Source organism: Brachyistius frenatus, unplaced genomic scaffold (genome assembly GCF_029030835.1).
Source record: "Brachyistius frenatus isolate BFR_SWC_R1_liver_20210118 unplaced genomic scaffold, ASM2903083v1 Contig_15, whole genome shotgun sequence".
NCBI classification, from domain to species: domain Eukaryota; kingdom Metazoa; phylum Chordata; class Actinopteri; family Embiotocidae; genus Brachyistius; species Brachyistius frenatus.
In genome coordinates, this window is record NW_027210614.1 from 1,881,773 (window position 1) to 2,325,478 (window position 443,706).

The 443,706-nt window shown below is 40.9% G+C and overlaps 28 protein-coding genes, 2 long non-coding RNA genes and 1 pseudogene across 60 annotated transcripts; 21 read left to right on the plus strand and 10 right to left on the minus strand.

Annotated features, from left to right (window-relative positions):
* Positions 1 to 426: 426 nt before the first annotated feature.
* Positions 427 to 28,368, minus strand: cgnl1 (cingulin-like 1). Of its 2 annotated transcripts, XM_069693524.1 has the most exons (19): positions 28,172 to 28,367; positions 23,942 to 25,643; positions 23,708 to 23,802; positions 22,027 to 22,132; positions 21,445 to 21,546; positions 20,709 to 20,845; positions 19,304 to 19,442; positions 18,839 to 19,051; positions 9,905 to 10,111; positions 9,708 to 9,812; positions 9,450 to 9,602; positions 8,643 to 8,813; positions 6,138 to 6,299; positions 5,872 to 5,961; positions 3,126 to 3,209; positions 2,789 to 2,913; positions 2,331 to 2,439; positions 2,049 to 2,212; positions 427 to 1,963 (listed from the first exon to the last, which is right to left on the minus strand). In XM_069693524.1, the coding sequence occupies exons 2-19, from the start codon at positions 25,589 to 25,591 to the stop codon at positions 1,810 to 1,812; spliced, it is 3,966 nt and encodes a 1,321-aa protein (XP_069549625.1). In that variant the 5' UTR covers positions 25,592 to 25,643; positions 28,172 to 28,367; the 3' UTR covers positions 427 to 1,809. The 2 variants fall into 2 exon arrangements, with proteins under 2 accessions (XP_069549625.1, XP_069549626.1); XM_069693525.1 differs by lacking the exon at positions 3,126 to 3,209 and having other exon boundaries at positions 28,172 to 28,368.
* A 3,743-nt stretch (positions 28,369 to 32,111) lies between these two features.
* Positions 32,112 to 109,359, minus strand: tcf12 (transcription factor 12). Of its 6 annotated transcripts, none has more exons than XM_069693527.1 (21): positions 109,167 to 109,359; positions 108,270 to 108,358; positions 107,944 to 108,016; positions 98,710 to 98,783; positions 92,444 to 92,546; positions 71,203 to 71,264; positions 68,999 to 69,131; positions 68,484 to 68,536; positions 54,392 to 54,491; positions 53,651 to 53,790; positions 53,021 to 53,162; positions 52,759 to 52,829; positions 49,483 to 49,627; positions 44,572 to 44,645; positions 41,326 to 41,397; positions 40,630 to 40,821; positions 37,606 to 37,708; positions 37,341 to 37,503; positions 36,172 to 36,401; positions 35,400 to 35,553; positions 32,112 to 34,912 (listed from the first exon to the last, which is right to left on the minus strand). In XM_069693527.1, exons 2-20 carry the CDS (start codon positions 108,339 to 108,341, stop codon positions 35,411 to 35,413), a joined length of 2,145 nt encoding a protein of 714 aa, XP_069549628.1. In that variant the 5' UTR covers positions 108,342 to 108,358; positions 109,167 to 109,359; the 3' UTR covers positions 32,112 to 34,912; positions 35,400 to 35,410. The 6 variants fall into 6 exon arrangements, with proteins under 6 accessions (XP_069549628.1, XP_069549629.1, XP_069549627.1 ...); XM_069693528.1 differs by having other exon boundaries at positions 37,401 to 37,503; positions 37,606 to 37,711; XM_069693526.1 differs by having other exon boundaries at positions 37,606 to 37,711.
* Positions 109,360 to 112,261: 2,902 nt separating this feature from the next.
* On the plus strand, positions 112,262 to 124,238 carry LOC138618055 (uncharacterized). The gene is made up of 9 exons (XM_069693533.1): positions 112,262 to 112,461; positions 116,815 to 116,898; positions 117,423 to 117,497; positions 120,231 to 120,290; positions 120,387 to 120,446; positions 121,197 to 121,306; positions 121,584 to 121,699; positions 122,076 to 122,175; positions 122,325 to 124,238. Exons 4-9 carry the CDS (start codon positions 120,241 to 120,243, stop codon positions 122,567 to 122,569), a joined length of 681 nt encoding a protein of 226 aa, XP_069549634.1. The 5' UTR covers positions 112,262 to 112,461; positions 116,815 to 116,898; positions 117,423 to 117,497; positions 120,231 to 120,240; the 3' UTR covers positions 122,570 to 124,238.
* Positions 124,239 to 125,877: 1,639 nt separating this feature from the next.
* Positions 125,878 to 140,351, plus strand: LOC138618056 (zinc finger protein 280D-like). 3 transcript variants are annotated; one of them, XM_069693534.1, is made up of 18 exons: positions 125,878 to 126,041; positions 129,454 to 129,578; positions 129,900 to 130,105; positions 130,654 to 130,753; positions 130,861 to 131,085; positions 131,170 to 131,244; positions 131,368 to 131,474; positions 131,822 to 132,009; positions 133,848 to 134,005; positions 134,099 to 134,199; positions 134,290 to 134,436; positions 134,889 to 135,023; positions 135,143 to 135,369; positions 136,444 to 136,584; positions 136,690 to 136,758; positions 136,845 to 136,960; positions 137,055 to 137,079; positions 138,356 to 140,351. In XM_069693534.1, the coding sequence occupies exons 2-18, from the start codon at positions 129,461 to 129,463 to the stop codon at positions 138,744 to 138,746; spliced, it is 2,529 nt and encodes an 842-aa protein (XP_069549635.1). In that variant the 5' UTR covers positions 125,878 to 126,041; positions 129,454 to 129,460; the 3' UTR covers positions 138,747 to 140,351. The 3 variants fall into 3 exon arrangements, with proteins under 3 accessions (XP_069549635.1, XP_069549636.1, XP_069549637.1); XM_069693535.1 differs by having other exon boundaries at positions 137,058 to 137,079; XM_069693536.1 differs by lacking the exon at positions 137,055 to 137,079 and having other exon boundaries at positions 138,356 to 138,488.
* Positions 140,352 to 140,968: 617 nt separating this feature from the next.
* Positions 140,969 to 145,458, plus strand: mns1 (meiosis-specific nuclear structural 1). Its single transcript, XM_069693538.1, has 10 exons — positions 140,969 to 141,119; positions 141,247 to 141,456; positions 142,474 to 142,601; positions 142,693 to 142,795; positions 143,055 to 143,284; positions 143,467 to 143,683; positions 143,785 to 143,892; positions 144,424 to 144,681; positions 145,009 to 145,134; positions 145,220 to 145,458. The coding sequence occupies exons 1-10, from the start codon at positions 141,117 to 141,119 to the stop codon at positions 145,331 to 145,333; spliced, it is 1,497 nt and encodes a 498-aa protein (XP_069549639.1). The 5' UTR covers positions 140,969 to 141,116; the 3' UTR covers positions 145,334 to 145,458.
* Positions 145,421 to 151,229, minus strand: tex9 (testis expressed 9). 3 transcript variants are annotated; one of them, XM_069693541.1, is made up of 12 exons: positions 151,146 to 151,229; positions 149,559 to 149,692; positions 148,928 to 148,991; positions 148,687 to 148,763; positions 148,483 to 148,534; positions 148,308 to 148,387; positions 147,984 to 148,147; positions 147,471 to 147,562; positions 147,103 to 147,276; positions 146,811 to 146,945; positions 145,862 to 145,996; positions 145,421 to 145,775 (listed from the first exon to the last, which is right to left on the minus strand). In XM_069693541.1, exons 1-12 carry the CDS (start codon positions 151,152 to 151,154, stop codon positions 145,701 to 145,703), a joined length of 1,191 nt encoding a protein of 396 aa, XP_069549642.1. In that variant the 5' UTR covers positions 151,155 to 151,229; the 3' UTR covers positions 145,421 to 145,700. The 3 variants fall into 3 exon arrangements, with proteins under 3 accessions (XP_069549642.1, XP_069549641.1, XP_069549640.1); XM_069693540.1 differs by lacking the exon at positions 151,146 to 151,229 and adding an exon at positions 150,358 to 150,413 and having other exon boundaries at positions 147,471 to 147,553; XM_069693539.1 differs by lacking the exon at positions 151,146 to 151,229 and adding an exon at positions 150,358 to 150,413.
* Positions 151,230 to 151,497: 268 nt separating this feature from the next.
* Positions 151,498 to 168,714, plus strand: LOC138618057 (DNA-binding protein RFX7-like). The gene is made up of 9 exons (XM_069693537.1): positions 151,498 to 151,634; positions 155,053 to 155,086; positions 159,375 to 159,460; positions 159,704 to 159,826; positions 161,564 to 161,690; positions 162,551 to 162,625; positions 162,745 to 162,958; positions 163,502 to 163,782; positions 164,968 to 168,714. The coding sequence occupies exons 1-9, from the start codon at positions 151,510 to 151,512 to the stop codon at positions 168,166 to 168,168; spliced, it is 4,266 nt and encodes a 1,421-aa protein (XP_069549638.1). The 5' UTR covers positions 151,498 to 151,509; the 3' UTR covers positions 168,169 to 168,714.
* A 5,949-nt stretch (positions 168,715 to 174,663) lies between these two features.
* nedd4a (NEDD4 E3 ubiquitin protein ligase a) lies at positions 174,664 to 205,345 on the plus strand. 3 transcript variants are annotated; one of them, XM_069693544.1, is made up of 29 exons: positions 174,664 to 174,890; positions 175,877 to 175,950; positions 177,953 to 178,031; positions 178,129 to 178,167; positions 178,361 to 178,414; positions 191,015 to 191,065; positions 191,471 to 191,532; positions 191,705 to 191,807; positions 192,588 to 192,751; positions 193,003 to 193,120; positions 194,711 to 194,875; positions 195,042 to 195,125; positions 195,378 to 195,497; positions 197,012 to 197,260; positions 197,573 to 197,650; positions 197,816 to 197,870; positions 197,975 to 198,033; positions 198,212 to 198,277; positions 198,365 to 198,594; positions 199,229 to 199,350; positions 199,462 to 199,532; positions 199,618 to 199,713; positions 199,809 to 199,882; positions 199,987 to 200,047; positions 200,128 to 200,187; positions 200,282 to 200,389; positions 200,512 to 200,608; positions 200,905 to 200,977; positions 201,611 to 205,345. In XM_069693544.1, the coding sequence occupies exons 1-29, from the start codon at positions 174,846 to 174,848 to the stop codon at positions 201,711 to 201,713; spliced, it is 2,760 nt and encodes a 919-aa protein (XP_069549645.1). In that variant the 5' UTR covers positions 174,664 to 174,845; the 3' UTR covers positions 201,714 to 205,345. The 3 variants fall into 3 exon arrangements, with proteins under 3 accessions (XP_069549645.1, XP_069549644.1, XP_069549643.1); XM_069693542.1 differs by lacking the exons at positions 174,664 to 174,890; positions 175,877 to 175,950; positions 177,953 to 178,031; positions 178,129 to 178,167; positions 178,361 to 178,414 and adding an exon at positions 184,861 to 186,729; XM_069693543.1 differs by lacking the exons at positions 174,664 to 174,890; positions 175,877 to 175,950; positions 177,953 to 178,031; ... (1 more) ...; positions 178,361 to 178,414; positions 195,378 to 195,497 and adding an exon at positions 184,859 to 186,729.
* Positions 195,645 to 196,668, minus strand: LOC138617966 (uncharacterized; annotated as a pseudogene).
* Positions 205,346 to 208,757: 3,412 nt separating the features above from the next.
* prtga (protogenin homolog a (Gallus gallus)) lies at positions 208,758 to 235,673 on the plus strand. The gene is made up of 19 exons (XM_069693400.1): positions 208,758 to 208,827; positions 210,238 to 210,540; positions 219,020 to 219,164; positions 219,362 to 219,495; positions 219,811 to 220,107; positions 220,198 to 220,357; positions 220,744 to 220,991; positions 222,332 to 222,496; positions 223,487 to 223,792; positions 224,653 to 224,841; positions 229,745 to 229,840; positions 229,956 to 230,142; positions 230,972 to 231,099; positions 231,186 to 231,356; positions 233,165 to 233,344; positions 233,440 to 233,563; positions 233,671 to 233,812; positions 234,172 to 234,285; positions 234,624 to 235,673. The coding sequence occupies exons 1-19, from the start codon at positions 208,758 to 208,760 to the stop codon at positions 235,026 to 235,028; spliced, it is 3,564 nt and encodes a 1,187-aa protein (XP_069549501.1). The 3' UTR covers positions 235,029 to 235,673.
* An 8,797-nt stretch (positions 235,674 to 244,470) lies between these two features.
* Positions 244,471 to 255,222, plus strand: ccpg1 (cell cycle progression 1). Its single transcript, XM_069693555.1, has 10 exons — positions 244,471 to 244,567; positions 245,573 to 245,662; positions 246,343 to 246,460; positions 247,101 to 247,186; positions 247,289 to 247,472; positions 249,141 to 249,476; positions 249,826 to 249,932; positions 251,688 to 251,801; positions 252,019 to 253,322; positions 254,261 to 255,222. The coding sequence occupies exons 2-10, from the start codon at positions 245,603 to 245,605 to the stop codon at positions 254,451 to 254,453; spliced, it is 2,502 nt and encodes an 833-aa protein (XP_069549656.1). The 5' UTR covers positions 244,471 to 244,567; positions 245,573 to 245,602; the 3' UTR covers positions 254,454 to 255,222.
* On the minus strand, positions 255,106 to 261,004 carry pigb (phosphatidylinositol glycan anchor biosynthesis, class B). The gene is made up of 12 exons (XM_069693556.1): positions 260,440 to 261,004; positions 260,187 to 260,310; positions 258,843 to 258,960; positions 258,635 to 258,739; positions 258,006 to 258,136; positions 257,775 to 257,915; positions 257,639 to 257,690; positions 257,355 to 257,566; positions 256,363 to 256,427; positions 256,063 to 256,282; positions 255,390 to 255,567; positions 255,106 to 255,296 (listed from the first exon to the last, which is right to left on the minus strand). The coding sequence occupies exons 1-12, from the start codon at positions 260,549 to 260,551 to the stop codon at positions 255,183 to 255,185; spliced, it is 1,572 nt and encodes a 523-aa protein (XP_069549657.1). The 5' UTR covers positions 260,552 to 261,004; the 3' UTR covers positions 255,106 to 255,182.
* A 932-nt stretch (positions 261,005 to 261,936) lies between these two features.
* On the plus strand, positions 261,937 to 263,862 carry LOC138617978 (protein PIGBOS1). Of its 2 annotated transcripts, XR_011310692.1 has the most exons (3): positions 261,937 to 262,055; positions 262,823 to 263,115; positions 263,511 to 263,862. XR_011310692.1 is itself a non-coding variant. In XM_069693370.1 (2 exons), exon 2 carries the CDS (start codon positions 262,868 to 262,870, stop codon positions 263,024 to 263,026), a length of 159 nt encoding a protein of 52 aa, XP_069549471.1. In that variant the 5' UTR covers positions 261,937 to 262,055; positions 262,823 to 262,867; the 3' UTR covers positions 263,027 to 263,185. The 2 variants fall into 2 exon arrangements, 1 of the variants encoding a protein (XP_069549471.1); XM_069693370.1 differs by lacking the exon at positions 263,511 to 263,862 and having other exon boundaries at positions 262,823 to 263,185.
* A 1,343-nt stretch (positions 263,863 to 265,205) lies between these two features.
* rab27a (RAB27A, member RAS oncogene family) lies at positions 265,206 to 274,164 on the plus strand. 4 transcript variants are annotated; one of them, XM_069693553.1, is made up of 6 exons: positions 265,206 to 265,582; positions 270,956 to 271,124; positions 272,411 to 272,496; positions 272,614 to 272,717; positions 273,069 to 273,186; positions 273,893 to 274,164. In XM_069693553.1, exons 2-6 carry the CDS (start codon positions 270,972 to 270,974, stop codon positions 274,086 to 274,088), a joined length of 657 nt encoding a protein of 218 aa, XP_069549654.1. In that variant the 5' UTR covers positions 265,206 to 265,582; positions 270,956 to 270,971; the 3' UTR covers positions 274,089 to 274,164. The 4 variants fall into 4 exon arrangements, with proteins under 4 accessions (XP_069549654.1, XP_069549651.1, XP_069549652.1 ...); XM_069693550.1 differs by having other exon boundaries at positions 265,210 to 265,582; positions 273,069 to 273,192; XM_069693551.1 differs by lacking the exon at positions 265,206 to 265,582 and adding an exon at positions 265,605 to 265,945 and having other exon boundaries at positions 273,069 to 273,192.
* Positions 274,165 to 276,202: 2,038 nt separating this feature from the next.
* On the plus strand, positions 276,203 to 284,142 carry vrk3 (VRK serine/threonine kinase 3). 2 transcript variants are annotated; one of them, XM_069693549.1, is made up of 16 exons: positions 276,203 to 276,292; positions 276,986 to 277,185; positions 277,295 to 277,429; positions 277,746 to 277,874; positions 277,991 to 278,152; positions 278,463 to 278,603; positions 279,338 to 279,381; positions 279,592 to 279,658; positions 279,964 to 280,048; positions 280,142 to 280,244; positions 280,371 to 280,463; positions 280,634 to 280,766; positions 281,101 to 281,218; positions 281,353 to 281,411; positions 281,581 to 281,717; positions 283,695 to 284,142. In XM_069693549.1, exons 2-15 carry the CDS (start codon positions 276,987 to 276,989, stop codon positions 281,715 to 281,717), a joined length of 1,605 nt encoding a protein of 534 aa, XP_069549650.1. In that variant the 5' UTR covers positions 276,203 to 276,292; position 276,986; the 3' UTR covers positions 283,695 to 284,142. The 2 variants fall into 2 exon arrangements, with proteins under 2 accessions (XP_069549650.1, XP_069549649.1); XM_069693548.1 differs by lacking the exon at positions 276,203 to 276,292 and adding an exon at positions 276,303 to 276,770.
* A 910-nt stretch (positions 284,143 to 285,052) lies between these two features.
* Positions 285,053 to 293,173, minus strand: LOC138618062 (rho family-interacting cell polarization regulator 1-like). Of its 2 annotated transcripts, XM_069693546.1 has the most exons (16): positions 293,047 to 293,173; positions 292,834 to 292,912; positions 292,673 to 292,696; positions 292,492 to 292,545; positions 291,613 to 291,762; positions 291,180 to 291,243; positions 291,053 to 291,096; positions 290,848 to 290,973; positions 289,714 to 289,862; positions 289,478 to 289,586; positions 288,897 to 289,028; positions 287,300 to 287,914; positions 286,988 to 287,220; positions 285,916 to 286,009; positions 285,741 to 285,834; positions 285,053 to 285,643 (listed from the first exon to the last, which is right to left on the minus strand). In XM_069693546.1, the coding sequence occupies exons 1-16, from the start codon at positions 293,136 to 293,138 to the stop codon at positions 285,573 to 285,575; spliced, it is 2,130 nt and encodes a 709-aa protein (XP_069549647.1). In that variant the 5' UTR covers positions 293,139 to 293,173; the 3' UTR covers positions 285,053 to 285,572. The 2 variants fall into 2 exon arrangements, with proteins under 2 accessions (XP_069549647.1, XP_069549648.1); XM_069693547.1 differs by lacking the exon at positions 288,897 to 289,028.
* A 4,680-nt stretch (positions 293,174 to 297,853) lies between these two features.
* On the plus strand, positions 297,854 to 302,594 carry LOC138618068 (uncharacterized). Of its 2 annotated transcripts, none has more exons than XR_011310695.1 (3): positions 297,854 to 298,333; positions 298,734 to 299,708; positions 302,125 to 302,204. It is a non-coding gene; the product is annotated as an uncharacterized lncRNA (long non-coding RNA). The 2 variants fall into 2 exon arrangements; XR_011310696.1 differs by lacking the exon at positions 297,854 to 298,333 and adding an exon at positions 302,502 to 302,594 and having other exon boundaries at positions 298,340 to 299,708; positions 302,125 to 302,420.
* LOC138618067 (transcriptional repressor CTCF-like) lies at positions 300,892 to 308,454 on the minus strand. The gene is made up of 13 exons (XM_069693557.1): positions 308,300 to 308,454; positions 306,421 to 306,687; positions 306,129 to 306,311; positions 305,684 to 306,047; positions 305,374 to 305,544; positions 304,900 to 305,033; positions 304,682 to 304,802; positions 304,440 to 304,589; positions 304,073 to 304,233; positions 303,797 to 303,979; positions 303,550 to 303,706; positions 302,588 to 302,734; positions 300,892 to 302,402 (listed from the first exon to the last, which is right to left on the minus strand). Exons 2-13 carry the CDS (start codon positions 306,664 to 306,666, stop codon positions 302,143 to 302,145), a joined length of 2,277 nt encoding a protein of 758 aa, XP_069549658.1. The 5' UTR covers positions 306,667 to 306,687; positions 308,300 to 308,454; the 3' UTR covers positions 300,892 to 302,142.
* Positions 308,455 to 310,344: 1,890 nt separating this feature from the next.
* On the plus strand, positions 310,345 to 315,002 carry LOC138618069 (uncharacterized). 3 transcript variants are annotated; one of them, XM_069693560.1, is made up of 8 exons: positions 310,345 to 310,556; positions 311,503 to 311,606; positions 311,741 to 312,206; positions 312,284 to 312,376; positions 312,459 to 312,495; positions 312,756 to 312,827; positions 312,921 to 314,273; positions 314,393 to 315,002. In XM_069693560.1, the coding sequence occupies exons 1-8, from the start codon at positions 310,458 to 310,460 to the stop codon at positions 314,650 to 314,652; spliced, it is 2,484 nt and encodes an 827-aa protein (XP_069549661.1). In that variant the 5' UTR covers positions 310,345 to 310,457; the 3' UTR covers positions 314,653 to 315,002. The 3 variants fall into 3 exon arrangements, with proteins under 3 accessions (XP_069549661.1, XP_069549662.1, XP_069549660.1); XM_069693561.1 differs by having other exon boundaries at positions 310,346 to 310,556; positions 312,290 to 312,376; positions 314,390 to 315,002; XM_069693559.1 differs by having other exon boundaries at positions 310,348 to 310,556; positions 314,390 to 315,002.
* Positions 315,003 to 316,433: 1,431 nt separating this feature from the next.
* On the plus strand, positions 316,434 to 320,789 carry nudt21 (nudix hydrolase 21). Its single transcript, XM_069693562.1, has 7 exons — positions 316,434 to 316,694; positions 317,646 to 317,846; positions 317,936 to 317,999; positions 318,085 to 318,174; positions 318,802 to 318,877; positions 319,023 to 319,137; positions 320,387 to 320,789. Exons 1-7 carry the CDS (start codon positions 316,573 to 316,575, stop codon positions 320,406 to 320,408), a joined length of 690 nt encoding a protein of 229 aa, XP_069549663.1. The 5' UTR covers positions 316,434 to 316,572; the 3' UTR covers positions 320,409 to 320,789.
* An 852-nt stretch (positions 320,790 to 321,641) lies between these two features.
* ogfod1 (2-oxoglutarate and iron-dependent oxygenase domain containing 1) lies at positions 321,642 to 327,884 on the plus strand. The gene is made up of 13 exons (XM_069693563.1): positions 321,642 to 321,855; positions 322,950 to 323,095; positions 323,194 to 323,240; positions 325,344 to 325,444; positions 325,537 to 325,653; positions 325,734 to 325,825; positions 325,915 to 326,043; positions 326,475 to 326,588; positions 326,667 to 326,746; positions 326,828 to 327,108; positions 327,214 to 327,342; positions 327,555 to 327,613; positions 327,697 to 327,884. The coding sequence occupies exons 1-13, from the start codon at positions 321,696 to 321,698 to the stop codon at positions 327,856 to 327,858; spliced, it is 1,617 nt and encodes a 538-aa protein (XP_069549664.1). The 5' UTR covers positions 321,642 to 321,695; the 3' UTR covers positions 327,859 to 327,884.
* Positions 327,885 to 329,585: 1,701 nt separating this feature from the next.
* tradd (tnfrsf1a-associated via death domain) lies at positions 329,586 to 339,627 on the plus strand. Of its 2 annotated transcripts, none has more exons than XM_069693371.1 (5): positions 329,586 to 329,626; positions 333,380 to 333,533; positions 333,640 to 333,920; positions 337,036 to 337,183; positions 338,788 to 339,627. In XM_069693371.1, the coding sequence occupies exons 2-5, from the start codon at positions 333,383 to 333,385 to the stop codon at positions 339,084 to 339,086; spliced, it is 879 nt and encodes a 292-aa protein (XP_069549472.1). In that variant the 5' UTR covers positions 329,586 to 329,626; positions 333,380 to 333,382; the 3' UTR covers positions 339,087 to 339,627. The 2 variants fall into 2 exon arrangements, with proteins under 2 accessions (XP_069549472.1, XP_069549474.1); XM_069693373.1 differs by lacking the exon at positions 329,586 to 329,626 and adding an exon at positions 332,153 to 332,215.
* Positions 339,628 to 341,128: 1,501 nt separating this feature from the next.
* gnao1b (guanine nucleotide binding protein (G protein), alpha activating activity polypeptide O, b) lies at positions 341,129 to 347,936 on the plus strand. Its single transcript, XM_069693567.1, has 8 exons — positions 341,129 to 341,574; positions 341,738 to 341,780; positions 344,207 to 344,348; positions 344,702 to 344,862; positions 344,962 to 345,090; positions 345,183 to 345,312; positions 345,940 to 346,093; positions 346,200 to 347,936. The coding sequence occupies exons 1-8, from the start codon at positions 341,457 to 341,459 to the stop codon at positions 346,385 to 346,387; spliced, it is 1,065 nt and encodes a 354-aa protein (XP_069549668.1). The 5' UTR covers positions 341,129 to 341,456; the 3' UTR covers positions 346,388 to 347,936.
* Positions 347,527 to 355,873, minus strand: cog4 (component of oligomeric golgi complex 4). Of its 2 annotated transcripts, none has more exons than XM_069693565.1 (19): positions 355,367 to 355,873; positions 354,833 to 354,915; positions 354,612 to 354,726; positions 354,107 to 354,281; positions 353,631 to 353,824; positions 353,161 to 353,266; positions 352,927 to 353,084; positions 352,784 to 352,842; positions 352,556 to 352,680; positions 352,335 to 352,453; positions 351,702 to 351,868; positions 351,428 to 351,593; positions 350,937 to 350,999; positions 350,723 to 350,836; positions 350,318 to 350,410; positions 350,155 to 350,238; positions 349,945 to 350,046; positions 349,506 to 349,634; positions 347,527 to 348,995 (listed from the first exon to the last, which is right to left on the minus strand). In XM_069693565.1, exons 1-19 carry the CDS (start codon positions 355,511 to 355,513, stop codon positions 348,861 to 348,863), a joined length of 2,334 nt encoding a protein of 777 aa, XP_069549666.1. In that variant the 5' UTR covers positions 355,514 to 355,873; the 3' UTR covers positions 347,527 to 348,860. The 2 variants fall into 2 exon arrangements, with proteins under 2 accessions (XP_069549666.1, XP_069549665.1); XM_069693564.1 differs by having other exon boundaries at positions 355,411 to 355,870.
* Positions 355,874 to 358,678: 2,805 nt separating this feature from the next.
* Positions 358,679 to 361,891, minus strand: LOC138618076 (uncharacterized). 2 transcript variants are annotated; one of them, XR_011310698.1, is made up of 3 exons: positions 361,209 to 361,891; positions 359,328 to 359,632; positions 358,679 to 359,091 (listed from the first exon to the last, which is right to left on the minus strand). It is a non-coding gene; the product is annotated as an uncharacterized lncRNA (long non-coding RNA). The 2 variants fall into 2 exon arrangements; XR_011310697.1 differs by having other exon boundaries at positions 359,280 to 359,632.
* Positions 361,892 to 363,517: 1,626 nt separating this feature from the next.
* Positions 363,518 to 369,391, minus strand: gfod2 (glucose-fructose oxidoreductase domain containing 2). 6 transcript variants are annotated; one of them, XM_069693573.1, is made up of 4 exons: positions 369,303 to 369,373; positions 368,253 to 368,292; positions 367,197 to 367,566; positions 363,518 to 366,140 (listed from the first exon to the last, which is right to left on the minus strand). In XM_069693573.1, the coding sequence occupies exons 3-4, from the start codon at positions 367,447 to 367,449 to the stop codon at positions 365,245 to 365,247; spliced, it is 1,149 nt and encodes a 382-aa protein (XP_069549674.1). In that variant the 5' UTR covers positions 367,450 to 367,566; positions 368,253 to 368,292; positions 369,303 to 369,373; the 3' UTR covers positions 363,518 to 365,244. The 6 variants fall into 6 exon arrangements, with proteins under 6 accessions (XP_069549674.1, XP_069549670.1, XP_069549671.1 ...); XM_069693569.1 differs by having other exon boundaries at positions 367,197 to 368,377; positions 369,303 to 369,391; XM_069693570.1 differs by lacking the exon at positions 368,253 to 368,292 and having other exon boundaries at positions 369,303 to 369,385.
* A 1,372-nt stretch (positions 369,392 to 370,763) lies between these two features.
* Positions 370,764 to 375,394, plus strand: thap11 (THAP domain containing 11). The gene has a single exon (XM_069693575.1). The coding sequence runs from the start codon at positions 371,105 to 371,107 to the stop codon at positions 371,936 to 371,938; it is 834 nt and encodes a 277-aa protein (XP_069549676.1). The 5' UTR covers positions 370,764 to 371,104; the 3' UTR covers positions 371,939 to 375,394.
* A 2,127-nt stretch (positions 375,395 to 377,521) lies between these two features.
* Positions 377,522 to 382,975, plus strand: nrn1lb (neuritin 1-like b). Of its 2 annotated transcripts, XM_069693374.1 has the most exons (5): positions 377,522 to 377,623; positions 377,726 to 377,814; positions 378,421 to 378,550; positions 380,335 to 380,482; positions 381,424 to 382,975. In XM_069693374.1, the coding sequence occupies exons 3-5, from the start codon at positions 378,496 to 378,498 to the stop codon at positions 381,725 to 381,727; spliced, it is 507 nt and encodes a 168-aa protein (XP_069549475.1). In that variant the 5' UTR covers positions 377,522 to 377,623; positions 377,726 to 377,814; positions 378,421 to 378,495; the 3' UTR covers positions 381,728 to 382,975. The 2 variants fall into 2 exon arrangements, with proteins under 2 accessions (XP_069549475.1, XP_069549476.1); XM_069693375.1 differs by lacking the exon at positions 377,522 to 377,623 and having other exon boundaries at positions 377,708 to 377,814.
* Positions 382,976 to 386,421: 3,446 nt separating this feature from the next.
* On the plus strand, positions 386,422 to 392,890 carry slc38a8b (solute carrier family 38 member 8b). The gene is made up of 10 exons (XM_069693376.1): positions 386,422 to 386,610; positions 387,807 to 388,005; positions 389,082 to 389,238; positions 389,316 to 389,420; positions 389,523 to 389,580; positions 391,468 to 391,582; positions 391,654 to 391,801; positions 391,922 to 392,124; positions 392,596 to 392,647; positions 392,788 to 392,890. The coding sequence occupies exons 1-10, from the start codon at positions 386,422 to 386,424 to the stop codon at positions 392,888 to 392,890; spliced, it is 1,329 nt and encodes a 442-aa protein (XP_069549477.1).
* A 6,835-nt stretch (positions 392,891 to 399,725) lies between these two features.
* cmtr2 (cap methyltransferase 2) lies at positions 399,726 to 408,398 on the plus strand. Its single transcript, XM_069693576.1, has 3 exons — positions 399,726 to 399,753; positions 402,617 to 403,876; positions 405,240 to 408,398. The coding sequence occupies exons 2-3, from the start codon at positions 402,626 to 402,628 to the stop codon at positions 406,299 to 406,301; spliced, it is 2,313 nt and encodes a 770-aa protein (XP_069549677.1). The 5' UTR covers positions 399,726 to 399,753; positions 402,617 to 402,625; the 3' UTR covers positions 406,302 to 408,398.
* A 14,448-nt stretch (positions 408,399 to 422,846) lies between these two features.
* LOC138618079 (calretinin-like) lies at positions 422,847 to 436,123 on the plus strand. The gene is made up of 11 exons (XM_069693577.1): positions 422,847 to 423,052; positions 428,634 to 428,710; positions 429,263 to 429,352; positions 429,622 to 429,702; positions 430,701 to 430,757; positions 432,242 to 432,319; positions 432,526 to 432,581; positions 432,684 to 432,723; positions 433,562 to 433,615; positions 435,286 to 435,357; positions 435,522 to 436,123. Exons 1-11 carry the CDS (start codon positions 422,959 to 422,961, stop codon positions 435,636 to 435,638), a joined length of 816 nt encoding a protein of 271 aa, XP_069549678.1. The 5' UTR covers positions 422,847 to 422,958; the 3' UTR covers positions 435,639 to 436,123.
* Positions 436,124 to 443,706: the final 7,583 nt, after the last annotated feature.

A 443,706-nucleotide genomic window follows, 5' to 3' on the forward strand; every position in this document is an offset into this window, starting at 1 on the left:
TAAAAATGTCTTGCTTTTAATATTCTGCTCCACTCAAACATGCGTTTTGCCCTCATTTTACTTAATTTGAATGTTTGAGCTTCACTATGCAGAAGTCCTTTATTGAACAAGGAAAGTTTCTCTGTTACTATTTTAAATCTAATATGTGCGTTTTAACACTTGCACGTATAAACATGATTTTGTGAAATGAAAAAAGTTACACATAACATGCACTTCATGATTTAGTCAAAGCTGTTCTTGAAACCAGTGCACATAAACAGAAAGAGATGTAATGGGAAATATTTTAACTAGGTATTGAGCTATTTAAACAACATATCGGACGCATATATGATTACTCAAAGCAAAGTATTTTCATGTTCGTGTCTCAAGGGGATCTTAAATGTCAAATATCGGTTACCAGGAATTATTCACCAAGTCCAGAGCATGTGAGAGTAACTGAAATTAACTTTATTTTAGTCTCAGCAGGATTTCTGAACATACAGTTGTGTACAGAGAGGTAGTGGCAGGAATTTGTCTCGATCCACTCTCCCTCCACAGGCGTCGAAGTCAACACAGAGTGCAAATCATCACAGTGTAGCAAAACATTGATTGTCAGTTCATCTCATCTGAAGAAATTCCCTCATTCAGATAAAAGAATATTTGAAGGCCCACTCGTGTTCTTTACAGCCACTGCGAGGCCTGATGTACACAGTGGGCACAAGTCGAATACACACGTACGAGGTTAAACAATAAAGACTTACAGCATGTTCAGTACTGACACTACCCGCAGTTAAGAAAGAAATAACCACAGATGGAAGTTAAATCAAAGCGTTTCCATTATAAAAATGGCTGTCTCTACTGAAACAGCAAAAAGTATGATTCTGAAAAAACGATGAAAAAGAGTCCAAGCTAATGTAAAACAGCCTTTTCCAAGAAATATGTAAGAAACACTGCGATGTTACAAATATTAAAAGCAACCTGTGTAATGATTAACAAGAAAATCCTGATTACATATGAATTGATCTTAATATATCATACTGCTGGTCATCAAATGATACAAAACTGTATAAAAAAGGATGTGTACAAAGTCCCTCATTCATTGTTCCCTAAAAAACTCACGGAGCCAAGATTTCATATATTCACCCACGAATAAATAAAAAAAACATCCTGGCACACCTCACTTCATATATTCAGATTTGATTTTCATTCATAAAAAAAAAAGGTAAATATAGTTTATTTAACTGGAAGATAAAAAAAAAAAAAAAATTATATTCAGATACTGTATGTGAATTTAACATATTTGATAGGCATAAAAAAGTAAGGGGTAAAACTTCATATTGTTCACAAAGGCAGTACTGGTTGGTTTACAGTGCGTTAACGAGTGCGTTTTCGAGTTTACTAATGCTAGAATAATCATTGACAAGCATGTGTAATCCATTTGTTAAGAAAGGAAGCTCCACTTACAATAAAACTAACAATGCTGGAAGGTAAGACTCAATGTGGGAATGCAAAAATGAAAGAGTATATACATTTAATTTCTACGGGACATGCTAAAACATCAAAACGTAAATGTCGTCACCCATTAATCAAAGCGCTGCTCGAATAATACCGAGTGAACTTTAGATTTAAAATCCAGGAGAATGTGGGCTCTGTTGACGTGAGGACTTTCACAAACAAATCATTGAAATGATCTCACTGAACTACGTGTGAATAGAGAAAGACTTTCCAGCTCAGTGTAATATTTACAGAAGCACATGTGACGGCTCTCCAGTTGTTTGGTCCAACAATGATGCATGTTAAAGCAGCTTTATTTCTGACATCAGAGTCTGTTTATAAAGTGAAGGTCGACAAGATGTTGTCCTGACTCGAGGATCGCTTGTACCCTGAGGATGAGCTGAAGTACGTCTCCCCGTCAGTGCTGATGTCATCGTCGTCATCGTCGTCGTCCAGGTTGTTGAGCAGCGGAGCAGAGTTGCTCTTACGCCTGGATGAAAGAGAGCAGTATAATAACTGTCATTTCTTTTGTTACTGATGACACACGCGGATGATGGTGTTGTTTATGTGTTTACCTGATGTCGCTCCGCAGAGCTTTGAGCTGGCTCTGGAGCTGCTCGTTAGTCTCCTGTTGCTCGTCCAGGTCTCTCTGCAGCTTCTTCTTGCCGTGCTCCAGTCGGTCGATCTCCTCTTCAGCCTCATCCATCTGCCTCTTCAGGGCCTTCAGACGCAGATTCAACTTCAAGAGGAAACAACAGGACCAGTGTTCAACAAAGATCAAATCTTTTTTGAGATGTCTGGCTCTTAATTTAGTTCATGGTCTGTTAGTCTGAAACATGAGCGTGTGTGTTACATACTTGGTCCTTTTGATCTTGCATCGAGTGATTTTCCTCTTCGACCTGCATCATCATCTCTTTTACCTTTCTCTCTAGCCTGCGGTTCGCCAGCTGCAGGTTGGCCCTCTCCCTGAAACACATGCATGCATCTTCAGACATTAAAAGCAGCACTTCATTCTGACTTGCATGCATTTCAGAATTAAAAGCAGATCAGATTCTCTAAGGTTTCATTAGCGGGAGTCACATGATTTCTCTGAATGACAATGATTTTCTCATTCTAAAGTACCTCTAGTTCTCTATAAGCTCCAACTGCATCATCATGTATAAGTCACGTGTATCACCACGACAACTCCATCCTAATTAAAAGATCTACCTTTCAGACAGCCCCCCTCTCCCCCTCCCAAAGTCTTCTTCTTTCATCACCGTAACCACAGCGCCTCTCGTCTCTATTCCCCATCTGAGCCTTCATCTCAGCTCACCTCTCCTCCCCCTCCAGCCTCTCCTCCAGCTCCTGTATGCGATCCTCCAGCTGGACTACCAGGCCCTCTTTGTTGGACTTCTGGGAGCCCTCGAGGTGAGCCACTCTGGTCTTTAGATCTTTATTCTGGAAAGGGCAGGGAGAACGAAGTATTGAGATGTACGTTTATACACGCATATAGTCATATCTTTGTACAGAGAATAAAACATTGAAATTGATGTGATAATGGATACAATCAAATGAAAGCGATGAAACGATGAATGAAATGAATCTGTGCTTTGAACTTTGTAGAGTGACACTGTGTGTAGCTGTGATCCTCCAGACAGGAGAGTGTGTACCTGTCTCTCCAGAGCCATCTTGTCACACTCCAGGTCCTGTCTGCCAGCCCTCTCCTGCAGGAGTTCATTCCTCATCTGCTCCACCTGTCAAGCCGAGTCCAGACACTGTCATCGCTACAGTCCCACACAGTCTGACAACAATTATCTTCAGACACCGTCTGAGTCTGACTAACAACAGAAACCACAGGAGCCCTGAATGAGTCAAAATGCTAAACAATAGCAGAGTTAATGCAGGAAGACCCAAGTTAATTAGTGAGTAGGATTTTCTAGCTTGACTGCATTCCACCTTTTGTCAAGACAGTTTATGTCAACTCTCAGTGACACCCAGCTATAGTATAAAAAAAAACACAACAACAAACAATGACAGTAGTTTCTAGAAAGATTATGCAACTGTGGAATTTCAGATAGTATAAAAAGTATTTGTGCTTAATGCTTAAGTGTAAAGTGTGGGTGATAACACCAAGTCTGTTTATTAATTTGAAGCTACCACCAGCAGCCTATTAGCTTAGCAAACAACTGGAAACAGCTAGCCCTGACAGTGTCCTGATTTTGTTACCAGGCTAACCGTTTCCCCTTAATCCTTTCTGTATGCTAAGCTAGGACAACTGTTTGCCAGCCTGATATCAGCCCAGTATCACAGCAAAGCACGCAATACATCTGCCAGTCCACTAAAGGAAACCGCGTGTTTGTGATGCTTGGCTTGCCTTGGTGCGAGATTAAGACGCACCTCGCCCGAGACGGGTCATTAGACAACGTATAAAAACAGACTTTCATGTGGATTTCTTTACAGTTATGTAGCTTTGGTGAGTAACCCTAACAGCATGGGGTTTTTTTCCCTCCTAACCGTAATATCTTCCTCTTGTGTTTTTTTTTTTTTTCACGCTACCCTCTAGTGGACGGGCTTATTGCACATCGTGATGTTGAGTTATTTAAATTTAACAGACAGATAACAGCAATGTAAATTGTCTCATCTAATTCTCTAAAAGAAAGTGAACTGCATTTCCCAAAATATGAAACTATTCCTTTAATACTGGTGTCATTACACATCAACTGACTGCACATGAGATCAACTCGGAGAGGCCCGAGTGCTCGAGCACGATGGTTCAGCGATCGCCCGGTTCAAAAGAGAGAATGAAAACTAATCGATACAGCAGTGATGGTTCTTTCTTTGTGAGAGGAGCTTAGAATTGGTGATATTTTATGCCAATTAGTGGGTGACAGTGGGCTGCTCTGATGAACGATGGCCCCTATAACTGGTGCACCCAGCACAGTGCTTGAGGGAGCTGAATCAGCAGACTGGAACATACAGCGAAACTAATCTGCTTTGTGAGAGACGGCAGGAGAGGAGAGGGGAGATTACTCTCATTTAGACAGGAGAGGAGCACCTGGTGCCAGGAGAGACGCAGGTGTTCTTCCTGCTGCCTCCGCTGCAACCCCACCACCCCATAACCATACATCCCCCTCTCCTCCCCACAGACATTAGAGCGCGCACACCCCGATGCACGAGGGTGCACGCTCGCCGACACACACCGTGAGCACTCAACCTACTCCACTCTCGCTGCACAAAGCTCGGTTGTTGCCTTGACAACCAACCTCAGCCTCATGCTGAACCAATGCCACTTTGTCACAATGCCACTCTTTTCTCTCTGCCAGGAATTTTTTAAAAGGGAAACCATTTAAGGAGATTTAAATACTCAACTCAGCCACACTAAAGGCCCACTTGATGTCACTTGGCACTTTATTTAAAATTTTGGTCACAACTTTTGAATCTGCGTCAGTTCCAGACCGAGAGCAAAACTGTAATGAGGCCAAATCTTACCAACTTGTCTATGAATCTGAGTCATCAAATATTGAGGAGACACAAAAGTACCATTAAACTCTGACCAATGGGCTATATGGGCTGCACAAGACACACACATCAGCATAAAATCATTACAGTTGCAATAAATGCAGTGTTATTCCCAAAAGTCCAGAGCCAACATCCTCCCTCTGATTAGTAACATCTCTCCCATGAACAAACAGTCCTAATAGCATATGTGCTTTATCTAAATCTTACTTCACAGTGCCTCCGTCAGCAGCTTTATCACAGAGGAAGGAAAACTGGAGCATTTGCTTGCGAGGATATAAAAACTGACTCCTGGTAGAAGAATGAGAGTTGTTCTGAAGCTGAAGTTACCGAGTGTAAATTTCCAAATGAACTTCACAACCTGAAAACTTGAGACATTTTGGCAGCTTGCATATTTTGGCTCGGGCGGCGCATTAAGAAGAGTCTTTTGTGACTGATGCATGAAAATTGGATAGATGCTCTTAGACCATGCTGGCAAGCCGCCAACCTGAATGATTATGCAAGATCATCTTACAAAGCAATAACCTGTCCACTTTATCCAAACCAGAAATAAACAGAGAATTTTGGAGTGTGGATACCAAATCTAAAGACAGACCACTGAGATTACCCACAGGCACTGATAAAACACATCAACCTGCACAAGATTCACACGCATTAACCCTTTCATCATCTGACATATCTGAGAGCTGAATTCGTTACATGGAGGTCACATGTTCCTTTCATTTGGAGATTAGTGGTTGCAGTCATGATGTTAGAGGTGGAAGACAACGCAACAGGAGACCTGGATATAATTTACAGATTGAGATGGAACAGAGACACGTCTGTGTGAACATGGACAGCAGGTCACTGAAACAGGTGAGCACTGATAATGAGTATGTGTTGAGGTTGTGTGTGTTGTACCTGATCTCTTCCTCGGTCTATCCTGTCCATCAGCTGGTCTCCACTTTGACGCTCCTCATCGAGGTTCAACTCCAGTTGAGCAATTCTCTCCTGCAGAACAAAGCAGTTACATCTGTGCAGTCAGTGAATGTTGCCATCTCCGTTCTCTGGTCATTTTTAACTTGATGACTGACACCGGAGGTCTACTGAAGGGTTCAAGTGATTGGACAGTACCCAGTGTTTAAATGATAAAGCTATCAGTGGCTTTACTTGACATCATTATGTACCTCCATGAGTTTGCTGTGTCGGGATTTCTCGTCTTTAACGTGGGCGTTGGTCTCAACCTCCACCTCCAGATCATGAACCTTTTTCTCCAGCGTCTTCTCCCTGAGCACAATCTCGTCTCGTTCCCTCTCGCACTGCCGCAGATCCTCCTCCCGGTGGGACAACTACAATGAAACATGAACATAATTCCACACCTGAAAATTTACTCAATGATCATCTGTTATTGCCAACACATTTTATTGACCGGTATAAATAAATAATGCACATCTTTTTACTGAAAATATGTATTTTTTCTGGTACCTGAACACTAAAACTGGTCGAGAATGGGTTAAGTGTCTCATTAAAGGACCCTCAGCAGGTTATAAATACTTCAGCTTTATGCATGGACTAATCCGAGCCCTCCTGTTGAAACTTCCCCTCCATGTTCAATATGTCACAATGATTCTTATCAAGTATTACTGCTTTAGGGATGACCAACAGTTTAGTTGCTGCTTCGGGATATTATTATATGGTTCCCCTGAGTGACTAATGAACCCAGTGCAGCTAGTGTTTTCCTCAGACACAGCACACCCCACAGCTGGAAAATTGCCCCCACTGCTTAATGCCAAGACAATGGAAATTCATCATCTGCCTTCATTTCTCACCTACAACAAATATTTGGCCATTAGTGCAGAATTATTACATATTTCATCATGTAGATACTGAAGTGGGACTTAATTTAAGCCATGGCTTTGTAATAAGTGTAATTGGATAATGGTGCATCCTCTCAGGCCCTGAATAGCGATAAGCAAGTTTGGAAATTATTGTGCTAATTTATGTGGATGATCCAAGGAGTGAAAATTAATTATCACAGTTTTCATGCTGCCTTAATGATCAGATCTCTCTTTAAAAAGAGATTTAAAGCCATGAGTCTTAGAGCCTTGAGGGATGTAAGCAGCCTACACTTGTAACTTTAGAGATGACCTGCCAAGTTCATATGGGTGAAAAGACTGATGGGACATTTGAGAGCAGTTTGTAAAGTGGACTCTCTGGGCCAGTCCAGAGTCCAGGGTTTCTCAGGAGAGGTGGAGGAGGAGGATATGACTCAGCCAGCACAGCTTTCACAACAATGATATCACAACACTGACATCCTCCTCTTCCTGTACACCAGCTGGACAAAGATGTATCAGCATGGATGCAGACAGAGACAAAGGAAGAACCTGGACACTGACCTTGTCCTGACATATGAACTTTACTCACTACAACATCACATGTTCAGATGAAAGCTCATATCAGGAACATCCAGATCAGCAAATCGATTAAAGTGATGTCAGCCTGTTCTGCATGTGAAACAAGGTCTGCAACTAATGAATACTGGTTCCAGAAAATAGTTCCTCCCACAGTGGGGATTGTCAAAAATCTTTTTTCATAGGCTAAAAGTCAAGGCGCAGCCTGCCAAAACTGTTAAAAAGTACCCAGTGGATTTTTTATTATGAACAGACACAGTTTTGTTTTCAAAGTTAAGAGTTATGATACACTGAGTTTATCCTTAGGTTTTAACAAACATGTTTAATGCATTTCTTCCCTCATAAAATTATGTAAACCCCTCTTTTTATATTTTGAAATCTGCGTCTTTTACAATGGTTTGTTTACAGTTTTTTTTCTCTTCCTTTATTAGCACATTAGCTCCAACAACGTTTACCTCCTTCTGCAGTCAGGAGAAATGTGTATCGCATCTCTCCTTGTGTGCATGTTAGTAGAACACATGACACAAACAATACAGAGACTGTATATGGAACTAACTTCACAAGGACTATACGGTCTCATAAGACTGCATTATACCTCTGATGTCATGGCCTGTTTCCGCCTACGCAACTTTACATCTCACACTGTCCTGAATTTCTGCTTTCACTTAACTATAAATCCGTTTCAATGTGGTCACCATAAAGACATCCTACCCTACCTCCCCGAATAAATATTTGATGTATAAATAAAACGGCATAAACTGCCCTCATTCTAACATAAATTATGCATATTGGTCTGTTCCTATTTCAACAAAAACATTCTCCACATTCCAAAATGCTGACAAAGATAAACCGCTTCAATGAAAACAATGCAAGAGGGGTCACATGTTAAGTTTCACAATTATGGCCATGCATCAAAGGATTACAAAGGAAAGCACAGTGTTTCTACAACATTGAGCATAAAGATCTGTGTTTTATGACTTCACTCTGCTGAATTCCTGCACTTTACTCATATGTTTTGGGTTTAAAAGGGCAGCGGGGAGCATAAATACCTAAGTGATGACATTGCTCTCTGATAGGAGAGCTTGATGTTGGGCAGGAGGGCTCAAACTGGTCAGAACAATGGCTCATCATCTGCTTGTTCTGCATGAGAGGGCTCGGTTGACCTGACTAATGATGACCTTGATCTGACCACTCTCATCACGAAAGCAGTGTCAGCATTCAAAACCGTTTCTCCTCTCTGAAGTCCATTACATTAGACGAGGCTGCTGTAGCCCACATTACCTCCTCCTGCAGAGTTTTAGCAGCCAGCAGGTACTTTTCCAGCTCCTGTCCTCGCTCCTTCAGAAGCCTCTGCAGCTCTGTCAGCTCCCGACGGTTCTTCTCTTTATAAATATCAATCTGCTCCTGCAGCTCCCGAGTGGACGACTGGGATGCCTCCACAATATCATTCATCTACAAACACAGTGAGAGACAGAAGAGGCAAAAGAAAGGGAGACGTGAGGAAAAAGTAGAAAACTCTAAAGATAATCATGTTGCTCAGGAGCAAGTGTGGTGTGAAAGTATTTGATCAAAACTTAATGCTGCATTAAATCAGAATATCCAGAAACAGGAATCCTTTTAAAAATGAGCCTGTATTATGAATTGTCAGAAATCATACCTTTACGATTTGATAAAGACTCGGGGAGGTCCAGACGACTCATTGATTTACATCAAGGTAAGAAATAATGTCTATTTACTATAGATTTCTTTGCTTTAGAGTTTACCCTGAAGAATGTCCTCTTTTCTGCAACCAGTTTCTCAACATAAAAGCACCTTAAGAATCCATAGATTTGCTACCTGTTAAGCAAAGTGAGTACTTGGTCTGTGCATTTTTTCAATAATCTCATATTTAAGAATAAAGACTCAATTCTTTGCTTAACTAAAAAAAAAAAAAAAAAAAATACACTTGGTAACATATTTGTTTGAATGAGCAATTAATAACAGTGTTCTTTGCCAAACAGATCCAAACTAAAGTGACCATGATAAGCTCTGTTCGTGTTATTACCGCCTGGATGAATGTTACTATGATAAAGACTGAAGTGTACTCGCCTCCCTCTGGAGCTTCTCGACTGTGCGGTCCAGCAGCCTCCTCTCGTCCTCTATGTCGTTCTTCATGTTCTTGAACTGCTCCTTTTGAGTCTTCTCTTCTTGTAACCTCTCCTCCAAGTCCTTGTGGTCACTGCTCAGTTTGGTCAGGTTTCTCTATATAGGGACACAGCAGTACAAGTTTTGAAGCTGTGTATTTCTCTACATGGAAGGTAACGCAGTGTTGCTACATGCAACATAGTGGCGTGTTGCTAATCTTACCTGCACATCCTCCAGTCGGATGGTTAACGCTCGGTTGGCCCGTGACATTTCCTCCTCTTGCTCATTAATTTCTGCCAAAGACTCTTCTAGTTGCTTCTTCTCTCTCTGTTAAGTGGACATTGCTGCATATAAGACTGCAGAACAAAACCAGCATTTAAACAAAACTAGCATCCTTTGCGGTTCTGCATCTGACTCACCTCCATTCGACCCACTCTATCCCCCAGCCGGCTCTCCTGTAGCTTGGCCTCATCGATGATTCGGTTGAGTTTGGCCACCTCATTTTCCAGCTCCTGCGCCCGCCTGCGCAATCGCTCGGCTTCTTGGGTCAGCCGTCCTGCTTGGCCCTCCACTGCACCCTTGGCCGCCTCCACTTCAGCCTTCTCTCGGACCACTGTTGCGCTGCTCTGCAGATCAGAAAGAGAAACAAGGCTTCAGTTCAAAAGAAGCAGGAGGCTGTGACACTCAGCAGAAAGTGGAACAATGATGAATGATGGAACATTTGAGACCATCTGAAATGGCTCATATAACGAAAGCTATTCGTAGTGCTCAGATTCTCCCTGAATCTTTGTGGAGACGCAGAATAATAAGGCCTCCTTGTACTTCTCTCTTGCATTTCATTATAAACCAGAACTAAAGGCTACTAAATCTGAGCTTTCATTACCATCTGCTGATTGAGGCCCACTAAAAATCAGCAAGCAAGAAAAGAAGCGTTTCATGTGGCACGGTGATCACTACTTATCCTGAAGAATTTAGAGATTGATATGTGGTCTTAGTCTGCATTTGAGGGAGGGCAGTGGCAGAGAGGGGATTAATAGAGAGTCCTCTGAGATTTGCTGTGTCCACATTTATGAATGAAAAGTGCGGTTTAACTCTGACATTTCAGGGTGTTGAGCGAAGCAGGATAAGAACGGGAGAAAGATGGAAACATGTCAGCTTTCTTTGTCTTCATTTTCTTCTTTTGCACAGACATGAACCACACAACGCGACTCTTTACAGGTAACAGGTTTCAGTTGAGATGACACCACTCTAGTGAATTACCGCATCAGTAGGCAGTAGACTTGTGTTAGGAAACTGGTTTGACAGTTTCCTGTTTAGGAAACTGGTTTGACAGTTTCCTGTTTTTCTGAGTAGTGAGGTATGCACACACGTACACCTGCAGACACAGACAAGAACTACAGAGCACATACAAAATCTACAGTTACTGTTTCACTCTACAACAAGTGAAATATTGTGAGTGAGTGAGTGAGTGAGTGAGTGAGTGATTGCGTGCGTGCGTGTATGAAAGCATTAAAGCACACACACACACCCTAGTTGAAGAGGAACCAAGTGACCTGGTTGTAATCTGGCTCGTGACACACTGATGAAAAATGGCATACAAAAATATGTCAAGAGAAACAGAACTAAAAACTGGTTTACATTTTTAATGTGCTATAAAAATCACTTCTACAGACTACCTCCTGCCAAACAAACAGAACAAGGAAACAGGATATTGCAGCGACTTTAGCCATGATTTGATTTTGACCAACAGGGAAAAAAGTTTCACTTTGTGAGTTATTGAAGTTATTGAAGGTGAAGGTTTTTGTAAGGTGGTGGCTTATTTATATAAATGCAGAATTTAGTTTCTGCTGGAATCCAAACTCTACAACTTTTCCCTTGTAGTGACTGATGTAAAAGGCGCTCGTCTGTCAGCTAATTTGATCGTTACTATGAGTTAACAGAGGCGTTTCCTGTACTAGAAAGGTGACGGTGCCTCCCTGCTTCAGTGCTGGCAGGCCAGTCAGACCTGTTTCCACTGTCATCACAGAGCCACCCTCATCACCACCTCACCGGGTCATTTAGTTTGGTCAAAGGAGTGACGCGACATGAACAGACACAGTAATACCAAATTAAAAAAGAACACTCTGTCATCTCTCAAGATAAGGCACAAAAAAAAAAGAGATTGCATGTTAGCAGACAAAAACAAGCCAAGAGTAACTCAATTACAAGTACTGTACAACTGCTGTAAAGCAGATCTGTTGCCAAATGGGAATTGCCGTTCAACCGGAAAATTACCAAAGTGTGAATTAAGCATTAATGTTGTTAAATTTGACATTGGGTCACTTTCTATGATGTAAACATGAATATTTCTACATTTTTTAATACTGCGTTGAACGAGGAGCTTAAAAAAGGGGTCGCACAGGATGTGAGGGAAAACACAGCTTTCCTTAAAATAATAAAGCATTGATAGAGTGTGTCAGGATTGTTTCTGTGCTCCGTTTTAACAACATACCATAGACAACAAGTCCAGCCCTGACACTTGTCTGCCCGTCCCACTTCCCACACTGGGTCACATGTACTACAAACATGAGCAAAGCCATCCAGCCAGAACAGGAGACCCTGCTGCTGCCTGTGAGAAGAGGATGCAGTGACCACATTTTTTATTTAAATGTTTCCCTACTGTAATGTTATTTCATTTTGCATGATTGTACCTGTGCAGGATCATGATCTGATTCTTTTTTCACAGAACATCAGTACCTCAGTGCAAACTGTCTCTGAATATGTCTGTTGGTAGAAGTGTTTGCACAGCTGCTGGAAAGATCAACTTAAATTATAAGAGAAAGACATAAATGTAAATTTCTTGTAAGGTTTTAGGAACTTAATTTTTTTCTTTTTCACTGCTACAATAAGTTAATCAGTCCTTAAATGAATTAAAGCATTATTAAAGTTTACCTAACAATCACTAAAAGACAAATAAAACATCACTATCACCTATCAGACAATGATTTGTTGAATTGGCATATTTTTTACAGTTCTTTACCACCTCTTTAAAAACACACTTCACAAAGAGGCCGACAACACAGGCTGACTTCAGAGATTTAGTGCAATATAATACAATAGCAGAAAAATATGCGGCAATGTAATACCACTGGTCCGTTTTTCCCCTCTACCCTGAACTCAAAGTTTGACTTGGGTCTTAATGTGTACTCAAACTGTTTATCTAAAGTTGCACATTAACTAACTTTGTGCAGTCTTTGAAGCGCGTCTTGAATGCTAATGTAAAGTGCATGTCCCATGTTATGTGCTGTGGTGAAATCTTGGCTCTCCCACCGAATCTGCATCAAGTTATCTAAAAATAAATACAATTGCAAGAAACCGGCAATAGAAATCTACACACAAGCAGAGTGTCGATCTCCTTCCTAAACTAGTTCATTCCATATGTCTGAATAACTTATAAACAGTAAGTGTCATATTATAAAATGATTCCCTCCATCAGGTATAACAAAAAAACAGTAAAAAGGCATTTGATAGATCAAACCTTCATATGAACACTTGAGCAACAACGAACCAAGTCCAAGCATTACTCAGAGAGCAGCTACCGTTCAGTAAAGATGTGATGTCGCATTTAAAATGTCACTGAGAAATATTGTAAACAAGTAGTTTCTTCAAATTAAGACAATTTCCACACCACAAGCTGCTAATGCGTAATCATTTCTCTCCCCTCTCTGTTCCTGATGTTGCTTTGCATGTGTTTTCTTTTTGTAAGACAAACATGTTGGAGGTTTGTTTCCTTGTGCTGTTTCCTGCTCCACCACCTGGCATGTCCACAACAACATGTCCAGTAAAATCCAACAGAATGAAGCACACAATTACATACAAAGCAAAGGCAGCAGATATTCCTGATGATAGTTTACACTTATTGCACCTTGCAAATAGATGCAATAATAATCTACTGATGTTAAAAAGCAATATACTAATGCATTTAACAATTAAAGTGACCTGGGAGCCCTTTTTAAAATTCATATGATACTTACTATTCAAATTTGATATTTAAATAATTTGGCTGCAGCCATCATAAAGCCACTAAACAACCTACAAAATCATAAACTCCACTTACATCAAAGCCATCACCTGTAGCTACAACTACTTATTCAACATAGGAAGCCTCAACATCCACCTGTTGTCTCTGCACCACCACAAACATATATGGACTCCAGCAAAAATCTTGACTCTTACATTCATAGGCCTGTGTGCCAAGAAGATGTTATGCATTTATGTTTTGGTAGAATGACAAACAAAAACCGTTTTGTTTCTCTGTCTTTAGCTGACTTCTGAGTGGAACATGTTATTACCCTATTCCTTCACATCTTCAGTCTCAATAAAGAGTTTAGAGCTTTGGAAAGATATCCAAATATGCACAGCAGGCTATAATAAGCCTTTTAACTGTTCTATACTCTGTCAGTACACACAGCACTGCATGGTGAGCTTGTATTTTCTGTTTACTGGCCGGTCACCTGATCACTCTTTGGGTGGCGTGACACAGAATTAAGTCCCCGATCCTGTTTTTTCTTCTTGCAGGTTTGAAGATTTTGACAGCTTCAGTGAAGACATTTTGTTCTCTCAGAGGGAAAAAAAAAAGGCCTTTGTTGGAAAGATGATACATATCCACATATGACTTCATAAAATAAGACTCTCCAAGGTCACGCAGAGCACATATCCTGTATGATATCAGATTATTTAAATTTTAACCTCAAATCAGGAAAGAAAAATGTAAAACTTCTTTGACAGTGTAGAAGGCTTGATCTGCTTTGCCAGCACAAAGTATGTGTTACAAATACAAGAGCTTCCTTTATTAAAAAACAAAAAAGGTAGCCAGACCTCAGGTGTACTGCAACAGAAGACCTGTCATGGACTAAAAGGAAGGACTGAAGTAGAAATTAAAACGTGACAGCTGAGAAGCATTGGCATCTCTTTGGTCTAAACAGTAATAAAAGTTTGTCTCGTCTTCAGAGAAATGGCAACAGAAACTGGCTTTTAAATGATTCTCTGTGTAAAATCAAGTTGCAAGTATTTGACTGGATTTGGCTGTTGACACCACAGACACTGTTTGCTGACGACTACGGCCACGGCTGTATTCGTCATATAAGCAGGTTCGGTTGAAAGACATGAAAATATTTTGATGCGTCTTCATCGCAGCACACCAAGGCTGTTGTATTCATGAAGTGAACATCCATCAAAACTGAAATACTCTTCATCTGTGACTCATGTCACAGAAAAAAAAAATAGTTTTTAATTTTGTAAGTATTTCACCCCCTCTGTCAGTACAGCCAGACTTCCTAATGTAAATCAGTGCAGTTTTATCCAACAGCAAATTATTTTGCGGGTTTCCTGAGACCGGATTTAATCGAACTTTGATCTGTCATTTACCACTTCAGGGTTTCCGGATGATAAAAACTTTAGGATTATCAAATCTAAAGCCTTTTATTTTAGTCAAATATTAAGCAAAGATCTGCAAAGCCTTTCATTTCTGTAATATGAAACTGGATCATGCAATGTGAAGGCAGACATTGTGACACAAAGCTATCTGAAATGTACCACTTCTTAAAAATATTTACATTAATTACAGAGCATTTATCAGATTTAAGCATATTACTTGAGAGTGACTCAGACTGACTTGCAAGCCTCACAGTGCCAATTAAACCCGGCACCACCATCGGCCAAAGCACAAAGACAAAGACAGGAGAAAACTCCATGTTCCAGTTTCCAGGCCAAAGAAGAGAAGGTTTGAATAAAACTCTGAGTGAGAGAATAAAAACCCAAAATACACGTCCCACACAACAGTTCGTCTGAAGACTAACAGCTTAAACATCTCAGCCCACACGCTGATTTATTGTCACGTCTAAATTCATGTGCTGAGCCAGTCTGATGGAATAAATTCAACTAGAAGACAAAATGTAAAAAAATAATCAGACTCAATTCTTCATGGCCAGACAAAATAGAAACCAGAATAAATTAACACCAATAAAAACTTTTTTTTTTCAAATATGAATCGTGAAAAATTAACACATGAAAACATGCCAACCACCTTTAAAAACACTGCTCAATGAATGTAAACTCAGATTTGAACCACAAATGTTTTTGGTTTTCTCAACAGGAGCTGTGTGTTTAACTTGACTCCTGCAAGTTGTTTTGGCAGATTAGGTTCCCACCACATTGGGGCTCACATGCAATGAAGTCAAATATCAATAAATACAAAAATCCTGGGCACTGCCTGGTTTCACACAAACCTGACACTCATATGGCCGCGCAGCAACACTTTCTGAACTGAACACTCTCTGGCACAGCTGCTGGGTATTTAGTTCCTGTTTATAATCATCAATCTACAAAGTTATCAGTACAGCTTTTTGAAGACCTAGAAGAAGTAATATTTCAAGAGGGATAAACTGCTATTTCCTTCCTCATTCGCTGTCCTGCGTCTCATTCCACCTCTTTCCAGTCGCCTGGTAAATCAGCTCCCAGAGCTACGCCAGGAAATATAGTGGTATCATCAAACACACAGACTCATGCTGGAGCCTTTACTTTCAAAACAAGCCTGAGGGGAAACTCTTCTCTGGGCTACATAAGTTTGATGATCAGACAGTAAGACTTCAGTTCACACACTGGCAGAGATTACTCGAGAGGCAGGCGGAGAGAGAGGGGCGAATGGTGCGGGCCAGAAAATGAACTGCATTTAGGTGAGCAGGAGATCACTGCGGAGTCAAGTGTGGAAACTGTGGAGTTAGGAAATGAAAAATACAGCATTTGGGATTGAGGTTACAGATGAGAGTGTGATAACAATGTGGCTGCGTTACACACCGTGGCTTGCGTCTGTGGGTGCAACATAAGAAGAGCTGGAAATAATGTGATAAGCACTGGGCTCTGTCTTTACAGTTAGGAAGGGCTGAGGCCGATTAAAGCATCTAACACTGAAAATCTGGAGCGCTGCAGAGATAGAGATGCAACTGCAGCACCCTGAAGAGGAATAAATGAAAAGATCTGAGCCTCTCCCGCAGGTCGGAGCGGGAGCACTGTAACAGAGCTGGAGCAGAGTAAAGAGGGAGGTCGACAGGGTGCACATTCTCCATCCTGACCCCGACATTCCTCCAAATAAACCTCATCTCTGCTCACTGCACCTCATCTTTCCACATTTTTCACATACTAGAACATGCTGACACGAAAGCTCAAATCCCCCTCCAAATGAGCAGATGTCTTTTGTTACAGAACATTAAGAACTTTGCTAAGTAATATATGTCAAAATAAGCAAAGTCTAATCTTCCACAAACAGTGTGGCTACGATTTTTCAACCTAGATAAAATTCCAAAGATTTCAGCTCATCAAAAACACAATGCAGCTTTCAAGGGAAGACACAAAACAGGCCTCCCGCTCTTTCATGGGGGTCGGCCTTCGCATCCCCTTTCCTACAGCATACTGACCCACTTATTCAGCATGTCCCAACCCCCGCTGCTATTATTGTGTGAAACAAACTCATCATTCATCATTGACTGAGGTCCACAATTACCCCCACCCTTTCAGGGCACAGAAAGAAGAGGGGGCAAGACGCGACTCAGGAACGGCAGCTCATTAGATTAGTGATGGCTTGCCACTGCAATTAACTAGTATACAGAGCAATTTAGTGCTCCAGTTTCCAGCATTCTTGTTCGCAGGGGCAGCTCTGGTCACCGTAAACGTCCCGACACAAAGAGGAAGGCAACACTTTGGTTGGAGATGGGGCCGAAAAATAGAGATGCACACTTCACTTTGGCTTTTCCCGTCTGACACCCTGGCACAACGTAGAAATGGACATGTGATTATAAGCAGCTTTCTATTTTGCTAAATTTGTTTGAATATCTGTGCAAAGTGTACATTCATTACACCGAAAAGCATAATATATGTGACAGCTAGAAATGCTGTTAATAAATGTGTTTATTACTTATGTAATATCAAAATGTTTATTTTACAACATGATTTAACATGCTGATTTCTTTGATCTAAGCATGAATTTGCACACCGGCCCAGTATAAACAGTATAAATAAATAGATAAAGCATAGATGATGCCACTGTGTAGGTTTATGCCTAGAAATGGTCAGGTCACAGTCTAACCCTAGGACAAACCAATAATTTAAGGATGAGGAGGATAGGCCCTAACGAGGGAGAACTCCTTTATACTTTAAAAGGGAAACAAACAATGACTTCATCTTGACTGTGTGTACAAAGCACTGAGGGTAAAACCCCTGACGACACACTCCCTCGGGGGAGCAGTACTTCTGTTCCACAATGGGAAATGTTCTCATAGCCTCTTGCTGCAGTGGGCTGCTGCGGACCCCCACCAGGCCTGCAGGAAGCCGAGAACAAGGACGACTTCCACTCATTGAGACAAACAGGACACACGCGAGTCACAGCGACCTGCTGACAACAATGTGTCTTCGGTCCCTTCAGTCAGTCGTGTCCTGCCATGTTTCATCTTAACTCGCCTCCCTCCGTGTTTGAATCCACAGTTGACAACCCCTTTCTGCTTTAAAGAAAATTCATTGACTTTGAAATAAAGGGTGGGTTCGTCACTGGTACTATTGTCCTAAAGCTACAAAATAGCACTGTTTCACATAATGTATCGTCCAAGTTGATTTCCAAATTCTGATGTGCAGTTTTCCAGAAGTTTTTGATGGTAACAAAACTTGCTACTTATTTACAATGGTGACCTTGACTGTATCGTAGCAACTTCATGTAGAGATAAATGTCTCTAAACTTTATTATCAGTCATTGTGCTTCCTGTGTAAACTTTCTCCATAGAGGAACAAGCTGAGATAAGAAAATACCTCCACACTCGACTGGCTACAAAGATTTCCCATGAAAAATGATGATGAGCTACGTTAACCCGTCACAGTGTTTTGTTTTCATTTTCTGTTGGCTCTGTTGACGCAGTTCAAGTGTGTCAACTCAAGGTCGGCTCAATTTCCACTTCATTTAAAAGAACATACAACGACTTCTTATATGTAAATAACATCTTCAAAGCAGGGTACCAACCTCTGATGATGAACATACAGTACACACACACACACACACACACACACACACACACACACACACACACACACACACACACACACACACACACACACACACACACACACACACACACACACACACACACACACACACACACACACACACACACAAAATTCCCTGATGCAGTGCTTATCTCCACACTTCTCCATGACAGGGTGTGTTTTCTGGAATGGGGGAGGAGGGCAAGAGCAAAGGAAATGAGGAGGAGGGAACGCAGAGGGTCAAACTAAAGGAGAAGGGAGAGAAGGGAATCAAAGAGGAGACAGATTACCTGCTTGGCCTCCTCCAAAGATGTCTGCAGCCTGTTTATTTCCTTCTCGTACTGCTCCTTCATCTTGTCCACCTCCTGATCATGAGCGGCCACTTCCTCCTTCAGGGCTCCCTTCAGAGCCGTTAGCTCCCTTTCTCGCCTCCTCAGCAACTCCTCCTGCTCCTCCTTGGCCAGGAGAACTTCCTGCATCTCCACCTTTAGTAGCATCATGTCCTGTGGAAAATGGAAACCATTTCATAACTTTATCTCAGTTCAGAATTTGCAGAAACAGTTGACCTGTCGAGTAGACTTTTCACAAAATCTACCCTGCTGTTCGATGTATAATGTTTTTCTATTTAAGAAGAAAAGCTTGAATTTTTCAGTGGTTTTGGTGAGCAGTTGCCATCAGCCACATGTTCTACAAGCCGAAAGCAAAAACAATGTCGCTTTATGTTGTGTTACACAAGAATGAACTCGGCGGCTCACCGCCATTATGATGTCTTTCTCTCCATCAGCTGCTGACTTCTTGGCCGAGTCGAGCTCGTCATGCATCTCTGACAGCTGGTCCTGCAGGTCTCTGATCTCTGTCTGGTACTGCTCCCTCTCCATCTTCACCTGGAACAGCCTGACAAACCCCACTTGTCACAACACGGTGCAGGTCCCCTTCATACTGTATGTACACGCACACACACATTCGCCCACCTGCACCCTAACTCGCACATACAAAAGGCAGCACCTGTGCTGGGGCTGAATGTGAGGCCTACAGAGCACAGAGGTTAAAACAGATGCCTGAATGACAGAAAACCAATAATGCCTTAACTGCTTCTACATGACAACACTGAGGGGGAGAGTGATGAGTGATGCAAGACACCTCAAACATATCACCACAAAGTAATGTAGCCCCCATGCAGTAAATCTATTCCTGTGGTAAGAACTAACTCGCTGGTAGGTTTCAACGTATGCCAAATAACTGCAACTTCCCCAATTCAATTCCAGCCAGGAACCTTTGTTGCATGTCTTACCCTTTCTTTCCCATCTGGCTTTTCACTCTCAACTGTTTAATAAAGGCAAAATTATTATATAATAAAGAATAAACACAGAACAGCTGAGCAATGTTTGGTGTTCTTCATCCTAAAAACCAGCAAAGCTGAAACTACAGATAATAATCAACTGAAAAACAACAAAAACATTATAGGTGAAAGATCCTGGATTGAAATAATAAAGACATTGATGAATGGCCACCACAGAAGGAGCGCAGCTTTCTATATCATGGAAATCTAAAAATATTTTACTCAAAGAAATTTTCCTCCAACCCCAAACAAAACCAGCAAACTACAAATAGTGGCAACACTCTGCACCTGAAGGACTGTGAACATCAGACTGAAATCAACCCAATAGTTGTATCATGTGTAAAGGGGCAGAAATGGAGTGGGACAGTTAGTGCTGTCAGAAGGAATAACAAATCAGTCACCAAGCACGCATTAATATGGAGGGTGAAAGATAAACCTAAGAGGCCGGCGGTGACACAAAGGGCTGTATAATAAGACAGAGGGATTGACATGGGAATCATTTCAGTAACTATCAACAGTCTGAGCAGACATCACACACTACTACTGAAATCCTACTTTTGATACACCGCCTCTTCATTTCAGTGTAGGAGGTTCACGCTGCTGTCACCTCCCTCTGTGCAGGCACCCCAACAAATCAGTGGAGATCAATTGTGCAGCAACAAGAACACGAGTTTCCCACCAAAAACACTTCCAGTTGTGTTCAGTGGAGCACACGACAAGTAAAACCCAGATGGACACACCAGTAAAAGGAGCTGAACTTAAAGTAGTTGATGTAAGACTGATCATTAATGTCCTGTCCAGCACCGTCACTCTGAACTTACTCTTCCACTGTGGTCTGGAGGTCGGCCTCGGTTTTAGCGAGTTTTTCCCTCAGATGCTTGCACTCCTCTATGCTCCGCTGTAGCTGCTGCTGCAGCTCCTTCAAACCTGCTGCTGTCCTTTTGTCAGTCTTATTTTTCTGGTGGACAAACACACAAAATGCATTCATGTTGACATGTTAATGTGGATACATCCAGCATTTGGATTGACATGATAGAGCCATTGATTTGATCATTTTTTGATAAAGAAAGATATGGACAATTTCAATGTTGTTTTCATGATCAGAATTTGCTTTAAATATTGCAGACGAGGATAATCAATGGAAAAGCAGCATTTAAGGTCTTTATTGTTGTAATAAAGAGCTCAAAACTCTTTCAGCCCAAACCAAATGCCTTCCCGACACTTGAACCTAATTTTCATTTTCTAAATTTTTAATGCAAAGCACTAAACTCTGCTTACTTAATAGAACAGAATTCCACGTTTTCAAGTGAGCAGCCTGTTTTTTCTATTATTCTGTCTATGAAAATGTGCCTTTGTATTGAGCTTAGACAATTCTACATCCAAACAGCAGTCTCAAAATATCCCTTCAACAAGTTGAACTGTAATCCCTTAAAGCTCCTTCTCACCCAAACCCTTGATTAAAGGAAATGCTCGAACAACAACAAGTTGAGCACTAAACTGACATGGCAACACAAACAGGCTGGTGTCAGGTTACATCTGCAGTTAGACTGCTGTTACCGTGGTTTGGTCCCCCAGTTGACTCTTCAGATCAACCATTTCTTTCTCCAGTTCAGCATTTTGCTCCTGCAGAGCTTTGGTCTGAGCAGCGAGGTCCAGGGACTGACAGGAGAAAACAGACATTTTACAGTTGGTTATTTCTTATTGATCCATTAGGAATAAAAATGAGAGCTAAATATTCTGACTCTGACATTAGGACTCAGTTAATGAGCAAAAGGTAAATGTTCCACAGCTGAGGATGTCTGCTATACAAAGTGAACAGCCTCAAAGCTAAAGCCTCAGAGCCGAAGATAAAAGGTACCATAAGATAGCTTTGCGATCGTGAGTTTGAATTATCAACCTCCTCTAAATGAAAAAAATTAAACCAGTTGAGCTTTACTTTCTGAAGCTAAAAATTAAACACACATCTCACGACAATTTACTGAAAATCAGCCAAAGCATGACGGAAGGGCTGCACTTTCACAACCCCAAATCTAAAAATGCCCTTTGAACATGTAGTAAAAATATCACAACAGACAGCAAGGACGAGATTTAAACATTTGCCCCACTATGTGTGCACAATTACAATAATATATATCTCACTTTGTTGACGCCTTGTGCACTCTCTGTGGCCCGAGACTTCAGTGTCTGAATCTTCTCAAAGACCAGGTTGACCTTTCTCTTCGTCATTTCATCATTGTCGTCACTTCTGCAGATAAACACGCACGCACGCACACACAGTTATGTTAGCACACTCGGGTTATCAAAGGTTTGAAAAACTTCTCAGTGTTTTGAGGGATAAGGCATTAATTCCAGACTGCTCTGAGAACAGAGCAGCTCATTCCCAGCTTAGAGGAGGTCAGGGAGGATCATGTTGCTTTGATGTGTCACCTCACAGCACAAACAGCTTCATTACACCCGTCCGATAAACTGTGAGGCACATGAGCACCAAACGTGTGGGCAGTATAATATGCTAGCAGCATGTTATATATACTGCGATTGCTGCGAGTCCCATTTCATCAGCGGTTTAATTACTAGGAACCACGGCTACATTTTTTTGCAGCAATCACCCACTAGTTATGAAATATCACAATTTCAAATTAGTCAGATAATAACACAGTATTTAGTCACAAAAACAGCCACACCCTCTCATTTTCTTCCTCAGGCCCACTCTGTCCGTTTGTAACATAGCTTGTGTCTTTAAATAACAAAACAACCCATTGTTCTGGTCAGTACAAAATATAAATTTCCGTAACATCAGCTTCTCCTGAGTGGCTAAATCTTTAGTTTAAAAAAAATGACCTCTCTAAATTGAATTGAAGTAACAGATGTCTGCGTGCCTAAAGTTGGGAGGACCTTTTCAACTCGCAGAAGAAAATTCTCTTTTTCAGTTAAAGTGAAAACATCAGAATCAACAAAACTTTGAGTTAAACCACTTTCACATGAGAGCAGCGATATATTATTTCAACAAATCATAAGGCCGACTCAAAGAGCCGAACCCCCAAAACCTCCCGTCTCTTCATCCAGATGATTTTCATTAAACCTTTATAACCCCTGTTGGTGAATGTTTGTCTTCTTGGCCTCGGGAATGTAGCTCAGTTTCAGCCCCTGCGCTTCCATCTGTGTTTCCTTTCCTTTGTCCTGTGACTCCTGACCTGTGGCCCGACACACCCAAGCGGGTTTCCTGCTCTCTTTCTACAATATCACGAGTCTGACACACATGCAAGAACTGTAGGAGCCTGCAAAATGTTTCTCAGTGGAAAATCTTGAATAAATAATGCAACTGTTTTAGATGACAGCGGAACTGCTGAAGTTGAACTCTCTTCAGAAACAATCACTGACTTGCCTCGATAGGAGACTGCACTGTATGCGCAATCCTTCCTATACAGCTGCTTTTGAAACCTACACTGAGTGCAACCTTTTGACCCAGCCTGCCTCTCCTGGACGGGCCCAGTGAAGTGTCTGATTGCAGAAACAAACGGAACGCTTTTCCCTTCATTTCACGCTGCACCAACAAGAAAGTAGAGCGAGAAAATGGGAAGAAAACAAATTCCAGAAAACTGGATGATTCACAGCCTGGATGGGAGGGTAGGAATTAGCACATTCCTTTACTGTTAACACAAACACTCCAGCTCCGATAAAAAAAAAAACATTTATGTGCTTCAACAGAACAGTTTTGTTCCTTGTGATGCATTTCCTCATTGGTCACATCTATTTATGAATATGAGTGAATAAAGCTAAAAAACACACAAGTGATAAGAACAGAAATGTCCAGACAACTCACCCATCCTTGAGGTAACTGAATAAAATTTGCTTTGCTGTTTCTTCATGTGTTTGTTGTGAAAGCTCCTGCTGACCTTTCAGCAGATCAGGTGTTGCCTGGATATGACAGGAAGTGAAAGGGAGATCCTAATGAAGTATCAACGCAAAAAAAAGTATTCCTTTCTCATATCATCATGTTGGTAAAACTGAACAGACAACCGACCGTCAAACTTTAAATATCATTATATAATAATACCTGAGCATCTGCCTCTGTGCCGGGCTTTTTGTCTGCGGCGGAGGAAGGCTTAGACGGTGATGTTGACAGTGATGCTGTTGAAACCTTTCCAGTTGAAGAGGCACTTTCCTCACTCTCTTTACTCTTAAATGGTAGTGAAGTGGAGCGAGTCTGAGGCTTTTTGTATCCCTGTATGAAGGCAACACCTTTAGAGATGGTGCTCTGGGGGGAGCCGGGCGCACTGGCGACACGAGACGGACCCCTGGGGTCACCCTTACCATCTACGGCCACCAGCCAGGAGTCCTGACTGCCAGCTGTCTTCTGCAGCCGTAGCTGGGAGGGTCGCAGGACGTGCTCCATCGATGTGCCTCGATGGCTGCTGAACTCATCCATGTAGCTGGAGCCATCTCGCAGGCCAAAGGCACTATCCACACTGCGTGAGCGCTTCTTGTCCTCAGGATTGATCCTGTTTCTGCGCCCCGCCCTGCCCCTACGCTGATGACTGCCATCTTTGCCGTCAAACTTCTCAATGAGCTCATCAACACCTGGAATGGAGCCGGTGTCGATGTCTCTGCCTGAACCAGGTTGGAAAGGGATGTAGCGACGGTTTTCGTGGCGGTTTATGCTGTCGGAATACAGGGCCTCCATCTGTTCATCCACCAGAGCCTTGGTGGAAGAGGAGGACGAGTGGCGGGAGCGGGAAGAGGACTGAAGAACCGGCCCACTGGAGTCAGTCCTGCGAAGGGGAAGGACATCAGGCTCACGACGGGTGCGCTCGAGGCTGGAGTTGGCACTGCTCATAGAACTGGGGGATCTGCATGATGTCTTGCTCTGGTCACTTGTGGGACTCGACACGGCGGAGGGGTGAGGCTGGGCTGAAGGCACCGGTTGCAGCTCAGTTTTAGAGGTTGCCTTAGACTGAGGTGGATTCAGGTTGGTAAGATGAGGTTTGGGCTGTGGATGAGCCACTTGTGACTGCGACCTGGCCTGAGGCTGAGCAAGCTGAGCTGGAGGCTGAGACTGTGACTTCGTCTTAGGAAGGGTGGTCTCATTCCCGCTCTGGGATGAAAGTTTCCTTTTCTCATGCTGCGCAGCATCTTTATTCTGCTCCAGGCTTGATGACCTGCCGCGTGACGGTACAGGTACTGCAGATTTGGAGGAGGAACTTTGGTGTCGTTTCCCAGTCTCACTCAGAGTCCTTGAGGGCAGGCCGTGGAGAGCTTGAAGGTTCAGCGAGTTGTTCTCTGGATCATACGGCTGCAGTATCTCCGGGTGCTTCTGAAAATTCAGAAGGGTGGATGGCGTCTTTTCTTGTGATTCTGCGTCACCATTTTGAGGTGCGGTTTGATGCGTCAACTTCCGAGACCTGTACTCCATGAAGGGGCTGTTGGATCCAGCCTCTTTGCCTTCTCTGAAATCATACTCCTGGTAGTTCTCGATAAAAGAGCCCTCTGCGTCGATGTACCCATTACTGTTAGGGTCGATATAGGACTGAGGACCCCTCTCCTGGTTGTTGAGAACTACATAGGGGTGTCCAGCTATACCCTGGACTCGGATGCTGAGACCGTATGTTCCAGCTCCATTACTGTGGGACCTGGGGGGGCGGGACGGCTGAGTGTAGCCCCGCTGGGGTCCGCTGTTAGGAATGCCAGTCACTCTGTACGACTCCATCAGGAATGCAGAAGGAAAATAAATCCCTCTCCCTGGATCAGGTGGCACGCCTCTGCAAGCAAACAGTTGGATTAGAGATGAGACATGACAGAATTCGATCATGTCAACTAATGTCTGGGAGTTACACACTTAGCCAATACATTAAAGCTCGCTGCATTTAATCATGTCGTCCACGTTAATTTTCCTTTCCTGTTTTCCATTCTTAAATGTTCTGTTTTCTCGCCACATGGTTGTTTTCTGTCAGTCTGCCCAGACAAAGTGCTTCTGCCAAATAGATAATGAGACACTAACATCTGGCCTGCAACATCTCAGAAACCGTAACATCGCCAAAAATGAGAGTCAGCACCTGCCACATTTCTTTACCAGACAATATTAGCAGGTACTGTTTAGAAAGGCGTTACAGGTGTGTGACTAGCAGGTATGACTCAATAAAATGACTGTTTACCATGCATGACTGAGAATATAGGTTAAGGAGGTGCAGAGAAGGGTAATAACAGAAAGATGATACTTGAACACGAGTCAGCCGGACCCAGAACTAATCTCAGAGCGGTCGTATCTGCCCAACTCTGAAGGGTGTAGGGTTTTCAACAACTACGTGTTTGTGTGCATAGACAGCACAGCTGATCCTCGTAATTGAAATTGTAATTTGCGGCCCTCGTTTATGGGACATTCCATGAGAAGGCGAAAACAAAATGTTGTTTAGCCCCTCTCTGTCACATTTATAATAACTACAGGTTTTTCAAAGTTGACAGATATGCAGCCAGATCGTGAGAACGCAGCAGGCAATAAACATTTAACAGTGTAAAGATTTTTAAGTAAACTGCTGGGTGGCCTGTGAGGACAAAGCCATCAGCAGCCACCATGTGTCTCATGGACAATGGGCTTTTAACAGATTCCTGTTTGCCTTTCTGATAGTGTCCCTTTTATGTGCTGCTACAATACAAAGATAGTCCAAGATGGGCCTGAAGGAAGGACACTGATAAGAATGACAACGAAGCAGCAGCAGCAGGATGTATCACATCAGTATGAAATAGGTCAAGACAGACCAAAATGGAGACAAAGTAACTGGACAAGATATACATTTGTCATCTAACGCTGGTCTAATGCTCTTTATCTTTGGTTTTATTAGGCCATTGCTGGCAAAGTTATCATACAAGTGAGCTTGAGGCATTTATGGTGATACTGATTGTTTAGTTTTATTAAGTGCACAGATTAGTCAGGTATTCAGTGTGATGGGTGAGCCAAAAACAGACATTTTATCTGAAAAGATTCCAGTGTTTAGCTGAGCCGGAGAGCCACCCAGATCCTCACATATCTCACAATGTCTTTAGTAAGTGAATGACAGCTCAAATAGAACAGGCAGACTCATTAAATATAAGGCATGAGGCAGCAGCTCTGCTCTTTGTCACCCCTGGGTAACATTTTATTTCAAAGAACTGTATATATTTTGCTTTGTTAACAGAGACCTTCTTTCAGAGGAGAATATCTGCCCGTGCCATGAAACCCTGTAATGAACCATTGTCCAGCCCTCCTCGCTCAACGTGAGGACGATTCAGCCCCACTTGGTTTTCACAAGTCAATGAGTTTCATGACTGGTTGGTCCTGAAGCTTCAATTAGCCTGAGTTAGTCAGACCCTTCATTCTGCACTGGAGGGAAGAAATGAGAAGGCCAAGTTAAAGTGTTCTGTCCAGGAGAAAAAGGGCTGTCGAGGACAGATTAAAGCTGAAGACAACACAATGGAGCCTTTCATCCTCACTGTCACATGTATACGACACACAAGTGTGCAACTTTTTTCCTCCCATTGTGTCGTTCCCTGCAAAAGGAGGAAACCCTCACCGGGCTGCAGCCCCACTGTCCTCTTTAGTGGCAGTGCTGCCTTCACTGACCCCTGTGCTGTTGACCAGAGAGGCGCAGGTGAGGGTGTCAAGGCCCAGGCTTTGATGTACGCAGAGGGGAGACTCTGCAGACATTCACCAAGGCTGAGTTTTATCTGCTCATGATAACTGATGGATTTTAGAGTCCTGAAACTGTGTCCACAGCTGCAGCCACTCGCATGTCAGGTGAGAGCAGCTTAGAGTAAACCTTCAGCAAGTGAATGTGAAAAAGACAAAGTGAACTAACTTAGGTCACGGCAGACAGCCAGGATTTACACTGTGGGAAAATATGATTAAGTTACGTAACATGACTGGGAGCCCACTCCAAATGCGACGTGAGCGTTCATGAGCGGCTGTGAACATAATTAAAATCCCCCCCACCATCGTGTAGTAATAAATAACTAACAGAGATTTGGAGTGAGATGTTACAGCAGGTTGTTGAGTGAAAACAGCGGTTTGATTTGACGCAGTTCATTTTGCAGCTGAATGCAACAGGTGACATGAAACTCTGCACCAGCCCGAGATTTACTAACATACTGTGGATTTACCCCAACATCCTCCTCACCTCCACATGTCACGGAATTAAGTCGAGTTTATAACATGTTAAATTGTCCCTTTGACCTTAAAGTTTCTCTTTTTCTCCTCTTGTTGAGTTTAACTCAACTGTTTCACTGTCGCGCAGACTGAATAGTTAGTGTTACTCACCCGCGTCGTTTCTCTCTCTTGTTCACTTATCGCAGGGTAGAAACGTTTGTTTGAAGTGGTTTTAAAACCATAAACTCGTGCGCAAAGAGCCCTCTTCGCACTTTGCTAACTTATTTGGTCCTGTGTTGTTTTCTGAAAGTGAAGGAGAGCCGCTTCAGAAGGACGTCCGACCCTCCGGGCCGCTCCGCCTCCTGAAACAAGCGCACAAATCCGCCCACCCACTCAAAAGCAGCCGGCTGGTCCAGGAACAGATTTCACAACAACAACCCCCCCCCCCCCCCCTCCACGCCCCCTCCCCCCGAAGTTCTCCCGGGTCCACCTCACTTTGGACCGGCCTGGTACGGTTCGGTTCAGGTGAGCAGCACCGAACCCAGCGGGAAATAATGTAGTTAGAGGTGGGGCCTGACAGTCAGTCAGTTATTCCTAATATGAGGTTACTATTTAAAAAAGATTTGTTGTGAAAAAAAAGTTTCAGTACAAGAACCGAAATAAGTTATAAAACGAATTATGTTAGAGAAATAGCTACTATAAGAAGGCCAAACGCTCCACTGAAATATTTCAAAAATATTGTGAGAATAAAATGGCAACGTACGCACTAAAAGTTGATAAATTAATGACAATTTCCTATAAAGAAAAACGAATGGTTTTATGAATAGTTTTGCACGTGTGCCTAGGTGCTCGCCTCAAAACTCGATGTTAGTTTAATTATTTGCTCTCTGCATAAATTCAATTTGCAACTGCATGTCTTTAAGAACCGACAGCGTCATCTAGTGGATAGGACTACGCTGAACCTGAATACCGCTGATTAATGAGAACCTGTGCTGGCGCTACTGGTGCACGCATGGTCACAGTAAACGCGTCACCCTAGATCAACCCAGGCAGTCTGGGGTATGACACAGGCACAGGGACGATCGGAGTCCAGAAGTCTAACACTGAAAAGCGCTCAGTGCTCGGTGCTCAGTAGAGGTGTTGTGCAGAGTGGACAGTGTTTGCGGTGAGTGTGTTCTTTGTGGGGAAGCTGCAGAATGAAGCCAACAAGGTGACACATAACATCTAGGATGGATTAAAGCGGAGATTTTTGTTGATTCGGCCCAGCATTGAATTTGGAGGCTTTACTTGATTGTGTCATATTGGATCGCTTTGAATTGTGAATAAGTTTGCACGTAATTATTATCTTCATTATCTGGTGAAGATCTTATTTTCATTTACTCTGCAAAACAGGACCGGAAATAGTGAAAAATACTCATCATAAATTCCCCAGGACCTAAAGCAACATGTTTATATAGATTTTTATGATGCGACCAGTTCGGAGAAACTGGAACCATCAAATGTTTGTCATTTTGACTTGACTGTGGGCTGTAACAATTGATCATTATCAAAATAATTGTCAATTAAATTTCTGTTAATTATTTCAGCTCTAATTGTAAGATGTTTCTAATAACTTTGTCACTGATATCGTTTGTAAACAACGATAGAAAATCATAGAAGAAGCATTGCAATGTGTTACAGGGTACAAACATTTCCGTTTATCTCCAACTTCTCGAAGAATATTTATTTCCCATTTATTTTCCAACTCCTGATTGAATGGCCAACAAACAATTACAAATTCAGTGTTGTCTTTATAGACCTTTCCACCAAAAGAAGTACATTAAACTGGAGGCCGTGCTGCCCCTTTGCCTTTGTAGTGGCCCACTGTTTATATTTGTGTCTGCAGAGACCGCGCAGCATCACAGCCTTTAATCTAAGCCACTGTGTTGGGTTACAGCGGCACACAATGGGAGCTCTGTTCACCGCTGAGGTGCCACAGCTGGGACCTCTGGGCATGCTCAGTACACAGCTCAGTCTTATCCTGATTATACAGTAAGAAGAACTGGAGGCTGTCCAGGGGCAACTCAGCCTGAGGTACTCATGTACCAGAGATGTCAGAGATGGACCCGTTCAGTTTGATTCTGTCTTTTTAGTCTTTCCGTTTTTGGACATGAAACATGCTCAGAGTGGCAAATAAAAGCCAACACTCAATAACAATGTGGTCAAGAAATAATGGTTAAGTTGTTCATTTTGCTGTTAGTGGGTCTGATCTAGGAACGATGAGGCAGCTTACAGAAAGGAGACTTCACCCCAAGTGGACTGGTGTGCAGCCAACAACTTTTTAGATTAATAAAATGTATGAAGATAAAGGAAGTGCTGATTAAGACTGATCTACCTCTGATCATAAATAGCAAGAACTACAAACTCTTTGGTTTCATCTTCATTAAAGTGCGAGGTCAACAAAATAGTACTGAACAACGCCCAGCAGAGACTTTTCTTTTAAATTAATCTGTCAGAGAGGTCTGTTGCAGTTTTATCATGAGTCACATTAAGTTAGTAACCGTCTGCCACATTTCAGAAAGAGAACCCTGTCCATGACACTCAGAAGCCTCATGTTAGTACATTTTGCACATAAAAAAAGGACTGTGGATTTTCTCCCCTATGACTTTCCATGAAATCTTTAGAAAGGGATCCCTATATGACCAGTGTGGAGAGAAGGAGCAACCAGAAATGCTTTCTGTGTACATATGAGCATGTAAGTAAATGCAGACTTGGAAAAATTGGAAACTATCCTTTGACACATTTGAACTAATGTGCAGTTTATGCTCTTGTCCATTTAATAATGTGAATATATCATTATATTTATAGTTGCATTGTGGTGATGATAGCATTCACCGTGGAGGTACTTTGTGTTATAATTTTATGCATCGAGCTTCTATAGCTGACATTTAACTGTTAGTTTTGTGTTTTAGTGAAGTCTCTGCATATCTCCTGAGTTGTTTAGGGTTATGGGGACTCATCAAAGCAAACTTCTATGCACTATGTTTAAATGGTATTAAAGCATTGAATCGTGTAGATCTGAGATTGTAAAATGAAGCAGAAGTGGAGAGAAGACAAGAAGCATGTTTAGAGCAGCAGGCATCCTCAAAGTAGCAGAGAGGCGGGTGATCTTACTGTTGGAGCAGGAGGAGCAGCAGGCTCTTTGGTTGAGTTTCAAGGATGTGAGCCAAGGACTCTCTGTCAGCTGGCCGAGCCAGCAGCCTTGACAGGAAGTCAGCCTTCAGACATGGTGGTCCCACTCCTACAGAAAACATGCACACCCACCAGCAGCAGTAGTAGCAGCCCACCACTCTCACATGTTCTGTTTATCCCTGCGAGCGATACTGAAAGGTGACAGTTAGGATTTACGTTGTGTCACCGAGCTCACCACAGACAGGACAGCAGTCAGCACTTTTCCTGCGACTGTCACCTCTGTCAGAAAACCAAACTGAGATCAGACCTCTCTCAGGACGTGATGAGTGCTCTCATGCTTACATCTGCATGAAGATAATTCTGTGCAGATGTACGAGCTCTCAGACTTACAAGCACAACAGTCCTCTAGGTTCACCGCAGCATTTTCAAAACACTTTTGGGATTCATTAGCTTCAGTCACAGCACAAGTAGCACATTGAGTTTGGTAGTTTACAGAAAGCCACTTCCACCAAAACCATTTACTCAAAACTGTTTGGGTTTGTATTTTTCACACTGCAGCATCAATTTCCTTTCAGTGCACTAGTTCCAGTTCATCCATTTATTTTTTATATGGAATTAATTGTTTTGTGTTTTGCTTCTGCATTTACCCAATTGTTGTCAAAAAAAAAGGTGTAAAAATAAGTAACAACCATCTTGAATTTGATTCTGAGGAAAGAAAAACTTTAAAAAAAGAAAAAAAAAGAACGCAGATATAAATTCACATTGAATTCAAAGATCAAACTAAAACCAATCCCCCCCCCCCCCCCCCCCTGGTGATAACTATTCATGCGTTTTCCTTTTGGGTGGCATGGTGTCCATACAGGAACTGACTAAAGTTTTTTTCCTCATCCTGCGTGAATCTAAATGTAAAAAAAAAAACACATCAGAAGCACAGCACATGTACAGTATGCTGCTATCACACTTTATTAAAAAATAGAAACATATATTCATAGTACTTTTCATACAGACTACAATGGTCCACTGGTATTATTTTCAAAAAAGAGTTACATACTATAAAACACTCATTTGGCCTAAATCCACTGTAGAAAGGTCTCAAAAAACACAAAAAACAATAGGGAGGTCTGGATTGACCTCCTGGTTTCTGAGCTCATTGTACTTCATCCTTCCTGTGCATTTTTTTTGTAACAAAATAAAAGTATGTGCAAAGATGAAGATGCAAATATGGAGAAGACACAGAAACAAATGTGTTTGGAGAGAAATAAATGCACATACAATTGAGTTTGAAAAAAGATGGCACATTTATTGCAACATAAATGTTATATACATTGTGTTTTTCTGTTGAAAAAGACAGAAAATTCAAATTCTTGTTGCCGCCGTTTTTTGATGTGCATCAACAACACCTTTTATTTGACACAAGAACAAATTGTTTATCAATCAACAATGGAGACTGAGGTCACACTTTTTAGGAATCTGGACCTCGTACGAAGCCTTTTTAAGTACTCGACGAAGAGCACGAGCTCAGCTGTGTTCTTGAGATGCCATTTGTAAAGTTCTTGTAATAATGGACAGGTTATGGTAAATAACCGTACATTTTACTATCTAATATAGTAAAATAAAGTAAGAAACTTTTTACTCAAAACTTTTGCTTTCAAAAATCTAGAAAGAGTAATATTTAGAATTCAAGAAATATTCTTACAGTATTATTGTATAAAAGACTATAACTACAGTGAAAAATAAGCCAAATGTTTTTTTTCTTGTGATTTTCTTTTTTTTCATATATTATACAAGCATCTGGGAATACAGCAAAGTCTAACTTGGCAAACAGAGGAGCAAAGAAATATAGGAAGAACAGGAAATTAAAAAAAAAAAAAAAGCAAGCTGGAAAAGACATACATTATACCCTCAATCAAGTCTGCCAACATGATGACAAGATCATGAATACTGAAATGAAGAACAAGGCCACATTCAGTCAGAATACACAAAAACGGGTTAATTTTTTTTTGTCTCATGAAAATAAAGTTGTTAAATCATGTAAACTCTTGTCCTGGCATCCGTTTTTTAATTCAAGTCCCTTTATCTTACAGAATACTCATTCTGCATGTGGCAGCCATGTTTAAGGTGTAAATAATGACAGAACACAATATACAAAGAAATAAATGGACTATAAAGCAAGTCTTAAGACCAAAAACTTAACAAAAGGAGAAATGTAAAGCATGCACACTGATAGGAAAAAATGAAATAAAGCGATGAGCAATGTCTTGAAACGTAAAGGAAAATCCTGTTAACTGCTTTTGTTTATTCTTGTGCTACAGTTAAATGATATTTAACAAAACCCATGAAGTATCTGGTCTGTGTTGAGTATATCACAGCTTCCATCAGAACATCACTGACGAATAACTTTTTTCTCTGACAGACAGAAACTGGATATTATAATGCTGGAAGTCTAAAGAAAGGACCCGTTACAACACAAATAAGCATAACTAACTTGTACTCAGAGTAACTGCGCTTAAAATTCATGTCTTGAGATATTGACAAAAAAAAAATTGATATGTTCATCAGGCCAGGAGAAACTGTGGTCGTCGTTTATTTTGTTTAACTACATCTTCATTAAGCTATCTGATTAGATGGTGGCAGAAAAATGTGAAAAATAAAAAGCCACCTCTGTGCTGACATCAGGATGCAACTGTCAGGAGGCTAAATGGAGACAATAATATGTCACTGTTTAACACTATATGGCAAAGGAAGCGCAGGGCGGTGGAGCCCCCACCTTCTTTAGTTAAGACACTAAAGATATGTAGGGAATGCAAAGGTTTGCAAATAGTTTGCTCTCTGTATTTTTACTGCTCACTACCAAGGGAAAAAAAACCACAACTAAATCTAAGCTTTCAGTAAAACTACAGTTTGCCATTCATCTGTCACCTCTGTAGACGGCATTGTTGCTGCTAATGTAGCTGTGCTGGTCAGTGGCACAGAAACTCATCTAATCTACACAGAAACAAACATAGGTAGTTTTGGCTACACACGTGGCCAGCGACAGAATTAATTAAATATAAATATAAATAATATATCCTCTTTTTATTTTTTTTTAAATGGGGCGGTTTAGTCTTTCAGTTCTAACATCTAATGATAATTTTCAGTTGGGTATAAATATCACTCTAAACTGGCCAATAAATTAATCTTCTCAGTGCCCAATAGTTTCCCCTCATCTCGGACTTGCCAAAGACTTCCCAGGGTGGAGTGCTCAGTTTTAACGGTGACACTGGCAAACTATAGATCAACTGAAAAGCTGCATGCTTCTCTTTGAATTTACCTAACTTTCCCTTTAGACATACACTTTATAGCTCAATAACATAATAAATAAGAAAAAAAGAAACAGACAAACAAAAACATTTTTTGTTGTTACAATGCATTCGTCAATTCAGTTTAGGCACAAGGCAATTTCCACATACGGTTGGAGGAGATTGCGAAGTCTATGATTGTTCAGAAGCAACACACTTCTTGCAGACAGTGATATGTGCTGAAGATTCTTCTTGTGGGGAGAAATTTGCAGATGGAATCTGGTCGCAGGGAGCTGGACGCTGGGCTCTTCTTCAATCTTAGGATTGGATTGTGTTAGACTCGTAGTTTTGCTTCAAGTGGTCTGTCTCCTCCAATTGGTGTCACAAACTGTGAGTACTGTCTGTTGCTGGGAAGCAAGGTCACCGACTCAAACGGGACAGAAATGATCTGCATCACTTGGATCTGGAGAGAGGAAGGGAGAAACACACCGATGAGAGGTGCACATTATCAATATCAGTATTTTAGGTTCACGATTATAACATGATTGAGTTTTAAGTGTTATTGCAACAGTTTCAAATATTCATAAAAAAATTATGTCTCCATCTCGGTGAGTAGAGCTAAAACTAGACAATTAATCGATTCGTTGATCAGCATACATTGCTTGGCAACTAATTGATAAGGTCATTCATTATGCAACAATGTAAAAACACGTCACAATTAATGGCTTTCCTGTGTAACTTTTTTGGTTTATATCCCTGAAAACAGAATATTTTTGTGTTTCCTACCACCGGTTATATTATATATAAAAAAATCAGCAAACAATTCAAATCATAGAAAAGATAGAACAAAATAAAAATGCCTTTTATAAAGACTCTTTATATGAGCATTTTATGAAGATGATTGTTTGACATCAGTTAAGGGTCAGGTGATGCCCTGGCAGCGAGGGTACCTGTCTCCGACTCAGAGGTGGCCCATTGGGTTGGATGCGTCGGTCAGGCCTGGATGGACTCCTGTGTGGCCTTGTTGGCCATCACTGCAGCCCCCAGACACTTTTTCCTCCTCCCTTCTCTTCAGGCAGGCTGCTTTGGGGTTCAAATTCCGTTCTGTTGGTTCAGAGAGACAGAAATCTAACATTAATGCCTTTTTTCCTTATTTGCTGAAACAAATAGAAAAAGTTTTGATCCGCACATTTAAAAATAAAGAGTCAAACCAGATCAGAAATACAGAAAGTTTTGTGATATCCAGCATTTCAGTGAGTGAATGACGCATTGATGGCCATCATAAAAAAGGCTCTATCATGATATAATTTTTGATTTCAACATCAATACTAACTTTACTATGTACATTATAAATACTAAAGGAAACAGGACAGTCATCACCTAGCGTATAACCGCAATGGCCCTGAACAGATTTCCAGCAGTTTCTTTTCTGTTGATGTGATATTTTGGCTCAGTATCCATATATCCATATATATAATATCCATTTTGCAGCTCTGTGAACTAAATTAGCTCCTTATGAATCAATATGCAACTCTGTTCACTGCACTTCTCCTTTTTTATAACTACACATTTACAGTATCCTCTCTAGATGTGACATTTAAATTAAATTACCACCTGCAGGACTATCATGTGAGGACAGTAAGTGTTTTGAAGAATCATTGATGATTTGATGCGACGTAGCGTTGACATTTCAGTTATTTGCAGCAGCGCTACGACACTGACCTCTGACTTGCTGCTCCAAGTTCAGTATGACGGCCACAGCCTGATGGAGAATGAGCAGTTTAGTCTGGGGCTTCTCGCTTTTCAGGTGCAGCTGGCACATGCGACCCAGCTCCTTGAAGGCCTCGTTGATGTCTCGCACCCTCAGGCGTTCACGGGCGTTGTTGGCCATCCTCCTCTCGCGCTCTCGTTCAACCTTCTGCTCTGGATTCAGGTCCTCGTCTTCAGTGAGGCTGAGGGACAGAGAAAAAAAATCCACCTGAAGTCAAGATTGTTTTGAAGGTTAATGAACACCACAAAGTACACACTAGTAACAGAAGTCTCCCTCTTGCTGACTAAAAATATAAATACTGTGAAAATCCCAGCAGCCACTCACCAGTGAAGAAAGGTGGTGATTTGACCCTCTTTTAATACAACGTGACCTCAACAGACTAAATTAGACCTCATGTTTAAAATGTATTTATGTTTAAGGACCAAGTGGCAAGCTGCACAATTAAGTCCAATACACTTGATAAACCAACATTACCACCAATAATTGTGATTATCAATTAAATTAACCAAATGTAAATTGGTTAATATTAGTGACAGTTCATCAATATAAAATAAAACTCACTGATCTTTTGACCAGGAGCTGCAAATATTTCAATGTAAACTGTTTGCTTTCCAACCTGTTGCTGCTGAGGACAAACCACCTTCGACTGTACCTGCGCAGGTCCAGCTAAGATGAGGAATTTCTAGTTATATGTATTTATTTGTTTGTCTCTATGGTCCTTGTTTTAAGGGCGAGCATTGAGGTAATTTATTGTCTCAACCCAAAATACTTTTGTAAAAGTGTTTACTCGGATGTCAAACTCTGACGGGAAACATTGATGCATTTAATGAAGGTAAGTTAAAAATATCCCTGTTGTCCAACCTACGACTTCAACTTTTCATCACTGTGTACTGATGTAATTTTTCACTACCTGCACTGATTACATTCACAGAAGGGACAAACATCTCTTTACTATTAAAGCTGCTGCTCTGACCTTCTCTTTGCTCCTGCCATCTAAAGAAAATAACTTGCATAAAAGTAAATTGCTAAACCAAAACAATAAGATCAGTAATGAAGACTTCAATAGTTTTTCTAACAGCTCACCAAACATCTGTAAAAGATTTTGTGTGTTTTTTTTCACCTGGTGCGTGGGCCTGCTCTGGGTGACTTCATATCTCTTTTGTCGCTCTCGTCATCTGACCTGTCATCGGTGGAGAAGCCGTCGTGCATCTCATCCTTGTCCTGTTTCTCCACCTTCAGCTCCAGGGTGGTGGGCACCTGCCCGGCCAGGGCTGAAGTGAGAGCTGTTGTCAATAAAAAAAGAAATGTAGAGTTAGGAAATCTGCAGCCATATTGTTTTACCTCATCCACATAATGAGTTGATGAGACTGCAGGGTGCATCTGACCTCTGAATGTTTCCACTTGGTGGTTGAGCTCTGTGCTGGATGTAGAGCCGGCGCTGGGCAGGCCCCCGTGGCTGTTGCTCAGGCTGGCAGCATCGTCACCACCCTGCTGCAACACAGACAGGAAGAACATGTGAAGAAAGGCAGCAGACACTCTCTGGAGACCAAAAACAAAAGAGAAAAAAGACTAAAAAAAGACTTCTGAGCAAGAGAAGGGTGATCATTAAGAGCCTAAAATGGAAGATTTACTGATTCTACACAGAAACAGTAACCTTAGTTATGACTATTTGTAGATATTGGTGAGTTAATTTTAACTGCCAATAAATTGTTTTTGAAATGAGGAGAAAATTCAAATGTTATACTATTTGCAGCAGTATGTATTCTTGTAAACAGAGCAGGTGACAAGTTCAGTGTTTAATGATAATTCAAGTCTTTCATTTTTAACTCGTGGGGGTGCTTTGGTGATTAGTTTCACAGCAGTTTTGTAGAACACATATTCGAGGGTGGAAAATCAAAAATAAAAGCAATTAAAAATAAAAACACCTGTTAAACATAATTTTCAAAAAGGACCTACTTACAGATGCATGTCTAACCTCTTATTTGTCCATGTTTACGTTACATTTTGTGTCGCTGCTGTAACATTCAAAGGTGAAGCTCTCTGTAATCACAGCGGTCAACACGCCTGGTTCTCATGTCTACAATGAGAAAAATCCTTCTGAGTTCTTTTTTTAATAGCTGTCATGTTAAACCCACTCCAGAGTCTGACCATTTTATTGTTATTTTGTCCACATTCATAACATACAAATGGTCAACTCCCACCATGTGCTACCACAAAGTCCCTCCTTTACCACATGTTCTCCAGCTATTTGATTTCCCTTTTGAGGACCAAGGAGAGGCGGAGAAAGTGTCACTGATAGTGGAGGCCAAGTTTCACCCCCTTTTCTTCTGGAATGTGATCCCCAGTCACTGTTGGCCTCTGTTAACCCCACCGCTCCGAGATCCTCCCCTTCCTCAGCACTACGCTAATCTTTGCTGTGCTCTCAACAGGTGTCCAAACAACTCTTTGTCTGGAGTAGGAGGGAAGCTGGCGCTCTGGCAAGAAAAGAACGCTGCCATTTTCATGGCTGGGCCTGATTACCATACAGCTGAGGACCTCTATTTGGGTGGAGGCCGTGGGTTCAGACACACGTTTCCAACGATTCAGATTTCCTGGGTTGTTAAAAAGAAGTGATGAAAAGGGGTGGAAGGGGGTAGAGGGCGGGGTGTCATCCAGAGTAAAAAGCCTGTGGCTGTGCCGTGCCGAGGCTGTTGAGCCCTGTCTGAAGGGACCTCTTCCCACACAGGAAGTGCTGTGTTAGTGTAGACACAGTATGTTCTATCTCACAGTCGCAGTCGGTCAACATCACTGCCACAACCCAGCTCTCTGTAACAAATACATCAAACTGAGCTCTTCTGACAACCACAGAAAAAATTCTTGTTAAGGCACAAAACACGCCTCCCAACAACTCCAGCATCTGAGCAAAAATACCCACTGTCAGAAAACATGCTGCCTGCCTTAGAATAACACAAACTAAAACTTTAACTGCATTTAAAATACATTTATTTTGGCAAAGGAGAGCAGCTTTGATGATCATGAGTGAAATCTTTCTTAAACACTAAAATGTCTGAATCAAACATGAAATGCATCTTTTCATTCCTCCTTTTTGTTGCACTGAATTTCAACTGGGCATCAGACGAAAATACTTTTATTTTATATGCGGTCGAATGTGTGTGTTTTATGTCAGCTGGATGCCAGAGATTAGGATAACAGGGAAAACACAACAGCGCAAGAGTTGAAACAATTACTCGATTAACAGAATAATAATCTGCAGCTATTTTGATTATTGATCAATCATCACTTCACAAACAAAAACACCAAACATTCTCTAATCTTGGCTTCTTAGTTTTGAGGATTTGCTGCCTTTCTTTATGAAAGTGATGTGATATGAGCATTTAGGAAATAATAACAGCAGTTTCACTCATTTTTTATATCATTTGGTGATTTAAATAAGTGTGGTTGTATCAATAAAGAAAACAAATAAAATGCCTATTTGTACTGATCTCACTGAATTTCAATAAAAAACCTGATTAATATTTTAATGGAATATTTTTTGTTTAATTAAAAACATACAGGGCGGCCTGAAAATTGTTAGTTGTATATATATATATATATATATATGTATTTATACGGGTGCAAAATGTTTTTGCTTTACTTATACAAAATGGATAAAATTGAATGCTAATCATTGGAGGATTTAATTTTCATCACTTAAATGAATACATTTTAAATATAGTTATAATACATAAACAATGTGCATTATAAAATACATTATCAATTGTGTACATCTTTCAATCTCAGACTCTTTCTTTTGTCATTTGCAGCCTTTATCTTTATCACAATAAGTAATCTGAACTTCTACCCTTATTAAAACTGATTCAACACTTTTTTTTTAAATTGCGTGTGACCCAAATTATTTCCAAACACCTCCGGATTACAGATGGACGAGCCGCCCCATTCTTAATTTCCACTGCAGATGTGTTCAAATCTCCTGGCTCTTTAAAATGAAATACTTTGTTGGAGGATGGGTGAACACGTGATGATTTATACTGAGACTTGCATTCCCCTGTTTCGCAAGAGGCTTCGACTTTAACTCTAAACAGAGTGCAACACACAAACATGTCCTCCACCAAAGCACAACTTCACGTCTTTGTGCCTGTGTTTCTCATTTCTCTTTCACCCATGTGTATACAGCCGCTCTTGAGATGAGGGTGAACCTCAGGCCAACCATTACATATACGGAAAATATGTCAGTATAAATTCAACTTTTCAAGTGTGTAAAATGTCTAGTTTTTACACATGGCAGCGCCCCTGTTTTGGGCAGGTGGCTAGAGCGTCTTGTGTGGTTACGTGAATAATAGGAACTAAAGAAATGTGTTTTTTTCCTTCACAAAATTAAAGATCTAAATACTTGGGTGAAGTTATCATACCATCGCTGCAGTCCGACTTGGAACCAATGCGGAGGCAGAGAAGTTTGGTCCGATGGCTGTTATTGGCCCATTTTGTGCCTGTCCCAGCAGACTGTGTATGTCGCTGGGCAGACTGGTGGTGGAGCCCACTGCATGGTTCCTCAGAACAAGGATTGCATCATCCAATCTGTCCAGACGATCCTCCATTCGAGACTGGGAGGACCGGAGGGATTGAGGAACGAAGGGTTAGCGAGAGGGAGAAGAGAGGAAAAGAAGGACAGAGCAGCTTAGTATAAGCACATTAGGACAAAAATTGAAAACACTGATTGTATGGTGTGGACTTGGAAAGAAAAAGACATCTGAAACATAAGATAAAGAAGGCAATTCAAATGCAAGATCAAATGAGCCATTTCAGCTTGAGTTGTAAAAGTCAACATATGTCTTCATTTGTTTTTCACTTAATAATGGACAGAGGCACCACAGCCACTTAACAATTCATTTAAAATTTAACATCTGCACCTAAGCCGATTACTGCAAGCTGGAATGGCTGAAAAGGACAACATAACATGACAATAAGGCAACAAAGGCAGAAAAAAAAATTCAACTGCGTTTTACTATGAAGAATGTTAGACTGCAAGTTGAACTGTGAGAAAACAAAATGAGGAATGCAAAGATGTATGAAACATGTGATGGATAAAAGCTCTATCTGAAGAGTACCTCGCAGACATCCTTTAAGAAAGACATGGCATCCTGGAGATGCTCATGTAACTGCTGATGAACTCTGTTTTTCTGGCAAAGTCAAATAAGAATAAGACAGAATTATGAAAAAAGATCAGAATCTATAAATACTACAAACACGCTGTGGATAGAGATTGTTTTCGTGAGGACACACAGAGAAGAAGGGCAGGATTTGGAGGGAAGCACACAGCTGCTGACCACTCACTTTGTAAGGATGAAAATGTTTTGTTGTTTGTACATTTAAAACCTCGACTGCAGCACTGGTCACATATTCTACATTACATCTACTACAATTCACGGAAGTTTCTTTAAACTAGTCACTTCCAAGATTTGCCATTTCCCTTTTAGAGTGAATGTAATTGTTTGTAAAGTCCATGTGTTATTACTTTGCCCTCTTATATTCATTTTATCCAGCTGAATATGACGCAAACGGACACTATAAAAGAATGTTTTGTGGATGACCAAAGTCTGTTATTTTTTATATATCAGTCTTAAACCAATATAAACACCCTTTGGCCCATGCAGTCCTCCAAGATTCATCATTGTGACTGTAATCTAATCCTCAACTAGCTTCATCACTGTTTCCTAGAGTTTGTGGTACTTCCCAGTTTTTCCCGGCAGTTTTGACTCAACAACCGGGGAACTGTAATCCACGCTTTTATTTCAACACACTCTTGAACATATCCCGAGAATATATCATCATTTTGAGCTTTGCTTCACTGCCTGCCAGAGGAATTACTTATTCATTAAAAACTGTAATGGAATCTTTTTTTAACCTCTTGTGAGCCTAATAGGCTCAGGAATTCTTGGACACAGAGTTAAAGCATTTTCAATGCTCATCCTTTTCCATTTTTGCAGATTTTTACCAAATAAAATACTCTTTTTTTTACGCATTTCACACAGATTTTGTGTCCTATGCATCTGAGTAATAACTTTTCCAGATAATAACATTAGACTGCCACAGGACAAGGTTTTGAAAATATTAAGAAAGTTGGACCCAATATATTACACCTATATGCCCCTGATTTGTTTAATGTGAATGCAATGCGGTCCATAGTTAGTTAAAACAGCTTGATAGACAACATCTCGCTGGACAAATCAATATCCCTCTTTGTGTTTCTAAGATCACTACTGAAAAGTCTTCACCTGCCAATGAACATTGCCTTTAAATTTACTACAGGTCTTACCCTCTGTCCCACAACTCAAAGAGAAACATAAAAGCAACATGATGTAGAATTGCAGACACATTCAAGCTGTGATAGAAATACAATGTGAAAAAACAAAAACTTCTTGTTCTCCACTGCTCACTTTTATCCATTCCTTTACTTCATTCAGATCACAATATGAAAAATACAATTTAAAAAAGATGTTTTCATTTCTCTCCCAATGGTGAACCTTGCATAATCTTTGTAGCGACTTCTTTCATTATTTCCTTTGAGCTCAATTTGAAAACCTGGCTTTAAAGTATTTAAAGTAACATCCTGGTTGAGATTCCAGACTGAGCAGAGCTGTGCAGTACACGGTACCATCACAGCAGCATTTACCAAGAAACATTTTGAAAAGAGCTGATCTAAGGTCTGAGACAAGATGAGTTTTGATGTGAATTGTATTTCTATCACAGCAGCTAGTTTTCTGGTGATCTGATACTATTCACTTGCTTTGTTACGTTCGCTTGCGCTGTCAACTTATCTTTGCTGGCCATGATAACACAAAACAAAGCTGGAGGCAGAGTGAGAGGAAACATCTACGTGGACACGTTCAAGGTCCTTCTCACATACAATCAGCCCACAGAGTGGAACTATGTGATAAGATTGCAAGTGGAATGACTGTGACCTTATAAAGTCACGTTTTTAACAATTTTAAACAATAAATGTGTTAAAAATTTGGATTGTACAGGAACACATCCCTACAAACTCTCTAATGCCAGGTTCAGACGACATAGTGTTTTTGTCTAATAAAATGTCAGATTAGGATTATAAATTTATACATGGTGTCAACAGGAATGAGGTGCCAGAGACCAACTACCGGAAACAAGAACATTAATAAACAACAGCGTAAATGAAACTGGATGTCTTGTGTCCGGAAAAGCCTAAAATTGGATCGTGCTCAGAGGACAGTATAGGCTTCCTGTCCTTCAGCCTTTCCTTCATTTCATTATGTTGTGTGGGGAAGTCTTAAGGGCTCATGTTGGTCAGGATCACAGACACTTTCCAGAGGTTGTCACACAATTTTTTGGGGGGGATATGCTTGTATTTTTGTCAGGATGTCATGAGGTGTTCCAGATGTGGCATCAGCTGTTGTCAACTACACTACAGCATAAAATGATCAATTACCATCCCCGACATTTATGTTTTGGCCTGACACCCTGTGTCTTTCAGGTCGGGTTATTTCGTTGCATTATGCATTAATTGACTGCAAAAGAATCTACAGAAACCTAAGAAACATGGCTTTCAAGAGGTTCTGCAAAGACAGCAAGAAGCTTTTTACAGTAGCAAGCACATCTTTGGGTTTATCACTACAACAGACAATCATGTCCATGAGTAAATCCATTTAAAAATGCCTTACTTTAATCACTCTCTGTATGTTTTAGTTGTTAACTAATTTTTGGTTTCCAGACGTGTTATTTTTTTTTTCTACTCTGAAGTTGTGACAATTTTCTCATTAGTTGAATTGTTAATGGGAACTTGCTGTGTACAGTTTGTTTTATGCCTGGAGCATTTTGTATTTGACAAAGTATTACTTTTGTTAATAAGTACAAAACTGTTTTGCACAATGTGTCTTTATTGCAACTTCTTAATTTATCATGTTTGTTCTTCTGTATGATATTTAAATATTTTCCCTCCCAGAGAATGTAAACACATGTCATGTGCATCAAGTAGTAGGCGGGATGAAATGTGATCCTCAGCTATGGTCGCGGGGCAGCGAAGGAATTCTGGAGAAGTGGTTCACCAAACAGCTGCCAGCGCCACACAAGCCCCCTTAACTAAACCCATCCCCCAACTGTCCTCCCGTCCTGGCCCACGGAGTAGAGGACAGATGGCAAGCCCCAAGGGACAGGTATTGTTCAGTTTGGTTATTCCTCGACCCCCACCTTCCTCAGCAAAACACGTGTCAGACAGGAATCTCCCTGTAATGCTAGCTCAGTCCTTCATGAGTATCATATCTAAAGTGAACATCCGTCATATCCTGAGCTCACTGGTGGACGTAGGCGGACGGGAAGCTTACCAGTGAGTGAAGCGAGTTCTCGTAATTTGGAGAGGAAGGGCTCTGTCCACTAGCACGGGGCCACTGGTTGGCACCTGGTGAGAAAGAAAGTGACGTGGTGAAGATTCAGTGTTAGCAATCCTCTGGTTCAGTTACATACCAACATGTCTGTTTTTTAGCTGTGTTCTGCTGGACTGGGTACACCGACATAAAAGCTACCTGACACACACAATAACACGCAATCATAACACACTGACATCCTGATTTTCTGCTTTCTTGTTGTTCTGAGTGAGATATTTTTATTTTTTAAGACTCAAAAGCATCACTTCCCAATGGCTGTGAGCCAGTGGAGGGTTTGACTAACACCCACGTCCACCCTGAAATGTACGCTGCATCTGCACAGTAATAAGCATAGCTAAGAGGTGCAAGAGAACCATATGAGCACTGAAAACCTGACTTTAAACACTAGTTGACGTTCAGATTTACTTTTTCCAGAAACTTTGAGTCTCTACAAACAAAGTGATCAAAAGTTTACTGTCTTGGCTCATGGCCTTCATCAGGGCTGTTGATGAGGGAATATGTCAAATATCTGGGTTCAATCAAGTTCATACTCCTCCACTACATTAATGAACATTGCTGAATCATCGTGCTCAATCGTTTTTGTCAGTCAAGCACCTGTTTGCATGCCGTTAGTTTCTCTTTATGTATTTCACAGGATTCATGTCTGGAAAAATCTCACTACAAATCATACTAATTTGTCCCATAAGTCAGAACTAATTTGATACTTTTCCTCTTTTCATCATAAGTACAAAATATCCTGCATTTTAATCACATGATTTAAATATGCATAAATCAAAGATACTCTACACTAGAGATTAACATTTGCCTTTGAATGGTTTTGTACATTTATTGGAGCCAAAAAAGACAAATCAAGGGGATTTGATCTGGTGTAAATTAAAGAAAAGGAATCCACATCTGCTCATCACATTTCCAACTCCAGTACAACATGTCTTTCTTTCCTTTTTCTGAAGCACATTTATCCAAGTAACCTGCCTACCATGTGGAATAGGAGACTATGCATTATCCTACAATCAAATGACCTTAATGAACTTTGACAATGCTGAACCTTTCCAGGTTATTTACAGGGTGGGGTGTCTGAGGTCTTTCCAGCTCGGGGCTCTCAGTGCTCTTCTGGTGTCTATTATGGTTGATGGGTGCCAAACCCAGCCTACATCCTGTAAATGGAGTCCTCTGTTGCACAATCTACAGATGGAGACTTTGTTTCGGGTATCTGTCATTTAGTGTGATCCCAAACATTCATTTCGGGTACTTTTCTCAACCTCTTATAGGAGCACGGCAATGAAAAATGCAGAGTGGGATGAAGGTATCATTTACAGCAGAGGGGCCTGGGGAATGATGATCAATTTTTTTTCATTCTTGATTTAAAGAGTTATTTAAAAGCCACAGACTGCAGTTTCCTGAGTCCCATCTGTGAGCAGATTGATGTAGTGTTTTTACTCCTAATTGTTCACTGTTAGTTTTTATACAAATCAAGACCTTCGTGGTCAGACCGAACGCATAATGAACCACTGAACTTGAAACAGTCGTTTTCAAAAGCAGCAAAATTGCACTGAAAGAAAAATACAGTCAGAACCTATTGCATATTTTTGACATATACTAGAAAAAAATCCCACTTCCCTTAAATTGAAAAAAAAATACTGTTCAAACAAACTTTTCCATTAATTCACTCCAATAAAATGTCTAGCTAAACTTCTGTGGCCTTCTGTACTTCAGATTTCATGTTTCTTCACACACAAAGCCTTGGAAAAAGCCGACTTTAATTAGCAGTCTATTAAAAGTGACTTTGGAAGAGGAAATGAAAAACTCTCTGTTCTGCCTCAGCTTTCTCCCAGGTGAGTGATACAGGAACTTCACATGAGCCTCTGCTGGCTGCCGGCTATGAAAAATTAGCCTGAGGCTCTGGTCCCCACGTGCACCAGAGAGGGCTAATTGAACAAAGCAGCCTTGAGTAATGTGCTGTATATTGGTGTAATCCTAATGATGAATGGATTTTGCGACTAACATCAACCGCGAGCCGAATTTTGGGCCAATTTCTAAGTATCGTTCTTTTTCTAACCCCAGAAGCATATTAAGGGTGAATAATTAGTGAAACAATATCTATTTCCTTCAATCTCATATGTATATATTTGGCATTAGTGTTTCATTTTTCTTCTACATAATATTATGAATTCCCTTCATAAAAATAATCACTTAAGTGGTTTATATTTCCCCGTATATTTTGTCTATGTCTTTATTTTATTTCCTAACTTGTCATATTATAAAGGCATCTATTTTAAATGAATGAACTACACTATGAATGCTGCTGTTATGCTGCCAGGTGTGGCACACTACTGTAAATAGGTCAAGAGAGCCGTCATAGTCGTCCTCATCAGCTGAGTCACAGGCACCTTTCTTCACCCACTGGCAAATAAACAGCGCCTTTTGCAGCCTGGTCTGAGTGTGTGTGTGTGTGTGTGTGTGTGTGTGTGTGTGTGTGTGTGTGTGTGTGTGTGTGTGTGTGTGTGTGTGTGTGTGTGTGTGTGTGTGTGTGTGTGTGTGTGTGTGTGTGTGCTGGGGGAACAGCTGTCCATGGGGCAGGGCAACAGCTGAGGCTGAGGGGGGCATACGTAGAGACAGCTGTCGCCACTCAATTACCACACATGACACAACTGCCCGCTAAAACACACTGGGCTTTCCCTTTCTGTCACCCCTCACTCTCTTTCCATTACTCTCTCGCCTTTGTCAACATATCTGACTATCCATATTCTTCTGATACACGTCTCTTTTTCCTGTACTTAAAAACCCAGTACACTACAAACAGGGGCCTCTTTAGGTGATCGCTTAACTGTAGGAAGATAGGCTGCACGGTTTGTAACCGCTTTCCTGTTTTTGTCCTCTGGATTTGTGGCACAAAATAATTATAAATCAGAGGGAGGCTTGTGAGTCCATCCTCAAAAATCAAACAGACAGAAAAACACAAACTACTACAAAGTACTTGTCTGGAGAAGCAGGATTATATAACAATAAATCTTCTCCCTAAAATTGTGTTTTATTACAAAGTAGAGTGAATGCCATGAGCTACTATTATAAGTCATAAAAACAGTTTTGCAAATATGAAAGCCTTTCAATAACTGTAATTCAAGACCCACTTCAAACACTTTCATTGCAAGATTTTCAGTCCTTCAGCACCCTGGAAGCCACAGTATTTTTCATTTGCACGGTCATTCCAGGGCTTGTCTGAATGATGAAAATAAAGTCCGGTTAAACTTAAATTTTATTCTGATCTGAATTTATGAACATGAACCAAAATCCTCTAAAAAGCTGACAGCCAAAACTAGTCTGTGATGCCATAGGGAGTCAATGTGTAGCAGCTTTCTCAGCCATAAAAATAAAGGCCATGTTGTGAACACTGGAGTGGCACGTCAGGCGCCACTTTAAGGTTCAGGTGTCACAGTCAGAACACAGATAAATCTGGCAAATGACATATTTTCCATTTGCTTGATTTTAAAATTTCTTGTACATGTTCACCTGCAAATTCATTTAAAATAATCATCATAACTGTCACTTCGATGGATGTGCATAAGGCTCCAGACCAAACTGATCTTTCTTTAGGATAGATTCCTGTAAAAAATGCATTAACTGCCCAGCTCAGCATGGAAGCATAGAGAATGAGCACCAAATGATTACAACTAAAGCTAAAAGGGTGTTAAATCAACTTTTAGGGAAACTCTTCACAGTTCACTCTGCTAAGGCTTTAATTAATCCAACTAATGCAGCACAGAGTAAAAGTAATTAAATTAATTAGTCATAGGGGACTATACAATGACCAGTGAAAGCTGAGCTCCGACAGTTTGGCAAATTCCTGACCCTGAAATGCACTTCACGCCTGTGTGGTATCTTGGTGCCAAAAGCAGAGCACAAATGTGGGAGGACAGACGCAAACAGGTGGGAGGTTCATTCAAATGAGGCAGCACAAAGTAAGTTGTTGGTATTTTGGTGGGAAATATGTCTCAGACTTTGTGCTGGGAAACAGAAACACTGTAGAGCTGTTTGTGTTGTTTTACAAAGTAGTATGATTATTAAATTACTTGTAACGTTACATACAGTATCAGGGTTTTCCCTGCTATTATAAGGCATAGGGGCTGCACCTGAGCCATTTTGGGCACCTCCTGATTAAAAAAGGTTTTGTCTTAAGGCTTTTGGGGTGTTGTTTTTTATTTCATATGCTTTAGCTTTTCCAAGTTTTTGGAAGATTTTACCAAGGTGTGGTAAAAATGATGGTCAAAAATAATGTGTCATTGCAAATTCTTAATTGAAAAACTCAAACAATTTGCTGGGGTAGGGACAGCTAAATCCCCCAACCAAATATGATGGTAAGTCCTAAACAAACAGGTAAACACTGGAGTATGTTGATGAATCTTCACGCTCTGATCACAGATGTGCCATGTCAATGTACGAAACCACCTTTATTAAATCACATGCTAATGACACCAGGCTTCCATGAAGTAACCCCATTCAATTTACATACAGCTTCAGGCAGCCCTTTTATGCTTTAGAGGGTGCTCCTACATGAATCCAAATAGCTGGTACGCTCTGAGACGTGAAGAACAAACCTGCCTTTTTGTGCTTATCGTTGCGCTTTCACGGTTGAAATACTGCCCGTATAAATGAAAGTCTCTTCATCAGCCTGCCTATCCCAGGCCAAAGCCAATTTCAACCAAAATCGAATGTGTGTTTGTCAGGATTCTTTACCTGTGAAAAAGCCTTCATAAAGCAGTTTCAGATAAGTATATTTTCGATTTTATTGCTGGTATCTGGTGAAAGTGTAAAGTAGGTGTGTATGAGATTAAAATCCAAAAACGGGTGCCCTACCTGGCCTTCCAGACAGGGGGCCGGCTGCAGTCACCACGGTACCTGCTGAGGCAGCACCTGCTGTGGCTGTCAGAGGTGAAGGAGAACCCACAGGTGTCGAGGGATTGGATGGAAAACTACTGCTAGTGTGGTCAGGTGAGTAAATCTGTGGAAGCAGTGAGGAGGAGATACAGAAAGAGTAGTGAGATTCATCATTAATCCATCTACAGCATAACAATACAATGTAAATTGCAGGTTTCTGTTTCTTCCTATTTTTTTTTTAAAAGTCATTCCCTTTTTCAAGACGAAATCAATTGTCGGATTTTACTGCCGGTGATGTCATAAAAATGTATCATCTGTGCTCAGAGCACAATATTAACTTGTCCTGTGCTAGTATCTTGCTCTGTATCAACTTCTGCAAGTCTGTTAATTGAGGAAAATACTGTACACCTAAAGTGCACTTCATTTAACTAAAAGTGCTGATTCAGGGCATTTCAATGTTAAAACTCAGATCAATAATACAATTCAATCTTACTGAAAAGGGTTTAAAAACGTAACACAAATTATGTTAAATATTTAGTCTATTTTAATTTCCCTGTATTTCTGTAGCCACTAAAATTTAGATTTAATGATCAATCAATTTCAGAAAATGAATCTAACCTCACAGAACTTAACCAATTACAAATACCTGATCAAATTATAGTGATTAAAAAAGCAAGCATGAGTGGGCTGAATTAAGGTCTCACTCTGAACAGACCTGCAGCTCAGAGGTGGGTGAACAACAAGACTAAAAAATTAGAACTTCATTCTGATTCTCCTGTATTTATAGCTTGTGCACATTTTAAAATAAATACTTGTAAAAACTTGAAGTTTTGTAGGAACAGGGTTTGTTTTTCACTTGTATAGAGACTCAGTGACTATACGAGTCCTTGCAGTTATTATTCCACTGAGTTTTCAAGAGGTGGGGATGCCCAACCTGGAAACTCTGTTAAGCCAATAAGAGAAAATATCAAGGGCCACATTTCAGCCTGCAGCCAAAGACTGTACTCTGAACCATATATCAAAATCTGCTTGTATTCAATTGTTGTCTATCTTAAATTTTTTTAGAGGACAACCAGGACAAATGCCTCAGTTTTTTGCATGATGCCACAAATTAAATTTGTGTTCTGTTTTATTGCTACAATAAAGGACAAATTGCAGTAACTTTACTGTGTCAGTGGATCCTGTGGCAGGTTAAACTGAGGTCACCGAGTTTTAGGATGACATGTCAATCACAAGGGAACAAGAAGATTACGTCTTTAGAACTTCAACTGGGATTTCATTTGTTTAAACAAATGCTGGATTAAAGCACAAACACGTTCCTGATTTTTTTTCTTTAATAAGAGGATATTTGTGCCATAATGGAACAAGTCAGTGAAGTCAGGGTATTATGAGTGGAACCTGACTAATTAGCACAGAAAAAAACAGCAGATCCACAGAGATTTCTCCTCCAAGTTAAGATCAAATTGAGCTTGCAGGAAACCGTTGGACTTGTGAGGGGATGATAGAATGCACTCATTATTAATAATCTCCTTATTCAATCTTGATCTCTGGGCTTTAGTTTTTCAATCAAGTTGGAGTACCAGGATAGAGGTTTCACTGAAGTGTGTCACAGAGTGTGGAGGAGGACTGGCCGCTGTCTGAAGGGAAAAAAAAATACTATTTATGCTTTTCTACACTGACGGTCAAACGCTTCTCTCTGCTCAGCATTTTCACTCTCAGACATGCAATTCAGTCTAAAACTAAGGAGGATTAATATTGTGGTTATCACTGTGTCGGAGACCAATAAACTCAAAAACAAACCCCCAAATATTTCTTAGTTTCTGAATACCAAGCTGTTTAGAAGCGTGACTTCTGACCCGACAATATATGACTTTCTATTCTTTTCATTCACCGGCTACTAACGCTGCATTCAAAGTGAAACATGGCTCCTTTTACTTGAATAAATGAAGGCCCGCCTCATCATCAGTTACGCTCCCGCAGGCGGCATGGGGCCAATAAGCACGGCCAATTTAAAAGGGCGGAGAACAAAAGCTCTACAAAGGGGGACCCATGGAGTTGAGCCACAGCAGTTATAAACTCCCCTGTGCCCCCTGATCCCTCCACCCACCCCCACCCTGGTCGAACCGTGTCCATTTCTCTCCAGCTTTGTCATGCTAATGGGATTGAGTCTGCAAATATAAAGGACTTAATTTGTTATTACCATCCCTGAACTCTCATATTTTGGATTCACACCAGCAAGAAATATTCCCCCTAAACGAACAGCTTGTGGTGTGTGACATTGAAATGCAGCTTCATATAATACCATGTTTATGATCATAAACAGCATGTTGATGCAACATGTTAAACACTGTTCAGAGATCATTTTGTTGAAATAATAAGAAGCAAACTTTTGAAGTCAGAAGCAGAATTTAAGAAAAACACATCCAGTCTTTGGAAATACAGTTCCTGAGAAAGGATGTTGTTTCCTATCTCCAATAAAGGAAACAGTGAACTAGGTATGATAAGAAATGCCCATTGTGTCATGCTGACCTATACATATGTGCACTTTTTAAAATAAACTCAAAACATTATATTTTGTTGAGTCTCACTCAGTTCAAACTGTGACGTTCTCCACCTGTTAGTCAGCTCTTGTTCTCAACACTGAATGTGTTCTCCAGATTCGAATGTTATCATTTCTTTTTACAGAGCGGTACAAATATTCTGAAGGATTGAACCATTACAGGATGTCACAGATATCCATGGATGTTTTTCCAAACTGAAGTGTAATCCACTGGCTTTAGGGGCATTTTTAATGTACAGTTGCCTTTCTTGAATACTCTTAGTTTAAGCTGACAATTATCCAGGCTTAGGCCAAAAAACAACTACAAACATGTCTTCTGGACCTTTTTTTAATCAGCAGTCAGTATAGCATTTAATTCCCAGCATGATTACTGAGGTCACCTTCTTCGGAGACAAAAAACAGACCATTATTCTATTTTGATTTGCAGGAATGAATTGAACGTGTGGAAGCACAGACTCTGGGAAGACGTCCAACTGGAGTAGAAATGCAAAGATTTGTTTGTAGTTGACAGGAGTGCTTAAGCAACATAGATGATACCCAAAAAATAATGCAAAACTGATATGAAATAGATTTTCCACTCATAAACCACCTCATTCCAGCTAGTTTTAAAGTTCAAATCTTGGGTAATTCTCTTTAACCAGGGATGTTTGGTGCAATGAACTTGACTCCACGGTGAAACTGAGGTTGTCACTCACCGAGGCTAAAGCCTTGCCCAGTGCATCTCCAGTCTGTGAGCTTCCAGTGGCGGTCCCCCGGTTTGGGGCGGCTAGGAAAACAAAGAAGGAAGCTTTGTAATAGCAAACTCAGACAAATGAAAAGTGGTCACGGGACACAAAGCAGCTGTCGAGCTGCATGACTCACTACCTTTACAGAATGAATGTACAGCTATGATTACATCAGGGGCCAGTAAATTAGTCATTGTGAGCAAGTAGCTGAACGGTTAACACTAGAACATACCCATGACCCCGTCGGCTGAGTTGACGGACTGGGTGTGCACTGCAGTGACGAATGGTGAAGTGCTGGTGTTGCTTCGGTGGAAGCTGGACATGGGAGGAAGACTGGCGTTGATGTCCGGCGAAACTGAATGTGCGGGGTAATTCTAGAGGAGCAAAAAAAAGAACCAGAACCACGTTATTTTCAAACATAAATGTGCATGTGTGTGTGTGCGAGCAAGAAAGAGATGAATAATTCTCTAAATTATAATTCTCCTTCGACATCTCGAAGGCTGTGATGGAGCAAAAGTTACTGGGGAGAGGGACAGAGCTAAAGGGAGGGCAGGCAGCATCTGCAGGCAACCTGTGATACCCTGCCAGCTGAAGCAGGCAGGCAGACGAGACCACATCAAACACTGACACAAAGAGGGTCAGCAGCGTTTTCACCGATAATAACCAGACACCAACTTAAGACGCATACACCCACTCCAACTGTGGGAGCTGTGCTGAGGGAGTGCAGAGCTAAATAAGAAATGTACATGCTGAACAATACACACCGGATCTCTTACTGGAAGAGTAATGGCAAAACAAAGTTACTCAAAATCATTTATCACCTATTTATATGAAGTATTACCAGCTGAGTGGTGCCGCTTACCAAACGGTCGTGTGAGTGCAGGCTGCTGTAGTTTCCTGACTGTGGCATGTGAGATGAAGATCCTGGGAGCATTGCCCCATAGCCAGGCTGACTGATCCCATTGGACGAATTCCATGGATCAGACGAACTGTGGGTACCATCTAACACCAATAAATGAGTCATTTTAGTGTACAGTTGAGTAGAAGTGAAGGCAACAACATGGTTTGACACAGTGCCAGTCAGCGGCTAACCTCCAACTCTACCCTTAAAACCTGGGGTCACCCGAGGAGTACTTTTAACTTTTTTTTCCCTCTTGGGACTGAAACACGATCCTTGTTCCAGACACAGCTGAGCTAACACAAAAGCTAAAAAACAACAAGAAGTCTATCTATGTCTGGGAGGCCGCCACAATAAAATAAAGACTGAGCAAAGATTTTACATGACAAAAAGCTGCTAAAACAAATAAATCTGTCTGGCTAAATACAAACAACAAAATATAATGCAGAGTTGTTTGCTACATTATTTTAGCCTTTTGTGGTAAGTTCCAAAAGTGACAAAAGGATGATGAATTATCAGGCCAGTGGAAAAAAACCCACTAAATTCTAACCCGTCAGTTACAAACAAGCTTTACAGATTCTACAGAAAAACAACAACATCATTTCTAAACCTGTGGAGTGAGAGGTCGTTAACAATATGCAGCGGATGGTTCTATAAGTTGATCCAACACAGCAGCGTAAACATGGAAACATGCTTTGAACTTACCAAAGAAAGTGCTTGCAAACATACTGCTGGAGGGTTTCGGAGAAGAGTACGAAGGGGAATCTCTGTTGAAGTCCTCTGAGTTCGGAGACGGTGCGTACACCTGCCAGGAGAACATAGATGGTATTAGAACGGCCCACCACACAGTGAAGCACTATGAGATCAATTCAACTGATTATTTGGTCACACGTGGTATTGTCTTGTCCTGTATGGTAATGTTAAAAGCTTTCTGAACATTTTCACCTAAAATGCACAGCACAGTCACACTGGGGTACACAGAAGTATGAGATCTCACGGGCACGCATGCAGGCACGAGTGAAAACACATGTACTGTAGGAACAGCCCCGAAACCACAAATACACACAGTTTAATGACTAGCAAGCAATCAAGCTCATGAAGGGAGGAGTGGATTATCAGGAGTATTTGTATTTCAGATCAACTCAACCTCTAATGGAAGTATAACGATGCCCGCTTACATGCACAGACTAAATGCCTGGCAAATTACAGCATTCCCAGAGAGGCAGAAATCAAAGAAGTTATAGAAAAACAGCCCGCTTTGCTTTCTTTATATATGTACCTGCAAACTGGCAGAAGAAAGGAGGGGCACAATGGGCATGCTGTTGTACAGCTGTGAGCGTGTGCCAAGCTGAGCGGTGGGATCAAAGAGACTGGAGGCCAAACACCAGTGATGTGGTCTCTGACTTCATCCACTCCAGATGGAGGGAGCGAGGGTGAGGGAGAACGGCGGGGCACGAGAGAGGGAAGAAGGGAGAAAAGGTTTGGACAAACTCTCCCTCCCATAAACAGGACTGGATGACCCCACGGTCACGTAACACTAATCAGAGCCAGACCTGCCAGTTAGATTCCACCTGCACGTTTCCAGCTTGTGTCACCACAATCCCTCTTTTAATGGCCTCATTTCACACTCAGATGTGGACCGCTCACTCCCCAAATTGGTTTGTAATGCATGTGGATGTGATAACGGCCACCAAGGTTGTTTACTTTCTTCAGTTGTTTTATGATACAGCATATCACAAAGTATATCAATTTGATGAAAACACTCGCTCACACACGTGAACATCATATCATGCAGAATGCAGCCAAAGTGATATTTAGTGCCGTTGGGCTTTGCTGAGTGAGCAGGACTCGAGCGTGTTGTTGTCTGGGTGTGTAATTAAAGTGCTATGGGAGGGGTGGAGCTCTCATGGGTCTTCTGGCTTACACATGTGACCAGGGATGATAATAGTTCCATGGAGATCTCAGGTTAGCCTCACACAGGAGCCTGAGCTTTGTCTTTCGCTGTGTCAGACGTTCAATGGGCAGCATATGGCAGCGGATCATGCTAATTGTCCTTTTTACCCTGGGCCAACCAGTCAAAGCATTAATAAACCATCCCAAACACCGGGTGCCTCATTCCGCCGGCCTATGGAGGAGAGGACCGCCTCGGTTTCCTCTTACAAGGCCGTTAATTAAAAGCCGTCACTCACACAGATCAGCACACCAATACAGACCGACACCGGTTATTTGAGCACCAGACGGTTATGCTTAAATAAAATTATCTGTAACAGTCAACACCTAAGCTAAAAACATTCATTCTTTAAATAAGATATTGCAGAAAAAGTAATAGAAATAGAAAGTTCCACATTGAGAGAAAAATTAATAATAATAATAATTTATTTATTTTACTATTTATAACTGAATATGCTATAAATAACAGGAAAGCAGTGATATCAAAAACTGAAAATGTCATTTAAAAAAAAATACAGCTAAAGATATTACTGAGTTACTGATTCAGTTCTGTTTCTTGGCTGTCTCTCTCCGCCTCAACTGAGTGAATACTGTACAAGCTGTACAGCTTCCCACATGTCTCTAAGTTTGTGGCACCTGCCTTTGAAGTTCATGCCACAACGATCAAAATATAAAATGTTAAAACACAATCTGTCAACCACCACAAATGATATAATGTAATATCAGGAAGGGAAAGGAAATTGAAAAAATAAAAAGAAGGAAAAATCAGGCTATTGGCCAGACAGCTCAAAGAGAAGCGTTAAAACACAAATGGCGTGTCCTGCTTTTGTAGAGTATGTCATTACTTGGAATCAAACCATGTCTCTGGGGCATTTCTGTTTCAAGTCTTACACACACCTAGTATGCATTGAAAGATACAATGCACCCTCAAACTGCTGCACAGCTCAGCCTGCTTAGAGAGACGTTAATAAGTGTGTGATACCTGCTGATTCTTTTTGGAAAATAAAGGCCTCAATAATTTCATGCATTAAACTGTGACGTTGAACCTAAAAGAAGATCGACTTTCAGTGGCACGATGAAGTTAGCGTGAGCATACAGAGCACTATCTAAATTTTCAAAAGCCTGTTCACTTTATTCACATAAAACTGGGATATAAACAAGTAAATGCTCTCACGCATAAACAAATTAATACTGTTGAGATGCAGCTGTAAAAGAAGTAAACATTCAGCCACAGAGGGAAACAGCCAATGAGCAAAGACAGAACAGAATAATACTCGATATAAGACACCTTAAAACATTTTACTTTCCAAAGTTGAAACTTTAAATCTTGCATCTGAGTGAACATTCTGACAGCACAGCAATGTACAGGGTGTCAAGTTCTTTAAAAAAAAAAAAAAAAAAAAAAAAAAAAGAGCAGCCTTTCTGCAGAGTACCTTCCGGTTGTTAATGCCACAAATATTTGGTTTTGGCGTCAACACAACCTCACTAACTGATCACAACATGTGTGCCCTATACATACAGTATAGGGTACTGTATGTATACAGTCCACCACCCCCACTCTGACTTTGTGTTAGACATGCAGTTAAGCATGCATGCTTCAGTGCATCAACATATGTACATTTGGGGATGTAAGGATTAGCGTCTAGAAAGCGTGATATAACCTGTTGCACTGCAAAAACAACAACAGGCACGTCTCACTTTAAAGAAAACATGTTGCATCTTTCTTGTTTTTACTATTTTCTGATTGAATTAGTTCCACTTGAGGGGGAGAAGCTTCCCGTGAAGCAAAACAACGACAAAAAGTGAAAAAGGTCTAACAATCACTGCAGGGCTTTCGCTCCAATCTAGTCTTTTTCACTAATAGGCAACGGAAGAAAGATCAGTGAGCTGCTCCATCTGTATTGGTACTATGCCACCAGCTCACAAGCCAATGGCCCACTGTGAATTCTCCCAGTGCTCCAGATGGTGAGCCTGCTATGCAACTCTGCATTATAACAAATTAATGTGAATCAACTCGATGCAAAGAATGAGCACCATGTTTCTTTTCTCTTGTAAGGAAAACAGAAAAAAAAAAGTTGGTGCTGGTTGTTTAACAAGTGCTTTTGATCATAAAGTTTGCCCATTCTGTCCACATGCTATCAATTTTCTCCCCATCACCAACTGCAACACAAGCCTGTTAATACTTAATATGAAAAAGATCAAAGTCATCTTTTGTGCAGAGGGAACAAAAAGGGAAATGCTGTAATGGCTTATAAGGAAAGTTGAAACACAAGCCTGAGTAAGATGACCGTTTCAATACAATATCATAAAAAGGCTAACCTCTTTGTTTTTCCTTCAAACACATGTGCCCTTTATATAACAGCACGGGCAATGACAGGTGGAAATCTGCCTGTGTAATTTGCTTATGACGAGATCATTACTTAAGGATTACTGAGATGCATCACAGAGCTCATTCAGCCATTGTTGGACCTTGTCCTTGAGCAGATTCATAAACCCACTGGATTGTTTTCACCTTCTAAAATCTTCCTGCAACACAACAACAACTGATCTTTACACCAACAAGTTTACTCAAAACAACAGTGAAAACTCAATTTAACAGCTCCTTCAACTCCAAGTGCTGCAAAAACACACATACATATAGACACACAACTGTATTGCCCCCCAAAAAAAGCACTCGCACAAAAAGCGTTTTCAGAGTAACAAAAATCAAAGAGGTCATTACAGAGAAGTTCAGAAATCACATTAGGCTCCCTGTGGTGGCGAGAATGCCAAAGTGATTAAAAACAGATGGAATAACAGCAACACTGGTGCTTGGAGTTCAATCTGCAAACAGGAAAGTCTAACCTCAACAGGCAGCCTCTTTCCCTTAATCATTCCCAGACTCCCACTTGTTATTATTTCATCCCAGTCTCGGAGCTGCAGCAACCAGCCAGTAAAAATATATTCAAGACTGCAAAAAACTTTCTGCCAGTTTCAGTCTGTGCACCAGAAAAATGATCTAATATGGCATAACTTTTCTACGTGTAGCCTTAAATATTGACTTGCTTACACAGAGCTGGTGTACAGTAGAATTAAGAAGTTTAGAGCACAGCTACTACACTTGAACTGCATTATTTTAATGGTGTTGTCACACAGCTTTAACTGAAGTAATGGAAAATCAGATAAGAGGAGCCTCAGGCACATGCGTTCACACACAGAGATGAACCCAGAGTCTTATTCTTAAAATGAATAAAGTACAAAACTTCAGATGATCCGAGTGACAAGCAGACTGAGACTGACAGTCAAAGGGATACCCTCACATGCACACATGCCCTCCTCTCACAGCTCCTCTCTCTGTCTCAGACACACACATTCCCAAAGAGGCTACTCACCGATTTCCCATTGTAGTAATACATTAAAGAGTTATTGCCCATTCCAGGGACAGGGTAGGCGCAATACATTATAGCTTTAACAATTGAAGTGATAATGGTAGACTACAGTGGCTCACTTGCTGTCTCTCTAGACATACGTCCAAACCATTCAAAAGGGACTAATAATTCTTTCAGTACTGGCCTCCACACAAGACCCACTCAGAGGAAACTTATGCAAAGCAGGATTGTACCATTCCAAGCTGTGGGAAGGGGTGGCTGTGAGAAGGGAGTGGCTCGTGTGGTACATCCCTCTCTTAAGCCTCTAAGTGCTGAGGCGAAGAGGAAGAGGACGAGGGGGAAGGGAGGCGGTGGGGAGGTGGGTATAGAAAAGATAAAGGGAAGTGGGTGGGACGGAAAACAAATGTGTGTGCAGATTTAGAAAGAGAGGGGGAAAAAATGTTTAATTCTAGGCGTAAAAAATGCTGATTTTCTGCAGGGGAACCCCAACAAACTGGAACTAAAATAATTTCAGTCTAAGCTGGATTTCATAAATAATGTGTAATTCAAAGGCAATAAAATGAGTGCAGTGAGCCGGTTCTCTTCCACACGTGTTAATCCCGAGTGTCTAATCTTTTTGTTTTTGTGATGATTTAATGTGTCTGCAGGCACTGAGGTGAAATATGGCTTGTGTAGGAACACAACCATCTGGCAGCACATTTTACCTGTTCCCACACATGGCTCACACACCAATTAGGAGTGATTAGTAGGAGAAAGTGAAGGCTCAACATGTAAGAAGAAAAACCCGCTCAAAATCCATGAATCCAAATCCAGGCAATGACAAAGAAAAAACAACAACAGTGTATTTATGAAATTTAAAATATGAGTGTTTTGGTGCTGGCAGAGAGAGACCTTTAGCTGAAGTGCCTGTAAACGCTGACTTGTAAAGCATGCAACAGCTGCAAAGGGGTTGGCTCGTGACGTCGGAACAGGAAGATAATGCTCCATTTCCTAAACCCCGGGGGTCTCAGACAGGGGGAGAGCTAACGGGTGTGGGATGGGGGGCAAAACATTGACAGCCATTTTACTATGGTTTACTGTCACTGGAAACCACACAGCTTCCCATTACCTTTATCATGTGGGAGGAAGGGGGGGAGCAAAGGAGACGAGAAGAAAGGATAGATAGCATATTCCAGTGAGAGCCCGGCCGTTGCAGTCTGACTGGAGCCTTTCATGTGTACCACTCGAAGCTTCCTGGATTTAACACAGGCCTGAAGACTCATTGAGAACATTACTGTTATAGAAAGATGAAAGCTTCCACTTCCCTAAGAAAACTAGGCCTTTATTATGCTTTTCCTTTTAGTACTGTTATTATTTACCCGCCTTTCTTCTCTGAGACTCTTTTAAACTTATCCAAAACACTGGCTCTGCTTGTTGTTACTGCTTTATATCTAGCGCTGTTTCAAGTTGATGCTTTAAGGAAAAATGGTCATGATAGAAGTGTTTGAAGGGGTTTAAAACAAGTCCAGACGCACAGCACAGTGTTGGAGGGAGAACACATGAAAGCAGGGACAAATAGGCATTAATTTAGGAAATCAAGCACGCACGCACGCGCACACACACACACACACACACACACACACACACACACACACACACACACACACACACACACACACACACACACACACACACACACACACACACACACACACACACACACACACACACACACGCACACGCCAGTGCTCCCTCATTTAGGACACAGCCAACCCATTTCTTTTACTGACTGACAGCAGGAGGCTCAGTGAGAATGCCTAAAAGGTTATTAAATCAACGATATTGTGGAAAACAGCGTCAGTCAGGGAGGTGAAGACTCAGCTCCACCCACCTGTCCTCTCTAAATACACTCGAGTCATCACAAGGTGCTTTTCTTTGGATTGGTTTGGGTGTTGAAAAACACAGAGCAAATCCACAAGCTGAGCCCCCCCATCTCACGCATGGATTTAGCGGTGATGTCATCAGACAGGAAGATTGTTTCCTGTAAGAAGCTCTGGTTCTAATTAGGGAGGGCTGACCCGCAGAGTCGGGGGTGCGCGGGGGATTCAGACCCCGTACTGTCCCAACTCCTGGCTTCATCATAAATGGACGAATAACTCAGGGTTTCTTCAGGTTCATCAATTTGAATCTAAAAGACCTTTTTAATAGTGCAGATCCTCCAACTTAATACCTGTTTTACTGTTGTACTGCCAAAGTGAAACAGTATGATGGAGGAGTGTGCAGATGATGTGGACTGATATTATTTTATCACACTTTGTTAGTACCTACCAGCCTGTTATATATAACAACAGTCTCTAATGATAATCAATTCAATCTATAAGACCTGGGTCAGGATAAACAGCACAATATTAATGGATTAAGTGGATTAAAAGCTACAAATTTAAATTCAAGTTCTGTCTATTTAGGCCTATTAGACCTATTTCTATCACTGCTATGAAACAGTTTAAATTAAACAGTTTACCTGTTTGCATAATAATATTGACAGGTAACACATTAATCAGCTACCAACTCTTCACTACTACAGATAAATTAATAATTCCACTCATAATTGTGCCTTTTGATCACAAACAATTTTATGATCACAGCAAATATTACAACACAAATGTGGTCATTAATCATTGATTTACGGCTGCCTGAATTCCCAAATAAAGATTAAATGTTGAGGTGACTTACATATTTTCATTTGGAGTGATCAAATAGTAAGAATGTTTTTTAGAAATGTATCATGTTCAATTAATTCTTACTAATCTGTCTTGTAGCTTTAAAACAATGACAAAATTTCATGAGGATTTATCGAAACTAAAAACAGTCACTCATAAAGATTTCAAATCAATTAAAATAAATAGGTTTTTTTAGATACATCTTTTTACATCTTAGATAAAAATGGTGTGATTGTATCAGACTGCACGTTGTTCCTGACCAACAGAATAGTGGGCCCTTATAACTGATTCCATTCAACAAAGATGAAGTACTCAATAAAAGCATACACCACAGCTGTAAAAATATTGAGGCAAAAAGACGTCTGAGAATAACACCAGCCAGCTTTATATTAGTAAAACACATCAACAGAAAGTGCTGTGTAAATGTTCAGTGTCATAAAATGATTTTTTTTTTCCTGCAGAAAGTAAGTTATTGGTGAGAATTTTCCCAAATTTGAGATATTCATTAATGCTTTAAAATCAAATGCAAGCTTCGTAGCTCCTGCTAATGGTAGTAAAACTGAACTGATTAAACACAATTATGGACGAGCATTGGGTCGAGCAAACGGGCCTCTTTGTTTTTGAAGGGATAAGGTGATGCTTTGAGAGAAAAAGCAGGTATAAGTTTAAACTGGTTTTATTTCCACCATTTAGCAGTAATTTTGTTTCTTAAACTGGTGCATTTGTTTGATTTTTGGTAATAACTCCCAGTTTTAGCTGTGGAAACGTTTTTTTTTTTTTTTTTTTAATCTATTTTTGGTTACAAAATACTCTAAACTTGTATTATAAGTTGCATCTTTAAACCCCAATGGACAAGCATTGGTACAAAATGTCCTTATTATAAAAACAATAATTTGATATAAATTACATTACAGTGCGGATACTGGTCTTCATTTGCAGGAAAGTTTTTTCCGAAGTCGTATGCATTATGTTTTCAATCACGCTTACATGTCTGCAAGAAGGCTTCACATGGGTTAATAATTGGGAACTTGCTCTAAAAGTCTGCATGTAGCAAAGCTTCTAACCATCTCCATTCTCCAAGTGAGCAGAAAAACTGACACACCACATTTGTTAGACATCTGTCTGAAACATTTTGGTGGAAAACTAAAAACGCAGGGAAGTAAAAATGAGAGTTTTTGCCCGCACGGACAGGTTTGTATTGTTTCACATTGTAGAATAAATGCGAACATGTGAGCCAGACATGTGTGAGAGAGATTTGAGGATGTGACGGAGAGAGATGGAGGGATGGAGAATGAAGCCAGGATGTAATTCTTCAAAGATTTAGTTACATCTGATTTTAAATGATGGGGAGTGGTTGTTTTCTTCTGACAGCACTACCCAACTCTGAAATCAAAATGATCATATCTATGGAAGCAAAGTCTCATCTTCTTTGTTGCTCGATCAATTAAATCTTTCTGTCAAACAAAAACACCACTGTTACGGTTCTGTGTCAGACTGAATGACAACAATTAAAAATATGATGTTTTTTTAAATTGCTACCACTGACTTTATGAAGATTTATTCATAAGATATTTAAAAATTAACTACATCATAACGCTATCATAATTCATTGGTCAACTCTAAGCTAATATACTGTATATATTACATTTTAAATGAGTCAGGGGAGACTCTGAATTGAGTGATTTATCACTCACACACACACATTACAGATTATCTGACCTACAGCGGTCTGAGACAACATGAGCGTCATGTTGTTTCCAGGTCACAGGCTTATATGGTCTCTAAATAACAAACACTCTACCTTGGTGATTGTTGACAGGCTTTACTCTCGAGTCTGCCAGCGATCTAAAATCAAGGTTTGCATTAATGCTGTACACTCACGCAAGGCCTACATGAATAATTTACTACAGGCCAGAAAGTGAGTAATGACTTTAATCTGTGCATTATTTTTTTACTCTTTGTCCTTTTAACTCCTTGTTCTCCTCCCAGATGAAAGGGGTCAGGCCTTTGGCTTGTTTGCCTTTTTCCATTATCTGCAGCCTCTAAATTTCAGCAACCCAAACAAAGATAAACACAAAGACCAGATTCCCAGAGGAGGCTGCAACTGTTCAGCATCACCCCATCAAACCAAGGGTGTCTATCTCATCAGCCATCTGATGAGGCCATCTCGGGGGAGCTCACTGACAGGGATCGGGTCAGAGCCTAAAATACGGCCCCCTGCCAGCTGTTTCAGCTTAACAATTTTATCACCTGCAATAACATACAGAGCCAGACATACTGTAGCAACCACGGCATATAAAATACACTTCGTAGTTGGTAATACACACTGATTTCCCTCCAGCATCACCCTCCACGCCTTCCTAGTTTAGGTTTCAGGTTTTAAACTCATTACTACACTAACTACATCTAACTGTGGGACTGAATGACTCTTGTTGTTTGATAGTTTACAGTTACATTCATTGACTTGTGACAATTGACATACAGACCTGATGTCCAGGACATAAAGTCTTCATCAAAACCCACTGAGGTGGGGACAGCCACTTGATGAAAACAACCACAACATTCACTCGATTTTAACCATTGTGAGATGACCAGGTGGCCTACACTTGGCTTGTCTGAGCTTGTTTGTGTGGAACTGCCGATGTTTATGGTTATATATGGCCGGGTTTGAATACACAATTATAACATTTTTATCGTAACAGAAGAACAAAAGACTGACCTAAAAGCAGGTGTAAACTACTTAGAGTTGCAAATATAGCTGTTATGTTTCAGCACGAGTGACCCTTACACATCACATGTAGATATTTGTTTTATTAACAGTTACTTTGCCAATGACACTGGGAGGCAAACTAAAACAAAAATGTCTAAATATATTGTATACCAAGAGCACTTCTATTTTCTAATCTTATTTAACTAATTCACAGCATTCTGTTAGGCACTAGAGAATAATGGCACATACTACAATACATAACTGATTAGTAGATTAGCCAATTAATTCATCAAAACAAGTCGTCCGTATTTGTGTTGATAATAAAAATTGTGCACATCTAAAAATGTGGCCTAAAAATCAGTGTTGTTGTTGTTGTTGTTGTTATTAAAATTATCATCATTATTATAATTATTATTATTATGAGCTACAGGGCTCTATTTAGTAACTTATTATTAAAAAAAAAAAAAAATTTAAATCAGCAATCTTTTCAGGATTTAATGTAAAATGTGTGTATGCAAATGTATTTCTAACATTCATCTCTCCCAGTGCAATAAATGCATTTGTTTGTGGGTCTACAGCAAAATAACAAAAGGCACAAATAAAAACATGCAGTTTTATATTACTGATTCATTTCATCTCAGATCTTTCCAGCCCTGTTACTGCGTCGCGCCCTGCTGTGGTTCAAAGGTAGAAACAAGAAGGAGCTGCCCTCTCAAGAACAGGAACATTAGGTTACTGTTGCTGTACAGTATTATTATCTCTTATCTTTGAGCTGTTGAAGACAGAGAAAGAGAGACACATAGGGAGAAAAAAAAAACCGTTTAAATGTCATGTACCAGACAGCACTGCGAGGAACATTTCTGCATCTTAAGATTCAGAGCCCTGAGCAGACTTCCTTTCTTACAGCTCGCACAGTACAAATCTCTCAGAAACAAGGGTGTCTGAGGGATCTGTCAAAAGCAAATGTCAATCTTTTTTGTCATCCACACTCAGGGTTCTCGTTTGCAAAAGTCCCTGAGGGGAACTGAATCTCAGCCCACCACTTTCTTTCTCTCATCCTGCAGCCATATCGTCACCAAAGCCAGGGAGGAAGTGTCACATCAAGCCGCTGTGCCTCTGACAAGAAGGGGGGGAAATACACACTATTTACACAAACAAGCTGACATGCAGACACACACATGCACACCATGCCCTTGCAGATTCCCATAAATATCCTACAAGATGCAACTTTCCCCACGAGCTACAAAGCCCCCTCTCTCTCTCCTTCTTCAGTCCTCCTGTCAGACAGGTGCCCACGCAGCTGCCCATCAGCATCCCTCAGCGCAGCAGCCTGTCTGTCCGATGACAACATGCTCTGTCCTTCGCTCTCACTGTTCAGTTTATACAGTCAAATAATGCAGGAGCCAATTATATCCGAGGTGTCTACTGTAACACAAATAAAAGGTAAGGTTTTTCATGCACAAGCACAAGAAAGATGTTCATTTTCCTACGAAGATATCTCCAAATTTGTTAGCAATATCTTTTTTTTAAATAACAAGCCTTTGTGGGGTAGATACATCTCACAATTACAACCACTGCAGTATCCTGAGTCTGCAGGCACACAGCCAGCAGGCCACAGAGGAAAGTATGTGTGTGGCTGAGGGAGGAGGGTGTCTATATATAAGATGAAAAAGCCCTATAAACATTCAAATGTTTGCAATCACCAGCTGGCCTGTCTAGATAGTCTTCACATCCTGGTGCACTGCGGTGTCAAAACCTAAATGCACAGAGGATGTGCTCCCTTAAATATTTTGATTCAGCTCCATCATGTAGTGTACACACACATCATGCTTGGACTTGCAACTGACATTGCCCATCTGATTCAAAACTCTGAAATGTATTTTTAGTCTGAGGAGCAAGAATACAAGCCGGAGAAAAAAATAGGGGGGATTTGAAAATGAAATAAATAAATACGAAAATTCCCAGCAGTAGACATAATGATAGGAAGCACAGTGTTGATTTTTTTTTTTTTTTTTTTTTTTTTTTTTTTTAAATCAAGCAGCTATTCAGGTCTCTGGTGAGACGCTCGCATTTGCTTACACAAGCAAAAGCTTTCAGTGGCATCTGCAGCTGCATTCATGCTTTACAGGTACGCTGCAGGCTCTTCACACAGCTGCCTCTGGCAAAGTACATCTGACTCCAGGTGCGCCTTCCCCTCGACATTTCTTCAACACCACCCTCACTGCTTCCAGCGCTGGTCCCAGCAATACAAACACAGGTCTTGGCTGATAACCATCCTCAGACATACAGTCACTAAACATATTTTTAAGGGCCACAGGTAGCCTACTTTTCACTATCTGATAGTGTCTGCTCCCACACCCCACCTTTGCTCCCTATTAGTCCAATACCAATAACGTAACACCTCCTAAAAGCTGCCAGACAACCTCCCACTCAAACATTTTCCATATATGCCACCTATCAAAAAACTGGCTTTATGTTTTCCTTTCTCTGTCAGCAGGTTATAAGAAACTTATAGCCCTTTATTCAACACTGCCATCTTTATTCTTTCAAATGGGATCAAAGACTAACTGGGATAATTCCTCCAAGCTCCAGGCTTTATCTTCTGAGCAGTACTGAGTGACAAGAAGAAGCTGTATTTTATCCCATGCTCTCACTGTTTTCCCCATCTAGCATTGTACTGCTTGATTGTGCTCTTATGAGTCACAGAAGCGCACCTGCGCCCATGTGTTAAGTACTGACAAATAAAAGCCCAGCGTCCATTTACACAACAAAGAGATGTAACCCGCGAGGCAACCATTCTTTGCCTCCCTCTGTCTGACAAGACCTCAGATATATCACTTACTTAAGAGGAAGCAGCACACGTTCCTGCTCCTGCCTGGGACTGCTCCCTCTCCCTCTGACAAACTTCTTTTCAAATACAAATCCAGAAACAAAACACATGCCAGCCTTTTATGTTCGGTGGCCTGTTCCATATTTAATTTCAGAGTAACAGCAGTAGAGGTGACGATTATCAAAGCTCTGAAAGGCAAATCCAGTCTCAGACTCCCTCACCAAAAAAAAGGAAAAGAAACCCTTGTCATTGTTTAAGGAAAGAAAATGCTGGATTTTGGTAAACCAGTTGGTTCTTATTAAAAAGAAGAAAAAAAAAACATTGTCCTACCAGTTATCAAAATGTAAGGCAAGGTTTCATAAAACCTTTACCAAACCACCGGGGTTTTAACAATGAACATCTGACTTACTGATTTATGCATATTAATGAACTCCAACACCCCCTGTCTAAGCGAATACAAGCTGAGCTCCACACTTCTCTGCATCCTAATGGTTTCTGTTCCACCGGGATCATTACCAATAGAAATTTCAGATATTCTGTGCTATTAATCTCTGTCTGTCCTCCTGTTCGGCTACGTAATGACTAATTAAACATCAAAAGAGCAGAGCTGGGGATTCGCTCTGACAGCCTCTCTTTCTCCCGAGAGAGCCTGTGAGGAGGCTCGACTGTGACAGGGCAGCACTGAAAATCAATCACCTCAAGGTCCACATGTGTACGCACACACACACACACACACACACACACACACACACACACGCACGCACGCACGCACACACACACACACACACACACACACACACACACACACACACACACACACACACACACACACACACACACACACACACACACACACACACACACACACACACACACACACACACACACTCAGGCGTGTACACTCACACAAAGCCACAAAAAATCCACAGAAAGACGTACCCCACAGAGACCTTTCCATGCTAAGATTAAACAACAAGCATGTAAACAACAAACATTAAAAGTCGGCACTTTGTAAACTAACAGGCACCACTGGTGTTACTGCTGAACAAAGCCGACAAAAACAAGTGAATTTTCATCCAAGAAGTGTGGTAGCAATGTCAAGAGCACTCTTTGTGTGCAAAGTGTTGAAAGGGAGGGTGTGTGAGCAGTACGGCTTTGTGTGTGTATGTGTGTGTGTGTTTGTTTATGTAAGCTCACTGTGAAATCTATCTATATGAGAGGTAGATGATCTTCCACTCACAGATGAAGGCAGGCCAGGAGGGACCTTGCGAACCTTTTTTGTTTGTGGAGGATCTGTGGAGAGATGAAAGCAGATATATTCATTCAAAGGTTAAAAAAAAAAAAAAAAAAAAAAAAAAAAAAAGGGGCAACAGTAAAGCTATAACTCACTGTGGTATTATTTGTGATTTTCTCATTTGCAACAAAACAAAACTACAGATACTTCATGTAAGAGTAACACGGCCCTACTTTTTTCCACTGTATGTAGACAGTGGCCTTTTAACAGGGCCTGTTGATGCTGATAGGGAGTAGGGCCAGTGAATGTCTCTGATATAGATTTGAGTATTTAGATTTGCTGATGTTTGGGCTCACAGTGGACTGAAGTGCAAAAAAATGTTTTTCAAAGATTCAAACATTTTTCCTGTCTTTATCAAAAACTTGACCAACATTAAGAGCGCCCTGTTAAATTTAATTACTGACTAACCTCCATTTGTCCCTGAAAAAGGCATTTCTTAAAATCAGTAAGATGGTACTGACCAATGGGTGGAGGATCTTGTAGGGGACGTCTTCTGGGATTGGCCACATTGAAGGAGTAGAACGGAGCAGCTGACTTCCTTGAAGTAGTCACTGAGCTAGGACTCGCCAACCCGATGTCTGACTTTAGAGAAGGCTGAAAGACAAAGCAAACACCAATGCTTTTTAAAACTAAAGGAAAATGTCAGCTTTCATTGTCAGAACTGAGTGTTTACTCCACTAGTTTGTAGTAAACATAACAATCCTGTAGTCATCTAGTAATGTAATGCCCCAACAACCTTTTCTCAATTGCATCGATTCATATTTTAATATAATCAAATGTTTATTAAATTATTAGCAGAAAATAAACATAAACTGTTGTAATGGATGTCCAAATTGTTTTAAAGGAATGTATCAGTTGATATGTGATTTGCAACTGCTGTTTATTTTGTGAGACAGGACAGACTGTGCTAGCCTTTGAAAGCTCATCTTGTCATCCTGTCACCAATATCTCTGACCTCTACAGCACCAACAAACTAGGTCAAGAGGCCAATTAAGAGCTTGGTCTAATTAGAGTAATCGGCTGCAGACCGGGAGAGCAAGGATCATGTGAGTGAGAACAACTGGCTTGAAATATCGCCTCTTGCCCTCTTGGATTCCACTTTACAAGCTGAGAATTGACACAGTAACCACGGCGACTGTCCCCGCAGACGTTTGAATACAGCTTTGGTTTTTATTGGACTAATTCAAAAATATATGTTTATTGAAATAATTGTTAATAAATATAAATAAACAAGTGGAAACATATTTTGAAATGTACTGTAAAATAAGTTAAAAGATTATTTCTCCTACCTAAAATCTAGGTCATGAAAACAGTCTACAAAGAACACAAATCAGGTTTTGTAAAATGACAACCTGTAACTGGTGCTCCAACGTTCACATGGCACTACAGACCCACTTTTGATGTTGCTTTTGTTCAGTGATGCCGACTCCCTGCAGCATTACTGTGCCTGGCCTCCTTTATACGACTGTATGAGGAGGAACGACGTGCAAATTTGGATGCGTGTGATTATCTCTTCTGAATTAGTTTAATTTACTCAGTAATCAATTGATGAGGGCTTTTTCACCACACTGAGAGGAAGAAGCAGGCAGGCATGCAAGAATCAGAAAGTCTTGCATCTTGAAAGAGAAAAATCTTCATATTAAATTCAGAGTTTAGTATCAGACTTTGTGGCACAAAGATTCTGATATTTGTAGTTTAAAACAAAATCCTTTTGAGCTTACTTGAAGCGCACCTGAGAACTGATAGACAAAACTGAGTAAACAAATCTAAACCACAGCCAGGCTCTCTTTTAAGGTCAACACACCATGTTGGAAACTAGGTAGGTCATGATACACAGTAACCTCATAGCTACCTGTCATATGGCGAGTAGATCATGAGATCGGTCACCTTGTTTCAGTTGACATAACAAAATAGTGTTTTTTTTTAGTCTCTTGATCTTGTGTTCTTCAACAAGAAATCCAATATTGATCACAGATCTCTGCAGCTGCAGATCTGCACGCATTCTCCAACATCAGTTCAAAATGTGTAAAATGGTATTCCTTCTAAAAATACTTTTATTAGTAAGGGCTGCCTTTCTAACATTTTCACTGTATCTTTAACTGCATCTGTTAAAAATAGAGTCGTGTCATGAGAGACAGTCAAAATCACTGAAATGCATTTCTAAAAGTAGTTTTCATATAAAAAGCAGCATCAGAAATTTTGATCAGAGATGTTTTTTAACAACAGAAGCCCATTTTGTGCAAAACTATCTGTGTCCAGGTGTTCAAATTTTAAAATGATCTTGTTAATCCTTAGAAACTAACAGTAAGAGCTTAAAACCCAAACTACAATTAACAGTAGGCCAAAGACATTACAGTGAAGTAGACTTCAGACAGGAGCATCATCTTCCAGCCCTGGCATAAGCTGGACTGCTATATTTGTGGTACAGTTATACAAGCTCTTATTTAGACAGGAAGAGAGGAATTTACAGCAATCGAAAATTGATTATTTCAAGCGATAGACTCACTTTTGGAATCAGTAAAATAAGGGCGAGTTGGAAAAAGTCTAACTAAATTAATGCTTTTTCAAACTATCTATCTGGACTAAAAGGTTAAAGTGGAGAAGTAAAAACTGTATTTATGTCTGTTTGAAACAACAAGAACAGAACATCTGATGAGAAACCCACCTGGCAGCCAGATGCTCCCGGATCCCTACTATAGCCTGGAAACGAAGCCCTGTTTGATTTACCTGTAAAGACACAGAAAAGACATAAAATATTACTATTATAATTTATTAAAGTTGGGCACACGCCTCGAGTAATACCAAAACATTATACAGTAAGTTATTTTATTCAGCAGTGAAGGGTTGGGTGCTTGATCAATGGTTCATTTACTGCATTATGTTCTTGACTTTACTGACAATGAGTTGTGTGTAATTGTGCCTGTTTTGGGGTTTTTTTTCTGCAAAGATAATTACAAAACCCTTTTTTACATTTTTCAGTCCAAAGACTGGCCTCTGTGGCTTTTGTAGTTCACAGACCGTCGACTGCTGGTTATTAAACAGCTATGTCAATCACCGTAATGCCAAACTGAAAGTTGAAGGGAGTTTGGTCTCCCCTCACATGTTGTCCACATCAATGTGGTGATTTAAACCAGTATCTCTACTGTCATAAATCCATTTCTCCAACACCTTGTCTGCTGCTGTCAGTCAGATGTCTTCACAGTGGCACAGCAAATAAAAACTCAAAGCTTTTAAAGCAGAGATCCACAAGCATGCTGCGAGGTGCCGAGTTCTGTCAAGGACCTTGAGATAAGACGTGATTAATGTTCATGTTTCTTTTTTCAGGCAACTTAAATGTAAACGATGCACAATATATATTATATTGACATAACATAATAAATAACATGTATGCATGGAAATGCCCATATCTTTGTATGGTCTACATCAAAACACATTGCATTCCGTGAAAATGAGACTTCCTCAGGTGCTGTTACAAGAACTAAATGTACTAATACTATTCAACTGACCAAAAGCAAAACATGTGCTCCTCTAAAACAATGTTATGACTCAGAGTTTTCAGTATGCAAAGTGTGTTTTCCGTGAATTCATTTCTGATAGTGACAATTGTTAGAGTCCTTCTATCAGTGTCACATCCTGTGTGCACACCTCAAAGAAAAAGCTCCCGAGCAGCCATCAGGGGAAAAACACAACTTAAAGCACACAACACACATGAATCATACTCATCACAAAATTCACACTCAGCAGTTTTTCTCCCCTGGAAAAACAAACAAACAAACAAATGAGAGCTCCTCGGGGAGAATGATAAATAACTTCAACAGCGTCGTACATTATTTTTGTCACACTTCCAAATATTACAAGCTCAGACACGAGTGTTGGAACTAAATTCTGTTTACTCTGGGGACAAGGTAAATATTTTTTGTGAGTTTAAAACCTGCATAGCCTGGATCTTTTCTTACACAATGACTGATCTGAGCATTGCCTCCACAAGCGCAGGTGAACAGAAGCACGTCTAAGAGAATTCACTTGTGCTTATCTGAGCAGTCCTGCAGGAGACAGTTGTTCTGCATCTGTGCAGACTGCCTCTGGAGACGAAGGGAGCTGAGGAAATCAGGGGAGATGGTTTAACTGGCAAAGCGGCTTCTCCTGTAACAACAATGTGATACAGCTCTGAGCCATCAGTTTTGCAAAAGGAAATAGGATTAAGTTGTCGGTTACCACCAACGTTCACTAACATGGCAGGATGATGAAACATCTCTGACAGAATTTTTTTATTTCTTTATTTTCTGTCTAATATGTAAAGCTGGAAAGTTCCACAAATTAAATTCCGTTTCATTCCTAAAATGTCTTCTGAGGGAAAGGTCTGGTCAAGTGCAGAAGTTAAATATTCATTACCAGCATGCGTTTTGTCACACACACGGTGTCTGACGTGAATAATTGATGGTCACTGTTGTACTTTCAGACCCGACCAGCAGACAGATGTGTTTCTGAAAACATTCTACTCTATGACACAGAGAAGCAGCCTCACCCTGACAGCTCCACACAAACTGAGGAGCCTGGAAACTAGCACACACAGGGTCCAGCACCCAATTAACAGCGTAGCCTAAACTACATACAACACGTGCAGGAATATACAGTATAACCAAGGAATCACATATGCTAAACACCAGAAATTAGTGCATTTGTATGTAAAGAGATGCAGTCATTTTCTCGACAAATAATCTGAGTAGAATGCTTAAATAAAATTAGCAGTTTCTTAAGGTTGACAAAAACCTTCTCTAAAACACAGAGTATGACCTGATACGTTCACAAATAACATCGTAAAACCGTGAGAAATCCTGATGTGCAGGAAGTGATGAGCTGTAAAAAAAAAAAAAAGTGCCTATGGATACAATGTCCGAAGTCTCAATCAGTCCAGCCTCTGTTGTATGTCCTTTATTTCTCTCTCGCACTCTGCACAAATTTCTGCATGAACACTTGAAATGTGATCAAATAATCTCTTTTTCTTTAAAGTGACTGACCCATGTTTTTTGGATGTTAGAATTGGACTTACTAAATCCAAAAAAGAGCACCGCGACAGTTGTTAAGAGAGAACTGAATTTAGACAGAACTGGTGCAGAACTTTGAAACCTATAATTAAAAGTACAGTACTGGCCAAAGGTATTAAAGTCTATTTAATATGGAAGAATAAATGACACCACTCTATTACAATAATTAATGGTAGTTAATCACCTCGCTCTTATTTGTGTTCCTTTAAGGCAGAGGTATTTCAAGTGTGAGGGGAGAGTTTGGGGCGATGCTTTAAGTGAAAGAGACAGGTGCATGCAGGTGCTCTAAAAACTACAGGAAGTTAGTTATTGTAGTTTAGACTGCTGATTTGGCCTGCGAAACAACACCGTCAGCAGTTGGGAGATGTTGGGATTGGCTGTGACACAAGCAGTGTAAGCACATAAAAACCCTAAGTATCCGACTGCAGCAATCTGCGTCAAAAATAGCGCTTCTTCTCTGAGTCAGGGCTCAATTTTGAACACACACAGACATGATACTCATATTTATATGCTGAGTGTGACATACACTTTGTAAGAGATGATTACCTCCACCATAATATCTATAGCAAACAAGGGATCCATAAAAATAAAATGCTCTTGTAACTACAGACATACAAAATATACAACCACAAGTTGGAGTCAAAACTGTCACTGCAACAGAGCCACACATTGCTGAGAAACTAAACCCAGCTAGAGCCCCTGTGTGACCACCAGACATGGCAGCCCCTCATTCAGACCCGTCTCTGCCGTTCATGAATCAGTCAGCAGGAAGAGATGGATTGGATTTTACTACCATGAACAGAGGTCATGGATGAGCAGGTCTATTGGCTTGTTTAGACTGTCCTGCTGAAGATGCAGCAGTTCAAACCACTTTATCTGATCACGTATCTAAATGCTGCTCTCAGCAACTGAAACAGCTATTAAACAGTCTGTCAAAAGCTGATCATCACTTTTAAAGTCAGTTCCTGATGTCAAGTGTGCAACAAAAACACGGTTTATATCGTTTTTTAGCATCTTAAACTTTAAAATGAAGCGACAACCCCAAAACCCAGCCCTGCTTGAAAAAGAGCTACAGAAATTTGCACACAGATTTCAGTAGATTTCATATTTATGATGCTGAAGTAAAGTAGAACAAAGTGATATATCAAGGGGAACATATTGCTAGGTTGGCCAGTTCCAAAGCCGGGAGCCTAAATTAGCTGAATAAAATATCATGCATGGACACAATCTCCTGTCTGAAGCACAAATACTGTGGAGTTCATTGTGAGGAAAAATAGGTCACTATATTAAAGTTTATTTCCCAATAAATAAACAAACCTCAGAACGAGTTGTTAAGTTGTGCATTCCTTGACTGAAGTGTTTCAGTTTGAAACGCTGGTTTATAAATCAAAGACCCTTCCTACTGTGAGGAAAGCAGAAACAAATAAAAACAGGATTTATCTGTTTCATGTGTTGCAGGCTTTTTATTAGGTGTGTTTTGTTTCCCCTCCTCTGAGCAGGCCTGTGTGATCACAACCTCACAACAAGAGCAACACTAATATTGTTATTATTATTTCTTGAGCACGCCCATTTCTTCTGCGCGGCTCTACGTGGGACGAAGATGTGTTTTCTTTTTGTGTCATGGGCTTGTTAATGAGTCTAAAGTGCAGTGATTGATATGAAACAAAATTCATTATCTGCCTCAAAACATCAGCAAGCGATATAAAATGCAAAAATCAACATTAGTAAAGTGGCTTAATTACTGCAATCACCATCAATAATAGAAATGTAAGTATGCAGACTGCCATCACTCACTATATCCCCAATGCAAAGAAAAATCAATCTCATGAGGAAAAAATTCCATCAATTCTGATGACAATATTTGGTGAAGCTGCTCATTAGCATATCACTCAGAGGTGTGAAGGTGTAGCTATAATTGTGACGCATTTCACTGCAGACGACAATCTATACTCAACAGATCGTGCTGCCGGTAAAATACCAGAAAGAAAAATAAGAAAGGTGCAAATATTTCTAAGGGAAAAAAATGTTGTGTATCAGCTTCTCATATTTACATACGGCTCTGTATCTCACTGGCAGATTTGCAAAGGCTCGCTGAAGCTGGAAAGGCTGCATCTGTGAGCAGCCAGTGTCCAAAGATTTAAAAGCACTGCTAAAGTTGTGAAGTGCAGGGACTTTGTAGCAAAGCATACTCCGGTGTTGATTCAAGTTTAAGACGCCTGAGGTCAAATTTTTTCACAGTACATAAATTATCATTGCTACTGTAATGTCTTTGTCACCAGGAAGCAGGGTAACCTTAATAATTTGCCTGTATCTGGCAAATGATTTGGCTCCCCACGGTCCTATTGTCCTAGTGTGGTGCTTCGCAGCAGGGATGGTGTTATCTGTGCCCAGTTTCTGCTAAATATAGCACTTTGTATTACATTTGGAGTTCAAGTGTTCTTCGGCCAGATCCAGCAATTGTTTGCCTCATGCTTTCAGTCTTTTGCTGTTTTTCCAGACTCCAGGCTGCTGCCATGTGTCTTTCATCAGAGGTGGTTTGTTTCTGTTCATTCTGCTGACTACATTTTAGAAATGTTTCACTTATACATGAACTTTTAGCAAGTTCTCTGATTGCAGTGAAGGTAGTGCCTATTTATGTCAGGGATTCTTTAGGTTCATGGTGTCTGCCTGGGTGTTCTGGTTGGTTGGGGTGAGCATCTCCAAGTCTTTAATTTCCTTATTTCCTAATTAAGAAACCTGCTGTTCTCATCCTGCATTACATTCAATACTGTCCTATTTTTACTGCTGGTTGTTACACACTCCACACAGAGACCTCTCCAGATTCAACTCTTTCTCTTTCACTTTCCTCAACCAGATGTTTTTCACTATTGCATAACTTTAAACCAGAAACCTTACAGAAACAAGCTTGCTTCTTGAACTGCTTCAAATTGCTTTCCACTCGCTTTATTCTGCAGAAACTACAGTATAAAGTACCAATGATGTCAGACCACATGATTGATCACCGTTGAGAGGAACATTTTGCATCATAGTCATCTTTTTTAAGCATTATGCAACCAACACACTTTGGTTTTGATAGGAGCATACTGAGATTCATTTTGAGACTTATTTTTGTCAAGTATACACATTAGTTGTAATTCTACAAATGATAATAATTTACAAAAATGCATAACAAAGAATTTACGATTTAAAAAGCAACAATTGATTAGCAATTGTTAAAAAAAACTGTCTGCATATCTCGGTAGGCAAGAGCATGTCCATATTGGTTGTCAAAAAACACTTTCGTGTTTTGACTGCTGAATTCAACAAATTACACAATTATTGATTACAAATAAAGTAACTAAGTTGGAGAGATATCTTCAATCAAATTTGGACTTTGAATCCATACTTAAACTAGCTTGTGTTTAAAAGAGTGAAAATTGTGACTAATTTTTGAGTTCACTTCAGCCTGAAATACTTGGAGCAGTGATGTTGAATCAACATCTTTGAGTGTGGAAATCCGGCTGAAAGAAAAGGCAAGTTGGCCAGTCATTCACAGTGTGCCTCCTTATCGATCACATAACCGCAGTACAGCATAGCGTGGCACTGTGTCGAGCCCCTTATTTTGATAATGTGAGAGGTAGTGACCTCAGCGTCTCCAGGGATCAATTCAAAACCCTTGCCACAAAAACAGCCAATTAGTGAGTGTGCTTCACCGCCTCTCAGATACATTCCACGGGCCTCTTTTTTTTCCATTCAGAGAACAAGTCCATTTTCCCTGCTCCGAGGAGAGCCAACACCATGAAAACAAACACATAATACAGGATGAGGAAATGCTGTTAATGTAGAAACCAAATGGACTTATCACACGCCAGCTCACTTTTTTTTCTTTTTTCTGTTTGAGCCAACATGTGTTTGCTGTTGGTGTCCGTGCTATGTTTCCATATACTGACTTCCATGGCACCTTACCAACATTATCTCTATAAAGTTATTAGATCCTTTCTTCATGGCAAAAATAAACACTCTGATTAACTTCTTAGCATTTAAACTCACGACCTAAATATTGTTATACAGCTTTGTGTTACTTCTTTCTGTTGGATTGCATGGAAAGGAGTTTGATACAGGGACCGGACTGTGAGATGATTAAATAATAAACTGTCAATAGGATACTCTCTCCTATATAAAACTCAGGTTTTGGCCTGTCTGGGTGCCTTGAAAGTAAAATTAGACAGGCTCCATGGTTACTAATGCATTCCTCTGGCAACCAGAGACGGCACAGTGACACATCAGATGTACACTCACTAACTCGCTCACTTTTCACCACATTTAACATTCCTCCCTTTGTTTCCTTCTCTTAAGAGTTTGTGTACATCCATCCTGTCAAAGCTGTTTGATGCGTTTTTTTTTTTTTTTTTACAATAAATGAAAGCTGTCTGGATTAGAGGTGAGGTCATCGTGGATGAGGAAACAGAGAAGGGAGGTAGTGTACAAAATCAGCTTCCTCCCTGGCTGGCAGAATACCGTCTATAGTAAAGCATTAGGAACAACAGTAGGACAGAGGAAGATGATAGAGCCACAAAACACTTAAGAAACGTGTCTCCCTCGCCCTGAGCTCAACGTTAATTTCTGCATACAGCCTTGTCAGCACTGACATTATTCAAAACAGCAAGAGCAAATGTTAATGAGTTCATATTTGCATATTAATTTTTTTCTTTGTTGAAATGTCACTGATTATTACATAGTATGATGATAAATGCATCTGCTCATGCAGCCTGATGTGTAATTAGCCATTAGGTGGAATGAATAGATCAATTAAAGGCGAGGGACAAGGATTAAGAGAAATCAAACTGGGAAGAATGCAGGAATGAGAATCGAAATAACACATTAGTCTCAGGAGAAAAACTGCACTGCTTTTATATGGAGTTCCAAAAGATCACTAATCAAGAGAAGGTGTCTAAATCAGCAAGATCAAAGATATCCCCCATTTTACTGCACATTCGTTAGCTCTGAAGTATGATTTTCAGAATCAGGAGCTGCTGCCCTTTGCACTAGCTGAACAGTTTATTTTCTCCATCTCTGTGTGAGCAACGGGATGTGGATTCCCTGATTGTATTTATCCCTCCCAGGATAATCAAGTGCCATGGCTCGGTCTATTTGAATTTTTTCTAACACGGTAAAAAGGAAAAAGGGGGAGCAGGACAGGGGAAAATGTTTTCGCTTGGCCTTTGCCTTTTTCCGAGCCCAACTATTCTCCAGCCAGTGCTTGTTATTCACAAATGAGGAAAAAAATGCATTACTGCAGACCAGATGGGAACATTCCACATGACCAAACCAATCAATCACCTTGGTGGGACGCAGGTGTGACACAGCCGTGCAGCAACACACCATTTCACAGTCTATCAGGCACAAACACATGGTCACCAATCAATGGCACCCTGAGGACCCATGAGGAGGGGTGCTTCTCCGTAGCCTCTGTGGTTCATAGCTGATGACTTCATAATCACACATCCATTCTCTCAGAGGAGAAAGGGGATGAGCTCCCCAATAACGTCTCCCACCATGTAAACACCAACACTGTAATGGAGGCTGCTTTAGTAGGGACAATAACATGCTCCCCTGAATCCCACATTCACATGTGATATCGCTGCTTTCATCCCTGTCAGGTTGAGAGAGTGCTGTCTGGGGAAACAAGAGCACGTTTAACAAGCTGAAGAAATGTCCTCCAGTTGGCTATTGGAAATCAAGTCAGTGTGTAACATCAAAGTATGTGTTGATGTTTAGTGTTTGGTGCCAAACAACTGTTGAACAGCGAAACAACAGAGTGCAGAGGAGAGGTGAAGGACAAGGAAAGATACACACATGGGTTAGGAATGCTGGTCCAGCTCCAACCACTGTGGGCATGTTTCCTTACACAGAAAAAACCCTGCAAACCCAAAACAGTCTGCAGTTTAAGAACACAAGCCTGCACTAAATAAAACACCATAAAACACCAAAACAGCCTGAAGGGGATAAATCGTTTGATGAGTACTCTCTGTGGGGATGCCATTGTATGTGGGCAAAAACTGCAGCAGCCATTTGAAAGAGTTTTGTTGATTTTGACAAAAAAAAAAAAGTACCTTCCCACCCCCGTATTTCTAGCAGTTAAGAAAAAGTCTCGCAGAGCCATGCTTTTCTCTACACTTCCCACACTTCACACTCTCGGGGCTGTGCCAGCGCAGAAAATGTCAGCCATTGTCAAGTGGGAGTAAAGGCGAAACAAATGTTTGCATTTTATTATCCAATCACAATCAACTATAGTCCAACAAGAGGGGAGTGTAACATTATCAAGTGTTTTGTTTGCCAGCACACCCAGCATGCACACAGGACGCCTGGGCAAGCAGTTGTGACCGTGAAAAAAAAATGGAGGCGGGAGTTAGAGGAGTGTTTGCCAAGAAAATCAACCAGCAACTGTGGGCCAGGCTTTCTGTGGCTCATCTTAACAAGGACTCAACCTGTGATGTGCTGACAAATTAAGTTGCTTTAGCAGAGAGAAACTTTACAAAGTCAACCTAAAACGGACCTGTCTTTGTTCAAGAGACTGAAGGGCAGAAATCAGGGTTCAATTTCATGCATTCATGTCAAAACAAAGAAAAGAAGCAGGATCTAAGAACGAACGTGTAATCCATCTGGGCCCAAATTGGATTCATGAGTTGTTGTTTTTTACTGTGGGGGATTTTACCAAAATCAATCCTCAAGTTCATCCCCTTTGTAAAAAAAATGCAATCAGACCAATTAAGAATATCAATTCTTAATGTTTACTGAAATGTTTTATTTGTTGTTTTTGTTGCATATCGTCAATGCCTTCAGTTGATTCGATTTTTCAACGATAATGTTTGCATTACAATGTTTTTTAGTCTTTTGCATTAAGGCTAACAGATTTTTCTTTGATAAAAAGTATTTGAATTGGGATCAGCCGTGGATGTAAGCAACAGGCATGTACAGTAACCCATATTGTCAGGTTAGATTATGGACACAGAGCTACTCATTTAGGCTGGCCTGAAAACAACTGGAGCTCAGTCTTAATGACCTAAAGACAACATCTGTAAATTCCAGAGGAACTAAAGTCAATGATGACACTGTATAATATTTTAATCTTAAACAACGCATTTGCTATGTATAGAGATCATGTGAAAAATGAGTAACATACAGACAAAAATGGTTGAACGGTCTATTGACTAGTCTGGTTTTCTGAAAAGAAGATTTGGAACTCAAAATTTGAAGAGTCAATGGTCACTGTTTTTTCATTTGGGTATATTCTGAAGCTGCACACTTTAAATAAATAAAACAATTAATGCTGTCAATAAGGCAACATCAAACACTGAAATCAGGAGACTTTAATTGTTCTGCTAACAGTAATTATTCTGAATGAATCATTTCTCTTTTTGTAATATGCTTGTATTAAATAATCTCTAACATTTTTCTTGGCATCAGCTGCAGGCAACATGAGGCGAGAGAGAAATGAGAGAACGAAGCGGAGGGGGATGTGTGTGGGGGTGGGGGGGTGAGATAGAGAAGCAAACAAGCACAATGAGTCTCTGACAGAATTTGGGTTTATCAAAACTTCTTTTAACCACTGTCCAGCAGAGAAGATCTTTAGAAGACAGAATTTCCCTTTTTTTGTTGTGAAAACATCTGCAGACATATGTGTGAATATCATGCACGAGTATCTTGAGGCCTAATAAACTGGCTGATCTTCGCCTTGCGAATGCAACATGCATAACAAGTATTCTCTCCAAAAAAGGCAGTGAGGTGACTGAAACACTTGAACACTGATTATGAATATAAATGTGGTGCTCTGACCATTATAGCTGCTTCCTAGAAACTTGTTATGTCATACAACCTTGGCCACACCACCGCTCTTCTATCCTCTCTGGAGAGACAGCCCTTCGAGGCCTGCTGATCTACAGCTGATCTTCTGCAGCTGGGCAGCCTCGCCAGTCGCATGCTGGGGGCCATGGTCTGAAGAAGGAAGGCAGGGGCCGGGCAGGGCCAAGATGGGGCTGTGAGAAGCATGGGGGTGGTGATGGTGGTGTGTGTGTGTGTGTGTGTGTGTGTGTGTGTGTGTGTGTGTGTGTGTGTGTGTGTGTGTGTGTGTGTGTGTGTGTGTGTGTGTGTGTGTGTGTGTGTGTGGGAGGGGGGGGGCGGGGCAGGGGCGGTGGGGGGATTTACACCCTTTTCAGCTCGTCTGCAGCTCTTCATGCTCCACTGACCGCAGTAATAGATAAGCACACCCTGCAGCTCTGCATAATGACCGGCTACATCCACTAAACTGTACTGCACACATGTCCTCATTTTCCCTTCTCCGATCTCTGCCTCACCATAACCACGTGTGTGTGTGTGTGTGTGTGTGTGTGTGTGTGTGTGTGTGTGTGTGTGTGTGTGTGTGTGTGTGTGTGTGTGTGTGTGTGTGTGTGTGTGTGTGTGTGTGTGTGTGTGTGTGTGTGTGTGTGTGTGTGTGTGTTATGAACGGCAAAGTGGGAAGAGGGAGCAGCATTGGCAGCACCTGTGACCCACACTGTACTGCAGACTGAGCGCGCACCTGAACAGCACCTGGCCACAATCACAGCCCGGATCTGAGGAGGGTCTCCCGTGGGACGGAGCATTAGCACATGACACCTGCCCCAGTAAAAACACACTGGGGATGCCAGTGTGTGATGTGGGATTTGACACTACGTGAAAAGCCTTGAGGAACAATTAGACATGAAAAAAAAAAAAAGGCTGGAAGAAATAGATTCTTCCTCAACGCAAAAGACCAACCAGTGAAGAATGGCAGTTTTTTTGTACCTTAAAGATACAATGTCGCTGAAACAACTCTATGTTTGGCTTCTACAGGTTTAAGAGAAACAAAACAATGAAAATAAATAAGTTTTGGGTAAACAGGTGGGAGGACCAATAGAGAAATAGATCATTTTCACTGCAGCATCACCAACACTAACATGGTGCAGATCTTTAGTACAAGCTCACTATTATTATTATTTCTTTTACCAACATGTATTACAGCTATGAACACCCTCGAGTACACAGACAGATACATATTGTATGATTTCCTTATTATGACAAGATGCCAATGCAAGCCAGTAATAATGATCAGAGGTTTTTATAGATCAGCTTACAACTAAAAACAACATAATGTCACATACTGCAATTCACACAAGTTTAAATGGACTCTGTTTTTACAAACATTAATATTGCCCGAGTTTAAGAATAATAAAGGACTACTATGAAAGCAGTAAGCAAACATTTAACAATTAAGTTACCAGAGGTAAATTATTTTTTAAACTGTAAAAAATGTGGCATGAGATGAAAATCTAAGACTCCTGTAAGATTTAGGGCTCACGAATGTCACTTTATTAATTTGATCTTGTGGATCACATTTTTGATTGTACTAAGATCAGAAATTACTTTAGACAAACTGGTTTTACATTTCTTTCTTGAAATTGAGCTGAGGTTTAACATCCTGTGAAGTATGTTAGTTTTGCAGCTCAAATGCTGAATCACTCTCTAATTCTTTAAAATCTTCAGGATTTCATAATCAATCGAATTAAAAAGTGCTTTAAAAAAGGAGTTAATACGATAAGTATTCAATATTCTAAATTCAAATATACCTTCCCTTCAAATCTGGAACTGCTTCTGTAAATGCATTAATGAGCTGCCTGGCTGATGTCAAAACATGGCTCTCGCAAAATCTTCTATGCCTTTCGCTTTTCAGCTGTTACACCGGACAGTGCTTCATTGTGTCTTGGCCCCATGGCAACCCACTGTAATTTCCATGTTAAGAATCTGGGTGTGATTTTGGACTCATCTTTTAAATTAGATCTCCAGATTAAATCCGTTGTCAAAGCCAGTTTCTTTCATCTGAGAGCTTTAGCTAAGGTCAAGTCCTTTCTCTCCTCGAAAGACCTGGAGAAAGTTATTCATGCTTTTATCTCCTCTAGACTGGACTATTGTGATTCTTTGTATGCTGGAACAAATCTTTTATCACGCCTTCAGTTGGTGTAGAACTCTGCAGCGAGACTTTTAACTGGTACACGCAGGCATTAATAAATTTCACCGATCTTAAAATCCCTTCATTGGCTACCAGTCCAGTACAGAATTGATTTTAAAATTGTAATGTTTGTTTTTAAGTGTCTAAATGGATCCGCCCCAGTTTATCTGTCCGACCTGCTGCAGCCCGATACCCCATCTTGCTCACTCAGGTCTCTCGACCAACAGTTTTTAGTTGTTCCTTGAACGAAAATGCCGACCGGGCCGACCGCGCCTTTTCTGTTGCTGCTGCTAAACTCTGGAACAACCTTCCCCTTCATATTAGGTTGTCATCCGCCTTACCAATGTTTAAAAGCCGTTTAAAAACCTATTTATTTTCACTGGCCTATCCGCTTTGATCTTAACTTGGCACTTTTGTGTGATTTGTGTTAGTTTGTCTTGATTTTAATGTTACTTATTTTATTAATCCAGTCTTTTTGAAGGTACGATTGTGTGTACAGCCTTGGTAAATAGTTTTGAGAATGACACAAGTATTGGTTTTCACAAAGTTTGCTGCTTCAGTGTTTTTAGATCTTTTTGTCCTATGTTACAATGGTATACTGAAAGATAATTACAAGCATTTCATAAGTGTCAAAGGCTTTTATTGACAATTACATTAAGTTTATGCAAAGAGTCAATAATTGCAGTGTTGCCCCTTCATTTTCAAGACCTCTGCAATTCGCCCTGGCATGCTGTCAATTAACTTCTGGGCCACATCCTGACTGATGGCAGCCCATTCTTGCATAATCAATGCTTGGAGTTAGTCAGAATTTGTGGGTTTTTGTTTGTCCACCCGCCTCTTGAGGATTGACCACAAGTTCTCAATGGGATTAAGGTCCGGGGAGTTTCCTGGCCATGGACTCAAAATGTCGATGTTTTGTTCACCGAGCCACTTAGTTATCACTTTTGCCTTCTGGTAAGGTGCTCCATCATGCTGGGAAAGGCATTGTTCGTCACCAAACTGTTCTCGGATGGTTGGGAGAAGTTGCTCTCGGAGGATGTTTTGATACCGTTCTTTATTCATGGCTGTGTCCTTAGGCAAAATTGTGAGTGAGCCCACTCCCTTGGCTGAGAAGCAACCCCACACATGAATGGTCTCAGGATGCTTCACTGTTGGCATGACAGAGGACTGATGGTGTATATGTGCAGCACTTTGGGCAACCTTTGTTGTGTTTTAAAATGTGCTATACAAATACATTCTGATTGATTGATTTGATTGATTGCTCGATTTACAAATCTACCGATTGATTGATTGATTGATTTACCGACCGATTGATTGATTGATTGATTGATTTACCGACCGATTGATCGATTGATTGATTGATTGATTGATTGATTGATTGATTGATTGATTGATTGATTGATTGATTGATTGATTGATTGATTGATTGATTGAATTGTGGTAAGTTCGATGAGGGACTCAGTGCAAATCCCAAAACATTTCTGTCGCCTCAGTTTATTGTTTGTTCACAGGAACAAACACACAACAATGAAACATTTTAATAAGTGGCTGTCAAAAAGAAATCCTCCATCTCCCGGTCACACCGTCCACCGTCTGCTGCATGGACATGGACCAGAGGAGATCTTGTCCTCCCGATTCATGAGGGTTGTTGTTTTTGTACTCCGGTGTAACGTTACAATCACCGACCCTCTTGGTTACATGTACCGGTACCGGTCCGGATAAACGAGCCCAACTACATGTGCGGGAGGCTGCAGAGAGCAGGTGGAGGAGGAGGCGGAGGGTCATCAGTGGAAGAGAAAGACTTTCGGCTTGACCTGAGCAGGTTCATTGACGTGATATAATGAATTGATGTGATGTAATGCAGCATTGTTCATGTTGCAGTCGTTACAGAACTAAATCAACTCCTCCGCTCTTATTATCTCCACTATTGTAATGCAGGTCATTAGAAGTAGTTGGAGACTCACTGTCTGCTGTCTCTGGTGTCCAGTTTTAATCCTGTGTTACAGATCAGGGGGACAAGCTGGATTTGATTGCATCTGTATGTTTCACTCATTGGACAAATAAATTCTGATTCTATTGTGTTTTCCCAAAGCAGGCTGATCCATCCACCAGAGAGACAGAGTGCTAGTGGGACATCATGCATAAAGTCACTGAGAAGTTGGATGTCAGACGGACCACTTAGTGTGAAAAGAACTGCAGCCACAAGACTGTCATACAGAACACTGAACACCTTCCAGCGAGTGGGCGGAGCTTCCGCTCCTTCAGGACACACCCCCACAGTCTCAGCACAGAGAAGACTGATGATTTTCTCACCATTTCAAACTCTAATTTAACATATTTGTCTGGGGGGGTTTTTCATTCAAATTTGGATGGGTAGTTAACAACTCATACTTCTGTGGTGTGATGAACTTAAAACTCATTTTCATTTCTACTTTACAGCATCTTTAAATAATTAACAGAAAAAAAACAACTCTGAAATAGAAACTTACATGTTGCAGTGTTTATATAAAAATGACAAAGAAGTCCATAATTACTATTTTTTTATGATCGGCTCAACTAATATGTGGAGTCTTTGAGGAGGGTAATAAAGAGATTTTCTCCTCTGTCTCTGACATACAGCAGTGGATGAGACAACATGTAGCAGCCGCACAACTGAGCAATCACAGTCTGGTGGTCACGTTAAGGTCACCTGTGTATGTTGCCAGACTGGGAGCCTTGTGCATGCGGCTGTGCGTGTGTTGTTGATGACAGCATTAAGCTGATTAGTTTTTTGCCAGGCTAAAGCTGTATGAGTAATATACATGAAGCACTCCAGAGGAACGTGAGTGTGAAAACTACAACTCAGCATTTGTGATATCACGCCCTCAGGCACATGGTGGGAAAGAACTGATACAAAAGCAGGGAGCAGTGAGAAATGTTAGAGTAAGCAATACCAAGATAAACCCAGGAAATGTTGCACAATTTGTTTGTGGCTTTTCTTCATCTTGATAAATTTGTAGCTACAACTATGATGTCTTTATGTTTCGCACAGTCCAATCATTGTGCTTGCGTTTCTACCCAGGCCAACCTAAACACAAAAGCGAATCACACTATTTTAATTGAGTAGAGAGAAGTTTGAAGTACAAGATGGAGCAAGCCGGTGATGAAAGTGTATGTTTTTAGATATTAACATATAGAGTATTTAGCCTGAAAGAAATATCAAACAAATGGACGAATAATTCTTCTTTTTTCTTTTGATGTCCCTGTACAACATTGAGCCTCATTCACTAATATGTGTGTAGAAATGTTCTTACTTTGCGCACAAAGTGAGAGCGCACGCAAAATATCCGAGGGATTCATGACACGTGCGTACCGGCCAATTTTGTTCTCACCACCTTGCGTATGTTAGTGAATCACAATCCTTCTAAATTGACAGGCAAGTGTCCGCACTCTTCAATTAGCATACTGACACGCCCCCGTTTCTCCATATAAGGACACCGGTTTGTCTGGAGCTTCATGAAGAAAGCGGTGAAGTGAGTGAAGAGAAGTTAACAGAGGTGGCAACAAAAATTAAAAAGAAAAATTCTACAACAGCGGAAATTGAAACAATAGTTTCTGAGATGGAAGACAGAAGAGGCACACGTTTCAAAAGTGTTTCCTCAAGAGTAACTATGGTTAAAAAAAAAAATCGTGGTTGAAGTTGTGTTGTCGTTACAGTCTGCATGTGGCACTACATCCATCTCCACCCCGCTACTCTTAATTGAATAAGTCCCAAAGTCCCTATCGCTTCACAACGTACTGGATATCAAAATAAACAGCAGAACTTATCCTTTCTGATGACACCTGTCATTCCTCTGTACGAAAAAGTGTTTTCAGCTCGTCCAGTTTTAAAATCACAGCTGACCTCTGTACTGTCTCCACCATAGGGCTGAAATTGCATCCCACGTTGTATGAAAGAAAATAATAATAACAATGTATTTATGGACCTACACTACAACTGATGTATTAGCCAATATCACAGGAGCGTATGCTGAATGGTTAGCCCCAACAATGACCAATAGATGAGCTTAAAAGTGAAGGTAGTGAAATTAATTTGAAAAAATTGCCTACGGTTAAAAAATATGGTTTTATATTAAAGTTGACGCAAAGAAACGCATCACAGACCACAAGAAAAAAACAGGTGGAGGACAAGAAGCACCTGATCTGACGGACCAGGACGAGACACTGGCAGCAATTATTGACATTATATTAATATCCAACATAAGTGCAATATATCCGAGAAAGTGATGACATCAAGCAAGAGTAGCCACAGGTAATTTATTTCAGAATTAATAGGATATTTGCAATTATCTGTGAATATGTGAATATCTTAATTAAGAGAATAATTGATACGGATTAAATGGCATCAATTTAATAGTTAGCCTATTTAATACATTTGGTCAGTGCATTTTATTTCTAAGACAACCAGGCAGTCATCATTTGTTCGTACGCATGGTCTAAAGTCATCATGGGATTCGTTAATATTTTGGAAAGAAAATATTGACGAATTCCAGATTTGTGCGTCAAATGTTCGTATGCACGGTTCAAGCATAGATTTGTGCGTATGCACTGTTAGTGAATGAGGTCCATTGTCTCTACTATTGTTTCCAATAAAGGGCCACAAACTGTGACTAATAGCAACTGTGAATGGCTTCATCAGCTCTGTCCTTCTAATTTGCATAGTAACGTTAAAGCATCATCTGAGGTCAGGGCAGAGAATCAAAAGGCTTCAGGGAAAAATAACATCAGTCCATTAGGTAAATAATGACAAAAAGGCAAACACTAAGTAATGTAGACTCATAAACTCGACTTGAATAAAAGAGTCGAGTGCAGCTTCTTCAGTTGTAGCTCATTGCCTGTGGTAATTGCCCAGATTGCCTGAAATCAGCCTCCCCCACTGACTTCCCAATATCGAGCTGACACCACAAGAAAAAAATCTCAGCAGGTAATTAGACGTAACCATTCTTTGTCAGGGCTATGAACTGTTGGCAACCCCTGAGTCTAAACAATTAGAACAAGTGAATGAGAGCCAACCCTCCACCACAGGACCTGCAGAAGACTTTAAGTGAAGCATTACAAAGAAAGTAACTTCAATAAAAAAAAAAAGCTGCATACTCTCACACACCTTTCTCTGCTATTTTCTGTCAATGACAATATATCTTATGCTGAGAAATCTAATAATAACAGCTTTCCAACTACAGCCATAAATTATTAAGAAGATCTGTGTGATCAATACTGTCTGTCAGGCCATAAGAATCCCACTGTGCTTCAAATCTCTTTGAATGATGTGTCTATAGCCTGCCTGAGTGTTGCCTGTGGGCCCAAACCATGTGAGGACTGGTTGAGTCACACAGACTCACATGGCTCAGTCTGAAAAAGTTTGTTTGTGATGCACATGAACAATGTGGCTGCCACCTGTCGGGCAGTATGTAGGAGGTTGGCGTGGGCGTTAGTAAGAGGATTGTAGAACCAGAGGGCGGGGCTAAGATGCACGTGAGGCCCAGACCAGCTGACCCATAGTCTACCCCTAAATGGGGACCCAGCCTCTCGGGGAGAGCAGTGTCATCATTAAGCACTCAGTGGGTCCCCGGCATTCAAAACCCCAAATCTTCAGCTTCCACACACGTCTTGTCTGAGACTGAAATAAAACAAAGCCTTTTCAGAGAAACTGTATATTTCTGTTTTAATGTCATTAAGGGCATGGTATTTATAAAAGAACAAGCCACACCATACTACTATATAATACCCACTATGACTGTTTAACCTCACCTCGCTCTTACTCCATTAAATATATACATCTTATAGCTAATCAAAATGACAAGATTCATGTTTTGAACCATGCCATAGCGTAAAGAAATTCTTGGTTACTGTGAGTCACACTATTCCTAATATACCCAATAATACTGACAGTATAATTAACTAGTCATTGTTACGGAGCGTCCACGTAGTCCAGTGTTTTTGTAGTCAGATATAGTAACAGTATGTGTCGGTGCTCATCGGAATATTTCAGCAGTACAGATGTCGGCTGGTAATATACAATGAATAAGTTCACGTTCACTGCAGTGAAGAAAATAGGTGAGATGTGACCTCTTCCTGAACTAGAGAATATAAATGTATATTAAAATGAGATTTGGTTCATTTTAATGTCACATGTGCATACTGTACAACAAATCTCAACACCATATTACACATGGCTATTGTTTATCTTTCATTTCTTTGATCTGCTTTTATTGCTTTTATTCTGAAGTTTGGTGGGCAGGCAGCAGCAGCTTGATCCACAGAGGCTGCAGAGGATGTGACTTTTACAGTAGTTTGAAAAATGGATTCAACATGAAGCGGCCTTTTTTCAAATTGTATCTCAACGAGTGTTCTTAAGTCTTTTTCCTTCCAGACTGACACTCTACATTGTGTTTAAACCCCAGAGATCTTCAGATAAAGGTCTTGGAACTATTGTCCAAGCAGTTTGTGTGTGTGTGTGTATTTATTCATTGCTCTTATTTTTTTCTAAAATAATTATTTTTATTGATCTTATTTTATGTATACGTATTTGTAAATTTTTTCATTTTGTGTGCACTTTTTTGTGTTTCTATGCTGCTGTGACAACTAAATGTCCACACTGTGGGACTAATAAAGTCTAAGTCTAGTCTAGTCTAATATGACAGCCAAACAGGAGAGAAATTACTTGATTAAAATGAGGAATGAGATTCCTTGCAAGTACATTGCATTTTCTCCAAAGGAAATTTCCAATCAGTGTTGCATTTTCCAATACAAATCCTTGTTCAGTTCTACTGTGCAGATAAACTAGACTAAACACATTCATAAAAACATGGGAATGTCATCAGGGTTATGGATTGGGCACTTCCAATGAGGAACAACACATTGAATAAGAGGCAGGGAATATGAAGATGTCCTCTGGGTCCTCACACACCAGGCTGACTGTTGGCCACCTTTGGATAGTTTAGAAATGTCTAAGCCATTCTTTAGTTTCTGTGACACAGTACACAGTTAAGGCGGACCTCACAGCAGCAGTTTGGCTGACTTGGCATGCTGAATTAGCAGCAAAGGACATCAGCGGAACAAAACTCTGGTATTTTGCCATTTCAATGCACCTTTTCTTAAGTTTTAGCTTGTGCTTGTTTTTCCCTTTTCGACCACCAAGCGATCATTTTATCCTCTTTGGCACTGATTGTGAACTAAGTACTCTAATCACAGCACTCACAGTATATATCGATGGTTAAAAAAAAGTCCCAGCTACAAGCATAAGTGTGTATTTCACTAGTGTGTGCTTGTTCTACCCTCTGCACTGATGACGAATAACCTTTCAGACATGACTTAATGAGGGTGCTGAAAACTCCATAAATCCATGTACACCCCAGATATTAATGTGGAAAAACAATTTAATAAGAAAACAGCCATGTTGAATTCCCAGCCCGAGATAAGCACAGGCAATTCCAAGTTTACAATCATGCTGTCTAAATCTGACATATCACTGCAGCAGATGACATCCATATTCTGCCGCTGGTGAGCATAATTATAGACGCAGCTGAAGTGGGGAGACATAGGCAGTGTGTGGGGAAACAGTCACGTGATCAATTACAAGAAAGATAACATTTTGTTTCAAATCAGCAACACCCATTTGTGAACTAATCGCTGTGCTTGGAAACCAGTCTCCTGGGCCATTATATAATGAGCTGACATGCAGTTCGCCATAAAACTGTCAAGTGCTTACATATTACAACGATGCCGGGCCATGGATCTTTAAATCGTAATAATGGCTGTGCATACAGCAAGCCAGTAATAGAAAATGTATGGAAGAAGGGGCTACTGATCAGTATCAAAAATGCAAAGAATCATGTGATTCACGGTTTTCTTGACCATTTAAACATTTAGGTGCAGCACTGCAGGTTTTTTTTCACAGCACCTGTAAGTCACTACAGCTTCACTAGAAGCTTTGTTTGAACAATCTTTGGTAACAATTGTTTTTATGGCAGGCAGTGCACTTTTTAATAAATATAGCCATGATGATGGTCCAAAATTACAAGCAAAGGCTTCGTTTTTAGTCAAATGACTGCCCATCACCCCCGACTGCTACACAGCACCTAAAGCCTCCAGAAACCAGAGAATTTTTTTTATTTGTGTTTAGGAGGAAAATAATGCAAAAATAGAAATAAATATACACAAATCAGTGAGAAGCTGATATTTGGAATGTGACAGGTCGTGTTCATGAAGGGGTGTCTCAGCGCTGTGGGGTTGCACTACATCAAAAAGGTTTGGAAGCACTGAGCCACATAAAAGGGAATCAGTACACGTCTTAAAATAAAACTAATACAAATTATAGAAATCTTCCAATTTACATCAGCAAAACAAGTGTTAAAATCAAACAAGCAACAAGGACAAGCAAAAATTGAATGAGCACCTTTCAATAATCTACATTAAACTCAGCAGTTTTAATATTTCATATATGAGAAGGTCTTTGGTACAACTGCTTAACCCCGACACCCACACACCACAAAGCCATGCAGCCAATGGAAGCTGCTAAGAGCGGTTTTGATGTCTAGCAGACCGCTTCTTATGACGGAAAGCTATACTGATGGCGTGATTTTTAGCCTGGGGGAGGGTCATTGCAGGAGGAGGAGAAGGGAGATGCAGAAAGAGGAGGGGGATTAGAAGAGGAAATAAAGGACAGGAGGAGATGGAAGAAAATAGTCCTGAGGCCTGACAAGCCTTTCAGTACTGCTACCTCCAGATGCATGATGAGCCTTAACCTCAATCAGGCAATTTGTTTTACACTTTGTCTTTTCACTGCCAAAGGGCATGTGAGGTGAAAGGAGTCACTTACTTACCCATTATGTTTGAGTTCATAAAAGGTGTTGGGGACAATCCTTCATGGGACACTAATCGACTGTCACTCAAATGATCGCTGTAATGAGGGCTGTCTGCGAAACCCTGGAGGAAGAGATCAGAATATTAAGCACATTAGTGGCCAACTTCAATAATTGTGTGCAATAGCATACCACTAATTAGTAAGAGGAGAGCACAACTGGTCCTTTATGCCAATAAACTGTCTGGCCTCCCCGTGCATTATAGTCCCAAAATATAAAGAGAGGAAAAAATATTGTATAACATTATAACCATTGGTTCACATAAATAATACTTTCAAATTTACAGACCCATTATTTGTCATTCATTTAAATAATTCAGTGGGTTTGTTTCTGTGGACTTGTACAATAATTGACTTTGTCCAACACAAGGAATGCAGTGACTAACAATGACTAGCTGTGACTAACAGCCTTAAAAACTTCTCTGTGAGTTTTATCTGAGTCTGAAGACAGAAATATCTATTTTTTACTATTAAGCACCTGTTAAAGACTCACTTGTTTATGTAAGATTAAAATTATGATGGTTCATGTGGTTATGATAATGATGATTTATGGTGTTACTGTTAGATTTTCAAATCATTTTATTTTACATTTTGCTCTTTTTGTTATCATATTGTACTTCAATATCTTAACATGTATACTCTTTGTCTTTTTTTTTTAAAGCATTTGTGGTACATAAAATTTGTTTCATAAATAAAATATATTAATAATTTGTATGACTTATTTCAATTTACAAGCTGTGTGTAACTCAGTAGGTTGTACTTAGTTGATTTCCCAGGTGATGTCCAATGGTTGCAAAACCATCGTTTTTCCAAGCTGGTCTCTTTAAAAACAAGTAAAATGGCACTCTGATGTAAATGTAACTAATAGGCCACAAAATTTCCTTGCATATTAACTATATATTGCCAAATTATCATCAGCAACAAACAGGTAAGTGCTATACATGTTTTCGAGTTTGCATTGTTTTCTTGCTCAAAGAAAGAAGAAGAAGAAAAAAAAGCACCTGCAGAAACTTTATCATTGTTCCTATACATCTATCTATAAAGGTAAAAACTTCTAAATCCTATTTATTTGGGTTTATTTTCAAGTTTTCTTTTTGATTCTATCATCTTGTCTGTATGATAACAGGTTTGTATACCATTTCATGCACATAGATCATGAGAAGATGTTGTTTAATAGAAGGGCAAAAAACAGAGAGATGCAATCCTACATCATATCCAGGTACCCGCAGCTTAAAAAAATTGCCTTTTTCTCCTGCAGCTTAACAGGGCCTTTTCATGACAGTTATCAGCTTCAGGGGCTTGGGTCTAAATATCGGTCACAGTATGATTTTTGAAAACTCTGGGTCCCGTGTAATAAAAGATGCTCCGTTACAGTGCTAATCCCAAGCCCTGTGAAAATCCTCCTGTGCTCCAGTCGAATACATCTTCCCAAACTACATTAACTCCCACCAGAGGGACCAAGCAGCAGTGGGCTTGCATTTCTATAGAGCTATTTTCACCAACTCATACCCTTTGCATTCAACATACAGTAAAAAAAAAAGAAGTAAATCTTATTATCTATCTTCTATTTGTGAGTGGATGGTGATGGAGTAATTTCAAAGGCAGTGGAGTGTTGTGCTGTGTTGAGGGAATCCTCAGAGATTCCCTATTGTGCTCCTGCCAGGCCGCACACACTGTTAATCACACCATGAACAGACTCAATAACAACAACAGCCCCGTGAGAAGCTCTAGCAAACGAATACACGCACACACACGCACACACACGCACACACACACACACACACACACACACACACACACACACACACACACACACACACACACACACACACACACACACACACACACACTTACACATACACAGCTACCGTAAGCATGCAAAAAAACATTTCCTCTCTTCCACTGCAAAACAAGGAAAATGTTACTTCCTACAGTCTCACGAACACGAACTTCCTAGACTCTCTGCTGGTTACCTGAGCCGATCTGTCGCACTTTTTCTTTTTTTTTACATTAAACAAGACAATTCATGAGCTTTCGAGCAGCTATTTCCCCTGTTTTGGTATTTATCTTATCATAACTTTTGACAGAAAGCTACACATAGTGCCAAATATGTTAAAATACTTTCCTTTAAAAAAAAATATCAGACAGCATTTGGTTGGTAATGGGCACTTTGATAATTCAATGAGAGGTCTTCCATTGATTTTTATGCCTGCCAACTGAAAGCAGGAAAAGGCCAGCAGGGTCGGTTAGCAGGGCAGGAGAAAAATGGTCAATCCAGGCTTAGTGTACATCTGTATGTGTGTGTGTGTGTGTGTGTGTGTGTGTGTGTGTGTGTGTGTGTGTGTGTGTGTGTGTGTGTGTGTGTGTGTGTGTGTGTGTGTGTGTGTGTGTGTGTGTGTGTGTGTGTGTGTGTGTGTGTGTCAATGCAGCCACACTGTGTTTGCTTCTCTGGGACCATTAGAATATCAATCACAGATCCCTCATCATTCCCAAACATTGGTGGCCTACATCTATCCGAGACACTAACACACGCTGTCATAGCTGCCACAGGGCTACGTTAGCACTACTGGCTAAATAACTGTCAGATCAGTGTGGCAGCAAGCAGGCCAGAGCTCACGCCTTGTTCCCCAATCACTCGCCACAGCATTTAAAGAGTCATCTCCTCCACACACTGTGCTGCATCCCAGGTGAATGTGTGACTGCATGTGGCAGCTTGGGTAGTGATGATATGGTCATGATGGATGCGTGTGGGGTCGAGTATCAAGTTGGGGCAGGGCACTGGGGAAGTGGGGGCTGTCGCGCAGTGGCGGTGGGCACAGCCCTGCCTGTCAGACCGCCAGCCTCCAGCCACAGCTGCCCAGGATACAGCGACTGGCTGGGAGCCAAGGTCAGCATGGCAGGGCTCGGGACCGTTCACAGTCGACTGATCACACACTCACAGCGCACCAGCTCAAACAAGCTCAGGGACGAGACTGAATTCCCTTTGTAACAGACTGAAAGATGAAGCACTCAGAATTTCTTCCAGGAGCCTCGGACAGACCTTGTGAATACAGCATGAATTGGGAAATTTTTGAAAATAAGCATTGTTTTTTTAATCAATTATTTGATACTCGCAGAGTAATGCAATGAACCTAGTTATTCACAACAGAAAATAATTGTACTCAACTACAGTGCAGTGTGGTTTATACGACTGCCTTTCAAAATCAAGGAAAAGTACAAAATAACAACTCTTAACAGCACAACAGACTTCCAGAAATCTCAAGGTTCCATTCATTTCTGTAAACACGAGGAAACATAAAAATGATGGTTTAACTGAAATTGTGTCTATAATGGTGTCTAAATTGCCAGTAGGTGTAAATGTAAGCCTTTTGCCCAGCATGTGCTGGAATAAGCTCCAACCCCCTGGAACCTGGGATAAGTGGTTCAGAAAATGGATGTATGGATGTCTCTGAAGCAAATAAATCAGAAAATGTCAGTCTATACGCAATATCTTTTGCTTGATAGTGTGTTGTTAGAAAGTTAGGAATCACAAAAATTAGAGTGATTCTTACTTTTAATGGTACCATTTGATTTTGTATTGCTCTGTTTTGGTTCTGCTCTGCAGGTAGGGACTTCTGTGCACTCAGTTTAAACAGCAAAGGTGATCGCACCTTTATTGTTCCTTAAACTTTAAGAAACATTCCAGATGAGTTTAGGTTTGAGACCTCTCTGGCACAGTGTCAATGAGAGGTCTGCATATAATTTGCTGCAGTCTGATAAGAAACTACAAACCCTTGTGAACTATGTTAACAACAGCACATGTGCCATTAGGCTAAAATCATATCTACGTGCTGCTTTTTAGTGACATTATCAATTAATTAATTCTTAACCAAACACCTTTTCTGATGATAATTGTCAATTCATGATTAACAGCAATAATAGGAATATTCTACAGAACCTAATATTGTCACCGTTCACACTGAGATCTTAAAATGCATCATTCACCGAAAAAAATGTAATCTCCTGAACAGATTATTGTAGTCTAAAGAGGTTTATAAGACATGCTACTCATTTTCTAAGCCAGGGCATGTGAAATATGATACTCTATAGGCGATATAAATCAAGTCGGTATCAATATAATGTGTATATGCAGCTGCGTGTGAGTGTGGCATGTGAGTGTTTTCATGGACGCTTTATGGAGGTGCAAACAGCTGTCTGCTGGCTGATGCTGCGTCTTGTAATGTCAGAATCACTCATTTATATGCACCTGGAGCAAAGATATCTCAAGCGTCTCTCTCTCATAATTCAAATCAAGCTGCCTATGTTACCATAGCCTGTAGATGTTCATTCGGGAAGGGCACAGAGAAATAAACAAGGTAACGCAGCCCGAGTAGCTCTGACATTTAACTGAATTCTAATAGAAAGTGACAGGAGATTGACATTAAATGAAATTCATACAGGGCATCTAGAACAACCAACGTGTGAGGGACAAACAAACACGGGGAGAACTGTTCTGTTCACACTTGCTCACACTAACAGTGGGATGTTCTCACGTTAACAAAACAAAGACATAGTTTAAACATGTCTTTTAACATGGACAGGTCTTATATATTATCATTATTATAAAAATGCATTACATTTGAAAATATCTGAGGATATGTTTTCCTCATTAAAAACAGTGATAAGCTATAATAGATTGAGTCATTATAGATTAAGTTACATGACTATTTTGAATTTCTCATTTCAATTAATATCAACAAATTCCCCAGCTGTAAAAGGAGAAAGAGAAAAAATTATGTAAAACCATATAAATTAAAATTCTTTTCACTTCATTTTTTAGTAGGTCTCCGATCATCATCAAAATGTCATACAATCTGTAGTATAGAAAAATTTGCTCAGATGCACAACCTTGTTGGCAAAGTATACAGTATACAGTGTAAAAAAAATAAGTGTAATTCTGGCCCAAAAAAAATATGTTTTTGGAAATATGGCCTGGAATAAGTTGGTTCATTTACCTCCTGCTGTTCTGGGACAGAGGCAGAAGTCCTGTTTCCCAGCATTCAATGGGAGTAATTGCATAGTAGCTGTCTGCCATTTTTAGTGAAATACAATTTACTGTACATACAGCACAGTAAGACGCTGAGCTTGTGTAAACCCTCTCTAAGCACAAGATTATCTATTATTCAAATACAAAGATTTCAGCCATCATGTATTTTACAGTGTTTAAAGACTGTTTACAGAATATGACTGGTCTGCAGAGGCACCTAGTGCATCCCATCCAAACCCTTCAAATCCTGAATCCCCTGCAGCGTCTCTACATCAGTTCCATCAAGTCGATTTTACGTTTTTAAATGTACAACCAAACACATCTGCTCACTGTAAGGATCGTTAAATGGTACGCTCCTAATTAGAGACAAAATGAGTAGTGGATTGATCAGTTTGACAAATACCTGGAAAATGTTTTGATAAGTGAAAGCAGGAAGCAGCGTCTCTGGTTCAAGGATTTGAAAATATAAAGATTTTCAGTTCTGTTTTATATAAGAGTAATTAAAGTAACATTTGGGTTTTGGTCGGTTGCTCAGGCAAAACAAAACATCTGGAAATGTCAATCTTGTGCTCTGAGAAATTGGGATGGGTATTTTTTCACTATTTTGTGACATTTCAGACAAAACTTTTAATCAATTAATGGATATTGGACATATTAATCATCAATGAAAATCATCACTCATTTCAGCTCTAACAGTAATTTCACCAAATAATAATTCCAACACACTCAGTGTTAATGTTTGACACTCCGAAAGCTGATTCATCAACAATGAGATGGGATGAGATTTGTTCTGTAATTCTGTACGTGGATCTTTAAATTAGCTTTTAGTTTGTCTATTAGTCATCCACAACCAACTAGATGCTGAAAAACAGCAATTAGACAGAAAAAAATTGCCTTACGGTAATATATAACTACATATAATATCAGATTCCAGTAATTGTCTCCCTTGCTGCTTCAACTATGTAACATATTTGGTTAGATTTGAAAAATAAAACCAACCCCACCAGCCCTGAGAACTTTTACCAGTCCCTTCTTTCGCAGAGAAATACTGTATGTCTATTACAGGTCATTCAATCTGACTGGTGCCGGGATAAGGTGAGACCAAAACCTCGTGAATGCCCCACTTTGATGTAATGAGTGTTAAATGATGTGCTGTGGACCAGAAAGGCCTTTCAGTGGCGTTATGGTGTGGGTCATCTTACCCGGGAGGATTCATAGGTGGGACTGGACTCGCCACCTGGGGCCCAAGACGCTTGGTTGGTCCGCTCGTCCATACCTGTCAGAGATAGAGATGCACAACTCAGTCAACCAGTCACAGTTACTCACATAGTTCAATGTACAAGAACATGCATCAGTGTCTGCACTCTCTCTCTCTCTCTCTCTCTCTCTCTCTCTCTCTCTCTCTCTCTCTCTCTCTCTCACACACACACACACACACACACACACACACACACACACACACACACACACACACACACACACACACACACACACACACACACACACACACACACACACACACAGAGAACAATTGAACCATAATGACAACCCCACTGCAGGTCAATAAGTGCACATATGCATGTGCAGTGTCCCTGTAGTCGTGTTTAACAGTAGGTCCTCTGCTTATTTACACAGCATCTCAAAGAAAAAATACATCTCATTCAACCTATCGGTTCTGTGTTATTTCCTTGTTTTGTACATGGAACATGGACGATAAAGTATTTACAGTGTTTCCTACAAGTTCCCAAAAGTTGCTGTGCAACAGACAATGAAGGGGAAAGTGCCATTTTTTAGTAATGGCAGTATAGATGAAAACATTAATCAATCAATGGACAGAAAATGTATGAGCAACTATTTTCATATGTGATCACTTCTCAGGTAAAAATGCCAAACATATGGTTATTATAGCTTCTTATTATGTATTCTCTACTTTTTCTCTGATTTGTTTCATAAACTAAATATCTTTGGGTTTTGAAGGGTTAGTTGGACAAAACAAGACATGTGAATATATTTGCAATATTATGACATTTTACAAATAAAAAAATAATCAATTTGGTGTGAAATAATTATCAGATTAGATCATGAAAGTAACTACTGAAAACATGTATTAGCTGCAGTCTGAAATGGAAATCAGGTAGCAGCCTCGCACAATGCGTGACCCAAAACTGAGCTAAAAGAAAACATTAAATGAGAATCTTCTTTACGTCATGGGTCTCAAACACATTCGAAATCTGAGATTTCCATAAACGTTTTAAAGGGGACTTGCATAATAATAGGCAATGCTACATTTTATTGAAACGACTATCCTAATTAACATCTCAGGCAAGTGGGTACTGATCTCCCTGGACAACCGGCATGATAGGGGTGGACTTTACAACTTAACAATGTTTGAAATGAATAGGTTACAGTTAGTGACGCTCCTATTGTGCCAAAAGGCAACCTACACCATGGGTTGATGTACGCTGGGCTTAACAGCTGAGTACTTCTAAATTAAAGAAAACCTTAATGTTTCAAAAGTCAAACAGATAAACAAATAAAATCAATAACACCAACCAAACTGTGAAGCTAGACCATCTGGCATATGTTGAAAAATATAATATCTGATCTTTACAATCTAATTTATGAGATATAGTCAATAAGAAATATTTGATGCCTCGATTGTTCTTGCTGTTTGACACAATATTGTGTTGCAGTAGCAGCCAAAGTCTCCACGAAGAAAAGATAACAGCGGAGCGGGTGAAGCATCAACGCTCACCAGGTTATTGATTGTCCCTGTTGTAATTTCATCTGTCTCAGTAAAATGCAATACCATTTGTTCATTTTAAACTTCAAATAAAGAATATCAGATTAGTAAAATTGTGTATTCTTGGGAAAATAATAATATAGCAAGCAACAAACAAAACTTTTCTAAATTAAGCATATTTTGATCCTGAAGTTTCACAGATGACAAGCACAAAGATGCCTCAAGCATGCAGCAAGGTGGGCCATATAATCCAAGAAACAGAATTTGCACAAGTGAAACAAACAAGTAAAATAAAAACAGAAGTTAATTATGAGCATCAAAAAACAAACATGTAATCACAGATCAAAATGTCCCATCAAAGTCAACCCAGCAAACAGCTTCATGTAATTTATCAATTTAGCCTAACGAGGCTCGATGCTGTTTAACAGGCACTTTTTTTATGCATGACTAAAACTATTAATCTCAAACAAAGGTCTTTGGTTTTAAAGAAAAATGATGTGATGGTGGAATTATGAGGCTAAAAGTGACTGAATAATGAATAATGCCCAACCTGAAATGAAGCATGTCAGATTCTGTTCTTTGTTGTGTTTCTATGCTGCTGTGATGACCAAATTTCCCCACTGTGGGATTAATAAAGTCGAAATCTAATCTAATCTAAATCTAGACTCTCTACTTGGTCATTTTCAACCACCGTGATGCCAATAACTTTTTAGTCACACTCGTGCATCTAATTATATACTTGAGCAGAAAGTCAGTGACATTTCTCTACCCAGAAATCATGCTCCAGTGAGCAGAGCTGTAGATAAGTTTCATGACAAACATGATGCTTTGCTGCTTGCGCACAGATTCATTTCCTCTTCTTCGGTGGCTTTATGAAAAAACTATACAGTTGATTTTGTCTCACTTTCATCGTTTGTCTGTGTTGTCATTCATATTTGTAGCTGTGATGCTAGTGTTAATTGAACTACTACTGTTGGTAGTGTGACAGCATCAGTGCGACATATTGAAGCCCAACTGAGGCCTTTTTACACTGAATGTAACAATGTTCAGTGTTTGCTGTCTGGGCCACTGGACAGTTGTCATCCCATCTGATTACCATATCCTACAAGGGCTCAAGGGTCCCCTCTCTTCTCTGTCCACAGACAGCCAGCACAATAAGATTACTCACTGATACAAGAAGCTGAAGGGACAAAAAAAAAAAAAAAGAAATAAATGCACTGGCTGTAATCTAAGTGTAATGAATTAGGAGAATCAGTGCTACCCTGTTAGTATTCTGTGGTAAAGATGCTCAAATCGTACCACAGAAAATGACATCCATTTTATCCTCACACAATACTTTTGTATTTATAACAAATCAGTAAACAATGTGTGGTGCAGTGCAGCCTTTTAGCCTCACTGTTTTTGGTTTTACAGGGTCCATTGACAGTATAGTGGTACATCTAACCATCCTCAACAACTACGTTTTCAGTAGGAAGTATTAAAAAAAAAAAAAAAAAAAAAAAAAAATTTTAAAAACTCGGATAACTCAAATGTGTCTGACCTGCCCAGCACCAAACTGCAGACAGAGAAAGCTGGAGTTTTTGTTGAAAGTCTTATCTATAATGATTCTATTTTTCTTCTTGAAAAACCTGTGGTAAGAACATTTCAACTGAGGGCTGACAGTGAGCACAGAAGTTGGCTGTCATAACTAACTGCTCCTTTCTCACGGTCTCTACTGGGTCATTCATAAAACAGCTGCACCCTCCCCAAACCTCTGATTCAGTAAAAAAAAAAAAAAAAAAAGAAAAGAAAAGAAAAGAAAAAATCCTCCAACAGAAACACTAATGCATTTTCTGCACAAATGGAAAGATTTCAGACTTAAAGGAAATAGTCCTGATGTAAGAACATGCAACAAGGCTGAACCAATACAAACTGTCAGCTTGGCAAACCAAGATGATACTTAATACCAGCCCTTTATCAGTGTCCAGTCTACAAGCTAAAACAGATAACCTTAAACTTCTTGGTTCAGTTTTTAAAATAAAACTGTAGTGCATCATTTTTGTTAATGACAGTTGATTTGGGTTGGTGTGAAAGCTGTCTATCAAACTTTGGTACAGTAATCTCATCTATAACAAAGCTCACACCATTATTTGGTCCCATCCCAACCTGTTTGTCACTAAACACAACATGCAGTCCATTTACAGTCTATTAATACTAATAACGCTCATGATTTATGTTTTCATGATCCCTTTGAAATATAAAAGAACATTATTTAACTCATAAGAATCATGAGTGCAACATGAATATGATTTCCTTACATGGGTTCATGATGATCCAGGATGACACCAACAAAACTGTCCAATCAATGATCTACTCGTCAGTCAAATTTCATGTCTACTCCTCTTGGTTTGTTTGGCAGTGTGAACACAAACGAAGGTGTTGTTTCTTCCTCTGGTCCGGACCAAATGAACTAAACCGTGAAAGCACTCGTAATCACATCACCATAGCACACACTGTATTAAATGATCAGCCTACCAGTGTCTTTATTGTTGTTGACATTGATTAATAATAGCGTTTTATATGAAGGACAGACTGAGAGACAGACATTACAGATAAAAGCAAAATAGTCCTGATTAATACAGAAAACAGGAGTAAAACAGGAGTTATAAAACAGTCAAAAGCCCCACCATTGTTGGATACTCTCGTATTTATAACATGCTCACAATATGGAAGGTGTAAATCAATCAATAAAAGGCATTACATAGTTACAGTTACTTATTACATTCAAATTCAATCTGGCCAAACATTTTCACTCTGTACATACAGCAAAGAAGACGAAGACGTACAAATATAAACACAGAAACGCGACTGCTGATTAAATATTCTTCCAATATTGAGAGACTCATAAACATCTTTAAGTACATTCAGTCACAATGATCAGCTTCATCTACGAACGGCTGCGTTTGATTGAGGAATCTATCAAATCCAATTCCCTCTGGGACCGAACACTTTCCGTCACTCAAAAAACAGTTGGCAGCAAAACTACAGACCTAAATTGGGGTTAAAAAAAAAAAAAGAGAAAAAAAAAGCTTCTGGTCCCGGCATCTTGAATAAAATGAGAAATGAGAAATGTCAGTCATTTTAAAACAAGTTAACCTGATTCCCAGCACAAACAGGGCTTCTGTGACCCAAAATACATGAATTATCCCTAACATGCAAAGGTGGGGATAGATTTTAATATGATTATAAAAACATGAATGTGTAACCCTTCATCTGAGAAACCTGTATTGCAGTATGACAGGTTTAATAATATCCTGTATTATGCCTCAATTATATCGGGTTTTAGCCTTCACGTCTCACAACAGACCCCAATAACACTCTGGAAAGTTTTGATTCACATCCACGATCATGTAAACAAATCCACAACACACTCTTACACTGTTTTGCTGATTTGCAGAAAGTTTTTGGCTATTTGGGGCATAATGGTTTCTTGTATACATGAACTGAGAGCTGTACTGATGGTAAAACCAAAGACTGCATCCAGTGCATGTAAACAAGTAATGAATGTGAAATAGGAACTGGACTCAGAGAAACCAAACAGTTTCCACAGGGACATAAGGTCAGACAGGTTTAATACCAGCCCTCCATTACCCTACTGAAGTAACACTAATACTACACCAGTCATTCAGAGCAATAATCTGAAACTTTTTGCAGAGAGTAGGAGAGAATCACAATGCCTGGAGGTTTGGCTGAAGACTGCAAGTCACAACACTGGCTGAGAAACAAACATGATTATGATGATTTATGGAAACGGGTGAAGGTGAATGACAAATGGGACAATATTATGTACAGTCAAGAACTATTTGCGTAAGAATACCAAAAACACAAAGAAATAATACCATAATAAGAGACACAGACCCAAAAAATGTTGCCAGGTTTGAGAGTATCCTGAAACTGCTCTGAAACAAATGCAGTCCAGAGATGTCCAATGAATCTATTTTAGTGGTGGTAACTCAAGCAGTTTAAATAAACTATGCACGAAGCTACTTTCAAACAAACCAACACAGATAGTTACAGCGAAGCCTGTTTGCTTTCTGATCTAATCAATGAACTCAAATCCCAAATATTACTATCTGTTAATCATTATCTGTTCATTTTTACATATTGGATTTATCTTTACTGTAATCGATTCAATTGACAAACTTATTTAAACCAATCTTGATTTGGTGAAGAGGTGAATCTGTCAGATTATCCGGAGGATTGTTTTATATACGTTATATTATTTATTTTTAGTGCGCTAACAATCTGTCAATCAATAATCGGATCATTTTTAACCAGTATGAGATTGGACGGCCACGTTGCAGGCCAGGCTCTCTGTTGTAACAAGCCATCGCTTTCGGCAAAATAACTCAAAGTGAGACAGCAGTGTTTGTAGCTGTGGTTAGCAATGAAACATTTCATTTTGGGATCCGACTGACTGACAAACCAGCATAAAGCAGCTGCTGGTCACAGCCAACAAATGCCCCACTACACAGCACTAAATGAAAATCACCTATTTCACAGCAGCCATCCTCTGCTCCACATCACTAAAGAGTCAATGGCCTCATCAGATTTGCATCATCAACACAGCTGAAAGGGAGAAATGATGAATCTCCGTTAGAGCCACTTTGGCTGTTTTTTTTCCAATCCATCTTTCCCTGGCACACTTTTGATGGGTCTTGCCTGTCCCACTCTGCCTCAATTATCTGGCTATGCCCAGCTGAGATGCAATAATCCAAACTCTCATTCCCTGCAATTTCCACACTTGTGTCTGCACACTCACTTCCCTTAAGTTCACAATCACTTATGTAGGTGCTTCTTCCCCTACCTTGAGGATCAGAGAGACATGAGCTCTGACTGGAGGGAGGAGGGAAGACGGAGGAGGGATTTACCCGCTATAGGGCTTCAATAGTAGAATATTTAAATCAAAATGTATTCATGCAGATGCAATCTAAATTTAGCCTCCTGAAACTAGAATCCACTCCAAAGTTGAAGTTGTGGAGGTGCTTGTTTGTTGAAAATGAAAAACCTGGTGCATTTCAGATGTGCAGCTTCCTGAAGTTACTGCAACAAAACTAAAAATAACAAGTGGGTTCCTTTCTGTTCTTCTGATGCAGACACATTCAGTAGTTGGTCTTATCCACAAAATAACAAAATAATATGTTGGATTTTTTTGTATTATGTTAATATTAGAGGGTCTTCATAATGGAGAGGTAATACTAAAGAACACCATACATTTAGACATTAAAGTCTAAAAAGCACAGCAATCTTAACAATAATAATATAATGTTATAATTTAATATCATGTCCCGCAAAATTATCTGATTATAATGGCTGCCTCTTACAAACGTTATCAACGAAGTTTAAGTTGCTGACAAGCTCAGCTTTTAGGCCATTATAGAAAATGATATTTGGAAAACATAATGAACAATATCAGGTGATATTTGAATATTTCGAGAATATGTGATTACACAACCGAAAGTAAACCAAGATGTAGGCCACCATATTTTACAGATAAATAAAAAACCTTCTTTAAAAGAAAGAAAGTGTTATAGTTATCTTAGCATCATAAGATAATAGTACATTTCTAATTAAAAAAATCTTCATAGGAAATCTAAATATTACCAACAAAATGTTCACATACTGTACATCCATTACCTTTAATTAGGCTAAACATCTTTCCCAGTCATGTCCAAACTGTTTTAGATTTTTTTTTTTTTGTAAATTTTTACAAAACAACAGCTTAGATTTACATTTTGTTATGTTTTTAAAGGACAAAGTTGGTCACCACACATCACACAGCAGTCACAATGACCTTCGGCTCGAACACACGATTCTCCTGACGATTCTTTTCTGTTCCGAAAAAAAAAAGCCCCGTGCTGAGGTTGGTCGATGTTGGAAGTCACAGAGTGCACGGCCCAGCCTAGCGGTGGCTGTCCATATGTTACTACATGAGATCATAACAACACATTGCTATGTCCTCTCTATTGAGCTCACACATGGGGCAGTCATTCCTAAACACTACAGTTCACAAAATCTGGTTTTAAATAAGTCATGGGTGTGCTTCTGCAGACACCATCGAAACTCAAGAATCATGTGTTTCATTATGTATCATCAGTGTGTTTGAGGCCGTTTCATCCACTGTGAGAAAATTTACACTGAGTAAGCAGTTATGTTCACTTGTATAATCTGATGCAATCAAGTGAAAGAGCCCTAAAATAAAAATCCCATCTCTGACACTTTTTGTTGACACCGTTTCAGCGATAAATTTAAATCTAGTCATTTTTGAGGATGCAGTTAGTGGTGTAGTATCACAAGGTGTGTGCAACATTTTGTTCCACAGGTTAACAAACACACCGCTGATGTCACTCTAAAAACCAGCCAGAACCATGTGAGTGTCAAAACTGTGTTATCAATAAATAAAACTAAAATCTTTGCGTGAACCTCAGCTGGTAGGTGTGGCTTTACTTTAGTTCTTTTGTTGTTTATTTTACTATAGAGAGCACACACACACACACACACACGCACACACACACACACACACACACACACACACACACACACACACACACACACACACACACACACACACACACACACTACATCCTCCTCACTTGAATGATTAGGTATTATAAAAGTCATCCTCCCAGCTCTACAGTTCATGTGTGACAGCTCTGTTCTTGTTTCTTTGTCATTTCTACTCAATGTGTGTCTTTCGTTTCACAGATAACTGACTACAACGAGGCTTTGTGGATGCACACAAGACAAGCTTTCAGAAAACATAATGCTTGATTGTTGACTTTCTCTAGTGGCACATCAGACAATAGATGTGCTTCGCATTAATGTCCTGAAGCATTTAGAGCCATAGGAAGCAATCCAGAAGCACGTTAATCAAACCATCCAACTTTTTCACCAATAAAGATGCTCATATTTTAACAACAAAAAACAGGATTTGTGGAAGAGACAGTTAAATGAGTGTGTATATTTGAGAGACTGAGCTTTTATCAAACTGCTTCTTGCACAAAGAAAAGAAAAACAGTGCAGAACAGCTCAATGGATGTCTCATGGATCGGGAGACATCTACGCAAAAAATTTAAAGCAGCTTCTCTTCTGTTCACACTCACACATATTAATTAAAGCAATTCAAAATTTTCCTCCAACACACCTCACAGCAAATCCTGATAATTGTCTCTTTGAACCCTTGATACACTTAACAAGACCTTGATTAAAACAGCCAAAAGGTGCCTGATTTATGCCTTATTAATGCATCTGAGAGCGAGAGCAACATTCACAGTGTTACACCATGATCGTAATTAGATCAATAAAACATTTACACATGTCTGTGGCCTATACTGTGCTTTGTTCTACATATTTACTACAGCACTGCACTGCAATTCAAGGTGGAGAGCTCATGTTTCAGGCACCAGATGTGAAAAGCTCACGCAGGCGTCACACAGAGGAGGGAGAAGAATTGCAACGCGAGACTAAAAACTAAGACCCTTTTTCTTCAGCTTCCATTTACAAATAAGTCCAAACACAATTTCAACAAAGGTAGAAGTCAGTAAACAACTGATTTCCATGTACAGACTTGTGAGTCATGCAAGCAAGGATAAAGAGAGTTGACATATCAAGAGGGTTTATCCAGTAGAAATAGGTTTGAGGGCTTAGGTCCTACCTGATGCACTGAACTGACTGCTTCCAAGTGTGGTGGGCCTGTTTTTCCCTCCGTTTACAGGTGGAGAGAACATCTGAAAGGATTAATATCAATATATCAACAATTAGATCAAAGACTCAACTGTGTTGAAGCAACCATCCACATAATCAACTGCAAATATCCTAATTGTGGTTCTCAAAAAGAAAGGGCAGCTTGTAGAATCATATTAATCCAGACTAATAATAAGTGATCAATTAGTCATCATTTAGCCGGTTTTGTCCTCACACCTCTAAGCTCTCGGAGCTGCACAGCACCGACAAACAAAAAACAGTGACAAGCCAACCTACCGCACTAAAATCCAGCAGGTCACTTAATTCCTTGTCTGTTCCGAGAGCGGCAATCCGCTGCTGAGGATTCATCCTGGCGATCTAGAAACCTGGAGAAAACACAGTCCATCAGGTCACATCTTTGCTGCCTTATTTAACAGCGGGGACTAGTGCCACAGGAAATGACTGCCAAGGGAGGCATTTGTTATGATGCAGAATAAAGACCGTCACCGTGAAGTAAAGTTGGCTCCGGCATGCAGCGTATTTTTAAACACCGACACTTTGGACACATTTTAAGTGATGGTACAGGAAAAAAAAATGTTTGCACATATTTTAGTTTTGTCTTTGCCAGCGCTGATTTAGAGCCGTGGGACCACTGGTGTGTTAGCGCTGGGGATGCATGGCTCGGCATGTTGAAGCCAGGACCTGCAGCATCGCTTCACTTACGGAACAATGTTTCTCTATAAATAAACACCGCATGTCACTTGTAATGAGACTTCCGTGCGACTCGCTCATTTGCCTGCCACTGACCCGTGTTCATGTCAGGGATTTTTCCAAGCACATTTTTCGAGCAATAACGCTGGTGTGATGTCAGCGGAGGCACCTCAGGTCTCTGGGCTAGGTGGCTAACACTAGCTGCAGTCACTAGTTCATACGGGTTGGAAATGGTTTAGCGAGCCGCAGGCAGCTGCAGCGGCTCGAGTCCGAGCAGACAGTAGTACGGAGAAGACAATGCCTCCAGTGACTGAAAGCTAAATTAAACACCGGTTCAAGGCACGTAACACAGACAAACAAATTATTGCAATTGACAAGCTGAATCCCCAGCTCCACAACACAAAACGCAATTATGGTCTTTCTCAACTCCCAACTTCTTTCACGGGTCCGAAAGCTCTTGGCAAACTCCCACCGATATTTTACCTGTTTTCCGATTAAAATCCCGACTAGGGTGATCTGGTGAAGAGCCGCTCTCTGGCAACACGCCTCAAAATAGCGAAATAAGGTTTTAAACAGCAATGCGTGTGGGAAATATCCTCTATATATATCAGTTACGAGTTTCCCTTAGGCAGACATTTTTGCTTCGCAAAAGCCTCAGCACCACGATGACATTGGTTATTGTATCCCTCCGCCAAGCAAGTGTGACATGATGGTCCCTCACAGCGGGAGATGCTGCGGGAGTCAGCACGCGCTGTCCCGGGTCACACTGATGCACGACAGGTTCATCTCCGCGTTATGATCAGGGACGCAACATTTGATGGATTTTCATGGACAGTAGTATAACAGAAATCCTCACAGCGCCAAAATGAAACGGAAAAAGCCAACACGTTTTGTTCATTTTAAATAGGCTTATGTTATATTCAGAACTTATTGCCTTGGTTGTTGTATTCTTAAAGCATCACATATAACCTTCCTCACAAAGCCGTTAGATCTTTATGTTGGCAAGATAAATTAAAAAAACATTCTGTGATACTTTTTTTTTTTTTTTTTTTTGGTTTGTGCACAGATGTGAATGTTTCTCTGTTTGGAGTATATTGTACTGTTTTACACTTTGCTAACTTGTGGGCAAACTACCAAAAAGCAAGCTTACAGAAACTTAAAGCAACTTATAACGATGCCACGAGAGTAAGAGAACAAGATGGTGTAGTGAAAGTGAAATGTTTGTGTCTGCAGGAGTCCACGCTTTAAAATCTGTAAGAAATTTCAGATACAAATGTATTCGTCGGCTAAATAACTCAGAAAATAAAGTTATCACAATTTAGTACTATGTGCTAATCTCAATTTTGGAGACACTGGTACAGCTGTCTCTTACGAGGACACTAATATATCGTTTTATTCCATGTGAAGATTTTGTTTTTTTATCTGGACCCTGAGTCTGAAATAATGTTTTGAACTGAACTGAATTGTAATTGTGGGTCCATTGATTTGGAAACAGGGGTTATTGTCCAAAAATCTTTCAGTAGGCCTATAGATAACCCAAAGGAGTATATTCTCACATGCTGCGGTGTATTTCTCTTGCAGATTCTCCCGTTGTGAAATGTCTACTGCTGATGTTTAGAATTTTAGGAAACACCTAAAATTATGCCTTGATTAATTTTCATTGTAATGCTGTCCATAAATCCACTTAAAATATTTTGATGACTACAATTTACATTGAATTCCCTCACCTGGTGTTCATTATACCTCTGAAAACCCATCTCCATTTATATTAAAATGACGTATTTAGAAGGTTTTTTGCCAGGGACACGGTTTGACCCATTCAAACCATCTCGACCTGCTTCTAGTTGCCTAAATAACATCAAAGTTACTCAGATGTATTTTAGAGCTTAAACAGTTCCAAGCTGGTGTACTTCACTTTAATCCTGACTATAATTTTAACTTAAGAATATGTTTGTATATCCAGTAGACAGCGTAAATTAAATACAATACGTAAATAAATACGAATCTTTGTTGAAAAACATCATAAAACCTGTGTAAACCTTATGAGGAGCCAGTAGGGTGTTGGTGCATCACTAGGGGTTGCCCCTCCCATCTTATGCAGATGTTTTATTGAATGAGGCCTGTTACACCTAAATGAGCTTCAGTAAATTTAGTCCCAGAGCCGCCAACACTTTTGGCCCTCAGTGAGAGCGCTGAGAACATATGAACAACTAAATAGACAAGAGAGGCTGGAAAAAAAAAAAAAAAAAAAGGCCCATTTTCCAATAAGCTGGACACCACGATCGGAGAGGACATATTTTTTTTGGACGCAGTAGTTGTGCAGACTGGACACAAAAAAATCCTCCACATCAGGCCCCTTTGGCTACATGTCTACTGACATCTTGTGTTACAAACAATAATTGAACTATATATAATGTGTTTTATATTTTCCTCACTGCCCTAACACAAATAGATCATCTCTCACAAAAACTAATGATGTTTAAATGGCTGCTGAGTTCTTGAACATTCATTAAATTCAACCCCTTGCCCAGTTGTGGAATGTAAGTAAGTACATTTACTCAATTACTACTTGAGTACAAATTTGAGTTACTTCTATTTCAGTTGTATATTCACATTTATCTTCATATTTCTACAGCACAACATTTCAGAGGCATATATTGTACTTTTCAGGCTGCTCTAATACATTTGTATCACAGCTTTAGTTATTAGTCACTTTCATGTTACAAATTTCCATGGCCTTTCTGTCCAGTGTATGTTTCTCCAACTTAGTGATTTTAACTTAAATTTTTTTTGATAAACTGGCAGAAATAAATGATCCCCTATGGGTTGAGAACATTCTCCTATTTCTTCATTGTTAAGACACTATCTAAAAATATCCCTCTTGGATCAGCTGGAAAATGATTTTTTACAAAGCAGAAACAAACTGTTTTACTGAGGGTGTTGACTTTTTAGGGATACGTGGTTCTAATGGGACTGTAACGATACAAAATGATGATCTTACAGAATATGATCCATTACTGTTGTGTATTAAACCTCCAACTAAATAGTTAAAATTAGAGCAACCTTCAATAACATCAGCAGCAAAACCGCTGTAAAATCCAACACATTAATGCAGAAGTAAAATATATAGGCCCTACATGTTATATAATAATAAAACACGGACAGGCAACATTTTCTGCAGTGTACTTTTTCTTTTGATGCTTACAACATATTTTGCTGATAATACTTACATACTTTTTCTTGTGTAAGTTTTTGAATGCAAGACTTTTTCTTGTAGTGGAGTATTTTCTCTGGTATTAAAAATGTACATTAGTAGAGGACCTGAACGCTTCGTTCTCTTCTGCCCCTGCAAAACAAATTTATATAATACTGATTATGTCTATCACTACCATATATCGCCATCTCTCTGTATTTCACAGCACAAGCAGCTTTTAAATTGAGTGTCTGGTGAGACATTCCTGCGCTTTTGAACCGGTAGTGATGCATTCACGTGACTCCGTTTTGCAGGAGCTGAAAAGGGGTGGAGCAACCGCAGCAACGAGAGGAGCAGGCTGCAGCAGCTTAAGAGTATGGGTCCAAGTAAAGTTTCTCGAGTGAATGCTCCATGTAAGAAACAACCTCAGCGTTCAGAGGAAGGATTGAGATCAAAAAAAGAAAGCGATCGATGGCGAGCACAAACAAGGATAGTCATTGGTGTAGCTTTTCCCCGTTGGAGAGCTCTGAAAGAAAGAAAGGGACTGAGGGCAGACACGGATGTGGCTTTACTACTCCTGGACAGGTTGGTGTTTGCTAAATATTTGGACTAGGCAATGTGGCTATTGCATTTATTCTACCTAAATAATGGATGATTGTCTTGGAGCTGTAATCTTGACACGGTTCCCCCCACTATTAGGCGCAAAGCTGAAGCATTTTTCACAGGATTTAGGCCAAATTAACAGCTCACTATACTGAGATTTCTCCACCTTTGGGTTCTTTTCTGGTCATGCTGCAGCCTCTTCTCTCTGTCGTCACCGTGTCTGGTCTACACAGAAATGAGCTGCATGTTTTGCAGTGCAGCAGCAGCAGCACTGCTCCGACTGTGTCTACGCAGGAAGCGTTCAGGCGCAGTGTAAAGCGTAGGTCACCCGAAATTTAAACACTTTCAAAGCCCTATGCACATATCGGATCCTGAAAAATGAACAGTTTTGTGTAGACTTGCACGTTCACCGCAATTTTCAGCAGTTTGGTCGGTAGTCCCTCCTTTTCCGCTACGTAGCCATGATGGCGATCGTTGAGAGTGAGAGGACTCAAAGAGTTTCATACTCAATTGACTATTATGACTTCACCATCCGGGTTCTCATAATACACTGTATGGTGCCATACTTGTCAGTGTGGACGCAGTTATGCACTTAAACTAGCAAGTGAAAGTACAGAAGAACACAAATTGAGACACGGGGACTGTTTGTGAAGCTGCAGACACAAGAGGCTGACATGTTGGAGATCCGCCTCCGCGCTTGACAGGAAGTCACATGACTTTTGTAGCGGAAGTTGGTCTTCGTGTTTTATTTTCCAGAGAACACATGGACTGAAAACATATACGTTTATTTAAGAGAAATATATTCTCAAAGTCAATTTAGATTAAGATGCTTGTTAGTACAGTTTTTAAAATGCTGTCCAAGAGGAAGTTAATTTAACAGTCTAAGTCTTTAGAAACTCGTTTATTCTGTATAATGTTTCATTTAAACTAATGTTTAAATCAAATTTAATAATGAAATTTTTTTTCATAAACAATTTAAATAATAAACAATGTGAACAGGCCTGACAGTGAGCTGTTGAATCAAGACGTTGACCCTTATGTAGCATCGTCTGTTGTTAAAATCCAAATTTACCTGATTATTATGATGAAAAACTAAAAACAGACTTTGTAGTGAAAAAGACATCAGCAATTTCAAACTATGAAAAAAATAACTAAACTGTTTGAATCGTCAGAAAAACTGTGGCATGTTCTCTAAGATACTTAAACACTGCACAAGTTTACAGATATTACAGTATTGGTGCACTTTCAGAGGCAAATAGTTTTGATTTAGGTTTTATGTTTATGTCTGAGACAAAAACGACTCATGCCGGTTTTATTTTCAGAGCAATCTTTATATTATTAATGAATATTTTAGTTTCTGTAACTTAATCTTCTCTACAGTGCTGTATTCGCCTTCATGGTTCTAACCCTGGTTTTAGTACTTTATTCATGGTAATAGAGTAAACATCAGAATGCATCGTGACAAATAATAGATTCCCTAATGTTGCTGTGTGTGAACAATGGTAGTTGGCAAGGTGGTGTTTATCCTGGACTTGCATTTGGTACAAGTGAGTCACAGCCGATCACGTTATATTCTAACACATGTAGTTTAAACAGGGTAATGCATAGGGTACAACACGGTGGTAAAAGTTAGAGGTTACACGTTCTTTGTCCCTGTCTAATTATGATTTCTACTGTTTACAATATGAATGTACGTATGTAATTGTAATGTGAATGCATTTAGCTTATGTTACAGCAAATAATAAAACAAACTTCAGGAAAGCTTGTAAACAAAACTCTTAAACTTACAAAACACCCATTGAATGTGGCAGTAGGATATTTATCGATTATCTTTACTGTAGCTACTTATTATATCAGTGACATAACAAAGATATATCCAATCATTCCATATACCTAGATCATGGAGCCCTTTGGTAAATTTGCCAGACTGCTAATAGTTACACAATTAATGGACTGTTATTGTTGCTGGACATACATTTTTTTTTGTGCTCACAGGAAATAAAGCAAAAAGCAAGATAACAATACAGCATTTCAGACCCTGTAGATTGTAGAAGAGTGTGATTTCCAAAGTCTGTAATTGAGAACAGTTCCATACACTATTCATAATAAAAATGCAATTGAACATATGTACGAGGGGAAACTAAAAGGTTCGATCCTGACCATGTGCTCATGTTTTTATAGTGTAACACTGAATGTCTGTTGGACAACAAACATGCTGAACTACTGAGTTGAAGCCCAGATGTCATGAAAAGGGGAAATTAAAAGCAAGTCTTCTTGTTGATTTATAATGGATCCATGGCAGGCTCCTCAACCGTCCATTATTAATTCCAGACTGCCACCTGTTGGACAAACTCAGATCACCCAAACTTCACCAGATGTTCCTGACCCAATGAAAATCCCCAGTTAAACAGAGGAATCATTGTTTTAATGTTTATTTCAAATATTTAACATATTTAAAATACACAAATATCAAATAAACAATAATTCAAACACAAAGTTTACTATAAACAGGTGTTTCACCGCTGTGTAATATATATTTAGAATCCTTTTCGATATTGTGTAAGAAAATGTGCTCATATGGTAGTTTTGTCCCCTCTTTAACAAGTAATATACCTTCATGAAGGTAGGGTTTATTGCAGGAGGCTTGTATTAGTATTAGCTGGTGTAATCGTAAACTGAAATTCACTTCACTCTGGGAATTTTTAATTGTGTAGAGTAACTTCTTTCTTCTCTGTAGTCTTTCAATGCTGTAATCATATCTGCCTCCTTTCAAAGCGAAAATGCCACTTAACCTGCATTGTGGAGGTCAGCCTGTTTGGGATCAAAATTTAGTTGAACTCTGGCAGGAATTCATGACATGTACATGATGTGAGTTTAGCATCACTCACCACTGAAAGAGAATCAGTGCTTTACACAGTGTGATGTGAAATCAGAATGAATATTGGTGCCAAAAGGAATGGTGAAAACTGAAACAGCAAAGGCTGATATATCCAGACTGTTTGAGTCTCAAGAACCAGTCAGAGATGCTAAAAATAAGGTCCTATAAATGAAACATTTTTGTTAAAATAAGTGTTAAATAGCTGGACACACATTCCAACAGCAATCACTGATATAAACTCTGACTGGTGACAGGATGATTCACATTTTAGGAAGTCTAACAGCCACTTTAGATTTTCTTACATGCTTCACTAAATCATAAAAACTGTTGTATGAAATCTGCTTTGGATGGAGAGGAAACATGGAAGTCCAATACAAATACTTGAGAGGCATCAGGTCATCTGATTTATGTTTACAGTGAACAATTTTGAATGGAAACTTCACCTTAAACGGGCTTCTTAAAAGAAGCAGGCTGCCCTAAATGCCAACAACTCTGGAGAAGTTAAGCTGATTGTTTGTCGCAATTAGCAGCTGCAGGGGGATGTGACTGATAATTCTGTATGTCATTGCAAGGGACTGTTTTTATGCAGTAATTCAATTTTTGTTGTGTTGTTTGTTCATAAAAGACATTTATGAAGCTTAAAATGTGAACCAGTTGATTGTAGGTCATAAAGACCTCAGTTTGATAAAACCAACAGAAAAACATTGTTTAAAAATAAATGACTGCTTTATTGCATAGATTTTTATATTTGCACCTACGAACAGGGTATGGATTATGATTTCAACATGAAAGTTGTTGAAAAAATGTCATATCTCTTCACACACACACACACACACACACACACACACACACACACACACACACACACACACACACACACACACACACGTGTGCAGGTATATATTGCTTTTTATATGCAGTGTTGTATCTTTTTTCACTTGTCCTACCGTGTTTCTTGCTAAATAAAGTGGAAAAAATAAACAATAAAGGTACTTTCTTTTATGTATTTTATTGCTCTTGTTTGTTGTCATATTTTTTTTTAATTTTTTTTATGTTGTGATACCTGGGATTTGACCCAAATATCTAACAGGCAGATTAATTTAGCATATAATCTGTACAATATCCGCTTCCACTGATGCTTCCCCAATTCTTGGCACAGGCATTAACAAAAATTGCATTTGAAAAAAATCTGCTAACAATGTCCAGAGTCTTCAGAAGAATGAAATCAAATTGAAATATCTGAACAACCTGTCGAGTTAGTTTGTAATTTCAGTATGAGTGTGATGGTTTTTTGTAAAACTTTGAATGTAACTCTTGTCTGCAATATGTGATTTCACAGCTGATGCATTCAGACAGAATCTAGCATGTAAACTTGTAACCTGTGTTTGCTAAGACAAACAAGCTTCCCATCTTCTAGATGAGTTTTTGTGTTTAACAGCAGGGTTTCTTTTTTACAGTTATGAAAAGAAATCCCCGACTAGAACTTGTATACGGGAGTCTACTGCTCGATCAAGTGTTGGACATGTGTCGGCCCACAAAAGGTAAACTGTAACCTAGCTTCACCTTTACAGCTGGATTTAACACATCAGTTTATAGGCAAGGCAAGTTTATTTTGTATAGCACATTTCAACAACAAGGCAATTCAAAGTGCTTCGTACACGGACTGACCTCATTGTTTTAATTTGTACGTAATCCGAGTATATCATTTTTATAAAGTTTTACCTCGGCAGTCCATTTCCTGACTAGAACAGTTTGAAATTTTGACCCCAATTTTGTAGTGCTGTATTAAATGTTTGAGATGCTTGAAATATGAAACTAACAATAAACTATTCCATTTAATAACAAAAAGAGAAAGATTTATTAGTAGAACACAACAGGACACGTAGTGAAAGGCAGAGATGGATGGAACATCTAACGATAACCTTGCATGGCATCGTAGTGCTTTTCATGCTCAGTCGCACTGGCTTTGGCATTTGAACACATTTTATTTCACCGGCATCCCACCACAAAATGAATGTTCACATGTAACAACTTGGTCAGATAATGACTCAGTATGTGTCTGCAGAGATGATCAAGACGATGCTGAACATCAGAGTAACTCTACAAATGTGGAATCAGAGGAGACTTGGCCCCAGGACAGGTTAGTAATCTGCATTTCAGTAGGTTTATATGTCTGCACTGCACTGACTTCACTGTGGACTCTGTATTCCTGAGCATTGAAATAATTTTCTTGTGTAGTAGTTTTCTACTGAGCTAATCTGCTGCCTCTTTGGTGATACATGCAAATTCTTGGGTTGTTGGTCCCATGCTCATGGTAACCCAGGAACTCCAAAAGAGAATTTCTTAGAATTTGGCAGAAATGTTCACTTGGACTCAAGGATGAAGTGATTTGATTTTGGTGGTCAAAGGTCACCGTGACCTTCCAAAAAAAAATTTGTGGCCATAATTCAAGAATTCATGCCCTATTTATGTCAACATTTTAAATAAATATTTAATAGATAGATAGATAGATAGATAGATAGATAGATAGATAGATAGATAGATAGACAGATAGATAGATAGATAGATAGATAGATAGATAGATAGAGACTTTATTAATCCCACAAGGGGAATTTTTTTCACTACAGCAGCATTATAGTCACAGGTAAAGAAATAAAAATAACAGTAAAAAATATTAAATAGGATACATTTTATATCAGACGTCACTGTGACATTATCTGTAAAAAACACTTTTCTGTTCATTATTTAACACCATAACTCAAGAGTAGAGATGGTGACCATAATTTCACAGCATATGACTATGGACAAACAAGGGACAAACTCAAGGCAAAAAAACAGTAAGGCAGTGATTCTTATTTGGGCCCGAGCACCGAAGGTGCGAAAGCCCTATTGTTATTCAAGTGATTATTATTATTTTTCTCCTCAAAAATAAATGGACTATTTGGAGGCTTTATCATATTCAAAAACTCATGAACGTTTTTACACATCTTTCCTGGTGAAAAATGTTGTATTCTCGTGGAGTTGCGAGTTGGTGTGGCCAAATGGCTCGCTAGCGCCCCCTCAAGAGATGCCCCGGCGGCCACATTTACCTACATGCAAGAAATCCGGTGGACATGTGTATCACACCTAGACGTACAAAAAAGTTACATTGCACCATTACCTCAACTCAACAGGAAGTCCGCCATTTTGAATTTAGTCACCATTTTTGGCGATTCGCACATGTTGTACTTAAACGAACTCCTCCTAGGGAATTTGGCGGACCGACTTGAAATTGAGTGTGCACTCTTAACATGTTTGGAATTAAAAGTTATCATAAGAATTTGTTTTCGTCGATCGGTGTGCCTGTGGCATGTCATCCAAAATATGATATAAAAGTCATAGTATAACATGTTGTTCAAAATATGATATAAAAGTCATACTATACCATGTCCAAAAAATGACCCAAAAATGACTTTTAGGTCACTTTTTGCTGTTGTATGACTTTTTTTTTCATAATTTGGATGACATGCTATAGTATGATTTGTTTTTTTAGTTATTACAGAAAGAGGATTTGAACCCCCCAAAACTTTTACTGAGGCAACAGTGCTAATCACTGCGCCACCAATGTTCCCATTTGATGGGCTGCATTGTGACAAATCTTTGGCTCACTGCAACATATAACTCCACCATCCACAAATATTCATTCAAATGCGACCAAAATTGCCGCAGACATTCTTTGGATAGTCGATATATATGTTTTCAAGGGAGTCTGCAGTGATATTAAATATCTTCCTGTAATGTGTAGTGTATGTAAAACTTTTTAAATTTCTCCAAACGTTTCAACTTCACTAAAAGTTAAATCACCACCAACAGGCCAAAGTGGAATCTGAACCATTAATAGCAACCTTGGTGAAGCAGGATATTTGACCTGTTGAGTTAACCAGACTGTCGGTTGAGTCTCTGGAAGCGCTGAGTGAATTCCTCTGGCGCCGAAGATAGTCCAGTGGTCTACGACACTGACAGCAAGCTGGAAAGGACATCATGAAGACACAGGTTCAAGCCCCACTCAGGTAACACACATGGTTCATGGTTTATCTGCCAAGGTAACACATAAGGTTCATGGTTTACCTGCTGAACACACAAGGTTCATGGTTTACTGTGGGCGAGTCCCCCTAATAAGCCACACGGGTCACAGAGAGCGAATCCCTCTAAGGGTAAGTCACGTGGTTCACAGAGGGCGACACCTCCTAAGGCGAGTCCCTCTAAGGGTAAGCCGTTCAGCTTTGTACATGCAATCGTACCAAACCAAAGGGCCAAAAGTGACTTTTTTTTTTTCATATTTCAGACAGTGGTGTTAGAGCAGTTGCCTCACAGTGAGAAGTAACTTGAGTTACAGTTCAGAAAAAGGTCATACTCCAAAAAGGCATGAAAAAGCATCCAAAGTATGTCGTCCAAAATATTCAAAGAAAAGTCATGTCGTCCAAAAAGTGACCCAAAATTAATTTTGATGCTCTAAACCTCATGAAACATGCATCAGGCACCAAGTTTCATGAGTTTTTGAAGATGTTAAAACTGTCAAAAAAAGCCTCTTTTTTTTTAAAGAAGAACAAGGAACAAGATCGAGAAAAAAATAAAACTGCCGGCGGCCCCGACCCACTGGATCCCCGACATGAAGCTGCGAGGGCCCGCATACCACTGCTTGCAGTTTTAATTTATACTTGAAATACATTATGGTGCAAATGCTATTGGGTCACATTTACAGTGTAGTGTGATCATTCATGACCTTAGAAAAAAGCTAATATGTTTGGCGACACCCACACAGTTGCTGCATCCAAGACCTGCCGTCTTGATATCCGTCTCATTCTGTGTCCTCCTTGTAATTTGTCCTTTTCAGTTTTGAGGAGATGGAGGTCACCATTGATGAGGATGAATGCAACAGTGTGAAGAATACAGAGTAATATTAAACAATATCATACAGTTTATATTAATTTATTTGGCTGTATCATCAGATCTGTTTTTGATATCACAGATCTGAAATCTCTGAACTTAGAGCTGAAGGAGCAGATGACAGCAGCGATGAAGATGTCTACGTACCACTAATTCCTCAGAGGTACCTGCATGTTTTTGAAGAACCTCAAGCAAGTCCCGTTGTCTTCAGTTAATATTTAGATATACAATTCAGTGGTGCCATAAACTGTTGGAGTAGACAAAAAGTGATACAATAAGCATCAAAAGACAGGAATTATTGCAGGGCTGTTGTGTTGAACATAAACTTACTGAGCCAAGTGCATTTTTATAAACTGGCAACTCTGTGTGCATTGAATGATGCTACTGTAAATAAATCATTTATCAGACTCAAAAAACAAAGAGGCTGCATGCTTTGGTCATGTAGCTGCAGAGCAACCTGTCCAAGACAGACACACCTGCAGGTTTGGGGCTACTTAAGAATGACACTGAACAAGAATATTGTTTACTGTTTTAGTGTTAAATACATTTTTAAATTGATCAAAAATATTATAAGCAGGGAGCTTTGCTAAACCAGCCCACAATCAGAGAATATTGTAATCTAGAGGGAGAAACATTGTTTAAAAAAAAGCAGAAGAGGAAAAAAAAAAATCTAGGTGGTGAAAGTACCGCTGTTCCTTTACTGAAACATTTTGGGCACCATGGTGGTGGCAGAGCCTCCTCCCACACTCCAAACACATAGGTGTTAGGTTAATCGGTCATTCAAAATTGCCCGTAGTTGTGAATGTGAGCATGAAAGGTAGTATGTCTTTCTGTGATGGACTACCGCCTTCGCCCAGAGTCAGCTGGGATAGATTACAGCACCTACGTGACTAGTGCTGCCGCTCTTTTTCAGGTCCACAACATCGGAACTTTTCCTGGAATGTGAAGAAGAGGAGCTGCAGCCATGGCAGAAACAAACTTCAAAACTTCAGGTCAAAGCCGAGGATGACGTCGGAGAGTTTAGTATGTAACACATGTTGGTGATGAGGTTTTTTAAGATCTCATCCCTGTGCTGCACTAAAACACGAATAAATAATAGTTAAATCTGAACGTGACATCATGTGCAATTCAAAGTGAGCTGCTACTGTTGAATATGTTGACTCATTAAGATATAAAAGGTGCTAACGTGTCTGTGTGCTCTTACACATATTTGGAGCTAAAATTTTATTTGCAAAATGCCAGAAATTTTTCCTTTTTGTATGTCCAACCCCAAACCTTACTCCAACCCTCTTTTTCATAGCCAATGACCAAACAGACTATAAGCTGGAGCCTTCACCTCTTCAGGGAAATGCAGCGAACACTTCACCACCCCAGGTGAAAACAGAAACTCCAGAACCTGTTGACCTCAGTAACCAGGTAATGATGATGTTAAAATGACTTTGTGATCTATGTGTAATTAATGACTTGAATAAATGATGCAAAGCTTCCTTGTTCTGTAAAAATACGCTGTTGTCACACACACTCATGGTGTTTTCTCTCCAGTCAGTGCGTCATCATGAGGAGAGTCCTGTGTGTAAATGGGATTGTTCATGTGTTTCACAGCCTTTAATACACCTTCTGTTAATGTATGATACTGTACTCTTTCTGATCCCACCCTGTATGCAAGTGCACCACACGTATGACTTGGTACAAGAAGGCATACAAAGGCGCACTCCTCGGGAAAATAGAGCTGGTTGATTAACAGAATCCAGTAGTGAACGTTAGATTATGACCTCTGTTTCTGTATTTTCAGGACTTCATTGTAGTTTCACCTCAACTAACCAGCAGGACAGAGTTCACTGGCTCTCTTAGTCTGCAGTGCCTTGCTGGGAATTCATTTTCAGTGGTACCAGGTAAAAGTGAGAATAGCACCGAGGGGACTTTTTGTAATGTACCATGATGTTTTCAATCATTGTGTGACGAGCCTTGTGTTTTTATGGTGAATTTATTTTAATTAGCTGTTATAACATTAACGTAAGATTTTGTGTTTTGTTTTCAACAGCTCAGCGGCATCTTTTCCAGAATGAGGCCGCAATGATGTCTGAGGACTACAACGTTGTCCACACTTCTGAAGAGTATCAAATTTGTAACAACCCCATGTCCTTATCCAGTGTCTTGAGTCCTGCCGTATATACAACATCATCCAACCAACTGCTGTCAGACCAGTGCAAGTCACAGACCCGCTCTGTACCCTGCTCTATGCCTTGCTTTACTGTCCTAAAAGTTGATTCAACTAAGAAGCAATGAATAATGAACTTTGGTGTACCAAGAGAAAACACTCCAGCAGTTTTGATGAGTATTTTGAATTGTTGCTTCTCAGATAGATGTATTATATCAGTTGCGTAAATTGATAAGATGCAGATTTTTTTTGCACATTGAAGCGTCTGTGCAGGCGTGGCTGCCGTACCTCTTTTTTTAAGTCAAAATAAAGACTCACTTTCGGTAAAAAAAATTACAGCCTGCCAGTTACATTCTGCCCCAAAGATTTTAATGTAGTTTTATCATCAGTAAGTCAAAACTCATGCTCACATGCACTGTTTTATAGAAACCTAATGTAACCAAGTGCATCCTAGTTTGTCGTTCCTCTGATTGGAATCTCCTGCCGTGAAATCCTTCGCATTTTAATCAGCCAGTAACAATACTGGGGAAACTAGTGAGAACATGAGCCAAGTTTAGTGTGCATGAATGCCACTGTACAGATGCTATATTTAAATGGAAAGTATCATTTTTAAGTTGTATGCTAACAATGCCTACCACACATGTTTGTGTTGCTTCCATTGAAAATACCATTTTGATCTTTCAAAGCCATTCTTGTTCAAATTATGGGGAAAAAATACATCTAGTGACATATGTCCATGTAGATAGTGTTCGTTTCTTGAAATCTTTACACATTTGTCTAGAATTTTGTGATCCTCAGTTTTGAAAATTACAATTAAAGATCTCTACTCCACAAACAGTCTGTGGACAATTGTGTAATGGAGATGTTTCAAACTACTTAACACACAGAGTTAGCATGACTGATTACATCATAACATCCAAACTTATATTAGGAGTTGACCTTCAATGCAGTTATATTAAAAGTAGTTTACATGACCATGAAAATTTACCCAAATTGTTTCTGCATCCATAGTAATTTTCTCTAAAAAGTAGACAACACCATAAACCATTCATAAACCTACAGAGAACCAAGTACATACATCACCACTCACTGTACTGTATGTGTCCCATCTGTGGGGAAACGCACTGCTCCAATTTTACATTCGAGCTTCATGAAGCTATATATAAACCTATCGTGTAAATGATCACTGTCCCAATATGTGTCCTTGTTGATGTATGTACATAAGTACAGATTGCAGTCTTGCCTTCCTCACTATTGCCAACAATCAGCTACATTTGGCATTTCATGGGCTGCATGGACAATGTACAGTTTTATTTTGTGGGAACTTCATTAAAGGCTTTACAAAGCTGACTGCTTGTGTCCGTGTGCTGTTGTATTTTCAGACTGATAATGTTTCCTCCGACAAGTTTGTCCAGATTGTAAAGCAGATGTTGATTGTGCGCTTAGAGCGCTCTACAATATATCTTTGAGTCTGAAATGGGGACTTTTGTGTTCTTCAGTCAGCTCTGCCCCACCTGCCAATATACTACAAAATGGCAGTCAGCCGATCAGAGAAAACACCCCTGTCGGAAACCTCTAAATGTCTGCATTTATGTGTGTATGTCAAAATTAGAATTTTGTGTTGTGTTAAAAAGAAAAACTGAAAGATTTGCTCTGCTATGTTGTCAGATCTGTAAGGCTATGAATGTCCAGATGTTTCAAAATGCCTCAATGTTTAAAAAAAATTCAATTATGAATGCTTACTTAAGAATGACACTAAACAAGAATATTGTTCACTTCTTTAACGTAAAATAAATTTTGCAATATTATAAGCAGAGTTTTGCTAAACCAGTTGTCTTTCATTCTCACAGTCATACAATATTGGAATTTAGAGAGAAAAATGGTTCAAAAATTGGCAGTAAAGAAAAAAAAACATCTAGTGCTGACTTTCCTTTACTCACTAAAAGAACTGCCAAGACTGAAGACAGTAATGTCATCATTCATTGAACAACAGCTGTGGCTAAAAAAATTATACTGTCAATAGTAGTAAGTATTGACTGTATGTATTTAACGGGTGACTTGGACTTCACATGTGTGAAACTTCAAAATCACCAATCATGTGCTGGCCTCTTTTTAAGATCCTCACAGTCAAATTTTTTCCTGGAATGTGAAGAAGAGCTGCAGCCATATCTTATCTTATCTTATCTTATCTTATCTTATCTTATCTTATCTTATCTTATCTTATCTTATCTTATCTTATCTTATCTTATCTTATCTTATCTTATCTTATCTTATCTTATCTTATCTTAAACATCTGATTCCTGTACTGAACTAAAACAAAAATAATAGTTAAAACATAAAATCACAGGCAAGTCAAAGGGAGCTGCTGCTGGTGTTTTAATATTCATATTTAAACATTAAAAAATGAACTATATATCATAGATAGATTAAACTAGAGCAACATGTCTCACTGTGTGCTGTTGTAGATATTCATAGCTAAAAATGTTTATTCACAAAAAAATGTTAGATGTTTTTTTCTTTTTAAGAGCTAAATATCAAACAGACTCTGAGCCAGAGCCTTCACCTCTTCAGGAACATGCAGTGAACACTTCAGCACTTCAGAAAACGGAAACTATTGACCTCATTGACCAGGTAATAATAACTGGGCACTGAGCAGAAGCACTTCACTGTGAACTGTCATGTGCCCGAGAGTTCACAATAATAGAGCTCTATATCGTTGATCATTAGAGAAAATAGAGCTGGTTGATTAACAGAATCCAGTAGTGAATGTTAGATTATGAACTCTGGTTCTGTATTTTTCAGGACTTCATTGTGGCTTCTCCCCAACTAAGGAATCCATTGTCAGTGGAAGTAGGTAATGAGGAAAGCACCAAAGAGACATTTAATGTACTTTGATGTTTGAGTCTTGTCATTTTTGTTAACTGTTATTACAAAGTTTGTGTTTTGTTTTCAGCTGCTCAGCAAACCATGGCTATTTCTTCTCTCGGCCTCGGATTAATAAAGTCTTATCTCATCTCACCAGCGACAGTTGTCGTCAGAAGTGTTTTGTTTTCAGCTTGTGCCTTATTCTTGTGAATGGGATATCTAAGGAGCGCTTTTAGCCAGTTATTCACAATTTACAGGTAAAATAAAAACTTGTCAATATTCAAAGAGTCAAATCACGTCAGATTTTACAGTTTATATGTAACCACAATAAATTCCAGCTAAAGTCATTAAAACCAGTTCATAGCACATCCTATATTCCCTGAGCCGACACGAACAGCATGAATGAATCTCTTGACATAAAAGACCGTACTAGAGAAAAATAGTCAATCTATAAAAAAAAAAAAAATATAAAAAAAAAGCCAGATAAACCGGAAGCACTACAAATAGTGACAGGAAGTGTTGAGAAACACGCTGCTGCCTGTGTGATTGGTCCAGACAGCCGGAGCGTTTCCGCCGCCTTTGATCAGCAGCGACACACCGCAGCTCCTCTCCTGTGTGACACACACCCGCACTTCACTTTCTGAACTCCAGCGTCCTCCGGTCGGAGAGGACTTCACTGATATCGGTGTCTGAACACGGCTCTGTCCTTAAAGCCAGAGGCTGGGTGCGAGAGAGGTAGGCTGATACCCCAACCCCGGGGTACCAAACTCCGGGTGCAGTCTTTGTCCCGGCATCCACCCTCTCTGGGAGCATGCTAACGCAGGGCTGGCTAACGTTGTGCAACTGTGATCGATAACCGATAACGACGTGGTTGAGGTGATGCTTTGGAGGCAACACGTGCTGTCGTTTTAAAGTGTTAGCCCCGTCGCAGACTGCATCAGTTTAGAAACAGGAGCCCTGACATCACGAGTGTTAGCATTAGCTTCCTCGGGAAGCTAATAGCATACAGAGCTGCCCAAGGCGAGGCAGCTCGGCTAACACAACATCAGGTCGTGGTAGCTTGTAGAAGATGATCCGGTGACTGCTGAATGTCGCGAATAGTGACGATCTCATTCAGTTCATGTGTGTTTTATATGTTTATTTAAAAGGCGACCGTGTTAGCTCGCAGAGGTCAGCTATCTTCAAACCAAAGCAGCATCATTACATCCTCACATAATCTCACTAAATCTACTTTATCGCTCGATATTAATAAAAAAAAAAACGTATGTCTTTTATTCCCTGTCATATAAACAAGAATTTAGTCAATTACATCATCCCCCGTTAGTGTTGTGAGGAATATAACACAGTAGAAATGATATTTTAATCTGATCAGAGGTTTGGAAGATGCATCAGCAATCAATGCTGTCGCCATCTTCTTTCAATAATAGGCCCTAATTAATTCCTGATCAAATCCGATTAACCACTATACGTATTGCAGTCTTTGTCACGTTTCTTTTTCAAGGTATTTTCTTGTACTATTTTAATGGTTACACATATTGCAGTTGGTTTATCAAGAAGCCCCAAAGGGGAAAATCAAATGGGGGAATAAAGGGAAGATCATTTGATATTATTATAGTTGTATTCATTTCAGCCCCAGACTCAAAAAGCTCAGTCTGTTTCAGCTTCAGATGAGAAGCGTCAAACAACCACCTGCACACTGATGTGAGACAGACAAAGCTAGTGACCAGCTGGGGAATAAATTGGAGTTTTGGATTGCTGGAAATTTCTCCCAAGAGTTGGTGGAGAATTAATAAGAAAACTTGAGTGATTTGCGATGTGGAGTGAAACACAACTGAATTGAAATATTCCTCTGATTCTGCTTGATGTGTAAATTGGCAGTGGTTTGCTAACACGTGGACCTTAGCAACATTATAAAGTGATATTGTGTCAGTTCTGTGTTGACAGGTTGTTAATTTCAGGTTCAAATGTCCACTAACATTTTTTTCAGTAACAGTCGTCTAAAGGAGTCCACATAATGTGAAGTTGTTGTTGTGAACACACAGAATTATCGCCCGGTTCCACGAAGCATTTTAGTGTCTTTCAGCCTGTAATTTTGGTTTTACCACTCACAGATTTCCCTCTGTCTAATCTCACTTCCAGCTTTAAGGGACAGCTGCTTAGCAAAAGAAGGTGCTTGAACACCTACAGTAAAATACCTGCTCAGCACTTTACACCAAATAGACCGAACATAGGCGAGACTTCAGGGAGATGTTGGAAACCAAAACGGAGTGAAAAGAAGGATTCATGTTTGACTTACTTTCACCAGATATCCAGAAAAACAAGAATCCAAATGAATGCAAGTAATGCTTTACAGCTGTTTGCTAACATTTTAACCAGAACAACTTTATTAGTGCTCCGTATTACAGGGCTTTGGGTTTTTAGCTTTAAGCCCTCAAATTGACCTGGTCAGCCCCAGAGTGTTTCTCTTTGTCTAATACACCTCTAGATAACTCTATTGTTCAGATTTTCCCCTTTCAGGTTTTATTTATGGTTTCATTTATGTCTTTGTGATGAATTTTATAAGCTGCCCACTTCTTGGGAACGAGACTTATTTATCGCAACACGTAACAGTGTCTTTCCACCAGAGTTCGCTTGTAACATGACATTGGTGATTTTCTTGGCTGCCTGGCAGACGCCTGTTTGCTCTGAGCGCTCCCTCCATTCAAAAAGAACATCTGCTTCCCGGAAGAAAAAAATGTAGATAGTGGTGCAGCCAATCCAGCAGTTTAGAAACATCCAAATTGGACCAGACTGTGAAGATGGAAGCATTTCTATGGTCAGGGCTTCTCATTTTAAAGTGCTCCATCCAGAAAAGCGCTTATCAGGCTTTGTGTATCTGTACTAGGGTTAGTTCATTACTGTGGAAATGGGTGTTGGGGAATTGAATTGCTGACCGTCTGTATGTGAAATGTAGATTTTGCAGTAAGCAGAATATTGTCATTGCAGAAAATCCATCCTCCAATTTCACACCTTAATCGTATTCCTCCCAGTAACGTGCATTCTGTGGTGGTTGAAATGTAGTCATTTTTGCAGTGCCTCATATATTCAGCAAAACTGTCAGCCTGAGATTTGCAGTGTTTGAGCGCCGGTCTTTATAATAAAACGAATTATGTCTAAGTGAGCTGACTTGCACAATACCAACTCTGAAACCAAAACAGATAGATTTAATTGATTTTCCTGCCACGTACAATTTTTACATGTCAATTATCTTCTGCAATCATGTTTTCAAATATTTCCTCTTCTAGAACCACCCTTGAATTACAACCCAGACTCATTTCTTTCATTGGATCTCTGTCATGAATACCAGGCTTTACGGTTAAAGCTGAAAATGTCGAGAAAGATTGTCTTCAAAAGGGCTGTCACTAATTATGATCATTACATTTTCATTGACAATTTTCATATAAATAATTGTGATGAACAATTTAATTGTTCTTTTCTGTTCATTTATGCTGCTATTATAGTATAAGCCTGATCCTAGATTAATAATACACATAAACCAAAGAAGGAGAAAAGTAATTTACTGGCAAAGAACATTGGAACACAAATAAAATTACATTTCTGTTTGCTTTTTAGGGTTTGTGAACACACTAATGTACAAAGCCTATTACTGACATAAACAAAGGAAGGACTGATGCTGGCAGGTGCCAATGATCAAAATACACAATGTAGTGTGGTGGGGATAAATCTGGACTCATGTTCCATTAAATCACAGAAGGAGAAGTAGACATCACAGAGCGCCGGGCAAACCTCAAATGGAGGAAGAATTACATGGAAATTTTGATGGAAATGTAACTTTTCTGTTCGTTTCATGCAGCTCTTTTTTCATATAAATGATTGTAAACAATAATGCAAAAAGATTGCAGTCAGCTAAAATATTTGGGATTAGGCAATTATGTCATAACTGCGACAGCCCTATTCTTCAACATTCAGGAACATCGCCAGGTCACCACTTTCTAATGAGTTCAGTCAATTTTTCAGCCAGCTTAACTTCTCAGTTTAGATGTCATTGAAAGAATATTGTGACATGAGTAAATGTCTCGTATCATATTTCATCATAGTTTGCAGTAGAAACGTTATACAAGTAGTGTTTCCTGTTTTTCTGTTGCAGGTCCACAATGTCTGAACTTTTTATGGAGTGCGTAGAGGAGGAGCTAGAGCCGTGGCAGAAACAAGTCCCTGAAGTTCACTTGATAGAGGATGACGACGATGAGCCCATCTTTGTTGGAGTGCTCTGTATGTGAAAGCACATTTTTAACATATATTTGTGTTGCATTTAAACACCTCATTTTGTTGCTTTTAAGCTCCAAAAGCACAAATCATTTCATAACCATAGTATGACATTTAGTTTGGAATCACCCTCGATGATTCAATGTTAGCTTAATGTTGTTAGGCTATGATTAAATTGATGTTGATTATTGTTGTTTTTCTGACAAATATATTTTTTGTTTATTTGTCTTCTAGCATGTTGCACAAGTGTTTCTTTCAGTTAATGCACTTATATAGACAAATATTTTGATGTATTACTTATTTTGGCCCTTTTTTATGTTCTTCCAGCCAATAACCAAAAGGACGGTAAGCCTAACCCTCCACCTCCTCGGAGGAACAGTGCAGGGAAACCAGAGATAAAGCTCCCTGCTCCTCAGCCTGCTGTTGGTCCCTCACCAATAATGCTGCCACTGAGAATAACTGGAAATGCAGTGACTGCTGCACCACCCAGTCTGACCACAGTGACTCCGCAGCCTGTTATTGTCAATAACCAGGTAGTTTGAGTGTTCAATTATATTTTTGCAAGTCATCTGCAATAAGGCCTGGGACACATTGGATGCGTGGCGCGTGCTCTACCTGTTGCTGCATGCCGTGTTTTCATTTCAGCGTCCATATTGACGGGTTAGAGCAGCCACACCGCCTGCTGGGATGTGCAGTTCACGTGCGTCTCACGCCTCGCGCCTGTTGTGCGTCATTTATAAAACGGACCTGATGCCTATTTTTCATGCAAACTGCGTGTGGGCTGCTGAAATATACAGAGAAACGATCTGTGATCACGTACATCGTGTAATCGGCAAAAATCCAATTATAGCACGGTGAGGCTTTACCATAAAAAAGGATGGGGTTTTCCTAACCCCCTCCCTCCCTCCACTCGGCAAGTGTGAACACACGCACGCACGCACGCACACACACACACACACACACACACAACCAAGCCACAGCTGAGCAGCGCGGGATAGCTAACGCACACACACCACGCAGGCAGTGTATCCCAGGCCTAAGAACAAAACCCTGTTTAGTGTGGATGTGTTTCTTTTTTCAGGGTTTTATTGTCACCTCTCCACAACTAACAAACACCAGTGAGTTTATTGCCTCCCTCGGGAGCCAGTATCCTCCCGGGACATCATTCACAATAGTACCAGGTAAATCTGAGCGTAATAAGCCTCGAAGAAGGAAATCTTCTTTTCCCTCTCATCAGTGACTTTGTAGTTTTAATCTGGTAATGGAAAGTTTGCATCTTGTCTTTCAGCTGGTCAGCAGCAGCTTTTTCAGCATGTCTCTCCGGGCACAGTGATACCTGGTGCTGTCCACAGGCCTCAGGTGCAACAAATTAGCAACAACATTGTGACTCTGTCTAACGTCCAGAGTCCTGCTTTGTATTCTGCAACATCTAGTCAGCTGCAACCCACGCGGACCAACTCTCAGTCCTTTCAGACCTTTTCTGTGCCTGTGAACGACACTAACAATAAGAGAGGTAATTTTCTTAGTGTCATGTTTGAGCCTTACTTGACCATTCAACCAGCTGTCTCTTAACTAAAACATCTCGGATGTCATACAGATCAAAGTTTAGTCACGCGAATATCGACACCACAGGAAATGGACAGCGAAGCAAAAAGAGCTAAACTTGACGTGGGTAAGTTTCGAGAGCAATTTCATTGATAATATTTTGTAATCTCATTATGGTAAACAAACCCTAATCTTAGTTTCCGTTGTCCTGTAATATCTTAATAATTAACATGTAATTGGTTTCCTGTAGCACCCGCAAAAGTAATAGTAAGAATGGAAAATGGCATCATCAAGAATAAGTGCCCAAATTGTCAAGAAGAAATTATTACAGAGCAGGCCATGAAATATCACCTGATGGTGAGTAAAACTCTCGGTTAACATTGGCATGCAATAGACTGTCGACTGTTTAGATTGAAACTTTGTTGTTAAAAGACCAGATGGTTAGTTACATGATATTAACTGGTCTTACTCGGGGAAATGGGATTGACGGACCAAATTATTTTGTCAACAAGTTTACATACATTTTAAAGCCCATAATGACATGAATTATTTTTTTCTTCGATTTATTTTTCTATATTTGGTTTTTACTGACATGTATCCACTCAGATGTCAGTTCATTACGAGTAAAAATGCCTTAATATGTTTGAATCTTTGCTTTAATGAAAAGGAAGTTGGCTTATTCACGTAAAACATCTTTGTTTCAGAACTGCTGTGCAAATGTGGGCAGTACGGCTCCATCAGCCCTGAACGCCGGCGCAAACAAGCGCATCATGCTGGTGTCAGACTTCTACTACGGCCGCTTCGAGGGAGATGTGAGCAAGAAAGAGGCACAGAAGACCAACACGACTTTCAAGTGCCAAAGCTGTTTAAAAGTCCTGAAGAACAACATCAGGTACGATAACTTGTTTTCTTGTTCTATAAAATAACTGAAATAACAAGGTCATAATCAAATTCTTTTCTAAAGAGTGGAATTTGTAAAGGCTTGTTGTTGTTGAATAAAAAAAAATGCCTAAATATAATTTCTATGGGGTCTATTCTTAATGTAAACATTCATATTTTGATAATGCACTGTGTTGGAGGGTTTCTTGTAAAACTTACAGAATCACTTCCCTGAGCTTCTGTTTCATATCCAAGAAAAACTGGTATTGTAACAGAAATATTACTGAATCAATATTAAATCAAATCGGAAAATTAAATCTAATCCGGATCTTGGGAATCGGAATTAAATCAATTTGAGAAATCAGTGGCCTCTTACAGTATAGTGATTAATATGCTCTCAAAAGGCAGACAGGTGTAAAGATGTGTGTCCTGTGCCAGTAAAGAAAAGGTGGACACGTTCCTCTGCCCTAACTACAGCTTTCCTCTCAGATGGATGATGGTATCAGGCCGTTTTCCCTCATGGGCCTAAAGATGAAAAATGACAGCTAGTTTAGGTGGTGTAAAAACTGCGCCTTTGATTAAATAACTTTGCTTCAGAACAGTGCAAAAAAAGCTTCTGTAAGCTGCTTTTAATGGGGAAACACATTTGTACCGCAACCGCACTCTCACAGTGGAGGTCACAGTTCATCCACATAAAAATTTCTATTAGGGGAGCTGAGGTAGCAGAATGTACGGGCTGAAAAATGGGCCGCACCTCCTCAGGGCAGCAGTGGCAGGCAAAGCTGTGGAGGTGCTCGTTGCTGCCGCCGGGCACTGCATCATTAGGCAATACCAAAGTCTTTGTGTAATTGCTGATATTATAACAGCCATTATACATGCTTAGAGAGTGAGGTGCAATGAGAATACTTCATTTATCTTAAAAACCTTTGGGACCTGGAGCAAGTACACAGGCCATGAATATTTAATCTTTCCCCCACTACTAAATGTCGAATTTGTTTTAATGTGTATATTTCCTCATCTACTAATGTAAATATTCCTTAATATTACTGCATGTTGCGGCGTTCCGTTTGATTTATCGTTTGACTTTCTTTCTGACGTGAATGACAGGAGATGTTTTTTCCAAGAAAAACGTTTACTGAAAACACAAAATATTACATTCTGTCACACGGTAGAAAACGATGTGCTCCCGTGTCTAATGCAGCTCTCTGTTTGGCACCTGCTGCCGTCATAACTGCACAATGAGCATGAATCAGAAATTAAACTATTAATATTCCTGAAATTCAAATGAACTAATATTATACACTTGTGCCTCTTACACTGCATATATATGTATATGTATATATTTTTGTTTTTTGTTTTAACCTTTCAGCTTAATTAGATTTTATCCTTTTGTTAATGAAACCATGATTAAATAGATTTTGCGTTGTGTATAGAGGAATTATTGCTTATGAATTAATTATTATTTTCAATGGAATGGACCCAAGTTTTGCTTTTTACCAGGCTATATGCCTATATGTCTGTTCTGCTATGGCCAGAGATATTTATAATTACATGTTTTATTTCTCTTTTCTTCACCTTGCCTACTTTCTAAAGTCTCCATTTTAATCAGAGGTCACAAATGTACAGCGGTCTTACAGGAGAAGGCTGGCTGATCGCTCATAAGCTCCTACATGTGAAAGAGCTACATGACAGTTCTTTTCTCTCTCTCTCTCTCTGTGTGTGTGTGTGTGTGTGTGTGTGTGTGTGTGTGTGTGTGTGTGTGTGTGTGTGTGTGTGTGTGTGTGTGTGTGTGTGTGTGTGTGTGTGTGTGTGTGTGTGTGTGTGTGTGTGTGTCTCCTTCATTCCTTGCAGGTTCATGAACCATATGAAACACCACCTGGAGCTGGAAAAGCAGAACAGCGAGAGCTGGGAAAGCCACACAACCTGCCAGCACTGCTACCGACAGTACCTGACTCCATTCCAGCTGCAGTGCCACATCGAGAGCGCTCACAGCCCCATCGAGTCCTCAAGTATATACACGATGATCTGAACTGCTCAGTCTGGCTTGACCACTTGGTTAGAAACTCGGGTCATTTGTAATTTTCTTTTCGTTCTCTTTTCAGCCAATTGCAAGATATGCGAGCTGGCGTTTGAGTCCGAGCAGCTGCTCCTGGAACACATGAAGGGGAACCACAAACCGGGGGAAATGCCGTATGTCTGCCAGGTCTGTTACTCATCACCGAGTTAGGGTTTGATTTAATGTTTTAAGAGAAACGATTACTGACGGTGAAACTCTGTTTTATTGATTCCACAGGTCTGCAACTTCAGGTCCTCTTTCTTCTCAGATGTGGAGACACATTTCCGAAGTGCCCATGAAAACACTAAAGACCTTCTCTGCCCCTTCTGTCTCAAAGTTGTCAGAACTAGTCACATATACATGCAACACTACATGAAACATCAGGTATGATGCTGATTTCACACACTCGGTAAAAACAGTAAAGCCTTTCTGAAAACATTTGGAGTCATAATTTAACACATTTTGTTTATAAAATTATAATAGAATTATAATAAAGACTATAAAAGGAGACTTTGAACAAACTTTTGGTTTGAACTGTTAGCTCCAGGTTTGGATTGATTTGGTTGTCTGCCGAGCACCTTACTGTAATACATTAAAAGGCTGACAATAAAAGCTGCTTCTCTTCAGCTACCCTAAAGGAGCAATACATTTGGTAGAGTTGGAACCAAACAGAATTAATCGCTGCTCTATTAATAGCAAAGAAAGTAGTTTCTTTCACACTTGTTTGACTCTTTCAGTGAATCCAAATGAAACATCTCAGCAATTAGCCTCGAGTCACACCGCTATTTAATCATGCGTTTGGGTTTCTGCCCTGTGATGTTTTTTTTTCTTCTCAGAACAAAGGGATCCACCGCTGTGGAAAATGCAGACTGAATTTCCTCACCTACAAGGAGAAAGTGGAGCACAGGACGCACGTCCACAAGACTTTCAGGAAACCTAAAGCCCTGGAGGGCCTTCCTCCGGGTACAAAGGTCTGACCCAGTCATGCCAAGATCAGTACGACATTTATCTTTGATCTTCTATGTTTTCAGTATTCATAGATTAATACATATTTAAATCAGTGTCAGTGTATATTGTGTTTTTGAAACAGGTGACCATCCGAGCCTCCCTCACAGGAAAGAATCCTGTATTGCTTGTCTCGCCTGAGCGATCCAGCTTCACTGGCAGTCCAGAAGCACCAAGTTTAAATCATCAAACCAAAGTCCAACCCAGCGTATCCAAGTCTAAATCTAACGCCTCCGGAGCCGGGAAAGCCAAGGCGACAAAGAAGCAAGACGGTCGATCTTCGAAGCACAACCTGACACTTAAGAACCTCAGGTTGTTAACTGATGCTTTTTCACACAGCAGTTTGACTGAACAGTTGTGCAGCATTTCTTCATTTGCTCCAAGTGATGTCACTCACAGTAGTGAGCTGACCAGACCTCCGTAGCCTGCTGCCCATCACTTCCAGGCGACATTAGCCACTGTGATCGTAACACACCTGAATCTGACAGACTGCCAGTGATGGTTTAGCATTGTGGCTATTTAACAAGGGAAAAATACATTCTCCCTGTTTTGCTCCTTTTTTAACTGTTTCACAGTGTTAACAGAGTCTAATGCTAAGTCAGTGTGAAGTAGTAACACTGGGCTTAATGCAGGCTGACCTGATGAAAGGCTGTCAAAGTTAAATATTAGGACCCTGTTCAAATGACCTTATTGTATGAATGAAATTAATGTTCACACTGTGATCTCGAACAAAGTGAACATCATTTCTTTTTATGAACTGCATCAGCTGGTTGAGATGCATGTGGTTGAAAAAAAAAGGGAAATCTATAAACCCAGACAGGACCAACTTTGAGCCCTCTGAATCATTCAGGATCCCCCCCTCTCAACGGCAAACATAGAGCCCCTCCTCCTGGGTACTCATGACAGGGCGGGAGCAAATTAATGGACGTTATTAAAGTCTAGCAACACACCAAGTAGCTAATTGTGTTTTCAATTAATTTTCTGGACACATCTCATTAGGCTGGCTATAAATAATCGGTGTAAAGCAAGATTTCTTTCTTTTAAAAATTAATGAGTGTGATATTTGGCTAATTGGGCTCAGTAATCAAAAACAGAAATGCCAGCTTCAGTCACATGATGGTGGCTGTTAAGCAGATCAGACAGATAATGTAGTGGTATAATTGAAGAGTTCAGACTAGCAGAATAAAATTAGGAACATGCAGAGCTCTCGGCAGACAAGTAAAATGAGAAATTAGTTAGAGATATAAGTATGTTAAAATATGTGACATCACCCAAACAGAAATTTAAGTCATTCATCCTTTGCAATATCGTAAAATCTGACCCGTTTTTTGTATGTATATACATACATCAGCGTTTATGATTGAATTTTGTGCTTTGTGTTTTCAGTGTCAGTAGAGGGCGCTACACCTGCATCGAGTGTAACTCTCAAGTTGACGACTTCTTCTCTCATTTCCCGATGGTTTCAAATTGTGGTGCATGCAAATATCGGACAAGTTGCAAAGTTGCCATCGGGAATCATATGATAAGGTGAGATAAAACCTGAACTGAATCAACATTTTTTAGTCTGTTTTTAAGGCCCATTGTGTGTTTTTGACAAATGTTGTGACAAAGCTTTCTTTGCACTGTTGTCAGATTTCATAGTACCATCACCAAAAACAGATTTTTGAAAATGGATCACAAGAAAAATTCATCAACGTTAAAGTAAGTACACGTCATAAGTTATGTTTTACACATCAGTAAATTCCAAGTCATCAGTAAATGACAGAAGATTCTTCTTTTTCTTTCAGATCCACCTTGGTCTGTCTTAGCTGTGACCTGCTTGTGGATGCGTCAGGAGGTGACCTCATGACCAGACATTTAAGTGAAAGACCAAATCACGTATGCAAAGTAATTCAGGAGAAAGGTAGGTTTTAAAAAAAAAATAATCGTACCACCTGAGTCATGCGAGTTTAGTGCTACAAGCTTCTTGAAAAGGTTGTTTCTTGTTTTTAACTCAGCAGATACCAAAGCCAAAGATCGAGTGTGAGTAGAAACTACTGCCCGCGTTACACCATGTTGTTTATCGTTTATCTCCATAAAACACTAAAAAGACCAAAGAACATTTTCTAAACATTTCTGAAACTCTTAAAGAGGGACTCTTCTGAGTTCATATTGCATTTCTGACTTTTAGTATCTAGAGTTTGTTAAGTGATACAGACACTGCATCCTACAACTTCCAATGATTTCAGAATTTTCTTTTTCATATTAAATAAATGAAACAGAATTTCTAAATATCAATACAGTTAAAATATCCTCACAATTGCAGACATAAATGGGGCAAGGCAGAAATGAATACACTTTTCCGTCATCGATTTGTTGAGCTGAACTTCTGTCGGTACGGGCGTCTATTTAAGAATCTTCATGTCTTATTTGATTTGAGAGGTTGGTGTTGCTTCACAGTGATGAAATACATTAAAGGAGCAGTGGGCAGGATTTAGTGGCATCTAGTGGTGAAGTTTCAGATTACTACAGTTGCTGTAAAACACGTGAAATTCCCCCTCTAGAGCCAGTGTTTGTCCCTTCTGGGTTACAGTAGAAAAACAGCAGTGCAACGTAGACAAGGAGCAGCGCACTAAAATGAAAGATGAGGGGCTCATTCTAAGGTAATGACAATGAGTTTCAGGTGATTATACACCAATAAAAACATAATTATGAATATTATATTCAGTTTCTGCCAAAAGATCCCCCTCAATCCTACACTGACCCTTTGAGTCTCTTGTGGTTTTTAACTTTTACAATTAAACAGACACTGGGAATTTCTGTGAAGCACCTGTGCCAATCAGCTGTTTCAGGGGACAGCAAGGTGTTTCCCATAATGCACTGAGGTCCTGCAGTTGGTAGAGAGCAACTGGAGTGTCCTTGATCTCATGAGGTTACTGCTTATGACAGCGCAGCAAACAGGGATCAAACCAGACATCAAATCTAATAACATGCTCTGTGTGGTGAGTGTTTCTGCACAGGCCCGACTCCTCTCAAGCTCAGCTAACTCTGATGACATCACTACGACATCATTTCATTATTTTACTCAGACTTGACCACATTATACATGTAGTACTGTTTCCATAGGCTCCCTGTCTCTAGTAAACCTTGATGTGTAAACTTGGAGTGCCCCTTTAAGATGACATAATAAGTTGGTATCTAATGTTTCCCTCTATGAAAAATACAGTAGCCGGTTACAAATGTCCATTACTCATTCCAAACATTAAACTTTGTTTGGAAATAGTTGATAAGAACATGTTGACCTCTTCCTTTCACACAGGCGACTCGTCTTGGGACAGCCTTCAAAAGTCCAACTGTACCTCGTGACGTCGACGCCTGCTCAAAAACCGAAGGACTTGAAACAAGCTGAAAGTGTCACATCTGGAAGTGAAGCTGTTGCCACTGTTGACCAACCAGAATCAGAACCGATAGCACTAGCAGGTGATCAGGGAAAGGTTTCCACAGAAACGAGTGTCATTGGAGGTTCCTCTGAAGGAGAAATCGAGCAGTCGGCGGTGCCCGATTCATCGTCTTCCTGTACAACAGACGGGGTTTTAGATCGTTGTGACGAGTCGTTGGGTAACTCGGAGAGCCGTGTCAAAGATCAGCCCCCCGTCTCGGAGACTGTGCCCGAGCAGGCGACTGGGGAACAACAACCTCAATCAGAATGAACCTGTACATGAACTAAACACGTGACGCATAGGAGGACTGCACATCATCAATTTAAAACTCACAGCGTCTCTTTTACAAATACCAAACTTCTCATGTTGTTTGGCTGTTACTAATCCCCTCCAAAATCATGTGTTTGGCATGCAAGTTTTAATAACCGGAGAAAATATTTGATGACAGGTTTTTTATTACTCTTCTGTTAAACTTCCATTGCCACATAATATGTAAGATGTCTTTATATTTATGAATAGTTTCACCATAGACTTCATGGTTCAAGAATGTGTATAAATATATTGCACCTTGACTGATTCCAGGTCCCTGACTGTCTTCTGCTTTACACTTAAAGGGTTTTGGCTCAAGTTTTAAATATTGAAGTCTGGCCAACACCGGAAGAGTTTGAAATGATCTTCTAGGAAACTCCGTCTGCCATAAAGCATTTATTGATCATCTGTGCTCTCAATTCTTGATTTCAGTCAGGTTTTTTTTATTTATTTTTTTATTTGTTTACACACAAATTGATTCTATTTTAAATTATGCATTTAGAATATGCATACTGACATCATGTAGTTTTTTCTTTGATTGTTTTAAGGAGTTTGGGCCCCATTTTGCACTGATAGTTTGGTTTAGGGTGTTTTAGATTGGGGTTTGCGTAAACAGCATTTATTTTTATCCTTTAATTTTTGGTTTGCTGTCAGTGTAATGTGTACTTTTTTTTATTTTTGAAGACGTGATCTCCATACTGCTCCCTTTAAATCCAGTCTAATGCCGCTAAAACAGAAGCATACTGTACATCATCACTGAAATGTTTACATTGTTTTCAGACAATTCCTGGTTTGTGATAGAAATGTCGGTCCATTGATGATCTGTTATCTTTATAATCTATCGTCACCTTGGTTTTGAAGAGTCCAGTGTGATTTTTTTTTTCTTGGCACTCAGACAGCTGCTTTAAACTATTGAGAATTACAGTAGTTCATGAATAGAAAGTGTCAGATTTTATTCTCCAAAGGAAAAGTGGTGTGAGCTTTTTGAAATGTGTATCTTGGATGGGGCATTATGTGGAAAATGACCACAACTGTTTGAGGAATTGGCTTAATAATAGCTGTACAACACCAGCTTTTTTTGGTCTAATTTGTGGTGAAGGTTCCAGCTTGTAAAAGAAATGTGCTGCTTTTGGTGAAGGTACTGAACATGATACTCCAGTTTGATTAAATATGATTTTTTTTTTTATGCCCCAAATACTGGTTGATTAAACTGCATTTTATTTTGCATTTACAGAAAGAAGATAAGCGTCCCGTAGCTGTGGGAATATTTCATACAATACTGTTTCTTTATTTTGTGTGGCTTGATGTGTCAAAAGTAATCGGCCATTTCACCGTTTTTGTTTTTGTTTTGTTTTTTCAAAAAAGGGGGTAAGGGGGGCTTACTTGTATATAGAGCTATAGAGCAAATCTAAACACCTATGTCTATGATGGCAACATAAATGTAACGCACTGAACCCGTTTTAAAAAACATTCCTGTAAAAATTACACATTGCCCTCGGAGATCTATATATTGGTTTTAGATCAGCATTTTCCTGTTTGTCATGTAATTAAATCTTTAATACAAAACTCTCCGATTGTTATGTTGCTCTCTAAAGCAGCAGCCAGATTTGGGCCTGTAGGTTGTATTATAGCATTATAACTAAGGACATCTGGAATGTAATGTACAGTAAGGCTTCATTATCTTGAATGAGTTTCGGTGTATTTAGGTTTTGCTCCTTACTCTTCCTTTTACTCCTACACAAAGTAGGGAGCTTGTAATGAGATTTTTGTTCTTTCTTGTTCTAGAACTTTTTTTTTTCTAATGTGATTGTAATAAACTATACTAAAATAGAATTCATGATTAACATTGTACACGTGTAGTGCAACAGAAATATATAGCCTACTTAAATTGAATTTATTGAAGTCGAGATATAGACATCTCTCAACTGCCAAATTCACCGTGCACGGCTGAAGGAACGAGTAGTGATGAAAAATGAAATATTTAAGAATAATCGATCATCATATTTAAAAATGTGAAGAAGGGTCAAATGTGTTGTCAAGATGTAAGGTGGATTTGATGAGCCCGTTTTGATTTTTCCCGGACCTGACGTCAATTTACGCGCTCATTCCTATTGGCTGAGCCTACGAAGACGCGGCGTTCCCAGGACAACGAAATGCCAAACAACTGACCCGAGCGACTTCTCAGGTTAACTACGGCTAATTAACAGTTCTTGACGACTGTGCCCATGAACCCATTTTAAATCAGCCAGTCCAACGTTTTTACGCCTAAGAGAAGAAAGTTAAAAACTAATTAAGTTAAGAAGGCGGGAACCGACGAGAAGCGCCGCAAACATGGTAAATCTTTGTGGTCAAACCGAAATTTGAGTTAGCTTGGCCGCTATTCGCAGAGCAGTTTGCGAAGTCACCACCCAGCGCTCAGGTTCGTTTACAGCGCTTTCTCTTGTCTTTCACACCGGTACAGAGTCGGAACAGGCTGCACAACCACCAGCAGCGGTCACTGGCTCAGCGGCAGCAGCAGGAGGAGACCAGAGAGCAGGCGGCCAGGCGTTTGGACACAGAGAAGCGGCTGCAGGCCGGTATAAAGGAGGAGGAGAGCTGCGAGAACAGGAGATACCTGCGACAGGTGCGGCAAGAGCTCAAGGAAAGGGAAATGGAGAGCACCCTGCTAAAGGTTTGTCTTCCTGTCATGTGGCTATTGCTGGACATTTAGTGAGATGTCACGATTGAGTTTGAATAGAGTCGCCTCCAGAAGATCCATCAGCGTCCTGCCACGTCTTATTTCTTGGCAGAGGATGCACGTGTGACCATTGTGCTTTCAAGCCTTTTCTAGGGGAAACATGTGACCTTTAAGGTCCATCTGTGTTGTCATTTATCTTGAAATAAATTGCACAGGTTTAGTTGTAGCTCACTTCTCGCTACACAGACACACACAGTTTATAAGTAAGACGAAAACGGAAAAGAATATGAATGAATATAGAATAAAACAGTTAAGTGATAGAAACCTTATATTCAAAAGGCTACATACCAAATATGTACATTATAGACGTGGGCTACCCAATGAATGTACAATATGTCAGAATAATTGTAGTGGGGAAAAAAAGAAGTAGTAGTAAAAGGGTGGCGGGGTTTTTTTAAATCTTCTAGTCTGATGATCACATTGAAGGAGCCCGGCTTCACCACAATGTTGCTCACAGCTTCAGTTTTCTTCGCTGTGATTGTAAGCACACGTGGATTTGTTGTCTGGTAACACCAGGCCACAAGTAGAGGGTTTATACAGTAAAAATGAAATGTATGTTCAATAGACATCACTATTTTTTAAGACCAGTTCCACAACTTTTTCTTGACTTTGTTCTTATCTTTTATGTCTACAATCGTGTTCGACGGAAATACAACATTCACTGATGCCGTGATAATAAATGCTTGTGTTCATAGCATTTCCATTTTTTCCCGAGAAAAATCCCACACCTTATGTTGTGGGCAACTTGAGTCATTGCAGGAAAGCTGTTGTAATTAAGAGCAGCCACAATTTTTCAGTAGTTGGTTACTTTCTGTTATATTTACAATCACCAATAAAATGGCCATGTGGAGATCCTAACATTTCTGTACATCCCCTGTAATATTCTCAATGTATCAGCTGTATCTTACCTAAACTTTGATGTAGATAATCAGGATTAAATTTGATTTTCAGGCAGAGGAGGAGAAAATAAACAGGAAAAGGCAACTGGAACAAGAGGAAAGAATGGCTAAAGAGCTGGCCCGCATAAACTATGAGAAGGAAAAAGAGGAGAAAATGATGCAGCATATCAAAGAGAACAGGTACACACACCTTGACTTACTGGATGTTTGGGGTCAGAAAACAAATGCAACACTTCGGTTTGCTCTTTCTTTTACTATTCAAACTATTCAGCTTGGAGCTTCGAGAACTGGAATCAAAACTGAGATATGCATATCTGAACAAGGGAAGAGCTGCACAGATTGCTGAGCAGAAGGCTATGAAGTTTGAGACAATGGTGAGCGTTGCATGTTTTTAATTTCCTGAAGTACAGGTTTTCAAACGGATTCCCTTGATATCTTACTTTGAATGAATCCACATGTTTTTCTTTGCATAATGGCCACCAGAGGACAGGGTGAAGTTTCTTTAAATGTGATAATAATAATAATAATGAGGTGTTTTAGAAACAGTACTAGGTTTCTAACTTATATTTAAGGGTTTGAGATGCTCCACAAAGGACTTTTGCAATTCTGTGTATGTCTTTTCTACGACGTTAGCGTGAGGAGGCAGAGTTTGCTTGCAAGATGAAGAACGATCGCGAGCAAGTAGCCATTGAGCAGCAGAAGCAGCAGCAGAAACGCCACGAGGAGCTGGTGCAGTATCAGAGAGTGCTGGAGCAGCAGCTCGTGGAGAGGGAGCGCAAAAGAGAGGAGGCATACGAGGAGTTCCTCAAAGAGAAGCTCCTGGTGGATGAGATTGTCAGGAAGATTTACGAGGAGGTTCAGATGTGAGTCATTACTAACTCTCACACTCTTCAGCGTGAATGCACAATAATAACCACATTGTATTGTTGAACAGATGAGTTCAGTGCATCACATTTCAAACACGGTGTCCACTTCCACACTCCTTGAGAAAAAGTTAAGACGGCACAATGATTTGGATTTACTGAAACGCAATTTTTCCTGAAAGGGAGCGACAGCTGAAACTGCAGAAGGTCAGAGCCACTCAGCAGTACATTGAAGAGTTCAAGAGACAGCAGGCTGAGTGGAGACGCATGGAGCAAGAAAAGACAGAGGCCGAGAACAGACGCATCATGGAGTTTGCAAAGCAACAGCAGCACGTGCAGGAGGCCAGAATGGCCAAGACCAGAGAGAGAGACGAAGCAAAGGAGCATCTCCAAAACAAGGTTGAGACAACTTACATTTTTCTAAAGTCATCCCACTCGTCTGTTCAGTCAATGGCACACAAGTTCATATGTAACAATCATTTGTCCTCTCTGTTGTCAAGCTGTTCAAGCAAATTGAAGAGGAGAAGCAGTATCGTGAGGAGATGGTTCGCGTCCGTGAGGAACTTCATTTAGAGGAACAAGAGGAGGCTAACAGGCAGAAAGACATTGTAAGGATGATTCATTTACTGTCTTCGATTTCTTATGTAAATAAAGATGGCTTTTGGTTCTACAATATTGACATGGCCATAGCTACAAAATATTTATTTTACATAATGGATATGAGGCCTGCATGTAATGATTATTATTATTATTATTATCATTTAATTTATCAACATTCTTTTTTCAAAATTGTTTTAATCAGTGGAAATGGCCAAAATGGCCTATTTTGCTTGAACATCTGTCCAAATACCACAGATTTTATTCAAAATGGTGTAAGACAGAAAAGCATCAAAGTCTCAGTTGAAGAGCCGCAACGTGGAAATATTTGGCACATTATCACTGATTAATCAACGTCTTGTTGTCGCATTATCGGATATAGTAAACATAAAGAGGGTCTTACTTCATTATTTCACCACCTTTGACTGCTCCTTCCGTGAGAAGCAATTCATGAATCCTACATGCAGACTAACGTCTGTTTTGTTGGGTTTTTAAGTGCACGTGAATTATCTTAATATTTTTTTCAAACGTTCATCGAACAGGAAAACATGGAGAAGAAAATCAGAGAGAGGCTGATGATGCAGCAGACCTGCCAGGAGCAGATGGCCTTCAAAGAGATGCGGATACAGGCGGAGAAAGAGGAAGAGGAGGCCTTCAGGAAAATGATGATGGCGAAGTTTGCAGAGGACGATCGAATCGAGCAAATGAACGCTCAGAAAAGACGCAGGACGCAACTTGAACACAAACGCGAGGTGGAGAAGCTGATAGAGGACAGAAGACAGCAGCGTGAGGCTGACATGGTACGAACCACTCTCTGTTTGCATCATTACATCAAGAATAGATCGGCTCTGGTGGAGTTTTAGAACAGCAGCACTGCAGCATGGAGGGCAACAGATAGCAGCAACCAAGTTTTAACATGGACAAATTACTGTATGTGTTAATGACACTATCCCATCATGAAAAGAGCATTGTAGTCCAAGTGAATACTCATTTTACCACAGAAAGTTAAAGATTCATTTGAGAGACGCAAGTGAAACGCGTTGTCCATCTGTGCCGTTTCATCTTTGGTTGTAATGTCAGTTTTGAATGACCACTCTGTTCAAAAGATTGTAATATATTTCTTGAAGGAACTGGAGGCGAAAGAAAGAGTGGTTGAGCAGGAGAAGGAGGCGCAGCGCAGACGGATCATTGAAGAAGAGAGGCAGAGACTTCTGAAACGTCACGCGACCAAACTCCTGGGCTACTTTCCAAAGGTATGAGGCCATCGTAAATCATTCCACACAGCTTCACATCGTCTGTAGATCAAACCAGAGCGTGACCGTCGGTGTGTATTTTCAGGATTTGCTCCGAGAAAGTGACTTGGAACACTTTGATGAAGACTTCAGAAAACACTTCCAAACACGTCAGGCTGATGATACCTTCTCTGAAGACGGAGGGGACGGCAGCGATTAGACGTCTCCAGTGTGCCACCAGAGGGCAGTTTGATCTCAGTGAATACACTGCACATACTTATTTTAAGTTCAGTTACAACACAATGACTGAGACAATGAAATATTTTTATTAGAACTGTGCTGACAGGAATTTAAATAAAATCACTCCAAAAAGATCTGGTGACTGAGTCTGATCACGTTTAGGGGACAAACATTGAAATCAAAATGAATTTCATCTCCAAACTTTTTGTTAAATCGGAGGTTGGGAGTCTGCAAACAGATGTCTTTCTCTCCACAAGTCACGGCGATATCTTTAAGAACTCAGATGGCACTTTTAACCACCTTGTTCTTCTTCATTAGAAACACGAAACGCTGACTCCCAGTGTTCATTACTTCCCCCAGTCCAGAGCTTTCATGAACTCGTCTTCTGTGAAGGAAAGCAGCTTGGCAGCTTCAAAATGCATCTGCACAAAAAAAACAAAAAACTGTTAAGATTTTGATAACGAACTACAAACACAACGTGTATTAATTATGTAACACGGACACTTACCTTTTGTCTTTTAAGAATGTCAATCAGCTTGAGCTGCTTCTTGAAACCCACAATGAGTTCAGCTTTCTGCTTCTTCAGTATTTTGTTTTCAGCAAGTAGATTCTCTTTACTCTGATGTTCCTCGCATATCTGGTCCTTATTTAGTAGAAATTAAAAGACTAAAATCAGTGGAAGTTAAGTCAAATCTCACCTTGTTTGTGCACCATGAAGTGTCAGTTGCAAACCAGTTGATATTCAGTGGGAGCTGGTGCTTGATGTGATTGTTGCCAAAGAGCTGAAGCGATGTTTCCCCACCACCATCTCCAGGTGAGATATTACACAATGTGCTCAGATATGTTAACTGTGCATCTTAAAATTCAGCTGCGACATTTAAAAAGATGTCCACACTTCAGTTTGGTGTTTAGTTCAACTCTGTGAAGTTTATCCCACTGAAGGACACATTATGTAACCACATTACCTCGTTCATACTTTTGATCTTAAAACTGCAATGATAAGTTTTATGGCTTTAAAAATACATTGAATGAACCATGTAACACCACATTTTGCTGCTTTACCCCCTCAATGGTTTACATTCAAATAAAGATCAATGCTTTTCATTGTTATGAATATGTGTTACTTTTTCGATGGAAAGAAAATTGTAGATAGAAAAAAAACATTTTGCTGATTTGGCTCAATTTAGAGATGTCCCGTTTTTCATACAGTCCAGTTAATGAGATAGTTCAAATCAAGGAATCATCTAACACAACAAAATATTCTTTTAAACAGGTGAATATAAATGAATAAAAATATGAATGCATTTCACAAGTCAACAAGACTTTAACACTTTTTCTATGCATATCTGTAACTTGTAATAATTCTTTTTTTTAATTTTTTATTTTTTTTTATCACATTTGGATGCCTGCAGTATTTGATCTGGTGCACATGTTTCTTATCACTGTAATATTTGTACCTTGTTCATCTGTTTGAGCTTGTTGAGCTGAGTCTTTAACCTCTCCACCTCCTCCAGAGCTCTGTTCAAGCGAACCTCCACGGTGCTGTGAACAGCTGCAGCTTGTTTGTGGGATCTGGTCAGATTTTCTATTTCCTACACAGAGCACAGCCAGGAAGCAGTCAGGCACGCGGAGGACGGAGGAAAGTGTCATATTTTACAGCTTGTTGTTAAGACATATTTGGACATGTTTAACCGTCTATTATTTTGGAAAATGCTCTCAGATCGTGCTTCAGTTTTCACTGGAACAAACCTTATTCAAACCAGACACCTGCAGCTGAAGACCATCACATTTTTTGGCAGACTCCTCAGCTAAAGCTTTGTGCTTCTCAATCTGGGTTTGCTGGATGCTGGTGGTCCTCTGCAGTCGGGCTCGATCCTCCTCCAGCTCCTTCACTTTTCCACTGAGCTTGGTGTTTTCGTCATCCTTCAACGACATAAAGTTATGTATACGTCATCTATTAGAAACACCAGTTAAGCACCATGGTTTTATATTCTGGTGTCTTAAAAGGTTTATTTGTGAACTACTTGTTACTGGATGGGTCACATCCAGCTGAAGCTCTGTCCCTCCTGCTGAACAGTTCTAACTGAATTATTGTTTATCTATAGATGCTACAGTACCTTCTTATAATATTCACACGAGAGTTGATCCTGTTCCTCTTGCATAATCCTTAGTTTTGCCTTGAAAACTCGTACTTGAGCATCTGAAATGCCTCGGCAGAACATCACAAGAAACACAATCAGACTTACAAGCCCATGAAAAATGAATTTCACTCCTCCACTAAAAAGCACATTGCAAACCCATACTTATTTAATATGAAAGCTCCAGTTTAGATTTCACTTAAGAACCTCAAGAGGCAATGAAATTGAAAATATTTTCTTGGTCACCATTAAGTCCCACATTAACACATCACACATAGATCTTCTGTTATAAAATGAATCATAAAGTATTTGCAAAATGAGCTCACACATGTTGTCTGACAGAGAGAGAATGTCTTCAATCAACCACAGTTGTAGATAAATTCAGTGAAACCTCTCGTGGACAACGATAGTTATGTCTTTATTATTATCTATTTATCATCCTCAATAAATATAACTGGAATTTATACTTTTTTAAAGTGGCATTAACATCACCTGATCCTACAGTTTCTTCAACCTTGGTCACATCATCCACAACATTTTCATCAGTGGCGGTGTCATTCATCTTCTCCTCCATGCTCTGAATCGTCTTCGCCAAGAAAACGTCTGCTGAATCGTCTACAGCTGCGAAATCGTCCAGGTGAGACACCTTTGAGGTTCTGAAATCAGGCAGACGATGTGAACACTTTCAGGAGCTTTGTAAAGAATCTAAGAGGAGGATCTATTTTACAAAAGCCATGCATGACCCACACATTATTTTCTTTATTATGACCAAAAATGTTTGTAATGGATTTGGAAATGATATTAAATCCAACTCACGCTGGTTTATAGTGATGCTCTTTTTCTTGTTTTCCACTGCACATGTTTTGTGATGTTTTCACCTTTTTTTTGGTCACCACCTCAGAAAAGAACCAGCAAATTAAAACAATATATTTTAGTTCATGCCGACGGTTTTGGGAAACAGACATGTTAACTTTATGTTCTGGACTGATACCTTCCCACCAGGCTGCTTCACTCCGCCCTGCTGAGGCTTTGCTCTCCTGTAACTAAATGTTCAGACGCATAGAGACAGGCAGGTAGACACAGAGATCACACATACATTATTTATTTTTTCTGTGTGCACAGAAGCTGGAATGAATGTAGACCAGAAAAGTAACCACTTAAAAACCTACAGTTATTTTTGTGGCATATTTATTACCTGAAATCCTCGTCATCTTCGATATCCGTGAGCAGGACATTGGATAAAGGCTTTGACAGGACTTCACTCTGCTCTCTCTAAAATCCGATAAACACAAAGAAACAGTTTTTAAGTCTGCCACTGAAGATTCACATCGCCCTTCTCAGCTTCCCCCCCATCTGCTGACTTTTTTTTACTCCAAACGATTTAATCATTAAAACAACATTTTCAACGATATGATGCAAATATAATAACAATTTACCATAAATTGTTCTGCCTGTCTTACTAGTTCTGCTGTTTTGGCTTCCACCTCTGCATTTAAGAGTCTGAAGGAAAGAAGATTATAAATAAACAACTTCATGTGACTAATTAGTATCATTAGAAACAGGGACTTTAGAGCTACATGACTGCAACAAATAAACCCCATCCGCCATATTTGTTATGTTATTGTTGGAGGAGGAAAACCCGAGTGACCACCACTATTCAGTCGCCTGAAGTGCCACTGATTGAACAATATTCATTTTTAAACTTATGTGAACACTCTTAAATGTGGTGTTAAAATAATGAAGGGCATTTATTAAAAAAAAACCTCAAGGCAAAGTCCCCGATGAATATCAATCACAAGTTTGCATGAGGTGGGTTTCTCCCTGGGCTGGATTAATTAATCCACTGAACGTGATGGCCTACAACAAGTAATGTCTGAAATCCAAATTCAACGCAACCTATTCTCAGATCAATATTTGCTTCAGGATACACATGCTAGTCTTATTTAAAATGTATTTTAAAAAAAAAAACAATGCGCTAAAATGTATATGAAGGTGTAATCTGTTCATATAAATGAATCATTAATAAATCAATACAAAGCCAACAGAGATGAGAGCAGAGAGTCTTACTTATATTGTTCTTCCTTAGCAAAAAGGTCATCTGTGTGCGTCTTAGGTGGACCAGACGCAGACTTTGCCTGCGGTCTTACTTCGACCCTGTTGGACCTCTCAGCCTGACTGGTAGAGGACGGACGTCTCTGGGTCTGAACATCAACAAGACAAGACAAGACAGGGCAGTAGGGTTCATTAGTCTACATGCCACTCATGTTTGAATTAATTTAGGTAAAAAATATCACTGCATTTTGTAAAACTATTTTTTTTTAATATAATCCACAATATCAGTATATGAATATCTCATTAAAACATGACAACATAGTAGGGCCTGAGCTGGTTTAGTGATTTCTACGATAATAACCATCTGACCATGAGGAATAAGGATGTGATTTATAGTTTTGCACTTCTGTTGTGTCTTGGCACAGCATTTCGTTTTCAATATGAAACAACAAAAAAAGTCCCTCTGAGGGATTAAATAAAGTACATATCTATCTATCTGTCTAACTGTGCACGGTTTTGCACAGAGAGGAAACGGAAGCGAAAGCTCATAAGTCATGTAATTTATAGAAACATTCACAACACTACGTATTTTGGAAGAGTTTAGAGCTCATCAGCAGCTTGCAGCCTAATTATCAGCTCATACAGCCAACACAACATGAGCTCCCTCAACCGTGATGATACCGGACGGTAATTCGGTCAATTGAGCTACTTCACTTGTTGGAAACAGAATGAAACGTTTGCTAAGAAGCACAGAAAACGATCTTTTTAAGCCTCTGAGAGACGAACATGAAAAAAAAAAAAAGACCCCACAAACCTGTGAAACGGCGGACTGGATCTTTTTATGAAAACTTCTTGCAGCCATTATTGATATGCTGCTCTGGTTGCATAGCAACAGTCTGGTTAGCGCGCACACAGTACGGCAGCCCTTGAGAGACATATTCTCAAATACATTTCTTGAGTCCTGTTGTGGTTTTCTTTTGGTAAACACACAAAAATAGCTATAACAATTTTCTCAACAGCGTATTAGTCCACACAATCAGGCTGAATTTTAATGGCAATTCTAAAAAAAAAAAAAAAAAAAAAAAAAACAGTACAATGCATAGGTACTATTTAAAAAAAATAAAACGCAAGATAGGGTATAGTCGAGTACTGAAGGCTCAGCTTTAATTAACAGTGTTATAGGCAAGGTGCAATGGCACAATTAGTCAAGGAGAATGCTTGCAAGTGATGGTGGAGTTGCAGAAGTGAAAATATGGAGTTTTTGAATTGTCCCTTTAGAGTTAAGAAGACAAGACAAGTATTCAAAGAATAAAACCCTCCAGGATTATTTCATGCCAGTTTGTTTTAGTGGGAGGTTTGTCATTTATCCATGGCATAGATATATTCTTCCTTGCAGCATGTGCAAGTATAGTTGAAAGACATTTTAATGCAATTTGCATTTTATTTTAATTCTGGTTTAATGTCTTAGCAGACATAGGAAAGAGAAATATCTGTATTCAAATACACAGCCTTAACCACAGTCAGTGATGTCTTCCGCTTACATCTTGTTTTTAATGCTGGGCGTCTCAGTGCGCATGCGTTTGCCCAGCAGCTACTACTCACCATGCACATGCAGCGATCCCATAACGTGCGGGGCAGAGCACACCGGAGGGACTCGCTACTTGTTTTGCAGCTGTCAGGTTTGCTGTTTACATTCGCCTTTATTTATACCCATGCGTCCAGCCGTGTGTGACCGCGGCTCGTAGTCCTGCTGCTCAGCCTGTCTAACGTGACCGAGTGTCGGGACTTGAAGCGAGCGATGTCGGAGGAGCGCTGGGTGGCAACGACAACAACAACAACAGGGCGCGCTGCTGTCCCGTTAGCATCGCAACGTCCTCTGCTCCATGTCGTTTAACCCTGCCGGGCGACTACAGCCGTCCTCGCCGCCCGTCCAGTCCAGTCCCGTCGCGTCCCGAGGCCCACCGTGATGGCCGATGAGGACCCCCAGCAGCATCCGCCAGACCGCGGGGCGGGGAGCCTGCCCGGCCTGCTCCCCGGGCTGCAGGGCGCTGAGGCCAGCGCTCTGCAGCTCCGGATCAAGAACTCCATCTGGTGAGGAGGCGTTCTCATACTGCTTTGCATGATTTGATGCTTGAAGGGAGAATTGCTCTCCGGTCACCAAATTCACACTGTGATTGGTCCTTGTTTGTCATGTTTGGGGGTAGTTTCCTCATCTTCCCTCGCCCACCTTATCTTAATGATAAGTGACAGTGGCTGAATAAAAGCAGCAATTGCACAGTGTAAGAATATATACTCTGTTACAAGTAAAAGCCCTGACTGCGTAATATAAGATAGCCTACATAAGTTTGTCTGTATTCACAATGTGCAGCATAAAAACTACTTTTCAAAGAACTTCTGCCAAAAAGTGGCCTCTTTTGAGTATTATATTATTATTTAAGTAACTAGGATATTGTTGTGGTTCCTCTTGTAGTTTATTTTATACAATATTCTATATTGTATGTGTTTTACATGTAAAATATGACTGCAGATTTCAAATAACCCTGGAGTAAAAAGTACGCTAATTTCACACTTAAATACAGCTAAATAGAATTTACTCAAGTAGGACCTTTACTTTATAAAATACTTGGAGTTGGTATATGAGTAAAAGTACTTTGTGGCATCCCATAACTGTGTTTAGCTCAGTAAAGGTAACAATGCAACAGTGTAACTACTCCCAGTTAAATTTAATTCAAGTGTTCTTGAAATAACAACCTACTTCTTGTGTAGGGCACAATGGTCCCTGTCAGAGTAATGTGGAGCATATTATACTGAGATGTGATACATTAACATATAAACTGCATTTTCATGTTATATTTGGTCAAAATTGAGCTCATTTTATAAATTAGTATCTCATATTTTATAAGTTGATTATATATTTTTTGCAGAAAACAGTATTCTGTAAAGTAATTTTAGATAAACATAATTGAGTAAATATTTTTGTACGAGACGCAGTAAAGTAGAAGTCGCATTCAAGTGAAGAATTCAAGCAAATCACACGTTTTTCAAAGTTGCACTGGAGTAAATGTTTTTAGTTACATTCCACCGCTGTCATTAGTTACTAATATTTATTGATCTGAAGTTTCAAAGCTGGGAGTCCAGAGCATCAGCATTTCAACTGGTGATGTCTTCAGGTAGTTTGGCATTCAAACGGAGGTGTGACCGACTGTGTGGGCTTGAAGATGTGCTGCACAGTCTGCTGTTCAACCTTCAAGAGGGCCGTTCAGATGAACCGTTGTATTAAAGAAATATGAAAGACTTACATTTCAGGTCAGGTCTTTATTTTAAGAAGTAAGATGTAGGCTGATAAGCTATGAAGGTCCTCTTTTTGATAAAAAAAAAAAAAAAAAGGATTTTTAGCAACATATCAAGTGTGTATATGCAAACACTTGAGGCAGGAAGCATGAGGTTTTGCGTGTTGTCAGCGAATATCAGAGACGGGTCCAATTCATTACATAAACCTTAATCGGTGTCCGTTTCCGGTGAATAACAGTCCAATTTCCCCCTTCTCTTTCTGTACATGAAGGAATGACTGTTTTTTAAGGGTCAAATGTTGACATGGATAGTAGTGCAATCTAACAAATCATGCTTCTTTAACATATCTGTGTACCTCTCCACAAAAATATTAGACTTCTTACACCACTTTGTTTATTTGATGGCTATAGTGACTGATTATGCTGCAGATTAAGGTTTTACATTCAAAAGATTTGATCAGCTTAAAAATGGGATGATGCTTGACAGCACATTAAACTACCCAGCAGTACATACAATACTTCAAACAGCTACAACAGGAAAATGCTGCTTGGGCTTAAATGCACCAGTACTGATAATCTTCTATTGTTTTGAATAATAATACAAATCTAATCGGGCTATTGTGTTTCCATAATTCTATGTTCTTTTACTCAAAGGACATTTTGAATGCTGCGTTTTTACTTATAGAGTATTCGAGAGTATTGTCACTTTTACTTCAGTAAAGACAAAACCTGTGGCCATGGGGAGTTGCCTGTAGTCAGATGAAGAGCTCATTATAATGCAGCGTTGGTTTCTGCTTGTGATTTCGAGTCTCTGTCTGCTTTGGGACGAGAGAGAGAGACAAGTGTTTGTGTTTAGCTATGATATATGAGAAAAAATACCCACAGTAATTTCTTTGACTACTGGTAGTGTACTTTATCTATGGTTGCTGTTACTTGAGGCCATATTCTGACCTATTATTTTTGAATGAACTCGTGTACTATCATTTAAATATCAAACAGCCATGAAATGTCAAAATGCTGAAGGACCGTGAAGCACAACAGTTCAGAGTTCACATGTCTGCAGGGAATACCTCAACAGAAACATGTCACTGTGTTACTGCCAGTTTATCAATCGCATATTGGGATATTGAACAACCTTTAAGAGGATTAGAGCATTAATATTGAAGTTTCCCTCAGTGACCTGCTGCGGGGTTCATGGTAGAATGACACCGTCTGGGTCAGCAAGTACATTTGCAACGTTCATATGAAGGGACAGTAACATGCCGCTGTGGCGCGAGGACTTCCTGCTCTGAGACTGCCCGTGTACGTTTGTGTTGAGATTTAAAGGACGTCTTGTATCAGTTCTTTATTCTCTAATCGAAGTTCTTGCAAAATATTGCATCAGGTGTCATTTGTTTTACCTGCCAAGTCTGCCTCACAACCAGCTTAATGACGGCCTTTCAGCACCGGGAAATCCCTTCCCCCCAGTAACAGTGAATTAAAGTGAACTGTTCCTGTCATGGCTTAGAGCGTCTCCTGAGTCTGGCCTGCCCAGTGTCGTCAAGAGTCTTTAAATGTGACTTACCTTCTGTCTGACCGTCAACAACAGCCTGGCCTGATTACAAATTACACCTGTAGAAGTTATTCATGTACCTGCTCAGACTGTTTGCAGTGGCTCTTTCACGCCATCGAAATACTTTTTGGGCTCCTGTTAATTTCTCTGCAGCTTTTACCAGAACAATGACTGTTGGACACTTTGACTGTAGAACGTATACAGTAGGTATGAGTCTGTGGATAACCACGAGAAGCACGTGGAAGCATTTGGGAACACTTTTAAAGGAATAAAGTCTTCTCCTTTTCGTAAAATTAAACATAACGGCAAAAAACATCAGTAAAAGATAGAAGTCCGATCTTTAATCAGATTCTTCCTTTGACATTAAATCCAGATGGGATGAAACAGACGACCAGCAGATCTCCTCAGTGACTGCAGTGAATTTCTGGTGTCTGAACGATAAGACGTTCTCCGTCCTGAACAATGTTCACACAGTGCCTGTCTCTGTCTCTCTCTTTACATATGACAACATGTGTTCCTGGTGGTGGGATACATGACCTGAGAGATGCTGAAGGGAGGGTCGTCTCATACCAAACATTCCTCCGCTTTATAAATAAATACTCTTTAGACACAAGTGCTCATGTTACACCAGCTTCATACTAATTTATACTTTGTCTCTATTTTGCAGCAAATCTGTTCAATCAAAAGTGGAAAACATTCTGGTGAGTATTCTTTGCATGTTTTTGATCTATGAATATCAGCTAAACCTTTTTATTTAGCTGACATCGGTTTAAATAGTGTCAATATTTTTATTAGTGGTTGCAGCATTTTTACCAGAAGCGGTGTTATTTTTGATGGTTTAATTTTATCCATTATAATATAAAAAAAATGGCAGTAGATTTGTCAGCAACAGATTTTTAGATCAACCTATAGAGGGCGCATCCTATCCCAGACAGCTGGACTCAGTAATGTGACATCTGCTGGATGGTCAGCTCAACAAAGTCAATTATGAGTGTTTTTATTTTTATGCCTGCGCGCCAGTGACAGCCGTGACTGAGGCATTATTTTTGGGGTTGTCATCCGTCCGTCCCATTCTTGTGAACACGATATCTCAGGAGGGCAAGTGTGGCACAAACATTCACTTAGACGGAAGGATAGGTCAAAGGTCACTGTGACCTAACAACATATGTTTGTGGCCATAACTCAAGAATTTGTTTGCCAGTTATGACAAACTTTCACACAAATGTCTAATTGGATAAAATGATGAAGTGATGGCATTTTATATCCAAAAGGTTAAAGGTCAACTTTACTGCGATGTCGTAACGTTCTGCATAAACACTTTTCTGTCCATTATTCAATGTCATAACTCAGGAACAGAAGGCGAGAGAGTGACCATATTTCACATTTGGTCAGATACTGAATTGAATAATCTTGGTTGTCCACCTTGAAACTGTGGTGATTGTGTAAATCTTAAGATGTGTGTCAAGCATCCACATTTGACAATTATTAGTTTCTCTGCAGCAATACCATATTTGAAGCGTTTTCTACTGTCATGGTGACAACTTTGTGATCTATCAGAATCAGCTTTATTGATCAACGATGTAAAAACATACAAGGAATTGAACTCAGTATTTTGTTTCCCTCAATGAATTTACACACTAATGCAGCAAACATCCAGCAGAACAGGTGCTTAACAAAGCTAAATAAAATCAGCTTTATTTATATATCCTTATAAAACAAATCTTGAATGTGAACTGCTACTTGACTAGTTGGTGGAGGCGCAAAACTGCGAGGCGGTAATTCTAGTTCATGTTTAAAACATAAAGGTTAAATATTCGTAAAACCTCCCCAGTGCCTGGAGGAGTAATTTATATGCAGGATGTCAGCAAAATGTGAAGTTAGTGAATGGAGCAGCGTGTTCAAGACAGAGATACTGATGTGCAGTCAGCCTTTCTGAATGCTGACAACAAGGGATTAACCTGTGACTGCAGACTCATGAATAGGTCAAACATGCTTTCAGTAGACCAGCATCATCTTGACGAATGGAGTTTGAATCAGCAGGTTGATCCCCCTAAAGGCCAGTATTCAAATTTAGAAATAAAAAATGGTACCAAATTATCTCTGGACAAGATTTGAGGTTGAGGGCTTCTTTGGTTTATGCTAAACATTGCAATATTTATTAAACCTCACAGTAGGAGAATGTTCGACAGAAGAACAGCAGATATTATAACAAGTTTTTGTTAGGCAGTAAGATAATTCAAAGCATGTCCTGAGAATCATGCTAAAACAAATGTTTGTGTGGCAAATCACTGTTGAAAGTCCTGTTTATGGAGATGTAGCTGACATGTTAAATTACAGAGATTAATATTGAGTTTTCTGCTCGGTTCATGGTGAACGTCTAACGTTGTTAGAGTGTGCTGTTGTAGATACCATTTAACTCCACAGAACACCCCAGTGTACTGTTTTTTCAGCTTTATTCAGAGAAACCGACAATGAAACACATTCAGTGTGGAGCCAAAGCCTGTAGAAGTTGGCCAGGACTCTAGGATCCTGTATGTAATACTTTCACAGAAAGAAAGCAAAAAAATCTCATCACACCCTCTGTTGACTCTCATCCATCACTCTCTCTGCACTGTTAATTCATGATTCAGATTAAATAGTCCAGTGTTAATCAGCAACTCTTTAATCTTTTGGTCATGATTACCAAACTCTTTCTGACCAATGTGATCCTGAATGATAAAGAGCCTCTTATTCTTCTTCCAATTTGCTTCTGCTAGGACGATCCTAAAGTACTCACAACTTTAAACTGGATGTTGGAAACAGCGCAGCTCCAATGACAGTTAACAAAAATATATATCCAGTTAATTACAGATCTGTATAGGAAATGGTCGGTGGATTTTGTTGCCTTTGGATGGAGACAGTCCAACTGTTTCCTCCTGTTTCCTGCCTTTATGCAGGTCTCAGCTAACCAGGTGCTGGTTTCAGACCTATATGTAACAGATAGATAGATACGGTGTCGTCAGGCTCCTTTAACACTGGATATACGCAGCATGTGGACAGCTCAGCCTTGGCTCTGTGATGGTTTCAACGATTGTTGGAAACATTTCTGATTTTTCATGTTTTGGCAGCTTTAATACAGCAACTCATTCAAATGTTCTTTGGCTGTAGAATACGACAGCTTTTAGTTGCTTCAAACACTCTATCATCACTAACTTTTAATGTCAGTATAGCCAATCTCACCTTTATTCCTGTCTAATTTGTCTGACAATGTTTTTTGAATGAGGATTTTATCTGCAGCTCAGCAGTGTGACAGCATCGCAAAAAATGAATCAAATCATTTGCAAGTGAATGCCGAAATTTATAAGTAAATTTCACATTTCAGATACCTGAGAAGCTCCCCGAGCAAAAATAGACCTGGCACAGAAATAAAGTGGAGCCACATGTGAGACACTCTGGATATGGACCTGGTGGATGACGCTGTTTCCGCAGGTCATAACTCTCTGCTTTTCAAGCAAATAATCAGAGTTATTAAAATGTTGAAATGTTTCTTTAAATGTGGTTGTTGCAAATGATGTCTGTGCCATCTTTTGGACCAACTAGTCATGGTTTCTGCACAAAGATTGTGACTTACATGTTACCAATTATGCAGCATTAGCACAGATATCAACTCTGTGATAAGGTTAAATTTGCTTTTAAAATTAGAGCATCTGAGCAACAACAAATCAAAATCACTGCTTCAGATGACAAAAACATCTACTTTATATATATAAAGCTACACAAAATAACAAACTGTCTGCAGGTTAAGTATTAACCACAGGGGTCTGGTAATATTTAGTTTCAAGTTTTAAAGTGAGTTAAAGTAGAAAAAGCAACTCACTGAGCAGAGCTGGTGACACAGAAACATTCAGACATTGGCAGTCCAAGTCAGCACAGGAGGAAGTGAGTCACACTGAAAATGCCAGCGATCTCCTCTGAATGATACACAGCAACATTTTAGTGGGATTGAATTTTAAATGGAGCACAGATTAAACTAATTACCCTCTTTGTTTGCCCTTTTTAAAAATGACAGCTCTCAGGAGAAATATGTGTATTTATCTCCCCAAAACCTTCATGGCTGCTGCCCAGTGTCTGTTACCTTCAGCCATGCAATTCACTAACAACAAAGACGTTAATCATTCTCACTGAACCATTTAAAAGGTGAAAGCATGTGTGTTGTGAGTGGGTGGATGTGCATCTGTACACTCTCCGTGCAGTGAACTGTCCTCGGGAGAAAGGATTGTAGTTCACCGTAGTGTCCCTGTCCTGCAGAAGTCTGTCTGCCGCCAGTTTTACATCAGATGTGTGCTCATGGTTGTATGTTGACCGTACAAATACATGAATGCAGTGTGCTTCTATTTCCTACCGCTACACTGCCAGGCATAAAGTCAGGATAAAACTTTAATCTCGTCAAATCATCAAACATTTTTCCACCCATGTGCCTTCTGGCAACATTTTATTTTTCAAGAGAGACTGTTTCTCTTTTGACCTAACTGTGACTGGAGAAGAATACATCCAGCAGTTGTTTCTCCAATCTTTTTCTTATTTGTGTATGATAATAATTCTTTATCTTTTGGTTCGGGTGTGTGGGTCAAACAAAACAAGAAATGTGAATAGTTAAAACTTTGGTTTGAGGACATTTTAAGGGCCAGTTTTTACTATTTTACGACATTTTTAAAACAGAAAATTTTGAGAATAATCTGCAGATTAATTAGTAATAAAAACTGTCTTCAGTTGTAGCCCTAAAATGCAGATAAACTGTTGAACCCTGTGAATGGAAACTAACAGTTACCTAAAACGCACAAGGAAGCATTCAGTCTTATTAATATCCTTCACTATTACGAACCATCCAGTCTGTAGGTGACAGGACAACCTCTGATTTTAAATCCAGGCAGATAGTTACTTTGTGCTGATAGTCATGAAGGCAAAATATTAAAACTGTCTGCTTTTGTCTTTGCCTTTTTATTTCTACAGCAAGATGTCGAGAAGTTCTCCGACATCGAAAAACTCTACCTCTACCTTAAGTTGCCTTCTGGTCCCAGCTGTACTGCTGAGAAAAGGTAAGAGTACACCTGCTCTCTGCAAGTGTTTATACAGTCAGTGAAATATTTATGAAACAGGAAACCGCTGAAATTATTAAGAAAGTTTATTATGTGAAGGATACAGAAACGCAAAAATGATTACACCCACGCAGCCTCGATGAGCTTTGGTAAGGCCCTTTTCTCAGTGACTCGAGCCGGCGAACTGCTGTATCGTATGCTTTGTCATTTGTTGATCAATGAATGACCTGCATCTTTTCTCAGTGACCAGAGCGCCCTGTCATCGAGTCGCACACAGCAGATGCATGCGTTCAGCTGGATTCGCAATCATTTAGAGGAATACCCGGAGACCTCTCTTCCCAAGCAGGAGGTCTACGATGAATACAAGTAGGTATAAACCAGGATTGACGTTTCTGCACATAAATTCAGTTTTTTTTTTATGAGCAAAAGTGTTTTTGTTACTACCAAAACTAGCTTAGACTGGTTACGCTGGGGCTTCCAATTAAACATGTACAAATACATAACACACTATCTCAAACACCGATTAAATCAGACTGTTTTCCATTAAGTTTAAAGTCATCATTTGAGTTCATCATTTGTCTCGATAACAGCTTCTAGTGTTTGAGCTCCATTCCTACTCTAAATTACTGGAGGCTAAAGCATCAGTATAAATAGATGCTGCAGGCATGAGAATCACAGCAGCATGTGTTGGTAATATTAGAATGGAAAGTCTGAGACAGTCATTGAAATGCTCTGGCAGGGTTATGTAACTGTCTTTTTAACGCTACTAGAACAGAAATACAGCCCCCTCCAGAAGTGTTGGCGCCTTCGGTGCAGACAGGTGAAAAGGCTTTAAAGACACGCTCATAGCGGGCGGTACTTTTCTGCAATGAAACAATCACAATGGTCACAAACTTTAGTGTAGACACTGAAGTCTCTCTTTGGGGTTTGTTTAATCACGCACGCACGCACGCACACACACACACACACACACACACACACACACACACACACACACACACACACACACACAGAGAGAGAGATGTTTCTAAACTAGAGTAAAGGAAGTCAGATTTACTATACCTGATGAGTAAACTGAGTAAAACTTTGTATCAAAGAGTTCAATGAAGCTTCAGGACAACTCATGCTTACAAATCAGTTGTTGAACACAAGAATGATTTATACAAGTGTTGTCATGACATGAAGGTTGCCTGCAGGTTTTTTTTTACTTCTAGTAGCGCCACGGAGCAGTTTGCTCGCACGTGGCTGACGCACAGTCCTGCCAATAGTTTCACACCGCTCCACGGAGCCACAGCCGGTGCTAACGTGCTAAAAGACACACAGCAATGTGCCAACAAAGGCAGGGCCAAGCTCGACTGCCGATATTAAACATGGATGTAAACATGGCTAGATTTAAAACACAACTTTAGTTTGTATAAACTCCGCAGGGTGTCTTTAATTTACATCTGAAATAACTCGACAAGTACTTGCATACATATACAAGTCTGTATGGTGCATAGACTGAATATATATGATAAAGGGCACTTTATATGAGTTATAAATGGGGATGAATCACATTACATGAGCAGTACAAGAGTGTCAGACATGGATGTCAGTTTAATTTGGATGTTTCCCATTTTATCTTTTTACACATCAAGCAGTTACGGAGCCACGTTGTCGCTCATTTGGAGTCGTGTTTCAGACCTCCCGATGAATTTAACTCAAATATTCACACTCTTTTAGCTCTTTTGGTCTCTACCAACTCCCAAAAATAATATCTGGCTGTTAAGCTGCTAAATACTGCGCTGGTTGTGAGCCATAAAAGCAAAACAATGAGCTGAAAGGTGCTAAAATGCTGTGCTGAGGGAAATCAGGTCATAATTCCGTTCATCACTACAATTTATGATTGACATTATATAAGTAACCTTATCCAGTGCTAATATAAAATATTGGAGCAGCTTGAATTATTTCAATGAGTTTTATTACAAAATGTTTATCAGGGATGCAAACACAAAATAATACATCAGAAAATAATCTGTTGATCTGACTTTGAGTCATGATTCAAAGCATATACTGCTGATGTTTTGTTAATTAATATTATTAATTTTTGTTTATGTGTTTCAGGAGTTTCTGTGACAATCTTAACTACCACCCGCTGAGTGCTGCAGATTTTGGAAAGATGATGAAAAATGTCTTCCCGAACATGAAGGCACGTCGACTTGGCATGAGAGGAAAATCGAAATATCCTTTACTGGAATGGATTGTAACAGTCTGGCCTCTGTCTCTGGTCACAGACCATCTGCTGCTGCAGTTCATAAGCTCTCTAAATATAGACGTGAAATGAAATAAAGTCCCCCTCTGCCTCTGAAGCAGAAGCATAATACAGGGGAGTCACTGTGATCTTGACCTTCACGGCACATTCATGTTTTTTCTGTTCATCTCATGACGTCAAAGTGAACAACTTGGTTTATGTTTATGACCTTCACTCAGGTTAAAAGCATTATCATCGTGTAAGGTGGGGTCACAGCTCTTAAATTGAATGTCATTTGGTAGAAAAACAACATGTTTGCCTGTTGCAGGGAGTTTGCTATAAAATAATTTTAGCAAACTACTTATTCATCTGCACTTACATTATAAGCACGATTTTAAAATAATATAGAGAATAATTGATTGTGTATCAACATGTAGAAAACAAGCAAAAGCTGAGAAGTGTTTAAATTAGTCTAAAGACATATAGATTAATTTCTTGCAGTGTATAGACTTAGTTTTTCTACTATTCTATCTGACTCATATAATGAAGGGTTTATCTGTCAGCTTGTTAAATAACTGACAGTAGTTACCCGTAAAGGCGAATTTGAAGGTGCTTTAAGCATTACTATGTAAATTTAATAAAGAACTGTCATGACATTAGATCAGTTACAATGTAACTCGTGCCATTTTTACATGATCTTATTGGGATAACAAATATGGGCATGAAGAGTGTAATTTTCCACTTTTCTATCATTCATTTTTTACATTGAAAATTTTGCTGATAATGTTACACATCATCCATATTTTCCATTGTTTTTAAAAAAAATTTTTTTATCTTAACACTGATTTACATATTGCTACAGTGGACTGAGGAAGAGACCCTTTGTTCACATGCCATCTTTACCCATTCTGGATCTCCAAAAAACAGGGGATACAGTAAGCACGTTTACATCTTCCTTATTAATATTTCAGAGTCTTTATATTCTGCCTACGTTTTAATCGCTTTCATGTCATGCACTGTGCTGTAAATATAACCACGTATCTACTGTGTGCAGCTCCAGTATGATACACTGGAGTCGCCGAGCCAGCTGTGCGGGATCAAGGAGGAGGTGCAGTTTGCAGCCTGTGATCTCGTGTGTGAGTGGGCCCAAAAAGTGCTGAAACGCCAGTTTGATGCTGTAGAAGACTTGGCTCGCTTCCTAATCGACAGCCATTATATCAGCAACAAGTCTTTGGCAGCTCTCACCATCATGACCGGCACAGCAACAGGTAACACTGGCTTTGAGAGGTTGACAGTGACATCAGGTGGCAGCTGCCTGTTCCTGCACTTAGAGCCATCATCTGTTTATTGAGGTTTTGCATTTAAATTGGATTAATCACGTAAGTCCAGCCTATATATACATATAATTAGTGGTGAAAGGGTTCAGATCCTAAATACACAATCTTTCTTATATTGTTTGTTTTAATGAAATATTTTATATTTTTACTAATTTTTTTTGGTGTGGTGGGAAATAATTTTTTGAATTAAATGAAATGTTACAAGGGGCTACAACTAGACACTGCTTTTTTGGGAGAGGCACCGCTGGTTTAATCCTTAAGAATGTGTTGCATTTTGTGAGCTGCTCATATAACATTTTCACGTCAAAAGTAACTCAATAAATGTGGTGGAGTAAAAGTGCGATAATTCCCTGTAAGTGTATTTAGTGAAGTAAAAGTATGTTGTAAGTTGTACTCAAGGCCATTACTGCATATCATATTTTTATTACATTAGTAATTGATATGTAAATGAATTCATTTGCTTGCTTTCTTCAGAGGTCAAAACTCCTCAGACCGTCTCAGCCTTTGCTCACACTGCGGAGGCTCACTCCTTCCAGCCCCACGTGACAACCATGTCGTCACCGTCTGTCGATGCAAAGCAGCAGCTTCAGAGGAAGATCCAGAGGAAGCAGCAGGAGCAGAAGCTGCACTCTCCTTTACCCGGAGAGGTACAAACCAAGAGGGCAGACGACAGCGTGCCTTGTGGCAGCCCCGCCCCTCCGTCACCTCAGCCAACCATAGGCATTGTGGTCACTGCCATCCCGAGCCCCATCACGGTGAGAGAACAGGACTCCCAGTATAGATCACATTATTGACCTTATTCACCCCACTGAGAGAAAAACAATCCAGACTCATGTGAAATTAGAGTTGAAATGGCACTTGATATAATTTTGGTAAAGGGAAAATTTGCTAGTTTTAATGTGGATGGTCAATGTTGTCCATGTGTGCCATATTGAGTGAGAAAGCGGTAGGTGTGTAGTTTTCTGGTTGTAGAGCCGTGCTAGCAGTGCACTCAACCAAACAACACAAAAATGCAGCCAGACAATATCATTTTTAGTGAAACAGCAAAAAAGGAGGTTATTCATCAGCAAGCTGCTACTACTGATCATATACTGTAATGTTAACCGCTATTGTAAACACAACCAACACGACGTGCCTGAGAAAACTGCTTGTCCGATGTTCCGTTTATAGCCTTCTTTGTTGGGCAAAACAGAGCGCTACACACAGTCATTTCAGTATCCAGCAAACCTCTATCCAAGTGACGAGAAAGCTTTCATGCACAATAACAAACACACGGCTCTCAGTCAGCATCAACGGTAGCGTCCAACAATCACTGACCTCTGAAATTCAGCAGCAGCAGAATGATTCCGTTTCTGTTGTTATCGGAGGGCCATTTAAGCAAAAGCTGTTTGCTCCCTCCAGCTCAGTTTCTGGAGGGTCATCAACAGCTGTATCCGCCTGCACGGCTAATGGGGCTAATGCAGCTGCAGCCTCGGCCTCTCTTCATTTCTTCTGCTGTTTAGTTTGGATCAACTATGTCTGAATATCCAAGACACCCAAAACACTGGAAAATGTATCCTTGTCCATAACAACCTCTGCACTCGTATTTTGGGATGACATTTTCACTGTTGGAAATATAACTTGTTGCATTACAAGCGAGGAAACAAGGTTTTGTTTCTATTTGTTTTTGAGCAGCATCCAGGTCGCACCCTCTGGCTTGTAGATCTTTCAGGCACCAACTATGTTACTGCACCTGTCAAATGACAGCGCTGGTGCCAGAAGAAAAACAGATTTGGAAGCTGCTTCCCAGACAAACAGAATTTATTGAGGGAATTTATTGTTTCAATTTCACAAGTTAGAAATTAAAGAGGCAAAAGCAGGTTCACAGATTTATTTGTGGTAATATAACTGGGTAACAACAGTACTCTGCTAATTGTTAAAATGCATTTTTTACTCTGTAGGTACAGAGGAGCAGACAGCTGATGTCCCCAAGTCCAGTGGGAACAGTGGAGGGCAAAGTCCTGCCTATTAACTTCCAAATGGTGACCCAGCCAGCAAAACAGAGCCCCAAAACCACCCAAAATATTCTACCTGCTCCAGTGGGGGAACGCACAGCTCGACAGCGCTACACTCAAATCCTGCCCAAACCTTTAGCCACCACTGCCATCACTCTGTGCTCGCCCTCCGCCATGATCATCGGCAACAGCCCCATTAAGACTGTGATGACTACATGTCCGGTCAGTCTGGTGAAGATGACTGCCATATCACTTGCACCCAACAGCAGTGAAACCACCACATCCCTTACAAACAGCATACTGCGGCCGGCGTCTGCAGGCATCACTTCTGCAGTCGCAGAGGGCATCAGCTCCGATCAAAGCATGAGGTGTTCCTCTGCGGTCCCTATTCTGGCCCCGGTGGCGAGGCCCGGGCAGAGTACTAACACTCAGAACATTGATGTTGAAATGGAAATTGAAGCTATACATCAACACAGCCAAATGCAGAATCCCAGCATTCAAGTTTTGACTCAAGGAGCATTCGCAAACAGAGCCATAGGGGCTATGCAGAGGGCTGCCAGTGTGCCCATACCTCAAACTAAAGGCTTCTTGGGTTTGGAGGAAACATCCAGCACTAAATGCAATGGGAAGTCCTCATCGAGCACCAGAACTGTGGCAACATTTGAAAGCAGCAATAATAGCGCTAATAATGCAAGCACTTTGTACATAACTCCCTCCATTCAGAATACCAGCGGTGCTTCTTTACTGAACACCAGCAGAGCATCTTCGTTTGGGGAAAACAGCCAGGCAAAAGAAGGTTTCTTGTCCTCTAAGAACCTCAGGAAACGGTCAGGCCTAAGTCCTGACCTCAGTCCAGACCTCTCGCCAGTGAAAAAGGTTTTTATGCCCCAGCAGTCAGTGGAGGGTGCAGCCGGTCTTGGATATGGCATCAGAAATGCAGTTGGTACTGTCTACAGACCAGGTGCTCCGACTAGACCTGAAAGTGCACCAGCCACCAGGGAGGTAGAGATGAAAATGAGCTCTGTCTTGTCCACTCAAGGTCCTGCATTCTGCTCTTCTGCTGTCAGATCCAGTGGCTTTTACTCTGTTGCCAAAAAACAAAGCTCAATGCAGAGGAAAAACACTTCCAATGTTATGGAAACTGTCGGTCACGCTTTACTAGAACAACAGCAGGGGCACACAATGGCTAACATGCATGCCATATCTAATAACCCGAGTTTTCAGAAACATTCAGGTGTAAGTTCAAACTCAACCACAGGGAGCCTGGAAGGAGCTCAGCATCAGAGCTATGCTCACTCCAATTCTGCTTCTGCAGCCTTAGAGTTTTTGAATCAAGTTTCATCGTCCAGTCAGCTCTCCATGCAGACAGATATGGGCTACTTCCCCTTCGATGACGATGTGACTCAGGACAGCATTGTGGAGGAGCTGGTGCAGATGGAGGAGCAGATGAAATTTAACAACCTGAAGGAGTTTAGAGACTGTGTCACACTGCAAGGTCAACAGACCATGATGCTCGACAACATCACGTCCACCAATCAGACCATGACTGCTTTCTATCATGCTGCCAACAGCGGCAGCAACCCAATCCAAACTCCAACACCCACGCCCACACCAACGTCAGAAATGATGGGAGGAGCCCACAGCCTGACCGGAGAGAGCCCCTGCTCCCACATCGCCTCCACCACCCCAGTGGACAGCTCTCTGGGAAGCAGTCGTCACACCCCAGTCGGGACTCCGCACTCCAACTGCAGCAGCACTGTTCCTCCCAGTCCAGTCGAGTGCAGGAACCCGTTTGCATTCACACCCATCAACTCCAGCATCACTGGTTTCCATGACGGCAGCACCTTCTCAAGCAGTCCCGTCAAGCCCATGCAGAGGCCGATGGCCACCCACCCAGACAAGGCCAGGCTGGAGTGGATGAACAACAGCTACAACAACAGCAGTGGAAGCGTAAACAAGTCAAACAGTGGCATCCTCCCCGGCTATCAAGGCCTAATTGACGACCACTTTCAAAAACCTCATGCCTTCGCCATTCCTCATGCGCGGCACCATGACCCCCATTTTGGCCGCTTGACTCCCATCTCACCTGTGCAGCAGCAGGTAGCGAACATGGCAAACCTCACCAAGCAGGAGGGCTTCGCTGTGCCTGCGCCTCTGGATAATAATAAAACCAACACATCCACTGCAACCTTCCGATGTCGCAGTGTCAGCCCTGCTGTGCATCAGAGAAATTTGGGTGTTAACACAGGAAACGGTACCCTTCCCACCATCTCACGCTCAGTGGTGTCTCCCTTTAATTCTCCTGTCACGCCTGAGATGTTAAATATCTTTGCAAGCAACCAGACGAATCTCGGGGTGAGCAGCATGGCTCAGAGGAGCCGCTCTGTGCCTCTCAACATCATGATGCAAACCGAGGTCCTGCCCTCACCAGGCCAACACTGCAGCAGCAAAAACATCACCAGTGTCCTCCTGAGCAAGCTCGACAGGGACCACGATGACAACATGCGGGGTGTGGGCTTCAACAATTTGCCCTCCACCTACACTGCACGTATGAATCTCACCCAGATCCTCGACTCCAACCCCAGCCTCTCCTGCACTGACAACCACCTCAGTCTGATGACCTCTGACTCCACCAGCACATGCAAGATGCAGAGGTCAGATTACCTCATAGAAAATGCTATTAATGAACAAATGATTCTCTCAGCAGGTGACAGCCAAGTACAATCAGCCTCTGAAGAGCAGGCCCAGTCTCTGATGTTAGCTTTGAGCTCTCAGCAGCACCAAGAAGAGCTGCAGCAGCATCAGCAGCTCGATTTCAGCAGCACTCAAGACCTCCTAACGAACAACAGCCTTACTGCTGGCAGTCAGCTCATGGAAAAGGTGTCGGAGCTAACGACGGGCAGAGCCGATTTCCCCTGTGAAATCAGGATGACATCAGAGCTCTCCAGTAGCATCAATGACCTTAACGCATTGGACACCAACCTGCTGTTTGACCCCAATCAGCAGCACGGGCAGTATCAAAATGCCTCTGCTGAGGAGCTGGTGAGTGATCCGCTGTTTCAACAGATCACCAGCGAGACGGCACATTCAAGTGGACTCGACTGGTTGGAAAGTAAAGATCATCCAACTGTTGGGTTGATGGGCTAAAAGCTGAGCTTTGTTTTTTTGGTCATGTTGAACATGTTAATTTGTGGTTGCTGTTTTTTTTTTTTTTCAGGCATTTACACTTTATATTGCAACATTGGACACATTGAGGTTTGTCCAGTTTAAGTGCCAGGCTATACTGAGATAATGCTGCAACATTGATTAAAATGCTGGTCATTTCCCTTTAATGAGAGAGCATCACCCCACGTTGTTTGATCAAGAGCATTTCCAACCAAGTAACTTCAACAAAAAAACAGAACCTAATCCCTGACCTACCATCTTTACATTTAATATTTCACTGAAGGTGTTCAGGTGGTAAAAATCAAAACGGAGCCATTGATTTCTCAGTGTAAATAAAAGTGGAAGATTATCATTAATAAGCCTTTCACAGTAATACTTATTTATATCATGGTGCTGCAGGCAAGGTGTGATTAAAGCATAAGGAACAAATTAACAAACTATATTAACTGCTTAACTAACAATATGCCAGAATATAAACATGTGTGTGCCACGTAGATTCACAATTTTTTTTTTTTTAAACTGAAAAACCTTGTACACACACACACACACACACAACGAATCAAATTCATCCATGTAAATCCATTTAATATATTCGGATGGCCATTATATATATATATATATATACACGAGTTGGCATGGAGCATACAGTATAACAAGATACATTTAAAATAACAACGTATGAGCTATTTATCTAATTATAAATATAGTAGTGTCCTTAAATGATTACTTTGATTGAATACATGAAATATTTCTGTTAAAACATGTAATACATGTCTTATGGTCATTTTAAAGTTTATGTTCACATTTTTATCATGTATTTGATGTCAGTAATATAATTTTGCCTCCTTATGCACATTGTTGTTGTTTTTTTGTACAAATACGATTTTAGAAAGGTTTTACTGGTTTAATCATGATATAAAGCCGTAGAAGCCCGAATGAATCCCTTTAAATTACAAACAAACTATACATGCAATACAACAGTCCTGCAACGACGCCTCTAAGAATAACTTTAATTATGCACTGAGTAGTTGTTTGGTAGTTATATCACAGAACATTGTGTAGGATTTGGGGATTTGGTGTAAATACAACATGAAGCAAGCAGCAAAAGATGAGGGCTCAACCACTCAACTACTATTAGGAATAAAAGCAAACATTTATGATACAACTATTTACTGAAGAATTAAACTAAATCCCTTGAATGGGAATTTCTTGCACTTTTAAAGTATAAATTGTAAAATTTCAATAAAATAAAACGATAGCCATTTTACTATGAAGGTTTATTGTGCAAACTATTCGTTTTCATCTGAAAACGGACAAAGTAGATGAAAGTGAAGGGAACTCAATAAACACTGATCATAATGCACTGACAATCTGGAATCCTTCTTTACTAAAGTACGCTGTGTTTGGTTGGGATGATAAGTGATTTTACTGTTACTGATCAAACCTGACGGTCGAGCTTTACACTCATGCTGAGCATCGTGTAAAGACAAACACGGAGTCACAGGTGCTTCTGAGCCTTATGTCCATGCCAAAGATGTAACGTACGATTACGTGCACTACGATCGGGGGTGTCTAACATCCTGCGTGATGGACATACTGAGAATGAAGTGATACGAGGAAGAGAAAACATTTGCAGCACTGGAAGGATATTTGTTTCTAAAATCAGTCGATCGGGGTGATACTAAAGATTTCTTTGTTTACTATTGTTGATGCTTTTTGTAAACCCAACACGTACATAAAACCACTGTAATTTATTGATGAACTGATTGTCGTGTTAGCATTAAATCTCAGAGTGTATGACTGGTCGCACTAACTTGATTTGTTGTACAGATTGGGGGTGTGGCCAGTTGTCCCGTGCTTTTTGTTTGTTTGGTTTAATACTATTTATTTACAGTTTGTTGTTTGTACAGAAGATGTAACCTTGCAAACCATATATACTTGTGTATTTACAATAATCTGACCTGCACTGATGCAATGTTTTGTAGCATATGTTTTAAGTGTCATATTGCAGCATATTACCGCGCATCATATACAGTACTTCTTTTTTTTTTTTTTTTTTTCAACAGATCCAATATTTGATGGTGAATAATGACAAATAATGAGAAATTCTGAAGATTCAGCTCACTATTTAAAATCTTTCAGAACTGGATGTTGGCCGTAAATTGTTACTGGAAATATTTGCACATGTTTTAAAATGAGGAAATGAGAAATAAACGGTGTCATATTATTGGTTGGATCTTTCGCAAACGTCGTACATTGACGGTTTTACTCAGAACTTTCAGCTTCTGTAAATGCAGATTGTATCATTATCTAATTATTTGTGTTTCATTTAGTATTGAGCAACTTAGACAAACTTTTTTCATTTATATTGAGTTTTTAATGTTTTCTCAGTTTTGATGTTTAAGTGTGTGTCTCTGTGTTTATTAACACTGATGTTTGTTTCATGAAGATTTGACCCTTCCTCTTGTAAGTGGCTAAGAGCTGTAGAGCTGACCTCCACTGTAGTCATATTGCTGGGGTCTTTGTACACGGGATTGTTTTTCTTTTTTGCATTTTAGCAAGTGCTTTTATAAGGGGAAGTGCTTGTTGATACTGGTTTTTAAAGCCTTTTTAAAAGTAATAAACATTTTTAAGTATGTCACTGAAGTCGATGTTTCTTTTATATCTACATGAATGTAGAAAAAGCTTGTGGAGACTGTGGAATTACCTGCACAGGAAACATCTGCAACTGCACCTCTGGAGTATTTTATAAAGGGCCACTTTAGTAAGTACAACGTTTAATGAGAAGAACATATTCGATAACATATTGTTTTGGATTGCATTCCCTCTTTTTGTTTGGACAAACTCATTCACTGTAAACACTACAGGAACAGTCTTGAGTTTACGAAGCACCAAACTGAGACAGATTTACATCTCATTCCTGAAAATGTGTTTTCTATTACTTCACAGTATTTCCTCATTAATGGAGCGATTAAAAGAAATATTAATAATTATCTCTGTAAGAACCATTGTTATGTCAATATGATGAAACCATAATTTTGAAAATGTTGAGATTTCTGTTCCGGAAACTTACGCAAACAAGCAGATTTTTAATTAGACAACACCTCAGTTGTATATTTAAACATCAAATTTCAGAAAACTTGTAGATCAAAAAATGACCACCATTATTATTTTTTTACCTGATCTGTCTTTGCAGTAATAAAACATACATCTTTTTAAGAAAAAGTTCAACATTTATTTTTATGCATAGAAAGAAAAGCTACATAAATCTAATCAAGAAAGGTGCTTGGCCTGTTTTTCAGTGCAGATAAAAAGTAAAGAAATTAACAACAATTTTCACAAATTGGCTGAAATAGAAATGTTTCAGCTAATACAATCTAATATGTATAGTTTTTGCACTAAACATAAAAAAGATTAAAATGGTCCTTTTCCGTCTCTCAAAACCGAATAATAACAGGCCTGTGACTGTGGTGATTTGGAGAAATGAGAACATCCTTTCATAATAAAATGCTGTGCAAGTATCATGGTGTGAATGCCATGTGCTGACACAAACATTAGATCAAAGGCTATCAAAATGATTCTGTAATATCCTTAAAGGAGCAGTCGTACTTCTGCGGGTATTATTTCAACCTTCACTGTTTCAAACAAAGAAAAGATTTCTCAACAACAGCAGTCTGTGTGCCGAGTGTGAGGTGTAATAATGTTTAAACCTCTGACTTTATGAAACCCAATCTCTCTCGTTTGTGCACCAGCACCAAACCACCATCCGTGTGCTCAGTGAAGCTGACTGACTGACGGCAGCCTGAAGCGTCTGTGCCCTTTTGTAACCAGCTTCTGTTCATGTTTCTTCAGACGTCCTCCTGCGTCCGAGCCAGAAGGCTGGCTGCACACACTAAATTGTGCCAAGCTTGACGAGACCGTCAGCGGGACGCATTTTCACTCTCAGGTTGTGATTCCCAACAGTGGTCCTGGTTTTCAGTCCTACCACAATATCTATGCTTTAACATCCTTTAAAATATCCTCGGTAATATACTTTGAATTACTTACATGCAACAATGTCTGTTTCTTAATGAGAAAACATCCTGTGTATATTTATATAGTCATTATTTTTTTTTTTTTTTTTTTTAATTCTATTTGTATTTTTGTATTTATCTGTTTGACCCATAATCTGCTGTGAACATTTTATTCCACATAATACGATCATTGCCTTATATTACTGAATATGTTACTGCATAAGTCCACAAGAAGAATCTAGTTGTGTTTGCTTCCTACTGCTCACCAGATTTAGATTGTTTCCCCTAATAAATGTTCAAATGATCCAATATCTTACCAAAAATCAAACACTAGAGAAAAATTCAAAAAACTAAAAACAGATCTGTATGCAAGAACTTTTTTTCATCTTTCCTCTCCCAGTAATCATCTGAAAACCCGTCCACTTATTTTGGTGTCCTCATAAAACTGTAACCTGAAGTAGTTCAAAAAAGCTCCAATAGTAATTTGCAGTTTAAACACTGATGCTTCAGTATAAATAATCCAGTTATGCAAGAACATATCAGCCGGAGGGACCAAACCAGGATGCTACTTTAACCACATTTTCCTGCTTGTTTATGTCGCTCCTTTAATTTACAGTGGTGTGAAAAAGTGTTTGCCTCCTTCCTGATTTCTTATTTTTTTGCATGGCCGTCACACTTAAATGTTTCAGATCATCAAACAAATTTAAATATTAGTCAAAGATAACACAAGTAAACACAAAATGCAGTTTTTAAAATGGAGGTTTTTATTATTAAGGGAGAAAAACAATCCAAACCCACATGGCCCTGTGTGAAAAAGTGTTTGCCCTCTAAACCTAAAAACTGGTTGGGCCACTCTTAGCAGCAACAACTGCAATCGAGCGTTTGCGATAACTTGCAATGAGTCTTTTACAGCTGTGGAGGAATTTTGGCCGACTCCTCTTTGCAGAGTTGTTGTAATTCAGCCACATTGGAGGGTTTTCCAGCACCAACCTCCTTTTTAAGGTCATGCCACAGCATCTCAATAGGATTCAGGTCAGGACTTTGACTAGGCCACTCCAAAGTCTTCATTTTGTTTTTCTTCAGCCATTCAGAGGTGGACTTGCTGGTGTGTTTTGGATCATTGTCCTGCTGCAGAACCCAAGTTGGCTTCAGCTTGAGGTCACGAACAGATGGCCGGACATTCTCCTTCAGGATTTTTTGGTAGACGGTAGAATTCATGGTTCCATTTATCACAGCGAGTCTTCCAGGTCCTGAAGCAGCAAAACAGCCCCAGACCATCAAACTACCACCACCATATTTTACTGTTGGTATGATGTTCTTTTTCTGAAATGCGGTGTTACTTTTACGCCAGATGTAATGGGACACACACCTTCCAAAAAGTTCAACTTCTGTCTCGTCAGTCCACAGAGTATTTTCCCAAAAGTCTTGGGGATCATCAAGATGTTTTCTGGCAAAAATGAGACAAGCCTTAATGTTATTTTTGCTCAGCGGTGGTTTTCGTCTTGGACCTCTGCCATGCAGGCCATTTTTGCCGAGTCTCTTTCTTATGGTGGAGTCATGAACACTGACCTTAACTGAGGCAAGTGAGGCCTGCAGTTCTTTGGATGTTGTTGTGGGGTCTTTTGTGACCTCTCGGCTGAGTCGTCGCTGCTGTCTTGGGGTAATTTTGGTCGGCCGGCCACTCCTGGGAAGGTTCACCGCTGTTCCATGTTTTCTCCATTTGTGGATAATGGCTCTCACTGTGGTTCGCTGGAGTCCCAAAGCTTTAGAAACTTTAGGCTTTATAACCTTTTCCAGACTGATAGATCTCAATTACTTTCTTTCTCATTTGTTCCTGAATTTCTTTGGATCTCGGCATGATGTCTAGCTTTTGAGGATCTTTTGGTCTGCTTCACTTTGTAGGCAGGTCTTATTTAAGTGATTTCTTGATTGAGAACAGGTGTGGCAGTAATCAGGCCTCGGTGTGGCGAGAGAAATTGAACTCAGGTGTGATAAACCACAATTAAGTTATGTTTTAACACGAGGGGGCAAACACTTTTTCACACAGGGCCATGTGGGTTTGGATTTTTTTTTCTCTCCCTTAATAATAAAAACCTTCATTTAAAAACTGCATTTTGTGTTTACTTGTGTTGTTTTTGACTCATATTTAAATGATGATCTGAAACATTTAAGTGTGACAGAAATGCAAAAAAAATTGGAAATCAGGAAGGAAACACTTTTTCACACCACTATAAATATGATTTTTCATTCAGCTCCTGTACTTGCAGGGTCATTGGGCAATTTTGATATGACTGCATGGTTGCTTATACTTTCATAAAGAACCAGGGTACTTGTTTCGGCACCTAATAAAAGAGAAGTGATGCCTTCAGCTGCTCTCAATGCTTTTACTGTGTTTCCTCAGTAGCAGTGACAAGGGAACAACAAGAGGAGGAGGAGGAGGAAGAGGAGGAGGAGGAGGAGGATGGATACAGCGAGCGACGACAGTGTCCTACCCAGCCACTAGGTCAGGTTCACGGTATCCAGACAGTAAACACACGGAGGGACTGATCGAGGCGGAGGAGTCGGTGAACAGCTCAGGAGCGTCCCGCCGGCCGGACTGTCGTCTTCTTCTCGTCGCTCTCCGGGAGGAAGAAGGGCGAGGATATCATGGCTGCACTTTCGCCTCAGATCCGAGGACTTCAGGCAGATGAGGTAAAACTTACTCACTTGTTAGCAGGCTGCTCATGTGATCGCGTCGTTAGCCCAGCTGGCTAACTAGTTAACGCTAACTGAACACCAACTGAAGCGTCTCGTTCGCGAGCTAACGTGTCGTCACGAGCGCGTTAGCGTGCGACGCGGGGAGTTTTTTTTTTTATTATCTCCACTAGATAAACACGTTAATCAGTCCTGGAACATCGTTATTAATTGATCACGTCAAACTATTTCCAAGCTAACGCCAATACGTAACTTGTGAATTTGAGTCGGGGTTTTTTTTGTTGTTGTTTTTTTTTGGAGGCAGGAAGCCAGCGGACTCCTGAGCTGTCACCGCCTCTCTGTCTGCCCCCAAAACACACAAACCAGACGGAAACCCCCCCCCCAAAAAACTATCTGCGACTAATCACAGCAGGCTGCCGGGCAGCGACGCGACGAGGCCCCGCAGTGTCAGGCATGTTCGTGATTGCGAAATGTTGAGATGATTCACTAACTTCTCCGTGAAAGCTGGAGCGAGGCGGGCTGGGCTCTTGATGGGAAATGGACAGAAGTGCCAAGTATTGTCAGGCTGTTACGTCATCGAGAGCAACAGTGGTTGTACTGGGGCTGTGCACAGCAGGCACGAGACACAGTCACATTAATACCAATATTTTTTTTATTATTATTATCATGATCCAACCGCTTTATTATTTATTTCTACAGTGTATTTAATTACTTGTGTGTAACATTTCTGAACACTTTGTCACACCAACACAACACATTACTTATTACAGCAGCCATGTACAGAATACTACCAGGTACCATGTAATGTGTATAGCTAGAATTGGAGTGCTTTTTTTTTTATTTTTTATTTTTATTGTTTTACTATTTATCTGTATGGCTGTTGTTTTGGTATGTGATTCATGTGTGACTGTAACTTTTTACCTGTATACTTTCTCTATCTCTGTCTTCATGTCATGATCATAAACTCCTTTTATTTTGTTCAGGATGAATCCAGAATCCTAAAAGTGAAAGTCATTGGTGGAATTGGGCTGGCTAAAAAAGATCTTCTGGGAGCCAGGTAAGTTGGAGAAACTTAAAGCTCACTTGATTTGACATGGTTATTGATTTCCTCAATGTTTGGTCTTTACAATGATAGAAAATGGTTAAAAAAAAATGTCGACCAGTAATTCCCATACCAAAGTGCAGCCTGAAATATCTTTTGTCTTGACCACAACTAAAATATATTCACTTTATTATCACGGGAGACTAAAGGAACCAGAAAATATTCACCTTTAAAAGGCTGCAATCAGAGAATTTGTGCATTTTTATGTTAAAAATTACTTGAAACTTTTAATTAAATATCAAAATAGTTGAGGATTAATTTTTTTGTTGATCAACTAAGTCAAGTCACGTTTATGTATGTAGCACATTTAAACACAACAAAAGTCGACCAAAGTGCAGCACAACATCAAACAGAATTAAAACTCTGTTTTAGTTCGTATTGGTTTCATTGTTATGCAACCTGCCAGTAAGTCTCTTGATTAAAAGATGTTATGCTCTAAACCCAAAGAGATTAATTTCACTGTCAAACAAACCAAAACAACAACAAATATTCACAAAGTTAGTGCCATCAAAGGTTTGACATTGTGGCTTGAAAATTTACTAAAACAATTTAGTGACTATCAAAATAGTTGCAAGTTGTTTTTCTGTCCTTTTGAATTGACTAATCACCACTACATTTCAATTCTTTATTGATAGATAAATTGAATCTATGAATAATTTTACAAATATTACATTAACCATTAGGCCTATAAAATAATGAAAAATGTCTGTTACATTTTCCCCGATCTCAAGTTGACGTCTTAAAATTACTTTATTTATTCCGACTGACATGCAACAACCCCAATATGTTCAGTTTATATATTTAATGTATCAAAGGGAAAAGCAACAAATCCTCACGTGATTAGTGGGAACCAGAGAACTTTTTCTTGATGATTTACTTGAACAATTTATCGATTATCAAAATAGTTGACAGTTTCTGTCATTTTCACAGGAGTTTTGTAGGTTATGCTGTGTTTTTACATCTCTGTAAAATCTTGAGTCATTGTCTTCCCGTGCATTTGTACTCATCTTTTCCCATCAGTTTCTCTCATTGTGTTCTGTAAAGCTGGACAATCAAAACGTACTGAAACAGCATCCTTTAAAGTATTGCAGAATGATCAGACTGTGATCCACCAATCAGTTTGTGTTTGATTAGTCTAATTGAGTCATTCTCTCCAAAATCCCATTAAAACCTAAAGGACTTTGTTCTGTATTGTTAGCTAGAAATCCTCAATCACACTTTGCATTATGATAGTTTACTTTCTTCAAATGTTTACATCTGGTTTAGTCTTTATTTGTTTCTCATCATTCAGTTAAAAAAAAAAATTCTGTGCAAACAATTCAGTACTTATGTAATGCTGGCATTTCCTCAAACAGCAGGCAGCTGTAATAAGATTAGGTCAGTCGACAGCGTCGTGTCATCTCATTGGCATTTTTACTACAAAGAAGCCAAAAACAGTCCTTTTCATTGCATTTTCAGGGCCTGTTTTTGTCCTACTTTTAATTTAAAAAATCTCTATAACTTTAAAGTACAATCTAACATGAGTTCATGAAATGTTGATTTTGTTGGTTGTTTTTGGACTTTGCTGTCCAAAATTGCTCCATTAGTGTCGCTCTGATGTAACACCCCTGATCTAATACATTAGTAATGCTGCCGGTAAGACTGCTATACATTTAATTGATAGTTTTGATGCACAGTGCCTCAAATTGTTATTAAATAGCACTTACAGTCAACATTATATGAGCATAAAGTAAATGGAAATGCTGCATAAATGTTTCTTTGTCTGACCGCTGCCGGATCGAATCAAACATTAATGTAAAGTGTTTCACTTCCCTCAGAAATAGAGAAGACGCTGATGGCGGAAGAACTGTACAATCTGCTCTTAAATAGAGAGCAGAAAGTAGATCATAACTGGTTAAATCTTTTGAGATGGATGTGCATGAATCTGAATATCATTGTGTCTGCTTTTCTGCTGCAGTGATCCATACACAAGACTGTCCCTCTACGACCCCGTCAATGGAGAAATCACATGTCTTCAGACCAAAACAATAAAAAAGGTGAGTAGGTGAACACCTGCCAGGGTTACACTTGTTTTATTTGTGAACTCTGTGGATATTTTATTTAAAAAAAATTCTCATCTCATGTTAAATACAGACACTGGACCCAAAATGGAACGAGGAATTCTTTTTTAGAGTAAGTACAACTTGAAATAATTTAACATCAAATGTTTCAACTTGCAAATATGTTTCTCATGTGTTGTATGAATGTGTTTTCACATTTACCTGTAAATTGTTGACCATGTTGGTTTGTTGAGCAGGGATCATGGTGACATGGTTTGATTGGGCGTTAGAGCAGTATTGACTTTACAGTCTATGTTATGTTTCAGGTTGATCCCAAGAAGCATCGTCTGCTGTTGGAGGTGTTTGATGAGAACCGTCTGGTAAGTTATGGAGTTTTGTTCATCGTAGTCTTCAACGTAGACTGTTGTTATAAACCTGCCGTTGGTTGACTATTTCTGAGCACATTCTCCTCCTCTTCTGCTACGTGTGTGTTACCGTTGTTGAAAATCTCATCGCACTGGGAAACAGCAAGAACAACCCCCGCAGGAGGGCAGGCCTGCTCTTTTCTTTTGGTGACAGATCACTGAATATGTCTACAACATTCGCTTAACTCGGACTCTAATACAAGAGAGTCTAATACAAGATGTTGTTTTGTTTTCTGACGCGGTCATCGTCAGTCGGAGTTGATTTGGCACATCTTTTTACTTTGGCAGTAGCATTCGTGAAGGATATTGACCTGACCGATCTTTTCCACTTCGCACGAGCATCCATGATATCTGCCTAATAATGTCCTGCAAGAGCCAAATACATCCACTTAGATTTTCTGTGGTTTCGACAAGTCCAGTGACTTCCTCCAGAGCTAAAATAAAGACAGGCCTCATCTCTAGAGCACCGATAATGGCGTTTTTGTCCTTTTTTTTTATATCAGTAAAAGTCACATCAGAGATTACATACTGAATGTCTTTTAGTGGTTAATGTGGTTTTTTTCCTTTGCGGGGGTTTAGCCATTTCAATATCCCGAGCCTAAAACTGCCATAGACACCACAATTTCTCAGTCCACTACTTATCTCAGGCCCCGCCCCCTTGGAAAGGGCTCTAGTAAGAAAGTGATTCAATTTCACAAATCATCATTTCATCTATTAATGTTAGAAAATTGTCAGCAATGCTTGAAAAACAAAGCCAACAAGGACATTTTAGAATTTTCTGTTCTGACCAACAGTGTAAAACTCAAAGATATTCAGATCATATAAGACAAAGAAAAGCTGTGAATCTGATACAGTTTCTGTCGATTGATTTGTCAGCTGATTATAAGTTGCAGGCAGTCTTTACGTTTGTTTCCTGAAGTGAAAAACAAAATATGAATCTTTACCTCCAACCAAAACTCATTGTTCCTGCACATCACTTTTAGCACGGCGCAGACTTTGAATTAAAAAAAAACATTTGTGTTCATTCTTTTTCCTAAAAGGAAGATAATATGCTGTACACGATAGATGGCAATTAAAAATGACGGTATCATGTGTCTTGTGAACTCTACTGTGCTTAAAAAGCTTAGCACAAACTCTGCATTGACAGATCTAGTGGCTTTATAGGCTGCTTTTAAAAATATCTGATCATGAGAAAGTATTGGAAATCAATTTAAGGAGCTTTTTTTTGCCGCAGAGGGACATGTAATGGATAGTTATAACTCAGTCGGCATACAGAACACAGCTCAGACGGTTAAGCCAGGAAAAAGTTTTGAAATTTAAAAGATGTGCAGATGCTTTTAACAAATATTTTGACGTAAAACATCATCCATGTAGAACCTATTTCATGAACCATAAACGGCCTGAATGCCAAACAACGGCATTCAATGAGAATATGTCAACACTGGGAATGTGACATATTTCTGTAGATAAGGGCATCCTCCAGGCAGTGCAAGGTTAACTTTGGTTTGTCTGCCTGTCTCGGATACAGCAGCCCTTATTTTGCCACGACAAGTGTGATATTGTTGGAAAACTGGGATACCTTATTACTCACTGCTGCAAATACGGGCAAATCTGGTTCTGTTTAGGACATAACGGCTGTCGCTTACACGTGTAGGTGGAGATTAAAAGTGTCGCGTCTGGTGTTCAATATCATGCAGAGGATGGAGATATTCACGTGTAGTGATGTAGCAGCAGCAGCTCAGTGAAAACTGATGTTTGGGCTGTCGTGTGCTTGTAGATTGAGTGAGGAGGTCGGACTGTGTGGCTGTAGATGGTGTCTTGTGTTCTCTTGTTGATTCCTCAGATGCACAGTAACGGTACAGGTTTTTGGAGTGCCCGGTTGTAGCAGGAAATCTGTTTAGCTGCTGACCCAGTATCAGAGACAGTGACAGCACCACTATCCTCAGACTTAATTGTCTGTATCTGTATGTAGTGTAAACACAGTCCGGTAGTAAGCCAACATGAACGGATCCACAGTCCTGAGTCTGACCGGGCCAAATGTCCCCTCAACCCGTCAGGCATACTGAATGTGAAGTGGTGAATTAATGATGCATCTCTTAGTTACCCTTAAACCCGTGCACCTGAGATTTTTAGATGTTAAACCAGAATTTAGTAATTTGGGAAAAAAAATCCTGCATTTTTATGTAGAATAAAATCAGTAGTTGGTGCCATCCAGCTGTGACGAGACATTTTATCACTGCTGGTTCTGGCTCAACTCCAATCTTCTCTACTCGCTTTTCTTGATTTTCCATTGGGAAAAGTTGTAGATGGTAGCTGGTAGGATTTTTGGTGTCACCGTCTAAATCTAAAACACTGCAGACTGCTGGTTGGTCAGAGAGAATCGTTACAATCACTGAGTGCGCCACACAGAGTGTCCTGCACAAACCCGCCATATTTAACAATCCAAGCCACTGTAGCAGCTGCAACGTTTTTTTAAATTTTTTATTCACTGGGCTACTCGATTAATGGCAACCTGCAAAAACCACAGCGTGATCGATGAAGGAGGAGTCTCATTGCCAACGAAAGGGCTGAGCTAGTGTGTGACGGGCTGAACAAGATGTTACAGCTGGCTCTATGGTAACGACACTACAGTGGAAAACAAAATCCAGAAAAGGACTTGGTAAAGCGAGTAGAGTGAAGGAGACTGGAGCAGCAGTGGAAAACGAGCTGAAGGTTTCGTGACAGATTTGCGACTACACACACTTAAATACATAAAACCTTCTCTTTGGAGATTGTCAACATAAGTTGACTTTTTTTGACAGAAACAAAAGTAGCTTGTAATTCTTTGTACTGAAATTAAACAAGCATTTTGCATTAGCCGAATTTTCTTTTAGCTAATTTTTGGGGGGGGATATTGAGGTAGTATTTATAAAAAAAAAAATGTGCACTTGTCTTTTAGTTTGCAGTTGTAATGAGCTGGGGAATATCTTGATTTAACCTCTCCCCACCAGGCCGAGAGACGCCTTCTTCAACCCATCCTACTGCTCAGTGATTATAAAGAGAAACAGTAAATTAGATTCTTAGAAGAACACAATATGTCCCATTTTTAAGACCTCCACAGAACTGATACAAAATGATAACAAATCATGTAACTTTTTGTCTCTCAGTCGTTATATATCTGATCATTTTAATTCTCTTGTCGTCTTTGTTTCTTCATCTTTGTCATTGTGTATTCTTGGTTAATTTTTAACAAGTTTGTACAACACTGGACAGTTGTTGTAGTTTGACTTTTTGCGCAATGTTTGGCTCAGACATTTCATGTACAGTCAATCATTAGGTTGTAATAAAAGAAACGGATAAAAACATAAAACTGTAGACACACACAGCACATGCACATATATATATATATATATATATAGTCCAAGTAAACATAGTTCCTTCTTCACTCTGTTGTTGTCTGTGTAGTTTGGCTGAATGTTTCTAGAATGTATCACGATGTCACAGGTTTGCAGTCACATGATGAAATTAACTTGGGTGTGACCGACTTAATTCTGCCCTGTCATGATCCAGGTATAGATCTCGTAGGTGTGTGTGTGTGTGTGTGTGTGTGTGTGTGTGTGTGTGTGTGTGTGTGTGTGTGTGTGTGTGTGTGTGTGTGTGTGTGTGTGTGTGTGTGTGTGTGTGTGTGTGTGTGTGTGTGTGTGTGTGTGTGTGTGTGTGTGTGTGTGTGTGTGTGTGTGTGTGTGTGTGTTACTGCTGCTCTGACACACTGACAGCTGGGCAGAGAACCAAGGAAACTTGTTGGTTTTTGTCTTGCCAGCATCAGAGTCTGAGAGTAACACCGGCTCTGTCGGTCGATCCTTTACAACACTTTAATTGGATAATTACTGTTCTTTTCTCCGTTTCTTATAACGAGCTGCAGTTTCACCTTTCACCCAGTGGCCTTTTGAGTTTCCTCTGATCAACATTTTGTTTCATGACATCTTGAAATCTAATTCCTTGAAATGCTTCATCAATATTAATAATCCCCATACATACAGTATGACATTAATCAAAGTGGAAGATCTCCATGTTCACATTACACAACACTTGTATTTTGGAGTGTGATTACTTTGAATGTGGACTTCATTTCTGCAGAGCTCAGCATTTCTGCTGCTTGTTGAACAGGTTAAACTATTTAGTGAAGCAGACCTACAGGCCACTCTATAGTCTAATCTAATCTGACAATAATGTGATCATTCCTTGTTCCAAGTCGTTTTACCACCAGCTAGAGAAGCTCACAGACACCAGAGGATGACACAGACAAAATCAGATGTAAAAGCATAAAAAACCAAATGACCAAATTTTTTAAATGAAAAAGAAGCTTTAAAATACCACATCCTCGCCTGAGGTTGTCTGTGTAGAAGGCCCTGGCTCACGGCCAGAGACAGCATGAATAGCGGGCATGCACATTACATCAATTGTAAGCTGAAGTTGCTATGGTTACCCATTCTTGAATTAATTGCCACCATGAATTCACATAGGGGAAAGAAAACGCTGATAAAATGGTAAAGAGCTGTTCTGCACTCAACTACACAAACAAATTCAGAGGGAATTAAGTTTTTACAAACTAGTGATGGAAACTGGATTCATATAAATTGTTACGCTGAACATAAACAAAACATCTTCTCTAAAGATCGACTTTATAACGCTTAGCCAGACTGTTACATCGGTAACACATTAGCTTCACACAAGTTTTCATGGTGATTTTAGTTTGCAACAAACTGATCTGGCAAAAACTAAGACAAAGAAACGGTCACAAAACAGCTCTAATTCAGTATTTACAGATAATACCACTTGGAAAGTAGATAAAGCATATCTGGCAATGTTTTCTTGGTAAAAGATCTGAGAAATGAGAAACTATTCGGCACTCTACAAGTGTGTTTCATTGTAAGTCTATCAAATGTGATGCATTACCTTGTGGGGTTGTAGCAGATGCTAGTTTATGTGTTTTGGATGGTGTAATTATTGGGGGCACTACATAATGGATACATCTACACATTCACGGTCAGACACTAAAATAAGATCACATTTACAGTAAACGTCAAACAGACTCTTATAGAGCTGAGTCAGTAGTCAGACCATTCAACACTATTTTAGGAGCTTTACAGAGGCATAAAAATACATTAGAATAAGATATCATGAAGAAAATACAATTGTATTCAAAAGACCGTAAAAATAAGGCAGTTCAAGGGACTGTACAGAGGCATAAAAGTAAATTAAAAACAAAATATGAAGAATGAAATGAAATTGCATTTAAAAGGCAATAAAAACATGGTAACATATCCTTATCAGTTAAGATGGCCATATTTTCCAGATAGGCCCCTTCAGAGCAAACACAGCAGCTCTGTTTTGCCACTCAGTGGTCGCAGAACATAAAAAGGTGAACAAACACAGTTTAGCAACTAGTCTGCCTAACTCATTCCAGCTGTACCTGCTGACTGACAGACATCCCCTGTGTAACAAGTCCGGTCTCTACCACACCCCACTGACCCCGTTTGTACTAGTGACTACAGCTCAGACACTCTCTCTGAAAAGTTTATTAAATATAGCTCGTCCTTCAGTGTTTCCTTTGCACATGACGTTTCTTTTCCTGCCAAATTTACGTGTGTATATTACGTGCGGCTATGCTTTATTATTGGCATATTACACCATTACTGTGTGACCTGATATGAATGTGTGCGTCACAGATCTTACGGCATTGCCTACGCACTATCATCAGTTAAACATGCTTCTGGCCGGAGGAGTGATTGATAGCCAATCACGAGGTTTCCTGGCAGTTTGTCGTGTTGGTTTAGAAAATAGCCGATGAGTTCCACTGCAACAGTGAGTGTCCTCTTGTGAATCATGTCTTTATCCTGGCTGTGCCTCTTACTATTAAACATTATCCTGAAACTGATTTAGAAGCAATGTAATGCCCTGAAATAGGGCAGCCTGGCTCACAATAGGCTGCCATTAATAAATAGGACTGTCAACAGTCGTGGAGAGGAAATCAGAGAAGCACTGACTGCTACATCAGGTGTCAGATAACAGGTGTCATATCACTGTAGTGTCATAGTTCTTTCTCCTTCACATCCTCTTGTGTTTTCTGTAGTCAGGCAGATAATAATGTCCCTGCAGGAAGTGTTCAGCGCAGTGAGCATTTTCTAAAGTACTTAACAGCTCTACAGTTTTACTTCGCGTGAACCAAGTTTCATAACTTTTGCAGTTTGAAATCATCTCCCTGCATATTTTCACAGGCTGTGGTGTTTTTATTGTGCGCTCCACATTTTGACAGATTTAAATTGACAGTCATTCTCTTTGATTTCATGTAATTCAATAGTAGTGGGTAAAAATATTTGCGGGGGCACAGAGCAGCAGAAACATTAGAAGCATAGCTGCAGCAGGAAGTAAGTGTCTTGAGTCAGTTACCCAAAGCAGATGTAACACTTTACCAGAGCTCCAGTCGAAGATGCAGCTTGGAGGACTACCATGTTGTTTTATTCCCAAAGGGGTAAACAGGAGTGAGGTGGCTGCTAAAGACAAGAGGTGTTAGATATTAATCAGTCGGGACCTCAGGAGGTTCAGTTAACTAGCAGTAAGCTGAGGATATAAAGCAGGTCGACAGAGGAAGCTCTGTCCTTAAAATTGTAGTTATTTTGTTTGCCATGTAGGTTTTAGGCTCCTTAAAGGGGATTGCTCTCGTTTCAAAGGTCGTATGTTTGGGTCATGTCTCCAAACAACCACTGACCTCCTCCGACTAAAAGCTGAGATCAGCCTGGAAAGGAATGTAGGTTGTCACCAGAGCTATTTTGGCAATGTACAGCCACTAATGATTGTGATCACAGCGCAGAGTTCAGAGCAGTTGCTTTGCTCTCCTTTTTTCCGACCAGCCAGTTTGATCATGCAGCTCTCACCGGCGCTGCAGGGATTAGAGAGTTAAACGAATGGCACGGCGGCTCCGCTTGCATTTTGCGTCAAGGAGAAGCAACACGGACCCTCTGTCAGAAAGCCTCAGCAGCCATGGTGAAGAGAGGGGAGTTGGTGTGTCGGCTCATAGCCCCGCAGAGAGTCTGGCGCACAGCTCTGTCCTCTTGAAGGTGACTCCTCTGTCACCAGACTATGCTAACAGCCGGTACTCCTCAGTATTCATACCCAGAGTTAATATTGGAGGCTCGAACAAGAAGAGCATTCTGCAGATCTCGCTGCAGCCCTGTGGAAAGCTCAGTGGAGAGCTGGATGGAAGTGTAGAGGATGGAGACCCGGGGGTTAGTGAAGGAGGAGCAGGTACTGGCTCTGACGGGGGCTCGTGCAGCAGCAGCATGGCCAGCGATGCCGGGTACTGTAGCAGCAACAGCATCTTTGAGCTAGAGGCTCCAGAAAAGCACAGGACCACCCAGGAGAGGAGTCTACTCTGCTGCAAGTCCAAGGTCCCTCTGAGACGCTGCTCCTCCTTGGTTATATTTCCAAAGAGCCCCTGCAGCACCCCACCTGCTTCCCCAGTCAATCCAGTGGCTCTGCCTGCTTTCCAACCAGCGAGGGGGTCGAATCAGTCATTTCTTATGACATCTGCCAGTGAATTCTTACAAGGAGATGAGGAGGTGACTTGCAAAGGCTCCACCACCACGGCAGTGAGTGGCCATCGTTACCCAAAAGGAAGCTGCTCAGCCGAGTTCAGGGACATGAAACACATGGTGCAATTTAATATTCCTTTACAGGATGAACCAAAATGTAAAATGGATGACAGGAGTAAAGTAATGGAACTGTCTTCAGCTCTGGACAGATCAAACCGCCACTCTAGCAGTGTGCTGCTGCACTTTGCCCACCAAAGACCAATGATATCAGGGAAGGGAGCTACAACCACAGCTACTGTCAACGTGGAGTATCCTGAGGCTCAATACCCAGCTGCACACCTGGAGGGTGAGCACGACGCTCACAAAAAACTGTATCGTAGTACCTCTGCTTGTTTGTTTTCCTCAACTAAACCTTCAGAGAAAAGTCAGAAGGTCAGTTCATCAGGAAAAGGCCGAGAAAGGCCTGAAGAAAACCATTGTCATCGGGCCATACAAAGGAGCTTTTCCCTTGAGGTGCCCTACCCTAACACTGGAATTTCATGTCACGTTTCAAATCCAAAACTCAGCAGCCCTTGCTCTCCACATGTGCACATTCATTTGTCTCCTTGCTGCACGGCTAAGTTGCCTAGCGCTGTAACTGATGTTAAAGCAAGCCACAACGGGAATAACACACCAAAGAGCCTAGGTCAAAACACTAAGGTGAGTTTCTTCACTGGAATTAACTAACGCTCCCTGACTGTAAGTGAAATATCTAAAACTTTAGGACATGTTGAGAGGCTAACAGCTCCTGCATAACTATATAGCATAAGTTACCTGACAGTGGATTTGCCCATAATGTTGCTGAACTGGTTCAAGCAGATTCCAACCACTTTGGTTTGAGCGCTCAGCTGACAGCGCTTTGACTCCCGCCGTCATGTACACAATAAAATTAACGTCGGACTGTCGGGAATAGTGAAGATTAGAAACACATTTAATATCGGCTTTATGATGCATTTTGTGTCTTTGCCCTTTTGTAGCTAAATCATTCAAGTTAATGTGCAGTTCTACATGTTCTTTAATGTTCACTATACAGTACATGCTGTATTAACACAGCTCTCCTTCACTGCTATTGCCATTCAAATCCTTAAAACTCTGTTTACTCAGGAGCAGCCTCAGGCTAACCACAAGACAGAGTGACATTCAGTAACTGAGAAGATCGCTACAGCTAAGTCACGCAATTAACAAGCCCAATGTGGACAAACATTTAGAGCTATTCGGTTACATTACAGTAAATCCACCTGCATATTAGTTCCCAAGAAATGCTTAAATAAGAGCGAAAGGTTGTATTTCATCTTGTGAGTTTGTTCATCGGTGTGTGAACTCAACTTTAGAACAGTTCTCCATTTTTATTATTCTGTTAGCGCTATGAGTAACCGGCTTAAGTATTTACCCGGGCTAATTTTAGTGGTGGGAAAAGAGGTGCCCCTTGCTGATATAAATAAAGTCCCTCTGAAATATTCCCCCCGACTCCAGATAGTCTGGTGGTCCGTAGCACTGCCCAGTCCCATGCATTCAAATTTAACTGCATGATACTAGAGCAGCGCACAGTCATACCAGCCATCTGTGGACATGTGTGTGTGTGTGTGTGTGTGTGTGTGTGTGTGTGTGTGTGTGTGTGTGTGTGTGTGTGTGTGTGTGTGTGTGTGTGTGTGTGTGTGTGTGTGTGTGTGTGTGTGTGTGTGTGTGTGTGTGTGTGTGTGTGTGTGTGAGCCCTTCCCAGTAAATGGGTGGTGTGTTACCTTCCCTGTGGGTCCCCATGCCAGGCAGTGTTTGTGAAATATCAGGTGTCAGTCTCCCCCTGCATTTAGCAGGTTGTCAAGTACAACGGTCTCCTCCAGTAATTAGCAAGTCCATTTACTTTCAAAGGCCTACATTTTCTTTTGTAAATCTAGATAATATTTTCATTCTTTAAAATAGGTCTAAAATACCTTTTCTGCCTGTTATATTAATTTAGCTCTGTAGCTTTGATGTTCATAGTCCTTCCTACATCTTTAGTCCAGTATCACATCATCTCCTTCATAAACGTCACTTAATACACAGCTGTATTTACATTTTGACCCTGTCCTCTCAACAATAATGTGATTTTCACTTCTTAAGGTGACTTATCAAAGGTATCATAATTCAAATAGCAAGGGGGAAAAAAATTAATCATATAAAGGTCTTAAAAAGTTCTGTTACATTACAAAATGGATTTTTTTTTTTTTTTTTTTTTTTTTTTTTAAACCGGTACTGAGTTTACTGTCCCTTTACTGTTTGGCTAAATGAGCTTTGAACTCACAAATGACCTGTCTTTTATAGCAGCATAAAAATGGATCACCTAATGACTACAAACAGTCCAACAGATGATAAATATACATATACTGTATGATATTTTGCAGCATAATATATTTTTGAGGTCACAGTTTAAAGTATTTCAATTTAACAATTTCTGTACCTCTTATTTCCATTTTTGCTAATTTCAACAGTAGAATGACAAACTACTGCAACTTCACCCACAATTTAGTTTCAAGAAAAGAAAAAGCTGATCATTGAACTGTATTGTTGAATATGTCTGTTGTGGCTGCAGTGTTAAAAAATACTTTTTTACTTTCAGCTCTGCTCAGGTAATCTGCAGTGCCCTCATAACCACACCAGGCTAAATTAATGAACAACCAGGTGTGATCATATTACACAAGGAAGATGAAAAGCATGATTTTGTTTTTGTTTTTTACATCACTTCCCTATTAATAAAAAGAGCCCAATAAAGTGTCTTTTATCTGTTTAACTCTTGTCATTAAAATATTTAATGATTAGATTACAGCTGGCAGTCAGGAAAAATGTGCCTTCTCTTTTTGCAGTAAAAGTAGATTGCTTCATTCTCTGTAAAACAAGAGTCACTCAAATCAGTTTATTAGTTTTACTGAACTTTGTCATTGCAGCAAAGCGCTGCCCTTACACAAGTGTGAGCTCCAGTTCAGGTTGGGTCATCGCCACACACTTTGCTTGCCTGCTCCAATAACATTTGCCAGGGAGCTCCTCAGAAGTTTATTTTTCACAAGCTGCTGCCCACCTGTCAAAAGTAGTTTGTTGTTGCAGAGCTAAGATGGATCCCACTGAGTGTGATCCACAGATGCCCAAACTAGTGTCTGGAGCTGTTTGCCACAACCTCACACAGTCTGCTCAGCACTGCTTAATGCCACATGCTAAACTGAGTTGCATTTTGTGTCACACGAACCCTCAGAGATTCTCTGAATGGGAATTTTATCTGTCGTTATCTTTTAATCTTTTCACGTGGCCAAAGCATACACTTCTTCTTTGTGAAGCTTAGCCTCACCTCATCCAGGAGGTTTCCAAGGAAAGAGATGGTTTCACTTCGTAGTCTGTTTGTCACCGATTATAGAAGTGATCTACTCAACTTTTCAAACTGGCAGGTACAGCTGCTAGTTTTAGCTGTTAATTGTTTATACTGAGTTCACTTTTTACTTGACAGAGGAATCAGTTGTCCAGTTTGTCTTTGGCTGTACAGTTCAGCTTCTGAACATCTTAAACGCTCTGAAGGCCAATGAATTGATTCATTTTGTTTCTGATATTTCTGGGAGACGCCGACATGTTCTGGGTGAAGTGTTCTGCAGTTTTAGTGGAAACAGCTCTGCAGATCTAAACACTGCTGTCAGCTGATGTGGCTTCGTGTGTCTATATAGTAATTCATCATGAGACCATTTTTAAAAATAGAAGCTCACGTAGGATCTTAAAACAAACACAGATTCTCTGAACTCTAATAATTAAGCCTTGTCCTCCGAGACACTGTATGTCCTCGATTTATAGAGTTAAATGAGATCTGGGCAACGATGACATAATGAGATTACATAAGCAGACATAATGTGGGTCACTGAAGTTCAGGATGTCCTTTAAGTTTATATTAAGTTCAATGTCTTCGTCAACAAACATGAGGCTTTTTCCTCTCTTCATATTTTAGAAACTACAAATTTTTCTCTCTCTTCACATGAACTGTTATGAACGTAAATGTGATGCTCTACATGCCACTACAACTAGTGCGTGTCCTTTATACACTTATACGATCTGGTAAATCTCTACTCACTGGCTTTTTTAAGGCCGTATGTAAACGATACCGAAATACATACAAAATTCTTGCTTTTTCAATATCCTGTGGACTGTGGACCTAAAGAGTTCATTGCTTTATTGATAAATAACATTGCAGTTAAAGTTTTTGACATGTAAGGGAGATGGTTATATCGCATGGAAAGTGATAGTCCAGAGCTCATGTACTTGTAGACTTTCACTTTACGCAGGACTCGTCTGCTTTTCTGGGCTGCACCAATAGAAGTGCAATGGCAGGACGAAGGAGGCCTCCATCTATATTTGTTCACGTAAACACTCTGTACCACTGTTAGACAGTTTGACCCGGCGTGGGTGTTAATTTGGTCACAAATCGGACTCCCACTGTGCCGTGTGCCTTCGCCTTCAGCCCTCTGCTCTCGAGTCTGCAATAAAGGCCTCCAGTGAACGTGTGAAGCGTTCAAAGGGGAGACAGTTTATCTGGCAAATGCCACATTATTTTGATCCCGGTCTCTCAAGCAATAACCCAGAGCGGCCATTCATCGTGGGCCGATAAACACATCCTTATCTGTGCTGCACACACAACTTTTACGGGAATAAATCAAGTTAAATGACTGCCATTGTTTCAAGGAGTAAAAAAATAGTGCAGTGTTTGTGCCGAGGAAGAGGTATTTTCAAAGGACTCGACTCGAATGTTTCGAAATGACTTGTCAAGAAAAAGACGTACACAGCAGACAAATTTGGCAAGAAAAAGTTAATTTAATAGAGATATATGAGGAGATGTACCACCTTAAAGTCACTGAGTAACACAGACACACTGTACGCTGCTAAGATGTCTGCTTGACTCTCTCTCTCTCTCTCTCTCTCTCTCTCTCTCTCCCCCTGTCAGACACGTGATGACTTCCTCGGACAGGTGGATGTCCCCTTAAATCAGATACCGGTGAGTCTGTTTACTTTGTACACTGATGCTGTGACTCGTTTAACTTTCTCATACGCTCAATGTAATTTGTTTTCCTGTAACTTCTACCAAACGAGCTCTGGACCTCAATCTCACCAATGTCTCCTTGTAAATTTAAACACACAGACCCTTATTCTAGTGTCTGTTCCACATCGTTGTCTCTAGTTTTGGAAACACGGCCCGTCATGTTTATGTTTCGTTCCTGCTTCTGTTTTATTATAAATACAACACCCACAAATTAGATCTCATTGTACACTGCCACCATCATCTTGTGTATCTTAAAATATTCTCTGTTATGATACAGTGACGAGCAGTAGATTTGTAAATGCAGCTGTGAAAGTGTGAAATTTTTTCATTTTTATTCTTTTTTTGTTTTGTTTTTCTCAGACAGAAAATCCTAACACAGAAAGGCCATACACATTCAAGGATTTTCTGCTTCACCCACGAAGGTTGGCATGATTTCATGGTTATTTAATCTTTTGTCTGTCCTTGTTTTACATTCCATTTTTTTTCCCACTTGTTGGTACATTTATTTGCATCAGAATGAGGCGATATAGGCGCAGTTCATATGTTATTTCTTTCATCCGCAGATCATTTATTTTGTTTTTCATTCCCACACAGCCACAAGTCTAGAGTCAAAGGTCATCTGCGTCTCAAAATGACCTACCTGCCAAAAAATCCCGGTTCGGGGGAGGAAACAGCAGATCAATCTGAGGACATGGATGTAAGTTTATGCTTAATATCACAATATTCCAACACTCAGTGATCTTTCGTAGTGTTCGTAGAAGCCTCAGCCAAAGGTCAGTCGGTGCTGGCTGGAGGGCCTCAAATTAACTCTTTAGAGTATCAAATCAAGCTACTACCAGCCAAGAATAAACCAGATACTGACTCTTGCTTATTTTAGCATATTTATGCTACATCTAATTTAAGTAGTAAGCGTAGCCAACCTGCAAAATAATCAGGTTTCTTTCTGTATGGAATTAGTTACAGTAGATAACATTATGATGTATAACCGTACAATGACTGGGAGACATCGTGTGTTTCTATGTGTGTGCACATAGAAATCATTGTGACTGAACACATATATCCATTAAAAACATAACAGGTGTCTGTATTAATTTATCGATGCTTTCGTTTATACTGAAATCTTAAAATGAATACTTTGGAGAAAAAAAAATATTACGTCCTTATCAATATGTGACTTTGGGTTATTCGAATAAAAAAGGTCACTTTGAAAAGCCAAGTATAACCTTTGCATTGTCACTTGTTTTTACTGTAGACAGTTACAACAATCGGAGGTCATGGCAGTAATATGAGTTTTTTAAGAGCGAGGTTGGTCTCCTCCATGTCCTTTATGAAATATGCCAACAATTTATTCAGATTGATTTAATCCAACTCTAAGCAGATATTCTTATAGCCAGCTCTTCTTAAGTGTGTGTAACTAAACAGATGAAAACGTATTGTTGGCGTCTAGCATTTTAAACTTTGTCTTTACTTTGTGCAGCCTGGTTGGGAGCTTCTGGAGGCTCAGGACATGTCGGGTCCCAGACAAAGCCAGCTGCTGCCTCCTTTGCCACTTGGCTGGGAGGAGCGGCAGGACAACTTGGGAAGAATCTACTTTGTCAACCATGAGAGCAGAACCACACAGTGGTACCGACCCACAATACAGTAAGACAGCTCCCATCTCCCCAGCAAAGTCACAGCATTTACCTGTTGGTGCATTCTGATGAGAGAGAGTGTGTGTGTGTGTGTGTGTGTGTGTGTGTGTGTGTGTGTGTGTGTGTGTGTGTGTGTGTGTGTGTGTGTGTGTGTGTGTGTGTGTGTGTGTGTGTGTGTGTGTGTGTGTGTGTGTGTGTGTGTGTGTGTGTGTGTGTGTGTGTGTCTGTGTCTCTCTCTCTCTCTCTCTCTCCTCTAAACAGGGACAGTGATTTGGAGATCCAAAGAAGACAGAACAATAATGTGGACGTGGAGCATGCTTTCCTTTCACGCAGACAGATCTCAGACCACGATGAAAACACCACAGGAGAGTCTCCTGAGGTAACACTTGTTCTGCGTTTGTCATTTCAGTTCAGACCTGCTGATGCTGGTTTTATAATGCAGAATTTAATTTGAGAAAAACAAAAAGAGAACATGTTGCCTGGTAAAAAAAAAAAAACACAACTCTAAAGTACCTGCTAACTGTTGGTGTCTTGCTGGTGAACATAGTGGCACGCTGAGCTGGTACAGAGCCAGATATGTGCCTCGGGTGTTAGTAGACACCAAAAACAGAGTGAGTGAAGAGAGGAGAGTGAATATTGGACTTCATCAGGTGGCCTGAAACACGACTCCAGAAGAATAACTAATGTTGCTCCATGTGTGCTGGGTGTGGAAATAGGTACCCCTTTGATAACAAGTATGCCATATTAACTTGATAGGTGATAATATGTCAGTTGTGTTAGCAGTTTGTTTCCACTGCGCGATGGCAGAAAAATCTGCAGGTTTAACGATGTAACACACACAGCACTGCGTTTAATAATGAGATTGGAGAAGTCTGCCATGTTGGAGCCAGGTGTTGCAGTGCTGGTTGGAGCTGAGGAGTTCTGACTCGTCCTCTCAGGGCTTTGGCATAAACATATTAAACTCCCACTTTCATGAACTCTAAACAAACTAACATTACTCTAACTAACACCAACATTTACTATGAAAGAGATTTAAACAAATAAGTCCGGGACTTTATTATGGAAGCACATTGCCCTCACGCCAGAACTAGAAACTGGATTACTATCACATTATACAGTGAGAGGTTTACTGTCATAGCAAAATATGTTTTATATTATAACAAGATACTTCTGCATTATTATGACACATACATTTATTATGTCATAACAATGTAACAATATACTATTTATCTTAGATATCGTAATATAAAATGTTTGTCATAATAACCTGATAACTGATATTGTTAGTGTGAAACATTACAGTAACACATATCGTTAGAAGGTGAAAGCCTTGATTGAAATGCTGCAGAGAAGTGATAAACGGATCAATATGGCTTGTTTGAATTATTTGATTAAGCGCTACTTCATGCTTAGGTTGAGACATGAAGAGATTGTGTTGTTATTGAGCACACTGGATGATATGAGAAGGATGCATACACTAAAAAGGATTTTAAAAGGCATGGGGTTGTACGGAAAGAAAAATGAGTCCAATCGTCTGGATGTAGCTTCATTTCTCATCGATCAGCAGGAGGGACATATCAGTTCAGCCCGAGAGCAAGTTATCACTTTATATGAAACATTTCACATTATAGTAAGATAAATAGCATATTGTTATAACAAGATAAGTTTACTGAAATAATGTGATACACTTGTATGTTTTAATAAAGTGAAAATATCAAAATATCTTCTTATAACAGAACTTTTCTCTTGATATTTATCACGTGACACTGCTCCATTCTTCTTTTTCTGGCGTGGCACCAATGTGCTTCCGTACTTTATCATTTCATCCCTAAAGTCTTAAATGCCGTCTAATTTTAGAAGGTGTGTTGGAGTGCTGTGAATAAAGTTAATCTAAAATAAAACAGCAGAGGGTTTCTGGCAGAGCTGTTGTTAGATTTAACCTTAGCGTCTCTTCTCTCTCGTCTTCTAGAGCTGGGAGATCATCACAGAAGACGAATCCACCTTGTACCACAGTAATAACCAGCTCATGTCGCCTCCACCCCACGGGCCTGCAGAGTTCGCCCCGTTCTGTGACGAGCTGAGAAACCTTCACATTTCAGGGGCCACAGCTGACGAGCAGCGCACCTCCCAGACGGTGAGTCATCTTCTGTGCAGCGTGAGGTTCTGGTTACTGAAAGCCAGAGGAAGAGACTCGTAATCTCATTCATGTGAACCATGAGCTTTCCACTCAGAGAGAGAGAGAGGTATGTACACACGAATGGCCAAGTGATCATTGTTGTCATCCTTCCCTCCTGCTGCAGGATCACGCTGGTAATTCAAGCCATTCCAGTCTCAGCGGAAGTGCCCAGACTTCAACCGGAGAGGAACATCCTGTTCATCCTGTCGTGAGTTTTTCCCTCTGTTGAAAGCACTCCTTCATAGGTTTAACCAAATATGTCTTGCATAAGACTGAAGCTGTTTGAGTGTACAGACTTCAGTGTTCAGGTATATTCTTTTCTGTCACAGCGTCTGTCAGTTCCTTTGGTGTAGAAGTGAGGAAATAGTGTTAGTCAGGTTAAATATTTCTTTGCTAGATATTCGGTAACTTGACTATCGAGCTCGGCGTTTTAAGTATTGATTTTTATGCCATTCAATAGCTGCTTCCCACCTCATCTGGGTTGCCTCCAGGCTGGGAGGAGAAGCAGGACAGTAAAGGAAGACGGTACTATGTCAACCACAACAGCCGAACCACTACGTGGACACGACCCCTCGTTCAGGTGCACAGTGGGCTCTTTTATTGATACCTATGTATACTGACAATGTGGCAACTATACAGTGAAGGAAATAATTATTTGATCCCTAGCCCATTTTGTAAGTTTGCCCACTGACAAAGAAATGAACGGTCTATAATTATAATGGTAGGTTTATTTTAACAGTGAGAGACAGAATATCAAAAAGAAAATCCAGAAAATCACAGAGACGGTGTTCTTGGGGTTACAGTCAGCATTTCTCTTCCTCCAAACACGGCGAGTCCAGTTGATGCCAAAGAGCTCGATTTTGGTCTCATCCGACCACATCACCTTCCCCCAAGCCTTCTCTGAATCATTCAGGTGTTTATTGGCAAACTTCAGACGGGCCTGTACATGTGCCTTCTTGAGCAGGGGGACCTTGCAGCGCTGCAGGATTTTAATCCATTACGGCGTACAGTTACCACAGTTTTCTTGGTGACTGTGGTCCCAGCTGTCTTGAGATCATTAATTTATTTTTTTTTTGATTTGATACACTTTATTAATCCCCGAGGGGAAATTTCTTCTTCACTACAGCAGGGGGGCTGTCAGGGGGGAGATGCTGCAGCAGGCTGCCACTAGCGCGGCGCCAGGTAACCTGACCTGAGGTGCATGTTTTTGGATGATGGGAGGAAGCCGGAGAACCCGGAGAGAACCCACGCAAGCACAGGGAGAACATGCAAACTCCGCACAGAAAGGCCCAGGACCGGATTCGAACCCGGAACCTTTTTTGCTGTGAGGTGACAGTGCTAACCACTGCACCACCGTGCCGCCCCAACAAGTTCCTCCCATGTAGTTCTGGGCTGATCCTTCACCTCTCTCATGATCATCGATACCCTACGAGGCGAGATCTGGCGTGGAGCCCTGGACCGAGGAGATCCATGTCATTTTGTGTTTCTTCCATTTCCCAATAATCGCACCAACAGTTGTCTCCTTCTCACCGAGCTGCTTGCTGATGGTCTTGTAGCCCATTCCAGCCTTGTGCAGGTCTACAATCTTGTTCCTGACGTCTTTAGACAGGTCTTTGGTCTCCATGGTGGAGAAGTTGGAATCTGATTGATTGATTCTGTGGACAGGTGTCTTTTATACAGGTAACGAGTTGAGACAGATGTCTTTTATACAGGTAACAAGTACTTTCTTAAAGCGAGAGGACTAATCTAACCGGTCTGTGGGAGCCAGAATTCTCACTGGTTGGTCGGGGATCAAATACTTATTTCACACAATCAAATGCAAACTTTTATATGATGTGATTTTCTGGATTTTCTTTTCGATATCCTGTCTCACTGTTAAAGTAAACCTACCATTACAATTATAGACCGTTCATTTCTTTGTCAGTGGGCAAACAAAATCGGCAAAGGATCAAATAATTATTTCCCTCACTGTATATAATCTAGTTCCTTTAGATTCAGTTTTAACCCCAAATTAGTTTTGCTCTTTTCATTTTCCCATCCAGTGCATCTTTAATGGTTCTAAAACCATCTTGGTGTATTTTTGTTGTTGGACAGAAAACCACAGAGGCAGCAGCAGCAGCAGCAGCAGCACCACCACCACCACCACCACCACATAGCAGTGCAGGTTTACCCCAAAACCCTCCACCACCTCAACTGCCTCTGCCGCCCGAGGAGTCTCCTCAGCACACTCCAAGCCCCGAGGCTACGTATGAATCTGGCTTCTTGCCTAACGGTTGGGAGGTTCGCAGTGCTCCCAGTGGAAGACCCTTTTTCATCGACCACAACACGAAGACGACTACCTGGGTGAGACAGTAGCAGAAAGAAAAGAACTTTGAGCGTAGCTTTACATTCACCCTCCTGGGAATGCAGTTTCTCTAATGGCCACCAGAGGCTCAAATTAACGAAGGGAATAGAAAACCCTTCAGATTTTCTCTTGAAAGACCAAACGGATAGTTTATTTTCACGAGAAGAAAGGATGTCAGTTGCCAAGTTAACTTATTCTAGTATGTGTCATGGTGGCAACCTATAAAATGTACAACAAAAAGTCAGCAGCATTTCCTGTGTCAGCATTTCCTGTTTGACTGAAACACACCCTGTTTGTTTTCCTCCGAACAGGAAGATCCCAGGCTAAAGATTCCTGTCAACAAGAGGAAGAGACCTTCACTCGACCCGGCTGATCTCGGCGCTCTGCCGGTAAAGTCTTCAGTTACAGAAAATCAGTAGCAAATCGATATTAAGAAATGTATCAACTTTGGCATTAAATGTCAGGCAGAAATCACATAAAATAACATATAATCCGAGCTAATAATTCTGCCTTTTGTGTCGTCTAAATCCTATTGATATTTTCTTTATTCGTAGCCTGGTTGGGAGGAAAGGGTCCACACTGACGGGAGGATATTCTACATAGATCACAGTGCGTATGACTCTTATTTATTTAAACTGCAAATTTTTGGACTCTGGCAATAATTAATATGTTCCCTTCTGAATGAATGGCCTCTGATGTATTTTATTTCATAGACACCAGGACCACACAATGGGATGATCCCAGATTACAGAACTCAGCGATAACTGGACCAGTGAGTATAGATTGTATTTGACAGTTTATTCTTCAGTAACATGATATCGGCTTAAAAGAATAACCTTCTCTTTTTATAGCTTAAAGGTTTCCTGTAAATATTTACTATCGACCACTGTGTAGGTCTTTAGGTTAGGATTGATTTATTGTCACTGAACACTGTCCTTTGTTGATTACAGGCAGTGCCTTATTCTAGAGATTATAAACAGAAGTATGACTACTTTAGGAAGAAGCTGAAGAAACCGGTGAGTGTCCCCAAAAAGCAAATCTAACTCTGATTGATACCTCTGACCTCATGAAAGACAACTTAACACTGAACCTCTCTCCTGTAGGCTGACATCCCGAACCGGTTTGAGATGAAGCTGAGACGAAATGCAGTGCTGGAGGACTCCTACCGACGCATCCTCTCGGTTAAGAGGGCAGACCTGCTGAAGGCACGGCTGTGGGTGGAGTTTGAGGGAGAGAAAGGACTGGACTACGGCGGCCTGGCCAGAGAGTGGTTCTTCCTCATGTCCAGGGAGATGTTCAACCCGTACTACGGACTGTTCGAGTACTCTGCCACGTGAGTTCAGACACGCTTAAATCTTCTCTGACAGTTTCCAACATTTGGTGTCTGTGTTGTACTTGTTTGTCTTCAGTTGTTATTTTTCCCTGTTGTTTTTAAATTGATATATGACCGATTGATGTCATGTAGCTGTGGAGATAAAGTTACACGCAATCGGAGATAGCAAAGGTGATCTTTTCATAGACAGCCCACACTAACAGAGAAGAAAATATGGTTTTATTTATTTGAATATGAAAGACATTCAGGACAGACAATCTGCATCCAGGGCTCCAATAATGGTCTGGAAAGTCTATATTGATTCACTGGAAATACCATGCAGTCAGACTCAATGTGAGGTTCTTTTTTTGTTTACACTGCAGCAGTCCATCCTTTCTTTGACTGTCAGAGTCTGGTCTGGAAAAATTTGTTATTGACAAATGAAAAATGAGTTTGAATCAGGCTCTTCACGGAGCACTGAAGGCAGTTTGCATTACTAAAGATGAACATCAGTGGAAATACAGCCCGTTTGTATTTCTTACAACAGTAAAGCACACAACAGAACTGTAGTTATGTTCAGGCTAAAACAGCTGTTGAAGGAATATTTGTTGCTGGAGGCCACTTTGTGTTAGTTGTGATCTGATTTGTCTTCCAGGGACAACTACACTCTGCAGATTAACCCTAACTCAGGTTTATGTAATGAGGACCACCTGTCCTACTTCAAGTTCATCGGCCGTGTGGCCGGCATGGCCGTGTATCACGGCAAACTCCTCGATGGTGAGTACCACCTGATCGCATACAGTTTTTTGTACATGTTTTAAAGACATCAGCAGCAGCGATGAGGCCAAAAGGATTTTGTGGATCTTGACATCTTTATGTTCTTCAAAGCTTTCTTCATACGGCCTTTTTACAAGATGATGCTGCAGAAGCCAATCACCCTGCAGGATATGGAGTCTGTTGTGAGTTTCACTGTAATTATGGATCTTCAAATTAAACATGATCTGGAACACCTTCTTTGAGTTAAATTTGCCATTTTGTTTTTAGGACAGTGAATATTTCAACTCCTTGATGTGGATTTTGGAGAACGACCCGACAGACTTGGACCTGAGGTTCACCATTGACGAAGAGCTGTTTGGACAGGTTTGCTCAACATGTTGACTTTGTTCCAACAATTCATTTGTGACAAGTGGCTTTCTGTGTAATTAATACCCCAAATATCCGTACGTCCTGTTCAGACTCACCAGCATGAACTGACACCGGACGGCGCAGAGATCGTCATCACCAATGAAAACAAGAAGGAATACATCCAGTAAAGAACAGAGTTCTCTCTTGAAAAAAAAAAAAAACACCTTTTATCACCTTTGAAACGCCTAATTATGGTTTGATGCTTATCTGCTGTTTTGTGTTTGCCAGTCTGGTGATGCAATGGAGGTTTGTGAACAGAATACAGAAGCAGATGACTGCATTCAAGGAGGTAACAATTAACACATAGTAACCAGTACAGTTATTAAAAATGCAAAAGTAATATAAATCTTGTTAATCTTTGTGTTTCAGGGATTCTTTGAGTTGATACCACAAGATCTGATCAAGATATTTGATGAGAACGAGCTGGAGGTGAGTTTTCAGTTGACCTGATGTGCAGAAACGGATCAGATTCAGAGCCCAGAAAGATGAATGATGATCTGTGTCCTTTTCTTTTCCTATGCAGCTGCTCATGTGTGGTCTTGGAGATGTGGATGTGAATGACTGGAGAGAGAACACCAAGTACAAGAACAGCTACTGCTCCAACCACGTCGTTATCCAGTGGTTTTGGAAAGTAAGACAACTTTCCATATCTGCAGCCAATAAACTAGAGCTGTGGCATTGATTTGTTTTCTCCTCTAAGAGGAGCTTCAAATTAGTTATTTACTGGCATGTTTTCTGTTTGTGTTGTTATAGACGGTGCTGCTGATGGATGCAGAAAAGCGAATCCGGCTCTTACAGTTCGTGACGGGAACATCCCGGGTCCCAATGAATGGCTTCGCTGAACTCTATGGTGAGATAACACAGTGGATCCTTTTGTAATTCGTACTGCATCATTGTTGTGTCATGTCATGTCTGCGTTTCAGTTCAGATTTTTAACTCTTCAATCCATTTATTAAACAAATATTTGCACCTTCATCTTATCTTTATATCCAAATAAATTATATTCCCCTGCTTCACATCTTGTCCCTTTCTAACACTTGTCTTCAACTCGCAGGTGGCGTTGAACCTTTTTGTTTCTTGTAAATTGACTCCAGTTGAAGTCAAGCTGTTTGTTGTGTTCTGATGTTTGGTGGTTTTATTTTCCAGGGTCTAACGGACCACAGCTGTTCACCATCGAGCAGTGGGGAACACGTGATAAACTTCCCCGAGCCCACACGTGGTGAGCACTTCACTCGGGTTTTCTTTCTTTACACTGAACACAGTAAATTAGTGTGTCCCAGCATTTAAGAGCACATTGTACCAGAAAGGTTGCTTACGTTGCTGCCTGCTGTCCTCGCTGCTGACTGGTTGGTTATTTGTGAGATTTCGGTTTAGTTCAGGTTTTATCACAGCTCTGAGGAACATTCACACATAATATAATGTTACTGTCACGTGGCTATAATGTGTGGAGACTCCAATGTCTGTAAAAAAAAAAAAAAATTTTAATGTATTGATAGTAAAGGGCTTCAGGAGTTCAGAGAAATGATGAGACAGCCTGTGATTGGCACTTGACACCAAGAATGTACTCTGCTGTCTTGAGCTCAGCTTACAGTGAGGTTTTGTGTGACTGCTGACATTAAAAAAAAAAAGGGCCAGTACAAAATAATATATCTTCGTGCACAGTAGGTGGAAGCCCTCTAGTGGCTGGACGCCATCATAGCTCTCTGTCTGCAACTGAAGCACTGAATGCTGTCATCAGCTTCAGTGACATCCCAGTATTTAAAAAGACATTGATTCTTTCAAATACACATTTTTATGACACCTGCTTATTGGTGATTTCAACCTTGATTGTCTTTACTTTCTCCTCCTAAAGCTTTAACCGGCTGGACCTTCCTCCTTACGAGTCCTTTGAGGAGCTGAGGGAGAAACTTCACATCGCTATAGAGAACGCGCAAGGCTTCGACGGGGTGGATTAAATGATCTGAAATGACATTACCTGCTGTCAGGTTAAAGCCAAGCAGCGCGACGTGGTGACGTTGATAAAAAACAAGCTGTGCGTCAGACTCAGGTCTTAACCTGCCAGCTGTGTGACAGATGAAGGACAGCCACACGACCTTCACTTTGGTCCTCTGTTGGGGCCCACGTGGGGGAAGGACGTCAAATCTGGAGTGATGGAGGTATTTTTCTATCACTCTCCGTGTTCTAAAGTTTACAAATCAGGTTTTCTTATTATTTGATTCTTTATTGTAAGTTGCTCAAAAGTGTATTCACTCTTATTTGTTCTGTTAAGATGCTTATATATTTAAAGAACTTGACTCTGTGAAATCATAGTATCATAGAAAATGTGAATACACACTATACAGTACATGAGAAAAACATACAACCTTAAAGATCAGTACTTTAATTTGGTTTGAATCTTAATAACGTCATGCTCAGCTTCTCACATCAGTCCCTGTGAGACTTTGAGAGCTGTTATGTTGCTCCTTTTGGAAACCCATCACCTAAACTCTTCTCCACATAGTAACATGTGAGGAATATAAAGTCGGCCATGGGGCGTAACAATCACACACATTCTGGCAAAGTCATTAATTTAAGGTTTAGTTTAATTTATTTGTATATTCCCAAATTCACAACATGCTATTTTAGGGCACTTAGCATAGTAAAGTCCTTACAACAGAACATTACAACATTATAGAGAGAAACTCAACAATTACCACATGAGCAACAGCTGGGAGAAAAAAAACCTCCCCTTTAACAGGAGGAAACCTCTGACAGAACCAGGCTCATCGTCCTGGACCTGTTGGGATGAGACGAGAGCAGAGAATCACAGACCAGACACATGCAGCTGTAGGGTCAGGGATACATGCAGGGGAAAGCAGGGGAACTGCATCGAGACAATAAACAAAACTATTGGAGAGAGAAGGCCTGACGATCTTGAGATGCGATGGTGTCATATAAATGCAAAAGAGTTCAAGAGAAAGAGGAAAGGAGCTAAGTGCCCAGCAGCCTCGGCCTATAACAGCATAACTGCTGGATGGTTCAGTTTCACCTCAGCCAGCCCTAACTATAAGATTTGTTAAAATGGAAAGTTTTAAGGCGAATCTTAAAAGTAGAGAGGGCGTCTGCCTCCTGAACCGAAGCAGGGAGCTGGTTCCACGGGAGAGGGCCCTGGAGGCTAAAGACTCCCACTCTCTCAAGGTTAACATTCGGATTAAAAACACTCACAACCTGTGTCTCTGATACCTTTTAAATCCCATCCCATTCAAAGTTTTTCCATTCAACTTTTGAAAACCCATTCAAACATGACATGGACCCAACTGCAAGAACATTTTGATGAAACAAAATTTGTTATTCAACTACTCAACACCTTAACTTTTTTTTTCAATCAATATTTTTCCAATACAGTGATTCAAATGAAATTTTGACCAGATATTAGAGTTAACTCAGATTAGGAAATCATAATCTTGCAGTTCATAATGTTTAATAGAGTGAAAGGATACAGGAAAGCAGTTACTGGACACGTTGACTGAAATGTGTTTAATATCTGGTGGAGAAGCGCTTGTTTGCAATGACACCCTCGAGAGGCTCCGCATGAAGAAACGAGGCGCTCACAGTGCTGGTGGGACTTTGGTCTGTCCTTCTGGACAGCCTGTCAGCAAATCTTAAAGATTCAGGGGGACTTTCTTGTGAATCTCGGTCCTTCTGCAAACCTTCTGTCAGGTTTAAGTTGTGTGATTGACTGGATCTTTGCAGCAACGTCATTCATTATTCAGTCACACTGCACCGGAGATCGTTTGGAAGCAGACGAGGAGTGTCGATCCTCTAGTTTGGTGCCGTGACGGTTCGGATGGCAGCGATCACACTTCGCACTGAGGTCATTTCAGTCGAACCGAACCGGCCAAGTCTGAACACACCCGTTGTGTGTTCAATACTTTTTGCCTCTCTGCTTTATTAAACAAAACTTTTTTATGGACTGCAATATTGTGTTTTCTTTGTCTATGTGGAGTTAATACCGATGTCTGGTCAAAAGTTAATCTGAACTGCTTTATTGAAACTGTGCTTTATAAGAAAAGTGTTGACATGATGACTATTTACTTCCTTCACTGTAAATTTTCTGTATTTTACATATTTCATTCCAGTATCTCAGAAAGTCTGATGCCGTGAATCCCAAATATATGGACCTCAAAAGCATTGGTAGCAGAAACTGTGCAGGTTTCATACAAATTTGAGCGACTACAGTTAAACAAAGTGTATCAATGTATTAATTAATTATTATGGTAGTGATGTACCAATACCAGGACCAGTAAAAGGCTAAACTAATTATACTGTAGTTTGCATCTGTGTCGTCCACAGATCCAAAGAAGTGACTGCATGCCGTGTGAGATTGTGCTAAAATACTATGCATTATTGTACATATTGACATTAGATGATTGATTTTTGAGTTTCTCTGATAATACAGAAATATATCATACATGCAGAATAGAGCTGCCTTCTACAAACTGATGAAGCATTTGTTGATAAAACTGTTCTTGTCACTCAAAGCTGTCAAATTGGCTTAAAAAAAAAAAAGGGGTTCTTGGTGCAGCTCTACATTACGCATCCTTTTTTTGTGGTTCAGCCATGATCAATAGCTCCTCATACTCAAGTTCAACACTGACTGTTTATGTACCAGAAGAGTAAATACATGTATATTCACGTTATATCTCCTGGGTAGTAGCTTTGCAAAAATCTTATCAGACAGACTGGCTTTACACAGTTTGCATTCAATATGTCAAATTTTATGTTTTTGTTGCCTTTTGTCAATGAACGATACCATTTTGTTTTCTTCTACTCATCAAGGGTTTCTACTTGCCGCACAGTGCTCTATTTTTAAGAGTACAACTTTAAAAATTGTTTTGTTGGTTGTCAAAATTTGTACAGATTATTGTTTTCAAAATGAGCAATCACTCGTAATACCTTTGTAAGAAAGTAACTGTACTTAAGCAGTAGTTTTAAACTTTTCTGAATGGTAACGTGTTTACACTACCTGCCATGTTTACAGGTCGCTGATAAAGGAAGTTATTGTGGGCTGGTTCTTGTCTCTGACAACACAATTTTATACTTATGCTTTTATAAAGTGAAGCACTTTGTTAATATTGATGAGTCTTACTTCTGAACTGTCTGAATCTTTGCCAATCTGTCACCTGCGGACTGCTTAAATCTCTCTTTAAAAACATGATTCATGCTTCAAGTGCACATGTTTGAATGTTTACATGTGAACATTGCTGAAAATAAGCACATTCTCTCACTTATATTTAAAATGAGATACCAAGGCCTTCGTTTGTAACGTATTGTAGAATTCAGTTGTGGTTATTGATGTTCTGATTTCTGAATGGAAATGTACTGTTATATCCTGTATGTATTTCTGAAGAGAAATTATTATCATTTCTGATATATCAAATGATGTTATTATAACACCTATAAGTGCATTACAAGAACGGCATACATGCAACATATAATATATGTAACAAAATTAACTGTAGCTGTTAAATCCCAATTTGATGACGTAGAGTATAGCACAACAAACGGAATATAAATATATTTGAAAAATAAAGGAATATAAACACAATTATTCACTGTCTTCATGTCTAACTTTCACACTTATTCAGCTGCTGCTGTTTTTTTTTTCTGATGTGCAAAACATGCAGCAGTAGAAAAGATATTATCGCTGTGAACTTGTGAGTGCCGTAGAGAGGCATGCAGCAGTACGGTTGTTGTACAGTTCATTCTGATATTTCACTTCAGAATATCCTTGAATTTATTTGAGATATATATTGCTTTGTTCTTTTGGTTGTCGCACACTGATCCAGGTACATTATTGTGGTTTGGTCAGATGTAGGCGTCTGTAGTACTGAACTGTTCCACCTGGGGGAGTTCAACCACACCAAGTCTTCCTGAAGCCATCACCCGACTTTTAAAATGACATATGAGGACCAAGTCTGCTTTGCTTTGAATAATGCTGCCAGGGAAACATTCATTTTTGTTTTTGAAATCGACTTTTTCATTTCCAACCGTTTCATCTTTTTTCATAGGTTTTACCAAGTGATTTATTTCAAACTTCATATTCCCAACAAATCTGTGTGCTTGTATGAGGCACTCTTTCATGTGTACTGTTGGCTGTTAATGAGAGCAGCGTGTGGAGAGGAATCATCGACATCTCTGTAGTTGGAGCTTTTTATGTGACTCAGCTGAAGAGCCACAGTCCTAATTTCTCCACAACCCCCCATTGGGGCACTAAAACCCCCTTCTCTCCAAAGAGGTCAGAGAAAAGGTCACGCATGATTCAGGCCGGCCTTTTGGACCTTTCTGGGGTCAGTGGGGATGGGCATGTGTGGTCACAGGAAGACACAGCCCTCAGCCAATGGCAGCAGGTCTTGAGAAAGCTGGCTCCCCGTTACCCACACTCTTACCAACATTCATAACCTGATCATGGCTTTTGCTCCATTGATCCGGCCTCAGAGCTTGACCCGAAGTTCACATGCAGGCCGAACAGCCCTCCACCCACAAACTGTGCCATATTGGCATGTGCCGAAACTGAAGCCTTGATTAATCAAACACCCTGGGGGGCACCTTGCTGAGCATGAATGAGGTCAGGCTCTCACTTTCCCACGTTATGTAAGAAAGGTGCCCACCACCTAATCTCAGGCTGGGGTCAATTATTGTGTTATGTAATACAGTACAAGCACTGCAATGGGACACATGACAAGCAAATAGATTATCAGTTGTGTGTGTTAAAAATCTATAGTGTGGCAGCTGACGTCATTTCAACATTATGTATTGGATTAACTCGAAAATATCTTGAGGCTATTCTTGATCATTTTTCAGTATAAAACTTACGTTTATATTAACATGTAGTTTTACATTTCTTCAAGGAGATAACAGATCCTACATTTAATTTGAAAGGAATCTTCAAACTATTTGGGTCATTTCACTATCTGGATAAGATTACACCTGAGTTACAAATTAAAAACGAATCATGTTTAGGAAAACGATGGCACACCACCGATGAAATCATTTATTCTTCTTGAATCTACTTTTTTCTTAATTTTGTATGGGGAAACAAATAAACTGCAGTCGTTGAGTTATTGAGAGGCAAAACACACATTTCAGTACAAAAAAATCGGTTTCCCTGCATGATCAATGACAAATTTATTGTGAACAAAAGTAGTTTGATCGGTCCTATTCTATAAATGTTTTAAACATTTAGTAAAGATCAGTCATATTTCTGATCTATCTCTAAGTATCACTGGTCATTGTGAGAGTGCAGTTTCCCTGTGACCAAATCAGCGCTTTATTACGTTCTTTCTTCTTTTGGACATCACAGCTGGGCTGCGGTCCTGCCACTGAATAAAGGCTCACAGAGCGAGAAGGGGGAGGACCACGGGGGGGCAGGGGGTTTGATCTCCTCACAATAAGTGATGGACATTGGATCAATATCGACATTGACACAGCAGCTGTCCTGCCCCTATCAATGCTTCCTCGTCGTTCCGGGGCCCAGTTTTAAAGGATAAACTCATTACCATGAACATTTATTTTTCAGTCAGAAGAGACCATTTGGTGGACAGTTGTTCTCTGATACTGAGGGATCTGTTCCCATCAATGCAACTCACTTCTATTGATAAGGAAGGGTGAAAGGTTCTTGGCGGAGCAAAGCGGTGACAGTACTGCTATATCTTGTAAATCAGGGTTTTGGTGTCTGGTCGAAATACAGAACATGTCTGTAAAAAGATCTAATCTAAAAGTTATTAATAGAAAGCGTGCAGTGTTGATATTTCAAACAATTTTGTCAGTGATGCTTTTAAGTGTTAAACAACTTTACTCATTTTGTAGCAAAAAAACCAACAACTCTTATTTAAGTAACAGACTGTTCAGTGTAATTTATTTGAAGGTTGTCACATGTGGAAAGACTGGATGTGAAGAAAAGGAGCTGACTCCTTAAAGAAAAAAAATGTTGATCATTCACAAACAACATATTAGAACTGAGGCTAAAAATCAGTTACAGACCTTGGAAACTTATTAAAGTACAAAATAGTCTTAACTCATGATCCATTTACCAGCATTTCATACAGCCTTCAACCTCAACTCAAAGTCTCTCTCAGCAGCTGAAGGTTTCTCAGTTAATAAATCATGTTATAACTGCACACAATTGTTGTAAAAGGTTCATATGTACCAAATCCTTTCCGTGTGAACACAACAAAGTAACAGATCTCTCTCTGCTCTATGACGCTGCCTAAAGGGTCAAATGAGTGTCATAGCTTTTTCAGAGATGGCCTCCTGAGTGAAAAGAGGCTCAAATCAATACAGTGCATTTTAGGTTTAAAATTTGTGTTTAAAGACACAACAATAAAAACGGGACATGTGGGGACCAACATCAACATCCAGAAGGTTAATGTGGACATGGACAAGGGCACTTTATGCCACTTGTTTCAGAGGGAAACATTGCCCTTTTTACGCTAATATATTTATTGCAAAAATGTTTTATATTCAGTATCAGCTATGTGAATCAAATGTGACAAAATGATGAGGTATGAAGTAATCACACTTTAATGCTGGAACACACTCATCAATTTCATGGCTGTACTAACTTTTTACCTGAGCAGATTTATTGCCGACACTTTATTTAATTCAAAAACTCAAAATAAATAGTTATAGTAACATGAAGAATTTCATGTACATTAAGAAATTATTTAGGGTGATGCAGATGCTGTTAAGATTTAAAAAAAAATAAAAAAAATAAATAAAAAGTGTGCTGTGTAGGTGCAGAGCGGAGCTGTCGTGTCTGTGTGCTGCCGCTAAGTGTCGCTGTAGCGCAGGCTCCGTGCCGACCAGAGGACGTGATGACTTGACTCGGTCCATCCCAGAGGAGGGAAGCTGCTCTCCTGCATCTCTGAACTGCGCTCCTGCTCGTCAGTGGCAGCGCAGCTCTTGTGTAGGAAACAACCACGAGAGCGTAGCTCGCAATGCTTGGACAATTAACGTAAATGGCGCACGTCAAAAGGAGATTATATCAGCGTTTGCTGTTCTGTCTGGTCCTTTTTCTTCCAATATCAGGTAAGACGCGTGTTCATGTAAAGTTTGTTTGTGTTGGGAGTTAAAACACGTCGCGTATCACTGACGCCGTCTGTCAGCTGCACGAGAGGCTGCGCTGTGTGTGCGGACTTCAACAGGAGCTGAGCGCAGATATTTCATCAATATTTAATGAGACTGTGAAGTTTGTCTCGACTGACAATCAACTTTCGGGTCGCTTTCTCCGCTGACCTCGAAAGACAAATAAATTAGGCTTTATTACCTGATTAGCCTGTTTTCACGTGTTCATGTTTCAAATAAATGATATTTATTATTCGAAACAACACACATTGCTGAAGTATCGTGTGACTGAATGCGATATTGTCATTAAATTGTCCTGTTTAGCGAATTCAACGGTCAGTTAAACTTATCAGTTTTCCTTCAACTGTTCAGCTATTAGATTTGATATATATTAAATAAAGTAATACAATGTTTTTCTATAAGTAATTTCACTCACCGGCTCATTTAACCAGCTGCAACTGGTTAAACTGAGCTGAAATATTCTTACCAGCTTTTCTTCCTACATCCGTTTAACACTGATGAAGTCTCAGCTCGCTAAGTATAAAAAGTATTCTTAAAGTGTGTGGATATCTAAAAATGACTGAGGTATTTTTGATTGATGTCATATCGAAATGAAAAAAAAAAACTTTGACTAAATAGTTAGAGCAGATCAGAGGAAAGTATAATGATAGTATTTGTTCTGTTAGGTAAATCAAAGTATTTATAGCTACTGTGACTCTGTGATCTTCTCACCAGGATCAGAGCTGCAATGAAAGATCAGTTGTCAGTCCAACAAAAACAATTGCCACTAATAGAAAAATCAATACATGCTATATCAAATGCAGAGTTGGTCAAGGATAAATATTAGTAAAAGCAAAGATACATACTGTGGACTAACTTCATGTAATGTCTGTTGCTTTGATTTGGAGAAAAAAAAAAATAATATAGTATAGATGCTGGGAGTTCAGTATTAGGTGTCTGAGTAAACTAAAAGGACTTACAGGATAATATTTCACCTTCAACTGGAGACTTTATAGGCTTAAGTAAGTGGAGCAGAAAGACTTTATGATGCTACAGTGCCATTATTGTATTGGACAGTAGACCTCCTGCTGGCAGGCCTCCACGTCTCTTAAATGTCATATTTCAACAGTGTTTGTGTCCACAAACCCTGATAATTCCCTCCTGAAGGATTTTGAGCCACAGCCTTTCATAACTGTAATTAATGACGCCACAAAGAAAAGCACACCGGTTATTAACTGTGTGAATCACACTGCTTTGACTGGTGTGTGAATGTTTTCAAGTCTTTATTGGGCTCCTGACAGTTCCCCGCTGCTGATAACCACCTTCTCTTTTGGTGTGCTTCTCTGACTGTTTTCCTTGTCTCTCTTTCCACAGGTGTTTTATGCTTTAGTGAGTTATTTTTCCTCAAGGAGCCTGTTGATGTCACCATCATGCGGAAAGAAGCAGTTTTTTTTAACTGTCAGGCGCGTGGAGAGGCACCCATCGACGTCCGATGGCTCAAGAACGGAGTAAAAGTGGTGGAGAGTGAACGGGTGTACCTGCTCTCCAACGGCTCCCTTTATATTTCAGAGGTGGAGAGCAGAAGAGGAGACAAATCAGATGAAGGGTTCTATCAGTGCCTCGCTCAGAACCAGTATGGAGCAATCCTGAGCCAGAAAGCCCGTCTTACAATCGCAAGTGAGTATCATGCTGGAATCGCATTAGAAAGTGTGGCGGACATGTGATAAACTACTCTAATTATGTACAAAAGTTTTGTTTGCGTGGATGGTATTCAAATCTTGATGCATGAATTATCCAAAATATTTGTACTTCTACACGCATTTATTTTGTGTTGCTGCTGCTCAGTCTTGCATGCAAGGCAGCTTTGGTGATAGCAAGAAGAGGAGGACAAAGTCTTCAAAGTTAGAGCTTAGAAAAGGATGCTGCGTGGGAGGAGAAAATGCCCATTGGTGTGTTAATGAAGGAGCAGGACATTTGAAAGGTTAGGAGCTATCCAGGATACTGGCTCTCCTATGCTAAAGAGCAGATGACCCCTATTCACTGGCCCGGGCTTTCATGTTATTGCATCCTAATCGCTTGAGGAATTGTTCTTTTGGAATTCTTTCTCCCCCAGTGCTGTGTGAGTTGGCCTTGTATTTTAAGAGGGAGGTAGGGAAGCTTCAGGCAGTCGCTCTTTTGGGACCTTATATCCCCTCCTCTTACCAACAGGCCATGCATTTTGCTGTGCCACTTTCCAAGAATGCATGTTAACCATTTTACCCTGCCAGCAATGCATTCTCCTCCAAAATAAAACATGCATTCTTAACATTTTACGCAAGATGTTGAAATGTAATTTTATACTTTTAAGGGCAGAAAATAGCTGTTTTCATATCTTGTGCTATGATTTTGATCATCGTGGGATTGTGTTTAACTTTGCAGCCCATTCATCCTCTAATATGATGCTGATTTTGAGAAGATAAGGAAGAGTAGTTGAGAAACTTTATTTATTGTTCCTGAAGATGAACCCAAAGGATTTTCTCAATTGATAAGATGGAAATTGTCATAAATTCAGTGTTTATGTATAAAAGTAGTTTCCTTTGAGAACAGCAGCCATCACCTCCGTAGAAAGAGTAACAGGACTTTAAATATGGAGTGCTATTGATGAGAGTTACATAACAGTTGCAGTTTTGTTCAGCCAATTAACATTAATTATTTGGAAGCAGTACTTAACTACATGAAGTGCTCTCTGGTAGAGCTCACGGTCATAACTCAGATATTTTCTGGTACTTAAAGAGTACATATAGTTTTATTAATTGATTGAGTGGTTTACCTGCTTTACAGCTTGAAGTTAAGAGGCGATAAAGGCTGCCAGTAAGCTTTACTAGTTTGTTTTAAAACAGCACTTAGACCTTCTGGAAGGTCTATCTGGAAGCTCATAAAATTTTCACATACCTGAGAAATGCTCAGTTGAAGGACACAGAGGTAGCAATGGGGGTTGTTGCAAGTGGTGTGCACACACACACATACGCACACACACACCAATGTGAATTGCTGTTTCCCAGTACTGTGACCTTACCCTGAGTGTCTAGATGACCAAACTTTATTGCAGACCTGACCAGGTCAGTAGGGATTGGAGGCTTTGCACACAATTGTTTTCTGCCTCACTACTCTAGTGAAAGACTGAAAAGCTTTTCACTCTTTTTGTCAACGTTGCCTCCCGTGCTCACAAAAGAAAAAGGTTTCCTTTGAGTCAATTGTTTGTCCTGAAATCAGTGGACAGAGCCGCCGGACCGGGTCACCACAACAAGGCTAATTACATTAATTGTTAAAGTTAAAGATTAGTGAGTCGACATTTTGATTGAAAAGTCAGGGTGGCAGTGTTCATTATTCAACACCACTGTCTCGTATGATCTGCCCAATGCATAGAAGTCTGCATCAGACAGTGTGTGGTCATTTGGTTTTTAATGTAAGTTAACTGGAGAAATGTTGTTTATTGTTTTGGTATTGTGTCCTGAGGTCTTTGTTATTTGCTCAGTTTTAAGGTTAACAGTACAATATGTGATGAGCCTCTGCACCTCATTTCCAGAGCCAGTTAGATACGCCTCTTAATCATTGTGACATTGCCTCTGTCTCAGGTGCAGGAGTTACACTCCTTTGGAGTTTTTTAATCTTTTGCTCATATGCTGAAGCTGTGGACCTGCAAGCTGTTGTTTCAGTAATATGGGGGTGATGGAGGGTAACCTTAAACATTGGGTGCTAAAACACAAAGGTGAGATCAGATTTGGTCTCGATAGAAGTAATGTGACACCTGAGACTCATCGTGTGACTTTTGTCAATAGACTTCAGATTGATGTGAATTTTCGTTGAGAGATTGCCTCCTGAGTTGGCGCCCTTTTATTGGCTTGTAAATGTAAACACATACATAAGGCATGAAAATAGAGGAACATTTCTCAAGTATAGCTCATTTGTCAAACCCATATTGGTGTCAATTGGATGAAAATGATGCAACTTAAATCCAGATGTGTAGATCTGCTGCCATCTAGATAGTTTCAGTTCTGTTGATAGTGAAAATCACAGACCAGTATGTAATGGTAATGCTCCGTTTTACACAGATATTATTGATGCAGTACGAAGTGAAATCTTGGGAGACATCTGCAGACATACTATTAATTTCAGGAACAGTTTAAATTGACGACACTTTGGCACTGTGTTGGAAGATAACCTACTGCTGGCCTTACTTGCACCATAACTGTGTTAAATAACAGTGTGTGACACAGCTGATCAGTGAACTGTATTATAACTGTAAGAAGTTTTATCTTGCATTACCTTCAAAAAGTTCCTAGTCACTCAGATATTGTTGGTACCGATCCAGTAGCAGTACTCTCTTTTTCCTAAATTATTTGAATTATTTGTAACACAAAGGCAGGTTGTTGGCAGCCCGCCATGACTGAATGAATATAACTGATAGCAGAAACACTCGATTTGATAATAACAGTGACAAAGGAACTGTTAAATGTGGGTCTGATACATTATGGCCAATATATCTGCTCAATGTGGTTGGTGTCAACATACCAGATCAGTGCATCCCCACTCTGTCATCCAGTAGAAATAGGAAGAACATGACAAAAAACTAAATATTAAGTCTACTTCTAAAGTCGAATGCATGCAACTATGATATGAAGCTTCTTAAACTATAAAATACTGTGGCTGTCCAGCAAAACCTGTGTCAGTGCATCACAATTATATATTATAGAGTCCAGTTTTGCTGGTCATTCTTACAAATGGAGGTGTCACAGTTCAAGAAATATATATTTACATGAAATCTTATACTGGGTATTATTCACTTTGTTTGTGTTGAAAGCTGATAGCACAAGGAGCTTTAAAGGAGGTATTTGAAGGAGGTGCTGCAGTTTGACGCTCAAAGTTTATTTTACCTCTCTGGTGTGTCCACAGGCAGTGAGGTCAGGACAGCATTATTTTGAGTTGCTAAGGAATGCCTCGGTCTTACACTGGCTGGGCACAATTAGAACCCCCAAAAAGACGAAAGCAAACCTTGCACAGTGTGAACTGCAATGTGAATGAATGAAATGCCCTTAAGTGAGACAACTCAACGCCTGGAATCTTGTTTTTCTACTCTGCTGGATACGAAAGGTTACCATGGTTCCCCTGAACGGCAGGCTCAGAGGTCAAAGGTTTCTTTAAACTGCTCAATAGATGGAGGGCAGTGAGACAAAGAAGAGGATTTAAATCTTCCCTACAATAATTCCTGATGCTCATCTAGTTTTATAAATTGCCTTAAAATCACCAGTGGATCTACGTTTGTTTTCACGAGCACCTTTCTCTCTCTCCTATCTGTTTTATAACAACACGTTTTATTTTGTTTAACTGCCATCATGTTTTTCCAATATGCCACATCAAAGGATAAAAGTGCTGTTAAAGCCAGAATGTAGGTATTTACAGATTGACTATTTTTCAACTCTGGGCTCTGATACGGAGATTAAAGACAATGAAGCCAGTGTCTGTGAGTGGAGGGTTGCTCTTGAGTGATTGGAAAACTTTGTGGCAGAGATAAGGATTTGGAGGAGAGGGCTAAATGCTCTTTCCAGCACTGCTCCCCCACCGCCCGTTCGGTGCTTTGAGAGGTCACACAGCTCATGGGAATAGTTCTTTGTTTAGCCAGGCCAGTGGTCACTTGACTGTCCTGCAGCCTGTCTAAGCAGCAGCACATCTGCCAGCCAGCTAGTGATTGATTTGTGGGCCTTCCCAGCTTTGCATTCTTCTTCTTTCTTATCAGCCCTCTTTTTTTTTTTCTCACAGCTTTTTATTAATGTTCAATGGGGTCATTGAACATTGCAAAGGGCTCATCATTCAATTAAATAGAGGTGTTTTTTTAGTAGGACTGGTGACATGAGCAAATGTTAAAAAAAAAAATAGCTTATTTTGTTATATGTAATGCAGAACACTGCAGTTTACGGGAATCAGACCCACATATATGTAAACGTTTGAGGGCTGTTTATGTGATTCAGTGAAGGTCCCAGATTTCATGGACCTACTGATGGTCATCAATTCAGCATGCAGCCTGCAAGATCAGGATAGGATGATTAATTTGAATGTCTCCCCTAAATGATTGGCCCCTGGAGGGGTGGGGGGGTCATTATTGCCATCCACATAGTTGAGCAACTGAACACTGAACTGAGCGATTGAAGTGGACATACTTTCATGGATTGTTGATGACAACATTTCTGGCTTTAGGATTTGGCAGAATGACTTTGAATATGTTTTCTCAGATTTGAAAAACAGAGCCTCTCCTCGTTCTACATTGTCACGATGATGTCTTGTTTTGGCACTTCAGTTTCAGTAACAGTGTTTATTTGAAACAGAAGATATTCTCCTATCACTTAAATTCTTGGTAGAAAGTCATACAGGAATATTGTTTCGAAAGGGATGTGTAATGTGCTTTGGTGCATAAAAAGAAATCTGCAAGTTTAGTCTTTAGTAGAACTACGAGTTCACATGCAGTTAAAGTATGTGCTGTGTTGTATTGTGCTGAGAAACTTAACAGTAACCAGAGGAGAGAAGGCTGAACTAATTCCTGACATTTGTAGAGGAACCTTTGTTTGGGCCTGACCTGTCCACTGACCTTTGGTTTGTTGAACTGCTTGCATCAGAAGACCCATCTGCTGCAAGCTATACTGTGGCAAATATAGCTTTACCTCTGGTTCAGTTTGGACTGCAGGGTGAACATACTTTGATAAACCAGAAACATTGGATATTGCTGGCTCATGCCATGAGTTGTAATGTTGTAATCATGCTGATACTTACCTCACCTTTCCTGTCTGATAGAAAGAGAGATGCTGTCCAATCTAGCTGCATTTAATGTCTTGCAGCAGCTGGACTTTGCGTATTGTTTTATTTGTTGTAGGCGCAACAACTGGCAGATGTCACTGTACAGCAGTGAAGGATGTTATTACAAAACATCACAGCTGGAGAAAATGATTTCTTTGCAGTTTGTGTGGCAGCGGTAAGCAGCAGGGCTGGTTTGGGGCGGTCAAATAGGACTCGGCCTGAGTTGGGTGCTAGCCAGGATTTGTGGAGGTCAGAGGTGAGAGGTGAGATTGCGAGGAAGGGCAGATGGTCGGAAATGTTTCTTCAAGCTTTTGGGGAATAGGCTGAGGTATTTGTTCTGTGTTTGAGTAAGGAGAGAGGCCAACATGTTATGCCAAAGGTTTCCTGTTGTATGTCCTTCGGTATATATTAAAGGAAATAGCAAAAACTTGTATGTGAAGGTAAAAACTTCACTTCCATTTTCCTTTGGCAAAACACAAATAATAGAAGGCTGAATGAGTAAATGTATGTAATTAAATAAAGAGATCAATATGTTTGTCTTGATAATACCATCCACACATAAGATGCCCCTCAGCAAACATCATCGCTCAAAATAAAAGGTCAGCCTATTTTCAGCTCGGCGGGCTCCCACCAGTGTGTGACAAACCCAAGCAGTTATAGGTTTTCCACCTTGTCGTAGTGGTTTATCAATAATCAACGATTATCCTGGTGTTTGTCAAACAAGGTTCACGTGAGTGAATGAAAAGACAAAGTAGAGAAGCAAAGAATCAGTGCAGCCCGGCGGCACATTAATGGCACTTTTGTGAGATGCTACATTAACACAGGAGTGGTGAGAGAGGGCGTGTGCACGTGCGTGTGCACGTATGTGTGCGCGTGCGAGTGTGAGTGTGAAAGGCGGTTTGAGTGCCTCTCCCTACTTCTGTCTTCACATCAAACCACCACAGTGGAGCTAAGGAAGCAACAGCTCAAGACTAATTTGATTAAATGTGTCCTTTGCAAGGAGATTGGATCCTGACAACAGTTTGCTTTTTGTCCAACAAGAATGGTGTCTGGAAAACAGCAGTGTCGTAAACATCATCCACGCATTTCATAATTTGATTCAAAGGTCCATCCAGTCCCTCATATCAGGTCCTATAACGGCTCTATGACTCGAAATAGCCCCAGTAGCCATTGTACCATTTAGTTTAACAGTTATATGAATAAAAGAATTATAATTTAGTAATTAGAAACACAAATAAATCTTAATCATTTTTATCCCAGGGACCAAAACTGTCTTGCCTCTCCACCACAAATGTTAGCTTGATTTGGAGGCAAGCTGCTGTCAAACGTGTGAAAGTCATAATTCACTGAATGTGTTTTTTCTTTTTTGGCAGTCTGAGCTCTCCTGCTGTTTGGCACCATAACACCTGGCAACACCGCTTACACACAGTCATTCATCATTCCCCTCATACACATTACTCTGTGTTTATTGCAGTACAGGGATTTCCTGTAAAGTTTTCTCGAAAGCAGAGGTTACCACGGCAATATGTCCTTTCTGGAAAAACATAGCATTAAGGATTTTGGAACTCTAAGTCAGGACTAAGAAATACAGTTGGCAATTTGCATGGCAGACATTCATGTATTGTTTTGTTTTTAGTTGTTTCCCTGTTGGTTTCACAAGGTTCTCACTATTTTCTCTCAAACATTTGACAAAATAAAGGGTTTGTTTCCCGATTAGTTGCTCACTCAGAAAATAGTTCATTTGTTTTTCATTTATCCACATAAACTCACCTTTGTGGGTTCCATGCAGCATCTCCAAAAGATTGTTGCAGAATATAACCATCTTGGATAGTTTTTTATGCTTTTTGCACTGAATACCTGACAGACATGGTTTCAACTTGATGTGCTGCTTCCTGCTCCTTTGTGTTTGCTTCTTTGGTGTGTTGATGGCTCACTGCAGCAGGAGAAGCTCTGGGTGTGTGCGCAGAGGTTAAAGAGCACCACAGTGTGTTTGTTTATCCGTTACTTGAGAGGAGATAGTTTCATCTTGAAAGCAGGCAGGAGAATTGCATCTTCAAAACAGACCAGCTGAAATTACAAAAATAACGTAATTGTATTGAATACAAAGTTATATAACTTTGTGGTTGTGGTCCATTGTAAAAATCCTTGCAGTCGATTGATCGGTCCATCTCCGTGCTATTGATCATTTGATATATTTACATAGTTAAAAGTTGTCATGCTGTGAGGCTGACTGTTCTCTCTATCACCAACAGCAGTGCAAATGATTTATTTTAACAAGTGACTGACCCCAGGCCTCTGCTGCTTTTTGAGAAGAAGGGGACGATACAGCTGTGGATGACCTTAATGTCTTTGAGGACTTTTATGAGTCCGGGTGAACTACTGTCAAAGAGATCATTTACTAACAAAAATGGCTTAAACAGGTTCAATCATTATAAAATGCATACACTTGTGCGGTTGTATAAAAGTCCTTATTTTAATTCACGTTGGGTCCCATTTGCTAGTTGCTCAACTGGTGGTTGACAACAGCTCAGTTTCAGGGAAACTCTATCCACACAGGATGTAGCTATTCCACTCCAGCCATCACCTTCCTGCAGCCCTCAGTATGTCTGTAGCTTTAGGTAATAGGCATCTCTGTTTTCTGACATCCACTGGATCTGACTGAGATGGATGCACGTCTGAAATAAATCACTTTGTTTGGAAAGAGAGATTGGTGTCATTTGTAAAAAAGAGATTTTATCTGTAAGAAATAATCATTCTTTCCACATATTGTTTGTATTAATGACAATTGTATGGTGCAAATATTGATAGTGGTTAGGGTCCTCAATCATATTGTGTTTAACTGACTTTGTGGGCAGATGTATTGGACTTTTGACTTATTTGCTTTGATTGGCGTGGGCTTGTACTGTAGTTTAATGTCAAAGCAAGATTTGACACAACTCTGTGAAATTCAACAGCTGCTTTCATAACAAGGAAACACCTGAAGGGAGTTTCCTGTGACTTTATCTTAAAAGGACTACATTCCCCTCTTATTGCCTTTTGGTGCAACCTCAATGTGGGGCTGAAAGAGTTACAACTAAAATGAGGTTATTCTCCCCTATTATTCGTTTTAGAGATTTTTGCAATTGTGACAGATTTTTTTTTTTTTGATGAACTGATCAAGTTGTAAGACGTTAACCAACTATTCACTGGGTAAGATGCATCATTCTGACATTTCATGAAATAAAGGAAATAAAATGCTATTAAACAATCAAAGTGGGAAATAATTGGTTTTGACACTAACAATACAAACCATTAAATCCCTTTGTATGACCCTCATTCTGTTTTGCTTCAGGTATCTCTTCTTTTGCAATCCAGCCAACATCTATAGTGGTGACTGAAGGCTCAGTTGCCAGGTTTTCCTGTAAAGTCGCTGCACACCCTCCTCCCATCATCACTTGGGAGTTCAATCGGGTCACATTACCCCTCGCCACTGAAAGGTATGCATTCTGTTGTTTTCACTTTAACTTCATGGTATTCATTTACATTCTTACCGGACAGATTTTTCAAAGAAGTACTTGAAAGATAATCTGTAATGATTCTCCGTATTGTCAGTCATGTGTTATTTAACATGTAATGTCTCCATATTACAAGAGATAAAAGCTTCACCGTATCTGTGTATGTCTCTGTCCTCCAGAATCACAGTCCTCACCAGTGGTGTTCTTCAGATCCATGGAGTGCAGCGAGCAGATGCTGGAAATTACCGCTGCATCGCCACCAACATTGCCAGCCGCCGCCGAAGCACGGAGGCCACCCTCACTGTCACCCCAGGTGTGTCAACCAGCTCTCGTTTTACAACGGCATTGTGTATCAACACATAGCTTTGTAGTGAAATGTCCACCACAAAAGAGGCCCTGTGTTCGCTCTAGATGGCCATCCACATCTAGTTAAAAGTGATAAGTGATGGGATAGGTGAACGGTATCAAAGTAGGTTAATTAGTCTGTGTCTTTGAAGCAGTTGTAGACTGGTCAATAGTTTGTTGGAAAAATAAATGTATTCACTGAAGGTGCACTGCAGACAGCACGTTGAGTCGCTACTTCACATCAAACCACATGCACTAAAGCTGCCTTCCTCTCCCTCCGCAGCACGCAGCCCCCAGCTGCCCCAAAGACCACACATCATCGCCGGGCCACAGAACATTTCAGTGTTACTTCACCAGAGTGCCACCCTAGAGTGCATGGCCACAGGGAATCCCCGACCCATCATCTCCTGGAGCCGAGCAGACAGCAAGTCTATTGATGTTTACAACACCAAAGTGCTGGGAAATGGCAACCTCATTATCACAGACATCAAGCCCCAGCAAGGAGGAGTGTATATGTGCAGAGCCACCACACCCGGCACACGGAACTATACTGTCGCTTTGGCTAACGTCACTGTCCTCGGTAAAAACAGTACACAGTAGTTTGGTGGTATATGTTTTTATTTTATATAAATGATTTATAATTCAAAATGTTGATGTTGCTCTTCTAAAGCACCTCCTTCCTTGGTGGAGTGGCCGGAGAGCCTGACACGTCCACGTGCTGGCACCGCCCGCTTTGTGTGCCACGCTGAAGGAGCTCCAACGCCTCAGATCACTTGGCTCAAGAACGGAGAAAAAGTTCACTCCAATGGTCGAATCAAGATGTATCACAGGTATGTTTCTCCTCGGCTCATTTAAATATGTGATCCTTGTGATCCTGTTCCTTTCTTCTCAGAAATGTCAAATGTATTTGCTTCATGAGCACAGACATAATGACCAGAAGCCCTAACTCCTTTAACCATGAGACACTCATTTAACAGTCGTTGACTAATTTAAAACAATTAAAATAAATAATTCATGACAGGTTACACAGTCAAAAGGAAACTGAATAATTCACAGCGGTGCAAATGGGATTTTAGTTGGTTCGCCTATACTTTGCTGCTGCTCCTTATTCAACTGTCAGAGCTTGTTAATGTAATTATTGAATGACTACACCCTAGAAAAAGGGCCTCGGGAAGCAACGATATGGGTGCATATTCTATCTGTGTGTGTCTCCCAGCAAATTGGTCATCAACCAGATCATCCCTGAGGATGATGCCATCTATCAGTGCCAGGCAGAGAACGAGCAGGGATCGGTCCTCACCATGGCGAGACTCATTGTGGTGATGTCAGAGGACCGACCGAGCGCGCCCAGGAATATCCGAGCTGACACGGTGTCGAGCTCTGCCATCCTTCTGGCCTGGGAGAGACCTCTGTATAATTCGGACAAAGTTATTGCTTACTCTGTGCACTACATGAAGGCTGAAGGTGAGTGGGCTGTTTGTCTTTTTGTCACGCAAAAGCAATGTTTTCTTAATGGGAATGAAACTGTTAGTAAATCAAGATCTTTTATGTTCATGGCATTTACAGCGTCAGGAAATACCACTTAAGGAACCCTTATTTGCAGCTTCCTGTCTTAAAGATTTAATATTGGAGCAACCCCTGTGTAATCAAGGCTGTCTTGTTTCGTCAAAGAAAGCAGGTCCCCCAAATGAAGCAGAACAACAGCTCTTTCTTGAGAAACGGGAGTAGCCATCAGAACCGTAGTCCTGTGGAGTTTCAAGATGCAGGGTCCCTTCCTTTGGCTGATAAAATGCAGGATGTGGACAATACCGTTCACAAAAAGCACAAGGGTTGTAGTGTGGCAGCAGAAAAGCCTTAAAGCCTTTCAGCTTTCCTGGGAACTCTTGCTATTGACAACAAGAGTCACATTCAAACAAAGCAACATTTCAGGAAAATGCTCAGCCTCTACATTCAAGCACTGCACTTCATTATAATGCCACTGACTTCCACTGGGGAGGTATAATGTATAGAATTCAACCAGGAAAAAAGGAACACCTGCTGGATTTTGTTGGGGATAAAGAGGTAAAAAAAAAAAAAAAAAAAGGAACAAGCTGAACAATTTCTCTCTGTTTTATTCTCTAATAACTGGCATCTGTCAGGGATTTTCTGCACTTGATGTAGATTTCATGAAACAATGTCCTTGGACGTAGTCAAAGAGTATAGCTGTTCATTAACAATGACAAAGTATCAGGCAGTGTGCTCTGCACCTGAGGTTGTTGATAGAGAGGCTTGGCACTAAATGCAGGCTCTACTGAAAGGAAGAACTAATTAGCCCGTGATGGAGTGTCCAAAAGTGTGTATTGTGTGAGGCAAGGAGAGGGTGTAAATTGGACAGGAAGGCAAGCTTTGTCATACTTTTCAGAGAGGCTTGCTGAAGTATTCAGACTGTGGAGAATGTTTTTTTTGTTTACTCTGAAGTACCTTGTTTACCAGGTCAGAAATTAGACCAGGTTATTATTACAACATTTTGTTTTACAGCAACTACATAAACAATAACCTTATTTTTTTCAAACATTTTTTGTGGACTGGATGATTGGTAGGATTGAAATATTCTGCTTTTTATTTTTTTTTTTAAAACCTGCATTCCTCTTGAAATGTAAATGTTATGTTATTTACCGAAGCACATGTGAAAAATCCCAAGACAGGACAGACTGCTTTTTTGAAAAAAAAAAAAAAAAAATTCCCCATTCAGGAGTGCTGTCAACTTAATGTGATTGGAAATTCAAGTTTTTTCAACACATTTCATGATCTTGTCATTTGTCCAGGATTAAACAATGAGGAATATCAAGTGGTAATCGGAAACGATACAACTCGCTACATTATTGATGATCTGGAGCCAGCTCTCAACTACACCTTCTACGTGGTGGCCTACATGCCCATGGGAGCCAGTCGCATGTCGGACTACGTGATCCAATACACACTTGAGGACGGTGAGGCCTAAAGCCAGAGAAAATCTTAATTGATGAAATCCTTCTCACAGTGAACACACAATCAGGAACAAGTCATACATCAGTGACACGGCGGATGTTTATAATTTATATTACATAGACTTCTGTACAGGCAGGGTAAGTCTGAGGTAACCGTAATATTTTAATATTAGTAAATTATAAAAATGTCTGTCACAGATTTTCAATTGAATATATGACTCAAAAACATGATGTGTGACTGTATCATATACTGATACTAGTTTTTTTTTGAGGTGGCCTCCACCACAAACTGAAGCCTCCACTGCTTGTTTTTTTACAAGCAGTTTTATGGTCAGTTTGCGTTGGGATGAGTAATATGAAAAAGTCATTGCACATACAGTATAATATTATATCACAATCTGGACACAAATTGTGTTATTGCAAAATGTGATGAAAAACTGTTTATTGATTGAGCCAGCCAGTCTGTTTTGATAATTCATCAAAATGATACAAAATCAAATGCTGCCATAAAACATCATCCTCATCATTGATTTGTAATATTGCCCACAACCAGAAATATTAATGGGATTCTTTTACATCTTGCTAATTTGATTGAATCCAATTTTACTGGTGGTAATAGCAAGAGTAGTTTAATACCACAGGTCTCACAGTAGTCGCGGCACCACGCACTTCTTGAACAGCTGCTTTGTTAGCAGTACATCAGAACAGTTGGTGTTTTATCTGTGCAGCCAAACAAAGTCAGTCAATGTTTGGCCTTTATCCATCATGGCATAAGTCGCCACAGTCTTTAGTTATGCAGGTCATGCTGAACATTGTGTTTTTTCCAAACCTTGAGATATAATAGCTATTTGAGGCATCATGTTTTACTGTTGTCTTCGGGGTGGGGATGGGTTTTATTTTATCGTGCATAATCAGGTGAGGTGATCATTTGAGTTTTACTGCATGACGAAGGACTTATGTTGCACTTAACGTCCCCGTTCTGTCGGTCCACAGTTCCCCTCCGTGCCCCGGAGCTCAGCCTCACCAGCCACAGCCCCACAGACATCCAGGTGTCTTGGCAGCGTCTTCCAGACAAGCTGAGTCGAGGCCACGTCTCCGGCTACCGCTTGTCCTATCGCACCAGTTCTGAGAGTGCAGTGTCACATATTGAACTACCTGGAGAAAAACAAAAACATCTTCTGGAAAACCTGCAGCCTGACACCATCTACCTCCTACGTATTGTTGCTGCCACCAGCGTAGGGTGGGGCGAGCAGTCTGCCTGGACATCTCACCGCACTCCAAAAGCATCGAGTGCTCGAGGTACAACATTTTAAGGAATTTTTCCTCATAATTTCTGATATAGCAGCATGTAACCACAAAGGTGATGTAAAAAAAATTGTCTCATCGAAAAAAATATTCTCAACAACACGGAGGAAGTTGAGCCAAACAGCTGAATTATCACTGCGCTCCTTAGGTCAGAGACAGAAAAGAGCTTGCTCTAATAATCTTGTTAAGGCATTGCGTTTGTTACTCTGTGACCTTTGCCCTGCACTGTCAGTAACATTGGAAGGGCTTCAGTCATGGGTCATAAAGGGAGTGGGGAAGCGTATATGGCTGTTTAGAGCTACATCTGAAGCTTTTAGGCGGGGGAGGGAAGGATGCGTTTTTCCTGCCCATCTCTGTTACCCTCAGTCTCCAATTTAAACTCAGACGGGGGTCTTCTATTGGCAGATTTCATTCCCCTCATTCCTAAAATGAAAATGTGTGAAATGGCTGCCCTGACTGTTGTGGGGTTTTCTCCAATCTGTATTGAGTGTGAAACAGCTGGTGAGGCACCGTATGGTGGATTTACTTTTCAAAAGAAAACCTTGTTAGGAACGTTCTCTGCCCGTTATGTAAACAACTGGAGACAGCTTTCCAGTTTTCTAAGAACAAGTCCCTATTTTCTGAAAACTTTGGTGACATGGTATTCATAGCCGAACAGTGTCTTTGAACTCGTGTTTATTTTTGAAATATTAAGATAGTTTAGCACAGGATGAAAATGAAAAGAAGGTCAGCAGCATATTAGTGTGTGTTAATTGAGCACATTAACCTTTCTTGTTTCAGTGTGCGATTGTACACTTTCTTGTAATATTATCATAGAAATATAAATGTTTTTCTGGCTCTTTTTCTTTCTGCAGTTCCTCTGGCTCCAGAGCTGCATTTGGAGCCTTCAAACTGCACCACTATTCTGGCGCGCTGGCAGTTGGCACCCAGAAACTCTGTCAGTGTGCAAGGCTACAAGCTCTTCTACCACGAGGAGAGCCAGCCTGAGAACATCCCGGTTAAGCTGCACGCCTCCGATAATACACACACCATCGGAGGCCTCGGTGAGTTTTGCTTCAGGTTACCATCTGCCAGCCCGTAGCTGATATGGAGGTCATTTTACTGTATTTTCACGGTCTTCTTGTGAAAACCAACAGGGGACGAAGTTTTCATATTTACACTGCAATTACCTAAACTGATAAGATTTTGAGGCGTTTTGCTGCATAGATGTACATCTTGAGGAAAAACTGATTTTATGGTGACAACTAACAACAGTAATACAGCAACATGTTGGGATTTGAGAATTCACACACGTGTCTACGTATGTCGCAAAGATTATTTAATGAAATTTGAATGCATCTTCATAGTAAACACATTTACTCAAACTCACAAAGTGAAATAGTTTGCAGTGGGAAAATTTGAATGAAACCAGCTGTAGGATCTATTGACAGTCAAGCATATGAGTGATAAATTGGCTTAAGTCTTGTCATGTGTGAGGCAGAGGTTCATTAGGCGTGGAACAGAACAGCTCCACATCCCACTTCCATGACCTCCCAACCTCTGCATAGGATTTCAGTGTGTGGCTTTTCCACGGCTGTTGGATGGTGTTTGGGCCCATATCACAGCTTTCCTGGCCCTAAGGTCAGATTGATTTTGCCCTTTTTTTTTTTGAGAGGGGAAAGAGGGCTCAGGCCAGTGCACTGGACAACTGGCCATCTGTGGCCAGAGGGGGTCAACCAGGTGGTCAGCAGCTGACTTGTAAATCAGGAGGCTCGGTGCTTGAATGAGATCAGAAAGAAAGAAAGAAAGAAAGAAAGAAAGAAAGAAAGAAAGAAAGAAAGAAAGAAAGAAAGAAAGAAAGAAAGAAAGAAAGAAAGAAAGAAAGAAAGGAAGACGATGAGGCACTCTAAATTACTGTAGGTGTTAACTCAGACTGCTGCAGGCATTTAGGTATTTACATCACTAAACACTACTACTGTTAATACTAGTGCTGCTACATACCTGCTATTAAACCAACTACTCATCTTTCTACTGATAAGATTTACACTAATACGAAGGAAATGTAATGCTGATGAACTTACATAACTACTACTACTACTGAGTCATACCTGAGGGGTACTACAGTAATATCTAAGGATGGTGGTCCCATATATTCAGTCTAATTTGGAATTTTTTTATATATATATATATATATATATATATATTATTTGAATTTATTGTAATTATGCTCCTATTGGTGTCTATTAATAAGCTGAAGTTTGCAGTTTCCATAATTCAAAGTTATTTTACTCATGATCCTGTCTTGCTCTGAATATTGAACAAATGTTCTGGGAAGACGAGCAAGCTGCAGTCTCTCGGCAATAACAGCAAAATCCAAAAATATAGCTTGAGCTGGATAAAAAAAGAATGATCTTTTTGTTCCTCTTTGCTAAAAGAGCTTTGCAGGGCTGTGTTTCAAAGAGGGGAAAGCTGTTTTGTGGAGGCTGATTTATCGTGTGTTTTATGACTGCTTTGAGCAGTGTTGCTGGAGGAGCATTAACATCAAAGCCTCTCATTGTGTTTGGCTTTGAGAGCCACAAAGATAGTTTATTGACCACGACTTGAAGGAAATGCAGCATCTGACCAACTGAGCTGTAGGCCAAACAATGAACATGTCTTCTGAGCTCACTATCTTTCAGTTCTGAGTTTTATCTCTCATACATTAGCTGCTGCTCTGTGCATTGGGGGAGAGGTGTAAATTGAAGTATCTCACCTCCTGCGTGGCAACATATCCCGCGGCAGAGAAAACATCGTTTTGCTTTAAAGAATCTGACCTATGTAGCATTAATGCTTTTTCCCAGATCTTTCTAAGATCTTACTTTTTGATATAATTAGAATATTTTTTTCTATATTATTATAAACTATTAGTATAGCATAGTTCATAAAACATTAAGATTTTAAATGCCATTGGTACTGAATTTTAAAAAGGTATAGTACAAGAAACAGTGAAGAGGTATACAGATTTAGAGGCGATGTAAATATACGATATGTAAAAAGAGGTAATAATGTGTCGCAATGATAGAACCTGCGCTGACAGTAGCACACATGGAGTGATAAACTCAATGAACTCACTTTTTAATGTTAATTATAAAGCAAGTTCTGCTGTTTTCATCTGGCCATACCAGACCAACTAAGGCTGTGAAAGTAAAACCCCAGAGGATGGGGAATTGACCAAGGTTATAAATTTCACTTTTAATTTGTAAAAGGGAGAATGTATTATTTCATCTTTCAGAAGTTACTCTCACTTTAAAAGTGAAAACTTGGATGGTAATTTGTTCCACAGGTGTGGTGCAGAGTAAATTCTCTTCATATCCCCTAACGTCTTATTGCTGTGAATACATTTTATGAGTCTGAGATAAATTATTAGATTTTTTTAGATTATGAAGAAAAGCTTTGATTGCCTCACATATTTTGTTATTTACTGAAAATTGTTCTCAGAAAATATTGACAGATAGTAAGGCTGATACAAATAAGCTGCAAACCTGAACCGAAAGAGCTTTGGTTTATTCATACTATTTCTTCTACTGTAACTGCTACATGTTTTTAATGAGCAGAGCAGGGCACGTTACCTTTCCTCAAATGTGTATTCTCTGCTTGACCCACGAGAAGTAAATGTACTCGTAGTCGAGGCTTGAATACCGCTCATACCTGTTGGCACCAGACAATGCTGTGTGCACAACTGGAGATTTATATCACAGCTGGAGATCATGTTGCATCTTGTCCGCCGCTTTTATTAAACACGACACGAGCGTGTTTGAAAACTACATCAAAACAGCCCTCGTTTAAAAAGTTATTTGGTGCTTACCCTGCTTGGGTGTCAGTATGTGTTGATTTGTGTGAGTAAGGCCAAAAGAGAGTGGAGTGGTGGGAGGGATGATAGATGCTGGTGTGAGGGTTCATGCAGGAGTTGACATTTATGGCCCCCGTTCAGGCCTGGCTTGCAGTGGCCTGGGGGGCCTTTCGCAACAGAACAAAACTTCAGAGCCCAACGGGAACGACATTATAGCTGTAAAAAAGAAAAAAGGGTGAGGTGACCACAAATGGCTCGAATATGCCCTTTAATACAAAAGTAAAGCCGTAGATCCCAATGGGAAAGAAAGGAAAAGGTCTTCACAAGGACTTCTAAAGCAGAGTGCAGACAATAAAGTGTAGCATTTCAGCCACGTTTATATTTTATAACTCAAGTTGATAGTATTGTTGAGAGCCTGCTTCACTGGCCCAAAAACAAACCTGTCTGCTGAGTTTTCTCTTATCAGGACACTGACACCATTTAATTTTGACTCTCTGGTTCCCTGTTTTTCCACTCACTTCCTCTGCTTGACCCTCCCCCTTCAGAGAGAACCGCAACCCCTCCTTTTGCAGGATTTAGCTTGCCCAGATTCCATGTCAAAGGTCATGGCCCAGATGTCACAGCTTCCCCCCTCTCATAGCTCCTCTCTCGCATAATTACGCCTGCTCCATTGTATTGTGGGTCTGGGTGGAGGTACACACTAAATGCCTGCTCCTCTTTAGAGATGGACACTGAGGCTTAAGAAACTGCACAGAAACTCTGGAAAACAAAATGGACATTGTAAACACCGAAAGTTTAGAAATTCTGTTTGTATTCAGCCCTTGTAGTAACAAATATCTGGCACTTCTTTTTCATTCAGATTATCTCCCTTGACATTTATTTCCTCCGCCCAAAGTCTAGCAACTCCTGATACAGTTTATATTTGCTGATGAGTGGGTTGTTGTTGTTGTTTTTTTTTACTCTTAATTGTCTTTGCAAATAACTATTGAGATGTAGGATTCCTTGTGCGAAAGAAGAGGCTCATCTCATATTCCACACCAGTGACTCCAGATTCTTTCAGAGTTTTATCTCTGCCTGACCTGCTGGCCTTGGTGTGGCTCCAGTGAAACTCTTCAGGGCTGGATGGGGGTGCCAGTAGTTTAGCTCCACCCCTCCTAAACTTTGCAACCACTGTGGACACAAATTTGTCTCCTGTGGTCTCCCTTTTTTCTCTCACACTGCATTTGAAGTGAGTTTGTTTTTTGTATGACACACAGGTCTTCTACGATATTGATATAGAGTCAGGTTTGCCTTGTGCCATGATTTTCATGAACACAAAAACAATGTGATAACTTTCACATCAGAAAATACTTTATTTCATGTTGTCTACAAACATGATGTTCATCTTAAAAACCATGTGTCCTCACAGGACTGTGACCAGGCATTGAGCCACATTAATTAGAGAGGCTGTGGATCACGCCACATTTCTTGACTGTCTGTAGGAGTCAACAGATATGACTCACAGTATCGATATTGTATGCAACATTTAAATTGGAACGTGATCATTATTCTTTGAAAGGGAGATTTGGTCAGATGGCTATTGTTCAGGAAAGGGTCTTCAAGGTCACTGAGGCCCACAACTGCTGTTGACCATCAGCAGTGTCCCTCCCAGGGGAGTTTGTTTCTATTTAACCCCCAGATTCAGGACCCGAGTAGAGGTGGCCGCTGACCACAGACCAGTAGGCCTGACTGGGGCCGGAGAAAGGGCTTTCTTATTTGCAATCAAAAGACTCGGGGTGACAGGGTGATAGATGATGGAGCTCTTCTGTTCTGCTGCCCTGAGTGCTGTTGAAACTGACCAAAGGACTCAGAGCACCCAGCATCTGTCGCACTGCCTCACCTTTCGTTCCCACCACACCATTAAACTAGAAAACCTCAGTGACCCCACACCCACGCAGTCCAGCTTTCTTTCATATAGCACCTCTGCTTCCCATAGGCTGTAGGACCCGCACTGTCATCTGGCACAGTGTTATGGCCAATGTTGAATAATTACGTTGATTGTAAAGTGACCGTGAACATAAATCTCTATTTATGTTAAAGTCCACACTGGAGGAATGTGTTAATTCACACATTTTGTTTCTCTTTTTTTCTTGATAAAGACCCAAGGAAGAAGTACCACGTTAAGCTTCTGGCTTATAATGTTATTGGAGATGGGTACCAAGCAGACCAGACTGTCAGCACCCCTGGATGTGTCTGTAAGTCCCACAGTCTACAGGAAAATAACATTTTCAGGGTATTTTCAGGCATGATGGTGCCTTGTATTTTACGCCAAAGTGGGAAAAATAACATTATTTTGAATGTACCCGTCAGCTGTTCGAGATCGCCTGGTGCCCCCTCCACCTCCTCCACACAATGTGTACGCCAAGATCAACAGTTCGACCTCCGTGTTTCTGCACTGGAGCCGACCAGCCTTCACCGCCAGCCATGCAGTCAACTACACCGTCCGCTGCAATCCAGTAGGCCTGCAGAACGCCTCCCTGGTGCTCTACCTGCAGACGTAAGAATATCTTTCATGTATCATAATATATATATATATATATATATAATATCAACTTCAACTTTACATTTCAGGCTTCTTTCATTTTTTTATTTTTTCACTTATGGCTTGAACTCCATGAGCTAGACATCACTCACGTATTATGACCCTTCAAATGTCTTATATGTGTGCAAGTAACGAACATATTTTTTTCTGTTTACCTGAGGAACTGTAATATTATTTACTGCAGCTTGAATAGATCTCTGGAAACTACTGTTTTTTGATGTTCTGTCTAAAGAGGCTTTCATGGAAAGTGAAGCCAGATTTTGTACACACGTAAACATTGTGTCACTCACTGTTTGATGGCTTGGTTTACGTTAACACTATGTTATTAACAAAAGTTTGACACTTCAGCAGCAGTTGTTATCATCACGTACTCTTAGTTAACACTTCATCAACAAGATGAATACTTTTGTCACACTTGCTGGGGAAAGTTTCCATGTCTCCAGTATCTTTGTTGTGTCTTTCCTCCCACTGACAGCACAGCTCCATATCACCACCTGTTGGTCATTTTGAAAGGGCCAGCCTCTCCAATTAAACTGATATCACAAACTGGTATCACCAGTGACCACATCATAATATTTCAAAAGTGACAAGCCGGTGACATTTCTTTTGTGTTTTTTTTCTTGCCACTGAGCATTTCATTTTATCTGTGTGACCTGCTTAATCAACACCTCCACAAATTACACTGAACATACATCTGGATCGATCGGTCCTCCTCCAAGCGCAATGGGATACATGTTTTGAATTCCTTAGTTCTTTAATCATCGGTCATGTCTTAATTCTGCAGGAATGAGCAGAGCCTCCTGGTGCGAGATCTGGAGCCCAACACCAGGTATGAATTTGCCATTCGCCTTCATATTGACCAGCTGTCCAGCCCTTGGAGCCCTGTGGTCTATCGGAGTACTTTCCCTGAAGGTGAGCACAAAAACATTTCAGTATCACTTATTGTTGTTGCATTAACATTCACCCACAGTTTTAATAACTATGCGTTCCTCTCCCAGCTCCCATGCGAGCCCCGTCCAACGTCAAAGTCAGTCTGATTGAGGAAGACACGGCGCTCGTTTCATGGAAGCTTCCAGATGAACCCAATGTGGCAGTGACACATTACACTATCCTGTACGCATCTAGAAACGCCTGGATAGCGGGGGAATGGCAAGTGCTGCAAAGAGAAGGTAAGGAGAAGAGTGGAAGGAGTGGATAGATAAAGAGGCGATACAGGTGTGCAGTGGAGGGGGGAGGGGGGCGGGGGGGACACACAAAGCCTTCACCCTGTCTCAGACAAAGGAAATCAGTAACTCATTTCATCCTGTTATCCGTGTCTCGTTTTATTGTGGCCTCGGAACAGGTTTAGCTTATTGCTTTTGTCTTACTGATAAAACACCAGTTTTGAAGTTTTATGTGATGACAACAAAGACTTCGATTTAACACAAAGATAAAAAATTTTTTTACCACATCTATAAATAAACACAGTCTGCATCTCTCTTCGTATTTGGTCCAAAATGCATGTTAAGTCATCCCACAGACATTTTCTTTATCTATTTTAGTTACGCATGTTTAAATATTTTTCATAATAGCGAAACTTATTGAAATAGTCAACATATCGACTTTCTGTATTGTGTAATTCCCCACAGTCTTTAGTTACCCTATACACTGTTTTTTAAACTGTTTTAAAAAACAGTTTAAATGTAAAGTTTACTGCAGGACTTTTTGTGTACATCAGAACGTGTACTGTCGAGCATAATTCCCAGTTTTCTAAGAATATTTTAGTAAAATGAAGAAAAGCACATTATTACAGTTAATTAGTTGGCTGGTAGAGAGTTTTGTCTTTGCAGGGTGAATTCACACTTTAATTATTGTGTTGTCAGTGGTTAATGCAGAAGGAAGGAAAGTTCATGTGGGGTAATTCACAAGATCAAAATATCAGCATGTACAAAATGTTGAGACTTACGATGTCTTTTCTCTCCAACCCCCCAAAAAAAGCTTCTCAGTAGTGAGCTTCGGTATAAAGCTGTTGTTGTATCTGTATCTTGTGAGGCAGCAGAGGTGTTTTTACAAGCAGATGACCTCAGGAAAAGGCACACAATTCTGGCAAAGGGGTCAAAAGGGAAGCTGTTCACAAAGCCCCTCCAGCTCAGACCAGCCCCCTATTACCTCAAACTGAGCAGCATCCCCCCTTCTGCCCCTGCTGGGACCCCAGTGGTGTGGAGAGTGGGTGGTACTTGTTAAGGGAATGTGTATAGCTCTGATCCTCTGACCCCTGGCTCTTCCTCTCTGAAGCCCCTCTCACGTAGCACCTCTCATGTGGATTGTTTTTAATGTTTGTCTTTCACTGCACCACAAAGTCCTGTCCCTCACAGGTCAGCTCCACATTTGAACATTAAAGAAATGGTTCAACATTTTAAGAAAATATGCTCATATATGTTTGTTGCTTTTGGCAGTTTGTTGTTTCTACACTTCAGTCTATGGTTTGAACATGTGAACTTTAGAGGTGTTAGAGGACAGAGAGCCAGGCGAGATGTTTCCCTGTGTTTCTAGGCTGCGGTGGTATAAGTGGTATTAGCAAATAACGGGGATTTCCTAAAATGTCTGTTCTCTAAATATTTCCACTAAATGCCGTTAAATAACCGTCTGTAGTATTTAATCAAATCTTTCTAGGATCTTAAATGTCTCCAGACAGTTTCTAACTCAATTCCCTGATATTATATCACGAATGAATGCAACGTTTTTAATGTTTTTGAGTTTTCTCATTGATTGATTTGTTTGTTTGTTTGTTTTTAAAAAAAAGTACATTCAATTTATCAATGTTCTTAATCTGTCCAATTATCATTCAATACAGTTCGTCATGGTTTGTAAATATCAGATAAAACGTACACTTTGCTGATTTGATGGTTAAACACCAGTAAAGAAGGTTAAAAATGATTAAAAAATAAATCAAACCTTTCTCAGCAGTGTATTCATAAAAGGTTAAATCTCATAACAGGGAGCATCACCATGGCGCTACTGGAGAACCTGAAGCCCGGCCAGGTTTACCTGGTGAAAGTCTCTGCATCCAACAGCATGGGCGATGGACCGTTTTCTCATGCGGTGGAGCTGACGGTACGAGCAGATCTCTCCACTGGTCACGATGTCCGACTCTCCCATGGCTCCACGCACTCCACAAGTCAGTGACATCAACATCATGCTAACAGGTCACATGAGATCGTTTGATTGTGAATAAAATATGATAATCACACATGTTGCCCTGATACTTCACAGCCTTTTCTAATGGCTTCTACCACCTGGACCAAAAGTCGATGACAGGTATCAGTGTGGGAGTCTGCATCGCTCTCATCTGCATCGTCATCTGCGCCTTCATCATTGTCTGCAGAGGCAAAAACAGGTACTGACTATCCTCTGAACACGGCGAGCACGGGGCTCACTGTTGTCCTAATATCCCAGTTTCCACGAGCGTTGTGACTCTCGTGACGTTGTGTCTGTGTCCTCCAGGAAATTTTCAACTGTTAAAACGTACAGAGAGGGAGTGAGCACATCTGCCGCAGCTGCCGGACATCTGGATTCTGAGGGACAAGCAGAGAACACTGATGTGACCGTGCCGATGATAAGTCAAAGCCATTTCGTTGATGCCAAGGTACAGCACGCCACATGGTGACAAACGTCCCTGAAAAACTTTGGGATGTTGTTTAGAAAATGTTTGGACATTTGTTAAGTATTATTCAACTCATGTGGAATGAGAAATTATCAAATATATAATTATTCTTATTTGATAAGGACACTCTTTCCAAAAATCCATCATAATAACAAAAATGCTGCTTTGCAATTGAATATTGTTTGAAAAAATTGTGCAGAACACTGATATAATGAGAACTGCTTGAAATGTGGTTGCAATAGTAGTAAAACTACTGTATCTATTTCAATCACCTTTATTTTAGAGTTTACAGTCATTTCAGACTTTAGATATGTTAAAAACATGATTTATTTTTTTTGTAGGGTGGCTCAAATCTCGTCATCAATTCTCTTGGCCCTATCCAGCCCAGCACTGAGAAGAAAAGGAAATGTTTTTTCTTCAGCAGTAATGTAAAAAAGGACAGTAATACTGTGCAGGTAAGATTTAAAGACCTCTCACTGAATTATCATTAGCTTTATAGATTTAAAACGACTCTCTTTTATTGAACCTGATGACCAGGCATCTCAGCCATGGCACCAAATTCGACCATAACTATTTATAGACTACATTACTTGATTAATGGTGTTGGTTACAGACTGGAACAAAACATTTATTTTTAAAATTATTTCTGAAGCTCTCAGTTTGGATGATTTTATGTGAAGGCAGAATAATATATCTCTTTTTGCTCATGATATTAAGATTTAAAAAAAAAAAGAAAAAAAAAAGAATCATGAATATTAAGACTAACTGGAAAAACACTTTCTCTGCGCTGCAGAATGTGAGACATGGTGTCGCCTCCTACCATACGGGCACCACCGTGTTGACCTACGAGGACGAGTTGTCAACTTCTCCAAACCAGCCCACCACCTTGCAGGCTCTGCTCGGGCGTCCCGGTGACACGGAAGGATCCTCCAACAGCGAGGGCAGCCACGAAACTGGAGACTCAGGACGCTACTCTCACGATGAGACGGAGTTGAGCAACCTGTCCTCTGGTCCCAACAGCCGCCCACCGTCTCTGACAGTCGAGCACAGCGGAGGCTCTGACTGCAGTGGACCTGCTGAAGAGCTGAATGAGCTGTCGGAGGACAGTCAGACTGGCCTGAAGGGGACGCAGTCTGTTGATCCCAGCTGCTGTCATCATGAAGCCCAGAGCAGTTCTCCGTCTGCACTTTCTGTCTAAGACATGTCTGTGAGTTTGTCTGTGTGACTGTGTGTGTCTGTGTGTGAGTGTGCATGCCAGGGTGTGAAGACAGTGGTATACTGAAGTAGAAAAACAGTTTGAGCAGGTCACAGGAACGATTTCGGGGATAGTTAAACCTTCAGACATACACTCAATCACTTACCGGTGGAAAGTTAGAGGACAAGGTTAATACTAAGACTGCAGCTTGTTTGCTTACCTTACAAAACAGAGTACATCAGTCCCATAAAATCCACCCGCCTGCACCTATGAAGCTCACTAATGAACATGTTATTTTTCATTTTTGAAAGGTTTAGGTGTAAAACCAACTTGTGGATTTATGGGGGTTATGTACTGTGCTTAGCTAAGCTCATTGGCTGCTGGATGCAGCTTCACAGGTAACTGACAAAGTTGAGAGCAATAAAAATCTTCTCAACCAGCGTTCTACCAAAAAGAGAAACAAGTGCCCAAAATGTTGAACTAGTCCTTTAATTATGTTTATGCAACCAGGGAAAACAGCAATTCATTCACATAAACCTGCTGAAGTGATTTTCTGTTGCAAGTACACTGCAGGGCTGAATGTCTGTGTGAGAGTAGTGTGAGAGAGAGAGAAAGAGAGAGAGAGAAAGAGAGAGAAAGAGAGAGAGAGAGAGAAGAGAGAGAGAGAGAGAGAGAGAGAGAGAGAGAGAGAGAGAGAAAGAGAGAGTGAGAGAGAGAGAGAGGTGAAAAGAAGTTCCAACACAACGATCAGGAAGCCAACAAACGCCTTTGCTAGTATAAAATGTTGGCAGGAATTTTATTTCTTTTACTTCTTTCTCTTTCTTTCAATGAATGTCTTTTTTGATTTTCTCTTTATTTGTGTGTATATTTTTGCCAAAAAAAAATCTCACCCACCATGAATGTTTAAAAAAAGTCGAGATTGTCACAAAAGGTGACATTTCTGATGTTATTTAAGAGAGTTTATCACTGGAGCGAAAGGGAAGCGCGAGTCCTTTTTGTTGATTATCTACCTCGGTTTGCCTCTGGGTAAACTTTCCACTGTGTATTTAATAACTACTTATACCTATGTTATGTGATGGGCTGCTTCAGTCACATTACAGTTTATACTTCCTGATGACTTTTTTTTCCAATCGTCATCCCATTTTGTCTTTGTCTTTCGCCGTGTTCTGATTTACTGGACAGTAAGGGCGCTGCAGCTCTCTCCTCTCGCTCCACCTGTTGTGTGGATTGAAGGACATAAAACAGACATACAGTTTGTTATTTAACTCCTCAGATGTTGCTGAGGAACTGAGCCAGTATTAATAATATTTTTTGTTCTTTTGGTCCATTAATCCAGTAATGGCGTGAAAGAAATAATGAATTGTCTTTTGTTTTATATGTCGCTTTGCAGCTGCCCTTGCTGGTCCCGTTTTTATACTACCTCGTTTAAGAATGAATTTTTGTTTTCTTATTGTTTTACTAAACTCAGGGAACAAGGTTTAGTACATTTAAAAGTCATGTAAGTGTTACATGGTGAACTGACAGGGTATCTTCTCAGTACTAAACTGTTGTGTAATTGTTGAATAGAAAAAGCTGTGAATGTATCTCTGACATTGTGTGCTAGTAGCTCAGAAGTTTGTGCTGCCTTCCCCACAGATGGAAACTCCCTCGGTAGTTTCTCCTCGGGTCTTATGATTTGTTGTTGTTACAACAAACTCCATCTTCATTTTATTTGTGTAAAAATTCCCACCAGAAGTGCTTGCAGTGGCATGTCCGTGTAGAAATGCTTCATAGATTGGCCTTAATGTGGAAAGTGTTTGTCAGACACTAAACCCAAAGAGCTTAATGTCTCTGAGGGAGAAGCTCCACGAGAGGATGCAACACATGAAGAATGATTGCAGTGGAAGCAATGGAAGTGTTTTTAATCAGAGATTGAAGTGAAGAATTGATTGAACGCCGTGAAATGTTTTACTTCAAAAAAAAAAAAAATCTATTTTTGTTAGAAGATGATGTAGTTCTGAGTTGTAGTTACTTTTTTCCAAAGATTTTTTTTTTATTATTATTATTTTTTTGCTTTGCTCTTGTGTAGATGAAGATTAGCACTTGTCTGCCAAGTACTTAGTATAACAGGCCAATGTGCAGCGGTGACGGTTACGCTATTACCCAAAGAGTTGTTTGCTAATTGAGTTTATTTTAGTCTCTAAATTAATCTTTGACAGAAGATTACTGAGCAATGTGGAATAATCAAGACACATTAGACCAAAGATGAAATGCTGCCTTGGAGATCAGTTGAAGTGCTCCTCAAACAAAGCCTTGCACATTAGTGGCCTTGACCCACGAAGAGAAGAGGGCAGAGAAGCTGTGGGTTCAAACTCTGATGAAGTGCTAGCAGGATTCACGGCAGTTCATGGAGTGACAATTAATAATCAATGTTATGCACGCTAACCAAATTATCCTGTCGCAGAGGTCCTCGAAAACTGTTGCAACCAGATGTCTGTACATTTTAGGGGGATATTATAAGCGGTAAATACAGTATATTATATTGATTAGTGGTCTATGTTGCAACAGTGCAGTTGTGTGTAAATGTGCACCCACTGATTTGTCTGATTTACAAAAGGATTTTATAAGTTAAAGCAATATCCTGATTATAAATATAAAGTACTGTATGAACAAGAAATATATTATATTACATTATATTATCCAATATGTCATATTTGTTATTTTGATAATGATACTTTTAGGTTAGGTTAGGCAGTTACTTTATTAATCCCCGAGGGGAAAGTCATGATAAGCTCACAAATAAAAAAGTATTGCAGTTCTGTGGCATTATAGAGATTGTAGAAACATCAGTGGGTGCACAAATGTTCTCACATTGCTGTGTTTTTAATCAGAGGGTTCTGCAGAGGATTCAATCATGGGAAAGTTTTGGGATGATAAGTGACACAATCAGTTTAACTTTCTTTTAAAGCAAACAATGTGAACCAAAGAATTTTTTTTTTAAAGGTCACCGTTGCATATTGGCAAGAAATCATTTTAAAAGCGTCCTAAATGTGTGAAATTTTGTCATTTTCATTGTCCTCACTCACTTTATGAGTTGTACTATGAGACCACAGGATGAAAACGGGTTTCCTAATCATCATTTATTTCCACCACATCAAACTGTGCTCTTTTTTAACCTGTTGTCTTTCAGGATTAAATAATATTTGATAGAGAGACATTTCCATTATACTTTTTATGTGTTCATAAATCCTGTAGTATTATAGCTTTAAAGGCCTAATCCAGAATCTGAAAACATCATGTTTATTTTTTGAGCCTAAAATACTGTTCACGTGATGTGCATGAAGATGCTGACCTCCTGCAGCCGTTTATGTTTTCAAGTCATGATAATTACACACACACAACTGCTGGAGTGCATACGGGTTCTGAGTTGGGTCTTTAAAAGTTTATGCAGGTACATAAATGCTACCTCAGGTCTTCACTTTACATGTGATGGGTGCAGATGAAATATACGTGGGTCCTCAATGTCCGTAAGATTGAGATCAGGATGTGTCGTCATCAAACCCAGCGTGTCGTCTGCTGCTATTCATCTCATAAGTGGTGTTATGTTGAAATTACGTTCCTGTCTGAGAATGTGAATTTTAAAGGGATAAAACAAAGAGTCTGGATGAACTAACACACTCTTTGTTCTTCCTTTTGCAGTTAAGTTTAAATAATGTGCAGTGGAGCATTGCGGGTCATTTACAGTCAGACTCAGGGGGACCCGCAGCTGCTCCTCCTCGAGGAGAAAGCAGGTTTCAAGTCTTGAAATTGAATGTAACTTTTTGTAATTGTTATGTTATCTGATAGTTTCTGTTGACGTTTTGTTACATTTTGTCTGTCAGGAAAATTCACTTGTAACTTGTTTTTTTGACAAAAATGTTTAGTTAGGAGATTTTAGACAGTGGTTAATAATGAAAAAGTCTGATTCTCAGTTTTAATAAAAGAACAAAAATTGTCCACAGTTGTTTTTACTCGTTTTTCTGGTTAAATAGTACACACACAATGTTGTATTGATCTAGCTTGATATAAGTTTAATATTTTTTTATTTGTGTTAATTTGCAATACATAGTCTTGGGTATTCAACTTAGTTTAAAAATATATGTTTATATACTTTATTTGAAGAGGTGTGATAAGAATAACAGGCTCGTCCTCTCCCTCCAAAATATAGGACTTTTATTGAACCACAAAGAATCTCTTTTACACAAATGGTTGGAGTTATAAAATAACAACAACAATATAACACAGGCTTGTAAGAAAATATCTTTAGAATGATTGAAAATAAATATTTAACATAAACCCAAGATCTGTGTAGTTCAGGTGGAGACCTACACCCTCCCTCCAACTGGTGTAACTGGATTTACACTGGAACACTTGACATTAACTTGTTCCAATCAACTACTGATCAGTAAAACAGAAACCGCAGTGGAAAGAAAGTCAAACTGTTCTTAAGCACAATTCTAAGGTGCTGTACTCAAGGACAAACCTGAAGAAGTACTCAGATCACCGAAGTAAAAGTACAGCTAATGCTGGCAAAAAAAAAAGTTCTGCTTTCATGTAAAAGTATGTAAATATAATAAGGAAAATGTACTTAAACTATCAAAGGTAAAAGTACCGGTGTGCCCGTGGCGTGGTGGCCATTTTGAGCGTCTTGCCAAGACAAGTTGCTGTAAATCTTATTTACATTCTCCGATCTGCTTTAAACTTTACATGTATAATAACAGTCCGGCTCTGTATGGTAATATTTGCTCATAGTCATAGCGCCACATCCTGGCAACTGGAAATGACACTTTTCATACTTTCACGTGCTACGTCGAGCTGGTTGAACACATCAACTTAAATTCAGGTCAGAATAGCCTTAACATGTGGCTGATGATATATTGAGAAGTTTGTGCGACTTCGTCGAAGGGGGTCGCCATGGCAGTGCGGCAAAGTTTGATGTTTCGCAATGAAACTGGACGTTTATGTTTAAGGTCAAAGGATGCTTGAAACGTCATGAAACGTGTCACATACATCCGGCGTGATGAAACGATACATCTGATATGTGTTTTGTGAGTGGGCGTGGCCAAATGGCTCTCTAGCGCCCCCTAAAGTGCAACCCCGGCACCTAGTTTCACCTACACGCACCAAATTCCTTGGACATGTGTATCACACCGAGATGTACAAAAAAGTCTCTTGGCATCATGACCTCAACTTAACAGGAAGTCCGCCATTTTGAATTTAGAAGCCACTTTTGGCAATTTGCACGTGTTGTATTTTAATAAACTCCTACAGACTTTGACGTACCGCCCTGACATTTTTCTGTTCCATCTTAACACCTGGGAGATAAAAAGTTATCAAAAGAATTTGTTTTCCTCGAAGGGTGTTTCCGTGGTGTGACAGCCATTTTGAGCGTCTCGCCGTGAAACTACAAGTGACTGTAACTTTTATGTACATATTCCTGTCTTCCTCAAACATTACATCTTTAATAACAGTCGCACCCTGAAGGCACCTGTTGGTAATAATCGGTCATCGTCATAGCGCCCCCTGCTGGCAACAGGAAATTAAATTTCACAGTTTCACGTGCTTCCTTGAGCTGTATTATCACATCGACACCAAATCCGGTCACAATAGCCTTAACACGTTGATGATAATATATTGAGAAGCCGGGCTTTTTTGTGAAAGGGTGTCGCCAGGGCGATGCGGCAAAGTTTGATGTTTCGCCATGACACAGGAAGTTGATGTCTAAGGTCCAGGGATGCTCCAAACCTCACTTTGCATTTAAGTCAGGCACTTTCATGAATTTTTTAGTATGTTAAAGCCGCCAAACAAGGCAATTTTTTGTTAAGAAGAATGAGGAACAAAAAGAAGAAAATTAAAACTGCAAGCTAAAAAATTGCAACTGGTTCTGCTCATCCAAATTTTGGACAATATACTGTAGTAAAACTTTTTTTCATATTTTGGATGACATGTTATAGTATGACTTTTTATGACATTTTGGACGACACGCTAGAGTATGACTTTTTTATCACTTTTAGGACGACATGCTATAGTATGACTTTTTTATCACTTTTAGGACGACTTGCTATAGTATGACTTTTTTAAATATTTTTTTAAATATTTTTTATATTTCCAACAATATGACTTTCTTTTCATATTTTTAACAACATGCAGGGACAGTGGAGCACTTTCTCCAAAAGATTCCTCCAGCTCCGCTGTCACAAGGACAGATACAGGAGATCATTCCTGCCGACCGCAATAAGACTGTACAATAACTCACCTCTGGTAAAATCCATTACATAACAATAATACTGTTGACTGTGTTTCTTGGTTGTTTGTATATAATATATATAGATATATACTGTACTGTATATACTGTATATACTGTGCATTTTATATTTTATATTTTTTACTGCTATTTACTGCTATTTTATTGCTTTTCTATTGTTCTATTATTATCTTATTGCTTCTGTATGCTGCTGTAGCGAAAAAATTTCCCCTCAGGGATTAATAAAGTAACTACCTAACCTAACATTAAATATTTTGGACCTGACATGCTTGTCTCCAGCAAGAATTGAACCAATGATCTTCTCACTGAGAGGCATCAGCACTAACCTCTTCACCATTGTGCCTGTGATACTGTAATTTTCTTGTGATTTTGAGGACATACTATAATGGGACTTTTTTTTCATATTTTGGACGACATGCTATAGTATGACTTTTTTTTTCATATTTTAAACAACATTCCATTTTTAGGACCTGACTTGCATTTTTTAAGTTGATTCAACTTAATTTTTTAAGTTCGATCTCCACTTGAGACATGCATGTCAGTTCAGAAAAAGGTCGTACCTCAAAAAGTGATTCATAAAAACAAAGTCATACTATAGCATGTCGTCCAAAAGCATGTCGTACATAGTATAGCCAGGGCGATGCGGCTAATCAATGCGCCTTGTGAGTGGCATCCAGTTATAGCAGCTCTTGCTTTCTTTTTTGTCTTTAAGTTTATTTGTGTGTCTTTTCTTATATTTTCTGGCACTGGTCTCCGTTGCTCTTCTGCGTCTATTGATGCGCAACTAGTGAGATTCGTTTTTCTGTCTTTACTGATTTTTGGACTTCTGCAAACTTCTTCGGGAGTTTCTTTTGCATCACTCGGCCATAGCTCCATTGTTTACGGGAACAGCTGTTGGTGCAGCGTGACTCTCGGATTCTCCCTGAAGAAAGACCTCAGATCCCCGAGGAATTAGAGAGGAGGAAGCGGGGCTGCAGCGCTGGAGTTAAACGACCTCCTGTATACAAATACAAAGGATGCATAAAGCTCTTCATCCCCCCCCCCCTGTCCATCTGCTCCCTCTTTACATACCTGTGGTGAACAAACAACCCCCCACCACCACCAGGTATGTGAGGAGATGGTCTGAGGAGGCCAGTGAGGTTCTGAGGGACTGCCTTGCCACCACTGACTGGGACGTGTTGTGTCGGACTCACAGGGACGACATTGACAGTTTGACCAACTGCATCACGGACTACATGGTTTTCTGTGTGGAGAGCACTGTGCCCACCAAGAAGCTGCTTCTCTATCAACAAGCCCAGGGTGACCCCGGAACAGAAGACCCTGCTGAACGAGAAGAAGAGGGAGTTCAGATCTGGAGACAGAGAGGAGCTGAAGAGGGAGATAAGGAAAGGGAAGTACTGCTACAGAAGGAAGCTGGAGGAGCTTCTCCGGCAGAACAACACACGTGAGGTCTGGAGAGGCCTTAAAACCATCACTGGCCTCAGCAGCGGTGGTGGGAGGGTCCAGTACCTGGAGACCAGGCATGGGCCAATGAACTGAACCTGTTTTTTCAACAGGTTTAAGGTGCAGGTGCAACACTGACTTCTGCTACATCCAGAAGTTCTCTGATGATACAGCCTTCGTTGGACCGGTATCAGAAGGGAATGATCTGGAGTACAGGGAGGTCATCGCTGACTTCGTCCACTGGTGTTGATCTCAATCACCTCCGGATTAACGCCAGCAAGACGAAGAAGATGCTGATTGATTTCCGCAGGAAGGAAACGCCAACTACACCGGTGAACATCCAGGGATTGGACATTCATATTGTGGACACTTAGAAATTCCTGGGTGTTCACTTCAATAATAAACTGGACTGGTCGGACAACACGGATGTCCTCTTCATAAAGGGCCAGAGTGGACTCCATCTGCTGGGAATACTCAGCTCCTTTGGTGTCTGCAGGACTCTGCTGAGGACGTTCTACAACACTGTGGTGGCGTCAGCCATCTTGTATGCAGTGGTCTGCTGGAGCTGTGCAGGAACAGAGAGGGACAGGAGGAGAATCAACAGGCTGGTAAAAAGGGCCGGCTCTGTCCTGCACAGTCGCCTGGACTCCATAAAGGAGGTGGGTGAGAGGAGGATCTTAGCCAAGCTGACATCAATCATGGACAACACCTCTCACCCCCTCCATGAGAGTGTAGGAGCTTTAAGTAGCTCCTCCAGTGGCAGACTGCTGCACCCTCACTGTAGGAAAGAGCGCCACCCGCAGGTCATTTGTTCCGACCGCTGTTAGACTTTTCAACACCACCATAAAATAGTGGCACTATTCATATTCATTGTATTGCACTGGTCACTTTTTCCATTCATTCCAGACTGTATTGATTTATTTATTTTTGTGTGTGTACATAGTCTGTGTGTGTGTGTGTGTGTGTGTGTGTGTGTGTGTGTGTGTGTGTGTGTGTGTGTGTGTGTGTGTGTGTGTGTGTATTTATTCATTGCTCTTTTTCATATTGTGTGCACCATTTTATTCTTTCTATGCTGCTGTGACGACCGAATTTCCCCACTGTGGGATCAATAAAGTCAAATCTAAATCTAAGTTTGATGTTTTGCTGTGACACAGGAAATTGATGTTTAAGGTCTAGGGATGCTCCAAACCTCACGAAACTTTGCACATGCATCAGACACCAACTTTAATGAGTCTTTTTTGAAGATGTTAAAGCCGCCAAAAAAAAGGCAATTTAAAAAAAAAAAGAATTATAAGGAACGAGAACAAGAAAAACAAAACCCGGTCCCTGACGTGCAGTGTGCAGGGGCCCGCACATCACCGCTTTCAGTTTTATTTTTTATTTTTGCACGCAACAAAAGGAGCACGTGCTTATAAATGGATAGTTAAACTATTCAATGCTACGATACAGTACAAGACTAGTTATAAAGTGTTTGTTTTTGTGCATTTTTTTTGTTTGTTTTTTGTTTTTGTCGTTTTAATGTTGTGGGCGGCTCTATCACGCTTCCTTGTTTATGTTTTTTTTGGAGCAGCCGAAAGAGTTCTTCACCCTCGTTTAGTCGGTTTGGCCGCCGCGCTGACTTCTGGGAAATGTTGTTTTCAATGTTCGGAAAACCATCGCGAACCTCCACATTAAAACTACATTTCCCATCGACTGGCGGCTTTTGCTGTGTTGGAAACATCGAGGTTGGAAACGGACAACCGAGGCGGGGGCATTACTGCGATAAACTGTGAGGCTGTTTGCAAACAGCTGCGGCATCGGTGGGCACGAAACACCGGTGAGTTTAGTCATTTTTCTCAGCTTTTAAAACTTAAGTGATGGTAAACGGTTGTTAAAAACACTTGATGTTGTCGACGCGGCAGTAATTGCATGTTTGGACGATGTTTGGAGAGGCGACATTAACAACAGACCTGTTAAGTTTGTTGGCTAGCTGGCAAACAACCGATAAACGACGTCATTCACCGTGAACAGACGGAGCTGATGTCCGGTTCACTTCACAAACCGATAGCTCTGTTTTTAAGGAAAACCGGGACTGATTTCTGTTTCAGGCCGCCCTGGCGGTCATCGCTGAGCGAGGTGTTCACCGCCAGAGGTCGCTGTTCACATGTTTTGTTTCTTTACGTTTAACTCCTGAAGTTTTTTTTAATATGGGAAAGACACGTTATTAGTTCATAAGTAGCCAAAGAAAAGCCATAAACACGGGAAGTCTTCCCGTTTTTAACTCGTGTAACAACAGATTGGGAGTGTGTTGGGAAGATTACTCAGAGGCTTGGTTCAAAATCAAACATGTCGGGCATTTATTCTTGCAAGAAGGAGCAAATACATGCACCCCCTCAAAGAGAGGTGTCCAGCAGTGCTCCCAGATCTCCTCCGCAGGGCAGCTTTAATCTTTTATACAGTGTGACAAACAGTCGACAGTCACCCCCCAATCCCTTTGTATCTGCTTTCATATGGTAATACTGAGTTGGTTGCAGGTCACAAGATAAGGACACGGGGGGAGTCATCAGTTAGATGCGGAAAGTAAAACAAAAGGAATCACTTGCAAATAAGACAGACAACGAAAGAGACTTTCCGGAGCCACAATGCAAACAAGAGGAAGAGAGAAATCTTTTTTTTTTTTTTTCCATCAGAGTGTAACATGAACTGATTGGAGATTAGGGTAATGATGCAGTTTGGCTACCTGATCTGAAGATTCATCGCAGTACTTTTCAGATTGTGACGCATTGATGTGCCTGATCTTGTCACCTCAGCACGCTGCTTCATGTGTTCACCTCTCCTCTAGACTCCTTCATACTGCTGACATCTGACGGCAATGTCGGAGACATCCAGTGATGCAGAGTCGACCGGTGGCTGGACCATCATCAGCAATGAGGTTAATCCTTTTCCATTTTTTCCTAATCGCAGCTGTTTTCATTTGTTGTTGTACAGATTTCGACCTTATTAAGTGGCAGCAGAGTTAGGACGGTTTATTACTAAATAAATGATAGACTAGTTTGAGCAAATTCTTTGACGTGGAGTTTCTTCTTATTAGTGGAACTGTTTCCCTTCCTTTTCGTGACTGATTTTAATTGTAATCAAATATGATTAGACATCGCATAAACTTTACCATTAAGAAAAAAACATAAAAGGTGTAAACTATCAAATCCAAGATGGGGTTAAATGATACAACAAAAAAAACATGTTACATCAGAAATTGAGTCTACTTGTACTGTAAGTGTTTTTTTTGTCCTGTCTGACAGAGATTTGAATATTTGAACATTTTTCTCTAGAAATATATACTGATGAAACCATTACACTAAAAGGCCTCTAAGCATCATGTTTGCCAGCTTATGTTTGTTCAGCCACAATTACAAATATCAGTTTTCTTCCTGTTTCTATGATTTACAAAACAATTTGCCCTCCACAGGTATAATTCATTGCTCACGGACACTTCCTTTGCTGAATACTTAATCATCATCATTTATTAAATAACACAGTAGTTATAAACTTGGACCAAAAATACATAATTCTCTCGTCATGTCCAGTTTTTATGGAGGCCTGTTGTGTTTGCAGGGTTCAGATATCGAGACGTTGGTATCGGATGTTGCGGTGGAATATGGAGCCGAGCTGTTAGAGCGCCCTCCACTGGAAGGACCAGAGCTGCAGGATGCGCAAGCTTCAGCTTCTGGCGGTAAAATTCCTCTTTGTTTAGTGCCTGAGCTCCGAATGGTGTGAAGGCCTTATTGTAATGCAAAGAATTATTATTTATTATTAGAGCGTAAAGGTACTTGAAAACGACTGAAACTGGGCACACATGTCAGACATGGTGAAAATGTATATCTCATATGGGTCTTGGGCATCGGCGTGACAAAATAGCTTGGTGGTGCACCCTTAAATACACCCCCACAGCTGGGTTCACCTACATGGTGGACAGGAAGTAAGCTTTGCCTCTGGAGTTTATATGCTGGAACATAAAGTCTGCTTACTAGGTATTCTCTAGTGGCACAGGAAGAGACATTTAATGTCTAATAAAGTTTTGGTTTCCTGAAATACAAAAAAATTATTTTGGGAAAAATGATGTCATTCTGCCATGAACACCTCAATGATTGATCAGACAGTGATTTGTAGACATTCATGAAATGACATAGGTGTACTTGTCCATAATCACGCAAAGTTAATTAATATATGATGTTGTATTTAATTGTTAATTTTGCTAACGTTTTGTTGTGAGATGTAGCCTCGTTCATGACTTGTTGTTGCAAACACATATTTGCTGAATGATTTAGCACCTTTTCTTTCTTAAGCAGAATTTGTATTTATTATATTTCTAGCTGCGTGTGTTGCAGAGAGAGCCTCTGATTCACTTGACGACACTCAGGGAGAACAAACCTTAGATGAGACGCTGCACGCCTCGCAGGTGAGAAGCCTGAAAACATGACGTACGGCTCGCTTGTTAAATAATCCAGAGTCACTTTCATTGCTGCTCACTTGACCACCGTGTCGAACGTATCTTCTGCAGGCCGAAGACAATGCTGCAGGGAAAGAGCATGTGTTGTCCTCCAGCGATCACTCTGACATCGTGACTCTGGGAGACGTGAAGGAGGATGAGCACGCAGAGGTGGAAGAGGAGAGAGCCACGAATGAGGAATTCTACCTCGGCACCTCCTGCAGCAGCCAGTACGCCTTCACTGCTGCTGAGACTGGTAGGACTGCTGCACTGAACTGTCCCCATGTTTCCTCTTGCAAGTGGATTTTTATTTTACACTCACAGCCAACATGGAGGAATTCAACACACCAACACGAAACATTTCTTCTCTTTGCCAAAGCAGGTTTGTTGTTGAGTCACTGGAAACTTCCACAGAGTCTGGTGAACTTAAGCTACCGTCTGAGAAGTCGGCTCACTGGAGGCCGCCCGTTTCCAGGTGGACGATTGAAAATGGAGTGAATCTAATGTGCCGCTATGCTTGTTTTTTTAACAATGCCCAGAACTAATTCTGATCCGTTTCTGAAAGCCTGACAGCTCTAAGCAGATGAAATGCTGTCAGTCGGCTGTTTTGTTTCCAGTGTGTGATTTTAGGTGTGAATTGATTTAATGTTTTTGCAGTTTTTTCTTTGTGGAGAACTGAGAAAAAAAAACTGTGACAAATTATCCAGTCAATTCAACATATAGAACATTTTAAATTATTTTAATAGCTCTGTTCTTAAAGGAACAGTTTGACTCCGTAAGGATAATGAAGCTATGATACCGTTGTCTGTATGTTAGTGAGGCACAATGAAGACTCATGAAGCTTTCATGCTTTCATTCTCTTTCTGACAACAAAAGAAGATTGTGAAGCTTCTGGGCTTCAAACTCTCAAATCCAAGACAAGTGTGTGTGTGTGTGTGTGTGTGTGTGTGTGTGTGTGTGTGTGTGTGTGTGTGTGTGTGTGTGTGTGTGTGTGTGTGTGTGTGTGTGTGTTTGCACGTGCACGCTCGTGCACTCAGAAGCATTTGTATAACTGTAAAGTCATTTATTTTGGCATCATGTTGATGTCGTTGTGGCCCATAGTCTTCTATTTAACTTTAGTGGGATGGAAATGATATTCATTAAATCATTTGTAAATTATATTATTAATTTAAAATTATCCAGTGGAAGTGTTTTAAGTCTTTTCTATCGTACTCCACGTTTCTCAGTTACGATCCTCTTGTCTCTCTAACGTCAGAGTTTAGCTACAAAACTGTGAAACGTAATTGATGTCTTTCTGAAGCTGCAGTGATGTTTGAAGCTTCAGATGTCTTCAATATTCATGGTCTTCTTTGTTTGACAAAAGATTCAGAGATAAAGTATTGAAGCAGTGCATTTCACAAGCGTGTGTCATTAGTTACATTGAAGCAACAGTTACATTGAAGCAACAGCTGTTAGCTTAGTGAAGCATATAAGTGGAAGCAGGGGGAAACAGCTGACCTGGATCTACCCTGAGCTAACGAAGTCCACCCATGCTCACAAATTAACACGTTATATCACGTCTGTTTAATCCGTAAAAGTGTAAACACACACGCTGCAGTGTTAATGGGTGTTATCCGCTTTATTATTCGGCTGAGCATGAGCGGTGGTATTGATCTTCTCTAGTGTCGGCAAGAAAATGAATAAACCCATTTACCAAAAACGTTTCCTTTGATGTGTTCAGTAACATTTCACAAGCACAAAAATAGATCGGTCGTTTTTTAACACTATTGGTCAGTATTTTGAGACTCAATAATTGGTTTATTTGTCGTCTGCATGTTTAACTGCACGTCTGTGTGCTTCCCTGAACCTATTTTGCTTTTTGTTTCTGTTAGTGTCTTTCTGCCATCTGCTCCCTACAAACACAACTTTTTATGTTCTTCTGTAGTTTTCTCGGCGCAGCAGCCAGCAGTGACCAACTCGAGCAGCAGCGAGGACGAGGATGGACAAAGCGCCAGCACTGTCTTACGAAGACGAAGGTTGAGGAAGAACACCACGAGCGTCATGACAGACTCGGAGGAGGAGGCAGTGCTGGAATCACGCCAGAGTGAGGAGGAGGAGGAGGAGGAGGTGAAAGAAGAGAAGCAGCAGGAGGAGCGGACTGAAGTCAGACCACCTGCTGCAGTGGATGTGCGAGCGCCGGCCCGAAGCCGCAGCATCCTCACCACATGTGTCCTGCTCGCCCTCGTCGTCACCTTCTGCTTGGGCTTTGGTCACTTTTACGGTGAGAAGATTCTTCTAATGTCGTATCAAATTCAGAAAATAGACTGAAATTAGAGACTGTTGACCGCCCGTCAGTTTCCCATAGCAGCATTAGAAATGAATCTTTTGAGTCAAAACTTTCTCCAGGTTCTTGGTTTCCCAGAGTTTCCTCCGTTTGGTTGTTTAGGACTTGTCGCAGCACTTCTTATCTTTGATGGGAACACTTTGTAGGTTTTATAGTTGTCCGCATTTTGTTCCTTATAATTGTGTTTCGAGGTCACTGCAGGCTGCTGCGTCATCACATGTGGACGTATCGTAACAGAGATCTCCAACGTTGCGTGTAAATAATCTGTTATTAATCTCACATACAGAAACATACCTGATTAAAGAGAGAAAAAGACCTACGTGGGAATGCATGGAGTTTGACGGCGGGTGTGGGGTGTTTTCAGAGGATGCGGTAGGACCTTTTATGAACAAGGTGAGTGACAACAAAGGTCACAACTCAAGGAATAATAAGATACTTAACAAAAAACTCATTCTGTACTGTGATTTAGACTTTTGTGACTTTTTTCATGCATATTTATTTACATTTAGTTTATTCTTAAATGCTCATTTAACCAGAAAGAAAGACAGAAGAAATCTTGCACGTACCAAAACAACAATGAATCAGTAATACCAACACGTTTCCAAAAAAGTTGGGACGCTCTGTAAAATGTAAATAAAAACAATGCAATGATTTGCAAATCCTGTGAACCTATATTTAATTGAAAATAGACCCAAAGCAACACGTTAAATGTTTAAAAAGAGGAATTTTATTGTTTTATAAAAACTATGTGCTTATTTAGAATTTGATGCCAGCAACACGTCTCAAAAAAGTAGGGACAGGGACATGTTAACACTGTGATGCATCACTTCTTCTTTTTCCAATATTTTGTAAACGTTTGGGGACTAAGGAGACCAGTCGCTGGAGTTTTGGATGTGAAATGTTTTTCCATTCTTGCCTGATAAAAGATTTGCGGTCCCTCTCCTCTTTAACCTGGAGGGTGTAGCGTCCATTTATTTCCAAACAGAATCTCACATTTAGATTCGTCAGACCACAGGACAGTTTTCCCACTTTGCCTCAGTCCATCTGAACTGAGCTCAGGTCCAGAAGAGGCGGCAGTGTTTCTGGATCATGTTTATATCTGGTTTCTTCTTTGCACGGTGGAGTTTTAACCTGCATTTGTTGAAGCAGTGATGAACTTAGTTTACGGACAATGATATTCAGAAGTTTTACCACTACAGATTTGTGCCCGAGGGCCTGAAGATCACGGCCATCCTATAATGGTTTTCTTCCTTGTCCCTTGCATACAGAGATTTCTCCAGATTCTCTGAATTTTTTAATGATATTATTTACCATAGATGATGAAATCCATAAATTCATTACAATTTTAAGTTGAGGAACATTATTCTTAGATTGTTGCACTATTTTCCAGTGCAGTCTTTCACAGAGTGGTGAACCTCTCAGCATCTCCACTGCTGAGAGACTCTGCCTCTGTGAAAGGCTCTTTATATACTCATTCATGTTACTAATCTGTTGCCAATTAACCTAATAAGTTGTGAGATGTTCGACCAGGTGCTTTTTTTTTTTTTTTTTTTTTTTAATCTTTCCACAACTTTTTCCAGTCTTTTGTTGACTCTGTCCCAACCTTTATGAGACGTGTTGCTGGCATCAAATTCAAAATATGCATATATTTTTCTTGAAACAATAAAATGTCTCAGTTTCAAGATTTGATATGTTGTCTTTTGTTTATTTTTAATTAAATGTGAGTTTTTGTGATTTGCAAATCATTGCATTCTGTTTTCATTTACATTTTACACAGTATCCCTACTTTTTTGGAAACAGGGTTGTAAATCCTACATTTTTAATTGTTGACGCTGTGTCAGATTACATTTTATTAATTGAAGTAATTATTATGATTATTATTGTTATTATTTAGAAATAACTTTAAAATATACTGCAGTCAAATCCAATGACTCCACGAACCCTTTAATCGAGCAGTGAGTTGAGTCAACACTGAAGCAGAAGTCTGAACAATGGAATTTTATTACAGTAGTATTTACTTAAGAGCTCCTGTATCTAATGTCACCTGTGTAAATGAGGAACATCCCAAAGTGTTACCAGGAGCTGACAGTCACCCAGGCTACATGCTGGTAGTCTTTACATCCATGTTTCTTTTCATTTCTAACTCAGGACACGATTAACCTCGATGACAGGGATGAGGATAAACGTCTTCCATCGCTTGCGGAGTTTGAGAAGTTAAAAACCAGGAATCTGGAGCGCCAGGTTGAACAGATTAACATGGCGGTAACGTGGACATCCATTTTCTAACCAAATGCAAATGTTACAATAAAGAAATGTTCCGAGATACAAAAAAACCTGGAGCAAAAAAAACGTAACTTCACTGTTCAAATGCTGAATGATTTAAGTGAACTTTCTGATTGCTTTCACTAATAATGACACGTGTAAACACCACTTCAACGGCCATAACTGTCCTTCTTTTGTTCCTTCTTTTCCCATCAAGGCCAAGATAAAGGACCAGGAAAGGTTGCTGAAACAGGAGGCTGAGAAGAGGACTGACATGGTGTCTGAGCAGCAGAGTTTGATAGCTGAAAACCAGCAGTTGAAAAGCTCTCTGGTCCGTGAAGAAAAGTCTTTGTCCACCTTGCAGGAGGAGTTGAGAAGCCTGCACGTGAAGATCAAAGATCTGGAGGCGATGGGAGCTGGAGACGACTCGCTGCTCGCAGAAAACCAAAGGCTGAAAGGTCAGCTGGAGGAAGAGAAGCAGTTGATCCAAGACTTCCACAGCCAACGGGAAAACATAATGACTGAAGCACAGACCCTGAGAAAGAAGCTCAACCAAGAGAGGAGGATCACAGATGAGCTGAGGAGAGAGCTGAGTCAACAGAGAAGTCGTGTCTCTGAAGCTGGAGATGAAGCCAATTCAGAGTCAGAGGAGCTGCAGTCACGTCTGATGGAGCTGGAGAAGAGGCTGAGCTTTGAGCAGCAGCGCTCAGACCTGTGGGAGAGGCTCTACGTGGAAACCAAAGAACAGAGAGCCAAAGGAGACTCAGAGTCCACAGCTAAAAAAACAAAGGAGGGCACGACGGGGAAAGTGAAGGAGACATTTGACGCCGTGAAGAACTCAACCAAGGAGTTTGTCCACCACCACAAAGAGCAGATTAAGAAAGCCAAAGAGGCTGTGAAGGAGAACCTGAGAAAGTTTTCTGATTCTGTCAAATCCACTTTCCGACACTTCAAGAATTCAGCTTCAACCTTCATCAGCAAAGCCCGAGGTTTTTATCACAAGAGAAGTGATGAGAAGAACACAAAAGAGTCGTGGCAGCACAGATCACACAAGCCTCCTCACAGACACAAATCAGACTCCTTCCAGAGCACCTGCAACACACGGAAATCTGGAGATAAAGTTCACAAGGATTTTAGAGGACAAAACCACCACAAGGTCAACATGAAGAGATGCGCCGGCGTTTTCGACTGCGCCTACCAGGAGTCTATGAGTCTCTTCAACAAAGCCATGGAGCCCATCAGAGCTGATGAATTTTACCTCCTGCTGCAGAGCTACCTGCAGCAGGAGGTCGACCACTTCCACCACTGGAAGGAGCTGGACAAGTTCATCAACAACTTCTTCCACAACGGAGTGTTCATCCACGACCAGATGCTTTTCACAGACTTCGTCAGGGGTGTTGAAGAATATCTGGCAGACATGCGCGAGTATCACGGCCTTAACGATGATGTGTTTGGAGATCTTGATGACTACATCTACAGGCACTTCTTTGGGGTATCGCACACAAAAAGTTATGGCCCGAGGTAAGTACCGTACAAGTCCTCCTCCTAAATGATGCCGAACCTTCTTATTTTACACGTCTCTAACTTGTGCATTTTTTCCCCTCAAAACCTCTCGGGGGTGGGGGGGATTTTCTTGAAATGAAAGACGAAATTCTGCACTAATGTGAGGAAAACAGACTCAGTTTAATAAATACACCACCCAATTTATAAATTCCAGTGCTACGATACGTTGTTTTTTTTGTCCACCTGAAAATGTATGATTTTTCAACAAGCAATTCAACTTATATAGATAAAAGAAAGTTTTATAGTTAATTATTTGTTCTTAATCCAAAGGAAAATTTCAATTTTCCTTGAAAGTGTAATGAAATGACATCGTTCTATCCAGGAAGAGGTACAGGAAATAGTTTGGATATCACAGCCACACTGTAGAGAAGTCCCACTCAAAAGCAGCAGCAGGTTGACCTCACTGCTGTGGAAGATTTAACATTTTGTTGGCTCGAAACTGATGTGACACTTTGACTTGCATTAGTCCTTTAACAGGGTTAAAATTGTACAGGGAGTTCAGGGATATGTTTATGGGGAATTATTATTGAACACCAAATTAATTGTTGAACTGGTCGAACTCTGAGAAGCATTTTGAGGAACTGTTCATGGAGCTGAGAGATTTCAGATTTGTCAAGACATTTTAATTTTGTCACAGTAGAGACAAGCTGTTAAAACAATCAGCAGATTGATGAGATGATTTATTTCATTATTAACTCGCCTGCAATCAAAAGTATGCTTTTAAAAGTTCAGCCTACTTTACACTGGTGTTACCTGTGACCTCGAGTCCTCTGGACTCAGCAGACTGTGTGGGTTTGTTTGGACTGACTCACTCCTGTCTGTTCTTCTCCATAATAGTGCTGCAGCTTATCCATGTTTATGGTAATTGTTTATGTTTTGTGTTTTGAATCACACAGCGGGCCGTTCGAAAGACCCGACGCGGGCTCGAAGGAGTCGTCGAGGGCGAAGAATCATCAGCGTAAGCAGCAGAGAGCCAGATCTCGACCCCACACTGAACGTAAGTGGAGCAGATCAGGAAGAAACACAGACAGACACATGGCTGATGTCAAAATAGAACTGGGTCCAATGCCCTTTGACCCTAAATACTGAAAATATCTCAGCTAGCCTGATAAGGCTGCACATTTTCATTTCTTTTGTTTGTATTTAGATGCAAAGTTTCCGTTTTTGTAAGTTTGCACAATTTGAACTTTTTAATGCTACTGAACGTCCTTGAGCTGTTTGGTGTTTGTCATCGAGTTTGTCTGGAAGATGTTGTCTTCTGTCAGCTGCACATTGTTAACACAAGTTCATTTAACATTTCACAAATGTTGAACTGAAACCTTCTTTAACTTGGCTTGTAATTAATCGACCTGATTAGGATTTCCTGTTGAAACCTGGTCGATACTCCTCTTCAACCACAGCACCTGTGGTTCGAATACTACACAAAATGTTGAGCACACAATGTTCATTGGGAAACCAATGACTGCGCCCTGTGAAACAAAACACAGAGCACAGACATGTCACGTTTAGGATGTTTGTGTTTCTAGTCATATTGTTGTAATTTGCTGCTACACAGAGAGCTTTGTGTGCCGTGGTTGTGATTCCAGTTAAAATACAGTTTTCTTAACATTCCAGCTGAAGCTTCTTTTAACTAGTTTATTTCACTTTTATACATGTTGGCAAGAAAAGACTGGAAAAATAACATCACAGCAAATTAAATTGTGGATAAAAAAAAAAGTATAATATTTTAGAAATGACAACATTTGAGTTTAAAATATTTATTTCAGTCACAGATCGATAACATGTGAAGTTCACCATTAGCCATTGTTCCAGTGTTTGTCAGTGCTTTTCATAAATAAAGATGCTTCCTCCAACTCTTCCCTCGGGAAACTGAGTGTGAAATATCTCTGCTGTCCTCACAAACCTATTTCCTCGTAAAAACACAAAGATTTCCTACAACAACAACAAACACATTAGTCATTTTGTCTTTTATGTTAAAACATTGTCACAAATATGTGCAAAAAAATTTTTTAATTTGAGTTTTACCTCTTCCAAGACGTCAAACAAAACCAGGTGTGTTGGCAGAGAGGATTTGTATGGAAATGAAGTTCGGAGCCAGAGAAGAGGCTCCGCGAAGAATCTCTCCGCTTCATCAACATAACCCTCCTCTCCGAGATCTGGAGGACACTCAAGAAACCTCATCTTCACGGGGCAGTGGACGTGGCTGTGAGGAAGATTATATTCAGATCAATTCATTTTAAATTACCCGTGTTTGGAGATACTTCAGTGAAGAAATATTCTTGCAGATGACAGAGCTGATTTTAAACACTGAGGCTGATAGAACTGGCCTGGACTGAAGAGAAGTGAGCTCATGAGTTTTCATTAAAGTCCTGTCGCCTGGATTTGATTAAACCTTTTAAAAACTCATCAAATTACATATGAAGTGTTTTTCTATGAAAAAAAAAAAAAAATCCCCTAATGTCGTTAAGTGGCTTTGATGCAACTTTACACTGTTACCTTCATTCACTGTGTGCAAATCTATGCAAATAGTTCCCACCTTTAAAATAGACAAACTCCGACTCTTGAGCTCAGTATTTTTGGCTCTTTTAGCCGCCTTCAGGATGGACTTACCGAAGCTTTTACCTTAGGAATTTAAAACGAGGTCAAGCACCAGTGTGCAGCTCGTGATCCCCTGCAGGTGTGGGAGGCTGTACTCTACCTGTAGAAGGGTGTTGAGTGGCAGGGCATGAGGAAGAGGATATCTGGCTGTGGGCGGGAGGAGACGCTGCTGACGTCACAGAGTGTCTGGAGGTGGCTCATGACATCCAGAGTGCCTCGCTGGTGAATCAGGCCGGTGTACAGAGCAGGAACCAGGTTGGCCACCAGCAGGACGACAGCTGCGGCTCGACGCCACGCTTTCAAATGAGCCAACGAGATCCCTGAGGTATGACCAACGTGTGATTTAAAACGTCTCCGTCTGGAAACAAACACTTCACTGGGTGTGAAACGGGGAACTTACCACAGAAGACCATGCAGAAAGGCAGCACAGGGTAGATGAATCTGAACTCCTTGTGGGGAAGCAAACTGCAGAGAAGAGAAAAAAACCAAAACATGCCAGTCAAGTCTGCTTCTGCTTTCAATCAGCTAGAAGTGAAAGTTTGGTCTTAAAAGTAAAATGTGAAGTTTTTGAAAATACTACATAATGAAAATAGGTAAGGTAAATCTTTTTCTATTTTCACTTCCATTATTCATGAGATTAATTGTGACGATCCCTTTAAAAAGGTGCCATATGTAAGATTTTCAGTTTAAAACATTCAAAGATGAACACAAATTATCCAGAGTGTCAGGGTCGACGTCATGCCAAAGACATCTGTGTACTTTGCTGCACTAACTGGCTGGTTTGTAACATCGCATCTATAATGAGTCTTTGTAGAATCCAGTCCAACAGAAGAGGAAGAGGCATTTTCAAACTTTTTGTTTTGATGAATGTAACAGTAAATAAAACAACAGCTGAAACTTTAGGCAACATAAAAGTAAAACAACAGTTAACGTTGGTGTTACTTTCCACCAGTGCAGTGTTTTTTTTCAAAACCTTTCTGAGGATTTGCTTGAAATGAAAGACAAAATTTTGCACTAATGGAAAGGTAGCTAACTGTATAACATGACTGACAGTGTTAATATGTTTTCTGTTTCTAGTCAATCAACTACTAAGTCAATACAATCTAATTTTAAAATCATCAGTTATCAAAATAAGCCAAATACTAACTAATGGCATATCAAGAATATGCAAATAAGACCAAACTGGCAAAACTCAGAGAGCCGGACTGAAGGCAGACTACATGCAACAGATTCTAGACTATCGCCTCTTAATGTAAAACAAAAAATGGTATTACAAGACGGGACTCAAAACTTGCATAATGCACCTTTAATGTTACTTCACGTCTTATTCCACGCTTAAATTTAATATTTGTCTGTCTTAACGTGACTCATCAGAGTGTAAACCAGTTTTACCTGTAAACCAGGACGGTCCAGACGACTGCTGCCAACAGGATTTTGTATTTCCTGAAGGCGAGGGTGCATCCGTGGAGGAAAAAAGGAAGATGAGGGCCGATCACAACGGCAAAGCCCTGAGTGAGGTACCAGTGCCAGGGGTGAGAGCCGTAGAAATCAGCCACGCCGTGGAAGATGTTCAACTTCAGGAAGTTGAACTGCACCAGAGTCCACTGGAAAACAGAGACCAGCTGTTACATCTGACTTCAGGCGCAGGAGCTACTGGATATGTTTGAATGTTTTACCTTTTCATAAAACAGACAGTCAATCACTGTTGAGACCAAAAGAGCCAAAGTCCTGGTGATGAGAAAACAATTATACAATGAGGGAAAGAAGGAACAAGCAGCCAGTTTGAGAGGGTATGAGGCCGAAAGTACGAACCCTATAGGAACGTAGTCATGAGTGATGAGTCTCAGTTTGTTATCTTCCTGCCAGAAATGGTACACGAGCAGAGGAAACCAGACAATCAGCGCTGTCGGGCGAACGATCACAGCCAGGGCCACCAGGGCCAAATACTTTTTGCTGCAAAAAACATAAACAAACGTGTGTGTTAAAAATCAATTCCAGAGATTGGGGTAAATGTAAATGAGACAGGTGTTGACGAGCAAAGACCTGCTGTGTGTTTTGGACCCAGGCAGAGGAAAGTAGAACAGAGCCAGACAGGTGATGGTGGTCTCCATGCTGTTGGTCAGAGTCCGGGTGCAGCAGAACCACGTGAACCAGGAACACAGCTGACAGAAGAACTGCAGCACGAAACCAGGTACAACAGCAAAAGACACGTTTGGGATTAACGGACTGACTACAGCCTCCTCATGATCTCACAAACACTTTTATCATTTATTCCTGCTGTTTCTCCACACCACTGGATTTTTTTTATTTTTTTATTATCTTTTAAGTTCTCACACATTTTATCTGTTTTATCTTGGGATACATTTTTTTCTCTATTTTTGGGAGTTCCTCTGTGTCTGTTTTTATGTGAAACACTGCATGTAATTATCTTGCTCTGCTTTCAGCTGCATTTCTTGTATGAAAGGTGCTACACAAATAAATTATTATTATTATTAAAGTTTATTATTAACACTTCATGTATTTCTTTGATCCGTTAACACAGTTTATTTATTTGTAATCACTCCTGTTAACTTAATAAAATGTCTGTGATGAAGACGACCTGTATGAGACCTAAAGAACAGTTATTTTGTGAATGTGTGCAGAGAACAAACAATACTGCCGTATTTTCTTACCGTCCATCTTGCAACGTCACGATTTTCCAACGTGCGGATGAGGAAGAAGAATTTCACATCAGCAAACGCAGCCAGCAGCGCCTGAAGAAGTCGTGGAAGCCAAATCTGCAGACAGACCGAGTTCAAGGGGAACATTATGACCGCAGGCAATTTATATGGTGATTTTTAAAGAAAAGTTTTCAGAGGAGGAAATAATGAAGGAACTTGCCAGGAGGTAGACTGAGTCATAGTTTATGAAGTGTAATATCTTATATAGGAACGCAAAGAAAAGAGGATATGAGAATCCTCGTATTCCTGCCTTCCATTCCCAGGTCAGATACCCATAAGTCCCAATGTTAAGGTTGTAACAGCATAAAAGATCAAAATAAAAAGCCAACATCATCAAGCTGCTGGTTTTATGTCTTTGAAAACTGTGCTGTGTTTCTAAACTGGGTTGTTGACTATCCAGAACAAAAACAGGTCAATATTAACATCTCAGATGATCAAAGATCAGGTGAATCAAATGATGGATGCAGACAACACGTGGCTGGAGTGAGAAAGGTGGAGGTGATCAGTGAGCAGGTCGGAGTGACTTAGTTCTTCTTTTGCCTATAAAGCCAGGTGACTGTTTGATGGGAACTTCTGCCACCGAGATTCAGGTTTTCAGCGTCGTTCAGGCAATTGGTATGAAAACAAACATGGAGAGCTGAAGACCCGAACACTTCCTCACAGATGTGTTTCTTAATGTGGATTCATTTTGATCTCTGCAACAGAAGTAGATTTTTATTTTCTTTGTGGTCGTGATAAAGAGTCAAGATGTGCAATCTGCTGTCTGCCCCTAAAGTGCAGAGGGATTTTACTTTTTCTGCTGCAGCTATTAGGAATAGTCTGAAAAAAAAAAGAAAAACCTCATGAGCATCTGGTTTCATTCAAGACTGCAGTAAATTCACTGGTGAAATGTTACATGTTTTAGCTCATTTCATCTCTTGCCTAATGTTGTATTATTTAGTCTGTAACTGTTTACTGACATCTTGGCCAACAGGTCTCTTCTTGATGAAAAGATGTCCTACCTCATTGAGACATCCTGGTTAAATGACGGCTAAACCAAAAAAAATAGTTTTCATTTTAAAGTACTCACAAAGCGCCATATTAATGCAGAATAACATCCCAGAGGTCAAACTGACTCAATGTCACCGAGGGTCTCACTAACTGACAGGATGCCACGCTAACACTATGCATGTTATTCTCAAACACCTGTTTTACATCTAGACTAGTAGGACTTGTGCCAACATACTTTGACAATGTTATCTTTGCTCAAAGGCACGAGTTCACAGCTGTGACACATGACCACCAACACCATTCCTGCTCCACCAAACCAGAGACAGCAGGAACCACAAATCTGTTAAAGTTACGTGAACATATTAAAGTATTTAGGTGGAGGGAAAAAAAAAAAAAGAAGAAAGTTATTCGGTTGCTGTTCATTACAAAGTCAAATGAAACTACTTAAGAAAAATGCATATTAACAGCTCAGTCAATCAGTCACGCGGTGATCTGTTGTCCCCCCAAAGGATATTTGAAGACCATGTGATGGGACACCTCCACAGACTGCCAGTACTCGTCAGGGACGAAGCTGGTCTGAACCAGGAGGCAGTTGATCAGTCTGAACACCACAGAAAACACAGCAACTCTCAGCACACCTGCGGGACCCACAGAAATCACTGCAGCTGAGTCGTAACCCGGGTTTATTCAACACACACCACACAAAGCAGCCTGCTGGCTCGTCATCACCATCAACCATATTTAAAGTAATAATAAATGAGCCGCACCGGTTTTCAGAGGACTTTCATCTTCCTTTGAGTACAGCTGAGATTTACGTTTCCTCAGTTTCACATCCTCCACTTTGTCCCCAAACTTGAGCCGTGATCGGATGTTTTCCATCAGGACATTTCGTCTTCAGGACCGTCTGCTGCCTGCATAGTTCACCTGTGAGTCAGGTGAGGTCGGTCTGGTTCAGAGGCTGAGCAAACCCGGTCCAAGGACGTCGGACTCAAGTTTTAAATATAGACAATTAACGGAAGCGATCACTAAATCTTTACGTTGATTTAATCTGTAGTTTAAAACTATTACATCTTCAACAAAAACCACTCCGGATTGACTTTAACTTCTAGTCAGCACAGGTGGACTGTTTCAGCTGCGCTTCCGCACTCAGACTCAAACTTCCGGCGTGTTGTTGACTCCCGACTTCAAAGTAAGGTTTGTTTTGGCGGTGTCCACTCACTACTGCACCCAGCAGGATGATGGCTGCAGTCGGCCTAACGCGGCGCTGATGTGGTGCATGCTGGATTTACAACATTGCACGATGGTTGGAAATTGTGTCGCTGCAAAACGCCACGACGTCACATGATATTAAAACCGGCTGCAGCTGCTCTCCTCCGGTTGCACCGGGTCAGACCCTCCTCCGTGACGACACTCCTCTGTCCTGATTGGTTTAAAGTTTCACCGACATGCATGATGCAACGTTTGTTTTTTATTCTAAGACCTTCAGAGCAGTTATCACCTGTAATGATCTCTCCTAATTTATTGATCTGCTCCTTCTGCAGCTCAGGTTTTACATCTGGATATTTAAATTCATGTAGTTCTGCTTTCTACATTGTATTTATATCTCAGTTGATTTTTTTTTTTTTGTTGGTCCTCACAAGTCAATAATTACAAAATAAATACATTTTTGATGTAAATATTTGATATTTCTACCTTTTAAAATAAGTAATATCTGATATGAGAACAAGTTAAAGCTCTCCCAAATTTTTTTAGCATACATGACCCTTTCCCTTGCTGACCATGTCCCCAGACTTCTTAATTGTCAAAATTATGATTAAAACTCAAATGTATAGCTACAAAGAAGTCGTCATTTTATTCACATTACAAACCTACTATTTAATAATTGAGAAAGCAGGTCAAAATCTCATCTTCATAAGTTAAACTTACAGCACACGATGAAACTTTTTCACAAGCCAGAATGATACGAAAACTGAGGAAGAGATCTCTTTTGTAATCAAAACTATTTGACAAAACTACCTTTTGTGAAGTAGTAATTCTTTACAAGTTTTTGTTTTAATGACTCCTTGACTCCTTGTTGCTACTTTTACTAGATGTACTGTATTGCAGTGAAAATGATTAAGATCAGATCAATGTTTTTTCAAAAAATGTTTTGTTAAAAACGGGGAAAACCAAATAAAAATCAGGCAGCATATCACTGCTCTGTCCACTAGGCGGCGCCACGGAGCTTAATACTGTTCTTCTGCCACAATTGAGAGTAGAAGAAGAATGCTCTCCTGCCATACATAAGTGTACTGGTGGCTGTTTCTTGAGCTTTTACCTGCTTGTTCTTCTGTCTGTCTGTGTTTGGTGATTATACAGACACATCGTATGAACTGCTTCCTCGGTAAGTCATGAATGTTACAGAGAGCCGCTTTTGAAGCAGCTAAAATGTCACGTTTGATTTGGATTCAGCTCATTGTTCAGGAAACTATCAAGCCAGCAATCGCCTTGTTCTGATATCCGGTCTGGAGATTTCAAAATAATACTCATCAGAGTGCATTTCATTCTCAGGGGAAGTCGTTTTCAGGTCAGGGAAGGGATCAGCTTTCTATTGCACATTTAAATAACCATAAAAACAGAACAGTTGGACAGTTTAATGAGTCTGTGGAGTCCTCACTGTCTGTGTCATTAATTAAAGTATCTATTTAAGTGCAAAATATTAGTGTCCAATAAACTACTTGATAATCATACCTGTCAGTATAAGGTATTTTTTTTATGTCAATAGCTTTATTTGGTTCCAGACGCATCAAATTAATCAAAACCTTCATTCAGTTTCTGCAGAAAATAATAATACACATATTATGGACTCCATATCAGATAGAATACATTTTCCGGCTTTCAGCTTCAGTCTTTTGATGATTTTAGTCTTGGAAGGTGTTTCAGTGGGAAATTTGAACTTATCGTTATTAAAATAAGCAAAATCTTTACTGAAGGTTTTAGAACATGGGAATCTATTACACTGTTCAGTATATAATATGTCGTGTTAAGATCTTGATGGACTGATTGAAAATTTGCAAGAACATGTGACATTGAACAAATCATAGGAAATCCAAAATGACAAAGACCCTTTATATTGTGAAGTGTCTTGACACCACGTCATCGTTCTTTCAGGATCATCTTGTGTCTAAAGATTGGCGTTCCTCACCAAAAGAAGTCATGTTTCGACGAAGACTTTCTTTCACACAGCTGGCCTTTGCCACAGTGCTCGGAGTTGCTGGTGGTATTTACATCTACAGACCTTATTTCGAGCCAGTGCTGAAGACCCCAGAACAGCAGAACCAGGATGTGCCAACGAAACAGACTGAAACGGACTGAAACAGTTCATCCCTCCCAGGAAGTACCTCAGCTCATGGACAGAAGCCTGAATGATGAGAGGCTGCTGGACTGTCACAGACAAAAGACAAGTATGGATAATTCATGCTGTTGTTGGTTGCCCTGTGTGTAAATGTACAGAATAAATAATATCTTTAATAATCTGTATTCCTAAATTATTTGTTTCAAAATTACACTTCTCGCGTCACTACACAGCTGAGTTCATCTCCGATGCATACAAAGGATGTCAGTTTAAAAAAAGTCGAATTCGTCCAAATCTTTCCTGTACTGTTATTCTCGCTGTCGTATTTAGAAGATGAGAATATATTGCGTTGCATATTGGCTTTGTGAATCAAAAAAGCACAAGGATACAGTAGCTCTTAATATATTGCTCTTCTAGTGGTCTAGAGCTGTTCATTAGACACATGTTTGTACCAGTGCCAATACCTTCACATTTTTCACCCACTGGCTGTTTTTTTTCCCACAGGGATTAACTCTTCTACAGAAAATGAGGACTTTGGTCCACAGAAGCCTGGAAAGAGTTCACGTTTTGTTCCACTACATAAAATACATTGTCTGTGAATTATGAAGCCGTGCAACGTTAATTTTTTCAACAACTAATTGTACCAATAATGTACCAATACAACAATGTAAATATAGTCCTTTAGAAGTAAAATAGAAAAGCTATACCTCAATCCCCTCCCTCAGTGTTTTAAAGCACCATGCAAACTTAATCAGTGGCTTATAACACTGCAATGGGGTTATAAGCAGATATTAGAGCATTTTAAACCAGTGTATATTAATGTACATTATTTGTCAAGAATTAAAACTTTTCCTATGACAATTTAGGATTAATATATTATTATAGTTGTGTTTCACCATACTGTCATTCATTACCAGCTTCTACTCATGTGTCTTCTCAGTCCACATGGACACATGGTTACTACTGACAATGGTTACAACTGAGCATGGTTACCATGGTTACTACTGACCATGGTTACTACTGACAATGGTTACAACTGAGCATGGTTACCATGGTTACTACTGACCATGGCTGCAATCTGCAGTCTCTCACACCTGCTGGCCGTGAGCCTATAAGCAGTTTGTGGAATAAGTTCAGGTCCTTTATTTCAGTTAAAGTACTAATACTTCACAGTAAAAATATTCCACTACAAGTAAAAGTCCTGCAGTTAGTACTTTGCTTTAAACAATTGTGGACTTTGAGTATATTATTTAACACACTTATTTAAGGAAGTGCTCATCTTATCTACTTCATGCACTGTTGAGTAGTTTGACGTGACAAGTACAAGTATGTAAATATTATCATATTATCAGCAGAAGGGAAGTAAAGTATCAAAAGTGAATGTACACTGGGCAGAAAATGGTTTCTGTTTTACTTTTTCACATGACAGTTTTGGATTCATGTTATTCCTGCATTATGTGTCAGCTGTATTTTACAGCTGTAGTTATTTAAGGAAGTGCTCATCTTAACTACTTCATGCACTGTTGAGTAGTTTGACCTCCAGAAATGCATCATATTATAAGACCATCATATGTTTGTAGAGGTGCTGGGAGAGCCATAAACTCTAGAAAGTCAGCAAACTCAGATTATCTGTTTTCAGCTTTGTGACATTTTGCAGCTGTGGTCAGATAGGAGAGCTTGTTGCCTTCTAATTATAAAGTTGGCAGTTTAATCCTCGGTCCCTCCTGTCCACATGCCAAAGTGTCCTTGGGCAAGACACTGAGCGCCAAGTTGGTCCTGATGGCCGGCGACCTTATTGCATGGCAGCTCTGCCACAATTGGACTGTGAATTTGAAAGGTTATAAAGGACGATATAAGTGCAAAACATTCACCATATCCAGCAGTGGTTTTAAATAGGCCTACTTTATTTCCCCACAGAGTATGTCACATTCAACATATAAAACCACTGGATTTGTAGATAAAGGTTTTTCACTGGACAGTAAGTATGAAAACTGACTATTAAAAGTAACTAACGCGTTCAGTAGCGGAATAAAAAGTTCGATACGAGTTATAAAGTAACATAGAAAGGCAAAAACTCAAGTAAAATCCAATTAGATAAAATGTATACTTGAGTACAGTAACTGAGTAAATGTACTTCGTTACATTCCACCACCGGTTGTTAGTTCCTGGTTTCCATGCGGATCCCTCAGCGTGACGTAGGAGCAGCGTAGCTTAGAGACCGGAGGGCTCCTGGTGCGTGTGTGTGTGTGTGTGTGTGTGTGTGTGTGTGTGTGTCGCTCCGGCCGTTGGTGTGTTGTAACGTGCCGTTTCCTTCAGTTAGCTAACGTTAGCCGCGCGAGCTCCGTGTGGGCGGAGCCGTGACGTCACACCAGCAACGACGACCGCACGGAGAGTCAAGGTGGTGCTCAGTGTTCACGAAGCTGCTCTCATGTCAACTAACAGGCCAGCGGCGACGGAGAAAGTAAACTCCTCGTTTATTCACACCCTCTAGTCTTTTCGACTACTTTTTTTTTTTTTTTTTTTTTTTTTAAAGACCACCGAGACCCAGCGCAGCAGGAAGCGACGCCCCGCGGCGGGTGAGTACTTCAGGAAATGTCAGTCGAACAAACCTGCCTGTAGCATCTGTCAGGAGTTAGCCAGCGGCTGAAAACTTTTACTGCACTCGGAATATTTGCTTCAGGAACAGCCTCACATGGTGAAAGACCGCTGGCGTTGGGAAACATTTGTACACCTGCCTTATCCCCCCCTCTCTCTCTCTCTCTCAGGGCTGTCAGCTGGCTCTAAAAACGGATTCAGACAAACAGTAAAACTCGGGTCTCTCCCACTTCAATCTTCTCACGTCCATCACTCGGGTCAGACGTATGTTGGCAGCAGTATGTCTGACACAGGAAGATGAAAGTCTTCAGTCAGTTCACTGTTCTTTGCAGGATCCATATTAGGTTAAAAAAAAAAAAAAAATTTAAAAAGTGATTATTTTTTGGTTTGGCCTGAAAGGTCACGTGACCCTCCCGGTAGCAGACACGAGGACCAGCTGTGGGACATTCGACTTTGTGTCGGTTAATCGATTTGAGTGTTTGTTCGTGTCTGGAAGTGGGAATGAGGATAATGTGCTTCTTCCTGTTTGGTGCTGCTGATAAAGCCTTTCAAGGCATTTTAATGCAAGCGACTTGCCCATCACTTGTTCTGCTCTTTGTTTTACTTAACTTGTTGAGCAGTTTATGGTAGTTGCATATCCGGATTTTCCCAGGAGCTTCCTGCCTCTGTGTTGGACAGGGTGGGTCCTCCACTTTATCCTTGACAAATGATTAAAGCTGGTTTTTGTTTGCCGCCCCTGGCAAACACAGCCATTAAGAAAACTTCAGAAGTTGTCAAGGTGCAGCTCAGTGTTTCTTCAGTTTTGCTTTAGTCAAACTTGTTTCAGACCCACAAACGTCTTGGAGATTAAAACGTTTGTTCAAGAGAGTCCTGGCCAAACAATGCAGAAATAAAAACAAGGTACAGACAAGCAACATGAATGCAAATATAATAAAATAATAATAAAAAAAACCCCTGTACAATCTTAAAAGAACTTTCATCCTAGAAACACTTTAAACCAACCTGTTAAACTTATAAAAACATTAAAAAATTAAATTAAAAAAAAAGGCCAGCATTTCTGCCACTGATTCGGTCAGTACAACATGGTGTCACCAAAAAAACTACTAATATTTGAAGCCACTGCCAAACCATATCAGCTGATCGAGATATGTTTTAGGTTAAGTAGAGATGCAGATGCAATACAGGTGCACATTTTCAGACATTGTTGTCCAAAAATCATTTAAGTAGTGTTTAAAAGAAGATAATGATAGTAATGTTCTTTTTCTTCTAGGGATACACTCAGGGCCTGATTAATTAGGAAGCTAATTAGTTTGTGGTGGACAATCCTGTGTTGGACTGGTTAGAGTTCATACAACATGGGCACATGATCTGAACTTAGTGCACCAAGATGTGGGCTCAAAATTGGTTAACAGTGCAGGTTACACTTTATTGGAGCTAAAATGGTGAGTTGATAAATCTTTATTTGGTTGACAGAAAATGTATCTGCAACTATTTTCATAATCTGCAGCTTTTTCATTTTTTGAGCAAAAATACCAGATATTGCCTTGTTTTAACCTCTAGATTATGAAGATTTCCTGCTTTTCTCTTTCTTATGATTACGAGCTAAATATCATCGGCGTTGGAATTACAGTTATTATTTTCTTAAGTTGTGAATACATTAGTCCCAGACAACATTGCAGCTGAATAAATTACCAGAAACTAATTGACAGTTGGATTTTGTGGCGTTTTTGTGCCCTTAGGATAGTTTCCTTTGACTGGTCGATAATAGCATTATCAGCCCGTTTTGTGGCATGTTATTGAGATAGCTTACTGCATTTATGGTTCCTCATATGACATTGATAATGGCATGTTACCAATTCAACACATAGCAGTAAAAAATAGATTAAGCTTTTGATTTTTTTTTTTTTAAACCAACACTGCTTTTTAAACGCTGCTTGTAGGCCTTTTTTTTTTTTTTTTTACTGAAGGGGAGTCTGGTATTATGTGACACCTTAATCTTGTAGTACAACAGGGACTCGTTTGTTGTCTGTTAAAAGGTTGTGGGAAACATGAGACTGTCCGGTATTATCTACTTTTTCAAAATTAGTTTAACTTGCACAATTTCTAAGGACTGAAAGGTAATTAAGGAAAGTTAATGTATTTAGATGATAACTGGCAGACCTCTGAGCCACAGGCCGCGATTCACTGCGAGGGTTTGGATTTTATTGCAGAGACGATTTAGAGAGGCGGTGTGGCCAATTTTTTTGTGTTTTTTTTATTTATGTCAACCGTTGTCCACCTCTTGTTGACACGAGACCAGCTTCGTGTGTTTCATTCGGAGACGTGCCCGTCCAGTGGAGCAGGACAGGTCGAGACATTGTTGTTGCAGATAGGTTTCTGCGAGGCAGCATGAAGACTGACACTTCTGGTTCTTTCTGATTGTGTTTACTGCACTCAGTGTTTTCTTGCACAACACTAACGGAAGATCGTACTCAGCCATCAGACCTCGCTTCCTTTTCACAGCTGTGATAGGACTGGGGAGTGCAGTGTGACGAGGAAATGGCTTTGCAATTTTAGATTTCTGCACAGTGTACTTGACATACTCATTGTACACGATCATTGACATTTACTTAATTTTCTTGCACAATATTCATTCGTTAACGTGGGGTTAAACTATTTGCGTATTGAAGTGGGGCTCACCGAGGAGTTGTCTGGTTAGCCTGACAATAGTCTGCAGAAATTTGCTGAAACAAACTTCACTCCAGCAGTGTGGTTTTGCTTTACTGTGTCACTGCAGTGACCTGGTTTCAGCTAAACCAAACAGGATTAGTTAAATGCGATGCTTATTAGTGATAATTATTCGGTGTAGTTGCGAGTACACCTAATTAACTACAACTGTGCTTTTCTAGTTTGCAAGTTGAAATGCTGATGCAATCGTATTATAGAATAAATCCTACTTTCATGAGGGCTGTAATTTATTGAAACCATTTTAGAGAAGTATTTATTCAACATCATGGTCAGATTTGGGTTTTCCTTGTTGATATACTGAGATCCCAAAAAGTATTTGGACACTTCATTCACACTTAGAAATGTATAAACTTTATTGCATTGACACCCAATAACGGCTTCACTAAAGATCACAGTTTCCATTTTTGTGTGTTTAGTTTGCATGCAAAACTGTTTGCCAACATCTGCTTGCCAACATCTGCTTGCCAACATCTGCTTTGACTTCCACCTCCGTGCACCTTTATGGCAGCCAGGTTGGAGTTCTTCCTCCGGGTTTTTCCTCACAAACTTTCCACCATCAGATCCATGTTGGTTTAATTTGGACTCCCATCTCCATATTATATGTACTTGATTTTACCACATTAACTCCCCTGACATCATGTTGGGATTTGACTCTATATAAATAAGTACTCACTCTGTACCCATACATCCTGATTCAGTTTTGAAATATACAGTTTATTTATTCGGATAATGAAATATGGATATCCAAAGCATGTTGAAAAATATTTACACCGATCTTTAAAACAGAGGAAACCATACGATGAAGAAAAATCTAAATGTAAAAATAAAAACACGAACCTAAAATCATATCCTCAAAGGCGGAGGGAATTTACAACGCGAGCAATATTGTCTAAGAGTTGGCTTTGAGATGAGTTTTTTTTTTAATATATATATTGAGCAACAAGTCCAACCTGAGCTTCTTCTAGCAGGCCTGATGGGATGGCTTTAAAAGTTATAAATAAAACCTCATTAATAACTTTGAACCCACCCAAGTCAAACCAGGTCCATGAGCAGGAATGTGGACATCATAGTTCCAGGATTTATTGGTTTTAGCTCGCCAATTATGGCTACGTAAGTGCTCGTAGCACCATTTCCATCACAGTGCATTTGTCATGGATCTTGATTTTGCACGAGACCTTAAGCTGCTTATGGCGCCAGATAAAAGGTTCAGGGGGGGACACGGTGCAAGAATGCAGCAACGCTTTTCTACGCAGTGGTCATATGATACAGCTGCACTCTGCTTTTGTATTGTTTTGACTGTAATTATTCAGCTGTGACGAATGAGAACGTTGCATCCAGTTGTTGTAATGTAGTGTGGTTAGGTTAGGTAATTACTTTATTAATCCCCGAGGGGAATTTTTTTTTTCACTACAGCAGCATACAGAAGGTTCTTATTGCCATTGAGCAAATGTAAGAAAATATGTACTTCTGCACTTCTTAATTACAACCTCGTTTCCAAAAACGTTGGGACACTCTGTAAAATATAAATAAAAACACAATGCAATGATTTGCAAATACCACAAACCCATATTCTATTGAAAATAGACCAAAAACAACATATCAATTGTTAAAAATGGAGAAATGTTATTTTTTTTCTGGAAAATATAATATATGCCTATTTTGAATTTTATGCCAGCAAAAAAATTTTTTTTGGGTGGCAACAAAAGACTGGAAAAGTAGTAAACTTTCTCCGTTTCAACATATCATGTGTTGTCTTTAGTCTATCTGCAATCATTTATGGGTTCATGTGATTTGCAAATCATTGCGTTCTGTTTTCATTTACATTTTACACAGCGACCCTACTTTTTTGGAAACGGGGGTATTTCAAGGGTGAATTTCACTGAACTTTTTACATCACATTACAGAAGAAAAGGGATTTCCACCCGAAAAATGTTGCATAAGTGGTGTCATTTCGTCACTCATTTTACTCAGAAGAACCAGACTTTGATTGTAAATTCCTGCCTCACCTGTTTGTTTCACTAACTGGCTGTTTGTCCAGTTAGTGTGGTTTGTTTGGGCTGCTGTGAACGCTGACACTCAAACACCTCTGAGATCTGGCAGCTGTATTAAATATCACTCAAACAGAGGCAAATACTGCATTTGTTGAGGACTATTTTGTAGAACGGATGGAAAGTGTGCTGGTGTGCAGCAGCAATGATGTAAACGTGTAGGTTTGACTTAACAAAACTACAGTGATCAGACCAGAAGTGGGACTTTATTAATGGGATTTTTTTTTTTTTTTTGGGCTGCAACAGTAGAGATCTGGTGGACGGAGGAATGTCTTCATCCCCACACAGACAGTACTTGTTCACTTCATTGTTGATCTGCTTCTAGTCATGACCGCCCTTATCCTTTAAACTTTGAGGAGAATCTGGATGTCGCCTGATGTTTGCTTGCTTTGATAAGAAACAAACTTCTACCGACGTGACGGTCCAGTTTTTGTGCTTTGACCAGGTTGTTACAGTCTCACTGCCTTCACTGGTTAATTGGGGGGGATGAAAACCAAACACCGCTTCTCTTTTAGATGTATTTCTGTGTCAAATCTGGTGATTGTTGGCTGACTCAGTGGTTTTGTTCATGTGTTTCAGATATTAAGGTGTCACTATGTCTGATGGGGACTATGAGTATCTCATCAAATTCCTAGCCCTCGGTGACTCCGGCGTGGGGAAAACCAGCTTCTTATACCAGTACACTGATGGGAAGTTTAACTCCAAGTTCATCACTACAGTTGGAATTGACTTCAGAGAAAAAAGAGTGGTAAGTCGGGGTGCTTTTCTCAGACCATGTGCAGAATCGTTGGGATTTCCTTCTTCGAGTTGTTTAGTGAAGGCGCACATTGCGCTACAAGCTTGTGATGCAACGTTAGCTCGTGGCCCCGTGTGCTTCGAGCGTTTGCGGCTGCCTGATTAGGGGCTTAAATGCCTTCCCACCCTATTAAGTAATACTCTTGTAACAAAAGAGCGCTTGTGAATGTTGCAACACAAATCGGAGAAATGACTAATGTGGGAGAACAACAGGCAGCACCCTCCTCAATAACAAAGCCTTCATATCGTAGGCAAACAGCTGAGCGGTGTTCATGTTTACTCTATTCTCTTTTTAATGCTGCTGACTTCCAACTCGGGAAGAATACAATCCGACGCCTGAGGAAGCTCTTTATCGTGGCCATGCTGGATATTTAGTCAGTTGTGGCCATCGTTCGTCTTGTCAGGAGAAGTGTTTCCATCACTTCTGAGAAAGAGAAAGCGGTAGATTACTGTATGCAGATCATTTAAAAAGAAACATTTTGCCTACTTTGATTGAAAATGCTGCATTAGTACTAAACCATCCACTTAAAGAGTATCAAGGTGAAAACACGTCGGTCTTAACTTGCACAACTTGGAGCTGTGCTGCGATCTCAAAGAAACATCAGACCGTGTTGAGTTTCTCTGCTCCGTCTGAAGTTTGATCAGATGTTTAATGAGATGGATGCACCAGTCATCCTGCGGCTGCCTGGAGGCAGCAGCATGCACCCGGAAAACCTTTGACAGGTTTCAGTAGCTGCTGGTGTTTACTGCACGCCTCACAGGTCAGACATGTTCCAGAGATCAAAGAGAGGATGAGACTGGTGTTATTTAATGACGTCAAATTGATTTTGTTTGTTGAACTTGTTTATGGTATGAAACATAGTTTCTCCCCTCCACACCTCAGCTGAACACGGACACTCAGTTGTAGCTGAAACACCTCCAGCTAAATAAACCAGAGTTACTCTTTACTTTGGGGCCTTTGGTTGCTCTCCTCGCAGGTTCTTGCAAAATTAACAAAATATATCGAGAAAACTGATTGAATTGATCGATAAGAGTAGCTGCAGGGATGTTGCCAACTCTGCCTTGTTTAGTTTTTTTCTAGAAGAGGCATAAGTGCAACTACACCACACTGCACTCCTCACCTCACAGCAGGCTGTGTTTTTTACAACATGACAGATGTGGGATATGATTTTTACAGCTGTTTATAGCAGATTGATTATCAGGTAAATATTGGAGCTGACGTGTCTCTGTCTCTGTCAGATGTACAAGTCAACAGCTCCAGGTGGAACTTCAGGCAGAGGACAGAAGATCCACATACAGCTGTGGGACACCGCAGGGCAGGAGAGGTACACCAGCTACTACTAGCTCCTTCTCAACCTCCTCAAGTATCTAAATATGCCTTTATCATAACTAATTACATTTCTCATTTAGTGTATTTCTCCCCTCCCCCCGAATGATTTCAGGTTTCGAAGTTTGACAACTGCTTTCTTCAGAGATGCAATGGGGTTCCTCCTCCTGTTTGACCTCACCAATGAGCAAAGTTTCCTCAACGTCAGAAATTGGATGAGTATGTCACCTGATGTATTCAACTAAATGTACATTTTGTTTGTCATGAAAACGGAAGATTGTAACAATAAACAGCTCGTGATTAGTTTAAGTCAGACAAATACAAGTGAGCAGGGCATTTGATAAATCTATATTTATTGTTGGCTGCCAAAATTCTCACGCGCATAAAACCTTATTGTGTCTGTTGGTAGTGTGATTAAAACATCTTCACATCTTATTCTAACCTGATCCATATTTATATCTCAGGTGAATATAATGAATTAATAATTACTTGAAATCTCTATCAGAAGTTCAGATATTACACATTAAAACCGGACTGATCACAGAATGAATGGCTGAATGTGTCTTTCAGGTCAGTTACAGATTCACGCATACTGTGAGAATCCAGACATCGTTCTGTGTGGCAACAAATGCGACCTGTCGGATCAGAGAGCGGTCAGGGAGGACGAGGCCCGCGAACTGGCAGAGAAGTATGGGTACGTCTTGTCTGTTGCTGATCCATCTGTACACCAGCCGCTCCCTCAAACATTTGTCAAGAAGGCAGTGGCTGCAATGTTTGCCAGAGTCTGTGCATGAAAATGGAAGTCGAAATGGATACTCCTCGAAAAGCAAATATTTGTGTACACCTGTAAAATATCCTGCTCTGGTCCCATCGGACACACCTTTCTAAAAACACAGATATTGTGGTGACGTTTCTTTAAATGTTTCCAACGCCTTCAAGAGAGGAATATCTCTTAGTATACAACATAGCATATCAGTACCGCCTCTGCCAGACATCATTTACCATCTCCTCAAACGTTTGGGGTTGATCTTGTGGGTTTTAACAGATTATCAAAGATTCTTCTTCTTGTATTTCAGTGTTTTGATGCTCATTGGACTCAAAGTAGCACATTTAAAAAAATACAAAGTTTAAAGAAGGTTGTCGCTTTCACGACGAGATCAAAACCAACAATAAATTGATCCTAGTGAAGCTAATACAGATATCAACATGTTCCTCTTGTGATAAAGACAAGCAGGCCTTGGAGTGCAGACGGGTGTAGAGGGGAAGCTCTGAGAGAAGGGTTCAAAAGTTTGTTGGTTTTCGCAGCACTGGGCAAAAATTTGAAAAATAACTAAAGGTTTGCGTTGCATTATTCTTTGGTCCCATGTTCATAACCAAGACTTGTTTTCGTGCAGAATCCCGTACTTTGAGACGAGCGCCGCAAACGGGCAGAACGTCAGCCAGGCTGTGGACATCCTGCTGGACCTCATCATGAAGAGGATGGAGCGATGTGTTGACAAGTCCTGGATCCCCGACGGGACCGTCCGCGCTAACGGACCCGCCAACCTGGACATCTCGGAGGGCTCGGACAGAAGCAAGTGTGCATGTTAGAATAGTTTTAGTTACACATCTGTGGTGGAAATATAGGAAGTCAAGTATAACAAAGTGGAAGTTTGCATATGATGTTCTATGTTAGAAAAACTTAACGTTATTTGTACCTTTTGCCCAACGAACCAGAGTGTTACAGATTTATTCACTTACGGTTGTCAGTACTGAGGTAAATGCCTTTTTGAATTCACGCTTGAATTTATACAATGAATCTTACGAGTAATTACTTCATATTGGTTGTGTGTGGGATATTTATTTCTTATGATGCTTCGCTTAGATGTCCAGTTTGATATTTTTTAGATGTACACTTAGTCCTATACATCTGAAAAAAATGTTTTGCCATGTCACATGTTCTATAAATGTACTGTTAATGCTCTTAACCTGCTGTAAAGAGAGGAAAGTTAATCTACGGGTGTCATTTTAGTAACCTTTAGGTCATCAGTAATGTACTACTGAATGTCCAGCTCAATGCTGTAATCTCACCACAGGAAATGCAGCTCACATTGCCAATCAATATTCTTTTATTTAATTCTCCAAATCTGTTTAGTTGTTTGGCTGTGAAACATTAATTATGGAATACAGCTTGACTGAATCATTGGCACATTATTATTTACAGTTTGGGCCAAAAAATACATACAATTGTTTACAGTAGTTTGATAATGGAAATAAATATGACACAAAAAACAGGACAGTAACTCAGGAGCCCATTTAATTCAGGTCATTTATCCTGCCAAAGGCTTTTTTTTTTTTTTTGCTTCATGCCCACAGTTCTGAATTTAACACGTTTTATACTTTTCATGATTTCTTTTACATGGATTCTAGCTATTGAAGCCTTAAAATAAAAATTAATATACATTATTCCAAGATTTTCCAGTGTTTTATATCATGATATCATAACTAACAATTCATTCTATGAGATGGAACATTCAAGGTGAAAAAAGAGCAGAGATGCTTTTTAACACAGCAAATACCATAAATGTAGTTGTTGGGGATAATCATTGAGTAGATGATGACATGTGAGGATTGAGGAGGCTTACTGCCTCAGCTAAACAATTTTCTCAGAAACTCTTAACGATGGGCTGGATTTAGTTTCCAGAGGACCACTGTATCGCTGAATTGACAGAATATAACATTACTGGATGGAAAAACATTTTAACATCTTATTAAGTCAATGCATGTTAGGTTTCTGAATACATTGATTTTTGAAAACTGCTGAGCCTAGATGTTGTTTTGGCAAATTGTAGAATTTTAATACACAAACACTCGATATTGTATTTAATCGTATTACACATAAATCTACATGTATAGAACGGTATTGGGGTGAATGTGATTTAGTGAAGACACATGAATATATTTTGCCTCACTGTTTCAATCCACAAATTCAAATATTTGAAATTTTTTCACTAATTGAGTTCAATCATAGTCAGACTAAGCTGAAATAGTTCATATTGTCAATTGTGCCATACTTTCATATACAAAATGTGTAAATTATGTCAAGAAAAATAAACATTTGTATTTATGTATTACTTGTTTTACTATTTTTTTTTCAACGCCCTTCTGTTGGTTTTCAGCATTTTTTTTTTCTCTCAATTTATGAGCAAAACATTATCACAAAAATATTATTTTATTTATTAATTTTTATAAATTATCGATTTTAAAGTCGTGGCACACATTTCTTTAGGTTAGCCTGGATATGTCTGTTTATGACAATTCAGCTGAAGGCAGTTGGCTGACACTTCAAGACTTTTATCTGCATGATGTTATTTTCCACAGATAAAAGTGCATAAAAGTTCTCATGACAGTAACTGTAACACATTTAAACCATTTGTTGCAACCGTTGACAAAAGTTATTAAATCCATTCTCAAAACCAGACTTCCCTGACAGCTGGTAACTACAGCCGTGTCCTGGAGCTCCGTGTCGACTGACCTTTATATTATATATTATATATAATATATACTACATATTATAATTATATATTATTAGTTATGTAAAATGAAAAAAAAAAAAAATCTGAGATCTGATAAGTTTTACCTCCGAGTTTGAATCAGTTTGTCTGTGATTGTCCTGAGGTCCTGCAGGGGGCAGCACTTCCCCGCGTCAACGTTAATCCGTCGAAGAAGAAGCGCCGCTCACTTCTGCACTGATCACACTTGTCAGACCCGGAAGCTACATGCACTCAGCCCAAACAGCCGTTGGAGTTGGGAAGGTATAACTTGTTCTGTTACAGTTGTCGGATGTGTTTTAACCCCAAAGTTATTGCAAACCAAAGATTAAACACGGTAGCGAGATGTTTCCGTCTGAAACCTGCTCTATTTATTATTTAAGGTTCGACTGAGTATCAGCTAGCTAACATCAATTGTTTGGCCGCTGAACTTATTTGTTTGTTTGTTTGTTTTCAGCGCAAACTGACAAACGCGTTGAAATAACTTGATGTGAAAACACCCGTCAGCTCTGATGGGTTTAGTAAATGTTGAGATCTCGTTCTTTTTTTCTTCCTCACACGGCTTATCGGTGCTAATGGTGGCTGACAAACGTGCATTGTGTTCAACATGGATCCAGGACGGAGGAAGAAGAGCTCCTCTGTGGTCGCCATGGTTAAAGCGTTGCTAGGACACGTGTCTCCGTGGCAACAGACCTGTCCAGTGACTAAAACACGGATGTTAAGTTAACAGTCAGGACCTAAGGTCTCCTAATGATTTGGGTTTGATCAGATTTACGGTGTCGCACAACAAAGCATCGCACTTATTGGGGTTTTTTTGCATTAGAAGTGCTGATATTCGTGGGAACATCTGTGAGGTTTCACACTGCGTGGCGTCGAGGGACAGATGTTTAACAACGTGTGTGTGTGTGTGTGTGTGTGTGTGTGTGTGTGTGTGTGTGTGTGTGTTCACTCTTGCAGAATGCCTTTCCATTTCTGTCCCCAGTGTGGGACGAAGTTGAAGCCTGATTTCAGATTTTGTCCGTCATGTGGGGAGAAGCTTCCCGCTGATGAACTGGGACCTGTGAGCTCGACTGCTTGGTTAAGTGTCCCTCCGCCTACATGGGAGGAAGCATCGGTAGATAAAACAAGTACGAGTTGTGAGCCCACGGAAAGTCGGGGTAAATATCTTGGTCATATCTTCTAAAGAATTGTCTGTATAGATCCGTAGATTTGAGACTTTCTGTGGTTATAAACCCCCCCGGAAATGTAAATCCTCTTCTTCTGCAGTCCATGCATGTATCACTTCAAATCCACTTATAACTCGTCCTGCACTGCGAAAGACACTGTCCCTTCGCCTGGACAGAGAAGTTAAATTCAACATCAGGGACGCCTCTCCACCTGCGCTGCCCTCCACCTATCCTGCTACAGGTGACAAGATTGAAAGTATTTAAAATTGTATGGAAGCACTTTCACCTTCAAGTTTTTATTTTGTTTTCTGATAAGAAATGCAAGAGACATGCAGCAGCATGAACAGAGTGATAAAGTACAACTTTAGTCATTTTTACATGTTGGCAGATTAAAGCATCGAGAACAATTCCAGCTGCTCTTTTTTTTGGGGATCAAAGTAATGCACTTTGATGATTTAAAAAAAAAAAAAGTAACGATATAAAAACATCAAGAGTAATGGACAATTATAAGTTGCCTTCATTCCTGGAAACAACGGTGCTGTGATTTGCACCAACAGATAACAGTGACGGGTGGCAGGTATCTCCAGCAAAGAGGCACAAAGATGTTTTCAAACTCAACGCGGAGGTGGAGCCATCTTTAGGGGCTTTGTCTTCTCCTGTCGTAAAATCCCCCCGACCCGGTGAGCTCAAACACCATCTCTTCTACCGGCCCGTTCATACCGACTTTTATGGACATTTGCGAGCCTCTCCTTTGCTGCCGTCATTGTTTCTGTTTTCCATGTCGATGCACGTGTAGTCAGAGGAAAGGCAAAACTCTCCAGCCCTGCCGCGAAGCGGCAAGAAGAAAAGAGGCTGTCTGATGAAACAAGCGGGACAGCCGGGGGATCGACGGTCGACGGCTCCTCTGTGGCCATTTCTTCCCCGCCTTCCTCTCCGGCCTCCAGGTCTCCTCTTAAGGGTGAGCTGCAACTTTCAATGCCGTGCCATGAAAAGGCCGTGAGGTCTCGCTGAACGAACAATATCATTTCTGTAAAAGTAAAACCTTTAAAGTAAATCCTCCTCTTTTCCTCCAGGCGTATAACAGAATATAGTTTCTCACCACTTAACCTTTGTTTACTTTAAACTGCCAGATTTACCAGGATGTCAGTTTAAACTGCAAGAGACAAAGTTCACATGGAGTCAGTTGTGTATTATTTGTAAGTGTGTAAGTTCTTTATTCCCCCTTGACATAATCAATTGGAAATGTTTGTATGAATGTGCAATGACAGGAAAAAGCAAAGCCAAGAAGGCAAAGCATGCGCTGGCAGTGGAGCCGCTGCAGGAAGGTGAAGAGGTGACGGACACGACAGGCAAGAAGTGGAAGCTGATGAAGCTGCTCAGTCAGAGCACAACGGAGCTCCTCTACGAAGGTGAGACTGTCCGCATGACATCACGGGAAGAAGTGGAAAATATATTAAAGGCATAATTTAACAGCGTATTGTCACGGGAGCGTTAGGTTGCATTTGAGTGACGTCAACTACTCGGGCTTCACCCGGTGTCCGAACTGCTCTGGTGTTTTTAAACCCTTAAAAAGGACCGTTTTAAAAATCCCTGCTGACATTGTTTTAGTTTGAAATCTCTGTTTGTTTGTTTTTTTTAAACCGTCGGAAACAGAGACTTTTGAAAAGGGTGAGAGAGACACCGACGTTCGCTCTGTCGTATCAGTCGGGACGTGTCCTTCACTGATTCATCACGCGCTGTCACGTGACCTTCTTCAGGTCGAACACAAACATCAGCAATGGCTGCCAGTGGTTAGTTAAACATGGATCAGTAATTATAGGCGTTGCTGACTTTGTTGTTTTTGCGACTGTCTATCATCCGGGTGATTTGCGACAATTCCTGTCCATCGCCGTCATCAGTCATCACGTTGCATCGTATCAGGTGACCCATCAGATTCAGTTGAAAGTATTTGACCAGAATTTGTGGCTGAGATGTGTTGAAGCTGATTTCGTGCCACTGCTTCACAAAGAGATGTTTAGTTGATCAAAGTGCAGTTGAACTCCTCAGCAGAAAACAGTTTATTCTGAATTGACTTAAAAACTGTCAAAATCAATAGAAGAGAACATTTAATATCAAGTGAATAATGTTGTTTCGTCCTTTTCAGTTTCACGGCCCAATTCCAAGGACTCGAATCACATCCTCAGATTGGTAAATTATAACACTCAGAGTTCAAAATGTGATGAATTATTGTCACACTGTCACTGAGGTGACGTCAATATAGAAATAATAGCTTTTCCACATGTATTCATCAACTAATTCATTGTTTGTGTTTGTTCTCTACTTTCAGTAGCGACTGCTGGTTCAGGTCTTTGATTTCCCTTTGATCAATACATTTCATCTTTTGTTTCTTACTTTCAGGGAGCTAAAGATGGACGAATGTTCAATGAGCAAAACTTCCTGCAGAGAGCAGCTAAACCTGCATCTGGTGAGTGTTTACTATGTTTTCATCAGTGATGTAAAACTACCTGAAAGCCGCACTGAAAGTACAGATATTATACCAGAAAATGACTTTGGTCAAAATTCTAATCGGCTCGTCTTAAGTGAAGCGAGACTGTAAGAAGATGTTCGGTCAGTAAAAACTATCTGTTTCACTTCGTAATACGTTAAAAGAGGAAAGCAGAGGTGGACAAACGAAGCAGCGTCACAAATCTGGAGCCCTTTTCAGAAACAGTTTGGATTTGACAGAAGAGAAACATCACACATGATCATCCTCCTACTTATTGTCTCTAGTGGAAAAGTGGATCAAACAAAACAAGATGGGTTTTCTGGGGATTCCTGCCTGCATTGGTTTTGGTCTTCATGCAGATTCATACAGGTGTGAAGCTTATCTTTGAATATTTACACACCATGCTGGTGTGAAAGTATTTCACATTAACTCCAGGATTTGTTTTCCTCTTTTCTTTGACAGGTTTCTGATTTTCCCCGACATGGGCCGGTCTCTCCACTCCGTCATCGAGGAGGAAGACGAGCTCCTGTCTGAGAAAGTTGTTCTTCAACTCGCCTGTAGAATCGTTAGTGTTTTCACATCACTTCTAAACCTGTCAGACTCTTGAACTCAGACCCACGCGTGAAACACGATGTCATCAAAACTGATTCCCACTTTCTTAATAAACTGTGACTTTTTTTTTGTCCTGCAGATCGACGTGCTGCAATACATCCACTCAAATGAATACGTTCACGCTGATATAAATGCAGAGAACATCTACATAAAACCGGGGCCGAAATCACAGGTGAGAAATATTCTAAACTACTCTGTCATGACTGAAGTGCGTTTTTGTGCTGACCACGCTTTTGCTCGTGTGTGTGTGTGTGTGTGTGTGTGTGTGTGTGTGTGTGTGTGTGTGTGTGTGTGTGTGTGTGTGTGTGTGTGTGTGTGCGTGCGTGCGTGTGTGTGTGTCAGGTATACCTCGTAGGATACTGCCATGCCTTCAGGTACTGTCCTGGAGGCCAGCATGTGGAGTACCGTGAAGCCAGCAGGACGCCACACGAGGGCTGCGTCAAGTTCATCAGCCTGGACGCACATAAGGGAGCAGGTGTGTCTCCTCTGTGGTTCCTCCTTCAGAAACTAAAACCCTGCCTCGAGTCCCTGAATACCTTCACTTCACATTATTATAGGTAACATGACCACGTTTATCTTTCCCACACGAAAACAAGGCTTCACACCATGAAACTGCTTTGATTTTCTGCTGCGAAGCTGATCGTGATGTTCTTTGTAAAAAGATCTCGTACAACAGTTCACGCGTTAAGATTATGAAAACCCACAAAAGAACAAGGTGCCGTGTGCTCCTGAGGTTCGTCGTGTTGTTTTGGAGAATGTCGGGTAAATCCAGGGAAGAAACGACGTTGTCATCGCCACTTGTGTTTCAGCTGCGTCTCGACGCAGTGACCTGCAGTCTCTGGGTTACTGCATGCTGTACTGGCACACTGGGACACTGCCGTGGACCGGACTCACTCAGCCGGAGCAGGTAGCCACGCACAAACAGAGGTAAGAGATCCGATCAACACTGGCAGGACACCATAGAAATAACCGGGTCCGATTTACGCTACATGCCTGCAAAACCTGAAAAGACACTGAAGTGCAATACAAAACAAACGTCTAACAAAAGGTTCTGGACGTAGATGCGTGGAGGACGTGTCTGCGCTGCTGAGCCACTGCTTTGGGAGGAAGAGAGTTTCCGGTGAGTTGAAGTCAGGAACCTCTTCACTGATGTGGCCGCATGCTGGCTGGTGCTTTACTTTACCTGTGTGTGTGTGTGTGTGTGTGTGTGTGTGTGTGTGTGTGTGTGTGTGTGTGTGTGTGTGTGTGTGTGTGTGTGTGTGTGTGTGTGTGTGTGTGTGTCGGTGTAGTTGCATTTGAAAGCTACCTGACTGCGGTGATGACTCTGCAGTACTCTGAGCAGCCCGACTACTCGGCGCTGAAGGCTGGACTCGGTGCTGCTTTACTGCAGCTGGGGGGGTCGGTGGAGCAGCCGCTCAGCTTATAGGTGAGGACGCACCTGTAAGCAGCTCAGAAAAACAAAGAGCTTCACGGGCACCCTGGTACGCCGGGTCCTGCTTTCACCCTTTGTTCAAAATGTTTAAGTCTTCTCTCGGTGTGAATAAGAGATTCAGATCCACAGCCGGACGCGCTTCTTTTTTATCTGTATTTTTTTAGACCATAAATTTGACATGGATGTAAAATAATTTCTCTGATTCAAATCGATCTTCACTTCAATAAGTCAATATCGACTCTTAAAATCCAGATACTGATCTTTTGGCCACAAAATACACAAATACACTGGCATGACTAAAAACCTGCAAAAACAGTTTCATTCCCATCGATCTCACCTGTAATTTGAGTTTCCTGCTAATTAGCAAATATTAGTCAGTTAAAATACCCATCTGAGATGCTAAATATAATAAACAATGTACCTGCTGAACATCGGCACGGTAACATGGCCATATTACACAATAGTAATAATGATAATGTCTTTTTTAAATCATAACACTGTGCAGTGGAGCTACTGTTGTCCTGCAGCTTCCTCTTCCTCACGGTCATCGTCACACTTCTGCTTTCTTCTTCTTCTTCTTCTAATTCTTCTTCTTCTTCTTCTTCTTCTTCTTCTAATTCTTCAGGTCTTTATTCTGGTCCTCCAGTTCCTTGTTTTTTACCACAAGGTTTTTCTTTGGCTCGTCCAGTTCCATATTCTTGCCTTGATGTTCCTTTTTGTTCTCTTCTAGTTTGTTCTTTGCCTCCTCCAATTTTTTTCTTTCCCTCCAGTTGTTTCTGCTCCTTTAAAACTCTTTTCCTCTTTCACTTGTTTCAATTCCTCCTTCACTTTTTTCCCATTCCCTCCTCCACTGCCTTCCTGTCTCTATCCAGTTCTTTCGTTTCCTCCCCAAGTTCCTTATTCCTCACCTCAATTTCCCTCTTTGCATCGTCAAGGTCTTTGTTCTTCTCTGCGATTTCTTTTTCCGCCTCCTCTATCACTTCTTGTCTTTCTCCGGTTCTCTCTTTTCTTCTTCCAACGGAGGACATTTCATCTCTGGAGTCCTGAACGTCGGCTGCCAGGAGTTGTCTTTCTGAAGGTTTTTGGTTGGTTTCACAGAGAGGCTTTCATTCTTCTTCTTGAGCTTCAGGATTTCATCATCATTTTGGTGGAGCTGCTCCTTTGCCTCCATCACCTCCTGCTGGTAGTTGGTGAACTGGGTATTTGAGACGGCCTCGCCCACTCTCTCTGTTCCTCACAAACTGCTCCATCTGTTTTTCTCCTACCAGAAAGATGCCTTGTCCCCTTTTAGCTCCGCCCACACATGAAGCTGTTCAAATCTTTTTTCTCCTACCAGACCAAAACAATGCCCTGCGCTTTGTGGCTACGCCCACAAATATCAAAACGAGACATCATAATTATAATTTATTAAATGAATTCTATTTACTCTAAATCATAAGGAACTTCCCTGTGATGTATGAAAGTGGCAATCATTTGTATGTTGACTGCTGCATTATCAATTCACTAATAGCTCTTGAAGTTACCTTAAACATGTTAAATTTAATAAACTGAAGTGTTAAGATTTTACTTTCTTTTTACGGTATTCATAATAAAGTTATGTGTAAGACAGTGAAAAGTGCAAAGGAGGGCAGTGATGTTTTCCAGCCCTGAGTGTTGCCTGCAGGTTGCTTTTCAAGCTGCACATAGATGCTCGGGCAGAAACCTCCGTGTTGCCTTTCAGGTGAAATAAGGAGGAAAAAAGTACAAATTATATCCGGCTGTTTGATCTTGAGCTCACAGTAATAATTAAAAGTGAAATATTTATCATTACTTGGATTTTGGATGTTATGAGAGGAGTGTTCAGAGATATAATTGTGCGAACCAAATGAAAGCTTTCAAAGTCTGATTGAAAATGAAACAGAAACATGACACCGTGCTTTCTTTGTGATACCAATATTCAAATCCCTTTTTTTTTTTTTTTTTTTTTCCCAGACACATCAAACAAGAAGAAGACAGTTGGAAGATTTTGTATGTTTTTTTTTTTGCTTGCTTTTTATCATGGTGTGTTTTATTTGTTAGGTTTTATTGCACTGATTGCTGAGTGTTGTTGAGGTCATTATGTGCAGATGACACGTAAAATAATCTGGTTTTACTTGGAGATCATTTCATTAATGGTATTCTTGAGGTTTTTCAAATAAACTGTAATGTGGTCAATGTGAACGCACAGATTTCAGGTGACAATGACACTGGTTACGGTTGTTGTAGTAGTCTTTGAAAGTTTGTCTGGTTTTAGATATTTCAACTAGTTGTTGAACTTAATGGATTGTTTTTTTTACTTCGTTTTGTTTCCTGTAAGTGTCAGCGGAGAAAGATGTACAATGCAATTTAATTTTTGTATGCATATTTCATCTCTGTACTTCCTTTAGGATGAGCCACCACCCACAAATAAAATGGCTGTAGTTCATATTTGAAACAGTGCCTTAATGATCTTTGATATTCAGTTTTTAATTCTGAAAGCCAAAGAGCACCGAAAATACATCTTCAAGTCTGAGTGTTTAACATTAAGTGTTTTCGTTGATGTGATGTTTACTGGAATAAAAAAACAAAAAAACACCTGCGAGGTATTAATTTTCAAGAAACCTTTATAAAGTTTAAACATTTCTGAACATAAACATTTTAACATTTCAAGACATATACAATTCTTTATATGAAACAGTAAATATCTCTTATTGTGCACACTCTTGAAGTAATTCAGAAAATAAACACTGTCATCTTTAGCCTGATCTCTCCTGTCCTGGCATTTAAAACCTTACATCTCTGTCGCTTGAGGCACTTTCTGAATGACGAGGCTTCTGAGGAAACATGTAAAGCATGACGCTGAAAGACTATAGCGCCCCCGTGAGGCAGCTTCTGGACACAGTTACAGACCGGACGGCTTCCTTGGAGCAGAGCCTAGCTTACACACTTAAAACTGATCGGGTTAGCTTTGTATTCAGACATGCTGGCAGAGTGAGGCAGCTACACATGCAGGTTTAAATACAGTTTCCCACTGCAGGTTGTTTTCGTGTTTGTAGAAACGAGTTCACTCAGCTCCGTGTGTTCATGGGTATTCTCATTCGCTGCCTCTGATGCCTAAAGTGAAAAGATCCTTTTTCGTTATCAGGGTACATTCCTGGTTTGGAAATGACTGTATGTGTTCAGACAAACATCACATGCTCGTGAAGTCTTTCCCCTCTAACAGTGAAAGAGCTCTGGGCTGTGCACCGATTTAACACTGAAAATCATAACCTCGGTAGTTTTTCGCATCCACAAACACTGATCTTTTTAGAAAACCTGGTAATGCAACTCTAACTGATTGTATGCTTCTCTGGAGACTAAAAAACAAACAAAAAAAACATCCACTTGAACTTATAAAACCATTTCAAAATGATTAGATAACTTTAAAAAAAAAAATGAAAAAAAAAAAACAAGGCCGCTTTTATGTGCTCCTGAAATGTTTCTGGACACTGAATTTTTCACATGACGGGAGCAGTTTATAAAAGTGTAAACTAAAGTGGTGTCCCACTTTAACCCAGGCAACATGATGGAGTGTGTGTTGAAAGAAAGATTACGGCTGGAGGGAGGGAGGGAGGTGTGTTGGGTATTTCAGTCAGGACTGAGATGCAGAGACCTCGGGGTTTTTTTTTTTTTTTTTTTTTATAGTTCTCGGTCAGAACAAGGCAAATACGAGCACAAACTCCGCCGTAGTGGAGGAGCTTGTTTGTCTGAACAGTAAGTGGAACATCCTCAAGGCCTCCAATCCCCGCAGTCTCAGAGAGAGAGATGGCACCGGAGTGGGAGAAATGGTTTAGTCGTGGCTCCACCGCGTCATTAGAAGACAGTCGTGGCCAAATGGCCGGGAGTCGAGGGACGCCCCTCCTGATCATGTGCTGGTTCATCTCCTGAGAGATTAAGAGCAGGGCGAATTAGCAAAAAACCTCTCAGCCGTGCTGTTACATGAACGGCTAGCGGCTCTGTTTACGGACAAACGCCTCTCACCGTGTTGTTCGTCTCCCTTTTCCTGGCTGTGCTCCTCCTTGTCCTCGGGAATTTCCATCTGACCCAAATCCTGTACGTCAGCCACGCTCGACTCCTTCGGGGCAAAAATGCTTTTTAACCGCGATCAAAGCAACAGAGAAAAGTGGCGCAGCTGCTGTAACTGAAGTGTGTTTACCTGCGACTCGGAGAAACGGTCTTCATCCGAGTTCCTAAATCCTTCTGGGGCTTCCATGAGGATGTCAAGACCGCCTGCCTCCTCTTCATCACCGCTGAGCATGAGAAGACAGCGTTATTCATGTTGGCTGGAAGAAACATCTGAATCATCTTGTTCCACATCCCCATTTTTTCTGGACACACTATTTTTACACCGCGTGAAATATTCAAACCCAACACGCCATGTTTTTATCGACTGTATAAACTTCCCACACGTCTCCACATTTTTCTAGCAAAATTCAGCCTCACGCACGTGGTGTCTGAAAACGTATAAGATGAAATCATTTCCACGGACATTAGATCAGCCATCAGCCCAGGTAAACATAGTACTGGACATAAAGCAGCTTTCATAACAGGAAGAAAAAAAAAAGGCCCGCTGCCACGTACTGGTTGTTTTGAGTGTTATTACAAGCAGCTGAGTCAGGAAAAACTTTTACATCAACCTCGGAGTAACTCGGAGTCAGAGATATCAGGAATTTCTAACCTCTATGATATCTCCTACTTATTGATCGACTGTTGTGTGAACGAAGCTGTGACCAATCAATCGCTGGCAGTTAGGTCTAAATTAAATCCAACAAACGGCACTTACACACTCACTTCAGCCAAATTAAGCTTAGAACAAACTACCAGCCGAGCACCGACAGAAACGCCGTGTGCAAGTTGATGGAAACATTTATTATTCTTAAGGTTCACCAGCGAGTCTGACTGGGTCTGTGTGATTCTGGCGTCGTGTTCAGGGAGGTTGTTGAGGCTTTTCTGCTGAAAGGAGCTGCAGCTGAGAACTGACAGAGTAGTTGGAGTGAATCAGAAGTGAAGGTGACAGCTGAGGTGAAACTCACTATTAAGCTCCGTGAAGCTACGAGCAGCCGCAAACTCAGGTAATAATTCTCTATGAACGAACCATTAGGCTGTCACACTGTTTTTACGTTGCCATTGGACAGACGGTTATTACAGTGATTGATTATAGCTGCTTTGACTCTGGATCCTTCAGGCTGTTTAAATAACGGAGCTCATTAAGAAATATTGACACTGACCTTCCTCCGGAGTAAAAGTTCTCTACGTTCTTTTCTTCTTCCTCTATTTTCTCCGGTTCCGATTTGTTTCGATCCTCTTCATGTTTCCCGTCCCGCTCTTCTTTTTCTCCTTCGTCTCCCTGTTGTTGTTCGTCTTCCTCACCTTCCTCGAGGTCAGAGCAGTTGAGAAAGTCAAAACTTTCGAGGGCAGTCTCGACTTCCTGGATGAAACTCGAGGACGTTGGAAAAGGAACCTGCAGAAAAACAAATTCAGGTGTTCAAAATGCCACTCGACTTCACAAACACCCGCGATAAACGGATCGCCGAGCTCACCGTTGGAGCATCTTCTGGTTGTTTGGACTCCCGGGCGGACGGACGTGGCTGACTCTGCTCCACCCGGCGTTTCTCTGCCGCCTCGGTTGTGCTGTCCCCTGTCTGTGTTTCACTCTGTTCAGCCTGAGCTGCTGAGTCCTCAGATGGATCCTCCTTCACCTCCTCTGCAGACACCTCCGCCCTCTCCACCGACACCACGGGAGGCGCAGAGGAGACGTCGGGGCACGAGCAGCTCAGGTCTGCGGAGGTTTCAGAGAGGTCCTCTGACTGGACGGACACCCGGTCAGTCGCAGTACAGTCTGGGCTGCTCTCCACCACGAGGCCGCGAGAGCAGGTGGTCTGCAGATGGCCGTTGAGCACGGCGTCTGTCTGAGGGAAAACCTCCCCGGCTTCTGACTCGTCCTCCTCCTGGTTGGACGAGAGCGACGGCGTCGACGCGCTGGACTTGTGTGGCGTGAAGGACAGCGGAGTGGTGAGAGTGCTCTGCAGCATGTTGGAGGCTGTCAGCCTCTGAGCGGGATGAGCCAGAGCTGGACTGGAGGAGTCGTCGGAGGATTCAGAGGAGTTGGACCACACCGTCCCGTTCTCCATCTCCCCCTGACGCTTCAGCAGAGACTAGAGGGGAAATGAGACGAGAGGCCACCGATGAGAAAAGGAACGAGATCCGAGCAGCAGCGTAACGGTGACACTCAGCGGGGAATGCTTACAACATGTCGGTAATCAAATTAATGGTCGACAAATTCATTATTCTAGTGGTCCTCAAAACTGTATCACTGACGCGCTGAATGAGGGGGCAGCCGGGCATAAAAACACGGAGTGGCCCTCACGTTAAATCGGTCTGTTTCATGTGGGACTGTCATGCTGGCGTGCCATACATGTTCAGGTGTGTACGAGTGAAATGTAAAGTGCAGCGGACAAAAAAAAAAAAGAAAAACGTGACGCTCAGCCAGCGAACTCGCCAGTCCCCCGCAGAAGTCCAGAAAATGTCCCGGACTGTGGCGGTCCAGAGTTCAGAGAGGCTCTGCACCTCAACTTGGACCACATCAGTCTCCTCTCAGTCCATTCAGGCTCATGTTGTTGCAACAGTGTAAATGATTGACATGAGTGGTTTACAGGGAGACAGGTGGGACTTAAAACCTCTGTTTCTGCTTCCACGAGACAGAAGTCAAGACGTCTGTCAACAGCAGCTTCATTGTATTTTCAGGAATGGATTTGTGAAATTTTACTTCCTATACAGACAAAAATATGCAGATAATTGTAATCGACGATTTGGGGATGTTGGTAACTTGTGATTATTTTACACTAAAAGAGCAACATTTGTTCTTTTATTGATTTCATAAACATAAAAAATAATAATCAGCTAAATGACAAAATAATCATGAATCACTCACATTGATTAAAGTTGTGATCAGTCGAGACAAATATTGACCATGAGCAGGATTTTTCTGTTAGGACTTTGGATTTGATTAGAAACGAACCTGCTGCCACATGTTGATTACTTTTGGTTAATACATTGTTATATTTGACTTTTTTTATTTTTATTTTGTAGATTGATCACTACAAACTAAACTACCGCTAGAACTACGTCCCAACACACCGGCGGTGCTGAGGTGAACCTGGCTGTCGTACGGCTGAATTCACAACGTAAGGATGCCGCTCTGTCCGCCTGGACGCTGTGGAAAGCCACCACCAACGGGCGACTCTGCCTGGGCCTGCTGCGAAGCAAGCTCTTCATCGAGGTGAGGAAGAGGAGGGACATATTGGAGTGCTACTCAACAACTATTAAACAGCTACAAGGACCACAACTGCGCTCATACACACTGTTGCTGTCACACATGTCACTACTGCTGTCGTTCATTCTCCACGCACCGGGCACGCCACTGCCACCACCACATGTCCTCACGCACAGCGCTCTGTGGATATCCTCACACACGTCAGTACTACCGCTACAGACAAAGCAGTTGGGGAGCAGCTGAAATAGAACAAGCCAGTGAAATGACAGTAATAATGGCCATTAGAGAGATAAATCCCAAAATACACAGTAGTTTATATGTGTAGTCAAAATAAAGCGTTTCAAAAGTGTACAGCTGATTTAAAAGACTGGAACAAACCCTTCATACAAACTATGAACCAGCGATGTAACAGCTGAGGCTGAATGTCTTTTTTAAGGTGACTCACATAAAACACCTGCTCTCGCATAGAGGGAGTGTCAGGAGGGCTCTGATTGGACAGCAGCCGTTTGGAAACTGTACTGGTGGAGGATGTCTGGTCATCCTTATCAAACGGGCTGCAACAAAACAAACAAACAAAAGCAAAACAAAAAACAGGATTAAAAAGTGAGAAACAGGACAAAAGACACCAGAAGAATCACAAGAATAAAAGATGTTGAGGTGTGTGCTGCAGAGTTTACGCACCTCCAGGTGACCTCCAGGTTCAGTTTCACCGTCCCGAGGTCGTTGATGTCCACGGCGAGCGTCTGCGGCAGTGGGCAGAACAGATCGAGCATCTCGCAGGACACACTGCCCACCACCACGTGATTGGCCAGGCTCTTCAGCTCCGTCACCTTGACAACCAAAACAAGTAAACGTCAGAGAGATGAGGACACGCAGACAATGAAAACTGACAATGAACTGATCCAACAGACAAGTACACAAACTCTAAATTAGACATTAGACTGTCAAAGGCTATTGAAATTGCATCAATGAGTCACAAGGCTGCACTGGGTGACATTTTCCTTCATAACAATGAACATGTGGAAGATATTTTAGATCGGAGGGGCCCAAATTCTTTCTTATGAAAGGCCAAAAATGATTCTGGATAGAAGGCGTTGGGTCAAAAACAAATGTTTATGTTCTGTGAAATTACATTGAATTAAAATGTACTATATTTTACAAAAAAAATTACATTCTGAATCTGAAATAAAATTTCATGAAACGGTCAAAATCCGTCTTGCCAACTTTTTTTGTACATTTTCTCTCGTCAGTGTGCCAGTCTGCCAGTCAAGATGGTTCATCTTGACTGGCAGCTCAGTGACACAGGACACACGAACAGCACACGAGCATCGGTAGGAGAGAGAATACATCATGCTTCATATCTAATAAGGAAGCTTAACAGTGCTGCACATTGCCATAAAACAAATGTTATGTACCTTTTAGCTGCACAAAAATGGGAGGTTTGTATTCATTACGATTAGGGTTTCACAGCACATTAGAATAACGAGAATAAGCACGAGCTTGTCAAACGGCGTAGTGGGCCAACTCGGCCCATGAGCCTCGAGCTGAGCTGCTCTGGCATCTGGTTTGGGTCGTGGTCCGCCCACATACAGCTCGCTGCTGCTCCAGCACTGAAGCAACACATGTATTGACTCACACCTAGAATTACTCCCGAAAAAACGCACATTTACTTCTGTCTCAGTGACATTTAATAGAAACTACGCTGCCAGCCAGTTTAACTATTAATTATAAACTGAAACGACATATTAAGAGATTTGCATCTTCAAATATAATAACGCGTTGACGGTCGTGGTTTTTGTGAGCTGGTGTCTTTACCTTGATTGACAGCAGCTCTGTGACGAGAGGCAGGAAGATATACTCCTCGCTGTCCCATATCTGCTTGTTGCTGACTTCCACGCGGCCTCGTAGCCTCCAGCGTTGCCGCCCGTAGCGCATGAGGACCTGACGGGGCCCAGAATAGTCGTGGTGATAACCCAGACAAGAGACACGGTGGCTACGTGCTTGTGTTTGCGTGTCTTACCTCATACTGGTCACCGGCGCACAGCCGCGCAAATCCAGCGAGGCCTGAAACATCCGAAATCAAAATAAAAAGCGAGAAGTGGACGATCAGCAAATAGGAAGTTGTGCGAGCGCAGAAAGTGACTCACCTTTCATTTTGACATGAAATTCTCCCATCTGGCTTTCTAATTCACTCTCAAGTGAGCACATGTGCTGCAGAGACAAAAGGAGTGAGGGGTTTAGATAATGTACTCCCAAGAACAGAAACAATCAACCGCTTAATCTATTTGGATCATCAATAATTGAGCAATTATTTTAGCTATCTTCTTTTTTTAGCTCCTCAGAAGTTATGGCCTGTTTGTTTTCTTAAAATTATACTGAATATCTTTTCGTTTGTCGGTTCAGTGTTGATAAAAAAAATAAAAAAAATCATTAGTTGCAGCCCAAAACACAATAATAACCATGTTATGACATCTATTTTTGGAAAAATGCTAAAGACAAAAGTCCGGTACAGAGGACCACACTGAGTGCTGACTTGGACACATTCAGCAGAGACCCGATGCCCTCTGGTTGCTCACTTGCCTCTGTACATTCCCTGTAACCCTTGTTGGCTTCACTCAGGCTCTCTCTGGCCTCCCTGCTGCCCGTAGCCGAGTTAAACGCTGCCACCATCTTACTGGCTCCATCGCGAACGCGTCGCTGTATACAATAAGCATCGTACAGTTCCTCAACCTGTAAAAGCAAATATTACAAAAGTTGAAACAAATATAATAAACTGACTTTTATTTCATGTTGTTTCTTGAAAAACAGATTTATTTATTTTTTTAAATGTTGTATTATATAATAATTAAAGCAGATTGCATTTCTTTGGCAGTAGAACAAAAAAATTTTTTTTTAAATAAACCACTGACAAAATCAGTTTATGATGTTGTTATGGCAACAAGTGAACACTTTCACACCCAAGACACACAAAGCAACACAAGCATTAAATTAATTTATATCCAATATTCAAAATCCTTTCAGCTCTGTTTTGGTCTCCACCAACTCCTGCAGAAACCGACCAGCTCTTTAAGCTGCTAAATGCCGTTTCCTGCTCTTTCGTTTCCTTTTTCTGACGTTTGCTTTTGAGCAGGTAGCGCAAAGTGGGTTTATATGAGCTTTATTGTTATAAATAGTTGGCTGCTGACACTAAACATGATCTGGATGAATGGGAACAAAACATGGGAAAAATGTAGCCAAACCAAACCAAAATTACGAGCTGAAAAATGCTAAAATGCCACTTAGAAATTGAGAAGAAACTACAGAGTTGGTAAATCTCGGTTCGTCCTTCCAAGTAACGCCTTTCAAATAACACATTGTCCTTTAATTCATACTTATTATAAAATAATCTCAAAGCAGAGCGAACAATAAAAATCATTCATTTATCTGTCAAATCAATCAGTTACTAATATTCACACAAACCTTGCTGAGGTGGAACTCCAAGCGACGCATGAAGCGCTCGATGGCTTTCACTTGCTACAACAAAGAAAACCATTATTAAACCCGACAATCTAGGACAGAAAATCTGAGTGTCTGTTCCAGCTGTATACAGTTTCAATGCTTGGATTCAGATCATTACACAACAGGTTCCTATGAAACTCACCTTATCCAGCTCATACAAAGACCCCTGCAAAGAAAACAACAAGAGTCAGAACATTGCAAAGGATCAATTAAACATCCTGATTGACAGTGGAGAAGAGAGCAGCCGGCCTGATATGGACTGATCAACACTGGAGTGACGGGTTTGACTGAGCAAGCTCTCACCAGACGACCGTTCCTCTTGTTCTCTCTGATCTGCTGGCCGAGGCTGTCCAGCTCCAGCTGATGGACCTGTAGGTACGACCTGAACCACACAAACACGTCCCTCTTTTACTTCCTTATTCTACAGACCGAAGAAGCAGCCGGTTCTGATATTCCACCTGGCAGCCATCCAAGACTGGAATCAATACAAACAGTGGCTGAAATGTGTTTACTCACTGTAAGCCTCTGCGTAAGGCAGTGTACACTTCATCCAGCCTCTCCGGCTGGGGAGTTTTAGGGGGGGGCAGTTTGGTGGAGCCTGTGAACATCCTGCTTCCTTACAAGGCACGTTTCTCTTGGATCAAACAGCCGCTGAGGGAGGGAGAGGAAGAGAGAGAGGAGGGAGAGGAAGAGAGAGAGGGAGGGAGAGGAAGAGAGAGGAAGAGAGAGGAAGAAAGAAAGAGGGAGAGAGAGGAAGAGAGAGGAAGAAAGAGGGAGAGGGAGAGAGAAAGAGGGAGGGAGGGAGAGAGGTTGAGTTTTGGATCACCTCTGATAAAGCCTTCATGGGTTTTTCAGATTAAAGCTCATTCAAAATTGGCACCAAGGAACTGAGTAGAGAGAGAGAGAGACAGAGAGACACAGAGAGAGAGAGAGAGAGCTGCTCACCTGCTGACTGGACAGATATTATCACTGGAACATACTTGGAGAGCTGTGTGTGGCGCTGTGGCTTTAACACATTGAAGGACATGTCCTGTAACAACATAAACAGGAGACATTAGAGACAACAATGTCCCTCTCTGGACCTGACAGCGGCCCTGCTCCTCTGTGATTATCTAGAGTTGTGATCATGAGCATGTGAGGGGAAGAGGGGAGGATACAAACCACTCTTTCACTTCCTCTGTCTGTCCACTCCTCCTGTTGAAAGTCAAGGCAGCAGCAGTGGTCACCACTGACAGCAGCAGGCAGCAGTCTGCTCCGGCTTCTCTTCCCCTTCCTCCCCTCCACCCTCCCCTCCACCCTCCCCCCTCCTCTCCACGTCTAGCACAGGAAGTCTCATGGCTGACTCTACACAGGAAATTCTACACAGAAGTTTGGCCCACGGATATAAAACTGTCCCTCCGCTGTGTAAAAAAACGGTTTTCTACTTCACGCAAAAGCAAAACGCTGCAGGACGGGTGGGGTGTGGGGTCGTGCTTGAGCTAATCTAATCACTAAAGAGATTATGAATTTAAATCACACTAAATCTGTGGAGCAGGAGCCAAACCCATATTAACATGAGACCTTTGGTTGAACCAGCCCGGGACACAGAAAGTTCTCTGCATCGTCTTCCACTAAACCCCCGACCAGCAGAGAGGGAGACTCCTGGAGGGAATCAGGTGTGACACCTGTTGGAGCCGCTGACATGGAAAACACACAGATTATGGTTGTATGCCATCAAAGCCTTATTAGAAACGACACTGCTGATATCAGATTAAGCTGTGTTCGCCCTGCTGGTATTTTCTATGGTTGTCCCGCCACAGGGCGAGGACGGAGGGCTCGGGGTCCGCCGGGGGGGAGGGGGGTGGGGGGGCGGCACTTAAAGCGCTAATCTTAGCCGCACCCTGGGAGGATTAACTGGAGCCGGTCCGGGTTGGGACACGGCAGAGAAACGGGTCATACAGGGAGAGTTTTTAATGAATAAAACACCCTAACCCCCCCCCCAAAAAAAAGCACCTTGTGCCATCCACGGAGAGAGAGAGAGAGAGAGAGCAGGACTCGGACATGAAAGTCCAAAGTCATTATAATAACTGAGATAGAAAGAGAGACACAGCTCACACTCTCCCACCATGCATGTATAATTAGCTACACGCTAAACCCACGCGTGTTCTCACCAGCCTTTGGTTATATCGATATTTAATGAGTGCCAATCAGCCAGTTTTCCTCTCTGTCAGATGTGTTTTTATCCCTTTTCTTACATTAGAGATCTTTAGCCGGATTAATCCTCTGCACAGAGCAGTGAACAAAGAGGACAGTGTCCCCAAACACCTCACAAGACTGGAGTTTTCTTAAAAAAAAAAAAAAACAACAAAAAAAAACTTTCATGCTCTCACTGCATGCACAAACACATTTATCCATTTGGGCCTCCGACAATCAAGCGACACTTCAAATCAGAAGATATATTTGACAAACTAAATCATTGATGATGTAAACTGAATAAGCCTGCAACTAATCAATAGTTTCATTACAAGCAATTTGTGAAGTCTATACACTGTCGGGGAAAGATATTCAACTTAAAAAGTCATCAGATGAGAAACCAAAGAGGCTGTAATTAGTGGATCTGTGACGTTGTTCCTTGATAAATGATCTGAACCATTAAACCATTGATTATCAATATCTGCTGATGGACTAAGAGCCCTGAAACTGTAGTGGTGAATTAGAAAGTGACACGAAAACTGGTTTCACATGAACAAAACCAACCAAAACTAGCGATCAATGTATTTTAATAACAGTCCTATCTGCAAAGGATGAAATTGGCAAATGTTTTGTTTTACTTTACAAAAAGGCAAAAGATTGATTGATTGTTGGTCAGTTCACCCACCAGTCATTTGATATGTTGTCTTGAATTGACATTAGTATTCAGGGAGCATCGGTGCAGATATGGACAGCTGTACAGCTCACGAGCCCTTAGGCAAAGTGGTCATCCACACACTTTGTGGTGTTTAAAGAGGAAGAGGAAGAGGAGGAGGATGAGGGGCAATGGTGTTACGATACAAGGCGACCACCTCTGTCCCAGATTACTGGATTATCCTAACACGGCGGCAGCAGGCCACCGAGTCGGATCAACGCGCTCTCACCTCGCAGCTCTGATCTTCTCACCGCAAAAGGATGCAGCTCAACCCGCAAACTTGTGAAACACCGTCGAGACGGATTTTTGTGTCCCGTATATATATATATATATATATATATATATATATATCTCACCCCTCAGCTCCCCCCCCCCCCCCCCGAGCTCATCACAGGCCACAATAAAAAGAAGAAAAAAAAGAGAAAAGTCCACACCAGGACCCCCACCCACCCTCCCTCCCTCCTCTCTCCCCTTCAAGTATCAGCCCACCGGCCCACCGCTAACAACCGAAACCCCGCTGCTGTAGAGGGAGGGGGGGGGATGAAGTCAGGCAGAGCCATTTCGACCGCATCACCAGCGAGGCAACTTCACGTCGGACGGACTCATCATGCCCATGTAGAGAAAAAAACGAGCAGGCTTCTCGTTGTGACCTTGGCGATTAAAAAAACCCAAACAGCGGCCACCTACCTCTGTTTTAATGTCCGACAACCCGGAGGATGTGACCGCGGTCCCATTTCCGAGACGAAGCAGCACTCAGTTTGTAGCGGTTTACTGTTTTATTCTGGGCGCTGTCCCTCTCCTTGATTTCGCAGTTTTTTGTGTCCACAATAAAACCAGCAGCAGGCACCCACCATCACTTCCGGCTCATGGCTTTCAGAATAAAAGCTCCCCGAAAGGGAACTTCAATTTGCAGCTCGCAATGGAGGCAGAAACGTTCAGACGTTACAGAAATTCAGGGTTGCAACTAACGTTTGTTTTCATTATCAAAGCATCTGTCGATTATTTTCTCGATAGATCAATTGCTTGTTTGGTGTTTAAAATGTCAAACATTGTCGATGTTGTCAACCGGTGTCTCCCAAAGTTAAAGGTACATCTCAAAACTCATTCAGTTTATATTCACAAATATTCACATGCTGGAGGCAATTTTTTTTTTTTTTTGTGTGCATTTTTCCTGAAAAAGAATATCTCACAGTGATCAATCAATTATCAAATTAGATAGTGATTCATTTTTTTTTTGTCAATCATCTGATTAATTAATCAGCTAATTGTTTCAGTTCTGATGGAATTATAATATTTCAAAGGACGCAGAGAAAAAAACATTTTTTTAGTGTTTACAAACTTAAAATTGATGCAAAGGGAGCTACAGATAGAGGACTGGAACGGCCCAAATATCGACCAGTGGGTGGAAACAAAATATCAGTTAATTTGGACTCATATTAAAAGAGGTTTTTTTGGTTGTCAAGTAAAGTCAGTTTTATTTAAATAATTATTTTTTTTTGCACACCTTATATTAGACCATCACTTTGGACCACATAAAGGAAAAAGGAGAAAACCAGGGAAACACATCAGGGATTCCTCTTTCAGCTGGGATAGAGCAGAAGTCATACAGAGTACACAAACACAGATATATAGTTTCTAATATGGTTAAGCAGTATGACAATAATGGGGGAAAACAGATCAAATTAAGTAGCCTGAATATTAAGTGTATTGAGTTAAAGCTAAAAACAAGAGGCACAAATTTCAAATCATTGTACCATTGTTAGCAGTATGAAATGATACAGGAAATAAAATATTAGACAATCATACATAAACATTAAACTAATTGAAGATACTAGCTATATTAGAATAGGAATAACCTTGTGGGTTGTTCTAATTATTCATTATAAAATGGACATCTTTTTCATTTTGTCCCTCTATGTCTATAACACATTTTGAAACTATATTTTTGTAATTTCATCATCTTGACAACTTGTTTATTTCAGCCTAGCTGAAGCCCATTCATTTGAATAAATTAATATTCTGACAATTTTTTATGTAATCATCAAAAGTTAAACAGACAATGATTTTTTTTATATAATGGGATTTTTCTAGAAATCAACATCACAATTGTGATAGAAGGAACCATGTTATACACATTCAGTATTAATGATGGATAACATTTTCTATAGTCAGCACTGTGGCTCCAGGACTCTCACAAGGTTTTCCAAATCTTTCCAGAACCGACTGGCAGTGACAACAGACAACAACAGACTTGTCGTGCATTAGAAACCTTTTAGAAACCCGAGCTAACGTATTCACTAGAGGCCGCAGTGTTACGGATTGTACACCGAATTTAACCCCCGAGTTGCACATTAAAAAAAAAAAAAAAAAAAAAAAGCCCTGATTTTATTTTGAAATGTTGCTCCTCCGACCGGAAGTCGACTAATTGCTGTGGCAACAAGGATGTCCCTCAGTCTGTCACTGTTTTCTCCGATGCTGCGCTGGCGACGCCACGGTGAAACCAACGGAAAAAAACAGGCATGATGTTTCCGAAGGAGCGAGCCTCGGAGAAAAGTACCGACTTCTCCTCCGGCCGTGTCGGTCAGCCGAACCGGGCCCAGATAAAAGCGCGCAGGTTCCGTTTGGGCCGCTAAATCCCATCAGGTGCAGCAGCCCCGATGGCCGATTGTCCCAAGTTTGAGCATTAAGCCGGAGAGGGGGGCGGCGATGAAGGGGAAGCATGTGGCAGACTTCTTCCTCCAGGACGAGACGGCTGCTCTTTAATGTGGTGTTAAACAACGGGGGGAAACCAAACTGCGTATTTGTACAGTCGCTTACCTGCACAACCGTGATTTCAGCGAAGATATCAAATCTGAAACGAGAGCAGTTAAATCCCACAACAGACGGGTCGACACGGTACCGCGTTTCCTTAAAGTCGAGGTTTGTAACATCTTCCTCCGACCCACGACGTGACTGTGTCACTAGCTTCAGCTAGCACCACAGCTGTTCAATGATGAGGATCCAGACCTCAGAGAAAAACAAGATGTCAGGATGAATAAATAAATGATGCTTATTGTTGACGGCAGATGTACACGTAAAGAGACGACACGTTTAAAAATGTATTGGGCAAAATTTGTAACCTACTTGGGTTATGTGGACATGCCATACTCATTTTAATGTGGCCTAACCTTTTCTTTCTTTCTTTCTTTCTTTCTTTCTTTCTTTCTTTCTTTCTTTCTTTCTTTCTTTCTTTCAAGCTCTCTCTGTCACTGCAAATGGAAACTTTGCAATCTCTTTCGGACACTTTAAAAAAAAAATTTAAAAACCCTCCACATTGCAGATTGTGCGTTGATTCACGTTTAAATTCAAGCGATTTGATGAAGTCGTGCTGCAGCCATTATCACACCAGGCACATGGCCTCCAACATTTAGTGAAGGACCCATTCAAGGAATAATGACATCGCCTTTTTCATCGGCGGCGATGTTCACGCCAGTATTTTGCTTTAAAACCTGTATTGGCCGGCAGCGTTGAGGGGCTGATGTTACGGTGAATGCGCAGAGCTGTTGGAGAAGAAAGTTACAGATTGTATCCACGGCTCATGTCTCGGCATGTTTGCCGACTGTTGCATAAAATCTAGTTAGTCGTTGCCAAATATCGACATCCAGTGGAAATTCGGGCCTTTTGGGGGGGAAGCAAACATTTGATACAGTGCCTGCAGATAAAGGTGATATACTTGAACATAAACACCAAGGAAATTTGCTTTTTCAATCAGTTATTCAACAAAAACGATCTTCTTTTGTGGATAAAGTAACTTCACCCCTGGTGTCAGAACCCTTCATCTGTGTTTTTAGAGCCCCATCCCTTCGTGGATTTCCAGATGTGCTTACAGGATCATTATCTAGTTGAAAGTTCACGGTTAAACTTTTGGACAGATGGTGTCACATTATCTCCAATCTCTCTTTGATACGATGCAGATTTCATAGTTGAATCGATGACTACAGGCTGCTCGGTTGCCGAGGCAGCAAAACGAGGCCAGACCGTGAGGTTTCCACCACCGTGCTGAGACCCAAGAGCTTTGATTACACTGATCCAAAATACCTGGTCTCTGACTGCATTGAGCTGTAACTCTAAACTTGGACAGCAGAGGCTTTTCTTTTTTTTTTCTTCTCATGACACACCTCTCATGCAGGTCGAATTTGTGCCGTCTCTCTCCGACCGTGGACTCGTGCACTTTGACACCAACCGCTGCTGATCCTGCGGTAAAAGTTCGGGGTTCTTGGAGACTTCTCTTTGGAGTGAACGGTCGGCTCTGCAGGTGAATCTGCTGGATGGCCAGTCCTGGATTAATTGGTAGTTATTTGAAATCTGTGCCGCTTGGGAGATCATTTTCCTTTCAGTGGAATGATTTCAAATCATTTGGAGATCTTTTTGTTAAATCTCTTGCCTGACTCTCAGACATACACAGCCTTTTTTCTGAAGCCCTCGGATAGCTCTTGAGATGTTGACATGAAGACAACACGCACTTTAATAGAGAGCAGGACACCTTGGATGTCAGAGGTTTACATAAAACAGGTTCCACCCGTCACTCCCTCAGGAGGGTTTTATGAACGGCCTCTAATCTGCTTCTATCTTTATTGGATTTGAAGGTATGATAAATGGAGGGTGGACTGATCGGTTTTGTGTAAGTTAAATTATGAAAATAACAATGTACGTTTTATGTAATTTGAGCTCATCACCATAATCAGTCACATATTTACTTTAATATTTTGAACATGTCAGCAATTTCCTTTTGTTGGCGGAAATGTAATTGTAAAATAGAAGGATTATCCTGTTTAGTGCTGATACCGTGTGAATATCATCATCTGAAAACCAGCAAGTGAAGCTGACATGTGTCCTAACTGACAATTAATGGGAATTAGGAATTTAACATTCACAGGCAACCTTTTAATAAAAATAAAACATTTTCTTACTTTCAGTATTTCTTGGGCAGAATAATTTCTCTTGGCAAAATAATACATTACAGCTGATTTTGTTGATATTGTAGAAACAACAGGAAATTAAACATGCATGGCAAAATCTAATGGAATAGCAGTGAGAGCGTTTGTAATTAGCCCCAACATGCTTTTCTCACTTGATGGGAATTCACATGAGGCCACATGCCGAGGAGTCGGGTCATTATTTTTGCATCTGGCAAATTCTTGTTCGTGTCAGTCATATTGAAGATTTAATGTAGTGGACACTTACACCGCGTAATGATCCTGTTAGTGCCAGAAATCCATGATGTTTGGGTTTAACATGTATGAAAACTAAGCCTTTTGTAACTGCTAACAAAAGTGTCAGTGAGATTTTGAGTGAAATCTTAGTTAAGGGTTGATAGCAATAAATGTCTAAAATTGAAAGTCATAATGTAAAATACATATTTAAAGAATACCAGTGTGAAATAGACAAGACCTCTAGTTCATAGACGTCCCTTAGACATAAAACTCAAGATATCAAAATAATATCAAGCTCTCCATTTAATAAAATATATTTGCAAGCAAAATAAACTGACATTTTTTGTGATTACTTATTTGTTTCTCAGCCGATTTTAATAAACAACAATTGAATCAAACGTAACATTTTAACTGCTCAGGCAAACCAGATTTATTTTAAAAACTATAACAGCTGCAGAAACCAACGTCAGGCTAATGTCCACTTCCCCCCCCCCCCCCCTCAAAATTGGTTGTACAGTCGAACATCTCTTTACATCTGCCACAGCTATTAAAAGGTCATTGAAGCTACCATTGCCAATGGTACAAAAGGAAAACATCAACTCAAAGTGGAATGGCTACACGAGATCAAAACGATGTTCTTTCCTTGCACTCATCAGTGACAATGTTTAGTACATGCACAATCTACAGGTGTTACAGTAGCAAGAAAGGAGCAGATATAAGCAGTCTATTACGTTTTTAAAAACTAGAATATGCTTATAAAAAGGGATTTACTAAATCACAGAAAAAACCAAAACCCCAAAATAAAAATATTCAAAATAGTTATTTTTCTTCACCTTAAAGTGGCTGTGATTTGTGGCAGTATCATCTTCCTGAAAATTGACTCTTTATTTCTGCAATTGAAAAAGATTTTTGGCTTGATTTTACTTGTTTTTTTTTTTCCCACCATGCTGCTCTCAAGTCAAACCTAAATACATATTTTCACCTTCAGTGTTTCACTGGAGAGCAGTTTTGTGTCCAAACTGAGGCACATGGAGCTCTTCAGTGAGGATTTATAAAAAGAAAGTTCACACTAAAGGTTCACTACTATCTTCAGCTTGAACCCACTGGCTCTGGTCTAGAAGTAAAACATAAAAACAAAGGCCTTAAAAAAGAAAGGATGGATTATATTGCAGAAATGTAACATCAAAAGATTTTATAATGTAGATGAACAGGCATAGTTGTTTGCTGCCAATTTACTGAGCTGCAGGACACCAAAGGCCACAAAGAAAAAATAAGATACTATTGTCAATGACAGCTACCTCAAACTACAACCCAAATGTACTGAAATGCATTTTTTTTTAAGGTAAATTCTTATTAAAAATATTTTTCACTCATCCAAGTCTTTATCAATACATAGTTAATAAGCAAATCTTAATTTACAACAGTGATGTTTGTTTCTGTGCATGATGCAAGTGTTTGTTATCCTAAATTCCAAGAATTAAAATGAAGATGAATACAAAGGTCTGGGTGTGTTTACAGGTTGGACGCTCACGTCCATCACCGGTCCATCATGCTGAGAATCATCTCAGGGGTCAGGTCTCCGTTCGGAGGGGCCTCGGAGAGCGGCACCTCTGGTGCCGCCTCTCCTGCCTGGGACAACTCCTCCATCTGAATGGTTGGCTTCCCTCCACCAACCACCACCTGCTCGGCGGCATCCTCGGCGCCCTCATCATCGGGTTCGGCTCCGACCTCCTTCTTCACAATGATGTCGTCAACCTCTCCAGTGGCCTCGTCCTCCACACGGATGATAGCAGCCGCTGTTGAGAGAGTTTCAGGTCAGTCTCTGGTACTTAAACAGAAAACGTTACTTTTCCAGACGGGTGTAATGGATGGAAGGGAACTTTGTGATGTTCTAGCTTTGTAGATCAGACGATGGATCTCACTGTGCGTGTCAACGTAACACAGAAGAGGCTCCAAGTGATCGCTCGAATTTGACACTCACTGTCAGGTTTGTTCTTTGGGGGCCGTCCACGTTTCCTCTTGACTGGTGGCTCCACTGGCGCCGGGATCGGGACCACAGGTGCAGCCTGTTCCACCTCAATCTCAGTTAGCAGTTCCTCTTCCTCCTCTGCCTCGTCCATGTCCTCCTCTACATAGGGAAGAGGAGGGAGAATAGTAGGATTGAATAAAATGTTGACATGAACATATCTCCCCTTACAATCTTAAAAGTTAAACTGACCACTAGGACATAGGTGTTTCTTGTAATATTCTTTGGGCAATATTTTCCTTGTATAGTGACAGTGGAGATGGAGAGGAAATGTGGGGAAAGACATGCTGAGGCTGTTGCTCAGTCGGTAGAGTGGGTTGCACACTAATTGGAAGGTTGGTGGTTCGATCCCAGCTCCTCCTGTCCACATGCCCAAGTGTCCTTGAGCAAGACACTGAACCCTAAAAAAACAAAAACATTGCTCCCGATGGTGTGTTGTTGTGTAATTGTGTTGTAAGTCGTTTTGGATAAAAGCGTCAGCTAAATGTAATGTAATGTAACATGCAGTAAAAGTCCTGGCTGGCTGGTTATCAAACTGCAGACTAACTGCACAGGTTAAAATTGACTAAATGTGCCACAAGGTTGAGTTTTTTTGAGGTAACCTGTAATCCTCACTTTACAAATTTCTGTGCAATCCGTATCAAAAAACTGCAGTATGACCTCAGGATTGATGAAGCCTATTGACCACAACAAGATCCTGTGGAAAATTTCAAGCAGACCTAAAATTAAACTGTAAGTTGTTTTAACTTCACCACTGATCTTGACAAAAAAAAAAAAAATTATTTAAAAAGACAAACGGACTCGTCCGACCCATTTCAAACAAATCCCCCACACATATTCTGATGCAAGAACAAGATTTGCAATAAAGACACTGAATATTTGCACTCCACATTATCAAATGAATATGTTTACAATACCTGTGTCATCGTCATCCTCGTCATCATCCTCATCATCATCCCTCCTGGCCTGCATCTTCCTTTTCCTGCCACGGCGGCTCTTTCTGGGTGTGGGAGTTCCATTTTCTTCTTCAGCAGTTTCACCCGTGCAGTTGTCCGTATGACGCAGCATGGTGTTCTGTGGAGGAGACACACCATTGTCACACCTCAGTGACATACCGTACAAAACTACTGTCGCATGCATAGTAAAGTCTTAGCTCAGCCCTACCCTGCGAGTGAATGTCTTGTTGCATTTGTTGCAGATGAAGGCAGTGGGGACGAAGTTGGGATCGTGGTAGCGCTTGAAGTGCATGTCCAGAAGCTGCTTCTGCCGGAAGGTTTTGTCACACTGGCTGCAGGCAAACGGCTTCTCCCCCGTGTGTGTACGCTTGTGCATTATCATGTGGCGTTCCTGTCGGGCAACAGATAAAAGTGGTTCAAGTCACGCAGCATTAAAATAGACGAAAAACCACGGCACGTATTGCATGTTCCACGCAACACCGACCTGTCTGCAGCAGTAGTCGCACTGTTCACATTTGAAACGCTTCTCATTCTTGTGAGTCTTCTGATGCTGGATGAGAGCGTAGCGCTCATGAAACACAGCATCGCAGTAACGGCATTTCTTCCCCGTCTCAATAAAGGAGTGCTGCTTCCGCAGGTGAACGCCTGGGATAGAAACAGCCATGGCATGAAAACCAGTCAGCGAAATGCCACACAGCCTTGAATGATGTGAAGCGATCAAGTTCTCTTACAACCATCATTTACGTGGACTTATTTCACGATATCAGACTAAATGACATAAAAACCATTGTCTGCCACCGACCTTACATATAATACGTGGTATGAAGTGGAAACAGTCACACATCACTTACCAAGGTCACTCTTGCGTGCGATGACGGTATCACAGTGTGGGCAGTGGAACTTGGCCACATTCTCCGTGTGTTTCTGCAGAATGTGCATCTTCATGGTGCCGCTCTGTGTGAAGCGAGCATGGCAGATGTAGCACTCGTACGGCTTCTCGCCTGCAACAGAAGAGAGATTATAGCGAGTGAGGTACTCTTCTCAAAATGGAGGGAAACTGTGTTTTGACCACGAGAAGCTGGGTGCATCCTACCTGAATGTGTTCTCATGTGTCTCTTCAGCTTGTAAGTGTCTCTGCTGGCATAGCTGCACAGACTGCATTGGAAGGGTCGCTCGCCTGTATGAGAGCGGATGTGCCTTTTCAACTTGCTCACCTGAGAACAGAGACAGAAACCCGAGAATAAGAGTTTGTCCTGCGGTAGAGTGAGAGGAATTATAGACCCGGCTGGTTCTCAACATGGTATTACTTGCCTCCACACTGCAATAGTCGCACATTGAGCACTTGAATGGCTTCTCGTGTGTGTGTTTGTAGCGACGATGACGCACCAGCTCACCGCTGGTCACGAATGCCATGTCGCAATCTGTGCATTTATGTGGCCGAGTGCCTTAAAAAAAAAAAAAAAAAGACAATGAGAATGAGAACAACACTCCAGCTGAGAGGAGTTTATGTCCTTAAGTTGGATAGATAGGTAGATAGTTACTTTATTAATCCCATAAGGGGAAATTGTTTCACTACAGCAGCATTATAGGTACAGGAAAGCAATAAAACAACAGTAAAAAATATTAAATATAAAAATGCACAGTATATACAATAAGATAGAATAATTAAATTAAATTAAAGCTAACTAAACAATAGTGCAAAGATTCACCAAATCACCAATTCATTCAAATTATTATAAACCAAGCTGTTGTCAGCATTTTCATTTCTATCAATTTCTGAATTACCTGTGTGTGTATTGAGGTGGTTTCTCAGCAGTGTGACTGTTCTGAAGGCTCTTCCACACAAGTGACATTTATGTGGTCTCTCATCTGTGTGGCTCTTCATGTGTCGATCCAAGTTAGAGCGCCTTGGACAGGTGTAGCTGCACAGCTCACATTGGAAAGTCTTCTTTACACCTGGACAACAAAAGGGGAAACAACTGGTTCATACTTGGCAAAAGAGTGTAAACAGGAACCTCACAATGAGCCAGTTTTCCAACACTTTTTCCTTTTATGTAGTTTACAATGTATCCGAAACACCGAGTGGAAGTCGAACCTTTTTTCTTGATCTTTGTGGGCTTCGGTGGCTTCATGTTGCCCACAACCTTCTCGGCATTCACCTCTGACAGCAGCCCCTCCTGCTGCTCTTCCTCAAAGTCGTACACAGAAACATCCATGTTACGATCACCCTCTGCATAGCGCAGGCAGCTCTTCTTCCCTTTCTTTCCTTTACGGGCAGTGGTAATGGGCTGGTAGTCTGGGTCCTTGGACCATTCGGGGTCATCTTGCAGGGGCACAATGGTTTCCACTTCTGCTGCCTCTTCATCTTCCGCTCTCGTCCCTTGGAGCTCCTCATGGGCTGCCTGGAGCTCCTCCTGCTCTACAGTCTCCACTTCACCATTGGCACCCACTTTTACCACCTAAATTTTCAACAAGAGAAGTTGAGGACACAACTTAAAAGCACTGATCTTTTTACACAGCAGCCCAGAGTTGTTTCTCACCTGGAAGCCCTCAGGCAAGGGAAGGGTGTGACAGATAACCGGGTCTGCATCCTTGTTGGCTGTTGAGGCCTCAACATAGGTGGCCTGGAGCCCCTCTACAGTTGCTGTTGTGACTGGTACCTGCACCAGCTGGAGCTGACCAAGACCTAATGCAGAACCTGCCTGCTCCTCCATGTTCACCACCTACAAAGAACAATGCAATTTTACAACTCGACCAAATGACATTAAACATTTCACAACGCCGTCAGTTACTGATCGTCCAACATCAGTTCACCCAGAGTTCTATACAAACCTGGAGCGTGATGATCTGCCCCTCATCTCCACCGGTAACAGTCACTGTGCCGCCTCCCTCCAACACCTCTGTCTTCATTTGCAGCAGAGTTGGATCGAGAGCATCCATCACCATCATCTCCATGTTACCAGCCACCTCACCCTGTGCCCCTTGTATCAAGGCATCTCCGCCCTCTGGCAAGACCTTTCCATCAGAAGTCAGGGCAGCGGCCTGAGCGGTCTCCATGGAAACAACCTCGCCCTCCATGGCAATGGGCCAAACAGCACCCTAAATAGAAAGGACACAAACACAGTTTTTAAAAAGAGAGGAAAACTTATGTCGGTGATTTATTTATTATGTATTCTTTGTGCAAAGAACTCATATCTAACCCTACCATGTAAACATGACTGTCTGTACACACAAACTCTAACCTGCCACAACACTGTGTTCCTATGACCTTTGACCTAAGCTGCAATAGGCGAAGGGCTTTCAATAAATCCATGTATGTCTCAAAAAGAGACCGAAAACATGTCATGGAACATTATGGAAGTTTAATAATAATAAAAAAGATTGCCCTTTCATCAGTATTTGCTCATATGCCAAGAATCTTTACAGTCTTAGTTCTGCTTTTACCTAAATTAAGTTTTGCCCAGATACACAATATATATATATATATATATATATATATAAAAGAGAGACATAAATCAGTATGGATAAGAGAGGTTGGCAATTAAGAAACACAAATTGTCTCACAAGGAGTACCGTTTTCTAACTTATCCCAGGTGTTGTCAAGCAATGTAGTTGTCACTTTATCGGTGAGCTTTTCAGATATGGTAAGTGTAGTTGTATCTGTATGGATATCCAGCCAAAGAGCCAGCCTCCACTAGGTGGACTGACTCTTTAATAAATCAATAAAATGGCCTCTGATTAAATAATCAATACTGCCGGCATTGCTGTTTTAATTAGTGCTTTTCTGTTGTAAACAAACTTGACTAAACTCTCTAAATTATACATCCTTGCAATATGGATTGTTAAGCCTATAATTTACGTGGTAGAAAATAATTATTTTAGATGTAACGATTCGCCTGGGTACTCAAAAAGTACCGCATGCAGACTGCTTCTCCTCACTGCATGTATAGTGAAGTTGAAGATAATGGAGGCCCGCTCGTTATACCGTGGCTTCTAGTTTTAGCTTGTATAACTTATAAAAAGTATACCTCTCTGGGTTTATTGAGCGAGTGAACTACATCAAGTGAACTATATTCCGTGAAGGACCCAACCGTGTTAGATGCCCATGTATTTTCCAGACTTTAAAAACGTTGTTAACTTAAATCTTCACATGCGGACATGTGTTGATTATACATCGACGGGGTTCCTCCGTTTCCATTAAAAATCACAATCAATCGATCGATCAAGTAAATACTTCGGAGTCACTTGTTTGTCTATTTTAAAACGTTTACTTCCTACTATCTCGTTGTTATTAGTTCTCGGGTCATCGGTATAAACGTGAAGCACACAGTTTAACCGATACAAACTACTTTGAACACTGTCTCTTGTGAGTTGGTGAAGTCGGAAGGCGCGAGTACGTCTGAAAACAGGAAACAAAGGGCATCATAAGATGGACGTCAGGCCTGAACTTAGTTAAAACAGAAATACCGGGAAATGCAACCATCGCTGTGCAACTACAACAAAATACCGGCCGGACAGCACCGAAATTCTCAACCGAGTCCGTGAGTTACAGTTTATAGACGAATTTAGTGCATTTTCGATAACGATAGAGGGAGACAAACACCCCCCGCCAGCCGCCTGGCCGGTAAGCCCTACCGTGACACCTAGAGGCCGACGACGGCTCCTACAAAAACGTTTCCGTGTTTGGGGGCAAAGTAATGGTTTTACTTACTCAAAGTTGCTTCCTTTTCTCGTTATAATCAGTTGGAAGCTGAGCGCATACGGTTGCTAACCTCAGTCCCGCAGCAGACGACCGTGTGTGCTCCGCGCCGGGCTAATAATTTTCTCCCGCTTTGGAAGAGTGGGCATAACACAAAATGGCGGCCCATACGAGCTAACGCGGCTGCGCGCGCACAGCACCCGGGGGCGTAAAGGGGCGTGGCGAAGCCGCGTCTGTGGGTGATGGGCGCCAGATTTGAATTCAGGCAGAGGCGTGGCCACCGGACACATGACAGCGATGATCGATAAGAGCGCGGAGATTATTGATTAGTTGCCTGATGAGGGACAGATCAGTTTTGTCCTCGAGCGTGACTTCTTGACCGTCAACAACCTCGAGCCACTGTTGAGTCCAAATATGACAAACATTTTTTGGGGTTAACGTCAGTTCATGAAATCAGCCACAGGAGGGCAGTTCGGATATTGTCGGTGGTCTGGGCCTGACATCACAGACACACACGTACACACACAAAGTCGTGATTGATCATCGTCTTCATTTTTTAGATTGAAGATGATGTGAAAAAGATTCATCTGATCTCATTAAAGTGCTGGGTGGGAAAAGTAAGCGGCTGGGCCCCTAATAACCACTGGTCAGTCTGTTTTTCAATACCTGGACCCTGACTTGCAATTTGGTAATCTGATCCAACATTTTAAATTATGAATATCCAGTATAATTACCCAAAAACCTAAAAACATGGAAACTCTGATGGCTTCAAGAGTTTAATGGCTCTGTCCATGAATCACAACATCCCTGGTTGGCTGGGAAATTTTGTAGCAATCTGTGCTCCATTAAATTGAAAATCATGCATTCAAAATGTTCAGTGATGTTAAGTAAAAGTGCTTCCCAGAAATGTCCCACGTGTGTCAAATCGTATATCAGTAGATTATTATCACCCTAGCAGTGAGGTAAAAGCACCATTTCATTCTTGTAACTGTTCTATATAAGTCTTCAAAATCCTCATTTTACGAGGTTTAGTCGGTTGATTATTTACTTAGTCAATTATTTTATTGGTTTAAAACATAGAAAATAGTGGCAAATTCCTGTCACATCCAGAGCCCAAAGTGACATATGTAAATCCGTATAAACCTAAAAAATATTCAGATTCTAATGTAATACAGGCAGAAAACTGAATGCTTGAAAATCTGAAAACATTAAGTATTTAAAATTTGTCTAGTCTTAAGTGATCAAAAAGTTATCAAAATATAGACTATCTGATTAACTTTTTCTTAACTGAATCAACGAATCAGTTTATCATCCAAATAGTAAAGCTAAAATTTTAATAGTAGTTTAATATGTACCAATGTATCATACCTCAAATGTTTTCCATGTTTTGTTTGTCAAATGTAGCTGTCAGATAAATACAAAGTGGCCTACAATAGTTCCCTTTGAAACAGAGTTAACCACTAAGAAATATGTAAATATTTCCAAAGACACAGTTCCTTTATAAATATAAAATATTCAAACCAAGCAACACAATTCCCCTGAAACCTGTGACACATTTCTTCAGCGGGTGGTTTTATAGTTTAGACACACAGAAATTGGTGCTTGTGGGTGTGTACCTTATGGTTTCTGAAAAAGTCCTACAGCTCATTTTCACCGTCTCTAACAAGCTTCTCAGGACTACTCAGTACTGCTGAGACATCTTATTTTGAAATTTACAAGAATATCGGTGATTGTATTTGTACACTTTCATTTATAAAAGAATCCGCCAGGTCAGCCTTTCACTTACAGCATTTCAGAGCATCTTTTCCGCATATAAAATAAATTATTAATTTGTTACATAACCAGAAGAACATTTTGTCCATTTAGCAATTTCTATTGGGATATATCCATGTGTGCCCTTGTCATGGGCGAGAAAGAAGCAAATGTCTACGTGGTCACTTCATCCCTCTGTCTGTGCCTCTTCTTATTCTATCACCATCTTTTTTCTCATGGTTCTCCTCTCGGAGAAGGGAGGGGCTCTGTTGTCAAAACTGTCAGTCTAGCCAGCCTGGCCCCTCCCACCTCAGCAGAGGCATTACATACTGCTGGTGCTCCTGCTCTTAGCAACGGTGCCTCAGCAACAGAGCCACGGCAACAGAGCTCCACGGCAACAGCGTGCCGTGTCTCCCCAATGGAGCTGCCATTGGGCGGACCAGCGCTCAGGCACTACACCCAAAGCAGACCGAGACCTCACCGACAAAAACTGAACTATCGTCCCAGCAGACCGCAGGTACTGTGACTGGGGATCGGAGAGGGTTTGTAAAAATGGAGTGTGAGGGAAAGGTGTGAGTGTGTGTGAGGAGATAAAATGGAAGGGAGGGAGAGAGGAGAGATGTAATAGGGTACAGAGGGGAGAGGCAGGGGGAAGGGAAGGATGGAGGGGGAGTGCTGGAAAAATTGCCCTGGTCCCCGCTTGAATAAGGCAGTCCTGTTGTACCGGTGACCAGCTGCCTGAACAATCCACACTATTTTCTGTCTGTGAGAGCAGGATGACTTAATAATAGACCAGGTGGTAGTTTGGTCTGAATGTCTTTTCCTGCTTTCACTAAAAAGAGCTGATGCCGTTTTATTTTTTTTCCAATGAATGTCTCGAAATGTAGAGTGTGTGTGATCATCCATTTTTCCCCCGAGCTGATCATGCTGTCACAGAGCTATTAGGCTGTGTAGACACACAGTCACTCCCTTGGAGACGAACGGCCTGGGAGAGTAAATTCAAGCAATTCCCTTGACAGGATATCATGTAACGGTGACTTCTGCTAAATTTGTGTTCTGCAGTCAACCTCCTGACTTTCATCGCTTCTTGTGGGCACAGATATTAATATGATCAGGATGATGCAACTCTGTATAGCTGCAATTTTTATATCACATTACCTACATTGGCAAAATGAGTTATCCTGCTTCTATTCCGCATGCAAAACCCAGTGACGCCCCCCGTTGCACGTTACTGAGCAACTGACTCCCAGGAGGCCTGGTTCGTAGCATAAATGGATGAGAGAATCAAACCAAAATACACCTATAGAGGCAGGAGGAACACGAGTGCCAGAGTGTGTGGGTTTTCAGAGGTGATGGTTATGTAATGTAAAGTTATATATGAGGCAAGTTGCTCTTCATCATCAGTTTGTTTGATCTTTGGTGCAAAATTTCTTTGTTTTTCTGTGTATGTGTACGGTAATTAGGAGACAATAATTGAAAGTGAAAATGAAGTCCTGGAGCTCATGGGGCGAGTGGACGAAGGAGTTGAAGAGTTCTTTACTAAGAGAGTACTTCCTACTGAAACACTGTGAGTGTCACAGATGACGAATTAGCCTCTTTATGGTGCCTTCATATTGAGCTAATCTAATACTGCTTAATTGAATTTATACATACTATACAAGTTAATACACTTAGATTTGATATATGTGATTGTTTGTATAGGAAACAGCAAGATGAGGAATCTATCACAGTACACGAAGTGGCTCCTGCCAGCTCTGTCCCTTGTCCAGCCCCAACGAAAACACTCAGGAGAAAGCTCGGTGATTTCTTTACACTCAAAAAGAGGCGCGGTTTGAAATCAGAGACAAGCCAGGAGGGGCGTCCCAAAAAGGCCTCCATCGCTGATCTCATTCGCCCCCTCAGGGAGGTTGCCAGGTCTGAGAAAGAGAAAGATAAGGAGCGAGTGAAGGAACACGACAAGGAGAATGAAAAGGAGAAAGCGAAGGAGCATCCCAGTGGTGTTACTGGAGACTCAGCTGCTCGGGAGACACCTGTTTCTGGTGCTCCACAGCTGAGGGGTGACACGGCGCCTCCCCGCAGAGCTCTCAGAGAGGGGAAGTCCCAGTCTCTCATTTTGCTGTCTGGATCAGCAGCAGCAGGAACCACCAATGCCAGAAACACAGCAAAGGTGAGGTCTTGTACACCTTTACATTAGTAGATAGGCTTTGGAAAAACACTCATTTACTCTACTGTTGCTGATTTCAGAAACAGTTCGAAGGCCAACACAGCTTTGAACAGAAACTCCATCTCATGCTTCAACGTATAGGCGTTTCCAAACCCCAGCCAGGAGAGACACAGGTGTGAGAATTTGTGTGTCTGAAGTCAGGTATGTGCGCTGTAGGAGTCATGAAGAGTTTTAAAATATCCGTTATTCTTGTAGACTCAAGAGGGAGAGATGAAAAAGGCGGAGTCTGAAGGTAGGTCCCTTTATCTATGTAATGTTTAACATGATTAATGTCCTCTCTGCTCCAGCTTAGTGTTAATGAAGCAGAATTAATCTTAGAAGTTGAGGGATTTGTATCAAAAGGAGAGACTTCTTACCGTGGCTCAGATCTCCATTAAAAAGATTTAATATCTCAGGCACAAGACAAGCAGGAGTATTTTGACTGTTTCCATCTATTATAGGAGCATAGCAGGGACTTAATTCCTCTGGATGTAAATGATCTTTGTGCTTCAGGTACCATCATTGATAATAAACCTGAGCCGCCTCCTACTTTCTCAAAACCTCGAACAATGTCTGCATCATCAGGTAAACCACAAACACTGATTTACTCTGTCTTTACTCTAAATGTCCAATTTATAATAAGCTTAATCTTTTGCGCATTAATTTTTTTGTTTTTAGACACAAGGCATCAAATTCGGGCAAGTGTGTCAGCACACGAGGCGGCTGGGAAACCTGCTTTGCTCCCAAAGCCGGTTATCAAACCAGGTCCACCCCCCACAACATCTGGCCGCAACACACCTGAGAACGAGCTGGCCCAAATACAGGAAGCAGAGACAAACACGCCCACTAAACTCAGTCCAGGTGCAGCTCTGCCAACTTGTGCTGCTGTCTCCCCCACTGCTACCAGTCCTCTTACTGTACCAACAATCTCAGACTCAGTCCCCGACTCAACCAGTCTAACAGTTTCCCCTTCAAGTACTGTAACTCCCTCTGACACTGAGATATGCACCGTTAACCCCACTACAGCAGCTGAAACAGCCCCGAGTGGTACAGTGCTTGACATCAAAGCTTCCATCCCAGCAACTAGTGCTTCTTCCACTGAGCAACCCACCTCTACCTTCCCGACAACACATACAAGCGCCGCTACACCAACAGAGCCCCCTGCCCCCGTCTCCGTCACTTCCACCTCCTCAGAGTCCATTACTCCAAGCCTTGCTGTCACTTGCAGCTCAGCAACAATAACTCATCCTTCCACCACTAACTCGGAAACTGTTTCTGCTCCCAGCAAGGAAAGCTCAGTTTCCACAACATCAACAGGTTTGTCAAATAAATCAACTTTGCAAGAGTCAACTGGTGCTCTGTTTGTCCATGCTACTCCTACTGCTGCTGGTGATGCAGCTATTTCTGTCACCACCACAGCTTCTTTGCCCTCCACCAGCATGTCAGATATGCCATCAGGCACGTCTACTAACATCAGTTCAGTTACCGAAGCTGGTGATGAATCCACTTCAGTCACAGCCAGTGGGTCTACAACATTAGTTTCTTTAGTCACATCTCCCCCTCCTGACTCAAGTGATAGCATTACCATCACCACGTCCCCTACCGTGATCTCTACTGCCCCTCCTCCCGCCACCTCCACATCTTCTACCATTGCTGAAACTATCAGCCCAACATCCAGCGTCAACTCCATCTCTACATCTACCATTGTTAATCCTGCCACCCCTGACTCCGCTGACCTCCCTGGTCCCTCCACTTCTTCCAGTCAAACAAACCCTACAGACACCACTTCCACCGCCACCAGTTTAAACCGTGCAGATACCACTTCCACCACTAGTTCTGCTGCAGTTAGCTCCCCACTCGTGATTGACTCCGACCCACTTTTCTCCACCAATGTCAGCACTACGCTCACGCCAACTATCTCGAACCATTTGACCACTCTAGCGCCCCCTAATGATAGTGCAGGCCAAGTTAACGACTTACAGAGATCTCCCGAAGACACATCCAGTAAAGAGCCTGCAGAAAAAGAAACTGGTAGGTTTTAAGCTCTGTCAGTATGTAATGTATGCCTGCACGTATGAAACCTCAGCTTCAAAATGTATGTAGATGTATCTTGAACCACATGTTTTGTGATTTCCCTCTCTCAACAGCAGATGAGCAACAGAGCAAGTTAACAGAGATGGATGAGAAGAAGGAAGTTGTTGAAAGTGGGAAGAAGAGCAACAGTGACAATGAGAAACCAACGATGGTCAGCAGCGACCTGACAACAAAAGAAGTGCAGGAAGTGAGTGTGAAAGCTGAAGAAGAGACACGGGCTGAACCGGCAGCAGGGAAAGAGGGTGAGCGGAGCAGCGATGAGGGAGCGATAGAGGGTCAAAAGCAAGAAGAAACAAAGTCAGTAAGTGATAAGTAATTGAAAAATGAAGAAATTGCTAAACACGGGACCAACTACTGTGACGGGGCAGAAGAGGCCACAGTAAAGGGTGAAGGGGCGGGGGACGATCCATGGCACTTCCTACAGGGACCACCACATTACAGGAGCACACCAGAGGGTGGGCCACTGGACCAAAGAACTGAGATCCCCTTGGTGTAATGTTATCAACAAATCCAGCAGTGTCTTTGTCCTTTTTTAACTTATGTTTGAAATTTTGCATTGCACGTATGATTATGTACCATAAGAAAACTACTGTGGTAAAATACACCATGTTTACAATAGATGGATAAGAGACATAGATATGACTATTAAATGGAATATTCAATTGACTAAGCTTTTTTTTTTATGTGTGAATACTGTATTTCCAACAAATTCATGTTTTTTGACCAGAACAGTCAACAACGCACACTTTTTGTTGAGGTTTCAACCGCATCTCACAGTCCTCCTCAGTTGCCATGGAGATAGCTCAGTTATTACCATGTCTTATAGTGCTGTCTCTTTTCGATGATTTTTTTGGTGTCAGATTTGAAAAGTCTTACCACAAACAAGCAAAGTCCATCTGGTGAGAAAGACCATGAGATGCTGCCGAAAGCTCTGGATAAGGATAGTAAGCAGGTCCTCAGTTAAGAACTCAAACTATTGTTTCTGAGGTCAAGAAAGCTTAAGTTTGAATGTTTGTGGTTTAAAATGTGAATGCACATATTTATTAACTTCAATTATTTGTAAGAGACTAACGTACAATATTAAACATAGATGGTAACATGTATATTGAAGCAGAGAGGGAGAGAAAAAGCAATAATACAATTTGGATATCAGTCAGAATGGTCAGCCAATTGTAATGTTGAAAGAAACAAGAAATCACGTTCCCCAAACAATTACAACTGCATGTCAACCATAATATCAAATGGTATTTAATGGGATCTAATAAAATCTTACAAAGACAAATGGCCAAAGCCTGTAGTATAGGCTGTAAATAAAAGTGCTCCTTCTGTTGCAGCAGGAGAAAAAGAGAGTATTTGGGCCTCATTCAAAAAAGGTTTGTCAAACTTACTTGAGTCTTGCTTGAGTGTTTTGTTTGTTTGTTTGTTGTTGTTAAATTTAGAATAATGTCTATTTAAAAACTAGAGGGGAATTAAAAATGTGCTACCTGTTGATGTTGCACATTCTTACAAATAGCAGATGAATAAATGTAGATTTCTTCAGATACTCAGGCCTGATGATGCTGATTGGCAGACACCCTGGTAATCCAACAAAAGGCCTGCTGGGATAGAGGAGTGGAAACAGAGAGACTTCTTTTAGTTTGATAAAAAAAAAAAACCAACAACAACAACTCAATCACGGAATGATTGCAACTGTGTCTGTTTTTACTAAGAGTTAATGCCACACATAAACGTCATATTAGTATTTCTTCTTTCAGTGTTCAGTGTTAAAGTCAACCCTCATTTTTGTTCTTTTTTTTATGTAGAGGTGATTTGATACTATTGGATTTAAGACTTCATCTTCAGATCCTGCAAGTCAATCTCTGCGGTGAAGCATAATGGTAGAAATTAAGGTTTATTATAAAGCATCTCCTTTTTCTCTTAACGCCAGGCAAAGGAGGTAAGTGGTTGATAAAATTCACAGCTATCCAATGGGCCTTTTCACCTGGCGCTCCACTGTGGAGATTCAATCTAATATCATCTGCTTGTCGTTTATCATCCACACCAGTAGGTGTCGCCAGCAGGTATCGCCCACAAAGGCGCACGCATTTCACCCGGAAGAGGAGCTCCGAGGGAAACCACGGCAGAGGAATTGTTATAGACTCGCCGCACGGTTTCTGTTGCTATTTCAATAACTCTATAAGTTACAAACAAGCTGTTACCGGCGGTGCAAGCTGCAGGAGGATTTAGTGCTGTAGAGATGTCGGTTGTGCCTCCCAGTCGCTCGTCCACCGGCTGGCCGCGCGGTGGTGCCGTTCAGTTCGGGAACAAATACCACAGCGGGCCCGCTAAACCGCTCACCCTGGAGAGGACCATCAACCTGTGAGTTCGTTTGGATCCGAAATTATGCACTTTCAGCTGCTCTTACCGTCGATATGTGCATGATGCTTAAAGCACATCGACGAGCAACGATGCAACAACAACAACAAAAAAGTCTCGGTTTGCCAATAAGGCAGCTCAGACCTCATCACGGCACAAACAAACACGGCTGCGTTCAATGAACAAAAGTCTGAAGCAGGAAATCTGAGGAAATGTCAGGCATGGTAATTTAACGGTCAAGCGTTGTTTGTTTCACTTGAACATAATACAAAAAAACGTATTATTAATTACGACTGCAGTTGATTATTAATTCTTCAATCAATTAAAGTATACTTGTTTAAATATGTTTTTTTCTTGAAGAAAATTGATTTTTTTTTTAATTTTTAATTTTTTTTTTTATTTTTTTTTTTACCGCCTTTAGCTTCTCAAATAGTAATATGTTTTTTTTTTCTGTTTTCTGTTATATCGAACTCAATATCTCTCATTTTTGTTCTTTGGTTTTACAAAGCAAGCTATTTGAATAAGTCTGCCAGGGCTTTGATAAATTGTAATATACGGTTTTATTGTTTATTTTTGACATTTTGAATTTATGGGCCTATCAATTAATCAAAAAATAATCAACAGAACATGAATTAATCAGCCCTAATCTGACCCCATTTTTTCTCAGTAAATGGCTTAACCAGTTTGGTCTACAAAATGGCAGAACAAACTGATACTGATGACTCCCATCACAATTTCCATTTGACATGTTCAGCTTGCTTATTTTTTATTACCAAAAATATCCAGTAACTCGGCTGCAAAAGTATGCAGTTTTTTTTAAATTTATTTCTACCATGGAAGCGCACCAGTAAATATTCACTTTCCAGAAGGTTTGTTTTGTAAAATGGAAATGAAAGATATTGATACTAATCACTTTGTCGGGGATGCTCCATGTCGTGTATATTTTTGTGTCAGATACCCTCTGACCAACTACACATTCGGCACCAAGGAGCCTCTTTATGAGAAGGACAGTTCGGTGGCCGCCAGGTTCCAGCGGATGCGGGAAGAGTTTGACAAGATGGGCATGCGGAGGACGGTGGAGGGTGTTCTCATTGTTCACGAGCACCGACTTCCTCATGTGTTACTTCTGCAGCTGGGCACGACCTTCTTCAAACTGTGAGTTGCTGTTCAGAGGCTCCTGTGTGAACCAGCAGAGCTGGTTTTTTTGCTGCACTTTTGTCTGACGGTTTTCTTCTATGCTGCAGGCCTGGTGGAGAGCTGTGTTCAGGAGAAGATGAGGTAGAGGGTCTGAAGCGCCTGATGACCGAGGTAGCTACATCACAGCACAGTTTGAGCGTCTTGTTACTGTGGTGATCGTGAAGTTTATGTGTATTAACTGTTGACTGGATGTTAGATCCTCGGACGGCAGGATGGGGTGAAGCAGGACTGGGTGATTGATGACTGTATCGGCAACTGGTGGCGCCCCAACTTTGAGCCTCCACAGGTTAGTACACATACATGAATAATTAAACATTTTGAGGAATTCATTAACTAAAGGAACACTTATATTAAATGTTAATGTTTCAAATATTTTAAGTGAAAGCAGTGAAGCATTAATAGATCAGTTTTGAAATCTTTAAGCAGCATCTGGCCCTGATTTGTGCAAGTCACTGAAGTCTGAAATACATCTGCAAAATCCTGCATTGTCCAATTCTTTATACTGAGCAATGATTTATACGAGGGGCAATCAAAAAGCTCACAGTGCATTGAAAATGTAGTTTCTTGATTTTCTTAACGGCACCACTCCTACTTGCTGCATTTGGCCCCCTGCTACTTCATTCTGTTCCCCGATAATTTGACACTTTGATGTGTGATCTGGGCTCAGGTTTCAGCTGCATGGAGAAAGCGCTAATGTGCCCGACCAAGTAACTTGGAGTATTTGCTGGTGAAGGTTAAATCTTCCCGCTACTCCATGCATATCACAGTGTTGCAACAGGAGCAGTCAATGAACTGTTTTTTTTTTTTATTACCTTTTTGTATAAGATTTTGAGACTTGGTCATGGCCACGCTTTTGATTTACGTTGCCAAGTTTCCAACATTGCTAATGTGGGCTGAATATTGTGTCTTGCAGTACCCCTATATTCCAGCTCACATCACCAAACCTAAGGAGCACAAGAAGCTGTTCCTCGTCCAGTTGCAGGAAAAAGGTCTGTGTCACACTCTCACTTATGAAATTATTTTACTTTGAAGTTTAATAAAGAAAAAAATGGTAAATAACGTATAATTAAAAGAAGAGGCCACGTGGATAAAAGTGGCTTCTTGTTTTGAAATCTGTGATAACTTTTTCTGCAGCGCTCTTTGCCGTTCCCAAGAACTATAAACTGGTGGCAGCACCATTGTTTGAACTGTACGACAACGCTCCTGGATACGGACCAATCATTTCCAGTTTACCGCAGCTATTGAGCAGGTACTTTTGAGATCTTCTGCTTGTGTTGGGTCTTTGTTTAAAATGGAAACGTTTGTTCTCTTCTGTTGTATTAAATTAAAATCCGAACGCCTCATTACAGGATTTATGTTAAATGACTGACCTGAATAACCTGTAGTTATTATTCGAATTAAGTCGAAGCTTTTTTTTTTCATCGGAATGTAATGTTTGATTAACACCGGTAAGCACAGTGAAAGCGCTTATTTTAAGCCTCAGTCGTGGGCAACGGGATGGCACGGAGAGCACAGAGACGACTGCTCTGGTCTGAAGAGCTGCTTGAGATATTCATCCTGAAAGTGTCTGAGCACAACACCAAAGCTCTTCCAAACGCAGACTCTGAGCCAGCAACACAGGCAGAATGAGACGTTTGTCAGGATTGGGTCTGAATGAAAAATTCATATTGATATGGAAAAAAAAACAGTCGCACATAAGACGAGAGTTTATTCAAGTTGTTTTGCCCTCTGATGCACCAGTAACACAGTCAGGTGTGTAGCGGTATATTACATATTATTTAATATCACAGGAGAATAATGTGCAACAAACAGTATGTTTGTGTGGAACGATGCTGAGAGGTACTCTAAGATTGTGCTACATCTGTCCAACTTGAAACATAAAGACACCCAGTATAATATGCAGGTTACAGGTTCAGCCTTTAGCATGTGAAGAACAAAACAAATATATATATATATTGTATTTGATTGTAACATTCTGAATCTCCACACTACGTAACTACAGAAAAAGGGAGCTAAAGTTTTACAGTAAATGGCCTCGTGGTCTGCTGACCTGCATGATCCCATAAACAAGAGTTGTTTCAGCGACTGTTACCTCATCTGTCTGACAATTGTATTTGGGTTTCAGTGGGAATGTCCTTGTTCTAGCTGAATTTCCAGGTTTTAGAGAAGTATCTGACCTGCAGTGCTGATGTTTGAAAACTCATGCCAATCAATGTGGGACATGGTCTCAATATGTGCAACTCGGGACAAGGGATAAAAAAACAACAACAATGCTGTGCAGTCCCACGTAAAGAAGCACCTTATGTGCTGCTGCTGCGCGGTGATCTCAGAGCAGGAAATGACACCCACAAGATTCATGCATGAAACATAACAGAAAGGGGAGCTTAAATAGTTGAATCAGAAAAAGATGAGAAATAAGCATGCTGGGTTTTTTTTTTTTGCAAATAGTTTTTTTCTGAAGATGAGTTTTTAATGATAATTATAATGTCTTTCTGTAGGTTCAACTTCATCTACAACTAAGTTGAGTGAACAGAAGAACATCTGGCTGTCTCTGTGAGTGCAGCCTTTTCTGAGAAACAAAAAGACTTCCACCTTTCACAAACAAACACTTGTCATGTCAGGTATATTGGCAGTCCACAGGGGTATTTACACTGTTGGTAGAAGAATGAAAATGGAAATGTCACCTTTTTTTTTTTTTTTTTTTTCCTTTTTATCTTGAGAAACTGGTCATTTTTGTAGTATGCCGGTCTGTATTCCAGTGTGCTGATTTTATGCCCTCAGAGGAAGTCAGTGTTTGATTAAACGAACTACAACATTGCGTTTCTTGTTTTAACCTGTAACAATGTTTTTCTTTTTAATAAACAAGTCTTTTGAGTATGTTTTTATAAAGTTCAAAGTTCAGGGGAGTGTGGCTCAATAATTCTCATTAAGCTGAAATAACATGTCCAATTTAACGTGTACAAAAAGGTTATACATTTCTGTGTGTAGACATTTTACACAATTTCTGTGATTTAGCACATTCTGAGTAGAAGAAAAGTAAACTGACTTCTGTCAGCAGTGAGGTCTCAGTCAACTTGAGATCTGATGATTGACTCGGCCAGATGAGGATATTCTACCTCTTCATCCTGAAAAGTTCTCAAATTTTGATGCATTTGGCTCAATCAGACCACGCAGAAGGCTCCTGTATACCTCTATATAAAGAAAAATATACACCGAAACCACCCAGGGATCAAATTAAAACCGGGATTAAAGTATATCACAGATGAGAAAAGTACCTTTTATTTAATTCTACAATGAAGCTGAAGTAATCCTTAAATAACATTTTCTGATTTAAAAGTTGCAAACAAGGCAGTTTCAGACATATTGTAGAAGTCGAGCAGATATTCAGATTACTACAAGTATTACTATAGCCTACAAAAGCAAATGATTTGTGGTCTTCGCAACCACAAAAAAAAAACCTATTTGAGTAAGTTTATAAGAGTCTATGTTACCCATCTATTTAAAGGAGAAAGTACACCTTTACTTGTTTTAAGCCAAATTGTGAAAATTGTAATAAAATATACTCCTGAAAAAAAAAAAAAAAACTTAACTACTGAATATTTCCAGACTAAATATTGTCATTTTTTTCCCCATGGTTCCTGGCAGTCTGCACTCGGGGCCAAAAAAAAAAACCACAAAAAAAAATAAAAAAAAAATCCCGGGGCCATTCTTTACGTCATTTCTCTGCGACGCCGCTTCGTCCACGCTCCTCGGCACTGTTTTTTTTTTTTTTTGGATGTTGTTATCGGTCTTCATAAAGTTTCTGTCATGACTTCCAAACGGCCGCAGGACGAGCGCGGCCCCACGGACAAGAAGAGAAAGAAGAAGAGCTGCGAGCAGACCGCGGAGCTTTGTCGTGCTGTGGAGGACGAGCAGGTGAAGAGAGCCGTGCAGGAGGCGTGGAGCCGCCGGACTCCCTACAGCCGCGGTCGGTGAAGGAAACACTCACAGCTGCTTTAACCGTCTACTTTTGAACAACGTTGTCCGGTCTAACAGACATGTGCCTGCACACTAACGCCACCACGCAGTGGCCAGCCCTGTGGCTTTAAAGTTCGGTGTTTAAAGTAGATTTGCTCCATCGCTGCATTAAACGTGTAGGTGCCTCTGTTATTGATCCTCGATCATATCAATAAAATGGACACTAGCCTCCACAACGTCATCATCCTGGGTTTTGGATTAATGTCGTTATTTGTTATAAGTGTTGTCTTTTCCTGGTTTTAAAGGCTGTATTACAGTGAAGTGATGTCATTACTGAACTGACCAGACTCTTATACCAGTTCTATTATTTGCCTTTACCCATAAGTTATTATATCCATATTACCAACGATACAACATCTCGTTATGTCAATATTTGCTGAAAGCATCAATAGTCATCTTGACAATGTTGTTGCAATGTTGACATTGAGCTCTTTTTCCAGCCTTAAATTCAATCCACAGTTAGAGTGTGTTTGTTTTTATTAACTGATCTTTCTGTTTATTTGCTGTATACTATATGGAGGTTTGCAAAATCAGAATAGAAGTAGTATGATTGGGAAAAAAACAGACAGGGAAGTCAGACCTAGTACAACCATAAATCAGTGCGGCTCACTGCTCTCAAACATTGTCTATAATTATTGAATACATTCAGAGAAATTAAAGGAAACGTTACAACAGATAAAATAGTGATGATCAATGAGGAAATCTCGGACTGCAGACAAATAACCGTCCCATCGGTCAGCCCCTTTCTTTTCATATGAGCAGAGATTAGATCTGGCATCGAGGAATTGCTCTCTTTTGTCATTTGTTTTGATGGCAAGTGTGTTTTACATTTTGTCTCTTTCTGTGTTGAAAGTCTGCCCTGTTTACCTGATCAAAATAATATTTCACCGTTGGTGTTGTAAGTTTTTTTTTTCTTCTTTTTAAATGTGCACTCTTAAGTTTTAAAACTGTGGTCAGACTCTGCTCTTTGGTTTGTTGGAGCAGATATCAGTCATGTAGAAGCTGTTGGTCATCTTGCTATTCGTGTGTGTGATTGTTGTGCAGGGGATCTGGAGTTGGACTGTCAGCCTTTTCCTCACTGCGTCATCAAGAACTTCCTGAGCAGCGAAACCTTCGTGGAGAACCTGCAGAGCGAGCTGCTGAGACTCAACTTCCACGAGAAGTCAAACGACCTGTACAAATTCAAACAGGTGGTTCATCAAACTCACCTTCACTCTGGTTTGCTCCAGCAGGTCTGTGTTGTTGCCTGATTATCCTCATTTATTTATTTATTTTTCTTCCCGTACAGTCAGACGACTTGAGGAAGAGGACGGAGCCACATATCGCAGGACTGAGGTAACGAGCAGCTGGCACTCATGTGTGTTTGTGACAGGATGGGCTACCAGTGGGAGAAAAGTGCTTTAAAGCGTCGGGCGGCAAATAAGCTCCAGAAACCTGCCAAGAACAGATGACGTGTTTTAATGCCCATTTATCTGTTTCTATTGTTTGACTCAAGTCTGGTCTGAACCACCAACCCAACAATTCATGGCCAATTAATCTGTACGGCTCCACAGCCTGATCCACTGCGTTACCTACTTTTATTAAATCACATGTATACTATCAATATCTCCCACCTGACATAGTGTCCTACCTTTTTTTTTTAAAGCCACCTTAGGATACAGACACTTTTGACAGCTGACGTTATGATGTGTCCAAGCAGGAACATTCATGACGGCCACATTTCAAAGAGCACCCTGCAGGGGTTTCACGCAGGCTTCCTCGCAGACCAGACCGACGCTGTTAATCACTCCTGTGCTTTTGTTCGCTGTGAAAAGGGTTTGCTCGCACGTCATTTAGGTTTTGTGTCTTTAAAGCACATTTTAGTTTGACAGATGCTCCACACTCGGTGTCCACTTTACTATCTTGTACAATCTGATGCAATTTATTACAACGTCTCGCCGTAAATCCTCCCATCGAGAAGTTTACGTTCAGTTTTTGTTGACATTATAATAAATACGGACGTCATAGTTAAACAACATGTTGTGCTGGACCGCATTATGTTGAGAAATTGTTGTCCTTCCTGTTAACATACATAAATTTGGCAGATTATGGGGAACAAGTTAAAATATCATCCAGTTCAGGACAACAGCAGCACTAACTATGACCTCAGTGCTAAAACATGTGCCAGTGTCAACAGAAACTGAAAGTTATAAGCCTCATAAAGCAGAGCTGTTGTACTGGATCATATTAGATGGTCGGGGTGTACCTAATAAAGTGGCCACAAGTGTATATCCTACCTGACACCATCTCACTTTATACACACATTTTCTCTACTGATCACTCAGGCTGAAATTGTCACTGTAGTTCTTTTTTCTGCTCACTGTGGAGCTCAAGGTTGTGAAATGCGGTTTTGATATTATATTTAGTATTTGTTCAGTGTTTGCGTTGATAAGTAGACTAAAATAAAGTGTTTTAAGTGAGCAGTGTAAGAATAAAAAAAATTGTTGTTAGACATTTCTGGTTTATTTATGAAGTCCACCAGGTGGAGCCAGAGATTGCACACAATTAATACATTTCCTCTATTTACTGCTGAGGACCGAATGTTAGCGGTAAAATTTATTTTGGACTGTAAACCTAAAATATTCAGCTGCACCCAAGCTGATTCTTGTTAAAGCAGCACTGAGCTCGGCAGTGAACACGAGGCTGCAACACTGTCGGCCAGCACAACGGTATAAATTCAGACAAATGACTGGAAACGAAGCTGTTAATGAGACCTGCCGAGAGGTTCAATGTTTCAGTCAGGCCTCAAAAGATTTCAGAGTATTAATGCAGAAGGAGGCGAGCTGTGTGTCAAGTCAACACTTTAGAGGCTCCCATATTACCCAGGTACACTGTGATCATGTCAAACTGTCGTTACAGTGGAGAGACTGCGATGCTTAATTTCTTCTAAATACTAAACTGCAGTTCTGCCGTGATGCACTTCTACAAACATGCTGTGAAGCTCAGATGGTGACAGATCCCCGTTCTTTAGATAAAAATAGGGCACACACTCACAAATGATCATCATCTCATCGATGGGAAACACCTGACTTTAATGTTGCTCACAAATATGTAATATTGGATCATTTTCTTCAATGATAAATACCCAGATATCACATCTTTATATAGAGAGATATAGAGAATTGTATGGGTGTACTTGTGATTTATATGATGCTACACCTGCTGAAGAACTACAGCCCTGGAGAATATACACTGTAAATAAATAAACAATTGCAGCCTCCCCCTTGTGATCATCTATTATTAATGTCACAACAAAATGTCACGATGAGCTTTCGGGCAGTCAAGCAGTCTGTCTGTGTGGTGAGGGTTACCAAATGTGTGTCTTTATATGACGTTAAAGGTTACTGTCACCTTACAGTGCATTACAACGTTTCACAGTACACGTTTCTCTATTTTTAGGGCAGCCCTGTTTGGGCGTTTCCGTTCCTGGCTCGGCGAAGTGTTGAGGGTTGAGCTGGAGCCCACAGTGGATATTTCTTGTGCTAGATATGAATATACGGGTGAGATTTGTCTGAAAACATCAGCAGGGATGTTTTTTTATTTGAGGCCCTTTTGATTTCCTTTTATATGTCACCTTCTGTCTTCTTTCTAGACATTCTCTTGTGTCATGATGATGAATTGGAGGGGAGGCGCATTGCTTTCATTTTGTACCTTGTGCCTCCGTGGCGCAGCAGCGACGGGGGAACCCTCGATCTTTACACAACAGACAGTGAGTTTCCCGCTTTCTGTGCGTGTGTGCGTCTTTCTGCACTTTTACACCACATAAGTGTTTTCTCTCTTTGTCATCAGGTAATTTCCACCCACAGAATATAGTGAAGTCGCTCGTACCCTCTTGGAACACGCTCGTCCTCTTTGAAGTCTCTCCAGTGTCCTTCCACCAAGTAAGGATGAACGCTCAGGTTTTTAATTTCTGCTGCATCGAACAAGAGGCAGTGATTGGAAATTGAGACCATACACTGTGTTTTTCCAGGTGTCAGAGGTTCTGTCACAGGACAAGTGTCGCTTGTCTCTGAGTGGCTGGTTTCATGGGCCTTCTTTGGAACGTCCTCCTCGCCACATAGAGCCGCCCGTCCCGAGGAGTCCACACTTACCGAGAGATGTGAGCGTTACCGTTATTGGAATAGACGGAAATTTGATAAAGAGTCGCATGAGAAGGTCGATATGATTATTAATCTACATGAAGCTGGAGCCAGAAGTCAGGTAGCTTAGTTTAGCATAAAGACTGGAAACGGAGGGAAACGGCTAGCCTTATTTGGTCAAAAGGTAAAAAATATTTGATGATTAATGACAGCACCTCTACAGTTCACTGATTAACATGTTGTATCTCATTTATTCAGTCTATGCAATACTCAAAGTGTGAAAGAACATGTTTCAGTTTCATGAAGAGTTATATGTACCAACTTTTCTGTTATTCTTACCGGACACATTTCAGCATTTTATCTCTACTATCCGAAGTGAAATTGTCCGACTGTTCATAAATGGACAGCTGACATGCCTGCTTACATTGTGCTGTGTTTGTGTACATGACAGGAAACGTTGCTGTTGGAGTGGGTCAATCCAGTGTACTTGGACATTTCCTATCAAGAGCAGATTCAGGAGGAGTTTGAAGACAGCTCTGAAATTCAGCTTAAAGATTTTCTCAAGGTAACTTCTCACTCATTTGCTTTCCTCTGCGTTGCCTTGGTCCGCTTCCTGCTGCCGACTGATTGTGTTTGTCTGCAGGAGGAGAAGTTCAGGGAGGTGAGTGAGGCACTGGGACTGGCTCAAATTCAGTGGATGAAGAGAGGTCCACCCAATAAGAGGTGGGTGGTGTTTGTTGCGTGTTCTGTGTTGGATGGTACACTGAGTCCAAGACCTCTGAATGCTTATCTGTGTGCTTTCAGATGCTATGAAGCGGCCTCTACGGACACCCTGCCTGACTGTGTGAGTGCATGTTGGGAGCTGCTTTGTTCAGAAGCGTTCTTCCTGCTTCTCTCCAACTTCACTGGCCTTCGATTGCACTACCTGTGCCCTGCTGACGATGACGAGGAGAATGATGAAGAGGAAGAGAAGAAGGAGCAAGAGGACGGACAAGCCACCGGGTCTTCAACCGAAACAACACCAACAACACCAACAACAACAACAACAGCAGCAGCAGCAGCAGCAGATGCAAGCAGAGAGAAAGGTGTGTCAGTGTGAGGAGTTTTCTTCCACCACAGATGTGCTTGTGTGTTTTGACCTGTGTTTTTTTTTTTACCTGTGTGTGTTTTGACCTGTGTGTGTTCTTCAGAACTGAGCACACCTGTGTGTTGTGGCGAAGTGCGACGATGGTCTCATAGCGGCTACACTCTGCTGCACGACGGAGAGGCAGCACGGGCCGAGTACGCTCTGGACCTTACTTTACCTTTTGGTTGTGCAGGTGAGAACACACACACACACACACACACACACACACACACACACACACACACACACACACACACACACACACACACACACACACACACACACACACACACACACACACACACACACACACACACACACACACACACACACACACACACAGTATTGTGATTAAACTATTAATCAGTGTTTTGATTGTCACAAAACTTGAATTGTCCTTCACAGACTGGCAGTCAGAGTTTGGGGGATTCACATGTTATGTTGCTAATGAAGACGATGAGGAGGTGAGTGCTGATTACAGTACAGTGAGTGTAACCAATCTTCTGTGGCTATCATCAACATCGCTTTGTTTCCGCCTTCTTCACAGCTTCTGACAGTCTATCCTGAGGACAATTCCCTTGCCCTCGTCTACAGAGACAAAGAAACCCTCAAATTTGTCAAACATGTCAACCACAAAAGCTCCTCTGAGTCTGCTGGCAGTTCAATCTGCAGGGGGTTTTATGACTTTTCTTTTATCTACTATGAATGAATAAATATATAAAAAGATATAGTATGTATACGTGTTTGTGGGCTTCTTGACATCTTTGTTTCATTTTTCCTTGTATTGGTGCACTGATATGACACTTTGCTCGTTGGGAAAGGACACCTGCTAAAGGACACTTTCACATTTGGACACAGCCAGTCAGGGACCAACCACCAATGATTCACAACCCCCCGTTGTATAATCTGAGGCATTGCAGCGAACGCAAACTGACTTTTTGTCAACATGATACTGACCATTTTCATTTGTATGACAACACTGACAATGACACAACAGCAGTGACTCTGGAACTTAATGGTTTTAATAGAAATTCACCAGCAATACCAAGTTACAACTTCTCAGTGCCCACAAAGTCTGCTGAGGTTTTTCAGTTTGATTAGAGGGCTTCCTTTTAGTGTGAGTTTATTTATTGCAGAAGATTTGAGTTTAATTGGAACTGCCATTACTAATGTGGTTGACAAGGGTCCTCCAGGAACGTGTTGACTGGATATTTGTGAATTGGCTTCATTCCAGACTTTTCTGCCATCAATTTTATTGACAAAAAATTAATTGCGATTGTCTTCAAAGAATATTTACCATCTCATAGAGTCAGTGCTGGGAGAAAATCTTTGTCTTTTTGAAAGACCAATGGACATTTTTCTCCTTTTGGTCCAGTTGATGAGAACATGTGAACAGATTGGGTGATTTAAGGACTGACGGTAGAAATCTTTAGTCGTTACTATATACTTCACGATGAAGTGGAAAACAACATTGACATTAAAGAGTAATTTGCGTCACAGTTGAAACTGTTATAATCAGATGCACAATTATGTTCATATCATTTGATACATCTTCTCACATAAAACCACTCATGGCAATTTTATCCCCTTATTTGTATTCCCTAAAGTTTCCCATGAGATTCATGTGAAAGAATACATCATGAAACCTAGTTACTGGGCCGTCACTGATTTTTTTGTTATTGTGAATTCATAATTTCATAAATTTGATGTAATAAAAAATAAGTTAAAAAAAAAAAAAAACTAACACAAATATTATATATTCAAATTGCTTATATGGACAACAGTCCTAACCTCAAACATATTTTAACCTGATACCACAAACAGTCTGAAATAAGCAAATATTAATTTTTTTGTTTCTTGATAAATGACCTAAAAGATTGGTTTGATTTTTCGAAACAGCTGACCATTAATTTTCTGTCAATCCAGTGGCAAAAATTTCCATGAAGCATAGGCTCCTTTTAATTGTTTTTGCAGTCACTGACTTATGAGTGGATTTAGCAAATATAGCAATTAATTATAATAATTTTTGTAGCAGCTCGTTTGCAGCGTTTAACACAAATGAAACAATTAATGCTGCCACAGTAAAAAGTAAGACACTACAGAGAAACGAACATGTCACTTGACCAACTTGGCCTATTGATTTCCTGTTTCTTTGACTGTGGGTTTTAGCTCTTGTATTAATCATGTTTTGCTTCACTGGATCGTCACTGAGAAATTTTGACTCTAAAGATGAGTAATCACGTTTTTTTTGTCCTACATATGACTGTCTACATATGGAAGAACACTGAAGAAGAAAAAAAATAAATAACTCACTTCCTTCCCGTCACAATTCTTCCCCAGGCGGCATGTCGGTTTCCACCAATCAGATCGCGTTTTGATTTCTGCTCAGCCAATGGGAGGCCTGGAAGTTCTTACCGTGTCAGTGGGTGTGATCCATCAGGAGGAAGCGTCATCGAGCAATACAACAAAGTTTGAAGGTAAGTTTGTTCCGACTTCAACTAAGTTTTAATTCACAGCGAATCAAAAGAACAGCAGGTGAGAGGCCATTTGCGGGAGAACCCGAGTCTTTTAGCTGCCCAGTAAAGTCTTCAGCGGGGCGTTTGGTCGCAGTGTGGGCGAAGTTTTACGGCAGTTGTGTCTACTGTACGTGAGGTTTACCAACACGAGCAGCGACGTCTTTTATCGTCTCAACATAGTTTTAAAACAGACGGTTTCTGTCTCCGGTTGGACGAATCAAACTGATGTTGCTGTTAAATTATGAATTAAAGTTACACTTAGTTGCAGGTGACGAGCTAACTTCACCTGTTCTCACTGAAAATCACCTGTACTTCTGGGTCGCGTAGCAACCCTGTCTTCAGTTAGCCCTGATGTTGATCACTTTGATATTAAAATCACGTGGAATTAAAGTACAACTGGCTGTATTTTTTTCTCACCCAAGTGACTGTAAAAGTCAGCACTACTTTCTACATCATGTCTATAAGCCGTAATCAAAGGGTTTATACATGTTCACAAACCATTTACTAACGCTACAGTGAACATTACTAGAAAGTGAAACCCAGGTATGTAATGATGCTTTACCAACATGTGCTGTCGGTATTATAATGGAATAGAAACACATGTTATACTCGGGCTTTCCAGATGGATTTTTTATTTTATTATTTAGCTTTAATAGCTTATTATATATCTGCCGATACCGAGTCCCGGTCCGACACTTGTGTTTCCAGTGGAGGATACAGCTGCCCAGTGCACACTTCAAGGTGGTTAAAATGTTTTAAAATAAAGCCAAAGTATATGTTTGAAAACCAGGTCTGTAACACATTAAGGAAAAACATTGCCTGCATGCAAGCGGTTCCTTAATGTTTTCATTATCATGAATTTATTTTTGGTTTTCATGTTTTGTTTTAACAAAATAACCGAGGAGAGAAACTAAAAGACGTCTTTATAGATAGCTCTTATTCATTTGACCTGAGGCAGCATTGAAGTAAGAACATAGGCTGACTCTTTATGAGTATTACAATCTCAATAACACTTTGACTTGGTGCAATAACTTGACTTTAGCGTCCACATACATAACAAACAATAATAACATATACACCTTATCACAGGCAGTGTGTGAGCTCATTGTGTTTTGTTGAGTGGTTTTAGGTGCAGCATCAAACCATTAGTATTGAACACAGCTCTGTTACTACTGCTTAGCTAATATACCACATTGCATCATTGCAGATGTCTGTTGTGCGGCTTTTGTTTTCGATTTGAAAATGTTTCCATACTGCCTGTGTTTAACCACACCTATGTCACTGCAGCATCCTGTCTCAAATTAGGCTCACTGTTAACGACACCTGTGCAACAGTTGACTTGGGAAAATAAAAAAGGAGCGGGGCTTAATACAGCTCACTGTAGCCAATGCCAATACCAGTCTTTGAGATCAGCTCAGGACACACCTGTTTTTTTTTTGTTTTTTTTTCAAACATTGCTCAATGATGCAAAAGAGTCTTTATCCAAACAACATGATCTGAATTTGACTCAAAAGTGCATCGAACACCTCCAACTATACACTTCACATTTACTGTAGTGGTCTCGCTCCATTTCTACTATTTTAAGTTTTGCTGAACTGTGAATGAAACACTGGAGGGCTTTTTATTTGAACGATGTGCTAGTTTGGAAATAGGCAGTAGACATATCAATTTAATTTATACAAAACAAAAGCTGCCATTCTTTAAATGAGTTGCTTACATGTTGTTGTTTTTTTAATCTGTCTCAAAAAAATATTTAAATTCCCACATGTACATTAAATTCTTTATTGCTCACTGTATTTTCCTCTCATCTCCACACTGGTTATAAACAGATTACATCATGTTGTAAAGGACAAAGCATCTTTTCCAAACTTGAGTCTCGTTGAGGAAAATCTCCTGTGTTGCTCTATTTAATCTGCAGTTTAGCAAAGAAACAAGTCAAACTGAAATTGAAAGTACAAATATTAATTTTGGAAGATCCTCACATGTTTGATCAAAGACTGCTGAGGCCTCATATTACCTTCATCTTTCTAATTCAGTTTTGCAAAGACACTCACACCTCACAAACTGGGACCACCAAATCCTGGACTTTTTGTCTAGTTGGTAATTTGTAAAGGTATTTATTAATTCACGAACTATTTCAGCACGCTACAATGGCTTGCTGTAGCTTTCCTTCTTTATTCATTGTAGTCGCTTACCTTGTTTGTCAATTTAATAATAAAACGGACAGCTCTTTTCTCTGGTTGGTCAAATCATACCGTGATGATTAAAACTGCTTTAGGAAAAGCATCTCTTGTGCTGTTTTAAACTGCATCATTAATAATGGATTGTTTTGGGTTTGGACTGACTCATCACAAAATAGTCAACACTAAAGCACGTTGTAGTGCTATAATTTATTACATATGTTGGCGAATGGGTTTAGTTTATTCCAAGCCATTATCTACATGTTTGTTGTGTTTAGGAGCTATAAAGCATTGAAGAAAATCATCAATCAACCAAGAAAAAAAATTCAAAAGAAACAGAAACAAGATCAACGTTCACCGTCACAAACAGGTAGAATCGCTAATTTGTGGAAACATGTTCTTGTGCGGATCTAATATGTTGAAACCCAAACGTCAGACGAGCTTTCCAGGGAATACTCGAGGTTGCTTTTTGGCAGCAAAAGATAAATTATGTATTTTAAGGTCCTGATGATCATTTAATCCTCATACAGCTGGTGAAGTAATCCCACACTATACTTCCACAGAACCGGTAGATAGTATCGTATATCATTACATACTGGTAAGTTACAGACATTCCTGTAGACCCAGCAGCCAAGTGTACTGTGTATTTGTGAAGTACGAGACCATGCATATAATCCAGCTCAGAGGATGCTCTTTCCACACAGAGCGCTCGTCAGGGTGCAGCGAGTGAGCCTCAGCGGTTCATCCAGAGTTACAGGAGTTAGGGACTGGACTGGGGGAGGGGAGGCATGAGATTAAACATGTTTTTATATAATGAGGGTTTCAAAAGGAGGCTTGGGTAAAAACAAAAAGGATATGGTGGTGTCCTCAGGCCGCCACGACCAGCGACTACTGGCAGAGGAATTAACATATTTTGAGCGTCCTCCAGTCCAGGCGGTTACACTCAGAGAGGTCCGATTTATTTTCCTCTTCAGTTCGGGTGGAGGTGATTGCAAACTGTATCTTCTGCCTCAGACAAAAGAAGACCTTTAATTAATAGCTGAGCAGATGTTTGAGTTTAAACTTGAGGTGTCACTCAGATCTATTTTTGTCACCACATCTGTTTTTTTTTCACATTGTAAGGTTATTAACCTGTTGATAACTTTTTTGATGAATGGATACATCATTTAGTCTATAATATTTCAGGAAACTGAAAAATGCAGATCAAAATAGTTTGTTGAAACAGCTTGTTTGGATAATTTATACATTAAATAAGGACTGAAAACATCTTGATTGCTCTTTGAAGACAATAAAATGTTCCCTTAGATTAGTGAATGTCAGATTTTTGCATTTAACCTGTTTGATGAACACGTAAAGCTCTTTTTTCTTTATAATCCTTACTCAGGGAGCACAGATATTCTTTAGGTGACTGATCTTTGAACCTATCAGTGTTGTCATGTATGATGTTATCATCAATAAGGATTCTTCTTCCAGCAGCTTCATTTGTGAACTGAAACAGAATCATGCTGTACTGAATGTCTCACATTATGCTCAGAGGATGGCGGACAAGACTGTGGACGGAGGGCCATGGATGGGATGTGCGGTCATGTTTCTGCAGTCGCTCTGTCCTGGTGTGGACCTTCTCTCTCTCTACAAAGACCAACAGGGAAAGTTCATCGTTTTCAAAGTCATCAAGCTGACACTTATAGGTGATCTCTCCAGTTTGGATCTCTTGTCTGGTGCTGTGTACTAATTAAAACAGAAGAAAGCTTTCCCAGGATGTCACACTCATTGCTCTGTGTTTCCCGTGCTCAGATTCTGCGGGAGGTCTGGGTGGTTATGAGATCCTAAAGGTCCATGATGCTGATCCCTTCCTGGGGGTGGAGGTGAAATTTGTGGATGTGGCAGCATGTCGGCAGTTCCTGGAGAGCTACAGCTCTGGAGCCGTACATCAGTCTCTCTCCCAACATGCCTGCCGGCTTCTTGCTCTGCCCCAAGAGTTCACTGTGGAAGCCCAGCTAAAGGCCAGCACACACATCCTTGATCTCTGTCTGGACGAGCTGGACCTTTGCCTGCAGCACATCCACCTTTCACAGGTATACTTAATGTGTCTGCTTGACTGTTCAGTGAGGATTTGAGGGGGAAGGCCAGTATTACAGATTTTCAGGTAGTCGGTCCTTGGCTCGTTAATTTAGAAGTAATGCTTCCCGTCACTCATTCATCTGGACATTGTGTTCACGTTAGCTGACTAATCCGTGAGATTTTGATTGGGCTTAACCAGTTACTATGAAGTGACATATCAGGCTGTGTCAATGTTTACTTAACACAGATGGCGCAGTTGCAGATAATGTTTTCACATTGATCAGAGAAATAAGTTGGAAGAGTTATAGCTGTAAGTCGAATGGGAACGATCTGTACAGCTGTGTCTCATCTCAGTTGCTGTTTTTCATGAATGTAGCTGGTTGTCAGGTACCTTGGAAGACGATGTCCCTGCTCTTAATTTCACCTTTTAATATCAGATGTTTGTCCATCCTTTGAAAACAGCCTCGTTGAGCCCAACAGCAGAACCCATTTAATCTTTGTCAGCATGCTGCTTGTTATGAAGCGTACGTTGTGAGAAACCTGGTTAAATGGAGTGATGAACAAGTTCTCTGAAATGTGTTTTAGTCCTGTCTTGTTTACGACCCTGTTGGTACATGTAGTATTTGTTCTTGCTCCACTGAGCAGCTCATTCAATTTTCTACGAGAGGCATTTACAGTATCGAGTCCAAACCAGCACAAACAGGCACTGTGCTGGTCCTATTTTCGAGGGCACGCTGTCACCAGCCATTCAGAGGTCTTGGTCCAGGCTAGTTAGTGGTAACCTCAGCTAGTTGCGCCAAAATTAAGATGTTTTGTCATGAATTTAGCTTTTCCTGAAAGCCAAACCTGACGTTCTGTGAACACTGGTGTCCGTTTAAATGTTGTTTATTAGACCAGACTACCACAGTTACAGCTCAGACTGATCAAGTCCCACACTTGGTGGCCCCTGATTTAGCCCCAAAATTAGCACTTTTTTAAAAGTAGTAGTTTAACACTTTTGTATAATTTCCAAATTCTGCATTTTCTACATTTTTGAGTATTTTCTAATCTCAGATACAAGATGCTTTATAATCAGTATCCTTGTTACCATCGTGACATTTTTAGTTGACGGTTAATTGTTTTACAAAAAAATTGCAATAAATGATTTAACAGTGTATAAAGATAGTAGAGGAACTTCTCATTTTGAAAAAAATGTAAAGTAAAAATAGAACTAAATCTTTGGGAAAACAATTTACTTTATCTGTGATATCTAGGTTGCGGTGGCTTTTGAAGTCGCAGTCATGACTGAAACTACAGTGGTGTGAAAAAGTGTTTGCCTCCTTCCTGATTTCCAATTTTTTTTGCATGTCTGTCACACTTAAATGTTTCAGATCATCATTTAAATATTAGTCAAAGATAACACAAGTAAACACAAAATGCAGTTTTTAAATGAAGGTTTTTATTATTAAGGGAGAAAAAAAAATCCAAACCCACATGGCCCTGTGTGAAAAAGTGTTTGCCCCCTCCTGTTAAAACAGAACTTAACTGTGGTTTATCACACCTGAGTTCAGTTTCTCTAGCCACACCGAGGCCTGATTACTGCCACACCTGTTCTCAATCAAGAAATCACTTAAATAAGACCTGCCTGACAAAGTGAAGTAGACCAAAAGATCCTCAAAAGCTAGACATCATGCCGAGATCCAAAGAAATTCAGGAACAAATGAGAAATAAAGTAATTGAGATCTATCAGTCTGGAAAAGGTTATAAAGCCTAAAGTTTCTAAAGCTTTGGGACTCCAGCGAACCACAGTGAGAGCCATTATCCACAAATGGAGAAAACATGGAACAGTGGTGAACCTTCCCAGGAGTGGCCGGCCGACCAAAATTACCCCAAGAGCGCAGCAACGACTGATCCGAGACCCCACGACAACATCCAAAGAACTGCAGGCCTCACTTGCCTCAGTTAAGGTCAGTGTTCATGACTCCACCATAAGAAAGAGACTCGGCAAAAATGGCTCGCATGGCAGAGTTCCAAGACGAAAACCACCGCTGAGCAAAAAGAACATTAAGGCTTGTCTCATTTTTGCCAGAAAACATCTTGATGATCCCCAAGACTTTTGGGAAAATACTCTGTGGACTGACGAGACAGAAGTTGAACTTTTTGGAAGGTGTGTGTCTCATTACATCTGGCGTAAAAGTAACACCGCATTTCAGAAAAAGAACATCATACCAACAGTAAAATATGGTGGCGGTGGTGTGATGGTCTGGGGCTGTTTTACTGCTTCAGGACCTGGAAGACTTGCTGTGATAAATGAAACCATGAATTCTACTGTCTACCAAAAAATCCTGAAGGAGAATGTCCAGCCATCTGTTTGTGACCTCAAGCTGAAGCCAACTTGGGTTCTGCAGCAGGACAATGATCCAAAACACACCAGCAAGTCCACCTCTGAATGGCTGAAGAAAAACAAAATGAAGACTTTGGAGTGGCCTAGTCAAAGTCCTGACCTGAATCCTATTGAGATGCTGTGGCATGACCTTAAAAAGGCGGTTGGTGCTGGAAAACCCTCCAATGTGGCTGAATTACAACAACTCTGTAAAGATGAGTCGGCCAAAATTCCTCCACAGCTGTAAAAGACTCATTGCAAGTTATCGCAAACGCTCGATTGCAGTTGTTGCTGCTAAGGGTGGCCCAACCAGTTATTAGGTTTAGAGGGCAAACACTTTTTCACACAGGGCCATGTGGGTTTGGATTGTTTTTCTCCCTTAATAATAAAAACCTCCATTTAAAAACTGCATTTTGTGTTTACTTGTGTTATCTTTGACTAATATTTAAATTTGTTTGATGATTTAAAACATTTAAGTGTGACAAACATGCAAAAAAATAAGAAATCAGGAAGGAGGCAAACACTTTTTCACACCACTGTATGTCGGGTATCATTTTCTATTGTTTCTGTCACTATCATGTTTGGTATAAAACAGTGTCAGTATGTCAATGATATCTTTAGAGGCGTGGAGGACAACAGAAGAGCGAAACCGTACAGAAACCGAGTCCTGCGGTTGAACGTGAACTCTCATGTAAAAAGGTGCGAGTTCACCTTAAACTTCTCGGGTATTTTATTGCATGTAAGTGATCTTTATGGTTTTGTGTCAGCCGGAGCGCCTGCGCGATGAGGAGATCGATCAACTGGAGGAGAAGCTGCAGAATCAGGCCCTCGGTCCTTCCCCACAGCCCACCACCATCACACAGGAAGAGTCTCCTCTCCCCGGCAACTGCTTCAAGTTTCAGAACAGAGTGTTTGGTGAGTCGAGACAGTCGCTTTCCCTTTTCAGTCCTGTGTAGTGATTTGCTGGCAGACTTTGCAAAGATTAAAATAGCATTTTATGAGCATTGTAGAAGATACGTTTTTTTTTTTCTTCGTGCTAAATACTGTTTTGCCCAAACTGCTGTTTTTGTTTAAAGGTTTTACTGCAAATTTTGAGTGTTAAAGTTGAGATAAGAAACTTGCTTGCTATATATGTATTTTCCATGGGAGTGAGCATCAGGTGGTATTGCTGTATGGTCATACAGACAAAATGTTGTATTGTCTTGAAATCTTTTTTTCATGCTGGTGCCGTCATCTTCAGACCAAAACCAACTTTTTATAAACGCAAGAAGCTGTCAGGATTTGGTTGATTGATTGTGTTTTCAGACAGCCTATGAATTTAGTAGTGCTTTCCAGCTGACCCTCTAATCCAGCCTTTTATAAACTGATGGGCAGCCTATGGGAGGAGATTAGTGCCATCAGATAATGTATTTGGTTTGCTTATTTAGATTGATTTCATAGTGGGTCAACCAAAGTCGAAATGAACACCTGAATGAGATGTGGAGGCTTTTCTAAGAGGGCCTTCAAGCCAACACAGAGCTACGCAGCAACTGAAATGAAATACCGCAGCACACGTTAACTTGTTCTTCTGGGATTTGTAAATTGATGTTGATGGTTTTAATGGGTTAAAGAAAAAAACTTGAAAATATGCCATCACTGATATTAAAATTTTTAAACAGCAAAGAGCAGTAACAGACTTTTGCAGTTCTGTCCTCATTAAAAACTGCTGATTGTTCAGTATTTGATCAGCAAATGTGAAACCACAGAGCTGTGTTCATCAGTATCATCCTAACAAGGAATCAGATGGGTATGTGTGATGTGGAGGGCGGGGCGGGGCGTGGGCACATATCGTTTTGATTGCAGTTTCTGTCAGCTCAATGTGCCTGTTTAGCATCTTTAAGCTTATTGTTTTGGTTTTATTGCCATTTTAACGTGACCATTTTAATTCATTTTTACTGCTCTGATGACGCAGCATTTGCAGCCGCAGCAGGAAGCTGTTTTCAACTAATATCTCCACTCACCACTTCCTGCTCGGCACCAAATGGCAGACAGATGAAATTAACGACTAGCTGCTGAACACAGTGGAGCATCCAGAAGCAGAAGGGGGATATATTTATCAGGACTTAGTGAGGACTAAAACAGAACTATAAAGAGGGCCTTTTGGGCACCATGTGATCCCTAATCAGGCTTTGTAACTGCTGAATATCTAAATAGCAACTTGCTAACATTAAATAGCTTCGTGTGTGATATAAAACGTGTTTACAGTTTAAATCAGTGTCTCTATATCCCTCCCTCAAAAAGATAAATCTTTCAGAGACATTACATCAATGAACAAGACGCAGAGCAGCTACGATTGACAAACGTATTCAGAATTAAGATCTCAAACATTCCTGTTGGTGTCCTTTAAGGTGAGTAAGGTTTTGGGGGAAATGTTCACTGTTTACACATAGATCTGTTTGTAATGCACAGTTTATGCCACCACAATTAAGTAGAGTTAATATAAGTGTTTTTCCTTTATCCCTTATCTTTTGGCCCGTCAGAGGACCGAATGCTGACGGGGGCAGATGTTCAGAGCTTTTCTAACGGAGTGGGCCGTCAGTGGAAGCATGTAGGGAGGGCCCTGGGGAAGAGCTGCCGCGCTCTGAAGGGTCCGGCCATAGACAACCTGGCCTACGAGTACGAGAGAGAAGGGCTGTATGAGCAAGCCTATCAGCTGCTCAGTCGCTTCATCCAGGCAGAGGGGAGGGCGGCCAAGCTGAGCCGACTGGTCAAAGCCCTGGAGGACTGCAAACTCACCAGCCTGGCTGAAAACATTCTGGACGTACAGCTGCCCGAGTAACTCTGCGTACGAGTTGTGAAAACTGAGGGGGGGCAGGTTCCTTCTGCATGGGTGGCGGGGGGTGACTGTCCTGCACGCCTCTATATGCAGTGTGTTTGGTCTTGATTGACGTCTGTCATCCTCACGTTCATCATTCCTCTGTGTGTGTGTGTGTGTGTGTGTGTGTGTGTGTGTGTGTGTGTGTGTGTGTGTGTGTGTGTGTGCGCGCGCGTGTGTTTGGGTGTGTGTTCACGTTTCAGACAGGTTGTGAAAACTGAGTGACTCATATCTTGATTTTCTTATCAATTATTAGTATTATGGATAATTGTTTTCAGTTGGATGAAATAATCTGCATCACTGTTAAAGAAATATGCTGTAATGAGTTTAATGCACTGTTTAAACTTTTCATCATGTACCTCTTGTATTTCTGCTTTTATAATTTACAGATGGAACCTGTTGGGTCTTGTTTCTAATGAGTGCACAACTGAAGGTTATTGATTTTTGTCCCTATGAAATGGGTGCATACAGATTAAATGGTCGCACAAAAAGGCTTCATGTTTGTGTTTGATGCATTAGTGTAATTAAAACTGAAAATATAATTTTGTCAAAATTCCCTCAGGTATAATTTAGTGTTAATCCTCCCTTCCTGCCATCACTCGCTGTCACTCACACGTGCACATGATTGAACTGCTGATTTACTGACGCTGCTGCTCAATGCGTGTATGTGGCTGCTGGAGTCACGTTGTGGCAGCTTCAGGGTGGAGATTTACCGAAGGATGGAGTCTCTGGAGGTTGAGCTCCTCTGCTGGTTTCATTCAGAGTCCAGATGTGGTGTGTGGATTAGAAGCTTTTGTCACACACAAACACTTATTTCTGCTATATGGTAGCCACGACCCCCAACATACACATACACAGCTTTATGAGTTATGATAAACACACACACACACACACACACACACACACACACACACACACACACACACACACACACACACACACACACACACACACACACACACACACACACACACACACACACACATCGCTCTGTACATCTGCTCTTAACTGCTGAACAAAGTGTGGTTATGTCCTCAGTAATATTTTCTGAGAACTTTGTGGGTTTACGACATCAAGAGGAGTTTAATTTAACGCGGACACAATCATTTCAAATTTTTATCTTCGAGAGATGATGCTGATACTATTAAAAACAGCTTAAAATTAGTGGTTTGTGTGGAAAAGATGAAGTTGAAAGGACATGTAGACCATAATGAGGGGTAATAAAACTACATAAATGAAACTTCTTTCCCCATTTGTTTAAATTGTGGGTTCAGTTGGACGTTAGTCCATGATTTCTATATGGATGTAGTTTTGCTGATCAAATTTAACATGAGCTCTGTCTCCTGTGTGATCATGGCTGCTCAGAGGTCTTTGATTATTTATTCCACTGTAGCTAGTATATATAACACCTATGTATAAATACCCAGCAGTGAATATAAGGAGCATTTGTATTTTTAAATTCAGCAGAGCAAACATTTTAAATGCAAAACTTTCCCCCGTAATGAAGTATACTGTATTTCCTCCGCAGAATTGCTACTTTTACTTAACGATATATTTTTTTCATCCATGTTTTTTTTTTTTTTTTTTTACATTGTTGTGTGAATGCTTCTCTGCTGTATTTTTACGTAGCTGAACGTTCACCCGGTGCTCCGTGTCCACCACCACCATGTGTGTTTCAGGCCTACTCATCTTGTTGACATGATTAAACGTCACGCAGAACCCGGAGAATAGGTGGTGACCGTTTTGGAGGCACTTAAATTGTTCAACAGCAGCACAGTTTCCATTAATACCACGAGACAAGAGGAGCATTTGCCATTTAAACGGCTCTTTCATATGAATAATCTTTCCGCGGACGTGATTAGAGCTCGGCTGCTGTGACGTAAGCCAGATTGTCTGCGTTAGGTGAGTCTCGCGCAGCCAGCCCTGCTTCCCTCCTCTTCCTCTCGCGCCCCTCCTAAGATACGATGAGATCGCTCGCGCTCGCTGTCATCATCACCAGCGCCGCCCTGTAGAGAGAGAGAGAGAGAGAGAGAGAGAGAGAGAGAGAGAGAGCTCGCGATCCCCCTCCCCACCTAACAACAACCCCAACCCCGCAGGCTCGAGCACAACGACCCCACCCCCCCAACCCCCTGTGAGAGGGGACGGAGCGAGAGACACAGTCACCGAGAAAAGACCGTTTCGGGATCCCGGCTCCGTTTTGCCCTCAATCCGGGCCTAATGCTGTAGCAGACAGCGCAGGAGGAGAGCGCGAGCGAGAGACAACGCACTGACTGAGAGTCGGCGAGGGACAGGGCGGACCGGGGAGACAACGGGATTGCTCATTCGCCTGGAAACATGGGATGTACACTGAGCGCCGAGGAGCGCGCAGCTCTGGACCGGAGCAAGGCCATCGAGAAAAACCTGAAAGAGGACGGTGTGGTCGCCGCCAAGGACGTCAAACTGCTTCTGCTCGGTAAGAGGCGAGCCTCTCCGGCCGCGGGGCTGCTGCGCCTCGGCGCGGCGCGGCGCGGCGCGGCGCGGCTCGCTGTAGTTGTGGTGGGGCTGAATGGGGCGGAGGTGCTCTCCGTGGTACTGATTTCACTGCCGGCTCTCACTCTGCCCTCCGTTCTTTACAGGCGGCGGAGAGTCCGGCAAAAGCACCATCGTCAAACAGATGAAGTAAGTGCACCTATTTTTGGTTTATTTTGCCCCTCTTCGACACAGCCGGAGTGAAAGGCCCGAGATTGCGCCTCCCCTCTATCTGTGCTAAGGCAGGTTGAGCCGCCATGTTTCGAGAGGCCGTAGCCCTGGAGGAGTGCCGGTGACTCGAGCACCTCCTGCAGACCGACAGTGAGTCTGCGGAGGCCGCACCGGTACGTCCCAGGATGCTGTTCACTGCCGGGGTGCTGAAATCCAGTTAACGAGGTTTTTACTTGACTACAGGGAGTATGCGACAGGGGACGTGTGGGTGTTGTTCCTGTGCGTGTGTGTGTGTGTGTGTGCGCGCGCGCGTACGTGTATGTGCATGTGTATGTATGTGTGTGTGTGTGAATTATAGTGAGGTCACCACAGCTCCATTAGTGAATACCTCTGCTTTTAATCTTAATGGCTTTAAGTGCCCGATATCACCGGGAGTACTTTGCCTATAAAGCGGATTTACTCAGAAATATGGTTTCTAAAACCGCATCTAAACCTTCCCCTGTCTAAGCTAAATCACTCTTTGATGTTTTAAATCACTGTTGTTGTTTCATCTAAACCTCTTAGTTAAGTTTCTAGATGTTTCAGTGCGGAAAAAAGGCCCGGTCCTCTGTGTATAATTTTTTTTTTCCCTGTGTAGCATCTCTCAGTGTTGGTGGGTAGCCGTGTGTCTCCTTCCTGCGCCGACTGTGCCCTCCCTCTATGCCCAGCTTCCTCCTCTTCCCCTCACCTCATTACCCTCCCTGTGGTGTCCGGCTGCCCATAAACTCACGGCTCTGCCCTGAACTCAAGACATAAGACAAATAGCGTTTACAAACACTCTCAGGGCTGGCTTTCACCTCAGCCAGCAGCAGATGGAAAGTTTTTACTACACACTGTGGGTCATAAAGTTGAGATGTTCCAGGTTACATTTAGTACCATTTGTCTGCTCATCGTCAGCTGGGAGTGCCTTTCTGGTTTCCTCCCAATGAGAGGCTGATGAAAGCCTAAAAAATGTCACGAAATGTGACTTACGGCAGCTGAAAATATGTACACAGTGGAGTCCTCCCATGAATTAAACAAGGAGCAACTTCATTGAGAGGTGATGTAATCATTGTAGTCAGTTGCAGCTGCAGAAATGTCAGTGATGTCTATTTTTATACGTTTCCATTTTCAGACTGCAGCTGCAATCGAAACAATGTCCATTAAACTATTTGATAATTGAGTGAAAATTGAATTTGAACCCATTTCAAAGCAGAAATCCTCTTATTCTGACTTTATTCATTGTGAATATTTATTAAATTCAGAAAATAATAAGAAAATTATCTGCATTAGTTGCATCCTGAAAAGTGCTTGAATTTAGACGTCAGACTTTGGCCCGGGAGGCTCGTTCCTTAACTGGAGGCATTTTGGACACTCTGAAAACACAACATATAAAACAAGAACCCCTCCTCTTGTAGGATTTAAAACATCTAAAGCCTGACGCGTCTCACACCTAAACTAAAGTCGCCCTTGTTTTCGAGCCGAAATGAGTAGTTGATAACCAATTAGCCAATTGACAGAAAGCAATGTTGATGATCAAATAGCTGTTTTAGTTTCTGCTCTCCTTTTCTGTGGTAAATTGAATACCTTTGGATTTTGGATGGTTGTCAGACATTTAAAGACTTCGCCTTTTCTTTATTTTCAGATATTGGAGCGAATGAAGCCGTTAATCTGTAAAGATGGTCATTAGTTGCACCCTTGAATTATTTATTCACCCCGACTCCTTTTCCCTGAGATTGAATATTTTATTTCATAATACAGTTGATTTTCTGATGGCAGTGGAGATTCAGGTCAGGCGGTCGATCTCTGCTATTGAACATCTTTTCATCGTGTGCACTGATGAGATGAATATATAAAGACCGTTATCCCTTTATTTAATTTCCTCATCAAATACCAACCACCGATCACAAGTGAGGTGACGAGAAGCTGCTGTAAGAGTTAAAACGTGGAGTGCAGGTCAGTCTCGGGAGGACGGTCTGGGTGAGGATGTGCTGATGGATAATTTAATGCCACCAGATTATAAGGATTTTAACTGCAGAGTCCTGTGTAGTAGTGATTGATTAGTGCTCCGACTGATTCCACTCCATCTCCCATCGTAAATTATAAATGGCTTAAATATCACATTACTGCTCAATTACAGATCAGAGGCTGAGAGCGTGATCCGTTCCTGCCCCGTTATACACAGACGCACTTGGAGATGGAGTTACGGTCGAGATGGTTGGAACAAAGGAGAGAGAGAGGACAATAAGATATGCGTGTTTGGTTTGATGCCGAAACAGACAGATGTGATGCTTTTATTGTGAAAGGACATATGGATTGGTGAGACTTTTTTTTTCTGTTTAGTGCAGTCTTGTGTCTCTTGTGCTAATATCTCTGTGCGCACGCAGGATTATCCACGAAGATGGCTTTTCTGGGGATGATGTGAAGCAGTATAAGCCTGTGGTCTACAGCAACACCATCCAGAGCTTGGCAGCCATCCTCCGAGCCATGGACTCTCTGGGCATCGAGTTTGGAGACAAGGACCGCAAAGTTAGTCCCCCTTCACTCTCCACCCACAGCAATTCAAAAGTTACCCATATAAACTTGAGATCTAAGGGTTGAAGCGTGAAGAGCGCAACTGGAGATCGATCTTGCGGTGTTGATATAAATCACAGCATCTGTTTGGGTTAAGACGTCTGGTTGACGTCCCCCAAGTGCACTGGGCCCTCGTCAAATGGCAAATATTGCTTTGTAGTGTCCATTTCAAGAAACTATTGTTCACGATTTATAATAATGAAAAAAAACAACCTCCCAACAGTATCATTTTATCAGACGATGAATAATAAATAGGCAGATATGATGTTGTTGCCTCTGCCCTGATGTTATGAAGTGTGTTTCTCCAGGCTGATGCTAAGCTGGTTTGCGATGTGGTCAGTCGTATGGAGGACACAGAGCCGTACTCTGCAGAGCTTCTCACCGCTATGAAGCGTGTGTGGACCGACGCTGGGACTCAGGAGTGCTTCAACCGCGCCCGAGAATACCAACTTAACGACTCTGCTCAATAGTGAGTGCAGCGAAAACACTCTCAGGAGCCCTGTTTGGCAAAACAACACCATCCTTCAAACCCTCAGCCATTTATTGTCTTCCTCCCTGTTGTCTTCAGCTACCTGGACAGTCTAGACCGGATTGGGTCAGCAGACTACCAGCCCACAGAGCAGGACATCCTGAGAACCCGAGTGAAGACCACTGGCATCGTGGAAACCCACTTCACCTTCAAAAACCTCCACTTCAGGTAGCGAGTCGCAGCGGCTCGAGACGTCTTAAGACGAGGTTCGACGTTTACGGCTCGGGGTCCGAATTTGACGTCTCGCCCCTTTTTTCCAGGCTGTTTGACGTGGGAGGTCAGAGGTCAGAGAGGAAGAAGTGGATCCACTGCTTTGAGGATGTGACGGCCATTATTTTCTGCGTCGCTCTGAGTGGATACGACCAGGTGCTCCATGAAGACGAAACAACTGTAAGTGTGTCACGGTTAATTCAGTCTGAGTCCCTCTGGTGCACAGTTCACTGTCTCCGCTGTCTCTTATCTAATAAAGCCAAAAGGCCAACATCGAAATAAAAATAAGTAAAAAAACCCAATATATTTACAGATTGATGACGGCAGAACGTGCACGTCGTGTATTTATTCATTTTACAGGTTTTACAGAAATTGTACAAAGGAACTCCCAAAATTTCAGCGTTTCTCTCACCACGCGAGTCCATTTTATGTCTACAGCGCAAATAGTTATTTATATAACAAAAGGAGAGCTTTACAATCTGTACGACAGCCTTTATTCTCCAGTTCAATTAAGACAAAGTCCTTTCACAGTAAAAAACAAAAACAAAACCCAAACGAATTTATTCTACATCGGCCAGACGCCGGCCGGGTTGGTAGGAAAAATATTGTTCTCGTGAAATTTTTATTTGTCCTGTTCCTCATTAATATTCAATAAAATAAAACCTTTTGGAAGATGCACTATAAAATCTTAATCGTTTCCCCCAGACAGCTGCTTGATGAAGCAGTCACTCAAAGTGTAAACTGGGTGAAGTTTATAACTCTCCTGTCCTCACTGTGACGCGAACCTCATATCTATTCCTCCGGCAGAACCGCATGCATGAGTCGCTCATGCTCTTTGACTCCATCTGCAACAACAAGTTCTTCATCGACACCTCCATCATCCTCTTCCTCAACAAGAAGGATCTGTTCGCTGAGAAGATCAAGAAGTCCCCGCTGACGATCTGTTTTCCAGAATACACAGGTGAGTGCAGAACTTCATGTTCCTGCCGGAGCGGCTTCCTGAGCACAGCGACAAATGTTCCAGTCTGACTCCCTCCGGGTATTTTCTCCCCTCTGTTTGTCTCCAGGTGCTAATACTTACGACGACGCCACGGCATACATTCAGGTTCAGTTTGAGAGTAAGAACCGCTCTCCCAACAAGGAGATCTACTGTCACCTGACCTGTGCCACAGACACAGGAAACATCCAGGTAGTGTTTGATGCCGTCACTGACATCATTATTGCAAACAACCTGAGAGGGTGTGGCTTATACTGAGGCCTGGCCAAGCACAGAGGTTGTCATGGAGCGTATGAGGTGTTAATAATAATAATTTTGATGATACTTAAACACATTAATATGTAATTCTACACGTCCAAATGGACCCAAAGAGCTGCCGTCAGACACCACACTGGATTATTGCCATGATTTGTTCCCTTCCTCTTATTTTGATTTCAGTATACAACCCCAGTTTTGTCTTTTAAAAATGTGTTTTTGAGCTGAATGTTTCATGTTTTGTTGATGACTGTGTTAACAGCTAGGGGAAGTCATGATCGGCAGCACCAGCGGTTTATTCAGGCGGAGCCTTGTTTTGTAAAAACCAAGACAACCCAGAAATGTAACGCAGTGTGCAATGTCACTCCCAAATACAACGTGGAATATTGTCCCATTCTTTGTGGCATTTTTCTGTGAACGTCTCAAGGCATTTATATCTGTACTGAATATAGCCTCTGGTGCTCAGTTTGAAGAGCTGCTGTGTGTATGAAGGTGGAGATAATGAAGATGATGTCGGGGAGGTGCTGCACTCGTGGCTGAGGTTCATGGATAGAAAGAAGGAGGCTATTTTAACTTTCCTTCAGACCCACACATGACTGAGTAGCCTGCAGGTCTGTTCCACTCTCGGTTTTCTCTTTTACTTTAAAACATAATGAAAGAGAGGCTTCTTCTGTTCAGAGTGGCTGCCCATTGCCATTGGCCTCCTGTAGCGTGAGGTATATCAGCCAATGATATCTCAAAAGAAAAAAAACAAAAGAAAAAAACAAGTCATATCGGTGCCAACCATCTGAGACGACAGATAGGGGGATAGGATCAGAAATCATAGCTCATATTATCGACTGTATTATTTAAGTGAAAGATATAACATTTTATTATCATCGAATGATTTATTTATTTATTTAAGCCTCATGTCCTACATGCCTCCTCCTACCTCCTGAAATCCCGTGCCACATATTTATTTGCTGTCATGACTAAACTGGGGTGCATCGATACCCGTCTGCAGTTCAGAGGGTAGAAAGCAGCCCTCCAATGACATCTTGTTCTCTGTGTGGTGCTCGACCCTTCGATGTGAATCTGTGTAGAACTAGACGACTGCACGAGGAGAACAATATCATTTGAGGCAGACTCTGTCTGAGGAGTGGATTTTCTTTTCTTTTTTTTTTCTTTTCTTTTTTTTAACCCTATTCTCCCCCTGATCAGTAAACAGGGAACCTTTTATCCCCTCACTTCCCCTCCCTTGCCACTCTTCTCTTTTCACTGAGAAAAAGTACAGCTCTCCATTTTCACCTGTGCACCCAGAAATTCATCTTCCCACCCCTGTATACTCTTTTACCTATCACATATCAGTCCTCATATCTCCATTTTCACCTTAAAAAGCACCGTACTGTATATATATATTATGATTATACCAGACTTTTTTTTTTACTGTGAATGTTTTTGTGCTGCACCCCCCACCCTATTCAGTAGTTTATTGGTTGCTCTCATGTGGAATGTTTGTGCTGAGCCAATCGAATGTTGTGTTTACATTAAAGCCACACTTTTCCTAACTATTCCCGCATTTGTGGCGTGTGTCTTGATTTACGCTGCAAGGGCAACAACCGGGTTGATGACAAACTGTACCGTCGCAGCGCAGTTCCCCCAGCAAACGTTCAAACACACACTGACCTGTTTTAATCTGTGCAGAGAATTAAGGTTAGACCAGGAAATTAGGCTGAACATTATGAGACTGGACCACTTTTAATGCTTCATTGCCTGGTGAACACAGCTTTGTATTTAGTGTCAGAAATACGTATAAAAGATTGGGAGCAGGTCTTGCATGGCAATAGGGCATCACTTAGTGAAATGTGGCGGATGGCGGGGATCAGAGGCGTTTGCACAGCAGCTCTCAATTTATTAGGTTAAAAGTGTTCCATCATCACAGACAAGGAGTGCTATTCATATATTGAATGACTAGGCTGGATCAGCTGTCTGACCTGCTTCTGTCAGTTTAATGGGTATGATGTTCATTACTGCTCTGTTTCACTGACAGCCGCACAGCTCCGCTCCTCAGTCCCAGTGTGTCCTCGTTTCTCAGAGCCAGTCACAGGTTAAAAAGTTGGAACTCCCACCGCGATACAATTACACATTTAGACTATTAATTAAACATTCAAGAGGATCTTACTCATATTTTACATGAATTCATTTCAAATAGCTCAGCATCCCCCCGCCACGTAATCACAAAAACCCGAGTCCCTGGAAGCTCAGCTGCAGCTCTGATACGGACTGACATCAGCCGGGTGACGAGGAGAAAGCCTGAAAACGTCAGCTGAAGATCAATCAGTATTTTGGTTTCAGACGAAAAGAAATCATCAGCCATTTTCCCATGTCCGTTTACAGAAACATGGATTACAGTCTGGATTGAGTTCTTTAGTGAAAAGCATCAGAAAGGTGGGGAACTTCACGGGAATCACTGAAAACCGGCGCACCGGTTCCCGAGTTACAGCCGCAGCCTCTTGATATCTTCACTTCTGAAGTCGATACGCAGCGCTAGAACCTGACGCACCTCTGCAGGGGTCAACCGCCACGTCAAGGGCCCCGAATTAGGACCCCAATAATCCAAAATCTCAGTTACCTGCAGAACAAATAGGTACATGTGAGTCTGTGTTGTGGAAAACAGATTCAGAGTCTTAATTTAAGAAAAGTAGGAAAATGAAGAACATTTTTTATTATTATCAATTATATTCTGGATTATTAATATTATCATCCCTGATGGAGTAATGTGTGTAGTGCTTTACTGTTTATTTTTGGGACTTTTAGTCCCGGCCTTACATAAAATGGAGATGTTGCAGTCTGTAGCTCACCGTCTGATAGGTCACATTTTACTGCGACGGTTAGCGGAACCATTTTAATAATAATAATGAGCAGCTACAGCTGTCAGATTGATGTAGTGGAGTAAAAAGCAAACGAGTAGAACAATAAAGTAGCATGAGATGGAAAAACTCAAGTACCTCAGCACAAATATCTAAAAATAAAAAAAACGAGTGTAAGCACTTGAAAAAATGGACCTAGTTACAATCCGCCACCGGTGTAAACCCCAGAGACGTTAAAAGATGTGCGTTGTGTGTGAAACGGTTTCAATTACCCGCTCCAGGTTGAGGATGGTGGCCATTTGTGTGAGACGAGCAAATTTATCTCTGATGGTCCAGGTGGTGACGGTGGTGAGATACGCCACCAGAGACCGCAGCTCTTTGTCAAACTGCAGCCCTCCAAGCTGCAACAAAATGGTCGGCATGCTGAAAAACAACCCACTTGGGTATACATCGTGTGTACAGTGATTTTTTTTTTCACGCTTTTTCTTAAGAGGACTATGTGTTGTATGCAGAGTGAGGATTTATTTAGAGGCTAAAAAAAACACACGGCAGAAAATAGGAAGATGCTAAAAAAAAAAGGGAGCAGCCTCTCCGACAGGCCTTTCTGGACTCATTAATAAATCATTGCTTGAGGCTTTTCCTCTTATGTGTGTCAATGATGTGATGCACAGAGAGCTCGCTGCCACCCTGTGGCCGAGCTCAGCTCCTCACCCTGCTGAATGAGCACTTGAGCACCGTCTTCTCCATTGCGATAGATATCAAGCTGGTCATCAGGCTGGTCAGCGTGTCGTAGATGACGGGCGAGAGAGCCGTCTGGTGAGGCACAGGAGGGACAGTTAGAAAACAAGAAAAGGCTCAAATAGGAAGGAAGAGTACATTTAACCAGCAAATGCAGAGTCTGAGGTTGAATCGTGCAGATACCTTAAACTCTGCCATGAGCTGCTCCAAGTTCACGATGAGCTGCTGCACCCAGGGGTCGTTGGCTTCGTAGTCATTAAACTCCTCCTGCGGGGAACGCACACGGTTACAGCAACGTGTTTCATGACCTCGGGTTTATTTTTGTGCAGCAATGAGAGACCATTACCTCCTCTATGTTATGCGAGATGGAGAGGAAGCTGCTGATCCAGGGTTTGACCTGAGGCTTTATGGCGGTTGTATTTAACTCAGTCAGACCCTCCTGTGAAATGAAATCAGAGTTTGAAACTTTTACCGCTCAGTGGAGGCTGTCGACCAACGAGGATTAAAGGCATCTCACACACACACTTCTAACAAAAGCTTGCTTAAAAAAACCCCACCTGTTTCAGTACAGTACTAGAAAAATCTAAATAAAAATGTATTTATGATTTTTTTTTTTGTGGCTTGTCAAATAAATAATGAGTTTCACTCAACTGTGCACTTCTTCAGAATTCTGTGTACTCCAATATTCAATTGTCAGCTGATAAGTACAGATCAGTGTCTATGTGTGTGTGTGTGTGTGTGTGTGTCCAACCTGTAAAAGATCTTTGAACTTTGTGGATGTGCTGACGAGGTCGGACAAGCAGCTTTCAATCTTGGCCTGCTCACCAGAAGCAGTCCCCTGACTGAACAACTTGGAGCAGTCGTTCTGTAAGGAAACAACATTCCGTTTCCAAGCAACGAGGCAAACCATAAATAAAGTGACGACTAGGAGAGAGACAGAGCTTTGGCACAGATGTGAAACTTACCTCTAGGTTCCTCTTCAGAGTTGTGATATTCTCACTACACACCTCCACATTATTCAGAGTTACCTGAGAGGAAACAATAGAGTGAAGGAAGGATTCGTACAGCCAGTATGATTTAGTCCTGCTGTGTCCTACCTGAAAAATATATTCTGCTGAAAACAAGGTACTCGGACTTCTTAAGTTCAACTGGTAGCGATAAACAATTAAGTGTTTCTTGATTCCATTTTACTGCTAAAAGGGTTTTGAAGTTGGGCTTCCTTCAGTAAAGAGCCACTTTAAAAATTAAAGCACTACTTATCTCTCTTAGATCAGAGGAGCTTATTCATGCACTTGATTCCTCCTTTGAATTACTGCTGATCTCTTTTTAAAGAAGGCTTACATATTTTTTTCATAGTCCAACCAACAATTTCTAAGATAGAGCTGGTGAGCGTGGCGGAGATGTGTGTGTGTGTGTGTGTGTGTGTGTGTGTGTGCGCGTGCCTATTGGTTTTTACCAGAAACGCAGCCTTGGCATGTTCAGCGCTCTCGATGCCGAGCGTGTTGAACTTGCCCTGCTGCAAGCTGCTCTGCATCAGACTGACTGCACTGCTGACACCACGCTGGATATCCTGAAGCGTCGTAGCCGGGAAGCCCTGCCGCAGCTTATTGTACAGCACCTCCCTTGACAGGTGAAGACAGACGGACAGGGCAGGACGGGTGCACATGTATGCATGAGATTTGTGAAGAAATGACTGAATATATCAGCCGGAAAGTGAAAGCGTTGAGCACCTGAAGTCAGACTCCAGCACAGAGTTTGCGTGGTTGATCATGGCACAGAGGCAGTCGATGCTGGAACTGGATAAAGCTCTGCTGATGCACTTCTTGACAATGTAGAAACAGTCGTCCACCATGCTGCTTGTCAGCTGACCCTTTTCATATGTATCCATAGCAACAGCCTGGGTGGAAATCATAACTCAAGTTAGTTAAATCTAACTCGGTACTTATCAAAAGCACCTTGTTCATATGAGATCCAGCAGAGCCAGAGATATTATCTTTTTTATTCCATACATATTCTGTCAAATCCCGGTGCCTACTTACCCACAATGCAGCTCAAACGGCGACGGTTTGATCTGTAATTTTAATCTATTGTGCAAGCAGCGGCTAATGTGTTGTGAAGCTGATGGCCTCAAGCAGAGACGAGGAGCTGGCTGCAGAGGGCTGCCAAAATCAATTCCTCTAAGCTCCTCGAGATTTTTTTCATTTCCCAACAAGTCTTAAGATCCAAATCAAGTGACATCATCATTTCCACAAATTCCTTTACAGCCATAAATCAATTTATATAATAAAATCCGTGGAGTTCCCCTTTGATGTCACTTGGTCAAATGAACACTGACTAAAGAAATAATACTCTCCGACACTGACCTTATTGACAGACTCCCTCATGTAGTATTCTTCCATTGGAACGTAGTAACCAATCAGCTCCTGCATCGTCCTGCTCAGCAAGCAGTGTTTCAGTAGCTTCTCCACATTCTGCTGATGTTCTGAGTGTTCAGACATGTAGGTGAAAAAAAAAGTATGCTTTTAAATTCCACGCATAAAACAGGCATTTTTGGATGTAAAATCATACGGTCATACAAAAGTACCCTGTGTGATGCTCTGAGCGTCTCCAACTTCGAAATCAGCCATCATGCGGCGACGTAAAAAGCGCAGGTAGAGCTCGGCCCTGGCGTTCATCAGGGTTACCTCTGTCAGTACAGGGTCCAGTTCCCTGTTCATGTAAGACGGAGTAATAAACCCCCCCCCAAAACAAAGACACTACAGAGACAAACATAAAGGGGACTGCAGCATGTTGCTCAGAAGAACACACCCACCTTGGCTCGATCCCTTCCCCCGGCACACTCTTCATCATGCTGTTCTGCACAATCTGAAACTGGAGGACAGACTGAAGGTCACAGCAGGTACGGATATAGGCAGCGAGAACAACCATGTGACGCAGCTCGGATGTCCCGCACACCTTGCTGTGGTATCCTCTCTGCTGGATGAACTTGTCGACTATTTTCTGGGCCTGCTGGTCACATTCCTGCTGCAGGTGAGTGATGAGTGTGTAAAGGTGGCCTGGACCGTAATATGTCTCCACTATGGGCTGATGGGTCTCAACCACACGAGCGATACCTGTAAGCACACACTCGCACGTTAGTGGAGGTTACTGATGTGCAGAGGAAAATATGCACGCAGGCTGTTTTCTCACCTTCCAGCAACAGTGTCAGAGTGTCTGCAAATACCAGCAGAGCTCGCTTCTCGCCCAGATCGCCGCCTGTAGCCAACAGCAGGTTCTCCTCAGCTTTGGAGGCAAGCTGTATGAGTGGGTGTGAAAAACCAGAGCAAAATAATAAAAAAAAAAAAAAATCTGAATCAATCGACATATTACAACACATCTGCCTGAAAGACAGATGGATGAATTTCTTCAGGATAAACTGAAATTGTAAGTCCTGTGGAGACGAGCGTATGCCTTAAAAATAACGAGAAGCCTTAGAGGGAAGCCAGTTCTCTAAATCTCTCATTTTACTATAAATAAAGGCACACAGATCTCTTTCATGCAAGTGGTTTGCGATTAAATAGTGGAAATATTTAAAAACTAAAATAATTAGCTGTTCATTTTCTAACCAACTGTCCACCACAGTTAATCTATTTAATCCTTTTACAACATTTTCTACTAACCTGACTGCACAGATATTGACCAAAGCGGGTGAGTCCCTGCTGGTGGAGTCCCAACAGAGGGAAGATCTTGAAAAACCTTTCCACCTGCGCGAGGTCGACTGCTGCTACAGCTTCATCGAGCTTCTCAGCAACTATGACCTTCAGTTTCTTCTCTGCCTCCTGCAGCATGACCAGACTGGCGTCCACAGCGCTGCCTGTGCAGAGAGGATACGTTGGCAGTGTCCGCACCGTGACAGCAAAACACATGCAAGCCACGTGGTATAGTCTTTAGTTGTTGCTTCCTCGCAGTGCAGTGAAAAAGTATTAACAACCCCACATTTATTGCAATAAGCTCTGTAGCCAAAAGTGGAGTCCGAACATCAATTAAAAGGTGGGTAAGTTTTCCTGGTTGCCCCCCCCCCATGAACTACTGCATCCCTGAAAAGATAAGACAAATTCAATGTAAAAACAGAAAACAAGAAGTAGAGGCCCCGTACTCTCTTCTCCCTGCCTGCTCAGCTCGATAACCGACTGGTCCAGAGAAAGGTAGCGATGGATGTGAGCCGCAGCCTGCTCGTAATCTTCGTTGCGCAGAGCTGTCTGCACACCGTCTGTACAGAACTTCAGATCGAGGATGTCGTCAGCACGCTGGATGACGTTATACAGCCGCGTCTGCAAGAAATAAAATGAAATATAAAGTCGGAGATCAGTGCATCGGGTCCAGTGTAACATTACTGTAAGAGAAACAGTGCATCGACAACCCCAGAGTTACATTTAAAACCTCTATCACACTCTCAGCAACAACAACAAAAAATACTTTCTGCAGAGAGGATGTGGGTCACACTGTTTTGCACTGGATTACACTCGAAACTATGACTTATATGAACCCACAAACAGAAACTCTCGCTGATGAATGAAAAGGTGAGAAAACTGAGGTAATGTAGGTCAACGACAGTGCATCGCTGACACCGGAAGATGTAATGAGTGCGTGTATTTGTTTACCTTTGCCAGGTCTAGCTGTCTGACCTTGCGGCTGACATTTTCCGCCAGGCTGCAGGTAAAAGTGATCATACCCGACAGCTGACTGGCGTCTCCTCCAATCAGCTGTAGATTTGGGCTGTGGGGCAAAGAGGAAGCATTTTGAACAACACAGCACAGGTTCACATTTGAAGACCTCAGATCCCAGCTGCTCTTGAAACTCCACTGATTTGTGTAAACTGTACCCCATCCTCTGCAGTGCCAGCATCTTTGTGTGAATGGCCCCCTCCTGCCCCACCAGTCTGTCCAGCTCAGCATCCACTTCTTTCTGGATTTAAACAGAGAACAAAACATGTAATGAGTAACAAGAACGATCATTTTCTTTCTTTAACACGTTTTCATAGTGGAAAATTGCAGTTTTTCTTCATTCTGTTTCCATCAGTGTTTATATTTTCTATCAAATCATACAAGAAACCATGTACATTTAGTAATTATCTGTGTCTGTGGATGCCTAATAAGGAGGTGGTAGATCTGTCAATTATCAGACAATATGGCATGTAAACAGCTTGAATTAATAACACAATTCAATGACTAGATATTTGCTCAAATGGCCCATGAACTGTCTTTTTTTTTTTTTTTTTTTGAAGCCACTGTCACTTTTCTTTATGTGACTGAGTAACTGTACTTTTAATACCAATAAAATCTTGCTCTTTTAACGATAATTGATTAAAGTGGACGTCTGTCAGTGGTGTTTTGAGGCAGCGTCGTCACGGAAGTTTGTGACTGTATGAATAAACCACCGGTACCGGCCGTCGGTACAAACCTCCTCCGCGCAGAACTGCTGGTAAACTCTCTCCAGGTCCTCCAGCTCCGTCAGCGCGGAGATCGTCTCCATACTCACAGAAGACAAGGAGCCGGAGTTGCATCTTTTCGCTGCCACTGCTCCGCTGTCAGCCATCTTCCGCCACCGGAACAGGACTCAGGAGCAACGTCACCGCGCTGCTGCCGCTGCTCCCTGGGTTTAGACTGCCAGGTAACGCTTCTTCATAACCGAAGACGCGCGCTTCTTAAAAAAAAATTGCAACCATGTCCACAGCATTGTCCTTAAACATGTATACGACAAACCTATAGGTTGTTGTATAGGATTTGTAGGAGGTGCAGTCAGCTCATGGCAGTGGCAAGTGAATAAGCACCACCTGAGAAGTCTTACTCTGGGGCGGAACGGATGAGCTAGAACATCCGGGAACTTTGGCTTTCAGGAAACGTCCCCGCCCCCCTTTTGGGGTGAAAACATGCGACTCTTTCCATCGACTTCAATGTAAAATAGCGTTACAAAACCAATCCGTTGTAAACCACAGGATCAAAATGACTTTAAAAATGACACGGCGGCACTATGTCCGGGGGTCATATTACACTCTGCCTGCCATTGAACACGCTGGATAGAAGAAAACGTTTACTTTGATCCGTCCTTGGTCCCGTCACTTCAGCCTCCCCTTCTACAGAGTGGTGCCATAGAGCCCTTCTGTCAGGACCCTTTTTAGGACATGACAGGGAAACAAATCGGAGAAAAGAGTTTCTTACATCATTGTTGGTGCAACTAACGACACAGCAACTATTCGGCATAGCGTTATTATTTAGAGCGGTTAGTTTAAAGCAGGTTTTGAGAAAAGTCTTCACTTCCTACGACTCGAGGTTGCATTGACAGCTTCGTGTGGCAGCATGCATGACTTGACGTATGTTTTTATTGGAAGACTTTCAGAGCAGTTATCGACCCGTAGTTATCTCTCCTCATTTATTATCTGCTCCTTCTGCAGCTCAGGTTTTACATCTTGTTTTACAAAACTAAACGTCACGTCATGCGTGTCGGTGAAACTTTCCACCAATCAGGATAAAGTAGTGTCGTCACAGAGGAGGTTCTCCGCTGTTGCAGCCTGGAGGAGAGGAACTGCAGCAGCCTCGCCCCTGCAGGTTTTAATATCGTGTAACAAATGCTCCCAATGTGTCCGACTTGACGGCCGTTTTTTTGTGTGTGTGTGTGTGTGTGTCCTCCTCCTCTGCAGCCACCGGCAGCTCTCACCGACCATCAAGTCAGACGGAGTCAGCCGCAGTAGATGTCGAACACACCCAATGTTATGATGACAGAAAGGGGCAAAGTGATGAGAGCCCGCCCTGGATGACAAAATGCCGGTCTGATCATAGACATATACACGTGTGTATATATATATATATATGGGTCTGATCTATGGCTGATTATTCGCATGCATTTCGTGCTGCATATGAATTCTACCTTTTTTTTTTTTTTTTTTTTTTTTTAACTTAAAGGCACAATACAGAATTTTTTTCTGCTTAAAACATTCAATAAATAAATAAAGCCATCCACAGTATATAAGCAAATTTTCATTTGCCTTCCAGCTTAAAGCTTTGGAGGGTCAGTTGATAAAGTCATCCCGAATCATTTAAGTTTAATACAAACTGAAATAATAAAATACTTAAAAATTTGATTCAGGGCCCTTATTCTTTCAGTTTATATTGTGCTTTATGGTGCTTGTAACCAAACCAAAGACATTTTCAGTTCATCAAATTGATTATTTTAAAATTGTTGCCAAAATTTGTTTTTCGCTTGTAGTTATACATGACCTTTTTGGAAATCAAGTCACCATTGGATATCTGAAGAAGACTTTCACTTACCCAAATTAGAATATAATAACATTAAAATTGAAATAAAAAAACTGTTCTTTGTCTTGAAAGAATGAGGAAATCAATTTTAAGATTCCATTGGAAAAAAACAACAAGCCTTATTGACTAAAACATAGGCCTACATACACTATATTGATTTCCACTTGCTCTCTGACTATTTTTCTTTTTTTATTATTTTTATTACTTTGTGTTATTCTACATGAAATTGTAATAGCTGTCTGTGGTTTGTACTGTTTGTACTGAATTACCAACTTGTTTGTCTACTGGCATGATGGACATTTAAGTCACTGTTAAAGCTTGTTAATCAAACTTTAGAAGATTAAAATATTGGAGCTTTTAAAATTTAGTGACTGTCATTATGTGTCTCTAAATTATCTGGTTTCTGTTTTAGTACTTTTTCCACCTCCTTATAGTCATTTTATATCTCTTATATTTGTCTATCTTTATGTCTCTGTTTAGTAGTTTTATGTCTTCTGATGAATTTCCCATCAGATATTCTGAATTCATGTAAATAAAACAAAAATAACATCAACACCGGGGATGATGTTTGTTTAATGGTAAGGAATACAAATTGCTGTGTTTTCTATGAATGGTTCAGTTAAAAGAATTGAGCACATTTAGAAAATGAGAAGAAAACAAGACATAATTTATTAAAAGATTATCCTAAAGAAATCATAATCATAATACGAACCAGATATCTCACACTCCTTATTTCAGAGCTGAAGAAACTCATTTTAAAATATTTACCCTTGTCATGAGTTTCTAAAAGTAAAAGAAACATTTGGATATTTTGTGATTCTCATATTCAAACTTTAGAAAATTTGTTCTTTGCTTTTAGTTGTCGTGCATTAATTTATATCTGTAGATTAAGTGTTGAGCCACAATAGTCAGACTATAGTCTCTCATTTTCCTTTTTATGCGCATGTTGTTGAGAGCTGGAAGCTTTATGATCTGAGGTGTTTTTTATGAATGTGATATCTCAGGAGTGCTTTGAAGGAGTTTCTTTCAATTTGACACTTGACCTAAAGGATGAACTGATTGGGTCTTGGAGGTCAAAGGTCACTGTGACCTCACAAAGCACATTTGTGGCCATAACTAAAGAATGAATTTGCTAATTATGACAAAATCTCCCACAAACGTCTGATAGGATGAAATGAGGAAGTGTAAACTGCAACTTCACTGGTTTGCAGAGACATACAACCACGAGGTGGTAATTCTAGTTTCATCCTTATATTCTAATCTGGGTGCATGGAAGTCCTTTTCAGATATCCAATTTTGAAATAATTCCCAAAATACTCATCTGAAAGTTGCTTGTTGTGGCGATGAGTGAATGCAGGGTGAGATGAGAGACATCAGCTGTAACAGAAACAAAATCAACCGTCCATTGATTGTTTGCAAAATATATTTGACATAAACAAAAAGTTTACATTTGTACACCGTCCAGTGTTTGAATCAGCATTTAAATAAAATCTGAAATCAGAGATGAAATGGTTCATCACTGTTGTAACAGAATCAGGAGGGCTTGCTGTCCTCCGGAAAACGACACAAGTTCTTCTCGTTCCTGTTGCAGCTCCTCTCTCCATCTACTTAAGTCTTTGGCTTCCTCCTGTGCTTCCTGCTGTGCTTTCCTCAAAGCCTCAGTTTTCTCCCTCTCTGGCTACACGCAGCTTCTCAAGCAGCTCCCTCTGTTGCTCCAGAGTCTGAACCTCCTCCGTCTGCGTTCTTCTCAGAGCTTCCATCACCTCCCCTCAATCCCTCCTCAACACACGCCTTTCTCCTTCAGATGCTCTTGAAACCTTCAATGCACCTGTACAAGGAGAGGACCACATGTTTAGTCCTATTAAATCTACAACAACCTGTTATCTTTATAAAACTAAGGCTGGGCTGTGTGAAACAAAATGTGCATGTTACATGTGGAAGACAGACTCACGAATTTGTTATGACTGTATTCACTATTATAGAGTATGTTTTTAGCAGTGAGCTACAAAGGCTCACCTGCAAGCTGTCTCTGCTCTGTTGCCCTGAAGGCCTCATCAGTCTCACCGTTAGCATTGGAGTCCTGTGTTCAGTGGTGGTGGGTGCTTCCAGCTCCTTTGGGTGTCTCTTTGACACGTGTCGACGCAGGTTGCTGGTGCCACGGCTTTCAGAGCACTGCAAGCTTCTTCATGCGGATTCGTCAGCGAGCAGCGTCCAGATCGTCCAAGCGCTCTGAGTGCGTCCAGATCAAACTCCGTCTTGTGTCTTCTAATGGGGCGGTCATCACTCGCCTCCACATGGGTCTTTTATTCTGCCGGACCTCCTTGGGAAGCGTCTTAACATGCCATCGATAGCAGAGCTGATACGTCCACCTAATAACAAGAAAATAAAGTTACAATTATTTCTACAAGCAAGCAAGTTTATTTATATATCACCTTTTTTCTTTCTTTTTTTTTACGTACGGCCAATTCAGTGTGCTTCTTATAAATAAGAGCAAAAGAAGCAAAATACATGTATGAAATAGAAGGAATATGATTAAAATACAGTACAAGGTCAATAAAAAGACAGCCATTAAGAGATTGGAATATAAAAGATAATAGTAAGTACATAAAATAGAATAAAAACACAGCTAATATATATAGAACACCATCTCTTTAGAGCATAAACTACCAACGGAGCTTAGCTGTGAGCCCGAGATGTCATTTCCCCACCAGGAGTGACTAGAGATCTGCTTCAGGGTAAAGTGCAACAGCATTAAATATTTAAAGCTTAATCATAGGCACATGAAAAGAGAAATAATTTTAATCTGGATTTAAAAATTGCTACATTTGAAGCCCATCTGAGATCTTCTGGCAGTTGTACTAACTGACCTGAAACCTCTGAGCCCTCACCGGTTTATATTCTTTAAGCATATCAGAGATGTATTCTGGGCCGAAACTACTCAGTGATCTATAGACTAGGAGTAGCAATTTAGAGCTGATTCTGTACTTCATTGGATGTTAAAATTGGACAATTGTGCTCAGGTCTTTTGGGCTTTGTTCAGACTGCAGACGAATCATTTGTTTCTCAAATCAGATCTTGAGGACAGATTGTCTGCTCTGTTATTTGCAAGTGAGCAGATCGGATTTGGTGTGTCCAGACATCACCAACCTATTTGCATGGGTTGCTGTGGTAACGATGTCGGTGCTGGTGACGCTGCATTCACAACATGGAAGCAAAATGCCAGCTGGCAATTTCTTTTGGCATCTGTCTGTGGACTGTTCTGATTGTCCTTTATAGCACCACAATCCCGCTCCCTGATAGCCCTCTGCTGGTAGCACAGACTCTGCTCACTTGGTCTCTCTTAAAATGGCATATTGACAACCAACATTGTGTCAAATCCCGAGCGACGTAAGAAATCCGATCTGAGCCACCAGATCATCCAGACCGAGACGCATCTGTGGAAATCTGATAGGAATAATTTCAAATGACCTCCAAATTAAGTTTAAATCTGGTTTGCATGGTTTTTTTTTTTTTTTGCTGTCCAGACTTTCAAAAATCAATCCGGTTAAAATCAAGATAAAACAAAAAATGGATTTGGGCTGGCAGTCTGAACAAGGCATTAGTCTTTTGAATTGATGAGCATTTTGAATGAGCTGCAGCTGTTTAATGGTATTTTGGGAAGATAGTTAATTACTATTGCAGTTGTTTCACCAATGTTGGGTGATTACTATTATTATTGCAGACATTTTGAAATACGTTTTGTCATGATAATAGTTCAAAATTACATAAAAATCCATAGTTCTTAGCCAAAAAAAAACTGTCCACCATCCCCACTACAGCACTGAAACCCTCCAGAAACCAGAAAATGTTTTTTTGGCTTTTTTTGGAGGGGGTGGGAGGGCATACATAATTGTTATTCAAAGTAGGTGACCTTATAGCAGTCTGGAGACCTTTGAGGAGACGTACCGGAGCAGGACTGTTCCCGCGCCCGGCTGCTCGCTGCGGGAGTTTCAGCCACTCGTCCGTCAGTCAGCCTGAACACCTCGGCGGGACGTTTGACCCGCAGGTGTCTGAACATCGGCGTGTTGGAGCCGCGGGTCTGTCCTGAGCAGGTGGCTCCTACACAGCAGACACTTCATCCAGACTGCCTGTAGTTTTAAAGTATCCCCAGACCTCACTTCTTTTACGTGCCATGTCCGTCGGTCAGTCTGACGATGATCTGCGTCGTCGGGAAAGAGACACTGTAAAAACGCATCCCCTCGTCCTATGTAAGAAAGGTATTGGTCGTATCAGTAGCGTCAGCTGTAGCTGCAACTCTTTCTCCCATGGTGCATTGCTGCAGCACAACGTCACATCTAACCTAGCAGCTGTCATCATAACATTGGGTGTGTTCGACATCTACTGCGGCTGACTCCGTCTGACTTGATGGTCGGTGAGAGCTGCCGGTGGCTGCAGAGGAGGAGGACACACACACACACAAAAAAAAACGGCCGTCAAGTCGGACACATTGGGAGCATTTGTTACACGATATTAAAACCTGCAGGGGCGAGGCTGCTGCAGTTCCTCTCCTCCAGGCTGCAACAGCGGAGAACCTCCTCTGTGACGACACTACTTTATCCTGATTGGTGGAAAGTTTCACCGACACGCATGACGTGACGTTCAGAGCAGTTTTCACATGTAGTTATCTCCTAATGTGTTATCTGCTCCTTCTGCAGCGCAGGTTTTACATCTGGACACAGACACGCTGTAGTTTAACATCTGGACAGACACGCTGTAGTTTGACATCTGGACACAGACAAACTAGTTTAACATCTGGACACAGACACGCTGTAGTTTAACATCTGGACACAGACACGCTGTAGTTTAACATCCAGCAAGAAAGCTATAAAAGAGGTTGTTTCTACTCAACATAGTTAGATTTAACTTCATGTGTCCAACACTGTATTAGTTCAATACTTTTCAGGGCAGAGCTGCAATCTGAGCAGTTTAAAAAAGACCCTTAGATTAGATTAGTTCTTAGATTAGATTAGTTGGAGGTTTCTCTTTCCTACTGCACCATTTAGATAATGAATAAAGAATAAAATATTGCTCTTCCTGCACAGGGTATTAGTATATTTTGGCTATTCTTTCCTCCCGGAGCTCAGTCTGGGTTTTTTGCCTTTATATTATCAAGGACTCGAAAGTCAACATGGTGCACATTTTTTCAAAATGTAATTCTGACTTTCTTGCCATTTTGCATCCTATTCAGACAAACTCTAGCTCCACGCAAGGCTGTTGGACTTTTTTTGGTCATAGCCCTCTGAATGCCCCTTTAGATTTTAAACCTCATGTCTGGGCTCGCCCCTGTACTCGACTGTACTTGCTTCCTCCGAGTTATGGTTTCAAGCGGCAAAAACTTAGATGACACAGAATTAATACGCTCAGGTCCAACAAGAGACACTAAATGAATACAACTGTATTTATTAAAGGAACTATTTGTCAGGCAGATGAACAGTACAGTCCCCCATGTTAAAGCAACACATTAGTGCTGAAAAAAAGGCCAAATTTTCAGTTACAATACTACATCCAAAAAAAAAAAAAAAAAAAAAAAAAAAAGATAAATATTACAGCTTTAGACAGATTCACAGACTCAGAACACAAACACTGGACAGAACAAACAATGGCAAACTTTCTCCTCACCAACTCATAAATAAATACAAAAAAATGTTCTCATACGAATGTTAAATGCATCTTTGCAGCGAGCTGGCTGTTACAAGAATCGCACTGCATATTAAATATGTGGCATCTTAGCAGTTTTCAGTGCAAAAAAAGAAAGAAACAAAAACAAGTGTTGACCAGGAGGGTGGAATGTATTCTAATAATGACGGGTCCTGCACGCAAATGTGATGCGTTTCAATGTAGATAGATTTGTTATTTTTGTAAAGCACTGCTGGAATAGTGTGAGGTAAGTATGTTTATCTTTCCATATTTGCAGACGCTGCATGGGTCTATGAAGGGGACAGACCAATCAAATCAAACAAGGACTCGCTGCTTCTGTCCAAACACACCTCCTGTCTCGGTGCTACGAACAGTGAGGCCCGATATTATTGAGGATATTCAGCGCAAGTGAGATGCGGCAAGTCACGATATCTGTAGACTGGTCCTTCTCAGTCTCTGAGCACGAGAGAGGCACATTTATAATCTCATGCACGTCAAATCCAGTGGTTCTACTCAACAGAAAGATCAGCACAGTTTCAGAGGGACCGGTGTGAAACGGTGGATGGTGCCCACCCCCCCACGCTTTGGACTTTTTAACTTTTGATGCAGAGACCGCATGAAACAAATCTTTTAAAAGCATTCAATTACTTCAATGTAAACAAACCTTTAACTCACATTTCGAAGTCGTCGAGTCGTGAAACACCGTTGGGCGTCGTATTTAAAACTCAAGTCAGTTTATCAATAAAAACGTCATGAATGTGCCATTTCTAAGACGGGCCTGGTTCTGCTAATGTTCACCTAAAATCGGTCCTTTGAGCATCAAACCGTGTAGGACCGACAGGCGGCTGTTAAAAGTCGGTGGTCTCCATCCTTACAATCAGATCCAAAGGTTAAATGGAAGTAGAATTTCATATCCACTGCGGTTTGTTCTGCAGTCATCATTTACCCACAGTTACATTCATCCGCCTCAGCTTCTCCAAGTGGTGTATTTATTCAGAACTGGTACATTTTGATGAAATAATGACCGAGAACACTGAGGATATGGATGATGAAGCAGTAGTTTTAAGGGTTTAGATAGTTTTCATATTTATTTTTCCACTACATAAAAAATACTTGTGTTCTTTGTACCTGCCACCAGCTGCTCTGTCTGTGACGCAGGAAACTACAAACTTTTTCCAGCCTTTTTTCCAGCTTATAGCAAAGTGATACTCAAAAGAAACACCTAAAATGAAGAACTGGGGAATTTAAAAGGGACAATGCTACAACTTTTATTATTCTCTTCTCTACATAGCTTATTTTGCTTAATCCCTGGTATTTTATGTGTCATGCAATGCCATAACATAAAGCCCTCCTGCAATCTTTCTAACTATCTAAATGTATGCCTATTTATGCAAAAATAAAATCAAAACTCAACACAGCTCCATTATTCGCATTATGAAGTGGTTTCGCTCCAATGGACAATCAAGTTCTGCCAAAGTCACAACGCAGCATTTTGTTAGTCAAATTGTCCTCATACTTTGACACTCACTTTCATAACAAACGTTGCTACTGGTGTACATGAACACCAGTGTATTTTCATTCAAACACGTTAACATTAATATTTTATGTACGATAGGGATTCACGGTTGTTTGACCATAATTAGCTACAGTAAGCTTTTGTTAAACTCACACAGGGTCTGAATTATCAGCTCGAACAAATTGTGCAGGACAGTAAAAAAACTGTGACACAAAATGAAGCACAGGGACCAATGTTTGGACTGACAGAGATGACAGCTGGCCAGCGATTCATTACAAACTCCAGCAACCGGTCGGACACTTTCAGAAAAATTCAGAAAAAAAACAGAGTCCTTTTGGCCAAATGCAAGTCTGAAGTACATATTTAGACACAACATTAACGTATAAGGTAGTCCAATATCCACCCGTTTTTCAGTGAGTTTGACAGGTAATGCATATCAACCATATTCACTAAGAATAAAGACAGCTTCCACTTTTTGACACGCATGTCTGTAAATGGGGCGCCGGTAGATTTTGACACATTTAAACAAAATTTACAGGTATTAACATATTTTCAGGAAAGAATCAGAATAATGGAGCTGTGCTTTAGAAATTTAGTGTCCAAACAAAATCACAACTGTGAGGGAACACAGCCACAAAACAGTTATGTTCTATCAAATAAAATCTTCTGCTCAAAATGTGAAAAGCAAAGTAGTCGTGTATAAACTGCTGAAGCAGAGGAGTTACAGGAGAAACATTCAGAGCTCCGTTGGTCAGACGTGTAGTAGATGCACTGGGTGAATAAATTAATTTAGTTTTTGTTTCTTTGAAGAGCCTCACACAGGTTGTGGTTTGGGTCGGGCTCCTGACTCATGATCTCGACACACTCCCATTCGCCGCTACAGCTGGACCGTTTTACCGCCTCTACCACCGTCTGCACGTACAAACCGTCCTCGAATGTCGGTGCCATGGCAACCGGCCCTCGCGCCCATGAGCGGCGCTCTTCGTGAGCCTGAAAAGACTGTCTCAGTGCCTTTACCATGGAGCTCAGCCCCCGCAGGTGAGGCAGAGGCATCTCTTTCACCTCTGGTCCCACCCACCCGCTGTCGCCTAGCAACAGCTCCTCACCTTTACTCCCATTGCGTTGACCATACAGTTCTGTCCCCCTGGCAACCAATCTCCCAGTGGATCCGACTACCATCACCTCGTGCACAAACGACCCCGGCATGTTGAAGTTTAGGGTGACAGTGCAACAAACACCGCCAGACCCGGTTCCCCCCATCAACATTTGGAAGAAACAAAAGTCATCGCTGGTGACGCGGCGGATGCCTCGGATCAAACCGTTTTGTTGCACAAAGGTTCGCAGTAAGCCGTGTACGCGATGGGCTCGAGCACCGGTCAGGTAACTTATGAGGTCGATGATGGCAGAGCCGACAGTGTGCAGACCGCCTCCTCCCATCAGCTCCTCGCAGGTCCAGCCGTACGACGGGTCCAGGAGGCTCGGGCCATACACTCGGACATCGCACACCTGCAGTTCGCCAACGTACCCCTCCACCAGCAGCTGGCGCATTGCAACAAACGCTGGCAGGAAGCGCAGGGTATTACCCATGATGCTGAGCAGCTGCGGGTAGTATCTGGCTGCAGTCACCGTCTTGAATGAATCCACAGCAGTCGCAGCTTTCTCACAAACAACATTCTTACCAATACCTGCAGAGAGAGGAAGCGGTATGAGCTTATTTTTTTATTCAGATAGAATTAACTTTAATGATCTTGGGAGACAAAGGCAGTGAGAACAGGAGTTACATACGCTCGTTTATATCGACGTGCATTTCTTATAGCAAGGTGCGTCTATTAAAATGGCACCCGAGTGTGTAATAAATATGATTTGAAGGGGGAAGGTGGACTGGTGTCTGGGAGCTCAGACAGACTGTGGAGTTGACGGTTTTACTATTTGGTCCCTGGTGTTTGGTATAAATAAAAACAGAAGCTGAACTGTCACCACATTGATAGCAGAGTGAAAGGTCACATTGTAAACAAGCAGCTCGGCTTCAGTAGTTCTTGGAACTGGTGCTGTGGGTAAATCCTTCAGTGGGAAAACATTCAGGAAGTTACAACTAAAACAGGAAACTGAGGTCAACACTCAGGAATTCCATCAGATACAGTAAGTTAACTATTTACATCTACTCTCTTCTGATACGACAATGTTTTAATTATCTCTTCTTCAGTGTGTTGTCAAAAGAATTTCAAGTTTTTTCCAAGTCTTGTATTGGATTTTTCCACCTTAATTTAACATGTTCCCTGCTCTCCATTAATGACGTTAAGAATAAATCCTGAGAAAGACAGTACAGAAAAATGCAGCCGTTATTAGTATTTTTGGGGGCTTACAGTCAAAGTTTTCAAATATATGTTCCAGATCTGACCTGCCATGTCCAGCCAGGTCAATTTTACAATTTTGTTTAACTCCGATTCAAATACAATGTCAGTGGAAACTGAAACGACAGAACTGAAACTGGTGTTTTGGGAGAAAACTTATCTGAGTGTCATTACCCACAAAAAACAGAATTCTGTCTTTCAGTAAATAATTAACAGATATTCTCTCTTCCTTTTTTTTTTTTGCACGTGCTACATGATTTATGGCTTGAAATAGAGTACAAACGTTAAATCTACAAATGCAAGGTATACACTTTTTATACGGCTTGATGTTTTTTGACGGGGAACTCGAACAAAAAGGAAAGTCTGCATTTTAGTCTGTTAGCCTCTTACCCAGCGCTTTGACTGCAATTTGCCTCGTCATTGAGGGTGGAATATAGATGCAAACGAGATCGACGTCTTGATGCAGCAGGACGTCATCGGATCGGCTGGTGTGAAACGGGATGCCAAGTTCCTTCGCCAAGCAGCACGCTTCCTCTTCGCTTCGCCCCCAAAGTGCGTGAACCTCAAAGCCTTCAGCTTTCAACATCGGGACCAGCACTCGGGCTGTGCTCCCCGTGCCAAACACACCGACCCCCGGCAACATGACACTGCCACTCACAGTGACCTTAGGTGTGAACCATCGTCAGCCTCGCCGACATCCCAACAGCAAACGATCCACTCGTGTACCAAGGCCCGTCTTGCAAATCTGAAGAGAGCTTACCTATAAAATGAATTAACGGTTGGTTAAAGCCGAGTGACACAGAAAATCAAACAATATTCTGTGTAACATCGAGTGCTGATTTCACAAAAAACAGAAATGAAAGTGAGTGAAAAGGCCTCGGAGTATTAAATTGTAAATATACGAGTCCCACGTGTAAAAGAAAAAGCGGCTACTTAACTTCAGGAAACCAATTAATTGGCTTTATTGTAATGCAGGACTTAAGACCAGGACAAGAATCGGTTAAATACATGTCCGAATATTACAATAACCAAAGACAGAAACCTGCCTCCGAGCAGAATATCTTCAAAATCGTTTCATCTCGTAGTCTCGGTGAACAAACAGAACAAACACGTCTGACGGAGGTCCAGCCCTGTTCTACTTATCAGGAGTCTCTGACAGCCGCTTGCATTGTGTTCGGCCACATACTTAAAATGCCTTTCCTCATGTGCTCCACACCCACCGGTTGTCAACGTCATCTCTATCACGGTACCAAGTGCAACTCATGTCTGTGTCTGTCTGTCTGTCTGTGTGTGTGAGACGTTATGCAGGTTTAACAGAAAAACATGCACACAGAAGAGTTTAATCCAATAACATTAAATAAAAGTAATCTTTGACCGTGCTTTGAATCTTTGAAGTATTTAATCTAGTTTCAAATCAGTTATGAAATCGTGTGCAGCTCAGCTCACCTGAGGTCCTCCCGAGCTCACCACTTCTCCTCCCGACTTCCTGTAGATGTTTAATGCATTTCAATATGACATGTAGTTGCTTTTGGCTTGTGAGTTGGCAGCCCTGCCCAGCACTATTATACCGCCTGCAAGGGAAGTACAGTCAGCTGTGAGCTTCCTCTGGCAGGAGAATGAGCAGCTCTGTCTTTGGTTTGAGCTCTAGTGAGGTGGCGTCGCAACGGATTCGAGTAAAAGTAATATCAGGAACATGTATGTGTGTGAGGAGGACGTGATGTTAAGTGTAGGACTGGTGGTGGCCCTGGGGCTGACGCTCCCTTTGACCACGACAGTACAACAACAGGGTGATCAAGACGTGCGCGTGCCTGTGCACCTGCAGCACCTGTATAACCTCTCAGGAGGAAGCTCTCTCTCTCTCTCTCCTCTCTCTCTTTTTCCACCTGCATCAGCTCGAGGCTGAAACACCTGGCGAACAAACTACAACCATGCAGCCGGCTGACAGCAGCTGAAGTCTCCCTCACACACACGGACACGACTAGAAAGTAGCTTCGCTGTGTTCAGTCCGCTGGACAGATAACGAAGACATGACACACATGACTGTCCCTGGAAGACATGACACACATGCCTGTCCCTGGAAGACATGACACACATGACTGTCCCTGCTAAAGAAGCAGTTTGGATGAAGCCATATATATATATGTTATTTTTTACGATACCACTAAGCTCGCGGAGAGTGGCCGCTACTTTCTTTAATATAAGCGTTCAAGGTATGGGCGCGCGCGCGCACACACACACACACACACACACACACACACACACACACACACACACACACACACACACACACACACACACACACACACACACACACCGAGCTAGCTGGGACAGTGAGGTTATTGATAACGTTTGCTAGCACGTTCAGCTAGCCGGCCAGAGAGTCACAAAGCGAACACGAAAGCCGTCGATGACCACAGCTGGTTTTGAGAGCTCATATTTACACTTACACGATCTGCCGGCCGTGGCCAAATGTACGGGTGAACGGTTGCTACCTACCGTGTTTGCCAGGACAACATCGGCGGCTGCGGTCGGTAGGTGTTGAGCCGGGCGCTGCCCAGTTGCTAATGGTAACTTCAGTAGCAACGGCAGGACGGGAGGAGGCGGAGCTTCTGCAGACACCGGAAGATACGTCACCGGCGGCGAACCAACCGAGGCGGACACGGCTGACAGAGGTCCGAAGAAACATGTTAGTTTTACTGATAAATAATTCAACAATAACAACAATATACACGCACATTTATTTTAACTGTTTGGCACAGTGGAGCCAGCAAAGACACAGTAGAGTGAATAAGTGATTAAATACATATATATTACAGTTCGTGTTGTCAGTAGGTAGGTAGTTACTTTATTAATCCCCGAGGGGAATTTTTTTTTCGCTACAGCAGCATACAGGAAGCAGTAAGATAATAATAGAATAATAAAAAGCAATAAAATAGCAGTAAAAAAATATGAAATATAAAATGCACAGTATATACAGTACAGTATATATCTATATATATATATATATATATATATATATATATATATTATATACAAACAACCAAGAAACACAGACAACAGTGTTATTGTTGTGTGATGGATTTTGCCAGAGGTGAGTTATTGTAAAGTCTTATTGCAGGAATGATCTCCTGTATCTGTCCTTGTGACAGCGGAGCTGGAGGAGTCTTTTGGAGAAAGTGCTCCGCTGTCCCTGCAGCAGGTGGTGGAGAGGGTATACACTATTCATTACAAACCATGATCTGATTTTACTCCATTCAGTTTTGGTAATGGTCATATGTGGAAAATTAAAAAAAATGAAACATTTACATTTGATGAACCTTTGTCCAAATCTACAGCGGTAAAAGCTTATTTCATTGCATTGTGTCTTGTCCAGACTCCATCTGATACAAATACAAATGCAAATCCCAAATACATGTATTTTCTTAGAGTCTCGATTAGTGTGTTACTGGTTCATCTGTGTCCCATAATTCTTTTATTCGTTAATCATCAATCAATTGACTTATTTTTTTTGTTTAATATATTTCTGAGTATTTCTTTGGGTTAACATTTAAATTGCATCCGGTACAATTGCATAGGCCACTCAAAAATAAATTCAAACATGCCATAGGCTATTCTGGTTTGTGCACAGTGAGGAAAGAGTTTTTTTTGGTCTTTATGGTATGTCTGCTTATTACTTATTGCAGCACACTAACAGAGCTGTAAACAGTTGTGTCACCTCTGATGTATTTGACTGTTCATCATTCAGTGCAGATTTTATTTTATTAATTATATTACTAATCCACTGAATGGCAAGTGTCCCAGTGTAAACCAGTGTGTTGTTTCCTTTCATTTTCTTGAACGTGTGTCACAGAAAATAATTGCAGCACCTTGAAGGGTGCACTTCCACACACTGACCAGCAGAGGTGCCACATTATTAACGGACGAGGAAAGGAAACGCAAAGACTTCTGGGACTTTTAGTTCTCTGTAGGGGACGGTTGGTTTGACAATACACAGCGGAAGAACAAAACGAGACATTTAGCGCCGAAAATAAAAAAAAAAAATTGGACTGGACTTCAGAATAAGTACGAGCTCCGTGCGTCTTGCGCCTGGGTGAAATCTGGCGGACACAGTCGTCGTACGGAGCAGAGCGGATCACTTTGGGTGAAAAATAAACAGGAAGTTGTTAGCGTTGTGGGACGTGTAGTTCCGCTTGCAGGCCGCCGAGCTTGATAACAACGCATAGAATAAAGAAACAACAATAAAATATTCTAAAGTCAACCTGAAGACCGCGTTTGAAGCCTTCGGTGTTGCAGTAAATATGCCCGGGTTCACCTGCTGTGTCCCTGGCTGCTACAACAACTCGCACCGGGACCGGGAACTGCGCTTCTACACATTTCCTAAGGACACCACGCTGAGGGAGCTGTGGCTGAGGAACATCTCTCGGGCCGGTGTCAGCGGCTGCTTCAGCACCTTCCAGCCCACCACGGGACACCGGGTCTGCAGCGTGCATTTCGCCGGCGGGAGGAAAACCTACAGCATCAGAGTACCGTCCCTGTTTCCGCTGCGGGGCGTGAATGAGCGCAGGAGTCGGCGGGGCAGAGGCAGGAAAGTGTCCGCAGCGGTTCCTGCCCCCGCCGCTGCAGCGACCTCGGGGATCGTCATCACCAGCGTGCTCGGCAACACGGCCGAAGGAGCCGAGGGCAACGCCGGCGGCGAGGCGAGCGACGACAGCATCACCGTGGTTCAGATAGGCCAGAATGGGGAGTACCTGGGCACGGCGCGGCTGTCCGCCCAGTCGGGGGGGTCGTGTTACTCCGCGCCGATCGGCGCCGTTGACGAGCTCACGGCCGACGACTCGTCGGTGGAAGCCGCGTCCAGCGCGCAGCAGCCGCCCTTGCAGTATGTGAGTGTGACCAGCAGCCCGCTGGACCACTCGTACTCTTTAACCACCGGCACCACGTCCGCCGAGCTGCTCCGGAAACTGAACGAGCAGCGGGACATCATCGCACTGATGGAGGTGAAGATGAAGGAGATGAAGGCGACTATCCGCCAGCTCCGGGTGGCCGAGGCCAAGCTGCAGGAGGAGGTACGGGAACGGGATCGGCTGCTGTGCGGCCACTCGGTGGCTGTTAGCATCCGGAAGAAAATGTGATGGGATGGGTGGACATCCCCGGAGACGACCCGGTACAGAGACTCAGACTAACGGAGAAGGCATCGAGGCGTGTGAAGACACCAGATCCAGCCCTATTTTGTATGAAACTACGAGCGATGACAATTTATTTTCAACAAGTACAGAGGAGTCTCTAGGCCTTCATATACAAAGTTGGCTGGCTAGTTTATGTAGCTGATAGTAATAACCTCATTGCTAATGACATAGACATTTGCACAGTCTGCTACTGGCCTGCAACACAACCAAGATCGGTAGCCTACTGATTCATTCAGCCAAGATTCATAGTTTGCACAGACTTTCAAATTAGGCGGGTTAACATATTTCTAACTGGACTGAGGGGAGACTGAAGAGGGAGATGCTCAAACTGCCTATAGTTGCATTCAATGTTTTTCTCTCAAAGATGTTTGTTTTTATTTTCTTATTTTTTCAATCGTGATAGGAGGTCGTTGCAAGAAGCATCACAGCAGATTGCAGAAATAATGTGTAGTGCGCCAAGGTGAAGTATCCATAGGATATTTTTTTTTTTTTTTAACCAAAACACTATTCTTGGCACACTTGTGGTTTTAGTCGACTAATTCAAGCTCTATCATGACTGTATCAGAGTTGCCTTTAAAGGGACCTTAAGTTGCTCTCCTTCATTTTTGTTGCTAAACATTTGTGCAGAAGAAGGAGGACTTTCCTTAAAACTTTGAGGGGCACTTGAAACATGAAATGTTATTAAAGGATGTTTCTTGAAGAGATGCATTAAGCTACTTTTGAGCAACTGTTTTTTTCTCCCTAGGAGTTCTTAATAGAAAACATTTTCTCAAGATCCTTTATGCAACTTGAACTTGTATGTGTATTACACATACCTGTTTATTTTGGTGAAACCGCACCGACTTGTTTCTGTGAGTCATGAATTTTATGTGCCTGCGGGTTATGGTCAGATATTTTAGTGGCTGCATCTCTCTGTCCTGTTTATAAGTGTTTTCATGCACAGGATGTTACAAACATTTTGGATTTATGAACTTGGTCCGACAGCTCTGCTCTCAGTTTGAAGTAAATTTCATTTTCAAATCGTGCTCATTCACGCAGGGTAATTTCTCAAGTCAACAAATGTCTCATTATTTTGTCCAGATCCACAGGAACAAAATAGAAAACAGTGTGTTTATGGTTTTTATCTTGTAGTTAACAGGGGGTCGGGTAAAACCTCCTTGAACTGCACTGAGGGGTTTTGTTTTTGTTTGTTTTAGGAAAGAAGTGAAAAAGATTTGCAGTGGCTCCAGTATTTTTTCAGCTGTGTTGAGTTAATAAAATTTGTATAACATCCCTGATCATAAAGATTTGTGATGGAAACTAAATATAAACTTCAACATCAGCTTTCAATATTGCCTTGCTGTTTTATACCCAAGTTTATTTGACATTTGACAGGAACTGGTGCTTTACACTTAACGTGTATTAGATGAAGCGTTCAATTTGGATTTCAGCTGAGCCACAAAACCAATCAAACCTTGAGATTGCTGTTTAGGTTTCTGTGATGTATGCAGTGAATTCTATGTCAAAATAATTGATCATTCATATAGAAATTGTAAAAAGTCATTACAAGATCTCAGAGGATACAATTTTGTGTTCATGCGAGATTCCTCCTCCAAAAAAACGACTCCTCAAGTCTTTGGCGAGAGCAGCTTATTATCACCCACGTTACATTGGAAAGTTAACATCCTCTAGCGGTTGTACAAATAAAAACAAGCTGGTGTCTTGAATGACCTTCGACCTTACGTGAAACGACCATGATCTAACCCTGTGTTATAGGGTGGTGGCACATAATGTGTTAAAAGTCATTTTAATCAATGTATCTCCATCTTAGCTGCCATCCAAAAACATGCTTGTTAGGTTAATTGGTGCTTCTTGTATGTGTGAATGTGAGTGTGCATGTCTTTGTGTGTTGGCCCTGTGATGGACTGGACTGGTACCCTGCCTTCGTCCAAAGTCAGCCTGTTGAGGATAAAGCGGGTATAGATAATCAACCTACATGGTCCTGTGAGTTGGAGGGTTTGTTGGTTCAGGTTGTTTAGTTTGATGATCGCATGATGAGTCATTTTTAAAACAGCAAACTATCACAAAGTTATTAATACATTTAACTGCGTTTGGATTCGTCCTACTATCCAGTAAATTCAGCGCTGGTTTCAGTGAATAGGCTGCGACTGTAGTATCAGTAATTGTCAACTGTTTATTGTATTTGACTTTCTCACAGGGTGATAAGTTTAACTTGAAATAACAATGAACAGGTGTGCAGTCAGATGTTGCAGCATGAGTTTCTCCCTCTAGATGGTGTTGGGATAAATGCTTGAGGAGTGGAGCATCAGCTCCTGTCTATATGGCCTAATTTGCTTTATCTGCCTGTTTGTGTCTGTTTGTTTGCAGCTTTGATGGTAATTTGTTTAATTGTAACTCACATGAAAGCACTGAAATGTTGAGTGTCATAATTTGAGTGTAGGGCTGTAATGCAGTTCCTCAGTCCAAACTTAAATGGGTAATTTAAAACACCTATCGTGATACTATGGTACATGGAAAAGAGACAGAGGAAGAGATGGATGAATGGATAGAGAACATTGGAGAGAGTGAGGATCCAGATCCTAATCTCATCTGGATTTATTTTTTTCCACTCCCAACAGTGTTGCATAATGCCATAATCCAGTGCTGTCAATCAAACTTACACAACTATCTTCCTTTTCTATGGCTGCTGCCATGTACCATGGCACTCTTTACATTCAGGCCAAACAACAGCTACTCATGTCATATTGTCTTGTACCTATAAGAGTAATTATGCAATGTAACACGTGACTCTAAAATCCATTATTTGAAATAAGATCTATCGTCTGTACAGTATAAAGTATTTGCAATCTGCACATCGGAGGAGAAAATACCATCGTATTAATATTGAACCTCATTATGAAACTCATTATTTTACTAGTTAGAAATACAAAAGGTGCAAAGAGTAACACTGTATAGTGCTTTTTTGCTAAATCTGATATGTGACACACTTCACGTGCCTTTCTGTCTGTCCACCTACAGACTTTAGTGGGTTGTTGATGTGGTTGGTTGGAGCAGAGTCAATGACTCTGGATCAGGATGGGTCCTCCACATAGAGCTGCAGGATCGCTCTGCCAGGTGATCATTTTGAATAATTTCCTGCTGTGGAAATGGTCAGGCTCTCAGTCCCAGTCTGCCACAGTAGTGTGTGTCTGTGTGTGTCTGTGTTTGGCATTTTTGCTGGGATCATAACAGTTGTGTGTTTTCTTCTTGTTACATGTTCAACAACATTCACAGTTTCTGCCGAGAAGCCTAATTTTTTTTTCTAAAGCCTGTTTTGTGTATTCTGTGAAAACTGTCTCTTACCACATGTCCTGGTGTTACCTGGCCCAAATTCACTGTGAATATAGCTGTCTGCTCACGCTCCATGGGTAATTGTTTCCAGTTATTGCATCTTAATGGGTGTCAACCTCAGGTTCATTTTGAAACTATTGGAGCAGCCTTTAACCATCACCACTGACCAACATATGCTTTGAAACTTTATCACTGCTGGAACGACATTTAGAGAAAGATGCTTGACTTCAACGTCATGGCACAGACACTGCTCGCTGAGCGGTCCACTTCCCAGTGGATGTGCAAACGTGAATGTGAACAGTGTTTCCAGACCAGAGTCCCAGCAAAGAAAACTGAAGTTGTGTCTAATAGCCTTGCAGAGCCAGTTGAGGTGTTACAGTCAACTTTAAAAACAAGTAAGTTTTGAAATCCCAAATATCTTCTTTATATGATCTGAAGAAGATTGAATATAAAATTTGAGATTAAAACAGAAATATGAGCCACATTTGAGCAACAATGTATTATTATTAAGATTATTATGCTGCAAGAAGTTTCAGGAGGTGTTTTTTTTTTTACTTGTTTTTGTTGTTTAAAATGATTGAATCCAAGGTAACCTCGAATCTAATCTCAACCAATCAGATTTATATAACAAAGCAAACCTAAAATGTACAGTATCACTGAAACTGTACGCAGATACATTTGATATCATTCATTTCTACAACTTGATTTAGGATAATCCACCACAGAGGAGAAAAGCTGTGCTGCATACCGGGAAGTATTTATCAAACATCAAACTGGAGATGTGGGAAATGTGTGAACAGGAGTTGGGATTCACACAAACACAGGAACTGTACACGGGTCAGAGCAGTTTCTTCTGTGAGCTGCTACTGCAGTGAAACTGAATAGACCGGTAAGACGACCGTTTGGTCCATTTGAGAAAGCTCTTTGCTTGTTCTGGGAGATGAGGAGAACGATCACAACAGCACTTCACAGAGCAGGAAACCCCTTTGACACACATCTGTCAACAAAGGATTATTGATTCAAGTATATATAGAGACTGTGTAAGATTTGTCTTCACTTCGACAATGGGTTCAAACAAAAAGGTCTCAGAACTGCTCTCGGCAGTAAATTGTGGCATGTGTCATGCACAACACGGACCCCAGGCATCCTAAAAATAATAGTACCATCAACATATAACAACAAGAAACGTCTGTTTTATTTATATATAGCCTTGCATCTGTTTCAAGAGGCTTTACAATGTTCACATCACATCCTGTGTCCTCAGAACCTCGATTCAGGTGATGACAAAATTAAAACTAAAATTACCACCTTTCAGTTCAATGCGTCTGTCAACGAGTCACGTTGCAGTTTGCCTCCATGTTTGTCCACACTCAAATAATATGTATAGTGAAGACTTTGAAGGAATCCTTATGTGTATGTTGACATATTTGGCCAATAAAACTGATTCTGATAGACAAAATTGTTGCCATGACAGTAGACTTTGTTTCAAATATGAATGATGCTGAAAAAAAGCTATATATTCTAAAACATGGATGTTTCTCAAACATCTTCAACAAGCACTACAGTTTGAAGGTGGACACCCAATAGTATCATCCATTGAGTCTATCTGATCAAATGTGAAATATTGTCACAGTGTCCTCTTCTGTTCCTGAGTTATGGAATCACGTAAACAACGAGAGGGATGTGAGGTCACAGTGACCTTTGACCACTGAATTCTAACAAATTACTTTTTGAGTCCGAGTGAACGTTTGCACCAAATTTTAAGAAATTTGCTGAAGGCGTTTGTGATTTCGCATTCACACGAATGGGGTGGCAGAAGTTAACAGTGACCTTGGCCTTTGACCTTTGACCACCAAAATCAAATTAGTTCATCCTTCGGTCCAAGGGAACGTTTGAGCCAAATTTGAAGAAATTCCCTTTAGGTGTTCTTGAGATGGACAACCTGAAAATGTATTGCCATCGAGGTTGATCATCTGTAATGTGACATTGTCAAAAAAAAAAAAAGCAATCAGATTTGCTGAGCTAATAGAAATGTTTTCAGGAAGTCTCAGCTGGTATTGCTGCCAAAGTAGCTCCCATGATTTATTGATTCAGGGAAGGAGCTTCAGACAGAGATAGATTATTCTGCAGTTAATGGTTGTTTTAAGCTGCAGATTAACAATGGGTTACCATTCCCCCTGTGTCAATATACAGATGTGAACCAGGACTTATACTAATGCATGCAGTATGAGCCATCTGGGGGTGTAGCACGGGATTTGGAGGCTGAGAGGGCGAGCTGGGGGAAGTAAGATGGACACTCAAGTAAGTAAGACCGGGAATAAGTTAAATGGTTTACAATCTCCCATAGTTAAACAGTTTTTGTGTTTTGTTGCTATTAAGTCTCTTCTGCTAAACACAACACAGCGCTCTTCACTGGCCCCCTTGTGACCCACATAACTAGATGAATTCCCTCCTGGGCTGCTGCTATTCTCAGAGCTGCGCTGGACTCCCAGGTGAGCTCTCTTATCCTCACTGGTACTCATCCATCTGTCCACATGAAAAAAACAACAAAAAAACAACTTCTGATCACGTTTCCTTCCACAATCATGTAAAAACCCCTTTCTCAATAGTGAAAGCAGGCCTCATAAGAAGTTGTGTCTCCAGGGATGTGTGTTTAAGGCACTATCACCAAACACATCATTTATTTGGGTTTCAAATAAATGTTCTAAATACTGAAGACCGGAAATGAGAATGCTCTAATCCAGTGAGCTATATTGTGATGCTGTCATTGGTCTGCTGCGTCCAAGCTCTCTACGGCTCTCGCCTCCCTAGTGCACAAACACACACACACACACACACACACACACACACACACACACACACACACACACACACACACACACACACACACACACACACACACACACACACACACACACACACACACACACTCACACAACATCCGCTTACTCTCTGCGATGCATCGGTCCCTTTCACTATTAATCCAGCTGGGTTGTGCGTCCGTGCATTGCTCTACTTTTGCAATCTGATGAATTCCCAACGGACGGTCGGAAACATCACGTTTTAAAGCAGAAACTTCACTCTCTTTGGATTTACAGACAGTGGGAGCTTTGCATCAGAACCTCTCATTCAGAGGTGCTACTCTGCTGCACGGGACTCTGCTGAGCCCAACCATGAAGTCCCATCCAGGCACTGCGACTGTGCTGCTGCCCATTGCTCTCTGCCTCAGTAAGGATTTTCTTTACTGCCCATTTATATTCTGAGTATGTTGTATGTGTTTGTGAGCTTCTGGAAGAAGTTGACTCTTGCCTGTTTATCCCATTTTCTGCATGGTTACAGGTTTTACTTTTTTTTTTTTTCTTTTCAAATGTCTTCTGTTCAAACCTGACTCAGGTTCATCAGGTAAATTTAATGATGGTTGGAAAAGTAGTTAACATGGCTGATAAAGGATATTCCATTCAGAGAGACTGGTTTTACAAATGCACTTACCTTAATGAAAGGCTCACTGTCCCTCATGGGCTGATTCTCACTGTCCCCTTTGTGTGTGTGTGTGTGTGTGTGTGTGTGTGTGTGTGTGTGTGTGTGTGTGTGTGTGTGTGTGTGTGTGTGTGTGTGTGTGTGTGTTTACATGCAATTAAGTTTACAACATTGTGTATATAACACAATAATAGTTTTTTGAGTGTGATTTTTTTAGGACATTTTCCTTGATAAACAAACAACTATTTGGTTACATTGAAATTTTGAAATGAAAATTCACTGAATTTTTCCAGAGAATATTATCATGATAAAAAAAAACAACTCCTGCAGCAAACGCAATAAATCGACAATAATCAAACAATACAGAGTAAATAGGTTCAAGAGGCAAATAAACCACTCAGACAACACAATCGACAAAGATTACGATCCTCTTGAAGATGATATTAGTAGAGATGATCAATTAAACTGATTTTTGAGATGATTTTTAAAGCAGGTGCTTCCACAATCTGCAGTTGTGGCTGCAAACCTTAGCTAACTTCTGGTTTGTGTTCTGTGGCCAAAAGTATGGGGACATCTGTGTAGCACTCAGGACTCAGGATTTATTTGAAGTTAGTGTGCTTTCAAAGTTGTGGCATCTGTTTGGGTGATGCAAACTGGGTGGATAAATAAAAAAATAAACTGAAGAGAGAGGTCACGTAAAAGATCCAGAAGCTGTAGGCTACTGATAGCTACCATTACAAAATCCTAAAGTGGCAGTTGACCATGCCGACGCCTGATTTATATCTCTGTTATATTTATTCTGTGATCATCCTTTCCTCTCTGATTGTGACGCTGCTGTGTGTACTGTGAGGTCCATCAGAGCCTGACTCCATTAAGATGAGAACCGATCTCTGCTGCCAGTCTCCAAAACCTCCTGAACAGTCTGAAACGGGAAAAGTCGAGGCAGTTTTAGAAGCAGATTGATGTTCATGGTTTTGGAGTGAGGTGTTGAACAGCCACACCCAGTATGCGTGTAAAGCTCAGGTGTCAGCGTAGTGCTTTGTTGACTCTGGAATAGCTTGGCTGCTGCCAAATCTACCTTCACAAAAAATACAAGTGTTTGAATATTCCAGTCAAACCTTGTGTCTCATTTTTTCAGGAATGTTTCAGTAAAGACTGAAACCAATCTTCGAGGGACGTGTCATGTGTGAGCTGCTAAATGCACTCAAACGGCTCATACATGGTTCTGTAGCCTTCACCGAATTTGGCTTTGAGGATGTATAATCCCTCCAGATGAATGGAATACAACATATTTACGTATTTGTTTGATCCATCTAAGCACCGGATGGCTCATGTTTCAATAAATATTGTGTTTTACTCCACAAAATGAAATCCTCAACCAAAAGAATTGAGTGATTTTATTTCTCTCTCATCCTCACTTTTCAGTTTTTGCATACTGTGTCTATGTCCTTATAAACATATTCATTTACATGTAGTTTGATAAAGTTATCTTAGATTAGTCTTCAAACATACTTTTCTCCTGTCTTCTCCTCTAGGTTTGGTCCCTATGTGCTTCGGAGCTGCATTTCCAGTTTCATGTGGTTCCATCTACAAGAGTTTTGCTCAGTGTTTACTCACACTTGGGGACAGTTTGGTGGAAACACAAAAAGACCAGAACACTCAGGACATTGATGCCATCTGCAGGTGTGTGCGTTGGTGCGTGTGTTTGTGTGTGTGTATGTGTGTGTGTATCTACCTGTCATCATAATCATCAAAGATGCTCTCATCAGAATTAGCACTGTTAGCGATGTTGCTCGCGGGATGACAATGCGAGTTTGTTGATCAGTTGGTCCACCACTGTGATTTAGACTGAAATATTTGAACTGTTGGATGGCTTATCATGAAATTTTGTACAGACACCCATGATCGTCTGGTAGTGAAGCCCACAGAGTTTGATGGTCCTCTCCCTTGTTCTTTAGTTCGGCATTAGAGATATGCAGCTGTGAGATGGATTTCTATAAACTTCGGGACATGTGTTCAAGTTCCCCTCAAACTGCAATAACTTTGGTGATCCGCTGACTTTTCATGAAACACTATCATCAGATAGAAATTCCATTTCGTGAAATAGTTTAGTTTACAACCAAGTGCCTGCAAAAGTAATTACATTCCCATAAGCCTCAACAGCACTTTGTAGTTAGTGCTAATTAGCAAATCTTACCATGCCAATCACTAAACTAAGCTGGTGAACATGTGAAGTACAACCTCACAGAGCAGCCAGAGCTGCCACGCAAGGTTGCACCTGTACATTTAGTAGGTTCCTACCACCCCATATATTTGGGACAGATGTGTGATGCTAACCACCAATTCAGCAGTCTGATAAAGGTCAGATTGGGTGTTCAATCTGGACGTAGTCAGAGTGGTGCTCTGTTGCACTTGTAACCCCACCCAACAGTGATGTCACGGGATCCTGCAGTACAGCTGTACATCACTGAAAACACCTGAAGGGTTAAACCACAGGAGGTCCACGTATTGAGCACTCTTCAGCAACTTCTCAGGTGTTAACAGTATGTGAATTTGATCCGTATAATTGTGGATTACAGTCGACACACTGTGCTGACACGTCTTCCCGCCTTGCTTCCTTGAAGGTCCTGGAACGCGTTCCATGTTTGTGCCAACTCAGCTCTGGCTGGCTGTCCTGGAGAAGCAGCAGCTGTCTGGGAGTCTCTACGACAAGAGTCCAGGAAAACGCAGTTCTCTGGAAACCTCTACGACATGTGCGCCAGCCGCACCACCCTCCCACCTGACACTGTGCCTGCACCCCAGAGCCCTCCCACCTCTGACCAGATGAACCAGGAGACACTGAAAGGCCAAACACACAAGCACAGTCCCACCCTCACCACGCTGTTGTTCCCTGTATGTAGCACACTGCTAGTTTTGCTCAGGAGTTAGTTAACCCACAAAAGTTCTTGAATCAGAGTGATGACAGCAGAGTCCTGCTCCCCCAACAGTCTAAACACACGAGGGTGAAAAAAGTCTCGTCATGCTCACATATCGATCCTAAAACAAGGATTTCAAAACTGGATCACTATGAAGAGTTTGGTTCAGTGTTTCACACATGGACAATGTGGTGCACGCATTTGGGCATAAAATAAATACTAATATGTTCAGATTATTGTACTGTATGCCTTGCTCGCTGAAAGACAGACATTGCTTTCATTTTTACATGAATATTAATTAAGTGTACTGGTAACTATTCAGCTGTGTCTCTCCAGATCAGTGGATTGTGAAACAACTGCAAGTATTTGACTGTTGTGATTAAATCCACACACTATAATAATAATAATAATAATAATCATTCTTGTTATAGTTGGTGTAGGGAAGCAGAAAAAAACCCCTCTTTCCTACTGAGGTTACTTTGCTGAGAGGAAAACCTCAGCTATAAGCAAATATTTGTTGTATAAACTGTTTTTTTTGTTTTGTTTTTTTTACCACTCCTGCAGCACATACCACATGATTTTAGGACAAAAGAGATTTTAAGGGATGCTGTAATGCCAGGTGTTCAGATCTGCTTGTGATCCAATCAGGAGTGATCCAGAGGAGAGTATTATTACTGGATGCAGAACAGTGTTGCTGTGCAGCCGGTTTAATTCATCGCCCCGTTTGACTGGTGTAACGACAGAAAATGTGATTTCTGTTTGGAAGGACTCGCTTATTGCTTCATTTTGTCAGTTGTTTAAAATAATTTCAAGTGACAAAATTTTTAAGAAGTAGCTTTTATTTTTTATTTTGAACAGCTGGTTAGAGCAAAATTTCACTTGTGTTCTCTGAGGTGCAATTGAAGAAGAAATTACATAGTATATGTAACTGGGCAAACACATCCCAATATAACAAACATGAGAAAATAATACAATTAATATTTATAGAGTGCCAAACAGTATACAATTATACAGAACAGTACGACAAGTGTATAAATCAGTGGTGGGAAGAAGAAGTGGGAAGTTTCCGAAGTGTTTCCCAAGTTTCATCCTTCTACCTTAACAGTTGCTATAACTTTATTCAAAGAATTACAACTTTTCTTTGTTACTGAATGAGCTCTGTTATCAGACACACTGCATTATACTCACTGGTTATTACGTCACCAGTGTATTTAGTCCTATTTTGTAGTTTATTATTATTATTATTATTATTAAAATGTTTTCCCAGCATTATAGAGTGGAACATGTCTCTTTGCTTCACTTAAATTAAAGGCGTATTAATATACATCAAGTCGAGTTTTTTTCAGGGTGATTCTAACAATTACTTTTCTTGAAATCACATGCATTTGTGTCAGATTTTGTGTGGCTCTGTGTGTGTGTGTGTGTGTGTGTGTGTGTGTGTGTGTGTGTGCGCATGTGTGTGTCTTAATACTCTTAAACTGTTTCATAACCGCAGAATCATGAGCAGATTAATCTCATCTGTCTTTATTCATCCACAGTGGATCAGGTTGCACCTCAAAACCTTTGAAAACAGTCTTGGTGTCCTCAGTGTACTGTAAGTGGAAGGTGGAAGATGACTGGTTGCGCGGCGTGTTGCTATGTCAGCACTGTTTGTGACAGCATGTGTGACAACCGAGGGTCAGAGATGAAAACTTCATGCTAAATCTAATTAATTATTGCAGCGGTCACTGGAACTTAAGGTTGGCATCCTGCTTTATATTCTCCTTCAACCTAAATATTCATGTGTTAAACTGATTAAATGACAGGTCATCTAAAGTTCACAGGTATCATGGCTAATTTGAACAGTGCTGTTTCGTAGCTTCAGATTTATACAGCTGATTCCAGTTGCAGATTTCAAGACGGGGGAATCTGATTCTAGATTTGATCAGAAATACATCAGACTGCACGTCAAAAAGCATCTGGCTTTGTCTACCCACACATTTAAAGGCCAGCTTATCACCACGATTTGGACGTGATGACTGATTTTCAATACTACAGTCAGTCTGCACAAAACATGGCAGATCACCATGGAAACAGAGGGAGGGATACAAACCTGAAGCCCCAGACTAAACGTGCTTAAGGGTTGATTTTTACATATGAAATCTGAAAACAGGTGTTTTAATAGTAAAGGCAGTGTATTTGCGTAGGAGCACAGAACACCTTTTACGGTTAAGGTTAGGAACCAGTTAAAAACAACTAACTGATGAAAATAAAAAAACAATTATTTGCCTAAATCTAATTTAATTTTTTGTGTACATTTTATCAATTGCCCATTGCATATTCTTTTTCAGCAGCATTTTGTAATAAAATGATGATCATCAGCATGTACTGGCTGGACTGCAGCAGCGGAGTCAGACTGATGGTATCAATGTCAGTGTCTGCCACTGAGTGACCGAGTGATCAAAGTTACACCACTTTTCATCTGAATGCTGTGACTTCATGTATCTGTTTCAAATAAAAATCAAATCTTCTTAACTGCTTCGTCCAATTAGGGTCGTGGACGGTGGCAAGAGAGAAAGCAGAGGCCCAAGGGTCTCCGCACTTTCAGCTCGTCCTAAACGATCCAGAGCCACTTCACAATCTTATCGTTACACTCATTATCCAGAGTTCATGATCATACGTGAAGGTAGGGATGTAGACCGACCGGTTAATAGAGAGCTTTGCCTTGCTGCACAGCTGTCTCTTCACCACAGCCTGCACTACTGCTGCTGTTTCTCCCCGCCAAAGGGAAGGAAATGTACACCAAAAATGATTTATATTCGTTAACTGTTTAAACTGAAATCCTGAGATATTTCTGAAAAGTGTGCATGCCTGGAGGATCAGCTGCTAAGTCTCTGAACTGTCCCCGGACCGCCTTGATGAGCCTGCTCACTCTAATCTCTCTCTGTCCTGCATTTCACTAGAGACAATTTGCAACAACTCTTTTTGTATGCGCTAAGGCCCTCACATTTTGTATCCGGCTGTCAAAATGTGGAGATGCAACAAGAGTTTGTTTTTGTTATTAACTGAGAACCCCTCTATGTCAGTGAGATGCAGAACAACATGCGTGGGATTTTGAGCGATGCTCTCTGCTCTGTAGCAGATGGTGTGTAGCATAAAACACGGCAGGGATTATTCAGTCAATTGTATTTAGCAATCCATACGGCCAGGATTTTCTACGTCACCAGAACGTACATGCTGTAACCCGCAGGCTGTACTGCACACTTACTCTTAGCGTGGGATTCTCTAGACAATACATATGAAATGTGTAATAACAAGTGTTGGTCAACATCAACACTGATTGTTGCTGCTCTGGTAGGTTTTTCCTCATCAAAACCGAGTGTGATGTACGTTGTACAGATTATGATTTTAGGTTCTATAAACAACACATTCATTGATTACATTAGTATGGATAGATGATAGTCGGAATTGCTTCTGCAGTTCTTCTCCTGCTTGTTGTTTTTGTTCTCCTCTCTGCAGGTCATATGCGCATATAAGATGTGCTTTTTGATGAAGTGAAGAATGATTGGTTAGTGCTGGATGTTCAAAGTATTAAGGATGAAGATGCAGGTCGGTTAACAGCACGGCAGTTTTCTCTTCGGAAACAGGAACATTGCAGCAAAGAAGCTACACATCAAAAATGTGGATGTTTCACAAACATCTTCAACCAAATATGCCAAATCTGAGGGAGGCCACTCACGGCTTTCCTGAGATATGGCTCTCATAAAAATGGGACAGATGTGAGGTCACAGTGACCTTTGACCTTCCAACACCCAAATCTAATCAGTTCCTCTTTGCGACCGAGTGAACATTTGTGCTGCATTTGAAGACATTCCCTCAGGGCGTTCACATATTGCGTTCACAAGAGGGGGACATTTGTACCTACAATTCGTACATACTGACAACCTGGCACAGAGGGATAATAATATTTTGCACTGTAGCTTTTTTGACTGACTATAAAAACAATTGATCTCCATTTTGGCTGACAAAACATCTTAAAAACTTGTCCTAAGTGAATATAAAGCGGCCGCTATTTCTCAATTATGAAACGACTTGAGAAAGTCCTGGTGTGCAAAATCTAGTTTTATGAGTTTCTATATCAGTTTTATGGTAATTATTAATGAATTAACATATGCTTAATAAAGTTACCACAGAGCAGACCCTGGGCCAACACAGAAAAACAACAGAAAAACTGCAGGAGTAACAGGGGGCCCAGCTGCATATTTCTGTCTGTGAGCACCTAAACAGGTTAATCTGGTCATGCTGTCATTTCACATATGACATTACTTACTTACACTTCTTCACTCTAATCTTTACTTTGATTATATCTCATAATATTGTATATAATATGTAATGTTACATGTTCAGCAGGAGGACCTGGCTCTGTTTCTTCAGTGGTGAACATCTGAGACAGACAGGGGACAGGAGGGGAGCAGACACAAGCAAAAATACACACTTTAGTGTCAAATTTGTCACCTCAGAGTGAAATGCTTTGAGTCATTAAGTCCCATTAGACCACGTTAGTCCTGTGCACGCGCCTGTGCGGGTCTTTATATATCATCAGTCACCAGGTTGACTCCTGAAGAGAGGGGGGCAAACACCTGGACTGTAAGTTAGCGCTTCAAACAGGCTTTCTAGAAGAGTAGCTCCTGGTCTCGGTGTTGTGAGTCGGAGCTCTGGTTCAGGATCATGGAGGAACTGGCCCGGGAGAGTATCAGCCTGCTGGCCCGGTCTGCGTCTCACGCGGATCCCCCGCGGCTCGGCTCGTTCGGCGCGGTGTTCATCATGCTGAAGTCTGCGCTGGGAGCCGGACTGCTCAACTTCCCCTGGGCCTTTGAGAAGGCGGGGGGAGTGACCACTGCCATCAGTGTGGAGCTGGTGAGTCCGTTTATTCAAAGTGTCCTGAATGACTCCTCTCTGCTTTCAAAGGATCATTGTGGAATTTTTAACTGCAAATTCATGCGTTTAATTGATCTGTCTTAAAACTGTTTGAAGGTGTTTTGGGGTTAGTTTGTCTCTCGGCCTGCAACCTGTGTATTCACAGTATAGACTCACCACCCCTTTGTCTCTCCTCTGTGTGAAAGAGGCACGTACTTTTCACAGGTGAGCTCTAATGAAGCCCCCAGTTTAGGTGAGGAACTGAACTGCATCTGACTGCCACAAAAAAATGTGTGTGTGTGTGTGTGTGTGTGTGTGTGTGTGTGTGTGTGTGTGTGTGTGTGTGTGTGTGTGTGTGTGTGTGTGTGTGTGTTTCATGGATGTATAACTGTAGGCTTTCCAAGAATAGGCCTAGAGGTCATGGGGGCTCAGATAATGACTGTACTCAGTGTCTAAATCACATGTTGTGCTCTTTTTCAGGCCTATTGGATACAAACAGTTTGATCCATGTATTTGCATTTCACTTTAATTATATTGTCACATTAAAAGTAGCAGACCAGGTTGAATTAATATGACAGCAGGACGATCTTTAATGTTGGGAAATATAGCTTGCACCACAGATATCGTTAATGATTTCATGCATTTTAAATGTTTTCCTACAGTCTTAATAGGTTGAGCTTCATTGAACAATTAGTTGATGGAACAATGACTCCATTGTCAGAACATTTTTGATATGCAATTAAGTGTTTTGTTTTTTGGCTGAATTGTTTTTTGGCTTAATTGGTTGCAGCTCTTCAAATGTTAATATTTGCGTGTTTTCTTAAACTTCCGTGTTTGGTTTTTGGACTTTTAGTTGGACAAAACAATATTAAGCTGTAGGGACAGACTTTTTTACTACTCTGACACGTGATTTTGGTCACAAGGAGTGGGACGCTGGGGTTCCTTCCTTCTTTTAAGAGTCGTGGTGCCAGGGCCCCTTTGTCTCATAATGTGTCCACGGTGTGTGTGTGTGTGTGTGTGTGTGTGTGTGTGTGTGTGTGTGTGTGTGTGTGTGTGTGTGTGTGTGTGTGTGTGTGTGTGTGTGTGTGTGTGTGTGTGTGTGTGTGTGTGTGTGTGTGTGCTTGTGTGTGTCAATATCACCCCGGTCTGTGAATGAAGGTTAGCTTTGAGTTCTGCTCTTCGATGCTCCCCTCCAGGTATCCCTGGTATTCCTCATCAGCGGCCTGGTCATCCTCGGCTATGCTTCGTCCATCAGCAGACAGAAGACGTATCAGGACGTGGTGAGAGAAGTGTGCGGAGGAGCTGTGGGACAACTCTGTGAAGTGTGTTTCTGCTTCAACCTCTTCATGATAAGTGTTGCCTTCCTAGTGGTGGTGCAGGACCAGCTGGAGAAACGTAAGTCCCAAAGTGAAGGAAAGTATGATAAGACAAGTGCACATCACATCTCACGGGTCCATTAAAAAAATCGGTCTCATTTTGTAAAACACTGTCAAAAACTTACAGTACAGTAAGTAAGTCATAAAGTACAGTTACAGGTCACGGTTTGCAGACTTCTCTACCTATAGCTCCATATTGTCCCATTAGCTTTGTGCACATCGGCACTATACAGCTAGTAATAATGAAAATAATCTGCATGTGCCTATATTCTTGAACTGCATAATAATAATCTAATCTAATAATAATAATAACAATAAGGCCAAATACAGTCATAGTTTTACACAATCTGCTAATAATTTACTCATTAATAGATATGTAAACTAATATATATTCACAGAACACAACAAGTAATACAGTAGTACAGATACCCAAATACAAGCATCCTATTAGAAACACATGATGGTGCATCAGATTCCCATCACCATCCTCATTGTTCAGTTGGTGCTGATTCAGCACTTTTCTGTCTTCACGCTGGTTTCTACAGTGTCTGAATGTTTTCCTGTTATCTAGGTAACTTACTGAGTTTGTGATCAATTTAACAACCATTTCCCATATCAAAAAATTTAATCTCTTTCTGACCACAAATCATCCTCACTTTAATTTTCATCTAGGCTAAACATGTGACTCGGGGACCTTTTTTTTTTTTTTTTTTTTCCCTTTAGCGTTTTGTCCATCTGAAACCCTTCAAATCCCTGTAATATTTTTCCTCTGTTCCAATTTGGAGCAGGGTATTTGATTGGATTTATATACACACTCCGGCCTCCCTGGCCCCAATAAACAACCAAAAAAACCAATCAAACGTGATCAGAAACTCTTCAGGGAGCACAGTGCAGATGGAGCCGTTAGTTCATCAAACAACATAAAAACCTGGATTTCCCCATTAAAAAAAAAAAAAAATCACAATTCATCCTGTTTAAAAGGATGCAAAATGTAAATCTGGACGGCTTTATGGGGTTTAGTTGTGATCTTTACCGATGCTTTTATGTTGCAGCAGATAAATAGTGTTTGCTTTGACTCGGCTTTTGTTTGTCCAGTGTGTATTTCTTTATATGACACGGTGACTGGGTCGAGTGAGGGGGAAATGCCGTATCACTGGTACACTGACCAACGATTCGCCCTCTTCATCGTGTGCGTTGTCATCATCCTACCACTGTCCATCCCCAAAGAAATCGGTATCCAGAAATACACGAGGTACACTGCACTCACCTGTGGTCAGAGTGACACCTGTCTGAGTGTTGATGTGACTTAACTGTCTCTCTTTGTGTCAGTGTGTTGGGGACGCTGGCTGCTACATATCTGTGTGTGGCAGTGATTGTCAAATATTACCTGATGGACAAACACACAGTCATTATAACTCCAGAGCACAGCCAAGGGTCAGTAACTCCATTTTTAAATGGATGCACGTGTGTATTTATCATTTATGCTGCTGTTGTTTCATGTGCGTCAGTAAATGTTTAAATATGTGTGTCTTTCAGCGTGAGCTCGTGGGCTTCGATGTTCAGTGTTGTACCAACTATTTGCTTTGGCTTCCAGGTAGGATAATCTCCATGCACGTAAGAGGCCACAATATTCCAGCTGTTCATGCTGTTTACTCGGGCGAAAATTATTTTTTATATTTAATCAATTTGTTGATTATTTTCTTGGTCTTTAAAGTGTCAGAAAGTGGAGACTGGTGTTTTTCAAAGCTCTAAAATGTCTTGTGTTGCTCTGGCCAACAGCTCACAACAAAGTGTTGTTCAGTTTGTTATGGAGAACTGGAAGAGCCAAAAAATATTTACATCTAAGAAGCTGGAATCAGAGAATTTTTGCATTTTTACATTAAACTAGAAATATTGCATTGCAGTTTTATACCTTCACCAACCAGGCAAGTTATAGTTTACATTCATATCAGTCCAGATTCAGATATGTAAAGAAGATTGTGAAGGAGTCCTTACATGTGTTCACATGCTTGATCAATAAATCTGACTGACAGCAGACAATTCCTCAAATATCGATGTTTGAAACAAACAAACCCTAAATGGCCACTTTTTGTCAAGATTTCAGCTGCATCTCATTGGTGGAAAGTGTGCTCTCATGTCACAGAAACAGATGAGTTGTAATCACGACAATCAAATTGTTCTGAATGTGAATCTTCTAAACCCTAAACGCAGTAAACAACCTCACTTGAAGGTTAATTTGAAGGTTGATTTCAGAGGAACTTGCTTATTCTGTGTGTGCGTTTGCATGTTAAGAGTTTACTGAGTGGCAAGATCAGCCTATAGGTTGTGTCAGTAACGGGATAAGTTTGCGGTCAGTAACATAGAAGTATAGAAACATTCATTTTAAATTTGCCCATTTTAAACTTGTGATTTCTGTATTTATAAAACAACAATTTCAACCTAAGTAAAGAAATGAGACTCAACTCAACTCAACCCAACTTTATTTAAACAGCCCCTTTCATCCAAGCCTGTAACCCAAAGTGCTTCACATCGCAGCAACATGGTCTTTAATTTTCTTTTAAAAACACTCATAGAGCTTCTGATTTGGTGTCTGAAGGCAGTGAGTTCCACAGTTTAGGCGCATAAAAAGAAAAGGCGCTCTTACCAGACCTACAACACATGAGGAATATTTAAAAGAAAAGCATAGGATAACCGCAGCTGTTGGGCAGGAACATAAAATGAGAAAAGATCACTGATGTAGGGAAGGGCAAGATTATTTAAAACTTTATAAACAAGTAAAAGACATTTAAAATCAATCCTAAAAGATACGGTAGCCAATGCAGTGCTTTGAGTAGTGGAGTGATGTGATCTCTTCTTTGTTTTTGTTAAAACTCTGGCTGCAGCGTTCTGAACAAGCTGTAATTTCCTTATAGACTTTTTTGGTAAACCAGTAACAAGGGAGTTACAATAATCTAAGCGGCTGGTAATGAAAGCATGAGTGAGTGTTTCAGTGTCTTTCTGAGATAAAAAAGTTAGTAGTGTTCCTTAATAACCTTGTTAAAATGAGCATTGTAACTCAAGTCACAGTCTAAAATCACTCCCAAGTTGGAGATGTTACTTTTAATTTGAGTGCCAAAATCGCAGAGCATCGAGTGCAGTTTTTCTCTTGCCGCTTTGGGTCCTATTAAAATAATTTCAGTCTTTTCCTCATTTAACTTTAAAAAGTTTTTGCCCATCCAGACGTCAATATAACTGAGGCAGGAAGTCAGACTGTGCAGTGCAGTGTGGTGATTTGGTGAGACTGATATATTTGTTTAACTCCTACTTTAGATGCTCAAGCAATTATGCTGTAATGTTAAAGCAAGTTGATGGAGATAAAAAAAACAAAACAACACGAAGTATTCTAGGTGAAGCTCACTCTTCAACAGATCTCGTCTGATTCTGGGTTCGCAGGAAAAAAAATCTCTCTCCCATCGGTCTGTGTCTCTGTGTGTGTTTGCAGTGCCATGAAGCCTGTATAGCAATCTATAGCAGCATGGAGAACCAGAAGCTCTCCCACTGGGTGGTCATCTCTGTGCTCTCCATGTTCTTCTGTTTGCTCATCTACACTCTGACCGGTGAGTTGACCTCTAAAACATCCGTGCGTTACCCGACCACTGCTCATCATCTCTGCTCCGTTCCTCATCAGGTGTGTACGGCTTCATGACGTTTGGACGAGCTGTCGCCTCAGATATTTTGATGTCTTATCCAGAAAACGATGTGGTCATGATCATCTCCAGACTCCTTTTTGGAATATCAATTATCACCATCTATCCTATCATCCTTCTTCTTGGCAGGTAGGCCACCACCAGAGTGGAGGTGTTTAGTGTTGTGTCAGTGTTTGTGTCTGTCAGTGTTTGTGTCTGTCAGTGTTTGTGTCTGTTCACGACCACGTTGCGTCTCCGTGTGTGGAGCAGATCTGTCGTACTGAACCTGATGTTACGAGTTCAAAGACGTCGCCGGGGAATCGTCACTCATTTGTTTGAGAGTCGCTGCAGAGTCCTTCTCACCGTGGCCTGGATCACCTTCACTCTGCTCATTGCCATGTTTGTCCCCGACATGGGTGATGTCATCAGTGTCATCGGAGGAATCAGCGCCTTCTTCATCTTCATCTTTCCTGGTATAAACAAACTTAGCTCGAACTTGTGTGTGTGTTTGTAATAACGGGATCACACTAGTATAAATGTGGTTTATATTTGTACAGTCTGATTGTCAGCTTTTACAGTATTTCATATCACACTGCATTTACAAATAATGGTTAGTTTATCTGGGGGTCAAAGGTCTAAGGTCATTGTGACCTCACAAACACATTTGTGGCCATAACTCAAGAATTCATAGGCTAATTGTGACAACATTTTACACAAACGTCTAATTGGATGAAATTATGACATTTCATTTTCAAAAAGTCAAAGGTCAACTTCACTGTTACATTATAATTTTTCTGGCCATTATTTAAGAACATTAGTCAACCCTGAGTTGATCATTCTATCCTATCCTGTCATGATGGTCAGATCGGATAAAGTTTGATTGAAGGTTTTATTGATGGCCTCGTGGTAACTCAGGAACTTTGGTGTGTGATTGTGTGTTGCAGGTCTTTGCTTGGTGTTCACAATGCAAACTGAAAACGTCTCTCAAAGAGTCAGGTGACTGTCGTGTGCTTTTAGGAATTCTGCAATTTCTGAATTATTTCCTAATAATCGCTCAGACATTTCTTTTAAAGAACACGTAATTTGGTACTAATTCCTGATTGTCTTAATATCCCTGATTTGATTTTTCATTGCAGGACCATTTTAACAGTTTGGGGAGTCATAACAATCTTAGTCGGAGTCTTCATCTTTGGACAGAGCACAACCAACGCTGTGATGGACATTTTCCACAAATTCTAAAGTTTGCCTTCGTTACCACCACTATCTGCAGCTGCTGCTTCACTGTGATGCTCTTCTCATTTGAACAACTCAACATGACGTTTGTAAAGGTGGTTTTAAGTTGTACGTGTGACACTTGTTTGGCCTTAATGGCCTCCATAGAAAAGATATTTACGATGTTAGTAAAATTTTGAGTGTGATGCATAAATACTGGATTTTAATGGACTTTGTATTGATCATTAAGTCATGTAAAAGTCATTGTTTAATGTGCATAGAAAAAAACATTTATGTCGGAATATATACATTTCTTTTCTTTTTTTTGCGAAAGCACTGATATACCTCCAGCATGTGTCTTTGAGCCTTCATGTGTACTAGCTAAGCACTGACAGGGGGCAGTGTTGCACCATTAAGGAATTATTTATTAATTTTAGTCGTTTTAAATCACATATGTGTGGAGCTTCGTACTGGCAACAGAGATAAGAGAGAACCAGTTCTTCTCATGGTTATTTTGGTCCCAGTGGGAATTTTGAGATGATAAGGACACGTCTAAGTGAACTGAGCAGGAAAATATAATTTTTCAATATTAACAGATGGAATTATTGTCCTTTAAAAGCATGTTTACATGCATGAATTCTTATCTTTTCCCTGCATTTCTCAATTCTTTTTTCTGCTGGTTTCCACATGGCCTGATTCATAGCAGTGATATCCAGTAAATATGAAAGCTTTCACTGAGCACAGTGTGGCGGCTGACGTGCTGAATACAACTGTTTATTGTTTATTGACTTCAAGCTTAAACGAGTAATGACACACTGCCAGTGAGCGTGCACATGCTCACACATGCGTGCAAGTGTATGAGTGAGTAATGATCTTCAGTAAATACAGTAACTGGGCGTTGTATCTTTGCCTGGTGGGAAACTGCTCAAAAGCAACATACAAGCCATGACAACTTAAAGATGCAGGAAGCCTATACACACACACACACACACACACACGCACACACGCACACACACACACACACACACACACACACACAATTAAACACACACACACACACACACACACACACACACACACACACACACACACACACACACACACACACACACACACACACACACACACACACACACACACACACAATTAAATGACTTTCATTCAAAAATAGACCATCTAGAAATACACTGCAGCTCCTTACCAATGCTTCGGTTATGTAATTGATGTTTTCATCTCGTGCAGCATTAATATCCTTAAGGGAAAACCTAAAACTGTGTTTGTGTTCAGCCCATGGGATTATATTTCAACCTTCGGACCAAATGCTTAAATCCAGTAAATGGAGGAGAAAAAAAAATCCTTGAAAATCACATGAACCACCAAATCTTTCTTGAATCCTGCAGCTGGACTCAGTGTGAACTGGCCCATAGGTTTATAAAGGCAACTCCTAATGGGAAACACAACTAGCAAACAGCTACCAAGAGCTTAGCATTGCTGTTGTCTGCCCATTAAAATCATCTCAGTGTTTTCTGCTTCAAATAATTAAAAGAGTTTTGACTTCACAACGTTTGCATTGTTTCAGGCTGGAAATGTTATTGGCTTCAGTTATTTTCTCATAAATAGTGTTTTGACGTTTGCGAATGATTCGTTCAATAAGACAACTTTTTTGGGATTAACAAACTAAACTGATTCACTTCCTGAAACAATCCGTTCATTTGGAGGGATTCACTGAGATAGTGAACCAGTAGCTAGCCCAGAGACCGCAAAAGATAATCAATACCCTAATTCTTCACCTGGTAACACTTAAAAATCCACATGAGCACAAACGCACACACTTTCATGCTCCTGTTTGTTTTCTTTTTTTTTTTTACAGACTTTTCCGACAAACACAAACTCTAATGTTTAACTATCCCACCAGAGAGGAGAGCGTAGAGACTCACGGTGCTGTTGCAGTTCGTGCCAGATCCTTTCACTGCGAGGGATCAGTGGATGTTCAGTGATACGTCCTCTAAATCTTGTAAGCATCGAATGTGAGATATGAGTGATTGTCAGTGGCTCAAACTGCTGGAATCACATCCAGCAAATTCAGGAGTAATGCTGAGCTGTGGCTCACTTAAAAATACGCTTTAAAAACCAACATATCTTTATGATATTCAGCAACAAAACGTAATTTAAAATGATCAAGAAGTTAAAAAACTGATTCGAGTTATGCTGAACAATGAAAAGAACTTCTGTACTCGACAAATTCATACATTTTTATTTCATAGCGAGAAATGTCAAGTAAAAAAAAAAGTCAAAATTGCAAACAAATCCTACAGCCTCATGGTCAGAAAAAACTCAGGGAAAGACCAACATTATTAAGATATATTGCCTGGAAACTGAATGTCTGCAAAGTCTGGCGCTGATGACTGAGACATTTTCCCCAAACATTGACCTGCTGGTCGCCCTAAATTAAATTCCAGGATTTCACCAAAGTCATTTATTGTCTGCGCACCATGAACGTCTGTACATACAAATTCAATGCAACCCACAGTTGTTGACTTATTTCAGTCTGTTCGAAAGTGGTGCACCAACCAAGTGACCGACAGACTGACATTGTCATCTCTACTACGACGCCACTAGCATGGCTAATATCATCCATTATTCTCTGCATTAGATTATCTTTTCATTTTTCTCGGCCTCTGGAAAATTATTTCCAGCCCTCATTACTATGATGTCCCCCTTAGCTACTTTCTTACTGAAAGATGACTTTCAGAGCTAATTAATTAAATGGCAATTTGTGGCGGCGTCCCTTTTAAACGTTTAATTGTTCCTGATAAGAGCGTTAGCAGGAAGCTTGAATGAAAACGGATGCCAGCGCGTTATTTCTGTTGCTGTGTGTGTGTGGGATTTCTGTCACTCCCACACTGATTGAAATCTTCATGTCTTTTGTATTCAGAATGAAAAAAAAAGAACGATTTTTGCTCCTGTTTAATTTGCAGATAAGTGTCTGTTTTCTGACTGGCTGTGTCTTTCTCCATACCAAATGAGAGCAGTGTTACTCTCACCGTGGTGAATGTGTGTGTCCAACAGTGTACTGTAAGCCATGATTGTGTGCACGTATGCGTATGACCTTGTTTTCTGCATATCAAGGCTTTGACCAGCAGGCTCAAATCCCCATGATAGAGATAAGACACGTACATCATTCTGCTGCTCGGCCTTCATTGAAGTGGTGACAGCAGATGTTGTCTCCGGGCCGAACTCTGCGGAATAATCGCTGCAGTGGCAATGAGCTCAGGTGAAGGACAGGCCTCTGTCACCTTGTGTGTGTACAGCAGATCAGGATACGATTACGTCCTATTTGTGGTACTAAACAAACACTCATGTGTTTTCCTTTCCAACAAGTCTTTAAATGTTTTAAACAGTGCATCTACTCTACTACATAGATAATTATGTGACAATATAGTGTGTTATGTGGATAAACTGTAATGACAATATAACACGTCAAGTTAAATACATTATTTATGAATCGATTGAGGTCATCTTTGACAGTTTAACTGAAGTTTAATTTGGATGTAACAGAAGTTTGAAATTAATGTGCATAATAACTTTTACATTTTACCCCTTTGAATTTCCTTTGAAACACATCTGTCACCAGAGAAGAAGTTACAAAATGCAGAGCAGCTTAGGTGTTAGGAAGTTGAGATGCTTCAACTTTACATTTCAAAACCTGTGCAAAGATCCAGTTTAATCCATTTTTGTTAAAATCATATAGGTTTAATGGTGAGGAATAGGAGTTTGAACAGTATGAACGATGGATAAAATACATTGTACAATGTTATTCTATCTGAGAGCAGTACAGTCAGAAGTGTGTTGCAGTTTTTCTTGATGATCCCTGTTTGTTTTTAAGTCCATAGGATGATTTAAAAGGACAATGAAAGCTGAGTCACAGTTTTGGTTTGTTAGTGGAGACCTGAGTGAGCTGAATGTTAGAAGGAACTCGGGAGTGGATGCCCTTTAGGAATAAAACTACAGTACACAGAGTATTGGTATATCCATCTCTCTTCCCATTTGTAGAGAACATTTCATTACTTTCATAGTCACACATGACCTTTAAAATCCCAAGCTCTTTAATTTCAGTTGAGATATATATGTTGCTGCATTTGATTTGAATACTGTAAACCCAGAGCTTTACTTGTCCCTCGTTTTGTTTTAAATGGCTCTAAGCACCCTCATAACAAAATTCCCCCCAAAGCAACCATTGTCTGTAAAAAATAAATCAATAATCTAAAATTTAGCTCCAACTAATAAAGTTGCAGAAATGTACAAAGTAGATTATTTTAATCCTGTGTGACATTTTTTCTTTACAATTTTGTTTTAGTTAAATTTTGACTTCAAGCCATATCCATACACTTGATGGGTATGGTAAGTTTACTGCATCACACTATTAAAATATAATGAGCCCATTAGAAAGAGGTAATCTGTATTTATATATGAATAGCCTTGTTCATATAGAAGCAAGCTCCAACCAACAGTGATGTCACCCAGTGGTTTGTGAAAGGGCGTCATGAAGCCTTGGGTTCGGTATGTTAGCCGTCACCATCTTGTTAGGGGGGGGGGGGGGGGGGGGGGGGGGGGGGGGGGGGGGGGGGGGGGGGGGGGGGGGGGGGGGGGGGGGGGGGGGGGGGGGGGGGGGGGGGGGGGGGGGGGGGGGGGGGGGGGGGGGGGGGGGGGGGGGGGGGGGGGGGGGGGGGGGGGGGGGGGGGGGGGGGGGGGGGGGGGGGGGGGAGCCAGAAGTGACCATATTTGAACAAGCTGGATGAGAGCGAGTGCTGGATCTGATTTGATTTTAGTGAAAAACTGCACCCTGTCTGACTGCACCACAGGCCTGTCAATCAAACCGACACGCCCCCACAAATGCTGCTTTTTGAGGCTTAATAGCTAACTAACTAACTTGGGATTGTTTTCATATGGACCGACAGAAAACGAATAAAAGGACTGACTTTATATGTAATGACTGGGGGAAAATAATTATTAACTTTGTATTTCATAAGAGAAGTTAAATGGGAGTCTATGGTGTCACACCCTTTTTGGAGTGTAACCCTAGCGCCCCTCAGTGGTGTTGCACTTTGAGGCACTTCTGCATTGGCCTCATTTTTTTAGACCCAGAAGCTACGTCCCCTTTTGTATACAGTCAATGTACAGAAGCTGTCAGGATCCCCGTCTGACCCTGTGTGTCTTAACCTTTGTTCCCCTGATCTCCTCTCCTCGTGTGTTCTGTCATTCCCCTGTTTGTTGTTGTCTGCCACATCCTTTATGTTTTCTGTGTCTGGAGGGTGTGGATTTCTCCACTGCCCGCCTCGAGAGACCTCCCACTTCCACTCCCCTGATCGGCTGGCACAGCTGCTGTCAATCCAGTTAATCACCTCCCGGGACTATATCAACCCTGGTCCTGCACTCCAGTTTCGTAATGCTGTTTCGTCTTCTCACCCGCAACCTGCCAGCGTGCCAGCAGTATGCTTGATCTGTCCCGTCCCGTCCCTTCGTCTTGTCTCTGACTTACTTTATGTCCTGCCGAGATCCACAGAGATCCTCTCACCTGCTGTCGTGTGTCAGCCCACGGAGGTCACCATCAACTCTAACCTGTAAATCCTGCATTGATCCATGGAGACCACCGTTGTCGTCGAGCCTACTGCTCCCAGTGTTTTGCCTCTGGATCCTCCACACATCCTCGCCGTTGTTTCATTGCCTGTTCACAGAACAGCTCCTCCAGCGCTGTTCAGACTCATCCGAACTCGTATTCAAATTATTTGTAATTTCAGACTATTAACCTTTTCTAACACTAAGGATTAATTTGCCCACTTTTCAAACATCTTCTTACAACGTAGATTAACCGGCTTCCTCCATTTGAAACAGTTTGAGAGACTGAATCTGGACAGTACGGACACTGGGACATAAATAGAAAGATAACGCCACAATGCACACATTAATATTACAAGAGGAGCCACTGTTATAGCACTAAAATGGATGACAAAATGTTTACGCCCACCATTTTTGAAAGTCCTAATTGCACCTGGATATCCCAAAGGCCCATTATTTATGAATGAGACTCCTCTGTTACTGTCCTGTTTTTAGTTAGTCACATATTCTTCAAGAATTACCTTTGCATGAGCAGTGTATGTGATCTACATGAAGCTGATTGGAAGGAGAATAAAGGAAACAGTGATGCAAACATCATCTAAAGCCCATTCAAACGTGACACTAAAGCAGAATATTTCAAAACTCAGTTTTCATCATCTCACGCTCCAGAGACCTCAAATAATTATATAACATGATGACACAGATCAAATCACTGTGAATCATCTGGCTGGAAGGATCCATACAGTTTATTCCATAGTGAATTCACCCACAATGATGCTGCTGCATCATTTATATAAGCAAGACTAAAATTGATATGCAATCTAATTCACATATCCCCTTCAACTCAAGCAGGTATAAAAGTTCATCCATCCAAACATAAAGAAGGCAGCTCACAACATGATGTTGGACTTGCAGCCAGATCCTTCTAAACTAGGTCTGAATGGTAAAGCTCAGTTTTATTTAATATCATGCTAAATGGTTTTTTTTTTTTTTTTTTTTTAAGCAAGAATGGTAAATAATCACAATGCGTGATAATAATGGTAACGTAAAAGTAAACTTGTAAAAATGTTTAAGCTCAGTTGCAAAATCATTCAGGTGAATTTGATTTTACATTGAAGTTTAGCAGATTTGAACCTTTCTCGTGGAAATAAAACTCAACTATGAGCGGCATTCTCCTTTAAGAGAGACCCCGCCGACTCAGTCGTGAGCATGCGCAGTGTTATTCTGAGTCACGTGTACGGGCCGTTCAGTTTCCTGACAGCAGCGGCGGGACGGTGAGTTTCTGTTCAGTGTTTTCGGTTTGTTTCGTGTCTTATCGGCAGACAGCAGCGGGACAGAGACTTCCTACTGAAGGAGTCCAAGTCTTCAACGCTGTGTGAGAAAATTCCGCCGCTTCGGGTTTCAGGAGACACAACTCGGCCTTCAGCTCTGGGCTCCATGAAGCGTCTCGTTTTCCTTAAACTGACGATAAACTTTTAAATGTTGTGGTTTGTGTTTGTCACTAGCAGTGTTTGGGACACAGAAGACTCTCCACTGTCCTCACAGTCCCCAAAACACGCAGCTGTGTTGAGGCTCTTTGCTCACTCGCTCTTTATTTACCTCCACAACAAAGACTCTGTTTCAGAAGGCAGCAGCAGAACCGATCAAACTTTATTAATACAACACCTCTCAGACAAATACATCAAATCAAAATGTAGGTCAAAGCAGCCCGTTGAAAGTAAATCAGACTAATGTACACCAAAACGACCAAAACCTCCCAAAAAGTTAATGGAATAAGACGCCAACGAAAGATAGGAACTCAAGATAATAAAAGATAGCGAAATAATACAAGGTAAAACTCAAGCAACTAAATGAATTGATTATAGTAAAACAGGCTGAATGCATTGATTTCTATTAATATATATATCAATATTTTCAGGAAGCAATAATTCAGTGGGGAACTAAACAAATTTCTGTATTCTAGACACAAATCTGTCAGATGGTGATATCGCTGGGATGCTTGTCATGCCAGCATGAATCATCCCCAAAAAAATATTATTATACTAAATACTTAAATATCTTGTTACTGAGAAAGATAAACAACCTGTATCAATTGTTCTTAAATAAACTGCTGAGGCAGTCTCAAAACATTTTTGCGAATGCAGATAAACGCGTATTGGAACGTAGAGCCCAAAGTCATCCTCTAATTGCTTATTTGGGATTAACAACACAAAAGGTTTACAGTCATTTTAGTTTTAAGAAATTGTCCAAAATTAAAAAAAAAAAAAATTATTAATTGCTTTTAAGTGTGATTTTCACCTGCTGTTTTTTGTAGAAACAAAAGGGCTTTCAATCTGTCATAATTGTTACGATTGATTAATCAGTTTTTTGATCTTTAAAATGTCACAAATTGGGAAATAAAATGTTGACCAGTTGTTGTTTTTTTAAGACCATTGCGCAACCTGTCTTGTTTTGTCCCGACCAATAGTCCATAATCAAAAGTTATGGTCTTTATTATCATGGAAGACAAAAGGAACGAGAAAATATTCTTATTCAAGAAGCTTGCTGTGGAGAATTTTTTCATTAATTGGTGACCAATATAGTTGACAATTTTTCCGTTGATCAGCTATTTGATTGATCAACTAATCGTTTCACCTCAACAAAACCATAAAAAAGTGTTGCGACTGTTTCATACTGTACATACAAGAGATAGTCATTTATTTGGCAAACGATAATAATAAATCCTTCGTCATTAAAATAGCCAATTGATATTTGAATTCTGTTGTTTTACGAAAGCTTGTTGGCACGTAAATTTCCCTTTGTGGGATTAATAAAGTATCTGTCTGTGTCTGTCTGTCTGTCTGTCTGTCTGTCTAACTAACTAACTAGTGTGATGCTCAGGTTCATTTGTCTCAAAGACTCCTTATAATCTCACAACACATCTGTATTGATACATTTATTTAATATCACTGATCTCAAGTGTCTTAATCCTTTCCTGGATCTCTTGCAAGGATAAAAAAAAAAAAGTAACACGAGGCTGCTTTTCTTGCTTGTTAATGTCACGGCAGCTGAACCGTTTCTTAATGCTGCACAGAGAAGCTGACTTCATACACAGCAGCAGTGCTTGTATGTGACAAATACCCGATGAATGTGCTGTCATTAGCCGTATACCATATATTGCCATTCATCACTGACTCACTTGATTTTCTAATCAAGAAATCGCCCAAAAATACTGCCTGCTGCCCAGCGTTGTCAAAGACATCATGAGCAGAGGATTAGCTCCGTTGATTTGATTCCGACTGTAAATTATTTTTACGCCATCAAGTTAGAAATCACTAATCAATAATTACATGGGTTGTTAAAAATGATTTCAGCTCACCATGAGGGTTTTTCATGTGACCTAGTAAAAGGTCTTAACCATCACGGGTAGACCGGTGCTCCTGTTTAGGTCGTACCGTGGGCAACAACCACGACACGACGTCTCCAGAGTTGGTGATTCACAATGTTCCCGAAAAAGTCAAGGACTGAATAGTCCTTTATGCAAAGAGAACGTTCTCCGGCTTCTGAACGTAAACAAATCATTTAAAAGCCCATTTCATTACCTGAAAAATGCTTGAGCCTCATAATGTTGACTTATGTTGCCTCCATGCTGAGAGACAACATATCAAGTGTTGAAACACAGAAGGTTTCTTGTTTTATTTGGATCTGCTAAAACCAGACTAGGTTTAAGATTCCCCCCTGGTATTTTTCATGTGGAAATGTTAGTAAAATATGCTAGTCAGAGTCAGTGTTGTTATTTTAAAGCCTTACTAGAAGAGACGGCATGAAGCCCCAGTCTGGTGAAGTAATCACTAGTATTTACAGTCTGCCCCAGTGGCCCGAGGGCACCGTAATACAACGGGTTGACATTTTAACACCTCTCATGCATGAATACTAAAAGGGCCGGGCCTCGGTCGAAGTCACTGTGAATGAACTGTCGGCTGATTATTTTTTTTTATTTTTTTTTTTCCCTGAAGATTGAAAGTACCTGTTCTGGGAAAGCAGGTCACGTAAACTCCGATCCATCTGGTGGATTACATCGAAGCAGAACATGGATGATTCAGCTTTGCTGCTTAATCGGTGTACATCCAAACTCCTCGTGTTGTTTTCCTTCAGCAGGTGTGGAAGATGAGTTCCGGCAGCGGCAGCAGGAGGAAAGTCGGCAAGCAGCAGCAATTCGGCAACACGGTGGCAGCTGACCCCGAGACACTGGCTGAGATACAAGGTCTTTTTGACAAAGTCAGACTCTATGTGAAACCACCCGGTGGGGAGTGGTGCATCCCGGATTCAAATGTGGCTCTCAGACACCCAGCAGAGGAGCACTGCCGCCTGCAGGCCCTGAAGGCGTCGCTGAACGCTGTGAAGAACCAGCTCAGTAACAAGAACGTACAGGTGTGGCATCAGCACACCAACTCCACCAATCGAGCCGGCAAGGTGATCGCTGCCGTACGCTCGGCCGCCAACGCGGAAATCTGCACTCAAGCCTGGTGCAAGTTCTACGAGATCCTGGGAACCTTCGATCTTCTTCCGCGGGAGGCTCTTCAGATTGGAGAGCTGAACACGGTCCACCTGTGTGAGGCTCCGGGGGCCTTTATTACTGCTTTGAACCACTACATGAAAACCAGCGAGTCCACACGCTACTGCGACTGGTGCTGGGCCGCCAACACTCTCAACCCGTACCACGAAGCTAACGGGAGAAGCACGACCATCGCAGATGACCGTCTGATCGCCAACACGCTGCCCTGGTGGTTCTTTGGCTCGGATAACACGGGCAACATCATGACGCAGACGCACTTGCTGGATCTACAGGCGTTTGTGTCCAACATGCGGCGAGTTGATTTGGTGACGGCAGATGGAAGCTTCGACTGTCAGGAGAACCCCGATGAGCAGGAGGCGCTGGTGGCGTCCCTGCATTACTGCGAGGCCGCCGCCGCGCTGCTGCTGCTGAGCCCCGGCGGTTCCTTCGTACTGAAAATGTTTACCCTGTACGAACACTCCTCCGTCTGCTTACTGTACCTGCTCAACTGCTGTTACCAGTCGGTCAGCGTCTTCAAACCTGCCACCAGCAAAGCGGGCAACTCCGAGGTTTATGTTGTTTGTCGGGACTATAACGGCAAAGAGGCCGTGAGGCCGCTGCTCTCCAAACTGATCCGTAATTACGGACCTCATCTGGCCGACCGAGAGGCACTTTTCCCCAATTCTCTCATCCCGGAGTCGTTTCTGAGACAGCATGAAGAAGTGTGCTCTTACTTCCACAGTCTGCAGGTGGACACGATCACAGAAAACCTGCGATTGTTTGAAGAAATGAGCACCGGGCAGCGGCAGCGGCTCGACCACATCAGGGACCACGCGGCTCGTGAATACCTGCAGCGTTTCCAGGTAGGATATCTTCAGAGCACGAAGAACAGATAACTGAGCTGACAGAAACCCGAAGGTCCATTTATTGGCTAAGTTTTCAATCGTATCACGTGGTCTTCAGTGTTAGATAAGATTTCAATATTCTGAGTACCTTAAGGACACGAGTTTTAAAGTTGAGGTTAAGATTGTCTGCGTCTTTATTAGATGAGATGTTAAGTTAAGCCCGTCCTGCAGGACTCTGGAGATGCGAGTGTCGGTTAGTCTGGTCCAGACTCAGACCTCGGATGGATTTCTTCAGATGTTGTGTTTTTTTTTTTTTTGACTCCTTAAGATGAATTTTAATTATTTTAATGATCCTTCACTTTTCCTTTACCACCACTATGCAGTTAACATTTGTGGTTTAGAGAAATATTTCTTGACAACGTTTGATGGGCTGGCAGTCATTCATGTCCCCCTCAAGATGAATTCGAATCTGTTTCGTGATCCCATTTTCTGGTCAAAATTTCAATTTGTCCAAAACGAATGACGTTTCCTCGTCCAACTTCAGCTGTGCTTGTGTTTTGTTGGCAAATGTGAGACAGTACCTTCTTGACATTAGCGCGTTAGCATGCTGACATTGGCAATAAGCTCAAAGCATTACTGTGACTTCTCAGAGAGCTGCTAGCATGGCTGTAAACAAAAGGTTCATCATGTTTACTAAGAGTTCACCAATGTTCAGAAGCTTACAAGCTTATTGAAATTCCTCCGAGTCCGAGTCAGCGATGTCTTCTTTGTTAAAATGCTCTTCAGCTACAGAGCACAGTATAGAACATGAAGCCAAATATAAGTGCTTTGATTGCCTGAAGTTCAGCAGCATCTTTATTGTCCCCAAAGAGAAAAGCTGCAGCAACACAAAACATCAAATCAACACAAACCTGAGCAGGAAAGTTACAAAACATAAACAGAGTGAAAATGTGTGGTTTCTCTTCTCAGACTTGTCGGATACAGTCAGTATTTTGTAGATTTGTCAAACTTAATGATGTTTGACATTCAGAACCAATTAGCCTTTTTAAAATTTTTTTTAATGGTATTAAAACTGCACAAAGTTTTCAACCACATGTTCAAGGTGTTAGATTAGTTATTCTCATCATTTTTATATAACCAATTAGGTAAACTGTCTTCAACATTTTCAACATAGAATTCAGTCCTGTGAGGTTAAACACGTGTCAGAATACAATCGGTCATACAATACATATAATCGTCTTATTAGCCTGTTAAAAAAAACAAACAACGAAATGTTTCTGCTCATTCAAAATCCAACTTTGGTCTCAGGTTTCATTATCAACGACAACACGCATCTTTCAGATGCCTTAACTTGAACTTGATCAAGTGTTTCTGTGTGCAGGTGAGCTTTCTTCCCCGGAGCCGGTGGATCTCCCGTAACACGGTGAGGCCCGCCTGCTGCAGCGCGGCAGCGGGCCGACCTCTGGGACAGCAGAAGCAAACAGGCTCCTTCAACGAGCGGAGGGAATTACAGACGCTGAGCTGGAGGGAGCGGCTTGAGCGAGGTTGCCATGCCAGCTGGATGCAGAGACACAGCAGTGGGGACGGGGGGACGGGCTGCGTGCTGGAAGGACCTCTGTCCGACTGTCACGTAGATTCATGGTATGTTATTGTTGGAGCTGCACTGCCTGCAGTCAGAAACTCTCCCTTCTGTGAAGGTGGGCTATTAAACCACTTGAATGAGGCTCTGGTGGACGCAGCCGTAGACTGGACTCGTGTACCCGCCTGTGATTCTTGCCATGTGGCTTGTGCGGCCTCCATCTTGTCCGAGGTTGCGGGTCTTTGCGTCTTCGAAGCCGACGGCGGCAGGGACAAAAAGAAGACGCGGTGTTTGGTGTTTGGCAGCTGCTCGGTTTGGGGCGCCTGTCAGAGCCAAACCGGGGATTTAGTCTTAACATTTTCTGCACAGCCTTCATTCTCTCAAAGAGGCTGCATCTCGCTGCACGACGGGGAGCCGCTGTACCAGCAGCAGCTCTTGGCTTGTGTCATGTTTTCCCTGCAGACCCTGAGCTCTGGGGATGCCCTGCTGCTGCCGGTGTTTTCTGCTCTCACCCGTGTCACTGCAGCTGTTGTGCTCTGCCTGCACGTGTGTTTCCGCTCTGTGTCGTTCAGGTGTCCGCCCCCCTGCGGTGCGGTTGGGACGGTGCTCGTGTGCGTCGGCTTCTGCCCCGAAGCTGCTGCCCGAATGCTGCCGGTCCTCACCGACGTCCACAAGGGCATGTGTCAGCTGCTCGGCGGAGACGAGGACACGGGTAAAAATGAAAGTCAGCCTCCCGGAGGTGGCAGGCAGGTGTTACAGTTTGTTCCCATGGAGGAGCTGCTCGCTGGAGGACTGACTGAGTTCCTGTGGACCATGAACTCTGAAATCATCCAAAGGAAACTGCATCTGCTCATGCGGGCATAGTGCAGTTTAGAGACATGTAACTCTGCGATCTTTTCATGAACTGTCTCATTATGTTACAGTCGGTTTTATTCTTGGTGAAGCAGCAGACCGCTCAGCTGAATGAGCTTCCATCAGTTATTCTCTGAATCATTTTTGCCTGCTGATGTCACTCATTTAATTGAACCCTACTCTCCTTGGACATCGTCTGACTCTGTGGAGCTGCAGAACTACAGATGTCCTTATTTTCATACAGGCTTGCTTGTCAAAACCGGGTGCCTACATTACCCACAATTCAACTTGACCTCCTCATCTCCCAACATTTTTAATTTTCAGTCTTGTAGTCTTCATCTCAAACCAACGCTGACTGTCAGAGGAGATTTATCAGACTTCACTTACTGGAGCCACAGAAGGTTTCATACACCTGATGTCAGGGCTGTCACATTTGAACGTATCTGTCTTGGCGTATTAAATAACAACAAAGTGCAGAAAAGCTAAAAACATGTTTTAATTCGCGAAGAAAGTGTCACCAGTAAGTTTATTTTGAATCCTTTAAAATATCCTATGCAGTCCAGATCTCAGATCAGTAGTTCTCAGCTGGTCCACGACCTATATCTTTGATATTTTCAAGACACTCAAATTTATTTCACAATAACTAGTACAGTAACACAAGGTGCCTTCATGCACTGTTAAAATCATGAACATAAAAAAGTGCAGATAGAGCTAAAAACGGTGAAATAAAAAGCACATTTAACTACAGACAGATGAGCTTTTCAAACAAGATAAAACTGGTGATGATCATTAAGTTTCAAGAATTTAAATCAAACGGTATGAAATGGGAGCTAAAGGGATAATCCTAAAGCTGTTTACAAATGCTTGAGTGACAGCTATCTACTGATGAGTACGTTACCAAGTGTTATCTGACTATACTCAAACATGAATATCAGTATCGGGCTCTCAATCGCATCCTAATATGTATATATTTTTAAATGATCATATGAAAACTGACGACCAACAAACTGGATAGCCTATTATAGACAGCGCGTCTATCGCATGTGGCCCTTGTGTTTAAATTCCCTCCATTTTCTTGTACGCACTCACACTTGATCAACGTGATGCGAGACATTCATCCCCTTATGTAAGAGAACCTGACGTAAGCTGGAATTTTGAATCCAATACTAATATTTTAAATCCAATACTGATATTTTAAAGCAAAACAAAAAAGGTCCAATAATGAAATATTGCAATGCAGTTGGTTATTAAAGGATTGGGGTTAAGATTTGCACTGAGCAGGACAGCTGATAAAAACAAATGTAAACTGTAGAGGCCACTACATGAAATACAGTGATGTACGGTTAGATAAATTCATCCAATAATATCTGCCATGCTGATCTATCTGTCCGTCTTTAACTGATGATGTTGAATACATTTACCCTCCTCTTCCTCAGTGTGAACACGACTCGAGCTCAAAAACATTTAGTTCTTGTTTCACTTCCAACAAACTGTCAGTCTGTTATACACAGCTACTGTCAACCTGCAGGCGAGAACAAACTGTGATGATATCTTGCAAGGCATGAAAATGCAAATTACTTTCAGTACTTGATCAGCCGAGCTCATCCGTGACTAAATTCACTGAGGATTTCAAGGAGGCTGAATAAACAGTCGTCCAACCCTCGGCACCAAACCTCCTGTCAGTCACAGATGTTTTGAGTTGAAGTTTACATCACAGCCCCTCGAGGTTGTCCTGAAGGGCCTGTTTTCCTGCAATAACACATTGTTTCATCCCTGGTTGTTGCGGATCTTTTTTTTTAAATTTTTTTTATCTTTTAGCCATCGTGCAGCTTGAAGGCAAATCTCTGTTTACAAATCTGTCTTTCTTTCGTGTCCAGTCTCGAAACTTCTCTAACAAAGACTCTAAAATCTTTCATAGTTCCTGATCTGCACAGCAGTGAGTTGTTGAGAGAACACACATGCACAAACATTTGCTTCAGCATAATGTGCTGTTTGTGTGTTTATTTGTACTTGTTTTTAAAAAATTTTCATTCTGTTTTTTAAATGTCAGTAAAATTGAACTAAGGCGTTTATTTTTTTTTTCACAAAAACAATAAAAAAATGCATACTAACAAATGACATGAAGTCTAAGCTTTCTGTTCCTTGTGACAGAAATGTCATATCTTGATATCAATATATGAACATTTTTGGTGTAAAATATGACTCCCTCCCCTTCTGCATTTCCTTCTCAGATGCAGGTGGTACTAAGAGCCTTCACTAAATACTTGAATGCAACGAAGACTATAATGTGGGGAAATCCTCTATTAGAATCAAAAAGCCTGCATTCAAAACTTTACTTAAGCAAAAGATAAATGTAGATGTATCTTTATAACAAAGACCAAAAAAGAGGAAAACTCTTCAACTCAAAGTCTGGTTGCCTTTGACATTGAAATCTCAACGCGTCTTAACTTTTCTTATCTCCTCTTTATTCTTGGATTTGTTTTGATCAGGTCCGATCTATTTCCTGGCTTCATCCGTAACTTGAGAGAGATTGTGCTGCTCCTCTCAGCTTCATTGACATCAGTGTCAGAAGCAGCCATGTCCACCTCCTCATCTTCTGTGTAATCAACAAACCCCAAATGATTGGAGTTCAGCCTACTGGAGCGTTTGGTATCAGATGACACTTCTCTGGCTGAGAGCCTGTCAGCCTTCGTGTGAAATGAGATGCACCTTATTGTTCCCAAACCGGCTCCACCGCAACGACAGGATAGGCGTTTACCTATTAATATGCTGTCTTTACTCCCAGGGTCTGAATGTTTTTTTTGGCCCTGAAAGTCTTATTTGTCTTCCTTCGTGTTGTACTTAAACGTGAGTTGGGATGTCATTGCTTCATCCAGTGAAGCTTGTACAATGTCAGACAGAAGCAAGTTGACCTCATCACTGCTCGCTGCCACAATGGCCTCCGTCTTTTTACGTGATACGTCAGCCGTTGCACTGGCCAGACTGGAAAGCTCTTCTGGACGTCGTCCTCCCTGATGTCAAAGCTCTCCCTGAGAAACTCTGAGGACAACCTGAAAGAGGTAGGACCAAATTGTTCGTTTTTAAGTTAAATGGAGACTCTCAACTTGCTGTCCTGTCTGCAGAGTAAAGATGTTGACAGACCAGGTGAAGTGAATTTCCTATTATGCAACAAAAACAAGGCAGCAGGAAAAAAAAAAAAACTTGTGAGGAGGAGCTCTGCGTTCCCCTCAGAGCAGGATGCATTCATCAGAGGAAATCAGCTCAGTCAGACAGTTGTCTCTCTGATCTCATTTTAAGACAAGCTGGCTTGCTTGTTAGTCTCGCTTTGTAACTGCACTCGCCAATCTGTGACAGAAATAGAATGAGTTGCAGTAAAAAGAGTAACATCCCTCAAAACATCCTCAGCAAAACAAAATGACAATTAAACTCTTTGTCATATTCTCTGCATTGTTTTCCTGATCCTGGCAGGGTTAGAAGCCCAATCATTAAATTTGCAATGTGTTTGGAAACGTTTCGTAGGGTTTGCTCTGCACCGACTGACAGTTAATTTTTTATTGCTCCACATTTCTACCTTATCAAATATGACCAGGTTTTTACTGTCAAGTAAAATGAAGAGTTAAAGCAGTCGAGTAACAGCAGCCTAGTCATATTCATCATTCTTGAGACTTGAGTCAACCAATAAAGGGATGGTGAGAAGGTTTTGGGAGATTTCTTAATGAGTGTAACAGGACACTATTGATATAAATATGAGGTCAGCTAAGAGAAACATCTGGTTCTATGCCAGCATTTGTACAATTCATTGATTAACAGTGTGTATCTTGATTGTCTAACCTATTCAAAGACTGAAGTTTAAAAAGGACAGTTTTGAGAGCCAGACCATTTCTTGTCCCCTTAACATCCTGGTGTCCCCTGGTTGTCTGGTTTGGGACGTTACAGCAAGGTCCTCATGAATGGATATTTTAACTGTGTCCCAAGTCAGGGGCTGCACCCTTCGAAGGTGTGGCCTTCGTAGAACAGGGAGGCCTTGAAGGCTGAACTGAAATGATGCGGTCTAGCCTACTTTTTGCGTCACCAGCTGTTCCTGTCCTTTACCGTAGCACTGCTCCTGTCGCCTAGCAACCTTGCGAGCTGCAGCGAGAGGAACAGCGCTAAGACATGGATCCGTAAATGTTCGTGTAATTTTTTTTTACTCTTCATTTAGCCGAGGAGATGAAGAGACTTCACCCGGAGCCGGGTCAGCAGTTTCCCAGCTTTGCTTCTTGGTAGTAAAGCTAAGCTAAGTAGCTGCTGGCTGCAGTCTCATATTTAATGGACTGACTTAAGTGGGGCAGAGATCTTCTCTTCAAACACACAGCAAGAAATCAAATAAGCATAAATCCCCAAATGACTTTTATTGCCATAAATCAAAAAAAGTTATCCTTAAAACTACAAACGCAGGTTTTTTTTTTACGAGAGACTCTTTGTACTTTGTTTGACGAAGCAGTTCAATCCAACAGTGTCACTTCAGTGAACATATCTGGCTTCATGTTATGTGGTCTGTTGATGACACCGCCACTGTGGAAGCAGATGCTTTGCTGGGTGCTGCATTATCTCTGCATCTCTTCCCTCTAGAGAGAAGAAGAGGACGTAACAGTGAGTCCTCCTCCTGTCTGCAGCTCAGACTGAAATATCTCAACATCGAGTCGTTGGATTCTTGGTCCCCAGAGAATATATTCTTAGACTACGATGACCCCCGACCTCTAGCAACACCAAAGAGGCTTGCATTTGCAGTTTTGAACTGTTTTGATGGCGCCAAATCTTGCACCATCATCAACAATAGTTCATCACTTACTTTGGTTTGTTACAAATACATTAAAAAAATAACAATTGACACTAACTTCAGCTGTACTTTGTGCTTAGACCCACTTGACAGAATATAATGCTAACACCGTGAAGAGAGATGGTGAACATGCTAAAACTCTGCCTGTTTAATAGCCTAACATTTGTCATTGTAGCTCAAAGCATCGCTGAGCTTCAGGTCAAACGCCTCAGAGCTGCTGGCGTGACTGCAGACTCTGATTAGACTTTGTACTACAGTTTAAGTCCAATTATTTACTGGCAAATCATCAAACCGGTAAACACACATCGAGCACCATGCAGAGTGAAGCAGTCCATACGTGGCGGTCTTATTTTTTAGGAGTCATTGTGAAATAGTATCTCAACAGAAATAGAAAAATGAAAAGTAAATACGTGCCGAACTGTTAAAAGGTGTAATATGTACGATTTCTAGTTTACAGCATTCAAAATGAACTAAAATGATCTTCACAATGTGAAGAAAGAGCAGTTTTGTCGTGATGATGAAATCTAACGTGTTGCAGAGATATCTACTAATGTTAGCGTGCTGAGCAGCTGGTATCATCTTGTAACACCACCCCGCGTCTCTACGGGCCATCTTCACTAAAGTGTCCGGTGTGCCCTCGGCCCAACAACAGGAAGCGCTTTCGAACTTCCAGTTATGACGTACGAAACATCGGCATCGCTCTCCGTTGATGCAGACGGCTCCCGGTGAGAGAAGGAAGGAAGTTTGATACTGAACGCACGAGCTTTCTTCTAGACCGGTGAGTAAACGTCTGTTCATGATAACGTGTGTATTTAGCAATAACTTATAAAAGTAGCAAATTGAATATTACACTACTGACCGTGTGAATAGCTGTTTTTTTGATGCGCTGTCAGACTAGTTAAAATAGCCGTACGTGATTAGGAGATCATTCCTGCCGACCGCAATTAGACTGTACAATAACTCACCTCTGGCAAAATACATCACATAACAATAACACTGTTGACTGTGTTTCTTGGTTGTTTGTATATAATATATATAGATATATACTGTACTGTTTATACTGTATATACTGTGCATTTTATATTATATATATATTTTTTACTGCTATTTTATTGCTTTTCTATTCTATTATTATCTTATTGCTTCTGTATGCTGCTGTAGCGAAAAAAAAATTCCCTTCGGGGATTAATAAAGTAACTACCTAACCTAACCTAGCTCAGTTAGCTTGTGGTCTACCTATTCAGCAAACTGAGACAACTTCATGTTGTAAAACAAACCAGGTACACAGAGATCTTTTGAGCAGCAATTGACAACACAAATTATACAGGAAAACAATCCAAATGGAGTTGGTGTGTGTGGTTTCACTGTGGCTGTTTTCTCGCTACTTATGGTCTTGCTCAAGGAGAGAGGCCGATTGGAGGAAGACTGGACGCTACAGTGGCTCACTATCGCCCCCTAATGTGCAAAGCCGTATTACTAGACGGGACATCATTTTTACATGTAGCACTTTTAAAAGTTGAATGATTTTGAAATAGTTTCTCGTGAGTCTTCAGACAGAGTGAATGTCGAGGGTGACAGTTGTGTTTTGTCTCCAACTCGATGAGGAACTGAGTAGAAATACACACGGCGATAAGCAATCACGGCGAACATCTGCTCTCTGTCACTGCGACTCTGCAGCGATGCAAACGAGTTGCTCTCTCTCCTCCCGCAGCTGTCGTCTGACGACAAACCCTCTTTGTCCCTCTCTCACACAGAAGACGGATCATATAAAAACACAGGAGAGATCAATCTCGGAATTACAAAAAGAGATATGAGGATGTCACATCTGGCGCCGGAGACGCAAACAATGCTTTTACAGTATAAAGAGGGACATGTGCAAATGTGAAAAACACATTTTAATTTGTGTTAACAGCCCAGGCGAGCAGCTTGTGAAGTTGCTGTCATGGCCGAAGGCTTTTCAAATTGACTACCCAAAGCAAAGCCTTCTGAGCTCAGCTGAACAGTTACTGATAGTGATGGCGCTCAGCTATTTTCTGCAACATTAGTGGAAATGTTCAAATGGAAAGACCTAACAAAACACAGATAACAAAAAATAGAACTGTAAAGATGTAATCCAACAAAACCCTGATGGGTCGACTTCACATAAGTCATCCTCTGAGATAAAACCATTCCCTCTCATGAATTGACCGCTGCAGATAATATTTGAAGTGATACACTGTACTGTATGCCTACTTTAATCCTCGAGACTTTACCGAAAGAAAACGTGCAATTCGACAATCTGTGAACGGAATAAATTAATCCCTACTTTCATTTTGCTTTCATTTCAGTATGAGGTTGTAGATACAGTTTAGGAGTCCGTAGAGAAACATTACTCACCAAAGGAGAGAAAAGGGATTTGGGGGTCACAAATCTTCCTCTGTGGCAGGTGTTTTCATTCATAAACCACGATAACCAATTAACCTTTGACACCCAGCCAGAAGTGGAGTGTCAATCTTTGTCGATTCTTGGAATGATTGCACTTTAGTTCCTGTTCTAATGGTTGCTTTTACAGATTGCGTATATAAATCATGTTGGATAGTCTTGGATTTATTGCTAAAGCACAATAGTCTTTGGGTTTGTCTTCTTCAAATGCTAATCAGTTTAAGTCTCTTCTCAGGCGTTCCTGTTTTTGTTTTGACATTTGTCTGGGCAGACAGGAACCAGCAGGGAAATCAGGTCACGAACTGGGATTCAGAACCTCTTTCATACAGGAGCTTTATGTCTGATGGCACATATGAAGCCGACAATACTCCTGTTGAGTCAGCTGTTTTAATGTCTGATTCTTGAGGTATTATTAATTACATTTGGTAACACTAAATGTAGGATTGCCGTGTCCGTGTTGACTGAATTTTTTAATAGTAACAGACTAATTAGACGATATATATCCTCTTTTTTTTTTTTGCTTATAAACTACTTGGCTGTTTTTTTTGTTGTTGTTTCTTGTAGTGTGCCAAATGATTTCCAGCTGGGTCAAATCCAAGGGGAATCATCCAGTAATTAAAAAAAAAAAAAAAATCTAAGCGTTGTTTATAATAATATTCATTCAACATAATACATTTACATAAGCTGAAAGGGTAATTGGAATTTTTTAAGTGTTTTACATTTATTAGTAATTCAGTTGCTGCTAGTTCAGCTTGGATGAAAATAACATGCCAATCTTTTTCTTTTGGTGTCTGTACAATTTTGTACATTTGATTTAAAGATCATACAAATAAGAGCAATTCCATGATGTACAATACTGGTAATATATTGACAATATAATACTACATGATAAATAACCACAACTGAAAAGTAATATCAAAACATATTCTCAGTTCCACATATCGGCCTGAATTTGTCATTCACAGCAGTTACGTCTTCTGCATTGTGGCAGTAAAACATATTTCACATCCACTGCAGCCAATAACTGAAATTCTTGTTGGAGGTAAAAAAAAAATAAAAAAAAAATAAACGATTTATTATTATAGTCTCTAATAGTGATTTGTTTTTCATAAAAAAAAATAAAAAAAATCCTGGATCCTGGTAAAATCAACCTCTCAAACTTGTCCTGCCCCAAAGACCAGAGGTACTGTTAGACCACTGTATGACTTCTTATTGACCTCTGACCTGTTGGGATTTCAGCTCTGTCTGTCTTTTTAAATAATATTTTACCATGTGCTTTGTTTTGTTCGCTGTTACCAACTACAGTGATACCACAGAATTTCGGGCTAAAAAAACCCATTGACAGCTCTGATTTTATTGCAACAAAATCTGGAATGTTTCCGATTCTGTGAACAAAATATTGTCAAATGAGGTTTTAGTACTCCACAGACAGAGCTGAAGTTTGTACTATCAAAAAGATTTTGTCTCGTATCTAAATATAAAAGGTTGATGTTTACATTCAACAGAAATTTGTGACTAAATGCTAAATTCTGTTGGAGAGCTATTTATGCCAATAGGCCTACCTTTCAAAATAAAGTGTGATAAAAAAATATTTAATAGTTCCATTGTAGATGAAATTCCTCTTAAGGCCCAGAATCATCTGGTGTGTGACAATTACAAAATGCATCGTGACTTTCACTCCAGGCTGCCGAATATGAGCCATTTTAGATTTCAATGAATCTAACTGATATTATACGACTGTCACGCACCGCACATTCTCCAGCGCTGTTTGATAAAACGCTTTTTCACCCGAGTGTGTCCAGATAATATGAAAGCTGACCTGGGTGGCTGTGGAAGTGGCTGTGTGTCAAATGCAATCACCTGTATGGGAACTTATGTAAATACTGCATGATGAAAGCAAAGTGATGCAAATCCCTGATGCGTTTGTGTGACTGGACATGTGCACCGGGTGGACACGGGGCAAATGTCTCACACTGGGCTCATTTAATTAAAAAATGTAGTTTAGTTATTCATTGTTAAAAATCTCAGATTGGATATTGGAGAGATACATGAAAGTAACACAATTTAAATCACACGTGAATTGAATCATATAAATGGAAGGTAGTGGACAGCTGTGCATTGTCTGAGGTTCACTTAAAGAAGTAACCTCTGAGGTCCAAAACATCACTTTTTGTGAATAACCTTTCTGCTGAAAGAATGTTTTACTCTGCATTCTTCCCTGTGCGGGTGGGATGTTTAAAAACATCCCCAAAAAAAGTCTAAAATGTTAATCTGGTATGTCTGAAACTCTCCTGGCCTTTACTCGCCGGGCCAACAGCTTGTGTCATTTTCTGTCCAAAATATAAACATGACGGCGCCAAAGCTTCAAACGTGCAGCTGCCAAACCAGCGAGTGTGTGAGGCTTCTGCATGTTTGTTGGGTCACACGTTTTCCAACAATTTGGCAGCTAGATTATGTCCCATATGAGCCGCAATGCCGTTAGTTTAATTTGATTAATTTGTTTTAACACTTGTAATTACACAGACAGATTTCACTGAGCTGTTTTTTTTTTCTCTCTTCTACAGTATTTTGAATAATTACAATCAAGAGCTGATGGATTAGCTCCCTGCCGGTTTTGTTTACTAAACATTCGTCTGTCTCTCTCTCTCCTCCCCCCCTCCCCCCCATGTGTCTCGTTGCCTCGCTTTTTGCTTAAAGGCACATCAATAGACCTCTGTTCACCCGCTGAATTGTATTGGCTCAATAAAAAGGATTGCCTGAGCAGAGATGAGGGTGGGGGTTGGGGGGGCACAAATCAGACCACAGGGACACTTGTTGTTGACATTCAATATGTGCGCACACACACACACACACACACACACACACACACACACACACACACACACACACACACACACACACACACACACACACACACACACACACACACACACACACACACACACACACACACACACAGTACACATCCATCTGTTTGCTCAGGTATGTGTTCTGCACTTTTATATGTGCATGTGGGAGAGCTCGCTGTGCTTCAATGCATTTGTTTATGGAGGCCTGTCATCGCACTGTGATTCATCCCAGCGCTGAGCTCCTGGTCTCAGACATTTCCCTGTGTGTGTGTGTGTGATGATCCGTGTTTTGTCTGCACAGATTCATATTTCTCCTCTAAAAATCCATGGTGATGAAGAGTGGTGAGTTATATGAGCCTCTAGCTCACATGTTTATATGTGTGACACCACATTGTTTGATGCTCTTTGACCAACGCAGTTATGTTCTCTTACCCTGCAGGACAATACCAAATTATTGATTTACCTGCCACTGCAAAGAGACATGTATCACCTTGAGTTGTGATTATGTACAAGATGCCAGGATGTTGAATAATTGTACAGGACGTGTTGAGCCCAGTAACATCTCCTGGTGGTGTTTTTTTGCGTTGGTGCAACCCACCGTGACGTCACCCACTGGTTTGTGAACTGCCATTTTGAACCCTCGAGTTCAGCATTTCAGCCGTCATCATTTTGGTTTTGTGGAGCCAGAAGTGACCATATTTGGACAAGCTAAGTGAACTTCCTGTAGTATCTTTGTGCTAAGCTAGGCTAACCAACTGCTGGCTGCACCTTCATATTTATCAGGTATAAGAGTGGTATCAATCTTCTGCACTGCCATCATTTCTCCCTTTTGTAGATTCATGAAGTTACCATTGCATCATGAGGACAAATAATCACTTCTTGTCTCAGGTGACACCATTCCTCATGGTGGGGTTGTTTTTGCGGGGAAGAAGCTTCGTCTCGGGGGTGTCCAGTCTCTTAATTGTTCCCCCAGGAAGGGGGATGATGGAAAAATAATGAACTCATCATACTTGTCAAATATTGGTCTACCTGTTGCACAACATGGTTCTATAGTCTCAGTTACAACGTCTCTGTACCTTTATCTTGTGACCTACGACCTCACTCAGTACTATCTACAAAATCAGATATACAGAGGAAGTGGGGACTGTCAACTGTTTGTCACACTGTATATAAGTTGAACTACGGAGGAGAGACTTCGAGCAATGCTGGACATCTTTCTTTGAGCGTACATGTAGTTGCTCCTTCTTGCAAGAATAAATGTCCTCTGTGTTTGATTTTGAATCAAGCCTCTTGAGTAATTTTTCTAACGGGACAACGTGTTGCCTTGCTTGCTTGCAGTGTGATGCTTTTCTCCTCCTAAATTTTTGACAAACCATTAGAAACATCTTTTATAATGTGAAATTGTCTGTTGAGCCCAACGCCCGCCTCTTCTGTGAGATGCCGTGTGGTGATGTTTGGGTCACATTGTGCGGGTTCAGCTCTTATTTCAGCAGGAGGTCGTAGTGTGATGGTGGTGAGCTGCATATTTGTTACCCGCACAAATGGCATACAGGAAATGATGATGCAGTGTTTGTCATTGTAAGGTGTTTATCTCTCGCAGTGTTCTGCAGGAAAAAAAAATCACAACAAGCTCTGCCAAATAGGCCGAAAATTGGATCCCAGTTTATCTGTTCTCAGCATAGGTTTTCCAGCCCTTTGGCATCTTTCCAACAGTTTATATCTCTGATGATTGCACTGTAGTTACCCGGTCCACATTGTACAGCTGATAAAAAATGGCTGATTACGGCAATGAGGCATCATGTCACTCTAATTTACACAAATTTAACACTCCCACTCTGACTGCTGCTCAACCGTGTTAACACCGGAGCAAATGTCTGGCAGTCAAACCCAGAAAGCCTAATTTAATCTACACGCACACTTCCACACAAATAATCACACTGTGATACTCACTCCTACCAACAATATGCACATTTGGTATTTATTGTTCTTTAGAGCATGTAATTATGCAGTTTTAGATGCTGTAGGTGGAGGGCTTTAGTGTAAAATGATTATTCCACTGATGCACTTCAGCTGATACCCCTGATTAGCAGCATGAGAGGCTACAAGAGGGAGGCTTGTTGGAGGTGGTGAAGAAGGGGACGGTTTGGAGAGCACATGGACACGTGCTGATGACAGGTGGACGAGCCAACTTCATGGGTCGCTGCACTGTTATCAACGCAGACCTTATTAAACAGCCTCCTGGACATTCAGACGAGTGATTATCTGCTGCATTGTATGTGCCTTCATGTGTCCTAATGATGCGTTTGGTGATTACTAAATACAGGCTTGTTTTAAGCAGTGCGTGGAGGTTCAGGCCGTCATTGAAGACTGTGACTGAACATATAAAATGACACACTTACGATGTTCACTTTGCTTCTCAGTCACATGTATCTCATTCATTGGTAGAGGAATGAATCAGCACAGCGCCGTGTTTAATGCAAAACAGTGTCATTGTCATGGCTGATCCCTTTCTGCACCGCCTCACCATGAGCTGCCCTGCATCAGTCCGATTACTCCGGCTGCTTCATGCTTACCACAGTGAATTTAAAGCAGTGTTTCCTGCTCATCCCCGTCAGTTCATGAAGTGGCCTTTTATTCACTTTGTGAATTACTGGCTCGATCTTCAAAGAGACGTTAGCAGGATGCCATCTAAACATCTAAATTACTGTCCGGTGGATTGTTGTAAAACCTTGCTCAAATGTTCAGACGTTTCCCTGATAAATACATTTTGTCACCTTTAGGGTGACATTTGTAGCTTTAAGTGACACTCGTATCCATGAAACGGGTGATCACATGACTTTCCGTCAGGCCCCGTCATCTGATCAAAATTTACATTTGTCCGTCAGCTCTTTTCATCACCTGACTGTGCTTTCTATTTAGTGCTATTTAGCAGACCTGCTACAGGCTAATTAATTGTTAAGCTAAATATCAGCCTGTGAACATTTGATCTTGCTGTAGCTCAAGAAAACAACTGCTGCACGGACTGTCTGACCATATTGGAAATAAAAAATGTATAACTTTTCCGAAAGGCCACAGAGGAGCCAGAGGGAAGGGCCGTCTCTGTGGAGGAGTTTGATGAGGACTTGGAGACCAACGATCTCTTATATGGAAGGAGCGGAAAGTTAAGGTGCACGGTGCAAACAGATTTCATCACCACTATATAGCATTGATGGGGGTGGGGGAGTGGGTGATATAATATTTGCATATTATTTATGGTGCATGTAATGAAAGAACTGAAAACACTATTTTTTTTATTTTTTTGCTGTTTGTTGGCTTCTTTTTTGTCTTGTTTTGCCTTTTTTTTTCTCGTCATGTCCACTCCACAACTCGATATTACTGCTGTCCACATGCTTTACAATAAAAAATATTAGAAAGAATAGCTGCCATTATAGATTCGGGAATAACAGCACAGATTTCAGAAAGGAGGCATTCATAGAGATGTAAATACGAAAAGTGACAGAAATAGTTTGTGTTACAAAGCGAAAAAACGAAGCAAGAGTGAGAAGTTTAAGCCCTATGTACTTTCTTACTGTTGCGCAACTGGCCAGTCGCTGTGGAGGGGATTTAATATCTGTTGATTAAGGAAAGCCCACCAAGTCAACGGGAAGCTTCCAAAGCAACTCGAATGTCTGAACATTTTTCTGTTAAAGTGCAACGGCAACACAGCACTGCTAGTGTGGCAGCAGACTCTTCGTCTTGCCAGTTATCTTCTGTGATTTTATGATAATATGAACACAACACAACATGGTTGCATTTTCTCAACATCCACTAAAGCCAATCAACCAAATTACATCTGTAGGTCTGCAAACGGTGTCAGCAGTTGGGGTCAAAGTTCAACCGATCTTAGCTGAAAGCAATGCTTGTGAATATTTTTCAGAGGAGAAATGAAATGTTTTATGATGCTTCTTTTTTAGCATGGACATGTATTCTCCTTGGACCATGTCAGCAGTAAATAGCATGCCCGGGTGGGTCGTCTCACTGGTTCACGTGCTGTTGGTTGATCAGATTTAAGAGACTCAACCATAATGGCACGTTGGAGGTTATTGAGTGCATGCAAACATCAGCAAGGGGCTCGTTGGGCAGCTGCTGTCCTGTCAGGCACGCAGTCCTGTTTCCGCTACTTCAGAGGACATCACATTCACCTACAGTCATTTTCTGGAGACTCACACGAAACCTAAACACCTTTCCTTGTCTCAGGAAACACACACACACACACACATATTCGGGTAATATGCTGGACAATGTTTTAGAGGTTCTTTTTATGTCTTATTTCTCTCTACTGGACTTTACAGCATCTGTGTCTCCTGCTGGCCGTATTTACTCATGTTAATCAGCAGCGGGCTGATTCTCACGGCAGAGATGAGCCAGATTTAGCTGAGAAAGGCAGTTGCACAGCTGCATTTAATGCGTTTGTGTTTAGAAGGCACTAATGTTTGTTATAATGTTCCGGGCTCCACATTTTTCTCAAACACAAGTATCCTATCATGAAAACCTCACGCAACCTCCATTTTAAAAGCTGGCATTGGAAGCTTTGGTTGTACTTGTGTCTTTCCTCATGGATGGAGAAAGAGAGAGTGAACGGGCTGAGAAAGAGTTGTTGGAGCAAAGACTTTCATTGATTTGAGCAGGACAGATGTGAAACAGCAGCAGACACTGGAGGTAATAATCATCTATAACAAAATCCAATTACCCTCAGAGCCAACCTGCACTATCTGACTTTATTTAAATAAGACCATTTCAGTCAGTGATCACTGAGAAAGACTAAGCCTGCATTCTCACTATGGGTTGTCATTTTATTATTTTTGAAATAATCACTTCTCTTTGTGTATAAACTCAGGTTGGATTTGTGCTCATGATCCCGCATATAATTCTGCCTATAATTCTGCATAAAACCAAAAGATGCAGCGTTGTTGCTGCCTTTCAGATAATTAAAGTGAATTGAAAAGCCTCTTAAACACCTGGCCTTCTGAATCCTGATTTCACTTTCTATGTTAAATAGCAACACTGAGCTACTTTAACTAATCAAAATTTCCTATGGTGTGTTTAATACACCATTAACAGGATTGCAAAATTATCCATAATCTGCGATACAGGAAAAGTACAACGACTCGCATGCAAACTTAACACCACAGCCTGCCTGATTTAGGTCCATTGTGTGTGTGTGTGTGTGTGTGTGTGTGTGTGTGTGTGTGTGTGTGTGTGTGCGCGCGTGTGTGTGCGCGCGCGCGCGCGTGCGTGCGCGTACTTACTTGACTTTGTGTTCAGACATGTCTGTGTGTTCATCGCTCTGTAGCTACGTGAGTGTGCACATGCATGTTCATATCCACATGACACCTTTCCATTTGAGAGGTGATCAGTGATCCATTAACGTCGTCTCCCTTCCATCCCTGTCCCTCTCATATCCCACACCGCTCCAGTACTCTTCACATCACTTACCTTCCAGCACTTTCAACAGAGAGCTCAGAGCTCCGCAAACGAATCCTATAAATTCTTTGATTATTATTCATACAGTTTAGGCTTTACAAGGGGAGTTCCTATAAATATCTCCCCTCCCTCCCTTTCTGTCTTTCACACAGAGTAGTCGTACATATTATACTACATGCAAGAACACACACACACACACACACACACACACACACACACTTATTATCTGCCTTCTTCAACTCTCTTTCTGTTTTCATTTTCCTCCGTTTCTCTCTGATCAGCAGCACACAGCCCTGCAGGGAGGAGATAAAGTGTCTCCTTATTCTTCTGCATCTAAACGCCCTCCCCCACCACGGCATCCATCCTTCACACCACCTTGTGGAGTCCAAACCAGAGACGGAGAAGCACCACAGCAGGAGGGAAAGACGGGGGAGGGAGATGAAATTAAAAGCAACGAGTAGAGGAAGGGCGTAGTCTCATTTAATAAGTAAATTCAAAACTCAGCAGACAGTGAACAGGAGATTTGGAAGGATATGCGGCCTTTACTGGAGCATGACGTGTACATCAATGCACTTTTTAAAAAAAATTTATTATTGTTTTGAGTTCCTCCTCCTGAGGTGTTGTGGCCCCTGGGATGGGATATTTAATTTATTCAGGCTTTATCTGACAATTCACAATGCAGGCAGAGGCATTATTGAAAGAGACGTGGATGACATAGATCCTAGTGGATCCGAGAGGAGCCAGCAGGCGCCTCACTGTAGAATAAATTGTTTGATGTAATTTTTTCCTCAGGGGAGCAGCAGGATTGGATGATGTATAATGATCCAGCTATCAAACCAGCAGCCTGGACAGCAGTTAATGGTAACTCATATGCAAAGCCTTCCTCCTCCCATCCTCATCCTCCTCCTGTAATTGGTCTCCTGCTGTAGCTGGCAGGAGGCTGGCTCTCTTAACGGTGGATGCGCCCCCGTGTGGCGGGCAGGAGAAGCGCGGACGCCGCGGGTGGTTTAAAAGCTCCGGCTGAGGAGGGGCAGCTCACACAACCGAGGAGCTCTACACCGGGAAAAGTTTACCTCCAACTATTCCAGACCACTCAAAGGAGGGAGAAACAGCAGAGATGGCAACTCAAGCGCAGCAGCCGCCCCACCTGCACCTGGCTGAGCTCACCGCAGCGCAGTTCATCGACATCTGGAAACATTTTGATGCAGACGGTCAGTGCGCTCAAGAGTGATGAACGTGGAATTAAGTGAGATCAATTAGAAGCTAAATATCTAATTGAGAGGGATGCGTTTTTAGAAACGGAGGTTTTTATTCAACGTATTCCAGAAAGTTTAATCCCTCTTCTGCGTTTTTAAAATAATTCTGTAAAATCGAGTCAAAAGCTGCAACATCAGTACAGCAATATGACTAGCACTGACAAAATTACTCGTCTGTATTTACTCCAGCTAATTTGAAATGAATACCAGCTGTATAGAAAATATTTGTGATGTCAGTTTACATTTTTTTACTTTTTACTTTCGTGTCTGTGATTTTTGTTGGATGGTGCCACTACAACAGGCTGTATTTTGTGCCTTACTGTGTTTGCTATGAAATATTTCAGAGCATTTACACTGGATTCAGGTAAAATGAGAAAACTCAGTTAGAAAGAGAGGCTGGGAAAGAGGGAGAGGAGAGAGTTAAGAGGGGGGGGGGCTGAAAGATGCAAAGAATGCGAGGAGAGATGGGGGAGGGAGAGATAAGGATGAAGAGGAGGGGGAGAGAGAGAGAGAGAGAGAGAGAGAGGAGAGAGAGAGAGAGAGAGAAGGTAAGAGATGAAGATGCCAGAGGGGATGTTTTCTCCTGGATTTTGTTGGGTGGAGCTTCTGAATCCAAGAGCTTACTGGTAATGAACTGGAGAGTGGATGGTGTGTGTGTGTGTGTGTGTGTGTGTGTGTGTGTGTGTGTGTGTGTGTGTGTGTGTGTGTGTGTGTGTGTGTGTGTGTGTGTGTGTGTGTGTGTGTACACGTACTTGTGCACTTGTGCAACTATCTTTGCAAGGGCCAGTTTAAGTCTTACACCATCGGAGTGAGGACATTTTGAGTAAGGACATTTTGGCCTGTCCTTACTTATTCACATTCCTTTAAAAGGCTGTTTGAGGGTTAAGACTTGGTTGTGATGGTTACGGTTTGGGTAAGGAGCTACTGAATGCATTATATCGATGAATGTCCTCATAAAGACAGCCATATAAACACGTGTGTGTTTGTGCTGCACACTGCCACTGGTAGAAGATCCTCCATTAATGGAAAACTCACTTTCCAAATTTGACTGAAGTCAAAGTAAATAATTATGAATATAAAATGTAATTACAGTATCGAAACTGAAAATGATCATTGTGCAGGCAGAACATGCCTTTTTATTATAATGATTATCATTACTGATACTATGAGCTGCTGTTTATTGTTGAAGTTGAAAAGGATCGAGCTGAACTGACCTAGTTTTCATGCTGTTGTGCACTTAAATCTATATCAGTCAGAGCTAGTTTCTAATGTAAACCTTCCCTTTTTTCATATTTGCAGGTTTTCTTGGTGTTCTGTGAGGCTACTCTTCTTTGGGTTTTTGATGTGTTGACTCTGGAAATTGTGATGGCCTTTTTTAAATACTGTTTTCCTCTAATTGGAAGTCACAAAAGTTATCAAGATATTAATCAATAATGAAAATAGTCATTGCAGCCCTAATAACATGGACTGTATGGCAATTATGCAATCAGTGGGGAACGAATGCACCTCTGAAATCTGAAGAGGTCTGCAGTCACATAAAAATGGAAATTCTCACATAAAGTAAGTCATTAGCTGAGTAAATGTACTTTGGTCATTTGTATGCCTAAGGACCACAGTGGTGACAGATCAGAAGATGGCCACAGCTTTTCAGGAGCCACTGGTCTTAAAACAGCTCATGTCTAAAACACTTGCAGGAGCGTCTGTATTACGAGAATAAAACTGTTTCTAAATTGTATAGCAGGGTTTTATCAGAGCAATCAGCAGACATTGTTGGAGTTCTTTAGTTTAAATGGCCCCGTGATCGATGGCTAATTGATCCAGAAGGGCTTGACAGCTGCAGTGACTTTTTTTTTTTTTTTTTTTTCCAAACCATCGTCTTTAAGCAGCTTCACTGGACAAACTCAGGGATTAAATGTCCTGCTCAAGGGCAGCTCATCAGTATCAATGAGGGTAAAGAAGGTAATTATTGGACTTCCCCCTCTCATCTGAAATCTGTTGGGCTCCTCCGGGACAAAATGTTTAAAGCATTACCTTAATTATAATACCATCATTAGTACATAAACTATTACGTTTAGCAGACATGTCTGACTGCAGAAAAATTGGATCCAGCAAATTTTAAGCAAAATAGAGTTTGTAACTCCTCTACAGACCTTATGATCTTGTCAGAGCCGGTGAGAGACTGTTAATCAAATTCATACAGGATACTCTTTACATGCATAGTGTCACTCACAGTAAACACAGAGTCTTCTGCTCACTCACTGTAAAACAGTCTGTTTTGGGGCCGCGCTTGCGACGGACTCCTGATGACTAAGACGGCATCATGGCGTCGACTGATTGTTTTCTTGACCACAGCTGCAGGGCAGCAGTGAGTGACCGGGGCGTCCCTGCTATTGGCTGCAACGAGAACGAGAACAAATAGAACAAGTCCGAATTTGAAGGAAAAGATGGCTCCACTGTGGATGAAATACAAAGAATGAAACAGGTTTTTCTATCAATTGTACAAAGTATAGCAACTCGTCCAGCTGAAGAGTGATATTTCTGCATGCAGGACCTCATGTGGGCTCACCCAAGGGATGAAACAGTCACCCATTTAAACCCTTTTGATTGTTTTCAGTCATTGTGCGCCAGGCAGCTGAATTGTTTTCGAGGTGCCATCGAGCAATCAGCAGTTGAGCTGTGTTTGAAAATGCTGTGGGGAAAAAAGAAGAGTGCATCTGCTCAGTGTGCAGTGGGGCGCTCAGTGTGGCAGCTGAGATTTGGATCGCAACTAAACCCTAACTGTGTGTCCCAATGAACTGAGAACACTTTACTTTATTACAAGTCGCAGAGTTTGAACACATGCATTCATCATCAGAGATTATTTGTTCTTTTACAACTTGAGAAACTTTGTACTGTATTTAATCACCTTCATTTAATCATTCTGTAACAGAAAAATATATTTTAAAAAAATAAGAAAACTTGAGGGTACCTATTTAATTCAGGAAATGAATTAGACTTCATTCATACATTTTTATAAGATATTAGGAGAACAAGGTGGTTAACGGCTTTCAGTGGAATTTCCTCGAGCAGGATTTGTTTTTTGGCCAGTCATATGGCCAGCAGTTATCTGCACTGTGGGAACATGGGTCGGAAAAAGGCATCAGATACTCTCACTTTGGCATTTCCATGTCCTCAAAGATCAAGAAGAATGCGCTTGGATACATAAGTCTTGGCCTAGCGCTCCCTCCTCTGTGCTGAAACTATGATGCATAGTAAGTTGTGTATAATGCCCTTCTTACATGATTTTTTTTTTTACACATGACCAAACGTGGTCTGCACAACAGCTGCAGACAGCTTTAGTTAACAGTGGGAACTACTGAGGCAGTGGTCACAAGGTAACAATATATTTCTATGGAAGTTTGTGCACAAATTTGTAAACATAATTTTGATTTGCACTTCATTGTCAATTCCCTATAAATAAACGTATAGATAAATATCCAGCAGAGTAACTTTACAAGGGTCTGAATTACACAGAATATACTCTTTTAAGCAATTGTTTTAGTCACACTGTGGCTTAAAATCAGAAGGCAACATCAGCTTGTTGGTCAATCAACCATCTATAGAAACTATGAGATATTACTCTATTAATTAATACAAATATTAATTTGGCCCAGTCTTTCATGTCAGCCTCAGGATGAAACATAATTTGGTAATCCTTTAACTCCCCATATTGTGCCATCATAAGGTCAAAATGTTAATATTTTTCTTTTTTTGTTTGGCCAAATTCCTACAAAACTACTGACATTCCTATCAGCCTCAACCTTTTATTGTGTTTAGTGCAAATTAGCAAATGTTAACATGCTAATTTGATAAATGAAGATGGTAAACATCATAAAAATCAACATTTGACCACGCTGACATCAGCATGTACCTCAAGACAAGCGGTGTAGAGCCTCACAGAGCTACGAGCGCTGCTGTTTCTCCTTCATTAAGTTCATGTTCCTTTCACGCTTTCCTCTGTCAAACATTAACTGATCTAAGACTTCACTGTGAATTATAAAGTGTGAAGGATGATGCAAAAGTTTTGATCATGTCCAGAGTCCTGACAGATGGTTTGATGTTAGGCTCTTCGCACATGGTGATTTCTTTTAACATAAATTGTGGATGAATATGAAAACTATCCTTCCCATATTAATATCTACACTGTTGCAGATCGGGATGGTTTTTCTGATGAGGTGTGTTTCAACCATTATTGAATTTAAATGTCAATTGCTGATAAGAAATTGTGAATAATGAAACGTGAAACTGTGCTGAAGATTAAGTCATCAGCCGTGCAGCCTTTATTTTGTTGTATTGGTTCGCTTTGTTTTTGCACCCAGAGCTCTGTGCTTCTGCACTGATTTGCTTATATCTAAAACACCAGCTCGACCAAAACACAGATGGCGACGTGGCGCACCTATCAAATACAGTGTATAAATGAAGCAGGGCAGAAGCATGGGAGGCAAGGGGGAGGTGAGGGAGAAAATGATCAAAAAGGAAAGGCGATGAGGATAACAGATTAAGAGATGAAGACGAGAGCAGGGTGAATCTCTGCATTTTATTCTGTACAACTGTTATATTCTGAATTGAAATAACAATTTTATCTATTTTTGTACGATAAAAGGCACAAACCCCCAATCCCCACTCGGATTGTAGACAGGTGGGGCACACTCTTTTGATTAAAAAAGGAACGCTGGATGTCCTATATGTCACCCTTCGACTTGCAGACAAACCAGTGGAGAAAATTATTGTATTAAATCATCCAGTCATGTGACTGTCATAAGAAGTACAAATCCACACAGAGGGACAGAATGCCCCAATAAGCATCAATCTGACTGCCCACTTCCCCCCTTTTAGGCAAGAAAACACTCATTATACTGCTTACACCCCAACAGCACTGGACAGCACTGTTATGGTCTGTTTCCCCCCTCCTCCCCCCTGCTGCAGCACATCAGTGAATCTCTGCAGTCCCTGCTACAGATAAATGCCAATTTGGCATGAGATATATACATGTGAATAGAAGATTGTCTCTAAGACATAACCTTGTTTTTGTGTGCCGTGCCTTCAAGTTAGCATTCAGTTAAAGGTTTTCAGTTGTGTAGAGATGATATAACATCTGGTAGTCTTATTTTCAAATGTTTCGGAGCTCCAAGATTCAATAAAGTCATGAATATTAGTGTCCCAGAGTTGTGTTTCGATTTGCGCGCTGAATTCAGGGCTAAACTAAGTAAATACTGCTTGAAACAGATATTTAAGTACAGCTGTAAGAATGTGTATACTGTGTGTACGATCCTATAAACTGCTTACTTGGGGTTCGGTCACAGAGGACTTTAGGCTGGACCAGCACTCAACGTTGGCGACTGTTCCACAATCTAAAGGCCCCATGTGACCTTTAATCTTTCATCCACATCTAAGCCTTTAATCAAACTTTTTGAACAGTCAACAAAGCTTGAAGCGACTTAAAAGCTTCATAACATCATTTGTGCCAAACTAATTTTGTTCCTCTGGTGTGCCACAGGAAACGGTTACATTGAAGGGAAGGAGCTGGAGAACTTCTTCAAAGAGCTGGAGACTGCAAGACGAGGAACAGGCGTGGTGAGTGTGCGCTGGTGGAGCACATCTCTGCACACTGCAGGGGACCAGAAATATAAAGTCAGTTTGAATTTCACCTTTAAACCTTCATCTGACAAAATAAAAAAGGATACATTAATTCTAATTATATAGGCAATCCCGTATTCTAGAAATTATGTTTACATTATGATAATTTCTGGATTTTTACATATTCTTATATTTACACACAATACGTGCTCCTTCTATTATGTTCTCTGGTGACATTTGTTCCAGGGTAGGACATGCTACATTTAGGTAGCGAAGGCTTGTTATTTGGAGGTGTACAAGCAATTTTTCTCCAACATTAACCAATGCTGTGGATTTCTAGACATTAGGGCACAAAATAAATGAAATATATTTTCATTGAATATTTTAAAAATAAGTTTAGCAACTTGCCACATCGGTTAATTGACACTGATTGCTAATCTGTTGATAGAAAACCTTGTTGGGATGGAGATACAAAACTGAGGATATAAGTGTAATCTTTAAAATAATCAGTTAAGATATTTTAATATGTGTGATTTGATGTGGTTACAGGATCCCTCACATACTATGTTCAAAGAACAGATGAGGGAGTTCATGGCCAACTTTGACAAGAATGCTGATGGGAGAATTGAAATGTCAGAGGTGAGTATCAATTAGACACAGCTGCCTCCGAGGTGGTCACCTGGTAAAGACTCATCCTCCACCCCTGTTCATTCCTCCGTGTCTCTATGCTTGTCCTCTGTATCTTCATCATCAAGCTTTCTAATAAATTTAAAAATGAAAAAAAATATTCTAAAAAACATATTTAAATAAAGCCTATATTTTTTAAACGTTTCCGGTCGTAATCATAAATGTAAAGTGCAAGTCTCTGGAACAGAAATCCTCCTGTCTCTTTATGTATTCGTCTGTAGTTGGCTCAGATTCTGCCCACAGAAGAAAACTTCCTGCTCTGTTTCAGAGAGTTTGTTGGATCCAGTGCTCAATTCATGGCAGTAAGTAGTTTGTATATATTCACATCTGTGTCCCCCACCTCTCAAGCTCATCGAAACCCATTTATTTTATTGACTGTGAAGAACTAGTCTTGTTCCTTCTGTGTTTCTATTGGAGTCCCATATTTTTGAGGGAAAGTTGCTCACTGCCTGATAAACTAATAAACTTTACTGAGCTGTGAAATTTCCTCACAACTGCATCAAATCAGTCTGCCGTCACAGTCCATCCTGTGGGAAACGTTTTCAGCTGCCCGTCAATTCTTTTTGCTTCCCTGCCAAGTTAGGACACCTGTCTCATGTGGAGACAGTCCAGTCAGGGTGTAAATTGTTAATTTAAAGCCTGGATGCTTCATCTGGAAGTCATCAACTCAATTCATCAAGGTGTTTTGATGAATTGTTGAAATGAAAAAAAACTAAAAAAAAACTAAAATAAAGTTCATTAGTATTGTAAATGGCTCATGCTTAATTAGTTAACGTGGCTAAATAGTAAATAGCCCGAGAAGCACCTCTAACTACCATAAACTGAATGTTTTACATGGATGTTTAATGCTTCACCAGAATTAAAACCCCAGATTTGATCCACTCTCCATCAAACCATCGACATGAATTAATTTCAGAAAAAAACTGTGCCGCATCAAACATCTGGTCCACTGTGATTGAAAATACCCCAAACATACACACACTTGGAGCACTGTGTTTTAGGAGGGTTTTCAGTGGTTTGATGTTCAGGCTGTTCTGTGTGTTAAAGCTATTCTCAGACAGCCATACATTATGAATGGACCTGCTTTCTGCAGGGGAAAGGCAGTGAGTGCTAGAAGGGTTTAGGTATCCATCTTTGATAAGGGCTTTGGCAAATTCTATATTTACACAATGTCAGATGACACTGTCTTTTCTCTTTACTGTAGTCTCTGTATAAGTTTATTTTATTTTTATTTTTTTGTTGCTGTCACTGTGGTCAGAGTTGAAACATGTTTTCTGACAACGTCACTCTTCTCCTGCAGGCTTGGCGGAGGTATGACACTGACCGCAGTGGATACATTGAATCGAATGAGCTGAAGGTAAAACTGCGATAAAGCTAATCAATGTAGAGTCATAATGTTGACATACAGTTTTTTAAATATATGAACTGTGACATTTAGTGCCCCGTCTCTGCAAAAACATGCACATTTCCTTTGAGATCTAACCTAGTGACCAGTGTCTGGAAGGTAACTTTGAAAATGTAATAGGTTACAGATTACTTGTTAAAATGCAATGTAACTATTCTAATTACTTTATTAATAAAGTAATGTAAACTGGTGAACTGGTCAATAAAGCTGAAAATTCCTCACAATACACCTGACAACAGTACTCATCACTGGTTGCTGTCAAACCTTTAAAATATCTCAACTGAAATACCTTTTAAATATCTCTTGGTGTTATCCAAAGACATCGCCAAACACCTTGGCATCGTTTCACAAAGCAATACATATTGATTTGATTGGCAGACGAGAGGCGATGCGAATTCAATACAGCAAACCAAAAAAGTTTGAGTGTGTCTGAACGTAGACAGCTGAGAAGATGCAGAATGAATGTTATATTCTACATACAAACTCTTTACCAAAAAGAATATATACAGATGTAACCTCTTTGTAATCACCAATATTTTGGTCATTTGGCTCTAGAGCAGGGGTGTCAAACATACGGCCCGCGGGCCGGATCCGGCCCACCAGGGGGTCCAGCTCGGCCCGCCGGATGACTTTGCTAAGTGTGAAAATTACAGAAAGACATAAATTGCATTTCTATGAGAATATGGAGGTTTATGAGTACAATTTTTTTAATCGATCCAGTAATTGCTTCAAAAACAGCGTAAATGTGACGTCTTTACTGGTCTGGCCCACTTGAGATCAAAGTGGGCAGTATGTGGCCCCTTAACTAAAATGAGTTTGACACCCCTGTTCTAGAGGATATAACTGAACTGAATTTTTATTAGTAACTGCGATTTAATTACATACTTTTTTTCTCAATAACTAATGGATTGCAGTTATATTTATTTTGATATTGTATTAACTAGTTACTCCCCAGCAATGCCCCAACGCATGAATATTATACTGCCAGTAATTTCCATAAAGGCAGTGATATCCGATGCATAGCTCCTCTGAGTATTATTTATGTGTTAACCTCATTTTTATAATTTGTGGGTGTAAAATTTCACAACAAAATAGAAAATACAGTAAGTAGTTATATGAATGTGTGCAGTAATTATTGTAAACAAATCTGACCCTTGTTGAGATGATGATGAGCTTCGGTGTAACGCTGTTGGTATCCTCGACTCTTAAACTACTCTGAACCTGCTCATTGCACATTACACATCCCTCTGAAAATGCTCTCTGTTGTGTGAACAAAATAAATCTCATGGCACCTTTGAAGACAAAAACTCAACTTGCTTTCATCATCCTGGACTTTTTAAAACCGGCATCCACCTGCTATAGGACACCAGCCGTGTATAACATGGCATTAAATTGTCTAAACACTGACTGGTAGTTTTTTTTTTCTCTCTCTTCAGGGTTTCCTGTCAGACCTACTGAAGAAGGCTAACAGAACCTACGATGAAAAGAAGCTCAATGACTACACGCAGACAATTGTGAGTGTCATAATGTGTTGATGACAGACATTACAGCCCATTACTGAGAACAGCCATGTGTCTCCTGGCACCCCCAGTATCTGTGGGCTGAACACACACAATGCTGCCATATAAACCCACTTCAATGTGATATCTGTATCAACAGAACATAATGATGTGACATACTTAGAGATTTCCTGATAAATGTCCCTGTTGTTTCTGTGTAGCTGAGGATGTTTGATCTTAACGGCGATGGGAAACTGGGCCTCTCTGAGATGGCGAGGTGAGTGTCCCTCTTGCTGTGTTTGTCTGTTTAGAACAGGCTACTTTTCTTTAGAGGATGCTGCTGAGATGAAACCTGACGAGCCTCTGTGTTTCACCACAGGCTCCTGCCCGTCCAGGAGAATTTCCTGCTGAAGTTCCAGGTAAGATTTAAAAAGCCCGGACCTTCATGTCCCGTCCATCTCTCTGATGTGCAGGTGTCAGACGACACTGGAAATTCAGAGTAGTTCAATTCAACATTATTGGATTCACTACAAGGGTATTATTTGTCATCAAAGCACTGAATGGACATATGGGTATTCTTTGATACAAATGTGTGTTTACTCACGTTAAATCCATCAGGAATTACACATCACAGTGAAACATTTCTTTCAAAACATGATAGCTCTTCTAAACACTCATATGTGTTGGGAAACAGCTTTTGTTTTTTATTTTTTTATCTCAAATTTGTATTTGCGACATAGAATGAAAATTCCATACCATTAGCTATAGGTGCTTATCCTTTAGAGGATCACAAGGTGGTGGAGGATTGGGATTTGTAGCCGATCCCAGCTTACACTGGAGGAGAGGCAGGGTGCACACAGGTCGCCAGTCCATCCCAGGGCTAAAATATAAAAATGTTATTGTTTTGCACATTTATATATTCTCGTCTGGAAAATATCATTGAAGGACAACGTGTCCGTTTTGATGCTTTAAAACTGAACATTTGTATTACTCTCCATAGATCCCCCACATGTCATGCATCTTTCCATATGTACACGTTGGCTTGTGAGAGCAGATCAACAATTTCTCTCCGACGGGGGATTAGTCTGTCTGATGTGGATTAACTCAACTGTAGTCCCAGTTATCATAATCTGCATGGATTAATATCAGTTCTGGATCTGGTGGGGCTTTTACCGCTCTCGAGAAATATCCATTAGTTTCTAACAATCCTCCCTCTCTCTCTCTCTCTCTCTCTCTCTCTCTCTTCGCTGCACACAGGATATCAGACTCACAGTTAAAGAATTTGACTCCCTCTTCACCTATTATGATAAGGTGAGAAAGGTTTTCTCTGTTTGTGCTCTGACATATTCTGTCTCTGTGTTATGTGTTGTGCACAGTATGGTGTGTGGTGACTAACCAAGAGTCTGCAGGCACGCTAGTGCTTCCGTCCGGCTATACTTGAGCTACAGACTCAAATCAGCACGGCAACATCCTCACACATGACTTTGAACATCTCCATTCAGTAGTTGTCGAAATATTTCACTCAACAAATGTCAACCTCGTGGTGGCGGTTGTGTAAAACTCAGGAGGTCATTCTGATTCTTTCTGGGAAAAACGTCATGACTATCTATCTGAAAAATGTCGAGTGTGATGTCTCTGATGTGATGGCTCACTGACTGACATGGCCATAACAAACAGCATGGTGATAGCAGCATTAGTCACATTTACACATTTCTAAATTTGATTGGCATATGACTGATTACGCACAGCAATTTAGTGGCTTTACAATGACTGTATTTCCAGTAAATGCCACTTAACCCAACAAGTTGGGCAACAGCACAGACGGAGAGAAGTAAATGTCGGTCTGTCGGACCACCACTTTGGTCCAGGCTGAAATACATCAACATATAATGGAAGAATGTATGTATATTTATGTTCATGACCCCAAGAAGATAAATCTCAATGATTTAGGTAATCCGCTACGTTTCCTGTAACGTTGCCATTAAGGTTGATCGTCTTGGCTTTGTGGTTTGTCCCCTAACAACTTCAGTGGTTATTTGACTTTCCCTGCAACACCAGGTCAAAATCTCAGTATTATATAATGCTTTGTGCTTTTGCCAATCTAATGACTTCCACGCCAGCTTCAACTGTACTTTGTGTTTATAGCTAATTACCTTTGTACTTCGCTGGGGTCTGCTGGGGGAGCAGCATTGGAGCCGGTGACACCAACAGACTTAACAAACTGGTTAAGAAGGCCGGCTCCATCATCGGCTACAAACTAGATAGTCTGGAAAAGGTGGTGGAGAGGAGGACGCTGAACAAACTATTGTCCATCTTGGATAATCCTGTCCACCCTCTCAACCACCTGCCGCAGGGACAGCGGAGCACTTTCTCTAAAAGGTTCCTCCAGCTCCGCTGTCACAAGGACAGATACAGGAGATCATTCCTGCCCACTGCCATAAGACTTTACAATAACTCACCTCTGGCAAAATCCATCACAGTACAATAACACTGTTGACTGTGTTTCTTGGTTGCTTGTATATATATATATATAGATATATACTGTACTGTATGTATATATATACATATATATATATGTTGACTGTGTTTATTGGTTTGTTGTATATCATATATATAGATATATAATGTACTGTATATACTGTGCATTTTATATTTTATATTTATATTTTTTACTGCTATTTAATTTGATTGCTTTTCTATTATATTATTCTATTCTATTATTTTATTCTATTGTTTCTATTATTGCTTCTGTATGTATGCTGCTGTGGCAAAAAAAATGTCCCCTCGGGGATTAATAAAGTATATACCTACCTACCTACCTACCCTAGCCTGTCTAAACTGAGGTGGTGAGCAGACGTCATGTTAAACCTCCACATGATAGCATTGTCAGTATGCTGAAGTTAGTGTGGAGCTCGCACAGCCACTTTTAGGAGAATCTTTTCTGTCTGTAGAATTGAGCCCTTGTGTGTTTCTTTCACCAGGATGGCAATGGGTATATTGATGAGCAGGAGCTGGATGCCTTGCTGAAGGACCTCTGTGACAAGAACAAAATGGTAATGAATAGTTAGTCGATATCGATTGATCCGTTCAGGTTACTTTTCTACTTGCCAAATATAGAGCAGAGTTGGGGTAGCTGCCTGAGATTCCTCTGCAATGTACAGTCTGCTTGCAGCATCCATAGACTGCTGACTGTATGTGTCCGTGCTGTTTCTGGCAGGACGTGGGCTCGACAGGACTGGTGGAGCACAAGAAGAGCATCATGGCCCTGTCCGATGGAGGGAAACTGTACCGCACCGAGCTGGAGATCGTCCTCTGCCGGGACTCCACGCTGTGACCTCCCTGCCTGGGACCCTGCCATCCTCCCCCCCACTGCCTCCTCCTTCCTACCTCCTGATGTAAACTGGTGCATGTGTGACCCTTAATCTCGCTACAACACTTAGAGTGAAGACAAAGTGCTCCTAAAAGCACGAAGTGTACTGCTGGCCCTGCTGTTTTAGCTTTGCACCCCTCAGAGTTTTCTTTCTGTTTATTTTAACATGCAGTTCCATTGTGAGATAGCCATAGCAATGACTACAGGAATACTGTATATTGTGTATTTATTTATTTATTTGACATCCCGTTTTTAATATGCATTTATATTTTTAAATGAATCTCATATATGCTCCCCTTCCACCGGATTTCAAATGTGTAGCATCTGTTCATTTTATCTTATTTATTTATTTATTTCAGTTTGATTTATTATTAGCTTGTTTATTTGATGAGGCTTGTACTGTTCTATTAAAGATAATACTCAGAGAATGAATAAATATATCATGACAACCCTTGTCCCAATTTTTCACTTCCATTTAAAAGTCTCACTAGCATCCAAACAATGTCTTGTTTTACCTCAGTTATCGAGGGGATCATTTAAAGTGTACCACTGCCGCTGCAGTGAAAGGTTTGTCTTTTCTCTCAGCGGCAGGTAAAACAAAATAATCCCCCACTCTGAGTGTGGTGTGGAGATTACATCTCCAGTACAGATGCCCAGAGCAAGAGCATTTTCTCCAGAGTGCTCCACCTTCACTTTCTAATCTCCTGGTAACAGAGAGTGTGATGTAGAAAGAGCTTGTGCTGCTCCATTTTTTATAGCCGAGAGTCTCAGAGGCACTCGTAGGACTCTGTGCAACTTCCAAATGAAGTGACTCGAGTAGGACAAGCTGAGAGATGAACAACAAAAATACAGGAGGATGATCATCTCAATCTGTCCTACATGTATAAAAGCCTGCTAGAACAGCATGAGCAACTACAAATGCAAAAATTAGCACTGGTAAATAATTGAAATGTGTCTCTTTCTCATCCAAATGTGTGTATCTGAGTCCTCCACGTCACACGACAAAACATATTCTTCAATACAGAACTGTTTATCTGCCATAACTGAATGACAAGATTCCATTATCATAAATATGTGGATTATGTAACATTCACCGGTGACTAACACACACACACAAAAGATTCTGTCCTTGTTTAATCAACCCATTCTTTCTATAGCGGAAGAGTCAACACACCCCCATATTTCAGCATTATGGACCAGTCTACCTTCCATCAATTAATCATTATCCCTTTCATCTTTAATTAAGCTCACTATCTTTAAAGCACACCCCTCCACGCACACCCTCGCCGCACACACACTCGCACACACAGAAAAACAACTCAATGCTCACCTTTTTATGGAAATGTTCACTGTCATACACATGTGGGCGTTACACACCCATAGGTGTAGCACACAGAAGGACACACAGTGAAACACTGGGCTGTAGACCAAGCTGTTAACTGCTGACAACAAGGAAACAGAGTTATATCCGCTCTGATTCCTTTACACACATCAGCCCCACTCAGCGAGAGGAATGAGATGAGCAGATGAGATTCCCTCTGTTATTTGGCCTGTGTACAGCTGCATGCACATACACGCACGCACACACATGCACACACGCACACACACGCACACACACACACACACACACACACACACACACACACACACACACACACACACACACACACCGTTTAATTTCTTCTTGACACAATGATCATGAATTTAAAAGCTGACACAGTGCTGTTTTCCGAAGTGTTCTCGATAAGATTCAGTGATAATATAATAGAAATTATAATGACCCATGTAAAACATGTTACTTTAGATGCGTCTGAAAGCATTCAGAGATGACAGGCTTTTCTTTTGCACACGACTCAAGATCCTGTGATGCTAACATTCCTCTTTTATTCCATCTTTATATCCTGTTCACCACATCCCACTCTGTGTTCTTTAAGATTCACATGCTCTTTATGCATTTATATGACCCATGTTCATTGTGGAGATTTTAGTTGCTGCAGTGTTTTTAGGAGGTATTTGTTGTTGCCCCAGAAAATCTGTGAATATATTAGTAAAGCTTATTGTAATTGTGTGTCACTGAGGGAAATGACTGCCGGGTTTCTTTAACCACATTATCCACATCAACCCTATTGCAGAATCCACTGCAGACTAAAATGAAATAAATCCAAATTTGATGTAAGTGTCCAGTTTGTAGTTGTATGCATGTAGGTCACACCATTATTACAGAACAATTCATCATAAATAACGGTTAATAATGTGTGCACCCTAACATAAAATAACATTTGTCATGATCATTTATTTGCATCTCGATGGCCCTGAGGTGCCGTGATAATAAACATCACCTTTGAAGCTTCAGGTAAATATTGTTAAAGGTCCTGCACACCTGCTGGGTGATTAGACCTCTGCTCAGATTGATGTTGACTGGAGCAAAGCTGCATTAGCTGAGCTCACTAAGTAAGTCTTTGTACTAATAAGAGTGATCATGTTCTTTCAGTTATAATACAAGCAAGCAAACATCACATGCTGGACTGCAGGTATCCAGAGGAGCTCCATCATCCTTCTCAGGAATTCCCCGTGTCACAGGTATGATTGCCGATAGAAGACTTTTTTGTTGTTGTTGACATATATATATGGTTTTTCATGTACAAATATGTTTTATTATTTTTATGCTTTGTATCTATTGTTAAGTTCTTGTATATATTTCATATTTTCTTAATACTTTAGTTTTTAAATAAATCTAGTATGCACCAAATGTGATCACCAGAATGGGTCTTTATTTCACTGGATGTGGGAGTTCCTGCAGATAATGGACTTTTGGAAAAGGATGCTGGACCTGAGCAGTCAGATCATCGGGAAAGAGGTGGCTCTCAGTCCTAAACTATGTATTCTGAATATTTACGCTGACGTTTTTATAACTTCAAACAATGTAAAGCTCCAGCTCAATGTCTGTTTTTTGGAGTCTAAACGGTGTATTTATTACCTGCTCTTGGAAGAAGCAAACGACATGTGGAATCTCCCGGTGGCTAAAAGGAATCTTTCTTACAATTGTTTTGAACAAAATAAGATAGAGAACTATGTAAGGACTGATGAACTAAGCTGAGAGACCTAAATACTTATAGGATTTATTATTTAATTTCATTATTACAATTTTAATTGGTGTGTTACTTGCAGATGCTATTGTATTGTTGTTTATGTTGTTCCTCTTATTATAAAAGTTAATAAAGAGATGTTTAAAAAAATTATAATAATCAAGTAAAACACAAAACCCAATAAAATGAATAAATAATGTGAGGAAATCAATCACCTTTAATAAAAATGAGCGCCGCTGTACAAGACAAAGTGAAAGAGATGTTATAAATGACAGTGAGCGACAACAAACAGTACACAGAATGAAATCCGCCGTTAGCTTACATTGTGCAGAATATTTTTACTGAACAGGAGCCATAAAATAAATTTTTATGTTCAATTACATTACTTTCCATCATTTCATCACTGCAGTATGTCGTCACACAACCGATTAATCCCACATACAAGGAGGGACTGCAGTTTACTGCAGTGTGTGTTTGAATAAAAAAATACTCACGTAAACAATAGAGCAAAAAAGGGCTTCATAGGTTACAGCAACAGAGTGCACATGCTGGTGCGCATGGACGCACACACACACACACACACACACACACACACACACACACACACACACACACACACACACACACACACAGTATACTGAACGATGGGTTTTTAAAGAAGCCTGTTCCAAAGCTATGAAACATCATTCAGCATTACAGTCAGTAACATGTCTCTCTTATCAGTGTTTCCTTTATTCTGTTCCTGCTGCTCCATCATTTTAATGCTTCTTCTCTGTTTGCTCCGCTCTTCAACCTCCTACTTCTCTTCATCACCAGATATTAAACCGTCATCACTTTCTTTCATCCAAGTGGTTTAAGTACAAATTCAGTTCTGCTATGAGGTTAGGATTAACTACTGTATGAGAAATATTTAAACATTTGGATCATATTAAGATTAACTTGAATTTATACTTGGATGTGCATATAATACAGTCACTGAGATATTTAACCTACAGCTACAACCTATTCTATTTAGGAAACAAAGATGAAAACCCTGCATGTTACTTCTGAATAAACAATGTAAAAGCTGTATTCTACCTCATCTCTGTTCCTCTCTTCGGGTTTGTTGGAATTACCCATATCTCCTCTGCACACTGGAAGTCCCACATGTAAGCCAAGAACTTTCTTGTTGTTTCACTGTTGGTTTGCCAGTGGAAGCTGCTGTTGTCTGTCAAGTTTCAGAAAAATGTTTCATGAACTTCCAGGTTCTGTTGTATGATGTTCGTCCAGGTTGCTGTTCCTTCCACAAACACTGAGTGACAGTGAAGTTCCTGTCCTTGCAAACTTGTATGACTCTTGAAAGAAAGAAAAATTGTGCCTGGGGTTCTCACCTAATGCAACACTTACAGCAGAAGCCCCTTCACATCAGGCCCAGTCTCATGTATACACAGTGATTTTGGATGGAGAGAATAACAACAGAGTGATCACTGATTTGAAGCAATGATAAATGCAGAGACTTTGATGACCCAGTCTCATTGTGATTCAAATGCAAACTCTCATTCTTCACGTCATTTGTTCAATAAAATGTCAGCTGTTTAAGCAAACAGTGAATATTGGTGAGTTCTGTGAAGTGAAATGTGGAGAAGGTCTCCATCTGGTGGTGAGTTAACTGTACCGGTGCTGAGGCAAATGGGAAATCAGTAATAGTAGTAATTTTCTGCAGTGTGTCAGGTACAGTTATGCATTTGATCATCAGTATCCGTTCATGCCACGTTAAATCTGATCTGGATGCAGGTGGAATTTCCTCTTGGTGCAATCAGTCATCGTCAATTGAAGTCTACTAGAAGGGAAACATGCATAGAGCAACTAAGAAAGCTGCAATTCATAAGATGATACAGCTTTCATTGTCTGATATTGCCCTCAAGTGGACTACCAAGTAACTGCTGAGTGCTACTTCAGGGGACAAGCTGCCTATAAAGAGGTTACCATACGGGATGTGTACAGGCAGGAATATGGCAATATGATATGTATCACACAGGGTTTATGAGGCAGTGTATTACAATATATAGTGATTTAAAAAAAATCTAATTTCAGGAAAACTGTCATACCAAATTCCTGTCTCAGTTTGTGTTGTTACATTGGAGTGGAAGAGTCAAATGTCTGAAAATAGATTACAAAACTACTATTTAAATACAACACAAAATGAGCTGGTGTCCCTTTGCATGTAAACTCTTAATTGGAAAGTTATGGTGTTTTTGAGAATGTACACAGTATCTCAAAACATAACCTCTCCCATCCACTTCTCAAGTGTATGATATTTTCTACACCTTAAACAATTATCATTAAAGTTTTGTCATTTTAACCAACTTGTGCTGTCTATAGACAGGATTTGTATTATGTTTTATAGCGTGTGCATATTAATTACATTTTTATCTTATTTTCAATTTAACCTTTATATGTTGGAAATAGCTTGGCAATTTTTCTCTCGTGTTATTTTTCCACAGTGTTGCCCTAATTTCTATTTTCTTATGTGATGATGTTTGATGGCTCTTGTTGGCTTCTGTGCTTTTTTTTTTTTTTTTTAATGTTGATGTGGATTGCCCTATGAACTCTGACTTGAAACATATGAAGTTCCATCATGTCAGTCAGGTTCTTTATCCAGAAAAAGTTATATATAAATTAAAACTTTAAGCAGTGATGTACGGGCCCTCGCACTCTGGCGCGCCGCCTCCCTGAAGCCGTCTCCCCGACGCCCTATCCCCGCTTAAAGTTGCTATTTTTGTCTCGTTTCCGGTCTCCAGCAGGGGGCGCTGGCGAGCCGTTTGGCCACGCCCACTCACAAAACACATCAGATGTGTCGTCTCACCACGCCGGATGTATGTGACACGTTTCGTGAGGTTTCAAGCGTCCTTTGACCTTAAACATAAACTTCCTGTGAGACATCAAACTTTGCCGCATCGTCACGGCGACGCCCATTGACAAAGTCCAACGAATGTCTCAATATATCATCAACTGCATGTTCAGGTTATTGTGACCTGACTTTAGGTTCATGGGATCAACCAGCTCGACGTAGAATGTGAAAGTATGAAAAGTGTCATTTCCGGTGTCCACCAGGGGGCGCTATGACTATGCGCGAATATGACCCCACAGGTGTCTTCAGGGCGGAGCTGTTATCATACCTGTGATGTTTGGAGAAGGTCGGTCCATGTACATAAGATTTAAAGCAACTCGTAGTTTCATGGCGAGACGCTCAAAATGGCCGCCTCTCATGGGCACACACATCGACGAAAACGAATTATTTATACAACTTTTAATCCCAAACATGTTTTCTATCCATAGAAACTAAATTCAAGTCGGTCGGACAAAATCCCGAAGAGGAGTTCGTTAAAGTACAACGTGTCAGAATCGCCCAAAATGGCGACTAAATTAAAAATGGTGGACTTCCTGTCGAGTTGACGTAACGATACAAAGTAACTTTTTTGTGCGTCCAGGTGTGATACACGTGTCCACCGGATTTCGTGAATTTAGGTAAATGTGGCCGCAGGGGGCATCTCTGTAGGGGGCGCTCTCGAGCCGTTTGGCCACGCCCACTCGCGACTCCACCAGAATACGAAATTTTTCGCCGGGAGACAAATGTTTACCCACGTTCATGAGTTTATGAATATGATAAAGTCTCCAAAAAGGCAAATCACTTTTGTTGGACTTGGGCTCCTGCTAGTACAAAGCCAATATGTGTCAGCCCCCAGTCCTGCCTGTTCTTTGATGAGGCAATAGGAGAAGATGTCAGGCTTCAAGATATTTATTTAACAGCAGCAGAATAATCAGTGTTACAGAGCTCTGGGTCCAGACTATGTTTCCCTGACCGCAACAGAGTATGTGTCAGTTCACGAAGTCTGAGCTCCTGACTTTCCCTCACCCAGCCTTCTTATGGTCCAGACACCAAAAAGTCATGTGTATTGATGTGTCCTTTGTTGGTTGGTGGAGGTGGTGGTTGTCTTCCTTCACACCGTCTGTTCTTGTTTATGACTCAAAGAACAACAGTATGTGACCCCACAGGTTGCCGACCTCCTCCTGTGACCTTCTGGTTTGGCCCAGCAGTATCACTCTCATTCACAAACACAGCCTTTCGTCTACACCTTAGGATTAATAGTTGATAATACGACCTATATATAAGTAATATGATATGGCATACATATATGTTGTATTATTGTAAACATAGCCTAGCCCAGAATTACGTAAGAAGAAGAAGAACGGGAAAAAGAAGAACATTTTTACGAAAAACAATATAATATAAATACAATTTCGCACCGATGCTCGGGCCCTAATTAAAATAATAAGATTGCATTGGCGTTGCGTGGATTTATGTCTGATCATCTTAATCCCATATATGAGCAACTACGCAAAACAGTGGAGAGAGTGGTCACATTGTTGGTTGGACAATATCATACAATTAAATAAACACACTCATATGATGTTGCTAAATATGTCACTTCCTGATACAATTAAAGAGAAAACCGTGTCGACAGACAGCCATTTATATTTGTATTTATCGTATTGAGTGATTTGGTGCTATTTAAATAAATTGAATTGAATTGAATTTAAATTGTATTCTCTACTGCTGCAACCAGCCAGCTGTCAACATGTTCACATACAAATGTTTTACCATTTATTACTTAAGTTTGTGTTTCATTAGGGGCCGAGTTTATACCAATCAAAACGTCATTTTTACCGGAGGAGACATGTGTCTCATATAGGAGACATACCAGTGGTATAGCATTGTAGGAGGACCCATACGAGGAGTCATAGGAGGAGACATGTCACCTCCTATGACTCATTTTAAACTTATAAACTTGTGTTTTTATGTGTTTATTTCTGGACTGTAGGCTGTTATTTTTTAAGATGGGATATCTTGTATTATCCCCACTTAAACCGTGTCTATCTCATTATCAGTAGATGAACAATGTTTT

Bases quoted from the DNA above. Each gene is read 5' to 3' on its own strand.
- cgnl1 (XM_069693524.1), bottom strand. From the start codon at position 25,591: ATGGAGTCGTACAGAGTGACTGGCATTCCTAACAGCGGACCCCAGCGG. The intron at 19,052-19,303 runs GTGAGCCGCCGA...CATTTTCCACAG, and splicing joins AGAAAGACATCATAATGGCG to GACATGATGCTACTAAAGGT. The intron at 2,213-2,330 runs GTATGTAACACA...TTCCTCTTGAAG, and splicing joins TGCAAGATCAAAAGGACCAA to TTGAATCTGCGTCTGAAGGC.
- tcf12 (XM_069693526.1), bottom strand. From the start codon at position 108,341: ATGAATCCTCAGCAGCGGATTGCCGCTCTCGGAACAGACAAGGAATTA. The intron at 68,537-68,998 runs GTCAGTACCATC...ATCTCTCCACAG, and splicing joins ACAAGATCCTCCACCCATTG to ATCCTCCACAAACAAAAAAG. The intron at 53,791-54,391 runs GTAAGTTCAAAG...TATTGGTGTTAG, and splicing joins GTTTGCAAGCACTTTCTTTG to ATGGTACCCACAGTTCGTCT.
- LOC138618055 (XM_069693533.1), top strand. From the start codon at position 120,241: ATGGAGGTCACCATTGATGAGGATGAATGCAACAGTGTGAAGAATACA. The intron at 120,291-120,386 runs GTAATATTAAAC...CTCTGAACTTAG, and splicing joins AACAGTGTGAAGAATACAGA to AGCTGAAGGAGCAGATGACA. The intron at 121,307-121,583 runs GTATGTAACACA...TCTTTTTCATAG, and splicing joins GGATGACGTCGGAGAGTTTA to CCAATGACCAAACAGACTAT.
- LOC138618056 (XM_069693534.1), top strand. From the start codon at position 129,461: ATGTCTGAACTTTTTATGGAGTGCGTAGAGGAGGAGCTAGAGCCGTGG. The intron at 134,437-134,888 runs GTATGATGCTGA...TTTTCTTCTCAG, and splicing joins AACACTACATGAAACATCAG to AACAAAGGGATCCACCGCTG. The intron at 136,585-136,689 runs GTGAGATAAAAC...CACTGTTGTCAG, and splicing joins ATCGGGAATCATATGATAAG to ATTTCATAGTACCATCACCA.
- mns1 (XM_069693538.1), top strand. The intron at 143,285-143,466 runs GTGAGTCATTAC...TTTTCCTGAAAG, and splicing joins ATTTACGAGGAGGTTCAGAT to GGAGCGACAGCTGAAACTGC. The intron at 144,682-145,008 runs GTACGAACCACT...TATTTCTTGAAG, and splicing joins AGCAGCGTGAGGCTGACATG to GAACTGGAGGCGAAAGAAAG.
- tex9 (XM_069693539.1), bottom strand. From the start codon at position 150,405: ATGGCTGCAAGAAGTTTTCATAAAAAGATCCAGTCCGCCGTTTCACAG. The intron at 148,764-148,927 runs GTAAATTGTTAT...ATCGGATTTTAG, and splicing joins GACAGGCAGAACAATTTATG to AGAGAGCAGAGTGAAGTCCT. The intron at 148,148-148,307 runs GTGAGTTGGATT...GCCTGATTTCAG, and splicing joins GAGCATCACTATAAACCAGC to AACCTCAAAGGTGTCTCACC.
- LOC138618057 (XM_069693537.1), top strand. From the start codon at position 151,510: ATGGCCGATGAGGACCCCCAGCAGCATCCGCCAGACCGCGGGGCGGGG. The intron at 159,461-159,703 runs GTAAGAGTACAC...ATCTTTTCTCAG, and splicing joins AGCTGTACTGCTGAGAAAAG to TGACCAGAGCGCCCTGTCAT. The intron at 159,827-161,563 runs GTAGGTATAAAC...TATGTGTTTCAG, and splicing joins GAGGTCTACGATGAATACAA to GAGTTTCTGTGACAATCTTA.
- nedd4a (XM_069693542.1), top strand. From the start codon at position 185,404: ATGGCACGGCGGCTCCGCTTGCATTTTGCGTCAAGGAGAAGCAACACG. The intron at 197,651-197,815 runs GTAAAGTCTTCA...CTTTATTCGTAG, and splicing joins CTGATCTCGGCGCTCTGCCG to CCTGGTTGGGAGGAAAGGGT. The intron at 199,533-199,617 runs GTGAGTTTCACT...TTTTGTTTTTAG, and splicing joins TGCAGGATATGGAGTCTGTT to GACAGTGAATATTTCAACTC.
- prtga (XM_069693400.1), top strand. From the start codon at position 208,758: ATGGCGCACGTCAAAAGGAGATTATATCAGCGTTTGCTGTTCTGTCTG. The intron at 219,496-219,810 runs GTGTGTCAACCA...CTCCCTCCGCAG, and splicing joins CACCCTCACTGTCACCCCAG to CACGCAGCCCCCAGCTGCCC. The intron at 222,497-223,486 runs GTGAGGCCTAAA...GTCGGTCCACAG, and splicing joins CCAATACACACTTGAGGACG to TTCCCCTCCGTGCCCCGGAG.
- ccpg1 (XM_069693555.1), top strand. From the start codon at position 245,603: ATGTCGGAGACATCCAGTGATGCAGAGTCGACCGGTGGCTGGACCATC. The intron at 245,663-246,342 runs GTTAATCCTTTT...TTGTGTTTGCAG, and splicing joins GGACCATCATCAGCAATGAG to GGTTCAGATATCGAGACGTT. The intron at 249,477-249,825 runs GTGAGAAGATTC...TCTCACATACAG, and splicing joins GGGCTTTGGTCACTTTTACG to AAACATACCTGATTAAAGAG.
- pigb (XM_069693556.1), bottom strand. From the start codon at position 260,551: ATGGAAAACATCCGATCACGGCTCAAGTTTGGGGACAAAGTGGAGGAT. The intron at 258,137-258,634 runs GTAAGAAAATAC...TTCGTGCTGCAG, and splicing joins GTGACGTTGCAAGATGGACG to TTCTTCTGTCAGCTGTGTTC. The intron at 255,568-256,062 runs GTAGAGTACAGC...TCTTCCTCACAG, and splicing joins CACTCAACACCCTTCTACAG to CCACGTCCACTGCCCCGTGA.
- LOC138617978 (XM_069693370.1), top strand. From the start codon at position 262,868: ATGTTTCGACGAAGACTTTCTTTCACACAGCTGGCCTTTGCCACAGTG.
- rab27a (XM_069693550.1), top strand. From the start codon at position 270,972: ATGTCTGATGGGGACTATGAGTATCTCATCAAATTCCTAGCCCTCGGT. The intron at 271,125-272,410 runs GTAAGTCGGGGT...TGTCTCTGTCAG, and splicing joins ACTTCAGAGAAAAAAGAGTG to ATGTACAAGTCAACAGCTCC. The intron at 273,193-273,892 runs GTACGTCTTGTC...GTTTTCGTGCAG, and splicing joins GAACTGGCAGAGAAGTATGG to AATCCCGTACTTTGAGACGA.
- vrk3 (XM_069693549.1), top strand. From the start codon at position 276,987: ATGCCTTTCCATTTCTGTCCCCAGTGTGGGACGAAGTTGAAGCCTGAT. The intron at 280,245-280,370 runs GTTAGTGTTTTC...TTTGTCCTGCAG, and splicing joins TTCAACTCGCCTGTAGAATC to ATCGACGTGCTGCAATACAT. The intron at 281,219-281,352 runs GTAAGAGATCCG...TTCTGGACGTAG, and splicing joins GTAGCCACGCACAAACAGAG to ATGCGTGGAGGACGTGTCTG.
- LOC138618062 (XM_069693546.1), bottom strand. From the start codon at position 293,138: ATGTTCACAGGCTCCACCAAACTGCCCCCCCCTAAAACTCCCCAGCCG. The intron at 291,244-291,612 runs GCAAGTGAGCAA...TTGTCTCTGCAG, and splicing joins GTTACAGGGAATGTACAGAG to CACATGTGCTCACTTGAGAG. The intron at 286,010-286,987 runs GTCAGTGTCAAT...TCTCATGCTCAG, and splicing joins AACTTTTACTCCGGAGGAAG to CGGTGATGAAGAGGAGGCAG.
- LOC138618067 (XM_069693557.1), bottom strand. From the start codon at position 306,666: ATGGAGGGCGAGGTTGTTTCCATGGAGACCGCTCAGGCCGCTGCCCTG. The intron at 305,034-305,373 runs GTAATTCAGAAA...TTTTTTTTTAAG, and splicing joins CCACCTCAATACACACACAG to GCACTCGGCCACATAAATGC. The intron at 302,403-302,587 runs GTGAGTGTCAAA...CTCTCTCAACAG, and splicing joins CCCAAAGAACAAACCTGACA to CGGCTGCTATCATCCGTGTG.
- LOC138618069 (XM_069693559.1), top strand. From the start codon at position 310,458: ATGGAGCTGCCATTGGGCGGACCAGCGCTCAGGCACTACACCCAAAGC. The intron at 311,607-311,740 runs GTGAGTGTCACA...TTGTTTGTATAG, and splicing joins GTACTTCCTACTGAAACACT to GAAACAGCAAGATGAGGAAT. The intron at 312,377-312,458 runs GTGTGAGAATTT...TTATTCTTGTAG, and splicing joins CCCAGCCAGGAGAGACACAG to ACTCAAGAGGGAGAGATGAA.
- nudt21 (XM_069693562.1), top strand. From the start codon at position 316,573: ATGTCGGTTGTGCCTCCCAGTCGCTCGTCCACCGGCTGGCCGCGCGGT. The intron at 318,000-318,084 runs GTAGCTACATCA...ACTGGATGTTAG, and splicing joins TGAAGCGCCTGATGACCGAG to ATCCTCGGACGGCAGGATGG. The intron at 319,138-320,386 runs GTACTTTTGAGA...GTCTTTCTGTAG, and splicing joins TTACCGCAGCTATTGAGCAG to GTTCAACTTCATCTACAACT.
- ogfod1 (XM_069693563.1), top strand. From the start codon at position 321,696: ATGACTTCCAAACGGCCGCAGGACGAGCGCGGCCCCACGGACAAGAAG. The intron at 323,241-325,343 runs GTAACGAGCAGC...CTCTATTTTTAG, and splicing joins CCACATATCGCAGGACTGAG to GGCAGCCCTGTTTGGGCGTT. The intron at 325,445-325,536 runs GTGAGATTTGTC...TCTTCTTTCTAG, and splicing joins TGCTAGATATGAATATACGG to ACATTCTCTTGTGTCATGAT.
- tradd (XM_069693371.1), top strand. From the start codon at position 333,383: ATGGCGGACAAGACTGTGGACGGAGGGCCATGGATGGGATGTGCGGTC. The intron at 333,534-333,639 runs GTGATCTCTCCA...TCCCGTGCTCAG, and splicing joins CATCAAGCTGACACTTATAG to ATTCTGCGGGAGGTCTGGGT. The intron at 333,921-337,035 runs GTATACTTAATG...GTTTTGTGTCAG, and splicing joins AGCACATCCACCTTTCACAG to CCGGAGCGCCTGCGCGATGA.
- gnao1b (XM_069693567.1), top strand. From the start codon at position 341,457: ATGGGATGTACACTGAGCGCCGAGGAGCGCGCAGCTCTGGACCGGAGC. The intron at 341,575-341,737 runs GTAAGAGGCGAG...CGTTCTTTACAG, and splicing joins CGTCAAACTGCTTCTGCTCG to GCGGCGGAGAGTCCGGCAAA. The intron at 344,863-344,961 runs GTGAGTGCAGCG...TGTTGTCTTCAG, and splicing joins CTTAACGACTCTGCTCAATA to CTACCTGGACAGTCTAGACC.
- cog4 (XM_069693565.1), bottom strand. From the start codon at position 355,513: ATGCAACTCCGGCTCCTTGTCTTCTGTGAGTATGGAGACGATCTCCGC. The intron at 353,825-354,106 runs GTACGGGGCCTC...CTCTCTGCACAG, and splicing joins GAGCAGGCAGGGAGAAGAGA to GCAGCGCTGTGGACGCCAGT. The intron at 351,869-352,334 runs GTCAGTGTCGGA...ATTTCCACCCAG, and splicing joins TGAGGGAGTCTGTCAATAAG to GCTGTTGCTATGGATACATA.
- gfod2 (XM_069693569.1), bottom strand. From the start codon at position 367,449: ATGTTGCCGGGGGTCGGTGTGTTTGGCACGGGGAGCACAGCCCGAGTG. The intron at 366,141-367,196 runs GTAAGAGGCTAA...CTCTCTCTGCAG, and splicing joins AATTGCAGTCAAAGCGCTGG to GTATTGGTAAGAATGTTGTT.
- thap11 (XM_069693575.1), top strand. From the start codon at position 371,105: ATGCCCGGGTTCACCTGCTGTGTCCCTGGCTGCTACAACAACTCGCAC.
- nrn1lb (XM_069693374.1), top strand. From the start codon at position 378,496: ATGAAGTCCCATCCAGGCACTGCGACTGTGCTGCTGCCCATTGCTCTC. The intron at 378,551-380,334 runs GTAAGGATTTTC...CTTCTCCTCTAG, and splicing joins GCCCATTGCTCTCTGCCTCA to GTTTGGTCCCTATGTGCTTC. The intron at 380,483-381,423 runs GTGTGTGCGTTG...GCTTCCTTGAAG, and splicing joins GACATTGATGCCATCTGCAG to GTCCTGGAACGCGTTCCATG.
- slc38a8b (XM_069693376.1), top strand. From the start codon at position 386,422: ATGGAGGAACTGGCCCGGGAGAGTATCAGCCTGCTGGCCCGGTCTGCG. The intron at 389,239-389,315 runs GTACACTGCACT...TCTTTGTGTCAG, and splicing joins GGTATCCAGAAATACACGAG to TGTGTTGGGGACGCTGGCTG. The intron at 389,581-391,467 runs GTAGGATAATCT...GTGTGTTTGCAG, and splicing joins CTATTTGCTTTGGCTTCCAG to TGCCATGAAGCCTGTATAGC.
- cmtr2 (XM_069693576.1), top strand. From the start codon at position 402,626: ATGAGTTCCGGCAGCGGCAGCAGGAGGAAAGTCGGCAAGCAGCAGCAA. The intron at 403,877-405,239 runs GTAGGATATCTT...TTCTGTGTGCAG, and splicing joins AATACCTGCAGCGTTTCCAG to GTGAGCTTTCTTCCCCGGAG.
- LOC138618079 (XM_069693577.1), top strand. From the start codon at position 422,959: ATGGCAACTCAAGCGCAGCAGCCGCCCCACCTGCACCTGGCTGAGCTC. The intron at 423,053-428,633 runs GTCAGTGCGCTC...GGTGTGCCACAG, and splicing joins GAAACATTTTGATGCAGACG to GAAACGGTTACATTGAAGGG. The intron at 435,358-435,521 runs GTAATGAATAGT...TGTTTCTGGCAG, and splicing joins TCTGTGACAAGAACAAAATG to GACGTGGGCTCGACAGGACT.